Source organism: Salmo trutta, chromosome 27 (assembly GCF_901001165.1).
Source record: "Salmo trutta chromosome 27, fSalTru1.1, whole genome shotgun sequence".
Classification (NCBI taxonomy): Eukaryota; Metazoa; Chordata; class Actinopteri; order Salmoniformes; family Salmonidae; genus Salmo; species Salmo trutta.
Genome location: NC_042983.1, coordinates 22,302,821 through 22,826,972, shown reverse-complemented (window position 1 = coordinate 22,826,972; position 524,152 = coordinate 22,302,821). Strand labels below are relative to the sequence as shown.

The window sequence follows — 524,152 nt, the reverse complement described above, 5'->3', positions numbered from 1 at the left end:
CAAGTATATTCTCATATCGTTATGAAGTCCCTTAAAAAGTAATGTGACTCAGCTTAAATGTGATGTTTAAATGGAGGTGATGGATTCTTTGTGGCATCTACTTCTATATATAGCATCAATATAATTACATGCCAGGTTCTTGCTTGGAATGTGATGTACATTTCAGGCCCAGACATAATTCATTCTGCCAGTCCTGGCATTTATTATAGTCACAACAGAGCTCAGGTCAAGCATTCTGGGAGAATTATCTTTCCCCTCATACAGAGACAAATAAAATTGGATTAGTCACAGGCGCCAAAAACAACAGGTGTAGACTTTTCTGTGAAATGCTTGCTTATGAGTCCTTTCCAACAATGCAGAGTAAAAAATCATAATAAAAGAAAAATAGTAACACAAGAGAAATAAAATACACAAGAATGGAGCTATATACAGGAAGTACCAGTTCACTGTGCAGGGGTATGCGGTATTTGAAGTAGATATGTACTTGAAGTCAGGATAAAGTGGCTAGGCATCAGGATAGATAATAATAAGGGTATAAGACCTCCTCCCTATAGGCTGTCTCATCATTGTCAGTGATCAGGCCTACCACTGTTGTCGTCAGTAAACTTAACGATGATGTTGGAGTCGTGCTTGGCCACTCAGTCGTGGGTGAACAGGGAAGGGAGTACAGGAGGGGAATAAGCATGCACCCCTGAGGCGCTCCGGTGTTGAGGATCAGCGTGGCAGGTGTGTTGTTGCCTACCCTTACCACCTGGGGCGTACCCGTCAGAAAGTCCAGGACGCAGGTGTTCAGTCCCATGGTCCCCAGCTTGGGGATGAGCTTGGAAAGGACTATGGTGTTGAACGCTGCGCTGTTCGGAGGGAATGGTGGCCCTTTTATGGCCGATTTATTCACTCTCCGGTGTAGTCTCGTCAGGTATTCTGCACGTCGACTTCTATAGCGGCGTCTCCTCCTTCTTCGAGTGCCGGGACTTGGGCCTGACCTTAACTTTTTTACTACATAATGTTTCTGCCATCATTTCCTATGACCGAAAAGAGCTTCTGGACATCAGAACAGCTGTCACTAACCTCCATTTGGACGAGGACTTCTACTTCAATGAGTTGGAGGCAAAAGACATATTGATTATTGCAGACCAGGCCCAAGTCCCGGCACTCGAAGAAGGAGGACGCCGCTATAGAAGTCGACGTGCAGGATACCTAACGAGACTACACCGGAGAGTGAATAAATCGCCTCTACCCTCCGTTCTATTGGCGAACGTGCAATCACTGGAGAATAAACTGGATGAGCTCCGTTCGAGACTATCCCATCAATGTGATCTGGAAAACTGTATTATCCTATGTGTCTACGAGTCGTGGCTGAACAAGGACATGGTACATACAAATTTTGCTTTATGTTGGCAGGACAGAAGGGCTGCGTCGGGGAAGCTCAGAGGAGGGGGTGTGTGTCTCTTTGTTAACAACAACTGGTGCGCAATCTATAATATTAAGGAAGTCGCAAGGTTCTGCTCGCCTGAGTTAGAATACCTCATGATGTAGACCACACTATTTACCAAGAGAGTTTTCATCTGTATTTTTCGGAGCTGTCTATTTACCACCACAAACTGATGCTGGCACTAAGACCGCACTCAACAAGCTGTATAGGAACATAAGCAAACAAGAAAATACTCACCCAGAGGAAGAGCTCCTAGTGGCCGGTGACTTTAATACAGGAAAACTGAAATTTGTTTTACCTACAGTAATTTCAACTAACATATCACCTGTGCAACTAGAGGCAAAAAAACCTCTAGATCACCTTTACTCCACACACAGAGACACACACACACACAAAGCTCTCCCTCGCCCTTCCATTTGGCAAATTTGACCATAACTCTATCCTCCTGATTCTTGCTTACAATCAAAAACTCAAACAGGAAGTACCAGTGACACGCTCAATATGGAAGTGGTTTGATGAAGCGGATGCTAAGCTACAGGACTGTTCCGCTAGCACAGACTGGAATATATTCCAGGATTCATCCGATGTCAGCATCAGTCACCGGCTTCATTATTAAGTGAATCAACAACATTGTCCCCACAGGGACCATAAATACGTACTCCAACCAGAAGCCATGGATTACAGGCAAATAAATTAATAGAATTCCACCTTCCTCCTATATTGACCTTTTGGATGTTTGATGTCTCGTCTGAGGTTGTAGCAGGCTTTCTTGTGTGTGCGTGTGCATCCATGTCCTAGTCCCGTTCATTGTAAACAATGGCTCTAGCCTTTAGCCCAGCCAAGATATTGCCTATAATCCATGTTGTTGTTTTGTTTTGGGGGGGTTTGAATACGCTCGTAAGCAGGAGAATAAAGTCGTGGTCAGATTTGCCGAAGGGAGGACAAGGGAGGGCCTTGTATGGATTTCTGTGGGTAGAATAAAAGTGGGGTAGAGTTTCAGCGCCCCCAGATGCGAAGGAGATGTGTTGGTAAAAGTGAGGTATAACGGTTTAAAGTCTCCCTGTGTTAAAGCCTCTGCCCACCAGAAACACTGCCTCTGTGTGAGTTTTGGTTTTGGTGTGGTTTTGGCTTGTGTAGGGATGTAGACAGCTGTGATAATTACGGATGAAAACTTTCTTGGTAGACAAAAGGGTCTGCAGCTTACCAGGAGGTATTCTATATCAGGTGAGCAAAAGCTAGAGATTTCCTTCACACTGGAAGTAGCGCATAAGTTGTTTATGAAGAGGCACACACCTCCCCTTTGGACTTGCCCGAGGCCGCCTTTGTCCGATTGTGCTGCTGCATGGAGAAACCCCTGAGTTCTACATACACGGAGTCATCCAGCCACGTCTCTGCAAGTAATATAATACTGCCGCTTTTCAAGTCTTTCTGATAGGAGACTCTCGAACAAAGCTCATCTATCGTATTCTCCAGTGACTGGACATTTGCCAATAGAATGGAGGGGAGTGCCAGTCGATTTTCTCTTTGTCTCAGTTTCACCAGGTGACCGGCTCGTCTACCGCGTCTATGCCTGCTGCATTTTGGTAGCCCATGAAACAAAGGAATGGGACCCGGTATGAACAAGGGAACATCTGAGTTGCAGTTGAAGTTTGATGTCCAGAAGTGCTTGGAAATCATATAATAGTATGAAATTCCTGTACAAAAAAGTTAAGATGAACACAAAAAAATATCACTAAATTGTCGGGCTGCACTCGTAAGACGTTGCACTTCTCTGTCAGCGCCATCTTTACAGAAAGGGAATGAGAGAGTGCATTTTTGTGCACAAAGCAGATATAAAAGTACTTTAAGAAGTTAACATCATAAAGCCTACTACCTCTTGCTAAACTCAGCAAAAAAAGAAAAGCCCCTTTTTCAGGACCCTGTTTTTCAAAGATAACTCATAAAAATCCAAATAACTTCACAGATCTAATTGTAAAGGGTTTAAACACTGTTTCCCATTCTTGTTCAATGAACCATAAACAATTCAAACAATTCACTAACAGCTTACAGACGGTAGGCAATTCAGGTCACAGTTATGAAAACTTAGGACACTAAATGAGGCCTTTCTACTGATTCTGAAAGACACAAAAAGAAAGATGCCCAGGGTCCCTGATTATCTGCGTGAACGTGCCTTAGGCATGCTGCAAGGAGGCATGAGGACTGCAGATGTAGCCTGGCCAATAAATTACAATGTCCGTACTGTGAGACGCCTAAGACAGCGCTACAGTGAGACAGGATGGACAGCTGATCATCCTCGCAGTGGCAGACCACGTGTAACAGCACCTGCCCAGGATCGGTACATCCGAACATCACACCTGCGGGATAGGTACAGGATGGCAACAACAACTGCCTGAGTTACACCAGGAATGCACAATCCCTCCATCAGTGCTCAGACTGTCCGCAATAGGCTGAGAGAGGCTGGACTGAGGGCTTGTAGGCTTGTTGTAAGGCAGGTCCTCAGCAGACATCACCGGCAACAACGTCACCTATGGGCACAAACCCACCGTCGCTAGACAAGACAGGACTCGCAAAAAGTGCTCTTCACTGACGAGTCGCGGTTTTGTCACACCAGGGGTGATGGTCGGATTCGCGTTTATCGTCGAAGGAATGAGCGTTACACCGAGGCCAGTACTCTGGAGCGGGATCAATTTGGGGGTGGAGGGTTCGTCGTGGTCTGGGGCGGTGTGTGACAGCATCATCGGACTGAGCTTGTTGTCATTGCAGGCAATCTCAATGCTGTGCGTTACAGGGAAGACATCCTCCTCCTTCATGTGGTACCCTTCTTGCAGGCTCATCTTGACATGACCCTCCAGCATGACAATGCCACCAGCCATACTGCTCGTTCTGTGCGTGATTTCCTGCAAGACAGAAATGTCAGTGTTCTGCCATGGCCAGCGAAGAGCCCGGATCTCAATCCCATTGCGCACGTCTGGGTCCTGTTGGATCGGAGGGTGAGGGCTTAGAAAGCCATAAATGTTGCACGCTGCTGAAATTAACTCACAGTGCAATGAAGTGTATTTTTTTGATTGATAGAATAAATACAAACATTCACAGATATGACAAAATATCTATTTAACACTATGAATTAATTTCTCATGTATTTTGTACAGGGCTCAATACAACTGAAATCTCTTTATCAGTGTGGCTGTAGTGGTTGGTGTGACAGACATATTCACATTTGTTACAGGTCCAACTGAACCCCTGTAATGAAATTGGCAGCGTTGCTGGAGCTCTAATCAGTGAACCATCTGTTAGCTTGCATGTATCCCTCCAGAGCAAAACAGAGTGGAGCTTTTCTGGAGAGATTCCAATATCACAGTTGTGCTATTAATGTCCTACATGAATTGTTGAAATATCCAATCCCTCTTCCAAAAAAAAAAATTTGTTCGCAAACTATAATTCACCGTCTTTGATGTCATTGAAGGTGCTTTGAGTTCAAGAGAGGACCTACAGTACAACATACAGATATCTTATTGTTTTCAAATGGATTGGAGGTCTTGGCAGTAACACTTGGAAAGAGAATTCAATAGATAGAGGAAAGCCAATGCAAACAATAAAACAACATAAAGTCCTATCAAACAGACGAAACCAAAACATTCACTTCTCAGCAATGTAACATCATTAAGATATATTACAGTACATAGGATGAAATCAGGCCAAGAAGTATTGTTTTACTGTGAAGCTCTTTAAGCACAGCATCTCTTTTTCCAATTAAGATTGTGTTGAGCCCTGCAGTAATTTTTGTTTGTGGCTGATGGTGGTACAAGCTCATCTTATGGCCTAAGACACCACACCCAGGATAGAAGATGTTTGTCAGCTATTGAACCACATGGTCAATTATAGACCGCAAACACTGATCTCTGTGTGTATAAGTGGCATGTAAATTTACATTTGCCCTGCAGTGAAGATAAGAGTTTGATTAGCCTGTTAGCCATCTCTGCTAGCACAACAAGGACACAGGAGCACTTCCTCTCTCTCTCCCAAAGACAAAGCTGAGGCTGGCTCCTGCTCCACACTAAAAAGCTTTTGGTTTTATTAATTTATTGCCACCGGGGCCTGCCAGTGTAGCTGCTAAACTGCTTGCTGACTGTACACTGTACTGCGTAATTGTAGCGGGTTTGCTAACGCGTTAGTTCTATTAGCTTTGTTGACTATGATGTTAGATAATATGGGGACAACGATGTAGGCTGTGTGTAGTGGTTATGATATGAAGGTTTGGTTTGGAAAGTTTTTTTTGCTTGGTCACAGACAGCTGAAGTCCACAAGCGAAGGGAAAAGGTGAGAGATGAATGTAGATGCTTGAAGGAATTACAACAAGCAAAGTGATCATGCTGTGTGAATGTGGATGCTATGAAAGTGAACTGTGTTTGGGTGTGATCAGGGGTGTATTCCTTCCGCCGATTCTGTTGAAAAACGTTTCAAATGGAACGAAATGGGGATAAACATACCTGAATTTCGAAACTCTCGTTTGCAACTTATTTGCAACTGTCGGACTAATGATTACCTAGATCAGCTAGATGCAGGCAAGAGTGTGCAAGGCGGTATTGAATGTGTCACTGTCTGTCACCTTGATTACAAAAAATGATCTCGACCTGTGCACCTACGTTGTAAACTTTCATTCATAGGCTAGGTTGCAGCAACCGCATGATGAGAATAGGGAAAATGTTAGTATCATGTATTAGCCTAAACCTATCGATGTTATATTGAGCTGGGTGAACGGAATGTGAATGATAGTCATCTAATACGTATGCTGTAATAGAAATAAGGTCACGCTCATAAAAATACTTATCGTCCTCCGTCATCTTAAGGGGAACTCTTTTCAAATGAGTGGAGGTTTGTGTGTGTGAGTGACATCTGGAGCAGACAGGTCTTCTGGCTACAGAAACACAATGTCTGCATGACTTCCGTAATGGTCCAGATGATCTCTAAAAGTTCTCTGGCCTCAGAACAAATCAATTAATAGAAATAGCGTTGCAGTGCAATATCATAGTTGAACTAGTGCTGAATTAAAATGATATTTATTTTATGCTTCTATGTTTTGATTATGAATAAGTCACCCCAAACTAATATCTATGAAAGAGCAATATAATGACATGAGGAAAGAAGTCTTACTCTCACTTTCAGTCAAAATGAAATGTCTGGCATCAAAGGAAGCATGCACACATGGCACACACACGGCACACACATTACACACGCACAGCTTTGTTTTTGTAAAATTTCAGGACACACACACACACACATCCGTATTGGGGCGTCCCGGAAGGAGGAGGAATATATCCTATTCAGCAGCTTCTGTCTGTGTCTGCTGACATCAAGGTCACAACTAACACAGCCCTGCTAGAGAGGGAGGCAAAGTACTCCACCTTACAAGACTCAACCAAGCGCCTGTCGGCTTCCTGTAGAAATGTTGATGCAGGAATACAGGGTACTCTGAGAGTAGAGCCACTGAGCCAGAATACAGAGTACTGTAGCGGCAGCCTTGTAAGAATCCACTGCCTGAACATTCACTATTTTCTATCATGGTTTAATCTTTTCACCCCTATCTTTCCATCACAGACAAAACAATTATGTATTATCATATGACAATTATGATCACAATTATGATGCCGTAACCCTCATATAACTGAACTGGATACAGGAACAAAATACACTACTGCCTTATGGCTATCAGAAGATGTTATTTCAGTTTCCATAATCAAAAACAACTTATGATTGATTGTGTAAGAAAGCCTGTATGAGACAATCAAAGAACAGCCTGAATATCCTATTTACAGTAAGACAGTGTTTCCCAATCTCAGTCCTGGGGACCCCAAGGTCCATGTTTTGGTTTTTGTCCTGGCGCTACACAGCTGATTGAAATAATCAACTCATCATTAAGCTTTGATTATTTGAATCAGCTGGTTCGTGCTAGGGGAAAAAACTAAAACCTGCACACCTTGGGGTCCCCGGGACCGAGCTTGGGAAACCCTGCAGTAAGAGGAAACAGAGTCATGGAAAAAGCTGAGTGGTCATCCTATGAGTGTAACAAAGTAGGAATTTAGACCTTTGCTGCCAGAGCTCTAGTGAGTCACATTCAAGTGGAGAGATTCTCTTTGGATGTAGGAGAGGTGTGTGTGTGGGCAGGAGAAATATGATATAGAAGTAGTGTTTCAGCCATGGCGCATTTCTGTTGAATACCAAGAAATGTATCTGTCCTCCTTGGAAGATCCTCAAGGACTTTGAGGCTGAGAAGCAGTGAGTGGGAAAGACTGTGTGTGTGTGTGTGTGTGTGTGTGTGTGTGTGCGCGCGCTTGTGTGTGCGTGCTTGTGTGAGCTGTAATATCTGCTTTGAGCAGTGCACTCTCTCTCCACTTGTTTGGACACTTGTTTTCTTTTATTATGTTAATAATTTGTGCCCAGTATGCTGGCAATAATGTCCCCATTCTCAGGCATTTCCTCACAGGGGTCAGAGGTGCTGGGTCATTAACACACAGGACATGACCTTTTGCCTAGAAGCAGTTTCTTTCAGCATTAATCTGAGTCAGCCAGCATTCAGCTCTGATAATGGCATGCTAATTAATGATGCTCTTTTGAGAAGAGTCAGCCATACACCACCAGGCACAATGGTTGACTGGTTAACCACTCACTCACTCACCACACTCACACATTTTAGTAATTTATCAGTTGCTCTTATCCAGAGTGACTTACAGTTAGTGCATTCATCTTAAGATAGCTAGGTGGGACAACCACATATCTCAGTCAGAGTAAGTACATTTATCCGCAAGAAAGTAGCTATCAGCAAAGTCAAAGCTTGTAATGGGGGGGAGTCAAGTGTTAGTTCACGAATGGCAAACACACACACACACACACACACACACAACTCTGAGTAAAGAATAAGCATGTGTACAGATAATATCTCTGTGTCACAGGGGTCATAAAATGGAGACCAAGACGCAGCGTGGATAGTGCTCATTCTTAATCTTTTAATGAATACACTTAACCAACAAAACAAGAAAATGACCAACAACAGTCCCATCAGGTACTAAGACTAAACGGAAAACAACTACCCACAACCCCAAAGGAAAAACAGGCTGCCTAAGTATGGCTTCCAATCAGAGACAACGAAAGACACCTGCCTCTGATTGGAAACCATACCCGGCCGAACATGTAAACCAACACATAGAAAATTATGACTAGAACAAACCCACATAGAAACAGAAACCCCAAAATACCTACAAAACAAACCCCCCCTGCCACGCCCTGACCACTCTACTATGGCAAATGACCTCTTTCACTGGTCAGGACGTGACACTCTGTAACACCTGCATGATTACATTAATTCAATATATTTTAATATCCCTCCCAAAAATATCACACTTCACTTTTATGATCTGCATGATTTACTGACAGGCAGGATCAGTATCTAACATCGTTTTTTAAAAAGCTTTGTTTGGGTGTCCTAAGTAGAGCTTGAAACAATGTCATGTGTACTTTATGTCAGAGTACAGGAACAAAAGATGATTTATAAGCTCTCTGGAACATACCAATATACCTGTGTGTGAGTGTTTTAGCTGCACGTCAGTCATTCTCTCTCTCTTTCCCTCTCCCTCTCCCTCCATCCCCATATCTCTGTCTCGCTGTAATATACCTATTCATACATGTGTAGACTATACATGATATACCCAAAGGACTCCCACAGTCCCAGTTAATACATATGACATCAAATATCTCTGCTCTCATCTATAGTTAAATGTTGCCATAAAAATGGGAAGCATCATGCTGAGGCAGAACCGGGTAATGTATCATGTACATTGGGGGGTGTCATTATGGCGATGTGAGGGAACAGGCCCCACAGTAAAGGGCAGGGGTGTCATCCCTGGGATCATTGACTGTATTTATGGGTCTATATGCCCCGGGGGACTGGAAGGCAGAGCCCATTCCCCTTCTCTCCTTTTTCTTCCCCTGTCAGTGGCGTCTGGCTGTGGCATGTGTAACCATGATCACAGCCCTGCCTGTCTGGATGTGGCATTATTGAATAAATAAATAATCCACCCCCTACTCCTTCTTGTCCTCCTCCTCCCCTTCTCTTTCACCCTCCCTTTGACCCTCCATCAACAGTTTGGGGTGGCTCAGATATAACAGCCCGATTAAGATTGCACCGGAGAAGAAGGCAGACGTTTTATATGCCCCCAACCGATTGTGTTTTTTTGTTCATTTATTTGCGTTTTTTATAACTTATTTTTGTAACTTATTTTGTAGATAATGTTGCCGCTACCATCTCTTATGACCGAAAAGAACTTCTGGACATCAGGACTGCTATTACTCACCACAGACTAGCAAAATCCTTTTTTTCCTTTAACGAGTCTGACGAGGCTGACACGAACGATATACTGCTTTCTCGGGAACAGGCCCAGATCCCCGTGATTTGCGTGAAGAGGAGGCGGAGAAAAAGGGGCCGGAGGGCGGGCAGCCTTCTGAGAATTCGTAAGCGATCGAATAAACCCCCACTTCCTTCCACTCTGCTAGCAAACATGCAATCTTTGGACAATAAAATAGATGACCTAGGCGGAAGATTAAACTACCAACGGGACATTCAAAACTGTAATATCTTATGCTTCCTTGAGACGTCTCCGTGGCTGAACATACAGCTGGCTGGTTATACGCTGCACAGGCAGGATAGAACAGCGACATCTGGAAAGACAAGGGGCGGCGGACTATGTATTTTTGTAAATAACAGCTGGTGCACGATATCTAAGTCTTGAGCTATTGCTCGCCTGAGGTAGAGTATCTCATGATAAACTGTAGACCACACTATCTAATTAGAGAGTTTTCATCTGTATTTTTCGTATCTGTTTACATACCACCACAGTCAGAGGCTGGCACTAAGACAGCATTGAATGAGCTGTATTCCGCCATAAGCAAACAAGAAAACGTTCACACAGAGGTGGCGCTCCTAGTTGCCAGGGACTTTAATGCAGGGAAACTTAAATTAGTTTTACCACATTTCTATCAGCATGTTAAATGTGCAACCAGAGGGAAAAAAACTCTGGACCACCTTTACTCCACACACAGAGACGCATTCAAAGCTCTCCCTCGCCCTCCATTTGGCAAATCTGACCATAATTATATCCTCCTGATTCTTGCTTACAAGCAAAAATTAAAGCAGGAAGCACCAGTGACTAGATCAATAAAAAAGTGGTCAGAGGAAGCAGATAATAAGCTACAGGACTGTTTTGTTAGCACAGACTGGAATATGTTCCGCGATTCCTCCGATGGCATTGAGGATTACACCACATCAGTCATTGGCTTCATCAATAAGTGCATCGATGACGTCTTCCCCACAGTGACCGTACGTACATACCCCAACCAGAAGCTAAGGATTACAGGCAACATCTGCACTGAGCTAAAGGCTAGAGCTGCCACTTTCAAGGAGCGGGACTCTAACCCGGAAGCTTATAAGAAATCCTGCTATGCCCTCCGACGAACCATCAAACAGGCAAAGCGTCAATACAGGACTAAGATCGAATCGAACTACACCAGCTCAGACGCTCGTCGGATGTGGCAATGCTTGCAAACCATTACAGACTACAAAGGGAAGCACAGCCAAGAGCTCCCCAGTGACAAGAGCCTACAAGACGAGCTTAACTATTTCTATGCTCGCTTCGAGGCAAATAACACTGAAACATGCATGAGAGCACCAGCTGTTCTGGAAGACTGTGTGATCATGCTCTCCGCAGCCGATGTGAGTAAAACCTTTAAACAGGTCAACATTCACAAGGTTGCAGGGCCAGACGGATTACCAGGACGTGTACTGCGAGCATGCGCTGACGAACTGGCAAGTGTCTTCACTGACATACCAACATATTTAAAGCAGACCACCATAGTGCATGTGCCCAAAAACACTAAGTTAACCTGCCTAAACAACTACTGACCCGTAGCACTCACGTCTGTAGCCATGAAGTGATTTGAAAGGCTGGTCATGGCTCACATCAACACCATTATCCCAGAAACCCTTGACCCGCATCTAATTTGCACACCTCCCCAACAGATCCACAGATGATGCAATCTCTATTGCACTCCACACTGCCCTTTCCCACCTGGACAAAAGGAACACCTATGTGAGAATGATATTCATTGACTACAGCTCAGTGTTCAACACCATAGTGCCCTCAAAGCTCATCAATAAGCTAAGGACCCTGGGACTAAACACCTCCCTCTGCAACTGGATCCTGGACTTCCTGACATGGGCCGCCCCCAGGTGGTAAGGGTAGGTAACAACACATCCGCCACGCTGATCCTCAACACAGGGGCCCCTCAGGGGTGCGTGCTCAGTCCTCTCCTGTACTCCCTGTTCACTCATGACTGCACGGCCAGGCACGACTCCAACACCATCATTAAGTTTGCTGATGACACAACAGTGGTAGGCCTGATCACCGACAATGACTAGACAGCTTACAGGGAGGAGGTCAGAGACCTGGCCGTGTGGTGCCAGGACAACAACCTCTCCCTCAACGTGATCAAGACAAAGGAGATGATTGTGGACTGCAGGAAAAAGAGGACCGAGCACGCCCCCCATTCTCATCGACGGGGCTGCAGTGGAGCAGGTTGAGAGCTTAAAGTTCCTTGGTGTCCACATCACCAACAAGCTAACATGGTTCAAGCACACCAAGACAGTTGTGAAGGGGGCACGAAAAAACCTATTCCCCCTCAGGAGACTGAAAAGATTTGGCATGGGTCCTCAGATAGGGGCTCGTATTTAAGCATTTCACTGTAAAGTCTACACCTGTTGTATTCGGCGCATTTGACCAATACAATTTGATTTGATTTGATCACTAGAAATAGACTTTGATTTCAGACATTTGAAAAGATTCTGAGAACTTCGATATACAGCTAGACCCTCACACCGCATGACAGGGATGTGTGTGTGATTTATGTGTCTTGTCCTGTCTCAGTGGGAGCTCAGAAACGAAACCTCAACCCCTCTTCCCACATCTCTGACAAAGCTCCTTGCATTTCGTGTGTGTGTGCATTCACACGTGTTTGCGTGAGTACGTGTGTGCGTCCATGTGTGGTAGTTGGGGGAGGTTCCGTAGATATATGAAAGAGGTGGTGACTTGAGTCACTGAAACTATGTAGCTCAATAGCTCACATCAAGACTGTCCATCCAACCAGTCAACTTTCCCAGTTTTCAGAATGTATAGAATGTGAGTACATAACGGACATTAGTGGATGCAGCCATTAAAAATGCAGTATTTAAAAAAAAAATTCTGTCACATAATGTAACTCAACAGGCAGGTCCCCATTTACAGAGTTCAGTTGCTACACTGAAAGGTCCTAATGTATTCAGCACACATATAGTTCTCTCTTCCATTCATACTGGACCCCCACCAGTCATTTAGTGTCCAGAATGATTAGCTGATAAGTGTAAATATGCGCTGAGTGTACAAAACATTAGGAACTTTGCTCTTTCCATGACCTATACTGCTCTTTCCATGACCTATACTGACCAGGTGAATCCAGGTGAAAGCTATGAACCCTTATTGATGTCACCTGTTAAATCCGCTTTAATCAGTGTAGATGAAGGGGAGGAGACAGTCCATGAGACATGGATTGTGTATATGTGCCATTCAGACAATGAATGGGCAAGACAAAAGATTGAAGTAACTTTGAAAGGGGTATGGTAGTAGGTGCCAGGCGCATCGGTTTGAGTGTGTCAAGAATTGCACTGCTCCTGGGTTTTTCACACTCAACAGTTTCCCGTGTGTATCAAGAATGGTCCACCACCCAAAGGACATACAGCCAACTTGACACAGCTGTGGGAAACATTGGAGTCAAAATGGGCTAGCATCCCTGTGGAACGCTTTCAACACATTGTAGTCCATGCCTTGATGAACTGAGGCTGTTCTGAGGGCACTAGGGGTGCAACTCAATATTATGAAGTTGTTCCTAATGTTTTGTACACCCAGTTTATGTGTGGACCAATTACTCTCACATGCTGTTGTCTGCGTACAGTACAGTTGCAAAAATATGCTGACATGCATGCACGTATACAAAACACACACACACTCACACTCACTCTCAAACAGAGCGCTACTCGGTCACATGAATCTTTCACATTTATCCACCTGAGCAGCTCATGTTGCATATCAACACTTCCATTTGTGCAGTGTGAGGCTTAAGTAGGTTAGAGGCAGGCATGCACACTCCCCTCCGTCTCACAGCCCTCCAGGCAGTAAACAATTCTGTAAGTGAGGCTGGTGCTCATTATCAACATGCTCACAGGCTGGAAGTAGTCTCAACAGCACCTAGCTACACAGAAACACACCACTAGGGCTGTAATGGTGACTTTATTACTACCACACCTGCGGTCACGAGTCATGACGACAGTCAAATTCCGTGTGACCATGTAGTCACGGTAATTAGGCTTCTCCAAGCTCTGATGCTGCTGATGGTCATTAGTAGCCTACCAAACTTGCTAACTGCCTGGTACTCAGCACTCTATTGTCCCTCTAATCACTCTGACATCAATGCAAATGTGATCGAAAATCTAATGAAACAGTTCATGCGAGCCCATGAGCTCATGTTGCGCATTTCTATAGGCTATGCAATTGCGTGAAAAAAGGGGTTCCCATCAGCTTTCTATAAACTAGGCCTACTATATTTATTTCTCAACTTTCCTAATATTAAGCACATTGCTTCTCTTTACAACAGGAGTATAGCCTACCTGGCTGGCATGAAAATGCACCGCAGGAAAAGCGTCCTCCATTCGCTATTTACGTGCGTAGATGATGTTTTTTTCCCCTGCTCCTGTATCTAGACAGGTGCATGATAACGGTTAATTCTAAATCAAAACAAATTTCACACATATGTTATTTAGTATATGTAAAGACAAGATTAAATCAAGAATAGTCTGATGGGTGACATTAGCCTATCACTTGTGAATGATATATTATCACTTGTGAATGATGCCCAGCGTGTGCAGTAAGGCAAGAAACAGCCCATGCCTTTCCCCCCCAATTTTTTCAAACCATAGTCGCTCACCTCATATAGCCTAGCCCATAGGCCTACATGTTTTGATAAGGTTTGCATCACAACTAAGGTGGCCAAATGACTTCTGCTTTACAATGGGTATAGAGCCTAACTGGCATACATAAATAGCGGTGAGTTTCAAGTTTTCACCATACAAATGCACCTTTATAATAAAAGCCTTACATGTTTAGTCGCATTTGTGGTCACTTTTGAGAATGGTGTTTTCCTGCTCATGGAACATGCGTGCTTATAGCCTACTGCTGTGTGCGCACTGCTGGCTTATAATGTGAAGAAATAACCTAATAGTTTAGCAACAATTTAAGCTAAATGTTCTGATCTGTTGCATCAGCCTCATTGCTAAAACAACCTTTTTTTGATGCTAGTGGTTTATTAATTTGGGATCTACCACATCCCACAACTGTCCCAGACTATGTTTGGAATATTTATTTATCGCACAGAATAGGTCAACTTTTGTACTATGGGGGATATTAGATTGACATAGACTAGTGCTTTTGCTGTAGTCAGGCCTACGCATCTTGTTCTTAGACAGTTCTTCCAATATCTTCAATATGCTCCTTGGAATTGGCAATTGGGTCTCCGATGTGTCTGTCTTCACTTGTATAGTCTGTGATAAAGACCCAATCACATGACGGAGAGCCATGTGAATGAGAGGTGCTTCGGAGCATGCAGCCAGGAGAATGTAATTATAATTATTATATCCAGCACAAGGGCACAATGGCCACTGGTTGCAAAAATCATGGATTATTTTAGGGGGCATTACAGCCACTCAAAGGGGATGCTGCCGGGAAATTCAAGTCATTATCAAGTGCTTGTCAAATTGTGAATGAAAGACTGATGAAGTGTATCCAGCCTGAGCAAAAAACAAAGCAGAGCTCATGCCTTTCATGCAACATTTTTCAAATTAGAATTACAGTTGCAAAATGCAGCCATAGAATCAATAAAAAATCTAAACATATAGCCCAGAGTTTGTATCACAACTAAAGTTACATAACTCTAAATGAAGCATATAGGAGTACCTGTTCCTTTGTTAAAGCTCAACACAGAATAGCCGCATGTGTGCACTCTCTCAAAACATTTGGAGAAAATATCCTTCCTATTTTATTCAGCTTTGTTCAATTATATTCTTCATACTATTGTAACGAGTGTGCTGAGAGTCGGGAAGCAAGTTCAAGGAGTGAGTGTTTTAATAAATAAAATAAACACGAAACACAAACGCACCAACATGAAAACAGAGTCAATAACACCTGAGGAAAGAACCAAGGGGAGTGACACATACAGTGGGGAGAACAAGTATTTGATACACTGCCGATTTTGCAGGTTTTCCTACTTACAAACCATGTAGAGGTCTGTAATTTTTATCATAGTTACACTTCAACTGTGAGAGACGGAATCTAAAACAAAAATCCAGAAAATCACATTGTATGATTTTTAAGTAATTCATTTGCATTTTATTGCATGACATAAGTATTTGATACATCAGAAAAGCAGAACTTAATATTGGTACAGAAACCTTGGTTTGCAATTACAGAGATCATACGTTTCCTGTAGTTCTTGACCAGGTTTGCACACACTGCAGCAGGGATTTTGGCCCACTCCTCCATACAGACCTTCTCCAGATCCTTCAGGTTTCAGGGCTGTCGCTGGGCAATACAGACTTTCAGCTCCCTCCAAAGATTTTCTATTGGGTTCAGGTCTGGAGACTGGCTAGGCCACTCCAGGACCTTGAGATGCTTCTTACGGAGCCACTCCTTAGTTGCCCTGGCTGTGTGTTTCGGGTCGTTGTCATGCTGGAAGACCCAGCCACGACCCATCTTCAATGCTCTTACTGAGGGAAGGAGGTTGCTGGCCAAGATCTCGCGATACATGGCCCCATCCATCCTCCCCTCAATACGGTGCAGTCGTCCTGTCCCCTTTGCAGAAAAGCATCCCCAAAGAATGATGTTTCCACCTCCATGCTTCATGGTTGGGATGGGGTTCTTGGGGTTGTACTCATCCTTCTTCTTCCTCCGAACATGGCGAGTGGAGTTTAGAGCAAAAAGCTCTATTTTTTGTCTCATCAGACCACATGACCTTCTCCCATTCCTCCTCTGGATCATCCAGATGGTCATTGGCAAACTTCAGACGGGCCTGGACATGTGCTGGCTTGAGCAGGGGAACCTTGCGTGCGCTGCAGGATTTTAATCCATGACGGCGTAGTGTGTTACTAATGGTTTTCTTTGAGACTGTGGTCCCGGCTCTCTTCAGGTCATTGACCAGGTCCTGCCGTGTAGTTCTGGGCTGATCCCTCACCTTCCTCATGATCATTGATGCTCCACGAGGTGAGATCTTGCATGGAGCCCCAGACCGAGGTTGATTGACCGTCATCTTGAACTTCTTCCATTTTCTAATAATTGCGCCAACAGTTGTTGCCTTCTCACCAAGCAGCTTGCCTATTGTCATGTAGCCCATCCCAGCCTTGTGCAGGTCTACAATTTTATCCCTGATGTCCTTACACAGCTCTCTGGTCTTGGCCATTGTGGAGAGGTTGGAGTCTGTTTGATTGAGTGTGTGGACAGGTGTCTTTTATACAGGTAACAAGTTCAAACAGGTGCAGTTAATACAGGTAATGAGTGGAGAACAGGAGGGCTTCTTAAAGAAAAACTAACAGGTCTGTGAGAGCCGGAATTCTTACTGGTTGGTAGGTGATCAAATACTTATGTCATGCAATAAAATGCAAATGAATTAGTTAAAAATCATACAATGTGATTTTCTGGATTTTTCTTTTAGATTCCGTCTCTCACAGTTGAAGTGTACCTATGATAGAAATTACAGACCTCTACATGCTTTGTAAGTAGGAAAACCTGCAAAATCGGCAGTGTATCAAATACTTGTTCTCCCCACAGTATAGGGAAGATAGTCAAGGGGGTGATGGAGTCCAGGTGAGTGTCATGATGCGCAGGTGCGCGAGACGATGGTGACAGGTGTGCGGGATAATCAGCAGCCTGATGACCTAGAGGCCGGAGAGAGAGTATACGTGACAACTATCAAATAATATAAAATAATGCCACGTAATTCTAAGCAAATCTTATCTGCTTAATGAACTATGTGTGGAAGCCAGGAGATGCTAAATGTGTTTATGTTAACTAACGGTCAGTTACCGTGAGACCGGCAGTTATTTTCTTGAAAATCACCTGCTGATGAAATTTCATGACCGCCACAGCCCTACACGCCTGCAATCGTGTAGGGTGTGTAGGGCTAAACATTTATCAAATTAAATGAAATTGTATTAGTCACATTCGCCGAATACAACAGGTGTAGACCTTACAGTGAAATGCTTACTTACGAGCCCCCAACCAACAATGCAGTTTAAAAGAAATACGAGTAAGAATAAGAAATAAAAGTAACAAGTAATTAAAGAGCAGCCGTAAAATAACAATAGCGAGACTATACACAGGGGTGTACCGGTACAGAGTCAATGTGTGGGGGCACCGGTTAGTTGAGGTAATATGTATATGTAGGTAGAGTTATTAAAGTGACTATGCATAGATGATAACAACAGAGAGTAGCATTGGTGTAAAAGGGGGGGGGGGGCAATGAAAATAGTCTGGGTAGCCAATTGATTAGGAGTCTTATGGCTTGGGGGTAGAAGCTGTTTAGAAGCCTCTTGGACGTAGACTTGGCGCTCCGGTACCTCTTGCCATGCGGTAGCAGAGAGAACAGTCTATGACTAGGGTGGCTGGAGTCTTTGACAATTTTTAGGGCCTTCCTCTGACACAGCCTGGTGTAGAGGTCCTGGATGGCAGGAAGCTTGGCCCCAGTGATGTACTGGGCCGTACACACTACCCTCTGTAGTGCCTTGCGGTCGGAGGCCGAGTAGTTGCCATACCAGGCAGTGATGCAACCAGTCAGGATGCTCTCGATGGTGCAGCTGTAGAACCTTTTGAGGATCTGAGGACCCATGCCAAATCTTTTCAGTCTCCTGACGGGGAATAGGTTTTGTCGTGCCCTCTTCACGACTGTCTTGGTGTGCTTGGATCATGTTAGTTTGTTGGTGATGTAGACACCAAGGAACTTTAAGCTCTCAACCTGCTCCACTACAGCCCCGTCGATGAAAATGGGGGCGTGCTCGGTCCTCTTTTTCCTGTAGTCCACAATCATCCCCTTTGTCTTGATCACGTTGAGGGAGAGGTTGTTGTCCTGGCACCACACGGCCAGGTCTCTGACCTCTTAACTACAGGCTGTCTCGTCGTTGTCGGTGATCAGGCCTACCACTGTTGTGTCATCAGCAAACTTAATGATGGTGTTGGAGTCGTGCCTGGCCATGCAGTCATGAGTGAACAGGGAGTACAGGAAAGGACTGAGCACGCACCCCTGAGGGGCCCCTGTGTTGAGGATCAGCGTGGGGGATGTGTTGTTACCTACCCTAACCACCTGGGGGCGGCCCATCAGGATGTCCAGGATCCAGTTGCAGAGGGAGGTGTTTAGTCCCCAGGGTCCTTAGCTTATTGATGTGCTTTGAGGGCACTATGGTGTTGAACATTGAGCTGTAGTCAATGAATATCATTCTCACATAGGTGTTCCTTTTTTCCAGGTGGGAAAGGGCAGTGTGGAGTGCAATAGAGATTGCATCATCTGTGGATCATCTGTGGATCTGTTAGGGCGGTATGCAAATTGGAGTGGATCTAGGGTTTCTGGGATAATGGTGTTGATGTGAGCCATGACCAGCCTTTCATTTATGTAGCTAAGGCTATATTTTCATACACTAAAATACCTATACAAGCCAAAATAAATATAATCGCATTTAAGAGCTAAAAATTTATATTCAAGACTGTACTTATCCCTCTACAAGGTAATACCGAAATAGCTGTAGAAGAATAAAGAATAGGCGACACCACAACACTAGCATAGCCACACTATATGATCAGGCAAATCTAGCTGTACATTTGGTGATTTAAGTTTACAGCCATTATGAGAATCTGAAATAAGTTGTTATGAATGTTCATTACCTCCCCTGCGTGTGTGAGAGAATCTTACACTACAACGAGTCCCAGTTTCTATGGAGAACTCCTCACTGATGGTGTAAACACGGTGCTATATTCAGGTAGAATCCTTTTTTGTTCCATTGAGGGTTCTACATAGAACCCAAAAGACGTCTACCTGGAAGCAAAAAGGGTTCTCCTATAGATGGGTTAGCTGACAACATCACTAAATGATGCAGGTGATTAAGTGGGGCAGAAGTCTGTGTTGTTGTGATTCTGGATGGTCAGATAGCTAGCAACAACGACAAGAACCTGCCATGTGGGGAATCGTAGGTGGCTTGTTAGTTGTATCTTGTTCTTGATACCATGTCTTGTTTTGAGGTGTTTTGACGGATATCTATGCTAATATGGCTAAAATTTGCTCTCTAGCCAACCAACAACTGTAACTATGTATTTGAGAGACAACTAGTACTCATTGTGAAAATGTATGTTTTCAATAAACATTGGAGACGAAATATAGTTCCATGTTTTTAAACAATCTATGTCAACCCCGTCTGTTTTGCCCCATAGTTGCACGCACGTCGGTTTTGTTGCTAAACAACCAACCCGTTTATGGGGACAGCCAAAGAACCCTTTTGGAACCCTTTTTTCTAAGAGTGTGCTGTGTTTGCCTCTGAGCTTAAATGGGAGCAGCTTTAGCAGAATAACAACCACCCTCACAGTAAAGCCCCCCCCCTCCTCATCTTGACTGGATCGTCCTGGATATTGCCTTGGTCTTTCAGACCCAGATACACAGAGACAAGGGATTTACGTCCCTCTGTCTGCACATTGGACAGGATTGTTTGTGCCCCTCCTGATTCAATTGAAAATGTATTCTTTAACGGAGCATAGACTTCCATGGAGGAGGTAGAAGCATGTACCAGACTGCATGCTCAAAGTATTTTTAGAGACCCTCTGTTCTCCTGTGTCATCCCAGCCTGTGGTAGATACCAGAATACACTGCTGTCAGAAGGTCATTTCTGGATGTGGTTAGACCAGAATAACAACAGATGAATGATCAGATGAATGACCTCTGTTCGGCTCATCTGTTATTAGGTACTGCACATAGTAAGTCACACATGGGTGTTTGTGGCAAGGTTGCATATCTGTGTTTGTTTGTACGTCTGGGGGCCCCCACCCTACCCTATGACATTTCCTACCCTATAAGATTAACATGATGTGCCCGAGGAGAGTGTACTAAGTGCACTGTACTGAGAGCACATACAGTCCTGTCCTGTCCTGTCCTGTCTTGTACTGTACTGTACTGCAGCAGAGCTCCCTGGTTTGTCTGTGCAGAGCCCTGATCATGTGATCCACCTCCATTATCTCCCGGCGACCTGCCAATCCAACACACCTGTTTCCCATCATGGCCGTGACATTCCAGGCATCGCCCAGCATTCCACTAAAAGGTCTATCAGAGAGAGCGTGCCCAAATAGATTCAGTTGCCATAGAAATAAACAATAGAGAGACGAATTCTGCCTGGTTCGTCCAATGATTTATATATACACTAAATGACTGACAGGGGGTGCTGTTTTGAAACCACCACGCCTCCATTTTTGCACTCCCCAAAATGTAAAAAAATACATTGGAAGCTATAGTTTACGTTTATTCTATTACAGACACCTTACTGCATACTTTAAAATTATATTATGTGAGCTAATAATACAAAATGACATTTTCCTTAAAGTATCATTTTGAGACAGATCTAATGTTACTGTCCCCAATACAACACAAAGAAAATACATAAATACATGTAATTTTGTCCTTTAAACATTTATTTGAACTACTGTTGAATTCCATTCATTACTATGGAGGATTGCGCCTGGGGAGTCATTCGAAGCCTCTCATTGGCCAATATATAGCATCAACAATCCAGGGTTTATATACATCATTGGGCACATCTGTTTTCACCCAGAATACAGAACAGACACACATGACAAGGATGCAGTCAACATGTACACCACATATTGAAGCTTCATTCTGCACTGAACATGTGCTGACCATGCAGTGGCTAGGCATCAATCATTCACTGACCCATGCACAGACATGCTACTATATAACTGGCCCGTGGGCAGGCATGCTACTCTATAGCCCAGTGCATGGTAGAGAGAAATAATAGGATTGTCCAACATAACTCTATGTATCATATCACCCCCCATAACGAGCAATTTCACTTCAGTCTATGAGTGCGAATGTATTTACTATCCATCCACAAATATAGTCTATTACTCCACGATGGAGTCCATTACCATGCATGATATGCAAATGTTGACTCACCACCAATGCAAGTGTAGCTTTAAGGAGTATAATTACAGTAAGCTGATGATGAAACGCTAGGCCTCTCTCTGTCTGCATTTCCGCCACCCAGGATTGACCAAATAGAAAGGAAAAAAGAGAGGAGAAGACAGAAGAAGAGAAGACGGGGGGCGAGTCATCAGTGGGGGCGGATCAGGACAAGATCAATGGGAGTGCAGGAGGCAGCAGGAGGTTTGAGCCAAGCCAGTAAATAACATCCCATTGAGACAGCCACCCCTGGACACGGGCCCCCAGGCCCCCAGGCCTACAGACAGGGCCCATGATTACTGCCCTCAGAGGGGGGATGGAGGCCCTGTCTGCACAATAAACCTCTGAACCTGGGCCCTCACTCACCCCTTTCTCTCTTCCATTTGTTGAACATTCATCTTTCAGTATGCGTGTGAGTTTATTTATGGGGTGGGTGATAAGGGGATGGAGGGTGGGAGAGGATTGGGGAGGGAGGGGAGAGGCGCTGACCAGCACAATACCCATACCCCCTCACCACTATTCTACTATTCTATCCCCTGGCCTCATGGCCCACTGCTGCTGTTCCAGTGAATGAGTGTGGTGAGTTGTCTTTCCAAGGTTTGGCTGCCATGCAGGGAGAGTCTTTTCCATTCTGCTAGCATGACAACTGGCGCCTAGGAGCCAATTGTGCTTTATTTCACACACCCACACATCACTGCATGAAAAGCAGAGTTTCTAAGTGAAATTGGATCTGCTATATTCTCATGAAATTTGAGGTGCACGGTTCTTCGTGGGTGGGAATTTCCCAATGCGAGTGTGCGGATTCCTGTAGACTTTCCGGCCATCCCTAAACCCTTGTGTGTTCCCAAATAAATTCACAATTATGCATTAATACGTTTCTGGAAATTTCCGGACTGTGCACGTTGCATAAATTCTCAGCTGCCACTGACGTGTGCCTCTCTACCTCATGTTTTGGAAGAGAAGCCCAGTTATTTATCCTGTTTTCATGTTTGTAACATTTATAAGCATGGTTTCGCTTTCAAAATCTAGATATAACATGTTTATCTAAACTGTGATGAGTTTTATGGTCATTTTGATATAAAATGTAAGTGTTTTGACCAAGTGAAAAACAAGTGAGATTTTCTCATTCATGAGTGTAGCCAAGCTAAGTTAGCTAACTTTGTATGTAGGTTAATGAGAACAAGATGGCATTTCTATTTTATTTCTGTGATAAACGTTTGGACAAATTAACAACACTAATGACATGTATTTTAAAAGTTTACTTTTTATTAAATGTGTATCTAATGGTTGCATGCTAATTGCTAACTGCTGATGTTAGCTAGCTCAACACTAGGCGCTAGCTAGCCTACTATTTCTCCCTACTAGCTAGTTACTTATAGCTTATGTTGTTGATGGCTAGCTGTTCATGGGTTTTTGTTACATTTAATCCACAGGCCTCTTCTATCATTTTTTTTGTACTATTGTACAACTGTTGTTGCCCATACAATGTATTGGGGTATATTTAGTGGTTTTGCACATTACAATCTTTAGTGATAATCTAGCTAACACTAGCTAGGTAACTAGCAAGCTAACTAACCCGATTCAAACCCTGATGCATTATTCATTCACACCTAGTAAGACATACATTTTTACAAAGGCAATTAGGTAGACTTGCAATCTCTCTGACACACAGTGTCTGTGCGATGTCAAAGAGCACTGTCACGTCCTGACCAGTAAAGGGGCTGTTTGTTATTGTAGTTTGGTCAGGGCGTGGCAGGGGGTGTTTGTTTAGGGTGTTTCGGGGTTGTTTGGGTTATGTTCTATGTTAGTGTATTTCTATGTTATTTCTAGTTGGTCTATTTCTATGTGGTGTTTATTGGGTTGACCTTCAATTGGAGGCAGCTGCTTCTCGTTGCCTCTGATTGAAGGTCCTATTTATAGGGGTGTTTGTTCTATGGGGGTTTGTGGGTAATTATTTCCTGGTTTAGTGTTTGTTGCACCTGACGGGACTGTTTGGAGTCGTTTGTTTTGTATACGTGTTTATTTAGTTTTTCCTTCTTCAAATAAAAAAGAAGATGAGTATACATTTTCCCGCTGCGTTTTGGTCCACTCCTTACGACAATCGTGACAAGCACGAACACGTCACCGGATGTTAATGTTCATTCAAATACTGAAAAATAGTGGTACTATCAAAGGTATGCTTAATGCTCTTCATGCATTTGATAGCAAGGCTCTGCACCGGTGGCCTGGCCACCAAAACAACATAAAATTAACCTTGTGCTTATATCCATTGCAGGTTCTTGTGCCACCTATTACGAGAATGTGAGGAGGGAGTATCTCTCAGGTTTATCTGAGAACATAGGGGACACAATCTTAGAGATCCATGCAAAGAAGGGTCGCCAAAGGAGAAAGCGGGTAAGCCTTTTTGTAAAAGTAGTTTTTTTGTGTAACACTAGGTTTATTACTCCTGTATTACTTCTGGTCCCTGGAATACAAAGTGCATTCATGGCCCTCTTACAAGTCTGAAGTTATATATTTGTGTCTAGAAGAGTAGAATGAAAACAGACATTGAATTCCACCCACCTGGTCTAAAGTGGTTGCTGTAGCCTCTGTAGTTCCATTAATCACCAATTACTACACTTTGTTGGAACACTAATTGCCTCTGTATCAGAATTGCATTGACTGTTTTACTGAAAATAACATGCTTAGTCTAAATGCAGATGCTATTACCCGCTTTCTCCTGCTTTACTAGAATGAATTGTGATCCTTCAAGAAGTGTCTTTGTGTGTTTTACTCAAGGAACTAAGAGTTGTATTAGTATAGCGATGCCCTGTAAAAACCTTGATAGTGGTGCTTGAATTTTATTTCAGAAAAGGTGTAGGAACCTTGATGTGTGATATTAATAATAGCAATAATTAAAAGTAATTTTAGCTTTACAGCAGTGCTTTAGTCACTGCTGTATTAAAAACACAATCTAGCAAAGACTAGCATTAGCATTCAGTGGATCGAATAAGTGTGCGCAACCTTGAGCAGGTCCACGGCCATTTACTGACATTTATGGGAGAGACTTGGACGGACGTGGATGGAGATTTATTTATTTTTATTTATTTCACCTTTATTTAACCAGGTAGGCAAGTTGAGAACAAGTTCTCATTTACAATTGCGACCTGGCCAAGATAAAGCAAAGCAGTTCGACAACATACAACAACACAGAGTTACACATGGAGTAAACAACATACAGTCAATAATACAGTAGAAAAATAAAAAATAAAAAATAAAAAATAAGACTATATACAATGTGAGCAAATGAGGTGAGATAAGGGAGGTAAAAGCAAAAAAATTGCAACTGATGTCAAAGGTGTGCACTGGAATTTCAAGATGTGTCCTGGCAAGCGGGTGGACATGTGTGATCATTTCTGGGGATTTACTGAACCACTAGCTACAATTGAAGTCAGAAGTTTACATACACTTAGGTTGGAGTCATTAAAACTCATTTTTAAACCACTCCACAAATTTCTTGTTAACTAACTATAGTTTTGGCAAGTCGGTTAGGACATCTACTTTGTGCATGACACAAGTCATTTTTCCAACTATTGATTACAGACAGATTATTTCACTTATAATTCACTGTATCACAATTCCAGTGGGTCAGAAGTTTACATACACTAAGTTGACTGTGCCTTTAAACAGCTTGGAAAATTCCAGGAAATTATGTTATGGCTTCAGAAGCTTCTGATAGGCTAATTGACATAATTTGAGTGTACCTGTGGATGTATTTCAAGGCCTACCTTCAACCTCAGTGCCTCTTTGCTTGACATCATGGGAAAATCAAAAGAAATCAGCCAAGACCTCAGAAAAAAAAGTAGACCTCCACAAGTCTGGTTCATTACTGGGAGCCATTTCCAAACACCTGAAGGTACCACGTTCATCTGTACAAACAATAGTACGTAAGTATAAACACCATGGGACCACGCAGCCGTCATACCACTCAGGAAGGAGACGCGTTCTGTCTCCTAGAGATGAACGTACTTTGGTGTGAAAAGTGCAAATCAATCCCTGAACAACTGCAAAGGACCTTGTGAAGATGCTGGAGGAAACAGGTGCAAAAGTATCTATATCCACAGTAAAGCGAGTCCTATATCGACATAACCTGAAAGGCCGCTCAGCAAGGAAGAAGCCACTGCTCCAAAACCGCCATAAAACTACACATGGGGACAAATATGTTTTTTTTTTGAGAAATGTCCTCTGGTCTGATGAAACAAAAATAGAACTGTTTGGTCATAATGACCATCGTTATGTTTGGAGGAAAAAGGGGGAGGCTTGCAAGCCGAACAACACCATCCCAACCATGAAGCATGGGGGTGGCAGCATCATGTTGTGGGGGTGCTTTGCTGAAGGAGGGACTGGTGCACTTCACACAATAGATGGCATCATGAGGCAGGAAAATTATGTGCATATATTGAAGCAACATCTCAAGACATCAGTCAGGAAGTTAAAGCTTGGTCACAATGGGTCTTCCAAATGGAAAATGACCCTGCAAATTTCCAGAAAGGGTTCGTTTTCAGACTTGTGCACTGGAGTGTTCAACCCGTAAATGTACCATTTCATGTAGTGCCTCATTGTGTCAACCTGTCGATTTGCTTCCCTGCAACACAAACATCTCCAACTGTCCAAATCCTGACTCACTTGCTGCTCAGAAAAGAGGGGTCTTTTTCACTGTTCTGTGTCCCTAGTGTTTATCATCATACATTCTGACACAATTTGATACAATAAAATGTATTGTACAGGGAGTTCCAAATAGATACAAGCAACATCTAACGGTAGAGGTTTTTTATAATGGTAAAAATAGATTGTGACCCCTTGTGCTCCAGGCACTGCTCCCAACAAAACATCCCTAGATATAAATTGAGGCATTGATAGATTTCAGTTTATGTTCCTCTCTCAGTTATTGGATATATTCAATTAGAGTTGTTTATAGCATTTGGCATCCCCCATTGTATTTGGAAAGTGGAATTCAGGTCACGTGACTTGGCTGTCTTCCCTGGTCTCAGTAAATAAATCATATGAAGTCTAAAAATAGGACCAACTAAATCATAGATGGGTTTAGTGAGATGCTGCAGATTAGAGGAGGGGGGCAGGGAACTCTGGACTGATCTGACTGGGCCACACCAGCCACCATCAACAAAACATCAAATTATGGAATTTATCACGGACAAATGGTGTAGCATTTCTACAATAAAGTTCCAGACACTTGTAGAATCTATGAAAAGGTGCATTGAAGCTGTTCTGGCAGCTCGTGGTGGCCCAACGCCATATTAAGACACTTTATATCGATGTTTCCTTTATTTTCACAGTTACCTTTATATTTCAATGATACATTTTCAAAGTGGCGGATGACAACTTCTATCAGTATATTAGGGTGCTGGGGCTCCCTCAACCTATCTCCCATACAGAGCAATTACCATTGGCACATCTTTCCCCCTGCAAGTCCCTGGAATCAGGAAGCAGGGTCTGATTAATCACTTAGAGCAATAAGCCGCTGCACCCAGAGGATAGACAGACCACAGAGAACAGACAAGAAACACATATCATATGGGTTTTATTCTTTAGATGTCTAGCTATCATATGGGATGTTCCACTCCATGCTCAATGAAAGAAGGAATTGCAATGATGTAGTAGCAGTGTATGCTGTCTTATCATTATCAATGCACAGTAGGTTATTATCATTTGAAAATCCTGTTGCCCTCACTTTAGATATTCAGAAATGGCATATGTATATCGATATGACGTACACCACATATACAGTGAGGGGAAAAAAGTATTTGATCCCCTGCTGATTTTGTACGTTTGCACACTGACAAAGAAATGATCAGTCTATAATTTTAATGGTAGGTTTATTTGAACAGTGAGAGACAGAATAACAACAAAAAAATCCAGAAAAACGCATGTAAAACATTTTATAAAATGATTTCCATTTTAATGAGGGAAATAAGTATTTGACCCCTTTGCAAAACATGACTTAGTACTTGATGGCAAAACCCTTGTTGGCAATCACAGAGGTCAGACGTTTCTTGTAGTTGGCCACCAGATTTGCATACATCTCAGGAGGGATTTTGTCCCACTCCTCTTTGCAGATCTTCTCCAAGTCATTAAGGTTTCGAGGCTGACGTTTGGCATCTCGAACCTTCAGCTCCCTCCACAGATTTTCTATGGGATTAAGGTCTTGAGACTGGCTAGGCCACTCCAGGACCTTAATGTGCTTCTTCTTGAGCCACTCCTTTGTTCCCTTGGCCGTGTGTTTTGGGTCATTGTCATGCTGGAATACCCATTCACGACCCATTTTCAATGCCCTGGCTGAGGGAAGGAGGTTCTCACCCAAGATTTGACAGTACATGGCCCCGTCCATCGTCCCTTTGATGCGGTGAAGTTGTCCTGTCCCCTTAGCAGAAAAACACCCTCAAGCATAATGTTTCCACCTCCATGTTTGACGGTGGGGATGGTGTTCGTGGGGTCATAGGCAGCATTCCTCCTCCTCCAAACACGGCGAGTTGAGTTGATGCCAAAGAGCTCCATTTTGGTCTCATCTGACCACAACACTTTCACCCAGTTGTCCTCTGAATCATTCAGATGTTCAATGGCAGACTTCAGACGGACATGTATATGTGCTTTCTTGAGCAGGGGGATCTTGCAGGCGCTGCAGGATTTCAGTCCTTCACGGTGTAGTGTGTTACCAATTGTTTTCTTGGTGACTATGGTTCCAGCTGCCTTGAGATCATTGACAAGATCCTCCCGTGTAGTTCTGGGCTGATTCCTCACCGTTCTCATGATCATTGCAACTCCACGAGGTGAGATCTTGCATTGAGCCCCAGCCCGAGGGAGATTGACAGTTCTTTTGTGTTTCTTCCATTTGCAAATAATCACACCAACTGTTGTCAGCTTCTCACCAAGCTGCTTGGTGATGGTCTTGTAGCCCATTTCAGCCTTGTGTAGGTCTACAATCTTGTCCCTGACATCCTTGGAGAGCTCTTTGGTCTTGGCCATGGTGGAGAGTTTGGAATCTGATTGATTGCTTCTGTGGATAGGTGTCTTTTTTTTACAGGTAACAAGCTGCGGTTAGGAGCACTCCCTTTAAGAGTGTGCTCCTAATCTCAGTTCGTTACCTGTATAAAAGACACCTGGGAGCCAGAAATCTTTGCGATTGAGAGGGGGTCAAATACTTATTTCCCTCATTAAAATGCAAATCAATTTATAACATTTTTGACATGCGTTTTTCTGGATTTTTTTGTTGTTGTTATTCTGTCTCTCACTGTTCAAATAAACCTACCATTACAATTCTAGACTGATCATTTCTTTGTCAGTGGCAAACATACAAAATCAGCAGGGGATCAAATATTTTTTCCCTCACTGTAGAGGTATTGGTACACTGAATGACACGAGGCACTGTTTTGTCAAACCTATAATATGCGAAGACAGGTGTAGCAATTGGTTTCCATGACAACCCGTCTGTATGGCTGAAGGTCTTTGAACGTCACACCAACGTAGGCTTTATTCAGTAGAATCTGAATAAAGCAGGTTCATCATTAGTTGGTAGCCCCCTGGGGCTCTGTGATCAGAAATCGACCGACCAGGGCATCCCTTAGTGTGGCATGCTAGGTAAATAGATAGGCCATGTGTTTCTATTATCAGGATTAAGGTAGACGAGAATAAAAAATATTGTCCATTCTTGGATATACAGTGGGGCAAAAAAGTATTTAGTCAGCCACCAATTGTGCAAGTTCTCCCACTCATCATAGGTACACGTCAACTATGACAGACAAAATGAGAAAAAAGAATCCAGAAAATCACATTGTAGGATTTTTTATGAATTTATTTGCAAATTATGGTGGAAAATAAGTATTTGGTCACCTACAAACAAGCAAGATTTCTGGCTCTCACAGACCTGTAACTTCTTCGTTAAGAGGCTCCTCTGTCCTCCACTCGGTACCTGTATTAATGGCACCTGTTTGAAATCAACTGTGGGAGCAATTATTAGGAAATGGAAGACATACAAGACCACTGATAATCTCCCTCGATCTGGGGCTCCACGCAAGATCTCACCCCGTGGGGTCAAAAAGATCACAAGAACAGTGAGCAAAAATCCCAGAACCACACGGGGGGACCTAGAGAATGACCTGCAGAGAACTGGGACCAAAGTAACAAAGCCTACCATCAGCAAGGGCATTGAAGATGAAACGTGGCTGGGTCTTTCAGCATGACAATGATCCCAAACACACCGAAGGAGTGGCTTTGTAAGAAGCATTTCAAGGTCCTGGAGTGGCCTAGCCAGTATCCAGATCTCAACCACATAGAAAATCTTTGGAGGGAGTTGAAAGTCCGTGTTGCCCAGCGACAGCCCCAAAACATCACTGCTCTAGAGGAGATCTGCGTGGAGGAATGGGCCAAAATACCAGCAACAGTGTGTGAAAACCTTGTGAAGACTTACAGAAAACATTTGACCTGTGTCATTGCCAACAAAGGGTATATAACAAAGTATTGAGAAACTTTTATTATTGACCAAATACTTATTTTCCACCATAATTTGCAAATATACTGCTCAAAAAATGAAGGGAACACTTAAACAACACATCCTAGATCTGAATGAAAGAAATAATCTTATTAAATACTTTTTTCTTTACATAGTTGAATGTGCTGACAACAAAATCACACAAAAATAATCAATGGAAATCCAATTTATCAACCCATGGAGGTCTGGATTTGGAGTCACACTCAAAATTAAAGTGGAAAACCACACTACAGGCTGATCCAACTTTGATGTAATGTCCTTAAAACAAGTCAAAATGAGGCTCAGTAGTGTGTGTGGCCTCCACGTGCCTGTATGACCTCCCTACAACGCCTGGGCATGCTCCTGATGAGGTGGCGGATGGTCTCCTGAGGGATCTCCTCCCAGACCTGGACTAAAGCATCCGCCAACTCCTGGACAGTCTGTGGTGCAACGTGGCGTTGGTGGATGGAGCGAGAAATGATGTCCCAGATGTGCTCAATTGGATTCAGGTCTGGGGAACGGGCGGGCCAGTCCATAGCATCAATGCCTTCCTCTTGCAGGAACTGCTGACACACTCCAGCCACATGAGGTCTAGCATTGTCTTGCATTAGGAGGAACCCAGGGCCAACCGCACCAGCATATGGTCTCACAAGGGGTCTGAGGATCTCATCTCGGTACCTAATGGCAGTCAGGCTACCTCTGGCGAGCACATGGAGGGCTGTGCGGCCCCCCAAAGAAATGCCACCCCACACCATGACTGACCCACCACCAAACCGGTCATGCTGGAGGATGTTGCAGGCAGCAGAACGTTCTCCACGCGTCTCCAGACTCTGTCACGTCTGTCACTCCCTCACTAGCTTTAAGCACCAGCTGTCAGAGCAGCTCACAGATCTCTGCACCTGTACATAGCCCATCTTTAATTGAGCCCAAACTACTACCTTTTCCCCTACTGTATTTATTTATTTTATTTATTTTGCTCCTTTGCACCATATTATTTATATTTTAACTTTTAACTTTCTTCAAACTACAAATCTACCATTCCAGTGTTTTTTCTTGCCATACTTTATTTACTTTGCCACCATGGCATTTTTTTGCCTTTACCTCCATTATCTCACATCATTTGCTCACATTGTATATAGTCTTATTTTTTTCTACTGCATCATTGATTGTATGTTGTTTTACTCCATGTGTAACTCTGTGTTTTTGTATGTTGTCGAACTGCTTTGCTTTATCTTGGCCAGGTCGCAATTGTAAATGAGAACTTGTTCTCAACTTGCCTACCTGGTTAAATAAAGGTGAAATAAAATAAATAAATAAAAATAAAATGTGCTCAGTGTGAACCTGCTTTCATCTGTGAAGAGCACAGGGTGCCAGTGGCGAATTTGCCAATCTTGGTGTTCTCTGGCAAATGCCAAACGTCCTGCACGGTGTTGGGCTGTAAGTACAACCGCCACCTGTGGACGTCGGGTCCTCATACCACCCTCATGGAGTCTGTTTCTGACTGTTTGAGCAGACACATGCACATTTGTGGCCTGCTGGAGGTCATTTTGCAGGGCTCTGGCAGTGCTTCTCCTGCTCCTCCTTGCACAAAGGAGGAGGTAGCGGTCCTGCTGCTGGGTTGTTGCCCTCCTACGGCCTCCTCCACGTCTCCTGATGTACTGGCCTGTCTCCTGGTAGCGCCTCCATGCTCTGGACACTACGCTGACAGACACAGCAAGCCTTCTTGCCACAGCTCGCATTGATGTGCCATCCTGGATGAGCTGCACTACCTGAGCCACTTGACTTGTGTGGGTTGTAGACTCCGTCTCATGCTACCACTAGAGTGAAAGCACCGCCAGCATTCAAAAGTGACCAAAACATCAGCCAGGAAGCATAGGAACTGAGAAGTGGTCTGTGGTCCCCACCTGCAGAACCACTCCTTTATTGGGGGTGTCTTGCTAATTGCCTATAATGTCCACCTGTTGTCTACTCCATTTGCACAACAGCATGTGAAATTTATTGTCAATCAGTGTTGCTTCCTAAGTGGACAGTTTGATTTCACAGAAGTGTGATTGACTTGGAGTTACATTGTGTTGTTTAAGTGTTCCCTTTATTTTTTTGAGCTGTGTATATTCATAAAAAATTCTACAATGTGATTTTCTGGATTTTTTTTCCTAATTTTGTCTGTCATAGTTGAAGTGTACCTATGATGAAAATTACAGGCCTCTCTCATGTTTTTAAGTGGGAGAACTTGCACAATTGGTGGCTGACTAAATACTTTTTTGCCCCACTGTATACTGTATGTTCCTTTGCATCACCTTACAGTAATTACAAGAACACCACAGGGACAGCTGAACCTATTCAATCCCACAGGTTGGGCTTTTTCATACATGCAGGATTTTCTTCCCAATGTACCTCTAAATGTATTCTGCTTAACCAATCTCCGTCTCAGACAGACGACAACAGTCCCCAGCCGTGTTGCTATCCTGACTGAAGCAGTAGGGTATGTGTCAACACAAATGTTGATAGTATCTCTCTGACTGGAATAAGGTTCTCATTGGCAAGGCTTTTCTTCCTCAGGCTCAGGGCCTCTCTTTCACAGCTCTGTGAAAAAAGAGAGATATCCATACAACGGTAAAAGAGCACCCGGATCTTACTTTCTCTCACATTTGACACCGTTCAGAGGTAAATCAGGCACTCCTGAGATAAACACTTCATAGGATGCCCGCCCTGTGCCTGAGCAGAAAAATGAAACTGACTCTGAAAGCCCCACCAGCTCTTCCCAGTACTGCTTTATCTACTCTGTCGGAATGCGGGAGACACTGTCAAAGGAAATGAGGATATCAAAACACAATGCTACACTCCAAAGTGCTGCCATGGGGCTTTCCTGAGCTGAACTTACTAGCTGTAAATCCTCTCGTTTTCACTGGCTTCTAGATCAGAGCGCTTGCACCATTGCTCTTTTACAAGGGAATGAGAAATTGTTGTTTGAGAAATTTGACTTCATCTTGCCTCATTCTTAAAAAGCTAGGGATGAAAATGATCTATTACAATAATAGAAAGCTACAACAAACGAACGCACAATTCTGTATTTCATCACTTTCTACCTCTGTCACACACACACACACACACACATACACACATACACACACACACACACACACACACACACACACTCAGGGAACAAGAGCAAAAAAGTGCGGTGATTCATCTACTGTCCTTAACACCATGACAGCTCCTGTCCTCTGAGGTCTGCTCGAACTCCCCCTCGCCCAGGTTTAATGGGACCAGCCATTATGACCCTCAGAGGTTTCCTCTGAGCTGTGGTTTCTGGTTTTATGTCATGCCACAAAAATCCTTCATCCTTAGCTCTGCATTGACCCACAGTGAACTCCTCCAATCCCTCTCTAACACTCACACTCATAACTACAATGACCTATTACTCTGTTCGTGTCTGTGCTCAGCCTGATCTCATAGACTAGTACATGTAAATCCGGGACACTCAAATGGGTATAATATGTTATGTTTGGTATGGTTATATAAGACAAATGGTTATTTAAGGCAAAAACAAAAGTAGGGTGGAGGGGTGGGCATACAGTATAACACAAATGTCTAACGATCCAAAGGTTATGAGTTTGAATCTCATCACAGACAACTTTAGCATTTTAGATAATTAGCAAACTTTCAACGACTTACTACTTTTTAGCTACTTTGCAACTACTTAGCATGTTAGCTAACCCTTCCCCTTCCCCTAACTCTAACCTTAACCCTTTAACCTAACTCCTAAACTTAACTCTAACCTTAACCCTAACCCCTAACCCTAACCCCTAGCCTAACTAACTTTAACCAGGTAATTTGTTTTTGATGGAAGAGGGAGGTGCAGACATGGGAGAGATGGTAGAAAAGCAATGATAGACGCTGCCATCGGTTTTCTGAACAAAAAGTGCCTGATAAACCCAATGCTGACACCACAATGCCCCCTTACGGTGCATCAAATAATTGCATCGCTCTTACAGCTATTCTGTTCCTTTGAACAAAGAGTGTTATCCCTTTACTATTCATGTGTATTGCTCTGTGGGGGAGTAATCTGTTTATGACTGATAATAGGACGTAACACAGGAATGAGGAGAAAACAATCATTTGGATCCCACACAACACATTGTTGTTGTACCTAAATAAATCCACAAGAGGGCGACATATAAACATTTCTTAAAACCATTTAACCTCCACTGCGCTCCTCAAAAAACTATAGTGATGTCATAGACGCCTTCAGTCCATGACGTAGCCGACTAACTAAAAGTCTGCGTCTGCAAAAATGCTCTTTTATCGTAACTCGACTTGAAAGTAGCCAAGCCGAAACAGTCAATTACATGCTTTTTGAGATATACAATTAGCTATGGTGGAAGAAAAGGTAAGTGAAATATTGGGGGAGGTAGAACATGTTTTACAGTAAGTTTAAGGTTGTTATCACCAATTTAGCTCTGATAGGCCTTTGGCAATCCAAGCTTTTAGGTTCGTACTCAAGGCTACTTGGTTCGCTTCTTCCTACACATCTAAAATCATTGGATTGGTGGAGGCGTAGGCCTACTTTTAAGTAATGCACTATACGGAATAGATCAATCAACTGGCTCACTACATGGGGTACCGAAATAAATCCACAAGAGGGCGACACGAAATTAGACTAGGTTTATTTCTGTTTTGACCTGCTGAGTCGCAGTGCTTAGTGAAATGATTTCATTGTGGGCCTAGCGGTATCAAAAACGGTTGACGGGGAAATTGTGAAATCTGATCTGATTAATATATTTCCCCCCAATATTAATGAGAGAATGGGAATGTGCAATTAGCCCCTGATGTCATAAAGGTCCAACGTTCCATGACGTGGTATGTAGTTCTTAATTAGTTAGTAGCTGCAATATTGTCCTCAGTAAACTCAACATGAATGAAATCAACACAGGCAAGGACAAGCTTTTCGAGATAAAAAATACTGTATGCTATTATGGATGAAGAAAAGGTAGGTTAAATGACACAAAATATTTGGCACTGTAAATAAGGAAAATGTAATTTGAGATAACATAGGCTATTGCGAAACAAATGTATAATTCTCTCTATTAAGTCAATCAGCAGTTTAGCTCTATGGCTGTAGCTCTATGATGTCCTTTGCAAGAATCTAATCTGACATTGGCATGAAATTCCTATGTCCTTCAGGTAGTACAGAGAGATGATGATGATCCCCAGAGGGAGGGGAGCGAGGTTGTTGAGGAAGAACCAGTGGCCCAGCGCAAGAAGGAGCCCAAGAAGACAGGAAAGGTAAAATGGCAGGAGTGACAGGGCAACTACTAGACTAGTAACACTCAATTGTCACAATAGCTGCATTGACCTGATGTAACATGTCTATTATTTGTGATCTGGAATCTATTCTATTATATTCTATCCAAGGCGAAGAGGAAAGGTAGTGCCAAGAAGTCAGGGGAGCAGGGCACCGATACGGATGCAGGTCATAGATTTTCCCTCTGTAGTATGTTTGTTCTCAAAACCTGCATATCATAGATATAGGCCATGTTAGAAACTGGAGTCAGTAAGAAATGTTGCATGGATAGTTTTATTCAATAGTCCTATTGTAGCAATTTTATTGAAGTATTGTATTAAGAGAAAAGCGTCTGACTTATCCTGAATTTTCCTATACGGTAATAACATATTTAGGCTTGAGGAATAAACACCTGGACAGAGGATCTGTTATTGAGCTCTTGGAGAAGAATGCTCTTAAGGCTGCATTCGGCCCAGGCAACAAAGATGAGATGGAAGACTGCTACCCAATCCTCATCTCATTCATGCGCAATCTTACTGATGAGTATGTTAGGCCCATGTTTTGCTCTAGCCTCACATATTTTACATGTCTAAACTCTTATGCAGTAGGAAATAAAAAGTAACTAAAACTAAAACACATTTCTTTTTTCTTTTCTAGGCAGTGGCAAGTGATCTATAAAGGATTTAAAAAACCTGTAAGTTTCTCCATCAGCCTTTGATTTGGGAATGTTCTGTTGAATCAAGAGAGGAATTAACCATAGTTCTATTCTGCTATTACGTTCATTAATCTGTCATACTTCATCCAACTTTGAATTCAGTCACAGATCAGAAAAACGATGTTGATAAAATGCATTCTGTTCAATCTAGAATACTTTACATCAGAGTTTCATTGCCAAACCTGCTGTGTTCTGTTTTGTTTGTGCAATACAGATGACAAAGGAACAGCTTGCAAAATTGTGCAACACCATTGTCGACTTCATTGCACAGACCACCCTGCAGATCCTGCTGCCGGCCCTGGCCCGCATTCTAGGGGTGACAGGTTTTTATTACAACACTGACTCACTCAAGAGGGGCGGCAGTGCAAGATCCTTCACTGCCTTTGAGCAGAAAAGACTGGAGCTCATCCAGGAAGTTAAATATTTGGCGAAGGAGATGTGTAACTGTGGCAGCAGGGCTCTCCGACCAAGATCTAGCACACCCTCTTCCAAGAGGTACTGTATGTTCCCCATAATGTGTGTGTGTGTGTGTGTGCAGTTAATCCTAACCCTCAAACTGATGAACAATAATTTCTCCATTTAAATATTTCCCAGCTTTCTAGCAGGGGTGTTTTGCAATATCTAATGCACACATATAAATTACATTTAGAATACTCAATTATAATGCTTGTTAGATTTGTTAGCAGTAAGAGATCGATTTGCCAACTTCAGACAGCAGTTAACATGCTTTGCTTGTTCATTTTAAAGTTCCCAGACCTCACTGAAAGTCCACCTGGGAATGCCAGAGGACAGTATCATCAGCAGTGTCCAGGAGCAACTCTCTGACCATGAGATTTTGGCCTCTTGCCCACCTGAGCTGACCGTTGGTCTTATCAAGCAGGTGCTTGAACAGCTCAACTTGGCCCTCTCTTTGACCATCAGTAGAACCATTTCAGGGCGGTCTTCCCCCATTGTCTCTGGTACTCAGGCCGCTGAACAGATGATTAACATGGTCCAGAAGTTTTTCTATGATCACACTGCTCCAGAGGACCAATTAGATGTTGATTCCTACATTCCATCTGCAACAGAAGAGGTGATCACTGTTATTGCAGACATGGTGGATGAATTGAAAGGAGAAGATGCAGACTCGGTTAAGCTGCTTCAAGAAGTGGCTGTGAAAGTTAAAATGTTGGCATCTGGCAGTGACCTTGCAGTGGAGCAACTGGACGATGAAGACTTTTCTTTCCCAAAGGAGCTGGACTCGTGTATATCTTGCAAGGCATTGGTGAAAAACCTTGACATTCTGTCAAGTGACAAGTTCAAGACCAAAGCCTCAAAGTCTGTGAGCGAGATTCTAGTGAGATGGTTCCCCAGGGGAACCTCTGGTTTGGTTCAACATTCCCATTCATTTACTGCCACTCCCAGCTTGATGAATGTGTCTGACCCTGACACGATCCATCATTCCGTGGCCACTGGTCTCATACAGACCAATATGGATTTCGAGGCGCCAAATATAATTGATAGCTTTGTTGAAGATGTCAAAGGCATTGTGAAGCAAGCTGAATTAGATAAGCCACCAAGCACCCAGAGAGATCCGGAAGTGGGACACTGTATGTCAAAGCGAAAACCCTTTCACATGTCTCGTAGACTCTGCGACAGGCTCCAGGCAAAGATAAAAGAATTATTTCACAGAACGGGTGGAGCTGCATTCCAAAGGGAAGAAATTCTGGAGAAAGCTGACTCCCGTGCTGTGCTTCTGGAGCACACTGACTCCAGTGTTCTGCCTGGTTCAACCCTGAACTCTTCTTCAGCAAGTAGGAGTGAATCACCCATAGCAGAATGCAGTTCATCTGCTGTTCCTGGCTCTGTAGAAGAGAAACCATTTGAGACCAGAGCAGATTGTACTCATGGTCAGAACTCTCTTCTACTCAGTAAGAGTGAGGCCATACTGCAAGAGGTCAACTCAACTGGGCATGGTGCTCTCCGCAAATGCCAGAGTGCGAACTCCCAACCTTTACTGGTTCTCTGTGATCCAAACCTGGAGCCCTGCACCAAAGAGATCTTATCTCAGATTGTGACTGTGTATAGGTCCGAGATGGCAGATTTGGAATCAACGTCCAGTGTTGTAGAGAGTTCCTCTTACAACTCCTTTGAAGTCTGTGACTTTTTGGATGGTATCATGTCTTACCTAGAAGACATGCCTGTGTCCAGTTCCTCATCATTGGAGGGAGTAAGTGTTACTCCAGCCTCAGTCATTGAGCAGCTTTCAAGTGAAGTGTTTCAGAAGAAGGCAACCAACAAAGTCAGAAAAATACTGATCAAATCTGTCAATCTCTTCCTCAGCGAAGTCGATTCAAGTCAGACAGATTCTCAGATGTCGCCAGCCTTATCCACCATTTCCTCAAAGCATACAGATTCAGTTGCTTTTGAAATTGTTGGATCAATTGCAAATGATATGAAGAGCATTTTCCTGCTCACAGAGTCTCCTACTAATCTATGGCAGGCAGACTCTATGCTTCAACTGAGTGATGAGAAAACCTCAGAAGCCACTAAGGCTGCAGCTGTAAGCTCCCAGACTGGTGTGGAAGTATCTGAGAAGAAAATATGGATAACTGCAAAGACTATTTACCACAATGTGAAGGCAAAGATGAGGAATTACTTCTCATTGCAAAGACAAGCCAAAGCAACGAAGGCTCAAGCCAAAAAGACCCTCAGCCATATTCTGCTTTCCATTCAGAAAGAACTGTCAAAATCTGACCAAATGGTGGCTGCAGAACCGCTTTCACAAATAGATAAAGTGGTTGGAACTATGCTGGAGAACATTGAGAAGATAAGCAGCGAATGTGGCGAGGAATTGGTCGATCAAGAGTCACTGCGGTCTTCCTCCTCGTTGTCATTCTCAACTGCCAAATCACAGAAGACAGAGTGGGAATTTGCACTCCCTGGCACTCCCATTCCTTCTGAGTTACCCGAGAGTACTGCTCAGCCCATTGTAAGATGCTCAGTCATCGACATGAGCGAATCTACTAAGCCAAAAACATTGGTGTGTGATGCCAGAACAAGCATGTTTGCCATAGCAGATAGCATCATGAAGAAGGTATATCCAGAGGCTGAAGGGCAGGTTACATCTCACCCTGATCTAACAGATGCAATAGCTAGACTGGAGGAGCTCATATCTCAGGGTAGGATTGGTGCTCTCTCCCGTGATCTCAGTCACCAAGTCAACCACATAATTTCTGATAGCAACTTGACCCCTCTGGTACTGACAGTTGCGGCTGGAAAGAGTGCATCTGATACCGTCCTTTCGAAGCTGAAGAGGAATGACAAGGTGGGGAAGCCCACAACCTATGAGCTGGTTCAGCTGTTTGTAGAGGAGTCTGTTAAGTGCCTCCTGCTTCCTAGTTTTGTGCCCTATTTAACTTCAATGAGTGTGGCTCAGGGGGCCAAGGTGTTGGCTAGAGTGTCTGAAGATAGAATTTCATGCTCTTCTTCTTCATCAGTATTTAGTGACACAGTCAGTCTCTTTACCAAAGTTATGGTAAGCCAGGTCATGGACTCTGTGGTTTCTGATGCACAAAGTAGAGGATCCTCTCCAACTGAATCTCTCCAAACATCTGAAACCACTATATCTGATGTAGGCAATCTATTGAGTGGCAAGTCCTCCCCTCGGCTGTCTCTTTCTGGCCTCATTATGGCAACAAGCGAGACCTCCAATGCAGCACAAATCTTTAAGGCCAACATTGATGGAGAGGAAGTGGATACCACCAGTCATTCTGGTGTAGCTCAAAACATTGTCAGGGACGATATGTCAACCAGCCCAGACATGGTCAAAGATGTCCCACTTCCAACCCCATCCTCTGATAACTTGGGCAGTGATGATGACTTCACCGGCCTCGTCAGCATGTTAGTGGTGAGAATTCTAACAAAAATCCAAACCCCAACAGAAGATTACCCAGTTGACGTCACACGCAAGTCACAAGACCTGATCCCCAAAGTTATGGATGTCTTCTGTGCATGGTCAGGCTGCTCTGAGACACAAGCCTATCCAGAGAACCTGAGGATTCATAAAGTCTACAGGGCCGTCTACAAAAATCTGTTGGAGGAGTTTGGCTCAGAGAAAATCCTCCAACAGGCCGTGTCGACTCAGGACTCTTCATTTGATAGGATTCTTGTCAAGTCTTTGAGTGAAGAGCTTCTCCACAGATGTAATGAGACATTGAGGGCAGCCTCAAGAACATCAGTGAAAACCACCGGGCCTAAGGCTCTTCCGCTGGATGAGGATGTGAGGGCTAGCAGCGGGAAATTATCTTTCCTACAAAGGCTGGTCAGGCTGACAAGCAACTTAAAGGTACAGCAAACGTATTTAAATGAACAGTTGTGGGAGATAACGTGAGTAAACAATGCTTTTCAGTGTAAAAATTATGAAACCATCCATTCATTCCAAAACCAATCATAAATGTTGTTGTGCTGGTGTGGTAGGTGGGATTGTTATCCTCATGAGGTTGTTCAGCTGTGACTTTTTTTTATTTATTTTTTTTATATGTTTTTCTTTTTAAATACTTAGCTATTCAAGAAGGGGAACAAGAAGGATTCCCACCGCTCTGAATCAGAACAAGTACAGACCACTGCTGAAGATGGCATGCGTAAGTTCACACAACAGGACATTGTCTGTTTGAGATATTGGTGTACAAAGAAATGCCATTTCAAAATAACCTTACAAAGGTTATATACGCAATCAGTAGTCATCTCTTATGTAAAAGTAATTATATTCTCCGAACCTCAAGCTGCTGGTTCTCATTTATCGGTGTCAGTTATGTTGAGTTGTAATATACATTACATCATTTCTAAATTAAAATGCATGTTAACTCTCTCTCTCTTCTGTAGTGCCCAGCATAGTGCCACATGCTGCCATGTCTGCACTGCCAAAGGATCTCCCCGCCAGCTCCCAACAGGAGACGCCTCACAAACGTCCACTTCTCGTCAGGATGTTTTCTGCCATCTCTAAAGGCCTGTTCAAGCCCTTCAAACAGTCCTTAAAGACCAAGTAACTTAAGACAATTTATTAAACGTCATTCATTGCATTAAATTGGCCTTTGTCTTCTTATGTGCTCCCGTTAACAAACCAGATTACAATACTGGTCTTTTAAATGTTAGCAGTGATAGCAACATTAACTATAGTGGTGTGTATAGCCCTTCTACACAAAGTCTGACTCTTCTGACAGTGTGACATGCCCTCTGATCCAGTGATCTAGGATCTTCTGAGTGGCTTTAGGCCTGAATCTCTGCCCTCCTGCCCAAATAAATGTTTTCTCTTCTGACATATCTGCCAGTCAGCAGCCAGCAGGGGAAAACAGACAGCCCTGTTGAGCTTTCTTTTCTCCCTCATGACTAAAACACTGAGAATGGCTTTTATCTATTGCAGCATATTCCATCTTTTGATTTAACCTATTATACAATAGTCGTACCCATTATTTCCCAATGGTTATATCACAGGAAAGGTGTTATAAAAAGTAAACTTACAGTGCATCCGGAAAGTATTCAGACCCCTTGACTTTTTCCACATTGTTACGTTACAGCCTTATTCTAAAATTGACAATTTTTTCCCCTCAATCTACACAAAACACCCCATGACAAAGCGAAGTTTAGAACATTTTAGCAAATTTATTAAGAATAAAAAAGTATTCAGACCCTTTGCTATGAGACTCGAAATTGAGCTCAGGTGTATCCTGTTTCCATTGATCATCCTCGAGAAGTTTCTACAACTTGATTGGAGTCCACCTGTGGTAAATGCAATTGATTGGACATGATTCGGAAAGGCACACAGATCTGGGGAAGGGTATCAAAAAATGTCTGCAGCATTGAAGGTCCCCAAGAACACAGTGGCCTCCATTCTTAAGGAACAAATTTGGAACCACCAAGACTCTTCCTAGAGCTGGCTGCCCGGCCAAACTGAGCAATCGGGGGAGAAGGGCCTTGGCCAGGGAGGTGACCAATAACCCAATGGTTACTCTGACCGAGCCCCTGAGTTCCTCCGTGGAGATGGGAGAACCTTCCAGAAGGACAACCATCTCTGCAGCACTCGACCAATCAGGCCTTTATGGTAGTGGCCAGACGGAAGCAACTCAGTAAAAGGCACGTCAGCCCACTTGGAGTTTGCCAAAAGGCACCTAAAGACATAAGAAACAGACCACGAGAAACAATATTCTCTAATCTGATGATACCGAGATATAACTCTTCGGCCTGAATGCCAAGCCTCACGTCTGGAGGAAACCTGGCACCATCCCTACGGTGAAGCATGGTTGTGGCAGCATCATGCGGTGGGAATTATATTCAGCAGCGGTTACTGGGAGACTAGTCAGGATCCCGGGAAAGATGAACAGAGCAAAGTACAGAGATCCTTGATGAAAACCAGAGGCTCCAGAGGTTCACCTTCCAACAGGACAACGACCCTAAGCACACAGCCAAGACAATGCAGGAGTGGATTCAGGACAAGTCTCTGAATGTCCATGAATGGCCCAGCCAGAGCCCGGACTTGAACCCGATTGAACATCTCTGGAGAGACCTGAAAATAGCTGTGCAGCGACGCTCCCCATTCAATCTGACAGAACTTGAGAGGATCTGCAGAGTAGAATGGGAGAAATTCCCCAAATACATGTGTACCAAGCTTGTTGCGTTATACCCAAGAAGACTCGAGGCTGTAATCGCTGCCAAAGGTGCTTCAACAAAGTACTGAGTAAAGGGTCTGAATATTTGTAAATGTGATATCAGTATTTAATTTTTTTAAATCTAAAAACCTGTTTTTGCTTTCTTATTATGGCTTATTATCTGTAGATTGAGAGGGGGAAAAAACGATTTAATCAATTTTAGAATAAGGCTGTAACGTAACAATGTGGAAAAAGTCAAGGGGTCTGAATACTTTCCGAATGCACTGTATGTAATGAAAATATCAGCTGGTTGCCACTATAGATAGCTAGGTTATCCAGTGCAGTGGTAATACTGCCTGCCTTGGGAGATAATGTAGGATGCGTGCTTACCCGGGTGCCAGAGACACAATCACAAGCTTTCTTCAGACTACATAGCTCAAACTTACAACGTAAAGATATGATTATCATTACTTAGGTCAGACCAGATATTGTGTATAAAAACAAAACACTTTATTACAATTAGGCTGAAAAAATCCAATGAAAACACAACTACTTTACAAGTACAAATGTTTTCCTTTTTCATTGTTATTTACAGTTTTTTTTCTTCAACATCAATAAAAAAAATGGCATTTTTATGAGAAAACACAAGATACTAAAGTACATGTTTACAGTGTATTTGTTACATAAACATAATCGACTGAAGGAACATGCATTATTATCCATTAAATATCTGAAGGTTACAAAAAACAAAATGTTACATTCAGATTATTTCATGTGTTTTCAGTGGTCGTTATAACTGTGATACAATCACGATTGGGGCAGTTTTGGACCTGGCAAGCTCCCTCTTATGCAAACAGTTAAGGAGCTAACTTTTAGGGACACTTCTGTCAATGTTATGTGAATGTGTTTCTATAGGTACAAATGCATTCACTAATGACTCAGGGCTTTGATGTGTGTGAATAAGTTTCACAATGACAATTAGCATGAGGACTGATGTCCTCCCACCTTTATCCTTCTGGTAGGCAATGCACCTGTACTACTCAGATGTAGTCTCATTAATATGCATTACTTTATCAAGATACCTTTTTTTTTTTTTACGAGAAGGGTGTTTTCTATATCTACCAACTATGAAATTACAGACATCATAAACGGTAAGCATGAGAATAATATCATCAAGGCGGACAGGGACAATGTATGAATACACAAAACATTATTCAAATGGACATTCCCCAAATTAGCTATGCACCAGCCCATAGCCACAGAATATCTATGGAGTAACATTAATATATTCATCAATTTAAAAAAAGGCATGAATATTATTTTTCTGCTTTTCTGATCTTATATTAGATGTTGGTCCAGGGGGGAGGTTTCCTCCAGGGGAGACCTGAAACAGTGGCGAAGGAAACAGCTGACAGTTACAGAACTGTGTTGAAGATAGATGATGACATCACTCTTAAAAGGCATGTCATTCCTTTACATGGAGCACTTCCTTAAACCAGGTTAGATTCAACACAGCCACCTCAGACTGGACTCCACCACTCCTTCATAACACTGGATCTCTTCATAACACTGCTCCTCAGAGTCACTGAGTGCATTTACACTGATGAGATGTCCTGCTTAGCCTCACTGAGAGGGGAGCACTAACTAGTCCTGTGGGCACCTAGCTGCTGCCCCCGCTAGGCTTGGCCTGGGTCTTGCCCCTCATGGCCCCTCCGCGAGCCTGGCCCTTGGCTGGCTGCTGCTGTACTGGGGACTCTGCTGCAGTGGAAACTGGGGCCTGTTGGGCCGGGCTGTGAGGAGGGGGGGTCTGTATCTGAGGCGAGGCAGCTGCAATCACCACCTGCTGCTGGAGGAGCTTCTGCTGAACCACCTGGGCTGTGGCTGTGCCTGCTGGAATCATCTGGACCTGGGGCTGGGCTGAGGATGTAGTCTGGGTCAGGGCCACCGTCTGGGGCTGGATCTATTACGAGACAGGAAGAGGGTCACATTAAATCAGATAGAAGACAACATGTTATAAAGTGTTCAAGTTGATAACTCGTGGTTGGGACTCTTTTGGGACCGTCCCTGTCTGGGTGTCACTTCTAGCATTATTGTTAGAGTGTGTGTGTGTGTGTGTGTGTATGCATGCATGTTTTTATTTATTTTACCTTTATTTAACTAGGCAAGTCAGTTAAGAACAAATTCTTATTTACAACGACGGCCGAGGAACAGTGGGCAGAACGACAGATTTTTACCTTGTCAGCTCGGAGATTCAATCTAACAACCTTTCGGTTACTGGCCCAACACTCTAACCACTAGGCTACCTGCCACCCCACATGTATGCATGCATGTATACTCAGCAAAAAAAGAAACATCCTTTCACTGTCAACTGCATTTATTTTCAGCAAACTTAACATGTGTAAATATTTGTATGAACATAACAAGATTCAACAACTGACAAACTGAACAAGTTCCACAGACATGTGACTAACAGAAATGTAATAATGTGTCCCTGAACAAAGGGGGGGGGGGGGGGCGTGTCAAAATCAAAAGTAACAGTGGCCACCAGCTGCATTAAGTACTACAGTGCATCTCCTCCTCATGGACTGCACCAGACTTGTCAGTTCTTCCTGCGAGATGTTACCCCACTCTTCCACCGAGGCACCTGCAAGTTCCCAAGCCCTCATCCTCCGATCCAACAGGTCCCAGACGTGCTCAATGGGATTGAGATCATGGCCATGGCAGAACACTGACATTCCTGTCTTGTAGGAAATCACGCACAGAACGAGCAGTATGGCTGGTGGCATTATCATGCTGGAGGGTCATGTCAGGATGAGCCTGCAGGAAGGGTACCACATGAGGAGGAGGATGTCTTCCCTGCAACGCACAGCATTGAGATTGCCTGCAATGACAACAAGCTCAGTCTGGTGATGCTGTGACACACCGCCCCAGACCATGACTGACCCTCCACCTCCAAATAGATCCCGCTCCAGAGTACAGGCCTCGGTGTAACGCTCATTCCTTCAACGATAAACGCGAATGCAAACATCACCTCTGGTGAGACAAAACAGCGACTCGTCAGTGAAGAGCACTTTTTGCCATTCCTGTCTGGTCCAGCGATGGTGGGTTTGTGCCCATAGGCGACGTTGTTACAGGTGATGTCTGGTGAGGACCTGCCTTGCAACAGGCCTACAAGCCCTCAGTCCAGCCTTTCTCAGCCTATTGCGGACAGTCTGAGCACTGATGGAGGGATTGTGCGTTCCTGGCAGTTGTTGTTGCCATCCTGTACCTGTCCCGCAGGTGTGATGTTCGCATGTACCGATCCTGTGCAGGTGTTGTTACACGTGGTCTGCCACTGCGAGGACGATCAGCTGTCCGTCCTGTCTCCCTGTAGTGCTGTCTTAGGCATCTCACAGTAGGGACATTGTAATGTATTTCCCTGGCCACATCCGCAGTCCTCATGCCTCCTTGCAGCATTCCTAAGGCACTTTCACGCAGATGGGCATCTTTCTTTTGGTGATTTTCAGAGTCAGTAGAAAGACCTCTAGTGTCCTAAGTTTTCATAACTGTGACCTGAATTGCCTATGTCTGTAAGCTGTTAGTGTCTTAACGACCGTTCCACAGGTGCATGTTCATTAATTGTTTATGGTTCATTGAACAAGCATGGGAAACAGTGTTTAAACCCTTTACAATGAAGATCTGTGAAGTTATTTGGATTTTTACGAATTATCTTTAAAAGACAGGGTCCTGAAAAAGGTACGTTTCTTTTTTTGCTGAGTTTGTTTGTTTTTTACGCATGTATATATTATTTATTTTTTCCTTAAATTTTGTGGTATCCAAATTGGCAGTTAGTCTTGTCCCATCGCTGCAACTCCCGTATGGACTTGAGAGAGGCCAAGATCGAGAGCCATGTGTCCTCAAAAACACGACTTGCCAAGCCTCACTGCTTTTTGACACACTGCTCACTTAACCCGGAAGCCAGCCGCACCAATGTGTTGAAGGAAACACCGTACAAGGAGTCGCTAGAGTGCGATGGGACAAGGACATACCAGGCGGCCAAACCCTCCTCTAACCCGAACGCTGGGCCAATTGCGCCACCTCATGGGTCTCGGCACAGCCCGGAATCAAACCTGGATCTGTAGTGATGCCTCTAGCACTGCGATGCAGTGCCTTTGACCGCTGTGCCACTCAGGAGGCCCAGAGAGGGGATAAAGATAAAGATTTGGCAAAAAGGCAGTCTCTTCTGCTGATGTGCGTGTCTGGTAGAGGTCCTCTATCCTACTCTTTTCCTATCAGCAGGGTTAATGCCAGCCTGGCGGCCCAACAAAATCTATATCTTTACCCCTCTTTAACAATACCGCTACCACTTTACCAGACTACGCTGCCCTCTTGGTACCTCTATTCACTGTCATAACATTTCACAACAGTTTATGGGAAATTACCTAAATGTCACAACACACAAATGATTTGTGCAATTTAACCAAGCTGACTTGTATTCAAGTCATGAAGTGAATAGTCATGAAAGGTTAATAGACACAGGAAGCAGAACCTGTCATCTCTCATTCTATACGCCTCATAAAAATTCTGCATGATACTGCCCTTCTGTGTGGGTTAGTGCTCTTACCTGCTGTGGAGATGACACGATCTGCTGGATGTTGGCCACAGTGGATTGCCCCTGCACTATCTGGGGGAGCTTAGCCACCTAATATACAAGGGAAAGCAGTTAGCATTCCTCACACCTCTGGATATATAAGACCCAGTGGCTGAAGGCCAGTGGGTTGGAGTATCTGAGTAGGAAGATGCGAGTGTCTACCTGGATTTGCTGGGCCCCAGTGGGTTTCCCAGCCTGGGCGATGGAAGTAGTGAAGAACTGGGTCTTGATGCTAGGCTGTAGCTGGGTGGTGGCAGCATAGGTGACCTTCTGCTGCTGGGTAGCCGGTACTGTCATCTGCTGGGTGCCCAGCTGATGGAGAGGACACAGACCACAACAAGACTGAAGATTGATTCCTCTGACAAGAAATCATGGCGCACATTTGTTCCGTAATCAGATTTCCAACTATGGATAGACTGGGTTGTAGTTTGAAGAGCACCACTTTCGGTTGAGATTTGAACTGCACCTCTGACCAGCCCATACCCTTACAGTAACAACAAGAGAACACCAGCTCTTTACTTGTAAATATGTGTGTGGTTGCGTAGACTGTGGTGGTTCTGTTTTCCCCCAGAGCCCCACCTTCTGCTGCACAGAGGCTTGTCCTGGCTGTGGCTGCACTGCTTTCTGCAGGGCTGCCTGCTGCTTCTTCATCTGGAGCTGAACCTGCATCTGGGGGAACGGGGGCGTCAACACCGGCCCACCTACAAGAGACGAAGCAAGATCAGGGACAGGACAACCTCAGGACATTTAACCGAACAGAGGGAGTGTGAGGGTGTGTGTGTTATCATTGGTAAAGAATGCATGTTTGTGCTAAGAGGAGCAGATTATGAACGTTTCAGTCTAATTAGTTGCTGAGAATAGGAGGGTTTTCCCACCTGTTTTCTGGGCCTGTCCAATGGCTACACTGATGCCAGCCATAGTGACGGGCAGGGTGGTGACGCCAGCGGAGGAGACCACGGCGGGCACAGAGACCACGGGGGGCTTGGTGAGGGTCACCTGGGCCGTCTGCCCTGGCTGGGCCTGGATCTGACCCTGAGTGGGCAGCCGTGTCTGGACACAGGAAAAGACACACTGTCATAAACACTTTCAATGGATCGTTAATTACGCTCAAACCGGGTTACCTCTAGTAGATCATTATTCAAAATGGACACATCTCTGCAAAGGCCTTTACCAGTCTGAAGTAGTAAAGATCCGCACAACACAGTGGTGCATAATTCCCTAGGCCAGAAAAAAAACAAGAGAAGGTGATAAAGTTGGTCCTCACCAGTCTGGCCACCTGCAAGTTAGCTACGGTGGTGCCAGCCAGCACAGCTCCGGCTCTGGGACCGGCAGCTATAGCGGCCAGCTGGGGGTTGGCCTGGGCTGCCTGGGGGTTGGCTGGCTGCACCTGGACGGGCTGCTGGCCGGCTCCTGCCTGCTGCTGGGCCATCTGCAGCTTCTGCTTGTGTATCTTCAGAAGCTCCTACAGCCAAGGAGAGAGTTAAAGGGTCAGTTCGCTGAATGTCTGTACTGATTTATCGTTGGAGGGCTGGCTGAAATGCATGGTTTCTTTATTTTTACTTTACAAGACAAAACGGCTAAGTTAGTATTAGTCACAGTGTGAGTAGTGGGTGAGCATCAGAAGAAACTAATTCTAGGAGGCCATACAGTGAATGAAAGGCTTCTCTGTACAGTACCTGGGGTTTTCCCACAGCCTTAATGCCTTGTGGCGAGGCAGCCTGCTGTTGTTGCTGCTGGAGCTGCTGCTGGCGGAGCATGTGGAGGTGGGCCTGGGTGATGGGCTTGCCCTGGGGGAGCTGCATGCCTGTGGCTGGGGACAGAGAGCGAGAGAGGAGTCGTATCACAAAACCAGTGGACATGGCACTTCATTAACTAAGTAGTATGTTGTTATGTCTTCGTTGTATGCGTTCAGTGTAGAAACAACCGACATGTTATTTGATGGGTTACTGTAAAGCACTTAAATGATAAATGTTGCTGTCAAAAGCGCTATATAAATACATTAGATTGATTGGGTGTTCAGTGTGAACAATGTGTGCAGTACCTGGTGTGACCAGGGAGCGGGTCTGGGACTGCACTGGGGTCAGAGTGGTGGTCACCACCGCAGAGGCAGTCACCGGGGTAACGGCCCTGACACCCTGACCCGTAGCTATGGCAACCACCTCCCCAGGGGTGGCAGTGGCAGGTACGGCTCTCTGCTGGGAGTGGACCACCTGGGCACCTGCTGCACTGGCAGGCTGAAGGAGGGACAAGAGCACAGGGCCTCATGATACCTAAACCAGACCAACACCTCCTAGGACCATTCGCTCTGTCAGCAAGACTACTGAATACTGTACCCTCAAACAATGGTCTTTGTGTGTTATAATACAAAAACTGGGAAAAAGTTGACTGACGCAATGGCAGAGGTAATAAATAGAGTGACTTACAGACAGGGTTCCTGGTATGACTTGACCTGGTGATACCAGCCGTTTGTTGGCCTGGAACGGACTTGGAGGAACTCCAGCCACTGTGTTCACAATCAGGTTCCCCCCTACGGTGGCTGAAAGGATTTAAGAAATGACTATTACTTACTGACTTTATTGTCCCCATGGGGAAATTTTGTTGCAGTGTCATGTACACATTTAAACTGGCGTTTAAATACAAAATAAAATTGACAATACAACTTTCATAAAAGTTACATACCAATAAAAGCATTAAAAAAAAAAAAAGACTAGCCTGCTGGCCTTGCTGAGTCGATAGGAACATTAGCCCGAGCTATTTAGGAGGGATATCACACCTGGCACAAATGATTGTCTAGTTGTGTTTTTCCTGCTGAGGGGTGCCCTATACCTGCGCCCAGAGGAGAGTAGTTCAGAGTCCGGGTACAGGGGGTGGTTTAGGACTAAAATGAATTTGTGAGCCTTGCGGAGGGCCCTGATCTTAAAAGATCTCACCCAGGCCTGTCCGTTTGACTCCAAGTACCTTGCTTGCTGCGGTGATAATCCTTAGCATATTTATCTGGCTGACAGTGGCATTGCCAAACCAACAAACAATAGGATTACAGACTAAATATTTTGTAATGATCAATGTGCGTGCCATGAAAACCCACCAGCTTGAATGGTTGTTCCCACAGCAGCATTCTTTATGGCTCCAGGCTGAAAAACACAACAATCTTTAAAAATATATATTTCTAAATTATGCAATTTTACCCATTAGACAGCTATTTTTTTACAACAAAGAACAACTTGGTTTGACATTGAAAATTCCAACGTTTCCCCATTCTCACCAGGACAGCGGTGTTGGGTACAGCCATAGCTCCAGCCGCTGCAGGGGCCTGGAGGACCCCCGGGGCCTGGGCTTGGCCTGCAGCAGGAGCCCCCGCCTGGGGTTGGGCAGCACCGGCCACGGCCTGGGGGGCTCCAGCCTGCTGAGCTATCTGCTGAGCCCTCTGCTGCTCGGCTAGGGCCTGACAGGACACACACAGAGAGACAAGCATGATGAAGATCAGAGTGCATACCACCATGACAACAGACCTGACTGTCACACTGCAAACTTAGCCATTAATCAAAATCCAGAGAGAATATACAGTAAACAGTACACACCTTCTTCTCCTTGGCAATCCTCTCAGCACGTTGAGATGCCACCTGAATGGGAGGGAGGGGCTTGTCGTAGCTGATCCCACTTTCTGCCAGGACAGAAGCATGTTTGGGGTTCTTCTGGAATGGGTTCATCCCCAGACTGAAGAAGCAAACATTGAATTAATAGTTTAAAAACTGAGCATGTTTATCATAAGGCTGATGACACAACATGCATTATTTCAAGGTACAGAGGAAAGATCATGTTGAGTGCTTACAGGGGTTTGATGGGGGGACTCCTCTTGCTGGCGATGATCTTCATGAGCTCAAAGCGGCTGTTGTAGAGCTGGATGTGTGTAGCGTTGTCATCCTGGGTGTAGATCTGACAGGTGCGCAGCGGCCGGCTGTTCTTAGACTGGTGGAGGAAAAAGGAGGGAAGCTGGTCAATCAAGAGGGCTCTGAGCATCAAACATTACGACCGTTGTAAACTGCAAGAGTTTGGCAATGTACCTTGTATATGCTCTTGGTTTTCTTCTTAGGATTCGCCTCATACACCAACTACAATGAATAACAAAACCAGTATGGTTCAATTATCTGAATGATCAAACAACATGACATCTTGGTGCTACTCAGAGCTTTACTAACTCATGTCTGCTCACCTTGCCCTCCTCCCGGGGGATGATGACGTTCTCATAGCGGTTGCGACACTGCTTGGGCGAGCGGTAGATACGGCTGCAGGAGTTGACCACGTCGCTGACCAGGTCCCAGTTGGGGGTGTGGGCCGGAGACACGATGGTTAGATTCAGAGGGAGCTCCAGGAGCTGCTTCATAGCCTGCCACGCACAGAGAGAGAGGGGACACTTGCATCACTAACAGAATATAAATTACTGAACTATGTTGATTACAAATAGCTTAGCTTCTAAGTATTCTTCAGTTCACCTCATCTGAGAGTATCTAGCAAACATACAGTATGACAGACATTTCTTTAGACCAACCACAATATTGGGTAAAACAAGCCATCCCAGTAGTAGCCAGCCTAGTACCTGTAGCAGGGCCCAGTCTTCACTGATAAGCCACTCTGGGTTGTCCTGTCCGGCCTCCATGGCAGGTTTGACCAGCGAGGGCAGAGGCTTAGCGAAGGGTGCCTGCTGCTTCAGGGAGAAGTTCTTCTTTTGGTCTTTGCCCTCTCGGCGCACCTTGAGCATGCTGGCCTTCTCGAAGAGGGAGCGAGGAGGAATCACTGTCTCCCCATGACCCTTCTTCTTCTTCCTGCCCGCTGCTGGGCAGAAAACACAGGACAGAGGTCACAAGTGCATCACTACACACAATGTACCATACTTTAATGTTTGTTACAAGAATACAAAGCCTTACCTGAGGGGTCCATCTTGAGTCTCTTGTGCTCCTTGCGGATGTAGACAGGAGGCAGTTTGGACTCAGGCATGGGAGCAGAGTCGTACATCAGACAGATCACAGAGTCGATATAGATGTCGTTGTCATCCTGCGGTGGGGTAGGTGGAGTCCACAGCTGCAACCAGAGCCATAGGTTAACATAGAGCTGACAGGCTCATGGAAAATATGGGACTACATTATGATATATCTCAGGACAAGTAGATACGGTCATGTAGATATTATGTGACTGACTTACCGGCATGATTTCCGATTGGCCATCTTCTCCATCAAACACATACTCCTGTTGAAACAGAGACAAGACTTTAGCTCACATCACCACTGATTTACAACGGAAACCCTACTACAGGCTCTGATCTCTTATTAGAATACTGTGACCACCATGGGTGCATTCCTTATGGAAACAGTTTACTGTTTAAGAACCAAACAGAGCAAAACAAGTTCGTACTGGACAAATTCAGTTAGGTCACTTAGTTTTGTTTACTTCCGTTTAAGAAATATTTTGCAACAGAATCGGCATAATGAATACACCCCTGAGTGAGTGAAAGCCTACCATATTGTAAGCATCCTCTCTGGTGTAGGTGAACAGGTCCTCCTCTTCCTCAATGATCATCCTCTCCTCGTCTTGAGCCTTCAGTTTCTGGAGGTGCTGCATCTCCCAGCCTCTCTTCGCACACAACAGTCGCTCCTGAAAATTACATTAGGTATTATTAAAGTTATAAAACGTTTGTAATTGTGGTCTTGTGCTACTTTGAGAACGCAACGTATAACAAACAAGCTAGTAGTACCTCCGGATATCTGAGAGGAGAGTTTGAGTCTTACCTTGGCAACAAGTTCGTCTTCACTGACATGAAGATACTCCAGGAATTGCAGGGCATATTTTTCTATTGGTGTTAACTAATGGAGGAAATGATGAAGACAATCCAGTATTAGTTCCAACTGATGTGCTATCTCCCTGGTATGTAGTGTACAACATACTGTAAGAAGGCCCTTCATGACCGTTTATCACCTGGTCCATTACAGCATTAAGCTCCGCCAGCTGAGAGGGCTCCTCTTTGACCTGCACCTCCTTCTCCAGGTCCTCCTCCTCCTGCTGCTCTGGTGACGGGGCGCCCAGGCTGATGCTGTGGAGGGCCTGGATGTAGGGCCTAGCCACGCGTGGAGAGATGGCCTCAGAGGGAGACGGCTCCTGGTGCAGAACCACAAACTCCTCAACCTTCTCCCCTGAGCCGGCCTCCACCTCAAAGAGGTCCTGGATGGTCCGCTGGACACACAGACACAGCTTATTTAATAACCAAATATAGTACGGTTTTCAGTCAGAGGGCTGGGGTCTGGTTGGTTTGTGGGTAAAGATCTTACCTGTGTGAGGAATGCCAGGGTGTAGTCAGTCCCCTGGGCAGCCACCTCTCGGATCAGATCCTTTGTGCCGTTCTTTAGCAGCTTCTCTTCAATGGAGTTCCCGCTCTCCAGTCTGGGATATAAAAGACACCAAGTTAACAACCTCACACTGACTTACATTTCAGCAGCAACAACAGTATGCGTTTCTTCATATCCTAATATGGTATGTAGAGTTATGGCACAAGACGTATTTTTCCTGTGTTTTACCTGTAGATGTGGATGTCCTTGGATCGTCCGATCTTGTCGCACCACTCCTGGGTGCGGGCGTCCATGCTGGGGTTGAGGTCTGTGTCGTAGAATATGATGGTGTCTGCGTCGAACACAGTCCCCACAGCTGAGCAGCAGCGGTTGGTCAGGATGCTGCAGAACACCTGTCTGTTCCTGTTGAAGGTCTTCATATGTTCCTAATGGAAGGGAGGGGGATATCGTGAGAAACATATTAGAGAGACAGATTAGTCCCAAGGAGAGGGCTTTAGAGTTATCTTATCCCAATCAATTGTTCAACATTTTTTGAATGTATTTTTCCACATACAGTTCCTTCGGAAATTATTCAGACTCCATGACATTTTCTAATTTTGTTACAACCTTATTCTAAAATAGATTTTTAATTGCTTCAATCTGCACACAATATCCCGTAAGGACAAAACAAAAACAGGATTTTTATGACGCTACAAGTTTGGCACACCTATATTCCCATTCTCCTCTACAGATCCTCTCAAGCTCTGTTAGGTTGGATGGGAAGCGTTGCTGCACAGCTATTTTCAGGTCTCTCCAGAGATGTTCGATTGGTTTCAAGTCCAGGCTCTGGCTGGGCCATTCAAGGACATTCAGAGACTTGTCCGAAAGCAGTGTGCTTAGGGTCGTTGTCCTATTGGAAGGATCTCTGTACTTTGCGCCGTTCATCTTTGCCTTGATCCTGACTAGTCTCCCAGTCCCTGCCGCTGAAAAACATCCCCACAGCATGATGCTGCCACCATCATTCTTCACCGTAGGGATGATGCCAGGTTTCCTCCAGATGTGACACTTGGCATTTTGCCCAAAAGTTGGTTTCATCAGACCAGAGAATCTTGTTTCTCATGGTCAGAGTCCTTTAGGTGCCTTTTGGCAAACTCCAAGTGGGCTGCCAAGTGGGCTGTCATGTGCCTTTTACTGAGGATTTGCTTCCGTCTGGCCACTCTACAATAAAGGCCTGATTGGTGGAGTGCTGCAGAGATGGTTGTCCTTCTGGAAGGTTCTCCCATCTCCACAGAGGAACACTAGAGCTCGGTCAGAGTGACCATCGGGTTCTTGGTCACCTCCTTGACTAAGGCACTTCTTCCCCGGTTGCTCAGTTCAGCCGGCCAGCTCTAGGAAGAGTGTCGGTGGTTCCAGACTTCTTCCATTTAAGAATGATGGAGATCACTGTGTTCTTGGGGACCTTCAATGGTCCAGAAATGTTTTGGTACTCTTCCCCAGATCTGTGCCTCGACACAATCCTTCCTCGGAGAGCTACGGACAATTCCTTCGACCTCCCGGCTTGAGGGACCTTTTCTAGACAGGAGTGTGCCTTTCCAAATTCTGTCCAATCAATTGAATTTACCACAGATGGACTCCAATCAAGTTGTAGAAACATCTCAAGGATGATCAATGGAAATAGGATGCACCTGACCTTGAGTCTCCTATCAAAGGGTATGAATACTTATGTAAATAAGGTATTAGTATATTTTTTTATAAATTAGCCAACATTTCTATTATGAGGACCCATGTGTAGATTGATGATCATTATTTATTTAATCCATTTTAAAATAAGGCTGTAACGTAACAAAATGTGGAAAAAGTCAAGGGGTCTGAATACTTTCCGAAGGCACTGTAATCAAATCAACCATATTCACTGAGCTTGTCTGGTGGTTTAAGCATACTGTTTGATGAAATAGCCTAATTAAGACACACAAATGACTAGAGGCAGTTCAACTGCAATTGATTTGATTGTACCGGTCCAGGTCAGATTTGGTGGGCTGTATAAAAAAGATATGACAGCAAGCAACTGTGACTAGCACCCGTTGTCTCCCTCTCCTTCCTGCTGCAGAGACCTCCACAGTGTTTATCACGCTGTCTGTGTTGCTGAAGCTGCAACCTAATTACAGCCATTTCTGACTGAAAAGATGTTACCGAAATCCCTCATTTGATTAGGAAAAACATTCCCTATTCCCTCAACCATTGCTCTCTTTACGTGTCATATGTATGCATGTCACCAATAGGGCCTGACCTATACAATATCATAATCACGTCAATAAATTGGTTATAACAAACTCCAAATACACTAACAGCAAAACGGATGCAGAGGACGTGACAAACTCAAAACGGGGGAATGTTTACAGGTTGCTCAGGAGGTAAAGGGGAAGTCTGATGTCATTAATAAATGTCATTAGCTGTGGGAAATACTGGAGATCAAGATAAAGGTAAGAAGCAGGTGCTGCGTGCATATTATGTGTGTCAAACAGGTGCTGTGAGATTACAGTAAGACACGGCCTTTTGTAACAACGTAAACACAAATTATAAGCGTACCAGAGAATCTGTTGTAACGTTCTTTTGTTAAGCCTTTATTACAAAAAAGACTAAACCGTCACATTCACTCATGAATGCAATTTCCGAAATGGAACGGTTGATTTATTGTTTACGATAATTATTCAAAAGGTTATTTTAAAACTAAAATGCTTGATTGCATTTCAAATCATGAATGACTGGTATGCTGTGATGACATGAACGAATGATTGATACAGTAGCCTATAGAAGTATTGAAATATAGAAGTTATGGTATTAAGACTAAACAGGATGTGCTCTTAGGCCTACAGCTCAATAGTGGTTATACAAGGCTGCTATACTCAGCCCACTAAAGAAAATGACATTACTTATTATTATAATGATCATAATAATAGTAATTATAACAATAAGGAGCTCAAGAAAAATGTGGGTTATTATATTCTGACAATTTGGAACAGTGTAAACACTAAATTAATTATAAATAATACCAGAGGCTGTTCTAACAAGAAACAACATGTAAAGCCTTTAACACAGCATAGCAAAGATTAAAAACAGCCGAATTTATGAAATTGTTTATCCAACGTGGTTACGTGAATCTTGGTGCCCACGGAATAAGTAGGCTATTAAACAGTCAACAAGCAGGATCTGTTTTATTTCTGTGGATATACACTACATGAACAAAAGTATGTGGACACCTGCTCATTTAACATCTCATTCCAAAATCATGGCCATTAATAAGGAGTTGGTCCCCCCTTCACTGCTATAACAGTCCCGACTCTTCTGGGGAGGCTTTCCACTAGATGTTGGAGCATGCTTCCATTTAACCACAAGAGCATTAGTGAGGTCGGGCACTGATGTTTGGCGATTAGGCCTGGCTTTAGTCAGCATTCTAATTCATCCCAAAGGTGTTCGATGGGGTTGAGGTCATGGCTCTGTGCAGGCCAGTGAAGTTCTTTTACACCAATCTCAACAAACCATTTCTGTATGGACCTCGCTTTGTGCACAGGGGCATTGTCATGCTGAAACAGGAAAGGGCCTTCCCCAAACTGTTGCCACAAAGTTGGAAGCACAGAATTATCTACAATGTCATTGTATGATGTAGTGTTAAGATTTCCCTTCACTGGAACTAAAGGGCCTAGCCTGAAACATGAAAAACAGCCCCAGACCATTATTCCTCCTCTACCAAACTTTAGTTGGCACTATGCCATCGAGCACTATGCCTTTACCTTGAGCTGACAAGATAAAAATCTGTCGTTCTGCCCCTGAACAAGGCAGTTAACCCACTGTTCCTAGGCTGTCATTGAAAATAAGAATTTGTTCTTAACTGACTTGCCTAGTTAAATTAAGGTAAAATATATATATATATATATATATATTTTTAAAGGTAGCGTTCTCCTGGCATTCACCAAACCCAGATTCGTCCTTGGACTGGCAGATGGTGAATCATCACTCCAGAGAACGCATGTCCACTACTCCTGAGTCCAATGGCAGCGAGCTTTACACCACTCCAGCCGACACTTGGCATTGCGCATAGTGATCTTAGGCTTGTGTGTGGCTGCTCGGCCATGGAAACCCATTTCATGAAGCTCGCGACAGACAGTTATTGTGCTGACGTTGCTTCCAGAGGCAGTTTGGAACTCGGTAGTGAGTGCTGCAACCGAGAACAGACAATTTTTACGCGCTTCAGCACTGGGCGGTCCCGTTCTGTGAGCTTGTGTGGCCTACCACTTTGCGGCTGAGCCGTTGTTGCTCCTAGACTTTTCCACTTCACAATAAAAGCACTTACAGTTTACTAGGGCAGCTCTAGCAGGGCAGAAATTGACAAACTGACTTGTTGGAAAGGTGGCATGTAAAAATGTAAATCCTATGACGGTGCCACGTTTAAAGTCACAGAGCTCTTCAGTTAGGCCATTCTACTGCCAATGTTTGGCTTTGGCGATTGCATGGCTGTGTGCTTAATTTTATACACCTGTCAGCAACAGGTGTGGTTGAAATAGCCGAATCCACTCATTTGAAGGTGTGTCCACAAACTCTCGTGTATATATAGCGTATATGGATGATTTATAAAGCCAGGGCTCATTTAACAGTTAGGATGTTGATTATAACCCTAATTAAGTTGGGGTTTCCTCTCTCCTCTCTTTTCTTAGACAATAAGGCAAGGGCTGTTTTATCATCTCATTCTGCCTCCACCGCATTGTTCTCAACACCAATATCCTGGTTAACTTAGCTATTATGCACATAGCAACATGGTCTAGGTAAAGGCACCAATTCAACAGCGCACTGATGTGTTTCAGAACCGCAGACAGCGACCACTATCCAACACGGGAGAAAGCACAATTGTCCTTACATAACCAGATCCAATTTTAGTGGCACATGTCTTAAGAGTGACGGACTGTGCCATCCACACGGCCTCCACAATGGATTAGTCCACTCAGATAAGCGCGAATCAGACAGGTGTCGAGTAAACCATGATTTAATAAAAGAAAATAATATATATAGATTTCTTTAGTTGAGCAGTAGCATGCATATATATATATATATATATGGGTTGGGTTAAATGCCGAAGACACATTTCAGTTGAATGCAATCAGTTGTACGACTGACTAGATATCTCCCTTTTCCCTAAATGGGATCAGCCCTAAACCAAACACTTCCGGTATAGTTCACTCAGCTCACCAACAAGAGAGAGGGAATGAGAATTAAACAAAGAGGTCAGTTAGATAAGAGACAGACACGTCTGAATGGACAGACAGAAAATGAAATATCGAGTGTAGAAGAAGAGTAAAAAGTACAGCACCAAAAAAGCCTCAAAGCCCCATAGGTTCTCTAGAGCTGCCACTGTGTGCTTCTTTAAGGCCCTTGGAGGAACAACATCCAGTGAGGAGGGAAGCGAGCATAGGACTCTGTCCCCTTATAGTGCCAGAACACTGCACTGAATCAAGAGGTTCCGGTGTTAGATAGGGCGAAACAGAGGCAGGGCTGTCACTGAGTGAGCGAACCACAATTAACCCTAGTAATGCAACACTGACAGAAGTCAGTGTGTCAACTCACTATAAGACAGGTGCCATAACAGGTGCAGTTGATGACTATTTCCTTGGTACAACGGGGTTTTACCTGGCGTTCCTCTGTGATCAGGCTCTCATCAACACGGATGTATGTGAGCTGCCGGTGGTCCAGGAAGGCCTCCAGGATGTCCAGCATCTTCACCATCTGTGTGAAGATGAGGACGCGGCGATTCTCCGACCTCAGCTTCTGGAGCAGAATGGCCAGGGCCTCAAGTTTACCTTCGGAGCAAATTGTTTTTAATTTCTGTGTAGTTCGAAAGATGTGTGCAGCCCAAGCAGACAATGGACTACCTACGTTTAGCAAGGAGAGCATAAAGCCCTGGCACACAGCTAAATATATAATTGTCTGCTGAGCTCACCCGAGTCCATCTGCATGAGCTGCAGGTCAGGGAACTGGAGCAGGTGTCCAGAGGCCAGGCTGTGGATCTCTGTGCTGTGGGGGGCGGCGGCCTCCTGGAGCCTGCGACTGATGGACTTCTGCTCCAGGCTGTAGGGAGCTGGGGGATTGGCTGCATACAGGTAAGGGGGACGAGCTACTGCGGCAGGGACAACACATGATAACCTACAGAGAGAGGAGTGTTTTCAATGACTTGTATTTCTTAAAGGCTATATGAACTCAAGTGATTACGTCCGTCATGATATTAAAAAGTTTAATCCCACAGTGACGTGAGGTGATTGACCAGCATGGGTAGTTGGGTACCTGCTGACTAGGCTACTGCTGGCATCCTGGCGGTTTGTGGAGGAGAGCAGGGCAGACTGGAGGTGTGTTGTGGTAGACACAGGAGTCCTCTGGGCCCTGAGGCAGCTGTCCCTGCCCACCCATCTCCAGCCCCCGGGGCTCAGGGCAGAGTGAGGAGCCCCTGGGGTCACAGAGCAGACCTGGAGCAGGTCAGCCCCGTAGAGAACACTGCGGTCACAACGCCTCTCGTTGGCACTGAACAGGCGGCTCAGACGCTCCTTCAGATGACGACCCCTCTCCTCTGACGACACCTGTACACCACACAGAGAACAACGGCATCATATTCACATTTCATGCCTTCGGTGAGAATATATGGGTTAGGGGACTACAGAAATATAAGTATGTTTTGATTTCATGTTTTTCTGTGTTCTACCAGTGCCTGTTCTACCTACCTGAGGGGCAATAGGAGCAGCAGGAGCAGGCTGGGCGCTCAACCCCAAGGCATTTGATGTCATCCCTGAAGCTTAAAAGTAAAAGGGAGAAAGTCTTTAAGACCATTACAACACAATCACTTTGTTAGAAAGGTGACTAGAGTAATATTTGACTGCGTTCACAGTGTAAGCCATGACAGCAGAGACGGAGTGCATACTACCGTGCTCTGAGCACGCAAAATGCAGCACGGGAGGGTCAAAGTATAAGTCCAAATCAAAGTATGCGAAACAAAGCACGGAGAGCACTTCTTGAACGCGCTCTCCGTTTGTAGATATTTTGCAACATGCATCGATGCAAGCTTTAACGGAAAGTATGCAGAGATATGACGCGACCATATAAAAATGTACAATTTCACTCTGTGATAAGAGTCACTGACTCAAAGCCACAAGAGGGTAGAACATATTTAAAACGTAGCTTGTTAGGGGGAGGTAGTAGCAGAAACATTGGAATGGTTTAGTCTGCTTCCTCAATAGTTGGACTTCCATTATTTGAGCTGAAGCGAGAGAAAATACACTGTCTTCGGGATTAAATGTTGCCTATTCACATCTCATGTTGACTGAATACAATATTTTATGTTGATCTATCTTGCATAATATTAGTTTGAAGTCATTTTTGCCTGTTAAAATAACTGGTTAGCTACATTATTATGATTCACATATAGCTGGCTGATAGTTATGAAGTAAAACATTTGCTTTGTGTATATTTCCATTGTCCTGGCTGGGAGACAGTTCAGTGAATGGGTAAGTCCATAGTTAGTCAATAGGGCTAACTGGATAGCTAGCTAGCCACGAAGAATTGGTATCTACCCACAAAATGTTTTTACATTACCTTGCTTAACATTTGTTTTCAGTAATTTTTGGCCTGTTTAACTAGCTGGCTAGCTTATTACGATTGACATATCTAGCTGATCATTCTGAAGTAAAACGTTTGCTTGGCGTTTCTTGTTTCGTCTATTGCTGCCATGTCCTGGCTGAAAGAAGGTTCAGTGAACGGGGAGGTGACGAGTGAGGTAATGCAGCAGGGGGAGTGCGTGTGCTTCTCAAATGTAATGTTTTATGCGTTCTCCACACTCTCATCCTCACAAGAACGTACTTTAGAGAATGTCGTCGGAGAATGCACTCGGAGCATAAGAGCGTGGAGCACGGTAGCATGCAAATTGAAAAACACCCATAGTGATGTAATTTGTTGAGGCACTATCTGAGCTCTTCACAGTTGAAGGTGGCAGGCTTACCTTGTTGGGCGGGGCCGGCTGGGGGTGGGGTGCCAGATCTGGTGGAGGAGTTGGAGACAGGTGCAGCCTGAGGTACCGTCTGCATGACCATGGAGCCCTGGGGCCGGAGGATCTGCTGACCAGGGGCCGACACTATCTGCAGGATGTTGCCTGTACCATCACACAGCCAGGCACACAGACAACACAGAAACCATTAAACAGATATAACCATTTAGTTTTAAATCACTCTCGTACTGTGGTCCCCAAACTTTTGCGCTAACTACAGCTCAGATTTGTTTTCTTTTTTTCCCCTTTTTCCCCCATGACTTAAATGTAAGCCTATGCAAAATGAACCTATTAAAACAGTTCTGTAGCAACGACGTTTGTAGTAGACTATAGGCCCAATACAGTATCACTGCATATTGGCTATGCTTGAATTGCCCTGCCAATGTTGTTCTTCTCAGACCATTTTAAAATTATACTTCAAAACTTGAGGTATATGATCACACTGATAATGTTGTATTACTTGTGAGGCATAGCTGAGTGAGCATAAATGTAAATAATGTGCTTTCAAAAAAAATTATCTGATTGTGCGTGCAGGTGGTCAGTCTCAGCGGAGGAAGAGCATCAGAGGGTCCGCCTTTCACCGTCGTCCTATCCCTCAGCTCTCTTCCTCCGCTAAGAGTAAGACTGACCAAAAAAGGGAACACCGTCTTCGAGCAGATGTCCAAAATCGAGTCACACCACATAATCTCTGCCCCATGCACAAATTCCTGTTGTTACTCCTATGACCAGAAAAAGTGAAACATTAAAACCCACACAGCCGCTAATAAGAACAACGCAGGCCTATAGATACACTTTGCTCATCATTCATTGAAGCTGCAGTGCTGGTTGCAGCACGACTGGAGAAGTGCATTTCATGGCAAAAAGTGTTGACAGCCGAATAAAAACTAAAATGAACACAAACAGCAGCTCTTTCCTCTATTCCTTAACAGAGTCTTTCTAGTCATGGTTTTAAACGTTTTGAAATCACAGTATCAATTTACTTTTACATGGTGATCTGAGCAATTTGATTGGCTTTGGTAGGCCTATAGGTGCACTTGATTTGCTCTCCGGGCACGCCGAGGCGGCGAAGTTTGTACCTTCAGACACATGAAACGGTTCAAAATGCGAACACTTCACTTACCAAGCGCGCAGGGCAGCTGAAACAAGTGCACCCATTGTCAACAGTGCGAGACAGAAAAAAGTAGGAATACAACGCTGTTTTTTTTAAAAAGAAATGTTTGGTGATATAGACTATAAAATGCCTTGGAGATCGACCAGTCGATCGGCCCTTTGGTGACCACTGCTCTAGTAAGAATGTCTATACATGTAACATTGGTTATCCAACTCTGTATTTCTATGATGTGGACTACCAAATACATGGTCGAGTTAAAAGAAGGAGTATCATTTAAAATAGTGATTACAATATAGCGAAGGTCATTCTGACAAAAAGGGCAGGGAGAAAAAGAGGAGTTATAGGGAGAGTATGAAATGTTGGGTGTACATTACCGAGTGTACCTTGGAGCTGCAAGGGCTGCCCTGTGGTGAGCTGTCGGAGCTGGCTAGGGGACAGGGTGAACTTGTTACCCTGGAACTGCAGAGTGACGGGGGTCTCAGGCTGGGAGATTCGGTTCTGGCTGCCTGCTATGGACGCCAGCTGGGCTATCTTCAACACATCTCCACCTTCAGCAGCAGGAAAGACAAACACACACCTCTAATCAAATATCACCACAGACCAAAAGAGTACTGCTGTATGACTGCGTCACCAAAAATACTAAATAAAGACATATTTGAGTTAGTTGAAGGGTGAGAGAGACTAGACATGCAATACCAGGGTGGGTTAATGAGTGGGATGAGCGTAGGTAGCTGCCCTCCACAGCATGTGAACCATTGCAGTAGCTAATCTCTAGCCAACCCGGATACGGGAAGATAAACAAAAAACAGTCATTTTCAGGTGGGACAGAGAACCTACAACAAACATGTATTCAGTTAAAGCAGTGGCTTGCACTTAACTGCCTTTTCAACTACTACAACACACCTATTACAGGTATGCAAACAGATAACGCACCTTTATCCTCAAAATTATTGACAACAAATAGCATTCTATCTAGAATAGTTTTATGCGCTATAATGTGTGTGTTGTGTGTTGAGTTGCTATTGAAAAGGTTTTCCGTGTTTTCACACTGGGGGTAGAGTGGCCTGAGGTCAGCGGTATGTGGGACCATTTCAACATGCTTAGCAGTACACAAACCCTCAGGGTCAAAAGAAACCATAACACAAAAACATCTAACAAGAGGAAACAAAGCTTTGGGATCTCTTCCTGCAGCTGGGCTGGCAAGAAGCAAAAGATTAGTAAAACGGGAGAACCAATATTTAGGTGGAGGAAAATATAGTTTTAAATGGTTAAACCAGTGTTGTGGTCTGTCATGGCAGCAGACGTTGGGTTGTGGACATGCAGGTTTCAGACTGAGGAAGATTCAGGCTGTTTGGGGATGCTGCTGACGTGGCTCTAGTTCTCATTTAGAAAGTAGGACAATGGAAATGCCATAGCTGTAAACCTGAAGATATTTTTTTTACCTCAAAATATATCAAAAAAGGTAAAAAGGTTTTTGTTATATTAAACAACACTGTTAACATAATATTATTCTAATACTATAATTATATAGATTTTACAGATACAGTGCCTTGCGAAAGTATTCGGCCCCCTTGAACTTTGACCTTTTGCCACATTTCAGGCTTCAAACATAAAGATATAAAACTGTAATTTTTTGTGAAGAATCAACAAGTGGGACACAATCATGAAGTGGAACGAAATTTATTGGATATTTCAAACTTTTTTAACAAATAAAAAACTGAAAAATTGGGCGTGCAAAATTATTCAGCCCCCTTAAATTAATACTTTGTAGCGCCACCTTTTGCTGCGATTACAGCTGTAAGTCGCTTGGGGTATGTCTCTATCAGTTTTGCACATCGAGAGACTGAAATTTTTGCCCATTCCTCCTTGCAAAAGCTCGAGCTCAGTGAGGTTGGATGGAGAGCGTTTGTGAACAGCAGTTTTCAGTTCTTTCCACAGATTCTCGATTGGATTCAGGTCTGGACTTTGACTTGGCCATTCTAACACCTGGATATGTTTATTTGTGAACCATTCCATTGTAGATTTTGCTTTATGTTTTGGATCATTGTCTTGTTGGAAGACAAATCTCCGTCCCAGTCTCAGGTCTTTTGCAGACTCCATCAGGTTTTCTTCCAGAATGGTCCTGTATTTGGCTCCATCCATCTTCCCATCAATTTTAACCATCTTCCCTGCCCCTGCTGAAGAAAAGCAGGCCCAAACCATTATGCTGCCACCACCATGTTTGACAGTGGGGATGATGTATTCAGGGTGGTGAGCTGTGTTGCTTTTACGCCAAACATAACGTTTTGTATTGTTGCCAAAAAGTTCGGTTTTGGTTTCATCTGACCAGAGCACCTTCTTCCACATGTTTGGTGTGTCTCCCAGGTGGCTAGTGGCAAACTTTAAACAACACTTTTTATGGATATCTTTAAGAAATGGCTTTCTTCTTGCCACTCTTCCATAAAGGCCAGATTTGTGCAGTATACGACTGATTGTTGTCCTATGGACAGAGTCTCCCACCTCAGCTGTAGATCTCTGCAGCTCATCCAGAGTGATCATGGGCCTCTTGGATGCATCTCTGATCAGTCTTATCCTTGTATGAGCTGAAAATTTAGAGGGACGGCCGGGTCTTAGTAGATTTGCAGTGGTCTGATACTCCTTCCATTTCAATATTATCGCTTGCACAGTGCTCCTTGGGATGTTTAAAGCTTGGGAAATCTTTTTGTATCCAAATCCGGCTTTAAACTTCTCCACAACAGTATCTCGGACCTGCCTGGTGTGTTCCTTGTTCTTCATGATGCTCTCTGCGCTTTAAACGGACCTCTGAGACTATCACAGAGCAGGTGCATTTATACGGAGACTTGATTACACACAGGTGGATTCTATTTATCATCATTAGTCATTTAGGTCAACATTGGATCATTCAGAGATCCTCACTGAACTTTTGGAGAGAGTTTGCTGCACTGAAAGTAAAGGGGCTGAATAATTTTGCACGGCCAATTTTTCAGTTTTTTATTTGTTAAAAAAGTTTGAAATATCCAATAAATTTCGTTCCACTTCATAATTGTGTCCCACTTGTTGTTGATTCTTCACAAAAAATTACAGTTTTATATCTTTATGTTTGAAGCCTGAAATGTGGCAAAAGGTCGAAAAGTTCAAGGGGGCCGAATACTTTCGCAAGGCACTGTAGTTCACATTTTTTTCTAACTCTGTATTTAGACCAAACAAGTGTAGTTTCTTTAAAAGAGAAGACACTAACACCAAGCAGCAGTGTCCCAGAGACAGAGAGGCCTGTTGTCAGAGCAGCCCGTTCTGTTGTGCCAAAAGTGGAGGGAGACATTGAAGGGAGGTGAGCGAAGGGGAGGAGGCCACTTACTAGGCAACCGTGCCTGGGCCTGGGACGTTAGAACCAGTCTCTGGGGAACCAGGCTGGGCTGGATGGCATGGGTGGGGCCTAGGGCCAGCCTGGGGACCTGGGCAATACCAGGCAGAGTGGGCTGGGCTGCGCCACAAAGAGCCTGGCCCTGGGCCACAGGGGGGGCAGCCCCCACCACATGCTGGCCAGCGGCGGAGCTCCCAGAGGATGCTACAGCAGACCCAGTGGTGCCGGTGGTAGGAGAGGTAGTCTGAGCTTTCTGAATAGCCGTCCCGGCCACTGTGAAGTACAAGGGGGTTTGGGATGGGCTAACGTGTCAGTTAATTCAACAGCACAACTCGAGGGTGGTGGTCCAGCAGTCATTTTTGGTTTATACCCATCTTGGATTGATAGGTTTAGAGTCAAAAGAGGATGTCAATATAATCAAATCTTCACCTTGGACTTCTCCGTTTAGGATAAATTTGGAGTAGTGAAATGTTGCTTTGCATTTTGCTCTGAAATGATGCTGATGACTATCTTTTAGTTACACATGCATAAACCACACCATTTGAAAATGTAATGGCGGTAATGACATGCAGGCTATGCATAGTTAGTTTAATTAACTTCTCTGAAATGCAGTTTTTAGTGTCTTGACCAACTCAAATCACACTCACGCTTTGCAAAACATTACATGGTAACGTCATGAGATTATCTGTGTGATACACATTACACAAATACTGTAAACAATGAACTGTAATTATTGTTTGATTTCCTTCATTAAGTTATTCAACTTAAAAACACCATGGAACACGTGTAAACCCCAGTGCATACCAAAGTGTAGCATTGTCAAGGGGTCTATAGGGAGGTCTTACCCTGTGTGGTGGTAGTGGCGGTGGTGGCCCTGGCTGGCTGAGGGGCAGTAGAAGTAGTAGTGGCGGTGGTGGTGGGGGGGGTGGTAGTGGTGGCTGGAGGACGCTGCTGACCCACAGTATTGGTCATGGGCACCAGACGGCCTTCTGGCTTAGTGCCATACTGCACTGGCTGGAACAACCTGTCAATCAAATCATAGACTCAATAAAGATCAAAGGTCATGCAACACAGCCGAGCGCTACTGATGCAACATAATAGAATTAGTAAATGTGATTTATCTTCCATTTTTGTGAGTAACAGAATGAAATCATCCATGTCATGTGTTTTAAGGTTTCCATGGGATGTGAAGGGTAGAGCACAGACCTCATGGGTTTGATCTTGCAGGGCTTGGGTCTGGCCGGTGGGTCCGGGGCACTGTGGATCTCCTCAATCAGCTGACGGGTGACTTTGAGTTTGGGTAGTACCTCCTCCGCCTCGTAGCGCGTCAGTCTGTTCTCATTACTGATCAGGTCGAACAGGGACAGGTCCAGGCTCTAGAAAAAGACAAAGGGAATACAAGTGTGTTTTGATTAACCAATCAAATCAATTTTATTCCACGTCACTCAGGTGAGCATTACTAATGAAAGCGAATAAACTGGATTAAACCTCCAGGTGTTTTAGCTGTGTGTGGTACTGGTACCCTCCTAGTCCTACCGTGCGTTGGTCCTCCTGCAGGGCTCCCAGCACCAGGGAAGGGGTGTTGTACTGCAGAGAGGAACACACGTAGGAGCTGCTGGTCTCCCTGTTGTTTACTAGGTCTGGGTGGTTACAGATCCTCTGCAGCTGCATCAGCACCTGCAGCACACTTACAAAATGACCAGTCTTCAATGCCTCCTGGGCTCTAAGGGCAGACAGAAGACAGAGCACAAGACATTCATAAAGAGGGTAAGTGAATTTAACATTGAGCAACAATGCTCCGATAACAAAAATAATAGGGCTGGGAATTTCCAGGGTTCTCACGAAACAATAATCTGTCTGTAAACAATTGTTGGAAAAATGACTTTTGTCATGCACAAAATACATGTCCTAACCGACTTGCCAAAACTATAGTTTGTTAACAAGAACTTTGTGGAGTGGTTGAAAAACGAGTTTTAATGACTCCAACCTAAGTGTACGTAAACTTCCAACTATATATATATATATATATATATATATATATATATATATATAAAAAAATCTAATATAATATATCTTTTTTTCTTTCTTATTGATAGTTGGGGGCATCAAAAAACAATATATCTTACCCAAAAAAGATTGCCATATGCAACTATCGATCCCCCCATCTAACAAATAATCATGCCTTTCCAGGTATAGAACCTGTGCTCAAATATTCAGTCCGAGTATAGAACTAAATACTATACTAATTACCATACATTAGGCAGAGGTTATGAGGTGTCTGGAGGGCCGACTCACCCTGGCTGAGTGAGGATATCTTCATACATGCTCTTCTGTCTGCTAGAAAGGCGACACTTGAGGATGTGTTCATACTTCTTAGGAAGCTGCTTCTCCACGTCCCTCTTACAGCGCCTCAGGATGAAGGGTTGGATCATCTGCAGAGGAGAAAGGATGTTAGATTGAATGGTATCTAGGTGTGAACAGCTCTGGTAAATGGGAATCCTACTGATGACCAGTGGCACTAATAAATGCTTAAAATTGGAAAGCAGTGACTGTACAAGTATCATGATATGTATATATACACATACATACACACACACACACACACACACACGTATGACGTCAGAGCTCTGGCTCTGCGCTTCGCAGCACTCTATGGGTTTTGACTGATAGCCGTTCTGAATTGAAGCATCTCGGTCGCCTGGTCGATCGCCCGCCCGATCCCTCCCGCTAATTGGGCAACTTTTGCTGACTTTTTGTTTGTCTGGGTGAGGGAAATGCTGTAAATGAAGAGGACTATGTATTTTTAAAGATGAGACATTGAGGATTATAATAAATACCGCTTTGATGTCATACAAGCCAGCAAAACACCCGTAAGTCCAAATGTGCACCTCACATACCCATATCATAAAACTCATGTCAATGTTTATGATCACTATGTTTGGTTGTTCTGAACAGAATGAGACGGTTTGTCTATTGTGAAGAAAATTTGCTGCAGCACATTTGCACTGTGAAAGCCCAATACTGTTATATGGTATTTTAGAACAGTCTGAAATGATGCCCACCTGACCCAGATTGTGATTTATAATGGACCGTTTTTGGATTGCGTAAACAGTAAGTGTGATGGCGGGGACGCAGGTTCCAAAAAGTGTGCCTGCTCTAGTTCTTATAGTTGAAGACTCTTCCAGTCCTAAAAGTGCATTGAAACTGCTTAGGAACTGTATACACATTGGAACGGTGTGTGGCTACTTGGAGACGCCAGTTAGTCCTCTCACTCAAACCCTTGTCATTTGTTGGTCATATGTCGCACCTACCCCACATTTTCCAGGAATAGTCTTATGTTACTGAATGTATCCAGAGTATTTTCAGATTGTTAGCAACAAACACAGTGAAAAGTACAGTAAATGTAAAATGTACATTACACTGTTGATTTTAGTCTTGTGAACTCACCTTTGATCTAATAATTTCCCCATAATCACCAAACTGTTCCCTTTCAATTGCTACCATGCTTATGCAGATACTATTCACATTTCTTCTATAAGAAACATTTCAATTTAGCCCTATGCATATAGGACAATGCCCACGAGAGTAAAGGGTTAAGCAAATATATCTTCTTTAATGACCAGAAACACTCATTAGGAATGAAAGAACCTTCAGATACACAATCACTTCACATCACAACTGAAAGCGCCATCACATTGATGGATATCAATGACTACTGACTGACAAACTCTCAACACACAAGCATTAGGAAGAAGAAGGGTTTGGTTGTAACCCTACACTTACCCTGTGTAGGCGAATTACCAGTTTGTGGCAGTAGTCCTGGTTCTGGTCTGTGCCTGGCTTGACCGGGAAGTCTGTGTAGGGTCTGGTGATTCCTGGCAGGAGGAAGTGGATCATGGTCCACAGCTCCTTCAGTGTGTTCTGGAGTGGAGTGTTGATGAGGAGGATCCTCTGCTGACTGGAATACAAACCACACCAACACATCATTTCATTTTGCTTCTCTTACTCTAACAATTTAAAAGCCCACACCACATAAGAGTTTAGCCTTCTAAACTGTCTAAACAAACTTTCATTTCATGCTAAGCTGAGACCAAAAGGCCTTCAGCAGACCAGTCTGTGTGGGGGTGTAACCATGGTGCCACCCTAAAATAAGAGTTGTTACCTCTTGAGCGCAAAGATGGTTTCCCAGTGTTTCTCTGACATGTTCTTAATGAGCTGCACCTCATCCAGGACCAGGTGCTTCCACCTCCTCCTCAGGAAATGGCTCTGGTCCTTCAGCAGCAGCTTGTAGGACGTCACACACACATGGAAGCTGTTGGTCTCCGCCCACCACTGGAGACACATCAACAACAAGTTATGGACAGACAGAAACACAAACTGGTAAACAAGGGCATTTTAAATAACAGCAGAAGCCAAAAGTGGTTGAGAAGAACATTTCAATCTTTATGGCATTCTATTCAAGAGAAGTGTGCATAATATATTGTCACATTTGGTGCTGTTGTCCTGCTCAAAGTCTCTCTGCTTGAATGGACGCAATATCATGGGGCTGTCTGTTGAAAAAGGTCCTGTTGAAACAGATCATTACTAGTTACCATTCTCTTTGCTCTGCGTTCCTGTCTGTTGCCAAGGTAGAGGAGGATCTTAAGGCCGGGACACCAGCGTTTAAACTCCATCTCCCAGCTCAGGATCTTACACGTTCTCACCACAACCAGATGGGGGCCCCAGATGCCTGAAAATGTATTTGTATTTAAGTCTATATGAATGTTTACGTGCATAAAAATACCTACATATTTACATAAATAAACAAAAGATAAGCATTGAATGAAGTCTTCAGCAGTAGATTACCCTCTTGACAGGCCAGATGGGCCAGGTAGGCCACAGTCTGCACAGTCTTGCCCAGCCCTGTCTCGTCTGCTAAGATGCCATTGAGGTGTTTCTTGTGGAGACTGGCTAGCCAGTCCACTCCAATCTGCTGGTACTCACGCAGTGATCCGTGCAGCAGGAAAGGAGCCTGGCTGCGGCCCTAAGATGCATAGCAAAGTGTCATAATGATTCCCTGTTTGTACATGTTAACCCACTAACTGTCCTCTTAAATATATATTTCATATATTACATTGTTTCCCCCATTTATCTTTCCAAACTCCTATCATTGACAAACTGGTTAAATGACAGTGAACGACCGGTTCAGTGAGAGATGTGATGACTCACAGAAGTGGTGGTCCTGGCACTGCCCTTGGGTAGGATGAGTTCTGTGGCGGCTGCTACCTCTGCTATGTCCTTCTTGGGCTTCCCGTCAGCACCAGGGGGGCTGGTCTTCTCAGAACCTCGATACTGGTCCACACTGAGCAGGGAGTCTATCACTACAGCCTCGTGGGGGGTGTCCAGAGAGGACTCCATCTCTGAGGGAACAATGACTACATCAGCACCACTGAGGGAACACCACCAGTCTACAAATCCCTTTGCTTTGAAACTAATAATCTTGGCATAGCAATGAGCATGAGGCACATAGCTAGACTGGAACACAGAGATGAAGTATATATGTAGAGTTTAGGTGCACCTTCAGCCTCATCCCTGCCATCCTCATCACTCTGTGGGGAAGGCTGGGGCCAGTCAAAGTTGTCAGCGTAGGCACCAGCATACTGTTTCATCAAAGCATCCAGCGGCATCTCAGCTGAGAACGATACAAGACACAGAAGAAAGGCTCAATAGACAAAAGATTAAGGGGCGCTTTTAAACCCTACATGAGTAATGAAAAAAAACAAAGGTAATCGGGAGAAATCGGTCACTAGTTATAGTAAGAGAAAACAGTGCATCGTGCTGACCATCTTTAGCCAGGTCTCCCAACTCTGCCTTCTGATCAGCTGTCACCTCCATGGCTTCCTGCTCCTCTATGGTGCTCTCCTCATCCTGAACTGTGAGAGAGAACAAAGACAAGATACAACATTGTAAACAACTGCTCAATGCAACAGTACACCTAAAATGATAAACCAGTAAAAATCTCTGGAGACACAGTTTTGCACACATACCTTCTTCTGCCAATGAAGTGCTGGACTTTCGCTTCCTTGTTGACATATTGGGCTCCTGTGAATGAGATTCATTTTGAATACACGTCCCTGCAAAAACCTGACTATGTGTCTGGACATTCTGGACAACCAGAGTGAGTCTGTACAGCCACCGACCTCTTTTTCTGCTTTCACTGCGGTTGCCAGAGCAGGTTTAACATCTTGTCCTGTGATGCAAAGAATAACCAATATATTCAAAACGACATTATGAAATTGATTGTTTTACATCAATTTCAAAAAGCTCTTGAATAAAGTCTCACCTTTACTCGTTGCTCTCTGCAGGCTGAGTGTTTTCAGTCTTTTCTCATAAATCTGGAAACGCAGTTTAATTTCCACAACCTGAGAGAAACCAAATGGAACAGTTGAAGAAGGACAGAGTCGATGACACTACAGGTCTAAGGACAACAATGGAAAAGTTTCCACATTAAGAGAAATGTACCTGCTCAATGTTGGACCAGAAGAACTCCACCTCTCTGGCGATGGTGCTAGCAATGTGACGGAGACGCAGTTCTTTCTCTTTCTTGGATCCCTCTTCCATCTTCTTCTGCTCGTCATGGTAACGGGAACAGGTGCGAACCAGCTGGGGAATATGCAATTATGATCAAGTAGTACTGAAACAATGTACAAGTACATAAGAATCACAGACATTACTTCAGTAAAAGTACAATAAGAGAACTCAGCCAGCATACCTTCTTGGCAGCAGCCATCTTCCACCTCCTCTCTTGGGCAAAGTCAGCTGCCATCCACTGCATCTCCTCCAGTAGGTAGTCCCAGTGGGATTTGGGCCGAGAGGACTCCATGAGCTTGGGCAGCCTGCTGGCTGACCACTGGCCCTCTTTCCTCAGCTCAGAGATACGCTGGTGCACCTGGCTCTCCTGGGTGGGGGAGTCAGAGAGAGGTCACATTATGAGCAGCCGGAAAACAAAAGCACTTGCAGAATGATCGGTTCCTCAGAAGTAACACCTCACCAGTTTGGCCTGTTCAGCTTGTTTGTCATGTGAACTCCCTTCTGATGACTGCATACCCGAACCCTGACCAAAGCCTCCCATTTTGACTGTGGAGGTGCCGTTGGGCCCGGCTAGTTTGGACTGTGTGGCAGGGTTGATGTTGGACCCAGAGGGGCGGAGGGGGCCAATTGTGTGGGGGGAGGGGAGTGAGTTGGGGGCGTTGAGGGGGGCAGGAGACATTGAGGGGTTGGACAGAGAGTTGGTCATGATTCTTTGGCCAGGTTGGTTGGAGTCTGCTCCAGGACGAGTGAGGGCCACAGTCTGATCAAGGGAGGAGAGAGAGAGAAGACAAAACATTGATCTACAAACCTATGAAAACATCCAAAAACATGCGATGTTTGGAAGCTATCCTCTAGACTCACGGCCTGTGCTGGCTGCAGCATGAGCTGGGGCTGCTGAGGCTGCATTTGGAGGTGAAGACCAGACTGCATCTGCTGCTGGAGCTGGGCCTGGAGCTGTGTGTGGGGGTTGACTGGAGCCATGATAGGGCCAGCCCCCTGCACCTTCACCTGGAGCTGATTGGCGGCTTGGGCTGAGCTCTCTACAAGTAGGGGCTGCTGAGAGAGAGCCATGGGCAGGACTGCCATGGGGAGGGCGCCCTGGGGCAGGCGGCCTGGCAGCTGTGGGGGAGGAGTGTGCAGGCTGGCTGCATTCTGCACCGGAGGCCCTTTGGACGGGTCATACTGTGGCTGGTTCTGCTTCTGCCCGGGGATCTGGACTGTCTGCGGGTTGGGGGGCATCCCGCCTGGAGCACAGTAAACAAGTCATAGGGAACACAAAGGGATGGAGTGGAGAAAGGATAACAACATGTGGCTGTGAGTTAGTGTTGCTCTGTGGTTCCTCGATCCAAGTGTTGTCATGTCATACCAATCCTGCTCTCTCTGAAATGAAGGCCTGTTAAAAGATAAAAGACTATACACGGTGCAGATAGCGAGGGACTGAGCAGTAGTCAGGCCAGAGGGCCACATGTACCTCATACGTAAGCCATTATTTTTCAGTACTGACTGAACGTGATCATCAGATTCTAAAAGGAAAGTGTTTACAGCTCCATCTATTGTAACAGCTACCCAGAACGTATGAATTGGATGTACGTTATTTGTCAACAGTAGTGTAGTTCTTACTGTTGAGGAAGAGTGAAAACTAAAATTATACAGCACAATGATTACAGAAGAAACAAATCAATGTGATCATCTACATGTTCTTCAAATAAAATACTACGTTTGTTAATGCAAAAATAAAAACATTCTCTGTAAAATGTTAAGAGAATGTGATTAAAACAGCTAAACTAATCATGCATAAACACCTTCAGCAGAGGGACTGAGAAGAAAGGTTTCCAAATCAAACTAAATAGAAAATACAGAAGAAAAAAAAATAAACGCGCAATCACAAAAACACCTGATGTTGAGCATGCATGAAGCAATGTAGTTCTTTTGTGGAACATAGAACATAGCAAAGCAGAGAAGTGAGCAGGACACACATGGGATCTTGCAGACAGCAGGCCTGGGCTGAGCATAGCTGTGCACCCTGACTAAGCAGCACTTGTCTTACCCCTCCCTGACCATCACTCACATCACCTAGACCACATCAACACCTGGACCTGACAGACACACTCACACGCCAACCTGTGACATGTCATGACTGCACCAAACCTCATCTACCCGGCTCCCCTTCTTCCTGCTACGACTGAGGGAAAGAGGCCAAGTCAGAACGATATGCCATGGAAACAGATGGGGGAAACCAAAAGGATGAGCATGATGGAACAAGTAAACAACAGATGCTCTTGATGACTGACAACTGAACATACAATTGAGATGCATTGTGAATCCATGTTGACAACGCAAGGACAGACAACGGAGGGGGACAGGGGTGCGGGATACGGATGGATGAGAATGATGACGAGTATAAAAAAGGAGGAACAAAAAAGCAATCATTAAAATGAGCAAACATGCCCCACTGAAAAGAGATGAATTTTTTCCAGGGTTCCTCCTTTCTCACTTTCCGTGATCCGCTTGCGAAATAGCCAAAGCTCCAACGGCACAGGAAAGTCCGTCCAATCAGACGATCGAGAAGAACAAAACTTCAGAAAAGAAGAAACGGATGGAGACGGATGATCAATAAAACAAAAGTCAAATCATAAGACATGGCATCTTCCCCGTGAGAGGCTACTCCTTTTCTTCAGACTTGTTTTTTAAAAATCTTCTTCCCCATTTTAGCCCTTGGTCTAGAGAAAAAGAGCATGCTGGGAGAGCTAAGACTGAACTTCCTGAGGGTCTGCTGGGGTGTCTGTCCAGCGGATGGATGAAGATCGCTTTGTTGATACTGCTTGGAGGTTTTCGTTGGAGACGATGGGACGTTGTTGGAATTCAGTTTGTTTCTTTGGATTAAGGACACGTCCAGCAGCATTGAACAGAACACAGAACGGCCTGGTAGTAGCACTCCTACCTTGCGCTGTCGGCATAAGCTGCTGGAGTGGAACGCCAGGTGATCCTAAAGCACCAGGATGCTGGAAAATCATTCCATGGCGACCAACTTCAATCCGGGACCTCTTAGCCTGATCTGGGATTTAAAACACACAATACCCTCATAACGGAAAAAAGACACTCGGCAAACAGCAATGACCTTCTGTACACCATACAGACCACCTCTCCTTCCTTGGGTTAAGACTTCTACACACAGCGCTAGTAGAAGATGGCAAATATCTAAAAGCAGAAGCAATTTAAGGGAAAAAAAGAAAGAAATAACAAAAAGAAAGAAAAGGGAGAGTAAACAAACCAACAAAAGAGCCACGGGAGTGTGCCGTCCTTGCCTTACCTGCTTGTGCCATTGCCTGTTGCCTCTTAAAGGCATCCATGTCCCCTGAGTTTGTCATGCTGCCAGCTGCTCCCTGGTGCACCTGAGGAGACATTTCCAAGGGTTAGTAAAAGCTTGGCAATCTAAAATAAAACATTTAAGAGAGACAAAGATAATCAGTTCCATCCTCTCTACGTAGGGGTTGCAGTCATTTGGTGCCCCATCACCCTTCTCTACCTGGAACTGCTGCTGGGAAGAGAATGCTGCTGAAACATTGGGTGGAAGCTGTGTAGCTATGGCAACTGGTGTTCCAGCCTGTCCATCCTTTCCAGTTACAACCTTGACCTGGGAGTGGCACAGAGATTTGAACTAAATTCATATAGCCTATATACAGGATAAGAAGTAGAGACATTCTGAATGTATGACATGATAGATCATTCAATTCTGTAACAGTACCTCATCATTGATGACCTCAGACTGCTCCTCCTCTTCCTCTTCCTCCTCAAGGTCAAGGTCATTCTGTCTCAGGTAAGTGAAAAGCGGGACGCAGGGCTTCTTCTTGAAAGCCAAATAGTCCATCATGTTCCCCTGGAGGTGCTGCAGGAAGAACAGCTCAATCAGGTAGTCTTTGAAGACCTCCTTCAGACCCTCCATCTTCTTAGTGTGGTGCTCCAGACACTGCTTCCTCAGCTGGGCCACTTCTGGGTTTGAAGGTGCAATTTCCTCCAGCTTTTTGGGTATCTGTTTCTTGATGGACCCCAAGCACATGCCGGTAGGGGTGAGAGGGGTATTGGGGATGCCTTGGGGAGGGTTAATGAGGGAAGGGCTGGAGGGAGGAATGGTGGAGGGCATACTGAAAGACACTGTGGTAGCTGTCCCCACTCCAGTTACCATACCCTGTGAAGTCTTCTCAAATATCATGGGACGCGCCAGCTGCCCCTGGATGATACTGCTGATTTGAGGTGGCAAGTTGGAGGTGGTTATGTGGCCTGAGTTCCCCAGTGTGGGCAAAACAGTCCCACTGGCCACAGGACTCTGAGGTCCGAGGTGGTGGATGGTGCCTCCCGTCTGTGAGTGGGGCTGGGACAGACTGCGTTCACGCACAGAGCCTGGCACCCCTGGGGAGGCCAGCTGCACCTGCCCAGCTGTGGTTGGAGTTAGCTGCGTCAGCCCTGTCCCATCTTGGTAAACAAAGTGTCCACTTCCAGGCGGGCTGCCAAGACTGATTTGTCTCACAAGCATGCCAGCATCAACAAAGCGTGTTGGGCTCTGTCCACACAAACCCAGTCCTGTTACAGGTGCCCCTGGTCGCTGGAGGGGGACTGGGCTGTGCTGAGTGGGACTTTGTGGCTGCATGGATTGTGGCAGAGGTGAGGTGACCTGGATATAGGACGGGGCAGGCTCAAACCTCCACTGCGGGGCCGTGTGCTGGAAGCCGGGAGAGCCTGGGTTCTGGAGGGGGAGTGGGGTGAGGGTGATCTGTTGGTTGCCCGTCACCATTTGACTGACATTTTGTAAGGTGATGTTCATGTTCTGGCCTGTGACAGGGCTGCGGCTCATTATTATCTGGTAGTTGGGGGACTGGGGGCCTGAAGGGCTGGCTGCAGATGCAAACGTGGTCACAGTTGATTGTGGGTGGTTGGCTGTTGCCTGCTGTTGAGTAACTGCCATGGTCTGCTGCTTCTGGTGATCTTCTGCTTCAGATCCAGTGGTGGACTTGGATCTCTGAAGTTGCCGTTGCACATTCTGTGGTCCACTCCCATGGTGCATTGCGTAACACTGTTACTGTATGGGAAACAATACCTGTAAAGGATAGACATTCAAATCATGTAACCAATATTGGTGATATTTTATATTCCATCTTAGTCAATCAAACATTGACATATTCTTTGTAACAATGACAATCAGTCACAATTTCGCACATAACTTCATGATACTGAAACATTACAATTGTTTTATTTTGAAAAGCGCTTGGCAAAATGTCATGATGAGTTTCATCACACACACGCTAGCTAGCTAGACATTCACTGTTAGGCGAGAGACGCAGTTGAGCATCTTGAGTGACAGCTATAGAGCTAGTTAGCTAACCATTGTTGTTGGCAGAATTTGACAGGCAATATAGCAATGCTATTGAGCTAACGTTAACTAGGTAATATTAATAGCTAGCTACCTGTCTAGCTTATTTCGTGTTATGTCATTAACTAGCTAACACCACCGTCATAACCAGCCGCACTGATTAATAAACCATAACGTTACGGCTGTAACTACAGCTTTTCAAATTAGCTGTAGCCAGCTAGCTAAATTATACTAATTTTGAACGGCCTTGTCCTACTAGCTAGCTAGCTCAGATATGATATCGCTAGCTAACATTAGGGTTTAGTATGATATTAGCCAATGCAACTCAACGTTGTCCATGTATGGATGAAATATGTACGGTGCTTAGAATATATTTTTGGAGAAGTCAACTAAACGTCCATATACTTAACACGCGAAAGGCCGAAATGCCGCTCCTTCCCTCCGATAGTAGCGTGCTAGCTAATATGTTAGCCGCAGGGTAAATAGACATCACCGGATCTTGTTACTTACAGCAAATACAACTCCCGCGGTAGTCTCATCAATCAAAACGTATTCTTTAAAACAAAGACAATAACTATGTAGTGTAAATACTGCTATAGAGCAATACTACACTTAATGCATTGGACATATTTCATTCTGAAACATGGCGGTGGCCACCTTATTTTTTTCTATCTATTCCTTGAAAAACCGGAAGCAGTTCCGTTTCAAAGGAAGTGAACAACCCTGGACTCGTGCTGATTGACAGGAATGTAAACCAACCCCTCAACATACAATAGAGTAGAGGTGATTTCTAGTACCTCTATGGGCGCATTGCCCTTAACCACAAATAGCTTAGTCTAAGGAACTTTAAATAACCTAGCTATAGCCAATTGATTCTCTCATGCTACTTTATTATATTAATTGTTTATATTTTGTATTCCCTAAAACCAACTGCAAAACATGTCTTTGCACTATAAAGATGCTTCAAACTCAATACATATCGTCATGAACTAGGACCATTCAAAATATTGTAATAGCTTTAACTTCCATCTCCACCTACTAATGCCTCACATCAAAACATGCCTCCTCTGTACTGTAGTTCTGGATTTGGTCAAATGTTCTGCTGAGCAGCTGGCAAGTGTAGAGTACAACAGAAACATCCCACAAAATGTTATTGACATTTTATTTTAATCACTCATCTCATATGAAACTGATTTTGGTAGCTTGGTTTTGGTGAACAAGAACATACAGTCAAAACAATTACTCAATATATTTACAAAGACATTTAAAAGGTGCCTCATTTTTATTTCAGAAAGCTGATACCATTGTCTTTCAGAAATAGGTAAATTCAAATGTATAGCCACAGGCAGTAATATAAAACCAAACACAAAAAAAGCCCAGAATTACACAAAATCGTACTAATAATAATTACTCTATCCGGTGATGCCTGATAAATCCAGTAGATTAACAGTAGCATACTACCGGCCTGGCAGAACATACTGTAGCATGACACACAACCACAACACACACTGCTCTCAGAGTGGAGTCAGACAGAACCACCCACAATCCTCTTCTTCTCCCTAGTGGTACTAAGCATGTTGGGTGCTAGTCTGTGGGTTGAGAGAAGCTATATCAGTGGTCTTGTCACTGAGCATGTTTTGTTCAAAGTGCTTTTGTGTGTCATCAGCGAGGAGCGCCATCTTCACAGAGGACAGAGGGACACCAGAGGCCAACATAATGAGAGACATTAATACTTAATATCTTCAAAGAAATGTGTGTGCACGTGTGTGCGTGCGTGTGTATCTATAAGCTACTTAAATGCACTTATGTTGTCGATGTCAGCCTGCTCTGTGATGGTAAGGAACTCTCCATGAGCAGCAGGGCTTTGTGGTATCTCTTGATGGGCACCTGGCCACAGTGGAACATCTCATCTAGCGCTGCTGACAGCACCTGGACACCAGAAACACAAACACTCAGCTATTAACATTGATCTTACAATATTATAATCCCATCATAAATACTGCTGTTAAAGTAATATAGTAAAATTATATTTACAGTATCTACTATCCATCATATACCCTACACTATGTCCAATGATTCTACTATATAAAACTGAAGACCACTATAGAAAGACAGCACATAAAGGACAAGACAGGGACCTATCGTACTGTCCAGTGAGAGAGGAGGCATTACCATTGTCACAGTGTGACTGTAGATTAGTTTCACAACAGTGGTGTAAAGTAATTAAGTAAAAATTCTTTAAAGTACTACCTAAGTCATTTTTTTGATTATCTGTACTTTACTATTTATATTTTTGACAACTTTTACTTTACTACATTCTTAAAGAAAATATTGTACTTTTTACTTCATACATTTTCCCTGGCAACCAAAAGTCCTCGTTACATTTTGATAGTCAAATTCACGCACTTATCAAGAGAACGCGTGGTCATCCCTACTGCCTCTGGCTTGGTGGACTCACTAAGCACAAACGCATCTTTTGTAAATAATCGCTGAGTGTTGGAGTGTTCCCCAGGCTATCCGTAAATTAAAAAATAAAATTAAAAAAAGGTGCAATCTGTTTTGCTTAATATAAGGAATTGTGTTTTATACTTTTGATACTTAATTATATTTAAAACCAAATACTTTTAGACTTTTACTCAAGTAGTATTTTACTGGCTGACTTTCACTTGAGTAACTTTCTATTAAGGTATCTATATCTTACTCAAGTATGACAATTGGGTACTTTTTCCACCACTGTTTCTCTGCAGTGATGTTGTGGTCCATCAGCCTCTGCTTGTTGAGGAGGAAGCTCTGCAGGTGGGCGTTGAGGGACCAACAGAACGTCACACTGCTCTTATACATTTATTTCAGCTTCTACAACACTACATAAAGGAGAAATGACTTTAATTCAATACACTTTATAAAATGACCATTAACAGGACTATTTGTTTTTCACATATCAGTTAGTAGAGGAGCATGTGGTCCCATGTCTCACGCTGCTTGACTGTAGATGAGATGATGGACATTCTCTCTTTCTCCCCTCTTTCTCCCCTGACCCATCTGTCTATCTCCTCCTTTGAATTCCATGCTGTCACAATCACCAGCCCATTCAAGCTTAACATCCCTACCATTTATCGCCCTCCAGGTTCCCTTGGAGAGTTCATCAACGAGCTTGACGCCTTGATAAGTGCCTTTCCTGAGGATGGCTCACCCCTCACAGTTCTGGGTGACTTTAACCGCCCTACGTCTACCTTTGACTCATTTCTCTCTGCCTCCTTCTTTCCACTCCTCTCCTCTTTTGACCTCACCCTCTCACCGTCCCCCCCTACTCACAAGGCAGGCAATACGTTTGACCTCATCTTCACTAGATGCTGTTCTTCTACAAATCTCACTGCAACTCCCCTCCAAGTTGCCGATCACTACCTTGTATCCTTTTCCCTCTCACTCTCCTCCAACACTACTCACTCTGCCCCTACTCAGATGGTATTGCGCCGTTGCAACCCTCGCTCTCTCTCTCCTGCTACTCTCTCCTCTTCCATCCTATCATCTCTTCCCTCTGCTCAATCCTTCTCCAACCAATCTCCTGATTCTGCCTCCTCAACCCTCCTCTCCTCCCTTTCTGCATCCTTTGACTCTCTATGTCCCCTATCCTCCCGACCGGCTCGGGCCTCCCCTCCTGCTCCGTGGCTTGACGACTCATTGCGAGCTCACAGAACAGGGCTCCGGGCAGCCGAGCGGAAATGGAGGAAAACTAGCCCCCCTGCGGACCTGGCATCTTTTCACTCCCTCCTCTCTACATTTTCCTCCTCTGTTTCTGCTGCTAAAGCCACTTTCTACCACTCTAACTTCCAAGCATCTGCCTCTAACCCTAGGAAGCTCTTTGCCACCTTCTCCTCCCTCCTGAATCCTCCTTCCCCCACTCCTCCCTCTCTGCGGATGACTTCGTCAACCATTTTGAAAAGAAGTTCGACGACATCCGATCCTCGTTTATTAAGTCAAACGACACTGCTGGTCCTGCTCACATTGCCCTACCCTATGCTTTGACCTCTTTCTCCCCTCTCTCTCGAGATGAAATCTTGCGTCTTGTGACGGCCGGCTGCCCAACAACCTGCCCGCTTGACCCTATCCCCTCCTCTCTTCTCCAGACCATTTCCGGAGACCTTCTCCCTTACCTCACCTCGTTCATCAACTCATCCTTGACCGCTGGCTACGTCCCTTCCGTCTTCAAGAGAGCGAGAGTTGCACCCCTTCTCAAAAAACCTACACTCGATCCCTACGATGTCAACAACTACAGACCAGTATCCCTTCTTTCTTTTCTCTCCAAAACTCTTGAACGTGCCGTCCTTGGCCAGCTCTCCTGCTATCTCTCTCAGAATGACCTTCTTGATCCAAATCAGTCAGGCTTCAAGGCTGGTCATTCAACTGAGACTGCTCTTCTCTGTGTCACGGAGGTTCTCCGCACTGCTCTCATCCTTCTAGACCTATCTGCTGCCTTTGATACTGTGAACCATCAGATCCTCCTCTCCACCCTCTCCGAGTTGGGTATCTCCGGCGCGGCTCACTCTTGGATTGCGTCCTACCTGACAGGTCGCTCCTACCAGGTGGCGTGGCGAGAATCCGTCTCCGCACCACGTGCTCTCATCACTGGTGTCCCCCAGGGCTCAGTTCTAGGCCCTCTCCTATTCTCGCTATACACCAAGTCACTTGGCTCTGTCATATCCTCACATGGTCTCTCCTATCATTGCTACGCAGACGACACACAATTAATCTTCTCCTTTCCCCCTTCTGATAACCAGGTGGCGAATCGCATCTCTGCATGTCTGGCAGACATATCAGTGTGGATGACGGATCACCACCTCAAGCTGAACCTCGGCAAGACGGAGCTGCTCTTCCTCCCGGGGAAGGACTGACCTTTCCATGATCTCGCCATCACGGTGGACAACTCCATTGTGTCCTCCTACCAGAGTGCTAAGATCCTCGGCGTGACCCTGGACAACACCCTGTCGTTCTCCGCTAACATCAAGGCGGTGACCCGATCCTGTAGGTTCATGCTATACAACATTCGCTGAGTACGACCCTGCCTTACACAGGAAGCGGCGCAGGTCCTAATCCAGGCACTTGTCATCTCCCGTCTGGATTACTGCAACTCCCTGTTGGCGGGACTCCCTGCCTGTGCCATTAAACCCCTACAACTCATCCAGAACGCCGCAGCCCGTCTGGTGTTCAACCTTCCCAAGTTCTCTCACGTCACCCCGCTCCGCCGCACACTCCACTGACTTCCAGTTGAAGCTCGCATCTGCTACAAGACCATGGTGCTTGCCTACGGAGCTGTGAGGGGAACGGCACCTCCGTACCTTCAGGCTCTGATCAGGCCCTACACCCAAACAAGGGCACTGCGTTCATCCACCTCTGGCCTGCTGGCCCACCTACCTCTGCGGAAGCACAGTTCCCGCTCAGCCCAGTCAAAACTGTTCGCTGCTCTGGCACCCCAATGGTGGAACAAGCTCCCTCACGACGCCAGGACAGTGGAGTCAATCACCACCTTCCGTAGACACCTGAAACCCCACCTCTTTAAGGAATACCTGGGATAGGATATAGTAATCCTTCTAACCCCCCCCCCCAAAAAAGATATAGATGTACTATTGTAAAGTGGTTGTTCCACTGGATATCATAAGGTGAATGCACCGATTTGTAAGTCGCTCTGGATAAGAGCGTCTGCTAAATGACGTAAATGTAAATGTAATGAGGGAAAGAGTCTGCCTTCTCTGATGTGCTCCATAGTAGTGTGTAATGCAGACTAAATCAGTTCTGCAGCCTTCATGTACAGTACCAACTGCTCTGTATAGCCGTGATACACACATCGAAAATACCAATGTTAACAAAAAAATATCTAAGTTCTAAAAATACACCATTATGCTGTGATTTTTAAATATAGGTCCTAAGTGCTGTGTAAGTTAACAGGCCTAAGCAGCAACTTCAAGCTTAGGGAATCAATAACAGAGATGCATCCCCTCACCTCCACTCCTGGCTTTGAAGACTGATCTGATGAGCCACCAGGCTTTGCTGCAGGAAGGACACACCAGGAGTGTCTTCACTGGTCTCACTCTCAAGTCCAGTGTCTTTAGAACTGGCTATTGTAATTGTATTTATTTATCAAAAATTAATTTAACTAGGCAAGTCAGTTAAGAACAAATTCTTATTTACAATGACTGCCTAGGAACAGTGGGCAGAACGACAGATTTTTACCTCATCAGCTCGGGGATTCGATCTAGCAACCTTTCGGTTACTGGCCCAATGCTCTAACCACTAGGCTACATGCCGTGCCAAATGTGATGAATACGATGGGAGACAGAGAGCTGGTTTCAAGCGCAGGGCGCAGCAGGTGTTAAGTGGTAAAGAACCACAGGAGGAGGCAGGTAGCTGGGTCCAGGGGCAGGCAGAAGGTCATACACAGGGGGTCCAAATATGCAGCAGTACAGGCAGGGAAAAGGCTAGTAACGTAGTCCGGGAAATCAGGCAAGAGGTTGATGACAGGAAATCTGATAGGCAAAAGTACAGGCAGGGAACAGGCAAAAAGGCATTGTTAGTGAGGATGACCAAAACTATGATACACAGGAGGACTACTACAGGAACAGGAGGACTACTACAGGAACAGTGCCTGATGGGAGAGGATGGGAGAGGTTGGGAGGCCCAAGTCTTCCAAGTCTTCCTACTCCCTGGGGAACCCCTACTACTACTATCAACACAGCACAGGCTGGCCCTGAAACAGACGAACAACATCAATGTCCAGAATACATACACCCCCATAGTAGAAGTGACCCACTAAGGGAGAGAAAAAGAAAGAGACAGAGAGAGAGGGAGAGAAATGTAGATGGACAGAGAAAAGACACAGAGAAGTGATGGATAGAGATGTAACTGATTGAGCCATGCAGGCCAGCAGGGTGTATTTTCTGCTCCATGTGCTGGTAGTTGTGGATCTGTGTTGGGACAGGAATGGGCACAGACTGGCTGTAGTTACTCCCACTGAACTCAGCAAGCCTGCTGCACAGACAGAGAGGAAAGGGTACACCTCAGTGATTCTGTTAGGGTTTGAAGGTGAAGCAAGCACAGCAAATGTCTTTAAAAACACCAATTGTTGCTTCATAAATGGTTATTTATTTTAGATCAGGACTGATCCCTCTTCCTTTTCCCATGATGTTTGTAAAATGACAATCATGAAAGGATGTTGTAATTTGATACCCCTCAGTAACACAGAGTGGGTGTTCTATACTAAAGGCTGGTCAGATTAAAGGAGGGTGAGCTGGACAAATGCTGTGAAAATTCTAATAGCCCAGGTTTACTCCCCCTCAGACAGCCCTGCTCTTACCTAAAAGGATTAAGGGGGCAGAGGGGTGGAGAGGAGGGTAGTGTCCTGCCTGGACTCCCAAGACCCCCAGCAGCCAGCGGAGAGCTCCTGTATCATCAAGACAATGGAATCTTACCCGCCGTCCGTCTATCTGCTATCATAAGGGCTTCTCATAACCATCTCCATTGTACAGGTTTCTACAGTAGGACTGTACATTTCCTTGTATTAAATACAACAGAATCATACAGTTCAGCCACGAGAGCATTAGTGAAGTTGGGCACTGATGTTGGGCGATTAGGTCTGGCTCGCAGTCAGCATTCCAATTCATCCCAAAGGTGTTCGATGGGGTTGAGGTCAGGGCCCTGTGCAGGCCAGTTAAGTTCTTCCACACCGATCTCGACAGACCATTTCTGCATGGACCTCGCTTTGTGCACGGGGGCATTGTCATGCTGAAACAGGAAAGGGCCTTCCCCAAACTGTTACCACAACGCTGGAAGCACAGAACTGTCTACAATGTCAGTGTAGCTGTAGCGTTAAGATTTCCCTTCACTGGAACTAAGGAGCCTAGCTCGAACAATGAAAAACGGCATCCACCAAACCCAGATTTGTCCGTTGGTCTGCCAGTTGGTGAAGCGTGATTCATCACTCCAGAGAACGCGCTTCCACTGCTCCAGAGTCCAATAGCGGCAAGCTTTATATCACTCCAGCCGACGCTTGGTATTGTGCATGGTGATCCTAGGCTTGTGTGCGGCTTCTCAGCCATAGAAGCTCCCGACGAACAGTTCTTGTGCTGATGTTGCTTCCAAAGGCAGTTTAGAACTCAGTAGTTAGTGTTGCAACCAACGACAGACGATTTTTACGCACTACACGCTTCAGCACTCGGCGATCCCCTTCTTTTAGCCTTGTGTGGCCTATCACTTCACGGCGGAGCAGTTGTTGCTCCTAGACATTTCCACTTCACAATAACAGCACTTACAGCTTACAGTTTACCGGGGTGTCCTGTGTGAATCTAAATATGCTCTCTCTAATTCTCTCTTTCTCTCTTTCTTTCTCTCTCTCGGAGGACCTGAGCCCTAGGACCATGCCTCAGGACTACCTGGCATGATGACTCCTTGCTGTCCCCAGTCCACCTGGCCGTGCTGCTGCTCCAGTTTCAACTGTTCTGCCTGCGGCTATGGAACCCTGACCTGTTCACCAGATGTGCTACCTGTCCCAGACCTGCTGTTTTCAACTCTCTAGAGACATCAGGAGCGGTAGAGATACTCTCAAAGATCGGCTATGAAAAAGCCAACTGACACTTACTCTTGAGTTGCTGACTTGTTGCACCCTCGACAACTACTATGATTATTATTATCTGACCATGCTGGTCATTTATGAACATCTTGGCCATGTTCTGTTATAATCTCCACCTGGCACAGCCAGAAGAGGACTGGCCACCCCTCATAGCCTGGTTCCTCTCTAGGTTTCTTCCTAGGTTTTGGCCTTTCTAGGGAGTTTTTCATAGCCACCGTGCTTCTACACCTGCATTGCTTGCTGTTTGGGGTTTTAGGCTGGGTTTCTGTACAGCACTTTGAGATATCAGCTGATGTAAGAAGGGCTATATCAATAAATTCGATTTGATTTAGCTCTAGCAGGGTAGAAATTTGACGAACTGACTTGCTGGAAAGGTGGCATCCTATGACGGTGCCACATTGAAAGTCACTGAGCACTTCTACTCCCAATGTTTGTTTATGGCGATTGCATGGCTGTGTGCTAGATTTTATACACCTGTTAGCAACGGGTATGGCTGAAATAGTCAAATCCACTAATTTGAAGGTGTGTCCACATATTTTTGGCCATGTAGTGTATCAAAACAATCATTCTCCTGTACTCAACTCACCCACTATACCCCAGGCTGCCCTGGACAGGTGACCCGTCTGCCATCTCACTTGTGATCTCAACTGGAGGGAGTAACACAGGAGTCAGGGACATATGTCTATTACTATCATAACTATTACTATCAAACCCATATTAAGAACACAGTAAGCCATCTAATGAGAGATAGGGTGAGATAGGGTGTTAACTGGGGAATTGGTAAGGCATAATGACACAGTTGTCCGTTTCGGAGGAGGTGTTCCTGCAGTTGTGGAGGGCTGTGTCCCGGGAAGGGGAGGGCTGAGCCTTGGCCTGGAGTCTCTGCAGCTCTGCATCAGAATGCTGAAGGGGAAAATAGTGGAAAATATCTAATATTAGACTCTAGGTGACCGGTATTGGTGACGGATCATTTCCCCTTCGTATTGTAAAGCTAAACTAAATCCTATTTGTAATCATTATCATTCCCCAGAGAGGAGGGTGGACTCACTTGAGGGGAGCAGGCCAGGTGGAAGGTGGAGGAGCTGCTAGAGGAGCTGGCAGACCCTGAGCTGGGGTAGGAGGGCATGGGCACCGGAGAGGCTGGAATGATGAAGGACACGGTCAGTGTGGTGCTAATCCCAACTACATACTGGGGGTCATGACATGGATTTGGTACTCTGTTTAAGTACTAGATAACTTGAGCTGCACATTATAACTCATTCATAATTCACACCTGCTTAAAACGCAGCTCTAATCCAACGCTTCATTTGCCTGTATGACCTATAGGTATACTCACATTTCTTTGTGGATGAAGTTGAAAAAACTAATCTGTCTGGGTAGATGATCACAAATAAATAGAAATAAGACTTTGACAATGAATGCACTGATTTCATTTCCATTCCAGTGAAAAATAGGTCATGTCAGACTTCAGATAGCAGTGTAAATGTAACTGAGTAAGAGAGTAAGTAAGGCTAAGCAAAGTCCATGCGTTCCTTCTGGTTCCTTTGTAGCAGGCCCAGGAGCAGGTGTCTGAGGGGGACTGACGTCTCCCGTGGGATGCTGGAAAGACACAGGGTTACGTATTTCTCTTTGGAAAAACTAAACCAGCTCTGTGTTCAACAAGAACACAGAATGTCACTCATTGGGTTGTTTTGTGTTTGTGTGTATTGACTGTGTAGACGATGATGTTTGTGAGTGAGTTTATATTTACTAAGCAATATCTTGGGTTGTTACGACACCCTGAACTGTAATGTGGTTGTGTTTTACTAGCATCAAGAGCATTAAGATACTGTAAGTTATGATACTGTATGAGTGTGGCCCTGTGCGTCTGTATATATTAGAGCCACTCAGGGCATTGTGACACCCTGAGCCGTGTGTGTGTGTGTGGGTAAATAGTGAAAAGCAAATAACAAACCTTGTAACCGACGCAAACATGCACATCCTTATCACAGACTATCAGAGGGAGCGGTCTAATAGCCTCATCGCAGACCATGGCAGAAATCAGCTAAAGAGGGGTCGGAACTCGAAACCCGGTGTAAATCAGTGAAGCCTCGCAACACGTCAAAACAATCGAATTCCTTGGGTGGAGCTCCTAAGGTGCTCACCAGATTAGTGCCGTAGTGCTAGAGGACTAAAAATGTCAACAAAGCAAGCACTGGTGACAAAACATTTTAGAACTTTTGTAGCACGCTGATTTTCACAGCATTTCTTTGTTATTTTGAGATTATTCAAAGCTGCAGCAATAGGGGAGGAATGGTCTACAATGCTGGCCATATCAATATTTTTAATTTTGACATTTCTGAAGTGATATTTGGCTATAAAGGCTAGCATGAGGGACAAGAAGTAGCAAGGCACAATGTTTGTTTTCAGAAAAGTCAGCTAACCTTGTAAGCTACCAAGGACTAACTAACTAGCTACATGCCATCAAGTTACATTTCTCTCACGATCATAAAGCCAATAACATTTTAATAAAAACAGCATATTATTGACCTAAAAGGTTAGCTGTGTTAGCCCAGTCCCTATCACAGCGACTGGGATACATAGACCAACCATGTACTGTCTATCTATGGGAACAACTGCAAATCATTTTGCAAGCAACATTGCCAAAATGAATAACATAAAATAAAAATAACCTCATAAAATGTTATCTGTAATAATCATCTCCTGTAGCCTAATTGTCATCTCTTTATTTTCATACTGTACCTAAATTACAAGGGTTGGATTTGCACTAAACAATGTTTTATGTCAGCACTTAAAAGGCATGACAGATGCCCATAAGTCCAGTAATGCCATCATACTGTAGGCCTATGGCTGCATTGGTTAATACAATAAAATAAAACTGATTGGAGATCTTACAACTACTGTAGAAGAAAATAAAATGTTAGAGAATACAATACAGAGACCCAGACAACAAGCTCAGTCCGGTGATGCTGTGACACACCGCCCCAGACCATGACGGACCCTCCACCTCCAAATCGATCCCGCTCCAGAGTACAGGCCTCGGTGTAACGCTCATTCCTTCGACGATAAACGCAAATCCGACCATCACCCCTGGTGAGACAAAACCGCGACTCGTCAGAGTAGAGCACTTTTTGCCATTCCTGTCTGGTGCAGCGACGGTGGGTTTGTGCCCATAGGCGACGTTGTTGCCGGTGAGGACCTGCCTTACAACAGGCCTACAAGTCCTCAGTCCAGCCTCTATCAGCCTATTGCGGACAGTCTGAGCACTGATGGAGGGATTGTGCGTTCCTGGTGTAACTCGGGCAGTTGTTGTTGCTGCCATCCTGTACCTGTCCCACAGGTGTGATGTTCGGATGTACCGATCCTGTGCAGGTGTTACACGTGGTCTGCCACTGCGAGGGCGATCAGCTGTCCGTCCTGTCTCCCTGTAGCGCTGTCTTAGGCGTCTTACAGTACGGACATTGCATGCCTAAGGCACGTTCACGCAGATGAGCAGGATCCTGGGCATCTTTCTTTTGGTGTTTTTCAGAGTCAGTAGAAAGGCCTCTTTAGTGTCCTAAGTTTTCATAACTGTGACCTTAATTGCCTACCGTCTGTAAGCTGTTAGTGTCTTAACGACCGTTCCACAGGTGCATGTTCATTAATTGTTTATGGTTCATTGAACAAGCATGGGAAACGGTGTTTAAACCCTTTACAATGAAGATCTGTGAATATTATTTGGATATGTATGAATTATCTTTGAAAGACAGTTTCTTTTTTTGCTGAGTTTATGATTAATAAACCTTGACACTAGTTCATTAAACACTTAACTTTAAAGAATCAACAATGAATCACCTCAAATTGTACAAATAAGCTGTCTTGTGTGTAAAGATTAGACATCTTAGTCAAAAACAGTGTTTCCTAACCCTGGTCCTCCTGTACCCCAACAGTACACATTTTCATTGTAGCTCTGGACAAACACACCTGACTCAGGTTTACAATAAAAATGTGTACTGTTGGGTGTACTGGAGGACCAGGGCTGGGAAACACTAGTCTAAACAACAATAATTCATTGAGTAATAACAAGTAGGATATTATTACTAAAGCATAATTTCAGGTGAACAAAAGAAAACTCCATACCAGCGGTGGCCAACCTTGCTCCACTGATCCCTGATCTACTGGGTGAGCATATTTATATTCCAGCCCAGCGATACTACACTTGATTCTGAACTCATTAGATTTTCTTCATTCTATAGCTAGAGGACTGCTGATATCTCTTGGAGTGATAAGTATATATTTTTGGTATTTTCGTTGTGGTCTAGTACTGACATCTACTTTAACTGCGGACTGCTCATAGTTTGACATATCAACCAGGATCCAGGGGCATGGCAATTTGTGACTTGTTTTGGTATTCAGTGGCTGTATTGGAGGGGGAGTGGTTTCACCACTCAACAATTTGTACAGGAAGGTGTGCTCTCCATCTCTGCTAGGAAATTAGCAATTAGTGTTAGTTCTTCAGTCTCCCCTGGTTTCTCAGCGGCCGCTGTAAGCGGCGGTTTTGTCGCAAAAACCAAGACAGTCTCTGAAACCAAGATGGTTCTGCCGATTTGTTCGAGGAAGGAAAGAAAGGAAGGCTCCACACCACTCTCTCACTTTGAGTATATTGCATATTTTATACATTTGTATTTACTTACTTGAATAGGTATTTCCAACTGCCTCAGTTTTTTGGGTCCTTACAAAAAAACGAAATGATGGGCAATCTTCACAATATTTTTGTTGGCAGCCAGCAGCCATGTGGACAAATGGAGACAAGGAAAAAAAGTATGTTTGTTACCAGAGCGGTTTAGAAAGTGTTGTGACGTTTGACTTTGCCAGCGTAATACACTTTCAATTTCAATAAATATAAATTGCAGACTGTCGCCCACACTTGATGACTTGAAAACTAGCACTTGAAGCTAGCATATGCAACAACTACCCGGACGGAAAACAGTGACGCACATAACACACAGCACCCCTTCTACTCTTGAAATGTCACATCCAATCAAAATCTTGCCACTGGGAGCCAGCAGACCATTCAAACTGTTTTTGCAATACAAAATTCTCCAGACCTCCAAGGGAGGCATGACAATGATGTGATTTTGGAGGTATGGCAACGCACTTGACAGGAAGGGTAGAATGGAGAGTGGGGGGAGTAATGAGGAGTCCAGAAAGTTCTCAGCTTGGTAATGGCAGTCAAACAGACACCTGTTAGCTGTGCGTGTGTTCCTGCAGACCTGGCACCAAGATAAAGTGACTAAGGGGGCATTTGAAACTGGCAAGGGGGCAACATTTTTTTGGGTTCTTTGCATTGGAATTATATTGAATTTTGCTTATATAAGGCTAAACCACAAGAAACCTAACGTTTAAATGCCGAGACCCCGGGATCATTGAGTGCTTTAAGTGACAAGACCATTTTGGTAATGAATAGATAGGCTAATTCACCTATCACAAATAGCCTATGTGAATGCAGCCGTACACATAGCTGTCTTACCAAAATCATGCAAACTAAATGCTAAAAGTAGTAGCCTAGTTAGAATAAAAACACAACTGCGAATGCAAACGAATGAATGCCAACAGAACAAAACAGCGGTACCAAGTAGTAGTCCTACTAAACAAAATATCAGATCGATAAAGGCATGACACAATCTATATTTAGGCTAGTTACAGTAACAGTAAACAAACGCAGTAAACAAAAGGCGAATGTAGAGCCAATTAACCAAAACACTCTACAGCCTACTACAGTGAGATGCAGCCATGCACTGCTGTCTTGCCAAATAAATAAGCCTATAGGCCAGCTTCAAACATGGAAAATCAGGCCGCTCATGAGTTCAAGCAACACATTGTAATATGGCACAATACACTTCTGTGGATCAAATTAGACCAGCGTAATCAATTAAGCAATGCCAGCCTACCATAAACACGTTTCAAATACGTACAGTTCAATTTACAACCACGAAAACCAATAAGCTACCAAGAACCATAATAGAATGTATCTATTTCTATGATGAAACATACCGATATGTAGCTATACCCAGGGGCTTCATTTGAGTTTTTGCATTGGGATTATATTGAATTCTGCTTATATGACGCTATACCACAATAAACATAAGTTCCATAGCATGACTAGGCCCAGCCTCTTCTGCTTGCGTCTCATGGCTCCCTGCACTTTGACCTCAATTTCCCCCACTGGCGCTTGTACTCTCGCCTTGTCTACGGTCTTTATGTGGGCACGCAAAGCTCTTATGCCCCAAATGTCCACACTTAAAGCACCGTAGACTATCTGTGCTGGCAAACCCTGCGTAGAGCCCCTCCCCTTGCCTCACTTTAAAATGCACATTGTGGTGGAAATTCTACCTTTAACTAATAACGAGGAGAGTCAAAGTCAATAATCAATCAAGGTATTACTTTTATTAAAAACGTATTATAATAGGGAGGCTGGTCGCACAACCCACGCAGGTGAAATGGAGTGAGAGCCTCCTGTACAAAGAGTACCCAAAGCCTTATATAGTCATGCTACCCCATGCAAGCATCTGCAAAACACGTGACCTTACGTGTGTGTGTGTGTGTGTGCGTGCGTGCGTGTGTGAGGGGAGACAACTGGGTGAAAAGGTTACCTCAGTCTGTCGCAACTGAGTGAGCACAATAGGGGCCAGAATGACAGGAAGTCACTCTAGACATACTTCCTCTAACAGTAGCCCAACGGTTCCCCCAAGTTGGGCAAGCGCCTTTGACTGTCGGACCCAGATGATGTATGGTCGTACTGGTCACACACACACACACACACACACACACACACACACACACACACACACACACACACACACACACACACACACACACACACACACACACACACACACACACACACACACAAAACATGAATCTTTCACCCAAAACAGGCTCCAAACAGAACAATAGCTTTATCATTGGTGTGCAGGATATAACCTTTACTCTGTCTCCAGTTAACTTAAGAGGAACCAGTCCGTTTCTGTCAAGTCTTGGCTGAGTGCCCAGACATCATGGGGTCATTCTACACACACAGAACACTTAGAACAGGCCTCTATTAATGCGCACACACACTTTTCTATCTTATATGAGTTAGTTTCTTTAACAAACTCAAGCCCAATGCCTAGGCTTAAAGACGGATATTTTAGTACAAAAGCATTAGTAAGGTTTAACAGAAAATGCCCTCACAACATTTAACTATTGTTCATTGTTATTCAGAAACATGAACACTTGCCTCCGGAACTAAACAACATGCTTAACGGCATCTGCCTGAAAACCACTGGCAAATTCACCAAACCGACTCAGTTCTTTCTGGATTTGATCATCCATAATAAACGGAGGCAAATTTGCAACTACCACTCTAGTCGAAAGACTCGAAAGGTGAGAAATCGGCACCAACACATTCCTTACAAATATTCCGCTAGCAATCAGCCTACCCACCAAATTCACTCTTTTCATGAACACAACCACAGCTTTATTCATTCTAGATGCTTCATCAGGATTCTGGCAAGTGAAGCTAGATGATGCAAGCACAGATAGGACACATGGAAGTTCATTTCCTTAGGCATTGAAGGCCCAGTGCAGTCAAAATTATTCACTGGCCTACACACAATACTCCATAATGTCAAAGTGGAATTATGCTTTTCGTATTTTTTTTTTTACAAATGACTTACATTAAAATCTGAAATGTCTTGAGTCAAGTATTCAACCCCTTTCTTATGGCTATTTTAATTCAGTTCAGGAGTAAAAATTGTGCACACATAAGTTGCACGGACTAACACTGTGTGCAATAATAGTGTTGAACATGATTTTTGAATGACTACTACTATTTCTTTACCCCACACATACAATTATCTGTAAGGTCCCTCAGTCGAACAGTGAATTTCATACATCGATTCAACCATAAAGACCAGGGAGGTTTTCCAATGCCTCGCAAAGAAGGGCACCTATTAGTAGATGGGTAAAAATAAAAAAAATCAGACGTTGTATATCCCTTTGAGCATGGTGAAGTTATTAATTACACTTTGGATGGTGTATCAATACACCCAGTCACTACAAAGATACAGGAGTCATTCCTAACTCAGAGGAAGAAAAACCTCTCAGGGATTTCACCATCAGGCCAATGGTAACTTAAAAAAAGAGTTAGAGTTTAATGGCTGTGACAGGAAAAAACTGAGGATGGATCAGCAACACTGTAGTTACTCCACAATACTAGCATAATTGACGGAGTGAAAAGAAGGAAGCCTGTACATAATACAAATACTCCAAAACATGCATCCTGTTTGCAAAAAATGAGGCAACATTTTTTACTTTTTGTCTTGAATACAAGTGTTATGTTCAGGGCAAATGCAACACATTGCTGAGTATGGGTATGCTTGTAATCATTAAGGACTGGGGAGTTTTTTAGGATAAAAAATTGGAATGGAATGGCACAGGCAAAATCCTGGAGGAAAAGCTGGTTCTGATGTTTTCCACACTGACACTGGGAGATGAATTCACCTTTCAGCAGGACAATAACCTAAAACTCAAGGCCAAATATACACTTTTCCTGAGTGGCTGAGGTACAGTTTGACTTAAATATACTTAAACTATAACAAGACCTTAATGGTTGTCTAGCAATGATCAACAACCAATTTGACAGAGCTTGAACATTTTTGAAAATAATTATGGGTAGATGTTGCACAATCCAAGTGTGGAAAGCTCTTACAGACTTACCCGGAAAGACTCACAGCTCTAATTGCTGCAAAAGGTGCTTCGACAAAGTACTGACTCAGGGGTGTGAATACACATGTAAATGAGATGTTTTTCATTTTTAATACATTTACAAAAATGTCTAAACATGTTTTCATGAAAAGAATATGGGATATTGTGTGTAGATGGGTGAGGGGGGTGAAAATAAATGTAACCCATTTTGAATTCAGGCTGCAACACAACAAAATGTGAAATAAGTCAAGGGGTTGAAATGTATTACATTTTGAGTTTGCATCCCAATATTACACTTCATATGCAGTTGAAGTCAGAAGTTTACATACACTTAGGTTGGAGTCTTTAAACTCATTTTTAAACCACTCCACAAATGTATTGTTAACAAACTATAGTTCTGGCTAGTCGGTTAGGACATCTGCTTTGGCAATGACACAAGTAATTTTTCCAACAATTGCTTACAGACAGATTATTTCACTTATAATTCACTGTATCACAATTCCAGTGGGTCAAAAGTTTACATACACTTAGTTGACAGTGCTTTTAAACAGCTTGGAAAATTCCAGAAAATGATGTCATGGCTTTAGAAGCTTCTGATAGGCTAATTGACATCATTTGAGTCAATTGGAGGTGTACCTGTGGATGTATTTCAAAGCCTACCTTCAAACTCAGTGCCTCTTTGCTTGACATCATGGGAAAATCAAAAGAAATCAGCCAAGACCTCAGAAAAACAATTGTAGACCTCCACAAGTCTAGTTCATCCTTGGGAGCAATTTCCAAATGCCTAAAGGTACCACATTCATCTGTACAAACAATAGTACGCAATAATTAACATCATGGGACCACGCAGCCGTCATACCGCTCAGGAAGGAGACGCGTTCTGTCTCCCAGAGATTAACGTAGTTTGGTGCGAAAAGTGCAACTCAATCCCAGAACAACAACAAAGGACCTTGTGAAGAGGCTGGAGGAATCAGGTACAAAGTATCTATATCCACAGTAAAATGAGTCCTATATCGACATAACCTGAAAGGCCGCTCAGCAAGGAAGAAGCCACTGCTCCAGACTACGGTTTGCAACTGCACATGGGGACCGTTTGAATGGTGTCTGTGAGTATAACAGAACTCATATGGCAGTCAAAACCCTGAGAGAAATCCTAACAGGAAGTGGAAATCTGATGTGTGGAACCACTTTCAAGCCTTTGCCTATGAAACACACTGTAAATTAGGATTCCTTTACAAAGTGGTTTGAGTCTTCTCCTGTAAAAACTGGCCGAACGAGAGGCCTGGAAAATTTGTCATAGGGGGAAGTCCATTTCTACTATGATGCGCATGCCCGTGGGTACTCTCTCGTTCCGAAACGTTTTGTAAGACAATCGTCCGCCTTGAATATTATTGAAGTTCTGATTGAAAAAGGCCCTAAAGATTTATGCTATAGAACGTTTGACATGTTTGAACGAACGTAAATAATATTTTTTTGCACTTTCGTGACGACAAGTCCCGCGCGCTTCGTACATTTTGAGTAGCCTTCGGAACGCGCTAACAAGAAGGAGCTATATGGACATAAATTATGAACTTTTTCGAACAAAACTACATTTGTTGTGGACCTGGGATTCCTGGAAGTGCCTTCTGATGAAGATAATCAAAGGTTAGTGAATATTTACAATAGTATATTTGATTTTAGATGGTTCCAAGATGGCGCTAACCTGTATCGCCTAGCCTATTTTTCTGAGCATAGTACCTCGTTTATTGCAATGTGTGATTTCCCAGTAAAGTTATTTTGAAATCTGGCAATGCGGTTGCATTCACGAGATGTTAATCTATAATTCTTTGAATGACAATATTATATTTTACCAATGTTTTCGAATAGTAATTTTGTAAATTGTAGCGCAGATTCACCGGCAGTTCTGGAGGCTAAATATTTTCTGAACATCACCGCCATTGTAAAATGCTGTTTTTGGATATAAATATGAACTTGATAGAACAAAAAATGCATGTTTTGTCTAACATAATGTCCTAGGAGTGTCATCTGATGAAGATTGTCAAAGGTTAGTGCATAATTTTAGCTGGTTTTCTGCTTTTGATGATGCCTGTCTTTGCATTGAAAATAGCTGTGTGTAATGTTTTGTTAATGTACTGTCCTAACATAATCTAACTTTATGCTTTTGCCGTAAAGCCTCTTTGAAATCGGACAACGTGGTTGGATTAAGGAGATGTTTATCTTTCAAATGGTGTAAAATAGTTGATTGTTTGAGAAATTGAAATTATTAGATTTTTGCTATCTTGTCAAGCAATCCCATTACCGGGATGAGAACGGGAAGGGGTCCCATAGAGGTTAAACCAGCTCTGTCAGGAGGAATGGTCCAAAATTCACCCAACTTATTGTGGGAAGCTTGTGGAAGGCTACCCGAAACGTTTGACCCAAGTTTAACAATTTAAAGGCAATGCTACCAAATACTAATTGAGTGTATGTAAACTTCTGACCCACTGGGAATGTGATGAAAGAAATAAAAGCTAAAATAAATCATTCGCTCTACTATTATTCTTACATTTTACATTCTAAAAATATAGTGGTGATCTGAACTGACCGAAGACAGGGAATTTTTACTAGGATTAAATGTCAGGAATTGTGAAAAACTGAGTTTAAATGTATTTGGCTAAGGTGTATGTAAACTTCCGACTTCAACTGTACTGTCACGTCCTGACCAGTAAAGAGGTTATTTGTTGTTGTCGTTTGGTCAGGACGTGGCAGGGGGTGTTTGTTTAATGTGTTTCGGGGTTTGTTGGGCAATGTTCTATGTTAGTCTATTTCTATGTCTGTGTCTAATTTATCTATTTCTATGCTTAGTTTATTGGTTTGACCTTCAATTAGAGGCAGCTGTTTCTCGTTGCCTCTAATTGAAGGTCCTTTTTAGTAGGGGTGTTTTTTCATGGGTTTTGTGGGTAGTTGTTCCATGTGTAGCTGTATGTCTCACAGGACTGTTTTCTCGTCGTTGTTTTGTTTAAGTGTTTGTTTTGGTTTTTCATCTTAATAAAGAAGATGAGTATTCACATTCCCGCTGCGCCTTGGTCCCATCTTTACGACGACCGTGACATGTACATCACAGAAGACTGAAATATGTGACCCGTTTGAAGAAGCTACAGTATGCGTATGTCGCTTTTCACTACTTCACCTGGGAGGCATTTTATTTTTTATTTGTTTTGGGGCAGAAATACCTTCAGGAACATGTGAACTTTTATGTGCCATAATAACAAACGTGTATGCAATCATTTAAATTATAAATACAATTGTTAAGTTACAAGCCTAGTTGGTTTAGCCACGGAAAAGACAGGAATCTTCCCACTAGCCATAATTAGCTGAGATAATGGATGGGCTGGACATGCTGAGAGATGAGTTTGGATTGGTCTGCCATGTAGCACGATTCTGTCTTTAACATGAGCTGCTCAGTATGCGTCGATAATCCTGACTTAACGTTAGCATGGAGAACTGCAAAACTGTTGCAACTGCTCTTAACAACATTGCAGCCCAGAATTTAGCAGGCGCTATCGTCAAAGATCAGTATGAAAAAGTTGTGATGGACTATTTTCTGCACAAGGTCAGTGTGAACTGGATACACTTGACACAACAACGGGCCAAACAAGATGTAGCTAGCAACAAAAACCAAATGGAAAAGGCACGCTGCCGTGAAGCTCATTAGGTAGAGCATGGAGCAAGCACCAGGGTTGTGGGTTCGATTCTAATTTGGGGACCAGTACGAGAAAGTATTAAAATGTATGCACTCACTACTGTAAGTCGCTCTGGATAAGAGCGTCTGCTAAATGACAGAGTCTAGCTACATTTTCAGATAATATTAATTTATAATTTGTCAGTCATTTTCATTGCAGTTAAAGTGTACGGTTAGCTAGCAAACGTTAGCTTGCTGGCTCACTAGCTAATGTTAAGTGTATGGTCTGTGTATTAATATTATTAGCGTCTCAGAAACACATTTGCATTGCTAATTATAGGCTAATGTTAGCTAAAGCTAGCCAACGTTGAACCTAGTTGGTTAGCTTTAGCTACCTGCAGATTCATACTCCAGCACTTCATGCATGGTAGCTAACTATGACAATCCATTTGTACTGTAGCTATGGGTTGGGATTATGGTTAATTATTTATCTAGCTAGCTAGCTAGCTAGCTAGCTAGCTAGCTAGATGTCTAAACAAGACTCCAATTCGCAAGAGAATGTTTACATGACCCATCAAGTTAGCCAGGTGTATCTGGGGGTGATTACAGCCATCTATTGTATTTCATGAACATGTGCACATGTCTAAACAATAGTGACCCATCCACTTAGCTAGATGTGGTTGGGGCGTGGTTATAGCATTTCCTTCACATGAACCATGAATTTAGACAAGTGTCTGGGTAAGCATCATTTAATAATTATAAAATATTTATACAATATTTTTATCTGGACACTTTCAAAGCCAGATTAGCATATAGGCCAAGGACTAGATAAAGTGTAGAGTTTTTCCTTATTGTAGGCTACCACTTAAACCACTTTTAGTGTTGAAATCTTTGGTTGTTTACTACACTACCTTATTCACTCTGTTTAGCATATGGGTGGTGGGGCTAGGCTTAAGAGGATGTGAAGGATGCTGAATAGGTGTAGACAAAGAAGAGCTCTCCAGTAGGTGTACCAAAAATATTCAAGGGCCCTTTTTCTCAAAAGCGGGGTTGATCAACTTAAGGCAGAATTACTTTCCCATTGTTCCTCAACTACAGTGTATGATATACCATTTTGTAGCTCTGAGTCTACACTTTTTTCCAATGTTAAAACACTATGAAAAATGTTGCTACATATAACCGAATCGAGGCAGTCGGTCACATATAACAAAACCTTTTAACATAGAAACACAGAATTTTTGATGGGTTTTTAAAAATAATATTAATTATTAACCATATAACATTCCACCCATGAGGCCACTAGAGGTGATTTGTTTATTTGACTACAGGAAAGGGCTCAATCATGCAAACACATTTCAAATTATTTTGACATGGCATCAGTGAGATTCAAACATATAATCTTTTGTTCTTTATCTATGGAATACTGCGCTTCAAGAATACAAGCACTCATTTAGATCAGGTGTGGCCAATAAGTGGGCGGGCCAACACACCTAACAAGCATAGAGAGTTTTGTTAATGCTGAGAAAGGAATGTATATGTTTTTAAATAACATTCTTAGAACCTTCTCTGAACGTTACTAAAGTTTGTTTGTGGTTTTTTACGGAAAGTTTTCTTAACGTTCTCGTAACAATTTGAGAACATTAATTTAAATAGAACAGTGAGGAAACCTTTAGGAAACGTTATGCTGAGGTACTGAAATTCCCACAAAAGAATGTTGTTTCTTAATGTTCTCTGAACAATTGGAGAACATTCCCAATGTCAAACCAGTTCAAGAACATTACTAGAACATTAACAAAATTGAAATGAAATGTAACCATGTTTGAACTTTTATGAAACGTTCTGTTCAAGTAATGAAATACCAAGAAAATGTTTTTTGTAAAGTTCCTTAAATGTGCTAATGTTCCAAAACCAAACAACTATCCTGCACCATTCCCAGAAGGTTGTGGGAAGGTAGTATGCAAAGTACCCATGGGAAAACCACGCGCTCACCAAGCTCTATAAAACACATGGTTCTCAAAATGTTATATGCCAGCTGGGTAACTTCTTACTGGAATTTCTACTTACAGTAGATAGTACAGGTGTAACAGTACTTATTTATTTTTATTTTTTTTACATACATTAGCTACTGAGGACTGTTGACAGAGGAATTACATTCAATCCATTTTTTGTTTGTATTTTTATTCCACGACAGAAACCTTGAGACATGAAGTACAATAGAACAAAACAAATGCCGTCCATATGATAGGATGGTCTGTTCTGAAATACTGAAGGACTAGGAAGTGCTTTTAAATTATTTCATAAAGTAAATCCTATTGTAGGAGACTAAGTGTTGGTACAGTGTCAGAACAATCAAGACTTTAAACAAGACATCTCCAATCTCAGTGAAACTCAACAAAAATACACTTTGCTGGACTCGTGTTTGTGAAATACATGTGTATGCTATTACTATGTATCCTAAAAGACAAATCATGATAAAAAAAACAAATTATTGTAATTTAAAAAGATAAATGGAAAATGAATACAAATTCACAGAACTATGTCTAATGCAATAATTCTCTATTTTATAAAAAAGCATGAAATAATGCAGCTTACATGAGGTACATTCAGAAATAGCACTGTCAACTCATCTCAATTCATCATTGTCAGAAGAAACAACAAAGAACTTCAAGAGAGGCAGAGTATCAAACATTGTGAGCATTGAGTGACTTGTGTGCTCTGACGCTTTGCAAATTTTTAAAACTGTAAATGACAAAATCCATAAATAAATACATTAAACTGTGGGGGTCTTAATTTGATTACACTTTTTACATGAAAGTATTCATCCATGTATGTATGTATGTATGTGCTAAGGCACGTTTGTTTGGTGCCAGATTCAATGTTTTGCACTTTCTGGACATTAAATATTTCAGAAAAGAAGAACATTGTTATTTATTCTTTCATTGGTTGGTTCAACACATAATGCTTCATGTACCATCCAGCCAGGACCCTGTAATAGAATAACCATCCTGCACAAACCCATTACCAGGCTGTTATAGCCTCCATTGTGACTTTGTCAAAACCATAATTCATTCTGAAAGTAACAATAAAACTCAAAGCTAAAGTATGTTTACATATCACAAAATATACCAATGCAAAACATTGGATAGCCTCTGGTCAAATTGATAATTATTCATGACAAATACTTGGGAAGAAACATTTCAAGACATTATACACTGTTGGACACAAACAATCTGAAACAGTTAATGGCATGTTTTAAATTCTCAAGGCCAAGGGCTCTTACAATCTCACAAAGTCCCCTCAGAATTCCCATCCCTACACTCTTAGAAAAAAAGGTGCGATCTACAACCTAAAAGGGTTCTTCAGCTTTCCCCATAGGTGAACCCTTTGTAGAACCCTTTTTGTTACCAGGTAGAACCCTTTTGGGTTCCATGTAGAACCCTTTCCACAGAGTGTTCTACGTGGGAACCAAACAGGGTGCTCCTGTGGGGACAGCAGAAGAACCCTTTTTTCTAAGAGTGCATATGCGTCAGGCCAGCTGTCTTTTTTATTAGAGAAGTTGAAAGGCACAGTCCCTTGAGTCTGTTTTGTCTTCAGGGTGTGCTGATGCCCCTTTGGGGTTACAGCTTTACCTCAAATCATTGCATAGTGGAGGAGTAAGGGAGTGGGAGGCTGTGGGCTATGGAAGCTGTAAGAATGGTTAGTCATTGTGTATAGAGCTCTACATGAAGACACATGACATCCTGACTATGTAGCTACACCACAACACACCCCCTTATCTAAGGCTTTTCCTTTTGAGTCCATGAGAGTGGATCATACATCACATATAACAGTGGGCAACAACACAATACTTAAGCAAGTGTTTGTCAATGAATCTAGTGAACTAGTGAACCCAAGGTTGGCATGGCATCTTACTTCCGCCATTGTCGGAAGCAAAGTCCTGTAGTTTTACACAGCGGACAGGTCAATCCGATTGGCTGAGTAGGTGCTTTTGTCCCATGTGTTCATCTTTGTGGGGCTCACGCCTCCTCTGTTTCCATTAATCTATGAGACAAAAAGGAGAGTAAATGATTGATCTCACATTTAAAGTTCTAAGTTGAATTCACGTCTTTCTTCTTACCCAATTAGACCCCTCTACCTTGGCACTCACAACATCAGAGTTGAAGGGTTTCACATTGATATTGCGAATGGAGCTGCTGGTAAGCGACCACACCTTGGTTTTGTGCTTGAAGGCAGCTCTGACCTAGAGCAAAACCATGAGAACGCCCAATAACAGGTGCAATATTTCATAAACCTCCCCAGACATTAGAAACAAAACAGAAACTATACTGAACAAAAATCTAAATGCAACATGCAACAATTTCAATGATTTTACTGAGTTAAAACTCATAAGGAATTCAGTTAATTGAAATAAATTCATTAGGCCCTAATCTATGGATTTCACATGACTGGGCAGGGGCGCAGCCATGGGTGGGCCTGGGAGGGCATAGACCCATCCACTTGGGAGCCAGGCCCAGCCAATCAGAATGAGTTTTTCCTCACAAAAGGGCTTTATTACAGACAGAAATACTCCTCAGTTCCATCAGCTGTCTGGGTGGGTGGTGTCAGATGATCCCGCAGGTGAAGAAGCCGGATGTGGAGGTCCTGTGCTGGCGTGGATACGTGGTTGTGAGGCCGATTGGATGTACTGCCAAATTCTCTAAAACAACGTTGTAGGTGGCTTATGGTAGAGAAATTAACATTAAATTATTCTCTGGCAAGAGCTCTGCTGGACATTCCTGCAGTTAGCATGCCAATTGCACACTCCCTCAAAAGTTGAGACATCTGTGGCATTATCTTGTGTGACAAAACTGCACATCTTAGTGGCCTTTTATTGTCCCCAGCACAAGGTGCACCTGTGTAATGATCATGCTGTTTAATCAACTTCTTGATATGGCACACCTGTTAGGTGGATGGATTATCTTGGCAAAGTAGAAATGTTCATTAACAGGGATGAAAACACATTTGTGCACAACATTTTAGAGAAATACGCTTTTTCTGCGTATGGAACATTTCTGGGATATTTTATTTCAGCCCATGAAACATGGGACCAACACTTTATATGTTGCGTTTATATTTTTGTTCAGTATATATCAACACTATAACAACATGAAGGGTGTGTCTTACCTCAGAGTTGAGAAGACAATGGAACAGGAAAATAAAGAATCCCTTTGGAAAGATCCACATGATTGCAGTCAATTACCATAAATAAAGGCTAATAAAGACCAATTTGATGTACCGTATTAAATTGAATAATAGTACATTTACAGTAGGCTACTGACCTGTAATGAGTTGAACACAGCAAACATGTACTGGAACATCAGTGAGTGATCGTTGATGGCCAGTACCCCAAAGATCCAGGAGATGCCCAGAATAGGAAGGAGTACAGCCACTGCCTTTGCAGTCAGCCTATACACACAGAGAGGCACAAACACACTAAGTGTCAACTATCTACAAACGATGTAATAAGTACTGTATTGATATCATTCTGACTGAGTGAGTCAGGATAGCATTATCACCATGAAGGTTTTAGGACAGAGATGATGACTCACTTGACTGCGTTGGCATCTCCATGAACCTTGTAATTCTCTGAACTAATACGAGAGATGATCCTCGTCACAGATATAAGAATCACAATATTCACCTGAGTCAGAGAGAAAACAACACACATCAGTTAATATCAAAATATCAAAAAAATCACTTTTATGAATAAAAAGCACTTAATTAGTTGTTCAATAACAACAGAAGTCAACTATAGTGGTGATTGCTTCAGTTCTCTTACCACAATGACAAACAGTGCTGGTGCCACAAAGGCCCAAATAGCCCCGATCTTCAAAGACAGCCAACAGCTGAGGGAGAGAGGAGAGATAAAACAAGCTTGGTTGACATCCCTCACATTATACTTCCCATTTCTGTTTCCCCTGTTGGTGTAAACTACTTATACAGAAATGGCTGTTTCATGGCACCAGTATCGACATTTTAACCCTATTCAATGGCACAAAGTGCTGCCAAGTGGTTTTGAATGTCCAGGTTAGAGTGTGTTGACAGTGTCTTACTTCCCAACCTCTCCGTAGCTGTCCAAGGCTGATGTCATAGAAACCACACAGATCACTAGTGGAGACCCTGGGTGAAGAGGGGAAATGTTAATCACCAGATATAGAGATATTACACACATCATGACATCTGTAACATTACATTGTCCAGTATGTGCATCCTTATATTGACTTCAGTCTAATGCTGTCCAAATCAAGTTTGGCAAAGAGTATTAGATGAAAGTTAGACAGACCGAGAGTAGAGGACACAGGACATATTTTTTTTATGAGGGTTTTCTGTGGTATTTTGTCATTGCTCATTTCCACCAACATAGTTATATTATTGGTAAAGCTTCTTTGTTTAATGTTGTAAAGACTTACTGAGTCCACAGAGATTTCCAGACTTCCCCGGCACAGAACAATTAAACTGTTACGCCAAAAGAGGAAATTAAGAATAAAGGATCAGAAGCCTTTTTTCACTGCTAATAACAGGAGCTGTAAACGACAAAACTCAGATGTCCTAACAGCTATATTTCCAGCTGCTGGACACGTCTATGCTACTTAATTTGTAGCTGGCCACAAATCGCAGCATTACTTCGGCCAACAACATAGGAAATGATAAAAATGGGATCTTATTTCCAATAATCACTCCAGCATGTGGAGGCTGTTCCCAGACAGCTAAACACACACACACACACGGAACACACACACACACACACACACACACGGAACACACACATTATCCTGTCTGTCTGTCCACAGAGACCAGGGCAGTCTCAAGGCCAAACCAGAGGTCTGCTAAAACCAGACCCAAAAGGTCATCCCAAAAGGTCATCCTTTTAATTGTGCCAGTAGGGTTGCAAAATTCCATTTACTTTCCCAAAACTCCCTGGTATTCCAGAAATCCCAGTTGGAAGATTCCTTGAGTTAGGAGGGGATGAGCAGGTAACCCTGGAATACTCCAACCGGGATTTCTGGAGAACTTGAGAATTTTGGGAAAGTAACTGGAATGTTGCAACCCTACAAAGCAGATTGTTGCATATAGCTACAGGTGTAAGTGGAAACATAGATTGAGCCAGTTTGATCCGAATGGGAATCACATCATTGTCAGTAAGACATTTGTGCCTAAAAAGGTCAATTAATACAGTTACAAGACGTACCCCAGCCAATCCCGTAGTAGTAGAAATGCTTGCTGCCCTCGGAGCCGAAAACCTTGATGACCATGCTGTAGAGGTGCAGGCCCTCCACCAGCATCCAGGCAAACACACTCAGGAAGAAGAAGTGGAGCAGCACAGCCATCGCCTTACAGGGCAGCTGGGAGAGGAAAGGGGTTAGGGTGACTAATGATCATAGTTGTCATCGTCATCATGCACGGTCTCATCATCATCATGCTTTGTTTCCTCTTCATCATCATACAGTAGGTACAACATCCCTTCCTGGTTCTAGCCAGTGAGATACTCTGGCTGTGGTTATGAGGTGCTTACCGTGCCCGGGTCAAAGCGGAAGCTGATGAGCAGCAGGATCTGGGCAACCAGAATGGCAAAGGACAGGTTGGCATGGATGTGGTAGCGTTGGTTACAGATAGTGCTCACTGTCCTGCAAGGCCACACAAATGATAAGATGTAATATTACAAGAAATGTATCAAATACGTTTGACATAACATTTAATCATAATGGTGTGAATACCACTTATAAAGAGCATGTGTGGCACACAACACATGTGAGGTGCTTTGATTGAGTCAGTGAACAATAAAGATGGAGGGATACTCACGACAGGATTGCAAACGTCATCAGAGTGATGGTCAGACAAAAGATGGAGATGGCACAGCCAATGTAACTGATGGTTGATAGCGCCACCTGGTGGGTCTTGGAAAGCTGGGTAAAGGTGAGAATCGCATCACAATTCATTAAAACATACAAATGCATTTAAAACAAAGGACATCAAGGACAACTGAAATCATAACAGCAATGCCAACTATATATGTTTGTGTGCATGTCTGGCACTATTACATGTATGTGCGTGTTCTTGTATGTGTTAATTTGAATGAGAGTGTGTGTATATGCATGTGTACAAACACCTGCACGGCATCAACCTCAGGCAAACCGGCATTAGTTGTAAAAACACTGCCACTTAGCGTCATTCAAATGTACTTTTATTATGTTTTATTTTTACTTTTTTTCTCTCCTTTATCTTTTGACTATCATTCTCTCTCTCACACAGCAACTCCACTCCCACTTGTCTCCAATTCCACATACCAACCCTCAGCTTCCCTCAGCCCATCCCATCTATCTCTGCTGGCCACCCACTTCGTGTTTCTACGCAACACATATCTTTCAACTATGCTATGATGTTTAACGTACAACTTCAATCTATCTAATCGAATAGAATCTACAGATTGCATGTTGAAGATAAATACTTTTACTAAGAGTATTAGTATATTAGTAATTGACTGACCCGGTCTCGCCAGATCACCTAACAGTACTATTTCTAGGGTGAATTTTAGATCAATGCTATGCATTTTCAGCCATTCCTGAACCTGAGACCAGAAACAGGCTACCTAAGGGCAATACCAAAATAAATGGTCTATTGATTCTGTATCCTCACAACAAAATCTGCAGAGCTTCGATGATTTTATGCCCCAAATATTCAACATTTTGTTGGTGGCAAGAATTCTATATAATAATTTTAGCTGAAAAGCACAAAGTCCTGAATCTTGCATTGTTTTATATATCAACTCATACACCCTGTACCATGGAATCGATACATCAAAAATCTCTTCCCAACTATTTTGCAATCTGTATGTCACAGTTGTCAACATCCCGGTCCTCAAATGAAACTGGTAAACTTTCCTATTTATACTATTTTTATTCCTCCGCCAGTTTTGATCCTTTATATTGGGCAGACAGACCTGTTCCCTACCTCCTCCCACTGCCACCCACTTCCTCAATTTTTGGGGCAATGCTGTAATTAATTGGTTGTACTCTTGGATTGAGCAGACCTTCCCGTACAATTCTGATAACTCCATGAAGGACATAACTCCACCATTACAATTTATAATATAATTTAAGAACAAAATACCCTTACAAACATCTTTCCCATAAATACAGGTATTTTATCAACCAGCACATTTCAGTTCAGCCATAATATTTGTTTTAATATTTGTTCTATCTTTTCAGGGGAATGAAATTGAAATTGTAGCCAGCTCTGCAATGCTTGTTTGAAAAAGACAGATACATTGAAAAAAGTATTATTTTCAAATAACCAAAAATGAGACATGGCAATCTGCACAAAGGCAAAAAGGCCATTTTTAAACAATGGATGAGCTTTTCTTATTAATCTACTTGAGAACCATTTAGGGTTCAAATAAAAGTTTTGAATGAGTGAAGCTTTTAGAGAGAGGTTTAGTGCTTTTATATTTAATAATCTCAACCCACCCAATTCATATTTATTATATAGATAGCCTTGTTTTATTTTGTCTAGTTTAGCGTCCCAGATAAAGCAAAATGTTTTTTGCTCATATGATTTGAAAACGAATCATCAGGAGTAGGCAGCGCCATAAGTAAGTGAGTAAACTGAGATATGACTAAGGAGTTAATCAGGGAAATCTTTCCATAAATAGACAGGTATTTACCTCTCCATGGTTGCAAGATCTTGTCTATTTTTACAAGTTTTCTATTGAAATTCATTGTGGAGAGCTTATTTATATATTTTATGATATAAATACAGAGTATGTCTACTTCACCATCAGCCCATTTTATAGGTAAGCTGCAGGTTAATGTAAAAGTTGTATTTTTTAAGGATCCAATACGTAATATTGTAGACTTGTCATAATTAGGTTTCAGTCCAGAGAGTACAGAAAAGTTATCCAGATCTTTAATGAGACATTGCAGCTTGCGTACTTAACATAAAACTTGAGTCATCGGCATACATGGACACCTTTGTTTTTAAGCCTTGGATTTCTAATCCTCTAATGTTGTTATTGGATCTGATTTTAATAGCTAGCATTTCGATGGCCATAACGAATAGATATGGTGACAGAGAACACCCTTGTTTAACTCCTCTTGACAATTCAAAACTCTCTTAGAAGTAGCCGTTATTTACTATTTTACACCTGGGGTTGCTATACATTATTTTTACCGATTTTATAAGAGAATTACCGAAATTGAAAAAATCCAGGCATTTATCAATAAAATCCAGTCTGACTTTATCAAATGCCTTTTCAAAATCCGCTATAAATACCATTCCTGGCTTCTTATATGTTTCATGATGTTCTATTATTTCTAGTAGTTGTCATATATTATCTCCGATGTATCGTCCATGTAAAAAACCTGTCTGACCAGGATGAACAATACCTGGTAAAACCCTTTTAATTCTGAGTGCTATGCATTTTGCTAGTATTTTTGCATCACAACATTGAAGTGTAAGGGGCCTCCAGTTTTTTCGATAGACCGGGTCTTTATATTTGCCATCTGGGTCTTGTTTTAATAATAGAGAAATCAGACCTTCCTGCTGAGTACCTGACAGACTACCATTTCTATAGGAGTAAGTAAAACAATCTAACAATGGAGCTTTTAGTATATCAAAAAATACTTGATATACCTCTAACGGAATGCCATCAAGCCCTGGGGTTTTTCCAGACTGAAAGGATTTAATAGCCTCAAAAAGTTCTTCCTCTGTAATTTGGCCTTCACACTGATCTTTCTGTACATTTGTTAATTTTCCATTTTTTATATTATTTGGAAAGAATTCCTTACTGAAATATTCATTCAGTGGGAGAGGATGAGACGGAAAAGAGAACATCTGCCTAAAATAATTAGCTTCCTCTTTTAAAATATCATTTGGAGAATCATAAATGACTCCGTCTTCAGTAATGAGTTTCTGCAAATTATTTTGACATTTTTGTTACGTTGTCACGCCCTGACCTTAGAGAGAATGTTTTATTCTCTATTTTGTTAGGTCAGGGTGTGACTTGGGTGGGCATATCTATGTTTCTATTTCTTTGTTGGCCTACTATGGTTCCCAATCAGAGGCAGCTGTTTATCGTTGTCTCTGATTGGGGATCATACTTAGGCAGCCCTTTTTCCCACCTGTGATTGTGGGATAAGAGTTATGAGTTATGTGAAGGCCAATTAGATGATGATCCGATTGCATTCTGTCTCCTATTAAAACTTTTTTAACCTTTGATGAAAGAGACAAGAAAGTAGTCAAGACGACTAGCTTGATTAAGTCTCCTCCATGTATATCTTACTAGGTTGGGGTTTTTTAGTCTCCAAATATCCACTATTTCTAATGTGTCCATAATATTTGTGATTTCCTTAAGGGCACGGTGATGATAGTTTGTAGAGTGATTACCTTTACGGTCCATTGAGGTACCTAACACTGTGTTATAGTCTCCTACCATATTGATTAGATCATTTGTTGCCTGTAAGTTCAATAAACTGGTATAAGTGTTTTCGAAGTGTGGATCATCCTGATTTGGACCATATAGATTAATGAGCCAAATCTCTTTTTCGTCCACTTTTATATTCAAAAGGATCCACCTTCCTTGCGAATCATTCCTGATTATTTGCACATTCTAATCAACATTTTTGTTAATTAATATCATCACACCCTTTGAGTTCCTTTGTCCATGACAGAAAATTATTTCACCACCCCATTCCTTTTTCCGCACAACTTCATCTAAGGATGTAGAGTGAGTTTCCTGTAAACAGTACATGTTATATTCCTTTTCTTTTAGCCAAGTAAAGACTGATCTTTTTTTATAATCTGCCAAACCATTATAATTATAACTAGCTATACTTATTTCACCCCTTAGCATAACTAGATACTATTCTCAGGCTAAATTGACCATAATTAGTGCTTGTAAAGTTACTGCCATCAGAGGTATTATGAAGGTCAAAACTAGAGCTTTCAAATGTCTGATATTTAGAATTCAAGAAATAGGATCAGGCAATATTTTTTCCCCCCCTTGCCTGTGAGCTAATGCCACAGATGTTAGAACATTGAGACAAATGATGTGTGTAACAAATCTGAGTAGGTTGATGTGTATGATATTGGATATGATATAATGAGAGCGTGTATGATGTCTGTATAAGAGTAAGACTATAATGTGTGATGTCCAAATAAATAATAACTCTGGCAATTTGCATGTTTGAGTGCCTATGTGTGTAACATGTAGTGCGTATAGCCTTAATATTCATAATTGTAATTGCATTATAATTACCTTTAACTTAATTGAAAAACACATCCCAGCATTTCCATAGCAATTGACGTTTCACATGATCATCAAAGAGACCTTGCATTACTCTAGAAACGGCTTCACTACAGTACAAATGTATTCCGTACAATATTTTATTATTCCCCAATGCCCCTATTCTGATATCTTCCCCTTGCTTGTTGTAAACTAAAGTATTGTTTTTATAGGGAATCAGTGAGTGGAGCTTCACTATGAACCATCACTGCCCTCTGTGAGATGTTTAAAGTAAGTGACATTGTTAAACTTCTGAATTTCAGACACTCAGAAGATTTTGCCCATACTCCTGACCATGCCACTATATAGGAGGTCATTGTGTTGCTTTAATTGCATGGTTAGCCTCCATGGCAGGAAGTGACTCCAATATGTGTGACCCCCTCAGTGCTTTGAGTCCTGTCCAACATGCCTGGCCAGTGCCAGCGCCAGTGCCAATGCCAGTGCCAGCAGAGTGGTGTGGTACAGTATGATGTGCTGGGCTTTAACAGGGAGCAGTGACCATCATTACTAGACCTCTGTGCCAGACTGGACTGGCTAACACTCTGTCACCATTGTAAAGCTGCTGTGGCATGAGACAACTCCCAGCAATGTAAAGAAAGAGCATGCCCCTGACCTTGTTTCTGAATGAGGTCCATTCTCAAACTATGCTGCTGCACATATTTTCTGTCCTTGTATGTCAAGGATGATTCCCCATTTCTCTTTCTGTGTGTCTGTCTGTGTGTGTATGTATATGTGTCCGTCTGTCTGTCTGTCTTTTTCATGTACAGTGCCATGAAAAAGGATTTGCCCCCTTTCAGATTTGTTCTATTTTTGCATATTTTCAATACTGAATGTTATCAGATCTTCAACCAAAACCTAATATTAGATAAAGAGAACTTGAGTTCACAAATAACCAAAAAATGGATACTTATATAAGGCAATAAATAGGCCATACTGGCAAAATAATTACAATTTATCAATTAAACACCAGAGTGATAGATGTGCAGAAGATGAATGTGCAAGTAGAGATACTGGGGTGCAAAAGAGCAAAAAATAAATAACAACATGGGGATGAGGTAGTTGGGTGGGCTATTTACAGATAGGCTGTGTACAGGTGCAATGATCGGTAAGCTGCTCTGACAGCTGATGCTTAAAGTTAGTGAGGGACATATAAGACTCCAGCTTCAGTGATTTTTGCAATTTGTTCCAGTCATTGACAGCAGAGAACTCGAAGGAAAGGTGGCCAAAGGAAGAGTTGGCTTTGGGGATGACCAGTGAAATATACCTGCTGGAGTGCGTGCTATGGGTGGGTGCTGCTATGGTGACCAGTGAGCTGAGATAAGGCGAGGCTTTACCTAGCAAAGACTTATAGATGACCTGGAGCCAGTGAGTTTGGCGACAAATATGAAGCGGGCCAGCCAATGAGAGCATACAGGTCGCAGTGGTGGCTAGTATATGTGGCTTCAGTGTCAAAACAGATGGCATTGTGATAGACTACATCTAATTTGCTGAGTAGTGTTGGAGGCTATTTTGTAAATGACGTCGCCGAAGTCAAGGATCGGCAGGATGGTCAGTTTTACGAGGGTATGTTTGGCAGCATGAGTGAAGGATGCTTTGTTGTGAAATAGGAAGCCAATTCTAGATTTAATTTTGGATTGGAGATGCTTAATGTGAGTCTGAAAGGATAGTTTACAGTCTAACCAGACACCTAGGTATTTGCAGTTGTCCACATATTCTAAGTCAGAACCGTCCAGAGTAGTGATGCTGGATGGGCTGGCGGGCGGGTGCGGGCAACGATCGGTTGAAGAGCATGCATTTAGTTTTACTTGCATTTAAGAGCAGTTGGCTGCCACGGAAGGAGTGTTGTATGGCATTGAAGCTCGTCTGGAGGTGTGTTAACACAGTGTCCAAAGAACGGCCAGAAGCATACAGAGTGGTGTCGTCTGCGTAGAGGTGGATCAGAGAATCACCAGCAGCAAGAGCGACATCATTGATGTATACAGAGAAAAGAGTCGGCCCGAGAATTGAACCTTGTGGCACCCCCATAGAGACTGCCAGAGGTCCGGACAACAGGCCCTCCAATTTGACACACTGAACTCCATCTGAGAAGTAGTTGGTGAACCAGGCGAGGAAGTCATTTGAGAAACCAAGGTTGTTGAGTCTGCCGATAAGAATACGGTGACTGTCAGAGTCGAAAGCCTTGGCCAGGTCGATGAAGATGGCTGCACCGTACTGTCTTTTATCAATGGCGGTTATGATATCGTTTAGGACCTTGAGCGTGGCTGAGGTGCACCCATGACCAGCTCGGAAACCAGATTGCATAGCGGAGATGGTACTGTGGGATTCGAAATGGTCGGTGATCTGTTTGTTAACTTGGCTTTTGATGACTTCAGAAAGGCAGGGTAGGATAGATATAGGTCTGTAACAGTTTGGGTCTAGAGTGTCTCCCCCTTTGAAGAGGGGGATGACCGCGGCAGCTTTCCAATCTTTAGGGATCTCAGACGATACGAAACAGAGGTTGAACAGGCTAGTAATAGGGGTTGCAACAATTGTGGAGGATAATTTAAGAAAGAGAGGGTCCAGATTGTCTAGCCCCGCTGATTTGTAGGGGTCCAGATTTTGCAGCTCTTTCAGAACATCAGCTATCTGGATTTGGGTGAAGGAAAAATGGGGGAGGATTGGGCAAGTTTCTGTGGGTGGTGCAGAGCTGTTGACCGGGGTAGGGGTAGCCAGGTGGAAAGCATGGCCAGCCGTAGAAAAATGCTTATTGAAATTCTCGATTATCATAGATTTATCGGTGGTTTCCTAGCCTCAGTGCAGTGGGCAGCCATTCTCCATTCCTAGCCTCAGTGCAGTGGGCAGCCATTCTCCATGGACTTTACAGTGTCCCAGAACTTTTTGGAATTTGTGCTACAGGATGTAAATTTCTGTTTGAAAAAGCTAGCCTTTGCTTTCCTAACTGCCTGTGTATAGTGGTTCCTAACTTCCTGAAAAGTTGCATATTGCGGGGGCTATTCGATGCTAATGCAGTACGGCACAGGATGTTTTTGTGCTGGTCAAGGGCAGTCAAGTCTGGAGTGAACCAAGGGCTATATCTGTTCTTAGTTCTACATGTTTGAATGAGGCATGCTTATTTTAGATGGTGAGGAAAGCACTTTTAAAGAATAACCAGGCATCCTCTACTGACAGAATGAGGTCAATATTCTTCCAGGATACCCAGGCCATGTCGATTAGAAAGTCCTGCTCGCTGAAGTGTTTTAGGGAGCGTTTAACAGTGATGAGGGGTGGTCGTTTGACCGGGGACCCATTACGGATGCAGGCAATGAGGCAGTGGTTGCTGAAAGCCTGGTTGAAAACAGCAGAGGTGTATTTAGAGGGCAGGTTGGTCAGGATGATATCTATGAGGGTGCCCGTGTTTACAGATTTAGAGTTGTACCTGGTAGGTTCCATGATAATTTGTGTGAGATTGAGGCCATCTAGCTTAGATTGTAGGAAGATAAAGATAAATGGGGGCAATTAATTCACATATGGTGTCCAGGGCACAGCTGGGGGCTGAGGGGGGTCTATAACAAGCTGCAACAGTGAGAGACTTATTTCTGGAAAGGTGGATTTTTAAAAGTAGAAGCTCAAACTGTTTGGGCACAGACCTGGATAGCATGACAGAACTCTGCAGGCTATCTCTGCAGTAGATTGCAACTCCACCCCCTTTGGCAGTTCTATCTTGGCGGAAAATGTTGTAGTTGGGAATGGAAATTTCAGAATATTTGGTGGCCTTCCTAAGCCAGGATTCAGACACTTCTTGGACATCAGGGTTGGCGGAGTGTGCTAAAGCAGTGAATAAAATAAACTTAGGGAGGAGGCTTCGGATGTTAACATGCATGAAACCAAGGCTTTTACGGTTACAGAAGTCAACAAATGAAAGCGCCTGGGGAACGGGAGTGGTGCTGGGGGCTGCAGGGCCTGGGTTAACCTCTACATCACCAGAGGAACAGAGGAGGAGTAGGATAAGGGGGACTATAAGAAGGATAAGTAGGGACTATAAGAACTGGTCGTCTAGTGCATTGGGGACAGAGAATAAAAGTAGCAGATTTCTGGGCGTGGTAGAATAGATTCAATGGTAATGTGCAGACAAGGGTATGGTAGGATGTGAGTACAGTGGAGAAAAACCTAGGTGTTGAGTGACGATGAGAGGTTTCGTCTCTGGAGGCACCAGTTAAGCCAGGTGAGGTCTCCGCATGTGTGTGGGGTGGGACAAAAGAGCTATTTAAGGCATTTTGAGCAGGATTGGGGGCTCTGCAGTGAAATAAAACAATAAGAACTGGCCAAGACAGCAGTAGACAAGGCATACTGACATTACAGAGAGGCATAAAGCAATCACAGGTGTTGATCAGGAGAGCTAAGACAACAATGGGTAAATGGCGATGAATGGACAGAGTGTTAAAGTAATTGCCCCCTTACACTCAATAACTGGTTGTGCCACCTTTAGCTGCAATGACTGTAACCAAATGCTTCCTGTAATTGTTGATCAGTCTCTCACATCGCTATAGAGGAATTTTAGCCAAGTATTGCATGCAGAACTGCTTTAAATAGGGACATTTGTGGTTTTTCAAGCATGAACTGTTGGTTTCAAGTCCTGCCACAACATCTCAATTGGGGTTAGATCCAAAACTTCATGTGTTGCTTTTTAACCATTTTCATGTAGACTTGCCTATTTTGGATCATTGTCTTGCTGCATGACTAAACTGTGATCAGCTTCAGCTCACAGACAGATGGCCTGACATTCTCCTTCAGAATTCTCTGATATAGAGCAGAATTCATAGTTCCTTCTATTAACACCTACTTTAGAAAGGCAAACGCATGCCATTCCTACATGCTATCAGCCCTCGTGTTTTTGACAATCGTCACTTTCAGCGGGAGCTTGCCATCGGCATCTCACAGCCCTCGATGAGCCAATGTTTTGGATGAAATCATAGGCAAAATGTACAGTATCATGCAATTTCCATACACCATCACACAATAGGTTTAAGTCAAGAGCGTTTTTTTTGCTATCAATGAATTCCCAAATACGAACGGGACAAGAGACGGCACCCATAACGCCATAAAAGCACCATCCCAAAACAAGTTCAATTATGTGAACAAAAAATACTTCCACTCTTAATGTGAAGGTGATAGGTTATGTTATGGGTAAAATAATCTGCTGAATGTGGTGGCAAACTGGCTCGGTGGAATGCACGAGTCGTTCATTCTGCAGAACAGCAATGTCGGCCTATACACCTACAAGAGGGAGCTGTTTAGGATGGGTGGCTTATTGGTGAGTTTTAGCTAATCATTTGAAGAAAATTTGCCATTTCTAAAACAACTTGAATTGTCCTTATGGTCCTCTCTTTGTTGCTATGTTTTTATTCTTACAGGTCAAACCACAACGGAGTAATCCAAATAAAACATTTTGATTGTACTCAATCTGGCACTGCTTCTATTTCAGTGTTGGAAAAAATCTACTATTTCTGTGGTTGCGTGGTGGTATTTCATGGTACTGCGTTGTATATTCCCCACCAGCTTTAAAGTGATGGGTTTGACCATATGTGGTCAATTATGTGCGTTTCGAAATGCAACTAGGTCGTGCACAAGCACTGAGAACAATCGGTAATGGTATCAACTACCAGTGTGTATATGATTGATGCTAGTAGGGGATTGTTTGATAAAGCACACTTTTTTTGTGTGTATGAACATTCTAAATCCCGTTCGTAATTATAGATATTGATAAATGAGGCCCCAGGAATATTCACCCTGTGAGTGTGGTGACCGACCATCCATCTTGAATGGATTGCCAAAATAGAAAAGGAAAACCGTCCTTTCTGCTCAGTAATCTAGGCCTATTGCAGCAGTCGTCTCCTTGATGCTATACTTTCCTCCAGTCACTACCTAATTAGTGGGCAGCAGCTTTATCCCTCAGCTGGATGGGAACATCCCACTCATCAATATTCTGGAACGCTGTGACTGCTCCACTGTCCTAATGACAAGGCGCACGGTAAAGTTAATGGAGAATCAAATCTCAATGTCTGTAAATAACATCTGCTAAATAAAACAACAACAAGCCTTACGCCACACACATACATACAGTGCTGTGAAAAAGTATTTTCCCCCTACTAATGTGTTCAAGACCGAATCTCTACTTTTGCATATTTTTTATACAGATTGTTATCAAATCTTCAACCAAAACCTAATATTAGGTAAAGGGAACCTGAGTGAACAAATAACAACAATTACGTATTTGTTGAATTTTTTTCATTAACAAAGTCATGCAACACACAATGCCCCTGTGTGAAAAAGTAATTCCCCCTTACACTCAATTTACTGGTTGTGCCACCTTTAGCTGCAATGACTGCAACCAAATGCTTCCTGCAGTTGTTGATCAGTCTCTCACATCGCTGTGGAGGAATGTTGTCCCACTCTTCCATGCCGAACTGCTGTAACTCAGCAACATTTGTGGGTTTTCAAGCATTAACTGCTCATTTCAAGTCCTGTCACAACATCTCAATTGGGATTAGGTATGGACTTTGACTAGGCTACTCCAAAACTTCAAATGTGTTGCTTTTTAGCCATTTTCATGTAGACTTGATTGTGTGTTTTGGATTATTGTCTTGCTGCATGACCCAGCTGTGCTTCAGCTCACAGTCAGATAGCCTGCCCTTCTCCTGTATAATTATCTGATACAGAGCAGAATTCATGGTTCCTTATATTAAGGAAAGTCGTCCATGTTCTGAGGCAGCAAAGCATCCTCAAACCATCACACTACTAATGTTACCATCAAGCTTGACCGTAGGTATGAGGTTCTTACTGTGGAATGCAGGGTTTGGTCTTCGCCAGGCATAATGGGACCCATGTCGTCCAAAAACTCACACTTTTGAATCATCTGTCCATAGAACATTCTTGCTAGATTTCCTAGAGTTTCCACATGCTTCAAGAGGGCCACCATTGTTCCTGTTCCCAAGAAAGCTAAGGTAACTGAGCTAAATGACCACGGCCCTGTAGCACTCACTTCCGTCATCATGAACTGCTTTGAGAGACTAGTCAAGGACCATATCACCTCCACCCTACCTGACACCCTAGACCCACTCCAATTTGCTTACCGCCCCAATAGGTCCACAGACGACGCAATCGCCATCACACTGCACACTGCCCTAACCCATCTGGACAAGAGGAATACCTATGTAAGAATGCTGTTCATCGATTACAGCTCAGCATTTAACACCATAGTACCCTCCAAACTCGTCATTAAGCTTGAGACCCTGGGTCTCGACCCCGCCTTGTGCAACTGGGTCCTGGACTTCCTGACGGGCCGCACCCCGCTATCATCCAGAAGGGAAGGTCAGTACAGGTGCATCAAAGCGGGGACCGAGAGACTGAAAAACAGCTTCTATCTCAAGGCCATCAGACTGTTAAACAGCCATCACTAACATTGAGTGGCTGCTGACAACATACTGACTCAACTCTAGCCACTTTAATAATGGAAAAATTTGATGTAATCAATTTATCACTAGCCACTTTAAACAATGCCACTTTATATAATGTTTACATACCCTACATTAATCATCTCATATGTATATACTGTACGCTATTGTCACGTCCTGACCCTAGTAAGATGTCATTTTCTATAGTAGAGTAGGGCAGGGCGTGACGGGGGGTGTTTTGGGTTGTTCTATGTTTTCTATTTCTATGTTTAGGTTCTAGTTTGTCTATTTCTATGTTGGGATTGATCTCTAATTGGAGGCAGCTGATCCTCATTGCCTCTGATTAGAGATCATATTTAAGTAGGGGCTTTTCGCTTCCTGTTTGTGGGTTATTATATTTTGAGTAGTGTGTTTTCCTCTCTGCGTCACGGTTTGTTGTTTTTGTGTTTTCAAGTTATTTATGTATTGCATTCAGTTTCACGTCTAATAAATATGTGGAACTACGAACACGCTGCATTTTGGTCCGCTCCTTCGAACATCCGTGACAGAATAACCCACCATAAAAGGACCAAGCAGCGTGGAATGGAGCAGCAGGAGAAATGGATTTGCGAGGACATACTGGAGGGAAAAGGATGTGGGAGGAAACCCAGGCCGGAATGGATCGCCTCCCATGGGAACAGGTGGAAGCAGCGAGGGAAGTACAGCGACGAGATCAACAGGCAAGGAAACGAAGGAAGCACGAGAGGCATTCCCAAAAACTATTTGGGGTGGGGGGGCACATGGGAAGTTTGGCAGAGTCAGGGTGGAGACCTGAGCCAACTCCCCGTGCTTACCGTGGGGAGCGGGTGACGAGGAAAGCACCGAGCTATGCGGTGATGCGCACTGTATCGCCAGTTCGCATTCACAGGCCGGTGCGATCTATGCCTGCAACCTGCATTAGTCGAGCTAGGTTGAGCATCCAGCCAGAACGGGTTATGCCAGCTCTACGCTCGAGATCTCCAGTGCGCCTCCACGGCCCAGTATATCCTGTGCCTGCCCCACGTACCTGGCCTCCAGTGCGCCTGCCCAGTCCGGGGTGTCCTGTTCCTGCTTCCCGCACTCGCCCTGAGGTGCGTGTTACTAGTCTGGCGCCTCCTATGCCAGTCCCATGCATCAGGCCTCCAGTCCGCCTGCCCAGTCCGAGGTGTCCTGTTCCTGCTCCCCGCACTCGCCCTGAGGTGCGTGTTACTAGTCTGGCGCCTCCTATGCCAGCCCCATGCATCAGGCCTCCAGTGCGCCTGCCCAGTCCGGGGTGTCCTGTTCCTGCTCCCCGCACTCGCCCTGAGGTGCGTGTTACTAGTCTGGCGCCTCCTATGCCAGCCCCATGCATCAGGCCTCCAGTGCGCCTGCCCAGTCCGGGGTGTCCTGTTCCTGCTCCTCGCACTCTTCCTCCAGTGCGCATCCATAACCCAGTACATCCAGTGCCTGCTGTGAGCACTCGGCCCTTAGTGCGTCTCCCCAGTCCAGTGAGACCGATTCCTGCTCCTCGCACTCTCCCTCCAGTGCACCTCCATAGCCCAGTACGTCCTGTGCATGCTCCCCACACTCGCCCTGAGGTGCGTGTTACCAGTCTGGCACCACCTATGCCAGTCCCACGCATCGGACCTCCAGTGCGCATCCTTAGTCCAGAGCCTCCAGCGACGCTCCTCAGCCCGGAGCCTCCAGCGGTGGTCTGCAGCCCAGTGGCTTCAGCGGCGGCCTTTAGCCCAGAGTCTTCAGCGGCGGTTGGCGGTCCGAAACCTCCGGCGACGATCCATGGTCTGGTTCCTCCCGACATACAGAAGCGGGGGGATCAGCTGGCATTAGTCACCCACCCTACCCTCCCTTTGTGTTTTGTGGTTGTTTTTTTGTTTTTTTTGTGTGCATTCGGAGTCTGCACCTTTGGGGTGGGGGGAGTACTGTCACATCGTGACCCTAGTAAGATGTCATTTTCTATAGTAGGGCAGGGCGTGACAGGGGGTGTTTTGGGTTGTTTTATGTTTTCTATTTCTATATTTAAATTCTAGTTTGTCTATTTCAATGTTGGGATTGTTTGGGGTTGATCTCTAATTGGAGGCAGCTGATCCTCATTGCCTCTGATTAGAGATCATATTTAAGTAGGGGCTTTTCTCTTCCTGTTTGTGGGTTATTATATTTTGAGTAGTGTGTTTTCATCTCTGCGTCACGGTTTGTTATTTATGTATTGCATTCAGTTTCGCGTCTAATAAATATGTGGAACTACGACCACGCTGCATTTTGGTCCGCTCCTTCGAACAGCCGTGACAGCTATACCATCTACTGCATCTTGCCATTTGATGTAACTAAATGTATCACTAGCCACGTCAAGCAATGCCACTTTATATAATGTTTACATACCCTACATTACTCATCTCATATGTATATACTGTACTCTATACCATCTATTGCATCTTGCCTATGCCGTTCGGCCATCACTCATTCATATATTTTTATGTACATATTCATTCCATTACACTTATGTGTATAAGGAAGTTGTTGTGGAATTGTTTTATTACTTGTTAGATATTACTGCATGGTCGGAACTAGAAGCACAAGCATTTACATCTGCTAACCATGTGTATGTGACAAATAAGATTTGATTATGCTTAGCGAAAACCAAACACTGCATTCCACAGTAAGAACCTCAAATCAACGGTCAAGCATGGTGGTGGTAGTGTGATGGTTTGAGGATGCTTTGCTGCCTCAGGACCTGGACAACTTGCCTTAAAATCCTTGCAAAAATCCAATAAGATTGTTTTTGGGAAACGATATCTGACGAGCCAATCTGTACTTTCTTTAAAAAAAGTCCCCACCTATAGCTAAAAACCTCTTTGCGAAATGCAGCATGTGCCAAATCTTCCAACAGAGCAAGATCAGCCATCTCTCATTAAATGTGCCTTTATCTCTCCCCATTATCTCAATCCTTTCCAGTATTTCAACAATGCTTTCACTTACACATGTGCCTCTAATTTAACAAATTACTGTACTTTATATGGGATATTATTGTAACAAATGCACTGATGTGGTCAAATTACTATATATGATATAGCCTGTCAAGATATGTTGCATGAATTCACAATGGAAATACAATGACATTGAAAAAATTATGTAATTATTACTCTCACAATGTCACACATTTTCAACATATTTTCCCCATTCAAAGCTTGACAAGCAGTTCCCTTATTCCACCACGTGGCACTGTGTATGCATGGTCATGGCTGTGCATACATTTCTGCAAGCTCTCAAACAAACGCTCATATTGATAAATCTCACACCTTGTGTGGAAATGATCCCACGCATGGTTTACGCACAGATTTGTGCCTACGCATGATTGATAAATGAGGCTCCTGGCCTTTTGATAACAGAGGGTTAAAGACCTTGCTTCACTTGCCTGGAACATGTTAGATTTTTTTCATTTAGCAGAAAACAATGCACTAATGGTGATAAACTGTGATGTGATCTGGAAGGAGCTTCTTTAAAAGTTTGGGGTACAGGTTTACAACAAAAAGGAGACTGTGGCCTTCATGGTATAATATTGACATATAATTTGTTCAGTAGTTTGTATATCTATTACAAAGAGGGTATAGAACGAGAATCCCTGAGCCAGACAGACTGTGGGAATAGATGGTTTTTGAAGCATGGACCGTTGCCTTATGTCAAGGCCCAAAGGACCACACCTCATTATGGTAGTCTGCACCAATGTCCTATTAAAGCACAAGTGAAACCAACATTATTACTCTGGACCTGTAAATGACCTACAGGAGAGGAATGCTGAAAACTCTAACAGAACCAGGACCTCTGGAAGGGGAGGGGGAAGATACTGTATGGTGAACCACAGACCCCTGTCCAAATACACATAAATCCCATACTGTGGTGAACTGATGGATAAACAAGAACAAAGAGGGACACACACACAGCGAGTGTCTGCATGGGACATGTTGTGGAGGAGAGGAGATGGGATCTTACCTCCATGGGCACCACCTGCATGAGGATGGCGAAGTTGGTGAGATGATTACACAGACACACCGAGTAGGACATGTTCCCTTCGGACCGCACACAGCCCTCATTGGACCAAACACCTTCCTTTGAACTGAGAGAAGATAGACAGACAGACAGACAGACAGACAGACAGACAGACAGACAGACAGACAGACAGACAGACAGACAGACAGACAGACAGACAGACAGACAGACAGACAGACAGACAGACAGACAGACAGTCAGACAGTCAGGTAGAGGAAGGAGACACAGGAGACAGCCAGTCAGGTAGAGGACCGAGACACAGGAGACAGCCAGTCAGGTAAAGGACGGTGACACATGAGACAGCCAGTCAGGTAGAGGACGGAGACACAGGAGACAGCCAGTCAGGTAGAGGAAGGAGACACAGGAGACAGCCAGTCAGGTAGAGGACGGAGACACAGGAGACAGCCAGTCAGGTAGAGGACAGAGACACAGGAGACAGCCAGTCAGGTAGAGGACGGAGACACAGGAGACAGCCAGTCAGGTAGAGGACGGAGACACAGGAGACAGCCAGTCAGTTAGAGGATGGAGACACAGGAGACAGCCAGTCAGGTAGAGGACAGAGACACAGGAGACAGCCAGTCAGGTAGAGGACGGAGACACAGGAGACAGCCAGTCAGGTAGAGGACAGAGACACAGGAGACAGCCAGTCAGGTAGAGGACGGAGACACAGGAGACAGCCAGTCAGGTAGAGGACAGAGACACAGGAGAGTCAGGTAGAGGACGGAGACACAAGAGACAGCCAGTCAGGTAGAGGACAGAGACACAGGAGACAGCCAGTCAGGTAGAGGACGGAGACACAGGAGACAGCCAGTCAGGTAGAGGACAGAGACACAGGAGACAGCCAGTCAGGTAGAGGAAGGAGACACAGGAGACAGCCAGTCAGGTAGAGGACCGAGACACAGGAGACAGCCAGTCAGGTAAAGGACGGTGACACAGGAGACAGCCAGTCAGGTAGAGGACGGAGACACAGGAGACAGCCAGTCAGGTAGAGGACGGAGACACAGGAGACAGCCAGTCAGGTAGAGGACGGAGACACAGGAGACAGCCAGTCAGTTAGAGGACAGAGACACAGGAGACAGCCAGTCAGGTAGAGGACAGAGACACAGGAGACAGCCAGTCAGGTAGGGGACGGAGACACAGGAGACAGCCAGTCAGGTAGAGGACAGAGACACAGGAGACAGCCAGTCAGGTAGAGGACGGAGACACAGGAGACAGCCAGTCAGGTAGAGGACGGAGACACAGGAGACAGCCAGTCAGGTAGAGGAAGGAGACACAGGAGACAGCCAGTCAGGTAGAGGACGGAGACACAGGAGACAGCCAGTCAGGTAGAGGACGGAGACACAAGAGACAGCCAGTCAGGTAAAGGACGGCAACACACACAGTGACATATAGACGTCACCATAACAGTAAAGATAAATGTACAATCAACACTCCCTAAGCCTGATTATGTTCTAAGTATAAAGGTTATGTGAGAGGCCCATTAACACATATGTTTTGCTGAATTTCATTTTTAAGAGGGCTGTTAAGTATTTCAATGTTTTTCATGAAGCACAAGGGGAAGGGGAGAGTAAGCATTATGAGTCTAAATAAAACACTAACAATTCACAATGATTTATAGTTTTTAAATCAAATGTCAGTGTTTTTACAGAAGGTTGCTGCACCCCCTTTCAAGATATACTGTGCCAAATCTATTGATTCTGTGCATCATGGATGTAATGTATATGATTATGATTCATACTCAAGACTAGACTATATGTTTTCCTATTTATAGGACACATTATAGTAAAGCTCCTTATACATTTAGCCTATAGCAACACAATCTTCTCTTTGGGATTCCTAATTCCCCAATATCCACATACCGTACTGTTACGTCGCAATTTCATTAACATAGCTCTAGCCATATCTTAGTGTGAATATGTAAACCAACCTGTAGTCGAGGAAGGCACAGTAGAGGAACACTTTGTTGCTCTGGTTTAAGGCTTGACCCTGCTGATACCTGTTCTGAAAAAAGAAAGCAAGGTCATCATTTCACGGTTACCGCTCTAGGCTACTTCCCAAACCTCTATTGTGAGGTACACTTAGAAAAAAGGGTTCTATAAGGGTTATGTGGCTGTCCCCATAGGATTACCCTTTTGGTTCCAGGTAGAACCCTTTTTCCCACTAACCACAAATGTTGATTCAACATAATTTCATTGGAATGACATGGAAACCAAGTTCTGCCCAGAAGGTTGGTTCCAGGTAGAATTATTTTATGTTCCATATAAAACCCTCTGTGGAAAGGGTTCTACATGAAACCAAAAGTGGTTCTTTGTGGACTTTTTGGTTCTAGATAGAACCTTTTTTTTCCCCTAAGAGCGTAGGCATGTGACATTTTGATATCCCTGTGGCAATTTTCTCATCACAATATACTGCCAAAGAAGACCTCATCTTATATTTCTAAACAGAAATTAACTTGAAGAAACACAATTCAAGATCTTCCTTGAATAAGTGGTTGTTTTATCAATGGGACAACCGGGTAAAATAAAGGTTAAATAGAAAATAATTGACTTGATTGTATTAGTGTGATGGCCACACTAGTGTTTGTTTACCCCCATAACCCAGAGCAACCTGTTAGGAAAATGCATGTTACTGTAATCATCATGACAGTGGTATGGAACCCTTTGGAAATGAGCAGCTCTCTCCAGCTGGCTTTCCGTGACTCCAGTTGGCTTCCCCTTCATCCATAAGCTTAACAAGACCATTAGAGCTGGCTCAATGCGCTCCAAAAATAGCAATCTCTTTTGAATTTGGAAGAATGAACCACCTATTTGCTTTTTGTTTTGTGAAATCAAATAACAATGCTCTCTCCACTCGTGCTGAGAAACCAATAAACATCTAAAGAAGACATCAGGTTAACTAGCTTGAGCTTAACAACGGCTCAGCCACACAGCAAAGGGGATTATTGTATTGTCTGAGACTCCTTACTGTCTTAAAGCATTTTATTTTATTATAACTCACTTTTTCCATGTAATTCCTTAAATCAAATTTGGAGTCCCCAGAGACAGTGAGCTAATGGTTGAAGGAGGAGGAATGTGGTAATTAGGGCCTGGCCATGGTTTCAGCTTCAACTTAACACTCTGTCCAATCTTTCCTCAACACAAAGCAAAACTTTCATAGGCTGGCGTGGTGTAACATCTACAGCAGACCCACCTCTCCTTATTCCCTGGGCCTTAATGGAGAAATTATATCAGAGTATGTTGAGATGGACCTTCTGGAAAAAGTGAGTGAGAGGGAGAGTGAAGCTGACAGGGAGGCTCAATGTCTTGTGCATGTGTCTGTTTCCTGGCCCTACCATAGGCTGTCTGCTTAATATTATGTTAGATATGGCCCAAATTCAGTGTGTTGCTCACCTAAACATTGCGCTAGGGATATGTACAGATAGCACAGTGTGTTCCATAGAGCAGCACACATGCACCCCATCAGCATGGGCAACGTCTGTCTTTGACAAGGTGCTAAAGACCCTCTGGGTGAGTTTACAGGGCATATGGGGTTTAATAACTCACTGGTTCTTGTCAGGAGTAAATAGAAGCAGATGGGAGAGTGAGGTACAACTAGGATCCATTCACAGCCCAGGAAGAGAAAGAACAATTACACACTGCCATCAGGCATCCCTTTACTCTGGAACATTTGTTCTCTACTATCGCTGAAACTTTGATGATGCTATTATGTTACAGAGGGGACGGGGGACTCATTTTCCACATTGAGTGAATACAGAGAGGGAAAATGTTACACACTCCGACCAGACACATCTTGAAGAGCACACTGACAAAATGGACAGTCGCAGATGTGAGAAGTGGTATTATTCAGCCACAATGTCTCCGTGGTGACACAGTGATTGTTGTGACATATCCAGTGGGGCGTTTCTGAGCCCATATCGTTTCTGAGCCCATGGGGAAAGAACGAGTGATGTGAAGCTGAGAGTCTCTCCCCTGTATTTAGAATGCAGAGAGAGAGAGAGATGTGATCTGGTGTGTGTGCCTGCCACTGCTCCCTCCCCGTCTCTCCCTGGTGCCCTGCTCCCTCCCCGTCTCTCCCTGGTGCCCTGCTCCCTCCCCGTCTCTCCCTGGTGCCCTGCTCCCTCCCCGTCTCTCCCTGGTGCCCTGCTCCCTCCCCGTCTCTCCCTGGTGCCCTGCTCCCTCCCCGTCTCTCTCTGGTGCCCTGCTCCCTCCCCGTCTCTCCCTGGTGCCCTGCTCCCTCCCCGTCTCTCCCTGGTGCCCTGCTCCCTCCCCGTCTCTCCCTGGTGCCCTGCTCCCTCCCCGTCTCTCCCTGGTGCCCTGCTCCCTCCTCGTCTCTCCCTGGTGCCCTGCTCCCTCCTCGTCTCTCCCTGGTGCCCTGTGGCCTCACTGTCTGCCAGGGAAGAGAGCTCCGCTCCAGCACTTTATTAACAACAGAGGGCCAGCAAAATGAGCCTTGGAAATCACTTCAAACCTCATATGAGGAAGAGACAGAGAGCAGACAACAGAGAGAAAGACAGAGACAGAGAGACAGTCAGAGGGAAAAAACAGTGGATTGAGGGAAAGAGGAAGAGAATGAGAGACTGACTGCCAGAGGGAGGCAGAGAATGAGTGACAAAGTGACCATTGAATCAGTCGTGAAGTAAGCAGTCAGTGCCTTCACTGTGTCTGTCAACCCACTACATCTCAATCAATGAGAGACCAGTGCCTATCATGACATGACTACATGCCTATCATGTGGCAGCGTGTTGCATAACAACATTTGGGGGAGATTCGGAGGGAGTGTTGTGCCGCGGGGATGAGTGGCATAAGCTTATCATTAACAGCTAGCCCACCCGCACAAAACATATATTTTTGATTTCCCGACATACTGTAGCATTCTGACTGAGGACATGGAAAGACAGGGTATAATGTAGGATTACTCTGAGGTGTGTGGTGTGGGACAGATGCAGTCTTCACCACTGAAAATTAGTCTAACAGCACGACTGTCTGCATCAGTGACACCATTCCACTGAAAAACATGAATTCATTTCCTTTGTTGCCTTATTGTTTGATTAATCAGGAGACAGAACTCTGTGTCTGGTTCCACTAAATAACATGTAGAAAATGCAAACATATGCATATCTCCACAGAAACATTTAGTAGCTGAAATTAGCCATAAAAGGAAACACTTTATCTCTGGGACAGGCACACAGAGGTGTAGTGAAACACTATCCAGTCCAGCAGGCCAAATGGACCACAGCATAGCAGGTTAGTATCACAGTGACACATCACTGATCTGAGATCTGATATGAGATCCTTTCAGACTGGGACCCACTTTAAAATGATTGGTCTAAGCTAACCCCAGCACAGTTTGGGGTTAATGAACAGGTAATGTTGCTATGAAGGTCCATGGTGACAGACACACCAACTAATTTAGAGCATGTGGAGAATCTATCTGAGCAGCACTGGACAACACAACTGGCACAGAGCAGAGTGAGGTCATGATGTCAGGGGAAATGTAAGGCTTGCAGCTGTGGTCTGGGCTGAGCCTCTAAGGTAGACACACAAAACAACTATGTAAGTGTTGATAAGTGTGAAGGGTGTGAAGAAAAGTGAAGTTGCCATTTTATTTTGATAGGGCGGGATGCCGAGATCTGGAAGTCTAACAAGATCACTCAAGTTATATTGAAATATCCTTGGTTGAAAAATAGTATGGCACGTTGTTGAATTTCTAGCAAGTGTCTCAAGATACTAGGAATTGTATTCTAACAAGTTTTACTTTTAGAAATGACAAGTTGTGTGAATATGGGGTAATGTTACTTAACAGTATGTGCCAAACCATCACTTTCTCTTTTGCACCAGGAAATTGAAAGGAAGTCCCATCTGAGTAACTCTGGGAAAGGGGAACAGAGCAAGGGAGAAAGAAAGTGAGGCGGGGGGAGAGAGAGACCCTTAATGCAAAGCTCCTGGCAAAAGAAGGATAGCAATGGCCAGACCTCCATCTGCGATTGATCAGCAAGCTGGCCCAAATGTGTAAGTCGGTGAGATAGATAGATAGATAGATAGATAGATAGATAGATAGATAGATAGATAGATAGATAGATAGATAGATAGATACTCACCCACAGGGTTTGGATTGGGTGTGTACTGAGTTATAAAAATACTCTGGCAATAAAGACTGCTTATTATAGTGGCAGAGACAACTGATACCAGCTTTGGCTTACTTGTTTAAAAAATATTGGGTATCAGGGTTCCTAAAGGTTTTGGTGGGTATATTTTCCCAGTTCTTGATTAATTAATCCACAGTTATTCAGCATTCCAGCCTTACTTGGAAGCTCCTGAAAGTCTACTAGACTTGCAATCACTAGCCTGCTCTCCCCTCCAAAGAAACACTCCCTCATTCTCTCATCCCCTTTTGTTTTAAAACGTCATACAGTAGATGGATAAAAATGTGATCAATTATAAGGCAAAAGCAAGATATATAAAACGAAGTCAATATGAAACAGAACATTCATTCTAGCCCTTTCATTCCAGTACCTGCTAAAAGGGCCTGCTGTAGTACACTATGAATGTGTGGGTCAATTCTGGGAGAGACAACGGCCACCACCGCTCCTACACTACTCCCTCTCCATTCCTCCGCTGCCCACAGTCCCTCTCATGTAGCCGCTGCCGCCTCTCCAACACACAGCTTTATTAGCCCGTGAACTCAAGTCCAGCTTGTCAAAACCTTTTTTCTATCCTTTAAATTTTGACACTGAACAACACCGGCATTCCTCGTGAAATCACTCTTTCCATTTCTTCACCTCATACCGTCAGTGTGATGCTTGAGTGAAGAGGAGAATGGGGAGAGGGATGGGGAGGGGGGGGGCAGGTTTTTTATGTATGTATTAATGTTTAACTACAGACCCCAGTGCCCCCTCTCCTCTGGTCCTCCCACGCCAGACCCACGTCGGACAGGACTAATAAATCACAGCTGGAGCCAGGGCCCAATCAGCACTAGTGCAGAATGGCGTGAGAAAGCTCACAGGCCTCCGAGAGACCCGATAACACTTTCACTCCGTATCGGAGCCGCTCCCCAGAACCCTATTGACTGGCGTGGCGTCACCTTGGACCACACTAATACGGCACGGCCAGTTAGCTCTGGAAGGAAATGACCTCAGTAGATGTTTGGTGAGGGTCTGAGCGTACAGGTGCAAGGCCAGATTCACTGGCCATTCAGACCTGTTTGGCCTCCCCTGTGACCGATGCTAATAGCCATAAGACAAAGTCCTTATGGATCATTACAACTGGTGACAGCGTCAATGAATTACCTATAGTTTTAGGCATTCACAGCAATAGAGTTCATGACATTGTTTTTATTTTTCTGCTCATAAAACAGGCGTCTTCCATGTGAGGTAAATGGTCAACGGTGTCTACTGTTGTGTTCGAGACCTGACAGTAAGTGACTGCTGTTCTACTACAGTGTTACTAATACACAAGACCTGTTGTTACCATGGCACCATGACCAGGACGGTGAAATGTGGGGGAGCTGACAGTACTATAGTGCTGCTGACACAATTCCCCTTCTGAGACTTTAATCAGACTAGATGTCTCTCTCTCTCCTCTCGCTGGCTAAAACCTTTGGGAAAGCAGAAGGGTCAATCACAAATCATTTAGCTACCCCTGAGCAGTGGAAGCACGCCACGGGAGGCCATTTTTGGAGTGGAATTAGACAGACAGTAAAGAGCGGAGTGAACAATGACGGGAAAGGTCTTCCACATACTGTTTGAGCAGTTTCCCTCTCTCCTAGTTTGGAAGGTGAAGTATCCACCAGCTCCCAAAGACATAAAAATTCCAAAAATAGTCAGTCACTTTTGGGCTGAATCTATCCTCAGGCTCACAACAGACCAGTAATAGCATATTTACCTCTTTTCTGGTTATGGTTACAGACAAAAAGTGATGTGTGAGGTATGCAACTTCTAAATATACAGTGCATTCGGAAAGTATTCAGATCCCTTGACTTTTTCCACATTTTGTTACGTTACAGCCTTATTCTAAAATGGATTAAATGTTTTTTTCCCCCTCACCAATCTACACACAATACCACATAATGACAAAGCAAAAAAAAGAAATATTACATTTACTTAAGTATTCAGACCCTTTGCTCAGTACTTTGTTGAAGCACCTTTGGCAGTAATTACAGCCTCGAGTCTTCTTCGGTATGATGCTACAAGCTTGGCACACCTACATTTGGGGATTTTCTCCCATTCCTCTCTGCAGATCCTCTCAAGCTCTGTCAGGTTGGATGGGGAGTGCTGAGTACCAGGCAGCTGCACAGCTATTTTCAGGTCTCTCCTAGGGCTATTGCAGTGACCGTATTACCGCCACACCAGCGGTCACGAGTCATGAAGTCAATCAAATTCAATGTGACCGTTTAGTCACGGTAATTAGGCTTCTCCAAGCTCTGATGCTGCTGATGGTCATTAGTAGTCTACCAAACTTGCTAACTGCCTGGTACTCCGCACTCTATTGTCCCTCTAATCACTCTGGCATCAATGCAAATGTGATCGAAAGTCGAATCAAACACTTCAAGAGAGCCCATGAGCTCATGTTGTGCAACATTTATATAGGCTATGCAATTGTGCTAGAAAACTGAGTGATGGCCTCTATTAAAAAAAGGAGGATCGCATCAGCTTTCTATAGGCTAAGCCTACAATATTTATTTCTCAACTTTCCTAATATTAAGCAACTATTAAGCACAATGCTTATCTTTACAACAGGAGTATAGCCTACCTGGCTGGCATGAAAATGAACCACGGGAAAAGCGTCCTCCATTCACTATTTAAGGGAAGAGACGACATGTTTTTTCCCCTGCTCCTGTTTCGAGACAGGTGCATGATAATGGTCCATTCTAAATCAAAGCGAATTTCACATATATATTATTTAGCATATGTAAAGACAAGATAAAATCAAGAATAGTCTGATGGGTGACAATATTAGCCTATCACTTGTGAATGATGCCCGGCATAAGGCAAGAAACAATGCTTGTTTTTTGCAACATTTTCTAATCATAGTCACACACCTCATGCAGCCTAGCCCATAGGCCTATATGTTTTGATAAGGTTTGTATTACAACTAAAGTGGCCAAATATCTTCTTTAAATTAAGCACATTGACTTCTTTGGGATCTGGGGGCAGTATTGAGTAGCTTCGATGAATAAGGTGCCCAGAGTACACTGCCTGCTACTCAGGCCCAGAAGCTAGGATATGCATGTTATTAGTAGATTTGGATAGAAAACACTCTGAAGTTTCTAAAACTGTTTGAATGATGTCTGTGAGTATAAACGGAACTCATATGGCAGGCAAAAACCTGAGAAAAATCCAACCAGGAAGTGGGAAATCTGAGGTTTGTAGTTTTTCAAGTGATTGCCTATCCAATATACAGTGTCCGTGGGGTCATATTGCACTTCCTAAGGCTTCCACTAGATGTCAACAGTCTTTAGAACGTTGTTTCATGCTTCTACTGTGAATGGGGAGAGAATAAGAGCTGTTTCAACCAGGTGTCTGGAAAAATGCCATGAGCTCAGTCACACACGTGGCCATGAGAGCGAGCTGAGTTCCTTTTCATTTCTAAAGACAAAGGAATTGTCCGGTTGGAATATTATTGAAGATTTATGATAAAAACATCCTAAAGATTGATTCTATACATCGTTGGACATGTTTCTACAAACTGTAATGCAACTTTTTTGACTTTTTGCCTAGACTTAGTGCATGCGCCTTCTGCATTTGGCATAGTGAACTAAACGCGCGAACAAAAAAAAAACGAACATTTATTGTGGAACTGGGATTCCTGGGAGTGCATTCCGATGAAGATCATCAAAAGGTAAGTGAATATTTATAATGCTATTTATGACTTTTGTTGACTCCACAACATGGCGGGTATCTGTATGGCTTGTTTTGGTGCCTGAGCGCTGTACTCAGATTATCGCATGGTGTGCTTTTGCCGTAAAGCTTTTTTGAAATCTGACACAGCAGTTGCATTAAGGAGAAGTGTATCTTTAATTCTATGTAAAACACTTGTATCTTATATCAACGTTTATGATGAGTATTTCTGTAAATTGATGTGGCTCCCTGCAAAATCACTGGATGTTTTAGAGGTAAAACATTACTGAACATAACGCGCCAATGTAAACTGAGATTTTTGGATATAAATATGAACTTTATCGAACAAAACATACATGTATTGTGTAACATGAAGTTCTATGAGTGCCATCTGATGAAGATCATCAAAGGTTAGTGATTAATTTTATCTCTATTTCTGCTTTTTGTGACTCCTCTCTTTGGCTGGAAAATGGCTGTATGTTTTTTGTGACTAGGCGCTGACCTAACATAATCATATGCTATGCTTTCGCCGTAAAGCCTCAGACACTGTGGCTGGATTAACAAGAAGTTAAGCTTTAAAATGGTGTATAATACTTGTATGCTTGAGGAATTTTAATTATGAGATTCTGTTGTTTTGAATTTGGCGCCCTGCAATTTCACTGGCTGTTGTCGAGGTATTAATCTGCTTTACAATATCTTCAATAGGCGCCTCGGAATTGGATAAGGATGCATGCAGATGCGTCGATGTGTCTGTCTTCACTTGTAGCCTGTGAGAAAGACACTCTAGGAGAAGGGCCGCAAAAGGCATGGATTTTTTTTAGGGTGCATTACGGCCACACAAAGGCGATGCCACCGGGTAATTCAAGCCATTATCAAGTGCCTCTTGTGAATGAGAGACTGATGAAGTGTTTACAGCCTGCGCAAAAAACAAAGCAGCGCTCATGCCTTTTAAGCAAATTTTCAAATCATCATTAGAGTCACATCATGCTGTCACACCTGGATCTGTTTCACCTGTCTTTGTGCTTGTCTCCACCCCCCCCCCCCCCCAGGTGTCGCCCATCTCATTATCCCCTGTGCATTTATACCTGTGTTCTCTGTCTGTTGCCAGTTCGTCTTGTCAGGTCTTACCAGCGTGCTTTCCCGTCGTCCTCTTTCGCAAGTTCTGTCTCCTAGTTTTTCCCAGTTCTGACCATTCTGCCTGCCCTGACCCAAAGCCTGCCTGACGTCCTGCACCTGCCTGACTCTGACCTGATTACAAACCTCTGCCTGCCCTGACCCCAAGCCTGCCTGCCTGACTCTGACCTGATCACGAACCTCTGCCTGTCCTCGACCTGCCCATTGCCTGACCCGTGTTTATATTAAATTATCTGAGAACTGTACAATCACAACTCAGGATCTGACCCAGATGCAGACACAGGAGACGGATAGTACAGTTCTCAGATAATTTAATATAAACACGGGGCAGGTCGAGGACCTGACAAGACAAACTGGCAACAGACAAACAGAGAACACAGGGGATAATGGGGCAGATGGGAGACACCTGGAGGGGGGGTGGAGACAAGCACAAAGACAGGTGAAACAGATCAGGGTGTGACACATGCAGCCTTAGAATGTATTAAAAATCACAACATATAGCCCAACGTATGTGTCACGACTTCCGCCGAAGTCGGTCCCTCTCCTTGCTCGGGCGGCGTTCGGCGGTCGACGTCACCGGCCTTCTAGCCATCGCCGATCCACTTTTCATTTTCCATTTGTTTTGTCTTTGTCTTACACACCTGGTTTCAATCCCCCAATTACCTGTTCATTATTTAACCCTCTGTTCCCCCATGTTTGTTTGTGAGTGATTGTTTCTATGTAGGAAGGTCCGTTATGGGCTCTGTTTTTGTATTGCATTTATTATATGTTAGAGTAAAATACGGATATTTACTCATATCTGCTGTCCTGTGCCTGACTCCTATACACCAGCTACACACAGACTTCCTTACAGTATGTAGAACAACTAAAGTTACATTAATAACTCTAAATTAAACATATAGGAGTACCTATTTCTTTGTTAACCGCCCAACACAGAATAGCCGCATGTTTGCACTCCCTCAAATCGTTTGGAGAAAATATATTTTCTATCTAATTCAGCTTTGTTCAATTGTAATCTTCATACTATAAAATAATGCCTCCTGCAGCACAGCACCAATGCAACATGATGCTGCCACCCCCGTGCTTCGCGGTTGGGATGGTGTTCTTCGGCTTGCAAGCCTCCCCCTTTCTCCTCCAAACATAACGATGGTCATTATGGCCAAACAGTTCTATTTTTGTTTCATCAGACCAGAGGACCTTTCTCTAAAAAGTACAATCTTTGTCCCCATGTGCAGTTGCAAACCGTAGTCTGGCTTTTTTTAATGGTGGTTTTGGAGCAGTGGCTTCTTCCTTGCTGAGCGGCCTTTCAGGTAATGTCGATATAGCACATGTTTTACTGTGGATATAGATACTTTTGTACCTGTTTCCTCCAGCATCTTCACAAGGTCCTTTGCTGTTGTTCTGGGATTGATTTGCACTTTTCGCACCAAAGTACGTTTATCTCTAGGAGACAGAACGCGTCTCCTTCCTGAGTGGTATGACGGCTGCGTGGTCCCATGTGTTTATACTTGCGTACTATTGTTTGTACAGATGAACGTGGTACCTTCAGGCGTTTGGAAAGTCCTCCCAAGGATGAACCAGACATGTGGAGGTCTACAATTATTTTTTCTGAGGTCTTGGCTGATTTCTTTAGATTTTCCCATGATGTCAAGCAAAGAGGCATTGAGTTTGAAGGTAGGCCTTGAAATACATCCACAGGTACACCTCCAATTGACTCAAATGATGCCAATTACCCTATCAGAAGCTTATGAAGCCATGACATCATTTTCTGGAATTTTCCAAGCTGTTTAAAGGCACAGTTAATTTAGTGTATGTAAACTCCTGAAATACTGGAATTGTGATACAGTGGATTATAAGTGAAATAATCTGTCTTAAATAAGCATGCCCCATTCAAAAAATGTTGAACCAGGAACAGATATAGCCCTTGGTTCACTCCAGACCTGACTGCCCTTGACCAGCACAAAAACGTCCTGTGGCGTACTGCATTAGAATCGAATAGCCCCCGCGATATGCAACTTTTCAGGGAAGTTAGGAACCAATATACATAGGCAGTTAGGAAAGCAAAGGCTAGCTTTTTCAAACAGAAATTTGCATCCTGCAGCACAAACTCCAAAAAGTCCTGGGACACTGTAAAGTCCATGGAGAATAAGAGCACCTCCTCCCAGCTGCTCACTGCACTGAGGCTAGGAAACATTGTCACCACCAATAAATCCACGATAATTGAGAATTTCAATAAGCATTTTTCTACGGCTGGCCAGGCTTTCCACCTGGCCACCCCTACCCCGGTCATCAGCCCTGCACCCCCCCCCCCACAGCAACTTGCCCAAGCTTCCCCCATTTCTTCTTCACCCAAATCCAGATAGCTGATGTTCTGCAAGAGCTGCAAAATCTGGTCCCCTACAAATCAGCTGGACCAGACAATCTGAATCCTCTCTTTCTAAAATTATCAGCCGAAATTGTTGCAACCCCTATTACTAGCCTGTTCAACCTCTCTTTCGTATCGTCTGAGATCCCCAAAGATTGGAAAGCTGCCGCGGTCAAACCCCTCTTCAAAGGGGAGACACTCTAGACCCAAACTGCTACAGACCTATATCTTTCCTACCCTGCCTTTCTAAGGTCTTCGAAATCCAAGTTAACAAACAGATCACCAACCATTTCAAACACTACCGTACCTTCTCCGCTATGCAATCTGGTTTCTGAGCTGGTCATTGGTGCACCTAAGCCACGCTCAAGGTCCTAAACGATATCATAACATCCATCGATAAGAGACAATACTGTGCAGCTGTATTCATAGACCTGGGCAAGGCTTTCGACTCTGTCAATCACCACATTCTTATCGGCAGACTCAACAGCCTTGGTTTCTCAAATGACTGCCTCGCCTGGTTCACCAACTACTTCTCAGACAGAGGTTAGTGTGTCAAATCGGTGGGCCTGTGGTCCGGACCTCTGGCGATAAATCGGTGGGCCTATGGGGATGCCACAGGGTTCAATTCTCGTGCCAACTCTTTTCTCTGTATACATCAATGATGTCGCTCTTGCTGCTGGCGATTCTCTGATCCACCTCTACTCAGACGATACCATTCTGTATACTTCTGGCCCTTCTTTGGACACTGTGTTACAGTGGGGGAAAAAAGTATTTGATCCCCTGCTGATTTTGTACGTTTGCCCACTTAAAGAAATTATCAGTCTATAATTTTAATAGTAGGTTTATTTGAACAGTGAGAGACAGAATAACAACAACAAAAATCTTGAAAAACGCATGTAAAAAATGTTATAAAATGATTTGCATTTTAATGAGGGAAATAAGTATTTGACCCCTCTGCAAAACATGACTTAGTACTTAGTGGCAAAACCTTTGTTGGCAATCACAGAGGTCAGACGTTTCTTGTAGTTGGCCACCAGGTTTGCACACATCTCAGGAGGGATTTTGTCCCACTCCTCTTTGCAGATCTTCTCCAAGTCATTAAGGTTTCGAGGCTGACGTTTGGCAACTCGAACCTTCAGCTCCCTCCGCAGATTTTCTATAGGATTAAGGTCTGGAGACTGGCTAGGCCACTCCAGGACCTTAATGTGCTTCTTCTTGAGCCACTCCTTTGTTGCCTTGGCCATGTGTTTTGGGTCACTGTCATACTAGAATACCCATCCACTACCCATTTTCAATGCCCTGGCTGAGGGAAGGAGGTTCTCACCCAAGATTTGACGGTACATGGCCCCGTCCATTGTCCCTTTGATGCGGTGAAGTTGTCCTGTCCCCTTAGCAGAAAAACCCCCCCAAAGCATAATGTTTCCACCTCCATGTTTGACAGTGGAGATGGTGTTCTTGGGGTCATAGGCAGCATGCCTCCACCTCCAAACACGACGAGTTGAGTTGATGTCAAATAGCTCCATTTTGGTCTCATCTGACCACAACACTTTCACCAGTTGTCCTCTGAGTCATTCAGATGTTCATTGGCAAACTTCAGACGGGCATGTAAATGTATTCTTGAGCAGGGGGACCTTGCGGGCGCTGCATGATTTCAGTCCTTCACGGCGTAGTGTGTTACCAATTGTTTTCTTGGTGACTATGGTCCCAGCTGCCTTGAGATCATTGACAAGATCCTCCTGTGTAGTTCTGGGCTGATTCCTCACCATTCTCATGATCATTGCAACTCCACGAGGTGAAATCTTGCATGGAGCCCCAGGCCGAGGGATATTGACAGTTCTTTTGTGTTTCTTCCATTTGCGAATAATCGCACCAAATGTTGTCACCTTCTCACCAAGCTGTTTGGCGATGGTCTTGTAGCCCATTCCAACCTTGTGTAGGTCTACAATCTTGTCCCTGACATCCTTGGAGAGCTCTTTGGTCTTGGCCATTGTGGAGAGTTTGGAATCTGATTGATTGCTTCTGTGGACAGGTGTCTTTTATACAGGTAACAAGCTGCAGTTAGGAGCACTCCCTTTAAGAGTGTGCTCCTAATCTCAGCTCGTTACCTGTATAAAAGACATCTGGGAGCCAGAAATCTTTCTGATTGAGAGGGGGTCAAATACTTATTTCCCTCATTAAAATGCAAATCAATTTATAACATTTTTGACATGCGTTTTTCTGGATATTTTTGTTGTTATTCTGTCTCTCACTGTTCAAATAAACCTACCATTAAAATTATAGACTGATCCTTTCTTCATCAGTGGGCAAACGTACAAAATCAGCAGGGGATCAAATACTTTTTTCCCCCACTGTAACTAACCTCCAGACGAGTTCAATACCATACAACTCTCCTTCTGTGGCCTCCAACTGCTCTTAAATGCAAGTAAAACTAAATGCATGCTCTTCAACCGATCGCTACTAGCACCTGCCCGCCCGTCCAGCATCACTACTTTGGACGGTTCTGACTTAGAATATGTGGACATCTACAAATACCTAGGTGTCTGGTTAGACTGTAAACTCTCCTTCCAGACTCACATTGAGCATCTCCAATCCAAAATTAAATCTAGAATCGGCTTCCTATTTCCCAACAAAGCATCCTTCACTCATGCTGCCAAACATACCCTCGTAAAACTGACTATCCTACCGATCCTTGACTTCGGCGATGTAATTTACAAAATAGCCTCCAAAACACTACTCAGCAAATTGGATGCAGTCTATCACAGTGCCATCCATTTTGACACCAAAGCCCCATATACTACCCACCACTGCGACCTGTATGCTCTCGTTGGCTGGCCCTCGCTTCATATTCGTCGCCAAACCCACTGGCTCAAGGTCATATATAAGTCTTTGCTAGGTAAAGCCCTGCCTTATCTCAGCTCGCTGGCCACCATAGCAGCACCCACCCGTAGCACATGCTCCGGCAGGTATATTTCACTGGTCATCCCCAAAGCCAATTCCTCCTTTGGCCGTCTTTCCTTCCAGTTCTCTGCTGCCAATTACTGGAACGAATTGCAAAAATCACTGAAGCTGGAAACTCATATCTCCCTCACTAACTTTAAGCACCAGTTGTCAGAGCAGCTCACAGATCACTGCATCTGTAAATAGCCCATCCAACTACCTCATCCCCATACTGTTATTTTTTGCTCCTTTGCACCTCAGTATCTCTACTTACACATTCATCTTGTGCACATCTATCACTCCAGTCTCTATCACTCCAGTGTTTAATTGCTAAATTGTAATTATTTCACCACTATGGCCTGTTTATTGCCTTACCTCCCTTATCTAACCTCATTTGCACACACTGTATATATACTTTTTTTATATTGTGTTATTGACTGTATGTTTTGTTTATTCCATGTGTAACTCTGTGTTGTTGTTTGTGTCACACTGCTTTGCTTTATATTGGCCAGGTCGCAGTTGTAAAGGAGAACTTTCTCAACTAGCCTACCTGATTAAATAAAGGTGAAATAAAATAAAAAATAAAAGTCTGTAAACAATTGTTGGAAAAATTACTTGTGTCATGCACAAAGTACATGTCCTAACCGACTTGCCAAAACTAAAGTTTGTTAAAACCTGTTGGGGATAGGGGGCAGTATTTGCACGGCCGGATAAAAAACGTACCGATTTAATCTGGTTACTACTCCTGCCCAGTAACTAGAATATGCATATAATTGTTTGATTTGGATAGAAAACACCCTGAAGTTTCTAAAACTGTTTGAATGGTGTCTGTGAGTATAACAGAACTCATTTGGCAGTCAAAACCCTGAGACAAATCCTGACAGGAAACTGAAATCTGATGTGTGGATTTCACTTCAAACATTTGCCATTGAAACACACAGGGGCTTATGAATAATTTAGCACTTCCTAAGGCTTCCACTAGATGTCCCCAGTCTTTACAAAGTAGTTTGAGTCTCCTACTATCAAAACTGACTGAAAGAGAGGCTGTGGAAAGTGGTCACAGGTGGAGGGCCATTTACCATTATGACGTGGCCGCCCATGGCTACCCTCCCCTTTCGAAACGTTTTGAAAGACAATGCAAACGTCCCCATGGAATATTACTTAACCTCTGGTTGAAAAAGGCCCTAAAGATTTATGTTATACAACGTTTGACATGTTTGAACGAACTTAAATATTTTTTTTTTGTACATTCGTGACGACAAGTCCTACTCAGCACGGTACATTTTCAGTAGCCTTCGGAGCGCGCTAACAATTGGGACATAAATTATTAACTTTTTCGAACAAAACTACATTTGTTATGGACCTGGGATTCCTGGAAGTGCTTTCTGATAAAGATAATCAAAGGTAAGGTTTTATTTACAATAGTATTTTTGATGGTTGATCATTCCAAGATGGCTCCAACATGTATAGCCTAGCCTATTTTGCTGGGTATACCACGTCGTTTATTGCAAAGTGTGATTTCCCAGTAAAGTTATTTTTAAATCTGGCAAAGCAGTGGCATTCAAGACATGTTAATCTATAAGTCTTTGAATGACAATATTACATTTTAACAATGTTTTCGAAAAGTAATTTTGTAAATTGTAGCGCTGATTCATCGGAAGCATTTGAGGGAAAAGATTTTCTGAATGTCACGCGCCGATGTAAAATGCTGTTTTTATATATAAATATGAACTTTATCGAACAAAAAATGCATGTATTGTGTAACATGATGTCCTAAGATTGTCATCTGATGAAGATTGTCAAAGGTTAGTGCTGCATTTAGCTGTGTTTTGGGTATTTTTGATGCATGCTAGTTGCTTTGAAAATGGCTGTGTGATTATTTCTGGCTGGGTTCTCTCCTAACATAATCTAATGTTTTGCTTTTGCTGTAAAGCCTTTTTGAAATCGGACAACGTGGTTCGATTCAGGAGAGGTGTATCTATAAAACGGTGTAAAATAGTCATATGTTTGAGAAATTGAAGTTATAGCATTTATGAGGTTTTGCATTTCGCGCGACGCGATTCCACTGGCTGTTGATTAGGGTGGGACGCAAGCGTCCCACTGGCCCAGACAGGTTAACAAGAAATTTGTGGAGTGGTTGAAAAACGAGTTTCAATGACTCCAACCTAGGTGTATGGAAACTTCCGACATCAACTGTATGTAAATAAGGTATTTGCAAAAATGTCTAAAAACCTGTTTTCACTTTGTCATTAATGGGCATTGTGTGTAGATTGATAATGGCATTTCTTTGATTTAAGACATTTTAGAATAAGGCTGTAACATAACAAAATGTGGAAAAAGTCAAGGGGTCTGAATACTTTCCGTATGCACTGTAAGTCTCAGAATCTGTATATTGTCTTATGTTAGATGTTGACACCAAGTTAAAAACCCAAATCACATACTGTATGGTAATTCGTCATAAAACTGATGAAAGCAGCAGTGGTGCATATTTGTTGTCACTGGAATTGAGGTCCAAACTATTCCCGACACAAGATCAATGTTAATTGGAGGGGGATTTCTGTGAAAACCATTGATTTATCACTACTTTATTTTGGCACCATAACAATGAGCACTAAGGCAGTCTCAGTGACTGTAAATAGAAACACCTTGAATCAAGATGAAAGAGCACTGGAACACATCTCCAGCACTTCATAAGAGAAAGACATTCTCCCCTCTCCCGTAGTGTCTGCTAAAACAAACACAGTAATCATGTCACAGGAACGTGGCCAGATCACTGCAGCATAAACATTTATTTCCAGGGGGAAAATGGAGGCAAACAACACCCATTGCCATGGTTTCACAAAGCCGCTTGGTTTTCATTTGTGCTCTTAAGAAAGACTGAAGAGAAAAAAACACCTTTGATGGCGATTCACTAGCAAGTGAATATTTTCTACTGAGCAGCTCACATGGCAGGAGAAGCACATTCTCTCCACGTCTAATGGACGGCTGCTTATGTTAGCTGTTGATGGAAAACTATCACATCTCATTTTTGGTAAAAAATGTTGGATGATATCTTGTGAGATCATTTGGTCCTTATGCAACAATTGAATGTTTATGGAAAAAGTTTTTGGGAATAAGATGGATGGGATGACTCGATCATTCTTACTCTTTCTGTGTGTTGAAGAAGAGTGTTCTATGGATGGACTTTAGAGCTCTCCATTGCATTTCTGCATTTAGAGGGCTAACAATTGCCATACACGTCTTCTAAGTTAACTTTCATTATGGGTTTCAAATGCATTTCCCATGGAAAGCTGGCAACACTTTCTCCACTAAATCCCTGCCACAAAGCAGAAAGGCAAAAAATATGTTATTCATGAACTCAAATTATCGTTCCTTTAAAAGTACCCAAAGTCTACAGTTCAAATGTCTAGAATCACTTTTGTTTCAATAAAGAGTTTGGGACAAATGAAAACCCAAATATATTTCCTTTTACAATCCTCTTTCCACAAGAAACACAGTTCCCTTCACATACTGTGAGAGAAAACAGCTGAGAATAATCTAAAAATCACACCCTTATTCCTTCTGATAAGGTAAGAATACTGCCCCCAACAACTGTGCTGCTTATTTCAGGAAAACTATTGCTAAGCAGTTTTTCAGCACAATTTCAAGTCCTTCACTAAGACAGAGATGAAAGGTTTCTTATTGCCAGTAAAATGGTAATCCATTGACATAGCTTGGTATTTCAATACACTGGAGTAATCCTAGGTGATGTATATGTGTTGGTGATGTACTCTTACCAGGATATGTGTGAGGACGATCTTGATGAGCGGAGACCCAGACAGGTTGACGGACAGGGCAGGCGATGGCTCCACCTTCAGTGAGATGAGGAAACTGGCCACCTGGATCTTATGGTCTTTGAAATCAGCCGCCTCGTTGATCCTGAGTGAGTGAGTGAGTGAGAGTGGGAGTGGGAGTGGGAGTGGGAGTGGGAGTGGGAGTGGGAGTGGGAGTGAGAGAGTGAGAGTGAGAGTGAGAGAGAGTGAGAGAGTGAGAGAGTGAGAGAGTGAGAGAGAGAGAGAGAGAGAGAGAGATGATACAGAATGTCACTCGAACACCAATAAGATCTCTGCTGGGGTGTTCTATCGACACAGTAGTGTCAGAGAGGGCTCAGAACAGTAGCATGGGAGTGGGACTCTGATACATCTGTCAACGTCATCAATCACAGTGAAAACACAGCATCTCGTCAGGAGCTTTTCTAGTAAGTGACGGTAGGTTGTAGAGGCAACACCCCCATATCATTGTGCAGACGGACATTCTCACCCACTGGGGAGTGAAACACAACCATTATGAACTAACCTCACCATCAATTGTAAAAGAAACGTGTTTATCATTATCATCCGCTTTACGGAGAAACTCGTTTAGAATAAAGTATATTGTTATATGTTGTTGCCGAAGCAGATTAATCCCAATTGCCTTATAACTTATACATATTATATTTAGAGCTGGATTTCTGAAGAGGCAGTCAAAGTTACGTGCCGTATTGAGGGCCACTGTCACGTCCTGACCCTAGTAAGATGTCATTTTCTATAGTAGAGTAGGGCAGGGCGTGACAGGGGGTGTTTTGGGCTGATCTATGTTTTCTATTTCTATGTTTAAGTTCTAGTTTTCTATTTCTATGTTGGGATTGTTTGGGGTTGATCTCTAATTGGAGGCAGCTGATCCTCATTGCCTCTGATTAGAGATCATATTTAAGTAGGGGTTTTCGCATTGTTGTATGTGGGTTATTGTCTTTTTAGTAGTGTGTTGTCCTCTCTGCGTCACGGTTTGTTTTGTCACTTTTAATAAATATGTGGAACTACGAAAACGCTGTATCTTGGTCCACTCCTTCAAACAGCCGTGACAGCCACAATATAGTCAGTCCAACTTATTGAGCATAAAAGACACAATTATGCCATTGATGAAGTCTGCCAGTTACTACATGTTTTAAAGCAAACAAGTTTGTTTAGGCGTATACCACTTAATTACTTTAATCAAATTCCAAGTCATGCAAAGAATAAATGTCACAGCATTATCGAAATACGCATCCCCTATTGATGGGGAAAGAAGTATGGGGTCGAGTTCCTGTATGAAGTTAATGGCAGGGTGTATCAATCAGTGGAGGTTAAGTGGTGAGATGAGAGACAGCCTGGTGGGAGACTGATAAGGACTGGCCCCAGGCATGATCCGTTGTTGACGACAGGAAACAGGGGCGCCACTCCACCAGGGGAGACACACAGGAAGTGATCCTGGCTGACGCTCAGAGCTCTTAGTGCCGTAACATCCCATAGATTATCTGAGATCACTTCTTCTCAATGGCGGTAATTCATAATTGCGCGGCGTGCAAAGTAAACAATTTTGTTTATTCCGTACTTTTCGGACTAGTCTAATTCCAAACAGATGATTCAACAACCTCAAGCCTTTTCAACTAAATGCTTATAAATGAGAATATGACATGACTTTTTGAAGGCCCTGAACTAAGTTTGCTGTCTACTGTACTGTGTTTCGTCAGGATAACTTTATATGATACTAGTAAATGGTTAATAATTCATACATAGAGCATTCCTGTTTGGTATGATCATGGCTCTTTATGTGTCCTCCCATCCCCCTTACCTGGTCCTGAGGGGGCTGATCCCTGTGTAGTAGCTGTGCATGTTGTGGTAGAACACACCCACAATGGTGGTTTGGGCTAAGAGGGAAAGAGGGAGAGAGGGAGGGGAGCGAGAGGGGGAGGGGATAGAGGGAGGGGGGAGGGAAGGAGAGGAGAGAGGGGTCAAAGGTGAAACACAGACCCACAGCAGGGATGAGAATGTGATGAGGCGCTGCTAAAATGCTCACAGGGAGTGGAACTTAATTAACACGGCCTCACTGCCTCAGGTTGGCATTCCCTGACTAATGGGAGAACTGTATGCTCACACACGGGTGAGACGGAGGGTTACCACGGACCACATGTGTGCTGGGAAATGATGCAAGTCACAGTGCCATGACTGAAACAGTACAGCAGGATGCCTGTGGCCTGTTCCTATGCACTACCCCTACCACCCAGTCCCACCTACTGTACAACATGGTAAACAATGACAACTAGAGAGGGATCTGAAGTACTTGAGGGTGAAAGAACCTCCTTTTCATTAAATCAAATCCCCCTCACTGAGTAAGAAAAAAAAAGTATTGAAAATACATAGGCCCATACTTGCATTCTAAATAGTAGGCATGTGAAAATATAAAGTTTAATAGTATGTCAAATTTAGAAAATTGCGTATGCTTTAAATGCCAGGATGTTATACTCATTTCAGCTTTTCATGTAGTAGAATTCACTGCACACTTTTGAAGAAGAGAATCGTCTATCCAGACGTGTGTTTGACAACAGCTGATAATCAGCTGATAATCAGCTGATAATGAGATAAGGGGAGGTGTTGTACCCAAATGAACGAATGGCGGGAATCAACGCAACTGCGCATAAGATGAGGCATTCTCAGGATGGGGGAGCCTAGTATGTTGATATTTTGTACTAAACAGTACGTTCTAAATAGTATGTAGTTCGATTAGAACACATATCATTTAGTAAGTAGTAAGCAAGATAGATTTCAGACACTGCCATTGTATATGAAGGTAACCATTAAGTCAAGGTTTTTAATGTAATGCTCTTTGTATGTAATGAGTGTAATGCCCCTTACCAGACCCTTTGAGAGATCAGCTGGTGGCCAGTTTGCCTTTAGGCATAATACATCTGCAACTTTTTATTCATACTTGTAAGTATCTCAGTCCAAGTATCTCAGTGCACTTAATTGGCTTATAAAAGCTCCACTTGCTGCCTTTAATATAGTATACCATGTGTCAGGATGCACAATGTTACATTAACTCAATCTAGGAGCTTAGGTTGTCAGCAGTAACATTTATATTCCATTTCTGATAATGGTACTTCAATAGATTATTTAAATGATTGTTCTAAATGTTAGTGTAGCAACACAGTGCGTTTGGGGGCCAACACCGTGCGTTTGGGGGCCAGGTGGAGCCAAGTGGATCTGACCCGAACACAAGTCAAACAAACACAGTTTTAATACTGCCATAATTACTGCCTAACCAGCACTCACAGCACGCACTGAGCAGATAAGAGTGAGCTAAGCAACTAAATTAGTTCACTGTGAGTTGAGGGGTTTCTTTTTAATTGACAGTAAAGTGAATGACAAGTCTCCTTCTCTCTGACTCTCTCTGGTGTGTCTAAAGTAGTCACTGATACATCTATTCATAAAAGTAATACAGCACTGTAGCTGTACTCCTGTACTTTAAAGCATCACGAGCAGTCCCACGGTGGCTCTCTCACACACTATCTTCTTCTGTGTTAAAGATCTTTAATCCTATCATCATAAAAAACTACTGCCCAATAACAAGGGCTTCCCAGTTGGGCAACTTTCTCTTGGCAGAAACAGTGTGCAGATCTAATGAGAAGTATTTATTCAAATTCAATCCAAGGAAGCTGTGTGCTGAGGAGGAGTAAGAGCCGGACATAAAAGAAAGATGAGCCTATGCTATATTCTAGCAGTGTAATATGCAAGACAAAATAGGAATTACTTTGAGAGAGTAAGTATGTAAATGTATTGTATGTTCGTAGAAAAAGAGTGAAATGGGATGTAAAGGAACTCACACTGCATGGTGAACGCCTCGCCAGGCACTGAGATGTAGTTCTTTCCTTGCGTGGGGAAGCGGTAGAGTGGAAGATTGTAGTTCTGTGGGATCTTCATTAGAGAGTAATCTGTTCGGGTCAGAGGTTAGAAACAGAGAGGGACAACTGCGAGTGGTTAACGAACTCCAACACCAGGCCTGGAGGGTTCTGGGAGCCAAAGGCACAGTGTTATCTGCTGGTGATGATGATTTATGTGCAGATCAAAGATTTGACTTAGCCCCTGGGAGAGAGACGAGTCAAGCTTGTCTACAGGCAAACAAAAATATTGTGCACAAATGGGGTCTGTGGAAGGATCATGGTTATCTAAGCTTTTGGGGAACCCAGGAAATGCAAACTTGTAGTGTATTCAAGGGTTTGAAAATGCTTCTAAATTTCCACTTTAAAATGTCAAACTTGATTTGCCCTAAAGAAAAATGTAACAACCCATACACAAATGTGTAATTAATTATACTCCACAAAATAAATTAAGATTAAGATCCTACATCTGTAGGGTCTCTAACACTCTTTTTACAGTTAGACACTGCAGTGTGTCAGTACAGTACAGTCAGGACTGGAGAGAGTTGAGTCACCATGGTACTGACCTGCTACAAAGGACTTTCCTCCCAATGAGATGAGAGAGTCAGGGCTGGGTCTGGACTCCAGGCTGGACACCATCTGGACCAACACTTTGTCCACTGTCTCAATCAGCCCACTGACCACAGGGGTGGACTCCTGCTCCGAACGGTCCAGTAACAACATTCACACTCACAGAGATACACTGACAACTTTTGGTTTTTGAGAGTTGGTAAATTATCATTGACATAGACCATAAAACCAAGTAGTTACTGTACATGCTTTAAGAGTGTTATCAGCTGGGAGTGGGACTATATATACACAGAGGTGGGACAAAGTCACTATTATTCAAGTCACAAGCAAGTCTCACGTCACAAGGTCCGAGTCTCAAGTCGAGTCCCAAATAGAATGGGTTGAGTCTCGAGTCAAGTACAAGTTGTGCATTCTAAGAGCAAGACAAGTCAAGCCGAGTCACAAGTTTTCAAATCAATTCTCAAGTCAAGTAAAAAAACATTTTACATACATTTTTACATTTTAGTCATTTAGCAGATGCTCTTATCCAGAGCGACTTACAGTAGTGAATGCATACATTTCATTAAAAAAATTCTCCATACTGTAAGTAAAAAAACGATTTATACATGCAAACTGAGACATTGGGACTATAATGTTCCATCTGACATTTTTGACATAATAGATCTTTAGACGGTTATTCATATGTCTGTGTGTAATGAACATGAGGGGAAACAGAGAGCTGGTTTCAAGCGCAGGGCGCAGCAGGTGTTTATTGTAAAGGACCACAGGAGGAGGCAGGTAGCTGGATCCAGGGGCAGGCAGAAGGTCATACACAGGAGGTCCAAAAGGCAACAGTACAGGCAGGGAAAAGGCTAGTAACGTCATCCGGGAGATCAGGCAAGAGGTTGATGACAGGAAATCCGATAGGCTAAGGTACAGGCAGGGAATAGGCAAAAGGCGTCGTTAGTGAGGCAGGCAAAAACTATCATATAGGCGTAAATGACGGGAAAAACAGAGCTCCGAAGAGAAGTGTGTCAAAAACAAACAATACCTCACAAAGATGGGGTGCAAAGAACTGAACAAAATAGTGTGTGATAATGACATACAAGCGTGTGAACAGGTGATCAGAATTCGGTTGATTGGGATCTGGATAGTGAGCTGCATTCAGGGGATCTATGTGTCTGAGAGTGTGAGTTGTAAGCAGACGTTACACTATGAAGTTAGATTTTTAAAATAGTTAATTTTAAGTGAAAAACTTGAATGTTCTATCTGCATAAACCCATTTGAACTTGGTGCTATAAGGTTCTATCTGCAATCCAATCACAAGCCTGAACAATACAGTCAATAACAACTAGGGATATCATCAGACCCGGCTCGAGGATGACATGCCTGAGGGAGCATTTTAAATTTTACACGTCAATAACCATTGTTTTATATAATAACAGAAGAAAGATATGTGCCCCACTATGAAATACTGGACAACTGTACCCGAAATGCAGCGTAGCTGCCATAGACCTACACATAATTTGCGCACAGAACAGCTCGACACGATGAGCACCACTAGGCTATCAAAGATTCTTATAGGCTTCATTCATAGCTTAAACCTCAATCAGTACAACTATAGGCTACATTTCTGTTGAATTTGTGACACTATGCAATGAGCGGAACCTACAGTAAGCAATCTTTTCTGTGGGCGTGTTTCAGAAAAGCTAACTAAATCAAACAAAGTGCAGATTTTATATTCATAGCTGATGTGACATTTTCTACATGACAACACCCAATTTGAATCTGCCACGAATAAGAGTAAATGGCCATTCAGAGGGCAACACACACACACTATAGGAAGAGAGCAGAGCGATAAAGTAGGCTGTGTCGTTTTCACTTTTACAGTAGCCTATCACACAATGACTGTAATGCAAATGAATGATAAGAGTGAACATTTACCTACTTCTTTTAGTAGGCTACACACAGTATTGGTCCTATACTACTGCGACATACAAAATGTACAAAAATGTAGGCCTATCTGAAATGCAGCCATATACACAACAACTGTTTGCCTACAGTGATGTTGAAGAGAAGCCCCATGAAGACTTATCGCCCAAGATGAGCTCATTAAAAAAGCACACACTTTAACCATCGATTCAGGACCATGGACAAAAGGCTACCGCCAGTCAGTGAGATGAAATTATGCAATGCCAATTTCAGCATCCCCGAAGTGGACAACAAGGACAATAGCAAAAAGCTTTGGAGCGCCTTAAATTACATTTCGGGCAAAAAGGCAAACTCAGCTCCATCAGTCATTGAGCCAGATGGCTCATTCATCTCAAAACCCACTGACATTGCCAATTACTTTAATTATTTTTTTCATTGGCAAGATTAGCAAACGCTGACACTACACATCCAAGTATAATTATGAAAGACAAGCATTGTAATTTTGAATTCCATAAAGTGAGTGTGGAGAGGTGAAAAAATGGTTGTCTATCAACAATGACAAGCCACCGGGGTCTGACAACTTGGATGGAAAATTACTGAGGATAATAGCGGATGATATTGCCACTCCTATTTGACATATGTTCAATCTAAGCCTACTAGAAAGTGTGTGCACTCAGGCTTGGAGGGAAGCAAAATAAATTCCACTACCCTGTAGTAAAGACCCCTTTACTGTTTCAAATATCCGACCAATCACCCTGTTACCAACCCTTAGTAAACGTTTGGAAAAAATGGTATTTTACTGTAAACAAATTGACAACAGACTTTCAGCACACTTATAGGGAAGGAAATTCAACAAGCACTGCACTTAAACAAATGACTGATGATTGGATGAGAGACAATTATGATAAAAAAGATTGTGGGAGCTGTTTTGTTAGACTTCAGTGCGTCTTTTGACATTATCGTTCATAGTTCTGATAGAAAAACATATGCGTTATGGCTTTACACCCCCTGCTATATTGTGGATAAAGAGTTACCAGTCTAATAGAACACAGATGGTGTTCTTTAATGGAAGCCTCGCCAAAATAATCCAGGTTGAATCAGGAATTCCCCAGGGCAGCTGTCTAGGCCCCTTACATTTTTCAATATTTACTAATGACATGCCACTGGCTTTGAGTAAAGCCAGAGTGTCTATGTTAGCGGATGACTCAACACTATACATGTCAGCTACTACAGAGAGTGAAATCACTGTAACACTTAAAGAGCTGCAGTTAGTTTCAGAATGGGTGGCAAGGAATAAGCAAGTCCTAAATATTTCAAAAACTAAAAGCATTGTACTTGGGACAAATCATTCACTAAACCCTAAACCTCAACTAAAACTTGTAATAAATAATGTGAAATTGAGCAAGTTGAGGTGACTAAACTGCTTGGAGTAACCCTGGATTGTAAACTGTCATGGCAAAACACATTGATACAACAGTAGTTAAGATGGGGAGAAGTCTGTCCATAATGAAGCGCTGCTCTGCCTTTTTAACAACACTATCAACAAGGCAGGTCCTACAGGCCCTAGTTTTGTCGCACCTTGACTGTTGTTCAGTCGTGTGGTCAGGTGCCACAAAGAGGGACCTCGGAAAATTACAATTAGCTCAGAACAGGGCAGACCTTAAATGTACACAGAGAGCTAACATTAATAATATGCATGTAAATCTCTCATGGTTCTGTCACACCCTGACCTGAGAGAGACGGTTTATTTCTCTATGTTGTTAGGTCAGGGTGTGGGGTGGGCATTCTATGGTTTATATTTCTATGTTTTGGCCAGGTATGGTTTCCAATCAGAGGCAGCTGCCTATCGTTGTCTCTGATTGGGAACCATACTTAGGCAGCCCTTTCCTTCCTTGAGTTGTGGGACCTTATTTTTGTACTGCTGTGTAAAGCCTGCAAGACATGACGGTTGTGTTCCATTGTTTATTATTTTGTTTAAGTGTTCAGAGTTCAAATAAATATCAAGATGAACACATACCACGCTGCACCTTGGTCTACTCCTTTTGATTGTTACAGAAGATCCCACCACCAAAGGACCAAGCAGCGTGGGCAGGATGACTGGACCTGGGAGGAAATCCTGGAGGGGGCAGGAACCTGGACAAGGCCTGGGGAGTATCGCTGTCCGCAAGAGGAGATAGAGGGAGTGAAAGCGGAATGGCGATACTGGGAGGAACAGGCAAGGCAACAACGGAAGCCCGAGAGGCAGTGCCCCAAAACATTTTTGGGGGGGTACACGGGGAGATTGGCGAAGTCGGGGTTGAGACCTGAGCCAACTCCCCGTGCTTACCGTGGGGAGCGAGTGACAATGCGGTGATGCGCATTGTGTCTCCATGGCCCGGAGCCTGTAGGGATGATCCATGGCACGAAGCCTCCAGTGATAATCCATGGCCTGGAGCCTGTAGGGATAATCCATGGCAAGAAACCCGTAGGGGTGATCCATGGCCCAGAGCCTGTAGAGATGATCCATGGCATGAAGCCTCCAGTGATAATCCATGGCCCGGAGCCTCCAGTGATAATCCATGGCACAAAGCCTCCAGTGATGATCCATGGCGCGGAACCTGTAGTGATGATCCATGGCACGGAGCCTGCAGCGACGGTCCCCAGTCCGGAACCTACAGTGACGCTCTCCAGTCCGGAGCCTCCAGCGATGTTCCTCAGTCCGGAGCCTCCAGCGACGCTCCCCAGTCCGGAGCCTCCAGCGACGCTCCCCAGTCCGGAGCCTGGGCCTGCAGCCCAGGGTCTTCAGCGGCGGCCTGCAGCCCAGGGTCTTCAGCGGCGGCCTGCAGCCCAGGGTCTTCAGCGGCGGCCTGCAGCCCAGGGTCTTCAACGGCGGCCTGCAGCCCAGAGTCTTCAACGGCGGCCTGCAGCCCAGAGTCTTCAACGGCGGCCTGCAGCCCAGAGTCTTCGGCAGTTCAGTGCCTCCGGCGATGATCCACGGTCTGGTTCCTCCGGCGACACAGAAGCGGGGGGATCAGCGGGCGGGGTGGGGGCTACACCCCAAACCAGAGCCGCCGCCAAGTATAGATGCCCACCCGGACCCTCCCCTATAGGTTCAGGTTTGCGGCCGGGAGTGTGCACCTTTGGGGGGGTACTGTCACGCCCTGACCTGAGAGAGACGGTTTATTTCTCTATGTTGTTAGGTCAGGGTGTGGGGTGGGCATTCTATGGTTTATATTTCTATGTTTTGGCCAGGTATGGTTTCCAATCAGAGGCAGCTGCCTATCGTTGTCTCTGATTGGGAACCATACTTAGGCAGCCCTTTCCTTCCTTGAGTTGTGGGACCTTATTTTTGTACTGCTGTGTAAAGCCTGCAAGACATGACGGTCGTGTTCCATTGTTTATTATTTTGTTTAAGTGTTCAGAGTTCAAATAAATATCAAGATGAACACATACCACGCTGCACCTTGGTCTACTCCTTTTGTCGATCGTTACAGGTTCAAAGTGGAGGAGAAATTGACTTCATCACTACTTGTTTTTGTAAGAAGTGTTGACAAGCTGAATGTACCGAGCTGTCTGTTTAAACTACTAGCACACAGTTCGGACACCCATGCATACCCCACAAGACACCAAAAGTCTCTTCACAATCCCCAAGTCAAGAACAGACTATGGGAGTTGCAGGGTACTACATAGAGCCATGGCTACCTGGAACTCTATTCCCCATCAGGTAACTGATGCAAGCAGAAGAATCAGATTTTTTTTAAATAGAAAAATACATCTTATGAAACAGCGGGGACTGTGAAGAGACACACACAGGCATAGACAGACATACACATGATAAGATACGCACTCTACATACATGTACACATGGATTTTGTATTGCATATATGTGGTAGTAGAGTAGTGGCCTGAGAGAACACAATGTGTTGTGAAAAGTGTTATTTTTTTATTGTATACAACTGCCTTAATGTTGCTGGACCCCAGGATCCTTAATAAATACAAATAGGAGCACCATGCCAGGGCTCACCTCAGAGCACAACCAATAGGCTACATTGGTCATTGTCCCTATACCCATAAAATAATGCAGAGCTGAATATATCTATAAATAGCAATTAGACGCGCAAAAGCAAGCACACATTAAGAATCAATTTGAAATTTAACATGCATCGAAGAAAAAAGCAAAGGCCAAAAAAACTACACATTACAATATAAAAAACTGCCAAACAACCAGGCATGAGGGAAAAACAATTAATTTCATATTCTGGCATGGCGTCCAGGGCCATAAAGGCTGTATCTTACCATTTAGAAGAGCTGCAGCTTCCTCAATGATGTGTTGCACCTTATGAGAAGTTTGATTCCCTTCTCCTTCCTGGAGAAATATACTTGTCAGGTCCCTCTCAAATGCCAGCTGGACAAGCTGGGCTTTTCGTTGATGTAACATACTGCGTCTGTGTTAACTGAATATGTTCTTCAGGGTGGAGAAAGTGCCAAACGTAGATGCCACCAAATGTTAATCCATGATTCAGTGCCAACAGCAGTCAGCACTGCTGACAAAGACCCGCCATATCTTTGAAGAACACTGAGTGGGGTCCATTTGTTGTTGTTGGCTGCAGTTGCGATTTCACTTTGCAAGAATTTCTGACTCACAATAAACTCTGTTTTGGTTAGATCCAACAATGGCTTGGTATTGCTCACATCCCAAACGTTTGGGCTCTCGAGATCAATGGCACACAGAGCTTCCACCCGTTGACTATTTAATTGTGATGACATTTCTCCCAGCACGGCATCCAATGAGCTGAAAAACAGTATTTTACACTCCCTCATTATGCTGGTCCACAGTGCTTTACAACTACTGTACATATTGTACTCTTGCAGAGTTTTACTCATGAGTCTCAGTCGTTTGCTTGGAGCTGGTGTGCTCGTGCCCTCCAGGCATGTCTCCCAAAGCTTTTCAAATTCCCATCGCAGGTTTTCAATGCATCCATACGTACAGTGTGGACAAGTTTGGCACTGGTGTGTAGATCAGTAGCTTCAAACTGCAGTAACTTGTTAGGAGGGTCGAGGAACCCCAGGATTTTGTGAGTCATGTTAGGAATAAACTTAAGCTTGGCTCTGTCACTGCTTTCAATAAGCCTGTGGCCTCAAGTCTCACATCTGTGCCATATGTGCAAGTAGATTCGATTTTATCGAGCACAATTTCAAAATGACTGACACTGTGGCGAGATGGCCAGTCCAAGTAATTTCAGTTTTTCCCCAGTGTACTATGCAGTACTATGGGCTCACGAGTGGCACAGCGGTCTAAGGCACTGCATCTCAGTGGTACAGGTATCACTACAGACCCTGGTTCGAACCTGGGCTATTTCACAACTGGCCGTGATTGGGAGTCCCATATGGCAGCGCACAATTGGCCCAGTGTCGTCCGGGTTAGGGTTTGGCCCGGGTAGGCCGTCATTGTAAATAAGAATTTGTTCTAAACTGACTTGCCTAGTTAAATAAAACAATTAAATAAAAAGCTACTGTGTGTTTCCTAAAGAAGGTACACACATTGAAAAAGTCCTCTATCAAATCTTCAGATGACATAAGGTGCACCACAACCAAACGTAGACCTTGAACCAGGCGCTACGAAAGGCCCGCTTTCTCCCACTGAAAATGTGCATCGGGTAAGTGTCAAGACAAACCTGTGCTGGCTCCTCATCACTAAGGTTGTCAGGTGCTAGTGGCTGGGGTAACGGAGGTGCAGGTGTTTGTTGTGATGTTACGCTGGTGCTAGGCCATGGCTCTTCTCCATCTAGTTGGTCAGCAGGCAGCGTGGGGGATGGGTGGGTACTGCATTTGCTTCTAGGCTCCTCAACCTCGGTGGTCGGGCTAGCAGGCTGCTCGGTGAGCTCAGCATCGGTCTCGACATGGGGGTCCTCATTTTTTGTTGCTCTTGGCAGTGCCCAGCCATTTTCAGATATCCATTCTTAGCGTACTAGCTATAATTATTCAGTGTGCCACTACCAAAACATAATGAAGCTAGCTGTAGTTGTCTGCAATAGTGAACAACCTTTTTCCCTCTGTGAGAAAAGAAACTGTCAATTTGACCCTGCCCTGGGATCCATGAGCTTCCTAAACAAGGTAATTAAGGCGGTACCTTATGACATTGTATGGCTATATAGGTGCCCAATCAGAATGCCTTTTTGGATTTTAACTACAAAATATTACATTATTAAATCCCCCATTCCTCCCCCCTCCTCAGATCATGAGCACACATCGGCATATAGCACCCCTACTTCCCGTGGCTATGGAGGCTAACGGTGCTGCAGCAACCCCTGATAAAATACAAATGGTAGGCTATATGTAGCCTATTAAAATAATATTTTTCCCATTCAGTTTCACACTCGCGACCCCCCCAAAACCTTCTCACTAGGCTTGCTCACCTGACCTGCAATGATTGACCGCTTGCTGATCCAATCAGAGAGCCGAGTGTGTGTTTCACTAGCCAATCTATTTTCTTGCAAGTGCCATACCGTCTCTGGCTGCGTGGAGAATAGCCTAAGCCAAGGAGACTCTATGCCACCAAATTAGTGACAAAATGTTGCAGATAATATCATGTCATCAGTCTCAAGTCAAAGTTGAGCCTCAAGTCTTGAGGCTGCAAGTCAAAGTCAAGTCTCAAGTTATTTTATTTTCTATCAAGTCGAGTCTCAATTCATCAATTTTGTGACTCGGAGTCAGACTCGAGTCCAAGTCATGTGACTTGAGTCCACACCTCCAGCTTGGTCTCATAGTTAATGTATCTGACACTCAAATTAGTATGCTATGCTGTGTTTGGTATGGTTACATAAAACAGAAAGTTACTTAAGACAAAGAACAAAAGGAGGGTGACTGGTCAGGGTGGATGGGTAGCATATAACACAAACGTCTAGCAACCCAATGGTTGCGTGTTCAAATCTCATCACGGACAACGTTCTCATTTTAGCTAATTAGAAACTTTGCTACTAAACTCAGCAAAAAACAAAACGTCCTCTCACTGTCAACTGCATTTATTTTCAGCAAACTTAGCATGTGTAAATATTTGTATGAACATAACAAGATTCAACAACTGAGACATAAACTGAAGAAGTTCCACAGATATGTGACTAACAGAAATTGAATAATGTGTCCCTGAACAAAGGGGGAGGGTCAAAATCAAAAGTAACAGTCAGTATCTGGTGTGGCCACCAGCTGCATTAAGTACTGCAGTGCATCTCCTCCTCATGGACTGTACCAGATTTGCCTGTTCTTGCTGTGAGATGTTACCCCACTCTAACACCAAGGCACCTGTAAGTTCCCGGACATTTCTGTGGGGAATGGCCCTAGCCCTCACCCTCCGATCCAACAGGTCCCAGACATGCTCAATGGGATTGAGATCCGGGCTCTTCGCTGGCCATGGCAAAACACTGACATTCCTGTCTTGCAGGAAATCATGCACAGAACGAGCAGTATGGCTGGTGGCACTGTCATGCTAGAGGGTCATGTCAGGATGAGCCTGCAGGAAGGGTACCACATGAGGGAGGAGGATGTCTTCCCGGTAACGCACAGTGTTGAGATTGCCTGCAATGACAACAAGCTGTACCGATCCTGTGCAGGTGTTGTTACACGTGGTCTGCCACTGCGAGGACAATCAGCTGTCCGCCCTGTCTCCCTGTAGCGTTGTCTTAGGCATCTCACAGTACGGACATTGCAATTTATTACCCTGGCCACATGTGCAGTCCTCATGCCTTCTTGCAGCATTGCTAAGGCATGTTCACGCAGATGAGCAGGGACCCTGGGCATCTTTCTTTTGGTGTTTTTCCAGAGTCATTAGAAAGGCCTCTTTATTGTCCTAAATTTTCATAACTGTGATCTGAATAGCCTACCGTCTGTAAGATGTTAGTGTCTTAACGACCGTTCCACAGGTGCATGTTCATTAATTGTTTATGGTTCACTGAACAAGCATGGGAAACAGTGTTTAAACCCTTTACAATGAAGATCTGTGAAGTTATTTGGATTTTTACGAATTATCTTTGAAAGACAGGGTCCTGAAAAAGGGACGTTTCTTTTTTTGCTGAGTTTACTTACTATTTTTTTAGCTATTTTGCAACTACTTAGCATGTTAGCTAATCCTTCCCCTAACCCTAACTTTAACCTAACTCCTAACCGTAGTCTAGCCTAGCTAACTCTAGCCACCTAGCTATTGTTAGTATGAGCCACCTAACCACCTTGCTAAAATAAAAAAAATTCATAACATATTGTACATTTACTATGTTACATCTACCCCTGGGTCCAGGTTGCAGCTAGTACACCTCTGATATACACTGTATTAACTGGCGTCTGACTTAATTTTTATGATGCTCTACCACATCCAAGTCTATTGTTTTTATGCACTAAGACCATCTGGTTCAGCTTGCTTATATGAAAACAAGCGTGTTTGTTCAGTATCTACATAACATTGAAATCACAAACTCGCTCATTCCTGTGTTCGCACATGTTAGTGTTGAAAGATTTAGAGCCAGAATGAATGTGATCATATTCACAGTTTAGTATCATATAGCTGGTTTACTGTAAACCCATATTTGCCTTTATCCTGTCAAATATTGACTTTCACACAGTGATTTCACAGAGATATCATGAGCTCATTTACCTCATCCTCTCGAGCCACTTCAGAAGACAGCACTTCCCCCACACTCTTCAGAAAGGCCTGGGTGGGACACAACATCATGGGTCTGTGACCTGATACAAACTGTTACAACATACTTTGATGTGTGTGTGTGTGTATATGACTGTACATACTTCTATCCTTGTTAAAGTACCTGTGTGAGGTTATTGGCAGTGTCTTGGGGGATGGTCTTGTTGGGCAGGCTGAATGGCAGAAACTCCAGGAAGCCTTGCATGGGCAGAGGGTCCTGGGAGCTGTGGATCTCCTCACTCAGCTTGGTGGTGATAGAATAGGACACATCTGTGACTCGCTGGGGGGGGGGGGGGGGGGGGAAGCACCATGCATTAAAACAGATTTTATTCTCTAAAGATACTCTCCCAAGACCAGAATGGGACCAATATACACAGGACACGTTACTTAACCATTACCCTATCCAGTTAGAACTCTTTCTGGCTAATGTCTGCTGTAAAAGTGTGCTGCTTATTTTCCAGCTTCATGCCCTACAGGGACCCATTTTGTGCTGTTTTGAACAGCTGTCTCTGCTTTCGCCACTCTACGCCCACAACTGCCGTTTAATAAACAGAAGAGGTTCATTCACGTGCTCTCAATATCCCTTTTTCCATGCAATTCCTGTCTTAAAGGAAAACAATAGTTCCATAAGGAATGAATTGTTTGTTTGTGTTGGTGGCAGTTCAATCACCAGGCTTCAACCTCATTTCCTGTGAGGCTGCCGTGTGTCTGTTCTAGTTGTAAACCCTGAAAACCATTTCAAATATCCAAGACATGCACATTCCTATGGTGAGAGGTCAAGATGGGCACAAAATGTATTATCTGTATAAATCTCCAAAGTTGAGAACTCACCGGTGTTTGTGTCGTAGAGGAGACTTCTTTAGGAACACTTGCTGTGGTAGGATAAGTCCAAGCATCACCTAGTTGGAGAAATATATGAGACCCATTCGACCCTTCCACCTGTCATCTATAGGAACACTATCTACATGCCAAATGGATTGCTTAGAGAAGAGCTGGATTTGTTCAGGTCCCAAAGATTGATGATTCCTTGCTACGTGTCTGATGATGGTTGAACCTCCCCCAGCCAGGGAATGATGAAAAGAAGTGCTGTGTGATTGTACCTGCTCTTTATATAATCAACCACCTAATACATCATATAGGTACTGTACAAGCCAAAGAGATGTTGGAAGGAAGTTATGAAATCACGCTGTCTGTAAATATCACTAGGTGCACACAGCAACACTAAATTACCATATATGGTTTTACATTAGGACCATCCCTTCCAACAGTCAGCTCTTCTTTAGTCCCATTCATTCTCTACAGGTGTAAAATTATAAAATGCCTTCTATTACCATGACAACTTTGTTGTTTATGTCTGTTATGTCTGGGGGGAAAACAGCACTGAGACCACCTGAATCTTTCAACATAACCACCTGAATCCTTCACAATGGGTCTAGTTATTAGACAAAGCCTCAGGGAATTGGTGCCCACACCCACATTATTAGTATTTTCCATAAGCATGACTAGTGATTCATAAATTTTTACCAGCAGACACAGTTCACCATGATCTGAATAACACTTCTAGGACTATACAGAGGTCATTGTCCATTCCTTTTGAGTTTTTAGAACCACCCAAGATGAATCAAAGAAGCAATGAAAAAGGTCATGTATTATTTTTATTTTTTTACATCAGTTTAGTCCCCTAATTTAAAACCAACGTGTTTGGCCTATACTGGACACTTAGTAACAGTACAGGGCCCTTATCAGATGAAATGCTTATATATGGTAAAAATATGTGAGACCCATATAAGGTGGAAGATTGTGAAACAATTTTATGGTAGACGTATGTGAGATGATTTTAAGATGGGTAGGATTTGTACAGTTTAATATCTTGTCGTGTCTTCCATGCGTCAGTACTATGGATGGAATGTCTATGGAAATGACCAAGATGGAAATTGCTTTTGAACCCCTTTCTCCTCACATCCGTCCAGGGGAAATTGTGAACATAGCGAACATTTCACATCACGGAAAAAAAGAGTGGAACAAATTCAGACTGACACTGACATGTGATCTTACCTATGGCAGCCTTGTAGTACATAAGGATCTCCTCTGGTGACAGAGCCCTCTCCCAGATGATAAACTCATCAAAGGCTCCTGTCAAATGGTGTCCATAGGACTGGTCATTTCCTGTCCCAATGACCAGGTCAGGGTAAGGGTCTCCATAGTTCATGGACACATTGCCAGTGGGGTCACTGGTGTTGAATGTCCCATTGATGTAGATGTTGAGACCATCCTTCAGGGTCCAGGTGAACAGAATGTGGGTCCAGAAGGGCCCTGAAAGGGAAGAGAGAAGCGGAAGAAATCATAATCATGACCACCCTGCATCTCAGGAAAGTAAAGGGCTTCTTTATTGGGCTTAGACAATTTATGTTTTGCATGAAATGTAGCAAAGTTCACCTAATATTTGTTCTACTCTTGTATGTGGGTATTATATCCTACAGTAAGTCAGACAACTGTGCTTTTCCACTAATATCCGCCCAAAATGTCCCCATGTTCCACTACACTACAAAAAGGTGCTATCTAGATCCTAAAGGGTTCTTCGGCTGTCCCCATAGGAAAACCCCTTGAAGGCCCCTTTTGAGTTCCAGGTAGAACCCTTTTGAGTACCATGTAGAACCATTTACACAGAGGGTTCTACATGGATCCCAAAAGAGTGCTACCTGTAGCCAAAAATTGTTATTCTATGGGGACAGATGAAGAACCTATTTGGAACCCTTTTTTCTAAGAGTGCAGCCATTCAGTCAGCACCTCCATTCTATCCCTCCAAATGGTTTCAATAGACTCCTCCAAAGAGGAAATAACATATTGTAACGGCGTTCGTTGGAAGGAGTGGACCAAAGCGCAGCGTGGTAAGTGCTCATGATTTATTAAACAAAGAAACACTCGAACAAAAATAACAAAACGAAAAGCCAACAGTTCCGTCAGGTACAAAAACAAAACAACTACCCACAAACACAGGTGGGAAAAAGGCTGCCTGAGTATGATTCCCAATCAGAGACAATGATAGACAGCTGCCTTTGATTGGAAACCATACTCGGCCAAAACAAAGAAATAGAATGCATAGAATGCCCATCCCACACCTAACCGCGTGACAGTACCCCCCCCCCCCCCCCCCCCAAGGTGCGGACTCCCGGCCGCAAACCTGAACCTATAAGGGAGGGTCCGGGTGGGCATCCAATCTTGGTGGCGGCTCCGGTTCAGGGCGTAGCCCCTGCTCCGCCAGCTGATCCCTGCTCTTTTGTATCACCGGACGGTGGATCGTCGTGGGAGGAACCGGACCGTGGATCATCGCCGGAGGTTCCGGACTGCCGACCGCCGCTGGAGGCTCTGGACTGGGGGATGTCGCTGGAGGCTCCGGACTGGGGGACGTCGCTGGAGGCTCCGGACTGGGGACGTCGCTGGAGGCTCTGGACTGGGGGACATCGCTGGAGGCCCCCGACTGGGGGACGTCTCAGGAGGCTCCGGACTGGGGGCCGTCTCAGGAGTTTCCGGACTGGGGGCCATCTCAGGAGGTTCCGGACTGGGAACTCTCGCCGGAAGCTCTGGACTGGGAACTGTCGCCGGAAGCTCTGGACTGGGAAGGCGCACTGGAGGCTCGATGCGTGGGGCTGGCAAAGGTGACGCCAGACTGGTAACACGCACCTCAGGGCGAGTATGGAGAGCAGGAACAGGACACACCGGACTGGGCAGGCGCACTGAAGGCCTAGTGTGTGGAGCTGGGACAGGTGGCACCAGACTGGTGACACACATTTCAGGGCGAATGCGAGGAGCAGGCACAGGATGTACCAGGCTGTTGAGATGTACTGGAGACCTGGTGCGTATAGCCGGTATCAATTGTTCTGGAACTTCAACACACTTCTCAGGACGAGTACGGGGAGCTGACTCAGGTGGCACCAAACTGACAACATGTTCCTTTGGGAAAAATTTGTGCATCCTCCACCAACTCAACAACTCTTCCATTTCTCTCTTCTCCAAATTCTCCCTCTTCTCCCGGATTGGCTCTGGTTCACTCCTCGGCTCCGCCGACTGCTCCATGTGCCCCCCCCCCCCAATTTTTTTTATTGGGGTTTCTGTGGCCGTCCATCCTGACTTTGTAGCTGTCCCTCCTTCGCTGCTTCCGCCTGCTTCCCGGCAGGCTCTTTTCTCCTGCCACTATTTCATCCCAAGCCCCGGATATACTCCTCCTAATCTCCTCATAAGACCAGGATGCCATTACCTCCTGGGTACACTGCTTGGTCCTGTGTTGGTGGGTAGTTCTGTAACAGCGTTCGTCGGAAGGAGTGGACCAAAGCGCAGCGTGGTAAGAGCTCATGATTTATTAAACAAAGAAACACTCGAACAAAAATAACAAAACGAAAAGCCAACAGTTCCGTCAGGTACAAATACAAAACAGAAAACAACTACCCACAAACACAGGTGAGAAAAAGGCTGCCTAAGTATGATTCCCAATCAGAGACAACGATAGACAGCTGCCTCTGATTGGAAACCATACTCGGCCAAAACAAAGAAATAGAATGCCCACCCCACACCCTGACCTAACCAAATAGAGAAAAAACACCGCTCTCTAAGGTCAGGGCGTGACACATATCCAGTTCTTCTAAAGGTAAGCGGACAATAAAGAGAATCCCAAAATATATTCACTGTGAACATTTCCACCAGTGGAGGCTGGCTCAGAGTGCCAACACCCAGCTATCCCATTGGGATTGGTTTAAACACAAACCCTATGTCCCACCAAGAAGTTCCCCATTCACTTGTTCAATCTCTCTTTCCTTTTGGTCTCTCCCTATATTTTAGATAGAGATGTTTCTGTTGAACACAGGTTAGGCTCGAACACATTGTGACAAGGTCTACCCAACCAATCATGTCTCCTGGTACTGGAAGAGGTCTCATAACAGCTGGTTTAGTCATAGATCTAAGGCTTTACCTCTGTTATGAATCAAAGGCTAAACAACTGCACGGTAAAATGGTGACATATCGTCATGGCACATTATAAGAGCCAGATGATGTTTGATCTTCTGTAACTAATAATCAAATAAATCAAAAGTACACATGAAGTCCTGTAATATAAACAAGATGACGGAAGACATTTGAGAACTTGTTCATTTTTCTCCTCTAATAAAGAATGGCTGGGAAAATGTTCCTTTCTTATTCAAAGAACCTGCAGTGCAGAGAGCAACATGATGTGTTTCTCCCCAGAAATAGCAGACCAGGTTTGAGATTGTAGGGGATGGAGAAATAGTTTTGCTATAGTAGAATATTTATGTTATTTAAATTACTTCATTTAGAGTCCACCTGGGCCTTCAAGTTTGAAATATATGACATTTTTAAAGCATATGACTTTCATACATACTATGAAAGGTTACGCACGTATGCACTATTTAGCATATGGTTCAGCATTTACTATAGTCACGCAACAATATGGAAACAGGCTTGCCAGTAAAATGTGACACATTTATAGTTTGAGATAAAGAATATATTTAATCCATCATTGAATCCATAAAATAATTCTGGGACCAACAGTATAGTCTGCTGATGATTGTAGCTCCATCTGCTTACAATCAACCATATTCAAGGCAAAAAAATTAACTATTATTGAAAACCACAATACATATACCTCATGTATTAATATAAGAATATTTTTTAACCCACCATCATCCAAAGACCGCTTTATAACATTATTTTAAATAATTATTTTGAATCCTTTTTTAAATACCTAGTATATTGATGTTAGCCCTCCACCTCTTGAAGTTTCCTCGTGTGTAGAACTCCACGTATCCAATGTAGGCATTGGCATAGACAGAGAAGCCATTGGAGATTACTTTCCCTCCAGAGACTATTGCAAAACGGGACTCTGTCTCCTGGTTCTTCCAAAAGAAGGAAAATGTAATCCCTGAAAAACATGAACATATATTTATCAGATTCAAAAATAGGGAAAATTGTTTCAGAACACAAATCATGCTAATTGTAATACATTTAAATCGACATTCAACGCCATAAACAATATTTTGTAGTGTTACCCCATTAGATAATCACTTCAATTCACTTCAATTATTATACATTGTCAGTACTGTGTAGCTGTAGAATGTTGGTGAGAGGAGATCGAGACAGGCAGAACTCACCCTCAGGGCCACACAGAGTGGGGTCGCTAATGCAGGTGTTCTGGTAGTTCCCAAAGTGGAGAAATGTGCCTCCATTATCTCCATTCAGATAGATCCCCTTGTTGACCATCCCTTCAACTATGTCTACAGGAGGATGAAAGGCCAACAACATTATTTTGCCTGATGAGAAAAGGAGGCAGTTTTTCCTCTGAACTAGGCTTTTCACAGGCAAACTAATAGGCAAGCAGTTGTCATAGATTTATGAACAAATTCTCTGTACTGCACCAAATATGGAATGTTCCCCACTGCATAATGACCTACCATGATAGTCAGCTATGACCAAAGTGTTTCCCTTTGTTGTTCTCTCCCTTTAAATCATGTAAGCAGACAAAACTAAATAGGCCCACCACGTTGAGGTTAAAAAGCAAAGCTCCACTTTACAGCACTCTAGATACAGATCTCTATACCTCTAGTCTCCAAGCTTGTGTAATCCCGATTTACACACTGCAGTCTCGGCTCTTTTTCCAGTGAAGAAAACAACTGTCTCTCCCTGACTACACACACCGTCTCACACACACAGACAAATTCAACATCCTCAGGTACCAGTGTGTGTGACACACTCATGTCAGCTACTGGCTGAGCTGGTACCCCATGCAAAAGACCATGGAGACTGAATAGCCTTAACATGACAGATAGCACTACAGTAACACCAACAGAGCAGGGTGACTGACTATACACACAAATGAATTTCGGTGAGCAGTGATGTTCCTCACCTACTGTTGCAGAAACATTAGTGTAGGCAGAGTCATTGGTATACACAGAGGAAGAGTTATGGGAGGAAGGGAGCACAGTGTGCTTGTGGATTTGAAGAGCTAGGTGAAACATAGAAAACAAACAGACAAAGGAGAAACAGGTGATTTACATATATACACACAAATAACACAAAACAGCCAGACAACACAACAGAACAGTGAGAGACGAACACAGACACTAGGCATCGTGAGGGATGTGGTGCGTGAGCAGGGTTGAGATGAAGTGTGATGCTGGGCTCAGTACACAGTGCTCAAGCAGGAACAGATCAATCATTACCCCTTAGGATCAAAGTACATTTTGTAAGGAAATATTTGAAATGCCATTCTCAAGTCTAGATCTCATCCCTCACAATTGATATAATCGTTTGTGAGCCCAAAGATATTCCATTCCGAATCACTTTGATGTTTCAAAGTAGCTTAAGCTTATTCAAATGATCAAGATATACAACTGTGGAAGCACTTTGGAAAGTTCTTGCTGCTTCCATAGTTGAAATAATACAGTATGGTATTTGGAAATCAGTTTTGCAAACAATAGTCTTAGTATTAATCTGGAAAGTCTGCATAAAATGTACCAGGGGATGAAGGATAACTTCTTCTCCCATTTTGTTTTTTAAAACACAGTGCTTTGATGTACATTACCAAGTAGCCTTTAGACATTTCATTTTGACTCTCTACTTTGAAAGTTATTATAGCAAATTTGAGTGTAATCAAATTTGAACAATGCACACAGCTGCACCTTAAAAAGCAGGGTCTTGGTGATTGTAAGACAGACAAAAGGTGAATTGAGCTATAGACCATGCGGACAGAGAATGGAAAAGACTGGGTATTCTATTCCTAAGAATATAGGTCAATGCACATACTTATATTACTTCCATTAACATGACCTGGTCTGTTTCCAATCTGGTCCCACAATCCATGGATCCCGTCCACCTTATCCAGCGGCCAATAGTGTGAGGCTGTGGCTAACACCTGGAGGCCTGGACAGAAAGTTATGTGTAAACAAAGCTCCAGATGGGACCTTTCTCTAATCACACTCAATCATGCTATTTCAATGGGTTATTTTCCTGGCATTCCTCCGTGTGTATTTTAGGATTACAATTATTGACAATTCTAAACAATACAGCTAATTTGTTGATGTTTGGGTATCTCATTCAATAAACACAGTTTGCATTGCTTAATAAACCACTATTACTGAGTATTACACTTATGGTCAGTCACAAACTATAATTCATCATCCCATTATACAGTACCAGTCAAAAGTTTGGACACACCTACTTCAGGAGTTTTTCTTTATTTTTACTATTTTCTACATTGTAGAATAATAGTGAAGACATCAAAACTATGAAATAACACATATGGAATCGTGTAATAACCAAAAGAGTGTTAATTAAACAAATCAAAATATATTTTATATTTGAGATTCTTCAAAGTAGCCACCCTTTGCCTTAATGCCAGCTTTGTACACTCTTGACATTCTCTCAACCAGCTTCATGAGGTAGTCACCTGGAATTAATTTCAACTAACAGGTGTTCCTTGTTGAAAGTTAATTTGTGGAATTTCTTTCTTTCAAATTGCGTTTGAGCCAATCAGTTGTGTTGTGACAAGGAAAGGGGAAAGGGGGATACCTAGTCAGTTGTACAACTAAATGCCTTCAACTGAAATGTGTCTTCGCATTTAAGGTAGGGGTGGTATACAGAAGATAGCCCTATTTGGCAAAAGACCAAGTCCATATTATCGCAAGATCAGCTCAAATAAGGAAAGAGAAATGACAGTCTATCATTATTTTAAGACATGAATCTCAGTCAATATGGAACATTTCAAGAACTTTCAAAGTTTCCTCAAGTGCAGTCGCAAAAACCATCAAGCACTATGATAAAATTGGCTCTCATGAGGACCACCACATGAAAGGAAAACCCAGAGATACCTCTGCTGCAGAGGATAAGTTCATTAGAGTTAACTGCACCTCACAGAGTTCAAGTAACAGACACATCTCAACATCAACTGTTCAGAGGAGACTGCATGAAGCCAGTCCTTCACGGTTGAATTGCTGCAAAGAAATCACTACTAAAGGACACCAATAATAAGAAGAGACTTGCTTGGGCTAAGAAACAGGAGAAAAGGACATTAGACTGGTGGAAATCTGTCCTTTGGTCTGATGAGTCTAAATTTGAGATATTTGGTTCCAATCGCCGTGTCTTTGTAAGACGCAAAGGAGGTAAACGGATCATCTCCACGTGTGGTTCCCACGATGAAGCATGGAGGAGGAGGTGTGGGGGTGCATTGTGATTTATTTAGAATTCAAGGCACACTAAACCTGCATGGCTACCACAGCATTCTGCAGCGAGACACCATCCCATCTAGTTTGCGATTAGTGGGACTATGATTTGTTTTTCAACATGACAATGACCCAACACACCTTCAGGCTGTGTAAGGGCTATTTGACCAAGAAGGAGAGTGATGGAGTGCTGCATCAGAAGACCTGGCCTCCACAATCACCCAACCTCAACCCAATTGAGATTGTTTGGGATGAGTTGGACCGCAGAGTGAAGGAAAAGCAGCCAACAAGTGCTCAGAATATGTGGGAACTCCTTCAAGACTTTTGGAAAAGCATCCCAGGTGAAGTTGGTTGAGAGAATGCCAAGAGTGTGCAAAGCTGTCATCAAGGCAAAGGGTGGCTACTTTGAAGAATCTAAAATCTAAAATATATTTTGATTTGTTTAAATCTTTTTGGTTTACTACATGATTCCAAAACTGTGTTATTTCATAGTTTTGATGTCTTCACTATTATTCTACAATGTAGAAAATAGTCAAAATAAAGAAAAACCCTGGTATGAGTAGGTGTGTCCAAACTTTTGACTGATACTGTATATATATTTTTCTCCATTATTTACCAATAATATTCATTATAAACTGTAGGCTAATTTCAGACACACCATAGAAAATCTCAAGAATTCAAGGAAAAGGAATCCATATTCAAAATGAAGTATAATTAGATTTACCTGGATGCTTGGATGGCTTTGGCTTTATTACTTCGCCATTAACCTGTAAAGAAATCAAATAATCTCAACATTGCAACGTTGCAGTAGCCTACACATTATGGTGAAAGTCATAAAAAATAACTGCTGAAATTACCTGAATCAAAGTGACAAAAGCAGTTACAAAAAGAATTTCGAATAATAGTTCCATGACTTGGCACTTGATTAAAACAACAAATAGATTACTTCAAAAATACTGGTTAATTTAGTTTAAATCCCCAATGCACGTTCAATCTCGAAAGCGTAAATCATTATTCCAAGACGCCGAAAAAAAGTATTATTCTCTGCGTATTAGTCCATGTCTCCAATAAAAACGATTGTCATCCAAAACTTAATTCCCTGACATTTTGTAAAACTGCATTAAAATTTAGCAGTGCAATTGGCACATCATAATATACTGCCAATGTGCGTATCCATTCAGAACTTTCCCCAAAATTGGTAATCCTCGTCTCTCAATACAGAATAAGAAATATTGGACGATTCCAGCGACGGATTTTGCTCTTTCTTGCTTGATGTGGTCTGCTCTGTCTGTCCTAGGATTGCACTGAGTGGAGGAATTCTCCGGGCTGTTCGATTGGACGTGGTAATACAAAACGTGATGTCATTTTTGGAGCATCGGAACTCAAGGTGGGGCCTGCGTAAATAACATATATCTAGTGCGTATTTGGTGATTATGAACCCCCCCCCCTTTTTGACCTCAGAACAGGCTCAATTCGTCGGGCATGGACTCTAAAAGGTGTCGAAAGCGTTCCACAGGGACGCTGGCCCATGTTGACTCCAATGCTTCCCACGGTTGTGTCAAATTGGCTGGATGTCCTTTGGGTGGCGGACCATTCTTGATACACACGGGAAACTGTTGAGAGTGAAAAACCCAGCAGCGTTGCAGTTCTTGACACAAACCGGTGCGCCTGGCACTTACTACCATACCCCGTTCAAAGGCACTTACATCTTCACTCTCTGAATGGCACACATACACAATCCATGTCGCAATTATGTCAAGGCTTAAAAATCCTTCTTTAACATGTCTCCCCGTCATCTACAATGATCGAAGTGGATTTAGCAAGTGACATCAATAAGGGATCAAAGCATTCACCTGGTCATGTAAAGAGCTGGTGTTCGTAATGTTTCGTGCATTCAGTGTATATTGCAATAAAACATTACTTTTTTAACAAAAATATATTAAATCTTCAAAATGACAGAGTTGGTGTGTCCTTTAGTTTTGACGTGTCAGAACGTCACCGAGCATTGATGCTGATGGAGGCCGGTGGATGCTGATTTCTGACTGTTCTGCCAAAAGAGATATTTGCATTTTAGCCTTTTTATTTGGTGATACGAGAATTTTGTTCTCAATGTTCTTAAACTGAACTTCAGTTAAACAACTCAGTCTGAAACAGTTTGTAAGATTCTCATTGAATGAAACAGAGTCCCAGTTTACAATAGTCAAAATGTTTATTCACGAGGGCTCTAAATATCATACAATGCACATAGCCTTTTATACCTCACACGTTTGGTTATGACATACACTTTATAAATGCCCCTCCTCTCATCTAACTCTGTCACAATGTCCAACTTCGATAGCTCCTTCTGTCTAACCGGGTTCCTCTATCTACATGTCTGCAACTGACAGGTCGAGCTCAAAACAGGAAACCTCTGTGGTTTCCCAGTGCCCGACTTACTTCACTTCTCGGAGCACAGTCTAGTCTAAGGTCAGAGTAATAGACCAAATTGTTTCCTGCAAATCTTCACAGACATGTTCCATGCTAGAATTGTCAGTATTTCTCTAACCTATTTTGAAACACACACACATACATGTTAAATGTCTCCTTCTATTATTTGGCATTAACTCAATACATTAATACTATGTGCAAGTCTTCTCCAAATGGTCATTGCTTATCATATTCTGCAACATTTTACTGCAACGTTTTACTCCATGTGTAACTCTGTGTTGTTGTATGTGTCGAACTGCTTTGCTTTATCTTGGCCAGGTCGCAGTTGTAAATGAGAACTTGTTCTCAACTTGCCTACCTGGTTAAATAAAGGTGAAATAAATAAATAAAATAAATTAAAAACATGTTTCCTAATCTACTGCAAGTCTAACGGTTTCTCCCCTCCCTGGGTTGGGAGACCTCCTTCCTGTTATCAGTTTCACAGTTGTCACAATACATTGAGTGCTTGTTTTAACTTTTAGCCCTTAATTTATATAATTTCTATGTCATTTGGACAGTCAACTTTATGAAGGGGATATAAAAGTCACATATTAAGGTGCACTGATGTAAGCGGATATGAAGCCCGATTGAATTCGTTAGATATGCCTAAATTTGATTTAGTTAATTGAAAGTCGATACAGGCTACTCAGGAAAATGCGCCTACCTACTCACAGGCCGATATACCTGAACTAAAACACATGGCTGCAGGCTGCTTCCTACATCTCATTCTCAACGTGACTTCCACTCCTGTTTCATTTTTATTGATTTATTTTATTTCACCTTTATTTAACCAGGTAGGCAAGTTGAGAACAAGTTCTCATTTGCAACTGCGACCTGGCCAAGATAAAGCAAAGCAGTTCGACACATACAACAACACAGAGTTACACATGGAATAAACAAAACATATAGTCAATAATACAGTAGAACGAAATAAAACCAAAAGTCTATATACAGTGAGTGCAAATGAGGTAAGTTAAGGCAATAAATAGGCCATGGTGGCGAAGTAATTACAATATAGCAATTAAACACTGGAATGGTAGATGTGCAGAAGATGAATGTGCAAGTAGAGATACTGGGGTGCAAAGGAGCAAGATAAATAAATAAATACAGTATGGGGATGAGGTAGGTAGATAGATGGGCTGTATACAGATGGGCTATGTACAGGTGCAGTGATCTGTGAGCTGCTCTGACAGCTGGTGCTTAAAGCTAGTGAGGGAGATTTGAGTCTCCAGCTTCAGAGATTTTTGCAGTTCGTTCCAGTCATGTTCTTCATCTGTAGGCCGGCTACTGTAAACCAATGGGCTGGCCACATACATTGGATTACTAGTACTAAAACCTAGAAACCTAGCCTGAAAATAAACTGTTCTGTGGAAACTGGAAGCCTAGAGATTTTGGAATGACCTGCTTCCACGTGAATCATGGGGGGGAAAGGACACGAGAGAGGAGATTATGCAGCCGCTCTCAAGCGCACGGAAGGCTGTATGGTCAACAGCGCCGTTGTGTGGCTAATATCCTGAACAACAACTGCGGTCACAGGAGTAGTGCGAGGTGCGAGGCTACGAGCTTCCTCCCGCGGAGGAGAGCGGAGAGGCGTATCCCATTTCCCAACAAGCTCGTAGGTATGACGTAACGTTAGAAGGTGATATGAAGTATGTTGTCTACCACAACCAGATAGCAGATTAACGATGCATTTTGGTTGATACCTCAATTTAAGGAGTTGGACAACGCTTTCCTAGCTAATATTAATGATTGAAAGAGAAAACATCTCACACCTATTGCATGACTATAGAAATTGATGTTGATTGTCAACAAACTCAGTATAACAGTTACCTAGTTAACGTAGCTACTAGCTAGAAAAAGTTAGCTAGATACTTGTAGAGCTAATTTAGCTACTCGAGCTAGTTACAATGGAGTTGAGAAGTGGTTGTTTAATTTATTATTAGCCAGTCATAAACGCATCAAACGTGATGAAGGACCGTTTGGGTGAATTAACCGAAGTAAGTAGTCTACTATGTTACTGATCTCACCAGTCATAAATCCATGGCTGCAGGCTGAATAGATGATTCTATTGTTTAGTAGTTATTTCCTAGGACCTAAGGAATGCAGCTCTGGTCTATAGCATTTTGTTGTCATGATAATAATATGGTAAATGTAGGCCTGTTATTCACGCAGTAGTTGAGCCTCAGATTTTACTCTCTAATAAATGACTGTCTGTTTGTCTTGACAGAGCAGGACACAAGCAGAGGAGGATGTCAGAGTCACAGTTGACAGTGATGGATTTATGGAAGGGTTTTTCAGAAGGGTAAGAACAGTGGTTCAGCCAGTACCGTTTGTTTTCAGATAAGCTAGATGGTTACTGTATACTGTAAGTGTCTGTGTATTGAAATAATATTGAAACTACTGTATGTGCGTGACTCAGGTGGAAGAGGTTAGGGGGCTCATTGATAAGATATCTTCTGAAGTGGAGGAGGTGAGGAAGAAACACAGCATGATCCTGTCTGCACCCAGTACAGATGAGAGTAAGTTGATGCCCATCAATCAGAACCCTCTGTCATAAAGATAGTGTAATAACATTAGCCATACTGGTGACTATACCTCCACTACAAAAATATACAATTTCAAGTCTTGAATTCAAAACTTTTGCATGACTAAATATAGGCTTGGTATTTGTGTTGTCACTTCTGAAGTTGTAATAACAACAATATAACAAACGCTCTAACTTCCTCTAACATCATTGTCCAGCGTAACAAACAACACACGACACAATACAAATAGATGGCTGGGTATCCGGAAACCTGTGTAGGAAACCATGTCATGGCCCTGTGGGTGTGCTCTGACTAAACCTTCTAGAATGGTCATTTTACTGGGGGATAGGTTGTCTACTGCTGGGAGGTTATGCATTGGTAGGTAGCCTGTATGTATGTGGCGTATAGTGACCGCCTTAACTTCAGCGCCTATGCCGAATAACCTGTTTTATACAAAATAGAATTTGGAAGCGTGAAATGAGAGTGTGTGTGTGTGTGCGAGTGCATGAGGGTATGCTTCTCACACTGACGCTGTGTTGCTGTGCAGCTGTGCTTGTTCAGAGTTGATCCACTGTGGAGACTGAATAGGCACAAGGAGCTAATCAAGACCTGCATGGACAAAGGCCCTCAGTTGACTCTATAATGCCACAGAGCAGCATCAACTATTACCAGCAGAGTAACACAGTATCAACCATCTACTATATAATAATACTAACTGGGAATGGCCCAAGAGTTTGGTGCAAATATTTGTTGGCCCACAAATCCAGTGATAAGGTGTCTAATGGTTACTACGGACAAAGGTAGGTGTAGGGTTTCTTACCTGAATAAATATGAAGAATAGTTTATTGTTATAGAAGAGTTGCCAAGTGATATGATTAATGCTAATATTTGTCCAGGTCAATGTTGGGGAAATTTGCAATAATACATTTATTTTCTGTCACTGTTATTTCCTGAAGAGATGAAAGCTGAACTGGACCGGTTGACCAATGAGATCAAAAGCGATGCCAACTCTGTGAGAGTTAAGCTTAAATGTAAGTTTACCACCACGACGCACATTACATTAAAAATAATATTTGTCGTTGTCATTTTGTCATTGATATGACTGGATCAAATGCCTCATCCCAAATACTGCTAGATGTAGAGTGGTAGATGTGGGGGATTTGTCTGAGGTGATGTTATAGCTACTGTAATCACTGTTCTTTCTGTTCTCTGTAGCTATGGAGCAGAGCCTGCCCAAGGATGATGTTTCTAACAGGGCCTCGGTTGATTTCCGCATTCAGAAAACCCAGGTCAGGAAACAGCCTTCCTGGGACTCATTCCTCACATGTTTGCGACTGCTGACATGTTCTTACAGGTGGTGGTTAAGAACAGAGCTTGACAAGAGATACTCGGAGTCTAACTTAGAAGCCTGTATACAAAGTTGACCATGTTTTGTTGTGATGTTTGCTGCTATGTTTTGATGCAGCTGTTTGACATCTTAACCTTTCAAAAGTTTACTGAGTCTTTATTCACTTGACTTTTTCCAGTGGTTGGAACTCTCATTCCTCTCTCCTCAGCTTATGTTTTCTCTAACCCCACAGCACACGGTGCTCTCCAGGAAGTTTGCGGAAGTCATGAGTCAGTACAACAAGACTCAAGTGTCGTTTAGGGAGAGAAGCAAAGGAAGGATCCAGAGACAGCTGGAGATAAGTGAGTGACAAACTGGGCCAGCAGCAGAGCAGACAGGAACATGGAAAGGAGTCCGACCACACCTAGGAGCTTTTCTCTCCCACCATGATAACACATAGGCTACACTGTTCACAATTACCAAAAAAATGTATCCTCATTATTGCCTATTTTCATTGTGGATAAGTCAGGTTGTTTTCCGGCTTTCCGGCTTCTTGACCTGTTATTATCTATTGTCATGGTATGGACAATGTGGCCATTAGACCTATTAGACTACGGCTACGGAAAATACGGGACGACAGTCAAGTGTTTGGCTTAAGATACCAAAGAGACATGCTATAACAAAACCATATGGCAGACACCCATATATTGTTCATATAGAATATTTGTTTAGAATGAGAATAATAGATGATGACAGAAATAGCCGTAGCCCCTCCAGTCCCGTAGGATAGTCTTAATGAGGCTCTCTACTACAGCACACTCCAGAAGGAAGAGAAGAGTCTTACACAGGACACATCTCTGTGCCTACCTGTGTTAGTGTTGCCAAGGAAACAGAGGGCTCAGAAGCCTGCGACACTCCTTTACAACTGTCTTTAGAAGAGCTGGTCACATGACCAGTTGCAGGCTCATGGCTGTGCTGTGTAGTAATTTTTATTTTACCTTTATTTAACTAGGCAAGTCAGTTAAGAACAAATTCTTATTTTCAATGACGGCCTAGGAACAGTAGGTTAACTGCCTTGTTCAGGGGCAGAACGACAGATCTTTACCTTGTCAGCTCGGGGATTTGATCTTGCAACCTTTCGGTTACTAGTTCAACGCTCTAACCACTAGGCTACCTGCCGATGATAATAATGGGTTATCATAGGTTATATACATTCACTGGGGTGGAAGGGCTTATGTACATGATCCCAGGTTTGTAAGTTACAGTGGGGTTGATCATGTTAGGCAGTGAGGGTTGAGTCTCTCTAAGGAATAGCCTAGATCATAACACTGTGGCTGTGTCTACAGAGACTATTCTCCCCACGGAGTGGAGGAGAGAGAGCACATGTATTTGTTTTGCACCTGTTTGGTAAAAGTATTTTCTTTCCTGATTCTAGCTGGGAGAGTGACTAGCAATGAGGAACTGGAGGACATGCTGGAGAGTGGCAACCCATCCATTTTCACATCTGATGTAAGTTATCATAATAATAGTGAAGCTGGTTGACAGAATGCCAGGAGTGTGCAAAGCTGTCATTTTTATTTGATTTTATTTCACCTTTATTTAACCAGGTAGGCCAGTTGAGAACAAGTTCTCATTTACAACTGCGACCTGGCCAAGATAAAGCAAAGCAGTGCGACAAAAACAACACCACAGAGTTACACATAAACAAACGTACAGTCAATAACACAATAGAAAAAATGTATACAAAATATATGTACAGTGTGTGCAAATGTAAAAGAGTAGGGAGGTAAGGCAATGAATAGGTCATGGAGGCGAAATAATTACAATTTAGCATTAACACTGGAGTGATAGATGTGCAGATGAAGATGTGCAAGTAGTGATACTGGGGTGCAAAAGAGCAGGAGGGTAAGTAATAATATGGGGATGAGGTAGTTGGGTGTGCTATTTACAGATTGGCTGTGTACAGGTACAGTGATCGGTAAGCTGCTCTGATAGCTGATGCTTAACGTTAGAGAGGGAGATATAAGACTCCAGCTTCAGAGATTTTTGCAATTCCTTCCAGTCAATGGCAGCAGAGAACTGGAAGGAAAGGCAGCCAAAGAAAGTGTTGGCTTTGGGGATGACCAGTGATGGAGCGTGTGCTACGGGTGGGTGTTGCTATGGTGACCAGTGAGCTGAGATAAGGTGGGGCTTTACCTAGCAAAGACTTATAAATGACCTGGAGCCAGTGGGTTTGGCTACGAATATGAAGCGAGGGCCAGCCAACCAGAGCATACAGGTCGCAGTGGTGGGTAGTATATGGGGCTTTGGTGACAAAACAGATGGCACTGTGATAGACTACATCCAGTTTGCTGAGTAGTGTTGGGGGCTATTTTGTAAATGACATCGCCGAAGTCAAGGATCGGTAGGATAGACCGTTTTACGAGGGTATGTTTGGCAGCATGAATGAAGGAGGCTTTTTTGCGAAATAGGAAGCCGATTCTAGATTTAATTTTGGATTGGAGATGCTTAATGTGAGTCTGGAAGGAGAGTTTACAGTCTGCAAATCAAGGCAAAGTGTGGCTACTTTGAAGAATCTCAAATATAAAATATATTTTGATTTGTTTAACACTTTTTTGGTTACTACATGATTCCATATGTTATTACATAATTTGTATTATTATTCTACAATGTAGAAAATAGTAAAAATAAAGAAAAACCCTTGAATGAGTAGGTGTGTCCAAACTTTTGACTGGTACTGTATGTATTTGAATTAAATAGACTGTCTTACTGGCTGTCTTCCTGTCGTCCACTTCCTCTCTCAGATCATCTCTGACTCTCAGATCACGCGGCAGGCCTTGAATGAGATTGTGTCACGGCACCAGGATATCATCCGCCTGGAGTCCAGCATCAAGGAGCTCCATGCCATGTTTATGGACATGGCCATGCTGGTGGAGAATCAGGTACTGTAGTGCAGTACTGTAATGCTGTCTTGAATATTATTAGTTCTGTTTTTAGTCAAACTATATGGAACTCATGTGGTGCTGTTTGAAAGGGGGATATGGTCAACAACATAGAGAACAACGTCTCCAATGCAGCTGAATACATAGGCCGTGCCAAAGAGGAGACCAAAAAAGCTGTGAGATACCAGAAAAAATCCCGGAGGGTAAGTCTCCTCTTCCCCAAACGAAAGGTCACATGGTGCATCTGCTAATAATACTGGATAATACTGCTCAAGTTCGACTCTTTTAACTACTGCAACAGCTCTGAATGTTTTGGTCGTAAGAATAATATTATTTCAGTATCATATACTGATACCATTCTAAATGCCAGACAGAATGTTTAAATGCCATATCTAATGTCTAAATTGAATGTCAAAATGCCTCACTATCGCTAATGGGCAGTCATTTACATTGTCCGTTAGCTGACTAATGTTTTCACTAAAATCACTGTAGTGTGTTTTGGGTCACGCATTATTAACCTAACCACTTTGTTTCTGTTCTTGGCAGAAACTCATCCTCCTTGCCTTTGCTCTATTGATCCTGCTTGCTGTCATTGCACTAATTGTTGGCCTGTCTGTTGGACTAACCAAATCCCCTGTATGAGCCCTGTACTGCTATCTGTCTGGGGTAACTACTACTGTACATTTTATCATGATCAACATAACATTCAACACCAATTCCTTCCATTCACATCTGTAGAAGTTTTTGACTTCTAACCCTTTTTAAACATTGTGTATTTGAGCTACAGACTTCTGCGTTGTACCATTGCATGTGTCTATTTCTTCTCCATCTGTTTGTACCATTAGTCTTCGTGATTAGCGGGGGCTGAGCTAGAGCGGTGTTTGTGAGACATGGGCGGGTCACGAAGAGGCCCGGGGCTGGGTGTTTTTACAAAAGCGTCTGTAGACTCTGAATTGTTTGAGTTACAAACTATGAAAAGCTGCTCTATGATGCTCACTAGCTACACAAGAGTTGTTAGAAGGTAAGGGGTTCTTCTGCATAGATGATCACAGGGAATCCAAGGACATAGTGTCTATAATACTATAAGCTCACATAGTTGCTGTCACAATCTCCAAACTCCACACAGTTGTCACTGACTAGTTGGATATTCATTTACCACTGAAAAAGCAATTTCTGTACATACAGCATTCATATACATTCATTTTTATCGGGGGTTTTGCTTTGGCAGACTTTTTTTTATTGACATTTGTCAATAAAACCCATGAATTTAACTGTTTATGTCAAATTATTTGTTTTTTTACTTGTAGCTCTGGTTGTCCTGAAAAGTGGTAAATGGTAAAACACTTAATTGTGAGGCTAAATATTCGGGCTGGACATGCAGATAAATAAAAGTCAGATAAATGAAAAGCTGATTTTTCCTGGGCTCTTGGGACTAATAGGGTTAACACATTGAGGTACTGTTGATATGTACTAAATGAACAGTGAACCAAATGTATCTTCCTCTCTCACAGAAATTGTTCTGGCTTGCCATTTGTGTGGCACTGGCTCTCCTCATAGTCATCATAATAGCAACAATATTTGACTGACCATTGAGAGGCCCCACTGTTCAGAACAGCAGATGAGTCTACAGCAGTTTCTCACAACTTTGGAGCCAAGTTCCAGTCATCATACCCTGCTCAATGTTCAACTAGTCCTCCAATACCAAGACGGGCATTTCACTTCTCAGAGGACAATAGATTCTGCTGTATCCACCATGTTATTACAATATTACACCTCTTGACTCTGTATAATGGCTGAGTCAGTGGCCTTGGCTTACACAATTTCACAGAAGCCCTAGGGCTCCTAGGAAAACACTCCCTCTTGCTGCAATAATACAGGGTAGCCTTTTTTACTGTCCGTGCAAGTAACTAGAATGAAGTCTCTACAGGACTGCCATAGGCTACATGTCAACAATGACTACCATTTCAAACTACATAGACACACACAGACTCACCTCTACTGCTGCCATAAAGGCTAATAACACGTTACATGGTAAGTAGAGAGATGTCACTTTCAAACTTTACTGAGCAGAATGATTTTTATCTACACCATAATTTAGACGCTTTAAAGCAATTCATTTCTAGCTCTGTGTTAAAATATCAACTTCAGTTTTAGTAATTTTGTACAATTTAGTGTAACAATCAGAACAAGATGATTTCATACAGCTTAGGTGTAATGTTTTTTTCCTTGTGATGATCATGACTAAATGTGCCTTAAGAGAACCGAACACTATAATACTTAAGTGTACTAATTAATACACTCCCAATGAAAACTTTGATTGGAAACCATTTCACTGTCGGGATGCAATGTTTGTGTCTTGTTTTGACTACACCTATTACTTTGGTCTGCACTTAGATTTTTAATTTATTTATATGATTTATTTAAGTGTCATACACCTACTGGTGCCCAGCCCACATGGGCTTACAATACACTACAGAACCAAATAACATTTGACAAATTATACATATCATACGCATACAATAATGATGGCCAGTATAGCTACCGTCTAGCCACTCTACACAAAAAGTTGATATCTCCTTTTCCTGGCATCGTGAACAAACGGCAATCTCAAACACCATGTCTGAAACAGAATTCAAGCCTCTGCTCATCCCGTAACCAGAAAACTTCAGAGTTATCACCAAAATGTTACAAAAAAAGAATACGTCTCAGATCGTATACAGGTCAATAAAACACTAAATGGATTTTGTCTCGAGATCACACAGTATGAAATCATCTTAGCAAATGCTCTCCTCTTCAGGCACTCTGTTAAATCTACCTGACTATCTCCAGAGGGAGGGTTTTGAGTTGTGCACAAACTGACCTTTGGCTTTTTGTTAGGTTTAGGCGGACAAATGATTCAGGGGTGTCGTTCTCTTTGATGAGAGTGTATGTTTAGGTTTAAACCAATCATCAACTGCCCATTTTTCCTTGTGGATCAGCAAAAGCCTGTCCTTGATTTGGTTAACACCACATGGTAATTTGTTCCTGATTTGTTCCTTTGTATGAACAGATTGTTTGTAATACACACTCCTGAGATCTTTGTCTCCTGAGTGTGGCGCTTTTGATACATAGGTCATTTTGTTGTAAGATCATCTCTGCACAACATTGAGTCAGATCTTTCTGCAGTTGATACAGCTGGAATATTGTGTAGATAAACAATAAATATGTAAGTGAATTATCATCCAGATTCTTAGTGTTTCATTTCAGTTTTGGGTGCTCTGTTTGAGTACACGGTTAGGCAGTGCAATCAGATACACCCCCCCTTAGATTTCTTCACATTGTATTGTGTTATAAAGTGGGGTTAAAATGGATTTAATTGTATTTTTTTTGTCAACGATCTACACAAAGCACTCTGTAATGTCAAAGTGGAAGAAAAAATCAAACCTTTTTTTAAAGATGAATGAAAAATGAAACAATATAACTTGATTAGGTAAGTATTCACCCCCTGAGTCAATACATGTTAGAAAGGGAAAGGGGATACCTAGCCAGCTGCACAACTGAATGCATTCAACCGAAATGTGTCTTCCGCATTTAACCCAACCCCTCTGAATCAGAGAGGTGCAGGGGGAGCTGCCTTAATGGACGTCCACGTCATCGGCACCCGGGAGTAGTTGGGGGTTATCTGACTTGCTCAAGGGCAGAACTGCAGATTTTTCTACTTTGCCGGCTTGGGGATTAGAACCAGCAACCTTTTGGTTACGGGCCCAAAGCTTTTAACCGTGTGTGTTTGAGATAGAGAGGGAGATTGCTGCATTGGACCTTTAAATCTTTCTTGCCAAGGATTCAAGAGGGCGAGCATGAAAAACTCAACATTAAAAATGTCATGGCAAGAGCCAAAGGGGAAAGTTATATAATGCAAAAATCCATTGTTCCAGGAGGAGCAGATCAGAAACAGAAAGAAACCAAATGGAATTGAAAATGATACAGAGGCAATGGGCATTTCCCTGTAAGTCACTGCAAGTCCTTATTATGAGATAGTGAGTAATAATAATGAGATAGCAAGTCATAATTGTGAGATAATAAGTAGCTAGCTGCCCGCGAAGTTACCCATTAGTTTTAGGTCATTTTTTAAAACTATCTGGTTAGTTATATTATTATGATTCACATGTACAGTGCCTTCGGAAGGTATTCAGACCCCTTGACTTTTTCCACATTTTGTTACGTTACAGACTTATTCTAAAATGGATAGAAAAAGAAAAAATCCTCAGCAATCCCCACACAATATCCCATAATGACAAAGTGAAAACAGTTTTTTGGAAATTTTTTAAATGTATTACAAAAACAGAAATACCTTATTTACATAAGTATTCAGCCCCTTTGCTATGAGTCCACCTGTGGTAAATTCAATTGATTGGACATGATTTGGAAAGGCACACACCTGTCTATATAAGGTCCCACAGTTGACAGTGCATGTCAGAGCAAAAACCAAGCCATGAGGTCGAAGGAATTGTCCGTAGAGCTTCGATACAGGATTCTGTCGAGGCACAGATCTGGGGAAAAGATTTCTGCAGCATTGAAGGTCCCCAAGAACACAGTGGCCTCCATCATTCTTAAATGGAAGATATTTGGAAACACCAAGACTCTTCCTAGAGCAAAGTACAGAGAGATCCTTGATGAAAACCTGCTCCAGAATATACCTTCCAACAGGACAACGACCCTAAGTACACAGCCAAGACAATGCAGGAGTGGCTTCGGGACAAGTCTCTGAACGTCCCTGAGTGGCCCAATCAGATTGGACTTGAACCCGATTGAACATCTCTGGACAGACCTGAAAATAGCTGTGCAGCAACGCTCCCCATCCAACCGAGCTTGAGAGGATCTGCAGAGAAGAATGGGAGAAACAAATGGAGGGGGGAGGGTCAAGGTGTCTGAATACATTCCAAATGCACTCTCTCCATATATACATTTATATACATTATGTATATATATTTTATATTCCGGTCTCTGACATTGCCCGTTCTGATATTTCAGATTTTTAAAATAAAAATTATTCTGGATTATGTGTGTATTTATTGCTAGGTATTGCTGCACTGTTGGAGCTAGAAACACAAGCATTTCGCTGCACCAGTGATAACATTTGCAAATCTATGTACGCGACCAATAAAGATGGATTTGAAGTAATCTTCGTTCACACGTTCTGATCTATCTGCCTACCTGTGTGGCTGCGCCTGACTGTTGATTATAGTTCGATGTTCGTGACCTTGATTTTAAACTCATTTCTATTTTTCTCACTTTTTTGAGAATCATATTTACATAGTACATTTTTATGTCCGTTTTTATATGTGTTGTTAGCTTTAGGATACTTGTTCCCGCGGTAAGATTTGAACTATGCCTATACAGGCTACCAAGCCTACCTGAGCGGCACCTGCCTCCTGCCACCCTCCCGTAAAAAGCCCCTTCTGGCTGGGGGGCGCTTTCTCTGCACTGGTCATGACTATAAAGAGGAAAGAACTGTCAGTCCAAGTGATATGGTGCCGGTGGGTCCCGAACTGAGAGAATGGCGAGCGATAGGCTTACGGTAGGCTACCTATTCTAGAACGGCCTGGTTTGGGAGGCTATTCAGTGCTCTAACTGCAAGCTATGTTTGTCTTCGTGCCATGACCATGAATGTTCTGCTGAACCGCAGCCTAGTCGTAGCACCAGGCTTCAGAATACACATTTTACAAGTCTGTCCAGTGGTGGGCCTATTCATTGTGTCAGTAGTTACAATTCAATCTTTAGAAATGCTTTGGCTGGAATTGAATTGAATAAAAAAAGTCCTCATCGTTCTGGTAATATCCTAATAGTAATAACTACGGTAAATCAAAATGAAATCAAAGCTGTTGAGTCCTCATACCTGCTGACATCTAGTGTCCATAATTGAGCACTGGACCACTTGACACATTACCTTATTATACCAGATGTATAATGTATTGTTTTTTCATATTTCCCCCATGCAAATCAAATATTTAATTATTCTTTAGCTTCAAATCCTTTTCAATTATTCTAAAGTCATTGGCATACAATGAGAGTCCTATAATTGATTTGTGTGATATCATTGTAATGATGGTACCATATTAGTGTTAGATACAGTAGCTGTTGACTATTATGTTTAGCATGGGTTGTGTTTTATGCACTGGTATCAGTTTTAAGTATATTTCAATTCTCACTTACTAAAACATTCATGATTTTTTTCAAGCTAAAACAAGCCTACCAGTATGTTTGGTTTGCCAATTAATAGCCTCAACCATCCAGAAATCCATATTTAAAGCTGTTGAAATGGTCTCTCACATGTGTATTTCTGTTATATTTTTAAAGGTTTATGTCCGTGAGGCAGCAGTGTTGTGTCTGCAGTGTTTTCTATGCACTAACAAATAATCCAACATCCACCATTATGTAACTCCCCGGAAAACAGTTATGAATAATCTCAGCATGCTATAGTGACATCATCAGTGGCTTCTGACCATGGCCAGAGCCCAGAGCTTTTGGGAAAACATGCGGACGGCACTGCCATGGTAGGTCATTGCGAAGATCACTGGGGATTCATAATTCATATGCAATGTTACATTGATTATATGGACTTACTGCAGTCTGAGAGGACACACAATTGGGTCTTGTAAGAGCAGGTTTGAGTGTCCCTGTGGTTGTATTTGATTGGAGTGTGTGTGTGTGTGTGTGTGTGTGTGTGTGTGTGTGTGTCTGTGTGTCTGTGTCTGTGTGTGTGTGTGTGTTACACAGGAGACAATGGGTGGTCAGAAAGAGCAGAAGGCTTGTTGTGAAGTGGAGAAACTACTGAGAGTGTCCCAGTCCCAGAGGGAAGTGCTGTGGAGCCAGAGACAGTGGTCAGACACAGCTAAGAACAACTCCACCCACATGAGGGACAAGGACAAGGTGAGTGGATCCTTCTCTAGGTTGTAAGGTTTGCCCATATCTTTATGTGGGGATATTACACAGACGCTATGGTTATTGATGCAGTCTGGTTGCTTAGAAAATGGAGCATGCTGCAAAAAGCATTGGTTTTATCAAGTGGGAAGTTGTAGTATGTCTTTAAAGGATTAGTAGTTGATGATGCTACGATTAGGATTTGACCTCACCCTGCACCATTCAGTCCCAAAGCTCTCCCAAAGCGCTCACCATTCACTCCCAAAGCTCTCACCATTCACTCCCAAAGCTCTCCCAAAGCGCTCACCATTCACTCCCAAAGCTCTCACCATTCACTCCCAAAGCTCTCCCAAAGCGCTCACCATTCACTCCCAAAGCTCTCACCATTCACTCCCAAAGCTCTCCCAAAGCGCTCACCATTCACTCCCAAAGCGCTTACCATTCACTCCCAAAGCGCTCACCATTCACTCCCAAAGCGCTCACCATTCACTCCCAAAGCGCTCACCATTCACTCCCAAAGCGCTCACCATTCACTCCCAAAGCTCTCACCATTCACTCCCAAAGCTTAACAGTGCAGGGTCATTACTATCCATATCACCATGTGAAACGTTCACTTTATGAATCAACCAAGATGGGTTTAATTGTATTCATTTACAGCAGCAATACTCCGTTCTATACTGTATAATACATTATATTTAAATTATAGTTAAACAAATTAAAATAACTAGCTTGATATGATGTACTTTGAAAGTGTAGTACTATAATTATAGAAGTATCTATTTGTATATGCATTTTCTTAAAAAAACATTATAGCTTCCAATACAGAGCCCACAGGGTGAAACATATTTAGCAGTCTTCCTTAACAGATCAACAGAAAGGGCCTTGTCCAAGGTCCCACTTTGGAGCACTCAGAGACATTCTCAGAGAAATGAGCTTTGTTTCTCCTCTTTGACCCTTTATTCTGACGTTGGGGTCTAAAGTGGGTTTTTAGCCCACAGGTCGCTCCCAGGGCTGACATGAACTTTAAAATCAAGCAGCAGTTTGACCCACATGGCTTTGATCTGCAGCATCAAGGCAGACATCCTCACTACCTCTCCAATCTAAGCCACACAGGGGCCTTCTATTCTATAAGAGTCCTCTCTCTCATAACTGCCTATTATCTCATATTTGTGCTCATGTGTTATGGTATGGTGGCGTCGGGATTCAATCAGAGCTGTTTTTTTAATCAGGAGATATTACACAGTCATTGCTTGTGTATGTGTCTGTAATTTATCAAACAGGAAGGATTTTTTATTTTTTTTTGCCAAGCATTAAATTAATTTGCCAAGATAGAGACGAATTTTGGATTGGAGGTGGCCTAGCTTGTAATGTGTATAGTAATGATCAGGTGTGTGTCTGCCTGCAGCTAGCCAGTGCTGAGCTCCTCCTTGTAATGTGTATAGTAATGATCAGGTGTGTGTCTGCCTGCAGCTAGCCAGTGCTGAGCTCCTCCTTGTAATGTGTATAGTAATGATCAGGTGTGTGTCTGCCTGCAGCTAGCCAGTGCTGAGCTCCTCCTTGCGTGTCTGCACTGAGAGTAGAGGACATGAGCAGGGAGCATTTGACATCAATCGTGTGTGATCTAGTGCCAAAGTGTTAAGCAGCAGTTGTGCAATGGAGGCTCTCAATTGGGATTGCAAAGAGGGTCCTGCTGGAGGGGGAGGGGGGGGAGGGCACAAAACAGAGAGAGAAAAAAAGAGCTGCTGTGGTTGCTAGGCAGCCAAGCAGAGGAGAGCATATCTGTTTTGGTCTCTGTTTATTCTCTCCCTCCCTCGCCAGAGTGCACTACCACAGCCATCCAGAGAGAGCAGCCTCTGCGTGTGTTTCCCCCCCCTCTTTCCTCGATCTCCCAATAGGGAAAAACCCAGGACGACACAAATAATCCCCTTTAATACCCATCTGCTTTTGATTTCCCGATCTAGGATTGGATGAGCAATGTTCTTGCCAGTGTTTGGCGTAGCTGATTGGTCGTGCCCACTGTGCAATGATAGAGGGTTTGTTGGGCTGGGCCTAGGGGGATCCTCTTTAGCATAATGACCCATGAGGAGGCTGAGCCACCCGATTAGACCAAGAAACACTGCTACAGAGCAGGGAGGAAGGAGAAGGGGAGGCCACAGCCAAACTTAACCTAATTTGACCTTGTCAGCTTTAATCATGGCTTCTCATCAGCTGTGGGGAGGTGGGGTGGCGGTGTGGGGGGAGAAGGTACTAGAAGGGCATATGGACATATCCATTCTCTGTAATTGGAGAGAGTGAAGACGAAGAGAGAAAAATAGCAACAGTGATTTAAGGCAGAGACTGAAAGAGAAATCCTGGAGAGAGCGCTGCTTCAGTGCTGCCGTGTACTGCACTCACGGCCTCTGCACCCCTGTGTGTCTGTGTGAGTAAGCGTGTGAGAGAGAGAGAGCAAAAAAGAGGGGGGAGAGGGGGGCGTGTAGATGTGTGTGTGTGCTTGCTACACAGCCATGGTAGTGTGAGCTGAATGATGCTCTCTGGCTGTCTCTCTCTGCCTGGCTGTGCCGCTTTCTGCCGCCGCGCGCTGATGAACCATTTTAAGCTGCAGTGGACACACACAGCCCCGAACAACCGCTTCCCTGCAACGGCCATCGTCCTGGTTCTACTGCCAGCTGATGGTCTGAAACAGTAGGACACTGCTGCCTCTGCACCGCTCCTACAACAAGGGAATACAGAGACAGGACTGCTGCTTGTGAGGTACTGTCAAACCCCCTCTGTTTTTCTCTACAGGCTGCACTGTACTGGCTTTTTTCTACTGCCGCTGCTGCTGCTGCAGAAGCACTGGGCTGCTGGGGGAACGATGATCATAACATGCCTCTGTGTCACGGCTCAGCTGCTCTGCAGTTCTCTACATGGATCTCTCTCTGCTGTACGTGGAGCAGAGAAGGAGAAAGATGCAGAATATTCCAGCAGGACCAGACAGAATGCCAGCAGCCAGAGGACCTACTGTAGAATAGCTTTAGCATTAATGAGAGGATCTGGAAGTATGTTGTATAGGAATCCTGTGCTCTGGAGTTGAAATTATTGGAGGACATTAGTATTTGTGTAGTGTGGTAGTGAAGACTTTAGGGACTGTAGTGTGTTTGGGGAAATGTCAATAAGAAGCCAAACTATGGTATTTGTGCTAGTAAAGTTTCATGCTAATAATGTATGCTAGGGAAGACACATTGTGTTGGTGTGCTGGGGAAGTTGATCATTATCGTTAGGGGAATTAATATGGGATATGGTAATTAGGAGAAAGCCTATTGGTCAGTTTTAATGGATGATTTGGGAACTGAGTGTTTTATTAGTGGTCAACGTGTTAGTGTACGTCACTTGAGAAATTAGACGATTCTTGGTATTACAGTTTGTGTTAAGGGGGTTGAATAATTTAGGGAGGTCAGTGTTTCATTTGCGATGACTTGCTGAATTAGGGCACAACAGAGTGTGGTTGGTAAGTTGGTGGTTAGAGGACATAGTTTAACTGGGATGTCCCAGGGGCTGGCATTGGTGTGTCTTCTCAGGGATTCATTCAGCATTGAGCAACACTAAGTAATAGCAGAGATGAGATGAAGGAAAGAAGAATTATATTTTAGTGTGTGTGTGTGAGACAGAGAATGTGTGTGTGTGCGTATGCTTGTGTGTGTGTGAATGAGTTCTCTCTGCCTCCCAAGGTCGCTGCTCAGAAGTCCCATAATTAGGGCTGTCACCCTCCACCAATCACCTGGTGCGTGAGAGATTAGCCCTCCACCCCCTATCCCCATTCACAGCTCCACCTGCCCACCTAGACAAGGAAACATTCCCCATTCACAGCTCCACCTGCCCACCTAGACAAGGAAACATTCCCCATTCACAGCTCCACCTGCCCACCTAGACAAGGAAACATTCCCCATTCATAGCTCCACCTGCCCACCTTGACAAGGAAACATTCCCCATTCACAGCTCCACCTGCCCACCTTGACAAGGAAACATTCCCCATTCACAGCTCCACCTGCCCACATTGACAAGGAAACATTCCCCATTCACAGCTCCACCTGCCCACTTTGACAAGGAAACATTCCCCATTCACTGCTCCACCTGCCCACCTAGACAAGGAAACATTCCCCATTCATAGCTCCACCTGCCCACCTAGACAAGGAAACATTCCCCATTCACAGCTCCACCTGCCCACCTAGACAAGGAAACATTCCCCATTCACAGCTCCACCTGCCCACATTGACAAGGAAACATTCACCATTCACAGCTCCACCTGCCCACCTAGACAAGGAAACATTCCCCATTCACAGCTCCACCTGCCCACCTAGACAAGGAAACATTCCCCATTCACAGCTCCACCTGCCCACCTAGACAAGGAAACATTCCCCATTCACAGCTCCACCTGCCCACCTAGACAAGGAAACATTCCCCATTCACAGCTCCACCTGCCCACATTGACAAGGAAACATTCACCATTCACAGCTCCACCTGCCCACATTGACAAGGAAACATTCACCATTCACAGCTCCACCTGCCCACTTTGACAAGGAAACATTCCCCATTCACAGCTCCACCTGCCCACATTGACAAGGAAACATTCCCCATTCACAGCTCCACCTGCCCACATTGACAAGGAAACATGGTCATTTATCATTCCAGTTACTATCCCTGAACAGACATCAAGCTGCTTTCCCCTTCACTATGCACTGTAGTACACTGGTAGCCATTTAACAGAAAGGACTTGTAATCACCAAGCTTGAAAATCAAATGACTGAAATAGAAGTTTCTTGTTCAGTGTAAGAAATTATCATTTTTATGCCATTTCATGCCAACAAAATTACATGACTCAATGGCAATTTTAGGGGAAGGGTTTGTCTAGCTACAATCCTATTAAAATGCTCCATGTGCCCCTCTTTCAGTGATGAAACGACTGTATCGCGAGAGGCACTGTGGTGCTTCCAAGCTGAGTGAAATAAAATGGTTGACTGTGTCAGTCCTACAGTATATCATGGAGCCTAATGCAGCCAGTGAAGCCAGCAGCAGTACAGCAGCAGTACAGCAGCAGTACAGCAGCAGTACAGCAGCAGTACAGCAGCAGTACAGCAGCAGTACAGCAGCAGTACAGCACTCTACGTGTCGAGGTTTTGTCCTGCTTGCATCTTAACGATAGAAGCGTTATGTAAGCTAAGCGTGCGAGGGTCAGTGCTCCTCCTGTGCTAGCCAGGATGCTGTGGTGGTGTGGTGGACCGTACAGTGGGAGCAGCTGGAACAGTGCTGAATGACGCTGAGACTGATGCAGAGACATAGGTCAAGGCTGGCCCCTCAGTGGAGGCGGGAGGATGGGTTATGTGAGAGGAGAGGAGCGTGGCCCTGTGCACTCACTGCTTTCTCTGATGACTGAGCATAGGCTGTAGTAACAGCTGGAGCCCTGTATTACTGCTGCTGTTATGGGCTGGCCTGGCGGCAGCACGTGACCGGCCCTGGCTGCCATGGTGGGAGGTATTAGTGATATGAACAGAAGGGTCCGTGTCCAGGATTATGCAACAGCATCTTCTCTGCCTGGGAAAGCAGCTCTGTAAAGATGACAGCAGTAGACAGCCCAGTCAGTGAAAGTGCACCATCATCACCCTCGTCATTGTTGCTGTGAACCTGTCCGGTGCATGATAAGGTGATTTTTGTCCTCTTTTTTTTCCAGCTGCTGAAAAGCGGCAGGGCTTTTCCTACGTATGCGAGCAGATTTAATTGTACCGGAGATTTGCAAACCCGGTTCATCCATGATTTGTAATTCCTATCTCTACACACTTGATCCTAAGCTACTGGATACACAAGTGTGTGTATGTGGGTCTGTTTTTGTGTGTGTACATTTAAGCAGCACATCAGTGTACACACACACACAACCATATGTGCACATGTTTGCGTTATGCTCCCCTGAGCACTCAACATGTAAATGAGATGTAAATGCAATGTAAATGAGATGTAAGTAGATATGGGCAATTCCACGGAATCAGAATGACGTCGAGACGTTGATTCTTCACTTTAAAAGTACGCCAAACAAAAACCATTGATTGCGAAGTTAAACAAACCATACAACTCTATGCACAGGTACTACTTTTAACAATTTCCACTGAAAATGTTACAAAAGCACATTTAGTCGAAGAACAGTGCAGATGTAAAGTTTGGTAACAGAATGACGGTAAAATCTCCCCGTGACCACGTTTTCCAAAAAGTCTCTGAAATATCTACTCAGAATGAAGATTGAAAGATGTCTGCTATGATACCTTGACTTTGGAAAAATGTATTTTAGAACTACAGTAAGTGAAGTGGATTAACACCCAGTAACAGAATTATATCACGGTCCCTGATCTGTATTATACAGAAATGCATAATTATGAATTTCATTCTGTTAATGGTGATGTATCTTAAATAGGTACACAAAGGTATAAAAATGTTATATCCTCTTTTGCATATTTGGGTATTATTCTACACACTGGCTATTATTCTAATGAGGTCTGCCACCAAACAAGACCACATTTTGTTGGTCTGGACCAGACCAAATCTGAACAAATGATAGACGTCTATGTTTCACAACTTTGGACATAAAAGTACAGTACAGCACAGTAGAGTACAGTACTACATTAAAGTTCAATATAGTATAGTAAAGTACAATAGAGTAGAGTTAAATACAGTACAATACAGTCAATTATACTGTACTGTGTGCGCTACTGTACTGTTCTGTACTAAACTCTACTCTAATGGACTGTACTGAACTATACTCTACTTTTCTTTATTGTACTGTACTGTACTGTGCTGTCCAAACTTGTGAAACAGACATCTATGACTGGTTCAGATTTGGACTGACCAAATTTAAACTACTTTTCAAAGTCCATGGATGTCCGGTGTCGGATGGTGCTCAGTGGGTGAGAGGGCTGGTTACAGTAAATGGAAACAGAGGGGGCTCATGGGTAGGTGTCACGGGAGAAGTTACATTAACTGGAGAGACAGGGAGACAGACAGAGAGAGACAGAGAGAGAGAGAGACAGAGAGAGAGAGAGAGAGAGAGAGAGAGAGAGAGAGAGAGATCCAGCTGGTCCTGGGGCTGAGTTCACAAACTTGTTCTACTAACACACTGAAGCCTCAGGACCAGCACATCCAATCAATCACAATAAACCAAATTACAACACATTCAAAACAAAACTACATTGCTTATTGGGAAACACAAGCACAAAGCAAAATGCAGTGCTATCTGGCCCTAAATCGACAGTACACCGTGGCTAACTATTTGACCATGGTTATTGATCAAAACCTTGACAAAGTACAGGCTCAGTGAGCACAGCCTTGCCATTGAGAAGGGTAGACACGGGAAAACCTGGCTCCCTGTAGAGGAAAGGCTGTGCAACCACTGCACAACAGCAGAACCTGAGACAGAGCTGGATTTCCTGACAAAATGTGAAAAATATAAAACAATTAGAGAGTGTCATTTCCCCAAATTTGAAACCCTTATTCAAGGTTTCAAAGACCTCTCTGATGAGAGTAGGCTACCCGTCCTGTTAGGGGAGGACGCAGAGAGCTGTGGGTTGGCAGCGCACTACATTGCTGCCATAAGTTGAGGGACAGTGTCTGACAGACCAATCAACCTGCACATGTCCTCTACTGTATGCTTATTGTTATTGTTCAATGTATGGTTATTTTGACCATTGGTTATTGTTGTTACTGTTGTCCCATTGACAATTTTGATTCTTATTATTTTCATATTGTAAATATCCAAAGTAAGCTTTGGCAATATGTACATTGTTACATGAATTGAGAGAGAGAGAGAGAGAGAGAGAGAGAGAGAGAGAGAGAGACAGGGAGAGAGAGAGAGAGGGAGAGACAGACAGAGAGAGGGAGGGAGAGGCAGAGAGACAGAGGGAGAGAGAGAGAGAGAGAGAGGGAGGGAGAAACAGAGGGAAGGAGAGACAGAGGGAGGGAGAGACAGTGAGGGAGGGAGAGAGAGAGAGGGGGAGGGAGAAACAGAGGGAAGGAGAGAGAGAGAGGGAGAGACAGTGAGGAGGGAGAGACAGAGACGGTGAGGGAGAGGGAGAGAAAGAGAGAGAGAGAGATTGTCCAGACTGTCACATAAATCAAATAAAACATCATATAAATGTTGATATTAGTTGTCAGGGGTTGTTACTTTAAAATGATTATGTTTTTATGTATTTCTAATACGCTTTAAAACTTTTTCTGCTAACATCCTTTTCCCAATACGCCTTTGCGTATTCCCCATTTTTGGGATGGAGAATGGTTGAAAAATGTATATATGCCTTAATCTCTGAAAAATATAGACTCTTAGCTTTCATTTGACACCAAATTTGATGTGCGTCTATGAACTTCACATGTTAGTGCTCATGGGGCTTTTTACATGGAAATGTTCCAGCTGTCGTTATGTTACGCAGCAATTTAGCTGTGAGTAGGTCGTGGTATCCGCTAGCTGGCCGGTGTATGTGTGCTGCAGGCCAGAGCAGAGGGGAGCCGCTAGTAAATCACCTCAGGGATCGGGCCTGAACCAATTCATAATTGATTCATTTGGAGTCGATCTGGGGGTATCCACTCAGGGCTAGACTGATTGTGCTGTTGGGACAGAACATCTGATGGATGCTCTCTAAACATTGTTACCCAGAAATCAGGGGTCCTATTCAATCAAAGCTGGTGTCCTGAATAAGTCAAATATGATAATTCTTGTGTTGCTAGAATGTTTTACATGCATATAAAAAAAGGTAAACAGAACAGTGTGATAGAAATAGACAGTCAAATGCATATCACTCATCCTACAAAGGTTTTTGGTTGAATTGTTTGGACTTGTGTGTGGTGTGGTGTGGTGAGACTGCACGCATAGGCTTCTTCTGATGCTACTGCTCTATCAGTGTCACTGTCGTAGTCAGGCCATTGATTGTCTTAATGAGAATGTAGTGCTGGCTGGGGAGAAGACTGACTGAGGAGGAGAGGAGAGGGGATGGGAGGAGAGGAGTCTGCCTAGGGAGGAGAGGAAAGGAAAGGTGACTCTCCCTCGGGAGGAGGGTAGAGAAGAGGAGAGGAGACTGCCTAGGGAGGAGGAAGAGGGGGCTCCTGAGGCAAGGCTGTATGTGTGATAGCTGCAAGGGACCAGTGGGGTGAACACGGGTTCACTCTGAGAGGGAAAGTACAGGCAGCACCCACATTCATAAGTGCAAAAGTAAGATCAAAGGATGAAAAAGAGAAAATCATATTTAAACCTAAGATAGGGTGGCACATGACTACATCTGACTCGAACTAGCAATTTGGTAATAGCAACAGCTTTGTAAAAAGGTTGGGATTCAGTTCCATAGAGCTTTTCTCAGTCAGCAGATTGTCACTGGGTTGGAGAAGTCCGGGTCTTCTGTCTGCTGCTCTATGTACATTGTCATTGAACACTGTTCACTAAGTATTTGTACATACTGTTTTATCCACTTCATATGTACAGTGCATTCAGAAAGAAAACACCCGTTGACTTTTTCTACATTTTGTTGTTACAGCCTGAATTTAAAATGGATTACATTTAGGTGTTGTGTTACTGATCTACACACAATACTCTATAATGTCAAAGTGGAATTATGTTTTTAGAAATTTGTACAAATTAATAAAAAATTAAAAGCTGAAATGTCTTGGGTCAATAAATATTCAACCTCTTTGTTATTGCAAGCCTAAATAATTCAGGAGTAAAAATGTGCTTAACAAGTCACATAATAGGTTGGATGGACTCACTCTGTGTGCAATACGTGTTTAACATGATGTTTTAATGACTACCTCACTTCTGTACCCCACACATACAATTATCTGGAAGGTCCCTCATTCAAGCAGTGAATTTCAAACATAGATTCAACCACAAAGACCAGGGAGGTTTTCCAATGCCTTGCAAAGGGGCAACAGGTAGCCTCGAGGTGCCATGAATACAAAGTGTTATGTTTGGGGCTTTCCATCAGACACTGGGTGACAAATTCACCTTTTAGCAGGACAATAGCCTAAAACACAAGGCCAAATATACACTGGAGTTGCTTACCAAGACGACATTTCTGAGTGGCCAAGTTACATATTTGACTTGATCAACAACCAACTTTGGTTTTAGAAGTGTGAGAGACATTTAAAATGTTTTTTTTTTAAATCCAGTTCGATAAACACTCCAAACAGTCTGCCTGACCGCTCAGAAGCATCCATATGGTCCTAAAACACACTGTTGCCTCGTTTTGTATCACATTCCAGTGATAAAACTGGGGGGGACAAAAATTCAAATTCAGAATGTCCCCAGTGAAGGTTGTGCCCCTGTATGTATGTATGTATGTATGTATGTATGTATGTATGTATGTATGTATGTATGTATGTATGTATGTATGTATGTATGTATGTATGTATGTATGTATGTATGTATGTATGTATGTATATATACAGTTGAAGTCGGAAGTTTACATACAACTTAGCCAAATACATTTAAACTCAGTTTTTCACAATTCCTGACATTTAATCCTAGTAAAAATTCCCTGTCTTAGGTCAGTTAGGATCACCACTTTATTTTAAGATTGTGAAATGTCAGAATAATAGTAGAGAGAATTATTTATTTCAGCTTTTATTTCTTTCATCACATTCCCAGTGGGTCAGAAGTTTACATGCACTCAATTAGTAGCATTGCCTTTATATTGTTTAACTTGGGTCAAACGTTTCGAGTAGCCTTCCACAAGCTTCCCACAATAAATTGGGTGAATTTCGGCCCATTCCTTCTGACAGAGCTGGTGTAACTGAGTCAGGTTTGTAGGCCTCCTTGCTCGCACACACTTTTTCAGTTCTGCCCACAAAAGTTCTATAGGATTGAGGTCAGGGCTTTGTGATGGCCACTCCAATACCTTTACTTTGTTGTCCTTAAGCCATTTTGCCACAACTTTGGAAGTATGCTTGGGGTCATTGTTCATTTGGAAGACCCATTTGCGACCAAGCTTTAACTTCCTGACTGATGTCTTGAGATGTTTCACTGATACAGTGAATTATGAGTAAAGTAATCTGTCTGTAAACAATTGTTGGAAAAATTACTTGTGTCATACACAAAGTAGATGTCCTAACCGACTTGCCAAAACTATAGTTTGTTAACAAGAAATTTGTGGAGTGGTTGAAAAATGTGTTTTAATGACTCCAACCTAAGTGTATGTAAACTTCTGACTTCAACTGTATATACAGTACCAGTCAAAAGTTTGGACACATCTACTCATTCAGTGGTTTTTCTTTATTTTTTTTTACTATTTTCTACATTGTAGAATAATAGTGAAGACACCAAAACTATGAAATAACACATGGAATCATGAACTCTGTGAAGCATTTATTTGGGCTGAAATCTGAGGTCAGTTAACTCTAATGAACTTATCCTCTGCATCAGAGGTAACTCTGGGTCTTCCTTTCATTCCTTGCGCTTGATGGATTTTGCGACTGCACTTGAAGAAACTTTAAAAGTTCTTGAAATTTCCAGATTGACTGACCTTCATGTCATAAAGTAATGATGGACTGTTGTTTCTCTTTGCTTATTTCAGATGATCTTGCCTTAATATGGAATTGGTCTTTTACCAAGTAGGGCTATCTTCTGTGTACCACCCCTACCTTGTCACAACACAACTGATTGGCTCAATTAAGAAGGAAAGAAATTCCACAAATTAACTTTTAACAAGGCACACCTGTTGATTTAAATAAATTCCAGGTGACTGCCTCATGAAACTGGTTGAGAGAATGCCAAGAGTGTGCAAAGCTGTCATCAAGGCAAAGGGTGGCTACTTTGAAGAATCTAAAATCTAAAATATATTTTAACTTGTTTAACACTTTTTTGGTTACATGATTCTATATGTGTTATTTCATAGTTTTGATGTATTGACTATTATTCTACAATGTAGAAAATAGTAAAAATAAAGAAAATCCCTTGAATGAGTAGGTGTGTCCAAATTTTTAACTGGTACTGTATATATTCCGGACTCTGATATTGCTCGTTCTGTTAATTATTTGAAATATTTTGTGTGTATTGTTAGTTATTACTGCACTGTTGGAGCTAGAAACATAAGCAATGCTTTTCGCTGCACCTGTGATAACATCTGCAAAATATGTGTATGTGACCAATAACATTTTATTTGATCTGATTCTTGATTTGGTCCAAAGGTATTGCATGTCTATTCTGAGGCTCCAGTCACAACAGAGAGATGAGAGAGATGGCTTTAGTTTGAACAGTCTGTTAGTGTCCCCTAGAGGTGGAACGTCACGCCAGGCCAGTGGAGGTGCATGATTATGGTGGTCTCTGGGGTCTGGCCAGAGTCTAGCTGAGGCAGCGGCGATTAGAGACAGGATTTGCATTGTAATGAAAAAGCTTATCTCTGCAGGTTCAATCTCTATGTCTGCCTGTCCCCGGCCGGCTCAGTTTTGTTTATTTTCTGCCTGATCTGACCACTCTCTGCTAGAGTGTGCTGTGTTACTCCAACTATGAATGAAGCACATATGCATCCCTCTCATTGTCAAGTTAGCTTGGCCTGTTTTGGTAGGCCTTTGTGATATGTGTAATGTAGCCTATAACAATGTCCTTGTTAGATGTTTCTCTCATATACTTACATTTGCACCAGGTGGAATTTCCATACATATCAACCACACAGGTATTTTTAGTTGTTGTTCAAATTTGGGTCTGGAGTCAGAAAGACTCTTAGGGATTCTTGTTGTGAGGTATTAGACAGATATAGTTTTAATATTGGCTAGTGTAATTGATTGATACACTACTCCTTGCTTCCAATGGCAACCCAGAAGGACATGATACACTAGACTAGAGTAGGACGTGTGTGACGTGAGAGACACAGGATCCAGTGTATGTTATTGTTCCTCTGTCTGTCCATGGGGATGAGCTGCAGCTCATCTGTGCACCCTGTCCACTTTGCCCTGTCTGTGTAAGGTTAATGGGACTAACTGGCCTTTGATTACAGCGTGGTATTGGCAGGGAGAGGAGCAGACACACACTGCCAGTTTGCTGTTCGTGACACGCGGTCGCTTCCACAGCACTTTTAATTCTGACTATGATAATTGCCTGCTAATGTGATGTTGTGTTAAATGCTTTGTGTTTGTGTGGAGGGATTCATTGATTTGCAGGCACTGATCAAGTGGAATTTCAAACATAATTAAACATAAAAAACATAAAAAAGCTTTTTCCCCCCACTGTGCTACTGCGCGATCATTCTCATTTCTCAGCGGTTCATCCTAACACTTTGGTTGGTAGGCTGTCTTCAAGGCTGCAGTGTCTGTAAGGTGAAGTCTATGGGTTAGGTATAAGCCTCCTCTCCACTCTACAGTCTCCACTGTCCATGGACAAGTCACAATGAGCAGGGGCACTGGGTAATAGCATAAAGAAGCTTCAATAAGATGGATTGAATTAGCTTCGCCCTGGCTAAAATTAATTAAAGAGGCAGACATGACATCGACTCCTAAATTGAGTCATTAAATCTTCTGGACTCGAGCTAAATATGACGTGTTCTTATTTCAACAAGTAAATATTTACTAACCATGGGCCACAGTCCAGGATGAGCTCTGTACAAATGGTCCTCCACTGGAGCCTGCCTGAGCCAGAGATTCATATAAATATAGGTCTTGATATAGCGTGTCGATGACTTTATTCATTCTAATGAAGGTATATAGGGAGACCTACCCTTCAGTCCTGGCAATCACAGTTGATAGAATCATTTGTCCTTATGGCCCAGAAATATTATAGTCTCACATCCCTTGCCTACATGCCTGAGCGGTCCTGTACTGCTACTTACAGTGAGTCAGTGCTATTCTACCTTGCAACAAAATTGCACTCATGAATCATTCATGAACATATAATGTTCTAAACCACATTTCATGTTTACAGTGAATGTGGCCACTGACAAGCATACGTATCTGATGATGAAGAACCAACTTTGACTTTCAGTCATGAAGTCAGTGTTGCTCAAATTTATGGAGCATTTATAGAGCAGAAAGATTTATTCCCGAAGCTATTGCAGAGGTAAAACCAGAAAATGAGCAGCCGTGGGCTAAAACTGTACATGACTGATACACACTGTAAAGACGTGAGACTGAGGGTGGGGGTGGGGGTGGGGGGGGGGGGTGATGTTGAGCACCAGTCCCTATGGTGGTTGAGTAAGGCCTGTGTGGCCTATCGGACAGGGGGCATGGGGCAGGGTAAGAAAAGCCTGGGTGAAGATGTCTGTTTGTGTTGCAGAGGTAGGCAAGCTGCCTCCTGTCAGGAGAAATAAACACTAATTGCCCGTTGGCTTTGGGTTGGAGATGTGCAGCTGGGGACGAGCAGCTAAAAATATCTCTGCCTGTTCCCATGAGCAGAAGGCAGGCAGACAGACAAGCAGGCAGACATACAGACACAGCACCATGGAATTAGTATGAACTGCCAGAGGATGGCACCGGCATGGACATCTTCCGGCCATTTTTACAAACGTCAGGGCGGGGATGGAGCAACACCAACACTGGGGAAGGTGAACTGCCAGTAGCACCTTAGGGTGAGCTGCTCCACATGGACTAATCTCCCGTGGGCAGATTCTGCATGTAGCTGACCAAATTACGAAAGATTTTACTCCTGTGTTACAGAGATTACATATGGACTGCAGGATTGGGCTCAATTCCATTTTAATTCCACTCAATTCAGAAAGTAAACCCAATTCTAATTCAAAATGTTCTACACACAGACACACATACATACACACACACACATCATAACTGCTGCTACCAGACTCTTATTATTATTGCAAAATATTACACAATTTAACCACTTGCCCCCAATCCCCCCTTCCCCAAAACACGTGTAAATATTGGACCATAAATTGTGCCTTCCTGTATTATATTTACTGTATGCAAAAATGTTTATTCTATTCTACTGAGCCATTTACTTTAAGTTCGTATTCTTATCTTATCTTATTCCTTATTGTTGTTGCATTGTCGAGAAAGAACCTGCAAGTAAGCATTTCGTTGTACGGTATATACCATGTGTATCCTGTACATACGACGAATAAAACTTGACCCTTGAAACCTACAGAAGCATCGTGTCCTCTGCTCTGAACACTGGGAGCGAATGTCACATATAAACACCAAAGCTGCTGGTGTCATGTCACGGTTGTGTTGTGTTTCTGTCCCCAGCTAGCTAAAGCCAGGCTGTGTTCCCATAATGTTGGCAAGTCATCTTCTCCCATGCAGAGATGGCCTTTCCCCGCTGCCCTGCTCTGGCCAGTGATGTATAAACCCTGGATGACTGACAGGGGGGCTGTATTGAAGCCACCGGGCAGCCATTTTGGTACTCCTCCTTCATTATAAAAATATTTTGGAAGCTATATAAATGAATTTAATTTCATTGCTTTTGACAAGATTATTCTATTACAGACACCTTAATGCATACTTGTAAATTATATTATGTGAACTATATTATGTGATTCCTTAAAGTACTTTTTTTTAGAGAGTACTAATGTTACTGTCCCCACTTCAGGTAAAAAACATGAGCAGGCGCACAACCAGAATAATAGTTTGTGTGGAGGTGCTGACTAACGGTGAATAAACTAAAACTATCAAAATAAAGAAAGTCGCACACTCCATGTATAATCTCCCAGCAATTTAATGGGTATTTACCAACGTTTCGGCATCACTGTGCCTTCCTCAGGGTAATGTCATGAATACTTGAACCAGGTTATGTAAACACACAGTGCAATTTGTGTAACCAATGACAGTAGTGAGGGGTGTGTCATAATGATTAAGTTAATTAAAATGAGTGAAGTTGTTAAAAAATAGTATATGGCATATTAAATACATTATGCTATTGTTATCATATAGAAACATAATGGAATATTGTACATCATATTAGCATCAACATACATTATTGTTTCATTCAATTTCACATAATAATTTCGTATATCCTTTTTGTTACATGTATTCTTTTGGTTCAACCTTAATATATAATGAACATCATCAACAGGGGGAACATATTAGGTGTACGCTAATAAGCTGTAAAAATATATTTTTTTATAAGACTTGTTCATAGAGGAAAATGTGTTCATAAGAAGGGCCTGAGATCAAAGTCAATATTCAGACCACTAGGGGTCAATGTTTTTAGACAGGATATCCAGTAAGCCTCCCTTTGTAGTTGTAGGATCTCGATGTTACCTCCTATCCTTGGAGAGCAACACGCTCAATGCCTGTGTATTTGAGGGAGGAGATTGGATGGTTAGCTTCAACAAAGTGAGCTGCTACTGGATAGTCAGTGTTCTTACACCTGATTGAGCTGCGGTGTTCAGCTATGCGTTGTTTTAATTGTCTTTTCGTTTGTCCTACATAGGCTTTTCCACATGAACAGGTGATGATATAGATTACTCCCTTGTCTTGCATGAGATGATACCCCTAACAGGGATCTTTCGACCTGTATGTGGGTGTCTGAAGAAAGATGTTTTTATAGTGCTATTGCACTGTGCCATAAGCCACATTTGTAGTTCCCATTTGGGATAGGTGTCAAGAGTGTCTGAATGGGCTCAGGGGGCATGTCAAATCTCACCAAACTATCTCTAATATTGCGACGATGCTTATAGACCACCAGTGGGGGTTCCTTGAAGAGATGTGCGATTTTTTTTGCCTGATTGCAGAATATGCCAGTGCTTTTTCAGGATTGCTTTCATTTTCTCCAAACCCTTGGTGTACTTGGTGCAAAAGACGGTTGCGTTGTTTTTATTCTTTGGTTGAGTTTTTAGTAATTCCCCTCTTGGTTTTTGAGATATTTTCATCATTGCAGCATCAAGAGTTTTGTCCTTGTAGCCTCTCATTTTGAATTTATCTGTCATTTTTTTTAGCATTGCTGTCAAAATCTGACTGGTGACCACAGATTTGTTTAACCCAGCATAACTGGCTATGTGTAGACCATTCTGGAGGGGAAGGGGATGCATACTATCCGCACATAGAAAGGTATTGCGATCTGTGGGCTTTGTGTATAAGTCTCTTTGATGATCCATAAGTCCAGGTAGTTTATTTTTCTTCAACAGTCTGCATGGTGAATTTGAGGTATTCAGAGCTCTCGTTTAGTAGAGTTTGGAATGAATTTAGTTCCTGCTGACTTCCTTCCCAGAGCACAAAGACATCATCTATGTATCTCTTCCATAGGAGGATTTTAGAAAGTAAGGGGTGTGTCTCTGTTTTAAAAAGGAATGCTTCTTCAAATTGTCCCACATACAGGTTTGCACAGTTGGTGGAAAAAGGGGAGCCCATGGCTACACCCCGAATTTGAAGGAAAAAGTCTGACTCAAAGACAAAGTAGTTATGGGATAATGCCAGTTCAGTAAGTTGTAAGATGCAATCATTGGATGGAGCAAGGGTAGAGTCTCTCTGCTGAAGGAAGTATTGTAGCGCTGTCCCCACTTCAACAAAAAAATACTACAATACATGTCATTTTGTCCTTAAAATCTAAATTGAAATTCTTTAGAATTCCATTCATTCCTATGGTACTCCCTGCTCATTCTGGGGAGTACCAATATGGCCGACCAGTGGCTTCAAAGCCTCTAATTGACCAATACATAGCATCAGCAATCCAGGATTTATGTATACATCATTGGCCCTGGCTGAGTCGAGTTACAGCTCTTCCTCTAGTCTATGACACAGTAGCAGCATCTGGTTCCACCTGACTGAAGTCATGAATAATTAAAGTGGGCATTATTATTTCGAGCTAGCGCAACTGGCTTGGCAATAACAAACAGTTTAGCTACAGCATCGCCTGCTAAGTGGTCCAACATGGAGAGAGGATGTTATTTTACCACGTTGGCAACTTATACTTGTGTGGGTTTGTAAGTATTAGGTTGAGTGAGTGTTGCGGTGTTACCTAGATACTGTATGTGGACGTTTCCTTTGCCCTGTGTTGGAATGGAGGGAACTGTATGTAAACATTACTTGGACCATCTGTGTGTATTTGTAGTTCGCTTTCCTAATTTCATATCTCTGCCCCTAAACTCTGTATTGTACAGTATGTTGCAGTTCATGTTTTACGGACAATATCTGCATGACGTAGAAAGCATGTTACAGTCATGACCTAGTACTATTCATGATAAACAAATAGGATTTGTACTTAGCCTACAGTAGGCCTTCATTGACAACTTGTTTCACTTTTGTTTTGATTTCTCCTTTAATGAAACTTTGCTTTTGCTTGTGTGTCTGTGTGCTCATGTGTGTGCTCGTGTGTGTTTGTACTTTATGCTCTCTCCCCACGTGTGTGTATTTGCATGTCTAATCAGATCTCTGTAGAGCTGTATGTTTACTCAAGGTAGCCACAGCAGATGTACAGGTGGTCCAGTCTATACGCCATCCTTTTTATGCTGTAACTGGAGCCTTACTGGAGCGTCAGGCTCATCATTAGCCTAGCATCAGCAGCAGGACAGGTGTTTTTTCAACCCTGACCAGCTGCTATATAGTCCTGACCTGGGTTACTCTATAGCCCACTGGGCTGACAAGGGGAAACTAACTTCGAGACTAGTCTAGCTATATGTCAGCGACGCTCAACTTTAACATTAGTAAGGATTTGTCAAGGTTATACAGTATATGCCTATTAATAGACAGGTCATAGCCGTTTCTGGCCATTGAAAAGAGTTACATGATGACTGTGATATGACTAGCTGGAATAGTTCAGATGACCATGACAACGTTTTCAACTTATTTATTGTTTCCCTCCACAGCTCAGAAATGAAGTTGTGCCCCTCCACTTCCCAGATGTACCACCCCAGTGTCAGTGTGTGGACAGACTACATCTTCTAGAGGACAACAACCGAGCCCTGAATCTCAAGCCTGGGACCTTCAGCCAACACAGGCTACAGCACAAACTCCTGGTGAGTCACTGACCAGACTGAGGCTGCAGTGGTGGAGCATCATTTTGAGTGGCAAGAGGCTGATGTCTTGGCAAGGCAAGGAAGTCGCCCACAGCAGTCAGACACGGCTTTTTTCCCCTTCGTTTCTCTGCTCTGGACTGTGAACCCTGAATTATTTTTCCTACTGCTAATTCTGCTAAAGATTTAAATAAGTTGACTTTCTGCTTGTCTGTCTGTTTGGAGAAGAAGGCTGAGGAATGAATTGGGGTCAGTCAGAGATACAGCTTGAATGGTCATTCCTGAAGTCACTGCTGCTGATGGACAAAGCTCTAAGATGTTGTGCCTTTGTCTAAAATAAAATAATCTCTGCAAAAACTATTTTCAAGCAAGTCAAGGGTATAGATGTACTGTATATCCATCTCCTTATTTAACCAACAGTTTCCCGCCCTGCCAGGTGGAAGCTGCAGTAGCCAACTACACTAGCCATGGGGCATACCATGCTACTGGCCTGGTATGCAGCTGAGCCATGGGGAGTAAACCGGTTGTTAGGGGAGGGGGGCAGGCATGTTAGGTCTCCTACAGGTCTCAAGCAGATCCTAGGCTGTGTCTTCACAGTGGAGACTGCTTGTAATTCCCCAGGCTTCCCCTGACGTCCTCCTGGGATCCAATATGAATGAGCTTCATCGATTAGCTCTCAGGGCGTTGCTGGTGTTGAGTGGATCGGGATGAGCCAATTGTATGTGCACATGTGTGTGTAGGGAGTTTGGAATGAGCTGTGCTGTGTGTGTAGGGGGCTATCTCTACTAGAATCTGAGCGGAAGACAGGATGGAAAGTAACCTCACACTGAATCCAACAAGCTGCGTGGCCTGCTTTGGGAGTAATCCGGTAGATGTTAATAACTGTTGCTGTACTGTTTCTTTGAAATATTGAACGGCAGCTGGATTGAACGACAGCTGGATTGAACACCAATGCAGTTGTCGTTCAATATTTCAAAGAAACAGTACAGCAACAGTTATTAACATCAACAAAATTACTTCCAAAGCAGGATGTTTGGATGTTTGTACTATCTAGGGTTGCAAAGGGGTTTGGTATATTACTGGCAACTTTCTAAGTTTACCAGAAAACTACCATAAGTTTGGTAACTTTCAAGGAATATATGTTATGTATCACAAGAAATCTATTGGCCCTTTTGGGTAATTCAGATTATCACAGGTGTCACGAGTGCTGTCTTCGAATTCCCTGTCATAAATTAGCCAAGGTGCAGCATGCCGGTAGTTCCACATATTTTAATTGTGAACTTGAACAAAACAATAAACAGGTGAAACTGAAACAAACGTGACGTTCTGGGGCTGCTCACACACAGCTGCACAAAAACAAGATCCCACAAAAACACAGGGGAAAAACAGGCTGCCTAAGTATGGCTTCCAATCAGAGACAAAGATAGACAGCTGCCTCTGATTGGAAACCATACCCGGCCAAAACATAGAAAACAAAACATAGAATGCCCACCCACCTATCACACCCTGACCTAACTAAACAAAGAAAACACAGCTCTCCTAGGTCAGAGCGTGACAACAGGTGTCTGTAATCATCTCTGGTCCTCTGTGTGGCCTTATCACATGTACAATATATAAAATAAAATAGAATGACAAAGCTGTAAAACATCCTAAATATAAACCATCAACTTAGTGAAGACCTTTCAGCATAAAATATCCTTTAGAATTTTTTTTACTCGTCAAAATGTCTTTGTTTTAAATGTTTTGGTGCCAAACTGGTGGCAGTTGTGAAACAGGTCAATAGTTGGAAGAGTTGCAGAGTTAATTCAAAATAATGCCATTGTTGATTTGATTATTTTTTTCATTAATTAGGCAATTTTGTCTTGAACCATATGGTCTATGCACAAGAAAATGATGGACAATATGGACACAGATATAAAAAATGAATACTATATAAATAATTTTTTTAAAGTATAAATTACCAAAGTTACCATAGATTGCAATGGTATTCCAGTTACATAAAAGTACATAATATTCCGGTAACTTTGGTAAATTACTGGTAGCTTTGCAACCTTAGTACTATCAGTCGTATTTCTCTGGTTGTAATATTCCACCACTTGGATGCCCTGAATGGAAATAGATAAAAGGTCTGAACAGCTTTCAAGGTTATTCACAATCATGGATGGTGAATGTAATAGTGTTTGTATCACACATTGAATGATATCCTCATGGCTTGCAGTCGGAAAGCTACGGGCTAAGGGTGTGAGGTTGAGGTTTCTGTAAGTGTTTGTTTGCAAAGACAGGAAGGCGTGAATTGTATGTATTATTGAATTGTAACTCTCAGCTAGCTCGTCACTGGGTTATATGTGATACTTAGCCTTTCAAATGAAGTCTGCCAGGCCTTTCCACCATTCTGCTGTCAGCTATCTAGTCCCACTGCTGAATCACTTAGGCCTAACCTGAATTAGTTTGAACTCATTCTTGGCCCAAGAATAATGTAATGTTCACTTAAACTTATTTTCATCCTAGAGGCTCCCCAGCTAACACATTTGGTTCCTCAGAAGTTGTGGAAACTTAAGTTTTTGGTTTCCCATTGGTTCCATTGGAACGGAATGTATATGTTTTTAAATAACATTTTTAGAACATACTTTGAACGTTACTATGGTTTTCTTGAGGTTTTGATGTAAATGTTTCTTCATGTTCTGAGAACATGACTTTAAATAGGAAAACCATGAGGAAACCTGCAGAAACCGTTATGATGAAGTACTGAAATTCCCACAGAAGTACGTTGTTTCTTAATGTTCTCGGAACAATTTGAGAACATTACTTTAAGTAGAACCATGAGGAAACCTGTAGGAAACCTTATGCTGAACCACTGAAATTCCCACTTAAGAAATATATGGTTCTCAGAACATTATGTGCTAGCTGGGTGTCCTGCGCCATTCTCAGAATGTTGTGAGAAGGTTGTATGCAAAATAACCATAGGACAACCACGCTCTAAGAAACATATGATTCTCAGAATGCTAGCTGGGTCTAACAATGTAGATTTTTGGCCAATATTATAAAAGATGTAATGCTAAACACAACCTTTACCCACAATATATAGGCTACTGCTAGATTGAGGAAGAATGACCAGCAGGCTATTATCCCGCCAGCTGTTGTCTTATGTCCTGTCATGGAGATGTGGTCACACAAACCCCTGCCCCCTGTACCTGGCAGTTGCTTGGAAACGTGAGCTTCTAAAGTCAACTTACGTCCTATCATGCCATTAAGTTGTTGTTTTGCATTGCTCAGTCAACAGAGAAATGGGATGGGAGGAACGGGAAGGTGATGGGGAGGGATGTTAGTCCCCTGAAGTGGAAAAAACGCAGATTATGGGTTCTGAAATGATTGTCTTGGCATAAGTAATTACTGATATATGATGCTCCCGTGGAAGACTGAGTGAATTGGTAATGAAAAACTGACAGAGCCTGAGGTACCTCCGTAGCAAGCCCCATTAGCCCCCAACTCTGTTATCTCCTGATGGAGATAGCCTACAATCAGCAAAGGCGCAGACGTCATGTAAGCAAGGTACCACTATCACTCTTCTTCTACATGGCTGTCTTACCACAAAACATTCCTGTCTTGCTAAATGAAAGCTTGATAAGGAAGGAGTACGTTTTCTCTTGGACCACTGGTGTTTCTGAACTCTGCATGCTATCAGTGATCTCCTCCTTTTTATAGTAAAGACAGTCGTTGTGAGTCCCCTTCCCACTGTTGCCCTAGTCTGCTGTGGCTGTATGATACGACTGCTAGGCTCTGTATCTATGTCCCTGTGGTTACTTCCTCCTCTCGGATTGGTCGGTCATCTATTCCACAGCATTCTGACCCATAGCCCAAGACTGTCTCTTTCTCAGTCTCACGCTGATAGCACCACTACTGCTCACAGTCACGTTCATCATCAACCTCTGAATAACTCCCCATGATAAAACAAGGAATGCAACAAAAATGTATGACTCCTGTCTAAAGGGAATCCTGTTGTATACAGTAGAGTTGCAAATCTGTATTTAGAATAAGGGAACAGAGGATGGTGAAAGTGCTGGCACCACTGCTCTGCTCAGGCAGTGACACAGCCTGAAGGTGTGTGTGTGTGTGTGTGTGTGTGTGTGTGTGTGTTTCTGCTCTTCCTGTGCCATGCTGCTCTGCATTTATTCCCTCTGATCTTGTTTTATTGCTGCATCAGAACTCACACAAACACACACAGGAGGAAACCTGCAGAAAACAGGCATATTCCGATGGGGGTGAGGCGATGATGATTCTGCACAATCCTCACAAAAACAGACACCTACCTGTGTGTGTGTGTGTGTGTGTGTGTGTGTGTGTGTGTGTGTGTGTGTGTGTGTGTGTGTGTGTGTGTGAGAGAGAGAGAGAGTTTTTTGTTTTACTATCCTTGTGGGGACCAGAAGCCCTCACAAGGATAATAAAACAAGGACATTTCGGACAAGTGGGGCCATTTCACCGGTCCCCACAAGGAAAAAGGCTATTTTATGCTTGGGGGTTAGGTTTACCGTTGGGGTTTCAATTAGGGTTAGGAGTTAGAATTAGGGTTAGGAGTTAGAATTAGGGTTAGGAGTTAGAATTAGGGTTCGGAGTTAGAATTAGGGTTAGGAGTTAGAATTAGGGTTAAGGTTAGGGTTAGAATTAGGGTTAGGAGTTAGAATTAGGAGTTAGAATTAGGGTTAAGGTTAGGAGTTAGAATTAGGGCTAGGAGTTAGAATTAGGGTTAGGAGTTAGAATTAGGGCTAGGAGTTAGAATTAGGGTTAAGGCTTGGGGTTAAGGTTAGGGTTAGATTAAGAGTTAGGGGTAGCTTTACGATTAGGGGTTAGGGAAAATAGGATTTTGAATGGGAATCAATTATTTGATCACCACAAGGATAGTAAAACAAACGTGTATGTGTAAGATGCAGCAGGGCAGGCTGCTGTACTGGTGGGCTGCCTCCCCATGCCCATGTTTACATGAGTAGTAATTCAATTAGAGCGGTGTGGCTCCCACACTACAAGCCTCCACCACTGCCATAATTCAATTATCCTTCTTATTAACACTCTGGAGCAGCCGGCCCGGTACCCAGGACCATGGTGCTCTGAGTCTGAAGATGAACATACCATTCACTCCTTAGTACTCCTCACCGCTCTGACACCACAACCCTCTGACTCTACAATCTTTACATTCCAGAGTCTTCTCAATCTAGAATGTTCAGAATCCGGACTGCTTTGTATTCAGAAAGCACTGGATCTTAATGCTTTTTACGCTCTTATGTGCAGTATAGCTATTGTAGTATGACTTTGGTTGGAACAAGGCACATTCTTGCATTTATTTTTCAGGTTAAGTGCAGTGCAGGAGTTAACATGTCTGCCATACTTGTACTATACATGGAGATGCATGGAGAGGTTGGTGTTGACCCAGATAAAGAGTGCGCGCACGCACACACACACACACACACACACACACACACACACACACACACACACACACACACACACACACACACACACACACACACACACACACACACACACACACACAGTACATAGCCAGTCACACAGGACATTGCCAGTGGGAGAGCCTTTACCAAATTACAGTGAGGATGATGAGATAACACTTATCAGAGAGAGAGTCCTCTCCCATCTCCCCCAGGGTCAGTTACTTCCAGCCTGCTGACACTACAACACTTAGCCTGTCATGACCATACACCTTAATCATTAGCCTTCTGATCCAACACAGACCAGAATCTATGGTACAGCCAGTGGATGTGTGTAAGGTTCATGTAGATATCTGTGGGTTTTATATCCGTAGTGAGGTGTATGTGTTGTAGAGAGATCAGACAGTCACCACTGTACACATATAACAGGGTGGTACAGTTAAAGGTCTGCAAAGTTTCTCAATCACTGTATTTGAGGTTATTAAAATTCCAATCTGCTGGAGGCTCCCTTTCTCGCCGTTCAGAATGAATGTGCCCTTTTAATAATGTAACTGGTTTTAACAAGATCGTAAAACGTTCATCTAACTTTCATAAGCCTGTTAGCCCAGTGACAAATTCATGCCATGGTATCTGGGGCTCCTACAGTACCACACTTCCACAGAGAACAGAAACGATGAACAGTGTGAAGCCCCTATGGAGGTTGGAAAGTTGCACTGTAAGTTTAGCCTGCAGTGAGAGAGGCAGGGAGAGAGGGAGATAGATAGTCAAAGAGAAGGGCAAAGAGACCAAGGGGAGAAAGAAGGCATAGAGTGAGTGAGGGAGAGTGAGGGAGAGTGGCAGAGAGAAGGGCAGAGAGAGAGGCAGAGAAAGAGGCAGAGAGAGAGGACAGAGAGAGAGAGAGAAGGACAGAGAGAGAGAAGGACAGAGAGAGAGAGAGAGAGAGGCAGAGAGAGAGGCAGAGAGTAGGACAGAGAGAGAGCGAGAGAGAGGACAGAGAGAGAGGAGGGCAGAGAGAAAGAGCGAAAGGCAGAGAGAGAGAAGGACATAGAGAGAGGAGGGCAGAGAGAAAGAGAGAGAGGCAGAGAGAGAGAAGGACAGAGAGAAAACAGAGAGAGAGAGAGAGGCAGAGAGAGAGGCAGAGAGTAGGACAGAGAGTAGGACAGAGAGAGAGCGAGAGAGAGAAGGACAGAGAGAGAGAGGAGGGCAGAGAGAAAGAGCGAGAGACAGAGAGAGAGGACAGAGAGAGAAGGACAGAGAGAGACAGAGAGAGAGGAGGGCAGAGAGAAAGAGAGAGAGGCAGAGAGAGAGGCAGAGAGAAGTCTAGTGGTAATTGATAGCATTCCACTGAACAGTCCCCCTCTCCTCTGCCTCATCTATAATACACGTGTTGCACAGGGATCAACTCTGAAAAGTCTTAGCATGGCAAGAGGGCCTGTCATGTTAGGTAAACAATGTATTTGTGGCTTGTTTTTACTCATGTTTGGAATGGTGGTAGAGCATCAGTATCAGTGTGGGTTGAATGGAGCTGGTGCTGGTGCTGGTGCTGGGCCACTAAGGGAGCAGGTTAAATGAAAAGCTCCTGGGGGATTTAGCCTAGTGCATGCCTCATCCTCCCAGCCTCTGTCCCAGCCTCGGTCCCAGCCTCGGTCCCAGACTCGGTCCCAGGCTCGGTCCCAGCCTCTGTCCCAATCTCGGTCCCAGCTTCTGTCCCAGCCTCTGTCCCATCCTCGGTCCCAGCCTCGGTCCCAGCCTCGGTCCCAGGCTCGGTCCCAGCCTCTGTCCCATCCTCGGTCCCAGCCTCGGTCCCAGCCTCGGTCCCATAAAACATTATCTTCACACAAGATCAGAAGATCAAGAAAACTGATTTGACGTGTATCAGATTGCATAGTAAATCTCAAATGTTCAGAACAGGAGTTAAGAAAAGCATAAAACGACTGGAGCAGTTCTGCATCACCCCTCCATAGAACAAAAATATCGTCAATATACCGTTTCCAAATAATGATGTTAGGCAAGAAAACATTTTTGAGAGGGTTAAAAATGGATTGTTTCTCCATGTAACCCACATACAAATTAGCATAGTTAGGAGCCATGGGAGATCCCATAGCAGTACCCTTCGTCTGAATAAAGAAATCATTTAGAAACATGAAGTAGTTGTGTGTGAGTACTATTTCAGCCAACGTTACAATGCAGGCACTGGAAGGTAGTTCATTAGGGTCACGTTGCAAAAGAAAATGTTCCATGGCTTCAATACCGCCCTCATGCGGAATATTTGTGTATAACGACTCAACATCAAAAGTAACTAACAAGGTGTTCTCAGGCAGAGGATCAAGAGATTCAATGATAGAGATCATACTGCTGGTGTCCTTTACAAAGGAGGGGAGCTGTTCTGCGAGTGGTCTAATAAAAAAGTCTACAAAAGTAGATAGAGGGGCCGTTATTGCATCAATGCCCGCTACAATAGGGCGCCCTGGAGGGTTTGTAACGTTCTTGTGTAATTTCGGCAAAGTATAGAAAGTGGCAATTTTAGGGTGTTGGATGGCCAGAAAGTCATGTTCTTTTTTGGTTATCTGACCAGAATTTAAATAACCATCTAGGACAGAAAAGATAGTATTCTGAAATTGGGAAGTAGGGTCACTTCTGAGTTTCTTGTAAAAGGTGTTGTCAAGTAGCTGTCTATGACACTCATTTACATAAGTTGTCCTATCCATGAGTACCACCGACCCACCCATCCTCGGTCCCAGCCTCGGTCCCAGCCTCGGTCCCAGCCTCGGTCCCAGACTCGGTCCCAGCCTCGGTCCCAGCCTCTGTTCCATCCTCGGTCCCAGCCTCGGTCCCAGCCTCGGTTTTAGCCTCGGTCCCAGCCTCTGTCCCAGCCCCGGTCCCAGTCTCGGTCCCAGCCTCGGTCCCAGACTCGGTCCCAGCCTCTGTTCCAGCCTCGGTCCCAGCCTCGGTCCCATCCTCGGTCCCAGCCTCGGTCCCAGCCTCTGTTCCAGCCTCGGTCCCAGACTCTGTTCCAGACTCGGTCCCAGCCTCTGTCCCAGGCTCTGTCCCAGACTCGGTCCCAGCCTCGGTCCCAGTCTCTGTCCCAGCCTCTGCAGGAGTAATGTGACCTTCATAATGAGATTAAAATATGTAGCAGGCGTGCATTGATTTTTGGACCAGTCACTAAGATCTATGGACTCAGCCAGTACATAAATATTGATACTTGCTCTCTCAAAGAAGATCCGACACTGTGTAACTGATTGTGTATGTGTGTGTGCAGTTATTTTATTTATCATTCCCCCCCCCCCCCCTTTTTCACCCCAATTTCATGGTATCCAATTGGTATCCAATCTTGTCTCATCGCTGTAACTCCTGTACGGACCCGGAGAGGCAAAGGTCGAGAGCCATGCGTACTCCGAAACACAACCCAACCCAGCCGCACTGCTTCTTGACACAATGCCCACTTAACCCGGAAGTCATCCGCACCAATGTGTTGGAGGAAACACCGTACACCTGGTGACCGTGTCAGCATGCACTGCGCCCGGCCCGCCACAGGAGTCGCTAGTACGCGATGGGACAAGCACATCCCTGCCGGCCAAACCCTCCCCTAACCCGGACGACACTGGGCCAATTGTGTGCCGCCCCATGGGTCTCCCGGTTGTGGCCGGCTGTGACAGAGCCTGGACTTGAACCCAGAACCTCTAGCACAGCTAGCACTGCGATGCAGTGTCTTAGACCACTGCGCCCCTCGGGAGTTTCTTAAGACACAAAATAGTGTAACCACAGTAGGCACCTTAACAACTACTGGTACTAAATGAGAAGCCTGTTGGTTACCTAAATGTGCTTCAATAGCAGTAGCAGCAAAATAGGTCATTCACATTAAGTGGCGGCTAGTTACAGTGGGTTTTATTGTGGTTCCCAAGCTGGATTGATGGCGAGTGATGACTTTGATATGTTTTCCTTAGTTCTCCTTTGTCATGTCAAGTCACACACACACATACACCCCTCCCCTACTCCAGACACCCTACACAATTCTCTATCGCCAGCAGACAGAGCACGACGTCACAGCTAGATTGCATTTCCAAATCTGTAACATCTAATTTAACGCCATCAGAAGGTGGGATGGGTTCAATCGAGCGTTCCTTAATTAGATTGCTGTCTGGGTGGAGGGAAAGGAGGAAGATGGCCGCTAGCGTTTCTCAAAGGCAGAGAGAGGAGCAGACTATTAGAAGAGTCACTCCAGGTATCAGAGGTGTTGTTGTGCTGACTGAGACTCTGCTCACAGACTGTGTGACTCACCAAGCCATTCACTCAACGCCTTTTAGATGAGCCGTTCACCTGACTGTTACCAATCTCACTGCTCTAGTTGTTTATAGCCCTGTTGTTTCAGAGGTGGGAGCTGGCCCATTTGTTTTCCTTCCCAAGCTCTTGAAGTTGTGACGGTGAGGCTGCTCCCTCTGTAGTCTTTAGACGCCAGTGGGTTCTGGACGTTTTCTTTTGTGGCATTTTGGTATTTGGAAACGGCTGAGGAAGAGAGTGAGGACCGAGTGGTGACTCAGAGTGGTGACGTGTCTTTTAGTTCCAGGAATTCACCAGAAACAAAACATTTTTTTGTTGTTTGGGGGGGGGAGATTTGCTTTGATTACACAAACAAAAAACAAAAAAAACATTTCCAATTCACACATGTGCATAATACACTCTTGGACATGTATAAAATAGGACAAATGTATGCACTCATCATTGAAGGCATGCTCATATTAGATGAGGAGGAAAGTAACTTTATAGATCTGAATACATCCCCTTGAAAAGAGTGCACTTCACCACTCAGACTTAGCTGTGTCAAATACAGTCTTCATCTGGTAATGCATGTCCACCGTTGGGGCGCTGGCGTATTATGGGATGTCTGGACAGCAGGCATCATGCAGTAATTTAATCAATGGGTTTAGATGGCAGCATGGCAGACTTCATCTGAACTTCAGGATTAAGTTACAGTCCTCCGTGGGGGTTTCAAGCTGACGTGAACAGGGGGGTGCAGCAGCAGCTATAACTCATCTCATCTCTATGCTCTGGCCACTGAGAGACTGCCCTTAGGAGACAGCTCTGTTGTACTGTAGCTAGCTGGCATGCCGTGTCTGTCTGAGTAGGACATGAGGGAACTCGTCTTCCAGTCCTGCACTGTCTATGTTAGGGTGAGGGGAAGGGGACAGGGTTAGTTTGGAAGAAAACATAGGTAGGTTGTTCAGTGTGTGAATGTTTTTATTTATTTTATTTCACCTTTATTTAACCAGGTAGGCTAGTTGAGAACAAGTTCTAATTTACTACTGCGACCTGGCCAAGATAAAGCAAAGCAGTGCAACACTAACAACAACACAGAGTTACACATGGAATAAACAAAACATACAGTAGAAAAAAAGTATATATACAGTGTGTGCAAATGAGGTAAGATAATGGAGGTAAGGCAATAAATAGGCCATAGTGGCGAAATAATTACAATTTAGCAATTAAACACTGCAGTGATAGACTGGAGTGATAGATGTGCAGAAGATGAATGTGCAAGTAGAGATACTGGGGTGCAAAGGAGCAAGATAAATAAATAAATACAGTATGGGGATGAGGTAGGTAGATAGATGGGCTGTTTACAGATGGGCTATGTACAGGTGCAGTGATCTGTGAGCTGCTCTGACAGCTGGTGCTTAAAGTTAGTAAGGGAGATATGTTTCTCCAGCTTCAGTGATTTTTGCAGTTCGTTACAGTCATTGGCAGCAGAGAACTGGAAGGAAAGGCGGCCAAAGGAGGAATTGGCTTTGGGGGTGACCAGTGAGATATACCTGCTGGAGCGCGTGCTACGAGTGGGTGGGTGCTGCTATAGTGACCAGTGAGCTGAGATAAGGTGGGGCTTTACCTAGCAAAGACTTATAGATGACCTGGGGCCAGTGGGTTTGGCGACGAATATAAAGCGAGGGCCAGCCAACGAGAGCATACAGGTCGCAGTGGTGGGTAGTATATGGGGCTTTGGTGACAAAACAGATGGCACTGTGATAGACTACATCCAGTTTGCCGAGTAGTGTTGGGGGCTATTTTGTAAATGACATCGCCGAAGTCAAGGATCGGTAGGATAGTCAGTTTTACGAGGGTATGTTTGGCAGCATGAGTGAAGGATGCTTTGTTGCGAAATAGGAAGCCGATTTTAGATTTAATTTTGTATTGGAGATGCTTAATGTGAGTCTGGAAGGAGAGTTTACAGTCTAACCAGACACCTAGATATTTGTAGATGTCCACATATTCTAAGTCAGAACCATCCAGAGTAGTGATGCCGGATGGGCGGGTAGGTGCTGGTAGCGATCGGTTGAAGAGCATGCATTTAGTTTTACTTGCATTTAAGAGCAGTTGGAGACCACGGAAGGAGAGTTGTATGGTATTGAACTCGTCTGGAAGTTAGTTAACACAGTGTCCAAAGAAGGACCAGAAGTATACAGAATGGTATCGTCTGCGTAGAGGTGGATCAGAGAATCACCAGCAGCAAGAGCGACATCATTGATGTATACAGAGAAAAGAGTTGGCCCGGGAATTGAACCCTGTGGCACCCCCATAGAGACTGCCAGAGGTCCGGACAACAGGCCCTCCGATTTGACACACTGAACTCTGTCTGAGAAGTAGTTGGTGAAACAGGCGAGGCAGTCATTTGAGAAACCAATGCTGTTGAGTCTGCTGATAAGAATGTGGTGATTGACAGAGTCGAAAGCATTGGCCAGGTCTATGAATACAGCTGCACAGTATTGTCTCTTATCGATGGCGGTTATGATATCATTTAGGACCTTGAGCGTGGCTGAGGTGCACCCATGACCAGCTCGGAAACCAGATTGCATAGCGGAGAAGGTACGGCGGGATTCAAAATGGTCGGTGATCTGTTTGTTAACTTGGCTTTCGATGACCTTAGAAAGGCAGGGTAGGATAGATATAGGTCTGTAGCAGTCTAGAGTGTCTCCCCCTTTGAAGAGGGGGATGACCACGGTAGCTTTCCAATCTTTGGGGATCTCAGACAATACGAAAGAGAGGTTGAACAGGCTAGTAAATTGCAACAATTTCGGCTGATAATTTTAGAAAGAGAGGGCCCAGATGGTCTAGTCCTGCTGATTTGTAGCAATGTACTGGATAAGGAGATGTAGGAGGGATATGGATATGATGTAAATGGAGGAGAGTTAGAAGGAGAATGGGGGTGTCTAGCAGTCATGAACTTAAAGGTAATTTGAAACTTTACAATCCCTTTCAGAGGAGTCATTCCATTTTGATTACAAAATGGTTGCCAATCCAGTCTGCACAATATTGCAAGTAACGCATTGTGATTGTTTGTATACCCGTTTTTTAAATTCATTGTGCTCACAGGGAAATCATCTATCACTTACAAAGGGCTAGGTAGTATTACAGTACTTGTACCCTAAACAGTGTGTACCCAGTGAACCTGTGCTGTGGTGATGACTGCCTGAGATCGCAACCTCTTACCAGGGCTGTCTTCATTACAGTCATCTGAGCACAGGCATCAGTGGAAAGTCACATCGCGGTCTCATTCAGCTCAGCCCTGTGTCTAATGATACTCTGATCACCCAATCCATGCAGTTCTGCTGCCGGCCCTGAGCTGTTCCATAACTCTGAGCTTGCACATATTCTCATCTGGCAGGGCTCCGTTATTACTGTACCTGGCAACAGTCGTTTGATAAGGAAGGGTTCGCTCCTTTTTTTGTCTTTAAGATTGGGATTTTGGGTGTTTCCTTGCTGCATTGCTGCTCTGAGCTCCCTCTTGGAAGAATACATCTCCCTCTCTCTCTCGCTCTTTCTCTTTCTTTCTTTTTCTCTCTTTCTCCCTCTACTCCCTCTGCACTGCTGATGACTCACACTCTACACACCCCTGCAGAAATCTCTCTTCCAGCGCGCCAGAGAAAGAGGGGAGAAAGAGAAACGTGTTTTCTGCCGCTCTTCTAACACATTTTTGTTGTACCTTTTACCCCTTTTTCTCCCCAATTTTGTGGTATCCAATTGGTACAGTCTTGTCCCATCGCTGCAACTTCTGTAATGACTCGGGAGAGGCAAAGGTCGAGAGCCATGCGTCCTCCGAAACACAACCCTGCCAAGCCACACTGCTCGCTTAACCCGGAAGCTAGCCACACCAATGTGTCGGAGGAAACACCGTACAACTGGCGACCGAAGTCAGCATGCATGTGTCCGACCCGCCACAAGGAGTCGCTAGAATGTGATGGGACAAGGACATCCTGATCGGCCAAACCCACCCCTAACCCGGACGACGCTGGGTGAATTGTGCGGCGCCTCATGGGTCTCCTTGTCACGGGCCGGCTGCGACACTGCCTGGGATCGAACCCGGGTCTGTAGTGACGCCTTAGACCGCTGCGCCACTCGGAGGCCACATAGGATCTCATACATGCTCTGGTCTACCTGCTCTCTCTGTGTCTGTCTAACAGAATAGCAAAACACACACACACACACACACACACACACACACACACACACACACACACACACGGGAGCAGATGCTCTTATCTGCAGTGGAGCACCTTACAAGGGCATTAACATTTATCAGGTACATTTGGTGCTTATGAGGAGGAAGAGTTAAATACAGAACAGCAATTAACGCATGAGGCTAATTCTCTGCCTTAGAAAATGATGTGTCATTTGAAAGAATTAATCAGCATCACATACATTTAGAGAGTGGGATATGAAGATGCCAGCCGTACGGTGGAGTGTCCTCTGGATTGCAATTACACTGATCCCATTCCACAACCACATTGTATTTATTTAACCTTTATTTAACCAGGTAGGCCAGTTGACAACAACTTCTCATTTACAACTGCGACCTGGCCAAGATAAAGCAAAGCAGTGCGACACATACAACAACACAGAGTTACACATAAACAAACATACAGTCAATAAAACAATAGAAAATAAAAAATAGAAGAATCTATGTACAGTGTGTGCAAATGTAGAGAGGTAAGGCAATAAATAGGCTATAGAGGCGAAAATAATTACAATTTAGCATTAATACTGGAGTGATAGATGTGCAGATGATGATGTGCAAGTAGAGATACTGGGGTGCAAAAGAGCAAGAGGGTAAGTAATAATATGGGGACGAGGTAGTTGGGTGTGCTATTTACAGATTGGCTGTGTACAGGTACAGTGATCGGTAAGCTGCTCTGACAGCTAATGGTTAAAGTTAGAGAGGGAGATATAAGACTCCAGCTTCAGAGATTTTTGCAATTCGTTCCAGTCAATGGCAGCAGAGAACTGGAAGGAAAGGCGGCCAAAGGAAGTGTTGGCTTTGTGGATGACCAGTGCAATATATAAAGACGATAGGGTCCCCTCCCCACCCTCCATTGGACTGGCTAGCTAACCTAACACAGTGACATTCACAGTGACTGCTAGCTGCCGCAGCCAGCCACACAGTCCTGACGTGTCCTAGTGCCCTAGAGTAGTGCTGCTGTGTGGAATGTCAGTGCTCCACTGCCCAAGAGTAGTGCTGCTGTGTGGATTGTCAGTGCTCCACTGCCCAAGAGTAGTGCTGCTGTGTGGATTGTCAGTGCTCCACTGCCCTAGAGTAGTGCTGCTGTGTGGATTGTCAGTGCTCCACTGCCCCAGAGTAGTGCTGCTGTGTGGATTGTCAGTGCTCTACTGCCCTAGAGTAGTGCTGCTGTGTGGATTGTCAGTGCTCCACTGCCCAAGAGTAGTGCTGCTGTGTGGATTGTCAGTGCTCCACTGCCCTAGAGTAGTGCTGCTGTGTGGATTGTCAGTGCTCCACTGCCCAAGAGTAGTGCTGCTGTGTGGATTGTCAGTGCTCTACTGCCCTAGAGTAGTGCTACTGTGTGGATTGTCAGTGCTCCACTGCCCAAGAGTAGTGCTGCTGTGTGGATTGTCAGTGCTCCACTGCCCAAGAGTAGTGCTGCTGTGTGGATTGTCAGTGTTCCACTTCCCTAGAGTAGTGCTGCTGTGTGGATTGTCAGTGCTCCACTGCCCAAGAGTAGTGCTGCTGTGTGGATTGTCAGCCCTCCTGCCACTGCACTGCCTCTCTCTCTAGAAAGAGAAAAAGAGCAAAGTGTCTGAGAGCGATTTAATGGTCATGTATGTGCAGTAGAAAACACACCACCATGTCTGGCCAGGCAGCCATTCCCCTACCCTACCACACAACGTAGTCAGACCCAACAGGCTCCACATTACATTGCATAACATATAATATACAGTATCTGCCTTAACTCATCCCGATTCCGAACCGCTTCACTTCATTTCTTTCCCCCATATGTGGACACCTGCTTGTTGAACATCTCATTCCAAAATCACGGGCATTAATATGGAGTTGGTCCTCCCTTTGCTGCTATAACAGCCTCCACTCTTCTGGGAAGGCTTTCCACTAGATGTTGGAACGTTGCTGTGAGGCCTTGCTTCCATTCAGCCACAAGAGCATTAGTGAGGTCGGGCACTGATGTTGGGCGATTAGGCCTGGCTCGCAGTCGGCGTTCCAATTAATCCCAAAGGTGTTTGATGGGGTTGAGATCAGAGCTCTGTGCAGGCCAGTCAAGTTCTTCCACACTGATCTCGATAAACCATTTGTTAATGGACCTCGCTTTGTGCACTGGGGCATTGTCATGCTGAAACAGGAAAGGGCCTTCCCCAAACTGTTGCCATGAAGTTGGAAGCACAGAATCGTCTAGAATTTCATTGTATGCTGTAGCATTAAGATTTCCCTTCACTGGAACTAAGGAGCCCGAACCATGAAAACAGTCCCAGACCATTATTCCTTCTCCACCAAAGTTTACAGTTGGCACTATGCATTCAGGCAGGTAGTGTTCTCCTGGCATCCGCCAAACCCAGATTCAATGGCAGTGAGCTTTACACCACTCCAGCTGACGCTTGGCATTGCGCATGGTGATCTTAGGCTTGTGTGCGGCTGCTCGGTCATGAAAACCCTTTTCATGAAGCTCCCAACTAACAGTTTTTGTGCTGACTGCTTCCAGAGGCAGCCTGGAACTCGGTAGTGAGTGTTGCAACTGAGGACAGACAATTTTTACACGCTACGCGCTTCAGCACTCAGCGGTCCCGTTCTGTGAGTTTGTGTGTCCTACCACTCCGCGTCTGAGCTGTTGTTGCTCCTAGACGTTTAGACTTCACAATAACAGCACTTACAGTTGACCATGGCAGCTTTAGCAGGGCAGAAATTTGATGCTGACTTGTTGGAAAGGTGGCATCCTATGATGGTACTACGTTAAAAGTCACTGAGCTCTTCAGTAAGGCCATTCCACTGCTAATGTTTGTCTATGGAGATTGCATGGCGGTGTGCTCTATTTTATACACCTGTCAGCAACGGCTGTGGCTGAAATAGCCGAATCCACTAATTTCAAGAGGTGTCCACATACTTTTGTATATATAGTGTATATATCTCCAGCTCTCTCTTAAACATTCTCTTTGTCTCTCTCTTCCTCTTCCCTCCACCTTCCAATCCCCATCTCCTCTCTCTCCCTCTCCTCTTCCCATTCCAATCCCCATCTCCTCTCTCTCCTCTCCCCTGCTCCTCTTCCCATTCCAATCCCCATTTCCTCTCTCTCCCTGCTCCTCTTCCCATTCCAATCCCAATTTCCTCTCTCTCCTCTTCCCTGCTCCTTTTCCCATTCCAATCCCATCTCCTCTCTCTCCCTCTCCTCTCCCCTGCTCCTCTTCCCTCCCCCAACCACTGCTCAGTTATGTAGATTTAGCAGGAGATAGAGGGAGAGCATGGTACACTGATTTATGTGTTGCTTTGAGGACTCACAGCATCTGAGGGTGCATGGTGTTAGGTACTGTTAATATGCAGCTAGTCTTTTAGATTGTATTGTGGTGATAAATCACATAGTGTTCATTTTTTTCAATGCCATATTGTGTTGATTGGGAAAACACACTTGACTGCCATACAAATGACATGGGACTGGTGATTCAACCAGAGGGCTGAAGGAATGATCCTGCATTTACCACATTATGTTGATTCTTTTAGCTGTGGGTTCCTGTGGGATCTGTTCTGTGGCTGCAGCAGTACTCTGACTACATCCAGTGCAGACCTGGGTCATTGGGGCCAGCAGATGATGATGACAGTCAAGTTTTTTTGCACTCGTCTTTTCTTACTAGCACTGACTTTTCTGATAGCTACTTTCCTGAGGAAACATGTATTCACTATGACAGTGATATGTGGTTCTCACCTAGCTACCTTAAGATGAATGCACTAACTAACTGTCAGTCACTCAGGATAAGAGCGTCTGCTAAATGACTAAAATGTAAAAAAACTAAAAATATTATCATGATGGAAGGGGATTCCTGCTTACAAGCAAAAACTAAAGCAGGAAGTACCCGTGACTCACTCAATACGGAAGTGGTCAGATGACGCGGATGCACTACAGGACTGTTTTGCTATCACAGACTGGAATATGTTCCGGGATTCATCCAATGGCATTGAGGAATACACCACCTCAGTCATCGGCTTCATCAATAAGTGCATCGATGACGTCGTCCCCACAGTGACTGTACGTACATATTTCAACCAGAAGCCATGGATTACAGGAAACATCTGCATTGAGCTAAAGGCTAGAGCTGCCGCTTTGAAGGAGCGGGAGGCTAATCTGGACACTTATAAGAAATCACGCTATGCCCTCAGACGAACCATCAAACAAGCAAAGCGTCAATACAGGATTAAGATTGAATCCTACTACACCGGCTCTGACGCTCGTCGGATATGGCAGGGCTTGAAAACTATTACGGACTACAAAGAGAAACCCAGACACGAGCAGCCCAGTGACGCGAGCCTACCAGACGAGCTAAATGCCTTTAATGCTCGCTTTGAGGCAAGCAACACTGAAGCATGCACGAAAGCACCCGCTGTTCTGGATGATAACGCTCTCGGTATGTGTCTGATAATGCTCTCGGTAGCTGATGTGAAAAAAACCTATAAACAGGTCAACATTCACAAAGCCGCTGGGCCAGACGGATTACCATGACGTGTACTCATGCGCGGACCAACTGTCAAGTGTCTTCACTGACATTTTCAACCTCTCCCTGACCGAGTTTGTAATACCTACATTTTTCAAGCTAGACCACCATAGTCCCTGTGCCCAAGGAAGCGAAGGTAACCTGCCTAAATGATTACCGCCCCGTGGCACTGACATTGGTAGCCATGAAGTGCTTTGAAAGGCTGGTCATGGCTAACATCAACAGCATCCTCCCGGACATCCTAGACCCACTCCAATTCGCATACCACCCCAACAGATCCCCAGATGACGCAATCTCAATCGCACTCCACACCGCCCTTTCTCACCTGGACAAAAGGAACACCTATAGTGGGGGGAAAAAGTATTTGATCCCCTGCTGATTTTGTATGTTTGCCCACTGATAAAGAAATGATCAGTCTATAATTTTAATAGTAGGTTTATTTGAACAGTGAGAGACAGAATAACAACAAAAATATCCAGAAAAACGCATGTCCAAAAGAAATTTATAAATTGATTTGCATTTTAATGAGGGAAAAAAGTATTAGACAACAACGTCTCCCTCTGTGTGAGCAAGACAAAGGAGCTTATCGTGGACTACAGGAAAAGGCGGACCGAACAGGCCCCCATTAACATCGACGGGGCTGTAGTGGAGCGTGTTGAGAGTTTCAAGTTACTTGATGTCCACATCACCAACGAACTATCATGGTCCAAACATACCAAGACAGTCGTGAAGAGGGCACGACAAAACCTTTTCCCCCCAGGAGACTGAAAAGATTTGGCATGGGTCCCCAGATCCTAAAAAAAGTTTCTACAGCTGTACCATTGAGAGCATCCTGACCGGTTGCATCCCCGCCTGGTATGGCAACTGCTTGGCATCTGACCGTAAGGTGCTACAGAGGGTATAGCGAACTGCCCAGTACATCACTGGGCCAAGCTTCCTGCCATCCAGGACCTATATAATAGTCGGTGTCAGAGGAAAGCCCATAAAATTGTCAGAGACTACCAGTCACCCAAGTTATAGACTGTTTTCTCTGATACCGCACGGCAAGCAGTACCGGAGCGCCAAGTCTAGGACCAAAAGGCTCCTCAACAGCTTCTACCCCCAAGCCATTAGACTGCTAAACAATTCATAAAAATCGCCACCGGACAATTTACATTGACCCCATCCTCTTGTACGCTGCAGCTACTGGCTGTTTGTTTGTTACCTATGCATAGTCACTTCGCCCCCACCTACATGTACAGATTACCTCAACTAGCCTGTACCCCTGCACACTGACTCGGTACCGGTCCCCCCTGTATATAACCTCATTGTTGTTATTCTTATTGTGTTACTTTTTATTATTACTTTTTATTTTAGCCTACTTGGTAAATATTTTCTTCTTGAACTGCACTGTTGGTTAAGGGCTTGTAAGTAAGTATTGCACTGTAAAGTCTACACTTGTTTTATTCGGCGCATGTGGCAAATAAAGTTTGATTTGAGGAATGCATTTCTCTGTTCTCTAAATGATGTAATTCCTCCTCCCAGTGAGGACTGGGCAGGTCCAGTGTCCAGCAGCATTATGGACCTCCAGTCAGATCTCTGCATCTCGGCCATAATGGTATCTCCTCAGCTAATCCCATCATCTGCCATGGCATAGCCAGCAATTATTTGGTTAAAACTAAATACATGTATCATACAAATTATAATGTGCTGTCTATTGGGTATCATAATGACATCAAATTAGATTATCAGGTTTAGAGGAAATGGTATGGATATCAAAAATGGTTTGGATATCAAAAATGGTTTGGATATCAAAAATGGTTTGGATATCAAAAATGGTTTGGATATCAAAAATGGTTTGGATATCAAAAATGGTTTGGATATCAATGCAATTTATGCATCCAATTGAGTCGTTTTTACTAGCCTAACACTATTTTGGTGGCTGTTCACAATCAGTTCAGGCCTTTAGTGGGAGGTTTGAGGACCCTGACTGTGAGAGAGAGGATGGTACAGTGAACAGGGAGGCCTGGTTTGGGACTTCTCTCAGTTCATTCTACTCACAATGACAGTCCATTATTGTGCAGAAGATTCCTCTTTTGACATCTCACACTACCTCAGAGCTCAGCACGCGATCATTTAGCATTTTTAGAGGGAAAGGACTTAATATCTCTTCCACTATTACTTCGAGAGGTAGGACGATTCCAAGTGAAGGGCTTCAGAGTGCAGGCAGTGGGAGACATACACACTCCCATGCACATTCAGCTTCTCTGGTACAGTGTCTGTTCTTGGGAAAGTCAGACAGATCAAAGGATGGGGGTTGTGTTCCGCTCACACAGTCACATCACATTGTGGACGAATTTTGAGGACACTCCTCTCTGTGAGGCTAAATGAGATCCTGTGGCTCTGGACTCTGACTTCACCCACAGAGACTCTACCTTCACAATCTAAGAATTGGTACTAACAGATTTTGTGCTATTTCTTGTGAGAGAGCATTGCTTATGATGATGTTGGGAGCTGTATATTGGCCAGTGTGGGTCTGGCTCCCCACCCACTGAAAACACACAGACACACAAACACACACTAGCTGACGTGTAATCCGCTAATATCCTCTGCATGATACAATGAGGCACACTCCCCTGCTATCAACCAGGTCTCCAAGCATATGCTGTCTCTTCTTGTTACCGTCAACATTAAAACAGAGACCAATGCACAAAGTGTGCGAAAAGCAGAGTGGGAAATGTATCTCAGATCTGTTGTTATTGTTTTTTCTCCCCTCATTCCTGAAAAGAAAAAAACAAGGACATAATGGCAATATTGTTAGTTTTGCTGCCTGTTTGGATCCAATCAAGTTAAGAGGGCCGACGAGGCAGAGCTCAAAGCCTTATCTAGTAAAGGTTAACACTGTCGCTCACCTGCTGCCCACAGTTATCTGCACCCTGCTCTCTTCTCCTCTCCTTCTCCCTCTCTCTCCCCCTCTCTCTCCCCCTCCCACCCCCCCCCTCTCCCCCCGCCCCCTCTCTCTCTATTTCCCATTCTGTTTCTCACTTCTCATTTTCTCTCTCAGCCCTCTCTTCTAAATCTACTTCTGTTTTTGAAACTGGATGTGACATGTGAATAGGGTTGTGAATGGAGTCAGTCGCTGAGTGAATGGCAGGCGAGGCTCTGGTCATGTTTTTCTATTGTTTATCCCCTCCCCAGTGTGCAGAAATCAAAGTTCTGTCAGCCCCTCTCTGACCTTTGGATAAGGACCAGCGAGCAAAATGACAATTGAGTCCTCAGCAGCAGCCATCCAGCCATCCACTAAGGCCTGTAGTTTATATGCTAATGCCGGAATGTGACACGCCTGTGTGACTGACTCTGCTTTTGCTCTACTATTGGTCTAGCATACAAAGCATTGCCTCTTTATGTAAATCTCAAATCATGATCTTATCTGTGCCGGACAGAAAAAAAATGTCTCATGACAATCATAGTCTCTTTTAAATGTCGTGAGATCATGAAGGCTTGTTCCAATACCTGCTAAATTGAGTTGCCAGTCGAGGTCTTTTGATTGCAAATGTTGGTTCCCTGTGGCTTACAGAGAAAACACACAGGCCGAGAGAAAAACAGATTCCGATTTGCAATCCTCAACCACCCTGGAGTCACAGGGCTCTGTGTTGTAGAAAACAAAGTCATTTGTTTTCAATTGAGCCTCAGCAGGGACGCCTCAGCGGGGACGCCTCCCTAGTTGTTCCAGTGTGTGTGTGTGTTGCTCCTTAAATTTTGGTATGTTTCGCTCCATTAACTTAATGTTTTTGATGATGAATAATGCCATATGTACATACAGTATGATGCATATTGTGATTGTTATAGTTGTTCTATTGCATACAGGCCCCTCTCAGACTGACTGACTCTCTCAGATGAAGTATTTGAAAATGTAATTAAGTTTATATCTGCTGCCTGAGTAGCCAACTCTTGGGTTTGTCTGTCTATGTGGTTTGGCTCAGAGGAAGCAGTGTAATGTCTGTCCAGTAAAGGAGTGTCCTGTGATAAATTGGCAATGAGGGAGTGGAGAGAGAGAGGGAGGGTTAGGGAGCATCTCAGTCTGGCCAGACCCAGATGGGCGGGCGGGCAGAGGGGGGAGGGGGGTGGCGTCTGTTTCTCCTGCTTCTGTGCCAGCCTGTGCCAGGCTCCAGAGGGGTGAAAGCATGGCTCTTTATCTCCTCCTGGGCACCACCTGGTTCCCATTACAGGTCACTACTACAGGGACTGTTCTCCTCCCAGACCACTCACCCAGCGCCCATTAACAGCCTGCTTCTAGCTGTGACACAGTAAATCAAGGATAGTTGAAATCAGTTAAACTGACTCTGGTACTGGTAGTTATCTTAAACCTCAAGAGAGTGATATGTTCCCTGGAGTTAGGGCTGATAACTGGAGTTCATTACTTTTAACTCCATTAACCTGAGACAGGGAGTTCAATCTATGGAGTTATCCACAGATGCGGGAGGGACCCATTGTCATATTTCCCAGCATGCTCTGCTGCAGGTTGATTTTCAAAATTGTTTTTCAATATCAATATACAGTTGAAGTCGGAAGTTTACATACACCTTAGCCAACTACATTTAAACTCAGTTTTTCACAATTCCTGACAATTATAGTAAAAATCCCCTGTCTTAGGTCAGTTAGGATCACCAGTTTATTTTAAGAATGTGAAATGTCAGAATAATAGTAGAGAGAAGGATTTATTTCAGCTTTTATTTCTTTCATCACATTCCCAGTGGGTCAGAAGTTTACATACACTCAATTAGTATTTGGTAGCATTGCCTTTAAATTTTAACTTGGGTCAAACGTTTCGGATAGCCTTCCACAAGCTTCCCACAATAAGTTGGGTGAATTTTGGACCATCCCTCCTGACAGAGCTGGTTTAACTGAGTCAGGTTTGTAGGCCTCCTTGCTCACACAAGCTTTTTCAGTTCTGCCCACAAATTTTCTATAGGATTGAGGTCAGGGCTTTGTGATGGCCACTCCAATATCTTGACTTTGTTGTCCTTAAGCCATTTTGCCACAACTTTGGAAGTATGCTTGGGGTCATTATCCATTTGGAAGACCCATTTGCGACCAAGCTTTAACTTCCTGACTGATGTCTTGAGATGTTGCTTCAATATATCCACATCATTTTCCTGCCTCATGATGCCATCTATTTTGTGAAGTGCACCAGTCCCTCCTGCAGCAAAGCACCCCCACAACATGATGCTGCCACCCCCGTGCTTCACGGTTGGGATGGTGTTCTTCGGCTTGCAAGCCTCCGCCTTTTTCCTCCAAACATAACGATCATCATTATGGCCAAACAGTTCTATTTTTGTTTCACCAGACCAGTGGACATTTCTCCAAAAAGTACGATCTTTGTCCCCATGTGTCACGGTTGTCGTATGAACGAGACCAAGGCGCAGCGTGCGTATCATTCCACATCTTAATTTATGTGAAACTATGCAATACATACAATAAACTATAAAAATGAAAAAAATGTGACGAAGAGGTACAACATGCGCTAACTCAAAATAATCTCCCACAAACACAAGTGGGAAAAACAACTACTTAAATATGATCCCCAATTAGAGACAACGATGACCAGCTGCCTCTTATTGGGAATCATACAAAAGCCCAACACTAGAACCAAACATAGAAATAAATACACTAGACAAAACCCCCCAGTCACGCCCTGACCTACTCTACCATAGAGAAATACGAGCTCTCTATGGTCAGGGCGTGACAGTACCCCCCCCCCCCCCCCCCAGAGGTGTGGACTCTGGCCGCAAAACCTGAAACCAAAAGGGAGGGTTGGGGGGGGGGTGTCTAGTGTTGGTGGCGGCTTTGGTGCAGGACGAAGAACCTTCTCATCCCGCAGATTCCCGCGCATCGGAGGTGGTTCTGGTGCGGGACGAAGAACCCTCTCATCCTGCGAACCCGCCAGCATAGGAGGCGGCATTGATGCAGGACGAAGAACCCTCTCATCCTGCGAACCCGCCAGCATCGGTGGAGGTTCTGGGCTGCCAACCGTCTCAGGAGGCTCCGGGCTGTGGGCCGTCTCAGGAGGCTCCGGGCTGTGGACTGTCTCAGAAGGTTCCGGACTGTGGACCGTCTCAGGAGGTTCTGGACTGTGGACTGTCTCAGGAGGTTCTGGGCTGCTAACCGTCTCAGGAGGCTCCGGGCTGTGGGCCGTCTCAGGAGGCTCCGGGCTGTGGACCGTCTCAGAAGGTTCCGGACTGTGGACCGTCTCAGGAGGTTCCGGACTGTGGACCGTCTCAGGAGGTTCCGGACTGTGGACCGTCTCAGGAGGTTCCGGACTGTGGACCGTCTCAGGAGGTTTCGGACTGTGGACCGTCTTAGGAGGTTCCGGACTGTGGACCGTCTCAGGAGGTTTCGGACTGTGGACCGTCTCAGGAGGTTCCGGACTGGGGACCTTCGCCGGAGGTTCCGGACTGGGGACCGTCGCCGGAGGTTCCGGACTGGGGACCGTCGCCGGAAGCTCCGGACTGGGGACCGTCGCCGGAAGCTCCGGACTGGGGACCGTCGCCGGAAGCTCCGGTCTGGGGACCGTCGCCGGACTGGGCAGGCGAACTGGAGGCCTAGTGCGTGGAGCCGGGACAGGTGGCACCGGACTAGCGACACGCACCTCAGGGAGAGTGCGAGGAGGAGGCACAGGACATACCTGACTGGGAACACGCACTTCAGGGAGAGTGCGGGAAGCAGGCACAGGACGTACTGGACTGAGGACACGCACTTCAGGGAGAGTGAGAGGAGCAGGCACAGGACGTACTGGACTGAGGACACGCACTTCAGGGAGAGTGCGAGGAGCAGGCACAGGACGTACTGGACTGTGGAGGCGCACTGGAGGTCTGGAGCGTATAGCTGGCACAACCCGTCCTGGCTGAATGCTCATTTTAGCCTGGTAAGTGCGGGGCGCTGGCACAGGACGCACTGGACTGTGAAGGCGCACTGGTAACACAGTCCGTAGAGCCGGTGCAGGAAATCCTGGACCGAGGAGACGCACCGAAGACCAGGAGCGCTGAGCCGGCACAACCCGTCCTGGCTGAATGCTCACTTTAGCCCGGCAAATGCGGGGTGCAGGCACAGTGCGCACCGTGCTATGAATGCGCACTGGAGATACAGTGCGCATCACCGCATAACAAGGTGCCTGACTGGTCATGCGCTCCCCACGGTAAGCACGGGGAGTTGGCTCAGGTCTCAACCCTGACTCCGCCTATCTCCCCGTGTGCCCCCCCCCCACCCAAAAATATTTTGGAGCTGCCTCTCGGGCTTCCGTCGTTGCTGTGACTCCCGATCTCGTCGCCGTTCCTCTCTCGCTGCTTCCACCTGCTTCCCCAGCAGGCTTTCATATCTCTCCAATACTTCCTCCCAAGTCCAAGCTATTCTCTCCTCAACCTCCTCCAAAGACCAGGATGCCATCTCCTCCCGGGCACGCTGCTTGGTCCTTTGGTGGTGGGAGATTCTGTCATGTTCGTCATATGAACGAGACCAAGGCGCAGCGTGCGTATCGTTCCACATCTTTATTTATATGTGAAACTATGCAATACATACAATAAAATATAAAAAACAACAAACCGTGATGAAGAGGTACAACATGCACTAACTCAAAATGATCTCCCACAAACACAAGTGGGAAAAACAACTACTTAAATATGATCCCCAATTAGAGACAACGATATGAGCAGCTGCCTCTAATTGGGAATCATAGGAAAACCCCAACATAGAAAAAAATTAAAATAGAACCAAACAGAAATAAATACAAGAGACAAAACCCCCCAGTCACGCCCTGACCTACTCTACCATAGAATAATACGAGCTCTCTATGGTCAGGATGTGACACCATGTGCAGTTGCAAACTGTAGTCTGGCTTTTTTATGGCGGTTTTGGAGCAGTGGCTTCTTACTTGCGGAGCGGCCTTTCAGGTTATGTCGATATAGGACTCGTTTTACTGTGGATATAGATAATTTTGTACCTGTTTCCTCCAGCATCTTCACAAGGTCCTTTGCTGTTGTTCGGGGATTGATTTGCACTTTTTGCACCAAAGTACGTTCATCTCTAGGAGACAGAATGTGTCTCCTTCCTGAGCGGTATGACGGCTGCGTGGTCCCATGGTGTTTATACTTGCGTACTATTGTTTGTACAGATGAACGTGGTACCTTCAGGCATTTGGAAATTGCTCCCAAGGATGAACCAGACTTGTGGAGGTCTGCAATTTTTTTCTGAGGTCTTGGCTGATTTCCCCATGATGTCAAGAAAAGAGGCACTGAGTTTGAAGGTCGGCCTTGAAATAATTGACTCAAATGATGTCAATTAGCCTATCAGAAGCTTCTAAAGCCATGACATAATTTTCTGGAATTTTCCAAGCTGTTTAAAGGCACAGTCAACTTAGTGTATGTAAACTTCTGACCCACTGGAATTGTGATACAGTGAATTATAAGTTAAATAATCTGTCTTTAAACAATTGTTGGAAAAATTACTTGCGTCATGCACAAAGTAGATGTCTTAACAAACTATAGTTTGTTAACAAGAAATTTGTGGAGTAGTTGAAAAAACAGTTTTAATGACTCCAACCTAAGTGTATGTAAACTTCCGACTTTAACTGTAAATGTACATGCGACAATATCTGTCGCATGTACATTTATCATTTTTTATCTTATGCTACACAAAGATAAGCAACATACATTTTTCTAAACTAATCCAATCTGTAAGTGGTTGGATTTATAGCAACCGTTTGATATCCAACAAATATTGGATATCAAATGGCAAACCACCATAATATGAAACATTAAGAAATAATCAAGTAAGGCTTTACACCCTTATAACTCAAAGGAAGTAAACTGAAAGACACATGTACTCTGCTGTAGTGGATTGTTAATTCAAAACAACACAGAAAAGTGTATAATGGCAATTGGAGATCAATTTAAGCAACTCTCTGAGTTGGATATTTACTCCCATTTAGTGTAATTTTACCTCCAAAAATATCAATACCATGAGTAGTTTTAACACAAAATGGGGTTTGGACCATATAAACCCCAAAATTGTGTTACATTTAACAACATAGGACCGAAATGAACTCTTGCACTTTTACTGTGCACCATCGTCTCTGATACTATACTTATTATAGGTAGGGTCCAGTGTTTTACCAGGTCACACTCTCTCTCTCTTACTCTCCACACCCCCTATCTCTCTCTCTCTTTATCTCTCTCTCTCTCTTTATCTCTCTCTTTATCTCTCGCTCTCTCTCTTTATCTATCTCTCTGGTGTGTCATTGTTGATGGGTCCACTAATTGAGGACAGTATGTGGGGCCAGGCAGGCTGCAGATTGGGTTGAGGGTTGAGACAGGGATGAGAATGGGCTTCCCTCTGCCTATTCACTCAAGTCTTTAGTGGAAATTGACAAGTCACAAACTATGATTCAGTATGCCCAAAGCTGCAAGTTGATAAGCTGCTAAAAATATACCATTTGACTTGCAGCTTTGGCACTGTAGTTTTTGTATTAATTCATGACATTACCCATGTGAAAACGCCGAAAGCTGGCACTGCACGTCTGTACAGGTGATGGGTTTTAAAGACGGAATGCTTAATGTACTGTACTGTAGGCCTATGTTTGTTCAGCATTTTCCAGAGAGTGTCTTTCAAATAAGCCATAAAGAAATAGTGAATTGGGTATAATTGGGTATATTCAAATAAGATATTCTTCCGCACATCTCTGTCTGCTCCCTGTAGAGTTGAACAGCAGACAGTCTGTAGATCTAACTGACACAGGATCAAAGGGAGACACTGCCTGCCTCCTCCACCTCTGCCATGCAGTCAGAGTACCTCCGCTCTGCTTGGAAGAGTCCCTGGACCTTCTCACTCTCTGTCTGTCTCTGTCTCACTGTCTGTCTGGGAAGAGACCGCAGTCAATTAGCCTTTTGCTAGCAGTTAAGTGTTTTATCCTGAGGAGCGGACCTTCATTTGACGCAGAGGAAGGGGATGCAGCAGCAGTCGTGCTAGTTAGAGCAGACTCCACATCAAAAGCTATAGCTGCCACTCTCCTGGTGGGAATTTCAATACTACAGAATATTCTATCACGGGTCAAATCACATAGTGAGGTGGTTGAAAAGTGTAATAGTTCAATTTTCATTAATTGTGAATTAGTGTTAGCTAGCTCAATAAAGTTGAGGTTAGTTAAGACTCTGTCTCATCTTCCTAGTTTCATGGGTCAATGATTTTACATTACCAGAGACATTGTGATAACACTGGATCTGAACAAATAGGACAGCATGTAATATTTTGTGTCATAATCAGCTTATCTGGGCAGGGCCCAAGTGTCTAGCCAGACAAACAGGCCTGGATGTGAATGAATGTGTTCATGGCAAGGCTTGTAATGTTTCCTCTCTCTGAGTCTCTCCAAGGGCCTGTGATGAGAGAGAGGGACTCAGATGTAGAGACAGACCACACACATTGCCTGTCTGCAGAACAGAATGAGGGAGGCTGCCAATAATGGAGAACATGGACACTGTTATGTGAGTGATAGTGTGCCATTCTGTCTTATTAAATGTATTTAGAATGTGAGGGTGTGTTATCTGGATGTAGTGGCAGCCTGGGAATGATTCAGTGACGTCACTGTCTAGGTCACTTGCGTTCCTCTGTGTTGAGATGCAGCCTTAGGCTCCTTCTGTCCCCTCACTCACACATCATCCACACGTGCATTATACACCTCGGTCATCATGAAGTGCTTTGAGAGGCTGGTCATGGCACACAGCAAGGCCAGCATGACAGGTACACTGGACCCACTCCAATTTGCCTACCGCTCCAACAGATCCACTGAAGATGCCATTTCAATTGCTATTCAAACAGCTATAACACATCTGGGCAAGAGGAACACCTATGTGAAAATGCTGTTCATTGACTACAGTTCAGCATTCAACACTATTGTTCCCTGCAAGCTCAACACCAAGCTCAGAGCCCTGGGTCTGGACACCACCCTCTGAAACTGGATCCTGGACTTCCTGACAGTCAGACCACAGGCAACAAAACCTCCTCCACACTAACTCTTAACACAGGGGCCCCCCAGGGGTGTGTCCTCCTCTGCTGTGCTCCCTGTTCACCCACGACTGCGTGGGTTTGCACGACACCAACTCTATCATCAAGTTTGCTGATGACCCCATGGCCTGATAAACAACAACGACAAGTCAGCCAATAGGGAGGAGGTAAGTGAACTGGCACTGTGGTGTCATGACAACAACCTCTCCCTCAACGTCAGTGAAAAAAAGGAGTTGATTGTCGATTTCAGGAAGCAGAGGAGAGAATATGACCCTATCCACATCAATAGGACTGTAGTAGAGAGAGTCAGCAGTTTTACAAGTCCTCGGCGTCCACATCACAGAGTACTTGACATGGACCAATACCACCACCACTCTTGTCAAGAGGGCGCAACAGTGTCTCTACTTCCTAAGGCGGCTCCGAATACTACCGCTGAGCCATCGAGAGGGTCCTCACCCTGTGGCATCATAGCCTGGTACAGTAATTACTCCGTCCATGACCAAAAGGCCCTCCAGCGGATTGTGAAGACAGTGCTTTAGAAAGGCCCGCACCATCATCGAGGACCCCACACACCCCAGCCATGAGCTGTTCTCTCCCTTACCACCGGGCAGACAGTATCAGAGCAGTGAGTCTGATACCAACAGGCTCAGAAACAGTTTCTATCTACAAGCCATCAGACTGCTGAACACTTGGACTGACCACCTGCTCTGATTATCCGCACCTTAGCATACATCACAACTGCTGCTACCAACTTCTCAATTTATGCACTTGCCCCCCCCTTCACCCCTTCCCCCAATACACGTGTAAATGTTGGACTATAAATTGTTCCTTCCTGTATTATACTGATGCTAAGAATGTATTATATTATACTGCCACTTACTTTATGTATTCTTATTTCTCCTCTCCTCTCCTCTCCTCTCCTCTCCTCTCCTCTCCTCTCCTCTCCTCTCCTCTCCTCTCCTCTCCTGGGGCTGGGCTGATGTGATGAACACTGTGCCCTTCCTACTCAGAGAGAGAACAGTGAGTCAATACCTACCAACCTCCCCTCAGCAGCTAACTCATCTACCTGGCTGGCTGGCTACTGCCCACTCTAATGCACTGCCCCGCTGGCACAATAACTGAGTCAGCCTCAGCTGGGGAGCTGTGAAGACTGGAGAATGGAGATAGATCAGTGCTGTGGATTGGTTATGTGATTACCGGAGATGTTTACTGTGCACAGAGAAATGATGAGCTGTTGTTGAACGTGTGTGTTACCTTGTGAACAGACTGTGCGTCTGCAGAGGTTTGAATTGCCATGGTGTGATGGTGAGAAAGCCTCTGAGTGTCTGAGTAGGTAGTAGTGTTGGGAGGGAATGGGAACAAGGCTATAATGAAGCTAGTCATCGGATGCTCTCTGTGTGAGCCTTAATCGACAAAACATGTTCCCATGCAAAAACACTCAAACATTCTCAGTTGACCATGCTACCAACCTGAACCTAATCACATCTTACTCTCTTAAAGAGCTGTTTTGTCTTGTAGCAGCATATCCTAGTCATTTGACCTGAGGTGGGATGAACAGCTAGCTGTACATGTTGTAGTTGTACATTCTCCCTCTTCCTGTCTGCTCTTCAGTAGTCTCTGGTGGCTTTGTGACTCATTGTTTGCTTTCCATTAATATAAGGTCAAAGTCTCATCTGAATGCTTAGTGGTCATGTCCTGGGATTATCTGAATTTGAGCGTTCTCCCCAGAGGCAGCCACAGGTAAATGGCGTTCAGTCCTCTGTCACCATAATTGGCCTCCTATTCCTCCCAGCCAGCCGGCCAGCCCTGCTATAGCTTTGGCAGTGGTGGAAAAAGTACCCAACTGTCATACTTGAGTAAAACTAAAGATACCTTAATAGAAAATGCCTTAAGTAAAAGTCACCCAGTAATATACTACTAGAGTAAAAGTCTAAAAGTTTTTGGTTTTAAATATACTTAAGTATCAAAAGTAAAAGTATAAATCAATTCAATTTCCTCATATTAAGCAAACCAGATGGCATAATTTTCTATTTTAATTTTTCCGGATAGTCAGGGGCACACTCCAACAATCAGACATAATTTACAAACGAAGCATGTGTGTTTAGTGAGTCTGCCTGATCAGAGGCAGTAGGGATGACCATGGATGTTCTATTGAGAAGTGTGTGAATTGGACCATTTTCCTGTCCTGCTAAGCATTCAAAATGTAACGAGTACTTTTGGGTGTCAGGAAAATTGTATGGAGTAAAAAGTACATGATTTTCTTCAGGAAAATAGTGAAGTAAAAGTTATATAAATAGTAAAGTACACATACCCCAAAATACTACTTAAGTAGTAATATAAAGTATTATTAAGTGTTTTACACCATTGAGCTTTGGCTATTGGTCTTATACTCCCCCCTAGCAATTTATATTGTATTCTTTCCTTTCTGTTCTCCTCCAATGCCCTACTCATCTCGCCTTCTCTCCTCTTTTCCAATACTGTGTCTGTTTATATCTGTCTCTAGATCATTTTTTCACCTTTCTCCCCACCCAGTTGCTCGTCATTGCTCCTCCCTTCACTTACAGTATGTTATTTTCCTCTCTCCCCCTCTCTCTCCTCCCTCTCTCTCTTCCCTTGCTGTGGTGTCTGAGAACCCATCTGCAGGCAGGTAGTGTTCACTCAGTGGCTTGGAGAGGAGAGGTCAGGCCCTGGTAACAGTGGCAGCAGTGGCTTCATTTGGATTCTGACTGCAGTATCTTTGGGCTGTTGGTTACTAGTGTTGCTGTAAAACTGCTGCTACTGCTGCTTCTACTGGTGCTTCTGCTACTGCTACTGCTGCTAATGCTGCTGCTGTTTCTGCTAATGGTACTCTACTGCTGCTGCTGCTACTACTACTGCTGCTTCTACTGGTGCTTCTGCTACTGCTACTGCTGCTGCTGCTAATGCTGCTGCTGCTTCTGCTAATGGTACTCTACTATTGCTGCGGTTACTACTGCTGCTGCTGCTCCTACTACTGCTGCGGTTACTACTGCTGCTGCTGCTCCTACTACTGCTGCTCCTACTACTGCTGCTGCTGCTCCTACTACTGCTGCTCCTACTACTGCTGCTGCTGCTCCTACTACTGCTGCTGTTTCTGCTAATGCTGATGCTGCTATTACTACTACTACTACTACCACTACTGCTTCTGCTACTACTACTGTTACTACTACTGCTTCTGCTACTACTACCACTACTGCTTCTGCTACTACTACTGTTACTACTGCTGCTGCTGCTACTACTACTACTACTGTTACTACTACTGCTGCTGCTACTACTACCACTACTGCTACTACTACTGTTACTACTACTGCTTCTGCTACTACTACCACTACTGCTACTACTACTGTTACTACTACTGCTTCTGCTACTACTACTGTTACTACTACTGCTTCTGCTACTACTACCACTACTGCTTCTGCTACTACTACTATTACTACTACTGCTGCTGCTACTACTACTACCTCTACAACTGCTGCTACTAATACTGCTACTGCTGCTGCTGCTGCTGCTGCTGCTGCTACTACTACTATTACTACTACTACTACTGCTGCTGCTACTACTACTGCTGCTGCTGCTACTACTACTACTACTACTACTGCTGCTGCTGCTACTACTACTACTACTGCTGCTACTGCTACTACTACTGCTACTACTGCTACTACTACTACTGCTACTACTACTGCTGCTGCTACTACTACTATTACTACTACTGCTGCTGCTACTACTACTACTACTACTGCTGCAACTACTACTACTGCTGCTGCTGCTACTACTACTACTACTGCTGCTACTGCTACTACTACTGCTACTACTACTGCTACTACTACTGCTACTACTACTGCTGCTACTACTACTGCTGCTGCTACTACTACTACTACTGCTGCTACTACTACTGCTACTACTACTACTACTACTGCTACTACTACTACTACTACTGCTGCTGCTGCTACTACTGCTACTACTACTGCTGCTACTACTGCTGCTGCTGCTACTACTTCTACTGCTGCTACATGACGCTTAATACTGTACGTCCTCGGTAATGGCTAAAGCTATACTGATACCCAGGCTAAAATGCTGCAGAGTTGAGGGGCTTATACTGTAAATCCTGCCTCCTTCCATGTGTCTATTTCTCCCATCTCTCTTTCTCTCCCTTTTATGCTTTACCCTGTTTGCTATTTCTCTCACTCTCTCGTCCTCTCTTACACACACACTGACACTCTTTCTGTCCCTCTTTCACTATCTCTGTCCATCTCTCTCACTATCTCTGTCCATCTCTCTCTCTGTCCATCTCTCTCTCAAATTCAAGCTACTTTAATGGTAAGAAAAACATTGCGTCAATATTGCCAAAGCAACAATGTATACAATATATATTGTAATAAAAATAATGAAGAATAATAATATAAATGGTAGTAAATAATAATTTAAATAGAAATAATAGAAATAACAACAATAAAATGGTAACAATAGTCAATAGTAGAAATATAATAAATAATATGGACAATAAACGGCTAAACATGGAAAATAGGCATGCTACTATTGTTATTATGATTCAGTGTCCCTCAGGCTATGGCAGACAAATACACACAGTACTTGGTTGCAAGAGGAACCGTTGTTCCTTCGTCCATGAGTATTCTTTTGTTTTTCCTCTGGGTTTAATAAGATATCATAGTAATTTCTGCGAATAATTAATCTCTCGGTGAGGAATATTTCTTACAGTAAAGCTGAAAGTGCATCTCTGTCTCTACATGTCTTTTTGTCTGCCAGTTTCTTTTGTCAATTGGTGGTCACTCAGCCTGTACTTGGTAAGCATCTGTCTCTGCTTCGCAATGGCGAATTTATCATGTAAATATTGTAAATATTAAAAAATGCATGACAGCAAAGCCACTACACAACTCAATACTAAACAATACATTAATTGCACTATAACGGTGACAAATGGTGCCCACAAACTGTTTGGGCCTACTTAAAGCTGTCCCAACAGCAGAGTCCAAACAGCAGTCCCAACACCTTACCACTGCTACACCTGGCTATCAGGGGAGCCTAGTCTGGAAGCGAAACAGTTCATTCAGCCTCATTTACTGCCTTTTAAAAAAACATAGCTGATATGGTGGACTTGCTTAAACAAAGGTGTTTTTTAATGACAATTGAGATGTACAAACTATACCATAAGGGGACGACAAGCGGATAAGAGGCAATACGTAATTTCGATTAAGACATTAATGAGCGAGCCAGGACGGACGCAGCCAATATAACTATTTGTTCAGCACTTTTGAAATGTACAGGGACAGAATTCAGAACATGGGCCGTTATTACAGTGTTCTGACTTGTATAACAAATCAGAACTGTAGGATAAATAAAGGGGCATATAAGCAGACAATGAAAGCTCTTACAATATTCGATGATTTCTCAAAAATAGCTTATAGGCTACATGTGCACCACTGAGTCAGAACCGTAACTTTATGCAAAATTAAGAAGTGAAAATAGACAAAATTATAAGGGTGAGGCACATGGGCTACTAACATTTTACTACACAACATACACTTAGTATTACTTTCTTAGCTACAGTATACATATCTCCCTGGCATATTACATCATTTATGCAGCAGCATATAAGACATTTTTAGACTCACCCACTTGAACAGGAAGGTGGCACGGCGGTCCTTCATGGGAAAATTTTGTCAACAAAGAGAGAGGCCGGATTTACAATTCCGAATTGGATGAAAATCAATCAAAAAATTAATATGTATTTTCCCAGTGTGAGCTCATTATTTCCAGACTTCACAGTTGCAATGCTTGCAGTTAGCCACTGTCACCTATTCCTTCCAACCACTCATTGTTGAATTTGCAATTTCAAACTTGTTGTGCAATGTTTATGTCCAATGGCCGATGACCACCGATACGTTTTACCTATAATTTCTCTTCATTTTTTTCTCTTCATATGACAAAGATTAAAAAGGATTTGCCAGTAGATTGTCGACTTGATTCATGATGATGACTGCTAGCTAAGATTTTGAAAGTAAGATGTTGACATCAATCAAATCTAATGTGCATTTAAATTGATTTGACGTCATTTTATCCGTGGCCAGTGACCTTGAGCCTTCTTGGAAGGGCACTACTAATGTAACTCTATGTTAGGGCCCAAAGGGCTTGAATTTTCGATGTCTACCCTTACTAAGGACAGAACACTGTGCCAATCGCGGCGCAACGCTCCTATTTTCTGCTGGCTTGCCCCACCACCACAGGAAGCACTGAGCTAGGCTGAAACGCCTGCATTTTGGAGCTGCCTTACTCAAGAAAACAAAAAAGAGACCATAGCTGTGTTCAAGTACCCATACTAACATACTGTATACTACATACTTAATGAGTATATACTACATACTATTAGTTCATTTTAGTATACTGTAAACAAACAGATATCCTTTCAGCATAGTACGCCTGTCTATAAGAAGTTGATGCTGATGCTAAGCAACCTCTTGCTAGTAGAGGTCGACCGATTATGATTTTTCGACGCCGATATCGATACCGATTATTGGAGGGCCAAAAAAAGCTGATACCGATTAACCGGGCGTTTTTTTCCCATTTATTTATTTATTTATTTTTTATTTGTAATAATGACAATTACAACAATACTGAATGAACACTTTAACTTAATATAATACATAAATACTATCAATTTAGCCTGAAATAAATAATGAAACCTGTTCAATTTGGTTTAAATAATGCAAAAACAAAGTGTTGGAGAAGAAAGTAAAAGTGCAATATGTGCCATGTAAGAAAGCTAACGTTTAAGTTCCTTGCTCAGAACATAGGAACATATGAAAGCTGGTGGTTCCTTTTAACATGAGTCTTCAATATTCCCAGGTAAGAAGTTTTAGGTTGTAGTTATTATAGGAATTATAGGACTATTTCTCTCTATACGATTTGTATTTCATATACCTTTGACTATTGGATGTTCTTATAGGCACTTTAGTATTGTGTCACGTCCTGGCCAGTATATAAGGTTAATTGTTTTGTAGTTTGGTCAGGGCGTGACAGAGGGTATTTGTTTTATGTGGTTCAGGGTGGTGTGTTTGATTAAGGGTGTTTGATTTAGTATTTCCGGGGTTTTGGTTTATAGTCTATGTATTTCTATGTCTAGTCTGGTGAGTGTGTTTCTATGTTGGTTAATTGGGATTGGGACTCTCAGTTGAAGGCAGGTGTTGTCTATCTGCCTTTGATTGAGAGTCTCATATATAAGGGTGTGTTTGTGTTTGTGATTGGTGGGTGATTGTTCTGTGTTCAGCCCTAGGCTTTGCCAGACTGTTTTGTTGTTCGTTCGTTTTCGTATTTTGTTATTTTTGTATGTTCATTTTTGTAGTGAATAAAAATCAAGATGAGCATTCACGAACCTGCTGCGTATTGGTCCACATTTTCCGATGACGATTTCGTTATATCGTCAGAGGACGAAGACAACCGTGACAGAATCACCCACCAAAGGACCAAGCAGCAGAGGAAGGAGCGGAGGAATTACGAGTTGGACTGGCGGGAGAAGTGGACTTGGGAGGAAGTTCTGGACGGGGCCGGACCTTGGCATCAGGCTGGGGAGTATCGCCGCCCGCAGTGGGAAATAGAAGCAGCCAAGGCAGAGAGGCGGTGGTACGAGGCCAGAGACGCGCTGAGGGAGAAGCACGAGAGGCACCCCCAAGAAATTTTTTGGGGGGGGCACACGGGTAGTTTGGCTAGGCGAGGGAAGAGCCGGAAGCCAGCTACCCGTGGTTATATGGAGGAGCGTATGAGGTGGGGAGCGCCATGTTTCGCTGAGAAGCGCAATATCTCACCCATACGCACGCACAGTCCGGTGCGAGTTATTCCAGCCCCTCGCAGGTGCCGTGCTAGAGCGGGCATCCAGCCTGGTAGGAGGATGCCTGCGCAGCGCATCTGGTCGCCGGTACGCCTCCGAGGACCAGGCTACCCAACTCCCGCTCTACGCACGGCTACCATCAAGCCCCTGCACAGCCCAGTCTGCCCTGTACGAGCACTCCGCTCGTGCAGGGCTACTAGTTCCATCGAGCCAAGGCGGGTTGTGCAGGAGGTAAGATCTAGACCAGCTGTGCGCCTCCATAGCCCTGGGTTTCCAGCTCCTGTCTCTCGTGCGGACCCGGAAGTGCGTACACCCAGTCCGACTCGTCCTGTTCCCGCTCCCCGCACTAAACGGCAAGTGCGTAAACCCAGCCTCGTCAGTCAACAGTCGTCGGAGCTGCCCGTCAGTCAACAGTCGTCGGAGCTGCCCGTCAGTCAACAGTCGTCGGAGCTGCCCGTCAGTCAACAGTCGCCGGAGTGGTCAGACTGCGCTGAACTGCCGGAGTGGTCAGACTGCGCTGAACTGCCGGAGTGGCCAGACTGCGCTGAACTGCCGGAGTGGCCAGACTGCGCTGAACTGCCGGAGTGGCCAGACTGCGCTGAACTGCCGGAGTGGCCAGACTGCGCTGAACTGCCGGAGTGGCCAGACTGCGCTGAACTGCCGGAGTGGCCAGACTGCCCTGACCTGCCGGAGTGGCCAGACTGCCCTGACCTGCCGGAGTGGCCAGACTGCCCTGACCTGCCGGAGTGGCCAGACTGCCCTGACCTGCCGGAGTGGCCAGACTGCCCAGACTGCCCCGAGCTGACAGACTGCCCAGACTGCCCCGAGCTGACAGACTGCCCAGACTGCCCCGAGCTGACAGACTGCCCAGACTGCCCCGAGCTGACAGACTGCCCAGACTGCCCCGAGCTGACAGACTGCCCAGACTGCCCCGAGCTGACAGACTGCCCAGACTGCCCCGAGCTGACAGACTGCCCAGACTGCCCCGAGCTGACAGACTGCCCAGACTGCCCCGAGCCACCAGACTGCCCCGAACTGCCAGACTGCCCAGACTGCCTGGAACGGCCAGAACCTGAGCCGCCTCCAATATAGGTGGGTTGGGGAGGGGGGGTGTAGCACAGTGCCGTCGTTGACGGCAGCCACCCTCCCTTCCCTCCCTTTAGTAAGGGGGAATTTTTCTTTTGGGTATTGTTTGGGGGTATTTTTTTTTTTTTAAGGTGCTTCTGGGGTAGCACCTTTAAGGGGGGGGGGTACTGTCACGTCCTGGCCAGTATATAAGGTTAATTGTTTTGTAGTTTGGTCAGGGCGTGACAGAGGGTATTTGTTTTATGTGGTTCAGGGTGGTGTGTTTGATTAAGGGTGTTTGATTTAGTATTTCCGGGGTTTTGGTTTATAGTCTGTTTATGTATTTCTATGTCTAGTCTGGTGAGTGTGTTTCTATGTTGGTTAATTGGGATTGGGACTCTCAGTTGAAGGCAGGTGTTGTCTATCTGCCTTTGATTGAGAGTCTCATATATAAGGGTGTGTTTGTGTTTGTGATATGTGGGTGATTGTTCTGTGTTCAGCCCTACGCTTTGCCAGACTGTTTAGTTGTTCGTTCGTTTTCGTGTTTTCGTGTTTTGTTGTTTTGGAGTGCTCTTTTGATAATTGAAATAAAAGTCAAAATGAGCATACACGTACCTGCTGCATTTTGGTCCACATTTTCCGATGACGATTTCGTTATATCGTCAGAGGAGGAAGACAACCGTGACATATTGCCAGTGTAACAGTATAGCTTCCGTCACTCTCCTCGCCCTTACCTGGGCTCAAACCAGGAACACATCGACAACAGCCACCCTCGAAGCAGCGTTACCCATGCAGAGCAAGGGGAACAACTACTCCAAGTCTCAGAGCGAGTGACGTTTGAAACGCTATTAGCGCGCACCCGGCTAACTAGCTAGCCATTTCACATCGGTTACACCAGCCTAATCTTGGGAGTTGATAGGCTTGAAGTCATAAACAGCACAATGCTTGAAGAGTTGGGAAGGGCTGCTGGCAAAACGCACGAAAGTGCTGTTTGAATGAATGCTTACGAGCCTGCTGGTGCCTACCACCGCTCAGTCAGACTGCTCTATCAAATATCAAATCATAGACTTAATTATAATATAATAAACACACAGAAATACGAGCCTTAGGTCATTAATATGGTCGAATCCGGAAACTATCATCTCGAAAACAAAACGTTTATTTTTTCAGTGAAATACGGAACCGTTCCGTATTTTATCTAACGGGTGGCATCCCTAAGTCTAAATATTCCTGTTACATTGCACAACCTTCAATGTTATGTCATAATTACGTAAAATTCTGTCAAATTAGTCCGCAACGAGCCAGGTGGCCCAAACTGTTGCATATACCCTTACTCTGCGTGCAATGAACGCAAGAGAACTGACACAATTTTACCTGGTTAATATTGCCTGCTAACCTGGATTTCTTTTAGCTAAATATGCAGGTTTAAAAATATATACTTCTGTGTATTGATTTTAAGAAAGGCATTGATGTTTATGGTTAGGTACAGTCGTGCAACGATTGTGCTTTTTACGCAAATGTGCTTTTGTTAAATCATCCCCCGTTTGGCGAAGTTGACTGTCTTTGTTAGGAAGAAATAGTATTCACACAGTTCGCAACGAGCCAGGCGGCCCAAAACTGCTGCATATACCCTGACTCTGTTGCAGAGGTGACACATTTTCCCTAGTTAAAAGAAATTCATGTTAGCAGGCAATATTAACTAAATATGCAGGTTTAAAAATATATACTTGTGTATTGATTTTAAGAAAGACATTAATGTTTATGGTTAGGTACACGTTGGAGCAACGACAGTCCTTTTTTGCGAATGCGCACCGCATCGATTATATGCAACGCAGGACAGGCTAGATAAACTAGTAATATCATCAACCATGTGTAGTTAACTAGTGATTATGATTGATTGATTGTTTTTATAAGATAAGTTTAATGCTAGCTAGCAACTTACCTTGGCTTCTTACTGCATTCGCGTAACAGGCAGGCTCCTCGTGGAGTGCAATGTAAAGCAGGTGGTTAGAGCGTTGGACTAGTTAACCGTAAGGTTGCAAGATTGAATCCCCAAGCTGACAAGGTAAAAATCTGTCGTTCTGCCCCTGAACGAGGCAGTTAACCCACCGTTCTTAGGCCGTCATTGAAAATAAGAATGTGTTCTTAAAACTGACTTGCCTAGTTAAAAAATATTATTATTATTATTTTTTTTTTTTTAAATCGGCAAATCGGTGGCCAAAAATACCGATTACCGATTGTTATGAAAACTTTAAATCGGCCCTAATTAATCGGCCATTCCGATTAATCGGTCAACCTCTACTTGCTAGCATAACAAATTTCTTGCTAGACACTTCGAGTGTGTTCGTAAATTCAACATGGAGTGCCAGAGTGCACTTTTGTAAATTCAGAGCGTTGCCAGATTGTCCATTTTGTAAATTCAGAGCGTTTCCATCTCGGAGCATTCAGTGGGCACACTGGACGCTCTGGCCGAGGAGTAGGGGTTGATGCGAGCGTTCTGCCCACAAGCTAACTGGCTAGCTACTTCCAGACACAAATAAGAGAACACCTCACACTGACCATTTTACCGGCCCTAGCAGAGCTGGTTAGACTGTTTTCATGTTATCTAGAGCGTTGGTGACTGTAACTGTGCTGCTGGCAACAATTTAATGACGCTTTTTTGCCGACGTTTACTGGCACGTTGGGTAATTAGATAGCATATAGTTAATATATTGGCAAGTTCGATGTATTAGTAGCCAAACGTTAGGTAACTAGCTAAAATACCGGTACCTACTGCTGTAATGATATGCAATGAGGTTTGTAAGGATAGCGTAGCCAACAAATTGTCAGCCAACATAACGTGTAGCGTAACTTATTAGAAAAGTCATTACTTTATTACATTGCTCAACATTTTCTTAACATTTGTCATAATTAGTTAAAGCGATGAATTTGTATCCGCTTTCGTCGGACTTCGGCTGCATATTTTCCGCTATTTTCTTCAAATCGGAGCGGCAGGTAGCCTAGTGGTTCGAGCGTTAGCCCAGTAATCGAAAGGTTGTCAGATCGAATCCCCGAGCTGACAAGGTAAAAATCTGTCCTTCTGCCCCTGAACAAGGCAGTTAACCCACTGTTCCTAGGCCATATTTGTAAATAAGAATTTGTTCTTAACTGACTTGCCTAGTTAAAAAATAATCTGAAAATGTTGTGAAACCACACCCATTATGGAAGAATTGCAATATGGGCCCTAAAAGCACGGAAATTGTGTCCACTGCTTGTATACTTTGTATTTTGGCGAATGTAGTACATCCATCAAATTTTGGCATACTAACTCTATCCATACTACGACCAATAAGCATACTACATACTCAATTTACATCACAAATAGTATGGTTATTGCGGTAAGTATGAGTATTCGAACACAGCTCATGGTTTGTATGCGGCTTTATTAACTCAAATATATTTTTTACATTTGTTGGCAAACTGGTATGTGACTCGTATTAATGCCAAAATAACATGCAAAACAAGCAAGCACAAACATTTTTTATATCTATTTTTCTTTTGTTCCTGAAAATGTGGCGCTCAAAACAGTTGCAGCTCTTCCCTGAATGACTGGTCGCCACTGCTGCTTCGTATCTCTGACAGAGTAGAGGTAATCAGCCAATTCATATTCCCTGTATAGGGCCAGATAGCAATTTAGTCGGCTTTGAGATTTTGTTTGTTTGAATTCTTTCTTTTGAAGCAGTGCTGGTGTCAGCTTGGTTGGTTAGGTCCAACACCAGCTGACTGAGAGGGCTCGTTTCTGGGCTCAGCTCTTGGGTTTGAAGTTCTTTAAATTGGAGACTTGAATTTGGACTTGAATTTAGGTGTGGCCAAAATTGTTACGATATATTTTGTATTTTCATTACCAGTGCAAAGCAGCCTTATTCTGCCCTACATGCATTAGGTGGTGCATTTCTTTGGATTTGTAGAATTTTCCAACATAATTCTGCATGTAGGTCTTCAATTGGATGTTTGTCCCACATTTTAAAGTCCCACATTTTAAAGTCCACTTCCGCAAAGAGCTATTGGTAGGATTACGTTGTCAAATATTTTGGTCCAAATTCTAATTGGGATGTTGATTTTTCAATAATACCGTATATATTTTTTTCTCTCTCTCTCTCTCGATGCTCCAGGCTGTGTGAGTATCACAGTGTGTACGTGTGTGTGTCTCTGTGCAGCTGAGGTTCCTACAGGACTCACAGGGGAGCAGATAGAAGCGGGGGGGGGGGGGGGGGGGGGGGGGGCTGAGGGACATACACAACACACACCAGTCAGACGAGTAGAGTATTAACAGAGCAGGCATCTGCGCCCACGCAGACTTAAGCTGTGCAGTTATGTAACTTACTCTGCCATTTCAAATGATTTCTGATCATTACTGCTCTCTGGGCTGTGCTGGATTACTGTGTGTTTGGGCTGGGGGTATGAAACGTGTAGTCAATGCTACTGTGTGGATCCTGAGTGGAGCTGCCTGGGCTGTGGTGTTAGGTAACAGAGGGGGATCCTCTTTGAAGTGGTTTAGAGCCCAGTGCAGCGCAGTCACATGCTAACGCTAAGCAGTGCCATGCTACTGCCTCCCATCAGAGCCAACTCTGTCTTCCATCTTCGCTGTGGAGGTAGCACATACAGGGCTTCCCGAACCCTCCTCTACCAGCTGCAGAGTGAAGGCAGGGATACAAAGAACAACAAGGAGAGTGTGTCTCCTAGGCACTTCTGTTGTGTGTACAGTTTATCTTCGGCTGCAGCATTGGCATTTTGAGAGGTAACAAATTAGCTGTAAAGCTGTGCTCTCCTGTCATAGATGAAGTACTGTGTGATTCTGTGTGTTACTCCTTCAGTAAAGGTCAAATGTTCTTGCACTGTGTGTGACTACCTGCCTCAGTACATTTGAATGACTACCGCTGAATGGTTCCAGTATTTTGACAGCATATTTGTTTATGGGATTAAAATTCAATGGCATAATTAGAGACAAGGTTAACCATGCCCATATCACATTGAGCACAGGAGGCAAAATGAATAATGTTTAATGGATCAGACTGATATTATCCAAGCATCTTTCATCCCTAAATGTGCCACAGTACTCCTCGAGACAAGGCTGAGAAAACAGATAACGCTCTCTCTCTTGCGCTCTCTCTCTTGCGCTTTCTCTCTCGCTCTCGCTCTCTTCTCCCTCTCAGGATTAGGAGCCATTATTATGCATGATGCATAGAGAGATTGTGAGGGTGAGATAGAAAGGAAACGTACCCCTGCACTCTCACACAGAAAATAAACATAGGCTTTTCTCATTTACATGGCAAGATAGCAGCAGATAAAAGGGCTGAGAATGGAAGGGAAGAGATTCACTAAATCAGTGTCTGAACTGTGCCGTTGATTATGCTAAGAGGACTGGTAGAGGACAAGGGGACAGAGGTGAGAGGCCCCAGCCACCCAGGAGGGACATCCTCTGTAAGATGCTTTGAGGCCACTGCAGCCCAACCAGAGGAGAGCCTGAGGAAACCGCCACAGGATAGATGGCAAATCTCTACACTGAGCGTACAAAACATTATGAACACCTGCTCTTTCCATGACATAGACTGACCAGGTGAATCAAGTGTCAAGTTTGTCAAATTTCAAGTTTTAATCTCACATGCACAAGTACAATGAAATCCCTTTCTTGCAAACTCAAAACCCAACAATGCAATAATCAGGTGAAAGCTTAGATCCCGAATGATCCCTCAGGTGAAAGCTATGATCCCTTATGATCCCTTATTGATGTAACTTGTTAAATCCACTTCAATCAGTGTAGATGAAGTGGAAGAGACAGGCTAAGGAAGGATTTTAAGCCTTGATACAATTGAGACACGTATTGTGTATGTATGCCATTGAGAGGGTGAATGGGCAACTCAATATTAGGAAGGTGTTCTTAATGTTTTGTTAATTCAGTGACTATCTGTCAACATGAATGCTCTCCATGGTGCTGAACTACAGATCATTATGAACAGGTCACTGTTGTTATGAATGCTCTGCTCTGATACAACCCTACTTGCCACAATGCTCTTCATACTGTGTAGGAATGTCCTATACAATATGATTCAAGTTATGACCCCTGCTTAAACCAGTTTACTAGTGCTGTTGTTATTTTTCTTGCCTGTACTATATTGTGTTTCTATAGAGATCCCAGTGCCTCTCTCTCCTCCCCCTTGTCTCTCAGTGCTGGAGTGCTCCCATATCTTGCACAGTTAAGACATATGGTGCCTGATTGCAACAGGATACTCACACACCGGGAACCCATCCATGTCTATCTTTTCCCTGGCTCACATAGTAACCTACACACACAAACACACGGTCACACACTAACACACAGTCACACACTAACACACAGTCACACACTAACATACAGTTACACCGTAACACAGTCACACACTAACAAACGGTCACACAGTCACACACTAACACACAGTCACACACTAACACACAGTCACACACTAACACACAGTCACACGGTCACACGGTCACACACTAACACACAGTCACACACTAACACACAGTCACACGGTCACACACAGTTACACACTAACACACAGTCACACACTAACACACAGTCACACGGTCACACACAGTCACACACTAACACACAGTCACACACTAACACACAGTCACACACTAACATACAGTTACACACTAACACACAGTCACACACTAACAAACGGTCACACAGTCACACACTAACACACAGTCACACACTAACACACAGTCACACACTAACACACAGTCACACGGTCACACGGTCACACACTAACACACAGTCACACACTAACACACAGTCACACGGTCACACACAGTCACACACTAACACACAGTCACACACTAACACACGGTCACACACTAACACACAGTCACACACTAACACACAGTCACACAGTCACACACTAACACACAGTCACACACTAACACACAGTCACACGGTCACACACAGTCACACACTAACACACAGTCACACACTAACACACAGTCACACACTAACACACAGTCACACACTAACACACAGTCATACGGTCACACACAGTCACACACTAACACACAGTCACACACTAACACACAGTCACACACTAACACACAGTCACACACTAACACACAGTCACACATTAACACACAGTCACACACTAACACACAGTCACACACTAACACACGGTCACACACTAACACACGGTCACACAGTCACACACTAACACACAGTCACACACTAACACACAGTCACACATTAACACACAGTCACACACTAACACACAGTCACACACTAACACACGGTCACACACTAACACACGGTCACACAGTCACACACTAACACACAGTCACACACTAACACACGGTCACACTAACACACAGTCACACACTAACACACAGTCACACACTAACACACAGTCACACATTAACACACAGTCACACACTAACACACAGTCACACACTAACACACAGTCACACACTAACACAGAGTCACACACTAACACACAGTCACACACTAACACACAGTCACACACTAACACACAGTTACACACTAACACACGGTCACACAGTCACACACTAACACACAGTCACACACTAACACACGGTCACACTAACACACAGTCACACACTAACACACGGCCACACACTAACACACAGTCACACACTAACACACAGTCACACACTAACACACAGTCACACACTAACACACAGTCACACACTAACACACAGTCACACACTAACACACAGTCACACACTAACACACGGTCACACACTAACACACAGTCAGACACTAACACACAGTCAGACACTAACACACAGTCACACATTAACACACAGTCACACACTAACACACAGTCACACACTAACACACAGTCACACACTAACACACAGTCACACACTAACGCACAGTCACACACTAACACATGGTCACACGGTCACACACTAACACACAGTCACACACTAACACACAGTCACACACTAACACACAGTCACACACTAACACACAGTTACACACTAACACACAGTCACACACTAACACACAGTCACACACTAACACACAGTCACACACTAACACACAGTCACACACTAACACACAGTCACACACTAACACACGGTCACACACTAACACACAGTCACACACTAACACACAGTCACACACTAACACACGGTCACACGGTCACACACAGTCAAACACTAACACACAGTCACACACTAACACACGGTCACACGGTCACACACAGTCAAACACTAACACACAGTCACACACTAACACACAGTCACACACTAACACACAGTCACACGGTCACACACTAACACACAGTCACACTAACACACAGTCACACACTAACACACAGTCACACACTAACACACGGTCACACACTAACACACAGTCACACACTAACACACGGTCACACACTAACACACAGTTACACACTAACACACAGTCACACACTAACACACAGTCACACACTAACACACAGTCACACACTAACACACAGTTACACACTAACACACAGTCACACACTAACACACAGTCACACACTAACACACAGTTACACACTAACACACAGTCACACACTAACACACGGTCACACACTAACACACGGTCACACACTAACACACGGTCACACACTAACACACAGTCACACACTAACACACGGTCACACACTAACACACAGTCACACACTAACACACAGTCACACACTAACACACAGTCACACACTAACACACAGTCACACACTAACACACAGTTACACACTAACACACAGTCACACACTAACACACGGTCACACACTAACACACGGTCACACACTAACACACAGTCACACACTAACACACAGTCACACACTAACACACGGTCACACACTAACACACAGTCACACACTAACACACATTCACACACTAACACACGGTCACACACTAACACACAGTCACACACTAACACACATTCACACACTAACACACATTCACACACTAACACACAGTCACACACTAACACACAGTCACACACTAACACACAGTCACACACTGACACACGGTCACACACTAACACACGGTCACACACTAACACACGGTCACACACTAACACACAGTCACACACTAACACACAGTCACACACTAACACACAGTCACACACTAACACACAGTCACACACGGTCACACAGTCACACACGGTCACACAGTCACACACTAACACACAGTCACACACGGTCACACGGTCACACGCTAACACACGGTCACACACTAACACACAGTCACACACAGTCACACACTAACACACAGTCACACACTAACACACGGTCACACACTTACACACAGTCACACGGTCACACACGGTCACACACTAACACAGTCACACACTAACACACAGTCACACACTAACACACAGTCACACTAACACACAGTAACACACTAACACACAGTCACACATCAACACACAGTCACACACTAACACACGGTCACACAGTCACACACTAACACACAGTCACACACTAACACACAGTCACACTAACACACAGTCACACACTAACACACAGTCACACACTAACACACAGTCACACACTAACACACAGTTACACACTAACACACAGTCACACACTAACAAACGGTCACACACTAACACACAGTCACACACTAACACACAGTCACACACTAACACACAGTCACACTAACACACAGTCACACACTAACACACAGTCACACACTAACACACAGTCACACACTAACACACAGTCACACACTCACACACAGTCACACACTAACACACAGTCACACACTAACACACAGTCACACACTAACACACAGTCACACACTAACACACAGTCACACTAACACACAGTCACACGCTAACACACAGTCACACGCTAACACACAGTCACACACTAACACACAGTCACACGGTCACACACTAACACACGGTCACACACTAACACACGGTCACACACTAACACACGGTCACACACTCACACACAGTCACACACTAACACACAGTCACACACTAACACACAGTCACACAGTCACACACTAACACACAGTCACACACTAACACACAGTCACACACTAACACACAGTCACACACTAACACACGGTCACACACTAACACACAGTCACACACTAACACACAGTCACACACTAACACACAGTCACACACTAACACACGGTCACACACGGTCACACGGTCACACACTAACACACAGTCACACACTAACACACAGTCACACACTAACACACAGTCACACACTAACACACAGTCACACACTAACACACAGTCACACACTAACACACAGTCACACACTAACACACAGTCACACACTAACACACAGTCACACGGTCACACGGTCACACACTAACACACAGTCACACGGTCACACGGTCACACACTGACACACAGTCACACACTAACACACAGTCACACACTAACACACAGTCACAGTCTGGAAAACACATAGTACATGTGGGCGGACACAGAGGAAATATTTCACTATACTGTTTATCCTCTGTTGTGTATGTATTTATATTAATGTCATCGTGGCCTCAACAATAGATCCAGCTTAAACGGGTTCGTCTCCCTCATCTGTCTTCATTTAATGTGCAGTAAACGCCTATACACTTTATCTTGGAGCTCATTACTCAACGGCAGCCATTTGAGTCTTTTATTGGAGGGATGTTTAATTGAACATTGGCCTGGTGTGTTCCAAACAAATGGGTCTGAGCTGCGGGAATGTGTGTGTGTGTGTGCGCGTGTGTGTGTGTGTGTGTGTGTGTGTGTGTGAGAAATATTCCTAGCGCTTAGCCCGATGTCAAGCCGTCTGGTTATAAACACTACACACATTATAGTGGCAGTCCAGGGACACAGAGAGACAGCTGATTGCGGTGGGCGTGTGTGATTCACTCATAGTTAATAATGTAGATGGAAATGACAGAAATGAAAGAATGCAACCCTCTCTACTCATAACCACATACAGTATGCACACATACACATACGCACACACAGACACACATGTACGTACACACACACACACACACTCATGCATGCATGCACACATGCATAATTAAACTTGGTAGACTGGTTGTGACGGATAGGGGTGGTTAAGGATGCAGTCATAGCAACTGTCAGTTGCCTGGGGTAAGCAACACAAGGTTAAAGAGCATGTATGGGTCAAAGCAGTGGCACTATAAAAAATGTTTTGGTCTAGACTAAAATATCATTAAGTCTTAGTCACATTTTTGTCATTTTAACAATGATTTAGTCAAATTATTGTCAAAATGACAAAAAGGGTGGGCCACTTTAGTCAACTAAATGCCCTTTAATTTTAGTCACATCACATTTGTATTGCCTCATTAAGCTATAGTGCCTTCAGAAAGTATTCATACCCTTTGCCTTATTCCACATTTTGTTGTGTTACAGCATGAATTCAAAATGAATTACCCCATAATGACAAAGTGAAAGCATGTTTTTACACATTTTTGCAAATGTATTAGAAATGAACAATAGAAATATCTAATTTACATAAGTATTCACACCCCTGAGTCAATAGTTTGTAGAAGCACCTTTGGTGGTGATTACAGCTTTGAGTCGGCTTTTCTAAGATTCTTCCTTGCTGATTTTCTCAAGCTCTGTTAAGTTAAATGGGGAGCGGTGGTGAACAGCAATCTTCAAGTCTTTCCACAGATTTTCAATGGGATTCAAGTCTGGGCCACTCAAGGACTTTCACATTCTTGTTCTGAAGCAATTCCAGCGTTGCTTTGGCTGTATGCTACTGGTAATGTTACCAGGGCCACGTTCAGTTGCAAAACATTCTTGAATGTTGCAGATAGAAAATTCCATGAATAGTGACAATGTTATTCCATATTATAAACTTGGTGGTTCGAGCCCTGGATGTTGATTGGATGACAGCCGTGGTATATCAGACCATATATATCACGGGTATGACAAAACGTTTATTTTTACTGCATTAATTACGTTGGTAACCAGTTTATAATAGCAATAAGGCAGCTCGTGGGTTTGTGGTATATGGCCAATATACCAAGGCTAAAGGGCGGTGTCCAGGCACTCCGCGATGCGTTGTGCATAAGAACAGCCCTTAGCCATGGTATGTTGGCCATATACCACACCCCCTCGTGCCTTATTGCTTAATTGAACATGTCAGAGGCATTTTTGTTCTATATAGCATATTTCTATCTGAAAGTTCAAAAACGTTGCGTGCTGCCGAACGTGCCGCTGGTTGTTAGCTAGTATCCTAGTTTTAGAACGGCCCGCGATATGCTTGATGAATGTAAAATGCCTCCCGGCAATGCACGATAGAAATAAATGATGGGTCATATCTTTTGAACGGCAATCTCTCAAGCCATTTTCTCAGAGGAAAAGATGGAGACTAGGCTACGTTAGCTACAGAACCTGGCTATGAATTGCAGTGGGTAAAGTGGGAGGGTTGAGTGAGACTACAAATTCAAAGACGGGCTACTTTTCTACACTCATGGGAAAGAAAAACATAGCTAGACTGTTGCTTTACTATTAAACTCAATGCAGCTATTGTTTTTAATTTCATAGACCAGCTTGTGTTTCTTAACCAGGCAAAGGGTAGCTAACTAGAAGGCTGGGGGGGGGACTGGTTAGCTACGGAGAAGCATGAGAGTTGCCCGCATGATGTTTAGAGGCGGAGCAGGACACCTGTCTGCCCACACTCGTCACTTGCTCCCACGCAGCTGATGAGTGCCGGGTGTGGTGCGACCTTCCTACTGCCACACAGAACGGCGCTGCTAATATTAATGGGTTTATCGCTGAAAAACTCTCAATCTCTCCAAAAACTATTTTCCAGTCCACTTAGTAGTCAGATTGTCTCGTCTCATTTAAGTCAAATGAAATGAAAAATTATTTTGTTTATTTCAATTTTTTTCTGGGTATATTTAGTCAATTATAGTCTCATCAATTGCCACTGAAAAATAGGTGTTTGAGACAAGTATTTTAGTCACTACTTTTTGGTACCCTTCCTCTTTGCCTCAGACATGTTGCTAGAGAAGCCCTGTGCCAACTCAAAAGCACAACCAACATAGAATCCTATTCCATAAAAATCCCTTTTTTTTAAGATAACCATTCATACAAACCAGGTAGATTAAACAAGTAACTTTCTATTACAAAGTGACAGTATATGCATTTTTCTGAAATATAGGGAAAATCTCAGGTTGAAATGAATGATGTGCAAATGAATGTGTTTTTATATGCTTTATGTGCTGTGGTCTTCTGGGTGCTTTACTAATGTTTATTGTAGTCCTGTCTAGGGATCTAGCTCCATTCCACCAGGGAGTGTACAGTAGTGGAACACATTGACACAGTTAAAATCCATTTTAGTTCTACACACTAATCTTAGAATATCCAGCTGCACTTCCTCTGCACCCTTTCAATCCCAGCATGCCTACAGTAGCAAGCACATTCCTCATTAACACTTCACAGCAATCAGTTAGCTGGAGCTCAATCTCCTGAAGACCAGAAGGAAACAGTATTGATATAGGCCATTAGCTGTTCACAGTTAGGACATGAGTTTTGATGTCTTCAAGCCTATCAAATGTGTCGATACATTGAAATGGTAGCTCTGGATTGGATTAACGTTGCAGCTAGAAATAACAACACTAGGGGTTTCAATGTGTCCTTATTTGTTTGATGGGGACTTATTGGGAGGTGACACCTGGACCTAGTAAAAGGTCAATGCTGATATACATTTTTTATATTGTACCAGGCAGTCCAGCTGAGAATGAATCCATTGCTTCTGCCTGGCACCTACTACCATACCCTAGTAGGTGCCAGGCAGAAGCAATGGATTAATTCTCACTTCAATATTTTGACTTGCCCATTCACCCTCTGAATGGCACACGTACGTACAGTGCATTCGTAAAGTATTCAGACCCCTTGACTTTTATCACATTTTGTTACGTTACAGCCTTATTCTAATATGGAAACATTTCCCCCCCATCAGTCTACACACAATACCCCATAATGACAAAGCAAAAATAGGTTTTTATACATTTTTGCAAATTTATAAAAGATTCATAACTGAAATATCACATTTACATAAGTATTCAGACCCTTTACTCAGTACTTTGTTGAAGCACCTTTTGCAGCGATTACAGCCTTGAGTCTTGTGGGTATGACGCTACAAGCTTGGCAACCTGTATTTGGGGAGTTTCTCCCATTTTTCTCTGCAGATCCTCTCAAGCTCTGTCAGGTTGGATGGGGAGCACCACTGCACAGCTATTTTCACATCTCTCCAGAGATGTTAGATTGGGTTCAAGTCCGGCCTCTGGCTTGGCAACTCAATGACATTCAGAGACTTGTCCCAAAGCCACTCCTGCATTGTCTTGGCTGTGTACTTAGTGTCATTGTCCTGTTGGAAGGTGAACCTTCGCCCCAGTCTGAGGTCCTGAGCGCTCTGAAGCAGGTTTTCATCAAGGATCTCTCTGTACTTTGCTCTGTTCATCCCTCGATCCTGACCAGTCTCCCAGTCCCTGCTGCTGAAAAACATTCCCCCAGTATGATGCCACCACCACCATGCATCACCGTAAAGATGGTGCCAGGCTTCTGTCTGGCCACTCTACCATAAAGGCCTGATTTGTGGAGTGCTGCAGAGATGGTTGTCCTTCTGGAAGGTTCTCCCATCTCCACAGAGGACTCTGGAGCTCTGTCAGAGTGACCATCAGGTTCTTGGTCACCTCCCTGACCAAGGCCCTTCTCCCCCGATTGCTCAGTTTGGCCGGCCAGCTCTAGAAAGAGTCTTGGTGGTTCCAAACTTCTTCCATTTAAGAATGATTGAGGCCACTGTGTTCTTGGGGACCTTCAATGCTGCAGAATGTTTTGTTACCCTTCCCCAGATTTGTGCCTCGACACAATCCTGCCTCGGAGCTCTACGGACAATTCCTTCAACCTCATGGCTTGGTTTTTGCTCTGACATACACTGTCAACTGTGGGACCTTAAATAGACAGGAATATGCCTTTCCAAATCATGTCCAATCAATTGAATTTACCACAGGTGGACTCCAATTAAGTTGTAGAAACATCTCAAAGATGATAAATGGAAACAGGATGCACCTGAGCTCAATTTCGAGTGTCATAACAAAGGGTCTGAATACTTATGTAAATAAGGTATTTATCTTGTATTTTCTAAAAACCTATTTTCGCTTTGTCATTATGGGGTATTGTTTGTAGATTGATGAGGGATTAAAAAAAAAATCCATTTTAGAATAACGCTGTAATGTAACAAAATGTGGAAAAAGTCAATGGGTCTGAATACTTTCAGAATGCACTGTATGCAACATTGCAGCATATTTTCCCACTGTGAATCATGGGACCACTTATGAGAGGCTGGCTTTCACACCACCTGTTTTCTGTACCTACGTATTGTCGTTCTCTGTAACTACGTATTGTCGTTCTCTGTAACTACGTATTGTCGTTCTCTGTAACTACGTATTGTCGTTCTCTGTAACTACGTATTGTCGTTCTCTGTAACTACGTATTGTCGTTCTCTGTAACTACGTATTGTCGTTCTCTGTAACTACGTATTGTCGTTCTCTGTAACTACGTATTGTCGTTCTCTGTAACTACGTATTGTCGTTCTCTGTAACTACGTATTGTCGTTCTCTGTAACTACGTATTGTCGTTCTCTGTAACTACGTATTGTCGTTCTCTGTAACTACGTATTGTCGTTCTCTGTAACTACGTATTGTCGTTCTCTGTAACTACGTATTGTCGTTCTCTGTAACTACGTATTGTCGTTCTCTGTAACTACGTATTGTCGTTCTCTGTACCTACGTCATTGTCGTTCTCTGTAACTACGTATTGTCGTTCTCTGTAACTACGTATTGTCGTTCTCTGTAACTACGTATTGTCGTTCTCTGTAACTACGTATTGTCGTTCTCTGTAACTACGTATTGTCGTTCTCTGTAACTACGTATTGTCGTTCTCTGTAACTACGTATTGTCGTTCTCTGTAACTACGTATTGTCGTTCTCTGTAACTACGTATTGTCGTTCTCTGTACCTACGTATTGTCGTTCTCTGTAACTACGTATTGTCGTTCTCTGTAACTACGTATTGTCGTTCTCTGTAACTACGTATTGTCGTTCTCTGTAACTACGTATTGTCGTTCTCTGTAACTACGTATTGTCGTTCTCTGTAACTACGTATTGTCGTTCTCTGTACCTACGTATTGTCGTTCTCTGTAACTACGTATTGTCGTTCTCTGTAACTACGTATTGTCGTTCTCTGTAACTACGTATTGTCGTTCTCTGTACCTACGTATTGTCGTTCTCTGTACCTACGTATTGTCGTTCTCTGTAACTACGTATTGTCGTTCTCTGTAACTACGTATTGTCGTTCTCTGTAACTACGTATTGTCGTTCTCTGTAACTACGTATTGTCGTTCTCTGTAACTACGTATTGTCGTTCTCTGTAACTACGTATTGTCGTTCTCTGTAACTACGTATTGTCGTTCTCTGTAACTACGTATTGTCGTTCTCTGTAACTACGTATTGTCGTTCTCTGTAACTACGTATTGTCGTTCTCTGTAACTACGTATTGTCGTTCTCTGTACCTACGTATTGTCGTTCTCTGTAACTACGTATTGTCGTTCTCTGTAACTACGTATTGTCGTTCTCTGTACCTACGTATTGTCGTTCTCTGTACCTACGTATTGTCGTTCTCTGTACTACGTATTGTCGTTCTCTGTAACTACGTATTGTCGTTCTCTGTAACTACGTATTGTCGTTCTCTGTAACTACGTATTGTCGTTCTCTGTAACTACGTATTGTCGTTCTCTGTAACTACGTATTGTCGTTCTCTGTAACTACGTATTGTCGTTCTCTGTAACTACGTATTGTCGTTCTCTGTAACTACGTATTGTCGTTCTCTGTAACTACGTATTGTCGTTCTCTGTAACTACGTATTGTCGTTCTCTGTAACTACGTATTGTCGTTCTCTGTACCTACGTATTGTCGTTCTCTGTAACTACGTATTGTCGTTCTCTGTAACTACGTATTGTCGTTCTCTGTAACTACGTATTGTCGTTCTCTGTAACTACGTATTGTCGTTCTCTGTAACTACGTATTGTCGTTCTCTGTAACTACGTATTGTCGTTCTCTGTAACTACGTATTGTCGTTCTCTGTAACTACGTATTGTCGTTCTCTGTAACTACGTATTGTCGTTCTCTGTACCTACGTATTGTCGTTCTCTGTAACTACGTATTGTCGTTCTCTGTAACTACGTATTGTCGTTCTCTGTAACTACGTATTGTCGTTCTCTGTAACTACGTATTGTCGTTCTCTGTAACTACGTATTGTCGTTCTCTGTAACTACGTATTGTCGTTCTCTGTACCTACGTATTGTCGTTCTCTGTAACTACGTATTGTCGTTCTCTGTAACTACGTATTGTCGTTCTCTGTAACTACGTATTGTCGTTCTCTGTACCTACGTATTGTCGTTCTCTGTAACTACGTATTGTCGTTCTCTGTACCTACGTATTGTCGTTCTCTGTAACTACGTATTGTCGTTCTCTGTACCTACGTATTGTCGTTCTCTGTAACTACGTATTGTCGTTCAATTGACAACTCAATTATACAGTTGATCGATAGATGGGTGGTGTGAAAAGCAGCTTTGAAAGACCCCAGGGGCTTGACTGGGAAACACACCTCATGTGGGGAAGGAGTATCAGCAGCTATCAGGTGGACGCTGCCTGTCCTGGTGGCAGAGGGGCTGCTGGGAATGGAGGCTTTGTCTGAGCTTGTATCTCACTGTGTTTCAAAGGAGGGACTCTGCAGAGAGCATGGTATTATAACCCAGACCTCTCTGAAGGGCCAAGCTATTTGATGTCTTTCCTTGCTTATGTTGGACATTCGGTGTAAAGGTTGAGTCTCACAGACTTGAGAGGCAGGTGGTTGACACCTTTATGATGGCATGTGGATGAAGAAGAAAGGAGTTGAATGGACTCTCCCTCCCTCCCTCCCTCCCTCCATCTCTCTTGCCCCCTTTCACATGCACACACACACATATGCTTACACACTCTGAGACAGCACTGAATAAATGAAAGGCTCTGTCCTCCACTGACTAGTCTCACTGTCTTACTCACTGTTTTCTCTCAGGACACTGTTGTCATACCGTGGCATGACTAAATTAAAGTCATTGTCCCTGTCAAAACAGAGAAGCCACACACAGCTAGTATTTTATTCTTCTCAGGAGACTGAGATCAGCAGGAAAAGGGAGGAGTGTGAAGCTCTGAGGGGGTGAAGAAACAGAATCAAACATGTCAGGCTTTAGTAAGTGCTCTAAAAATACCTCTGGATCTCACTCGCTGAAATGCCAAGAGTCTCAGTCCAATTGATTTGTACCTGAGAGAGGGAGCGCGAGACAGCTTTGCCCCATATCATCACGTACACACAGAGCTCCCCAGAGAAGATGAGCTGTGCTGTACTGTGGTGTGTGTCACACTGCTGGCATTCTAGCGGTGATTATAGAAATGAAAAAATAGGCTCACATTAATGGGATTTGCATGTGTAGCATAAACAAATTAACACAGTGCTGCATTCTGATAATGCGAGGATGTACACTATGCATTCGTGTTTATTCTGCTCTTTGCACAGATGACAATTTCCACACTGTTTATATATTGTACTAGCTATAATACATTATAGAGATATACTGTACACTTAGCTAGTAAGATGGGCCCTGGATATGTTGGCCCTGATGTGTACAGTTCATGCTGTGTAGATGTCATGGTTGTTCACAGGAGGTCGTCAGTGGTGTGTTACACAAACAAGCCCTCTGCTCCCATGTGCTGCTCTCTGCCTCTCTCCCCTGCCTCTCTCCTCTGCCTCTCTCTCTGCCTCTCTTCTCTGCCTCTCTGCCTCTCTCCTCTTCCTCCCTCTATGCCTCTCTCTCTGCCTCTCTCCTCTGCCTCTCTCTCTGCCTCTCTCTCTGCCTCTCTCCCCTGCCTCTCTCCTCTGCCTCTCTCTCTGCCTCTCTTCTCTGCCTCTCTTCTCTGCCTCTCTTCTCTGCCTCTCTGCCTCTCTCCTCTTCCTCCCTCTATGCCTCTCTCTCTGCCTCTCTCCTCTGCCTCTCTCTCTGCCTCTCTCCTCTGCCTCTCTCTCTGCCTCTCTTCTCTGCCTCTCTCTCTGCCTCTCTTCTCTGCCTCTATTCCTCTCTCCTCTTCCTCCCTCTATGCCTCTCTCTCTGCCTCTCTCCTCTGCCTCTCTCTCTGCCTCTTTCTCTGCCTCTCTCCCCTGCCTCTCTCCTCTGCCTCTCTCTCTGCCTCTCTTCTCTGCCTCTCTCTCTGCCTCTCTTCTCTGCCTCTCTGCCTCTCTCCTCTTCCTCCCTCTATGCCTCTCTCTCTGCCTCTCTCCTCTGCCTCTCTCTCTGCCTTTCTCCTCTGCCTCTCTCTCTGCCTCTCTTCTCTGCCTCTCTCCTCTTCCTCCCTATATGCCTCTCTCTCTGCCTCTCTCCTCTTCCTCTCTCTCTGCCTTTCTCCTCTTCCTCCCTATATGCCTCTCTCTCTGCCTCTCTCCTCTTCCTCTCTCTCTGCCTTTCTCCTCTGCTGCCTCTGCACCCCCAGGAACGTTTCTCAGAAAGTAGCAGAAATGTCAGTGTGCCTTCTGGGCTGGCCTTGACTCTATGCAAAGGGTCAGGGAGGGAAGAAAGGACAAGGCAGAAAGCAGCCAGTGCTGAGAGAGTAATCCACTCTGACTACTCTGGAAGGCATTTAAAGAGGAGCCTTTCTCCCTAACCTTGACATTTTCAAACATATACAGTATTTCATCAGGATGGATAGTGGGGGCTTTTGCTGGGGCTATTTAAAATGCTTTCTCTCTCTCTTTTCTCTCTCGCTCTCACTCACTCACTCTCTTTCTCTCTCTCTCTTTCTCTCTTTCGCTCTTTCTCTTTCTCTCTTTTTCTCTCTCGCTCTCTCATATCATTCATAGAACAGTTCCTTCTGCATATTTCACATGTAATAACATAGTAGGTTTTTGTGCTTTAGAATAAGCTGTGAAATCTAGATATAGCGCATTAACATTTTCTAGAGATGTATCTATGTCTCATTGTGTTGTATTGTTTTAAATTGCGTGAGTCTAACACACATATCTCAGATATGAAGGAAGCCATGAGGAGCCGTCAGTATGTCCCCAACCCATCCTGCTCTTCACTGCAGGAGAACAGTGCGTCACAGCACAGCTATTGGTATGTGTGTGGTGGTGGGGTTTCCCCATCAGAACTACAGGGGGGCCTAGATGGATCTACAGTAGGTAATCACTCCAACTGAGCTGAGCGCCCCTTCAGCCCCAATATCCAACACAGTGGAATTGAAATGAGAAATCTGCCAGTTTTAAAGGGCCTATTATGAGGAGGGAAGCTTGAGTGTTGAATATTCTCTTTCAATAGAGAACATACTGTATATAGAAAGACTTATTTCAGCTGTTGTCAGGTGCAACTGAGTGCATGTCTGACTACAGCTCATGTCTCATCATATCAGTTTAAGCATAATTTCTTAACCCAGAACCAACTGTTGTGTACGCTAGCTAGCTACTCGATTTGATGACATTTGTTTACATTTCTGTTAAGTCTGTCACAAGAGACTAGTTTAAGCATGACATTTGTACTGTCATTGTATTTGTTATTCATATTATTCTATAGTAATTGTATATGCATAGTTTTGTCATTGTCGGATATATTATTCATGCCAACCTGTTTAGAAAGTAAGCCCAGAATAATGTAGATGGACTGATTTAAGCAACACTTTGTGTGCATTATTTTCCTGTGGATGTCTGCAGAGTGCTGTAGGGTAAGGTTCCATCAGTAAGCTAAATGGTGCTGCCTGTTTGCAGCTGGACCATTAGAATTCACTGCTCGCTGCCCCAAGGCCCTCCTCTTTAGTGGGCCTGACTTTGTGTGTGGTGCTCTGCCCCAAATAAACACTCCATTAAGGCTGTGTGCTCTGCGTGCTCCTACTTACAGTATGTTCCCTCCTCACAGCACAGCAGCACTCCACTCCACCACGCTGCTCCCCTTTCCTGTCCTGTCTGCCCCCAATGTCAACCTCCTCAGTCCCTGGGAATTACCCAGAGGAGAAACTGTCCCCAAATGACGTACATAAATGGCAGGCAGACTAGCCTTTACAGAGACTTCAGAGCTGCTCTTATATCCTCATAGACTAAATTTACAGAGTAACAGAAACCCAGCTGGGCAGACACAGAGACACGACCAGAGGCAAGCAGTCCATGTGAGAGTAGAGGAGATGGGGGGGGCAGGCATTAGTGTCAGTCTGTTTGGTCTATGCTGGCCAACCTCTCTGTGTTCCTCTCCAGATGAATGTAGATGCAGAGCCAGGGTCATTTCAGTGCACTCGTCAGACCATGCCAGCCTCACTTCTCTTTATCTGAGAAATTGTTTTTTTGTATTGCAGAGTATCAGTTTGATAAGATACTGTATCTCTCTGGTGTTTTTTTACTGGGATGTTAGCATATCCCAGTATGAAATTAAAGACTGCCTAAACTATATTTTGCTATTAACATAGCACACATTTGAGTAAAAACCAAACACTCGATGTTGGAGTGTGTAGTAGAATGTGTAGTATAGTGAGTGACAGTGTTTAGTGGCAGGGCGATCTGACACCTCATCCTACCCAGTAGTACCCAGGGACAGAGTATTTTACTGCCACCCTGTTCACTGATGTGGAATAAAGCATGTCACAGCCCATAAGGACAGTCACCTTGGTGATGGTCATTAGCCATACTAACACCATCCCAATATTAATCTCTGCACACACAGTACGGAAGGCTGTTAAAACAACATGATCTATGAGGCAGCTTGTCTTATCAAGTCAAAACACTAGACTTAATTTAGTTCAACTGAAATAAACAATAATATAGCCATTTGCTCAGTAAACTAAGGGAATGTGTGAGGTATCAGGCTGACAGTGTGGTGAAGAAGGCGCAACAGCACCTCTTCAACCTCAGGAGGCTAAAGAAATTTGGCTTAACACCTAAAACCCTCACAAACTTTTACAGATGCACAATTGAGAACATCCTGTTGTGCTGTATCACCGCCTGGTATGGCAACTACACCACCCACAACCGCAAAGCTCTCCAGAGGGTGGTGTGGTCTGCCCAACGCATTACCGGTGGCAAACTTCCCGCCTTCCTGGACACCTACAGCGCACGATGCCATAGGAAGGCCAAAAAGATCATCAAGGACATCAACCACCCGAGCCACGGCCTGTTCACCCCGCTATCATACAGAAGGCGAGGTCAGTACAGGTGCATCAAAGCTGGGACCGAGAGAATTAAAAACATCTTCTATCTCAAGGCCATCAGACTGCTAAACAGCCATCACTAGCACATCAGAGGCTGCTGCCTATAGACATAGATTAGGGATCACTGGCCACTTTTAGAAATTGATCATTAGCCACTTTAATAATGTTTCCGTATCTGGCATTATTCATCTCATATGTATAAACTGCACTCCACAGTATTCTACGATATCTTAGTCACTTTTAAATTGTGTTTACATATTGCATCACCCATTTCATATGTACAGTATATACTGTAATGTATTCTATACTACGTCTCTGTCCTGAAGAAAGCACCAGTTAGCCTGGAGCTAGCCTAGTGCTAGGCCCATCTCCCGGCTAGCTGAAGAGGTCCATCAGCCACTCCATCGGCTACAATACCTATTTTGCCAATTGGCCTGGAACCCTTTTACTGCCGACTCGGAGCCCCGCCGATCCATCACGACTGGTCTACTGACGTAATCCGCCCGAGGGGGTTTCAACAGGCTCCTCCGTCGCGACGTCCCCTGAAGGTCCATCTGCTAGACGCGGCACACTAGCTGTCTAGAGCATATCGGACTGTTAGCTGAAAAGGTCCATCTGCCAATTTCTTGGGCTTCAATACCTATTTTGCCAATTGGCCTGGACCCTTTTACTGCCTACATGGAGCCCTGCCGATCCTTCATGACTGGTCTGCCAACGTAACCGTCCGAGGGGACTACAACAGACTCTTCCGTCGCGACGTCCCCCTAAGGCCCTTCTGCAAGCCCCGGCCCGCTAGCTGTCTGAAACGCCGTGTCTCCAGCCCGCCTAGCTACTCACTGGACCCTATGATCACTCGGCTACGCATGCCTCTCCCTAATGTCAATATGCCTTGTCCATTGCGGTTTTGGTTAGTGATTATTGTCTTATTTCACTGTAGAGCCTCCAGCCCTGCTCAATATGCCTTAGCTAGCCAGTTTGTTCCACCTCCCACACATGCAGTGACCTCACCTAGTTTAAATGGTGTCTCTAGAGACAAAACCTCTCATCGTCACTCAATGCCTAGGTTTATCTCCACTGTATTCACATCCTACCATACCCTTGTCTGTACATTAAGCATTGAATCTATTCTTCCGCACCCAGAAATCTGCTCCTTTTACTCTCTGTTCCGAACGCTCTAGACGACCAGTTCGTATAGCCTTTAGCCATACCCTACCATACTCCTCTTCTGTTCCTCTGGTGATGTAGAAGTTAATCCAGGCCCTGCAGCACCTAGCTCCACTCCCATTTCCGAGGCACTCTCATTTGTTGACTTCTGTAACCGTTAAAGCCTTGGTTTCATGCATGTTAACATCAGAAGCCTCCTCCCTAAGTTTGTTTTATTCACTGCTTTAGGACACTCTGCCAAACCGGATGTCCTAGCCGTGTCTTCCTCCTGGCTTAGGATGGCCACAAAAAATCCTGAAATGTCCATCCCTAACTATAACATTTTCCGACAAGATAGAACTGCCAAAGGGGGCGGAGTTGCAATCTACTGCAGAGTTAGCCTGCAGAGTTCTGTCATTACTATCCAGGTTTGTGCCCAAACAATTCGAACTTCTACTTTTAAAAATCCACCTTTCCAGAAACAAGTCTCTCACCATTGCCACTTGCTATAGACCACCTTCAGCCCCCAGCTGTGCTCTGGACACCATATGTGAATTAATTGCCCCCCATCTATCTTCAGAGCTTGTACTGTTAGGTGACCTAAACTGGGACATACTTAGCACCCTGACCATCCTACAATCTGAGCTAGATGCCCTCAATCTCACACAAATTATAAATGAACCTACCAGGTACAACCCCAAATTCGTAAACATGGGCACCCTCATAGATATCATCCTGACTAACCTGCCCTCCAAATACACCTCTGCTGTCTTCAACCAGGATCTCAGCGATCACTGCCTCATTGCCTGCGTCCGTAATGGGTCTGCGGTCAAACGACCACCCCTTATCACTGTCAAACGCTCCCTAAAACACTTCAGTGAACAGGCCTTTCTAATTGACCTGGCATGGGTATTCTGGAATGACACTGACCTCATTCCGTCAGTAGAGGATGCCTGGTTATTCTTTAAACGTGCTTTCCTCACCATCTTAAATAAGCATGCCCCATTTAAAAAAAATTGAACCAGGAACAGATATAGCCCTTGGTTCACTCCAGACCTGACTGCCCATGACCAGCACAAAAACATCCCGTGGCGTACTGCATTAGCATCGAATAGCCCCCGCGATATGCAACTTTTCAGGGGAACCAATATACATAGGTAGTTAGGAAAACAAAGGCTAGCTTTTTCAAACATAATTTTGCATCCTGTAGCACAAACTCCAAAAAGTTCTGGGACACTGTAAAGTCCATGGAGAATAAGAGCACCTCCTCCCAGCTGCCCACTGCACTGAGGCTAGGAAACACTGTCACCACCGATAAATCCACGATAATTGAGAATTTCAATAAGCATTTTTCTACGGCTGGCCATGCTTTCCACCTGGCTACCCCTACCCCGGTAAACAGCCCTGCACTCCCCACAGCAACTTGCCCAAGCCTTCCCCATTTCTCCTTCACCCAAAACCAGATAGCAGATGTTCTGAAAGAGCTGCAAAATCTGGACCCCTACGAATCAGCTGGGCTAGACAATTTGGACCCTCTCTTTCTAAAATTATCTGCCGCAATTGTTGCAACCCCTATTAGTAGCCTGTTCAACCTCTCTTTCGTATCGTCTGAGATCCCCAAAGATTGGAAAGCTGCCGCGGTCATCCCCCTCTTCAAAGGGGGAGACACTCTAGACCCAAACTGTTACAGACCTATATCTATCCTACCCTGCCTTTCTAAGGTCTTCGACAGCCAAGTTAACAAACAGATCACCGACCATTTCAAATCCCGCCGTACCTTCTCCGCTATACAATCTGGTTTCCGAGCTAGTCATGGGTGCACCTCAGCCACGCTCAAGGTCCTAAACGATATCATAACCTCCATCGATAAAAGACAATACTGTGCAGCCGTATTCATCGACCTGGCCAAGACTTTCGACTCTGTCAATCACCACTATCTTATCGGCAGATTCAACAGCATTGGTTTCTCAAATGATTGCCTTGCCTGGTTCACCAACTACTTCTCAGACAGAGTTCAGTGTGTCAAATCGGAGGGCCTGTTGTCCGGACCTCTGGCAGTCTCTATGGGGGTGCCACAGGGTTCAATTTTCAGGCCGACTCTTTTCTCTGTATACATCAATGATGTCGCTCTTGCTGCTGGTGATTCTCTGATCCACCTCTACGCAGACGACACCATTCTGCATACACCATTCACTGACACCATTCTGGCCCTTCTTTGGACCACTGTGTTAACTAACCTCCAGACGAGCTTCAATGCCATACAACTCTCCTTCCATGGCCTCCAACTGCTCTTAAATGCAAGTAAAACAAAATACATTCTCTTCAAACGATCGCTGCTTGCACCTGCCCGCCCGTCCAGCATCATTACTCTGGACGGTTCTGACTTAGAATATGTGGACAACTGCAAATACCTAGGTATCTGTTTAGACTGTAAACGTTCCTTCCAGACTCACATTAAGCATCTCCAATCCAAAATTAAATCTAGAATCGGCTTCCTATTTCGCAACAAAGCATCCTTCACTCATGCTGCCAAACATACCCTCGTAAAACTGACTATCCTACCGATCCTTGACTTTGGCGATGTCATTTACAAAATAGTCTCCAACACTCTACTGATAATTGCAGTCTACTGTGATAGACTGCAATTTGGATGCAGTCTATCACAGTGCCATCTGTTTTGTCACCAAAGCCCCATATACTACCCACCACTGCGACCTGTATGCTCTCATTGGCTGGCCCTATGTCTAGAGGCTGCTGCCTATAGACATAGATTAGGAATCACTGGCCACTTTAAGGAAATGAAACACTAGCCACTTTAATAATGTCTCTGTATCTTGCATTACTCATCTCAGATGTGTAAACTGTACTCTATACTATTCTACGGTGTCTTAGTCACTTTAATTGTGTGTAAATATTGCATCTCATATGGATATACTGTACTCTATACTATGCCACTGTAACTTAGTCCAATGCCGCTCTGACATATATGTATATATATATATATATATGTTCTTAATCCATTCCTTACTTAGATTTACGTGTATTTTGGGTATATTTTGTGAGACTGTTGGATACTTCTTTTTAGATATTACTGCACTGTTGGAGCTAGAAGCACAAGCATTTCGCTACACCCGCAATAACATCTGCTAAACATGTGTATGTGACCAATAACATTTGATTTGATTTAATAATGCCACTTCATTAATATCACTTAATGTTTACATATCTTGCATTACTCATCTCATATGTATATACTGTATTTTATACCATCTATTGCATCTTGCCTAAGCCTCAGTCATTGTTCATCCATATATTTATATGTATATATTATTTTCCATTACTTTACTTAGATGTCTGTGTATTAGGTATTTGTTGTGGAATTGTTAGATTATTGCTGCACTGTCGGAACTAGAAGCACAAGCATTTCGCTACACTCGCAATAACATCTGCTAACCATGTGTATGTGACTAATACAATTTGATAATTTTACTTAATCCAGCTATTGGCCTCATAGTAATCTTCTTGGTAAGGGTTTGTAATGTCACCATGGTTTGGCATACAGCATACAGATGGGAAACAGAGGAACTTGTTAGCGGCATGGTTGTTGATATGGTTTCTCCTAGGGGTGTGTGTTTATTTCTCTCTCACTGATATGTTGATGTGTGTATTTCTCTCTCACAGATGAACTGATATGTTGATGTGTGTATTTCTCTCTCACAGATGAACTGATATGTTGATGTGTGTATTTCTCTCTCACAGATGAGCTGATATGTTGATGTGTGTATTTCTCTCTCACAGATGAGCTGATATGTTGATGTGTGTATTTCTCTCTCACAGATGAACTGATATGTTGATGTGTGTATTTCTCTGTCACAGATGAGCTGATATGTTGATGTGTGTATTTCTCTCTCACAGATGAACTGATATGTTGATGTGTGTATTTCTCTGTCACAGATGAGCTGATCTGTTGATGTGTGTATTTCTCTCTCACAGATGAACTGATATGTTGATGTGCGTATTTCTCTGTCACAGATGAGCTGATATGTTGATGTGTGTATTTCTCTCTCACAGATGAGCTGATATGTTGATGTGTGTATTTCTCTCTCACAGATGAGCTGATATGTTGATGTGTGTATTTCTCTCTCACAGATGAACTGATATGTTGATGTGTGTATTTCTCTGTCACAGATGAGCTGATATGTTGATGTGTGTATTTCTCTCTCACAGATGAACTGATATGTTGATGTGTGTGTTTCTCTCTCACAGATGAGCTGATATGTTGATGTGTGTATTTCTCTCTCACAGATGAACTGATATGTTGATGTGTGTATTTCTCTCTCACAGATGAACTGATATGTGATGTGTGTATTTCTCTCTCACAGATGAACTGATATGTTGATGTGTGTATTTCTCTCTCACAGATGAACTGATATGTTGATGTGTGTATTTCTCTCTCACAGATGAGCTGATATGTTGATGTGTGTGTTTCTCTCTCACAGATGAACTGATATGTTGATGTGTGTATTTCTCTCTCACAGATGAACTGATATGTTGATGTGTGTATTTCTCTCTCACAGATGAACTGATATGTTGATGTGTGAAATGCAGCATGTTTCTGTGGTCATGAAGGCTATATTACATCTGAACACCACTTTTCAGGAATGGTTTACAAAAACAAAGAACAATGTTTGTGCAGTAAGCTATAAGCCCAATACATTATCACCGCATATTGGCTTTGCTTGAATTGCCCTGTCAATGCATTGTTGTTTGGGCCATTTAAAAAAAATGTATTTCACTATTTGAGGTAGGCTATATGATCACACTGGTAATACATCCGTTGTTGTTTTACTTGTGAGGCACAGCTGAGTGAGTATACATTTAAATAATTTGCTTTTTATTTTTATTTTACTGGGCTGATGTTGCCTGCATCTGATGGTCAGTCTCAGCAGAGGGAGAGAGCAGCAGACAGAGGGTCCGCCTCTCAACATCCCTCCGCTCTCCCTTTCCTCCACTGACACTGACCAAGAAGGGACACCGTCTTCCAGCTTATGGCAAAACTCACGTTGCACTGCATTATTTCTGCCTCATAAACACATTAATTTTGTTACTCCTATGAACAGAGAAAGTGAAATATTCCTTGATGTTAAAAAGACCCAAGCCACTAATAATAACAACCCAAGCCAATAGATATACTTTCCTGTTCATTCATAACAGCCAGTTTACTGTATGCTTGATCCGACAATGTGGTCGGAGGCGCCGTATGGATGGTGTGACGCAATAGCCTCCGGAGGCACGCAGAGTCCAATTTGAGCTCTGTACCGCATCGCTGTCCGGCTCTCAAATGTTGTAACAATGCAGAGTGCTCCATATACAGTGGCAAGAAAAAGTATGTGAACCCTTTGGAATTACCTGGATTTCTGCATAAATGTGACATAAAATTTGATCTGATCTTTATCTAAGTCACAACAATAGACAAACACAGTGTGCTTAAACTAATAACACACAAATTATTTAATTTTTCTTGTCTATATTGAATGCATCATTTAAACATTCACAGTGTAGGTTGGAAAAAGTATGTGAACCCCTAGGCTAATTACTTCTTCAAAGCTAATTCAAGTCAGGAGTCAACTAACCTGGAGTTGACTCAATGAGACGAGATTGGAGTTTTTGGTTAGAGCTGCCCTGCCCCATGAAAAACACTCACAAAATTTGAGTTTGCCATTCACAAGAAGCATTGCCTGATCTGAACCATGCCTCAAACAAAAGAGATCTCAGAAGACCTAAGATTAATTGTTGCCTTGCATAAAGCTAGAAAAAGGGTTACAAAAATATCTCTAAAAGTCAGTCCACGGTGAGACAAATTGTCTATAAATTGTGAAATTTCAGCACTGTTGCTACTCTCCCTAGGAGTGGCCATCCTGCAAAGATGACTGCAAGAGCACAGTGCAGAATGCTCAATGAGGTTAAGAAGAATCCTAGAGTGTCAGCTAAAGACTTACAGAAATCTCTGGAAGAAACTAACATCTCTGTTGACGAGTCTACAATACGTAAAACACTAAACAAGAATGGTGTTCATTGGAGGACACCACGGAAGAACCCACTGCACATCTGAAGTTTGCAAAAGAGCACCTGGATGTTCCACAGCGCTACTGGAAAAATATTCTGTGGACAGATGAAACTAAAGTTGTGTTGTTTGGAAGGAACACACAACACTATGGGTGGAGAAAAAAAGGCACAGCACACCAACATCAAAACCTCATCCCAACTGTAAAGTATGGTGGAGGGAGCATCATGGTTTGGGGCTGCCTCGGGGCCTGGATAGCTTGCTATCATCGACGGAAAAATGAATTCCCAAGTTTATCAAGACATTTTGCAGGAGAATGTAAGGCTATCTGTTAGCCAATTGAAGCTCAACAGAAGTTAGGTTATGCAACAGGACAACAACCCAAAGGACAGAAGCAAATCATCAGAATGGCTTGAAGAGAAGAAAATACGCCTTCTGGAGTGGCCCAGTCAGTCCTGACCTCAACCCGATTGAGATGCTGTGGCAGGACCTCAAGAGAGTGGTTCACACCAGACATCCCAAGAATATTGTGTAACTGAAACAGTTTTGTAAAGAGGAATGGTCCAAAATTCCTCCTGACCGTTGTGCAGGTCTGATCCGCAACTACAGAAAACGTTTGGTTGAGGTTATTGCTGCCAAAGGAGGGTCAACCTGTTATTAAATCCAAGGGTTCACATACTTTTTCCAACCAGCACTGTGAATATTTACATTGTGGGTTCATTAAAGACATGGAACATTATAATTGTTTGTGTGTTATTAGTTTAAGCAGACTGTGTTTGTCTATTGTTGTCACTTAGATAAAGATCAGATGACGTTTTATGACCAATTTATGCAGAAATTCAGGTAATTCGGAAGGGTTCACATACGTTTTCTTCCCACTGTAGCTCCGCATGATTGGTTGACGGTAGTTGAGGCCGGAAAGTCCTGTATAAACTCACTTCCTTGACAACAGCTCTGCGCTGCTCCGTGAAGCGCTAGAAGTATGAATGCCCTGACTTCTGCAGAGGCCGTATCACCATATATGCTGCACGGATAAAGGCAGACGTCAGAGTGACCAGGCAGCGCCTTTAACTGCTGTAGTGCTAGTTGCAGCGCCGAGGGAAAATAGGAAGAACGGGCATTTTATGGCTTATAAAAGTGTTGAATACAAAGTGTTGACAGTGCTGAGTAAGTAGTTAAACATGAAGTCACTCAGAAAAACAGCAGCTCTTATCTTTCTTTTATGCCTGCTACATTACTGCCGACACGGTAATCTGAGACATCCGATTGGCCAGCGGTAGGCCTATAGTGCACTTGATATGCTCTCTGGGCTTGCCGGGAAGGTAGAGTTTACCTTCAGACACATGAAATAGTTAGAAATGGCAACACTTCGCCAGCATAATTGGGTGCACCTAAGGTTTTATTGATGGGTTTTTTACTGAAATGTTTTGTCGATCGACGAGGAATGCCTTGGAGATCGACCAGTTGATCGCGATTGACTGGTTGGTGACCACAGCTCTAGAAAGTTGAGTGATGTTCAATCTCGTGCTTATTTCTGTGGGCTGATATGTCTTCTGTGCGGCTGTTTGGGGAGCTGCACGGTAATCTCGCACTACTGCGCCCACTAGCGGTTCTGGGGGGGGGGGGGGGGGGGCAGTGCCCCTGTGACAACAATTTTGAACCCCCTTGTGGCCCCTCTAAATGTGGAGTGTAAAATAATTTTTAGATAACAAATTTTTGCTATCGTTCTTTTTCTATATCCGTTATTAGACAGTGGCAACGATGATGATTATGAACATGGTCTTTTGCCTGCTAATGCCTGCAATGCAGTGAAGAAAACGATATGACAACAATAAGTCTAATGTAACTGGCCCCTCTAATAGTACAACTGGCCCCAGCTTGGCCCCCCCAGTTGAAATGGTCTACAACCGCCACTAACTGCGCCTCCAGTTTAGAGGGAAAGTTGGTCTCAGCTAATTCCGTTACCATGGAATTGCCCATGAACAGTCATCTGAATGAGAACACAGGAGGAGGACAGTTCCCCTCTTAGAAAGGTCAGTGGTGCCTGCTTGGCTGCTTGGTGGAGAGACAGAGAGAGAGAGAATCCATTCCTCAGCCCTGGTCTAATTAGCCACCCAAAACAGTGTCCACCCAGCCCAGATCCAGCCTCAGCCCAGACCCAGCCACTGTCTCTGTCTGGTTACACACATGGTCGGCTGGATGGCTGGCTCCTCTCTGATAGTCTTTTAACAGTAGGGCAGATTCAGTTATTCCGCACATGTGCCTAATTACCCTCTGAGCCTTAGTCTAAATACATTATTCACAAGGCTTCCTTGAATCCACCCTGAAGAATTAATATAATACATTTTTATGACCTCCCCATTGGCAAAGCTTCAAATACACTATTTATTTTGTGGCACAGATATACCCGGCGTCATTGTCTTCATTTTATATAGTTATTAGTAAAGCCAAAGTTTATGGAAGATTGATAACTGGTCGGCCTCTCCATTGCAAATTACATCCAAACATTGTGACAAGACTGGGAATTCCAGCTATTGTCTGGTTTGCCTGTTCACTACGGTATTTTTTAAACTATCTACAAGCATTGCAAATCATTCAGTGAAATGAATAATCAGAGTATTGGGTGTAGCTAGAACATCTCACTCTGCCAATCTCTCTGGTGTTGCTAGCCTCAGCTTGGCAGAGATGGAGCTAGTGCATGTTGTGCATACAGAGCATACAGTGTCTCTTATTGTTATGATGACTCCTCACTCAGTATTAATGATGCAGCAGCATCTCTGTTTTGTTTTCAGTTGGTCTCTGTTGGTCTCACTTCATATACATGTACACTTGAACCTGTGTCCTTCAGAAAGCCAACCTACACCAGCTCTGAGTTGAAGGGGTCGATATACGTGTATTGAAATGCCAATGCAAACGTGCTTATACTGGAAAGATTGGAATTGACTTGAATGAATTGATGCAGTTTGAAACGCCAATGTTTTTTGATGAGAGGGAATTGAAATGAATGGAAGTACAACCAGACTTCTGCAGAACAAAGTGGTGTCACACGTCTCTTTAAAGTGTTCCCCCTCTGCACTGAGATGGCAATTTCTGCTGTCTTATGTGTTATGTTCTAGGGCAGGGGTTTTCAACTCTTACCTTACGAGGTCTGAAGCCTGCTGGTTTTCTGTTCTACTTGATAATTATTTGCACTCACCTGGTGTCCCAGGCCTAAATCAGTCCCTGATTAGAGGGGTAGAATGAAAAAACATTGTGGAACTGGCTTCGAGGTCCAGAGTTGAGTTTGAGAGCTCTAGGGTGTGATACCTGTTAGTGTGTGTGTGTGTGTGTGTGTGTGTGTGTGTGTGTGTGTGTGTGTGTGTGTGTGTGTGTGTGTGTGTGTGTGTGTGTGTGTGTGTGTGTGTGCACGCATTTGTGCCTCTGTGCTGGTATGTGAGTGTCTTTACAGTTCACATTTGTCCTCTATACCAACATGTCTGACCTTCATAAGTAAAACACCAGAAGATTCCAGGGCAACACAGTGCACTGTCAATAGCCATTAAAAGACACACTGTACTTAAGGTAAATCTATCGTGCATGAGCAGCGAAGGCTTCTTAGATCCTTGCAGAAGAACACTGCCTTTGCTTTGCCTGCCGCTGTAGTTAAAGTGAACTGCACATCACAAAAGAGAGAAGTTCTCCAGTTGACACTCCAAATTGCATCTGCGGCACCCTCATGGCTGTTGATTGAATCTAATTACGTTTTCCTCCTCTGCAATGAATGGATGTTTTTTAATCTCCCCCTGACACACTTAGTGGGAAGAAGGGTGGGGGAGAATGCCATGGGTGTCTAGAGTGGGTATAAAAATGCAAATCTTATTTGCATTCGGTGTCAGTGGAAGCATTACTTGGTTAAATATGCCATTTTTTCTAGCTGTTTCTCTTCCCACCAACTACATTTAACGCATTGCAGTAAGATCTGGCGTTTGTGTTTTTATGTAAACTGCCATGAAAATGTTGGTTTTTCATGAAGGTATGTTGTTCCTTTAGTCATCCCACTGGGCACAAACGTCAGTTCAATGTCTATTCCACGTTGGTTCTACGTCATTTCATTTAAGTAATGTGGAAGCAACGTTGATTCAACCAGTGCGTGCCCAGTGGGATGCTTCCTAGGACAGATGAGCAAACCACCAGTGGATGAATAATGCAGCACCTATGGCTGCAACACGTCTGCTCTGTTGAGTACAGCAGCAGCTTACTCTACTGGCATAATCAGGAGCTCCTCTCCTCTGAGATCTAAAACTGTTCTCTATCTGTTCTCTGTCTTCCCTCTCTCTCCAGGAGAATGAGCTTCAAGATGTTCTCAAGGAGAAAAAGCACTTGAGTCACCACTTGTACAACAATAGCAAGAAGGCAGTCCAAAATGAGCAGGTAGGTACTGTAGGAGAGACAGCCACACCAAAGATGGTTGCCATGGCGCTGTAATGGCAGCGTAGTCTGAGAGCTCCTGTAAACATTGTACATATTTAGCGGATTTAAGTGTTTTTAAATTAGTTGTTTAATTATTTGTTTGATAACTCATTGAATTTTGATCTAATATATTTAGTTGCCTTGACCAAAAGAGTGGCAGAATTTATGGCAGATGGATTTGTTTGGTTTGCTAAACCAGCTCTATAGCTAACTGTCCACTGCATTCAAGAGATGCACGGCACCGGCTTCTATTTTCAACCAAAGTGAGAGAACTGCAGTGTGGAGATGGCAGAGAGCGCTCCCTCATAGTATGAGGGTGACTTTATATACTGGACTGATGTTTGGTGAGCTTTTAGTGCCTGTATCAGCATCAGAAGAAGAAGCATCACCCAAGTTGGTGCTACACATTGCTAGTGGAGGAGTCGTACAGTTGCTACAGAGCGCTGAGGACTGCAAACAACATCAGGACCAGCTAGCTTAACTCAAGCACCACCATCATCATCAAACATGTCCTTCCTTTGTACCATCCAACTGGGCTGCCAGCAGAATCACCTTAACCATGAGCAGGCACCATCTGAACCTGTCAATACTAGAGACATCACCAAGGGCAGGCACCATCTGAACCTGTCAAGACTAGAGACATCACCAAGAGCAGGCACCATCTGAACCTGTCAAGACTAGAGACATCACCAAGAGCAGGCACCATCTGAACCTGTCAAGACTAGAGACATCACCAAGAGCAGGCATCATCTGAACCTGTCAAGAGTAGAGACATCACCAAGAGCAGGCACCATCTGAACCTGTCAAGAGTAGAGACATCACCAAGAGCAGGCACCATCTGAACCTGTCAAGACTAGAGACATCACCAAGAGCAGGCACCATCTGAACCTGTCAAGACTAGAGACATCACCAAGAGCAGGCACCATCTGAACCTGTCAAGACTAGAGACATCACCAAGAGCAGGCACCATCTGAACCTGTCAAGACTAGAGACATCACCAAGAGCAGGCACCATCTGAACCTGTCAAGACTAGAGACATCACCAAGAGCAGGCACCATCTGAACCTGTCAAGACTAGAGACATCACCAAGAGCAGGCACCATCTGAACCTGTCAAGACTAGAGACATCACCAAGAGCAGGCACCATCTGAACCTGTCAAGACTAGAGACATCACCAAGAGCAGGCACCATCTGAACCTGTCAAGACTAGAGACATCACCAAGAGCAGGCACCATCTGAACCTGTCAAGACTAGAGACATCACCAAGAGCAGGCACCATCTGAACCTGTCAAGACTAGACTTCATCCCCACTTTTTTCACCTTTTTTCTTTTTGTCTGTATACTGCAATTCTGCTTTTAGCTGTGAATGTGTACAAGACAGTCTAACTAATAATAAAAATACAATAACTAACCCAATATAAACCACAGCCTGTCGTTTCCAATGGAGCAAATTAATCATAGTGGGCAGAACAAGGAAGGATTTGGGCAGAGCACAGCATGAGCTAGTGATATCATATTTACGTGTTCTGCATATATTTGTATATTTCCATTAGGGAACACTTACTTTGTGATTTGCGCGTGTGCAATAACTCAATTCGCCCTTGCACTCCTTCCAAACACCATTTTTTAAAACTTAAACAACACTTTTTTTTTTACTTTGGTGAAGGGTAAAGTCTACAAAACTTAGTCCACTCTGTTCGTAACATTCTAGTTTTGGGAACAGAAAACTATATTGAGATCAAATGTTTAATCTTCTCTCACTGCCGGCCACTCGTCTTCCTCTCATCACCATATTTGGTGGTGAGGGGAAATGCCAACCGGATGCTTTAGATTTAAACATCCAGTGAAATATCTGGCTCTTTGTTCTATTTATTTCACCTTTATTTAACCAGGTAGGCTAGTTGAGAACAAGTTCTCATTTGCCACTATGTCCTGGCCAAGATAAAACATAGCAGTTAGACACATACAACACAGAGTTACATATGGAATGAACAAAACATACAGTCAATAATACAGAAGAAAAAAAAGAAAACAAAAAGTCTATATACAGTGAGTGCAAATTAGGTAAAATAAGGGAATTAAGGCAATAAATAGGCCATGGTGGCAAAGTAATTACAGTATGGCAATTAAACACTGGAATGGTAGATGTGCAAAAGATGGAATGTGCAAGTAGAGATACTGGGGTGCAAAAGGAGCCGAATAAATAAATAAATAAATACAGTATGGGGATGAGGTAGATAGATGGGCTGTATACAGATGGGCTATGTACAGGTGCAGTGATCTGTGAGCTGCTCTGACAGCTGGTGAGGGAGATGGGAAAATCCAGCTTCAGAGATTTTTGCAGTTCATTCCAGTCATTGGCAGCAGAGAACTGGAAGGAAAGGCGACCAAAGGAGGAATTGGCTTTGGAGGTGACCAGTGAGATATACCTGCTGGAGCGCTTGCTACGAGTGGGTGCTGCTATGGTGACCAGCGAGCTGAGATAAGGCGGGGCTTTACCTAGCAGAGACTTGCAGATAACCTGTAGCCAGTGGGTTTGGCGACGAGTATGAAGTGAGGGCCAGCCAACAAGAGCATATAGGTCGCAGTGGTGGGTAGTGTATGGGGCTTTGGTGACAAAACGGATGGCACTGTGATAGACTGCATCCTGTTTGTTGAGTAGAGTGTTGGAGGCTATTTTATAGATGACATCGCTGAAGTCGAGGATCGGTAGGATGGTCAGTTTTACGAGGGTATGTTTGGCAGAATGAGTGAAGGATGCTTTGTTGCGAAATAGGAAGCCGATTCTAGATTTAATTTTGGATTGGAGATGCTTAATATGAGTCTGGAAGGAGAGTTTACAGTCTAGCCAGACACCCAGGTATTTTTAGTTATCCATGTATTCTAAGTCAGAGCCGTCCAGAGAAGTGATGCTGGATGGGCGGGCAGGTGCGGGCAATGATCGGTTGAAGAGCATGCATTTAGTTTTATTTGCATTTAAGAGCAGATGGAGGCCACGGAAGGAGAGTTGTATGGCATTGAAGCTCGTCTAGAGGTTAGTTAACACAGTGTCCAAAGAAGGGCCAGAAGTATACAGAATGGTGTCATCTGCGTAGAGGTGGATCAGAGAATCACCAGCAGCAAGAGCGACATCATTGATGTATACAGAGAAGAGAGTCGGCCCAAGAATTGAACCCTGTGGCACCCCCATAGAGACTGCCAGAGGTCCGGACAACAGGCCCTCCGATTTGACACACTGAACTCTATCAAAGTAGTAGTTGGTGAACCAGGCAAGGCAATCATTTGAGAAACCAAGGCTGTTGAGTCTGCCAATAAGAATGTGGTGATTGACAGAGTCGGAAGCCTTGGCCAGGTCAATGAATACAGCTGTACAGTAATGCCTCTTATCGATGGCGGTTATGATATCGTTTAGGACCTTGAGCGTGGCTGAGGTGCACCCATGACCAGCTCTGAAACCAGATTGCATAGCGGAGAAGGTACGGTTTGATTCAAAATGGTCAGTAATCTGTTTGTTAACTTGGCTTTCGAAGACCTTAGAGATGCAGTGTAGGATAGATATAGGTCTGTAGCAGTTTGGGTCTAGAGTGTCTCCCCCTTTGAAGAGGGGGATGACCGCAGCAGCTTTCCAATCTTTGGGAATTTCAGACGATAGGAAAGAAAGGTTGAACAGGCTAGTAATAGGGGTTGCAACAATTTCGGCAGATAATTTTAGAAAGAGAGGGTCCAGATCGTCTAGCCCGGCTGATTTGTAGGTGTCCAGATTTTGCAGCTCTTTCAGAACATCAGCTATCTGGATATGGGTGAAGGAGAAATGGTGGGGGCTTGGGCGGGTTGCTGTGGAGGGTGCCGGGCAGTTGACCGGGGTACGGGTAGCCAGGTGGAAAGCATGGCCAGCCGTAGAGAAATGCTCATTGAAATTCTCAATTATAGTGGATTTATCGGTTGTAACAGTGTTTCCTAGCCTCAGAGCAGTGGGTAGCTGGGAGGAGGTGCTCTTATTCTCCATGGACTTTACAGTGTCCCAGAACTTTTTTGAGTTTGTACTGCAGGATGCTAATTTCTGTTTAAAAAAGCTAGCCTTAGCTTTCCTGACTGCCTGTGTATATTGGTTCCTAACTTCCCTGAAAAGTTGCATATCACGGGGGCTATTCGATGCTAATGCAGAACGCCACAGGATGTTTTTGTGCTGGTCAAGGGCAGACAGGTCTGGAGTGAACCAAGGGCTATATCTATTCCTGGTTCTACATTTTTTGAATGGGGCGTGCTTATTTAAGATGGTGAGGAAGGCATTTTTAAAGAACAACCAGGCATCCTCTACTGTCGGGATGAGGTCAATGTCATTCCAGGATACCCCGGCCAGGTCGATTAGAAAGGCCTGCTCGCAGAAGTGTTTTAGGGAGCGTTTGACAGTGATGAGGGGTGGTTGTTTGATCGCAGACCCATTACGGATGCAGGCAATGAGGCAGTGATCGCTGAGATCTTGGTTGAAAACAGCAGAGGTGTATTTGGAGGGCAGGTTAGTTAGGATGAAATCTATGAGGGTGCCCGTGTTTACGGATTTGGGGTTACATCTGGTAGGTTCATTGATAAGTTGTGTGAGGTTGAGGGCCTCAAGCTTAGATTGTAGGATGGCTGGGGTGTTAAGCATGTCCTAGTTTAGGTCACCTAGCAGCACGAGCTCAGAAGATATATAGGGGGCAATCAGATTACATATGGTGTCGAGGGCACAGATGGGGGCGGAGGGTGGTCTATAGCAAGCGGCAACAGTGAGAGACTTATTTCTGGAAAGGTTAATTTTTAGAAGTAGGAGCTCGAATTGTTTGGGTACAGACCTGGATAGTAAGACAGAACTCTGCAGGTTATCTTTGCAGTAGATTGCAACACCGCCCCCTTTGGCAGTTCTATCTTGTCAGAAAATGTTATAGTTAGGAATGGAAATTTCAAGGTTTTTGGTGGTCCTCCTAAGCCAGGATTCAGACACGGCTAGGACATCCGGATTGGTGGAGTGTGCTAGGGCAGTGAATAAAACAAACTTAGGGAGGAGGCTTCTGAGGTTAACATGCATGAAACCAAGACTTTTACGGTTGCAGAAGTCAACAAATGAGAGAGCCTGGGGATGGGAGTGGGGCTAGACACTTCAGGGCCTGGATTAACCTCTACATCACCAGAGGAACAGAGGAGGAGTAGGATAAGGGTATGGCTAAAGGCTAACAGAACTGGACATCTAGCACGTTCAGAACAGAGAGTAAAAGGAGCCGATTTCTGGGCACGGTAGAATATATTCAAAGCATAATGTACAGACAAAGGTATAGTAGGATGTGAATACAGTGGGGGTAAACCTGTTGTCGTGTCTTTGGCTATGCCGGATTAAGTGATATGACATGCTAACTTATAAAATGATTTCTCTGTAATTAATATTACCTGATTAAGCTAATCATGTAAATGTAATTAACTAGAAAGTCGGGGCACCACGGAAGAACGTTTATAGAGCTGTTATCTTCCGAATAAACTCTTAAAATACTTAGTAATATTTTACATCGATAGCAGTCAATATTAACCCTTATCTTATTTTCAGTCTCATAATGAAAGTTGTAAATTCTTGGTTATCTTCACGAACCCTGGCTAACAAGTTGAATCAGCAATACAAAATTGGGTTTAATTATTTATTTACTAAATACCTAACTAATCACACAGAATTACAAATACACAGAATACCAATGATGTCATACAGAAAACGTCCCGGTGTACGGAACCTGGTTACACAAAGGAAAGGGGGTTGGGCTTGAATGAAAGAGCGGGAAGATTTAGGAACAGAGAAACAGCAGCTATGCTATCGTAAATACATTATCTTATGCATTCTAAATTACCGCCCATTTGGAAAAGGAAAATGCACTTTCCTTATGAAAACCCAATTCTCTAATTTGGAAGCTAAAATTACATTTAATCTCCTAACAAACAATTTCAATGTCAAACATTTCAATTGCATAACAATTCCATGTGACTCTGATAACTAGAGGGTGTATACTTTCTCAGGTACAGTTTATGTCATCCTATCATCAATCATAATGTCCCAGATAACAATGAACTGACCTCCATACTCATTACGTTATCAAGCATATTTCCAACTGGTTTTATTACCAAAATATGGTTCCTTTCCCCATTTGTTTGATGTTCCCAGACTCTCTATATTTAACAGGACAGCAGTCCTTCAGTAGGGTCAGTAAGAGAGGGGAAGGGAGAAAGGTATTTATGGGGGGGGTCATAAACCTTACCCACAGGCCAACGTCATGACACTGTGCATATAGTGATAATGAAAGAGATATTGTCTCTAGAAATAGCATTTAAACCAGGTGAAGTCACTGCGTGTGTGGGAGGTGGAACTAAATTGTTAGCCGACGCGTTTTGAGCAGTGCTAGAGGCTCTACGGTGAAATAAAACAATAGTTCCAAACCAAAACAGCAATGGACAAGGCATGGTGACGTTAGGGAGAGGCATGCGTAGCCGGGTGATCATAAGAGTCCAGTGCGTGGCTTCAGGCAGAAACAGAAAGGCCTTAGAGGGGCGACGCGACGGAGGAAATTCTGTTGTGGCCTCCTTGTGCAGTTACATCAGCGGACAGATCAGCAGGGCTCCGTTTGGCTACAATGTGCTGCTATGATTTATGTCTACACAATGAAACCTCCGCACACACCGTCTCAGGGGTTCACTCCATTCCACTCTCTGGGACTGGGACTAAATGTGACTGGGACTAAATCAGGGTTCCCCTACTGGCGGCCCCGCGGGTGGTTTTATTTGGCCCCCAAGTTTTCTGTAGCCCCCCCCATTTTTCCCCCTACTTATTTATTTATTTGTCTTTTCTTTCATTAATTAATGGACATAAAATACTGTAAAAAAAACCACCAGGAAATCAGCTCCAAGATTTAAGAAATCTATTCCCAAGTAGAGAGACATGACGTGATCATATAAACAGTTGAAGTCAGAGGTTTACATACACTTAGGTTGGAGTCATTAAAACTAGTTTTTCAACCACTCCACAAATTTCTTGTTAATAAACTATAGTTTTGGCAAGTCGGTTAGGACATCTACTTTGTGCATGACACAAGTCATTTTTCCAACAATTGTATACAGACAGATTATTTCACTTATAATTCACTGTATCACAATTCCAGTGGGTGAGAAGTTTACATACACTACAGATTGGAAAATTACAGAAAATCATGGCTTTAGATTCTTCTGATAGGCTAATTGACATCATTTGAGTCAATTGGAGGTGTACCTGTGGATGTATTTCAAGGCCTACCTTCAAACTCAGTGCCTCTTTGCTTTACATCATGGGAAAATCAAAATAAATCAGCCATGACCTCAGAAAAGAAATTGTAGATCTCCACAAGTCTGGTTCATCCTTGGGAGCAATTTCCAAATGCCTGAAGGTACCACGTTCATCTGTACAAACAATAGTACGCAAGTATAAACACCATGGGACCACGCAGCCGTCATACCGCTCAGGAAGGAGACGCATTCTGTCTTCTAGAGATGAACGTATTTTGGTGCGAAAAGTGCAAATCAATCCCAGAACAACAGCAAAGGGCCTTGTGAAGATGCTGGAGGAAACCGGTACAAAAGTATCTATATCCACAGTAAAACCAGTCCTATATCGACATAACCTGAAAGGCCGCTCAGCAAGGAAGAAGCCACTGCTCCAAAACTGCCATAAAAAAATTGTCCCGCGCCTGAATCTAGTTGATGATCCCTGGATTAAATGATCAGGGGTTTTCATAATAAAAGGCGGTGTGCTTGGGCTCTGTCTTTACACTTCCTGTCTTATCAGAGGGCTGTTTGCATCACAGTGGCATACTGCCAGAGCTGCCCTGGCCTCTCTCTCTCCTGTTATATAAATGAATGTGTTTATTTTCCTTAAGCGTAGTGCTGATGTTGAAGCTGCTAGTGTCTCCAGTCTCATCTGTAACATGGCTAGAACCCTGAGCCTCTGATCGTATTAGAGCACTTCCTGTGAGCTCCTCACACCTCAGACCTTCCTTCCTGCCCAGCTGATAACACCAAGACAGGGGTCCTCTGTATCAATCATCGTAAGTCCTCTGTATCGACACTAAGGCAATTTCCTGCAGGAGTTGATTGTCAGGTAGCTGTTGCGTGTGGAGGGAGTTGAGGAGGGGATACTGGTTATTAATGTCTTATCAGGACACTAGGCTCTCAGACAAGACAGCCATCCGTCAGAGTTATCACTGAGGCGGATATGAGGGAAGCACTCTGCAGGGTGCATGGGCGGATATTAGACCTTCCATCACCTCGCCTGCACCTTTGTGTTCCTTATCATCGTCTCTTAGAGTGACGAGAAGACTAGTGAGAAGGGGCGGAGGTAATATAATGGCACCTCCCATCTGCACTCCCACCATACTGTTCAGTCCTATCCGGCCAACTTAGCTGAGACACAACAGACAGACCCCCCCCCCCCACACACACCACTGTGTAGAGATGGACCACTGACTCTGAAGTAGTTCTGTGTGTTGTTGGTGTAACAGCCTCCTTCCTCCCTGTGTGAGTCATAGTATAAATGGTGTGATTACATGGCAGCCTTCCTATTTCTAATTGTATTTTACAGTAGCAGTAGCTATAGTAGTACATTACAAAATACAACTTCATTCGCTTAACTCTGTTCAGGTTTCCTTTTTGAACAAGAACGAAGAATTACAAATGTATACGGTAGTTGATCCCAGACCCAGTTTCATGCTACAATACACATCTATGACAGTGAAAACATGTTCTGTTAGTCCACCATATTACACTGTAGCTGTCATTATCCAGTCAGCCAGCCAGCCAGTCAGCCAGCCAGCCAGTCAGCCAGCCAGCCAGTCAGCCAGCCAGCCAGCCAGCCAGCCAGCCAGCTAGCCAGCCAGCCAGTCAGCCAGCCAGTCAGCCAGCCAGCCAGCCAGCCAGTCAGCCATTCAGCCAGCCAGTCAGCCAGCCAGCCAGCCAGAAAAGTGTAATTGCGGGCTATTCTTTGAGTGCTGAAATCCGTCATTTTTGATAAACACCTGTGTTGTGCTCTGTGTGTGCAGGTGAAGTCAGAGTATGAGCAGCTCAAAGAGACCCTCGGTGCTGTGACTCAGGAGAGAGATTCAGCCCTGCGGGAGAAGACCCAGCTCCAAGGCAAACTGGAGAACCTAGAGCAGGTGCTAAAGGTGAGAGTCTGGAGACACACTGTAGAGAACCTTATTTTATATCTACTGTATCTCTACTGTATGTCTACTGTATCTCTACTGTATGTCTACTGCATCTCTACTGCATCTCTACTGTATCTCTACTGTATGTCTACTGCATCTCTACTGTATCTCTACTGTATGTCTACTGCATCTCTACTGTATCTCTACTGTATGTCTACTGTATCTCTACTGTATGTCTACTGCATCTCTACTGCATCTCTACTGTATGTCTACTGCATCTCTACTGTATGTCTACTGTATGTCTACTGTATGTCTACTGTATGTCTGTGATTAATAAGAATCATATCCCTAGCTCAGGTTGTTTTACAGAGCCTGACCCTATGCCAGCCTCTACCCTTCCCTCACCCCCTATCTATCTCTCTCTCCCTCTCCTCTCTCTCTCTCTTATTCTCTAATATCCCTGACCTGTCTGTTGCCTTCCAGTGCCGATGTGGGAGGAAGCTTGACCAGAAGCTGTGAAAGACTAGGAAGCTTGGAGCAGTCTGTCCTCCCCACGCTTACCCCTCCATCCCCTACCCCTCCATCCCCTACCCCATCCTACCACCTACCCCTCCATCCCCTACCCCTCCAACCCCTACCCCATCCTACCACCTACCCCTCCATCCCCTACCCCTCCACCCCCTCTCTCCCCCACTATATTGATCAGGTATCACTGCTATGTCCATTTGCATGGGGAGCAGCCCACTCTAGCCCCATTTTGAATGCTTTTCTTCACCCCACTGGCCATGCTAGCTCTCCCTATTTGTCTGGGCTGCTTTCCTATGACACGAAAGGCCACCTGGCTAGGACCAGTCTAGTAGGAATGGGCACCTGGCAAAGACCAGTCCAGTAGGAATGGGCACCTGGCTAAGACCAGTCCAGTATGAATGGGCACCTGGCAAAGACCAGTCCAGTACGAATGGGCACCTGGCTACAACCAGTCCAGGAGGAACGGGCACCTGGCTAGGACCAGTCCAGGAGGAATGGGCACCTGGCTAAGACCAGTCCAGGAGGAGTGGGCACCTGGCTAAGACCAGTCCAGTACGAATGGGCACCTGGCTAAGACCAGTCCAGTACGAATGGGCACCTGGCTAAGACCAGTCCAGGAGGAGTGGGCACTTGGCTAAGACCAGTCCAGTATGAATGGGCACCTGGCTTCGACCAGTCCAGGAGGAATGGGTACTTGGCTAAGACCAGTCCAGTATGAATGGGCACCTGGCTAAGACCAGTCCAGTATGAATGGGCACCTGGCTAAGACCAGTCCAGTATGAACGGGCACCTGGCTTGGACCAGTCCAGGATGATTGGGCACCTGGCTAAGACCAGTCCAGGAGGAATGGGCACCTGGCTACGACCAGTCCAGTATGAATGGGCACCTGGCTAAGACCAGTCCAGTATGAATGGGCACCTGGCTTGGACCAGTCCAGGAGGAATGGGCACCTGGCTAAGACCAGTCCAGGAGGAATGGGCACCTGGCTAAGACCAATCCAGTATGAATGGGCACCTGGCCAAGACCAATTCAGTATGAATGGGCACCTGGCTTGGACCAGTCCAGTATGAATGGGCACCTGGCTTGGACCAGTCCAGTATGAATGGGCACCTGGCTTGGACCAGTCCAGTATGAATGGGCACCTGGCTAGGACCAATCCAGTATGAATGGGCACCTGGCTAAGACCAATCCAGTATGAATGGGCACCAGGCTAAGACCAATCCAGTATGAATGGGCACCTGGCTAAGACCAGTCCAGTATGAATGGGCACCTGGCTTGGACCAATCCAGCGCGCTGTGGAATGTGGTTGTGCATGATGAGGCGCGTCTATGAGTTCAGTGAATATGTGGAAGGGGTGGGAGAGGGGAGAGCTGGGGTTGGGTATCACTGTTCATGATGACAATATCACACACAGGCTTGATGACATGAAATAACCCAGGGGATAGATGTATATTGGACGGCATGAAAATGTAATGAAAATGTTTTCTGATTCTTACCATTTAAACGAAAGCAATAAGATGACTAGATGACACTTTGATATAATGGTTGAGCAAGGCCTTGCATTTAGCCTTTGTTTTGTATGACTTATTTTGTTGTTAATGATGACCACGTACAAGTGAGCACACCTTGGAGTTTGCGCACCCTTTTCATGTAACTAAAAACCCTGTATTGATCATGCAAACACATCATTGCTTAGGACAGCTCTTCTGTAGTGAGACATCACACACATCATTGCTTAGGACAGCTCTTCTGTAGTGAGACATCACACACATCATTGCTTAGGACAGCTCTTCTGTAGTGAGACATCACACACATCATTGCTTAGGACAGCTCTTCTGTAGTGAGACATCACACACATCATTGCTTAGGACAGCTCTTCTGTAGTGAGACATCACATACAGGTATTGTTACCCAAAGGGTGCAGCAAACTGAGAACAGTTGATTGATGATTGGTTGATCATGCACAGCAAAGCTTCTCCAGTTCTCATCCAAACATGTTCAAACATTCCTTCTAGTATGGATTTTGAAGTTAAGATCCAGGCTTTGGGGGATCTCTCTAATTTAGATCATTTGATACAAACTGTAAATTGACATTGGTCATTGACATTGGTCATTGACATTGGTCACATTGGTGTTTTGACATAACCTCTGTCAAAAGTGTGTAAGACTTGGAGGTCCAATAAGTGTTATCAAGCTCAGTATTTGTAACATATAAGCCAGCAGTTTGTTGAGGACAGATGACTGGAGACTTGTGGTAGCCTGATGTCAGGAGTTTTTAGTTCTACTAACAGCAGCCCTCTCTATGCCCCAAACCACCCTCCTTCTGTCTCCCACCTCCCCCCGCCCTCTGAGGACAGCATATGCGTGAGGCTGCAGAGCGGAGGCAGCAGCTAGAGTTGGAGCATGAACAAGCCTTGGCTGTACTCAATGCAAAGCAGCAGGAGATTGACCTTCTGCAGCAGGTAAGGTCACCATGCCAGCGCTAGCTGCACAGGGAGGGCCATCACTCTTGTTAGCTCAGACCAGTGCTGGGTCAGAGGTCAAAGAGCTTTGTGTTGAGCACTGCTACAGCTTCGCCGTATCCTCTTAAATCCTTCAGCTGTCTGTCTGTCTGTCTGCCAGCCCCCAGGCTGTGGGGGGAGAGAGAGAGAGAGAGTGCTGGAACCAAGTAACTCAGTAACAAGCTCTTACCCTGCTACAGGGGGCAGATTAGCACAATAAAACTTTAAAGTTGGATCAGACTTGACGTTTTTTGTTGGCTTGCTAAAAGGCTGGTCCGGATGAGTTGACATAGTCCCTGCCGCCTCTGAGGAGAGGAGCTGATGTCAAGCAACACCTCATCTGGAATCATCAGCCTCTCTTGCTCTCTCTCTCTCACACTCTCTCTCTCCGTTTAACTCTCTCTCACTCACTGCCTGTGCTACTTATTTTAGAGTTGGCCATAAATACGCTCTGTTTTCTCTCATTAGCAAAAGGAGCTCATTACAGTGTTATCTTTCTATAGAGACACTGGCTGCTTTCTGCATTCTCTACAATGAATTGCCTCCGAAGTGGATTCATGAAATTGGAAAGTCTGCAGATGTTCTCCTATTCATGTGGAACGTTAGTTTTCTCAACAGATGTTCCCAGTCATATGAAGTAAACTAGCATGCATTATTTTATGTTTATTATACACTACAGTGGGTTTATATCAAACAAAGATGAATCTTCTAGAAGAGCCCCTCAATCTAGTTTCAAGAGAGAAGTATATTGAAGATACATTATTAATTGTTTGAATGTTTACACACTATTGTTTTCAAAGATGGCCTTCATAACAGCTCAAACATAGCATTTTGTTGAGTGTTTTTTGCGTGCTGTCCAGCCTGTTCCCAATGGTCCAGTTGTCCAATTGTTGAGGTAATGGGTTGTATGTGTTTTGAATGTAACACAGATGTTATGTTTTACAGGCTCAGGTTGAGGCTAAGAAGGAGCATGAGGGAGCCGTCCATCTGTTAGAGGTGAGTGTCTGAGCACTGGGGGAGGGGGGGGGGACAGGAGGTTGGCTGGCCATGTTGTGTGTGCGTGTGCGTGTGTGTCTGCTTTTGGTGTGTGTGTGTGTGTACGGCTCAGCCTGCCAGTCGGACATGTGTGAGCCCAGGGTCATTTTCTACTGGCTCTGTCTGTGAGACCCTGTGCACTCTGTTGAAGGTTGTGAATGTGGCATGCATAAAGACTAAGGCCAAATGAAATAATAGATTCTTGCCCATGATGACTTTATTTTGATGATTTTTAAAGTCTAAACTGTAACTAGCAGGGCAGAAATAAGAATGGAAGAGTGCTTTTGATATGACACATTAGCTATTGTGTTTTTGTAAATGTGTATTCAGTATATACAAACAGTATTATATCGACATACATCGTTATTGATCATTATATTATTTAAAATGTGTGGTTGTTTATTATTAACAAATAATTTTGCATGAGTGCCACAGAAAATCTTCTGTTTTGATTTCAAGGTGTGTATGACTGTTCATATGTTCATGTGTATGACTGTTCATATGTTCATGTGTATGACTGTTCATATGTTCATGTGTATGACTGTTCATATGTTCATGTGTATGACTGTTCATATGTTCATGTGTATGACTGTTCATATGTTCATGTGTATGACTGTTCATATGTTCATGTGTATGACTGTTCATATGTTCATGTGTATGACTGTTCATATTGTGCTTAATTTCTTTCCTACATCTTTTTTTCACTGTGTTATTGGTGTGTGTTTTATGCATATACAGAACCACTTGGACAGCATGCAGGTATTTCAGAATAGTTTTTATTTACTTGATATTTCTATCTCTGCCTGTACAATACAATATACATCAGGGATATATCCCTCTAGTTTTTGGCTCTTTCAAAGTAAATCAAGATGTAATGACATTTCAGAATTGGAAGGGCACTGTTTTGGGGATTCAATTGATAGTCACATTTTAAGCATACACCACACCAAAGTGGCAGTCCATCAAGAGGTCATTTTCATAATCTGATTTTGACGGGAGATATTGCGTTAGATTTACGGTGCATTCGGAAAGTATTCAGACCCCTTGACTTTTTCCACATTTTTGTTACATTACAGCCTTATTCTGAAATGGATTAAATAAAAAACGTCCTCACGAATTTACACAATTTTAGCAAATTTGTAAAAAATAAAAAACATAAATAGCTTATTTACATAAGTATTCAGTCCCTTTGCTATGAGACTCCAAATTGAACTCAGGTGCATCCTGTTTCCATTGATCATCCTTGAGATGTTTCTACAACTTGATTGGAGTCCACCTGTGGTAAATTCAATTGACTGGGCATGATTTGGAAAGTCACACACCTGTCTGTATAAGGTTCCACAGTTGACAGTGCATGTCAGAGCAAAAACCAAGCCATGAGGTTGAAGGAATTGTCCGTAGAGCTCTGAGACAGGATTGTGTCGAGGCACAGATCTGGGGAAGGGTACCTAAAAATGTCAGCAGCATTGAAGGTCCCCAAGAACACACACTCCATCATTCTTAAATGGAAGAAGTTTGGAACCACCAAGACTCTTCCTAGAGCTGGCCGCCCGGGCAGACTGAGCAATCGGGGGAGAAGGGTCTTGGTCAGGAGGTGACCAAGAACCCGATGGTCACTCTGACAGAGCTCCAGAGTTCCAATGTGGAGATGGGAGAACCTTCCGGAAGGACAACAATCTCTGCAGCACTCCACCAATCAGGCCTTTATGATAGAGTGGCCAGACGCTAGCCACTGCTCAGTAAAAGGCACATGACAGCCCGCTTGGAGTTTGCCAAAAGGCACCTAAAGGACTCTCAGACCATGAGAAACAAGATTCTCTGGTCTGATGAAACCCAGATTGAACTATTTAGCCTGAATACCAAGCGTCACGTCTGGAGGAAACCTGGCACCATCCCTACGGTGGCAGCATCATGCTATGGGGATGTTTTTCAGCGGCAGGGACTGGGAGTCTAGTCAGGATCGAGGGGAAGATGGACGGAGCAAAGTACAGAGAGATCCTTGAAGAAAACCTGCTCCAGAGCGCTCAGGACCTCAGACTGGGGAAAAGGTTCACCTTCCAACAGGACAACGACCCTAAGCACACAGCCAAGACAATGCAGGAGTGGCTTCGGGACAAGTCTCTGAATGTCCTTGAGTGGCCCGAACATCTCTGAAGAGACCTGAAAATAGCTGTGCAGTAATGCTCCCCATCCAACCTGACAGAGCTTGAGAGGATCTGCAGAGAAGAATGGGAGAAACTCCCCAAATACAGGTGTGCCAAGCTTGTAGAGTCGTACCCAAGAAGAGGTGTGAATACTTATGTAAATGTAATATTTCATTTGCATTTTTTTTAATAAACTTGCAAACATTTCTAAAAACCTGTTTTTGCTTCGTCGTTATGTGGTATTGTGTGTAGATTGATTGATTGAAAACTATTTCATCAATTTTAGAATAAGGTTGTGACGTAACAACATTTGGAAATTGTCAAGTGGTCTGATTACTTTCCAAATGCCCTGTATTTTCATTTTGAAACATAAGATTCAAGAGTTGAACAATGTCATATACTGAGGTGAAACAATGGCCTCTCATTAATTAATTGCTAACGTTTTGTTGTTGTAGCTAGCTGCTGTTCATCATTTTATTTTTATTTAACGTTTATTTAACCCGGCAAGTCAATTAAGAACAAATTATTATTTACAAAAAGATGCATAGTTGTATTGTTGTATCTGTGCAGACAGAAACATGTTTCAGTTGTTGAATGTGTGCTTTCCAAAAGCAAGGCTGTCCTGTCCATACAATGATGGTTCACACTCGCATCCTCCATTCAGCTTGTCATCAATGCATGTGCAGGCATCCACACTCCACTAGGCTCAGAGCCCGCTCTGCTTACCGGACAGTCACTGGGGAAGGGGTTGTCACAGGACAGGACACAACAAGACAGAAGGCCTGACTGGGACATAGGAGAGGCCATCAGAAAATCGCTCTCATCATCTCTAATTTGAGTTATGCCTCCATTTTAGTTATGGCATCATTCTAATGTCTGAGGAACTGTGTTTAGATGCTGGCATAATGGAAACAATTGATGCTATGAGGACATTGTAACCGTTCATTCTGGTTGGAGTTGCATGCAGGGCAGCATGTTTCACAAGGCTACTACAGGACTGGTCATACACCCAGGGGAGGGCTTTAAGATGGTGAAAGGCTAACCACCCTCTGTGTTAATGCATCAACCCATTGAATCATATGCAGTGATTGCAAGTGCTACTCCTACTCTAACAGCATGTTCACGTGCTGACAAACAATAACTTGTCTGCATGAAAGTCATTCAGCTGAATAAAACGCCACAGACATTAGGCATCACTGTGCTTTGGGGAAAGTGTGCAGCAAAAAACATGGTAGCTTCAGCAATGCTCTCAGGGTGGTCTGATGAAGGGGCTGATTTGGGTTTATGTGAAGAGGGGTTGTCTGTCTCCATTTGATGCTTACCATTCAACACTTACTCCTGCCCAAGGAAAGATCTTGAGCTGGGCACCCCTGGGGTTTCTGCTAGGCCTGCCTATTCTCCCACTGTACCGTAGTCTCCTATCAACGGGCCAGTGTGGAGAACAGACAGTATTTCACTGTAGAAAGCAAAGGATTTGATTGCATGGTTCTATGATGTTTTAATTGCTGTTGCCCCTCTTTTGTCGGCTTCGTAACTCATGATGATGACTCTTGCCTTTATTTTACTATCTCTGTGCAATGAAGTTGAGGAGCATTCCCCGCGCTTTGAACACAGTGCAGTTTTTGGTATGCATACTTCCTCTTAACAAGAGGCTGCTCTATAGAATAATGTGCATTAACTGTAGTCCTGCATGTGATCTGCGTACTGTGACTAGTTTAGGTGTTTATGACTGGACTGTATTTGATAGGAAATTTAAGGTGTCAACTCCCTTTTCTCTGTAATTTAAAGTCCAATATCTCATCCTAACTAATTTTGTGTGTGTATTTATACAAGTATACAGTTTTGGGTTTCAGATTTTCTCTTTCTTTCACTTTATTTCCTTCTGTTACTTTCTTCTCTTTTGTCTCTCTACTTCTTTCTCCCTTTCTCCCTCTCTCTGTCTTTCTCTCTCACTCGCTATCTGTCGCCAGGCCAAAGTCCGAGAGCTGGAGGAAAAATGTCGGACACAGAGTGAGCAGTTCAACCTCCTGTCCAAAGAGCTGGAGAAGTTCCGGCTACAGACTGGCAGTGGTACCGATCCCTTAACTGTGTGTGAATCCCCTGGATCGCCAAACAAATCCCTCTCCCAGCTCTTCAACGGGCTGGCCGCCCCCACAGGGAAAGGTTAGAGGAATCGCAGAAGAGCTTTGTTTTAGCTTGTCTGTGTATATTATGTACGCCATAGACCACAGCTCAGACAAGAATATTCATAATAATGTTATTTCAGTCACCTGTGAGCTGTATGTGGACGTTTGAACTGTTAAATCAGACAGTGGAAGCGGTGGAAAGCTTTAGTCGAGCAAAATTATGCCAAAATACATTTGAAATGAACAATTCAGTATTATGAGGATGGAAAGACAAACGTGCAGCTGCTCCTGAAATTGGAGATCTGGAAAGCAGCGCTTGTGACGTACGTGGCTCAACATAGAGCAAGTAGCCTAATGAAATAATCAATCAGGGTACTGTATGACATAGCCTTTACCACTGCTTGGCACATTCTTGTTGTTGACTTAAATAAATAAATAAATACATGCCAATAATACTGACGTTAACATTGGGCCTGTGCCTGGAATCTAACTCTCCTTCTGATTACATAAGGATATGTATGTTTTTTAACACTAATGCAATTAGGATTCTTATTTTCCTAATTGTTAATGGGTTGTATCCATCTGTTGTTTGTGCTGTTGGTTCTTACAATGTTATGTATTACTTTTAATGGTATCTAATCAAATGAGGTATGGAGGATGATGAAGATGATGATGATGAATGGTGATAATAACGATGAATGACGATCACATGATGAAATGGATAAATAATAGTATGTGATATATTGCACTTAATTTTGGACATTAGTGTTACGCACAGATAGAAATATGATTTCAGCAGGCGCAGTCATATTTCAGATCTTAGCTCTTCCTTTGTTTTTCCCGCAGGCAATGAGAGTCCGCTGAGCAGATCTGTGATTTCTGAGTTTATCCGACCGCTCCAGATCTGTGGGGACAAGCCGGAGCTCGTGTCTGTAAAGCCAACATTCCTCACCCGTAGCAGCAGCCGGGCTGGCAGCTCTCAACGAGCCCTCCTTACTGAGGTGAGTCCTACTAGGTTTCTCCCTCCCTCCCTCCCTCCCTCCCCTCCCTCCCTCCCTCCCTCCCTCCCTCCCTCCCTCCCTCCCTCCCTCCCTCCCTCCCTCCACTCTAGCCCTGATTGTATAAGCCTAATGAAGATGGACCTAAATAGCTTGATTGCCCTTTCAAAAAACTCCTCAGAAAATGGTAAAGCATTAATTACACTGTTACATAATTACAGCATTTATTACATGATTGCAAAATTGCTTCCTGTTTTGTAAGTCTAAGCTGAAGTCCCACTCAGGTGGAGATGTAGGACTGAGGAAACACAGTGAGGCAGAAAGGATGGGGTGTGAAAAGGCCTATCTGTTTCCTTTTACTCTCCTCTGCTGGGAGGTTTGGCAGGTTTACCATCCCACTGATTTCCACCATAGAAATGTCCACCATGAAAACAAAAATAAATGAAATTTGGTTGTTACATCTCTCAAGGTTTGTTCTCTCTCATCAGATGGACAAAGAACTAAGCTCAATGACTAGGACCAAGAAGAGGTTCACAGGCAAGGTCCGTCTGTGCATCGCCCGGTACAGGTGAGAGGAGTGAGCAGCTTTGCGATGCCTTACACTACAGTGTTATATTAAAAATGCATCCCTGCACAGCACTTTTCAGAAGTGTTTTCCACCCACATTGTCCCACTGAGGTTTGAACTCACCTCTTAATAATGATGCAGTGCTATGCTCTCACCAAATAAAATGAACTGTCAGCTGAAATAATTGGAATCCCCTAGAACAAAGGCAAATACATGAATGGAACCCAGTGCTGTCCACCCGCACTGTTTTTTTTCTATCTCATTTAGCCTGTTGGAAAATTTAGCCTGTTGGAAAATGTTATATTTTATATTAGTTTTTTATTGCAGCACTCAGCAATTCCCCTATCACAGAGTTACATAAGGGTACTGCTACTGCAGTGTTTGTGGCAAAAATGTAACCTTGCTTGGATTTGTTTGGAATTGCTCGGATACTATTTAGCTAGGCTACTGTGCTTTCCCATTACAATGTCATCAAGTTTTGACAGAAGCTAATTGTCCATACACAGTTCCTAATATTGTGTTTGATAATTGTCTCATTTTGATCCTGGGTTTTGAACCTTTTTGAACCTGAATTCATCATCTAGCCTGAGATAATTGGGCACATTTCCACTTCTGTTGGGTTCAGAGGAGCAACGCAGCGAGTTCATCAGCTTGATTCTATTGTACTCTACACTTTCTTTCCCCCAGTTATAACCCCTGTAATGGGCCCAATGAGCATCCTGAGGCAGAGCTCCCCCTGGTGGCAGGGAAGTACCTCTACGTGTACGGGACCATGGATGATGACGGCTTCTATGAAGGTCTGATATCTCACTGTATTTTACCCTCTCTCTCTTAAAAACCAATTCACATGAGTTAAAAATAATTATTATTTCAGAGCAGAATGATTGTTGCTGCTAAGAGACAGCATGGATTATGGGATGTATTTACTGTATGGGCATTAGATGAGACGAGGATTAGGCAGTTGTGGATCAATCAGTGCTAATGTGGCTTTTACGATTGTCCTCTCTAGTCTTCACTGTACTGTACTTGGAGAGTTGTTGTTTATACTACTTACTGCTCGTCACTGTGAGTGTTGTTAATACGACTTACTGCTCGTCACTGTGAGTGATGTTGTTAATACTACTTACTGCTCTTCACTGTGAGTGTTGTTAATACTACTTACTGCTCGTCACTGTGAGAGTTGTTAATCCTACTTACTGCTCTTCACTGTGCGTGTTGTTGTTAATTCTACTTACAGCTCGTCACTGTGAAAGTTGTTATTACTAGTTATTGCTCTTCACTGTGTGTTGTTAATACTACTTACTGCCCTTCACTGTGAGTGTTGTTGTTAATACTGCTTACTGCTCTTCACTGTGAGTGTTGTTGTTAATACTGCTTACTGTTCTTCCCTGTGAGTGTTGTTGTTAATACTACTCACTGTTCTTCACTGTGAGAGTTGTTGTTTATACTACTTACTGCTCTTCACTGTGAGAGTTGTTGTTATTACTACTTACTGCTCGTCACTGTGAGTTGTTAATACTGCTTACTGCTCTTCACTGTGAGTTGTTAATACTGCTTACTGCTCATCACTGTGAGAGTTATTGTTTATACTATTTACTGCTCTTCACTGTGAGTGTTGTTGTTAATACCTCTTACTGCTCATCACTGTGAGAGTTATTGTTTATACTATTTACTGCTCTTCACTGTGAGTGTTGTTGTTAATACCACTTACTGCTCATCACTGTGACAGTTGTTAATACTACTTACTGCTCTTCACTGTGAGTGTTGTGGTTAATACAACTTACTGCTCATCACTGTGAGAGTTGTTTATACAACTTACTGATCGTCACTGTGAGAGTTGTTTATACTACTTAATGCTCGTCACTGTGAGTTGTTGTTATTACTACTTACTGCTCTTCACTGTGAGAGTTGTTGTTAATACTACTTACTGCTCTTCACTGTGAGTATTGTTGTTGTTAATACTGCTTACTGCTCGTCATTGTGAAAGTTGTTGTTAATACTACTTACTGCTCTTCACTGTGAGTGTTGTTGTTAATACTACTTACTGCTCTTCACTGTGAGTGTTGTTATTAATACTACTTACTGCTCTTCACTGTCAGTGTTGTTGTTAATACTACTAACAGCCTGTCACTGTGAGAAGTGTTAATACTGTTTACTGATCTTCATTGTGAGTGTTGTTGTTTATACTACTACTTACTGCTCGTCACTGTCACGTCCTGGCCAGTATAAGGGTTAATTAGTATTGTAGTTTGGTCAGGACGTGACAGAGGGTATTTGTTTTATGTGGTTCAGGGTGGTGTGTTTGGTTAAAGGGTGTTTGATTTAGTATTTCCGGGGTTTTGGTTTATAGTCTATGTTTATGTATTTCTATGTCTAGTCTGGTGAGTGTGTTTCTATGTTGTGTTGATTGGGGGACTCTCAGTTGAAGGCAGGTGTTGTCTATCTGCCTTTGATTGAGAGTCCCATATATTAGGGTGTGTTTGTGGTTGTTATTTGTGGGTGATTGTTTTGTGTTGAGCTTTGCTTGGCCAGACTGTTTTTTGTTGATCGTTCGTTTCTTTGTTATTGTTGTATGTTCATTTTTGGAAGTAATTAAAAATCAAGATGAGCATACACGTACCTGCTGCGTTTTGGTCCTCCTTCACCGACGACAACCGTGACAGTCACTGTGAAAGTTGTTGTTAATACTACTTACTGCTCTTCACTGTGAGAGTTGTTGTTAATACTACTTACTGCTCGTCACTGTGAGAGTTGTTGTTAATACTACTTACTGCTCGTCACTGTGAGAGTTGTTGTTATTACTACTTACTGCTCGTCACTGTGAGTTGTTAATACTGCTTACTGCTCTTCACTGAGTGTTGTTGTTAAATCCACTTACTGCTCATCACTGTGAGAGTTATTGTTTATACTACTTACTGCTCTTCACTGTGAGTGTTGTTGTTAATACCACTTACTGCTCATCACTGTGACAGTTGTTAAAACTACTTACTGCTCTTCACTGTGAGTGTTGTTGTTAATACCACTTACTGCTCATCACTGAGAGTTGTTGTTTATACTACTACTTACTGCTCGTCACTGTGAGAGTTGTTGTTTATACTACTTACTGCTCTTCACTGTGAGAGTTGTTGTTAATACTACTTACTGCTCGTCACTGTGAGAGTTGTTGTTTATACTACTTACTGCTCTTCACTGTGAGAGTTGTTGTTAATACTACTTACTGCTCGTCACTGTGAGAGTTGTTGTTAATACTACTTACTGCTCGTCACTGTGAGAGTTGTTGTTTATACTACTTACTGCTCTTCACTGTGAGAGTTGTTGTTAATACTACTTACTGCTCTTCACTGTGAGAGTTGTTTATACTACTTACTGATCGTCACTGTGAGAGTTGTTTATACTACTTATTGCTCGTCACTGTGAGAGTTGTTGTTAATACTACTTACTGCTCTTCACTGTGAGTATTGTTGTTGTTAATACTGCTTACTGCTCGTTGTTGTTAATACTAGTTATTGCTCTTCACTTTGAGTGTTGTTGTTGTTAATACTACTTACTGCTCTTCACTGTGAGTGTTGTTGTTAATACTACTTACTGCTCTTCACTGTGAGTGTTGTTGTTAATACTACTTACTGCTCTTCACTGTGAGTGTTGTTGTTAATACTACTTACTGCTCTTCACTGTCAGTGTTGTTGTTAATACTACTAACAGCCTGTCACTGTGAGAAGTGTGAATACTGTTTACTGATCTTCACTGTGAGTGTTGTTTATACTACTACTTATTGCTCGTCACTGTGAGAGTTGTTGTTAATACTACTTACTGCTCGTCACTGAGAGTTGTTGTTAATACTACTTACTGCTCGTCACTGTGAGAGTTGTTGTTAATACTACTTACTGCTTTTCACTGTGAGAGTTGTTGTTATTACTACTTACGGCTCTTCACTGTGAAAGTTGTTGTTAATACTACTTACAGCTCGTCACTGTGAAAGTTGTTGTTAATACTAGTTATTGCTCTTCACTGTGTTGTTGTTAATACTACTTACAGCTCGTCACTGTGAAAGTTGTTGTTAATACTAGTTATTGCTCTTCACTGTGTGTTGTTGTTAATACTACTTACTGCTCGTCACTGTGTTGTTGTTAATACTGCTTACTGCTCGTCACTGTGAGAGTTATTGTTTATACTACTTACTGCTCGTCACTGAGTGTTGTTGTTTATACTACTACTTACTGCTCGTCACTGTGAGTGTTGTTGTTTATACTATTACTTACTGCTCGTCACTGAGTGTTGTTGTTTATACTACTTACTGCTCGTCACTGTGAGAGTTGTTGTTAATACTACTTACTGCTCGTCACTGTGAGAGTTGTTGTTTATACTACTTACTGCTCGTCACTGTGAGTGTTGTTGTTAATACTGCTTAATGCTCTTCACTGTGAAAGTTGTTGTTAATACTAGTTATTGCTCTTCACTTTGAGTGTTGTTGTTGTTAATACTACTTACTGCTCGTCACTGTGAGTGTTGTTGTTAATACTACTTACTGCTCTTCACTGTGAGAGGTGTTAATACTGCTTACTGATCTTCACTGTGAGTGTTGTTATTACTATTTACTGCTCTTCACTGTGAGTGTTGTTGTTAATACTACTTACTGCTCTTCACTGTGAGTGTTGTTGTCAATACGGCTTACTGCTCTTCACTGTGAGTGTTGTTGTTAATACTACTTACTGCGTTTCACTGTGAGTGTTGTTGTTAATACTGCTTACTGCTCTTCACTGTGAGTGTTGTTGTTAATACTACTTACTGCTTTTCACTGTGAGTGTTGTTGTTAATACTACTTACTGCTCTTCACTGTGAGTGTTGTTGTTAATACTACTTACTGCTCTTCACTGTGAATGTTGTTGTTAATACTGCTTACTGCTCTTCACTGTGAGTGTTGTTGTTACTTACTGCTTTTCACTGTGAGTGTTGTTGTTAATACTATTTACTGCTTTTCACTATGAATGTTGTTGTTAATAGTAATACTTACTGCTTTCTCTCTGTTCCTCAGGAGAGCTGCTGGATGGACAGCAGGGACTTGTCCCTTCCAACTTTGTGGACTTTGTTAAGGATGAGAAGATGCCCTCTGCTCAGCACAGGGACGGGGCCAAAGAGTCAGGCTACCTCAGTAGTAACCACAGCAGCCTGGGCTCCACAGGGCTGGGCAGCATGGGCCTGAGCAGCATCAGCAGCCTGCTGTCTGACAGTAAACTGGACCTGGGCCCTAGCCTAGATAGAAACCTGGAGAGAAACCTTGAGAGAAACCTGGGGAGCAACCTCAGTTCCACTCTGGGTTCCACTCACGGTTCCACTCTGGGCAGCCACATGGGTTCCACTCTGGGTTCCACTCACGGTTCCAGTCACGGTTCCACTGGACTGGGTTCCAGTCTGAGCAGCACTCTGACCAGTCTGGGCAGCAGTAGTCTGGGCATGGACTTCCTGGGCTCCATGGGTTCCTGCAGCAACGGGACAGGGACCCTGGATGTCAGCATTGACGAGATTGGTGAAAATATTGTGCCTTACCCTCGCCGTATCAATCTGATCAAACAGCTGGCCAAGAGTGTGATCGTGTGCTGGGACCCTCCGGTGGTGCCGCCCGGCTGGGGCTCCATCAGTGGCTACAATGTCCTGGTGGACAAGGAGGTGAGGATGAGCGTGCCCTTTGGGGGCAAGACAAAGTCGCTTATCGAGAAACTTAACCTGGCCACCAATACCTATCGCATCTCGGTGCAGAGCATCACAGAGCGGGGCCCGTCTGACGAGCTGCGCTGCACTCTACTGGTGGGGAAGGATGTGGTGGTGGCACCTTACTATCTGAGGGTAGACAACATCACACAGGTCTCTGCTGAGCTCTCCTGGCAGCCTAGCAACAGCAACTACAGCCACACCATCTTCCTGAACGATGTTGAGTATGACATGGTGAAGGCAGGGGCCTACAAGTACCAGTTCTTCCAACTGAAGCCCATGACCGTTTACAAGGTGAAGGCCGTGGCGCGGACACACCAGATACCTTGGCAGATGCCCCTGGAGCACAGGGACAAGAGGGAGATCTCTGTGGAGTTCTGCACCCAGCCTGCAGGTCAGCCCACCAACTATCTCTCCCTTTCCGACATCATTAAAACCAGTGGAGGCTGCTGGGGAGGACAGCTCAAAATAATGGCTGGAATGGAGTGAATGGAATGTTATCAAACCCATGTAAACCATGTGTTCGATGCGTTTGATTTCATTCCATTTATGCCGTTCCAGCCATTACTATGAGCCATCCTCCTCTTGGCGGCCTCCACTGGTTAAAACACACACTTAGTCATCAGGTGGCATTTTGCATAATTGTAAATGCTTTCAGGTCTCCCAAAGAGGTGTACTCAGCATAACTGGCCTAGTTGTTTGTCTCTTCAGGGTGCATTGAGCATGCAGTGCAGTTGTAGTTAGTTCCTGCTGCTTCTGCTGCCTCTTGTTTATCCAGTCTGCACAGCCGTACACTGTGTTCTCCTGCTTTCAAAACCATTTCTGGCTAAAAAGCTTTTGGCAGTTTGGCATAAACACAGCAATCTATTTACTTTAGCTCTGACAAGCTTTGAGCCCATTATATTTACAACCTTGTACCTGACAGACATCTAAAGGCTCGTTTTCATATTTCTCAGTCACTTTTTTTGATTGCCTTCAAGGATTTGTGTGTGCTGGCTTTGATAAGAGAGGCACACGCTAAAGATGGAGGGAAAAAAGAAGTGTGATGAATAGACATCCAGGGAGCGTTTGCTGCAGAAGACTGCATATTATCAGAGGATGAGAGTGAAAACCGAATCGGTAGGGGAGAAAGAGAGAAACTCTAGATGCCTAATGTGTGTAAAAAGTGTATGTTCTGTAGCTCTGTGTGACTGGTCTCCCCTGAGACCCCATACAGCTCTACACGCCACGAGAAAGAGAGAGAGAGAGAAGGGAGAGAAGAGAAAGAGACCGCACAGTCATTACTGTACATACAGCTGACTCTGTCTGCCAGCACCCTTAAACTTTTCAACCACTTATAAAGAACACTACCAATGATTTCCCTCTGTTGTCTGGACATTAGTAATAAGTCCTAATAAAAAGAGAAAATCAATTTGGGTCTAATAATGACTTAAGAACAAGCTTGCGAACTCCAACTGTACATTTACGCAACCTTGAAATGAATTGAGCTGACCTGAATGTACTGACTAGCCCTGCTGTGTGTGAGTGACTGCTTGAGTCTAATGGAAGGGCAGAGGTCAGGAAGAGGTGAGAGGGAGGAGACAGAACAGGACAGGAAGGACAGCTGTACTGGGAGCTTTATGTGTTTAGGCAGCAGCAACAGGGAGGGGACTTATTACTGGGAACACACTGGGAATTTATCTTATCAAGCACCACCATCGCATTGTGAGGTTAAGACAGCATTTGAGATGCTTTCAATTACTGGAAATTGATCTTGTTCCTGTGGATGAAGTCACCAATTACATGACCCACTTCGTGCCCTCTGCCGCGCCATGAGCTATTCCAGTCCAGTTGACTTGTTGAGTCATGTTGAGAACAAAGATGGTTAGAAATAACTGGATGTATCATGCAACCTAAACATCATACAAGGGTTACTCCTACTGGCTTTTCTCTGCATGAATGTACATAGATGGAAGGGTTTCACTAAGATGATTTAAATGCACATTTGAGCCCTCACTGACACTCATGCTTTATAATATTCATAGTTGAATGACTAAAACAGCTGAGTGCTCAGAATGTCTACTGCTGAATCCTCCTCTTCAGAAAGGAGTAGCTATATCTCTGCTGACACTCATCTAGTGGTGAAATGTGATTTAAGATGTATTGATGCACATCCTCAGACTGCTCCGCTCTGGGTGCCTTCTGCTATGATTTTCACTGCCCTGCTTTGAGCTTCACTGCTCTGCTTTGAACTTCACTGCTCTGCTCTGATTTTCACTGCTCTGCTCTGATCTTTACTGCTCTGCTTTGAACTTCACTGCTCTGCTTTGAACTTCACTGCTCTGCTTTGAACTTCACTGCTCTGCTTTGAACTTCACTGCTCTGCTTTGAACGTCACTGCTCTGCTCTTCACTGCTCTGCTCTGCTCTGCTCTTCACTGCTCTGCTCTGCCCTTCACTGCTCTGCTCTGCTCTGCTCTTCACTGCTCTACTCTGATTTTCACTGCTCTGCTCTGATTTTCACTGCTCTGCTCTTCACTGCTCTGATTTTCACTGCTCTACTCTGCTCTTCACTGCTCTGCTCTGCTCTTCACTGCTCTGCTCTGATCTTCACTGCTCTGCTCTGATCTTCACTGCTCTGCTCTGATTTGTCCTGCTCTTCACTGCTCAGCTCTGCTCTTCACTGCTCTGCTCTGCTCTTCACTGCTCTGCTCTGATTTTCCCTGCTCTGCTCTGATTTTCACTGCTCTGCTCTGATTTTCTCTGCTCTTCACTGCTCTGATTTTCTCTGCTCTTCACTGCTCTGCTCTGATTTTCACTGCTCTGCTCTGATTTTCACTGCTCTGCTCTGATTTTCACTGCTCTGCTCTGCTCTTCACTGCCCTACTCTGCTCTTTACTGCTCTGCTCAGAGATAATGCTGAATGGGCAGCTGACTGCATCTGCTGCCTCTGTATGACTGTGTGTGTGTGTGTGTGTGTGTGTGTGTTTATATGTCTGACTGTGTGTGTGTGTGTCTCTCTCTCTGCGGGGCACTGGCAGCTCAGCACAGATGGGTCCTGTTGATTTAGCACGCAGCAGAGGTAGAGGGACTGTAAAAACCAACCTGACTGTCTCTGGCTGTTCTGAGGAATATTTGGACAGAAATCCTGACAGCATGATAATGTTACACCCATAGACATACATATGTAGACATGCTGTAGTGGACACAAACATACACACCATGGGCTATGGTACATACGGTACCCACACCTGAAGCAATACATACATACATACATACATACATACATACATACATACATACATACATACATACATACATACATACATACATACATACATACATACATACATACATACATACATACATACATACATACATACATACTGTACAAGCCCATCCTCCCCAATTAAGGTGCCACCAACCATTCCAAGATGGCATAGCAGTCAGACGTCCTTTGTCCTCCTCTTGTCGTGTCTCGTGTATATATATATTTATATGTTTTCTTCGCATATCTTTTTATATATTTTTTTCAAAAAACTCAACCTCAAAACACTCTCCTGCAACCCGCCTCACCAATAAAAAAGAAAAAATTATTTACCTCAAATCTGAAATTCACAACAGAAGCTAGCCAGAGGTTAGCCAGAGGTTGGCCAGTTCACTGGCTAACGTTGGAGTTCAGCTAGCCACGGTTGGCGGTCATCAGCTATCCCTTAGCTCGAAAAGCTATCGCCAGTTTTGTACAGCGCGACTCAGACCAGAGCATACCGGACCTATTTTCTCTCCATATCCCCGGATTTCTACCAAAGCTCTGGACATTTACACCTGGATCTTGCAGCTAGCTAGCTGCTACCCGAGTGACTATTGGCTAACTTCTGTCCCGGAGCTAACATCAATTATTCCGGAGCTAGCCAGCTGAAGAGTTCCATCAGCCACTCCTGGGCTACAATCATCTATCCGGACCCATTTTACTGCTGATGCGGAGCCCCATCGGGCCTTCACGACTGGACTACTGACGTTATCTGCCCGAGGGAGTTATCCAACTGGACCCTCCATCGCGACGTAAACCTGAACGCCCATCTGCGGCCCGCTAATCGTTAGCTGTCTTATCGGCTGCTATCTGAATAGGTCTATCGGACAATTTTCTTGGGCCACTATAACTATAACTATTTTACCGATTGGACTGGTCCCCTCTACCACACGGAACCCCACTAATCTACAGACGGAAACGCACGAGGTGGCTAAAAACAGACCTCCCTCCATCTTCTGCCAGCTTGCTACCTATGGCCCGGCTAGCTGTCTGAATCTCACTGGACCCTTATGATAACTCGGCTAAGCACGCCTCTCCTTAATGTCAATATGCCTTGTCCATTGCTGTTCTGGTTAGTGTTTATTGGCTTATTTCACTGTAGAGCCTCTAGCCCTGCTCATTATACCTTATCCAACCTTTCAGTTCCACCACCCACACATGCTATGACATCTTCTGGTTTCAATGATGTTTCTAGAGACAATATCTCTCTCATCATCACTCAATGCCTAGGTTTACCTCCACTGTATTCACATCCTACCATACCGTTGCCTGTACATTATACCTTGAAGCTATTTTATCGCCCCCAGAAACCTGCTCTTTTTACTCTCTATTCCGGACGTCATAGACGACCAATTCTCATAGCTTTTAGCCGTACCCTTATCCTACTCCTCCTCTGTTCCTCTGGTGATGTAGAGGTGAATCCAGGCCCTGCAGTGCCGAGCTCCACTCCTATTCCCCAGGCACTCTCTTTTGATGACTTCTGTAACCGTAATAGCCTTGGTTTCATGCATGTTAACATTAGAAGCCTCCTCCCTAAGTTTGTTTTATTCACTGCTTTAGCACACTCTCCCAACCCGGATGTGCTAGCCATGTCTGAATCCTGGCTTAGGAAGTCTACCAAAACTCAGAAATCTTCATCCCTAACTACAACATTTTTAGACAAGATAGAACGGCCAAAGGCCGTGTTGGAATCTACTGCAAAGAGAGCCTGCAGAGTTCTATCCTACTATCCAGGTCTGCACCCAAACAATTTGAACTTCGACTTTTAAAAATCCATCTCTCTAAAAACAAGTCTCTCACCGTTGCCGCCTGCTATAGACCACCCTCTGCCCCCAGCTGTGCTCTGGACACCATATGTGAACTGATTGCCCCCCATCTATCTTCAGAGCTCGTGCTGCTGTAACCGATGTGAAATGGCTAGTTAGTTAGCGGTGGTGCGCGCTAATAGCATTTCAATCAGTGACGTCACTCGCTCTGAGACTTGAAGTAGGGTTTCCCTTGCGTTGCAAGGGCCGTGGCTCTTGTGGCGCGATGGGTAACGTTGCTTCGGTGGGTGTCAGTTGTTGATGTGTGCAAGGGTCCCTGGTTTGAGCCCGGGTTGGGGCGAAGAGAGGGACGGAACCTACACTGTTACATTGATGCTGTTGACCCGGATCATTGGTTGCTGCGGAAAAGGAGGAGGTCAAAGGGGGGGTGAGTGTAACCGATGTGAAATGGCTAGTTAGTTAGCGGTGGTGCGCGCTAATAGCGTTTCAATCAGTGACGTCACTCGCTCTGAGACTTGAAGTAGGGTTTCCCCTTGCGTTGCAAGGGCCGTGGCTCTTGTGGCGCGATGGGTAACGATGCTTCGGTGGGTGTCAGTTGTTGATGTGTGCAAGGGTCCCTGGTTTGAGCCCGGGTTGGGGTGAAGAGAGGGATGGAACCTACACTGTTACACTGCTAGGTGACCTAAACTGGGACATGCTTAACACCCCAGCCATCCTACAATCTAAGCTTGAGGCCCTCAATCTGACACAAATTATCAATGAACCTACAAGGTACCACCCCAAAGCCGTAAACACGGGCACCTTCATAGATATCATCCTAACCAACTTGCCCTCTAAATACACCTCTGCTTGCTTTCAACCAAGATCTCTGCGATCACTGCCTCATTGCCTGCATCCGTAATGGGTCAGCGGTCAAACGACCTCCACTCATCACTGTCAAACGCTCCCTGAAACATTTCAGCGAGCAAGCCTTTCTAATCGACCTGGCCCGGGTATCCTGGAAGGATATTGACCTCATCCCGTCAGTAGAGGCTTTTTTTCAAATGCCTTCCTCACCATCTTAAATAAGCATGCCCCATTCAAGAAATGTTGAACCAGGAACAGATATAGCCCTTGGTTCTCTCCAGATCTGACTGCCCTTAAACAACACAAAAACATCCTGTGGCGTTCTGCATTAGCATCAAACAGCCCCCGTGATATGCAACTTTTCAGGGAAGTTAGAAACCAATATACACAGGCAGTTAGAAAAGCCAAGGCTAGCTTTTTCAAGCAGAAATTTGCTTCCTGCCTCACAGACTCAAAAAAGTTCTGGGACACTGTAAAGTCCATGGAGAATAAGAACACCTCCTCCCAGCTGCCCACTGCACTGAGGATAGGAAACTCTGTCACCTCCGATAAATCCACTATAATTGAGAATTTCAATAAGCATTTTTCTATGGCTGGCCATGCTTTCCACCTGGCTACCCCTACCGCGGTCAACAGTACTGCACCCCCCACAGCTACTCGCCCAAGCCTTCCCCATTTCTCCTTCTCCCAAATCCAGTCAGCTGATGTTCTGAAAGAGCTGCAAAATCTGGACCCCTACAAATCAGCCGGGCTAGACAATCTGGACCCTTTCTTTCAAAAATGTTCTGCCGAAATTGTTGCAACCCCTATTACTAGCCTGTTCAGCCTCTCTTTCGTGTCGTCTGAGATTCCCAAAGATTGAAAAGCAGCTGCTGTCATCCCCCTCTTCAAAGGAGGGGACACTCTGACCCAAACTGCTACATACCAATATCTATCCTTCCCTGCCATTCTTCTAAGGTCTTCGAAAGCCAAGTCAACAAACAGATTACTGACCATTTCGAAGCCCACCGCACCTTCTCCACTATGCAATCTGGTTTCAGAGCTGGTCATGGGTGCACCTCAGCCACGCTCAAGGTCCTAAACGATATCGTAACTGCCATCGATAAGAAACAATACTGTGCTGCCGTATTCATTGACCTGGCCAAGGCTTTCGACTCTGTCAATCACCACATCGTCATCGGCAGACTCAATAGCCTTGGTTTCTCAAATGATTGCCTTGCCTGGTTCACCAACTACTTCTCTGATAGAGTTCAATGTGTCAAATCGGATGGCCTGTTGTCCGGGCCTCTGGTAGTCTCTATGGAGGTGCCACAGGGTTCAATTCTTGGGCCAACTCTTTTCTCTGTATACATCAATTATGTCGCTCTTGCTGCTGGTGAGTCTCTGATCCACCTCTACGCAGACGACACCATTCTGTATACTTCTGGCCTTTCTTTGGACACTGTGTTAACAACCCTCCAGACGAGCTTCAATGCCATACAACTCTCCTTCCATGGCCTCCAACTGCTCTTAAATACAAGTAAAACTAAATGCATGCTCTTCAACCGATCGCTGCCTGCACCTGGCCACCCGTACAGCATCACTACTCTGGACGGTTCTGACTTAGAATATGTGGACAACTGCAAATACCTAGGTGTCTGGTTAGACTGTAAGCTCTCCTTCCAGACTCACATTAAACATCTCCAATCCAAAGTTAAATCTAGAATTGGCTTCCTATTTCGCAACAAAGCATCCTTCACTCATGCTGCCAAACATACCCTCGTAAAACTGACCATCCTTGACTTCGGCGATGTCATTTACAAAATAGCCTCCAATACCCTACTCAATAAACTGGATGCAGTCTATCACAGTGCATCACCAAAGCCGCAAATACTACCCACCACTGCGACCTGTACGCTCTCGTTGGCTGGCCCTCGCTTCATACTCGTCGCTCTTTCAGAAAATCTGCTATCTGGATTTGGGTGAAGGAGAAGCTGGGGAGGCTTGGGCAAGTAGCTGAAGGCCAGTAACTGCAGGGGATGCAGAGCAGTTGGCTGGGGTTGGGGTAGCCATTGAAATTCTAGATTTTTGTGGATTTATCGGTGGTGACAGTGTTTCCTAGCCTCAGTGCAGTGGGCAGCTGGGAGGAGGTGCTCCTATTCTCCATGGACTTTACAGTGTCCCAAAACCTTTTGGAGTTACAGGATGCAAATTTCTGTTTGAAAAAGATAGCCTTTTGCTTTCCTAACTGACTGCGTGTTTTGGTTCCTGACTTCCCTAAAAAGTTACATATCGCTGCTATTCGATGCTAGTGCAGTCCGCCACAGGATGTTTTCGTGTTGGTCAAGGGCAGTCAGGTCTGGAGTGAACGAAGGGCTATATCTGTTCTTAGTTCTACATTTTTTGAAAGGGGCATGCTTATTTAAGATGGTGAGGAAATGACTTTTAAAGAACGACCAGGCATCCTCTACTGACGGGATGAGGTCAATATCCTTCCAGGATACCCAGGCCAGGTTGATTGGAAAGGCCTGCTCGCAGAAGTGTTTTAGGGAGATCCCAATCGAACAAGGGAGAAACCATGTACATACATACATACATACATACATACATACATACATACATACATACATACATACATACATACATACATACATACATACATACATACATACATACTGTACAAGCCCATCCTCCCCAATTAAGGTGCCACCAACCTCCTGTGACACACACACACACACACACACACACACACACACACACACACACACACACACACACACACACACACACACACATCCTTCGATTATGTGTAGTACTTGTCCATCATGAGGTTGCTACAACCTAGCCTATGAATTAAAGGTTACAGCGTAGTTGCACAGGTCGAGAGAAATTTGAGTAATCAAGGTAACAGACATTGACACATTCAATACCGCCTTGCACACGCTTGCCTGCGTCTAGCTGATCTAGGGTGTAATTGTTAGTCCAACAGTTGCAAATGAGATTTTCTATTGGACAAATTCAGGTATGTTTATCCCCGTTTCGTTCCATTTACTTCCATTTAAGAAACATTTTTCAACAGAATCGGCAGAATGTATCCTAATCCCACACGAACACGGTTAACTTTCATTGCATCCACATACAAACAGCATGATCCCTTTGATCGTTGTATTATTCCTTGCATCTACGCACTCTCCTCCTCTCACCTTTTCCCTTCGCTTCTGGACTATAGTGTACAACACATCAGCTGTCTGTGGCCAGGCGAAAAAACCTTTCCAAGCAAAAACCTTCATATCATACCTGCTAACCGCTAGTCAACATAGCTACTAGAACTAACGTATTAGTAAACCCGCTACAATCATGTTGTACAGGGTACAGTTAGCAAGCAGTTTAGCAGTTACACCGGCGGGCCCCGGTGGCAATAAATAAATTAAACCGAAAGCTTACCTTGACTTAGAAGGGTTTGTGTTGGATAGCCATAGCCAGGTAGTTAACACAGCATCCCTCTCTGTTTGAGCCAGGTGTTTGACTAGGCTGAACTAGCGAGCAGCATTCGCTAGCTAAGTAAGTGAAAGTGAAAAGAAAATACAACGAAATATAGCTCTCTCTCCTTCTCTCTCTTGCTTCTCCTTAATTTTTGAAGAAATTAATTTGTTCAAAACTATTCAACTATGGTCTTTCTCTATCTGAGTCAGCTACTCACCACATTGTATGCTCTGCGGTGCTAGCTTATGCTTTCAGTACTAGATTCATTCTCTGATCCTTTGATTGAGTGGACAACATGTCAGTTCATGCTACAAGAGCTTTGATAGGTTGGAGGACGTCCTCCGGATGTGGTCATAATTACTGTGTAAGTCTCTAGAAGGGGGTGAGAACCACAAGCCTCGTAGGGTTTGTATTGAAGTCAATGTACCCAGAGGAGGACGGAAACTAGCTGTCCTCCGGCTACACCATGGGGAGCATTGCTGCATCTCTATTTTCAGGTCTCTCCAAAGATGTTAAATTGGGTTCGGGCTCTGACTGGGCCACTCAAGGACATTCAGAGACTTGTCCCGAAGCCCCTCCTGCGTTGTCTTGGCTGTGTGCTTTGGGTCATTGTCCTGTTTGGAAGGTGAACCTTCGCTGCAGTCTGAAGTCCTGAGCGCTCTGGAGCAGGTTTTCATCAAGGATTTCTATGTACTTTCCTCTTCATCTTTCCCTCGATCCTGACTAGTCTCCCAGTCCCTGCTGCTGAAAAACATCCCCACAGCATGATGCTGCCACCACCATGCTTCACTGTAAGGATGGTGCCTGGTTTCCTCCATACTTGGCATTCAGGCCAAAGAGTTCAATCTTGGTTTAATCAGACCAGAAGTCTCAGAGTCCTTTAGGTGCCTTTTGGCAAACTCCAAGTGATGATGGAGGCAACTGTGTTCTTGGGGACCTTCAATGCTGCAGACATTTTTTGATACCCTTCACCAGATCTGTGCCTCGACACAATCCCGTTTCGGAGCTCTACGGACAATTCATTCGACCTCGGTTTTTGCTCTGACATGCACTGTCAACTGTGGGACCATTATATAGACAGGTGTGTGCCTTTCCAAATCATGTCCAATCAATTGAATTTACCACAGGTGGACTCCAATCAAGTCGTAGAAACATCTCAAGGATGATCAATGGAAATAGGATGCACCTGAGCTCAATTTTGAATCTCATAGCAAAGGGTCTGAATAGTTATGTAATTTTTGCAAACATTTCTAAAAACCTGTTTTCTCTTTATCTTTATGTTATGGGGTATTGTGTGTTGATTGATGAGGGGAAAAAAGAATGTAATACATTTTAGAATAAGGCTTTAACGTAACAAAATGTGGAAAAAGTCAAGGGGTCTGAATACTTTCCGAATGCACTGTATTTAGTATAGTTTTATCTAAAAGGGATAACTTTTGAATGTTTCACTATTTTTATTTTTATAAAATTCACTGAGGAGGATGGTCCTCCCCGTCCTCCACTGAGGAGCCTCCACTGACATACATATAGTACAAATCATACTGTTTTCTTATTGCCTCATTACACACATTTTTGATTGCATAAAACTATCTAATGCAACATGAACTGAGTGCCTCTCTGGTATTGTATGGAATCAGGTCAAGACATTATTTTCCTTTGAAGGAACATACAAACTGTTCAGCTGATAGTGTATTGTTTTCTAAAAGTTGTAGTGTATTGTGTTTATATCCTTACACTCCTGTGTGTCTGCTGTCCTCCGTAGGTCCTCCCTTTCCTCCCCAGGAGGTGCAGGTCCAGTTGGGCCAGAACCCCGGGGTTCTGCAGGTGCGATGGAAACCCCCCATCCTCACCCCCACTGGAACCTCCAACGGAGCCAACGTGATTGGCTATGCCGTGTGCACAAAGGGACAAAAGGTGCATTAGAACGATGTATTATGCAGAACCTGATGTTTAATGCTGTGACAGTGAGTGCGTGGTGTAACAGCTAACCCTCAATGCTGTGATTTGTGTGTAACACTCTACCACCGTCTGCTGGAGAGTGGTGATGTGACGTTCAGTCCATGGTTTCTGTAGGCCTTATGTAATGCAGTGGTTTGAAAACAGAGGTTTACCAGGCCCCATTTTGCCTGAAATTCAGAAATAATATATTGGGTTTGTTACTTAAGACATGTGAATTGAAGTGTCTTGTTCCTGTCCCTATGTGTGTCCAGATAGCGGAGGTGATGTACCCAACAGCTGACTATGTAACAGTGGAGCTGAATAGGATCCAGTGTCTGGAGGCCAGGGAGGTCATTGTCAGGACGTTATCAGCACAAGGAGAGTCTCAGGACTCCCCCGTGGCCACCATACCGCACAATATCCTGAGGTCTCCCCATCACTCACCCCACCACCGCTCCCCTGCACACCCCCATCCTATGCCTCAACCCCAGCACCATCTGCCACACACACAAACACACCCGCCATACCCCCAGACCTACCCCCCATCCCACCCTCAACCTCAGGTCCACCCTTTGCCTCGATCCCAGGCCCACACCCTGCCTCATGGTCAGCCTCTGCACCACCCACCCCCTCACCCCCAGCCCCAACACCAGCCCTACCCCAGGTCTAAGCCCAATTTAGTAAGTGCCAGAGAGTCAGAAACCAAAGAGTATGAGGCGGGCTCGCGGCCTGGCCCGCCCTGGGAGCGCTCCCCTTCGCCCCTCCCTCCTACCATGCGTGGACACACTTTGGAGCCGCCCCACTTCCAGGGGCGTCGTTCACCCTCTCCTCAGAGGATCCTGCCCCAGCCTCAGGGAGCCCCCATCCCCAACACCATCGCCAAGGCCATGGCCAGGGAAGCTGCACAGAGAGTGTTCGCTGAGAACAACCGGGTAAGCAGCCACTTCAGATTTGCTTATGACATGATGACACACGGTACAGCGCAAACAGAGTTTGATTTGTGAACCAAGTGCCTCAGACTCTCAGGGTACTATTGAGTCAATACTATAGAGAACTAATATCATGTATCATTGTGATAGTGTGATGCATCTGCAGCTATATACATGTACAAGGTTTGCTTGTCTGTGTTTTCCTGTGTCAGATGGAGAAGAGGAACATCTTCAGTGAGCGGAGCGTGAACTCTGATGAGGAGGAGGATGGTTATGTCTCTCCCCACACCAGGAGGAGAGGGGCCTCTGTGGATGAATTCCTCAGAGGCTCTGAACTGGGGAGACATGTACGGGTAATACAAAACAACACCACGTCACAGCTTAAATACAGAATAATACAGTTTGATTCTGTTCCAATCATCGCTCTGGGAAAATGAAGAAAAATATATGATTGTAACCTGTAACTCCATGTTAAATGAAATCAAATCACATTTTATTTGTCACATGTGCCGAATACAACCTTACCGTGAAATGCTTACTTACAAGCCCTTAACCAATAATGCAGTTTTAAGAAAATATTTACTAAATAAACTAAATTAAAACATTTAAAAATTACAATAACGAGGCAATATACAGGGGGTACCGGTACCGAGTCAATGTGCAGGGTAACAGGTTAGTCGAGGTAATTGAGGTAATATGTGCATGTAGGTAGTGGTAAAGTGACTATGCATAGATATTAAACAGCGAGTAGCAGCAGCGTAAAAAAGGGGGGGTCAATGCAAATTGTCCGGGTAGCAATTTGCTTAGCTTTTCAGCAGCCTTATGGCTTGGGGGTAGAAGCTGATGAGAAGCCTTTTGGACCTAGACTTGGCGCTCCGTTACCACTTGCCATGCGGTATCAGAGAGAACAATCTATGACTAGGGTTGTTGGAGTCTAGCAATTTGAAGGGCCTTTCTCTGACTCCGACTAGTATAGAGGTCCTTGATGGCAGGAAGGTTGGCCACAGTGATGTACTGGGCCGTACGCACTACCCTCTGTTGCGCCCTGCGGTCAGAGGCCGAGCAGTTGCCATACCAGACAGTGATGCAACCAGTCAGAATGCTCTCAATGGTGCAGCTGTAGAACTTTTGGAGTATCTGAAGACCCATGCCAAATCTTTTCAGTCTCCTGAGGGGGAATAGGTGTTGTCATATCCTCTTCAAGACTGTCTTGGTGTGTTTGGACCATGATAGTTTGTTGGTGATGTGGACACCAAGGAACTTTAAGCTCTCGACCTGCTCCACTACAGCCGCGTATATGAGAATGGGGGCGTGATCGGCCCTTCTTTTCCTGAAGTCCACGATCATCTCCTTTGTCTTGATCACGTTGAGGGAGAGGTTGTTGTCCTGGCACCACACTGCCAGGTCTCTGACCTCCTCCCTATAGACTGTCTCATTGTCGTCGCTGATCAGGCCTACCACCGTTGTGTCGTCGGCAAACTTAATGATGGTGTTGGAATCGTGCTTGGCCACGCAGTTGTGGGTGGACAGGGATTACAGGAGGGGACTAAGTACACACCCCTGAGGGGCCCCCGTGTTGAGGATCAGCGTGGCAGATGTGTTGTTGCCTACCCTTACCACCTGGGGGTGGCCCGTCAGGAAGTCCAGGATCCAGTTGCAGAAAGGGGAGATCAGCTTTGAGGGAATTATGTTGAACGCTAAGCTGTAGTCAATGAACAGCATTCTTGCGTAGGTGTTCCTTTTGTCCAGGTGGGAAAGGGCAGTGTGGAGTGCAATAGAGAGAGCATCATCTGTGGATCTGTTGGGGTGGTGTGCGAATTGGAGTGGGTCTAGGGTTTCTGGGATAATGGTGTTGATGTGAGCCATGACCAGCCTTTCAAAGCGTTTCATGGTTACAGAGGTGAGTGCTACGGTTCGGTGTCATTTAGGCAGGTCACCTTGGTGTTCTTGGGACAGGCACTATGGTGGTCTGCTTGAAACATGTTGGTATTACAGGTTCGGTCAGGGAGAGGTTGAAAATGTCAGTGAAGAGACTTGCCAGTTGGTCAGCGCATGCTCTGAGTACACGTCCTGGTAATCCATCTGGCCCTGCGGCCTTGTGAATATTGACCTGTTTGAAACTTCCCCCCTGTCTCCTAGTTCAGCCAGTCAGACACAGGCTTGTTGTTCCTGTGGTTCCATGTTAAAGCCGGTACTCCCCCCTGTCTCCTAGTTCAGCCAGTCAGACACAGGCTTGTTGTTCCTATGGTTCCATGTTAAAGCTGGTCCTCCCCCCTGTCTCCTAGTTCAGCCAGTCAGACACAGGCTTGTTGTTCCTGTGGTTCCATGTTAAAGCCGGTCCTCCCCCCTGTCTCCCAGCACCACTACAGCCACAGTGAGGAGTACCAGACGGAGAGCAGCCGCGGCTCAGACCTGTCTGACATCATGGAGGAGGACGAGGAGGACCTGTACTCTGAGATGCAGCTAGAGGAGGGCCGTCGGCGCAGCATCAACTCTCACAACACTCTCAAGGTACAGCACACATATACCTCATCTAGTGGGGGTCCAGGGGAGGTTAGGGAGGCGGGTAGGGAGGGAGGCTGGGGAGGTAGGGAGGGGGGTTGGGGAGGCGGGTAGGGAGGGGGTTGGGGAGGTAGGGAGGGGGGTTGGGGAGGCGGGTAGGGAGGGGGTTGGGGAGGTAGGGAGGGGGGTTGGGGAGGCGGGTAGGGAGGTTGGGGAGGGAGGGCCATCCTATCTACTGTGGCCCCGGCTGCCTTCTCTCACTGTCTGGCTCTACATGCAGGCCCACTGTGGCTTTGCCTGATGAGTGCTCCATCCTGTTCTGAGCTGAACAACACACTGCATATCAGCTTCATCATCCACGTCTTAACTAACCCATCTGAATGGCTGTACTATACACACCCAGCATGGACTGTATAAGGAGAGGTGAACAATCATGTTTAAAATGAGATTGGTATTGATAGAAACATGGAATGTTGTTTTGTCTCAATATGCATTTTAATATACAGTTTAAGAATGTCTATATTTTGTAAAAACTGGATAATTAGTAGACTTACTGTTCATGAATACTCTGTTAAAAATGTGTTGTAAAGGAATATGTCAATGACCAAACATTGATCTTTTAAAATGTACTGTACCATCAGCTAGAAAGGTCATGGCATATCGAATGCATATGGGAATCTCATTTAAGTGAGTTTAGGCTACTTAAATGGAATAATTCACTTTGGGTTGTGTCCGTCTCATGTTGTACCTTTTGTGTTTGAGTTATTTTCTGGATGTTGATGATGGTTACCTTTTGAGGATGTGTGGACCTGTCTCCATTGAGTATGTTCAACGGGCACATGTGGATGTGTGGACCTGTCTCCATTGAGTATGTTCAACGGGCACATGAGGATGTGTGGTCAATAATCATTACGTAACAAGTTCTCCTGAGTGACATTATTATTAGCAGTGAAACATAGGTTATATTTACTGTGTTGATTATAAACAAGAAGTTAAATTGTCATCTGTATTCATTGGGAGTGTTGATATGAAAGGTCCCCAGGTAATTTCCAAAGAAACATGTTTACAGTCATGCAATGCTGTGAGAATACTTGTGAAACTTTTAACTTATCAAGTTGATAAGAGTAAGCAAGATGTGATTCCTCACACTACACGGTACTCAACAGAACTGTCTTTTTAGGTGTATTGATCTGCTGCATTTGCCTATGTTTTCCATAGTACCTCATCATGTCACCAATAAGTATGTCTCATTCATGTTCTGTATGTATTTGTCTTTTTACTATGCTCTGGAAATGGAGTGTCCTATGCAGTAGTGCATGCAATCGGGGTCAAATATCAGAAGCAACACAGCTGAGATTCAGTCTATAGTCATTATTGATGGAAACTCTAAATCTGTCATAAGAACAGCCCTCGGGTCATGTCTGAAAATGTTAGAACAGACTGAGACACTTTTTAAATGTCTTATTTTGCTTATGCAAGTGCTTTGCTTAGTTTTCTGCCGCATTCCTCTTGGTTAATGTATATACTGTAGGTCTTATTCACTTGCCCAGGCTATGCTTGGTACAATGTGTTTTAAGTCTTTTCTTTATGAGTTAATTCACTTATATGTTTTGTGAGTTTGTCACCTGTTTCATTTATCTGTGAGTACTTCTCCCTTGGCAGATTTGTTGCACCCTTTTCTAATCTGTCCTGGCTATCTAAATCCTGTCCCAGACCCATCCTCAGTGTGACTGTCTATTACTCCCTTTGCTTTCGTCCCACAGATTCCCGTTCAGAGCATGCTATTTCCCCCAGCTCATGGAATGACACTGCATGCCTTACATCTGGCCATTCTGCCACAAATAACTAATTCTGTTCTTATTTTGTCTTTTTTCCCAATTAATTTTTTATTCACACACTGTGTTGTTTCCTGCCTGTTCTAACACCTTCAAAAACTAAATTTTAAACAAAACTCTTAATTGAAATGCCAAACCAATCCACCCTGCACTCCGCACCGTGGCTGTCCCGTCCTGGTCGTACAGGCGTATTACAGGCGTCAGGACCTGGGGGAGGAGAGGGACTGCTGGGACCTACAGAGGGAGGTGGTGAGACAGAAGTCCCTGCGTAGTAAACGCCTCCACAGCATCCCTGAGGTGGCCGAGGACGAGCCTGACGGAGTGGATGGGATGGGTCATCATCATCAGCGCCTGCGCTTTGACGACGAAAGCAGGCCTGGTACCCCCTGCATGCACCACAGGAGCCCCCGTATCTACCAGCAGGACCCCCACCAGCACAACCACCTCTCTCCCAGCAAGAACCACCGTCGCCTGCTGCAGCGCCAGCATTCCTCTCCCCGCTATGGCTGTAATTTCGAGGAGCGCAGCCTGAACCGGCCCAGCCGCCAGACCACCAAGAGCCCTGACAGCGGCCTGGACTGTGGCAGTGAGGAGGAGGGCTCTTTGGGGTACCGGGGTTACCCCCACGGCAGCCCCATGCGGGGTCCTGTCCACTACATCCACTGTGAGGGGCCGGTAGAGCGACAGGCCCTGGCTGCAGGCAGGAAGAGGCAGCTGACACGGCAGTGCAGCATGGATGAGGACCACTGTGACAGCCCTAAGACGGGCCACTTGTCTGACCTGAGGAACAGGGAGGTGCACTACGGGCCAGGCCGGGAGTGGGAGAGGGAACCAGGGCACAGCCCCAGACGCTACCCCAGGGACGGAGCCCTGAGCGAGGGCAGGCTCCATCAGCTGGACAGGCCTTATCAAAGGGACCTTAGGGCCAGCTATGTGAACAGGCTCAACAGGGTCTCGGACCAGCCGCCGGTGTGTGTGACTCAGACTCTTACCTGCTGTACATTCCATCAGCAAGCAGTAAAACCATACCTTTTTTCTTGGTGTTTTTTCTCTCTATGGGTCTCCCACCTTTACATTGATTCATTTTTGTTTTGTGCAAAATTCTGGCAAGTTATTAGTACATGTTCATGGTGATTCTTATTTGTAGTTTTTCATGTGTGTAGTTTGCTCGTTCTTAGAACGTCCAGTGAGTTTTTAAGTGAAGCTTTTTTGATTATCTAAAGGCCATTTCAGAAAGTTTTTGTTTCTGATGTGTCTGAGGAGAAAGATTCCTTTTTTAAACAAAATGGCAGCGCGACCATTATAGTTTGCATGGGGATGCGCTATCCCTATTCTGCTCCGCCTTCCCCCCCTCTCTACCAGCCAGTGGGTTTGATATGCAGCTATGACAGACGTCTTGCCCATCCTATCCCACCTCTGACTTTACCCTGATTGCACTGCCTTCCACAGGGGGACCTCTATTCCAGCATGTCCTGCTTCTCATTGTGCGTAAAGGCTGTAGTCCTTGACAGATAAAGCCTTTTCTAGTAGGACCACATTGAGGATAGTCTCTCATAGTCGTATAGCTGATTTAGCCTTCAGTCCATCTACATTATGTTAGTGCTCTGCAGACAATATGTTCTCCCCTCTTCATGCTCTTCCATAATCTTTTCAACAGAATCTCCTCTCCTCCTCCTATACTACACACAGCAGTGGTCATCTTATTGCTCGATCCCCCTACCCCCATCTCTGTCCCATATATCCTGTATGACTAACTGGATGAGAAGCCTTTGGGCCTCAGTCTCTCTTTCTCTGGTTTGGGCCCCAGGCTGAAGCCATTATGGTTGTGCTCAGCTAACTATGCCTTTTTCCATTCTATTCTCTTTCCTCTACTCGCTCACTCACTCTTCTCATCAAGGAGCTGACATGAGCAGAACAAAAAACAAATGGTCTTTAGCTAAACATCTGATCCTGTTGTGGTGTCTGGAGTTGATTTACTTTGGTTCTGTTGATGTTTTTTTGGTTTGTTTGGTCTCTTTATTTTATGGGTTTATTTATTACTCTTATTTTGCCTCCTTAAGGACAAATGGAAGTGATATCATTTGCTCTTATGGTTTTGCGATCCTTTTGAATGGCTGGTTTGTTATGTGAGAGAGGCAGTGTAAAAGGCAGCTTGTTTTAACTTACGCTGTGTTTTTCTCGCCCTCTAAAGATTATAGGGAACTCCCCTTCCCATGGATGCTCCCATGGCGACCGGCTGGACCATTCAGGGAGGAGGCCTGTCCATGGCGGCAACCCCCCACAGCGACGACCCATGATGGTTCCTTCCATTGGTTAGTGTGGTCACCACATGATGGGATGCCCCTTCCTCCCCTGAGCTGAACATCTCTCCCATAGACACATGACCTTAAACAACCATGTAGTTCTCTGTAGTGGTGGTGTGCTCCTACACCTGTAGTTCTGACCAACCTCCTACCTCTTTACGGTGTCTCTGACTTGGCTTTTTAAATGTGCATAAGCAGTTAAGGGGGAGGGACTGCTACTGTTTACTATAGACGTTATATACTGTGTGCATAAAGGGCTCACCTGCTCTTACCCTTCCCTTTGTCTCACACAGTGCAAAGCATTGCTGTTTTACATTGAAGAACTCCAGAGTACAACCTGTTGCCTTATCCCACCCCCTGTTCCCCATGACCCCTGATCCCCCCAGCCCCTCCAGCAGCATGTCCAGCCAGGCATTGGCCGGTCCGTGAAGTAGAGCAGTGTGGGGGGGGGTCCCTGACAGTAACGCTCTGATCTGATTGGTGTCTTCTGTAGAGATCACCATGATGGAGAGTAACAGTGAGGGGAGTGAGGGAAACCTCTCACCTGGCAAGGAGGATGTTTACTATCATGGCAGTGTAGCTCGGCGGAGGATATGGCATGACGATGGTATGTGGCCCAGCTTCTCTCTAGAACAACATGAATAAACCATGAAAAGTACATAGAAGACAGTGTTAAGAACCTTACTTGATATTAGAAAGGAATAGTAGTCTCAAGCTTAAGTGTGAATTATACACTCGGCTGCCGGGAAAGACAAGATGGCCACTTTTTCTGTAGCTGAAGAATGAGTGTCCCCTCCCCTCCCTGTATAGCTCTCTGCAGCCTTAATCCCAGGCCTCCCTTGGAGACCCCTCTTCCTTCCCTCTCACCCATCCCTTCTTTTCACCCTTCCTCTTCTCCTTCCAGGGCATATAGTCCCCCTGTTGACTCTGTTGATTTTGCATGACTGATTGTTTTCAGTACAGTGAGAAGGGAAACCATTGGATGAGTAAGTGCACTCATGTCTTGTTGGTATCACTCCATTGCATCTTGATGAAACTGCTGTCATCTAAACCGAACATTAGTATTGCATCATTAAAACATAATTTAACAGACATTTTCCCTGAATTGTGATATTGAAACATGTGGTTTGTTGGACATGGAGTTCCAGGAAATCCACTAGTGAATGAATAGAAGGTGGATTCCTTTCCCCTCACTGTCCCTGATGCCCCCGATGAGTCAGGTTTCTGCTATGGCATTTGATGTTATAATTTCTTGCAGGAATATTCATTTGCCCTTTTACCTTAATGCTGTATTTCTAATGTGAGCATGGTTTTACCCCTCTTGTATTGATATTGAAGCATACTTCCTCATTTTGAAGAGTGGAACGCATGAATGCCTGTTTACGCTCCGTGAGACAGTGAAGTAAAACAGCAATGAACAGTCTGAGTCTGTTTCCCTCCTTTCTTTGTTATGTGCATGTAGTTCCACCTGCATCCCATCATCTGGCTTGACATGTGCTGCTGTCTGTCCTACTTGACCTCTGTCTAACTGTATCTATGAATGTTATAAAGGTACTTTGTTTGTTGTTTTGGTGTCTGTCCTACCAGCATTCAGAGATGTGTGAAAAAACATCCAATCTGAGCTATCTGTCAATTATAAATAGCTTAGACTTTTTTTTCTAAAAACAGTGTGCTGCTTACATGTTGTAATAAATTGGGAATCATAAATGTTGCTACAGTATGTAATTACAGTAGGGTCTTATCAACGTTTTTAGAGGTGTGCCCTTTGAGAGGATGATGGACACAATAGTGCAGACTGACCATTCTATCTTAAAACCTCTTTAAATCCCTCTTGAAATCTTGGGCTCTTTTTCACACACGTGTGTTTCATGGCCCTCTCCCCTGTCTGTCAGCTCTGACAAAGTGACATCTTCTCGTTCCGCTGCCCTCTACTCCACTCTGCACCCCAGCCTATCCTGTGCTGGGGGCTGGCAGTAGCAAGGCTGGCAGTTGCAGCAGTGCCTTCTGTGTTTCAGATGAGTATGGTGGGCAAGGCCGCGGGCAAGGCCGCGGGCATGGCCGAGGGCGGCGGTCGCCAGTGTACTACGAGGAGTCGGAGCCAGAGGACCTGGCGCGTATATTTGTGGCCCTGTTTGACTACGACCCCCTGTCCATGTCCCCCAACCCTGATGCTGCTGACGAGGAGCTGCCCTTCAAAGAGGGCCAGATCATCAAGGTGGGAGCCTGATCCACACAGTGCTGTAGTCCAGTCTGCTTTCCTCATCCTAACAACAGAAGGGCCTCGTGTTGACTTACATTCGTGGGTTAGATGTAGTTGAGCATGTAAAGCTGCTATTAAACAACTGTAGTGGTGGTGGCTGTCTCTCTTTCTCCCTCTTGCTAACATTGTTCTCTGTGCTGATCAGGTGTTTGGGGATAAGGACACGGATGGCTTCTACAGGGCAGAGATCCGTGACCGTCCGGGTCTGATCCCCTGTAACATGGTGTCAGAGATCCAGACTGAGGATGATGGGATGATGGACCAGCTACTCAAACAGGGCTTCCTCCCACTCAACACTCCTGTAGAGAAATTAGGTAGGGCAGCACCTGGACTCCCACTTGCTCTCTGTCTTTTCTCCGCTACTCTTTCTTACTCTAATTTGGGCCTGATTTTCTCTTCCCTTCCTCTTTTCCTGTCTCGCTTGCTTTCTTTACACACTGATGTCTAATGCTGATGGTACTCTCATTTCTCTGTCTCTACAATCGTTTCCCTCGTTCTTTTCTTTTCTCTCTGCTTTCCTGTGAAGTGAACTGCAACCGCTTCAAAGATGGCCGCTCAATAAACCGCAGGTCCCGAAAATCCAAGCGAGGTCTGTGTTCTCTTTAGATGCGCTCTTTCTGCACTATTTTCTTTCATCTTCACGCTTTGCTTCTTCCACCATTTCTTCACTTTTCTTATGGGTTTTAGTTGGGAATTATGGGTACCTTCTGTCAGAATTGTCACTAACATGCTCATCTTCAGTAAATCAATGGGGGTGTTCATTATGGCTTTCACCTTCATGTACCATGTTCATTCAGCCTTTGCCTGGTATAGACGGTCATTCATGAGAGATCATAAGGCATTGCATACTGTCATTTTAGTGTGTGATTTTACAACTGAGATTAGTAAGGTGATTATCTCTAGTTTAGTGTGTTACTTGTCATTCTTATTGATTGATGACTGTCTGTGTGTCTCTGTCCAGAGAGGAACAGGCGGAGTGGGCGTCAGCACCCCTCGTCCACACGTAGAATGGTGGCACTGTATGACTACGACCCCAGGGAGAGTTCCCCCAACGTGGATGTGGAGGTACTGCTAGAGTCAGGTGTAGAGGTAGTTCTACCCTGTTACTACTAACGATGTACCTGCTTGCCTTGCCAAAATTGCAGCAATACACCAGCCAGTCTTACTCCCCATCTTTACCATTACCTGGTCCCCATTAGTAGCTTAACCTTTTCCTGTTGTTCTTATGGCCCTTCCCCCCTGGTTTCACTCACTCTCACCTTTCTATTGGCACGGCCCCAGACACAGTATGGGAGAGACAGGCTGAATGAGGTGAGTGAGAGGAGCGTCCGCTCTCTGTGTGTTTTTCTCCCTGACTGTTGTTGGAGTGTTCAGAGGTGGACACATGGTGGAGGGGGCTACAGTATACCCCTCTCATGAACACAGCCCCTCACCCATTGCCTGCACTGGCATCCTTCCTCAGTTTGGTCTGTGTGTTGAGCCATCTCCTACCTTTGGTTTGTGTGTTTTGGAGAGGCCTGGAAAAGTGTATAGTAGATAGTAGTATGGTATGCCTATTGTCTGTGCTGCAATCAATGATGTATACAAACCTTGGATTGCTGATGCTATGTGTTGGCCATTGAGAGGCTTTGAAGCCACCGGTCAGCCATATTGGCACTACCCAGAAGGAGCACTCCTCCATAGGAATTAATGGAATTCTACAGTATCTCAATGAAATGTTTCAAGGACAAAATGACATGTATTTAAGTATTTTTTTGTTGTAGTAGGGACAATAACATTAGTACAAAAAAAGGAAAATGTTTTTATAGATTTTTTCATGTTTTATATGTATGTTTAGTTCACATAATATAATTTAAAAGTATGTATTAAGGTGTCTGTCATATAATAAATGTGTCAATAAATGCATTTCTATTGCCTCCAAAATCTTTTTTGACAATGGAGGATGAGTACCAAGGTGGCTGTACGGTGGCTTCATTACAGCGCCCCCTGTCAGTCATCCAGGGTTTATACACATCACTGGTTGCAATCCTGTCTTCAAATATCCAACACTTGATGCATTTGATAGTTGCAGCAGTCTGCCAAGACTGTACTGACACTTCTAGATTTACAATGCATCTCAGTGATTGGAATAGGAAGTACAGTATTTCACACAAATTAAACCCTCACAGTATCCCACGTGGTTGGGTTATAGAGAGAATCTTCAACAGATGCAAGCTGCTTTGATGTAGAGAAAGCAGGTCAAACTGAACTCAAACCTGTTTTGACAGGCTGAACTGACATTCTGTGCTGGTGACGTCATAACAGTATTTGGTGAAATTGATGAAGATGGGTTTCATTATGTAAGTATGTGAGATGTGACTTACACTTGATATAAAGTAATTCATATTTCTTCAACCAGCTTAGTGCAAATAAACACAGTGAAAATTACAGTGATAGTAATAGTAGCCGTATGATAAACAATTTAAAATGATAATTTTATATCCCTTTAGTCTAGTTTCCTATATTGTTGAGTGCAAAGTACATTCTATGCCAGTCACCCTGTGTGTTTGTGATCCCTCAGGGCGAGCTCAATGGACACAAAGGTCTTGTTCCCTCCAACTTTCTAGAAGAAGTGCCTGATGATGTTGAGGTTTTTCTCACTGACACTCAGTCTCGAGATTCTCGATACCCGCAGGACGCTGCAGCGCGGATAAAGACCAAAAGGGTACATGCTCTCTCGCAGTACTAGCCCTCTGTCATCCATTTACTCTTTTCCGTTCCCTTTACCTCCTTACTCCTTTAGTTTTCCGTCTGTGCTTGTGTTTCATTCCTGAACATATGATGGGAATTCAGACTTTGGAGCATTATGCTGTAACGTTGTTGATGTCTCAGAAATATAAAGAAAACTATTAATACTTGACATAGGAACTTTTATTTTCAATGTTGACTGCCGTGGGGGTGGGGGGGGACATGCATTGTAAAATATGTGGACATATTCATAAAGCGTTCTCAAAGAGAATAGACCGAAATAATAAAAGAAAAGCAGAATTATTGTCATGTAATGTCTTGAAAAATAGCAGTCAACAACATGCAATGTTTTTTTTGCACATGCATATTTAGTATTGTAATAAATGCTTTATGAATATTACCTGTGTTTCTAATAGAGGAAATAGTTTTGATGTACTGGAGGATGAAATATCTAGACTGTAGCACTGCATGTTCTCTCTTTAAGATGCATGATTTCCCTTTGAACCTTTTTATAGTGAACAATAAGTCTAGTACAGTAGAACTTTTGTATTTGCTCCTGAAAGCCTTGTTTTTGTATATTGCTTACTTGTATAATAGCATCAAGAAGCTTATGTTGCTCTTTGAGAGTATAATTTCAAATGTCATTATAATTATAACTAGCTGTAAAATAATGTTACAATAATTCTGTATTTAACAAATAATTGCAAGTTAATGTTTGAATATGAGCAGATTCATCTCAAGTTTCTTGGTTGGTTTTATAATTTGTCATTCTCATAGTGCAGACTATTGAAACGCCATCACTGCATTTTTTATTTGATTTCTTTCCTCACCGCTTGGCAAAACAGAAGAAGAGTGTTCATTTCACACCTTAAAGGCTGTTTCCATCACGTAAGTGAGCAACTGAGGATACCAAGGTTACGCAGCCCTCGTCTAATGCAGATGACATGGGTTCCCCTTAGTTTCCGGTACGCAACACACACTCCGTTTATATGACTATAATTTTGCCAGCTTAAATTTCAGTTAATTCCTTTTCAATGGATGTACATATTTATATAATACTGTGGTACACACCAGGATGATCCCAGTGTACATGCTTTTATTTGATGTGAGTTTATTGTAAAAGCATTCAGGTTGTTGTGTTAACTTAAGGACGACCACCCTAGCCAAAGCATTAGACAAGAAGCATGGTATCTTCAGTTGTTTCTCTGGGTGTTGTACATTACAATGTCCTTCTCTCAAGATAAGTCTCCTGCTGTAACTCATGGTAAGCTAAAAGGCCATTGTTGCACGCCTAGGTTGCCTCCCTGTAGTACTAGTGGTAACATTCAATCAGACTCTATAGCTAACATTCTGATAGAACCTCCCCTCTCCTTGAAGTAGTGCACCCTGCCACACTTAATCTAATCAAACTCCGCTAGAAACAAGTCAGTGGTAATGAATTGTCTGCCAGACAGGCAACTCCTTGTTGAGGTTTCCAATCAATCAGATAAAAATTTAATTGGCATTACTTTACCCATAGATACCCAAGATAGTGGTCCGCTCCACATGCCTTTGTTAAGTTGTTAGTGGGGTGCACTTTTTCTCTCACATGGAATTATGCAAAATGGCAAAAATTGCTACTAACATTTTTTCCTCATAGAAAGTGTCATCAATTCGAATTCAAAAAGTTATTTTAATTAACATGAGAAATTGAAAATCACTTTTTTATTTAGTTTGTATAAATATTTAAGCTGCTTGTGATCAGATTTGTAAATACAACTTTTTTTAAAGCAGGTTAAATTGGTTCCAACAACCTTGATGAAGTTACCTTGATGAAAAGTGATTAATTGCTTCAAAAACTGGTAAATTGAAACACTTATCCCCTCTCGACGTATGATAAATTATGTACGTTCAATGTGCATAATAATATGACCCTCTTATTTATCTGGACGTGTCTATATATAGTTATATACTATATCTACTGTAGAGACTAGTGCTAGAGACTATAGTATATCTACTGTAGAGACTAGTGCCAGAGACTATACTATATCTACTGTAGAGACTAGTGCCAGAGACTATACTATATCTACTGTAGAGACTAGTGCCAGAGACTATACTATATCTACTGTAGAGACTAGTGCTAGAGACTATAGTATATCTACTGTAGAGACTAGTGCCAGAGACTATACTATATCTACTGTAGAGACTAGTGCCAGAGACTATACTATATCTACTGTAGAGACTAGTGCCAGAGACTATACTATATCTACTGTATAGACCTAGTGCCAGAGACTATACTATATCTACCGTAGAGACTAGTGCTAGAGACTATAGTATATCTACTGTAGAGACTAGTGCCAGAGACTATACTATATCTACCGTAGAGATTAGTGCCAGAGACTATACTATATCTACTGTAGAGATTAGTGCCAGAGACTATACTATATCTACTGTAGAGACTAGTGCCAGACTATAGTATATCTACCGTAGAGACTAGTGCCAGAGACTATACTATATCTACCGTTGAGACTAGTGCCAGAGACTATACTATACCTACTGTAGAGACTAGTGCCAGAGACTATAGTATATATCTACTGTAGACTAGTGCTAGAGACTATACTATATCTATTGAAGAGACTAGTGCTAGAGACTAGTCTCATGTTAATGGGATCTTAAGGATACATCTTTCCTAAGTGCAATTGAAAAGAAGCCTTTTAGCTCATGATTACAATGAAGGAATATTTAGATATTGTTTACTGTAACCCAGTTGTATATGAATGCCCTTTATATTTAAAAAGAAAATCTGCTGTCATATGTTGTCCCATAATGTTAATACAATATTGTATCTCTTGTTTGTGTGTGTGTGAAAGACAAGGCCTATGCCATTGATAGCCATTCTGGAGAATCTCAGCATAGAAATGTGTGATTGGTAAAGAGTATGTGGACATTCTTTGACATTGAAGTCTATCATTTAAACCAGCTTGATGAAAGACTACCTAAATGGCAGTGGGGGAGGGGGGTATACAGCACCTCAGTATACTAAAGATACAATATCCTAACATTTACAAGTTGAACTGGGCTACGCTATGAGGGAGATAGACTGATGAAGCCAAAGGTATGGTGGCCCTGCTGAGACAGAAAGGACTAAGTGGAAGGGAGTAGTGACTGGGGTGCAAGAGGGTTGGCTTTTTAACCCCGCTGAACTGTCCCTTACGGGTCTCCCATTAGGTTCCATTGGAAAAATCGGGTCCGCCCAGAAGAGCCGCCTCCCCCACAGTGCGCCAACACATCCCTGGCTCTGGCCCTGCTACCGTGGGGCCTGGCAGTCCCATCAGGGGCCCCTGCGACTTGTCCTCCAAAAAGAAAAAGGGACTGCTCTCCAAAGGGAAGAAGCTATTGAAAAGACTTGGCGCTGTATAATAACCCCTTCAAATACTTGAAGTATATTACCAACCACATTCATCTTCAACACTTCCATTACTGTAAATTCAGTCCTGTGAGAAGAAAAAAAGTGGTCAAAATGTACAAATCTGTTGTATTCTAGAAACCATATTTTCTTTTTTAAATTCCAGTATGTATTTTGAATATGGTTCAGGGACCTCATAGTTTGACATTTAGTGTCATAAGCAAACCTCCGGTCATTTATGTTTTGCTATCTGAAGCAGAAGACTGCAACACGATGGATGATTTGAAATATTCTCTATTTTGAAGGCCAATAGGTACGTAGGTGTGTTTGATGCTGTCGACCACAATGTTCCTCAGAGTAAGAGGAGTTTATACCAGAGTCTCTTTAGGTCTGAGATCAAAGCATAGGGCTCAGAATGGCCAGTCAACATCATACTTGATAATACTGCTGGTGGCTCACCTTAACCAAACCTTCACATTGTAGTACCCATATTGATGCAAGGAAAAGAGCAGTTTTAGGGTCAGGCAGCTGAGGTCATTTGAACTGTATAGGAGGTTTGCATGTCTTACCTAAACCACATCCAGAATAATAATTCCCACCCAACCTTTGAAAGCACATGCTAACTGATGGCCTTTTCTATCAGAACTCAAGGCTCAATTTGCATGCTTTGTCAGTGCATTTTTATGATACCGTGTATGAGCAATATTTGCTGAATGAATAGTAAAAAAAATATTAACTTAAAACAGAATATTCAATACAAACCTAATTGTCACATTCGTACTCAGTTCAATTCGAGCCCAGGTACACATTTGACTAGTCACCACCTTAGCACCTGAAGTCACGATATGTGCTGTGGTAAAATATGCAAAATCTCCAGAAAGACTTGAGTCAGATTGGTATGGAGATAAGAATTGATACTTGCTTATCAAATTAACAGCAAGTGTCAGTTCTCCAGGCACACTGAAATAACTCTGGACAAGGACATTAGATAGGACAGGGTTTCAAGATTCAGTATATTTTTGTTGTTCAATTGTCATGAAATGCCTAGTTGAAACCAACCTCCATGTATTTGCCTTATAAATGCACAATGGTTTGTATTTTGTCCAGTGAGTGGAGCGTTATGTCCTGTATGCATTCAAGTCATTGCATTACTTCTAAAAATGAAATGTATTTGTAAATTACGTTGATCAAGACTAGTGATGTGCAGTTTATTACTTGCTGGAATGTTTTTTGGAGGACCTGCGCATTAAAATGACATTCAAACGAAATTCAATACAAAAAAGGGGGAATGTAAATGTGTATTTACGTTTTAATGTTTCACACTATTTTGGCACAGAAAGACAAAAAAATAAGGCACTTTATTTTGTTCTTCATGTTATACATGCAATGTATTTACAGCATTCACAATCCCATTTTGACACGTTTGTGTACAAGACAATGGACGTGAAAGAAATGCAATTGAAGGCCAGTTTAATTAACTGTTTCCAGGATAAGTTGAAATCAGCAGTTGGTATTATTTTTGTTTCAAACTAAGTTTTGTAGAGTACACTCCAAACTTGCAATTCTTGTAAGCAGGAAAATGTTTGACTTATGACAGAGATTAGGTTTGATTGAATAACCATCAGATAAAAGCCCTATATCAAGTGTTGTTACATAGAAATTGTGATTTCAACAAGACAAGTCTACCTCCATAATGACCCCTATAAGTTCAACTAATTTGACTACAAAATCACAGAAGTCAACTCTCCATTTCATATATTTGCAAAGGGTAGAAGTACTGTATTTGTGTCAGCACCCAACTAGCACAGAGTAGTGAATGTATGATTAATTGAAAGCCAATGCATTTTATTTATCAAAACTATCCATTAGGAGTATGCAGATGTCCAGCGTTCTCTGGTCCAGTTTGTATGTGAAATGAAACCTTCCATCTGTTAACCCTTACACTATTTTGTTAATCATTTCATCCTTCCATTCACTTTATATCACAGCTTTTTCTGGACTACACTACTTACATGAGATTTGAACTGAGACTGCCAAAAAAGAATGTACGAAAAGCATTCTGTACAACTTTCTGTACAATTGTCGGTCATTGCTTCTATATATATTGTTTTGACTGTTGCTCTTTTTGTACTTTGTCCATTTGTAAATTGTTTTTAAATGTTTATACTTGATTTTCAGACTGCCTTTTTTGTACATTAAAATTTATAATCAAACAGTGCAAAGCTTTCCCCATGGTGTCTTCAAAACCATAATGTTTTAAAAGTCTGCAATTGTGTGCTAGCTTTATGACAAAAAATATCAGCCTATATTGGTGGTTACAAAATATTGTGTGGGTGTGCATGTGCAAAAAAATTTATCAAATAAATTTCATATTTTGTAATGCTGTTTGCGCTGTGTTTTATTCACCAAATGCCATGGTGCAACAGCAAAGTCAAAGGATTAAGGACTCAATCCAATTCGTTCAGCGCTGTAGAGCAATTTGAAATGTAAAGGTAATTTCCGATTGAGCGGACAGTCTTTTACCGTGAATGCGGTCTCAGCGAACATTGTCTTTAAATTTCTATTGCGCTGTATGTAGTGGAGGTCTACAGCACTACAGATTAAATCAAGCCATAAACATTAATATCAAAGTCCTGAGTATTGACAGAATCAAATTTCTCCAAAAAGGGCATAGGCCTGAAAAAGGAAAGTGAAGTGTAATTATCACAACTTCAAATACTAACTGCTAGACCGGGGTATTCAACTCTTGCCCTACGAGTTTCTGAGCCTGCTGGTTTTCTGTTATACCTGATAATTAATTGCACCCACCTGGTGTAACAGGTCTAAATCAGTCCCTGATCAGAGAGGAACAATGAAAAAACACAGTGGAACTGGTTTTGAGGTCTAGAGTTGAGTTTGAGCATGCTAGACAGTAATGCAATAACAGTACTACAAAGTTAACTTTTACTGAAGGGTAATCAAATTAAACAAAACTTGATCCACAATTATTTTAATGATTTAACTACATTTGTTTTTTAAACATGTCATAAGTTCAACTTTGCGCCAAAGTTGAAACAATAATTTTTCAACCCAGACAATAACCTTAATGTTCACTGTGATATTGAACAAAGAGGTACAGTGCATTCAGAAAGTAATCAAACCACATTTTTTCACATTTTGTTATGTTACAGCCTTATTCTAAAAATTGATTAAATATGCATTTCCTCAATCTACACACAATACCCCATGATGACAAAGCAAAAACAGGTTTAGACATTTTTGCAAATGTATTAAAAATAAAAAAACAGATACTTTACATACATTTTCAGACCCTTTACTATGAGACTCGAAATTGAGCTCAGGTGCATTATGTTTCTACAACTTGATTGGAGTCCACCTGTGGTAAATTCAATTGATTGGACATGATTCGGAAAGGCACACACCTGTCTATATAAAAAGGTCCCACAGTTGACAATGTGGGACCTTATAGTTTGGAACCACCAAGACACTTCCTAGAGCTGGCCGGCCAAACTGAGCAATCAGGGGAGAAGGGCCTTGGTCACGGAGGTGACCACGAACCCGATGGAGCTCTGTCAGAGTGACCAGAGTTCCTCTGTGGAGATGGGAGAACCTTCCAGAAGGACAACCATCTCTGCAGCACTCCACCAATTAGGACTTTATGGTATGCCAGATGGAAGCCACTCCTCAGTAAAAGAAGACAGACGCTTGGAGTTTGCCAAAAGACACCTAAAGGACTCTGGGACCATGAGAAATAACATTCTCTAGTCTGATGATACCAAGATTTAACTCTTTGGCCTGAATGCCAAGCTTCACGTCTGGAGGAAACCTGGCACCATCCCTTCGGTGAAGCATGGTGGTGGCAGCATCATGCTGTGGGGATGTTTTTCTGAGGCAGGGACCGGGAGACTAGTCAGGATCGAGGCAAAAGATTAACAGAGATCCTCAATAAAAACTTGCTCCAGAGCGCTCAGGACCTCAGACTGGGGCGAAGGTTCATCTCCCAACAGGACAATGACCCTAAGCACACAACCAAGACAACGCAGGTGTGGCTTCGGGACAAGTCTCTGATTGTCTTTGAGTGGCCCAGCCAGAGCCCGGACTTGAACATCTCTGGAGACCTGAAAATAGCTGTGCAGTGACGCTCCCCATCCAACCTGACAGAGATTGAGAGGGTCTGCAGAGAAGAATGGGAGAAACTCCCCAAATACAGGTGTGCCAAGCTTGTAATGTCATATCCAAGAAGTCTTGAGGTTGTACTGGCTGCCAAAGGTGCTTCCACAAAGTACTGAGTAAAGAGTCTGAATACTTACATATTTTTGCTTTGTCATTATTGGGTATTGTGTGTAAATTGATGAGGAAAAACAGCAATTGAATACATTTTTAGAATATGGCTGTAACGTAACAAAATGAGGAGAAAGTCAAGGGGTCTGAATACTTTCCAAATGCACTGTACAGCCAAAATAAAAGCTGAGGTAGCAAACTTCTCAAAACAGTCTCATACCATGTCACACAAATAAAACACTTGCAATGACCATCTACAAATATTTTTTCAAATAAAACAGTAGCATAAAACAGAAGAGAATCAAATTGCTGAAGTATAAAAAAATAAAAATGGTTTCCCTCTCCTGTAAATTGGGGAATATCCTAACCACTTTACCCCAAAGTAAATTCAGTCAATTTCCTGAACAAAAATCAAACAGTTTCAAGGAAACCAAGCTCTCCAATGTACTCTTTAGGTAGCTTGTGCTCTCTTACAGGTAGTAGAGGAAGTCATCCAGGTTCATGTTGGGCTCTCTGTGGATGCTCTGGCCCACAAGGAAGGCCAATTTGTGGGCGTATTGACAGGGTGCAGGCACTCTGATGATTCCCTGGAGATAAGCACACAGAAAACCAATGACATGCATACCCACAATATACTACTTACTAATCATGTCTGAAATAAACAATAATCAATAATATAGCAATCAATATGATAGAGCAGTAGTCTTCAGCTAGGAATGTTTGCAATACAACCAGCCACGATAATCCAGCCTACCTGCCAGTTGTAGTACATGTGGCAGAGTTTGTAGGTCAGTCGCTGCATGTGGTCAGGCTTCAGTCCGCTGCTGTCATACACCACATTGTAGTGGGTTGGGGAGACACTGCCCATGCGGACGGCCTGGCTGACAATGAAGAAGTCGTACCTGAAAAGGAAAGACAGACAATAAGGATACGTAGTCACACATGATTACATTTCCATGATTGACATTTACTGATTTATCAGTGATCGTACCATTCTGGGCGGGTGACCTCAGTATCGATGCATGTTCCAGGGGGAGGGTTGGTCAGCTTGCCATCGATGCGGGCAAAGAACCTGGAACTGATGCGCTTCTTCACAACCACCAAGGTGAGTTTGGGTCTAGGAGGGGGCAACACAGGAAAGAACAATATCAGTAATAAAATTACTGGTGATTGAAATGGAGTCAATACAGTGGTGAGTTTCTAGAATAGATTGTCTCTTACGCGTAGTCGTGTCCCATGGTCTTGATGGACTCCATGATCTGTGGCACCTCGTAGTTGACCACGCTCTGCAGCATCCCGTCTCCCACTCCGTCTCTGTACACAATGATACGTGACGGCAGGCAGTTGTTGTGCTTCAGCCACGCCTTCAGGGCACCTGGAAAAGAGCCTGCTGTCAGGATACTGGGGATCATGGTCACAAACTTCAATAGGGATAAAACCCTTTCAGCCCTAGACTTTGAAAAAGCTGTCACAAATGTGACTCACTAAATTGGCTCAAATGGATCATAGAATAACACTTGGAAGTGAGCTTTTAATAATTCCTTTTATGTAACAAGTGTTTGATTTGACTGAACATGCCTTGCAGCGCCACCTTGAGTCCGTCCATGATCTCCTGTCCACGGTTCTGCAGCACACACTTTGAGAACCACCTGGGAAATCAGAGGTATGTCCCATTAGTTTAATTGTTAACTCATTCATCATAATATCAGCTTCTGCCATCACACTCTTAGCTTGGCAACAAACCCTGATGGGAAAGTGTCCATGCATGCCTCCTGGCCATAAGGACACATACCTGGACATGCCCTGGTTAAGACTGGCCACCAGAGCTCCAATTGATCTCTTGCCAGCAGCCGTGTCGTGGTAGCAGTCAATGCCCACAATCATCAGCTGCTTCAGCTGTAAAACAGGGAGGTAAGGTGGTTATGTCTTTCAAGTGAAACGGCTTAGCATAGGCACATTCTTCCATTGAAATACATTGCATTGGATGCATTTGATTTGTGCGTGTGTCTTACTGGGATCTCCACGCTCCACAGCTCTCCTCCCATCTTGCAGTTAATCTGCAGGGCGATCTTGGTGGCCACAGTCATGAGGGCCTGTTGTTTGGCGAGGGTGCGGGCCACCACACACTGGCTGGGTGTGGGGCAGTCCACACACAGATACTTCTTCACACTGTCGTACTTGTCCTTTCTGTTGCTGGGCAGGACCACCACCACCTTAGGAAGGAACCCAACACAACTGACATAGATTCCTGACATATAGCTGCAACATGTTTGTAATAACACCATGACAGTCATGTTTAGCCAGACTTTAGCTGAGTGACAACTGACCATCTGGGTTTCTTTCTTAACATTCTGCTGCAGGGCCCTGAGCAGAGACTCCTGGCGGTCCTCGTACTCCACCCTGGAAGATTGCAATGTTATGTCAACTCTGGGACATCAAGTCATTTCTCTGGTGAGAAAGGCTTCACTTGGTATTCCATACAACTGGGTAGTGCAGTTCTCTGTATCTTACTCTCTGTGTGTGTGCACTCACATGATGGCCCTCTGCATGCGGATGCCCAGGGGTGTGGAGACCTTGTTGAGGGTCTGCAGGAGGGCCTGGGCCACATCATTGTTCCTGCGGGTGAAGAACATTAACCAGTTCTCCAGCGGTCGGCAACTGATCAGTGGGATGCCTCTCATTTCCTTGGACCAGTCTGCTTGCCAGGGGTTGTACTCATACTAGGAGAAAATACAAGAAATAGCAGTTACATTACATCTGCTGAAAATACCATACTTCAACCATTGAATGTTAACCTGTTAAATCAGGAAAGTGCAGGAAGACCTCCCACCCCCATATTCTAATATAAACAACACTAAAACTTTGATTTTGTGTTGGTTTATATACCGTTCTGGATCCCTGCACAATCCTTTCCGCAGGGAGGACTCTGCCTGTGAGGCTCAGGAGTTTGTTGTCAAAGTTGAGTCCCCAGGTATTCAGCTCTGTCTGGGCCTCCGTGTTTCTGCAAAATAAAGAGATGATCAGTATTGTAATCAATCAAAACTGGGGAATAGAAACCACAGACATTAAACTTACTGGTGGATGTTCCCAACGAAGCGGTTGAGCCGCCCCTCCCTCTGCTCTGGGGTCAGTCTGGTGTGGGTGGACAGGTCCTTCATGATGTTGAAGTCAGCACGCATCTTGTCAGTCAGGCCTTTTGAAGAAAAGACACACAGAAGCCAAAAGTTGTGGTTTGATCACATAATACTTGGCACGACAGTACATTTAACACTTAAAAAACATTTGCAGTGTTTTGTTATAGTCAGTGGTACCTGTGAGGTAGCAGAACTCTGGGACAAGCATGGCCGGCCCTTGGGGCGGTCCTCCAGAAGGACCAATCTTCTTCATATGGCTGATCAGAAGCACCTGGTTGCCGTCGGTGATGTCCAGACCATATTGCTGAACAGACATTAAACCACCATTAGTTCAGTCAAGGTTCCATTAACAGCTCAAATGCGTGTGTTTGGGACAAAACCTACTGCCTTGTAGTAGTCTTTGAAAGAAATCTCAGATTCTCCCCTCTTGAATGTGTTGTTGGGAGTATGGTCCCACGCAATGTCATCAATCCTGTAGGTTTTGTTGTTGTACCTAAGGGAAATTATGCATTTACATTAGGATGAAGACTAATTTTCCATTGTTAATTCATGTCATTGTTACCCATGGCAGAATCTTAACATGTTATCAATAGTGCTTATGTGAAATACATGGAAGCAAAGACCATAGCCCTTTACACTCGTACTCAGGGTTGAAAAATGGCAGAGTTGGCCACTAACATGCTATACATGACGTCAGAGCTCCGTCTCTCCACTTTATGGCGCTGTATGGGTTTTGACTGACAAAGATTCTGAACTTGAGCACCTCACACAACAAGAAATTGCCCCCATCACTCCCGGTAACTGACCAACATTTTTTGTTGTTTGAGTGAGGGAAATTCTGTAAATTGATGACTATGTATTTTGAAAGATGAGACGTTGAGGATTATAATAAACACAACTTTGATGTCATACAAGCCAGCCAAACAACTGTGAGTTCAATTGTGCATATACAGTGTTAACATTTAACATCACTGTGTTTGATGTACAGTTACAAGATGACATGGCTTCATACACTAGGTTGTTTTGAACAGAATGTGCTCGTTTGTTTATTGTGAAGAAAACTCCCCGAAGCACACGCACCTGAATGCACTCATGACCAGGGGTTGATTCAGAGAACTGACCAGAAAACCGTAAAATAAATACATTTTTCAAGGAACAGAAACGGAACCTGTAACCATACTATAATCCATACTGTTCCGGAACAGAAACATTATTTTAAAAGCATGGGAAGCAGTTAACGTTCTTTTACGTTCCAGACTTTTTTCTAGTCCCATAACAAAATGCCTATTCAAAGCCCTCACAATGTCCCTTAGAAACTTATTCCAGTGTCTGCCTTCAAGCTGAAAATCTTTGCCTGTGCGTGTTTAAGCTACCTGCCCCTCCCACCTCCAAAGCATAGGCTACTGTATTGAGGTAACAAGATTGATTCAGAAGATAGGGAGAGAGATTTGTAATTAGCTAGAGAAGAATGGATTAATTTCCAATGCTAGTTCAGGATACTATAGGCCTAGTTATGACGTTTCACGTGGGATTTTCAAAGACGTGTTTTTAATTCTGGTGCCGCTCAGTGCACACACAAGCTTATTAGCTAGCAAGGTCAAGCGTGTTAGCGCGCTATTTTATTTATTTATTTATTTCACCTTTATTTAACCAGGTAGGCAAGTTGAGAACAAGTTCTCATTTACAATTGCGACCTGGCCAAGATAAAGCAAAGCAGTTCGACAACATACAACAACACAGAGTTACACATGGAGTAAACAACATACAGTCAATAATACAGTAGAAAAAAAATAAGACTATATACAATGTGAGCAAATGATGTGAGATAAGGGAGGTAAAGGCAAAAAAATGCCATGGTGGCAAAGTAAATAAAGTATAGCAAGAAAAACACTGGAAATTGTAGATTTGTAGTTTGAAGAAAGTTCAAAGTTCAAATATAAATAATATGGTGCAAAGGAGCAAAATAAATAAAATAAATAAATATAGTAGGGGAAGAGGTAGTAGTTTGGGCTAAATTATAGATGGGCTATGTACAGGTGCAGTGATCTGTGAGCTGCTCTGACAGCTGGTGCTTAAAGCTAGTGAGGGAGATAAGTGTTTCCAGTTTCAGAGATTTTTGTAGTTCGTTCCAGTCGTTGGCAGCAGAGAACTGGAAGGAGAGACGACCAAAGGAGGAGTTGGCTTTAGGGGTGACCAGAGAGATATACCTGCTGGAGCGCGTGCTACAGGTGGGTGCTGCTATGGTGACCAGTGAGCGGAGATAAGGGGGGACTTTACCTAGCAGGGTCTTGTAGATGACCTGGAGCCAATGTGTTTGGCGACGATTATGAAGTGAAGGCCAGCCAACGAGAGCATACAGGTCGCAGTGGTGGGTTGTATATGGGGCTTTGGTGACAAAACGGATGGCACTGTGATAGACTGCATCCAGCTTGTTGAGTAGGGTATTGGAGGCTATTTTGTAAATGACATCGCCAAAGTCGAGGATTGGTAGGATGGTCAGTTTTACGAGGGTATGTTTGGCAGCATGAGTGAAGGATGCTTTGTTGCGAAATAGGAAGCCAATTCTAGATTTCACTTTGGATTGGAGATGATTGATGTGAGTCTGGAAGGAGAGTTTACAGTCTAACCAGACACCTAGGTATTTGTAGTTGTCCACAAATTCTAAGTTAGAACCGTCCAGAGAAGTTATGCTGGATGGGCGGGCAGGTGCAGGCAGCGATCTGTTGAAGAGCATGCATTTAGTTTTACTTGTGTTTAGGAGCAGTTGGAGACCACGGAAGAAGAGTTGAATGGCATTGAAGCTCGTCTGGAGGGTTGTTAACACAGTGTCCAAAGAAGGGCCAGAAGTATACAGAATGGTGTCGTCTGCGTAGAGGTGGATCAGAGATTCACCAGCAGCAAGAGCGACATCATTTATGTATACAGAGAAAAGAGTTGGCCCAAGAATTGAACCCTGTGGTACCCCCATAGAGACTGCCAGAGGTCCAGACAGTAGGCCCTCCGATTTGACACACTGAACTCTGTCAGAGAAGTAGTTGGTGAACCAGGCGACGCAATCGTTTGAGAAACCAAGGCTACTAAGTCTGCCGATGAGGATGTGGTGATTAACAGAGTCAAAAGCTTTGGCCAGGTCAATGAATACGGCAGCACAGTATTGTTTCTTATCGATGGCGGTTACGATGTCGTTTAGGACCTTGAGCGTGGCTGAGGTGCACCCATGACCAGCTCTGAAACCAGATTGCATAGCGGAGAGGGTGCGGTGGGATTCGAAATAGTCGGTAATCTGTTTGTTGACTTGGCTTTCGAAGACCTTAGAAAGGCAGGGTAGGATGGATATAGGTCTGTAGCAATTTGGGTCAAGAGTGTCACCTCCTTTGAAGAGGGGGATGACAGCAGCTGCTTTCCAATCTATGGGAATCTCAGACGACACGAAAGAGAGGTTTAACAGGCTAGTAATAGGGGCTAGCTCTAAGGACACTCAAAGTTCCCCCACAGGAGCCACTCACAGGTATAATTCTGTGGACCTAATATCATGTCATAACAAGATGCCTAGCAAGTCAAGCCTCCTCCCCAACCCTCTCTCGCTCTCTACCTACCTGCAAGATTTGGCATCTTGCACTAGGCTACACTTGTCTGTTCATCACACATGTAAACAGCTAGCTTGCCTTCTCCATCTGCACTGATTGAAGTAATTTAATGAGCTGTAAATGTAAAAAAGAAAATTAAAAAAAGGAACGCTATAAACTCAGGGCCCTGTGCAACTGGGTCCTGGACTTCATGACGGGCAGCCCCCAGGTGGTGAAAGTAGGCAACAACATCTCCACTACTCTGCTCTTTAACCTGTTAGGGTATGGGGGCAGTATTTTCACGGCTGGATAAAAAAATGTACCCGATTTAATCTGGTTACTAATCCTACCCAGTAACTACAATATGCATATACTTATTATATATGGATAGAAAACACCCTAAAGTTTCAAAAACTGTTTGAATGGTGTCTGTGAGTATAACAGAACTCATTTGGCAGGCAAAACCCTGAGACAGATTCTGACAGGAAGTGGATACCTGATGTGTTGAATTGGCTTTAAGCCTATACCATTGAAAAACAAAGGGGCTGAGGAATATTTTGGCACTTCCTATTGCTTCCACAAGATGTCCCCAGCCTTTACAAAGTGTTTTGAGTCTTCTACAGTGAGATCTGACTGAAGAAGAGCCATGGAACGTGATGGCCCATTAGACACCTGGCGGGCGAGTTGATGGTGGGTACTCTCATTCCGAAACGTTTTAAAAGAGAACCCAATGGTCCGCCTTGAATTTTATTCATGTTCTGGTTAAAAAAGGCCCTAATGATTTATGCGATACAACGTTTGACATGTTTGAACGAACGTAAATATATTTTTTCCGTTGTTGAAGTGAAGTGAAGTCCGGCTGGCTTAGATCATGTGCTACAACACGGAGGTTTTTGGACATAAATGATGAGCTTTTTTGAACAAAACTACATTCGTTATGGACCTGGGATTCTTTGGAAGTGACATCTGATGAAGAGAATCAAAGGTAATGGATTATTTACATAGTATTTTCTCCAACATGGCGGTTAGTCTGTATCGCAATGCGTATTTTTCTGGCGCAGTGCTCAGATTATTGCAAAGTGTGATTTCCCAGTAAGGTTCATTTTAAATCTGGCAAGTCCATTGCGTTCAAGAGATGTAAATCTATAATTCTTTGAATGACAATATAATATTTTACCAATGTTTTCTAATATTAATTAATTATTTTGTTGTCATGACTTGACTGCCGGTATTGGAGGGAAACGATTTCCTGAACATCAACGCCATAGTAAAACGCTGTTTTTAGATATAAATATGAACTTGATAGAACTAAAAATGCATGCATTGTCTAACATAATGTCCTAGGAGTGTCATCTGATGGAGATTGTAAAAGGTTAGTGCATAATTTTAGCTGATTTTATGGTTTTGGTGACGCCTGTCTTTGAATCGACAATACACTACACACAGCTATTGTCAATGTACTCTCCTAACATAACCTAACTTTATGCTTTCCCCGTAAAACCTTTTTGAAATCGGAAAACGTGGTTAGATTAAGGAGATGTTTATCTTTCAAAGGCTGTAAGTTAGTTGTATGTTTGAGAAATTTGAATTTTGACATTTATTTGGTTTCAAATTTGCCGCTCTTGAAATGCACCTGCTGTTGATAGGGTGCGCCACGGGTGGCACGCTAACGTCCCACATAGCCCCAAGAAGTTAACACAAAGGCCCCACAAGGGTACATGCTCAGCCCTGTACTCCCTGTTCACCCATGACTGCGTGGCCACGCAAGCCTCCAACTCAATCATGAAGTTTGCAGACGACAACAGTGTTAGGTAGGCCTGATTACCAACAACGACGAGAAAGCCTACAGGGAGGTGAAGGCCCTGGTGGAGTGGTGGCAGGAAAATAACCTCTCCCTCAACAAAACGAAGGAGCTGATTGTGGGAGCACGTCCTCACCCCCGTCCATTCTTCGGCTTACACATCACTGACAATCTGAAGAAATTCGGCTTGGCCCTTCTTAGGGCTAGGGGGCAGTATTGAGAATTTTGAAAAAAATATGTGCCCATTTTTAACTGCCTTTTACACCAACTCAGAAGCTAGAATATGCATATTATTGTTCAGGTTTGGATAGAAAACACTCTGAATTTTCTAAAACTGTTTGAATGGTGTCTGTAAGTACAACAGAACTTATATGGCAGTCAAAACCCTGAGACAAATTCTGACAGGAAGTGGATGCCTGATGTGTTGAATTACCTTTAAGCCTATGCCATTGAAACACACAGGGGCTTATTAATCTTTGAGCACTTCCTATGGCTTCCACTAGATGTCACCAGTCTTTACAAAGTGTTTTGAGTCTTCTACTGTGAGATCTGACCGAACAAGAGCCATGGAACGGTGATGGCCGATTAGACTCTGGCGCGCGAGTTCATGTTGGGTACTCTCGTTCCAATATGTTTTAAAAGAGACTGCAATCGTCCGCCTTGAATATTATTCATGTTCTGGTTAAAAAAGGCACTAATGATTTATGCTATACAACGTTTGACATGTTTGAACGAACGTAAATATTTTTTCCCCCCTCGTTCATGAAGTGAAGTCCGGCGGGCATAGATCATGTGCTAACAACACGGAGCTTTGTGGACATAAATTATGAGCTTTTTCGAACAAAACTACATTCGTTATGGACCTGGGATTCCTGGAAGTGACATCTGATGAAGACAATCAAAGGTAATGGATTATTTACATAGTATTTTCGATTTTAGATCTCTCCAACATGGCGGTTAGTCTGTATCGCAAAGCGTATTTTTCTGGGCGCAGTGCTCAGATTATTGCAAAGTGTGATTTCCCAGTAAGGTTATTTTTAAATATGGCAAGCCGGTTGCGTTCAAGAGATGTAAATCTATAATTCTTTGAATGACAATATAATATTTTACCAATGTTTTCGAATAGTAATTATTTAATTTGTTGTGCTGATTTGACTGGCGGTTATTGGAGGGAAACGATTTCTTGAACATCAATGCCATAGTAAAACGCTGTTTTTGGATATAAATATGAACTTGATAGAACTAAAAATGCATGTATTGTCTAACATAATGTCCTAGGAGTGTCATCTGATGGAGATTGTCAAAGGTTAGTGCATAATTTTAGCTGGTTTTCTGCTTTTGGTGACGCCTGTCTTTGAATTGACAAAACATTACACACAGCTATTGTCAATGTACTCTCCTAACATAATCTAACTTTATGCTTTCGCCGTAAAGCCTTTTTGAAATCGGACAACGTGGTTAGATTAACCTGTTTGGGATAGGGGGCAGTATTGAGAATTTTGGAAAAAATATGTGCCCATTTTTAACTGCCTCCTACACCAACTCAGAAGCTAGAATATGCATATTATTGCTCAGGTTTGGATAGAAAACACTCTGAATTTTCCAAAACTGTTTGAATGGTGTCTGTGAGTATAACAGGCAAAAGCCTGACAAGGTTTCATGCAGGAAGTACCCTGTCTGACAAGGAGTCGTGCGTCTTGCATCTGTTTATTGAAAAGTAAGGATCTTAGCTGTAACGTGACAATTCCCAGGGCTCCGATAGGCTCTCAGAACCCGGGAAATACCTGAAGGTTGACGAGGCAGCCTCAGGCTGAAACACATTATCGCCTTTGGTAAGTGGCGGATCAGAGGACCTTTGAATGAGGCGCGTGCACGATTCGCTCCTGAGGAGATATTTAATTCGGCTGTTAAGGCTCAATGCATATTCCCGGTCGGAATATTATCGCTTTTCTACGAGATAAATGGCATAAAACTTGGTTTTAAACAGCGGTTGACATGCTTCGAAGTACGGTAATGGAATATTTAGAAATTTTTTGTCACGCCAATGCGCCATGCGCGAGACCGTGATGTAGCATTCTGATAGTGTCTAGAACTCACGAACAAAACGTCGCTGTTTGGATATAACGATGGATTATTTGGGACCAAACCAACATTTGTTATTGAAGTAGAAGTCCTGGCAGTGTATTCTGACGAAGAACAAGCAAGGTAAGAACATTTTTCTTATAGGAAATGTGATTTTGGTGGAGGCTGACCTGGGTGGGTGTCTAAATAGCTAGCCCTGTGATGCCGGGCTATGTACTTAGATTATTGCAAAATGTGCTTCATCCGAAAAGCTATTTTAAAATCGGACATATCGAGTGCATAGAGGAGTAATGTATCTATAATTCTTAAAATAATTGTTATGCTTTTTGTGAACGTTTATCGTGAGTAATTTAGCAAACTGTTAGTAAATTCCCAGGAAGTTTGCGGGGGTTATGCTTTTTCTGAACGTCACATGCTAATGTAAAAAGCTGTTTTTTTATATAAATATGAACTTGATTGAACAGACATGCATGTATTGTATAACACAATGTCCTAGGTGTGTCATCTGATGAAGATCATAAAAGGTTAGTGCTGCATTTAGCTGTGGTTTGGGTTTATGTGACATGATATGCTAGCTTGAAAAATGGGTGTCTGATTATTTCTGGCTGGGCACTCTGCTGACATAATCTAATGTTTTGCTTTCGTTGTAAAGCCTTTTTGAAATCGGACAGTGGGGTTAGATTAACGAGATTCTTGTCTTTAAATAGCTGTAAAATAGTCATATGTTTGAGAAATTGAAGTAATAGTATTTCTAACGATTCAAAAATCGCGCCACTGGATTTCAGTGGCTGTTACGTAGGTGGGACGAGTTCGTCCCACATGCGCCAGAGAGGTTAAGGAGATGTTTATCTTTCAAAGGGTGTAAGATAGTTGTATGTTTGAGAAATTTGAATTATGACATTTAATTGTTTTCAAATTTGGCGCTCTTGATATTTCACCTGTTGTTGATAGGGTGTACCAGGGGTGGCACGCTTGCGTCCCACATAGCCCCTAGAGGTTAACATACACACACCACTTGGGTTAAGTGCGCGTTGCAAAATAAATGTACACATACATGTTATTCAATCATCGCACCGCCAACGAACATCTGCGTAGCCAGGCGTTAAAATATAACTTGGTTCTATTTGTGAAGCTTAACGCGCTGGAAGTCCCAGCTCTCCCATCTCCTCATTGGTTTTTAGGAGCATATACCCACGTGGATGATTGAACGATTAACTGAGGTCCACACTCCAGTCCAGATGGCGGTGGTAATGCACCTTAAAGTTGGTTGCCAACCGCCATAAAGTTCAAAGACTGAAGGAGAGATTACCGGAAACTAACTTGCTTGACCCTTTTATCTGTGGATTAATTGTCAGATTAGAGGACCTTGTGCATTTCAGGTAAAATTACAACCCAGCTAGCAACAGCAAGCTAGCGAACTAAAGTGCCTTGATTGTTTCATGCTTTTCGACCTGTCCCCAAATTAACATGGTTGGTTCATAGTTCGTTTTGATATTTCAACCTGCGTGTCCTGATCGCGTCTAGTGTGGATGGACAAAATCAACATCACCGTGGCAACACTGCCCGCCCTCCAGGACATCTACAGCAACCGGTGTCACAGGAAGGCAAAAAATATCATCAAGGACATTAACCACCCAAGCCCTGTTCACCCCGTTATCACCCAGAAGGTGAGGTCAGTACAGGTGCATCAAAGCTGGGACCGAGAGAATGGCCTTCTATCTGAAGGCCATCAAACTTAGTCACCACTAGCCAGCCTCAGCCCAGTACCCTGCATTCGGGAAGCTCTTTATCCACATTTTATGTTACAGCCTTATTCTAAAATGTATTAAATAATTGTTTTCCCTCAATCTACACGCAATACCCCATAATGACAAAGCAAAAACAGGTTTAGACATTTTTACAAATTCATTAAAAATAAGTATTTAAAGTTGAAGTCAGAAGTTTACAAACACTCATTTTTCAACCACTCCACAAATTTCTTGTTAACAAATTATAGTTTTGGCAAGTCAGTTAGGACATATACTTTGTGCATGACACAAGTCATTTTTCCAACAATTGTTTACAGACAGATTACTTATAATTCACTGTATCACAATTCCAGTAGGTCAAAAGTTGACTGTGCCTTTAAACAGCTTGGAAAATTCCAGAAAATTATGTCATGGCTTTAGAAGCTTCTGATAGGCTAATTGACATCATTTGAGTCAATTGGAGGTGTACCTGTGGATGTATTTCAAGGCCTTCAAACTCAGTGCCTCTTTGCTTGACATCATGGGAAAATCAAAAGAAATCAGCCAAGACTTCAGAAAAAAATTGCAGACCTCCACAAGTCTGGTTCATCCTTGGGAGCCATTTCTTAACGCCTGAAGGTACCTCGTTCATCTGTACAAACAATAGTATGCAATTATAAACACCATGGGACCACGCAGCCGTCATACCGCTCAGGAAGGAGACGCGTTCGGTCTCCTAGAGATTAACGTACTTTGGTGCGAAAAGTGCAAATCAACCCCTGAACAACAGCAAATGACCTTGTGAAGATGCTGGAAGAAACAGGTTCAAAAGTATCAATAGCCACAGTAAAACAAGTCCTATATCGACATAACCTGAAAAGCCGCCCAGCAAGAAGAAGCCACTGCTCCAAAACCACCATAAAAAAGCCAGACTACGGTTTGCAACTGCATATGGGGACAAAGAATGTACTTTTTGGAGAAATGTCCTCTGGTCTGATGAAACAAAAATAGGACGGTTTGGCCATAATGACCATCGTCATGTTTGGAGGAAAAAAGGGGGAGGCTTGCAAGCCGAAGAACACCATCCTGCTTTGTTGCAGGAGTGACTGATGCACTTCACACCATGAAGAAGGAAAATGATGTGGATATATTGAAGCAACATCTCAAGACATCAGTCAGGAGGTTAAAGCTTGGTCGCAAATGGGTCTTCCAAATGGACAATGACCCCAAGCATACTTCCAAAGTTGTTGCAAAATGGCTTAAGGACAACAAAGTCAAGGTATTGGAGTGGCCCTCACAAAGCCCTGACCTCAATCCCATAGAACATTTGTGGGCAGAACTGAAAAAGCGTGTGCGAGCAAGCAGGCCTACAAACCTGACTCAGTTACACCAGCTCTGTCAGGAGGAATGGGCCAAAAGTCACCCAACTTACTGTGGGAAGCTTGTGGAAGGCTACCTGAAACACTTGACCCAAGTTTAACAATTTAAAGGCAATGCTAACAAATACTAATTGAGTGTATGTAAACTTCTGACCCACTGGGAATGTGATGAAATAAATAAAAGCTGAAATAAATTATTCTCTCTCTTATTATTCTGACTTTTCACATTCTTAAAATAAAAGTGGTGATCCTAACTGACCTAAGACAGGGAATCTTTACTAGGATTAATTGTCAGGAATTGTGAAAAACTGAGTTTAAATATATTTGGCTAAGGTGTATGTAAACTTCCGACTTCAACTGTACATAAGTATTTAGACCCTTTGCTATGAGACTCAAAACTGAGCTCAGGTGCATCGTGTTTCCATTGATCATCCTTGATATGTTTCTACAACTTCATTTGAGTCCTTCTGTGGTAAATTAAATTGATTGGACATGATTTGGAAAGGCACACACCTCTCTATATAAGGTCCCACAGTTGACAGTGCATGTCGGAGTAAAAACCAATTAATGAGGTCTAAGGAATTGTCCATAGAGCTCTGAGACAAGATTGTGTCGAGGCACAGATCTGAAGAAGGGTACAAAAAATGTCAGCAACATTGAAGGTCCCCAAGAACACAAGGGCCTCCATCATTCAGGGGCAGCAGGTAGCCTAGTGGTTAGAGCGTTGCGCCATTAACCGAAAGGTTAATAGATCAAATCCCTGAGCTGACAGGTAAAAATCTGTCATTCTGCCCCTGAACAAGGCAGTTAACCCACTGTTCCTAGGTTGTCATTGTAAATAAGAATGTGTTAACTGACTTGCCTAGTTAAATAAAAGGTTAAATAAAAAGAAAATGCTTAAATGGAAGAAGTTTAGAACCACCAAGACTCTTCCTAGAGCTGGCTGCCCAGGCAAACTGAGCAATCATGGATGAAGGGCCTTGGTCAGGGAGGTGACCAAGAACCCAATGGTCATTCTGACAGCGCTCCAGATTTCCTCTGTGGAGATGGGAGAACCTTCCAGTAGGACAACCATCTCTGCAGCACTCCATCAATCAGGCATTTATGGTAGAGTGGCCAGACGGAATCCACTCCTCAGTACAAGGCACATACATGACAGCCGCTTGGAGTTTGCCAAAAGGCACCTAAACGGGATTCAGACCATGAGAAACAATTTTCTGGTCTGATGAAATCAAGATTGAACTCTTTGGCGTCACGTATGGAGGAAACCAGGCACCGCTCATCACCTAGCCAATACCATCCCTACGGTGAAACATGGTGGTGGCAGCATCATGCTGTGGGGATGTTTTTCCAGCAGCAGGGACCGGGAGGCTAGTCAAGATCGAGGGAAAGATGAATGGTGAAAAGTACAGAGAAACCCTTGATGAAAACCTGCTCCAGGGCATTTAGGACCTCAGACTGGGGCAAAGGTTCACCTTCCAACAGGACAACAACACTAAGCACACAGCCAAAACAATGCAGGAGTGGCTTCGGAACAAGTCTCTGAATGTCATTGAGTGGCCAAGCCAGAGGCCGGACTTGAACCTGATCTAATCTCTGGAGAGACCTGAAAATAGCTGTGCAGTGACGCTCCCCATTCAACCTGACAGCACGTGAGAGGATCTGCAGAGAAGAATGGGAGAAATTCCCCAAATACAGGTGTGCCGAGCTTGTAGCGTCATACCCAGGAAGACTCAAGGCTGTAATCGCTGCCAAAGGTGCTTCAACAAAGTACTGAGTAAAGGGTCTGAACACTTATGTAAATGTGAGTTTAAAAATTCTTAATACATTTGCGCACAAAAAAAAAAACTTTTGGTTTGTCATTTTGGGGTATTGTGTGTAGATTTAATATTTTTTTTCTAATCAATCAATTTTAGAATAAGGCTGTAACCTATCAGAATTTGGAAAAAGTCAAGAATGCACTGTACATACATACATACATACATACATACATACATACATACATACACACTCAAAACGCCGACATTGCTCGTCCTAATATGTCTAAATGCCATTCTTTTAGATGTGTGTATTGTTAAGATATTTCTGCACTGTTGGAGCTAGGAACAAAAGCATTCCGCGACATCCGCAATAACAGCCGCTAAATATGTGTATGCAATTTTTTGGGTTCAAACCAGTTCAGAACTTTATTTTGCTGGTGGAAACTAAACTAAAAAAAGTGGTTCAAATGATTGGAAAATTTCAGTTCCAACCCCAGTTCATAACTCCTTTCTATGCGCACCAAAATTACAATCAGGTTCCTTGAATTGCCTTGCGAAAACATAACACTAAGATCCTATTTTATAGCTTTGTTATTAATGTTGTCAATAGAACAAGCTTTCAAATCATGCCCACCTGACCTAGATTGCGATTTATAATGGACTGTTTTTGGATTGCGTAAACAACAGTAACTGTGTTATGGTGGGGATGCAGAGTTGTGTTCTAAAGTAAACTACAAATGTGAATGCTTCAGTTCGTCAACGGCACAGCTAGGAGAGCTCAAAAATGTACATTATTGTTGAATGTAGGCAACAACATCTCCACTACCCTGCTCTTTAACACAAAGGCCCCACAAGGGTGCATGTGCAGCACCCTCCTGTATTCCCTTTTCACCCATGACTTTAAAGTCCTAAAAGTGCATTGAAACTGCTTAGGAACTGTATACACATTGGAACGGTGTGTGGCTACTTGGAGACGCCAGTTAGTCCTCTCACTCAAACCCTTGTAATTTGTTGGTCATATGTCGCACTTACCCCACATTTTCCAGGAATAGTCTTATGTTACTGAATGTATCCAGAGTATTTTCAGATTGCTATCAACAAATGCGAAAAGTACAGAAAATGTAAAATCAACAGTGTAATGTTTGGATTTAGTCTTGTGTCAGGTGAACTGTTGTGTACTCACCTTCGGTCTAATAATTTCCCCATTATCTATAAAATGTTCCCTTTCAATTGCTACCATGGCTATGCATATGTTATCCATATTTATTCTGTAAGAAAAGTGTCAATTTAGCCCTATCCATATAGGCCAATTCCCAGAAGTGTAAAGGGATAACACTTTTCAAGCAGTTGTTCCCTACGCCAAGATTCACAGATTTAGGATTTCATCCGATTAGACTTCTGTAGTTCAGTATTGAAGGCACTATAGTAATGGGTCTTACTTGGTGAGGACGATGAGTCCCACCAGCTCCTTGGTGCAGGCCTCTGGGAAGCGCTGATCTCCATTCTGCTGCCTGAGGCCCATCATGAAGCTGAGCACCGTCTCACTGCGCAGCACCTTGTGGCTCACGTCCGTGCACAGCATGATGCTGGACTCATACTGGAGGATGGTGGAAGTAAAGCCGGGCCAGATGGTCAGCCTGAAGAACACACACAGCACACAGTGAAAAACGACAAAAGACATCACACTGCTTAATTCTGGTTCTCTAGTCTCCATAGATTCCACTGTTGAGGCTAGTGAAATACAGACCTGTGCTGTGGGATATTGAGTGGGTCTGTTGGGTTGTAGTAATGGCGTCCAATCTGCTGCATGTTCAGCATCCTCAGCACTCTGAAAACAAGAACAGACAACTGTTAGGCAATGATGGAGTAGAGCCACGGCTAGGGTTTTAGTATTAACATGTCACTGTCCCCTATTTTACAGATATGGAATATTATTTTTAGAGTTTTGAAACTCAAAGCTGTGAACACGACAATGACCCTTCAGTGGGTGTTCTGACCTTCTGAAGATGATGTTGTAGAACTGCAGGCACACTGGAGAAGTGGGGGGCAGCTCATTGGTCAGAGTGACAGTGATCTGGACTTTCTCACCCATTCTGGTCTCACTGTACAGCACAGTCTCCTATAAACAAAAAAAGTATATCTAAAGACCCAGCAGATTTAGAATAATGTATTCATTTAAGTCTAAAAAGCACCTAGGTGCAATATGCAACTTTTTGGGCGACCCCAACCAAATTCACATAGAAAGTTTGAGTCTTCGTTTCAGTTTTGTACAATACAATATTTTGGTATTTTAAAATATTTCACAGTGGTTTAGACAGTACAATGATTATTGTTTTGTCAAACTGAAATTAAGCAAACTATTAGAATTTTAGCAATCAGGAAATGGCAGAGCGATTTCTGCATATTACACCTTTAACTGTAAATCCCATGTTACACAGGAAGTTAGTACTAAATTACATCACTACATAAAGTCACCAGAGGAATAGTGCCCTCCAATGTACTGTATGTACCGTGTTGTGCAGTTTGTGAGGCAGGAAGAGGAGGGCTCCATCAAAGGTGCGAGCTTTGCCTAGTGTCTCCTCATGCTGATAAATGAGGGCAGAACGTAGGCGCCGTGACTCCATGACGGGCTTGAAGTCCACATGGTACTGGTACAGCACCCACTGAGGGCGGGACAGGATCTTGAAGAAGTTGGCTTTCAGCTCAATGGGAGAGCCAGAGAAACCTGAGGAAATATCAAAAGGTTACCATTAAACCTGAATGCAGCCAGGGCAATTTTAATTTTGAAATCTTTACTAAATGATTTAGCTCAGTAACACTTAGTTTAAAAAAATAAAATAAGGATGTATCATGGTAATTCCTGTCAAACCATGTAGTCATAAGCCATTTACACACCAGACTTGGACTCTCTCACATGCTCCATGGCCTGCCTGGTGTTGATTCCTGCATCATGAAAGTCACGACGCCGTCCACCTCTCTCTCCGATCTTCACCTGCTGAAACCCTGCAGATATCTGAATAACGGCTGTGAAAAAACAAAACACAAATTATTTAAGTCAGCCTTTTATCTTTCATTGTAAATGTATGCACAGCATTTTTTCATTCCCATTCAATTCAGCTATCCATAATCAAAGTTGTTTTGGGAGTTAATGTCATATTAGATGATCCAGAGGAAAAGCGCACTGCACCTTCGGAGGACACAGCCCCTGGGGCAGTTCTCTGTCTCCCTCGACCCACAAGCTCACACTCAGATCGGGGAGCTTCTCCTGCTGTCTCCTGAAAGGGTGTCTGCAGGTAAGATCAGACTCATATCAGATAAGATAACTGTAATTTCTTACATTTGATTAACAAACGCCTTAAGATTCAAGTACTTTAATTATTTCGTCAAAACGAAAGTGTTAAAATTGACTACTCCAGGCCATAGTTAACAGATAGCATATTAACTAGTTGCTCATGTAGACTAACCACGCCAGGTGCCGCGGTCTCTTGACCGCGCGCTCGGCCCCTTGATCGTGCTCTTGCACGGCCAGTCATTTTCAGCTTCTAAAACTTGGAGAAGACAGTGTTATTGCAAAGAATTTACTAAAATATTTTGATAACTATGTTCCTTGTAAGATAGCTAATTGGTAGCTGGTTTAGGTCGCTAATAGTGTCAACCAAGTTTGAGCACATACATTAAAGTCACTTGCAACACATTTACTTGCCAAAGCCGAGCTAGGCCAACAAAAACAGGACCTGTAGCCAACTATTAGAATTATTTCAACCAGAAATAGTGAAAAGAGAAATTGGTTGACAAAGTTAAAAGCACGCGCTGGGAAGTGGCTGACTAGCTACTTCCACAATGAAGTAAAACAATGCATGGCAGGCACATGGCCCCTTAAAGCTAGTTTAGCTAGCTAGCATTGGAGTGACAGTTAACTATCTTTGCACATTAACTTGACGGGGGGAAAAAAACACGTTTCATGACAACTTATTTTCAACAAGCTAACACGATAAGTTTTCGTGATGTCTATAAAAAAAACAGCAAGAATGTTGTTTAGCTAGCCAGCTAACATTAGTTGACAACATTTAACGTACAAAATTCAATTCATGTAAATTAAGATTCCATTCTTCACATGAAGTTAATGTATACACTTAATGTCTATCAGAATCTTTGGTGATTTATGTAAATATGTTATCAATATTTCTACCTACTTACAAACTCAACCTAGTCAAAGAACGAATCAACAGCAGCGATTAAATTTTTGTCTTGCTTGAACGCAGTATGTGTAGGTCTTCTCACTTCAAAGTATTACTACGCTCGTCAAATATGCGAATGAAATGAACAGCAGTTCAACGCGAAACATCTTATTTTAAAACATATTTCAGTAATTGGATAAAATTTGTTTGTTTTCAAGTAAAAATGAATCCAAAAATTCTAACTATACATATGTGCAAAACGGAGGAAAGAAAGATATCTATTTTTGGAATGGAAAGATAATAAGCGGAGTGATCTTCATGACCTTGAAAGTTTTCAGTATACCTCTTGCACCTGCCAGCTGCAATCTTACAAATATCCACCAGATGGAGATAAAGTACAGGCCTGACAGCTACACAAACCGACATAAACCCATGTCTATACATCGGCCTAGTAGAAAACCTGATTATAATCTAGACATAATTGTATAATTTCTAGAAAATAAACTCTTAACTTGTTGACATCATAAAACACATTTTTTTCATCATAATACACAGGGTGGTGTCATTCAAAAGCCCAAGGAACACACATCTTAAATTATATATTGTGTTTGGATGTGCTGTGGTATTCAAAATTAAGTATCCAACATAGTCCAATAATCTGGAATTATAATTTATTCCATAGCAAATACCTAATTTATTTATCAGAATCTAGCCTTAAACTCAGAGATTTGTTTTGATACTGTCAGAGATTATACTTGGTAGAAGTCCCCCTACTGTGCCACTTTGGTCTGTTTCATCACCATGATTTGTTTTGATGTTGACTAGATCAATGGGAAATGCCTGTTTCGGGGGGAGCACATTGCTCAACATGGATTCTGGATGGACATGTATCTAATTTCCTCTGGATGTTCAAAGGAAAAGTGATCTAGGGGTTGTGCGATTTTTCTGATAAATTGCTGCTGATGTTAGTGTTGTGCTTGCATCATCTCAGTTTTTGATGAGCTGTTTTTGTAAGCAAAGAATAATGAGGAAGCATGGATAGTGAAACTTTTAACAGAGCCTGAAGTTTTTTTCCTTGCAGCCCAGCCTCTCCAATCATCTAGCTGTGGTACCTAAACTTTGCCACTGTCATCCCTCCTAATTCTGTATGCCCATTGTTCTTTTCATAGGAGCAATCTCTCTTGCTTCTATCAAACATTACTGTGCATAATTTGTTTAATGACTTCCTTCTTACATTGGTTTTTACATGCACTAGTGAGCAAACAGACCATCATGTACTAAGTACTCACCCATAGTTACTGGAGGCCAGAACTTTCCTAAAGACTGGGATGGACCATTGCTTTTTACTGGAGGCCAGAACTTTCCTAAAGACTGGGATGGACCATTGCTTTTTACTGGAGGCCAGAACTTTCCTAAAGACTGGGATGGACCATTGCTTTTTACTGGAGGCCAGAACTTTCCTAAAGACTGGGATGGACCATTGCTTTTTACTGGAGGCCAGAACTTTCCTAAAGACTGGGATGGACCATTGCTTTTTACTGGAGGCCAGAACTTTCCTAAAGACTGGGATGGACCATTGCTTTTTACTGGAGGCCAGAACTTTCCTAAAGACTGGGATGGACCATTGCTTTTTACTGGAGGCCAGAACTTTCCTAAAGACTGGGATGGACCATTGCTTTTTACTGGAGGCCAGAACTTTCCTAAAGACTGGGATGGACCATTGCTTTTTACTGGAGGCCAGAACTTTCCTAAAGACTGGGATGGACCATTGCTTTTTACTGGAGGCCAGAACTTTCCTAAAGACTGGGATGGACCATTGCTTTTTACTGGAGGCCAGAACTTTCCTAAAGACTGGGATGGACCATTGCTTTTTACTGGAGGCCAGAACTTTCCTAAAGACTGGGATGGACCATTGCTTTTTACTGGAGGCCAGAACTTTCCTAAAGACTGGGATGGACCATTGCTTTTCTTCTTTCAGAGCTCCTCTTGACATTAAGAAAATATGTTAATGATTCTGTGACAGTCACTTTTATTTCTCTTTCACGTTCTTTCAAGGGGGCTAAAATAAAAGTCAACATTTCTTCTCCCACCCTTCCTCCCCTTTCCCGTCTCACCCTTTATCCATTAGAAAATAAGTTGCCATTTTGAGGAAGACGTACGCAAGTCTTTCATGTCTGAGATCTAAGAGTGATTACTGATTCAGACCTGAGGGACCAGTCTGAGAGGAATCGCTCCAGTCACTGTTTACCTGCCTGACAAAAGGGAGAGAGATGATTTTATTTGTTTTAATTAACTTTTATTTAACTAGGCAAGTCAGTTAAAATCTAATTCTTATTTACAATGACGGCCTACCCCGGCCAAACCCTCCCCTAACTTAGATGACACTGGGCCAATTGTGCGCCGCCCTATGGTACTCCCGATCACGGCCGGTTGTGATACAGCCCGGGATCGAACCAGGGTCTGTTGTGACGCCTCTAGCACCAGATGAGAGAGAAAGGAGAGAGAGGATAGACAGAAAAGGGAGAGGGGGCGTCAATGTCATCAACATTAATTTTATGCTTTATCCTACCTAAGTATTATAACTTATTTTCGTCAATCCCTTATTATAAATAAATAAAAAAGCCACTGGACAACATAATGGACAACAAACAAGGGAAAAACAATACACAAACATAACTCTGTATAGTGTTTGTCTTTAAAAAGACAATGTGTAATGTGTAAAAAGTTGGTGATGGGCCAGTTAAATGCAAATGAGAGGTAAATGCTCCATATAAAGTGCTAATTGAACATCTGGAAACGTAAAGTGGGCCCCTCTGGGAAGATGTCATAAAACCCCCTTCTCCTTAGAGCAACAAGACCCTTTTCTTTTAGAGGACAGTTCGGCAGTTTTTTTGTCTTTGGAACTTCTTCACATGGAGTAACCAAAGTAAATTATTACAAGATCATAATCACACCCATCTTACATCTGAAGGGAGTAATGCCCTTCTTCTCAATGAGCATTAGGCTATACAAGCAAATACAGATTTCCCTCAAATTCTATTTGGTATTTGGGGTAGCTAGATTGGCCAACCATGAGACAGAAAAAACGACTTCAAATTGAAGATGGAATGTATTTTTATCAGTAGCTCCAAATGATGAACAGTGGTGTGGCTTCTGAAAATATTTCTATCTATCATATCACCTTTCACTCCAATGATAAAACATCAGACACATTATTTTAAGGGCTTCTTCAGGAAAAAAACGTTTCCTTCAAACACCACCCCTTCCCTTAAACAACAACAACAAAGGCCAAAGCCAAAAAAAGAAACACAAATGAAAGGTAAAAGATGAAAAGCAAGGCTGCGAGCGAGCTGCAAGATGAGCAGTGCGAGGCTGAGAAAGGTACACCCTGCCAGGGACGATGATAAATGCGCTTCAGGCTTCAAACTGGTCCAGCAGTGTGGATCCCACACTTACACTAATCAACCACTGAGAGACTATCCAGGACCAACGCAAATGAGTAGGCGCCTTCCTCCAAGAGAAACACGGAATGTACAGTACTTTAGGACTGCATACCAAATTGGTTTTGTTGTTTGAAAATTAATGATCATAGTGATCATTATCATCATTGCGATAGTTATTTTGGGTATTTCTGACTCAAAACGTACAATAGCTGTGTATGTCTGTCCAAACATCATGGCTAGCACTATTTCTCCCTAACTTACTGTCCCATTTGGACAAAAATATGCTAACAAAGCAGGATCAAAGCCTTAGTAGGAATAGCAGTGGACCTATTGAGCTCCTACACTTGTAGAACAAGAGGGGATTCTGAATAATAAGGATACAGTGGCATGATATCAGTAAGCGGGCTAGGAAATTAGATTACTCTATTGCCTGCTGTGGAACTTAATCTGCTCAGCATCAATGCGATCCCCCGGTAAAATGGTATACACACACACACACACACACACACATACCACACCACTGTGTGTTTCTCACATCGTGGAGATGCAGGATGAGCAAAATACAATATTGTTTACCTGACTTGACCTCACTTCCCTTGCCCACACACCCATGTCCTCTAAACCCATGGATGAATCAAATAGCACCATATAGTATGTATACCGCACCACAAAAGGTACAATAACCAGCTTAACGTATGTCTTGAATCCTCCATCCTTCTTTATCTCTGTTCTTCTCAAAGCCACAGTCAAGCTGAGTCATCATGTAGAAGACTGCTGAAAGATGGTTTCTTCCCCCAAAAGAGTTAAATCCATGGAAAGGGTTCTTGCTCTCTGATAGATTGAAATGTTTCTGCCTTTAATCTTTAATTTTACTAAACTGTACCATTATCTCCATTAAATGCAGCCTTGACCAAAAAGTAGGAACATTCTTTGAACTCCAGTAAGTGGAAACAAATGGAGAGTAAGATAGAGATCCTCTAGAGTATGATAACTGTGATGGACATTCTTTCTACATTTCCCCCTCAACACATTTAGTTTGAAGTTGTCCCATTCAGCAACCGTGCCACACATCGCAACCGATGGAACAGTAAATCAAAATATCAAAGGCAAATATATCAACTGTAAAACAAAGAGAACAAGCATGAGGGCGTCAAAGAGAAATGGGAAGGAACAGACTCTTTTCCCTAGCAGTCAGAGATTAGTAAAAGCAGCACCACTATTACTACTTGCTGTAATCTTATCATATCCATCATCTTGTGATGATAAACATCTCTGAGTTGTTCTCACCAATATATACTCAAAGGGATCACAGATTAATTCTAATACAGTTTCTGACGCATGCGATCATTATGACTGAGGGCCATGGAGATGCCCAGAGTTACATTTAATCATTAAATACAGTATGACACACTTACAAAGAGTCAAATTCTATTCACTTTTTTCTAGATGAAGAGGGGCTTTGAAGTGATTGAATGATGTGGAAATAGGGGCAATTTTTCTGTTTTGACATGGTGCTGCTGTTAATCATACTTAACATGGCATAAGAGCCACAAGGGCAAGACTCATGTCTAATAACAGGGCAGTTTATGAGGGGCTGATATTGAGCCGTGTTTACCATGCAAGTTGGAAGGCTAGGGTGACACTCAACTGTCATGACAAAATTCAGCTATCAGCACACACTCAGGATGACATGCTGATTGGCTATGCACTGAGTAGAAAGGTTGGTTGGAGCCCACATCCATCCTCATATTATCCCTAACTTCGAAATGGTTCAGGAATGAGGAAATAGAAGAAAATAGACCATGACTGTTTAATTGGCTGGGAGATTGTGTGTCTCTGTCTTTTGTTGTTAAGCGGTTGCAGCGAGCACACACGCTATAGCTCCAGCCTTGAAGGTTTGTGCACTAGCTTGGTGTGAGAGCCAGGTCAGGGAGAAGGAGTCTGCTACTTGACTTCAATGGATATTCCCCTTCCAGAACATCATTGTGTGTTAAGCATGTAGGTAAAATACTTGAATTGCACAAATTATAGGGATTACAACTATTGGAGACACATTGGTCTTGGAAATGGGCTAACCTGGACAAGTAATTCATAAACGGTGTATAGGTGTAATTCTTAAAAGGGAAGGGCAGCATTTTATACTGTCTACAGACATTTGTAGGAAAGTATAGTACTGAAATTGGGTGTATACATTATATATGGCAAGACACTAAACAAAACCTCCGCCATGGCCTTGATAATTCCTTCTCTTCTGTTTGTTGAAATAATGACCCTTACCCATACTTCCCCTAACCCAGATTAGTACCGAGGAAACTCTCCCCTTCAAATTCAAATTTCTTCTTATTTGGCAAATGTTGTTTCCTCTGGGTTTGATAACAAAGATCTCATTCAGCCAAGAGGCTTGACTCTTTTCAGGACTGAACAACATGTTTTGAAGGTTATTTGTTGATGGAGAAAGAGTGCGATCCTCAGTTCAGTGAATGGATTATCATTAGATAATTATCATTGGATACTTGTCATCTGTCTGCGTAGATGTGAAATGTAAACATCACACACTTCTTTAATTTAGTTTGTCCCACCTGTCATGCTACTAGTCAGACACTAAAGACAAGGAAGTATCTGACTCATTTCATAGATACCAAACAACTGATAGTAACAGGAGCTATATGCTGTAGTGAATCTTGTGTTTTTGGCTTAACTCCACATGTGTAAACATTAGCCAGCTTGGCCGTAGGAGGAGGGGGCTCATGCTGACCAGCCCATGCTGAACAGAGCAGTGTCCTACAGAGGTTGTGCCCCTTGGAGCGAGCCTCAGAGAGGATGACATGTGATCTTTCAAAAGTCAACAAAGTGCTGGGCCACAGCTGGGCTTCAGGGGAACAGAGAGCAGACGCTTAGCAACACCCTCCTGCTGGGCTCTGGAAGAGGAGAGGGTTGGTGGATTCACATGGCCTCCCTGCCTGCCTGCCTGCCTGCCTTTGCATGTACAGTATATTCCTCTCTTACAGTGGTGTCTCAACTCACTAGATTCTCACTAGGTTCTTTGTTCATAAAGAACCTTATCACTAGGTTCTTATTTATCAGTTGGATTTTGGAGTTATTTTTAGTGATATTGTTTTTTTGTTAATTGCATGTTACATGCTGACATTACTAGGAAGCAATCATCTTTTTGTCATTTCAAATACCCAGCACTAATGACTTGAGAATTTCCTCCTACACCCAAACAGACACAATTTATCTCATCTCCCCTCCTCGGGAGTCGGCCAAAAGCCGTCACACAATGGGAGTGCCACTGATTTCATTTCCACAAAAGATTAAGTTGTTATCTGCACTGCTGAAACTGTCTAGGGGTTTGAAGTTGAGATTTCAGTCGTTATGCCTCTCTTTGTCCAAAGCATGGGCTTGAACAAAGGTGCACTGAAGCATCGTGCTGCAAGAATCTAATAAGCAGGAGCGGTGAAGAAAATCCCAGGGAAGTGAGCATCAAAGGCGGGAAGCCACAGCATGACTGGCATGGGTCTGAACTCCCAACCTAAGACACACAGCATGCTCTTCAGCAATCCCCCCTTTAGACAATGGCTGGGCAGTAATTAAAAGCATAATTCTTACTGCCTCAGTATCTCATTAGCCACAGGACCCTGGGCTTTCATCCCTGTTTGTCCCAAAACATCACAACTACTCCACATTGACAAAGGGGAGTTGTACAGTACAAACTACCAAAACACATTATTGGTTGTAACATCTCTAAGTTAATTAAAGTATCATCAATATCAGAACTAGTAGTTGCTCCTTCCCACTCCTGTTGTGAACAAACAAACAAATGATCAAGCAATTCCTGTTAGACCAACCTTATTTCAAACAAATGGTCTTACTTCAATACCCATCATCCCTGTTCTGACAGTTTGGGCTGTATAATATCACGTTGTGATATAGTGTTGATTTTGATGGGAAAACGTAGGGAGCTCAGTCGCCTTCATAAGCATTTCTGTTGCATGCAAATATTTTCACTCCACAAAACTCCACAAGATTTTTTTTATCAGAGAGTATGTTAAAATGATCTTATTTTATACCATCTGAGAAGATATAGACGATTAGTTACATAATATGTGGTTCAGTGAATGTTTGCTACACGAGCCTTTAGAAAAGGATGACGAACTGATACATTTTAATCTCATAGGTCCACGGTATCAAAGGAAATATTTGAAACAGGTAAGTATCAATAGCAGTCGTTAGATTTAGTACTTTGGCTGCAGATAAAAATAAACTAATCTTGCCATGTTTAATTCAGTCAGAGGCATGACTAACCCATGTAGCTCACTGGACCTGTGAAGTATATTAGAAGCCACTTTCCTGACTTCTGTATCCCACTGTTGAGATGCAGGTCACCATATGAGAGGTATGTGTGTTGGGATAGGTTTTAGTTGTTATTTTACCCCTTAGTAAATCAGTTCCACTCCAATTGAGCAGAGTGAAGAGCCGTACTGAAACTTTAATCCACTGCATGTTATTAACCTACTTGACACCACTGCCAAGCTGTTTTAATTCTTTCAAAAGACAAGAAAAGGAGGAGAGTAAGCCAAAAGACATCACTGTGGTTGCTTCTCTACATCGATCCAGGTCAAAGCAAGCTTCAGAAGAAAACTACATACAGAATCAAGGCACTACCACAGTTTCACAGCCGCTATGCTGCTTGCCTGCCTGCCCACCTGCCTGCATTTACCTACATCTGCATCATGTCACAGCAACAAAAAGAACACTTGAAGAGTTTCATATCTGCCCTACTCAGGTGTGATGAGATGAGGTCCTCGCCATTCTTAACCTACAGTATCACTTAAAGCTGTTATCTTCTGTCAATTAGACATACAGTACAAGTCAAAAGTTTGGACACACCTACTCATTCAAGGGTTTTTCTTTATTTGAACTATTTTCCACATTGTAGAATAATAGTGAAGACATCAAACCTATGAAATAACACATATGGAATCATGTAGTAACAAAAAAAGTGTTTAACAAATCAAAATACATGTTTTAGAGTGTGCAAAGCTGTCATCAAGGCAAAGGGTGGCTACTTTGAAGAATCTCAAGTATAAAATATATTTAGATTCGTTTCACACTTTTTTGGTTACTACATGATTCCATATGTGTTCATTCATAGCTTTGATGTCTTCACTATTATCTACAATGTAGAAAATAGTTCAAATAAAGAAAAACCCTTGAACGAGTAGGTGTGTCCAAACTTTTGACGGGTACAGTATTTTCTTTTTCTGATAAACTAACCAGTAGCACACGGTGGTTGAAACATAGTGCTGTACCACACAACTGAAATGTCTCCATCACAACCCATATAGGGCAAAATCCATATGTTCCTACAATGTCCTGTTACATACCCCTCCCAAACATCACGACCCCTCCTCCCCTTTCATGTGAGGAATGCCTGTGTGTCTGTGCAGGGCCAGGGAGGACAGAAGAGTGCAGTTCAGCCTGTCTCTGGCCACAGGGATCCTATAAGCTTGCTGAAAATTATGGCTTACTGTATTAGAACTCATCCCCGGCCAGTACTCCCAGTCTATAACCACTTAACCATCAGAGCAGCAGTGAATTGCTTATGTCTGTGTTTGTTTGGAAAGGCCTGCTGCCTTGATGCCACTCCTAAAAAACACCATAGCCCCCATTTCCTCTTTGATGCCAGTATAAGTCAGACGAAATTAAAACTGAACCACAATCTGGTTCTCAGCCAAATTCAGTTTACTGACTTGCTCTCTCCCTCTCTGTTTCTTTGAGAAGCCTTTGATGTTAGCGGGGGGCTTTTGCACTCGCAGTGATGGTAACCAGTGATACTTTAAGCGATTCTTTTTTATCTGGCTAGCTTAATGAAAGATTAATGGGTTTGATATTTTCTCTTGTTTATGTTTTATTTAAAAAGTCAGCCATGGTCCTTGGAACCTGTTAAAAGCTCCTCGGCAGCTTCTGCAATGATTTTATGGCTCAGTGGAGCCTATGTAGTTCTCATTGAAATCGGACAAAATGCAACCGTAAGAACTGATTGTCTTAGTCACACACACACACATCTTTACAGTGAGGGATGTTGACCTTGAGAGCACTGCCACTTTATTTCAGTGTTAATAGGACATTTAAATGGAAACTGCTATGGCAGCTACGGTTATGTTCATTCATTCCATATGTCCTATTTGAACTGTCATTAGCTTCCCTCTGTTTGCTCAATTTTTATGCATTAGCCCAAGGAATAAAGAAAAACTCTGCCCCCGTGGAGTTGGTGTGTATAGCATGCATATTGTGTAGTATATTGTACATTTTAGTAAACATTCTTATCCAGAGCAACTTAGTGCATACATTTTCATACTTGTCCCCCTTGGGAATCAAACCCATCACCCTGGTGTTGCAAGTGCCTTGCTCTACCAACAGAGCCACACAGGAACAAGTATAGTATGATTTGGATCTCTTTTAGACTAATCGTCCAAGAGTATAGTGTGTATACTGTACGGGAATTGAACCTACAACCCTGGTGTTGCAAGCACCATGCTCTATCAACTGAGCCGCACAGGACCAGATATAGTGTGTATAGTTTGACTTGACTAGGATGTCTTTTAGTCCTCATTTGGACCAATCTTCCAAGAGTGTAGTGTGTATATTTTACATCATTTAGCAGACACTATTACCAGAACGACTTAAGGTAGTGAGGGCATACATTTTCATACTGGTCCCCCATGGGAATTGATCCTGCAACTGGCGTTGCAAGCACCATGCTCTACCAACTGAGCCACATGGGACATTTCGTGTGTATAGTGTACAGTGTATATAGTGTACAGTGTATATAGTGTATACACTATACACTCTACACTGTACAGTGTGTAGAATGTATAGTGTGTATAGTGTATAGTGTGTGTAGTGTATAGTGTGTGTAGTGTATAGTGTTTATATAGTATAGTGGGTATAGGTAATAGTGTGAATACTGTCTAATGTGTATAGTGTGCATAGTGTCTATAGTGTGTGTGATTATAGTATATAATGTGTATAGTGTATATAGTGTTTTACCCCAAATTTGTCCTTGGCTGGGGCTGCTCCACTCTATATTCTATTTCATGGGTTCTTCTGTCAGGTTGGCCATACCAAGTGTTTTAGAGCTTTTCCTCCATAGGGCCGTGAGCCAACAGAGAAGAATGGTGTTAGTTCACATCAGCAATTGCCACCATTGTTTCATGTTGGCTGGCGCTATAACTCCTTTAAAGTGTTCAGAATGTTGGAGTGCAGGATGCACATGTGGTATGCACTGGCTGTGAGGGAGAGAGAGCTGAACTTGTTGGACCGGTGCGGGCCAGGCACCTGTACAGCTCCCATGGTCAGGGGAGGTTGTGAAGTGAAGAGAGTACTGGCTTGGTGTTAGTGCAGGAGGGCACAGTGTCTCTTTCTCTGATGGTGACTGACTCCTGTCAGTGGGGGCCTTCTGGGCCCCCTGGGCCACGATGCCTCGCTCCCTCTCTGATCGTATAATTACAGTGCAGCAGCCGCAGCAGTCAGGTACAGCTACAGATTCAGCCAGGTTGAGGCACAGACATGCCCCATAACCTGAGAGAGGAGCTGCTCCCACCTGCTCCTCCTCAGCTTAAATAGCACTGCTCCAATTTTCCCTTCAGCCTAATCTCCCTGACATTTGCTCTCGGAACATTCAATGGTCTGTTTGGCACAGGACATAATCAGCACAGATATAATATCCCCTCCTCAATTAATATGAGGAATTTGATTGGCTGGTATACTGTATGTGTGCACTTCATGGCACCCTATCACTTGTCTTCTCATGCAACCCCTGTTGTTGGAGACTACCACCTAGATATCTCACCCACACACATCCTGTCCCTCTCTCCTGAAATATATATGACGTGTTAGTTGGTGTTTCAGAGAAATGTTTTTGTGTTACTGGGATCTTTTGGTAGAGAGGGTAATCTAGGAACTCTACGGCCTGTGTGTCTGTGTATATACGTGGATGTCTGTGACTCAGTAAGAATTGTCAGAGGACAGAAACCTCCTTGGTGAGGCAGCAGGAAAGAATGACAGCGGGAAAAGGAAGAAAAAGAGGAAGAAAGGGAGAATGTGCCCACATGACTGTGACAAAGTGCTGCAGGCTTGCTTTGCTCACCATGGCAACCTTGTGGAGACCCCTCTGCTTTTGGCAGAGGCACAATAAGGAGAGGCAAGGCTGTCTTAACCTTAGTGACATCCCTGTTGTCACCGGGTCAAATCCTTGAATATCAATGAACTGACTCAGTGCCCCTTGTGGAAGTCCTCAAAAGTGTCCGGCTCTCACGGGAGCCCTTCTCTGTCCTCCCTGACCTTTGCTGACCTGCTCCAGCCACTTAGTTAACTCAACTCCAAGACCTATATTCTTAAGTAAAACAACACTTAATGAGAGCTCATCCATCTCTGCTTCCATCATTTCAATCCCCACCTTCAGGAGAACAACTGAGAGTTTGATTTAGTTTCTCTGCACACTATTCTATCCTTTGAAGAACTAAATCAGAGGCTGTTTGTCATGTTGTTTTGTGTCTAGCCTTGTTTGAAAATGTTGCCCGTACCCTGATATAGCGATCAAATGCTGAGAGCTATGTTCAGCGCATCACTTCAATGGTGGCCATTGTCGCTTGTATTTGCGAACCCACAAACACCATATGCAAATGGTATATACTGTAAACAAGTATACATTGAGATTAAAGTTGAGTGTGCTGCATGTTTTCATGGAGCGTTTACAGTACATTGGGGTTCTAGAATGCAGTGGGTACGCCTGTGGGCCTCTCTTACTTATGACAGCTGTCGTCCAGACAGACTTTAAGTGGGCCTGGATTTTCCACTCGGGGCAGATAAGTGGGTCCTGACCTCCTCTCTCTGCAGATTACCCACTTGTCATCACTCTCATTTCCACTATCATGACCATGCAATCTGGGCCAACCTCAGTGTTTGGGAAACTGAGATCCCCTTCCCAGTCTTTAGCTTGATTATTCAAAGGAACACATGTATCTGGTATCAGATACAGTAAGAAACAAAACAATAAAGCCATTTATCAACTCCTTGGTCGTTGTTCTGTGTTTGGCCTAAATTTCTTCCAGTCCTGTCACTGCCTAGAGTAAACTACGGAACCTCTGAGGGGAAACACATGTTATGTGTTGTACATGCCAGTTTGAATTAACTACTTTCCCCAGAAAAAAAGGAACACCCCAGGGATACAGGCAGGTTCTGATTGCACCACTTAATACAATCCCTGTGGACAGAAACACATATGTTGCATGTACCAGACCTGGAAGGTGAAAATGAGAACAGACCAATTACAGTAGACTATACATTTGTTGTTATGGAGTAAAAATATAAATACTTCACATGGCGGTAAACAGGATTTGGCACACTTATGGTTATATACAATGACAAGAACACGTTTATTCCTATATGTGTTATATGCTGTACATAATGTTGTTTTGGAACTGGTACAGTTTTTCAAAATGTTGTAGAATGTCTGTATATGTTCTGGTAGTGAGGCCGAGATGTTTTCCCCAAGTTTATGTGACAGTTGATTGTGTAGTTTCCTTTCATATGCTCCCCCTCTGAGCCATCTTTCTTTGTTAAGTTTGTTGAGAGTGTCTTTGAACCACAGGCATTCTCTCTCAGCGGTGTTCCTGAGCCCTGCCAGTTCCACCATCATCCCTCTCGCTCTTTTCTCTCCCTATATCTTTCTCACACACAAACACTCCCAAATGTACACACACACACAAACACTCCCAAATGTATACACACCCAAACACTCCCAAATGTACACACACACACAAACACAAACATAGTGACAGTCTCCTGGTGTGCTTGCTCTCTCTAGCCCTGCATCTTTTGCCATCAAACCTCTCCCTGCCTTGCCAACATCACACACACACACACACACACACACACACACACACACACACACACACACACACACACACACACACACACACACACATTCCTTGATTGTTTGCATGGGGAAGGATTTGTTCAGTAATCACAATAGGCATCATACAGTGACTACATTCCAATGCACCAATGCACTAAAGACAAAATGCAGATTCAAGATAGCACCCCCATTACATTCAATATGACTGTATGTGTCTATGTGCATATGTGTGTATTTGTGTACAGTTAAAGTCGGAAGTTTACATACACCTTAGGCAAACACATTTAAAATCAGTTTTTCACATTTTCTGAAAACGAATCCTAGCAAAAATTCCCTGTCGTAGGTCAGTTAGGATCACCACTTTATTTAAAAAATGTGAAATGTCAGAATAATCGTAGAGAGATAAATTTATTTCAGCTTTTATTTCTTTCATCACATTCCCAGTGGGTCAGAAGTTTACATACACTCAATTAGTATTTGGTAGCATTCCCTTTCAATTGTTTAACTTGGGTCAAACGTTTCGGGTAGCCTTCCACAAGCTTCCCACAATAAGTTGGGTGAATTCTGGCCCATTCCTCCTGACAGAGCTGGTGTAACTGAGTCAGGTTTGTAGGCCTCCTTGCTCAAACACGTTTTTTCAGTTCTGCCCACAAATTGTCTATAGGATTGAGTTCAGGGATTTGTGATGTCCACCCCAATACCTTGACTTTGTTGTCCTTAAGCCATTTTGCCACAACTTTTGAAGTATTGAAGTATTGTCCATTTGGAAGACCCATTTGCGACCAAGCTTTAACTTCCTGACTGATGTCTTGCTTCAATATATCCACATAATTTTCCTGCCTCATGATCCCATCTATTTTGTGATGTGCTCCAGTCCCTCCTGCAGCAAAGCACCCCCCCAACATGATGCTGCCACCCCCGTGCTTCACGTTTGGGATGGTGTTCTTCAGCTTGCAAGCCTACCTCTTTTTCCTCCAAACATAACGATGGTCATTATGGCCAAACAGTTCTATTTTTGTTTCATCAGACCAGAGGACATTTCTCCAAAAAGTACGATCTTTGTCCCCATGTGCAGTTGCAAACCGTAGTGTGGCTTTTTTTATGGTGGTTTTGGAGCAGTGGCTTCTTCCTTGCTGAGCGGCCTTTTAGGTTATGTCGATATAGTACTCGTTTTACTGTGGATATAGATACTTTTGTACCTGTTTCCTCCAGCATCTGCACAAGGCCCTTTGCTGTTGTTCTGGAATTGATTTGCACTTTTCGCACCAAAGTACATGCATCTCTAGGATGGTGACTGACTCCTGTCAGTGGGGGCCAGAACGCATCCCTTTCCTGAGCGTTATGACAGCTGCGAGGTCCTATGGTCTTTATACTTGCGTACTATTGTGTGTACAGATGAACGTGGTACCTTCAGTCATTTGGAAATTGTTCTCAAGGATGAACCAGACTTGTGGAGGTCTACAATGTTTTTTCTGAGGTCTTGGCTGATTTCTTTTGATTTTTCCATGATGTCATGCAAAGAGGCACTGAGTTTGAAGGTAGGCCTTGAAATACATCCACAGGTACACCTCCAATTGACTCAAATGATGTCAATTAGCCTATCAGAAGCTTCTAAAGCCATGACATAATTTTCTGGAATTTTCCAAGCTGTTTAAAGGCACAGTCAACTTCTGACCCACTGGAATTGTGATACAGTGAATTATAAGTGAAATAATCTATCTGTAAACAATTGTTGGAAAAATTACTTGTGTCATGCACAAAGTAGATGTCCTAACCGACTTGCTAAAACTATAGTTTGTTAACAAGAAATTTGTGGAGGGGTTGAGAAACGAATTTAAATGACTCCAATCTAAGTGTATGTAAACTTCTGACTTCAACTGTATGTGTGTGTGTGAGAGGGAATGCGTTCAGAGAGAGGGAACCCATCCCCTTCAACGGGCAACAAGGGGATTCTGGGTACTGGAAGTCTGATGGGTTTTATTATCTGAGCACTTTGCTGTGAAGATTAGGAAGGTGGCAGATTAGAGTGTCACAATCTAGCGCTGCTAAATCACCATGGCGCAAACGCTGCTTCCAGCTGACACCAGACTATTCACCCCTCCTCCCCCTTCCCCCATGCACAATCTCCACTCACCCGCCTTTGTCAATTCAGCTCCGTTTCAGCTTATGGGTGCCACAAGTATTAGTTATACTTCTCCCCTTATTTTTTGACGCTACATTTCAGTTTAATGTTTAATATCCCTGTGCCTTTGTCATCATATAAAACATGTGTGGTGCTATGCTGAGGCCTTGCCAAGGCCTGTTAGCCCAATAATGTGGATTGATCTTCCTGTTCAGGCTGGTGGATGTTGATATGCTTCAGTAACTGTGTATTACAGTATATGACAGTTAAGTCCCTGTTCTGATGTCTGTTGTGATAGGAATCCAAATATGATGGAATGTGAAAATTATGCAGAGGTTGCAGAATAACGTTATGAAAACAAGAGGGAAAATACATGAAGGCATGAAAAAGGTCAGTATGTGTGTGTTAGAGTCGAGTGATCATATTATGTTGTACTTGCTCACAAATGTGATGTCACTTTTTCTGCTGTTGTTTGCTCTTGCTCAGGTGCATGCCCCTTCCGTTAATAACAAACCAAACAAAGAAACAGAAAACAAATCAATCTGTAACAAGGGTTCTCTTTCCCCGAATGATGTTATTTTCATCCCTTGTAGAAGGTCACTGCTAACAAACCTCTGAAGGACTGTCTGTTTGCACTTTGCAGGGACTGCTTTCAACAGCAACCTGGTCTCAAAGAATTTCATATTATTCTGTATGTAAATCTGAGATGCTCCATTTAGTATGATATAGTACGTATTCTTTTGTGGATCTCCAGTACCCATTTCGTATAATATGTTACGAATTACAGTTCATGTTATATGTCATGAATTTGCAAAACGTACAATATGTTATGCATTTAGCTAGGCTAGGTTTAGGAGTTAAGGTTGGGGTTAAGTTTAGGAGTAAGGTTAAATGTCATATTTACATTTACTATGTTACGTCTAGTCTATGAGACCAGGTTGTCAGCAGAGGTCCATCTCAGTTAACACTAATCAAATCAAATCAAAGTTTATTTGTCACGTGCGCCGAATACGAATACAACAGGTGTAGACCTTACAGTGAAATGCTTACTTACAGGCTCTAACCAACAGTGCAATTTCTAAGTTAAACATTTTAATAAAAGGTATTAGGTGAACAAGAGGTAAGGTAAGAAATAAAAAGTAAAAAAACCAGTGAAAAATAACAGTAGCGAGGCTATATACAGTAGCGAGGCTATAACAGTAGTGAGGATATATACAGGCACCAGTTAGTCGGGCTGATTGAGGTAGTATGTGCATGTAGATATGGTAAAAGTGACTATGCATACATGAGAAACAGAGAGTAGCAGTAGCGTAAAAGAGGGGTTGGCGGGTGGTGAGTGGCGGGACACAATGCAGATAGCCCGGTTAGCCAATGTGCGGGGGCACCGGTTGGTCGGGCTAATTGAGGTGGTATGTACATGAATGTATAGATGAAGTGACTATGCATATATGATAAACAGAGTAGCAGCAGCGTAAAAGAGGGGTTGGGGGGGGGCACACAATGCAAATAGTCCGGGTAGCCATTTGATTACCTGTTCAGGAGTCTTATGGCTTGGGGTAAAAACTGTTGAGAAGCCTTTTTGTCCTAGACTTGACACTCCGGTACTGCTTGCCATGCGGTAGTACAGAGAACAGTCTATGACTGGGGTCACTGGGGTCTTTGACAATTTTTAGGGCCTTCCTCTGACACCACCTGGTGTAGAGATCCTGGATGGCAGGCAGCTTGGCCCCAGTGATTAACTGGGCCGTACGCACTACCCTCTGTAGTGTCTTGCGGTCGGAGGCCGAGCAGTTGCCATACCAGGCAGTGATGCAACCAGTCAGGATGCTCTCGATGTTGCAGCTGTAGAATCTTTTGAGCATCTGAGGACCCATTCCAAATCTTTTTAGCTTCCTGAGGGGGAATAGGATTTGTCGTGCCCTCTTCACGACTGTCTTGGTGTGCTTGGACCATTCTAGTTTGTTGGTAATGTCGAGACCAATGAATTGGAAGCTCTCAACCTGCTCCACTAAAGCCCCGTCGATGAGGATGGGGGCGTGCTCGGTCCTCCTTTTCCTGTAGTCCACAATCATCTCCTTATTCTTGGTTACGTTGAGGGATAGATTGTTATTCTGACACCACCCGGCTAGGTCTCTGACCTCCTCCCTATAGGCTGTCTCGTCGTTGTTGGTAATCAGGCCTACCACTGTTGTGTCGTCTGCAAACTTAATGATGGTGTTGGAGTCGTGCCTGGCCACACAGTCGTTGGTGAACAGGGAGTACAGGAGGGGACTGAGCACGCACCCCTGAGGGGCTCCAGTGTTGAGGATGTGTGGCAGATGTGTTGCTACCTACCCTCACCACCTGGGGGCGCCCCGTCAGGAAGTCCAGGATCCAGTTGCAGAGGTAGGTGTTTAGTCCCAGGATCCTTAGCTTAGTGATGAGCTTTGAGGGTACTATGGTGTTGAATGCTGAGCTGTAGTCAATGAACAGCATTCTCACGTAGGTGTTCCTTTTGTCCAGGTGGTAAAGGGCAGTGTGGAGTGCAATAGAGATTGCATCATCTGTGGATCTGTTTGGGTGGTATGCAAATTGGAGTGGGTCTAGGGTTTCTGGGATAATGGTGTCTACCTGATCTCTACTTCATTCACTCCGAAACATGCAAATAAACATATTCAGACCGCTTTCTAACCAAAGCTACTATCAAACACTTGTTTGATCAGGAGAGGGCTTGAAAAGCACATCATTATGCATTTTAAAAAGGTGACTTCACCCACCTTACAGGGAAGGCTCACTTTGTTGCCATATTCTTATGTAATTACCCTCACCTTCAATAGTCAGGGGAACATTGCATTTGGGCTGTAGGAGAGGCAAACAGAGGTATGTGTGTGTGTGTTTCCTATGGATGTGAAAAATGATAATAGGACATTGTGCAAAAATATCCTTATCCTACTTCTAGCCATGTCTGGACCTTTATTAAGACAAAACCATTTTTACAAGATCCCTTTTATTCTGTACACTGTTCCTTTTCTTTCCCTCCAAAGCCAATGGAAGGTCAGCTCTACAAGTGGCAAATTATGTATATTTGTTGACGTTGTTAAGTAAGTGGAAGAAGTGCCAGGGTTCACTCCTCAAAGATAAAACAAATCTTTACATTTGTTTTAGTGCATCAGGAGCTTACATGTTGGGAGAGCTCATGTTGGGAGAGCTCCCCCCTAGCTAGAGACAAATTCCTTTGTGTGTGTGTGTAATGGGTCTAAGACAGAAAGAGAGAAGAGCCGAGTACTGCACTCCCAACAGACAGGCCTGGACTGGTAAACAGGTGCTGCTTGGGCAACTGATGATGAGGACATGGGGCGTCCTCAGAAAGCCTGATAAAAGCTGTCTCAGCCGCCAGTCATCCAGACAGCCTGATTTATGTCACCATGCCAGAGCACTTTATGACTGCTGGCAGCAGCAGCAGCCAATGCACAGGTAGAGAGGCAGAATTCTGGTTCCACCACACCTTCATATACAATGGGAGGAAAGCTACACAATAAGCGTAGGGGCAAGGGAATAGGAATTTGGTATTCGTTTTTATAGGTGTATGAGTTTTTAAAAATGTTTGCCTAAAATGTCATACCCAAATCTAACTGCCTGTAGCTCAGGCTCTGAAGCAAGGATGTGCATATTCTTGTTACCATTTGAAAGGAAACACTTTGCCGTTTGTGGAAATGTGAAAGGAATGTAGGAGAATATAACACAATAGATCTGGTAAAAGATAATACAAAGAAAAAAACAACTTTGCTTTTGTATTTTTTGTACCATCATCTTTGAAATGCAAGAGAAAGGCCATAATGTATTATTCCGGCCATAATGTATTATTCCAGCCCAGCTGCATTTTATATTTTGGGCACTAGATGGCAGCAGTGTACGTGCAAAGTTTTAGACTGATCTAATGAACCATTGCATTTCTGTTCAAAATGTTGTATCAAGACTGCCGAAATGTGCCTAATTTGTTTATTAATATCTTATCATTTACAAAACTGTGCACTCTCCTCAAACAATAGCATGACATTATTTCACTGTAATAGCTACTATGCTTCCTGGCTGATGTTTTGGTCACTTTTGAATGCTGGCGGTGCTTTCACTCTAGTGGTAGCATGAGACGGAGTCTACAACCCACACAAGTGGATCAGGTAGTGCAGCTCATCCAGGATGGCACATCAATGCGAGCTGTGGCAAGAATGCTTGCTGTGTCTGTCAGCGTAGTGTCCAGAGCATGGAGGTGCTACCAGGAGACAGGCCAGTACATCAGGAGAAATGGAGGAGGCCGTAGGAGGGCAACAACCCAGCAGCAGGACCGCTACCTCCGCCTTTGTGCAAGGAAGAGCATGAGAAGCACTGCCAGAGCCCTGCAAAATGACCCCCAGCAGGCCACAAATGTGCATGTGTCTGCTCAAACGGTCAGAAACAGACTCCATGAGGGTGGTATGAGGGCCCGACGTCCACAGGTGGGGGTTGTGCTTACAGCCCAACACCGTGCAGGACGTTTGGCATTTGCCAGAGAACACCAAGATTGGCAAATTCGCCACTGGCGCCCTGTGCTCTTCACAGATGAAAGCAGGTTCACACTGAGCACGTGACAGACGTGACAGAGTCTGGAGACGCCGTGGAGAACATTTTGCTGCCTGCAACATCCTCCAGCATGACCGGTTTGGCGGTGGGTCAGTCATGGTGTGGGGTGGCATTTCTTTGGGGGGCCGCACAGCCCTCCATGTGCTCGCCAGAGGTAGCCTGACTGCCATTCGGTACCGAGATGAGATCCTCAGACCCCTTGTGAGACCATATGCTGGTGCGGTTGGCCCTGGGTTCCTCCTAATGCAAGACAATGCTAGACCTCATGTGGCTGGAGTGTGTCAGCAGTTCCTGCAAGAGGAAGGCATTGATGCTATGGACTGGCCCGCCCGTTCCCCAGACCTGAATCCAATTGAGCACATCTGGGACATCATGTCTCGCTCCATCCACCAACGCCACGTTGCACCACAGACTGTCCAGGAGTTGGCGGATGCTTTAGTCCAGGTCTGGGAGGAGATCCCTCAGGAGACCATCCGCCACCTCATCAGGAGCATGCCCAGGCGTTGTAGGGAGGTCATACAGACACGTGGAGGCCACACACACTACTGAGCCTCATTTTGACTTGTTTTAAGGACATTACATCAAAGTTGGATCAGCCTGTAGGGTGGTTTTCCACTTTAATTTTGAGTGTGACTCCAAATCCAGACCTCCATGGGTTGATAAATTGGATTTCCATTGATTCTTTTTGTGTGATTTTGTTGTCAGCACATTCAACTATGTAAAGAAAAAAGTATTTAATAAGATTATTTATTTCATTCAGATCTAGGATGTGTTGTTTAAGTGTTCCCTTTATTTTTTTGAGCAGTATATATATATATATACATATATAGTCAATATATATATAGTCAATTATGACTTACGCTCAGGAATACGCTCAGGTCTGCCTCCAGAACACGACTCATGACAATAAATGTCAATCTGTGATTAAAACAGCAATTGTGAAGATCTCCACATACCTGCGATGACCTATGCAGGCTATCTTGAACATGCATGCTTTATGATTACATAAGGATACATTTATAGTTACTGTAACCTCAAAATGTGACCATGGATTTGTTACTCACTTAAAGGTTGAATGTTGCATTGGTTTGTAAGATAGCCTTAACTTTAGGTTATTTACTGAATTACAAATGTAGTATTGAATTGTGTTTGGTTGACAACGCAACCAAATATAAACAAATATAGGATCTGGATCTACTGCTAGGATAGCTCCATCTGAGCCACTGGTTTAATCCCATTCTTTAACTTTTATTTTTGGCTGAGTTGGATATGTGTAGCCAACATATCATTTGTTAGCCTATTAACTTGCGGACAAGTTATTTATTGTATTTCAAAAGTGATATTGAATTGTGATAGGTTTTCAACTCAACCAAAAATCAACATTTGAAGGAGATTTACCTCAGCTTGTATAGTTCCATCTGTGCCACTGACTTAGTCTGGCTTTAACTCGATTTTGTCAACAAATGTATAATTGATATGTTGAATTCATATCTCCATCTCAACTAAAAATCTAAGCTAAAGAACAGGACTAAATCAAATAAAATCAAACTTTACATGGATTTGATTTGATTTAGTCCTATTCTTTAACTTTGATCTTTGTTGAGATGGAGACATGAATCAAACATATACATTATCAATTTGTAGATATATTGGAATTAAAGCCAGACTAAGTCAGTGGCACAGATGGAACTATCCAAGCAGAAGATGTTCTTCAAATGTTGATATTTGCAATCGAACACAATTCAACATCACTAAATATCATACATTTGAAATTAAACCCTAGGCCTATTGTATTGTCTATTTTTGTTGAATTGAAACTATTGCTGTTGATGACTGACTAAAGTACAGTCATATTTTATTTGCTTTGTTAAACCTACCCTTTGGAATGACTGCAATAGCAACAGTATTTAGTTACAGTTGAAGTCGGAAGTTTACATACACTTAGGTTAGAGTCTTTTAAACTCGTTTTTCAACCACTCCACAAATTTCTTGTTAACAAACTATAGTTTTGGCAAGTCGGTTAGGACATCTACTTTGTGCATGACACAAGTGATTTTTCCCACAATTGTTTACAGACAGATTATTTCACTTATAATTCACTGTATCACAATTCCAGTGGGTCAGAAGTTTACATACACCAAGTTGACTGTGCCTTTAAACAGCTTGGAATATTCCAGAAAATTATGTCATGGCTTTAGAAGCTTCTGATAGGCTAATTGACATCAGTTGAGTCAATTGGGGGTGTACCTGTGGATGTATTTCAAGGACTACCTTCAAACTCAGTGCCTCTTTCCTTGACATCATGGGAAAATCAAAAGAAATCAGCCAAGACCTCAGAAAAAAATGATAGACCTCCACAAGTCTGGTTCATCCTTGGGATGAATTTCCAAACACCTGAAGGTACCACGTTCATCTGTACAAACAATAGTACACAAGTATAAACACCATGGGACCACACAGCCCTCACACCACTCAGGGAGGAGATTATTATATATTTTTTTTTACCTTTATTTAACTAGGCAAGTCAGTTAAGAACAAATTCTTATTTGCAATGACAGCCTAGGAACAGAGGGTTAACTGCCTTGTTCAGGGGCAGAACAATAGATTTGTACCTTGGGGATTTGATCTTGCAACCTTTCGGTTACAAGTCCAACGCTTTAACCACTAGGCTACGCTGCCACATACTTTGGTGTGAAAAGTGCAAATCAATTCCAGAACAACAGCAAAGGACCTTGTGAAGATGCTGGAGGAAGCAGGTACAAAAGTATCTATATCCAGTAAAACGAGTCCTATATCGTCATAACCTGAAAAGCCGCTCGGCACAGAAGAAGCCACTGCTCCAAAACCACCATAAAAAAGCCACACTACGGTTTGCAACTGCACATGGGGACAAAGATCGTACTTTTTGGAGAAATGTCCTCTCGTCTGATGAAACAAAAATAGAACTGTTTGGCCATAATGACCATCGTTATGTTTGGAGGAAAAAGGGGGAGGCTTGCAAGCCGAAGAACACCATCCCAACCGTGAAGCACGGGGGTGGCAGCATCATGTTGTGGGGGTGCTTTGCTGCAGGAGGGACTGGTGCACTTCACAAAATAGATGGCATCATGAATAGAAAATTACGTGGATATATTGAAGCAACATCTGAAGACATCAGTCAGGAAGTTAAAGCTTGATCGCAAATGGGTCTTCCAAATGGACAATGACCCCAAGCATACTTCCAAAGTTGTGGCAAAATTTGCTGAAGGGCAACAAAGTCAAGGTTTTAGAGTGGCCATCACAGCCCTGAACTCAATCCAATAGAACATTTGTGGGCAGAACTGAAAAAGTGTGTTTGAGCAAGGAGGCCTACAAACCTGACTCAGTTACACCAGCTCTGTCAGGAGGAATGGGCCAAAATTCACCCAACTTATTGTGGGAAGCTTGTGGAAGGCTACCCGAAACGTTTGACCCAAGTTAAACAATTGAAAGGCAACGCTACCAAATACTAATTGAGTGTATGTAAACTTCTGACCCACTGGAAATGTGATGAAAGCTGAAATAAATTATTCTCTCTACAATTATTCTGACATTTCACATTTTTAAAATAAAGTGGTGATTCTAACTGACCTAAGATGGGGAATTTTTACTTGGATTAAATGTCAGGAATTGTGAAAAACTGAGTTTACATGTATTTGGCTAAGGTGTTTGTAAACTTCCGACTTCAATTGTAAGTGGCGATCTCTCAACAATCATTCTCATGATAGCACATTGTTAATAGTCAGTGACAAATATCATAGCTAAGCAGTGCTTGGCTTGATTAAAACCCTGGATGGGAGACCAAAGGGTAGATAAAGCAATTTTCCAGAGGTTCTCTTTGAAGAGTATTTTTAAAGGAAAACTACCCATTGTTGACATAGTCCCAAAATGTTTTGAATGTCAGCAAAATGCAGAAATACAGCCAGTATGATGCATTTAGGATCATATGATGTTGCGTTTTGCATCATAAGATACTTGATGCGATTGTGATGTGTTGTCTCACCTAGCTATCTTAAGATGAATGTACTAATTGTAAGTCGCTAAATGACTAAAATGTACATGTAAAATTAATAATGTCTGATGATGTTTTAAAGGTACAAATGATGTCATAATCCTGTGGTTTAAAATTCAACCTCAAATCAACATTGATTACTTTTTTCAAATCCAATGTATTTTCCACGTAGGTTTAAAGTCACAATACGTTGACACAACATTGCTTCAAACAGTTTGTGCCCAGTGGGTAAGCTGATCACAAGCAGAAGCTCCAGTCTCTTTCACATTTACATTTTAGTCATTTAGCAGACACTCTTATCCAGAGCGACTTACAGTAGTGAATGCATACATTTCATACATTTTTTTTCCTGTGCTGGCCCCCCGTGGGAATCAAACCCACAACCCTGGTATTGCAAACACCATGCTCTACCAACTGAGCTACATGGAAGACTTTTGTCAAACACTTTACACTTCCCCCAAAAGACTGCTGCTGTAGAGAACTACAGTATGTGAGTGTCGTATTAACAGGAGAGTTGTTGAGAGGAAAAGTTGCGAGGAAGCGAAGGGTGAGAGAATGAGAGAGTGAGTGTGATAGGGGCTGTGGGGGGTGAGTGAGGCCTTTCAGATTGGGGCCATGGTCATTCTTTGAGATATGGTGATCTGAAGACCCTTAGCCCCAGTCACATGCCGGCTGCCAGATTCCCCACTGGGACAAACAAAACATGTTGTCTACCACACCATCACTAGGGACAACAACTGGGCTATGAGAGGGGCCATGTGACACACACACTCTCATGAGCCACTTGGTTGATTCAATCATAGCTCCAGACCTATAAAGCCTTTGCACTGTTAGGGGAAACAATGCCAGCAATGAGGAATAGCAGGTCTAATCATCTGTGATACAGTGTCTTGAAAACAAGAACTCTACCTCAGAGAAATTCAGAAGCATGTGTAGTTTATTCCAAAACATTTTGGGCTGACACTACTGTGCCCTTGCTCACATACTATTTTCTTTTCAAAGGGAAACACCGAAGTAACTTAGAAGCATACGCTCCAGAGGAAGAGGTTGGTAACTGTCATATTTACAGCTTTCCCAGACACCTTGGGGGCTGTTATCCAGGTGGCCTCTGTTGAAGCCCTCGAAAACACTCACCTTTTTCACAACACGGAGTATCAATAGACACTGCTGAATTTGATTCAGCCAGTGAGTCATGTGCTTTTCACTGTTAAAACGGGTTGGGCTGATGCTGGAACTTGAATGCCCTCAGGGGAGAGCACATATTTACACTCAACCTGCAACATTATTATACCTGGGTCTGGGAGATCTTCTCATGCATATTAAAAGCCACAAAACCTTAAAGTTAAAATGAAGGCGCACAATGATCCTTGTTTTTTGGTGTTTTCTGAAATTGTTTCTTATGGTATGACCTAATGAAATTGGACAATTCAGTGTTGGTAGTTGAGTATTCAAGTCTAATAGGCTAAAAAGTACCCTCACATTAGAATGACATTTTACACACTTCGTCTTGTGCTGTAACCTCTCTAAATCCTAAAGACAAAACCCAGAGGGTAGCTGAGCTCATATTAGTGTGGTTTCCGCTCCAAAATGGACTTGCAGTTTGAAGGGGATGTGGCCTGAATTTTATTTAACCTTTATTTAACCAGGCAAGTCATTTAAGAACAAATTCCTATTTACAATGACGGCCTGCTTACATAATTGTTTACAGTGTGAGAGCATTTAACCCCCACCCAAATTAGTACGCTAACAGATATATTAGTTTGTCAATAGGCTACCATGCTATTGAAAATTAGTCTCAGTCAAAACGATAGCCTGAAATCCAGGCCAGATGTGTCTTTAGAAATATCACTATGCCTGGGTGATAAGAGGAGGGTAGATGACAGATATTGTGTATTTTGTTTGCAGTTATCCTCTTCTCAAAGCCAGACCCTTCAAACTGCCTAATCCTGTCCTGAATGACTGTAGGATTATTGCATAATCCCCATCCCTAAAACACACACGCATGAAAACACACGTGACTGAATCAGTGGCCTGACAAAATAGCACAAAAACAAAATCATTATCTGAACTTAACTGCATAGATGTTCATCTATAGGCCTAAAGAAGTCAGAGCTGTAATTCGAGAAAAAACATTAAAAGCAGTGGACTGATTATCTCAGAAACATAATCAAAGCCTGACTTAAGTTAGTTCTTTGAGTGAGAGGTTATTTGTGAGATGATCATATCAGACCCTTATTTGCATATTACATTTGTTTTGTTTTTGGTTCAGTTTTTTCGTTTATTTCTAACATGAAATCAGGCACTTTTTATCTAGTCTTCGATTTTAGCACCTTTTTTCTTGCAATGAAATAAATCGAAGGCTCTAGATAAAAATTGTCTGATTTCATATGTTACAAATAAACGGAAAAACTGTGAACCAAAAACAAAACAAACTTAAAAGCCTTTGTTTCCTTATAGCTGATGTATGAAACATGGAAGTGAACAGAAACATTTTAATAGGAGTGGAATATGAAAGCCTTGCTTTCAAAAATGCTTGACTCTACAATAATATAAAAGTGCTTTGTTCATAATCTCTTTGATGTCATCAAACTTTTTTCTATTAGTCATCTCTAATAAATGCGCTATGGAGGGAGCGGGCTCTGGATTACCCATGATGCTTTCCTTTTCAACAATTAAAACAGACGTGTACAGATGCCATTGTTTCTTCATCCTGTATGTACTTCATTGAGAGCGCACTCCATTCTATCAGGTATCAACAGAAGTCTGAGTATTCATAAGGCTAACATCAAACACCAATTTGTCTATGTAATTAAAAGCATAAACCTCTCAAAAGAGAGCTACTGTAAGTCAAGTGTGTGCACGGCTACACGCGCTCTCTCTCTCTCACACACACACACACGCTCAGACTACAGTGGATGATTGAAATATTCCATACCTTCACATCAATGGTTAGTGATGACTATCTTCAAATGTCCAATGTAATAATGTAATTGAGAAATGTGCTTTTTGTAAAACCCATTGTGAACTCATTCACATGACATATTAAACCCACACAGTTATAATATACAGTTCCAGTTTAGGACATTTAAAACTGGAATGTTTTATTATTTTTTTTATAAAATATGAACTTCCAGAAATATATACAAATGGTCCCTTGTGCTATAAAACAGCAAAGATACAACAACAGGAAAACTGTCTGTACAAATAGTAACTTTTGTGATGTCCAGTGCTTGTTGATTTATTTGTGGCATGATTTTGTGTCACACTAGGCAATCCATGCAATCCTGAGCCCTTTTCAACAGCTGCTTTCTCACTTCAGTCCAAACATGTGACACTGCCTTGATTTCCATTAAAAAGCCACACAACGCAACACTAAAGGGCCTCGATCTCCCAGACCATTCACTCCCTTTGTCAGAGTCTTTTCATTGTCTTTAATCTGTTTCTACAGTACTGTCTTTTTTGCCACTAAGGAAAACATCTATTGCACATCCAAATGGTTTATTCCAATTTCTTTGTCTTGGAAACAAAACGTTTTTTTCCTCTATCATGTTCTTAAATGGATAAGTGGTTCCAGGAGTAGCAGATACTTTAAACAAAGGCTGTCCTTGTCGCTTGAGATGGATCAAGATAACAAAAAAAATACTTAAAATAAATATGAACATTGTTGTCTCTTGTTGGCACTCTGATTAAAAAGTATGTTTTAGGTAAGGGCTTTAGAAGGATTTTGGTTTCGCAGACTGTCTGTGAGAGCGCCAGCTCATACGCATGTAGGAGGGGGCCTGGTAGGCTCATACTTTGTGTTGTGCGCCTTGAGTGCTGGGTGAGGCTTGATGTAAGGCCCACTGCTTGTGAACACACTGGCAGCCTTCCTCCTAGTCCTCTTCTTCAGCTTCCTGCTAAACACATTCTGCCACGACTGCAGTGTTTTTGAGGTCCAGATCCACATGCCACTCGTGATGCCCACCACTAGCAGCATGAAGATCTTAACCATGAAGATCTCCACGGCCGGGATGGAGCTCTTCATACCACACTCTTCAGACTCTGCATTGTTCCTGCTGCTATCAACACACTTCTGCTCCACGGCCAGGCTCCTCCAGTAGTCCATGTTGAGCCTCTCGTAGAAGTAGCAGGCGATAACGCAGGTGGCAGGTACAGTGTAGAGGACCGAGAACACTCCGATCCGTACCATCAGCTTCTCCAGTTTATCCGTGTTCTCCCCCTCCGTCTTCATGATCTTGCGGATGTGGAACAGGGCCACGAAGCCCGACAGCAGGAAGGAGGTGCCGATGATGAGGTAGCAGGAGAGTGGGATGAGCACGAAGCCTGTGAGAGCTTTCACGTCCATGCTGCCCACGTAGCACACCCCCGTCAGCTCGTCCCCCGCCACCTTCCTCATCACCAGGATCATGATGGTCTTGATGGCCGGGATGGCCCAGGCCGCCAGGTGGAAGTAGCTGCTGTTGGCCTCGATGGCCTCGTGGCCCCACTTCTTCCCTGCAGCCAGGAACCAGGTGAGTGTGAGGATGACCCACCAGAGGGAGCTGGCCATGCCGAAGTAGTAGAGAATGAGGAAGACGATGGTGCAGCCCGTGCTTTCCAGTCCCTCCTGGATGATGTACTGGACCCCACTATCCCGGTCACAGGCGATACTGTCTGCCCCCACAAACAGACGGATCAGGTAGCCTACAGAGTAGACACAGTAGGACATGGAGAGGAAGATGATAGGCCTCTCGGGGTATTTAAATCGCTGGGGGTCGATGAGGAAGGTGAGGACAGTGAATGAGCTGGAGATGAAGCAGAGGATGGACCAGATAGCCATCCACACCAGAGAGAACTGCTTATCTCCCTGACTCCAGTACACATCCACTTTGGGGTAGCACTTGGGGGCGCAGGACTCACTCTTCTGCACATAGTGGAACTTGCCTGGGTTACTACAGGTCTCCTTGCTCTCCGTCTCCTTCATTGGCCGCTGAAGCCTGAAGTCAGGACGCTGGGTGTGGGAGCTTTTGGGGGGCTCGTCTGAGCCGTTGTTGGGGGCCTCCATGCAGAGATTGTTGGGGTCATTTTTAGTAGGTAGTCTGGAGCAGTCCAGGGAGTCAGGCCAGCGGAAATTGAACTGCTCCATGATAGGGGAGCACTTTTGCCTGGCCTGCTCACACATCACTCTGCAGGCAGGGATTGGGGTGGATACCTGCTCCGTGCACATAGGTGCATACAGCGAACAGAGAAAAAACTTGAGGTGAGTGTGGCATCCAAACCCTATGAGAGGGGCAAACTCATGTAGCTTGATGGCTGCTTCATTCTGGTCCTCATGGCCCATCAGATTGGGCATCCTTGTCATGTTGTAGCCAATGTCCTTACATAGAGGGATGACAATCTGTTGACATCTCCCTTCACCCGGCCGGTCTGGGTCTATGGAGCTAATGGCTGAGCAGTCACCACTCAGACAGACCAGTAGCACATTGATAAGGCTCAGTTTAGCAGTGGAATGCATAGTCTCTCCTCTTTGAACCTTTCAGTGGCAAAAAAATGTCATATAAAATGTCACTTACGATAAAACAGAAGTTGCGTCAATACAGGAAAGGCCTACTAAAAATCTTTGTGTAGCTTATTTTTTTTATGAAGGTGCAAAACTGTGGATGAAAACTCACAATTGTCTATGAAAAGACCATTGTTTCCCCTTTTTACGTGTAGTCTAATTCCTTCGATTACAATTTAACTCCAGAGACAATTCCAAAAAAGTGTAAATCGTTTTCTTTTAAAATAATGGTCGCTTACCATAATGTCCATGCCTGGAAGTGTATCAATTTGTTCCAGAAAAACCCAACATGTTAAGAGATTAAATGCATTTGCGGTTAGTCCGTGGCACAATTTATTTTTCTGTCTGCCTTGGTTCTTTTTCTGATTGGATAAAAGTGTTCCGATCCAAACAAACGTTCCAGCGCTTCTAAAAGTGCGTTAAGGGACAGTACTCCTGTTTCAACAACGTCAGGACGGAATCCTCCTGTCTCTGTCCTGCACATAGACATTAAAATCAGGTCCTGCAGCACGAATGGAACCAGTCTGTCATTTACCAACTCAACTAAATTGCTCTTCCTCTTGCACGGCGTTTGAGTAGGCTAAGTACGTACGATAAATCTACGCAAACGGTGTAGTAACCTTATTAACTAAAACAGAGTTGAGGTCTATTCCTAACTAACCACTCCAGAGACAGAGCTATTCAGCTTGGACTGGTTGGTGGCACTTCTCGTTTGAGCTTGTCGTTGCCACTGTCCTGGGCTAACCTGCCAAAAGATCCGCCTTCAAAGACAGCTACTTTGCATAAGAAAGATGAAACTGACACGGTGATTTTTTTTCAAATGGTGCGGAACAGCCTGTAGAGTAGACCAACCATCACAGCATTTTAGAGCTTGTTCGCAGCAAACTACTCATTGGCCATTTGCCCCATTTCCGACTAAAACTTTAGATAGAAAAGTGTCAGAATTTAGCACGTTCCAGCGCAGGTATATGCAGACACCAAACATACCCAAAGAGAAACCAATTGGCTTTCTGTATCTTTCCAATCGAGATAGACGTGTTCTTTTCTTTGCTACAACTGACAATTTTCACGGTCCGTGCATTGTGGGAAAATAGAATGAGGCTGAGAAGAGTTTTTCTCTCTCAATTCCCCTTAACTCTTTTGTGAGTCGGGTAGTGCGTTAACATGTTGACAAAAAGCAACAAGTTAAAAACCACTAAATCAACCACTAGCCTATACAATGTGAATAATGTTTTCCTTCTATTTCCAACATAATTATAGGCTATGACCTGATGTAGGCAATGGAGATCCCCATTTCATCACCGAATAGCCCATTCGTTATTGTTTCAGGAATAGATTATAGTGTTTTGTGTGGAATTTGAACTACAGTCAATTCCATATTCAGTATACAAGGGACTTATGCTCAGGAGGTACTTATAATGAACTCCATGTTTAGCATTAAGTAGGCTTTCAGTGACTCAGACATCTATTTATAATTTCTCCATATACCCACCTTCAGGCATACATGTAAATATTCACATTAGTCCTCAGGGATCTTTGCTGCCTTTAATGTCTGCACATGTATGTCCATTTAAAAGAGACAGACACACAAAGTGCAGTAATATTTCCACTTGACCAATCTAGTCAAAAAGCTGCTCACAACCTTCCATTGAACAGACCTGTTCTCTCCAAACCAAGTAGGAACCTTTTCACAATTTACTATTCAATCATTCACAACACTTAATTTCCAGCCCTCATACATTTTACCAGACACACAATCCACCATAAAACATTTTATAAGATACTTTCAAACCCATTAGCACACAGTTGGACCTATAGTTATTTTTCTTTACACAAATGCTAGAATGTTTCAAGGTTTTCTCCTGTGTTTATAATCAACATTTCATTTGAACCTTTATTTAACTAGACAAGTCAGTTAAGAACAAATTCTTATTTTCAATGACAGCCCAGGAACAGTGGGTTAACTGCCTTGTTCAGGTGAAGAACAACAGATTTTTACCTTGTCAGCTCAGGGATTTGATCTAACAACCTTTCGGTTACTAGTCCAACACTAACCACTAAGCTACCTGCTGCCCCATATACAGGCCTAGAGCTTTTACATCATGATTGATTTTAAATCAGTCTTCTTTCTGTAAGAAAATCCTATCATAACAAAACTGATTGTTTTCACATTTATTTCACAAAATGATACTGTTTATTCTTTCAATAAAAGAGGATGTCTGAAAATCGGTTATAACCATTCTATAATGACCTATGAGAACATCTTAGTTCTCAATTGTAAATGGGTGGATTATGACGAAAGGAAAGCGCCTGAAGGAGAAACACTGATACAAAGCCATTTCAGTCTTGTTGGAGTTGATTCATCATCTGCATCTGATCTTGGCACTGAGGAGAGGCCTGGGTTACCACTAGGAGCTGTCAGTGCATACCACAGTTCAGGCCTAACCCCAGCAGTCATCTTCTGGTAGTGTCATAGTGCCAATGATTAGCGTAGGGTGGCTGTTATTTGTCTCTTTGTCTGTTTTAGTTTCAGACAGGCAGTGATGGGAAGAGTCTGTCTGGTAAGGCTTTAATGATGTCTCCCGTTAAAGTTATCTCAGAAGAGATTTTGTTGGGTTCAGTTCAGTTTCGATGTCTCTTTTTTTAATTAACTGATTATGAAGTCAATGTAGGCTACTCATCTCTGTCTGTGGTAATAAAGGGGGGGGGCTATTATGATCCTGGATGGAACAGTATTAGCTTAGCATTATCTCAGCACCTGTTCTCACACCCACTACAATCACTACATGCAATCCCCTATGGCATGTAACTGTACATGATAGAGAAACCATGTCCGTTGGATATGCCCTTGAAGACATTTTAGATTTCCTTAATGTTTCTCGCTGATTATGACTATTCTACTATGACAGTGCTGCTAGTTTGGGAGAGTGGTTCCTACTGCGGTGATATGGACCTCAAAGTGAACCACATGTAGTCTAGCATGGATCCATGGTTGAGGCGAGGGCCTCTGCAGCAGGGTGGCATGACAGGGAGAGAAGGATATGGAGGGCCCCTCCAGAGTGTTTGTGACACCAGATCCCTCATAGCTCAACTCACATTACCTTGTGAAAGTCTTTAGTTGGGAGATTTATACCCTCGTCTGCCCATGGTTTCCACCTAGGGTGAAATCCAGATCACAAGTAAACAGTGCTTTTAAAAAAATGTGTTCGGGCAAGAGGAGAAACATGGCACCAGCGTGACTAAATGGTTTAGCACTGCATATCTCACTGGTGGCATTTCAGCTGTTGGTGCGCAATGTCTGGACGGAGCAGGAACATAAATACAGGTTTTGAATACACTTCATTATGGACACATAATACCCTCTTTCTTATGTGCCACCTACAGGTTAGCTGGTTCTACTCGTCTAACTATGGTTACTTCATTTGCCTGTGTCTGATCTGGACACGTCCTCCTCTTCTCAACACATGTGAATCTATAATACTTTTATTTAATACAGTGAGGGAAAAAAGTATTTGATCCCCTGCTGATTTTGTACGTTTGCCCACTGACAAAGAAATTATCAGTCTATAATTTTAATGGTAGGTTTATTTGGACAGTGAGAGACAGAATAACAACAAAAAAATCCAGAAAAACGCATGTCAAAAATGTTATAAATTGATTTGCATTTTAATGAGGGAAATACGTATTTGACCCCCTCTCAATCAGAAAGATTTCTGGCTCCCAGGTGTCTTTTATACAGGTAACAAGCTGAGATTAGAAGCACTCTCAGCTTGTTACCTGTTTAAAAGACACCAGTCCACAGAAGCAATCAATCAATCAGATTCCAAACTCTCCACCATGGCCAAGACCAAAGAGCTCTCCAAGGATGTCAGGGACAAGATTGTAGACCTACACAAGGCTGGAATGGGCTACAAGACCATCGCTAAGCAGCTTGGTGAGAAGGGGACAACAGTTGGTGCGATTATTCGCAAATGTAAGAAACACAAAAGAACTGTCAATCTCCCTCGGCCTGGGGCTCCATGCAAGATCTCACTTCGTGGAGTTGCAATGATCATGAGAATGGTGAGGAATCAGCCCAGAACTACACGGGAGGATCTTGTCAATGATCTCAAGGCAGCTGGGACCATAGTCACCAAGAAAACAATTGGTAACACACTACGCTGTGAAGGACTGAAATCCTGCAGCGCCCGCAAGGTCCCCCTGCTCAAGAAAGCACGTATACATGCCCGTCTGAAGTTTGCCAATGAACATCTGAATGACTCAGAGGACAACTGGGAAAAGTGTTGTGGTTAGATGAGACCAAAATGGAGCTATTTGACATCAACTCAACTCGTCGTGTTTGGAGGTGGAGGAATGCTGCCTATGACCCCAAGAACACCATCTCCACCGTCAAACATGGAGGTGGAAACATTATGCTTTGGGGGTGTTTTTCTGCTAAGGGGACAGGACAACTTCACCGCATCAAAAGGACGATGGACGGGGCCATGTACTGTCAAATCTTGAGTGAGAACCTCCTTCCCTCAGCCAGGGCATTGAAAATGGGTCGTGGATGGGTATTCCAGCATGACAATGACCCAAAACACACGGCCAAGGCAACAAAGGAGTGGCTCAAGAAGAAGCACATTAAGGTCCTGGAGTGGCCTAGCCAGTCTCCAGACCTTAATCCCATAGAAAATCTGTGGAGGGAGCTGAAGGTTCGAGTTGCCAAATGTCAGCCTTGAAACCTTAATGGCTTGGAGAAGATCTGCAAAGAGGAGTGGGACAAAATCCCTCCTGAGATGTGTGCAAACCTGGTGGCCAACTACAAGAAACGTCTGACCTCTGTGATTGCCAACAAGGGTTTTGCCATCAAGTACTAAGTCATGTTTTGCAGAGGGGTCAAATACTTATTTCCCTCATTAAAATGCAAATCAATTTATAACATTTTTGACATGCGTTTTTCTGGATTATTTTGTTGTTATTCTGTCTCTCACTGTTCAAATAAACCTACCATTAAAATTATAGACTGATAATTTCTTTGTCAGTGGGCAAACGTACAAAATCAGCAGGGGATCAAATACTTTTTTCCCTCACTGTACCTCCTCAGTCACAATAACTCCTACAAGGACAACAGCTGATATGCCTGATAAATCGCTCCCATTCAGAAGGACTTTTACTGTGTAACCAATACTTAATAGTCTAAAAAGATGACAACTTTAATGTGGAGAGATAGCATTGCATTCACAGGGACAAAGCAATTGTGATCTCCGTTTACTGAACATCTGAGTTTAGGACATATTTTTAAAGCAGACATCCACTCTTATTATCCATCTGGGCTTGTTTAATGAAACATACAAGATAACATTGTCACATAGCCTAATAAGAATACACAGTCTACTGGTTTGTTGTAATTCAGGCATCTTTATTCTTGCTCTCTTCTTTCTTCTCATGATTGTTTTGCTGGTCATGATGATATGCCTTTGAAAATGTGAAGCAAAGGGGAGGAATCAGTGTTCAATCTATATCATCTTTATCTAGCTACTACTGTGTGATTTCTGTCTTTTTCCTGTCTACCTCCCTCCCCCTTCTCTTTTTCATAGATTCTCCCCCACCCCAGTATGCACGCACGCACGCACGCATGCACAATCAACTTTATCTCAATCTTTCCAACCACAACAACTCTATAAAACAAGCAGTGCATTGCAGTTCCATCTCTGAGAAATCAGCAACTGTGAGATAATTCTGTAACTAATAAAGTGAAAGGGGCCCTTTGATGGCTGGAGCTGAAAAGATATTTTATTTTTTTGTGTGTGGGATTTAAGATGTGTGATTCTATGGAGCGAGCTGGCTCCCCTGCTGCTAGGCTCTGGCTAGAAGCTGGCCCCCCTCTGGCTAATGTTATGGAGAATTGGAGGAATTTTCTGGCTGTCTTTTCCCTCAGCTCCCTTTTTCCTTTTGTTCCCTTTTGAAGAATGACTTTAGACATTTTATTTACATATTTAACTGTGGATGAAAGAAGCACAGGGTGAAAAAAGAAAGCTCCTTGGGTCCTTGTTGGAATATTGATAAGTTTAAATGAATGGAAAACGTATTAGCTATTTTATAAAATGATTTAAGTAAATGTTTTTTGTTAATGAAGTCTCAAATAGGAAGATGAGCATAGAGTATGGCAGAATGATAGTGATACTTTTGAATTGGACACCAACATTCTTCTGATATTCAATTTCATACAACTGTCTGGTATGATGGCATAAATCCAACCAAACCATATAAAGCAAAATATCTGCCTTTTAATTACTTGTGGTTAAGTTGTAGCCCAGCCTGTTACAACATAAGAGAGGTATGCCATGGGAGCGAGAGGGGGACGTTTTAGACATGTTTTGTATTGTTGGCAGAGCTGAAAGGGCATGTTGATTAAACGAACGGGTGGGGTCGGGGTATAATCTTCTTAACCAAGGGCCTCTTCTCCTCATTCATGGCCCACAATAAGAAGAAACAACCCTCTCTGTTGGAGGTGACACTGTTTATCCAGATTCCTTGCACATTGTTCAGGGCTCCTGTTCTCCCTCACAATCACATGTATTTATTTACCATTCGATTTTAGTTCATTCTGCTCCAATTATATACAGTGGGGTCTGAAATTATTGACACCCTGATAAATGAGCCAAGATTTCTGTATACATTTTTTTTTTAAATACTGAGCTATATTGTATGCACATTTTTGGGGGAAATTGTATTTATATATACTAATACAATTGCTCAGATAAAGAGATTTTGTTTAATAAGTAATATTTATTTTTCTCAAAAAGTTAGGGGATTGACACCCCTGTTTTTAATACCTTTCAATACCTACCATGGCGAGGATAATGGCATTTTTCTAAAATGTTTTATGAGTTGGCGAACACATTGTGAGGGATTTGAGACCATTCCTCCATACAGAATCTTTTCAGATCCTTGATATCCTTTGTCTGCACTTATGGACTGCCCTCTTCAATTCAAACCACTGGCTTTCAATGCGTTTCAAGTGTCGAGACTAAGATGGTCATTGTAAAATTTGGATTTTGTGGCCAATTAACCATTTATTTGGGGATATTTTATGTGTGCTTGGGGTTGTAGTCTTGCTTGAAGATTCACATGCGGCCAATTTTCACCCTCCTGGCAGAGGTAACCAGGTTCATCAAAGATTCACCACCATATTTTACAGCAGGTATGGGGCTCTTTTCTGCTCATGCGTTCTCATTTTGACGCCAAACCTACCACTGATGTGCGTGGCCAAAGCACTGTTTCCAATCCAAGTGCCAATGCTGTTTAGCAAACTCCAGGCGTTTACATTTGTTGGATGAAATGAAACCCTGGTGGCCATGCACACCAGGGTTTTGGGTCAAAATGAGAATTGAGTAGCAGAAAAGCACCCCATATTGTACCTACTGTAAAATAGGGTGGTGGATCTTTGATGTTATGGTGCTATTTTGCTTCCCCTTGCCCTGGAGTCGTTGTTAAGGTCAACGGCATAATGAACTTTACCCAGTACTAGGATATTTTAGCCAAAAACCTGGTTGCCAGGAGCCTAAAACTTAGCCCCACGTGGATCTTCCAGCAAGACAACAACCACAAGCACACATCAAAATCCACAAAGAAATGGTTTATTGGCCACAAAAACAACATTTTACAATGGCCATCTCAGTCTTCAGACCTGAAACCCATTGAAAACCTGTGGTTTGAATTGAAGACTGCAGTCCATGAGCACAGACGAAGGATATCAAGAATCTGGCAGGATTCTGTATGGAATAATGGTCTAAGATCCCTCCCAATGTGTTCTCCAACTCATAAAACATTTTAGAAAAAGGCTCAATGCCGTTATCCTCGCATAGTGAGGCATTGAAAAGTATTGAAAACAGGGGTGTCAATAATTTTGACTCTTACCTTTTTGAGAATTATTTTTTACTATTAAAAAAAATATTTTGAAAAAAATCTCTCTGAACAATTGTATTAGTATAAAATAAAATAATTTCCCAATTTTTTTTAGCATACAATAAAGCTCGGTATTTGATTGACGTATTTTATACAGTAACTTTTTCTCATCTTTATCAACAGTGTCAATAATTTCAGACCCCACTGTATGTTGTTAGATAGCACAGGGGATATTTTACCAATAAGGCTCAGGTGTTTGTAATATAAATGGCCGTTATTACTTTGTGTCAGTCATAATTCCGGAAAGGTGGTCAAATATTGCTTCTGTCCAACCCAGAGTGTGTGAATGACAACAGAAAATGTAGAGGAATATACTTTAGATGGTAGAACAATAAGTGAGAAACCGTAGCCCAGTTTACTAAGAATATTCCATAAATGTCTGCAAGAATATACCTTTTTCTTTCCCATTTGAAGTGCAAGCACTTTAATAAGAGCATCAGTTTTAGTAAAGGGTCAGACGTTTTGAGGAAATGCCTATGAATCCGGCAATTAATTATTTAAAAGCCCTGCAAAACATCAAAGCCCCCAGGATTCTTTGCACATATGGTTTTAATAGTTCAATAAAAATTACTTATTAATGAGGGCAAATTTTTCCACTCTTCCTCTTCGCTCAGCTCCATGAAAGGCTGCTCTAATCTCAGTCACAAGCAGCCGTCGTTATATAATCTAGTCTACTGGTGCAGTGGTGTCGTGGATGCAGCGAGTCGAACAGCCCATAGTGGAAAACCAACCCAATGGTGGTATGTGTCCACTGTGTTGGTGGATGATTAAAGAGGTGGTGGAAAAAGTACTCAGTTGTCATACTTAAGTAAAAGTAAAGATACCTTAATAGAAAATGACTCAAGTAAAAGTGAAAGTGACCCAGTAAAATACTCTTGAGTAAAAGTCTAAAAGTATTTGGTTTTAAATATACACTGCTCAAAAAAATAAAGGGAACACTAAAAGAACACATCCTAGATCTGAATGAATGAAATAATCTTATTAAATACTTTTTTCTTTACATAGTTGAATGTGCTGACAACAAAATCACACAAAAAGAATCAATGGAAATCCAATTTATCAACCAATGGAGGTCTGGATTTGGAGTCACACTCAAAATTAAAGTGGAAAACCACACTACAGGCGGATCCAACTTTGATGTAATGTCCTTAAAACAAGTCAAAATGAGGCTCAGTAGTGTGTGTGGCCTCCACGTGCCTGTATGACCTCCCTACAACGCCTGGGCATGCTCCTGATGAGGTGGCGGATGGTCTCCTAAGGGATCTCCTCCCAGACCTGGATTAAAGCATCCGCCAACTCCTGGACAGTCTGTGGTGCAACGTGGCGTTGGTGGATGGAGCGAGACATGATGTCCCAGATGTGCTCAATTGGATTCAGGTCTGGGGAACGGGCGGGCCAGTCCATAGCATCAATGCCTTCCTCTTGCAGGAACTGCTGACACACTCCAGCCACATGAGGTCTAGCATTGTCTTGCATTAGGAGGAACCCAGGGCCAACCGCACCAGCATATGGTCTCACAAGGGGTCTGAGGATCTCATCTCGGTACCTAATGGCAGTCAGGCTACCTCTGGCGAGCACATGGAGGGCTGTGCGGCCCCCCAAAGAAATGCCACCCCACACCATGACTGACCCACCGCCAAACCGGTCATGCTGGAGGATGTTGCAGGCAGCAGAACGTTCTTCACGGCGTCTCCAGACTTTGTCACGTCTGTCACATGTGCTCAGTGTGAACCTGCTTTCATCTGTGAAGAGCACAGGGCGCCAGTGGCGAATTTGCCAATCTTGGTGTTCTCTGGCAAATGCCAAACGTCCTGCACGGTGTTGGGCTGTAAGCACAACCCCCACCTGTGGACGTCGGGCCCTCATACCACCCTCATGGAGTCTGTTTCTGACCGTTTGAGCAGACACATGCACATTTGTGGCCTGCTGGAGGTCATTTTGCAGGGCTCTGGCAGTGTTCCTCCTGCTCCTCCTTGCACAAAGGCGGAGGTAGCGGTCCTGCTGCTGGGTTGTTGCCCTCCTATGGCCACCTCCACGTCTCCTGATGTACTGGCCTGTCTCCTGGTAGCGCCTCCATGCTCTGGACACTACGCTGACAGACACAGCAAACCTTCTTGCCACAGCTCGCATTGATGTGCCATCCTGGATGAGCTGCACTACCTGAGCCACTTGTGTGGGTTGTAGACTCCGTCTCATGCTACCACTAGTGTGAAAGCACCGCCAGCATTCAAAAGTGACCAAAACATCAGCCAGGAAGCATAGGAACTGAGAAGTGGTCTATGGTCACCACCTGCAGAACCACTCCTTTATTGGGGGTGTCTTGCTAATTGTCTATAATTTCCACCTGTTGTCTATTCCATTTGCACAACAGCATGTGAAATTTATTGTCAATCAGTGTTGCTTCCTAAGTGGACAGTTTGATTTCACAGAAGTGTGATTGACTTGGAGTTACATTGTGTTGTTTAAGTGTTCCCTTTATTTTTTTGAGCAGTATACTTAAGTATCAAAAGTAAAAGCATAAATCATTTCAAATTCCTTATATTAAGCAAACAAGATGGCACAATTTTCTTGTTTTTGAAATTTACGGATAGCCAGGGCCACACAACAAAACTCAGACATAATTTACAAACAAAGCATTTGTGTTCAGTGAGTCCACCAGATCAGAGGCGGTAGTGATGACCAGGTGTGTTCTTCATAAGTGTGTGAATTTTACAATTTTCCTGTCCTGCTATAAGCATTAAAATGTAAAAGTACTTTTGGGTGTCAGGGAAAATGTATGGAGTAAAAAGTACATTATTCTCTTTAGGAATGTAGTGAAGTAAAAGGTAAAGTTGTCAAAACTATAAATAGAAAAGTAAAGTACAGATACCCCAAAAAAAACAACTTAAGTGGTACTTTAAAGTATTTTGACTTAAGTACTTTACACCACTAGATTAAAGGCACCTCACTGCTAGTGTTTATACTGTGGAGTAGTAGGGAGATGATGATGACGAATGCATCCATACAACCGGGGAAACTCTCATTCGCCCGGTGACAGTCCTGCAATAAACACAGTGTTGTAATTCATTATGTTTGTTTTGCATCAGATCCAATAATGTCTGAGGCTCCTTTGAAAAGGGCAATATTAGTTTAGTAGTTTGTTCTTACTTCATCCTCCTTTCAAGTGGTCGTCGTTTAACAGCCATAAGAGGAGGAGGAGGAGAAGAAGGCGTCCCCTCTGAGTCTGCTCACCAGCTCCAGACTGAGCACTGAACCAAAACAGTTACAGTTAACTGCTTGCAAAACACGTTTTTGCTGGGAAAGTAATTTTAGATGCGATGGGAATCTGTGGTGCAAGACTTGGTTTGCTATTTAACAAAGTTTCTCTGAACACAGAGCGTTTAACGAACATTCCAGTTTAGAAGGAGCAACGAACGAGGAGGATTTTTAAAAAAAAGTGTAAACAACTAAAGGCTCTCATTGGAGAGGAGAATATATGGAAATATTAGCCAGAGTCTTCATGGGGGCACTTGAGTGTGAATTGCTAATCAGGAAGGCCTTCTCTTTTCTAATCCCTCTTTGAGTGGCCATCCTAGAATCAGTGCGTCTGGGGAGACTCCCCACTGCTTCTGGCTCTGGAGGTTCCATTCAGAGCCACAGTCTTCCTGCACCATTCCCACAGTCCCCTCACACTGTGCAACACAGCCGAGCATAGGCGTGTGCCCACTCTCTCTCTCTCACACACACACACACACACACACACACACACACACACACACACACACACACATCCTGCTCCATCCAAATTAGATTAGACCCTTCCCTTTCTCCCTAGCAAGGCACTGGTCTTTTCTCTGCCTAGACCTTTTTGTTTCTGCTCCAAAAAAGAGAAACAAATTCTCAAACAACTAGTGTAGAAATGGGTGAACGAAGGGCAGCCATCTTTAACCGACCTTAGGTGATTTCATAAAATCACTCCCCAATCATTCCACTGCTCTAATGATGTGGGAGTGTGGTGGAGGGAGGCCTGGTTGGAAGAGCAAAGCACAAGGCCAGCTTCCTGTTCCTTCACAGGAGCAGGAAGCCCCCTTCTTTCAGCAACATTGAGGATCTCTTTATACCAGCCCCATACTCACATTGTCTTACATTAGCTCTGCTTGCTCGTAAATCCTTCCATAAATAGACTTCAGCTCATTCTTTCAAATCTGTCCACAATAGATAATCTACGGTTAACTGAGCTGTTTGTGATTGATGGACCTCTATAATTAAATTAAATCAAAGTTTATTGCTTGTGTACACAGATTTGCAGATATTATCAAAGGTGCACTGAAGTGCTTATACACCCCTGGCCTGTGATGTGTTTGTTTTCTAGTTCATCAGTTTGGGACTGATGAACTAGAACTTTTGGGTTTTAGAGATTATTTTATAGGAAAAGCCTCATGAAGGCTTCCTCCCAGTACAGTGTGCAGCCATCCCAAAAGCAGCAAATGGAGAGCAATGCTAAATTAAAGCTGACTCATTCAAAACAGATAAAAATGTGTGAGCCTGTATCAATATGTTCGCTATTGATTTCCTCCTTTGCCTGGACTCCCTCGGACAGGGCTGGCTGTGTGCAGGGCTAGGAGGCTCCTGTGCTGCCTGGTGCAGAGAGAGAGGAAATGAGTATCGATAAAGACAAAGAGCCATAATGACGAGGACTAGATATATCATGCTCAGAGTGATTGAGATACCTGTGCTTTATTCTAAAAATGTATTAAATCTCCTTTCCCCCTCAATCTACACACAATACCCCATAATGACAAAGCAAAAACTGGTTTTTAGAATTTTTACAAATGTATTAACAATTAAAAACAGAAATATCAAATTTACATAAGTATTCAGACCCTTGACTAAGTACTTAGTAAAGGGTCTGAATATTCAATAAAGTACTTAGTAAAGAACCTGAATACTCTACAAAGTACTTTGTTGAAGCACCTTTGGCAGAGATTACAGCCTCGAGTCTTCTTGGATATGATGTTACAAGCTTGGCAGACCTGTATTTGGGGAGTTTCTCCCATTCTTCTCTGCAGAACCTCTCAAGCTCTGTTAGGTTGGATGCGGAGCATCGCTGCACAGCTATTTTCAGGTCTCTCCAAAGATGTTTGATTGGGCTCAAGTCCGGGCTCTGGCTAGGCCCCTCAAGGACATTCAGAGACTTGTCCTGAAGCCACTCCTGCGTAGTCTTGGCTGTGTGCTTAGGGTCGTTGTCCTGTTGGAAGGTGAACCTTTGCCCCAGTCTGAGATCCTGAGCGCTCTGGAGCAGGTTTTCATCAAGGATCTCTCTGTACTTTGCTCTGTTAATCTTTCCCTCGATCCTGACTAGTCTCCCAGTCGCTGTCGCTGAAAAACATCCCCACAGCATGATGCTGCCACCACCATGCTTCACTGTAGGGATAGTGCCCGGTTTCCTCCATACGTGACGCTTGGCATTCAGGCCATACAGTTCAATCGGGGTTTCATTAGACCAGAGAATCTTGTTTCTCATGGTCTGAGAATCCTTCAGGTGTCTTTTGGCAAACTCCAAGCGACTGTCATGTGCCTTTTATTGAGGAGTGGATTCCGTCTGGCCACTCTATCATAAAGGCCTGATTAGTGGAGTGCTGCAGAGATGGTTGTCCTTCTGGAGGGTTCTCCCATCTCCATAGAGGAATTCTAGAGCTCTGTCAGGCTGACCATAGGGTTCACCTCCCTGACCAAGGCCCTTCTCCCCCGATCGCTCAGTTTGGCCGGGCGGACAGTTCTTGGAAGAGTCTTGGTGGTTCCAAACTTCTTCCATTTCCGAATAATGGAGGCCACTGTGTTCTTGGGGACCTTCCATGCTGCAGAAATGTTTGGTACCCTTCCCCAGATCTGTACCTCGACACAATCCTGTCTTTGAGCTCTATGAACAATTCCTTCAACGTCATGGCTTGAATTTTGCTCTGACACCATTCTTTACACCAAATGTACTGTACATTGCCATTTTCAGAATACTGCTTCTTACTTAATATGATTAAATTTGCTGCAGTGAAGAAGAAAAAACATTTTGACATCAATGAATACCTGGATCTTTGGCACAGCGGTATCACTGACCATAGGGACTTACAGTACAGTGCATTTGGAAAGTATTCAGACCCCCTTGCTTTTTCCACATTTTGTTACGTTACAGCTTTTTCTAAAATTGATTTTTTTTTAAAAATCCTCATTAATCTACGCACAATAACCCATAATGTCAATGCAAAAATCAGGTTTTTAGAAATGTTTGCAAATGTATAAAAAAGAATAGAAATACCTTATTTACATATGTATTCAGACCCTTTTCTATAAGACCTGAAATTGAGCTCAGGTACATCCTGTTTCTATTGATTCCTTGGCATGTTCTACAACATGATTGATTGGAGTAGACCTGTGGTAAATTCAATTGATTGGACATGATTTGGAAAGGCACACACCTGTCTGTCTATATAAGGTCCCACAGTTGACAGTGCATATTTTCTGATTCACTGTATATTTCGTGTTGATGATTCACTGTTTTCTGTTGAGATTTGAATACTTCACCATGAGGCCAATGGTGACATTAAAACAGTTACAGAGTTTAATGGCTATGATAGGAGATAACTGAGGGTGGATCAACATTGCAGTTACTCCATAATACTAACCTAATTGACAGAGTGACAAGAAGGAAGCCTGTACAGAATAAACATATTCCAAAACATGCATCCTGTTTGCAACGAGGCACTAAAGTAATACTGTAAAAAAAAGGTTTTGTCCTGAATACAAAGTGTTATGTTTAGGGCCAATCCAATCAAACACATTACTGAGTACCACTCTCCATATTTTCTTGCATAGTGGTGGCTGCATCATGTTATGGGTATGCTTTTAATTGTTAAGGACTGGAGAGTTTGTCAGGATAAACAATAAACGGAATGGAGCTAAGCACAGGCAAAAGCCTTGAGGAAAACCTGGTACAGTCTGCGTTCCACCAGACACTGGGAGATGAATTCACCTTTAAGCAGGACAGTAACCCAAAACAGAAGGCCAAATCTACACTGCTTACCAAGAAAACAGTGAATGTTCCTGAGTAGCCGAGTTACAGTTTTGACTTAAATCTACTTGAAAATCTATTTTCAAGACCTGAAAATGGTTGTCTAGAAATAATATTGAAGAATTTTGAAAGAATAATGGGCAAATGTTGCACAATCCAGGTGTGGAAAGCTTTTAGAGACTTACCCAGAAAAACTCACGACTGTAATAACTGCCAAAGGTGAAGGTGCGACTACTTATGCAAATGAGATATTTCTTCATTTTCAATACATTTGCAAACACTTCTAAAAACATGTTTTCACTTTGTCATTATGGGGGATTGTGTGCTGATATTTATTTTATATTTAATCAATTTTGAATTCAGGCTGTAATACAACAAAATGTGGAATAAGTCAAGGGGTATGAATACTTTCTGAAGGCACTATATGAGCTGGCAAGCAAAAGCATTGGGATAATGTTGTTTTTTGCTGTTATTATTTGTGATTTTGTTAAGTAAAGAAATAAGGGAACAAAGTTGTTTTCTCATGTTTTCTTTCCACCCGAGGCACGGTGCTCTATTTTAAGGAACCACATGTAGAGCCTCTCTTTCTGAAGTTTGTTTAGCTTTGTGAGTACATTGAAGTGCACTTTTCTTAGACATTTTACTTGGCAGTAGTTATTTGCTTAAACTGTGCCTTGGTACAAAAACCCCAGCTTGAATAAACCCTCCCAACGGTGTGCTGTAGCAGATATCTCTTTTTAATTAAATAAAATGAAGTTAACTTGATGATCCAATAATAACACAACACCAAGCAAAAACGCCTTGTTATGTGTGAGAATCGACTCAGGATAATTCAGGGTAATTTTGTGCGTTGCTTCACATTGCAGCTTGTCGGTGAGGTTTAAAGGAAGGGATGAGTGGCGGCGCAGGTGAACAAATCTGGGCTTTGTTTGAAGTCTGGGGGGGGGGGGGGGGGGGGGGGGGGGGGGGTGACAAGCCTTGCAGTAAAACCTGAACAGATATGAACACAAGCCAGAATAATCAGCTTCTGGACTCTAATCATCATCAGCATAGAACATCTCAAACTCTCTGTTTCTGTCAGAATCCTCCTTCCTCGAGCTGTGCCTTTCCACAGGCTCACAGCCCACTGTGTTTCAAACATCAAGACACTGATTAGATGTCTTGATGTTTGAAAAGTAAAAAAAAAAAAAACACTTTACAGAGCTGAAATGACCATTCTTATTGGTGGAAATGTGGGAAGCATATCAACAGCAGGCAAACCATAGCCAGTAGCAAATCCAGCAAGCACAGTGTGAAGGAATACACAACAATACAGACCCACACACACATACCCTCTCACCCTTTCTCATTTAAGATATAGCACCTGGGAAAGCTGAAAGGAATATAAAACCACTGGGCACACACTGGTTGAATCAACGTTGTTTCCACGGCATTTCAGTGAAATAACATTGAACCAACTTGGAATAAACATTGAATTGCCCAGTGAGAATCAAGCAGAGGAAAATTCCTTTCAATTTGTTTCACATATTGTTTCATAGCTGTGAGCAGTCTTACCTCGTCTATGAAGCTTTCTCCTTACACAGAAGGGTTACTGTATCTTTAGGCATTCCTCAAGCTCAAATATCAAAACAGAGTTAAATAACTAACCTGTTGCTTTCCTTCCCAGAACATACTTAGTGCGTGATAGAGCTTGTGGTCCATTATTGAGGGGAGAAAATACCCTGCAACAATACTACCTCAAGACACAAAGGCATTTAAACAATTTCTGAAAGCGGAGCTGTGCTACAACCTGAAAACTATGAACTGTCATTGTTCTGAAGTGTCATATCGGTCCCGAGAAGCTCAGTAGGTAGAGAATGGTGCTTGCTACGCCAGGGTTGTGGGTTTGATTCCCTTGGGGGACCAGTATTAAAATATATGCACTCACTACTGTAAGTTGCTCTGGATAAGAGTGTCTGTGAAATGTAAATATTTGAAACAAAACAAGTGTTAATAATATACTTGAAGAAACAAGTTAGATATAAGTTATAAAAAAACATTTAACAGAAATACCTGGTCTTGTGACGATTGTCGAAAGGAGTAGCGGAACAAAGTGCAGAATGTGGGTCGTTCCACATTTTATTTATACTATGAAACTGTGCAATACATAAATAAACTGAATGACAAAAAACAACAAACCGTGACGCTGAGGTGAAACATACACTACTCAAAATTAATCTCTCACAAACCCAGGTGGGACAAACACCAACTTAAATATGACCCCCAATTAGAGACAACGATGACCAGCTGCCTCTAATTGGAGATCTCAAACAAAGCCCAACATAGAAATACAAAAACTAGAACAACCCAACATAGAAATACAAAACTAGAACATAACAACATAGAAAAACTAACCTAGAAACCCCCTGTCACGCCCTGACCTATTCTACCATAGAAAATAACAACTTACTATGGTCAGGACGTGACAGTACCCCCCCCCCCCCCCCCCCCCCCCAAAAGGTGCAGACTCCGAATGTGACTAAACAACAAAATAAAAATAAAAAAGGGAGGGTTACAAGTGTCTATGGCGGCTCTGGTGCAGTACACAGAACCTTATTATCCAGCGGATCCTCCAGCAGAGGAGGCGGCTCCAGTTCGGGGCGTAACCCCCGCTCTGCCCGCTGATCCCTCTGCTTCTGTACCACTGGACCGTGGATCGTCGGAGGAACCGGACTGTAGATTATCGCCGGAGGCTCTGTACTGCAGACCGCCGCTGGAGGTTCTGGGCTGCAGGCCGCCACTGGAGGTTCTGGACTGCGGACCGTCGCCGGAGGCTCTGGGCTGCAGGCCACCGCTGGAGGTTCTGGGCTGCAGGCCGCCTCTGGAGGTTCTGGACTGCGGACCGTCGCCGGAGGTTCTGGACTGCGGACCGTCGCCGGAGGTTCTGGACAGCGGACCGTCGCCGGAGGTTCTGGACTGCGGACCGTCGCCGGAGGTTCTGGACTGCGGACCGTCGCCGGAGATGCTGGACTGCGGACCGTCGCCGGAGGTTGTGGACCATCGCCGGAGGTTGCGGACCGTCGCCGGAGGTTGCGGACCGGGGGACGTCGCCGGAAGCTCCAGACTGGGAACTGTCGCCGGAAGCTCTGGACTGGGAATGCGCACTGGAGGCCTGATGCGTGGGGCTGGCACAGGTGGCGCCAGACTAGTAACACGCACCTCAGGGCGAGTGCGGGGAGCAGGAACAGGACACCACGGACTGGGCAGGCGCACTGGAGGCCTGATGCGTGGGGCTAGCACAGGTGGCGCCAGACTGGTAACACGCACCTCAGGGCAAGTGCGAGGAGCAGGCACAGGGTGTACCAGGCTGGATAGACTCACTGGAGGCTGGGTACGTGGGGCAGGCACAGGATATACTGGGCCATGGAGGTGCACTGGAGGTCTCGAGCGTATAGCTGGCACAACCCGTCCTGGCTGGATGCTTACTTTCACCCGGCAAACATGGGGAGCTGGCACAGGACGAACTGGGCTGTGAATACGCACTGGCGACAGTGCGCAGCGCCGGCGCTGGATATCATGGACCGAGAAGGCGAACTGGAGACCAGGAGCTCTGAGCTGGCACCACCCTTCCTGGCTGAATGCTCAACCTAGCTCGGCAAATGCGGGGCGCGGGCACAGATCACACAGGACTGTGAATGCGCACTGGCGCCACAGTGCGCATCACCGCATAACACGGTGCTTGCTTCTTCACTCGCTCCCCACGGTAAGCATGGGGAGTTGGCTCAGATCTCCAACCTGACTCTGCCAATCTCCCCGTGTGCCCCCCCCCCCCAAATTTGTTTTGGGGCTGCCTCTCGCACTTGCCTCGTGGATGGTATAGTGCCTCGTAGTATCGCCGCTCCGCTCTTGCTGCCTCGATTTCCTCTTTAGGTCGGCGATACTCCCCAGCCTGCCTCCAGGGTCCTTTCCCGTCCAATATCTCCATTTGTCCTGCTGATCACACTGCTTGGTCCTTTGGTGGTGGGAGATTCTGTCACGATTGTCAAAAGGAGAAGCGGACCAAAGTGCAGCGTGTGTGTCGTTCCACATTTTATTTATACTGTGAAACTATGCAATACATAAATAAACTGAATGACAAAAAACAACAAACCGTGACGCAGAGGTGAAACATACACTACTCAAAATTAATCTCCCACAAACCCAGGTGGGACAAACACCAACTTAAATATGACCTCCAATTAGAGACAACGATGACCAGCTGCCTCTAATTCGAGATCATCTCAAACAAAGCCCAACATAGAAATACAAAAACTAGAACATAACAACATAGAAAAACTAACCTAGAAAACCCCCCTGTCCCGCCCTGACCTATTCTACCATAGAAAATAACAACTTACGGTCATGACGTGTCAGGTCTCCACATTTTTTTCCCTTTAACAAAGTGACAGCTATTGGCAATCCAGTAGTGGAATGTTCCCTTGGGCTTCACTTCAGTACACTGTCAAATTAGTGCTTTTATTACTTCCCCCTCCCCGTTCTGATAATATGTTACAAGAGGTCTTAGGTCAAAATAGCTGATGATTGTGTATGTTGAATTTGTTGTTCGGTTTCTTAACCAGGGCAGAGGAAAAGCAGAGACATTTGACATGGTTTTGAAAACAGTCCTATTGAAAGCTATTTGAAACATACATTTCATACATCCTGTTTGATATGCATATTTTTATCCCTGAAGTAAGGGCATCTTTGGGGAATGGCTGTTTTTCCCCCTCTGATTAAACAGCATAGGAAACAATATGCACTCCTCTTTATGTTCCCGCTCTTTCATTTCACCTCTTTCCTTTATGTTTGCTGCAGACATTATTACTGCTGCCTCTTCTCACAAGTTAGAGGATGTTGATATAGTGCACACACACTATATACACACAAATCTTTTGTTGAGGGATATGGAAGCAATTTTAAAGGTGGTAGATCTTGTATTAGGTCACTGACTGAGGCAAAGAAAATAAAATGGGTGCATTGAATACCTAAATATAATGTGTGTGAAACTCTGTGTCCGTGTCTTACTGTCTATGTCTGTGTACAGTACCAGTCAAAAGTTTGGAAACACCTACCTATTCCATGGTTTTTCTTTATTTTTACTATTTTCTACATTGTAGAATAATAGTGAAGGCATCACAACTATGAAATAACATACATGGAATCATGTAGTAACCAAAAAAGTGTTACATAAATCAAAATATATCTTAAACATGAGATTCTTCATAGTAGCCAGCCTTTGCCTTGATGACAGCTTTGCATTTTCTTGGCATTCTCTCAACCAGCTTCATGAGGTAGTCACGTGTAATGTATTTCAATTAACAGGTGTACCTTGTTAAAGGTTCATTTGTGGAATTTCTTTCCTTCTTAATGCGATTGAGCCAATCAGTTGTGTTGTGACAAAGTAGGTGTGGTATACAGAAGATAGCTCTATTTGGTAAAATACCAAGTCCATATTATGTCAAGAACAGCTCAAATAAGCAAAGAGAAACGACAGTCAATCATTACTTTAAGACATGAAGGTCAGTCAATGCGGAACATTTCAAGAACTTTGAAAGTTTCTTCAAGTACAGTCGCAAAAACCATCAAGCTCTATGATGAAACTGGCTCTTATGAGGACCACCACAGGAAAGGAAGAGTTACCTCTGCTGCAGAGGATAAGTTCATTAGAGTTACCAGCCATCCGATCTGGTTAGCTCTTAGTGGGACTATCATTTGTTTTTCAACAGGACAATGACCCAATACACCTCCAGGCTGTGTAAGGGCTATTTGACTAAGAAGGAGAGTGATGGAGTGCTGCAACAGATGATCTGGGCTCCACAATCACCTGACCTCAACCCAATTGACATAGTTTTGGATGTGTTGGACCGCAGAGTGAAGGAAAAGCAGCCAACAAGTTCTCTGCCTATGTGGGAACTCCTTCAAGACTGGTGAAGCTGGTTGAGAGAATGTGAAGAGTGTGCAAAGCTGTCAGCAAGGCCAAGGGTGGCTACTTTGAAAAATCTAAAATATATTTTCATTTGTTTAACACTTTTTGAGTTACTACATGAGTCCATGTATGTTATTTCATAGTTTTGATGTGTTCACTATCATTCTACAATGTAGAAAATAGTAAAAAAAAAAAAAAAAAAATTGAATGAGTAGGTGGGTCCAAACCTTGGACTGGTACTGTATGTCTGTGTATGTTAAATCTAATGGCAAGTCTGAGCTTTGAAAATGTATCTTAAGTTTCTCACATAACCTAACTTACCTGTGTGCTACTAGCTCATAGTAAATGTGAGATACAGTTCATGATAAAGAAATAAAGTGATCTTAGCTGATTATGGGCATTGTACAATATCTTGAGACATTCCACCAGAAATGATTTATTATTTATTAGCAAATATATATATTTAGACAGTGGATATTGATAAATGTGAGATGTGTCCTTGAAGCCACTTAAGGCGCCAGCATGCTTCAGTTCGGTTCGCTGAACCAAAATAGTGGATAGATGGCAGCATTCACCCAAAACTGAAAGCGCGAACCACCGCATTTAACCATGGCAAGGTGACTGGGAATATGTCATTTTTCCCTCCATAAGGCAATCAAACAGGCAAAACGTCAGTATAGAGACAATGTGTAGTCACAATTCAATGGCTCAGACACGAGACGTATGTGGCAGGGTCTACAGACAATCATGGACTACAAAGGGAAAACCAGCCACGTCGCGGACACCGGCGTCTTGCTCCCGGACAAACGAAAAACCTTCTTCACCCGCTTTGAGGATAACACAGTGCCACAAACACGGCCCGCTCCCGAGGACTGTGGGCTCTCATTCTCCATGGCCGACGTGAGTAAGACATTTAAGAGTGTTAATCCATGCAAGGCTGCCGGCCCAGACATTAACCCTAGCTGCGTCTTCAGAGCATGCGCTGAGCAGCTGGCTGGAGTGTTTGCGGACATATTCAATCACTCCCTATCCCAGTCTGCTGTCCCCACTTGCTTGAAGATGCCCACCATTGTTCCTGCACACAAGAAAGCAAAAGTAACTGAACTAAATGACTATCGCCCCATAACACTCCCTTTGTCATGAAGAAGTACTTTGAGAGGCTAGTTAAAGATCATATCACCTCCACCTTACCTGACACCCTAGACCCACTTTAATTTGCTTACCGCCCCAATAGATCCATAGATGATGCAATCGCCATTGCACTGCACACTGCCCTATCCCATCTGGACAAGAGGAATACCTATGTAAGAATGCTGTTCTTTGACTACAGCTCAGCCTTAGTACCCTCCAAACTCTTCATTAAGCTCGTGGACCTGGGTCTGAACCCTGCCCTGTGCAACTGGGTCCGGGACTTCCTGACGGGCCACCCCCCAGGTGGTGAAGGTAGGAAACAACACCTCCACTACACTGATCCTCAACACAAGGGCCCCACAAAGGTGCGTACTCAGCCCTCTCCTGTACTCACCCATGACTGCGTGGCCACACACACCTCAAACTCAATCATCAAGTTTGCAGACGACACAACAGTAGTTGGCCTGATTACCAACAATGACGAGACAGCCTACAGGGAGGAGGCGAGGGCCCTGGTGGAGTTGTGCCAGGAAATAACCTCTCCCTCAAAATCAACAAAACGAAGGAGCTGATCGTGGACTTCAGGAGACAACAGAGAGAGCACGCCCCTATTCACATCGACGGGACTGCAGTGGAGAAGGTGTAGAGCTTCAAGTTCCTTGGTGTACACGTCACTGACAATCTTAAACCACAGACAGTGTGGTGAAGAAGATGCAATAGCGCCTCTTCAACCTCAGGAGGCTGAATAAATTTGAGGCCAAAAAGAGCCACTGCCTGTTCACCCCGCTATCATCCAGAAGGCGAGGTCAGTACAGGTGCATCAAAGCTGGGACCGAGAGACTGAAAAACAGATTCTTTCTCAAGGCCATCAGGCTGTTAAATAGCCATCACTAGCCGGCTACAACCCGGTTGCTCAATGCTGCACATTAGAGGCTGCTGCTCTATGTACATAGACATGGAATCACTGGTCACTTTAAATGGAACACTAGTCACTTCAATAATGTTTACATACTGTTTTACTCATTTCATATGTATATACTGTATTTTAGTCAATCCCACTCAGACATTGCTCGTCCTAATATTTATATATTTCTTAATTCCATTCTTTGACTTTTAGACTTGTGTGTATTGCTGTGAATTGTTAGATCCTACTGCACTGTTGGAGCTAGGAACACAAGCATTTTGCTACACCCGCAATAGCATCTGCTTACTATGTGTATGTGACCAGGTTTGCCTGCTATTTCTTCTTTATCTTGTTTTTATGGCAAACTACAATTGCATTCAGGTGTGAATGTGCCTCACAAGAAGGACTGCAGACTTTCACATGATTGCATTCAATTATTTTTCTGTTTCATCTCTGCTACAGATGTTCAATACATCTATGTTTTCTATTTCCGGGGATGGAGAGAGACCAAAAGGAGTAAACACAACTTCTGTTGTCTCCTTTGAACAGTGTCAAGTGCTGTTGATGGTCCAGGTATGAATGGATTGAGCAGACTGTTAGCCTTCTAAACAAGGGGACACCGGGTGGCCCACTGCAGTTCAAACAGGCTGGCAGAAGTGAGGAGTGAACGATAACACTAGCCTTGTTTCCTCTGCGAGATGACACGGCTTTGTTGGCGGCTCCCCTCCAAACTGACGAGTGACACCGTGGTCCCCTATCCTCCACGACAAAGGACAGGGCATGTTTTCACCACGAACCCTCTCCCCCTGTGTCTGTCTTTTCTGTCTTTTCTTTTCTCTCTCTCTCTCTCTCTCTCTCTCTCTCTCTCTCTCTCTCTCTCACAATTTCAATTTGAAGGGCTTTTTGACATGGGAAACATATGTTTTACATTGCATAAGCAAGTGAAATAGATAAACAATAAAAGATTGTACGCTAAACATTACACTCACAAAGGTTCCAAAAGAATAAAGACATTTCAAATGTCATATTATGTGCAAATAGTTAAAGTACAAAAGGGAAAATAAATAAACATAAATATGATTTGTATTTATAATGGTGTTTAATCTTCACTTGTTGCTCTTTTCTTTTGGCAACAGGTCACAAATTATGCTGCTGTGATGGCACACTGTGGTATTTAACCAAATAGATATGGGAGTTTATCAAAATGTGGTTTGTTTTCTCGAATTCTTTGTGGGTCTGTGTAATCTGAGGGAAATATGTGTTTCTAATATGGTCAAACATTTTGCAGGAGGTTAAGAAGTGCAGCTCAGTTTTCACTTCATTTTGTGGGCAGTATGCACATTGCCTGTCTTCTCTTGAAACCCAGGTCTGCCTAAGGCGGCCTTTCTCAATAGCAAGGCTATGCTCACTGAGTCTGTAGATAGTCAAAGGTTTCCTTAAGTTTGGGTCAGTCACAGCGGTCAGGTATTCTGCCACTGTGTATTCTCTGTTTAGGGCCAAATAGAATTATAGTTTGCTCAGTTTTTTTGTTAATTCTTTCCAATGACTCAAGTAATTATCTTTTTGTTTTCTCATGATTTGGTTGGGTCTAATTGTGTTGCTGTCCTGGGGCTCTGTGAGGTCTGTTTGTGAACAGAGCCCCAGGACCAGCTTAACGGCTCTTTTCTGAATTTTGATCTAGATGGAATTTGTATTTGTGGTCCTGGCAACTGGACCTTTTTTGGAATATCATTATTTTTGCCTTACTGAGATTTACTGTCAGGGCCCAGGTCTGACAGAATCTGTGCAGAAGATCTCTGATGTAGGTGATGTAGGTGCTCCTTGGTTGGGGAAAGAAGCACCAGATCATCAGCAAACAGTAGACATTTGACTTCAGATTCTAGTAGGGTGAGGCCGGGTAGTGCAGCCAATTTGTTGATAAATATGTTGAAGAGGGTGGGGCTTTAGCTGCATCCCTGTCTCACCCCACTGGACTGTGGAAAGAAACGTGTGTTTTTTGCAAATTTTAACCGCACACTTGTTGTTCGTGTACATAGATTTTATAATGTTGTATGTTTTTCCCCCAACACCACTTTCCATCAATTTGTATAGCAGACCCTCATGCCAAAATGAGTCAAAGTTTTTTTGAAATCAACAAAGCATCAACAAAGCATGAGAATACTTTGTTTTGGTTTGTTTGTTTTGTCAATTAGGGTGTGCAGGCTGAATACGTGGTCTGTTGTACGGTAATATGGTAAAAAGCCAATTTGACATTTGTTCAGTACATTGTTTTCACCGAGGAAATGTACGAGTCTGCTGTTAATGAAGATCATTTCCCCAAGGTTACTGTTGACGCGACCCTATGGTAGTTATTGGGGTCAATTTTGTCTCCACTTTTGTGGATAGGGGAAATCAGTCCTTGGTTCCAAATATTGTGGAAGATGCGAGAGCTAAGGATGATGTTAAAGAGTTTATGTATAGCCAATTGAAATTTGTGGTCTGTATATTTTATGTCATCTAGGATACCATCAACACCACAGGCTTTTTGGGGTTGGAAGGTTTGTATTTTGTCTTGTAATTCATTCAAAGTAATCAGAGAATCCAGTGTGTTCTGGTAGTCTTTAATATTTGATTCTAAGATTTGTATTTGATCATGTATAGGTTTCTTCTGTTTCTTCTTTGATATAGGGACAAAATGATTGGAGAAGTGGTTAATCCATAAATCTCCGTTTTGGATAGATAACTCTTCATGTTGTTGTTTGTTTAGTGTTTTCCAATTTTCCCAGAAGTGGTAAGAGTCTATGGATTCTTCAATTACATTGAGCGTATTTCTGATGTGCTGTTCCTTCTTTTTACATAGTGTATTTCTTTATTGTGTTAGTGATTCACCATAGTGAAGGTGTAGGCTGAGGTTTTCTGCATCTCTATGTTTTTGGTTGGATAGGTTTCTCAATTTCTTTCTTAGGTTTTTGCATTCTTCATCAAACCATTTGTCATTGTTATTGATTTTCTTAGGTTTCCTGCTTGAAATGTTTACATTTCATAGGGAAGCTGAGAGGTCAAATATACTGTTTAGGTTTTCTACTGCCAAGTTTACACCTTCACTAAAAAAGTGAAACATTTTGTCCAGGAACTTTTCTAAAAGGGGTTTAATTTCTTGTTGCATAATTGTTTTTTGGTAGGTTTCCAACACTACTTTCCTTCCATCTATAGCATTTCTTAATATTATTCAGATCCTTTGGCTTTGAATATTCAAGTAGACCGTGGTTTTGCTGTGATCTGATAGGGATGTCAGTGGGCTGACTGTGAATGCTCTAAGAGACTCGGTTGAGGTCAGTGCTAAAGTAGTCTACAGTACTACTGCCAAGAGATGAGCTATAGGTGTACCTACCGTAGGAGTCCCCTCAAAGCCTACCGTTGACGATGTAAACTCAGCAAAAAAGGAAACCTCCTCTGACTGTCAACTGCGTTTATTTTCAGCAAACATAACATGTGTAAATATTTGTATGAACATAACAAGATTCAACAACTGAGACATAAGCTGAACAAGTTCCACAGACATATGACTAACAGAAATGGAATAATGTGTCCTTGAACAAAGGGGGGGGGTCAAAATCAAAAGTAACAGTCAGTATCTGGTGTGGCCACCAGCTGCAGTAAGTACTGCAGTGCATCTCCTCCTCATGGACTGCACCAGATTTGCCAGTTTTTGCGTGTGAGATGTTACTCCACTCTTCCACCAAGGCACCTGCAAGTTCCCGGACATTTCTGGGGGGAATGGCCCTAGCCCTCACCCTCCGATCCAACAGGTCCCAGACGTGCTCAATGGGATTGAAATCCTGGCTCTTCGCTAGCCATGGCAGAACACTGACATTCCTGTCTTGCAGGAAATCACGCACAGAACGAGCAGTATGGCTGGTGGCATTGTCATGCTGGAGGGTCATGTCAGGATGAGCCTGCAAGAAGGGTACCACATGAGGGAGGAGGATGTCTTCCCTGTAATGCACAGCGTTGAGATTGCCTGCAATGACAACAAGCTCAGTCCGGTGATGCTGTGACACACCGCCCCAGACCATGACTGACCCTCCACCTCCAAATAGATCCCGCTCCAGAGTACAGGCCTCGGTGTAACGCTCATTCCTTCGACGATAAACGCGAGTACAACCATCACCCCTGGTGAAACAAAACCATCAGTGAAGAGTACTTTTTGCCAGTCCTGTCTGGTCCAGCGAAGGTGGGTTTGTGCCCATAGGCGACGCTGTTGCCGGTGATGTCTGGTGAGGACCTGCCTTACAACAGACCTACAAGCCCTCAGTCCAGCCTCTCTCAGCCTATTGCAGACAGTCTGAGCACTGATTGTGCGTTCCTGGTGTAACTCGGGCAGCTGTTGTTGCCATCCTGTACCTGTCCATTTACATTTTAGTCATTTAGCAGACGCTCTTATCCAGAGCGACTTACAGTAGTGAATACATACATTTCATACATTTTTTTCTCCATACTGGCCCCCCGTGGGAATCGAACCCACAACCCTGGAATCGAACCCACAATGCCATGCTCTACCAACTGAGCCACACGGGACCTGTCCCGCAGGTGTGATGTTCGGAGGTGTGATGTTCGGATGTACTGAATCTGTGCAGGTGTTGTTACAAGTGGTCTGCCACTGCGAGGACGATCAGCTGTCCGTCCTGTCTCCCTGTAGCGCTGTCTTAGGCGTCTCACAGTACGGACATTGCAATTTATTTCCCTGGCCACATTTAAGGCACATTCACGCAGATGAGCAGGGACCCTGTGCAACTTTCTTTTGGTCTTTTTCAGAGTCAGTAGAAAGCCCTCTTTAGTGTCCTAAGTTTTCATAACTGTGACCTTAAATGCCTACCGTCTGTAAGCTGTTAGTGTCTTAACGACTGTTCAACAGGTGCATGTTCATTAATTGTTTATGGTTTATTGAACAAGCATGGGAAATAGTGTTTAAACCCTTTACAATGAAGATCTATGAAGTTATTTAGATTTTTACGAATTATCTTTGAAAGACAGGGTCCTGAAAAAGGTATGTTTCTTTCTTTGCTGAGTTTATATACCCAGTGTGCATCAGAGCTGCAGGAGTTGTGACTCATTTTTGTTGGTTATGTTGTAGTAGTTGTGCCTAGGGGGCATGTGGTGGAGAGAATGCTGTCACCTCCAGGTAGGTGTTTGTATCCCTGTGTGCTGAGGGTGTCATGTTCTTGTCCTGTTCTGGCATTTATGTCGCCACAGTCTAGTACATGTCCCTCGGCCTTGAAATGATTGATTTCCCCTTCCTGGATGGGGAAGCTGTTTTCATTAAAGTATGGGGATTCTAGTGGGGGATATAGGTGGCACACAGCAGGACATTTCCTTTTCAATTTCTAGCCAAATGTAAAACGTTCCTGTTTTGATTAATTTAATAGTGTGAGTTTGCATTTGTATTTTGTATTGATTATGGATCCCCTTTTTGGCAGCAGCTACTCTTCCTGGGGTCCAGCACAATTAAGGCAGTTTATACAATTTTAAAAACATGACAATACTTTCACATATTTCACAACACACTGTGTGCCCTCAGGCCCCTACTCCACCACTACCACATATCTACAGTACTAAATCCATGTGTATGTATAGTGCGTATGTTATCGTGTGTGTGTGTGTGTGTTTGTGTGTGTATGCGTGTGTCTGTGCCAATGTTTGTGTTGCTTCACAGTCCCCGCTGTTCCATAAGGTGTTTTTTTTGTTTTTGAAATCTAATTTTACTGCTTGGTCAGTTACTTGATATGGAATAGAATTCCATGGAGTCATGGCTCTATGTAGTACTGTGTGCCTCCCATAGTCTGTTCTGGACTTGGGAACTGTGACGAGACCACTTGTGGCATGGTCTTGTTGGGTATGCATGGGTGTCCAAGCTGTGTGCCAGTAGTTTAGACAGACAGCTCGGTGCATTCAACATGTCAATACCTCTCATAAATAAAGTAGTGATGAAGTCAATCTCTCCTCCACTTTCAGCCAGGAGAGATTGACATGCATATTATTAATATTAGCTTTCCGTGTACATCCAAGGGCCAGCCGTGCTGCCCTGTTCTGAGCCCTGTTGGACCTGCCTTGTTGATAATGTTGTTAAGAAGGCAGAGCATCGCTTTATTATAGACAGACTTCTCCCCATCTTAGCTACTACTGCATCAATATGTTTTGACCATGACAGTTTACAATCTAGGGTTACTCCAAGCAGTTTAGTCATCTCGACTTACTCAATTTCCATATGATTTATTACAAGATTTAGTTGAGGTTCAGGGTTTAGTGAGTGTTTTGTTCCAAATACAATGCTTCTATTTTTATAAATATTTAGGGCCAACTTATTCCTTGCCACCCACTCTGAAACTAACTGCAGCTCTTTGTTGAGTGTTGCAGTCATTTCAGTCGCTGTAGTATGCTGACGTGTATAGTGTTGAGTCATCCGCATACATAGAGACTCTGTCTTTACTCAAAGTCAGTGTCATGCCGTTAGTAAAAATTTTAAAAAGCAAGGGGCCTAAACAGCTACCCTGGGGAATTCCTGATTCTAACTGGATTATGTTTGAGAGGCTTCCATTAAAGAACACCCTCTGTGTTCTGCTAGACAAGTAACTCTTTATTCACATTATAGCAGGGGATGTAAAGCCATAACACATACATTTTTCCGGCAGCAGACTATGATCGATAATGTCAAAAGCTGCACTGAACTCTAACAAGACAGCCCCCACAATAATTTTATCATCAACTTCTCTCAGCCAATCATCAGTCGTTTGTGCAAGTGCTGTGCTTGATGAGTGTTGTCAGTTTGTATACTGTAAAATACCATTGCTTCTGGTCAAACACAATTTTTTCCAGAAGTTTACTAAGGGTTGGTAACAGGCTGATGGGGGGCTATTTGAGCCATTAAAGGGGGCTTTAATATTCTTGAGTAGCGGAATGACTTTAGCTTCCCTCCAGGCCTGAGGGCACACACTTTCTAGTAGGCTTGAATTGAAGATGTGGCAAATAGGGGTGGCAGTATTGTCTGCTATTATCCTCAGTAATTTTCCATCCAGATTGTCAGACCCCGGTGGCTTGTCATTGTTGATAGACGACAATGATTTTCTCACCTCTTCCTAACTCACTTTACGGAATTCAAAAGTACAATTATTGTCTTTCATAATTTGGTCCAATATACTTGGATGTGTAGTGTCAGCGTTTGTTGCTGGCATGTCATCCCTAAGTTTGCTTATCTTGCCAATGAAAAAGTCATAAAAGTAGTTTGCAATATCAGTGGGCTTTGTGATGAATGAGCCATCTGATTCAATGAATGAAGGAGCCGAGTTGGCTTTTTTTCACCAAAATTTCATTTAAGGTGCCCCAAAGCTTTACTATCATTCTTTATGTCATTTATCTTTCTTTCATAGTGTAGTTTATTTTTATTTAGTTTAGTCACATGATTTCTAAATTTGAGGTACGTTGCCAATCAGTTGGGCTGCCAGACTTAATTGCCATACCTTTTGCCTCATCCCTCTCAAACATACAATTTTTCAATTCCTCATCAATCCACGGTGATTTAACAGTTTTTACAGTCATTTTCTTAATGGGTGAGTGTAACAGGAATAAATAGTTTCATAAATGCTTCAAGTGCAGCGTCTGGTTGCTCCTCATTACACATCACAGACCAGAAAATATTCTTTACATCATCAACATATGAATCACTACAAAACTTCTTGTATGACCTCTTATACACTTTATTAAGCCCAGCCTTTGAAACTTTGGTTTTCCCTGATATGGCTTTTATGTTGTGATCACTACATCCTATGGATTTGGATACTGCTTTAAAGTAAATATCTGCAGTGTTAGTAAAGATGTGATCAATACATGTTGATGATTTAATTCCTGTGCTGTTTGTAACTACCCTGGTAGGTTGACTGACAACCTGATCCAGGTTGCAGGCACTGGTTACAGTTTGAAGTTTTTTCCTGACTGGGCACCTTGATGATAACCAGTCAATATTTAAATCACCCAGAAAATACACTTCTCTGTTGATATCACATAAATTATCAAGTATTATCAAACTGAAATGGTCCACCCACACAGACAGTGTGGTGAAGAAGGTGCAACAGCACCTCTTCAAGCTCAGGAGGCTGAAGAAATTTGGCTTGGCACCTAAAATCCTGACAAACTTTTACAGATGCACAAACGAGAGCATCCTGTATCATCGCCTGGTACGGCAACTGCACCACATGCAAGGTTTGCTACTTGCTTGCTAAGAGTAGCTACTTTGCTCCTGTTGTCCTCCGCAAGCAAGCAGTTGCTACATTAAAAGTCTGTGCGGTCCACATTATCCCAGAACAAAGCAAAGTAAACACAGCTCCTGTTACGTTACAGTCTTATTCTAAAATGGATTAAATAAAGAAAATTCCTCAGCAATCCCCACACAATACCCCATAATGACAAAGCAAACAGGTTCTTAGAAATTCTTGCAAATTTATTAAACCTAAAACGGAAATACCTTATTTACCTAAGTATTCAGACCCTTTGCAATGAGACTCTAAATTGAGCTCAAGTGCATCCTGTTTCCATTGATCATCCTTGATATGTTTCTTCAACTTGATTTGAGTCCACCTGTGGTAAATTCAATTGATTGGACATGATTTGGAAAGGTACACACCTGTCTATATAAGGTCCCACAGTTGACAGTGTATGACAGAGCAAAAACCAAGCCATGAGGTCGAAGGAATTGTCCCTAGAGCTCAGAGACAGGATTGTGTCAAGGCACAGATCTGGGGAGAAGGGCCTTGGTCAGGGAGGTGACCAAGAACCCAATGGTCATTCTGACAGAGCTCCAGAGTTCCTCTGTGGAGATCGGAAAACCTTCCAGAAGGACAACCATCCATCTCTGCAGCACTCCACCAATCAGGCCTTTATGGTAGAGGGGCCAGACGGAAGGCACTCCTCAGTAAAAGGCACATGGCAGCCCACTTGGAGTTTGCCAAAAGGCACCTAAAGACTCTCAGACCAGCAAACATTTCTAAAAACCTGTTTTTGCATTGTCAATATGGGGTATTGTGTGTAGATTGATGAGGGGGAAAAAACGATTTAATACATTTTATAATAAGGCTGAAACCTAACAAAATGTGAAAAAAGTAAAGGGGTCTTTATAGATACTTTGTATAGGTGGACCTGGTCATAAAGGCTGTCCAGGGTGGAGTGGTGGGTCAGGTAAACATTTGGTTTTGGGCACAGTCATTGGAAATACTTGCATTTGCCTGCTATAAGGGCTTGGAAGTAAGCATTTCACTGTAAGGTCTACACCTGTTGTATCGGCACATGTGAGAAATAACATTTGATTTGATTTGTATGGTAGCAGGTTGAAAGTATTTTTGTGGTGGCAGGGTGGAGGCAACCACTTGTGCGTTGGGGAAAGTGGAAGAAGCTTTTTCAATCACTCCCTTTAGTGCTGTGGTCACCATTTCCTACTGTGCTCTCAGGTCATTTGTGCCTGTGTGTATTATTATCTGTCAGGGTGACCTTAGTTGGTCCTCAGACAAAAGGTCTAGGACGCACTGGGTGTTTGGGCACAACAGTTTAGACAATGTGCATTTGGGAAAAAGTTTATTTTCTTGTATATATTTCAAGTTTGAGTCCATAAGGAGTACAGTCTGTGGCTTGTGTATGTCCTCACTGGGTGTTGTGGGGTTGTCAGGAGGGCTATCAGAGGGGCTGACAGGGGTGTGCACAGAGGGGGTGGGATCCCCCTTCTCTCTCTCTCTCTCTCTCTCTCTCTCTCTCTCTCTCTCACACACTCACACTCACACACCTTCTTCCCCTCTCCCCATCTCTCACCTTCTCTGACAGGGCAGAAGGTTTCTCAGGGTCAGGAGGTTTCCATTAACACATTTTAGTGAGGGCCTTTCATCCAGCACTGCAAGCCACTACAATATACTGAGGGAGGCTGGTAAACTGCCACTGTGGCAACGTCAAAGAAAACTTACCCAATAACACCAAGGGGAAGTCCCCAGGGAACAAAGACACCAGCTGTAATTGTTATGCTTGCTGTTTACTGGTGTTTGTTTACACAATGATGACATTTGGTTAGGCATGTGATATGTGGCTTGGGATGCATGCTTCACTCTGTAGTCAAGGTGTGTAGGATCGCCTTACATTGGGCTCTCTATAATGTAATAAATAGGTTGTTTACTTAATGAGAAACAGTGTGCATTTAATTTCATACTTATACTTAGTCTATCCAGCACACAGGAGGTTGTCATGATGGTAAATTAATGTTTTTACCGTACTCTGTTATGGTATTCAATAAGCCTGTGCTCTGTTAAATTGTATTCCTTGCAACCAGTAATTTGAGCACTGCCAGACAATTCATCTGTCTTCATTGGCACCCATTTAGTCAAACCCTTAAAATTATTAATTTAATTATCCACGAATATCCAGGAACATACTTCAATTGATGGGGCCAACAATTATTACCGTCCTATCTATTTGAACAGATTATATTTATTTTGTTCCTTGGTCTATCCCATGGGAGGAAGCAGAGTCCCTGTTGCAGACGCTGTTCGTCAGAAGTAAGAACGGTTCTGGAGAGAGCCAACATACAACAGAAGAGACTCAAACAAACAGAAATAGAACAATAGCTCTACCAAGCCTGCTCTTATTTCATAAGGGATAATTCTCCGTTTGTGGAACTTTTCAATTCAAATGAAAGACTTGGCATACTCCTATAGGGCCACACACATCACACGTTTTGTTGTGATATTCTGGGCTTTTTTTCTTTGAACTGTATTGGGGAAATTCTCATATGTAAGGACAAAGTATCAGATATTTCTATTTTTTGGATGACATTGTGTGATGTAGTGATATATCAGTTATCTCAAGATGATGTTACAATCTGAAATACATGAGTTTGTCAGCTGAAGATTTCTATTCAGTTCAAATAGGGAGTGAAAGTAAACATGCTGTTAGGACTCTCATTCAAAAGTAATTATCATACTAACACTCCACAAGCCTTTTATTTCATTACAAGCAAATACTTGAATCTTCTAGATTACTCCTTTGAGCTTCTGCAATGTTAGTTGCCTTCAATATAAAGCCTTACTGTCAAACATAGAGATATTGGTTATTGCAATCTTCTCTAGAGATGGAAGGCATCTCTCAACTGGTCAAACTACAACTGGAGGGAACTCTTATCTACTGTCTATTGGGGTAATTGTTTGTTGTCATTATTGTGCTCTATTCATTCTCACCGTTTGATCTTCAATGTGTTTTACGGCCCCAGATGTTTGCAGAGTGATGTTATCCCTCAGTAGAGCCATCTCTCTGTGATGTTTCCTGTGGTGTATGGCTCCTCACAGTAAACATGGCCCCTGTTCTGTTCTGTTCCCACACCACCCAGCCAGCAGCTATGAGCCCAGACATGACAGAGAAATGTGGCCTCTACCTGTGTCAACACGTTTTACAGTCACATCACTTTTGTTCTCTTTTTTGGGGTCGTAAACATCCAATTGTTTACTCTGATTTCAGGACCCTGAAGTAAAAGTTGTTTCTTACACAGACATACGAAGACCTAGTAGCTTATTCTACTAGGTCCACAGAGCTACCACCTCAGCTCCTGTATAGCTCCAGCCTGAGGGTCTCCAGTGGCCACCCCGTCTGTCCATGTCCTCCTCTGGCTCTGTAAAGGTTAGTCCATGTGAATGAATCAGCTCTGTGTGTACAGAGCAGAGGGAACAGCATAGCTTCTTACCACCAATCAAGAGTGATAAAAAGAGGAGAGTAATCCAAAGGCAGCAGGGGGATGAGGGCTCCTCTGTAATTACAGCATGGTCTTAAAAACCAAATACCAAGCCCTAGCAACCCCAGTTAGGGGACAGACGGAGAGAAAAGAGGAGAAGAAGTGGAGAGGAGGGGGAGAGAAAAGAGGAGAGTAGGGAGAGAGAAAATAAGAGAAGTGGAGAGGAGGGGGAGAGAAAAGAGGAGAAGAAGTGGAGAGGAGGGGGAGAGAAAAAGTCCAGGGTAGTTAAAAAGATCCACAGAGAGTGACCCTGCAGTGACCTAGGCTCTCCAACAATCGTCTCCTGCTAGCTGGAGCCAGGGTTAGGGGGTGAGTTAGAGGGGCTGGGCAGCATCCCCTCCGATTTATGACTGACTACAAGACCTCTGAAAGAAACCCAATCACCCAGGATTCCTGCGCAGCATGGATCTCACTGGAGAGAATAGATATCCGGAGAGAGTGTGGGACTGAGGCTTTCTATGGCAATACTAACAGCTCAGACACAGGGTCTCTAGGACAGAGGGCCACTTTACTGAGGGGAGGGGTGGTGGGCACTGACTGACTCCATTATCTCCAGCTCTCTGTGTTGTAGCGTGATATCGTTACACTACGCCAGGCCTGAGCCACAGACCCTTTTACCAAGTCCCAAACCTCTCTACTGCACTCTTTATGTCCAACATATTTAAAAACCTAGCTTTACATGTACTGAGCTAATTACTCTCTATCTAATTAGTAGAAATTAAATGCTTATAAAATGCCAACCTGCTATTAATATAGAGTGGGAATGAGAGAGGGAGGGTGAGCGGGGGGCATGAAAAGAAAGGGAGAAGGCAGCTGTCTATTTAAAGCGCGGTAAGCCGTGCTCGGAGCTACCCCGCTGAGTCATTAGCATATCTGAATTATCCTGCTCATGCGCCGCCACCACCACGCTGCAAGGTGGCACATCTGAAGAAGCCCTTTGAATATGCTCACAAGCTGAGGAAGCTCTTATTTTTCAACCCGTTTGAAAATCTGGAGACAACTTGATGTTAGAGAAGCCAACGAAAAGGAGAGAAAAGGAGAGACAGAGAGAGTCAGAGAGAAAGAAAAAAGTTTCAATTTTTTTGAGGAGGGCAGAATTTTACAAGCTATTTGAAGCCGGATGTTTAATAATTCACTTGATTCTACAAGCTAGCAGCAAGGCAGTATGGGAACACAGGCATGCATGGTGTGATCTATTGCCTGCCCTACACTCAAAGCTCCCACAAACCACTATTGTTTAAAACTTTAGAGTATATGTCCTTATAAACGTTTCTGTCAATCAAAAAAGATTGGAATAGATCAATCAGAAACGTTATACATGCCTTTCAGACCATTAATCAATCTACATCTCAAGTATTGGACAATCCACTCCATTTAGGGTGGGCACACTACTACATGATCATCAGTGCATGATGGTGAAATTCACTTTAGTTCACTTTAACATGGTACAGTGGATGATGAAAATTGATAAATGCTATTATGTGTAATTTGCTCAAACAAATAATTTCAACAAATTAGAGCTGCAACTCTATTCCTCACATCATACTGTAACTCTTTAATTATTTTTCACAATCTAGACTCCTCAGTCATAAGAGTATTCACAAGGATGTTTTCAATCTGACATAAACTCTCTTTCACATTTGCGGGTCCCTAAGCCACAACAAAGTACCACATTTTCCCTTCTTAAAGTGCAGCATTTTTTAAAATATATTTTAACATTTTTTCATATATGTAACACAGTTTTATTTCTACCAATTTTATTTCACAATATATTTCTAGATCCGGTTCTTATGTGTCAGGACTTTTTTCTCTCCAGATTAGCCTTGAAGTTGGTCTCCCCTCAGCCACAAAGTGCGCTTCTATTGACTGGTTGCAGGGAGAGTATTGATGGTTCCAGAATTTGGGCACGGGAACACGAAAAGGCTGACCCCCGCTGGGTTTAGCACGACAGCTGAGTCAGCAGGGAGGCTTGCATTTATTAGCCTGGGAGAGGAGCTCCTGCAGAATTAAAGCACACTCACCCATCTACTGATCTCTGTCACAAAAACAATACCCGCCTCCCTCTCTGGCAGCTAGCTAGGCACCGCACGGCTCTGAGGTAATGCAACGGCCGCTGAAAATAGGATGCCTAGTACCCTCGGGCTCCAAGTAAACACTGAAAAATGTGGAATAGGATGACAATAACGTAGACATATTGAATTATCAATCCACCAGTCCAATTGTGTTTCGCAGTGAATGGTGAATAAACGGTGTATGGATGTGAATAGAGGCCCTTTGCTTTGTGTGCTTACTGAGAGAAGAGAACGGTTTTGGGGTTTTTGCTGTGTTGTGACATGTAGTTTGAATGCTTCCGTGAAGACTCTAGTTCCAAGGTTCCGTCTATGTGAGTGTTGAGGCATGCCTGTGGATGATATAATGGACATAACTGGCTGTTTGTCGACCTTTCTCTAGGGCTTAGAGAGAGTGGTTATACAGTATAAAGGGTGGAGGAGGCGGTAGCGTGTCAGCCTGTCCACACACCCTCTGTGTACTCTTATCTCCATCCCCAGTGAAGGGTAGTCATACATGGGGTTCAGGGGAGGGAGACATAGGGCAGTGTGTTCCAAGGCCTCTGGCATCACACTGTCTACGAATCCTCTGATAGGAGCCCTCATCACCTCCTAAAATACCCAACAGGCTACTCCCATGTTCCCCTGTCTGAGAGAAGTCTATGGGTGTGACTACCTCTACACAACCTACCCAGCCACTGCTATCTTACACAGGGGAGCTGGTACTGCATAAGTCAGTGATGCAGAGAGTGGGTGTTGTCCAAGGGGCAGGGGGTTGATACAGGACGACTGTTCCACTGTCCAGGCTGCTCCAGGCCCAGAGCTGAGCTGAGGTTGAGTGCCAAGTGAAGAGACAGAGAGCCTCTCGCTCCACACACAGTTGAAAGAAGCACTGCATCTCATTATGCCACCTAGAGCTCCTTTTGTCGGGAGGGTTTTGATCTGCAGAGGGCCTGGCTCAGGGCGACAGACAGCGTGGCCCGATATGGGGGCTGCCACGTTTCAAGTGACTGTTGTGATGAAGCCTTTCATATTTACAAAAAAATAAAACTCAGGGGATGGCCTTGATTGGCAAGCTTTTTTGATCGCTTAGTAAATGGTGTGAACTAATAACCATTTGCAGCCGCCCCGTTTGTCAACCCAATTGCAGCCCCAGGAGAGTAAAAAAAAGAAAAAAAAAGAAAAACACTGCTTTGCATGGACTTTTTAGACCTCAAACATGGAACTTTCTTTAATCTATTCTCTCTTAAAAAGCCATTCAGACATCTTACATAAATTATGCTCTTAGCATTAAAATCAAAGGGCAACACCGTCACTCCTAGAGCTGTGTGTGAATAAATTTTTGATGGCCAGATACAGACCAGCTTACTTTATGGGTAGCATATGCCACAAATCTTACTCTTCTGATTGTTATTCCAAAAATGACTTTGAAATCCAACCAGATCGGATCCCTCAAAAGCCAGAAAGGCTTCTAAACCACCATAGGCAAGATCACTTTATTCTCCTCATCTGAAGAGAATAGAGTTAAATATGTATCAATTTATTTTAGATGACGAAAGGGAGTATAATAAAACCAGCGTAAGAGATATAAATGCCATGTTAGAGAGCTTCACTTTAACAGAGATAATTTAAAGGTCACCAGTGTGCTGATCTCTAGCAATGAGAGTCAGGTTGAATGTTACGTTTCAGTATGTGTCTAGTATATTTATTCTCAGCAGGAAAAACTCCCGAAGGAGAAAAGTTTAAAACTGTGTCTACCTCTTGAGAGACTTGCCTGACAAAGGTACAAACATTTGAGTGCTAGGAGGGTCATGGTTAAGCCAAGGGCCTTTCCTGTATAACATTCACAAGGCTTATTTCATGAACAAAGAGAGCATGTACTGTTGTGTGTGTGTTAGAGAGAGAGAGGGAGCGAAAGGGAAAGTGTGTGTGCAAGAGAGAAAGAGAGAGAAAAATAGAGATCAAGAGAGTGAGACTATCTTATCTTTGTTCAAATAGTGCATGAGAGGAAATAAATGGGAAGAAAAGGGTGTGGAAACAAAACCAGGTCCAGGATAATTATAAGGTCAAGTGTGTGCTTAATGCCTGAATTGAGCCAGCCCAAGATAAGGCCCCACCTGCTGACAAGGTGTGTGCAGAGGGGAACGGGAGGTCAGGTACCGCTCTGGGGATGGATTCCCTCTTTACACATACTTTGTCTGGAATGCGCTGTTCTGTGAGGGGATAGACTGAGACCAGGGTTGGGTAGGTTACTTTCTAAATGTAATCCGTTACAGTTACTAGTTACCTATCCAAAATTATGATCAATAACGTAACTTTTAGATTACCCAAACTTGGTAACGTAATCTGATTACACTTTTAGATTACTTTCCCTTTAAGAGGCATTAGAAGAAGATACAAATGTATGTTACCAATTGAACGACATTTATTACAGGATAAATCAATGTTAAAGTTTACATAGCTGGCCATATGTAGATGTACAATTTGAACCCATCGCTTTCTACTACATGTAATAATCCAATTAAATTGTATCTTCACATTAATATATATCATTTATTAGTCCAAAAATAGATGTAGCAACTACAGATTGCCCCTTTGAGTCTATCAAAGGTGTGCGAGTCTGATCATGTCTCCATTAGGCCTATGGATTTTTTTTTATCAGCATGAATTAGATTGAACAATAAAAGCCCCACATTTATTCCATAGGCTGGAATCCACACTACGCAGCTGTTGCAAGAGCGCATTTTTCACTGGCTGTTCACTGGTTTCAAAAACATGTAGACAGCTTAAACTTCTTGAATTCAACCATTATTGGATTCAAATACACATTTGGATTTTTGAACAGCAGTCCAGAACAACCACAATCCGTAAGGCGCAAATAGCTAAATTAGAGAGCAGTAGTGTGATTCACATTAATGCGCTATGTAGGACTGTGGGCTTTCCTTCTCTGTGGCCGAGGTGAGTGAGACATTTAAGCGTGTTAACTCTCGCAAAGCTCCCGGCCCAGAAGGCATCCCAAGCAGCACAGACCAGCTGCCTGGTATGTTTACGGATATATTCAATCTCTCCCTACCCCAGTCTGCTTGTCCCACATGTTTCAAGATGGTCACCATTGTTCCTGTACCCAAGAAAGCAAAGGTAACTGAACTAAATGACTATCACCCCATAGCCCTCACTTCTGTCATCATTAAGTGCTTTGAGAGACTAGTCAAGGATCATATCACCTCTACCTTACCTGTCACCCTAGACCCACTTCAATTTGCTTACCGCCCCAATTGATCCACAGGTGATTCAATCGCCATCACACTGCCCTTTCCCATCTGAACAAGGGGAATACCTATGTAAGAATACTGTTCATTGACTATAACTTAGCATTCAACACAATAGTACCCTCCAAGCTAAACATTAAGCTCGAGACCCTGGGGCTGAACCCCGCCCTGTGCAACTGCTTCCTGGACTTCCTGACGGGCAGCCCCCCCAGGTGGTGAAGGTAGGAAACAACACCGCAACTTCACTGACCCTCAACACTGGGGCCCCACAAGGGTGCATGCTCAGCCCCCTCCTGTACTCCCTGTTCACCATGACTGCGTGGCCACGCACGCCTCCAATTCAATCATCAAGTATGCAGATGACACAACAGTTATAGTCTTGATTACCTATAAAGACAAGACAGCCTACAGGGAGGAGGTGAGGGCTCTGGCAGTGCAGTGCCAGAAAAATAACCTCTCACTCAACATCAACAAAACTAAAGAGATTATCGTGGATTTCAGGAAACAGCTGAGGAAGCACCCCCCCATCCACATCAATGGGATCACAGTGGAGAGGATGGACAGCTTCAAGATCCTGACAAACTGAAATGGTCCACCCACACAGACAGTGTGGTGAAGAAGGTGCAACAGCACCTCTTTAAGCTCAGGAGACTGAAGACATTTGGCTGGGCACCTAAAACCCTGACAAACTTTTACAGATGCAAAATCGAGAGCATCCTGTCGGGCTGTATCATCGCCTGGTACGGAAACTGCACCACCCGCACCCGCAGGGCTCTCCAGAGGGTGGTACAGTCTTCCCAACGCATCACCGGGACACCTACAGCACCCGATGTCACAGGACAGCCAAAAAGATCATCAAGGACAACAACCACCCAGGCCACTGCCTGTTCACCCCGCTATCATCCAGAAGTCGAGCTCATTATAGGTGCATCAAAGCTGGGACCGAGAGACTGAAAAACTGCTTCTATCTCAAGGCCATCAGACTGTTAAATAGCCATCACTAGCACATTAGAGGCTGCTGTTATATACCTAGACTTGAAATCACTGGCCACTTTAATAAATGGAACACTAGTCACTTTAATAATGTTTACATATTTTGCATTACTCATCTCATATGTATATACTGTTCTATTCCATTTTACTGTATCTTAGTCTATGCCGCTCTGACATTGCTCGTCCATATATTTATATATTCTTAATTCCATTTCTTTACTTAGATTTGTGTGTATTGGGTATATTTTGTGAAATTGTTAGATATTACTGCTCTGTCGGAGCTAGAAACACAAGCATTCTGCTACACTCGCAATGCATCTGCTAAACACGTGTGTGTGACCAAAAACATTTGATTTAGATAAACAATAAGTGATATCCATATTGCCGTAGACTACACCACTGCTGTCGTCCTTACCTCCAAGCGTTTATTCAAATTGGATAATCTTTGGATGCTGACAGCAGTCGCACCATTGGAAGACATAGCTTGGACTGTAGCCCACAAAAGCCTATTCCTGCTCTTTTTCCGCGGTCCATCAAACACATTTGGTGTGTCATCATAGTGGTCTCTGACTTCTCGTCAGACTCACCCAGGTGGAATAAACTTGAACTTGCGCCTTTTTTCAATGCTGATTTGAATGTCATTGAGATAACAGAAAAGTGTCAAAATTCTGAATTTAAAAGTAATCCTTGGAGTAATCATCTAGTTTTTCAAAAGTATCTAATCTGATTACAATATTTTAGCTGGTTACGTAAAGTATTACAGGTACAGTTTTTTGTAATCCCTTACTTACCAACCCTGACTGAGACCTTGCTGTCTGTAGAGAGGTTGGCTCTCTCACGCCCCCTGCAGGGAGAACTATGGAACATTATTTTCTTTTTATCAAAGTGCATGAGAACAAAGCCGAAAGAAAGCAGCCAGGAAAAGTAAATAGGAGGGGTCCCATTCCATCTGATACACCTGAGAAATTTCACAGCTTAAATAACAACTATAGACTAAATGTGTATAGGTTAAAGAATGAACATGAAATTAATGTGAAAGTTGGTAAATTTGATGCCGACACTGACATGATGAGGCAATGACTGAGATACCTTACTTCCTCTCATTAGAACATCCATAAATCACATGTCAGTCTCTGGTAGACCAGTGTTATGTTATGGTTGTGGGAAGTTTGAGAAAACATCCAGCTAGTGACAGTGACTGAGTTATGTTCATGGCACATTGCCAAACTACATTTATCAACCGGTTCCTGCAGCAAGTCTTACAATGACTTCTTAATTAAAATACATTCTTGAATATCTATTTTATGTTTCAGATCCTCCTATAGACGATGTTGGCAAAAAGAAGAATATCCTTTATAATAACCTCTTAAGCATAAGGTGAGTGCTTATGAGGACATGACCGTCTGATAGAGGTCCAATGTAATGAATCATGACATGCTTGAAAAAGTCCAGGCTAAAAATAAGATGATACATATTTGGAGGACTAGAGGAGGATGAGGGAGATGTAGATGTGAGATGATAGACTTGTTTGAATCCAGATCGGACTGATCCTGATCCTAATCTTGATCCTGATGTGGAGCCTGGATTAAAGGCTGATCGGCTGAGGTGAGCGGGGTGGTGAAAGGGAAGCCTTGCATCGGGAGGCCTTGTGGGGGGGCTGCTGGGATATGGGCCGAACTTTTTGGGGGATTTCTCAACAGGCAACCATTTGACCACATCAAACCCAGGAGTTCTGAGAGGCTAAAGCGAAGCGAGGACCAGCTTGGCTTGATCTGATAAAGCTGGGCTAGGCGCAGTGTGAGCATGTGGAGGAGGAGCACTGAGTATTGAAGCAGACAGCACGCCTGTTTTATTGTTTTGATTAATAATGGAGAGAGTCAACAGTGTAACCCTTCCACCACAAAGGCTTAAGGGCCTTTACTATACCCAATGTGACTATGAAATATGTTCATTATGGATATCTGTGAATGTAAAAAGAAAATCCTGTCTCCATTGTGATCCTAATCAAAAAAGGAAATGTTTCATTTATTTTTTATCATTAAGCCAGAATACATTTCTGCCTTGATATAAAACTTTTACTTGATGCTAACAACCAACATCTGTCTCAAACATATGTTCAGGTAAGTGTGATAGGATGCAGGCCCTCTGAGTTTTTTACCACTGTTCATTGGATCTTAGTGCTATCTGGTGGTATTAAGAATGTATTACACATCCTATAAAGGGCTCTATATGAAATACTCAATTATAAAGTAAAACCACTCACTACTGAATATTATTTGATAATGCATTCCAAATATATGTATTTTAAATGTAATTGTGGTTAATTTAAATACCACCTGAAAGGGCATTTTTACCTACAAAAAATGTATAATATTGGGTTATTAGGGCTGGAGGCTAAGATGACTGCAAGCTCTATGCGCATACTCGGGTACACGTGTGAGTGCATTTAGGTAATGATTTAGTCCTGGATGTGGCGCTAGGTATATGTATATAAATACACTACTGGTCAAAAGTTTTAGAACAAATCAAATCAACATGCTTACAAACAAGCACTTTACCAACAATGCTGTTTTAAGAAAAATACCTAAAAAATAAGAAATTGAGTGGAACAAATAATTAAAGAGCAGCAGTAAAATAACAAGAGCGAGGCTATATACAGGGGGTACCGGTACAGAGTCAATGTGCAGGGGCACCGGTTAGTCGAGGTAATTGAGGTAATATGTACATGTAGGTAGAGTTATTAAAGTGACTATGCGTAGATAATAAACATAGAGTAGCAGAAGCGTAAAAGGGGGGGGGGGTAAAGCAAATAGTCTGGGTAGTCATTTGATTAGATGTTCGGGAGTCTTATGGCTTGGGGGTAGAAGCTGTTTAGAAGCCTCTTGGACCTAGACTTGGCGCTCCTGTACAGCTTGCCGTGCGGTAGCAGAGAGAACATATTCTATGACTAGGGTGGCTGGAGTCTTTGACAATTTTTAGGGCCTTCCTCTGACACCGCCTGGTGTAGCGGTCCTGGATGGCATGAAGTTTGGCCCCAGTGATATACCGGGCCGTACGCACTACCCTCTGTAGTGCCTTGCAATCAGAGGCCGAGCAGTTGCCATACCAGACAGTGATGCAACCAGTCAGGATGCTCTCGATGGTGCAGCTGTAGAACATTTTGAGGATCAGAGAACCCATGCCAAATATTTTCAGTCTCCTGACGGGGAATAGGTTTTGCCGTGCCCTCTTCAGGACTATCTTGGTGTGCTTGGACCATGTTAGTTTCTAGGTGATGTGGACACCAAGGAACTTGAAGCTCTCAACCTGCTACACCACAGCCCCGTCAATGAGAATGGGGGCGTGCTTTTCCTGAAGTCCACAATAATCTCCTTTGTCTTGATCACGTTTAGAGAGAGGTTTTTGTCCGGCACCACCCGGCTAGGTCTCTGACTTCCTCCCTATAGGCTGTCTCGTTGTTGTCGGTGTCATCGGCAAACTTAATGATGGTGTTGGAGTTGTGCCTGGCCATGCAGTCATGAGTGAACATGGAGTACAGGAGGGGACTGAGCACGCACCTTTGAGGGGCCCCTGTGTTGAGGATCAGCGTGGCAGTTGTGTTGTTACCTACCCATAACACCTGGGGGCGGCCCGTCAGAAAGTCCAGGATCCAGTTGCAGAGGGAGGTGTTTAGTCCCAGGGTCCTTAGCTTAGTGATGAGCTTTGAGGGCACTACGGTGTTGAAAGCTGAGCTGTAGTCAATGAATAGCATTCTCACATAGGTGTTCCTTTTGTCCAGGTGTGAAAGGGCAGTGTGGAGTGAAATAGAGATTGCATCATCTGTGGATCTTTTGGGGCGGTATGCAAATTGGAGTGGGTCTAGGGTTTCTGGGATAATGGTGTTGATGTGATCCATGACCAGACGTGAGTGCTACGGATCGGTAGTCATTTAGACAGGTTACCTTAGTGTTCTTGGGCACAGGGACTATGGTGGTCTGCTTGAAACATGTTGGTATTACAGACTCAGACAGGGAGAGGTTGAAAATGTCAGTGAAGACACTTGCCATTTGGATAGCGCATGCTCAGAGTACACGTCCTGATAATCTGTCTGGCCCTGCGGCCTTGTGAATGTTGACCTGTTTAAAAGGTCTTACTCACATCGGCTACGGAGTACGTGATCACACAGTCATCCGGAACAGCTGATGCTCTCATGCATGTTTCAGTGTTACTTGCCTCGAAGCGAGCATAGAAGAAATCTAGCTCGTCTGGTGGGCTCGTGTCACTGGGCAGCTCGTGGCTGTGCTTCCCTTTGTAGTCTGTAATAGTTTGCAAGCCCTGCCACATCTGACGAGCTTCGGAGCCGGTGTAGTACGATTCGATCTTAGTCCTGTATTGAAGCTTTGCCTGTTTGATGGTTCGTCGGAGTGCACAGTGAGGTTTCTTGTAAGCTTACGGGTCAGAGTCCAACTCCTTGAAAGCGGCAGCTCTACCCTTTAGCTCAGTGCGGATGCTGCCTGTAATCCATGGCTTCTGGTTGGGGTATGTACGTACAGTCACTGTGGGGACGTCGTCATTGATGCACTTATTGATGAACTCCTTAATGCCATTGGAAGAAACATATTCCAGTCTGTGCTAGCAAAACAGTCCAGTAGCTTAGCATCTGCTTCATCTGACCACTTTTTTTATTGACAGAGTCACTGGTGCTTCCTGCATAAGTTTTTGCTTGTAAGCAGGAATCAGGAGGATATAATTATGGTCAGATTTGCCAAATGGAGGGCGATGGAGAGCTTTGTATGCATCTCTGTGTGTGGAGTGAAGGTGGTCTAGAGTTTTTTCCCCTCTTGTTGCACATTTAACATGTTGGTAGAAATAAGTAAAACGGATTTAAGTTTACCTGCATTAAAGTCCCCGGCCAGTAGGAGCGCCACCTCTGGATGAGTATTTTCCTGTTTACTTATATGTAATTGTCCTGTGTGTAGCTGGTGTAGAGAGTCAAGCGCAGGACAGCAGATATGAGTAATCAATGTATTTTACTCAAAATACAATAAATACAAAGAAATACAGTGAGCCCACAATAACGGACCGATATACAATGAACAATTACTCACAAACAAACATGGGGGAACAGAGGGTTAAATAAAGAACAAGTAATTGGGGAATTGAAACCAGGTGTGTAAGACAAAGACAAAACAAATGGAAAATGAAAAGTGGATTGGCGATTGCTAGAAGGCCGGTGACGTCGACCGCCGAACGCCGCCCGAACAAGGAGAGGGACCGACTTCGGCGGTAGTCGTGACAGTACCCCCCCCTGACGCGCGGCTCCAGCAGCATGCTGACACCAACCTCGGGGGACGACGCGGAAGACGAGGTGCAGGGCGATCCGGACGGAGACGGTGGAAGTCCCGCAGCAACGAAGGGTCCAAGACGTCCTCCACCGGCACCCAGCATCTCTCCTCCGGACCGTACCCCTCCCACTCCACAAGGTACTGAACGCCCCTCGCCCGATGCCTCGAGTCCAGGATGGCACGAACAGCATACGCCGGGGGCCCCTCGATATCCAGAGGGGGCGGAGGAACCTCACCCACCTCAGACTTCTGGAGTGGACCAGCCACCACCGGCCTGAGGAGAGACACATGGAACGAGGGATTAATACGGTAATCTGGGGGAAGTTATAACCTGTAGCTCACCTCGTTCAGTCTCCTCAGGACTTTGAATGGCCCCACAAACCGCGGACCCAGCTTCCGGCAAGGCAGGCGGAGGGGCAGGTTTCGGGTCGAGAGCCAGACCCGGTCCCCTGGTGCGAACACCGGGGCCTCACTGCGGTGGCGGTTGGCGCTCGCCTTCTGCCGCCTCACGGCCTGTTGCAGGTGCACATGGGCGGTGTCCCAGGTCTCCTCTGAGTGCTAAAACCATTCATCCACCGCAGGAGCTTCGATCTCGCTCTGATGCCAAGGTGCCAGAACCGGCTGATACCCCAGTATGCACTGGAAGTGAGAGAGGTTAGTGGAGGAGTGGTGGAGTAAGCTTTGGCCCATCTCTGCCCAGGGGATGAACGCCGCCCACTCCCCCGGCCGGTCCTGGCAATATGACAGCAGAAACCTACCCACATCCTGGTTTACTCTCTCCCCATGCCCGTTACTCTCGGGGTGAAAAACTGAGGTGAGGCTGACCGAGACCCCCAGACGCTCCATGAATGCTCTCCAGACCCTGGACATAAACTGGGGACCCCAATCAGAGACTATGTCCTCAGGCACAGGGGTAGTGCCGGAAGACGTGAGTGAACAGGGCCTCCGCAGTCTGTAGGGCTGTAGGGAGACCAGACAAAGGGAGGAGACGGCAGGACTGAGAAAACCAATCCACAATGACCAGGATCATGGTGTTGCCCTGTGAGGGAGGAAGATCCGTCAGGAAGTCCACCGACAGGTGCGACCATGGCCGTTGTGGAACGGGTTGGGGCTGTAACTTCCCTCTGGGCAGGTGCCTGGGAGCCTTGCACTGGGCGCACACCGAGCAGGAGGAAGCATACCCCCTCACGTCCTTGGCCAAGGTGGACCACCAGTACTTCCCACTGAGGATATAGTGTCTGATCGAGGTCCCCAGTTCACTTCGAGGGTCTGGAGAGCGTTCATGGAACGTCTGGGGGTCTCGATCAGCCTTACCTCGGGTTTTCACCCCGAGAGTAACAGGCAGGCGGAGAGAGTTAACCAGGATGTGGGTAGGTTTCTGAGGTCTTATTGCCAGGACCGGCCGAGCAAGTGGGCGGCGTGCGTTTGTGCCCTGGGCCCAGAACTCGCTCCGCCACTCCTCCACTAACCTCTCCCCCTTTCAGTGCGTACTGGGTATCACCTGGTTCTGGCTCCTTGGCATCAGAGTCAGACCGAGGCTCCTGCTGTGGACGACTGGTTCCGGCACGCGGAGGAGACATGGGACGCCGCTCATGTTCACCTTCAGCGCACCGTAATGCGCCAGAAAGCCAGCACAGACCGTCACCACAGTGAGGCCCCAGTGTTCGAAACCGGGGGACCGGGTCTGGCTCTCGACCCAAAACCTGCCCCTTTGCCTGCGCTGCCGGAAGCTGGGTCCGCGGTTTGTGAGGCCATTTAAAGTCCTGAGGAGACTGAACGAGGTGAGTTACAGGTTACAGCTTCCCCTCGATTATCGTATTAACCCCTCGTTCCATATGTCTGAGGTGCGGGAGGTTCCTCCGCCCCCTCTGGACATCGAGGGGGCCCCTGCGTACTCCGTTCGATATACTGGATTCGAGGCGTCGGGCGAGGGGCCTTCAGTACCTCGTGGACTGGGAGGGGTACGGTCTGGAGGAGAGATGCTGGGTTCCGGTGGAGGACGTGTTGGACCCTTCAATGCTGTGGGAGTTCCACCGTCACCGTCCGGATCGCCCTGCACCTCGCCCTCCGGGTCATCCTCGAGGGCGGTGTCGGCGCGCTGCTGGAGCCACACGTCAAGGGGGGGTACTGTTACGACTTCCACCGAAGTCGATTCCTCTCCTTGTTTGGGCAGCGTTCGGCGGTTGGCGTCACTGGTCTTCTAGCCATCGTCGATCCACTTTTCATTTTCCATTTGTTTTGTCTTGTTTTTTGTCCTTCTTTTCCCCCCATGTCTTTGTGTGGAGTTGTTTGTTTGTAAGTGCTTATGCACATGTTTACTGGTGCGCGTCGGGTTTTGTACCCTTGTCGGTTATTTCGTTATGCCGTTGGTCTTGAAATTAAACTGCTCCGGCTATTACCTAGTTCTGCTGTCCTGCGTCTGACTTCACTGGCACCAGTTACGCACCCCTTACACTGTCGTTTCTCTTTGCTTATTTGAGCTGTTCTTGCCATAATATAGACTTGGTCTTTACCAAATAGGGCTGGGAAAAATATTTTTGAACGGTCGTCCAACTCGGAATTCCTTGTCGGAAACTCGGGTATCTTTCTAGAGCTCCAACTTTCTGATCAGATCACTCATATCATGATTTTACCTTGTTTTTTTCAGACTTCCCAGTTGTCTTCAAAGCACCATTTGAATGGCTCACTTGGCTCACACCTGGGAGGCAGCCTGGTTCCAAAACGAATGCAATCTGTTTTCACCTAGTGAAAACTCCTCTCAACGGGGTAAGCCGGACTAAAAAATTGAACTTACTCACTGACAGACATGGAGCTCCAAGAGGCTGGAATTACAAACTAAGGACACATGGCTATATGGAAATAAACTAAATGTAAGCGAAGCGTCCACTTGGAGCATTGCAAAAGGGTGAATTACTGCATTTTAAATGTGCCAATCATTTGACCAAACAAAATGACAATAATAGGTAGCTTAATATGCGTCTGAGGCACTAATGAGGTTAAAGGGAAGGTCACATCGCCTTTGATTATATCACAGGAGTTTGTCCTATAGGCTTAACGTTTTGCCCCACACTGTGTTCTATGATGACAATAGATAGGCTCCTGCATGGCCTGGCCTGTTCTCATCATTTGTTGTTCTTCTGTTCACAGGTTCTTAAAATCTGTGCCCATGACTCTTAACCCCAGAGAGCCTGAGTGATGGTGTGAGGGATGACAGGAGGAGGAGAGAGGGGGCCTCTACATTTCTGGCCTGCTCATCTCCTGTCCTGCCTGGCTGGTTCACCTGGGAGGCTGCCTGGCTGATGGATAGATAACAGTGTGTGGCTCAGCTCATGGTGCATCTCTGTTCCCTCGACATCCATCGCTCTTATGTACAGTGATGAGTGAGCCACTGCATCTCCCTCGTCCACTCATCTCTGTCTGTGTATATACATCCCTGTAAGCTACAGGACAGGGCCCATGGAAGACAGAATAATTGGTGGTAAGCCTTAGAACAGTGGTTCCCATAGGCTTACTAGTAAAACGCACAAGGAAGTACTTCAGGGGTAGTCCGGGCAGAGCAAAATTGGTGGTACAGTAACCGAAAAGGGTTGGGCACTACTGGTCTAGAACAAGGTCTTACATACAGTATACCTACCTGACTTCACCGCTTTTAAATCATCAATAATCCCAAATCATGAGCGTGTTCCCAAGTGGCGCAGCAGTCTAAGGTGTTGCATCTCAGTGCTAGAGGTGTCACTACAGACCCTGGTTCAATTCCAGGCTGTATCAAGACTGGCTGTGATTGTCCCATAGGGCGGTGCACAATTGGCTCAGTATTGTTGGGGTTTGGCTGGGGTAGGTCGTCATTGTAAATAAGAATTTGTTCTAAAATGACTTGTCTAGTTAAATAAAAATGTATTTAAAAAATGCAATGATCTGTGTGTGAAATCTGTACTGCACATCTGCAGGAGAGTTGTTCCACAAAATGAGTACCTTTTGCATCCCTTTGATATTTTAAGTAGGAAATTGTGCACCAATATTGCATTTTAAAAGCCTGTTATATTAAATGAAGTGTCCTGTAAGAAATGTGTCATGAAACCTGCCCTGTACATGTCACTCTAGGTACAATCCCATAGGAATTAATGCATTATTTCCAGCATGGAGAGAGGTATCCCATTTCAACAAAATGCCTTTATGATTATACCATAAAAGAAGATGTCTAGCTATAGTGACATTGCAGATTTAGCCTATTACACTTTAGGGCAGCAGTTTTCCAAAATGTCTGCCAACCAGCTCCATGGGGCGAAATAGGACAGGTTTCACATGCAGTATTTATGTTCCGTTTATGTTTTGTTCAGTATAGAACAGACATTTTGTTATATTACAAATCCTACTTCAGTTGTGTGACTTTTGTTCTGTTTTAGCTTATTTCTTCCCATATCAAAATCAGCCCTGGCCTTATTATAGCTTTCCTCTTGTATTTCTGGAGATAAACTGTAGCACTGACAATAATCTATTTTCCAATTAGTAATCCCTGCACCAGAAAAGCTGAATGTTTGCTTGGTGGACACCACATCAGCTACTGTAAGCTGGAGCCAGCCACATGGAATCGTAAAAAACAACACTGTTACCAGATCTCCTTCAATAGTCCAGGGACAAAATCACTACCACATCCTCAACTAAAATGACTCTCTCTGATCTACAACCTGCCTCTGAGTACTGTTTGACTGTCTGCACTGTTCTGGTAAATAGGGAGAAAAGTCACCCTGTGTCAACAACCTTCAACACAAGTAAGGAAGAACCCTACTATGACTGGTGTCAAGTATTCATTGAAAGTGTAGTGTAGGGCTCCTTGTTTCTTAAATAATGAAATTGATTCATTCATGATTCATTCATTGTTAGTTTATATTCTACAGACCATAAATGTTAGTCGTTGTGAAGAAGAGGTGTGAAAATGAAAATGCATCTTATTGTATTGTTTGCTAGTATGCTGGCACAAGCAGCAAAAATTGGGGTGATGTTTCAGTTGAATAGTTTTCCCTCCACAAAATGAAAGAGCGAATGGGACACCACTAACCATTGGTGGTCTGTATTTATGGATGCCAAGGGATCAGTTATCTTTCGTCTCTCTGTGTTTCATAATTTTCTTTCAATTCGCAAGAGGCTGAATGTATCTCACAGGAGAAAGCATCCAAACGATCGAAACAGCGTCCCTTTGTCTCTCTAAGCGAAGGCCACCTATCTGATGCTGTCTGGTCCAAACAAGTATGACATTGTTGCCACCCGTAATATTGAAGGCAATGGAAACCAGCGAGCATCTGGCCTCCCATGACAAAAAAAAGTATAAAAATGTGTCAATCAGCGTTGAGCTAAACTGAGCGAGCTCAACTGTGAATGGTCCTGGCACACCAAAAAAAAGTGTCAATGGAAGCCAGCTTGGATTTGGCGTCACTCCTATCAAATCCCATTGAGAGCATACGTCATTGACAGAAAAACTTGAATTGTTGCATCTCGTTGTGCTGTTGTCCTAACTAGCCAGCTAGCTAAAATTGGCCCTTTCCTAAAATAGCCATGGATGGAGATAGGGATTTGGACTTGTGGTTTTACTTAATTCTCCGTACTTGCCAATGATTATAACGACGATTCTGATACAACCATTAATTCATACATTGTTGTGCCCCTGGCCTGAGGGGATGGAAGGTCAATATGTAGCTAGATGTAGAAGGCTAATGTTAACTAGCTAACGTTGCCCATGAACGTAAATTAGGCTAGTGAGCAAGCATTTTAGCCAGGTGGCCTAGGACAAAATAAAAGCGTGTATCACTATGACAGAGTGATAGACCATTTTGTCAACATTAAAGAGAGGAGGATGGCATTGCCGTTATTCTACAAGAAGTGAGTCAACATGTTTTTCTACTTGCACAAACTCACACACGCACACAGAAGTCAGAGCCATGGACAGCCACATCATATTTAGTTTACGTTGATTGGACTAAATTGTTTTTGATATCTTTTAGTTCACTGTATTAGACTAAGCAAAGGTGATTTGATGATGTTGAAGTTGAAATGGTGCTGGAATAGTGGAGGCAGCGCCTGTTTTCTTTGCGTCTGGTGGTAACTATATGGTTCTAAATCAATAGTTGTTTAGTGGTCCAAAAATGTTGGAAACATTAACTTGCTTGACCATGCTGTAGGTCATGTCTGTTACTGTACATGCAATATGCTTTGTGGACTAAAACGGACAGGTTGCTATCTGGTTTTGTGATAAAACAAAGGTGTGGTTGAATTTATTCTGCCACTGAGTCTTCTTATTGTCTTGGCCTTTAGGCCTATATATCACGGTCACAAGGCATATGAATTAACAGGTTATAGAGCAAACCAGCTTGGCTTCCCCAGTGATTTTACCCACGCACCACTACTGATAACATTAACTACAATAGAACTCTGAGGACACTTGAGTTCTTACATGGTCAATGCCAACCAATTTATCCATTCACTTTGTGGATGGAAAACTATTTTACTAAAAAGTGCTGTTTGTCAAATGTGCTAACAGGAATAGCATCAAGGTTAGACTTATGTCAAAGGTAACAACAGTGTCCTTGTAATCCAACAAAAATGAAGGAGGTCCGTGTCATGCTGGTTGGGAAGGTTTGAGTTGGGAAGAGTGCAGCAGGATAGAAGCTGGGTATAGAAGCTTTTGAGATAAATGATTTCCCTGAGTTTCAGACATCAGACTGTAGAAATGCCAAAGGGGTCGTTGATGGGAAACTCCAGGTATGTTTGACAACAAACATACCAAAAAGGCACAGGCAGAGATCAAGCAGTGCTTTTCCTTATCTGCTCCTGATTGTCATTCCGTGGGATACACACACATGAGGAGAAGGAAACAGTAAAGATCCTTCAGACAATTTTCAGTGAACAGGCAACAAAGTATACAATGGTGCTCTTTACCTTTGGACATCTACTGGGGGGGGGGGGGGGGTCAATTGAAGACTATATGACCAGGGACTCATATCATAACCGAATTGTTCAGAAATGTAGGGGGGGTATCATATCTTCAACAACCAGAATCGCTCCCATGTCACTCAGCAAGATGATCATGAAGAATGAAGGAAGCTACTACACCATTAAGATGATTTGCAGAGGCTAAGAGAAGAGTAATGAAAACAGAGCAGTGCTGTAAACAATGAATATTACTCTACTACCCTCCGTTCTTGCAGTGGATGTCTCTCAATCCACTGTATCCGCTGATGTAGGCCATTGGCCTTTGTGATGGATGGCGGGCTGCTAGAGCAGTGTTTGTGAGACAAGGGATGATCCCGAAAACAGTTATTCTCACAAAAACGTAAGAACAGTTTGAGCTACAAACTATTATGACCCATTCTAAAAAGCTGAGACTCTCATGAATACACATGTGCTCTTTTATATGTATATGTGTGTTATTCAATGCGTTTCTATGGGCTAATAACGTTCAATTCAATATTTCATAAAATAATTTTTGCATATATTTTTTTAATACCTATGCAAAATCAAATACTGTAGCTAGATGGACAACTGTATTACTATCTTTAAACAATTCCATATGTTAGGTTAGTAGATATCATAAATAAACGGCTTTGGCCTTGATTATTCAGGACCTTCAAAAAGAGATATAAAACAAAATATACTGCTCAAAAAAATAAAGGGAACACTTAAAGAACACATCCTAGATCTGAATGAAAGAAAGAATCTTATTAAATACTTTTTTCTTTACATAGTTGAATGTGCTGACAACAAAATCACACAAAAATAATCAATGGAAATCCAATTTATCAACCCATGGAGGTCTGGATTTGGAGTCACACTCAAAATTGAAGTGGAAAACCACACTACAGGCTGATCCAACTTTGATGTAATGTCCTTAAAACAAGTCAAAATGTGGCTCAGTAGTGTGTGTGGCCTCCACGTGCCTGTATGACCTCCCTACAACGCCTGGGCATGCTCCTGATGAGGTGGCGGATGGTCTCCTGAGGGATCTCCTCCCAGACGTGGACTAAAGCAGCCGCCAACTCCTGGACAGTCTGTGGTGCAAAGTGGCGTTGGTGGATGGAGCGAGACATGATGTCCCAGATGTGCTCAATTGGATTCAGGTCTGGGGAACGGGCGGGCCAGTCCATAGCATCAATGCCTTCCTCTTGCAGGAACTGCTGACACACTCCAGCCACATGAGGTCTAGCATTGTCTTGCATTAAGAGGAACCCAGGGCCAACCGCACCAGCATATGGTCTCACAAGGGTTCTGAGGATCTCATCTCGGTACCTAATGGCAGTCAGGCTACCTCTGGCGAGCACATGGAGGGCTGTGCGGCCCCCCAAAGAAATGCCACCCCACACCATGACTGACCCACCGCCAAACCGGTCATGCTGGAGGATGTTGCAGGCAGCAGAACGTTCTCCACGGCGTCTCCAGACTCTGTCACGTCTGTCACGTGCTCAGTGTGAACCTGCTTTCATCTGTGAAGAGCACAGGGTGCCAGTGGCAAATTTGCCAATCTTGGAGTTTTCTGGCAAATGCCAAACGTCCTGCACGGTGTTGGGCTGTAAGCACAACCCCCACCTGTGGACGTCGGGCCCTCATACCACCCTCATGGAGTCTGTTTCTGACCGTTTGAGCAGACACATGCACATTTGTGGCCTGCTGGAGGTCATTTTGCAGGGCTCTGGCAGTGCTCCTCCTGCTCCTCCTTGCACAAAGGTGGAGGTAGCGGTCCTGCTGCTGGGTTGTTGCCTTCCTACGGCCTCCTCCACGTCTCCTGATGTACTGGCCTGTCTCCTGGTAGCGCCTCCATGCTCTGGACACTACGCTGACAGACACAGCAAACCTTCTTGCCACAGCTTGCATTGATGTGCCATCCTGGATGAGCTGTACTACCTGAGCCACTTGTGTGGGTTGTAGACTCTGTCTCATACTACCACTAGAGTGAAAGCACCGCCAGCATTCAAAAGTGACGAAAACATCAGCCAGGAAGCATAGGAACTGAGAAGTGGTCTGTGGTCCCCACCTGCAGAACCACTCCTTTATTGGGGGTGTCTTGCTAATTGCCTATAATTTCCACCTGTTGTCTATTCCATTTGCACAACAGCATGTGAAATTTATTGTCAATCAGTGTTGCTTCCTAAGTGGACAGTTTGATTTCACAGAAGTGTGATTGACTTGGAGTTACATTGTGTTGTTTAAGTGTTCCCTTTATTTTTTTGAGCAGTGTAAAAACAAACAAATTGCCTTTTGTGAACTAACACTCTGAAACTATATATAAGCCAAAAGGCTTCTTATCAGCTTCTACCCACAAGCCATAAGACTCCTGAACAGCTAATCAAAGGGCTACCCAGACCCCTCTTTTACGCTGCTGCTACTCACTAGTTGTTTTTAATCTACTCATTAACCCTAACCCTAACAAATAGAATAAGCTCATCATACCAAAAAGACTGTCCACCAATGTGAAATTTCTTCTATAAATCAACTGAACATTGGTGAAAAGTTTGCTTATCTGGTAACATGTCTAATAAAGTATCATCTTACCATCTTTTATATTGTCACGGTATGTAGCTTGTCTTCTTTCCTCAGCAGTGATGCTGGAATTCATCTCTAATTTGAAGTTGCAGAATTCCACTATCATGTGATTACAGGTGAGTAATCACCCATCATTTCAAATGACCAACCAGTTCTCCAACCCACTTGTGTTCGACCCTCTTTACATATAATTTACTTAGACCCACCACTGTCACCTGAGTCCATATGACCTACCTACTATACAGTGGCACTTTTCCCCTACACAAAGCTGCAGTAGCTTGGTTTCTATATGTGGGGAGTAAAGCTTGGAGCGTTGGTCATTTCTGTACATTAGCCTATAGGTTTCGTCCCGGCCATACATTGAACTCGTAGACTTTAAACAAGGGGGCACTGGCCATGCCAACTGGAAATAGCTCTTGTATACGGAATACCACACAGAAGAATTGGTCAGAGGGTACTTGCAGTGTTAAGAGTACAGAACTCTTTTAAACTACAGTATAGGACTCGACTGAACTACATTATAGGACTTGTTTGAACTACAGCATAGGACTACATTATAGGACTCGTTTGATCTACAGCATAGGACTACATTATAGGACTCGTCTGAATGTCCACACTTAAACCAACATGAAAAAGCCCAGGTAAAAAATTTGAGGAAAACCTGCCTCAGTCTTCTGAATACCAAGTCTCTCGTGGACTGATGAAATGGCAAGAATCTGACAAGGCTCACGTGGAATTATATGAATCCGAGCAGCAGCAGTAATTCCTGGTTTTGGGTTTTCATCATTAGTTATTTGGGCGAATCAGGATTGGGCGAAGGCAGTGCTTAAACTGGTGCAGTGATTTTCATGCCCGTGTGCAGATGATAAAAATGTGGAGCAGGGTGTATAGATCAGTAAAAAAATTAAACAATCCCTTTTTAGATGTAATTGTAAGGTAGCAAAATGTGACATCCATGCAAGAGGTGTGTAGACTTTCACTAGGCACTTTATGACACAATATATGTACTGTTCTATCATGTGTTTGTAAAGTATAGTTTATCATCTTATCAGTGGTGGAGATAACATTAGGATTTTTGTATTTTAATTTCATATCACAGCACCAAAAATTATAATCACTTTGCGCATGCAACACTTCAAGACAAATGCAGAATAGTCTCTGGTTAACACTGCCTGGAGTTTGCTAAATGGTACAGGAATTTGGATTGGAACCAGTGCTTTGGTCACATGGCATGAAAATAGAGCTCTTTGGCCACACACACCAGTGGTGGGTCTGGTGTCAAAAAACAAAAAACAGTAGCATAGGCAGAAAAATACCTTATACCTACTGTAAAATATAGTGGAGGATCTTTGATGTTATGGGGTTATTTTGCTTCCACTGGTCCTGGGGCCCTTGTTAAAATCAACGGCATCATTAACTTTACCAAGTTTTATTATTATTTATTTATTTATTTAACTAGGCAAGTCAGTTAAGAACACATTCTTATTTACAATGACGGTCTACCCTGACCAAACCTTCCCCTAACCCGGACGATGCTGGGCCAATTGTGCGCCGCCCTATGGGACTCCCAATCACGGCTGGTTGTGATACAGCCTTGAATTGAACCAGGGTCTGTAGTGACACCTCTAGCACTGAGATGCAGTTCCTTAGACTGCTGCGCCACTCGGGAGCCCCAAAAGTACCAGGACAATTCAGCCTAACATCTGGTTGCTTCTGCCAGGATCTTCCAGCAAGACAATGTAGAAGGCTTAAGAACACATCAAAATACAGAAATAAATGGTTAATTGACCACAAAAATCAACATTTAGCAATGGCCATCTCAGTCTCCTGACTTAAACCCCATTGAAAACCGGTAGTTTGAATTATTTAAATGTAATGGCAAAATGTAGATTTCCGCCTAAATAGACATACCCAAAAGTAACTGCTATTCATGTGTAATTACATGATTCTGACATGCAAAATCTTGGTATATTTGGTAAGACGACATCTGGGAGATTATGAGAAAATGATCAGAAGATAGGAGTTACATTGTTCAGAATACACAAGATCAAGCACACACAAAATAACAGTTATTTATTATTTTGAAAGTCATCTTTCATTGACAAGCTATAAGTGATTTATTGATGACTAGAGCTGGAAACACATCAGATGGCTTCCACAACATGTGAACAATATCATAACAAAATGGGATTGATAGACCTAACAACTAGAAATGGGCAGATGTTTTAGTAAGTTGTGTCAGGTGTGGTCACGGGACGTTTTCAAGTGTCCCTAAACCTCTCCAAAGTGGCATGTCTGTAAATTAAATAATTCCAGTGCTATTACATATTTGCAATCCCTAAATGCTATTTGTTCAGTATAAAAACGCAATTTATACCATATCAACCTCACTTAAACATTGTGGTAGTGTTATGGGGTATGCAGGGTACATTGAAGTGTCCTTTCAACCTCTCCAAAGTGTCAGAATGTGGTAATTGCACTGTTTTTGCACACTAGATGTGCCTAAAAGTTATTGTTCACTATAAAAACAACATTTCTACAACACCAACCTCTCTCAAACATTATGGTGGTGTCAGGGGACATACAGGGGTTATCCAAGTGTTTTTTCAACCTCTCCAAAGTGCCTGAACGTTTAGACTAAGCATATTCAATGTATTGTTCCCACATACAAATTAACTGTTTACAAAAACAATATAAAAGCAACAGATATACATACAAAAAATATACAAATGTCTTATCAAACACAAAGGTGGTCACACATGTGTCCTTCACTAAAAAGGTGCAAAAATAGAAATAAACTGAACTATTTACAAATGGCATTCGTGTTCGTTTTACATCCCAGGTGTAGATGATTAGATTTCACTTTCACTTTCACCATAGCGTTCACCATAGGGGGGGGGGGGGTCTTGTTATGGTTGTGAGGTTGCTTTGGGCCCCCAATTCAGCCATTTCCAACACCAGCTGCTCTCGGAAGGCCAACTTGGCTTTGGCCATCTGCTTGTGGAGAATGAAAGCATTTACTGTTAGCAATGTCCACAAAGTGTTAAAAAAAAGTCTTATACCACTTCCAGGTCTCGTGGAGGACCTGGTAGTAGCCTATCAGAGCATCAGATAGGCTACTACCAGGCCCTTCCCAATGGGTGTGATCACCTTGCCATAATAGATGAAAAAGTTCCACGTGTAGGCAGAGGCTGAAATGTGTAGCACAAAGAGCTTGTAGCCCCATTTGGTCGGCTTATGTTTCACATATTGCTTCAAGCCAATTCGAGCCTTTGAGGTAACCATGCACTCATCTAAAGATAGATTGTGAGCAGGCTGGAATTACATTTTGCCTACCTCCACCATGTCATGATTAAGGGGCTTGACTTGCAAGATAATCATACCCTGTAGCCCCCTTCTTCTGGTCATTCTCCTGATACTTCTGATACGTCTCTCATGTGAAGAGTATGCTTGATGGCGAAGAATCAGTTTTCACTCATGATGGAAGTCGGGAACTCAAACCGATAGAGTGGGGACTTGCTCCAGTTGTCAACTAGTCTTGATACCTTTACCAGTCCCATGTAAATCACCAGATTTTTGCAATGTTACGTAGATGGGGAAAAAGCTGTCCTTGAAACAGTCTTGATATGTTTGTCAAAAGAGAGATCAGGGTCCAGAGTAACGTGAACATGTGCTCTTTATGAACGAATGTAATTTTCTGACCAAGTTACATTTCTCAAAAGTCACTGAATTGGTCGAACGAGCCAGGACTCAATTCAACAGGCAGGCCAATGTATTTATTAACCACTAGATGGCAGTATTTACTGAACAATTGCAGGTCCACTCATTCATTCAATTCAATTTAATTTCTGTGCCTGTACAAGTTGAGGACCATCCTTATTTGTGTGAACACATCTGTATAATTTAGTGCTTTGGTGCTCACATCATTGCCAATGTATGTACATTGCATGATTGTCATATTTATTGACCCATAACTCCTCCTGCCCTGCAAACTCATCTGTCCTGAGAAAAAAATCTAATAACATGGATGACTAACTGCCTGGCTGGCATGTCATGCTGTGATGAGCATGCATGTGGGAAAAAAATTGATAGATTATGGTCATGCTCTGAAATCCACCAGGCTTAAGCCACTCTGGAAATAAATAAAGAAAACACAATTTTTGTGTTGAATTTCCCCGGCTGGTAATCCCTTGGACCTGGTAGCTGCTTGCCAGGTAATTCTTTCTGGTAGGCAGCTTCCTGTCTCTCTGCTGTGGGCAAACTGGGTTTAAGATTAGAGTCCTTCCAGTTCTACAGAGTACAGTAGCTTCTCCCAATGAGAGGATGAGTCCAAGAGAGAGGCCTGGAATGAACAAGTTTTTGGTGTACAAGTACTACGGTAACTGAGTCCAGTTTATTTCAAATGAAAAACTGCAATGTCTCCATCCAGTTTGTGTTGCTGACAATGAGTGGAGCCGCTGTAGATGGCAAACACATATCTACTTAGCAGGAACATATGAGAGTTAGAGTATGCTCTTGCATGTGTAACTGTAGTCTTTTTTCTTACTTTGTCCAAAGAGTGATCATCTGTTGCAGTATTGACGTTATGGATGTGTATCCATGGGGATGGCAAGGCCTCATGACTCTCTCCATCATGGCCGACTCCGTCCATCATGGCCGACTCTGTCCCCTGGAGGGTTTGGGTAAAGCTTATCTGTCTTGTCGCTTCGCAGCCCGCAGCAGTCAAATCTAATGCTGCAAACTTAGGATGCAAACACATCACTAATAAAGCTACCGCCAGACAGACCTGCACAGGAACCATTATGGTCAGCAATGGCATACTGTCAATCATGAGAAATTACCATATACAAGTGTTCTATACATAGCCTAGGCACCTTTGCCTTGATGGAAAACACTCTTGACAAACTACCTCAAAAATATATACTGTATTTCACATAACTGCATTAGGAGTTGCACTTTGTCACATCACACCTTACAATGGGTGAATGATTTAACCCTTATACTATGTTTAGCATTGCCAGAGGTGATTTATTCAATTCTTCAAATGTATCATGACCTTGTCAATCAAGTTGTTCTTAATAAATCTATATCATTGTTTAACGTGTCTGTATCAACATCGATTTAAAAAGAAACGTAGGTCATTTGGACCCCAGCCAAACACACCTGATTATGCCAAAAGTAATTTAACAGATAGGACCTTTATTTGAATCTACATTTTTCCGGAGACATAATAACAAGTTACCAATACCAGAGGGTGTGTAATAGTACTATTCTTGTGTTGTGCACAATCATCAACAAGGACTCCAGCATGTAGCGCCAGTCACAGATTTATTATCTGATGGCAAACAGCAATTTATTCAATGCAGCCACCACAGATCCTTATCCTACTCTGCATGCACTGGTGTGGTGCTTGTTGACTGGGGTAACCATAGTTAACCAAAATAATTTGTTTACAAGAGGAATACATGAAAACTACAATACGCTAATAATTTCACAAATATACCTGATGGGAAACAGCACGTTATTCAATGCAGCCACCACAGATCCTCATCCTACTCTGCACGCACACAATACATGGAAACCCCCGCAAGACACAGTAAATAACCAGCTTTCACTAGCTGAAATTATACTCAACAAAATGCACCACAAATATTCCCAAAGGAAACACCATATCATGTACAATATTCCAGCAATGTTTACAAACAAATTGATATAACTTGTACATGCCGATCTGCTCTTAGGAGTATAAAAATCATTCTTGATGTAAAATGCTTTGCAACAGTTAACTTACCGCTGGTTTGGCCCTTGTTGACTGGGATGATTCTAACTCAGGCACTGCCCCTCTGTACTGATGTGGCAGTGAGTCAGAAGCAGGTGAAACGTTTTCATAAAACAACAAAACCAAGAACACGACACTAACAAAAGGCACTATGCCAATACACAAGAACAATGCCTGGTGAGTGAACATGGGAGAGTGATATATAAAGGGGAGGAAATGATGAAGATAATGGAGTCCAGGTGTGAATCAATGATTCACAGGTGCTCGTAATGAGTGCTAGATGTGCGTAATGATGAATCCCAGGACCGGTGGTTAGTACTCTGGCGACGTCGTACTCCAGAAGGGAGGAGCAGACGTGACAGTAACCCCCCTCTGACGTGCGGATCTAGCCGCAGGATGACGCTGACCAGGGAGACGACCCCGAGGAGCGGGTCGGTCTGGGCAGCAAAGGTGGAAATCCTGGATGATGTTGGGTCCAGAATGTCCTCCACCGGAACTCAATACTGCTCCTCAGGACCGTACCCCTCCCAGTCCACCAGATACTAGAGCCGACCCCCACAACGTCGGGAGTCCAGTAGGGATCTGATAGCATAAACCGGGCTTCCCTCGATGTCCGGGGGGTGGAGGTGTCGTGGGGAACAGTAACAGCTAGGGGACCAGGAACCACCGGCCTGAGAAGGGAGACATGAAAAGAGGGTGAGATACAGGTTACAATTACCCAGTCACTACCGTATGTCACCTCATTGACCTTCCGAAGAACCTTGAACGGTCCCACAAACCGGCGGCTCAGTTTCTTGCAGGGCAGGCAGAGTGGGAGGTTCCTGGTAGAGAGCCAGACACGATCCCCAGGATGGAACACAGGGGTCTCACTGCGGTCCTGACTGTGACTTCTCAGGAACCTCCCCAGCTCCTGATTCATCCTCTCCACCTGCCCATTAGACTGAGGCTGATACCCAGATGTGAGGCTAACCATGACCCTGAGCTTCTCCAAGAAGGCCCTCTATACTAGGGATGTGAATTGGGGGCCACAGTTCGAGACGATGTCCTCCGGAAGGCCACAATGCCAGAAGAGGGCCTCAGCAACCTGGAGAGCAGTGGGAAGACCAGGAAGAGAGATCAATCAACATGACTTGGAGGATCTATCCACTACCACCAGAATGGAGTGGAAACCATCAGAAGGGGAAGATCAGTAACAAAGTCAATGGATAGATGGGACCAAGGTCGCTGAGGCACGGGAAGCGGCAGGAGTTACCCTGCTGGAGCATTCTGGGGCGACTTGGTTTGAGCACACACGGAAAAGGAGTTGACATACCGCGTAACATCCTGCACCAAGGTGGGCCACCAGTATTTCTCAGTGATGGAATGGATGGTGCGAGAAATACCCGGATGTCCAGCGACGACAGCTGTGTGTGCCCAGGTCAGCAGCCGATCCCTTATCCCTGTGGGAACGTAGATGCGTGCGGGAGGACAATTCCGGGGTGCAGGCTCCAGCTCTAGAGCCAGGCGGATGTCCGCATGACTTCTGCTGGACCCATGACTCGGGAGGATGGGATTATGGGTGCTCTCTGGACTGGAGCCTCTCCTGAATCGTAGATCGGGGACAGGGCATTGGCCTTGATGTTCTTAGAACCTGGGCGATAGGTCAGCGTGAAGTCAAACCTGGTGAAGAAGAGGGCCCACCTGGCTTGGCACAGATTCAGTCTCCTCGCTGTCCATATATACTCAAGGTTCCGATGGTCGGTGAGGATGACGAATGGTTCCTTGGCACCCTCCAGCCAGTGTCTCTACTCCTCTAATGCAAACTTCACTGTCAAGAGTTCCTGATCGCCGACGTCGTAATTCCTCTCTGCGGGAGACAGTTTCTGGGAGAAGAAAGCACAAGGATACAATTTTAGTGGGTCCCCCTGTCTTTGTGACAAAACTGCCCCCACACTCATCTCCAATGCATCTACCTCAACCACAAAAGGTAGCGTGGGATCTGGGTGTGTTAGCAAGAGGGTGGAGGTGAAACGCCCCTTGAGGAGATGAAAGGCCTTGTTAGCTGCTGGAGACCAAACCAACCTACGAGGCCCACCCTTGAGGAGGGAGGTAAGAGGGGCAGCGACGGAGCTGAAGTTCCTGATGAAGCGGCGGTAAAAGTTGGCAAACCCCAAAAACCGCTGTAACCCCTTGATGGTGGTTGGAACTGGCCATGACCTTACCACATCTACCTTCTTGTCCTTCATCCTCACTCCCTGCGTGCTGATTTGGTAGCCCAAGAAGGAGACAGCCCTCTGGTGGAATTGGCACTTTTCCGCCTTGACAAACAGGTGGTTAGCCAAGAGGCGTTCCAGGACTGCTCGAACGTGAGTGATGTGATCTTCCAGGTTGGTCGAGAAGATCAGGATGTCATCGATGTACACACCTGACGATGTACACACCTGACGTCCGAGCATGTCTCTGAACATCTCGTTGACGAATGCCTCGAACACTGACTAAGCCAAAAGGCATAACCAAGTACTCATATTGACCAGACATCGTGCAGAACACCGTCTTCCACTCATCCCCTTCCCGGATGCAAATGAGATTGTAGGCACTCCGCAGGTCCAGTTTGGTGAAGAACCCGGCCCGGCAGGGGGTGCTCGAGGGCTGACGGCACCAGCGGGAGAGCGTACTGATACTTCGTGGTGATGTCACTGAGTCCATGGTAATCGATACAAGGCCATAATCCTCCCTCCTTCACCATGAAGAATAAACCAGCTGACGCAGGGAACGTGGACCTGTGGATGAAACCCTGTTGGAGCACCTCTTGAATGTAGTCCTCCATGGCCTGGGTCTCAGCCACCGACAAAGGGTAGATGCGTCTGCGTGGAGGTGTAGCACCGGAAAAACACACAGTCCCAGGGGCGATGAGGAGGGAGACAGTTAGAGTGGATCTTGGAGAATACCTTTAGATCCGGATATTCCTCCGGGATGTTGGGCTGGAGGGCAACCACAGGACTCTCAACCGACGTGGAACCACAGGGGACAGGAAAGCAGGTCTTCCGGCATTCAGGTGACCAGTCGGTGATTCTCATCCTCAACCATGAGATGGTAGGGTTATGGCGCTGAAGCCAAGGTAGGCCGAGGAGGATCTTGTGAACTGGTGCACTGTTGATGAAGGGGATGTTTTCCTGGCGATTGGGCTCCACGGTGAGGGTGAGTGGTTGGGTGATGTGTGTGATGGTTCTGGATCCTAGAGGCCAACAGTCAGGACCTTGAACAGGAAAAGGAGAGGAGAGCGGGTAGGTAGTAATTTTGAGAGAGGAGGCAAGTGTCTGATCATAAAGTTCCCCGCGGCACCGGAATCCACTAAAGCTGTAGACACAGGGCATGAGGGACAGTCAGCCAGAGTGAAAAAGTCTAACAGGGAGAGCAGTAGATGGAATACTCACTCTGGATCCTGGGGATGTAACATCACGTGACCGTCCCTCTGCTCTAGTGGATCCCAGATTCGGAAGTAACGGACACTGCTGGTGCCTGTGCCCTCCCTGGCCACAGTACAGACAGAGCCCCAGCTGTATCCGTACACTCACCGAAGGAGGGAGAGAAGCAATGGAGATGCCGACACTCCCGGAGGAGGTTATCCAGATGGATGGCCATTGCAACGAGTGCATCCAGGGTGAGGTTGTCATCTTGGCAGGCCAGTTCCGTCTGGACCTCCTCGCGCAGACCTCTTCTAAATAACGTGCTGAGCGCCGGCTCATTCCATCCACTGGCAGCTGCTACTGTCCGGAAGGTAAGCCCATACTCAGCAGCCGTCTGATTCCCCAGCTGGAGCTGAAGCAGACGCTTACCTCCCTCTCTGCCCTCTGCGGGATTATCAAAAATACATTTAATCAGAGCCATGAACCTCTCATAAGACTCAAGCGCCTCCTCGCCTCTCTCCCAGACAGCCGTAGCCCATTCCAATGCCCGCCCAGTGAGCACAGAAATAACCGTGGCAACCTTAGAATTCTCGGTGGAGGAAGCCACGGCATTTGGATGGTGTCCCGTCATATTTCTCCGGGAGGGATAGACGGGCATCGCTGACCTGAGCGGGTTGCTGAATGGGCTAGTGTGCTGACTCGTTGGGTAGACTGGCTTTACAATATCCTCTGATGTTGAGACGTTGTAGACTTGCAAGAACATCTTCCATGGCCGTCCCCAGTTGAGCCAGCTGATCATGGTGTTGACGAAGAAGGTCACCTTGTTCATTGATCATCTGGGAGATCCCGGTTGTCCTGCTGCTTCCATATTTGGAGTTGGTATTCTGTAATGATGGGGCGGTGAGTCGGAAGCAGGTGCAACGTTTTAATAAAACAACAAAACCAAGAACACAACACTAACATAAGGCAGTACGCCGATACACAAGAACAATACCAACTGGTGAGTGAACATGGGAGAGTGATATATAAAGGGGTGGAAATGATGAAGGTAATGGAGTCCATTTGTGAATCTTAATGATTTCCACATAAAGCAGCCAGCGCTTCAGCCTGGTGAGGGCGTGGGTGAGTGTCTTTGAGCGTTGAGGGGTGATGCGAACTCACTACTGGACTTCCTTACGATTTCACGTTCTTTCATCTAATTCAATGCTTTCTTGAGTTTTTCATACTGATTAGGTTAAAGGCGTCGGTATGTCATCCGAAAAGGTTTCTTGTCACTGAGTTGGATGTGATGAAAACAGCCAGTAGCTTTTCCACAATCTAATTTATGCCTGGAAAAGATGGACTGAGCTATGAGCTGGATAAGCATCTCCTTACCAGCAGAAGACACTTGACAGGAGTCAATGTCAATATCAGTCAAACCTAAGTCACGTAAAACACCAGGACTGCTTGAATTGTCAGGTCCGTCAGTATTGTCAAGTCAGCTAGAACCGTCATCAGTCATAGTCAGGTCATCTTGGCGGTCAGTGAGAATGTCAGGTCTTTTCTGTATGTGTTGCTGCAAAGCTGCTGGGGAAATCATGAGTCACATGCGAACAGTCAAAGTCAAAGTCCTCTAAAGCCATAAAGGGAAAGACATCGACTAGTGTGGCGTTTTTTCTCAATGACATGATCATCCGAGAAGGGTTAATCACTTTAACAGGAAGCCACCCATCCCCCCGCAACAGAGCTACAGTCCTGCCTACCAGGACTGACCTTTGTGTTGACCTTGAACTGCTGGGCTCGCTAATGACAGCAATGCCATCTGGTTCTGTGTTTCCTAGTCTGCCCCAGACTAAGTGCTCCTGCATAGGCTCAAGAGTCACAGCCCCCTTTAGTCTAACAGTTCCAACTTTGTCAGGTACTTCACCGTCTTTCCATCTCCCCATGTTAGCCATCATGCTGATTAGCTTACCCTCCTCACCACTGTCACTCTCAGCAGTGGACACCTTTTTCCAGAAGTCACCAGGTGTCTTCAGCTGGTAAAGGAAGTGCTTTAGGATATTACTGCCTAAGATGAGGTCTTTAATCTAGCCTTCAACCACCAAGGAATGCATGGCGACACTACAGCCGTACACCTCTATCTCCAGCTCACAAACTCCCAAAGGACTCGTCTTCGACCCACCACAACCAACCAAAACTGCCTCTGTAGGACTCAATTAAGAGCTTCAACACTATTGCATGCAACAGCTCAGGTAAGACACTAGAGCTCAGGGTACAGGCCATCAACCCACTGTCAAGCATAGCTCTCACTTCCACTTTGCCTCCTATCAACACTTTAACATAAAATAAATCATCATAACAAGAGAGTCTGTGTGTTCCCATAAAACCTCACTTTGTTCCTATTCCCTTTTTGGAACTGACGGTTAGACAGTTGTGGCCTCTGCTCCAGCACACGCTCCAGCATTGCAAGGATACGGGCCATCGGCTCAGCAGAGCCCTGAGTAGCCTGGGCTGGGGAAGGCACCGGGTTAGGTGGTACAGTGTGGGGTCTAACAGCAGGCATGGTGGGAGGCGTGACAGCAACAACCTCTTGCTTCAATGTTTTGATGACTGGGGCCACCTTAGATGAGTGTGAGTACCTCTGCTCCATCCTGTATTCGTCCAGCGTCTCGTCAACATCTGCAGTGGTCCACCGCTGTAATGGCTTGCAACTTAAAGATATGTGACAGTTTGGCATCAGGGCAATATCTGAGGAACATGACTGAGCTCACGAGATGGGTCTTAAACACTCTTATTCTGTCTCTTCAAACAGTCCTCAGCAACCTCCATTGCCCTGTTAAGTCTGAGCCAACAGTCGAATGGCTGTTCATCAGTCAGAGGTAACGTGGCATAAAAGTCAGCGAGGGGCATGCTTGAGAAAGCAGTGTCACAAAATGTTTTCAGTATGTCAAAGACAGGACTTGGGCAAGTGCCATGCTCTACCAACTGAGCCACATTATAAAATCACATCACAAACCACTTGATGTCTCAATGTACTCAATTACTGTATTGTGCATCGTTTTTCTTCATGGTGATGGAAAGTCTACAGGTACAAACCTAGATGACCAGCCTATGTACAATACAGTAACATACATTTATGATAACTGGTGTGTAAAGATGGTAAATTAATACTGCACAAAAAGTGGATGTTTTCCATGTTATTTGATCAAGAAAAATATAAAATTTTATGTGGATGTTTTGTGTCTTTGCCCATAACTTTGCACCTTTGATGAAAACATTTCAGGACAGGGTTTTGTTCTTTCTGATTCCATTAGAATGACAATCGCAGAGAAAGGGACAGGGCAACAAATCTTACAATTCCAACTATTGAATCCTGCATAATACTGTTCTTAATTATACAACTACATTTTGGGCCTGTCACGTCCTGACCATAGAAAGCTTTTATTTTCTATGGTAGAGTAGGTCAGGGAGTGACTGAGGGGTTGTTCTAGTTTATATTTTCTATGTGGGGTTCTAGGTTTATTTTATATGTTGGTGATTTGTATGATTCCCAATTAGAGGCAGCTGGTTATCGTTGTCTCTAATTGGGGATCGTACTGAAGTAGCATTTTCTCCACCTGTGGGTTATGGGATATTGTTTGTTTTGAGTTAGTGCACGTAGCATCTCTGTAGTCATGGTTCATTGTTAGTTTATTGTTTATTTGTTTTTGCTTAGTTTCACTTTTTAATAAATAATGTGGAACTCAACATTCGCTGCGCCTTGGTCTGACATTTATTCCAACGAACGTGACAGGGCCAAAGCGGAGATGCTGAAAAAATGTTTTTTGCCAGTGGTACAGATGTCTATATCAGTTCACTAATACTAGTAAAGGCCCAGTGCACTACTTTTGTTTTATGAATATAATTTTTTTTATTCAGATTTTTCAGGGGGTGTTGCAGCACCCTCAGCACCCCTACTTCCCGTGGCTATGGATATAGCCTGCAATGTACTTTCCTAAGATTTTACTTTTCTATACCACATATTGTATAGCTGTGTACAAAACCAAAATGACCTTATTTTTGTGCATATAAAAATCTGTCAATGGTATATATAATTGATAGAACTGCAATACTCAGATATGCTCTGAATCTACACAGAGCGGAATTGGTTTGTATTCCCCCAAAAAAGTTATTCTAGGTCAAATCGAAAAGGATTTATTTGAATCAATGTTTCTCTGGAGACATAATATTAAGTTATAAATATCCTCAGAGGGTGGGGAGGGACCTGTGTCAGTGATCTCGACCAGATCGAGATCACCTGCAGAGATGTAGTACCTTGTGTACTTGCATATGATTATTACTGGTTATTGTTGGTATGACCTTGTACAGAATCAAAATTACCGTACAGTACATACACTACCGGTCAAATATTTTAGAACGATTACTCGTTCAAGGGTTTTTCCTTTTTCATTTGACTTTTTTCTACATTGTAGAATAATAGTGAGGACATCAAATCTATGAAATAACACATATGGAATCATGTAGTAACCAAAAACGTGTTAAACAAATCAAAATATATTTTATATTTGAGATTCTTCAAATAGCCACCCTTCGCCTTGATTAAATATTTCTACTGTAAATGTTATTGACAGTGCATTTGGAAAGTATTCAGACCCTTTGACTTTTTCCTCATTTAGTTACATTTTAGTCATTTAGCAGACACTCTTATCCAGAGCAACTTACAGTAGTGAATTCATACATTTTTTTTGTACTGGTCCCCCATGGGAATCAAACCCACAACCCTGGCTTTTCAAACACCATGCTCTACCAACTGAGCCACACAGGACTAAGTTACGCTAAAGCCTTATTCTAAAATTGATTAAATTATTTTTTCCTCATCAATCTACACACAATACCCCATAATGACAAAGCGAAAGCAGCTTTTTAGAATTTTTGCTATTTTATTACAAATAAAAACAGAAATATCTTATTTACATAAGTAGTCAGACCCTTTGCTATGAGACTCAAAATTGAGCTCAGGTGCATCCTGTTTCCATTGATCATCCTTGAGATGTTTTTATAACTTGATTGGAGTCTACATGTGGTAAATGAAATTGATTGGACACGATTTGGAAAGGCACACACCTGTCTATATAAGGTCCCACAGTTGACAGTGCATGTCAGAGCAAAAACCAAGCCATGAGTTCGAAAGAATTGTCCATAGAGCACTGAGACAAGATTGTGTCGAGGCACAGATCTGAGGAAGGGTACCGAAAAATGTCTGAAGGTCCCCAAGAACAAGGTGGCCTTCATCATTCTTAAATGGAAGATGTTTGGAACCACCAAGACTCTTCCTACAGCTGGCTGCCCAGACAAACTGAGCAATCGGGGGAGAAGGGCCTTGGTGGAGGAGGGCCTCAGGGAGGTGACCAAGAACCCGATGGTCACTCTGACAGAGCTCCAGAGTACCTCTGTTGAGATGGAGGAACCTTCTAGAAGGACAACCATCCCTGCAGCACTCCACCAATCAGGCATTTATGGTAGAGTGGCCAGACGGAAGCCTCTCCTCAGTAAATGACAGCCCACTTGGCATTTATCAAAAGGAACCTAAAGACTCTCAGACCATGAGAAACAAGATTCTCTGGTGTAATGAAACCAAGATTGAACTCTTTGGCTTGAACGCCAAACGTCACATCTGGAGGAAACCTGGCACCATCCCTACGGTGAAGCATGGTGGTGGCAGCATCATGCTGTGGGGATGTTTTTCAGCGGCAGGGACTGGGAGACTAGTCAGGATCGAGGGAAAGATGAACAGAGCAAGGTACAGAGAGATCCTTAATGAAAACCTTCTCCAGAGCGCTCAAGACAGACTGGGGAGAAGACTCCCCTTCCACCCTAAGCACACAACCAAGACAATGCAGGAGTGGCTTCAGGACAAGTCTCTGAATGTCCTTGAGTGGCTCAGCCAGAGCCAGGACTTGAACCCGATCGAACATCTCTGGAGAGACATGAAAATAGCTGTGCAGCGACGCTCCCCATCCAACCTGACAGAGCTTGAGAGGATCTGCAGAAAAGAATGGGAGAAACTCCCCAAATACAGGTGTGCCAAACTTGTAGATTCGTACCCAAGAAGACTCGAGCCTGTAATCGCTGCCAAAGGTGCTTCAACAAAGTACTGAGTAAAGGGTCTGAACACTTATGCAAAGGTGATATTTCAGATTTTAATAAAAAATTGCTGAAATCATGAAAACCTGTTTTGCTTTGTCATTTTGGCATATTGTGTGTAGATTGATGAGGAAAAAAAACAATTTAATACATTTTAGAATAATGCTGTAACATAACAAAATGTGGAAAAAGTAAAGCGGTGTTAATACTTTCCAAATGCACTGTTTGCATTGAACCCATCTTCTTGGATAGATGCAATAAGTGTTGAGTGTGAGACAGAAAGAGGCTTTCTCTGGCAGACTATCAGCTGTGTGTAGCCTTGTCCTCTTTGCCTCGGTGTGGATGATTTCTCTGTAGTCCAGGATTACCCCAGGGATTAGCAGCCCTGCCGGGCGGCACACTGGCAGCTTCCATCGATGGGACAGATGACAGTTTCCATCATCATGTAGTCCCAACTCCAAACCTCCGGTACACTGCGGCTTAAAATGAATCAACATCAGATTACATGGGCAGGACGGCAGGGGGAGAAGGAGTCTCCCATCACAAACACAGTACAGAGTTAGAAGTTGAACAAGCTCTCTCCTCAGCTCTCAGGGTGTGTACAACTAGACTAGAGGATGGGGACTGTCTTCTTATGGCCCAGTTTGGGTTAGTTCACAATCACAAAGCTATACGAAACCCCTAATGCAAGAGTAAAGGGTGCGTAAAAGAAAACACCATGCTCGAATAAATATATAAGACTCATAATCATCTTCATATTCTGTATTGATGGATCCACTCAGTGTTTTTGATATATGAGTTTGCCCAAAACAATACTGCCAAGGTAGACACCCCCCTCTGTAGTCAGTGACAAGGATAGTTAATGTGTCTAGTCTCTGACATTGACACGTAAATGAGTTTCAACACTTGAACAAGGAGCATGGGAAGGCACTCCCCAACATCAGCTACCTCCATCTGTCAAATAGAATAATGATATACTGTACATTGAAAACACATTGTTTCCCTTGGCATCCACATCTATCAGCAGCTTATGGACACTATTCTATTCCCACTCTGGCAGAGCTCTGCTGCTATAACTGTGACATCCATCAATGACAATAGAACCCAAATAAGTTGTATTTCCTGAGGCACTGCTGTTCTGTTTCTCCAGTGTTGCTTTTTTCTTATGCAAGGATGTGAGGTTGACCATGCGGTAGGATTTTAACAAGAAGTAGGCTTACGAAGTAGATGTGTTTTTTTCTTGCCCAGAGTGAGGCTTTCATTTGAAAGGTGACGATAATAAGACCACGAAACTGTACAGGTATTTTCAAAGCAATAAACAGGACACAAAAACTTAAGGGCAAACTGAACTTAATCAAATAAATTGAGCTCTATCAAAAGAAAACTGAGGCTACAATAATGCCTGAACACCCGGCAGCATGCCAACCTTACCCTGACTCTCTCTGTCACAAATAAAGATATGACAGGGTTTAAATAGGAATACCCACAATGCATTGGCTAATGAGAAACAGCCATATCATACAATGATCAATTACCATTCATAATGGATGAAATTCAATCTAGAATTATTCAGCTCATAAACATGAGTACAATTACCAGCACACATCTCAATTAAGTTGTGAACCCATCAGTGGCAATTTTAGCATGTAAATCTTGGTGGGGCAAACAAAAACCAAAATTGGGGGATGCATGCCAGCAAAGCTACAACACAACACTAAAAAATACATTAATTGTACTATAACGGTGACAAATGGTGCCCACGAACTGTTTGGGCCTACATAAAGCTGTCCCAACAGCAGAGTCCCAACAGCAGTCCCAACATCTTACTACTGCTACACCTGGCTATCAGCGGAGCCTTGTCTGGCGGCGAAACAGTTCATTCAGCCTCATTTACTTCCTTTTACAAAAAACATATGGCTGACTTGCTTAAACAAATGTGGTTTCTACTGACAATTGAGATTTACAAACTATGACATAAGGGGACTACGAGCGGATAAGAGGCAATCCGTAATTTCGATTAAGACATTAATGACAGAGCTGTCACATGGAATGATGCTGGAGAGACGAAGCAGGTATGGGGAGTCAAACATTTAATATAGAACGGCCATGGAATGAGACAGGAACAGCGTCAGCAAACAGGTAACACAAACAAAAGACAGCAGCGGGGAACAGAGCAAGGGAACTGACAAATATAGAGGAGGAAATAGGAGCAAACGTGACACTACCCCCTCTTGATCATGACTGCTTGTCTAGCTTGCTAGCTAAGATTTTGAAAGTATGATGTTGACATGATCAGTCCAATCAAAGCTGCGGTAGATATAACGTGATTTGATGTCCTTATATCTGTGGCCAATGACCTTGAGCCTTCTTGGATGGTCACTTCTAATGTAAATCTATGGCAGCACACAAGGGGGCTTGAACTTTCTAGCTCTCCCTGTAGATTTTGCAGTGAAGTAGTGAACCCATGAGTGACAGAACACTGAGCCAATCACAGCGCAAATAGAGAAGATTACCTACCCCTACACTCTGTATTTTCCGCTGGCTGCCCTTCCACTACAGAAAGCACTGAGCTAGGCTGAAATACCTGCATTTTGGAGCTGCCTTATTCAAGAAAGCAAAGAAGAGACCATGTTTTTATGCGGCTTTATTAACTCAATATAATTGTTTTTACATTGTTTGCAAACTGATATGTGACACGTATTAATTCATAAAATAACATGCAAAACTGGCAAACAAAAACACATTATTTTAAATGTTTTGCTAAACACGTGGGGCTCAAAACAGGTGGGTCTCTGTCTCTGTTTCTTTAGCTTAACCTTCACAATTTAATAGATAAACATGATCACATTTTCTGATCATCAAATTAACCAAAATAAGGAGTTATTTTAATGGGAGACACACAACAGTAGGTTCCGGCGCCAAACCAATTGCTGACGTGCCTAACTCAAACTTTTAACATTTTTATTTTCTCTTTTACATTTGATTCCATAAAACAAATAAATGTTATTCTCATCCTAAACCATGAACCGTTTGTCATGTATGGTCATTTATAATAGGCTTTAGATTAAGTGATGGAGGACATAGGACAATCGTCACAAAGGGTCATCTCATTTTCAATGAGGATTTGTTTCATAGAAAACGTGCGATGTGCTAGGAACACAAGCATTCTGCTACACCCGCAATAACATCTGCTAAATATGTGTGTGTGACCAATACAATTTGATTAGATTTTTGTCTGTGTGTGTGTATTTCTTAGTGGTTGTCTGTTTTCAGAAGCTGAGAGTTTCTGAGAGTTGTGCGTAATTAGCTTGTACTCCATGGTGCAGCTTGAGTAGGTAAATAGAGGATCTAAATGACCCTACGGCACCACAGCACTACAGCAGCAGAGCCCAGGTACTGTACCATCATACCACCACCACACAGTTTATCACAGAGCTGCAGCGAGGGGAGAGGTGTAGCTCAATGTAGCTTGTGGCATCTTCCCCCTGACTCTCTATCCGTGAAGTCTGGTACACAGCTAATTAAGCGTGGCCATAGAGAGTCTGTTAGCTATTGCCATAGTGGAGCACCTCAACCCCCACCCAATTCCTGAATAAATATGAAGTGTGTGTGTGTGTGTGTGTGTGTGTTCCCTGGCATCTGCTTTGGATGCTTGACTTGAACAAGCCCCTCACTGCTCACAGGGTGCTCCAATACAGGGGAGTACAGCTGCAAGTGACAGCAGTTACAGCAGTGTTGAAAACTTCAGTACCTCATGCTGCAAGAGCTTGCCAGCGTAGGGAAGAAAAAACACAACATGCGAGGTACGGAGTGCTTTTGAAGCTTTGTTCGCTTTGTTGCATATCCTAATCCAATATCTGCACACCCCGAGCACAATATTTGTTGGGTTAACCCACAGTCTAAAACTGTTGCCAAAGCATTAGGAGAATATCAACATTACTGTGGTTGACACAAATATTTAACTTCATGCAGTATGGCATAGACCTGTCTTACCCTTGACAACTTTGTCAAAATCTAAAGTTCTCTGTATTCTAATGACATGACAACCCTTTAGACAATGAGCTTCAAACACTGATAATTGCTGATGTAACTGACTGCAAGGAATATAGGCATGTAAAATATTCCAAATCCACCAACATACAGTGGACTACTCTTATAATTCCTCATCTATAGCCAACAGGGGGCACTAGAATTCCACCACTATAGCATTAACAGTAGGCGTTCACAACAACATGGTTTAGCCTCATTTACCTCATGCGTTTACAGATGAACCAATCAGAGATGTCCACCATGTCCATCACATTCGTATTGCCCCACTTATAAAAGTTGATGAAAGTTCTGGCAATATGTAATGTTATATCCCACCCAGATTCAAAACTGGACAGGAAGGAAAATCTCCCCCTAAAATAATTGCACAAATAATATGAGAAAAGTTACATTTTTAAAGAGCACCCTCTCCTCTAAAACCTACAATGGGATATTGTCAATGCCCCAAATAAGTAATTTATGTTCTGGTCTAACAGGCTATAGTCGACTAGTCAGTGTAATTAGCAGCATGTACAGTAGTCAGGCTATTTGTGTACATCATCCGCAGTCCATCTATCTCCTTCTCATCATGGATGTGGAATCCCAAATTATCATGGTTTTGTTTTTAATTTACAGATGCTGTTAAATCCTGTCGCCACCGCATAGGACGTGCTCTGACCGGATGACATGATGCCTTTAGTGCCCCAAGGATTGTGCACAAGGCAGTCGATGATCTGTGAATCTCACTGTACAATGCAGCGGCGTCCCGACGATGGTCAAAGTTGGGTAGACGTCTGAGTCTGGGAGCGGATGCAAGGACTTCAAACTGAATCAGATGGAGTTTCTCTATCAAATAATCGCATTCAATACGGCGGCATAAGGGATAAAGTTAAAAAGGTAAACAGAAGAAACTAGGTTGATCGCAATCTGATCAAGGACTTGGACAGGACGTCTCCAAACTCGTTACGCAGAACTTTTCCAACATTGAGACCGTATCTGATAGCTCAATGCATAGTTTATGTGACACACGGAGTGCACACGACAAGGCTGTATTCTTCTTACAGGTGTGATTTTGTAGGCTACACTAGGCAAGTTCTCTTCCTGGGTAGAAATGAATGAAGTATACCCCTATTCACTTTGTTGAAACTCCGAGCCTGGGAATTTACATGTAATAAAGTGACAGTTGGATGCCAAAATGAGTGTTTACTCTCGTATCTGGAGGATTTTACAGATATTCCTAGCGACGATTGTCACAATTGTCACGCAAGGTATGTACCATACAAAAAGGGTTACACTCAGCCTGAGTGACTATCTGCATATTCTATTCTATTTGTATGTTTTTGTTTGGTACATATTTAATTGCAGACTCTTTATGATGTTGAAATAGTCTAAATGAGTATTTAGATTTATTTGTATTCCATTAGATAATGTGTAAGAAACGAGTTTATTATATGATCAAGGAGCTGATATGAGATAGACTGTATACCCTTGTGGCTGAAAATGTATTTAACTTTTATAGTTTCCTCTGAAATGTTATGCCATACTTTTATGACTACAATACCACACTGCCATCAGTCAATTGGCTTTGCAACATAGTCACAGACTGCAATTTCACCATGATAACTGGTCATTGTGGTCAACTGCCCTTATATCACACAAAAAGTCCCATTTGTCCAGTGAATAAGACAATGGCTTGAAATGAGTGTGCCTAGTCCAGTTTAGGTGCCACTCAGTTTTGTGAGAATACTGGTATACAGGTACCGTAGACCAAGGAGGTCCACCTTAGTCTAATTACTCCAAAATGCATGTTAAGACTAATCGATCTTATTAAGGCTTGATTTTTATTTAGAGTTTATGTTATTGAGGGTTAGAGCTGATGTAGGGGCAGCAGCGTAGCCTAGTGGTTAGAGTGTTGAACTAGTAACCGAAAGGTTGCAAGATCGAATCCCTGAGCTGACAAATCTGTCGTTCTGCTCCTGAACAAGGCAGTTAACCCCTGGCTGTCATTGAAAATAAGAATTTGTTCTTAACTGACTTGCCTAGTTAAATGAAATATAACTTGCATTTAGATTAGTAAACCTTATAAGAATGAGAATGTTTTTGATAATGTACTGTGTACCAGTACTTTATGGGCCATTTGGCACTGTCATTAAGTTCCACTTATGAAATGGACACACATTTTAAAATGTAAAAAATAAATAAAAAATCCTTAGTTTAGTCTCAGTGTGCAGCAGAGCTGAAAAGGAGTTTTAGTGCATATTAGCAGAAGTCCAGAACACATTATTGTACTCATTCACATCACCTCAGTAATGAAATGGACAGGACCCTGTGGACTTTGATTAAAAACCAAGCAAATATTCCACATCACAAAGGCATTTGCTGAATAGCTTTTAACTGCCTCAAAGACAGCTATTTCCAGACGATGTGGCCTTCCTGAATTATAATAAACAGACTAGATAAAGAGGACAAAAAGGGAGAAATCCTGATAAAACCAGCTTTAAGAGTTTCATTGGATACAGCAATCCCTACCAATCCCCATACAGGCCTAAGCATCTCCCTCCTCTCCCTTTCTGTACACATATGATCAGTGCTCTATCACGTTTCTATCTTTATGTAGCGGTTGCAGGGACATAGGGTCTTTTCAACCAGTAAACCATCGTTATTAGGAGAGCTTTCTCCCTAAAATACTTAGGTCATGTCTGACTTTTCCTCTGGGGAGAGGACACAGCCAATATGGAAGTAAACAACGTCTTGACCTAAAATTACAGACTCTATTCAACACTTCAAGTAGAATAAGTGAGACATCTGTGTCATGTCTCTGTCATGCCATTTGAAGTCGGATCACACACAGGCTGTTCTTCACAATTATAAACATTCATTATAGCACATTAGAATGCATAGCGTTAAACTGTTACTGTTCTCTCAAAACACCATGCAGCATAGGCCAGGTTTGTTTGGTTTGTGGTCATCTTAAATCCGTGGGTTCCATCAAGACAAACTCAAGTTGAATAGCTTGTCAGAGCGTGATAGATAATTCTGTATTAAAAGAGACATTGACATGTATACTTGTTGGTCTCAATATAATGCTGCTGAAAATAGCATAGAATGACAGTCTGGGTAATCTTTTGTTTCCTAGTAACAACAAATAGCCTACTGTAATTGCACAGTAGCCTACAGTAAGTACAGAGCTTATACTCTTAAGTGAGCAATCCTGTGCTGTCCAGACATTGGTCAGCTGGCAGCTTTACCACAACTGAGAACAATGCCAAGCAGACCTACATACACGTATAACCATGCCATTAATTAGCTTTTGCCTCAGTCTCCTCACTTTTCTAGCGACCTTAATTGTTTGACTGTGTCCAGTGATCCTAATGATAATGTAACCCTGTTGTTACCCCCAACTTTAGAGCATAGGGCCTAATGTAGTCCTGTCCTTCTCCCTGTTCCTTGTGTTCTAATGCCTTGATTATTTTCTGTATCTAACAGGCCCACAAGTAGTGACTTATTCTGAGAAAAGGGACTTGAAGATTATGTTTAAAGGTCGCCTCAGTCTTGTTTAATCAGATCTGAAAATCTCTTTCCCTCTACCTCCTTGTTTCATATCTAATATACTATATTTAAATTGCTTAATGCAATTGCAGTTTCATATTCTCAAGAAATATAGACTATCCTATTGTACAAATGTAACCTATACACAGATGTTTTCATTTGGAATCAACTGTAGAATTTGTAACATAGATTTGATGAACAGCATATTATGTTGCATATGGATTCGGTTGTGCATTGGATGTCTCATAGTAGCGTGGGGAATGTAAAATGGGTCAACTTTGAGCAAGTTATATCTCCTAAATGTTTTGGCATTCAGGTCCAAAAAATAACTTTCTGATCACTTCTACCATGGACAAACATGTATGGAAGGTTTCATTCAAATAAAAAAGGGGTGGAGTCAAAAAGTGATTGAAATGATTTAGAATGATCCAAGAGGGAAAACAATGTCAATGGAGACAAGTGAATTTCTGCAGACCAGAATAGATGTTGTTCTTCTGGACAGGAAAATAGAAAAGTCAAAGATGTCAGTCTCCAAGTTGGGTGATTGGAGCAGCTATGTGCTGAAACAGCTGGTGGAGGAATTTGGCTCCTTCTTTATCAGCTGGATGCAAAGCGTTTATCATGGCGAAAGAGGAAATACAGTACATACGCACAACATATACTGTAGCTTCCCTACACAGTGGAGAATCAGTGATTATTGTCTCAGCAAATGCTACTGTTAACATACAGTATATACTCACTAGTGCATTATTTGCATTGAGCACAATTTTACCACCCCCTTAGATTTCAGAGCTAACTAAAGTGTTCTTAAATAAATTGGGGAGCACAGATGACCAGTCAAACCCCGCTTGAGAAATATATAATAGCATGTGATATGTGTTGCCACAGTTGCAGCACATCTCCCTCCTGCAGAGATGCCAAAGCAGAAACGGCCCAGTGAGTGTTTATTCACAGTGGTGGGAAATGCTGCCAGCTCTGGTATTAAACAGCACATCTGTCAATGGCCACTGTTGGAGCTAAGGTGGAGACAGCCCCTGCCCCAGCCCAGGAAGATGATTGAGATACTGTACATGTCTGTGTGAGAAAAATAAAAACATCCATTTGTGTTTCTCATTGGGGGTCACTCCATAGACATGGCTCCATTGTGACGCATAAACTGTTTCCCTGACTACTGCACAGGTGTCTGCTTGGCGATAAAAGCAGGTCGAAGGAGGGATGATGTAGAGACCTGTCACACGCCACAGACCGTGAGGGACAAGACTTAGTTAGATTTACAAAAAGCTCCAAGCCCTCCTCCTCCTCAGGAAAAATAGCCATCAACAGTCCAGTGACAGACATGCCATTCTCTCTGGCATATTTTGTAATAATTTGACAAATGGAACAGAAAGGTGTGTCACTAGACATGCAGATAACATTACAGGAAATGAATATTATGGATATTTTGTGGGGGAAATCTCTCTAAACTCTGTGTTAAGGACACATTTATGACAGTTATAAGATCAACAGTAGTTGTAAAGAGGGACATTATTGATTATAGCTACAAATAGTTGACTCATCACTGGCGCATAAGATGCATGCATTGTGTATTAGTTCATAGTTCATGATGAATAAAATTACGTTACATTACATTGCTCAGAGGCTCTGTCCTCTGGGCAGAATAGAATGTGGCAATTTGTCATGAACAAGCAACTGATTTTATTTTGTGTCATACTGCACAATCAAGCTATAGGTCTACACTTAAGAGGAGAATAGACTGTTTCATACTTTTTTTAACAGACAGTTTATTAGCAAAGCCAGAGTGCTGTTGAGTGCCACTGAGTATGAGATCATCTCAGTTAATGAGCACATACCAGGCTGCTTCTCTCTCTCTCTCCCACCAAGTAGGCCAATTACCCTCCCATTGACAATGCAGCCTCAGGTCAGCAGCCATAATGTGTAATCTATCAAAATGGGGGCAAATGAGAGTGGATGCTGGCCTGTGAACCTGCGCCTCAGTTCACTTCCAGAGAGACAGTTGTGTCATACCCCTCATGCTTTTATGCCGGGTCAGAGGGCTCTAATGCTGTTGTCCCCCTCGACACCCTCACCCTACTCCAAACACACACACCATGAACATGCTGCCCTGTGTAGGACCAGATCAGCCTCCACCTAGGCAGGTCAAGTTGTTTTAAGGCATACAAGTCAATATAGTTGGAATTACGTCATTTACAGGGAGTAATTCCATTTAATTAATCTCTGATACAGTAAAATCTGCCAATAAATAATTTGTGTTTTCATGCATGTCATCAGATCGTGCAGATATTATTGCTTGCTACTTTGCCAAAAGTTTTGATCTGAAAGAAGAGGGAGGATGAAAGTCAAGTCACTTCTTCAAAGCACAACAGAAAACACACCTCTTTTAACAGAGAAATCATAATGAGTAATAGAACACACCTGAGTGTCATAATTGTCTCTAGGATGGTCTCTGCCTCCCTCTGGTGACAGGTGGAACCATGACACCAAGTGTTCATGACAGGTAGTCCGTCCCGCACTTTGGTCATTTTCACTAGAAATCAGTCTCAGTTGGGAATGGGATTGACTTGATTTGGATGATGGATGATATCAAGGCAATGTAGTCTGTGCTGCTGCGGTTCCCCCAGTGCTCCTTTGCCACTGCATCACGCACAGTAACACTCTTAATGATGAACATGAATTTCCTGCTATGATTTCTAATATAAAGGCCCTCTTGTATACTATGGGAATTTGAAGATTAAGTAAATGGTCACTTTAATGATGATGTCCCATCTAGTTGATCAGCTTGCCTCAAGTCTAGTTCCTGGAAATCTCTGGATGGTTTCTTTTTGGCAATTCCCGTTAAACTAATATTTTATTGGGATATCTTTGTACTCAGGTAATTATTATGATTTTGTACTTAATGATTGAGGCCAGCTATTATTCCTGGCCACTTGATATAACCATGAAACAATGGATCCTGTTATAAAACTGGATATTATAGGTGAATGCACCAATTTGTAAGTCGCTCTGGATAAGAGCGTCTGCTAAATGACTTAAATGTAAATGTAAAACTCCTGACCCTGATTGTGGTATGTAGCCCAGAGTTTAGAGAAACTGACCAGTAGCCGGAAGGTTTGTTAATGCCGGGTCGTAGACTATTAGCAGAGGTTAAGGGTCTCTAGTGTCTCACTAGTCCATCCAAAATGATGAACATGAATTTCCTCTACATATCATCAAAACAACACTGTCTGTTAACCAAAGGGTAATGTTTTGTCTCTTGCTTTCCCACAGAGTTGGACAGCCGGGAGATGTCAGACAACACTAAGAGCTCTCTGCCATTCCCTGTGTTCCTTCCAGTGAACTACCAGGTGAAAGACGCAGATTACTTATTTTTGAAGGAGGCCGGTCAGGACATCATGAGGAACTCGAGCATGCAGACACAGACACAGCCATTTGTCATCCTGAGAGCCAGCCGGCCTCCTGCTGTCAATGCCAGCTATGGGCCCCTGTCCACAGAGCAGCATGTCCCTCTAGACCTGGTCCAGTCTGTGCAGCTGTTCCGGGCCCCGGGGGTATTCACCTACAACTGGAAGGTCCAGTCCTTTGTGCTGACCCCCCGGGTCTACTCCTCCATGCCCAAGGTGCGGGTGTTGTTCTATGTGGCTGGGAGGGACTGGGACAGGGGAGCAGATGGGCTAAAGGATGAGTTGCCCTGTGTTACGGTGTTTGCCTTCTGGCAGACTCAGGAGGTGAGGGGCTCTTGTGCCCTTGGAGGTCTCAGGGGCACATGCATGGCTGTGCTGGAGCCTGTAGCCGGCTGGTTCAGTCCCGCAGCAGAGAGCTCTAGCCCGGGGAGGTTCGACCCAACAGAGGTAAACACAGTAGAGCTGTACTACCAGGCCCGGCCCAGTGCATATGGGAAGTGCAGGGAGGGCGATTGGGATCGCTGGGGCAGCTCAGAGCAGCAGCAGGCTGAGTACATCCCTGTGACTCCCATGCAGAGGATCAGCAGTGTGCGCCTCCTTCAGGTGCCCAAGGGAGCTCCATCTCTGTCTCAACTCAAGCTGGGAAAGGCTGTTGTCATCCAGACTTCCTCCAAACCCCTGAAGAAGACAGATATCGCCACTTTCTACATCCTCACGGCCAGCTCCTCCTCCCTGGAGAACTTCACTATGCGGTGAGTTTCAGATGTCATGTTTGATGTTTTCACTCATACTAACCTTAACTTTTTATTATGTCAAGTCAATTATTATAAAACAATTAGTTATCTTGAATATTCAGAATTCCAAATGCAAATGCAACTATTTACCCATTAAATAAAGGAAAAACTATAGTGAAGTGCTTATTAGACCAATAATTGTCCTGCAGCACACTGTGGTTATAATTGGTTAATAACAGTTAACCCTATTTGCTGAAGTACTGCCAATGTATTGCACAGTAGCCTTACTTATCTAGTCAATTTAGCCACACGTGCCCAAACCCTGTCCGTTAGAAATATCCAATGAGATTTGAAGTGGATTAAAGTATTTCTCTGAAAATATGATAGATTTTAGCTTTCTTACAGGGAATTGAGGCAGATTATTGAAGTTAAGTTGAAAAATAGTGGAGAGTAATGATATTCAGAGCTACAGTGGCAAGAAAATGTATGTAAACCCTTTGGAATTACCTGGATTTCTGCATAAATTGGTCATCAAATTGGATCTGATCTTCATCTAAGTCACAACAATAGACAAACACAGTGTGCTTAAACTAATAACACACAAATTGTATTTTTCTTGTCTGTATTGAATACATAATTTAAACATTCACAGTGTAGGTTGGTAAAGTATGTGAACCCCTAGGCTAAGGACTTCTCAAAAAGCTAATTGGAGTCAGGAGTCAGCTAACCTGGAGTCCAATCAATGAGGCGAGATTGGAGATGTTGGTTAGAGCTGCCTTGCCCTATAAAAAACACATTTACAAAATTTGAGTTTGCTATTCACAAGAACCATTGCCTGATGTGAACCATCTCTAAAAGCCTTGATGTTCATCAGTCCACGGTAAGACAAATTGTGTATAAATGGAGAAAGTTCAGCACTGTTGCTACTCTCCCTGGGAGTGGCTGTTCAGCTAAAGACTTACAGAAATCTCTGGAACATGCTAACATCTCATGAAAACGTATAATTGTTTTTGTGTTGTTAGTTTAAGCAGACTGTGTTTGTCTATTGTTGTGACCTAGATGAAGATCAGATCAAGTTTTATGACCAATTTATGCAGAAATCCATGTATTTCCAAAGGGTTCACATACTTTTTCTTGCCACTGTATTTCAACTTCCCGTGCAGTCATCAAGCGTCTCTGTGTCACCGTGATGGAGATTAAGTGTGCTCAGATGTAGCTTTCTAGTGGCTCATTATCTGACTGATGTAAAAGGAGTGCGTACAGTGTGCTGTGCGTCTTATTATAATGACTGCATATGAGTATAGTGGGGATTACAGGCAAAGCCCAATTTCATCATTTCAAGGCAGTGCTCGTTCATTATGTTAAATGTCCTAGTTGTACTCGAGGACAGAGCACCTGCACACTACAGAGCTTCAACATCATAGTATGACAGCCACGCATGTAGGGTTTATAACCTAACTGCTGAGAATTTTTGTCTGACTAATATTTTTCTCTTCTCATACAGGTGTAATAAAGGCCTAGTGCACTAATTTGGTGGGAAAGAATATTTGATTTAGATTTCTCAGGGGGTGCTTCAGCACCCTCAGCACCCCTACTTCCCGTGGCTATGTTCACACAGCTGCCTGACCCTATTGATTCTTTACACTAGGCATTGAAACTTATGGTTTCAAGGACTCTCAGGGCCGAGGTAATAAGGATGGTGTGGCCTCTCTCTAGTTCCCTGGTTTATCATATTTAGATTGAGGTGTTTCTGACAGCATTTTCATAGACTTGTCTATAGTGTGTGCAGTATAAATTATCTCCACGCAGCCCTCAATATCTCCACATCATCCTTATTCACAGCCAAACCCCTGCCTAGACCTGTGTATTTTCACTGATGAACACATACAGTTGAAGTTGGAAGTTTACATACACCTTAGCCAAATACATTTTAACTCAATATTTCACAATTCCTGACATTTAATCCTAGTAAAAATTCCCTGTCTTAGGTCAGTTAGGATCACCACTTTATTTTAACAATGTGAAATGTCAGAATAATAGTAGAGAGAATAATTTATTTCAGCTTTTATTTCTTTCATCACATTCCCAGTGGGTCAGAAGTTTACCTACACTCAATTAGTATTTAGTATCATTGCCTTTAAATTGTTTAACTTGGGTCAAATGTTTCAGGTAGCCTTCCACAAGCTTCCCACAATAAGCTGGGTGAATTTTGGCCCATTCCTCCTGACAGAGCTGGTGTAACTGAGTCAGGTTTGTAGGCTTCCTTGCTCGCACACGCTTTTTCAGTTCTGCCCACAAATGTTCTATAGGCTTGAGGTCGGGGCTTTGTGATGGCCACTCCAATACCTTGACTTTGTTGTCCTTAAGCCATTTTGCAAGTATGCTTGGTGTCATTGTCCATTTGGAAGACCCATTTGCGACCAAGCTTCCTGACTGATGTCTTCAGATGTTGCTTCAAAATATCTACATAATTTTCCTACCTCATGATTCCATCTACTTTGTGAAGTGCACCAGTCCCTCCTGCAGCAAAGCACCCCCACAACATGATGCTGCAACCCCCGTGCTTCATGGTTGGGATGGTGTTCTTCGGCTTGCAAGCCTCCCCCTTTTTTCCCCCAAACATAACGATTGTCATTATGGCCAAACAGTTCTATTTTTGTTTCATCAGACCAGAGGACATTTCTCCAAAAAGTATGATTTTTGTCCCCATGTGCAGTTGCAAACCGTAGTCTGGCTTTTTTATGGCGGTTTTGGAGAAGTGGCTTCTTCCTTGTTGAGCGGCCTTTCAGGTTATGTCGATATAGGACTCGTTTTACTGTGGATATAGATACTTTTGTACCCGTTTCCTCCAGCATCTTCACAAGGTCCTTTGCTGGTGTTCTGGGATTGATTTGCACTTTTCGCGCCAAAGTACGTTCATCTCTAGGAGACAGAACGCGTCTCCTTCCTGAGCGGTATGACGGCTGCATGGTCCCATGGTGTTTATACTTGCGTACTATTGTTTGTACAGATGAGCGTGGTACCTTCCGGCATTTGGAAATTGCTCTCAAGGATGAACCACACTTGTGGAGGTCTACAATTTTTTTTCTAAGGTCTTGGTTGATTTCTTTTGGTTTTCCCATGATTTCAAGCAAAGAGGCACTGAGTTTGAAGGTAGGTCTTGAAATACATCCACAGGTACACCTCCAATTGACTCAAATTATGTCAGTTAGCCTATCAGAAGCTTCTAAAGCCATGACATCATTTTCTGGAATTTTCCAAGCTGTTTAAAGGCACAGTCAACTTAGTGTATATAAACTTCTGACCCACTGGAATTGTGATGCAGTGAATTATAAGTGAAATAATCTGTCTGTAAACAATTGTTGGAAAAATTACTTGTGTCATGCACAAAGAAGATGTCCTAACCGACTTGCCAAAACTATAGTTTGTTAACAAGAATTTGTGGAGTGAATGAAAAACAAGTTTTAATGACTCCAATCTAAGTGTATGTAAACGTCCGACTTCAACTGTAGCTATCTTCATCAAGGGTTCCTGTCAACACAGACAGCTGGAGATTTACGTTGTCTTGGTTAGAGATAGTACTTTTTCTGCTGCTACTATATTTCCTCCACACTACTGTATGTGGTAAATTATGGCCATGTCATGGGTTCCAAAACTCTATTTTCTCAATATGTCACAATTATTTATTTGTGTTGCATGTATTCTGGAGTTTATTTGATGGTATCAGGAGTAGTGATGCACCGATATGACATTTTTGGTCGATACCAATATCCGATATTTTTCTTGCCACAAAAAAACGATACCGATAACCAATATTACATTTTTGCGTCCTTTTAAGCATTCGAGTACAGTTAAATAGTTAATACACACATGGACGTAGCGGTCTAAGGCACTGCATCTCAGTGCAAGAGGCATCACTACAGTCCCTGGTTTGAATCCAGGCTGTATCACATCCGGCCGTGATTGGGAGTCCCATAGTGTGGCGCACAATTGGCCCAGCGTCGTCCGGGTTTGACCGGGGTAGGCCATCATTGTAAATAAGAATTTGTTCTTAACTGACTTGCCTAGTTAAATAAAGGTTACACACACACACCAGACTGACCAAAAAGTTATTTTGTAGGCATTTACGTATGTCCCCACTACCAGTAAAACATAATCAAAACCTATTTCTTTCACTTACTTGCTGTGCTGTTTTGTTGTTCATTTGTTCAGTCGTTTCATTCTCAACCAGGATTTCTCATACTATGGAACACCGTTTGGGTCTTTGCGTGTCAAATAACATTATTTGACGTGTCAAATAAGCTTGTTGACCAATCAGGACCTGAATATGACTGCCCGTCACATAATAATTTAACGCGTTTATACATTTTTTACGTAGGTTTTACACATTGATTACACCAGCACTCGTATTTCATATGTCACAACGATTCATCGATACGTATGCTATAATGCTGGTAAAGTTGTCTCGCGCACCTACAGTGCTGGCCATTAAAAAGCTAGCTAGCTCATGGATGCAAACAATGTTCTTCCCCAAAAACATAGCAAAACGACATAATCTGTTTCAGTAGCTATAGTTAGCTAGCTAACTATATAGCTAGGTGTCATCATCTAAAATAACCCTAATTTACAAGACAGTTCTTATTTGATTAATGGTGGTCGGACCCATCTATGTGAAACTAGCCACAATAAGGATTAGCCACAATAGTGGACTTTGCGTTTAGCCTTCAAAATAAAAGTATGCATGTGCAAATTCAGACCACACAACATTCTATAATAGAACTGTGTTATTTGACGTGTCCAATTAAAAGCTTATTTAACGTGTCAAATAGCATTATTTGACTCTTTTATCTTTTTTGACACGCAAAGACCCAAACAGCGTTCCATAGTATGTTGTAAAGCTAATAGCAGTGACGCTATTACTGTGTAACTCCGGTAGGGCAACATGTGTACCAGTGCTCGACCAGTCGGCGAAAGAGAACTGTTGATTGTCAAGCACAGTGAATTCCATTATCTTGGCGTTAATGGATTTCACCTTTGAGTTGTCTCGCTGAAATTCTTACTCTTTCAAATGACTGCTTGACTTGTTGACTGCTCAATCCACACAGCAGACATTGTGGGCTAGGTTAGGAATGCTGTGTTGCACGTGTAGCGCAAAATTTTATGTGGCGTCATTACGCCATGTACCTACGTTATATAGGTATGCACGTCAGCTTTGACATCGGTTTTGTGCATCGGCGTTAAACTAGACATCGGGCCGATACTAATGTTGGCAGTTTTAGCTAATATCGTCCGATTCCGATATATTCACAAATAAATCATGCATCCCTAACCAGGAGTAAATGTTTGCCAAAGTCCTCCCTTTGCTGCTATAAGAGCCTCCACTCTTCTGGGAAGGCTTTCCACTAGCTGTTGGAACATTGCTGTGGAGACTTGCCCCCATTCAGCCACAAAAGCAGTAGTGAGGTTGGGCACTGATGTTGGGAGATTAGGCCTGGCTCCTAGTCGGTGTTCCAATTCATCCCAAAGGTGTTCAATGGGGTTGAGGTCAGAGCTCTGTGTAGGTTCTTCCACACCGATTTCGAAAAACCATTTCTGTATGGACCTCACTTTGTGCACGGGGGCATTGTCATGCTGAAACAGGAAAGGGCCTTCTCAAACTGTTGCTACAAAGTTGGAAGCACAGAATTGTCTAGAATGTCATTGTATGCTGTAGCATTAAGATTTCCCTTTACTTGAACGAAGCGGTCTAGCCCGAACCATGAAAAATATCCCCAGGCCATTATTCCTCCTCCACCAAACTGTACTATTGCCACTATGCATTGGGGCAGGTAGTGTTCTCCTGGCTTCTGCCAATCCCAGATTCATCTGTCGGACTGCCAGATGGTGAAACGTGATTCATCACTCCAGAGAACGCGTTTCTACGGCTCCAGATTCCAATGGTGGCGAGCTTTACATCAATCCAGTCAAGGCTTGGCATTGGGCATTGTGATCTTAGGCTTGTGTGTGGCTGTCCAATACTTTTGTCCATGTAGCGTATCTCTTCCATCTCCCCCACAGAGATCTCATTCCCCCAGAAGTTGAGAGGTAAACTCTGCAGCAGTCGGACTCTGTTTTCACCCTACAGGTTCCCCAGCCTCCCTCACATTCACAGGGGCCTTATATGTTCTGTAGTTGGTCTTCATTAGGCTGAAAAGGGATGGCCCAAAAATAATTATTCAGCTGACCCTTCATTTAACCAGATGATAATGGTGCCTGGAGGAGTCCAATATTAAGTCAGTCAGTGCTGAGCGTTGCATGGATGCACCTCACTTCCTATTGGAGAATCTCAAATTAAGGCCAAAGTACAGATGGAAGGTGTAGCTGTGGGAGTTGGTCTCTCCCTCAGCTTCAATAGGTCCCTGTGCACGTACAATGCTGCTATTCCCAGAGCACACTGACAGGAACATGCACTGTTCTGATTTAATGCTTTAGGTGAGATTTATTAGAGTCAACAGTTGGTAGAGCATAGCGCTTGCAACACCAGGGTTATGGTTTCCCATGGGGACCAGTAAGAAGAAGTATGAAAATGTATACAATAATGTAAATCACTCTTTGCCAAAGCAACAATAGTGTGTTAAGAGGGGGAGAAGAAAAGAGAGGAAAAAAGGAGAAGGAAAAGGAGAAATGTAGCATTCTTCTTCATAATATAAGTGTTTATTATCTATGATGATAAGCTGAAAAACAATGGAAATGTGTTTTTTACCTGTGTTTCAGGAAGGGGAAGAGTGGACCTCAAGGTCCCCAGTTCAAATCCCGCCTCAGCCAGAAAAAAACATTTCTAAACAAACCCTGTAGTCTCCAAAAGTGTTTTTTTTTTCACATAGATGAATTTGAGATCACCTGAGTTAATGGAACGATTATGGTAGCATAAACATACCATATAGAAGTGTTGTTCTAATGAGGTTGGTTTATTACTGTACTATACTCCTGTTACCTTGTTTATGCAATTACTATCTTAAATGATCAGTTATCTGTTATGGTTTCTTGTGGACTGCATATTACCTGATATAATTATGAATACATCACATCCCACTGGGCACAGATGTCAATTAAACGTCTATTCTACATTGGTTCAACGTAATTTAATTGAAATGACGTGGAAACAACGTTGATTCAACCAGTGTGTGCCCAGTGGGATGTATGAAAATTTACTCTGAGAGACATATATTTTAGTCAGTAAAAGTAAAGAATGTTTGACCTACAATCAAAAATCATTCAAAAAATGTGTTGAAATATTGAAACATGTTTATTAATGACAAATGTGAAACGTTGAACACAAACACACTCATAGCCCCTAGGGGCCCAAGGTAATGAGTGGGTATGGCAGCTGCCTGATTCTGAGTGAATAACACAACAGGATCCAAACATATGACAACATCCATACAAACAGAGGAAAAAACTCCATCTGAACGTTCTAGGGCTCGATTTAATCAGATTAACATTGGTCGACACCCGCATAGCGTTCTTTTGGTGGAACTGTGTTAGAGCTGTCTACAAGCAGCTCCTTGTGTTACCTTATCGCCTACACTGCCTTCGGATGCAACGAAACCACCCAACTTTATATCTGACAAATCCCATGCAACCACATTAGAAGTTCCACCAGCCTCGTTGCAAGTTCAAACACTTGAATGCATGAGGTTCAATTGTAGACTATAGGCAATGGTGGAAAAAATACCTAAATGTCATACTTGTATAAAGTAACGATACCTTAATTGAAAATGACTCAATTAAAAGTGAAAGTCACACAGTAAAATACTACTAGAGTAAAATTCTAAATGTATTTGGTTTTAAATATACTTTAGTATCAAAAGTAAAAGTATAAATAATTTCAAATTCTTTATATTAAGCGAACCAGACTGCACCATTTGTTTGTTTTCAAAATGTACTGATAGCCATGGGCACACTCCAACACTCAGACATCATTTACAAATGAAGCATTTGTGTTTAGTGAGTCCGCCAGATCAGAGGCAGTAGGGATGACCAGGGATGATCTCTTGAATACGTGTGTGAATTGGACCGTTTTCCTGTCCTGCTAAGCATTTAAAATGTAACACTTTTGGGTGTAAGGGAAAATGTATAGAGTAAAAAGTACACAATTTTCTTTAGGAATGTAGTGAAGTAAAAGTAAAAGTTGTCAAAAATATAAATAGTAAATAAATAGATACCCCCCAAAAAATGACTTAAGTAGTACTTTAAAGTATTTTTACTTAAGTAGTTTACACCACTGGCTATAGGCCCTACTCCCGATTAGACTGATAGGCTTTAAATCCCCCCATTCAAATGATCATGAAAATTATTAAGTAAACTATACTTTCTATCGCCATTTTTTACTTTTAACTTCTAACGCAGTAGGGATAATAACCCACTGGGCACAGACTTAAATTCCACATTGGTTCAACATAATTTCATTGAATTGACGTGGAAACAAAGTTGATTCAACCAGTGTGTGCCCAGTGGGAAGGAACACACAAGACACACAAGAGCAACTACGGGTTAACGCGCGATCTGATTGAATCGAGCCCCTAATTTTAGAAAGAAGATAAAAAGCGCTGGAGTAAAGCAGAGTCTATATGGAAACTAGTGACACGTTGCCACTTATCAAACCAAGTTTTTTGCATGGGTGGATTTGTCTGGCAGCAGACTGGGCTGTGGGTGAAGCAGGCCAGGTACTGGTGGCAGCAGACTTAGCACTGGAGGAAGCAGGTTGGGTCCATTGCATAGTCCTCAAAATGAGTCTCTTCCAAGTCAGGGACCATGTCCTGCAGGCCTTCCCAGTCCACACACCAATCAGCTCTCCTGACAATAAAAAAGGCAACAGAAACAAGAAAAACAAGAAAAATAGATGAATATGATTACGCACAATATCTTCATCAAATCGAAACACTGACCCATAGTTTTGTTTCTGCCGTGTTTTAATGGATGTAATGATATTAGTTAAGAAATGACAGTGTGTTATGTACTGAGGTTCCTCTTAGAGGCTATAGCAGAGGAGAGCTGGTGCCCTGAGGTCTTCACAGTGGTGTGTGACGCTATAGGCTGTGTCTTTCTTCCAAAGAATGAGAAGCTATACATGATTGGGTTTTGAAACATGGACATGGAGATGGTGATTGGACATGGTTGATAGCCTAACGTGAGTAAAATAGAGCCATAAGAGAGCCTGCTAAATGACAGAAATGTAATGTAAATGTCTTAGTGATGTAAATGTTTTTCGATAAAAATGTGTTTCTCTACTACTTCTAGTTATTTATTTATCTTATGTTTTTCTAATGTCTAACTAATTTGTGTGGCAACTCATTTGAATGAGATTAATTTAAATCAAGTTGACAGCTGCCTCTCTCTTACTGTTCTACTCTCATGTGTTGGAATCTATGTATACTTAAGCAGTGGGGCTGAAAATAAGCCTTTTCCCTGGGTTCTCTCTCTCTCTCTCACCCACCCCAGTGCCCATGTATCTTAATCCCTTTTGCTTTACTTTGAATTCAAATTGCCTCTTGCTCACAGTCTCTGCCTCATGGGGTCAATGGTCACATAATAACAACAAGGAGAGTAAAGGAACAGGAGCAATGGTAGGAGCTCCTCTCCTCTCCCTCATGTCATTTCTCCTCTCCTCTCCCTCATATCATTTCTCCTCTCATCTCCCTCATGTCATTTCTCCTCTCATCTCCCTCATGTCATTTCTCCTCTCCCTCATGTCATTTCTCCTCTCATCTCCCTCATGTCATTTCTCCTCTCATCTCCCTCATGTCATTTCTCCTCTCCCTCATGTCATTTCTCCTCTCCTCTTCCTCATGTCATTTCTCCTCTCATGTCCCTCATGTCATTTCTCCTCTCATCTCCCTCATGTCATTTCTCCTCTCCTCTTCCTCATGTCATTTCTCCTCTCATCTTCCTCATGTCATTTCTCCTCTCATCTTCCTCATGTCATTTCTCCTCTCATCTTCCTCATGTCATTTCTCCTCTCCTCTACCTCATGTCATTTCTCCTCTCCTCTCCCTCATGTCATTTCTCCTCTCCTCTCCCTCATGTCATTTCTCCTCTCCCTCATGTCATTTCTCCTCTCCCTCAAGTCATTTCTCCTCTCCTCTCCCTCAAGTAATTTCTCCTCTCCTCTTCCTCAAGTAATTTCTCCTCTCCCTCAAGTCATTTCTCCTCTCCTCTCCCTCAAGTCATTTCTCTTCTCCCTCATGTCATTTCTCCTCTCCTCTCCCTCAAGTCATTTCTCCTCTCCCTCAAGTCATTTCTCCTCTCTTCTTCCTCAAGTCATTTCTCCTCTTCCTCAAGTCATTTCTCCTCTCCTCTCCCTCAAGTAATTTCTCCTCTCCCTCAAGTAATTTCTCCTCTCCTCTCCCTCAAGTCATTTCTCCTCTCCCTCAAGTCATTTCTCCTCCCCCTCAAGTCATTTCTCCTCTCCTCTTCCTCAAGTCATTTCTCCTCTCCTCTCCCTCATGTCATTTCTCCTCTCCTCTTCCTTAAGTCATTTCTCCTCTCCCTCAAGTCATTTCTCCTCTCCTCTTCCTCAAGTCATTTCTCCTCTCCCTCAAGTCATTTCTCCTCTCCTCTCCTCAAGTCATTTCTCCTCTTCCTCAAGTCATTTCTCCTCTCCTCTCCCTCAAGTCATTTCTCCTCTCACTCAAGTCATTTCTCCTTTCCTCTCCCTCAAGTCATTTCTCCTCTCCCTCAAGTCATTTCTCCTCTCCCTCAAGTCATTTCTCCTCTCCTCTCCCTCAAGTCATTTCTCCTCTCCTCTTCCTTAAGTCATTTCTCCTCTTCCTCAAGTCATTTCTCCTCTCCTCTTCCTCAAGTCATTTCTCCTCTCCCTCAAGTCATTTCACCTCTCCTCTTCCTCAAGTCATTTCTCCTCTCCTCTTCCTCAAGTCATTTCTCGTATCCCTCAAGTAATTTCTCCTCTTCCTCAAGTAATTTCTCCTCTCCTCTTCCTCAAGTCATTTCTCCTCTCCTCTTCCTCAAGTCATTTCTCCTCTCCCTCAAGTAATTTCTCCTCTCCTCTTCCTCAAGTCATTTCTCCTCTCCTCTTCCTCAAGTCATTTCTCCTCTCCTCTTCCTCAAGTCATTTCTCTTCTCCCTCAAGTCATTTCTCCTCTCCTCTCCCTCAAGTCATTTCTCCTCTCCTCTTCCTCAAGTCATTTCTCCTCTCCTCTTCCTCAAGTCATTTCTCCTCTTCCTCAAGTCATTTCTCCTCTCCTCTTCCTCAAGTCATTTCTCTTCTCCCTCAAGTCATTTCTCCTCTCCTCTCCCTCAAGTCATTTCTCCTCTCCTCTTCCTCAAGTCATTTCTCCTCTCCTCTTCCTCAAGTCATTTCTCTTCTCCCTCAAGTCATTTCTCCTCTCCTCTCCCTCAAGTAATTTCTCCTCTCCTCTTCCTCAAGTCATTTCTCCTCTCCTCTTCCTCAAGTCATTTCTCCTCTTCCTCAAGTCATTTCTCCTCTCCTCTTCCTCAAGTCATTTCTCTTCTCCCTCAAGTAATTTCTCTTCTCCCTCAAGTCATTTCTCCTCTCCCCTGTAAGTTGAATCACCTTGCCTCTCATAAACAGAGCAGTACATCTATGTGTCTGTGTCTGTCTCTGTACTGTTCACCACCCTGCCAACACAGCCTGTGTTCTAGCCCTCCTTTTCATCATCACACAGCCAGTGTCTCTTCTAGTCTGGGCCTCAGCAGCTGTCTGGCTGTTTTGTCACTGTTCAAGTGTCCCATTAAGTCAGGCTTAATGCTCAGTCGTCAACATGATGATCCCAGTGTTGGTGACAGCTAGTGACAAGAGGACCAGGGATCTAATCAGTGTGATAACATGGTCAAACCATACCTGATAGTTTCATTAGATTTCCATGAGATGTTATTTTTGCAGGTGTCAACTCTCTATTACAGCTTTATTACCGGTCATATTGACAATGTAATGCCATGCCATCACCTCCCTATGCTGCATAGTCAAATTATATATATATTTTTTAATTAGGCAAGTCAGTTAAGAACAAATTCTTATTTATAATGACGGTCTACCCTGACCAAACCTTCCCCTAACCCGGATGATGCTGGGCCAAATTGTGCGCAGCCCTATGGGACTCCCGATCACGGCCGGTTGTGATACAGCCCGGGACCAGGGTCTGTAGTGACGTCTCTAGCACTGCGATGTAGTGCCTTAGACCGCTGTGCCGCTCGGGAGCCCCAATTACATGAGGGGGAATCAGATTGCTATAGGAAATGTATTTAGTCTGTGCACCATGAGCTAGCTAGTGTACAGATTGAGTTGGCAAAACCCCAGATCACAGCCTCTTTTTTTAGGCAATGATTAAATTATTAAAATGTGATGATATCTGATCAAACACCATTTAATACATTTTTCTTTGATAACATGTATTCTATTCAAAGATAGCCTCATGGATAAAAACCAATAAGCTTTGCTATCCGGTGGATCCAGTCAGTGGGCTACCGATCATTCATCTGTGTGACAAATAGGACTTTTTCATCCCATTTGCTGTGTTTTTATTCCTGGCCATCTGGCGTTAACATTGCCCTAAAAGTCTCTCTAACTCCCTAAACTGCCCCATAAGTATGACAAGCACGTCATTGATGACTGGCGAAGCATCAGAGTGGCTGAACGATGGTTATTTGCTTGCATAATTAAAGATTGCATCTGTTTGAGATTGCATTTGCGTTCAGTATTGGCCCCATGTCTCTGCAGTGATTCATATGTACAGAGCCAGGGATGTGAAGGCAGAGTGAATCAGGGGAGGATTGCAACCCCTGGGCAGCAGTAGAACAGGTGGGCCTGCCTGCAGAATGGGTCTTACTGGGAATACTGCTCTCGGCTTTCCTCAAGACCAGGTCAATTGATGATAGGGAGCATCATGCCCATACTGACTGATGCTGTATTAGGAGATGTTTTTTTATATTCATACAATCATCCATAGAATCATATACTTACATTTAACGATTGTGTTATTGGTATTTTAACAACAATATTGGTACTATTGGTCCAAGAGTGGCATTGCATTACTCACAAACAGCAACTAAAATGTTGAATTATATGGCAAACTATTCTACATTTAAGATTGTTTGCTTGATTTTCAGGGTCTTAGCCATTATTCACTCTCTCTGTTATGCCTGAAGCAAATAAGGCTTAGAGAGAAGAGCAAACAAGCACAAGGGAGGGGGTTGCTGACTGGAGCGGACCAGGGGCCGAGGGCTGCCATGAGTGTGTGTGTGACAGAGGTGAGGGAGGCCATGGCTTCCTGTGGCAGTGTGGTTACGGGGAGGTCGGGTGGTGGGGAACCAGTATGCAAAATACACAGCGTTAGTCCGCCACCCAAACCTCACTTGGAGAGAAGTGAGATGGATGGTAGGTGCAGCACCTGAGAGCTGATTTTCTCACACACTGTCAGTTCCAGTCTATGGGCCAATCTATCTTCCCTGCCCTGGTGCCTCGGTGCCTCGTCCTCCTCCTGCCCCCCCAGTCAGCGCTGGCTAACCACAGCCACTGACTGCTATGGTTCCTGCAAAAACCCTCCACCCTTAGAGCCCAGAGGGCCTGGAGGAGAAAAGGCTTCAGATAGGTCATCTTGTAACAATCCGTTTTTATTAAGTAAATCCCACACCAGTTTTTTTTTTACAAACTCCAGTCCTCAAGTACCCCCAACAGCACATATTTTTGTTGTAGCCCCGGACAAGTACATCTGATTCACCTTGTCAACTAATCATCAATCGTCAAATTTACTTTAGACAGATGGCAATGCTGTCAATAGCTAGCAAAGTTCGTCAAAAATAGCTGGCAATGCTAACGTTAGCTAGCTAAAATCCGGTGGTCAATCTTAGCTAGCTAGCAAAAGTTTTACTGCATCTAAAGTCAATCTGGTGACATCACAATGACGACAAAAGGTTTTCCTACTAATTATTTGCCTCCTTTAGGAATGTAATTGTATTTCCAAGCCACCGTAATGCACTTTAGATTCAATCTTCATCAGCACCAATTGACACTGCATTGAGCAGAATGCTCAGTCGTGCTTCAGTCCTATTAACTAATGTGACAAAACGTACAACCCATGAATAGCATGAGTGGGTGGATTTAGAATGCCATTACTAGATTAACTGTTCTCAGAGGTTTTCTAACTTCTTATTACAAGAAGTGTGTCATCAGTACATATTTTTTTTGTAATACATGCCATTTCAGTGATGGCAAATAATAGCATTGCTGGTATTACCACTATGACTCCAGCAAATCCTTATGAGACAGACTGATGTTGTGACCTGTTCCTATAGTTAGTGCTAAACTAACAGAAGTTCATGTGGAGGCAGGTTGTTATGTTTTTTTTTATCTCCAGTTATAAATTATTTTTAATAGCATTTTTATCTTCATGTACAGTTAGTTAGTACTATACCTTTATCCCAGAGGTTGTAGAGGCCTCAAGGTTACCTGTCTTCCTGGCTCCAGGAGTGTTGTTGTGGTCAGGAAAGATGTATGGTGACAGGCATGTCCCCTTTAACCCAGTCACCCCCACCCACAGTCCCTGTCCCCCTGTTAATCAGAGGCTGCTGCTCTGCTCCTCTTCTCTCCTTTCCCCTCAGAGCCTGTCAGTCCCCTGTGCCTTTGTTCCTGCTTCCCCCTGAGAACCTGCTGGTTCCTGCTAACAATTGAGTGAGGGCCCCTCTCTGACAGTACACAGAGAGGCAGGTCACCTACACACAGACAGACAGACAGACAGACAGACAGACAGACAGACAGACAGACAGACAGACAGACAGACACACACACACACACACACACACACACACACACACACACACACACACACACACACACACACACACACACACAAACACACATTGAGAACTGTGTTGGTTACTCTACCTTCACCTTCACTGTCTTGCCCAAATTGACATTTTTGCAACTCTTTTTACATTATCCAGCCCCTTTGGGGATGTGTAATTCTCGTCTAATCATTAAACCTTCCTTTGCCAGTCTAGTAAGTACTGTTAGCACTTTGTCAGATAGAGATTGTAGCAGTAACATGGAAGGATCAGTGAAAATTTGCTGGAATGTCTGAGTCCCTGTCTCACAAGTATGTCCCCTCACGTAGAGAGAGAGAGAGAGAGAGAGAGAGAGAGAGAGAGAGAGAGAGAGAGAGAGAGAGCCGAAGGCATTGGGTCATTTCTGTGCGCCATGTGCCAGCATCACAGGACAATTTCAGCAACCTCCATGCCAAGATTAGTTCTCCCTTGAGCTTTCAACCGGTGCATCAGATTTCATCTAGGAAGAGCTGTATGTGCAGATGCTCTTACACTACACAAATATGCATAGACACACAAACACACACCACACATGCACACTTATACACGCACAACACTCACAAACACACAAAGGCAAATTACAATAACTCAAATTTGTTTTTTAAATGGGATGAGTACATTAGTCTTTGTCCATGGCAGTAGCGTGAGTACAGCATCTGTCTATGACCTTGAATGAACACTCCCCCCTCAACCAGGAGAGGAAGTAGGGAAGATCAGATGGATGCTTATATTGTAGATTATCCCCCCCCCCAGAGACCCATAATGCGCTCAGCATTTGTTTTACTGCCATAATGCATATCTGAAAGAGTCTGGGATTAACCCCTGAGCAGCGTTAAGCTACACATAACGTTACACATAACAATACAGAGTCAAAGATAACAACAAATGTTCCCACAACTTTCGAGAACGTTCGCTTAAGTGTCGCATTAGGTCATTTGCTAAAATGTTCATATGAATGTTCCCGTGATGTGCAAGGAATGTTTCCCAGAGACCATTCCCTTAATATCAAATGGAATTTATCCAGAACGCGGTAGCATTGTTCTCAGAACTTAAGATATTAATGTTCTAGACACATTTCATGGGAATGTTGCAAGAAAATTTGTGTCCAGTTTTCTGTGGGTTAGGAGAATATTCCATCAACATCACACCAAATATACATAGAACATGGTTGCCATGTTCTTAGTACATAAGATATGAATGTTCTAGACACGTTAAATGAGAACGTTGCAAGAACATTCATGTGTCCAGTTTTCTGTGGGTTAGGATAATATTCCATCAACATCCCACCAAACATACAAAGAACATGGTGGCCAAGTTTTCAGTCTAATAAAAAGCATGAGCTGGCGCACACCCAGAAAATGTTTGTGTAGAGGTGCTAACTACGGCGAGTGAACTGTAGGCTATAAAAATAAAGAGTTTCACACTCTATATACAAGCTCCCAGTAATGTATTGGGTAATCCACCAATGTTTCTGCGTCACTGAGCCTTTTTCAGGGAATATTCCATCAACATCCCACTAAACATACACGGGACATGGTTGCCATGTTTTCAGAACATAAGATTTGAATGTTCTAGATTCAATTCATGGGAACCTGGCAAAAACATTGTGTCCAGTCCAGTAAATCTCAGCTCTGTTAAAACTACACTCAAGAAAGGCTTGTATTAATCATAGTGATTTAGGAGTATCATTAAAACAGGTTAATATTCTCCACCAACATTTAACAGCTATAAAGAAAGCCCTTAAATTGTTGAAATTAGTCAATCAAATCAATAATGAGAGAATAGTCAATTGATCTGATACCTTACACGGATAGGGATCGGGAATCTGTGAACCAAGAGGTTATGAGTTCAAATCCCAGTTATGTCACGGGTGTCGTAGGGATTGGACCAAAACGCAGCGGGAACGTGTAAACTCATCTTCTTATTTTATTAAAGAAGGAAAACAAAAGAAACACGTATACAAAACAACAAACGACACTAAACAGTCCTGTCAGGTGCACAAACACAAAACAGGAAACAACTACCCACAAAACCCATAGAAAAACACCCCTACTAAATAGGACCTTCAATTAGAGGCAACGAGGAACAGCTGCCTCCAATTGAAGGTCAAAACAATAAACTAGACATAGAAATAGAAAAACTACAAAATAGAACATAGAAATACAAAACATAGAACACAACCCAAAAACCCCGACAACACAAAACAAACACACCCCTGCCACGTCCACAATAACAAATAAACACCTTATACTGGTCAGGACGTGACAGTACCCCCCCCCCCGGTCTGCACCTTAAACAAAAACACAAAAATAAACCCAAAACAAAAATAATCCCAAACTAAAGGGAGGGAAGGGAGGGTGGCCACCCTCACCGACGGTTCTTGTGCTACACCCCCCCTTCCCAACCTCCTACTACGGAGGTGGCTCAGGCTCCGGCCTTACTCCCCAACCTAACCTGTCCACCCCCGCTAACTCCTTATTATATTTTACCCCTCCCGAAGTCTCTGGACTAAGGCGCATCGCTGAAGTCCTCAAGCTGAGGCACGTCGCTGGGGAACTCGGGCTGATGCGCGTCGCTGGAGACCTCGGGCTGATGCGTGTCGCTGGAGACCTCGGACTGGAGGGCGACTCTGGGAGCTCCGGATTGGAGAGTGACTCTGGGAGCTCCGGACTGGAGGGCGACTCTGGGAGCTCCGGACTGGAGGGCGACTCTGGGAGCTCCGGACTGGAGGGCGACTCTGGGAGCTCCGGACTGAGGGCCGTCTCTGCTGGCTCCGGACTGAGGGCCGTCTCTGCTGGCTCCGGACTGTGGGCCGTCTCTGCTGGCTCCGGACTGTGGGCCGTCTCTGCTGGCTCCGGACTGTGGGCCGTCTCTGCTGGCTCCGGACTGTGGGCCGTCTCTGCAGGCTCCGAACTGTGGGCCATCTCTAGACGGGGCACTGTCGCCGGAAGCTCTGGACGGGGCACTGTCGCCGGAGGCTCTGGATGGGGAACTGTCACCGGAAGCTCTGGACGGGGAACTGTCACCGGACGCTCTGGATGGGGAACTGTCACCGGACGCTCTGGATGGGGAACTGTCACCGGAAGCTCTGGACGGGGAACTGTCGTCGGAAGCTCTAGACGGGGAACTGTCGTCGGAAGCTCTGGACGGGGACTGCGCACTGAAGGCCTGATGCGTGGGGCTGGCTTTGGAGGCGCCAGACTAGGGACATGCACCACAGGGCTAGTGCGAGGAGCAGGAGCAGGACGAACTGGACTGGGCTGACGCACTGGAGGCCTGGTGCGTGGGGCTGGTACTGGAGGTACCAGACTGGAGACACGCACCCCAAGGCTAGTGCGAGGAGCGGGAACAGGACGTACTGGACTGGGCTGACACACTGGAGGTCTGGTGCGTGGTGCTGGCTTTGGAGGCGCCAGACTGGAAACACGCACCTCAAGGCTAGTGCAAGGAGCGGGAACAGGACGTACTGGACCATGAGTAGGCACCGGCGGTCTGGAGCGCACCGCCTGCACAACCCGTCCTGGCTGGATGGTAACAGTAGACCTGCACGTGCGGAGTGCTGGCACAGGGCGAACTGGGCTGTGCAGAGGCCTGATGGCTGCCGTGCGTAGAGCAGGCGTAGGGAAGCCTGGGCCTAGGAGGCACACTGGTGGCCAGATGTGCTGTGCAGGCATACTCCTACCCGACTGGATGCCCACTCTAGCACGGCACTTGCGAGGAGCTGGGATCGCTCGCACCAGACCATTGTAACCATGTTCTAGGTAAATTCTGCTTTACATTAAGGGAATGTTCTCCTAACTTTAACACCAAAACATGTATGGCCGTTTTAAACAGATAACTTAGCATAGTAGCCAACGTAACCAATCACAGCCCTCTGTTTACCAGCAGAGGGTGACCATTTTGAATCCATTTTCAAGTTCACTCTTTTGGTAATGCTTACAAATTGGACCATAACTCTAAAAGTAGCAGAGATCCCACTCTGTTAGGTATGCGTAAATGGCTGTAAGGGAGTCAGGCGCAGGAGAGCAGATATTGGGTAGCAAACGGAGCCTTTTATTTAGGCGAACCAAAAACACACAGCACAACAAGCACGAAATACAATACGGGTTGACATAACCCAGCACAACCAGTCTAACGTGCGCATACATGAAACAATAAACAATCCCACACAAAGACATGGGGGGAACAGAGGGTTAAATACACAACAAGGGATTGAGGGGATTAAAACCAGGTGTAAGGAAAACAAGACAAAACAAATGGAAAATGAAAAGTGGATCAATGATGGCTAGAAGACCGGCGACGCCGACCGCCGAGCACCGCCCGAACAAGGAGAGGACCCGACTTCGGCGGAAGTCGTGACAGTACCCCCCCCCTTGATGAGCGGCTCCAGCAGCGCACCGCGCCAGCCTCAGGGACGACCCGGAGGGCGAGGTGCAGGGCGATCCGGACGGAGACGGTGGAACTCCCGCAGCATTGAAGGGTCCAACACGTCCTCCAACGGAACCCAGCACCTCTCCTCTGGACCGTACCCCTCCCACTCCACAAGGTACTGAAGGCCCTCGCCCGACGCCTCAAATCCAGTATAGAGCGAACGGAGTACGCCGGGGCCCCCTCGATGTCAGAATGTCATCAATATACACCACTACACCCTGCCCGGGCAGGTCCCTGCAAATCTCGTCTACAAAGGCTTGGAAGACTGATGGAGCATTCATCAACCCGTACGGCATGACGAGGTACTCATCATGCCCTGAGGTGGTACTGAACGCCGTCTTCCACTCGTATCCCTCCCGGATACGCACCAGGTTGTAAGCGCTCCTGAGATCTAATTTGGTGAAGAAGCATGCCCCGTGCATTGACTCAATCTCTGTGGCAATGAGCGGAAGTGGGTAACTGTACCTCAACGTGATCTGGTTCAGACCTCGATAGTCAATACAAGGGCGCAGACCTCCCCCCTTCTTCTTCACAAAAAATAAACTCGGGTGAAGTGGAGGACCGAATGTACCCCTGACGCAGGGATTCGGAGACATATGTTTCCATAGCCACTGTCTCCGCTTGTGACAGGGGATACACGTGACTCCTGGGAAGTGCAGCATCTACCAGGAGATTTATTGCACAATCCCACCGTCGATGGGGTGGTAATTGATTCGCCTTCTTTTTGGAGAAGGCGAGACCCAAATCGGCATATTCGAGGGGAATGTGCACAGTGGAGACCTGGTCTGGACTTTCCACCGTAGTAGCACCAATGGAAACCCCTAAACACCTCCCTGAGCACTCTCGTGACCATCCCATGAGAGCCCTCTGTTGCCATGAAATAGTGGGGTCATGACGAGCTAACCAGGGAAGGCCTAGTACCACGGGAAATGCAGGAGAGTCAATGAGGAAGAGACTGATTCGTTCCTTGTCACCCCCCTGCGTCACCATGCCCAGGGGATGGTAGCTTCCCTAATTAACCCAGACTATCCAGAGCGTGAACCGAGAAAGGCCTAACCACTGGAACAATAGGGATCCCTAACCTATGGGCGAATGCTCTGTCGATAAAATTCCCAGCCGCGCCTGAATCGACGAGCGCCTTATGCTGTGAATGCGGGGAAAACTCAGGGAAATAAACATGCAAAAACAGGTGTACAACAGAGGGCTCTGGATGAGAGTGGTGCATGTTCATCTGGGGCGACGCCAGAGTACTCTGCCTGCTGCCTCGACCCCTAGAGGAACCAACCCGGCACCGACCAGCAGTGTGACCTCTGCGGCCACAGATGGTACAGGTGAAAGCCCCTCCTCCGGCCTCCCTGAGCGCAGCACCTCCCAGCTCCATAGGGACCGGAGCGGTGGTGCTGGGAGAGGGAATCGACAGAGCCCTCTCTGGACGTCCGCGGGTGACCAGCAGGTTATCCAACCGAATGGACATGTCCACCTGCTGGTCGAAGGTGAGGGTGGTATCCCTGCAGGCCAACTCCCAACAGACATCCTCGCGCAGGCTGCAACGGCAGTGGTCGATAAGGGCCCTGTCGTTCCATCCCTCTCCGGCGGCCAGGGTTCGAAATTCCAGGGCGAACTCCTGGGCGCTCCTCGTCCCCTGCCTCAGGTGGAAAAGACGTTCACCCGCCGCTCTACCCTCGGGCGGGTGGTCGAAGGCTAAAATTAATGGAATTTAGGCCATGAAACTGTGTGTATGCTAAGTTAGAAAGGTTGACCTAATCAGATAAGAGGAGCAGGGTCAATGCAGATAGCCCGGTTAGCCAATGTGCTTCATCACTGGTTGATCGGCCCAATTGAAGTAGTATGTACATGAATGTATAGTTAAAGTGACTATGCATATATGGTAAACAGAGAGTAGCAGCAGCGTAAAAAGAGGAGTTGGGGGGGGGCACACAATGCAAATAGTCCGGGTAGCCATTTGATTACCTGTTCAGGAGTCTTATGGCTTGGGGGTAAAACTGTTGAGAAGCCTTTTTGTCCTAGATTTGGCACTCCGATACCGCTTGCTTGCCATGCGGTAGTAGAGAGAACAGTATGACTGGGGTGGCTGTGGTCCATTTTTAGGGCCTTCCTCTGGCACCGCCTGGTGTAGAGGTCCTGGATGGCAGGCAGCTTAACCCCAGTGATTTACTGGGCCGTACGCATTACCCTCTGTAGTGCCTTGCAGTCAGAGGCCGAGCAGTTGCCATACCAGGCAGTGATACAACCAGTCAGGATGCTCTCCATGTTGCAGCTGTAGAACCGTTTGAGGATCACAGGACCCATGCCAAATCTTTTCCTGAGGGAGAATAGGCTTTGTTGTGCCCTCTTCTCTGTCTTGGTGTGTTTGGACCATTCTAGTTTGTTGTTGATGTGGACACCAAAGAACTTGAAGCTCTCAACCTGCTCCACTACAGCCCCATCGATGAGAATGGGGACATGCTCGGTCCTCGTTTTCCTGTAGTCCACAATCATTTCCTTAGTCTTGGTTACGTTGAGGGATAGGTTGTTATTCTAGCACCACCCGGCCAGGTCTCTGACCTCCTCCCTATAGGCTGTATCGTCGTTGTCGGTGATCAGGCCTACCACTGTTGTGTTGTCTGCAAACTTAATGATGGTGTTGGAGTCGTGCCTGGCCATGTAGTTGTGGGTGAACAGGGAGTACAGGAGGGGACTGAGCACGCACCCCTGGGGAGCTCTAGTGTTGAAGATCAGCGTGGCAGATGTGTTGCTACCTGACTGTATCCTTGGTATTAAACACTTGAAACTTCTCTTGAGCTTTTGGTCTCAATTCCTTATTGCAAAAAGGTTGCAATAGCATTTTTCTTTTTAACATAGTCTTAAAGGAGGCCTGAGTAAGGCCAAAATGTCACAAATGTTTCAACTTCAATTAATTATTTCTCAATTATGCTTTAAGATACAAATGTCAAATATATGTCAACAATGCTTCCACCGAAGGTTCCTTCTATTGATTATATTTTTTGAAAATCCCCAAAATCTTTTTTGTTCTAGTTTTGTGAGTAATCACCCTACTATAGTGATAATATTCAGCACAATAATAATATTTTTTGAAGAAACAACTTGGTGGTGCTCAATTGTTATAAAAACATGCTTTGAATTGCTCTAAAGAAAGACAAATGAGTGCAGTGTTGTAATCCTGTACAGTGTCAGAGGATGGACAGTGGGATGCCTCTCCTGCACAACACTATGGATGCTTTCATGTATATATCTAACCTGACTCTTACGCTACACTAACTCCCTTGTAGGACTTTTTACACTAGTCATTAATTGCAGGGTAAAGTTTGAATTAGCATTCAGCTCTCTAGTGTGGCTGTCTACTGGAACAGTGTAAGTGTTCAGCTGCATTAGATAATGCTTATCATTTACAAATGAGAGGCCAGCAGGCCAACAAGCCATTAGTACACCATGAATAATTTGTGTACGAGACAGGAACAAAGAGGCCCATAGAATATGAGGAATACTAAACATTCAAAATGCATTTTTCCTCAGTCTATTGAAACCTATCCCCAGGGATTTGCCCAATCCTCTTAAATTGCAGGGCTTTGCTATGAGCAAAGTGGACTCTGATTGACTGAAGGTCTTAGGAATGAATCATTTCAAGGCCCCAAGCTATGGGAACCAACATCATGTTAGCCATGTCCATTGGACCTACTGCTAGGTGTAGGATTTAGAGTTTACTTTCTACCTTGGTTTGTTTAACATGTGTCTTATTCCTGTCTCTCTTTTTATTGTCTCCATTGTTAGAGCGATTGTAAAAAAAGGAGTGTCGTTTCGCACAGCAACACCCAGTAACTCGTTGTTGTGGGACATCACGCTGGACTCTGGAGCGGATGGCACCATCGCTGTTGTTTGTCAGAGGAAATCTGCCATACCTGGAAAAAGGCAAGTCTGCTGAAAATACATAACAATCCCCCAATATACTATCAGTGAACGCCATTAAACCCACTATGTGTTCAACCATTGGCTGGACCCTTCAAGTTTGGCTGCTCATAGACAGCTTTACACATACTCTTGAATAAACATTACTGTACTGCATAAGGTGCTAATGTCATGGGTTTGTTAGTTAATTAATTTGAATAGTAGTGTACATGATACAGAGGGTTAGTTACTTCCATTTTGCCTGAGTAAGTTGAAAATAGTTTGCAAAATAGTATGTGATACAATGAATAGGCTAACGACTCAGAATAAATAACACTCACACACGATGGCATTTTGACTGGGGCTTAGGCTATCTGACCTGAGAAGAAATCTTATGCTATACAAGCACAGGTCTACTGCTGAGAAAAGCTTAAGTAAATCTGCTTCTTAAAGAGGCCACTGTCTTCACAAGTCATTAAGTAGTGCTACGTCTGTAAGAAAATCTCTGGAAGTCTCTAATTGCTTATCGACACTGACTGTACAAAACATTAAGGACACCTGCTCTTTCCATGACATAGACTGACCAGGTGAATCCAGGTGATAACTAGGATCCCTTATTGATGTCACTTGTTAAATCCACTTCAATCAGCGTAGATGAAGGGGAAGAGACAGGTTAAAGAAGGATTTTTAAGCCTTGAGACAGTTGAGACATGGATTGTGTATGTGTGCCATTCAGAGGGTGAATGGGCAAGACAAAATATTTACAGTGCCTTTGAACGGGGTAGGGTAGTAGGTGCCAGGCATTCTTGACGTTCTTGACACCGGTTTGTGTCAAGAACTCCAACACTGCTGGGTTTTTCACTCTTAACAAAAGGTGGTGGGGGGGTTCTTAATGTGGTGGTGGGGGGGGTTCTTAATGTTAGGAAGGTGTTTTTAATGTTTTGTGTATAGTTCACATGAAGGGGCTCCCGAGTGGTGCAGTGGTCTAAGACACTGCATCTCAGTGCAAGAGGTGTCACTGTAGTACCTGGTTTGAATCCATGCTGCATCACATCTGGCTGTGATTGGGAGTCCCATAAGGCGGCGCAATTGGCCCAGCGTCGGGGTAGGCCGTCATTGTAAATAAGAATTTGTTCTTAACTGACTTGCCTAGTTAAATAAAGGATAAAAAAAAGTATTTCTGTGTTCCCTTTTCAGTATATTAAAGTGTTTCTGTCTCCTTTACAGTATGTTGTTAAAACTTTGGGCAAATACTAAGCAATTATTATTATTAACAATTAATTAAACATTAGTGTGCCCAGTCAATGTGAATATGTGGCTTTGTTAATACCTCTTCCGTTCCTAGAAGCCTGTGGGATCTGTTTCTGGTACCATTGCTGCTGTCACAAAGACATCTGGAGTCATGGTGCTCTTTCTGAAGTGTAACCTTGACCTTGCTTGAGGACAATATGCCAGATGTAGGAACCTGTCCATGAAGGAACAGGACCTTCCATTGACATTCCATGTAATTGACCAACTCTGTGACTTGGCTGACCTTTATGATCTGGTGTGGCTCCAGGTATTTATAGCCTATGAGATGTTCCTGTGAATTTAAAGGTGGTACATCTTTCTAGTTTGTCATTTTAATTGGAGCATTATGGCGTCCATGATTGCAGTGAGCGTGGCAAGCAGGATACACTTCACACTGTTAAGTACGGAGTGATAGAAACACTGACCTGGTAAAAGGAAGTTATTATTGGGTTGACCTCATTTTCTTGTTTTCCCCGTGTGATGGGGATTAGTCCATTCTTTATCGAACAAGTTTTTGTGAACATATTTGTGGATGAAGAATCGTTTGTTAGGGATAATCCATCTTAAAATGTAATTTAACTTACTAGACCCCCTGCAGGGGCTGTCTAATGTCACACCACTTTGGTTTTTTATGGACTTTGTCTCTCAGCTTCCTAGCACACTGTGAGTGCTATCTGGATATTAAGGAATTGATATCCTCTGTTATCCTCTGTTTGACAATACATTGCAACAGATCATCAGACATAAGATGGCCACTTAGTGAGAGTGTTGTCCCTTTAATAATCTGGGGTTTGGAGTAATTCACTGCTTCACCCACAAGAATGACAGAAGGCTATAATGGTGTCCCCCATTTTACTGTAATGCCAGATTAAAACAGCAAAATCCGTTTTAATGTATACTTTAGGGGATAGAGACCCTCTTGCACATCTTGTTTTGATACTTGACTAAAACACTGTTACGGTTGGTTTGTGTTTCAGTGTGTTTTTGTGCAATATTCTAAGATTATTCAATTACAGTAAATCTCTCTTGTTACGTCTTTACATATGGTGTGCAGAATTAAAAAAGCTCTTAGAGAATAAATTATAGAGAACTCATCAGAAGTAGTTTTGTGCTTGCATTTGGCTTTGAAGGGACACACGCAGTACATTTGAAAATATTTGACAGTTGGTTGTGTGTAAGTGGTTGATGTGGCAAAGGGAGGGTGTGTGCCAGATACAGGACTATCTTACTTGAGAGTGAGTGGATGTGGTCCTATTCAGTAGAGTATTTCACAGGGAGTTGCAATGACAAAGGGATAGGATGGATACTCTTTATTGTCAATGTTCCAGCTGCGCAAATTGTGCAATATTCCAGCTGCGTAATATTACAAGTCAAGGGAGATCTCATGAGTTCAGGGCACCTCACTTGACTCCGAGTTCAAAGTCCATAGTTAAAAGCTGTCTAAACCCATCACTGCACTTACCCATTCTTGTAAATCCCCATGTTTATGATGATGATCTAAAGTACTGTCAGTTAAAACAGGCCGAACACTTTCAGTAATGCTTTAAAGATGTTTCGCTTTAGAGACTTTGAACCGGTTCATCAGATTAGAGGGGATCCTATCCAAGTCCTATTCAAGGCATTATCATATACATTGAGAGGATCAGGCTATCAGAGAACTTTACTGCTACAAGCTATCTATCCTATTTAGCCCATGCGTGCATTCTCCTTCAGCCTGACGCCTGCAGTGGCATGAGTGTATGTTCAGGGGTAATAGGTTTCAGTGGAGCCGGGAGATTGTCCATCTCATTAATCTGTTGTCTCACAATCAAATCCCTGATGCTCATTTGACATGCTCAGCTAGTCATACCTTACATGTGCACAAACAATGTGATTACTTTACAGTAAGAGGAAATTAATGTGGGAACGAATATTAAATGACACCCTCTATGTGGATAATCTTGTTTTATGCTACTGGCGGTGAGAAGATAAAGTTGTTTTGTTGTTATTTTGATGAAGGACAAAAGACCAAGGAAATAAGTCATGATTGGATATTAAAACAGACTGAAAAAAACAATAAATAAAAAACAGAATCATAAATTAGTTGTTTTCTTATTAGGCATGTGTAGGAAGTCACTTTGACAATGCTGGTGTTGTTTATTATACTAAACATACGTACATGTAAGACATAAGCTTTTACAATGCAGTGAAGTCAGAGTCAAGGTTAGGGTTAATAAGCTGGATTCCTCCTGTTTTTCCTCCTCGGTTTAAACAACGCTTCAGAATCAGAATCACCTTTATTCACCAAGTACATTTACATAAACTTTAAATTTTACTTGGTGATATGGTGCTGCTAGTGATTGACAACATTTAGAGATAAAATACAGACAGGGAAGTTTAAACAAAGTGTACATACATTATATACAACTAGGGCGAGTGAGCATAGAGCTATAAGAGGATGAGCAGTGGATATACAAATATATAGTGGATATACAGTGGTTGTGCAATTTTACAATATCAGTATGAATACAGTACCAGTCAAAAGTCCGGACACACCTACTCATTGAACGGTTTTTCTTTATTTTTACTATTTTCTACATTGTAGAATAATAGTGAATACATCAAATATTGAAATAACACATATGTAATCATGTAGTAACCAAAGAAGTGTTAAACAAATCAAAATATATTTTATATTCTTCAAAGTAGCCACCTTTTGCCTTGATGACAGCTTTGCATACTCTTGGCATTCTCTCAACCAGCTTTTCCAAGAGTCTTGAAGGAGTTCCCACATAACCTGATCATTTGTTGGCTGCTTTTCCTTCACTCTGTGGTGAAACTCATCCTAAAACATCTCAATTAGGTTGAGGGTGGGTGATTGTGGAGGCCAGGTCATCTGATGCAGCACCATTAGCCAAAGTACAATCATTGGATAATGAAATAGACTAACTACGATCACGTATATCCTACCAACAGGACATAAAAAACTGTAATATCTTATGGTTCAGCGAGTCGTGGCAAAACGACGACAATGAATAACATAAAGCTGGCAGGTTTTACGCTGTATCGGCAGCATAGAACAGCCGCCTCTGCTAAGACAAGGGGTGGCGGTCTATGTATATTTGTAAACAACAGCTGGTGCACGAAATCTAATGAAGTCTCAAGGTTTTGCTCGCCTGAGATAGAGTATCTCATAATAAGCTGTAGAACACACTATTTACCAAGAGAGTTTTTATTTATATTCTTCGTAGCTGTCTATTTACCACCACAAACCGATGCTGGCACTGAGACCGCAATCAATGAACTGTATACAGCCATAAGCAAACAGGAAAACACTCATCCAGAGGCGGTGCTCCTAGTGGCCTGAGACTTTAATGTAGGGAACCTTAATTTCTACCATCATGTTAAATGTGCAACCAGAGTGAAAAAAACTCTAGACCACCTTTTCTACACACACAAAGATGCGTACAAAGATCTCCCTCGCCCTCCATTTAGAAAATCTGACCATAATGCTATCCTCCTGATTCCTGCTTACAAGCAAAAACTAAAGCAGGAAGCACCAGTGACTCGGTCAATAAAAAAAGATGAAGCAGATGCTAAGCTACAAAACTGTTTTCCAGCACAGACTGGAATATGTTCCGGGATTCTTCCGATGGCATTGAGGAGTGCACCACATCAGTCACTGGCTTCATCAATAAGTGCATCAATGACGTTGTCCCCACAGTGACTGTATGTACATACCCCAACCAGAAGCCATGGATTACAGGCAACATCCGCACTGAGCTAAAGTGTAGAGCTGCCGCTTTCAAGGAGTGGGACTCTAACCCGGAAGCTTATAACAAATCCCGCTATGCCCTCAGACGAACCATCAAACAGGCAAAGCATCAATGCAGGACTAAGATTGAATCGTACTACACCGGCTCTGACGCTCGTCGGATGTGGCAGGGCTTGCAAACTATTACAGACTACAAAGGGAAGCACAGCCACAAGCTGCCCAGTGACAAGAGTCTACCAGATGAGCTAAATTAATTCTATGCTCGCTTCGAGGCAAGCAACACTGAAACATGAATGAGAGCATCAGCTGTTCCGAACAACTGTGTGATCATGCTCTCCGTAGCCGAAGTGAATAAGACCTTTAAACAGGTCAACATTGACAAGGCCGCAGGGCCAGATGGATTACCAGGACGTGTACTCTGAGCATGCGCTGACCAACTGGCAAGTGTCTTCACTGACATTTTCAACCTGTCCTTGACTGAGTCTGTATGTTTCAAGCAGACCACCATAGTCCATGTGCCCAAGAACACTAAGGTAATCTGCCTAAATGACTAACGATTCGTAGCACTCACGTCTGTAGCCTTGAAGTGCTTTGAAAGGCTGGTCATGGCTCACATCAACACCATTATCCCAGAAACCCTAGATCCACTCCAATTTGCGTATCGCCCCCAACAGATCCACAGATGATGCAATCTCTATTTCACTCCACACTGCCCTTTCCCACCTGGACAAAAGGAACACCTATGTGAGAATGCTATTCATTGACTACAGCTCAGTGTTCAACACCATAGTGCCCTCAAAGTTCATCACTAAGATAAGAACTTGGAACTGAACACCTCCCTCTGCAACTGGATCCTGGACTTCCTGATGGGTAGGCAACAACACATCCGCCATGCTGATCATCAACACGGGGGCCCCTGAAGGGTGTGTGCTCAGTCCCCTCCTGTTAACTCATGACTGCATGGCCAGGCATGACTCCAACACCATCATTAAGTTTGCAGATGATACAACAGGCCTGATCACCAACAACGATGAGACAGCCTATAGGGAGGAGGTCAGAGACATAGCCGTGTGGTGCCAGGATAACAACCTCTCCATCAATGTGACAGGACAAAGGAGATGATTGTGGACTACAGGAAAAGGAGGACCGAGCACGCCCCCATTCTCATCGACAGGGCTGTAGTGGAGCAGGATGAGAGCTTCAAGTTCCTTGGTGTCCACATCACCAACAAACTATCATGGTCCAAACACACCAAGACAGTTGTGAAGAGGGCACGACAAAGCCTATTTATAATGGCACAAGGCGAGACCCAGATGCAGACACAGGAGGCAGATGTTTTGACTCTAAGATGTTTATTAACAGTCTAAAAGGGGTAGGCAAGAGTATGGTTGTGGACAGGCAAAAGGTCGAAACCAGTTCAGAGATTCAGAGGTACGGAATGGCAGGCAGGCTCGAGGTCAGGGCAGGCAGAATGGTCCGGCAGGTGGGAATGGAGTCCAGAAAACAGGCAAAGGTCAAAACCGGGAGGACTAGTAGAAGAGAATAGAAAAGTAGGAGCACGGGAAAAAACACGCTGGTTGACTTGAACACAAGACAAACTGGCACAGAGAGACAGGAAACACAGGGATAAATACACCAGGGAAAATAAACGACACCTGAAGGGGGTGGAGACAATCACAAGGACAGGTGAAACAGATCAGGGTGTGACACTATTCCCCCTCAGGAGACCGAAAAGATTTGGCATGGGTCCTCAGATTTCTACAGCTACATCAAGTTCTACAGCTGCACCATCGAGAGCATCCTGACTGGTTGCATCACAGCCTGGTATTGCAACTGCTCGGACTCCGACCGCAAGGCACTACAGAGGGTAAGCTTCCTGCCATCCAGGACCTCCTATACCAGACGGTGTCAGAGGAAGGCCCTAAAAATTGTCAAAGACTCCAGCCACCCTAGTCATAGAATGTTCACTCTGCTACCGCACGGCAAGCGGTACCGGAGCACCAAGTCTAGGTCCAAAAGGCTTCTTAACAACTTCTACCCCCAAGCCATAAGACTCCTGAACAGCTAATCAAATGGCTACCCAGACTATTTGCATTGCCGCCCCCCCCTATTTTACGCTACTGCTACTCTCTGTTTATTATCTATGCATATTCACTTTAACTCTACCTACATGTACATAGTACCTCAATTACCTCAACTAACCAGTGCCCATGCACATTGACTCCGGAACCCTCTGTATATAGCCTTGCTACTGTTATTTTACTGCTGCTCTTTAATTATTTGTTACTTTTATTTTGTACTTATCAATTTTTTACTTAACACTTTTTTTAAAACTGCATTGTTGTATAAGGGCTTGAAATTAACAATTTCACTGTAAGGTCTACACCTGTTCTATTCGGCGCATGTGACAAATACAATTTGATTAGATTTGATCACTCTCCTTCTTGGTCAAATAGCCCTTACACAGCCTAGAGGTGTGTTTTGGGTCATTGTCCTGTTGAAAAACAAATGATAGTCCCACAAAGTGCAATCCAGATAGAATAGCGTATTGCTGCAGAATGCTGTGGTAGCCATGCTGGTTAAATGTGCCTTGAATTCTAAATAAATCACCTACAGTGTCAACAGTAAAGCACCCCCACATCATCACACCTCCGCCTCCATGCTTCATGCGGAGATCATCCGTTCACCTACTTTGCATCTCACAAAGACACGTCAGTTGGAGCCAAAAATCTCAAATTTGGACTCATCAGACCAAAGGAAAGATTTCCACTGGTCTAAGGTCCATTGCTCGTGTTTCTTGGCCCAAGCAAGTCTCTTCCTCTTATTAGTACTCTGGTGGTGGTTTCTTTGCAGCAATTTGATCATGAAGGCCTGATTCATGCAGTCTCCTTGATGTTGACATGTGTCTGTTACTTGAACTCTGTGAAGCTGTCATAATCGTCGTAAGGATAGGACCAAGGCGCAGGGGGTAAAGTGCTCATCTTCTTAATTTATTAGAAATAACACTTAAACAAAAGAAACAAATGACGAAACAGTCCCATAAGGTGCACAGACTATACAGGAAATAACCACCCACAAAACACAAGTGAAACAAACAAACAAACAAACAAACTAACAAACTAAATATGGCCTCCAATTAGAGTCAACGACAACCAGCTGTCTCTAATTGGAGGTCCTACCAAAAACCCAACATAGAAATAGAAAACTAGATTTAAACATAGAAATAGAACCTAAACCAAAAACACCAAAACACACAAAACAAACACCCCCTGCCACGCCCTGACCAAAAAACAATGACAAATAACCCCTTTTACTGGTCAGGAAGTGACAGAAGCATATATTTTGGCTGCAATCTGAGGTGAAGTTAACTCTAATGAACTTATCCTCTGCAGCAGAGGTAACTCTAGGTCTTCCTTTCCTGTGGCGGTCTTCATGAGAACCAGTTTCATCATTGCGCTTAATGGTTTTTGGGACTGCACTTGAAGAAACTTTCAATGTTCTTGAAATGTTCCGCATTGACTGACCTTCATGTCTTAAAGTAATGTAATTTCTCTTTGCTTATTTGAGCTGTTCTTGCCATAATATGGACTTGGTATTTTACCAAATAGGGCTATCTTCTGTAAAACACCTTTATCTTGTCACAACACAACTGATTGGCTCAAACACATTAAGAGGGAAAGAAATTCCACAAATTAACGTTTAACAAGGCGCACCTGTTAATTGAAATGTATTCCAGGTGACAACTTGATCTTTCCTGCATGCTTCCTTGCCCTGGAGTCATGCAGGACCTCGATGGAGGGCAGGTGGCAGCCGATGACCCTCTGCAACCTGGACGATGCTTTGCTGTCTGTCCTTGGAGCATACACAATTGATAACAGCCTATAGTGTGTCCCGTTGCATATCTGACTGAGGAACCCAGATCCTCCCACCCTCCTCTTTTTGTTCTTTATTGCTTTGCTTTTTTCTGTTTACTCTGGGGTTGATGTGTCAGGATCACTGCTGTGCCACCTTGATTACTTTGGGCTTGGCTGTCCAACCTTGCTTGCTTTTCCTTTCTTTTTAAATGCTCACTACCCGTCCCTCTGTAATGTTTATCTCACCGTACCACAATCACATACTGTATGTATTCAATGTAGTATCAAAGATAATAGCTTGAGCTGAGTGTGTTCCTCTGGCAGTGAGAGTCCTCGTTTGATCCCGACTCTTCTATCTTCTCTCAGGCTGGACAGCAGTCTACTGGAGGTCCTACAGATGGACTTTGAGGTAGAGGAGCTGAGCAGCCAATCAGACAGCCAGGTGATTACATGGCACCTGGAGTTGCCACCAAACACCAGGGATGGGGGACAGAAAGAAGGTTCCATGAGGATCTATACAACCCAGAGAGACTTTGTGGGCCTAGCCCCACTTGTCATGGTGAGCACTGACTAACAATTAATCTCTAGCATCCATATTCATAAAGTACCTTCACCTGTGACATTTGCTATTGTAAATGTTGTGTTTGATCTCGGATGTGGCCTCCAGCGTGTGGGTACTGTGACCTAATGCACTCTAGTGTGGGTACTGTGACCTAATGCACTCTGTATTCTTGACATTCATACACATATTTAGCAGATATTATTGCGTGTGTAGCGAAATGCTAATTGATGCCTGTGACATGATTTACCAGGAGGTTGTCAATCTTTGACAGCTGCTTCTCTATTGTTTATTTTTCTATGTTTGTGTGTTATATCTTTTAATATAGGACCCCTACAATTAATCCATCATATAATCTCTGTCACTAAATAGTGGATGTTATAAATTGTGGGAGCAATTTGCATTACAATATCCAATCTGCCATTAGCCCTTTGTGCTACTAAAATCAAGGGGCCCCTGACTTTTAAGCCATTATTGTTTGTTTTCATGGGAGATTTACAATATCTGCCTAGTAATATTTTCAACATCATATCTTTCAAAATGTTCCATCTTTTATGATAATTTGTTTGTCCATTTACTTACAAGAAATGATTTAATAGATATTTGTAAATTCATGTTTGAGAACAGTAAAAACCTTGACTGTCGTTCAATCACTCTGTCTGTATCATACAATAGACAGTATTTTGAATATGATCAGTTGAAACGCGCTGAAATATAAAGGCATTGGAAACTTGATTTTGGTTTGAAATTTGACACAGCCTGGTCTCATAGACTATATGTAACATAGTACATGTAAATCCGGGACACTCAAATGAGTATAATATGTATGATTTGGTATGGTTACATAAGACAGAGGCTAGGGCTACTTAACCTCTCTGGGCTAGGTGGGACGTTAGCGTCCCACTCTATTCAACAGCCAGTGGAATCGTGTGGCGCGAAATACAAATACCTCAAAAATGCAATAAATTAAATATTTCAAACATACGACTATTTTACACCATTTGAAAGATAAGACTCTCGTTAATCTAACCACACTGTCCGATTTCAAAAAGGCTTTACAGTGAAAGCAAAACATTAGATTATGTTAGGAGAGTTCATAGACACAAATAACTACACAGCCATTTTTCAAGCAAGCATATATGTCACAAATACCCAAAACAAAGCTAAATGCAGCACTAACCTTTGATGATCTTCATCAGATGACACTCCTAGGACATTATGTTATACAATACATGCATGTTTTGTTCAATCAAGTTCATTTTTATATCAAAAAACAGCTTTTTACATTAGCATGTGATGTTCAGAACTAGCATTCCCACCCAAAACTTCCGGTGAATTTACTAAATTACTCATGATAAACGTTGACAAAATACATAACATTTATTTTAAGAATTATAAATACAGAACTCCTTTATGCAATCGCTATGTCAGATTTTAAAATAGCTTTTCAGCAAATGCACATTTTGCAATATTCTGAGTACATAGCTCAGCCATCACGACTAGCTAATTTGACACCCGCCAACGTTGGGGCAACCTAAACTCAGAATTACTATTAGAAAAATTGGATTACCTTTGCTGTTCTTCGTCAGAATGCACTCCCATTTCAAAATGTTCCATTACCGTACTTAGCAGCATGTCAAACACTGTTTAAAATCAATTTTTCTGATATTTTTCTCGTAAAATAGCGTTAATATTCCAACCGGACAATGCTGTATTCATTCAAAAAGGAAGAGAAAAAAATGGTGAGGTCTCGTGACCGCGCATTTGAAATCTCTTAGCCACCAGGCAGTCCACTGACAAACTGTGCTCCTGTTTTCTGCCCGGAGACAGGAGACGCGTCAATCCGCTTTCTGAACGCTTTAGAGAGCCAATGGAAGCCTTAGAAAGTGCTACATAACCCCACGGGCACTTAAGTTTTGATAGAGAAGGAAAGGGAGAACTACAAAATCGCAGACAGGCCACTTCCTGCTTGTAATTTTCTCAGGTTTTTGCCTGCCATATGAGTTCTGTTATACTCACAGACACCATTCGTTTCTGGGAAAGAGTAGTAACCAGTTTAAATCGGGTACATTTTTTATCCGGCCGTGAAAATACTGCCCCCTAGCCCAGACAAGTTAAGGAGGGTGTTTGGTGGATGTGCCACCCAAACGTCTAAGAACCCAACTGTTGTGGGTTCGAATCTCATCACGGACAACTTTAGAATTTTTGCTAATTAGTAATTTTTCAACTACGTTTTAGCTACTTTGCAACTACTTAGCATGTTATCTAAGCCTTTCCCTAACCTTAACCCTTTTAGCTAACTCTCCCTTAACCCTTTAAGCTAACTCCTAACCCTAAGCCCTATCCCTAACCCCTAGCCTAGCTAATGTTAGCCAGCTAGCTAACGTTGGCGCTAGCCAACTCGCTAAAATTAGCCACAACAAATTGGAATTCATAACATATCATTTTTGTATCATCATTTGTAACATATTGTACATTTAGAAAATGTGTAACAAATTTTACTTTCATAACATATCATACAAAATGTAATTTGTAACGTATCATACAAAATGGATGATGGACATCCACAAATTAACACATATCATACAAATGGAGAGTCTCGGATTTACCTACAAAATAATACGAAATGCTCTGAGACTAGGTTGTTTGATATGGTCCATCTCAATCATGGATTAGATGGTGACCTCAGTCTGCGAGCCAAACATGAGGAGATTTGATGTTTGGCCAGAGGGGCATTAGGTCTAGACTGATCTAGCACTCATTACTATGCTGCTGAATGTTGTTCAATACTGGTTGGAGCTACATTTATATTGCCAATAAAATAAGGATTTATACTGATTGCTTGTATTTCCTGGCACAGATGTGGTTTCTGGAATTTTGATATCACAGTTTAATTCCAAAATCTATATTTCTCCCAGTGATGGGAACTCACAACTTCAGGTCATGTTTCCACACGCAATCCTCCCCTGCTTCCGTTTCCTACATACAACAAGCCTACAGTGCCTTCAGAAAGTATTGAAACCCCTTGTCATTTTCCACATTTTGTTGTGTTACAGCCTGAATTAAAAATGCATTAAATTGAGAAATTGTGTCACTGGCTCACACAAATTACCCCATAATGTCAAAGTGGAATTAGGTTTTTAGAAATGAATAAAAAGTGAAAAGCTGAAATGTCTTGAGTCAATAAGTATTCAACCCCTTTGTTATGGCAAGCCTAAATAAGTTCAGGAGTAAAAATGTGCGAAAACGTGTTTTCAATTGAGTCCATTTATTTTGAATTCAGGCTGTATCACAACAAAATGTGGAATAAGTCAAGGGGTATGAATACTTTCTGAAGGCACTGTATATCTTAACCAACAGTAGTTAGGAGGTTACAGTAGGCTAATATCTCATTAAACCTACACTGAGCGTACAAAACATGCTCTTTCCATGACAAAGACTGACCAGGTATATCCAGTTGACAGCTATGATCCCTTATTGATGTTAAATTGACTTCAATCAGTGTAGATGAAGGGGAGGAGACAGGTTAAAGAAGAAGTTTTAAGCCTTGAGACAATTGAGACATGGATTGTATATGTGTGCCAATGAGAGGGTGAATGGGCAAAACAAAAGATTTAAGTGCCTTTGGGTATGCTAGTAGGTGCCAGTTTGAGTGTTAAGAACTGCAATGCTGCTGGGGTTTTCACGCTCAACAGTTTCCGGTGTGCATCAAGAATGGTCCACACCCAAAGGACATCCAGCCAACTTGACACAACTGTGGGAGGCATTGGAGTCAGCATGCCTGTGGAACGCCTTCGATGCCTTGCAAAATCCATTACCCCAACGAATTGAGTCTGTTCTGAGTGCAAAATAGGGTGCAACTCACTATTAGAAAGGTGTTGTTAATGTTTTGTACACTTAGTGTATAGCCAGACTGATGATGTGTTCCCTTTAGGACTCAGCGATCCTGAACACGGCTGTGCTAACTGGGAAGAAGGTGGTGATGCCTGTCAGGACCGTGGCTGTGGAGGAGGACGGGTCAGTCACTGATGTCTCAGACTTCACCGACTGCAGCTCCACTGATGAGGACATCCTGAAGGTACAGTACAGCAGGCTGCCTGCCACTTGATGCCACAGTGGTACCTAGCATTTACAGTTGTGTAGAAGATATATGTGTTTTAAAACCTCATCTTAGTGGTGGAAGTACTTGGCACTTTAACACACACAAATAAGAAAGTGAGAGTGTGTTTCTTCAAGGTGTAGACATGAAGATGTCAGACTGAGAGTTGCTAAACACAGAGCATTGCAACACAGAGGTTTTGGGGCTACTCTAACATTCACCTTCATTTCTTTCACTGAAATCAACTTTACCGTTCATACACTCTTAGAAAAAAGGGTTCCAAAAGGGATCTTTGGCTGTCCTCATAGAACATTTTTGGTTCCAGGAAGAACACGTTTGGGTTCCATGTAGAACCCTCTGCGGAAAGGGTTCTACATGGAACACAAAAGGGTTCTACCCGGAACCAAAACGGGTTCTTCAAAGGGTTCTCCTATGGGGACCTTTTTTGAACAGGTGTCAGTGCCATGACAGGTACTTTGCATATCTGTGGTGTGAACAAACATGTCCAATAACCAAGGAGGTGATTTGAGGTCATATGAAGACCAGACTGCTTTGACTGTGGTTAGGAGGGAGTATAGTGCTGGATGTATGTTTGTCCTGTGCTGGATGTATGTTTGTCCTGTCTGGCTGCAATGAGACAGGAGGGCCATTTAGTGTTGGTGTAAGAGGGGAGGAGAGACTGCTAAAGGCAAAGAAGTTGTACCACTCACCTCTCCACATTCTCTCTACCACATCAGAAAACGAAGAGTGAGTGACACTCCAGTGATGTCCTCCATCAAGCCAATCAGCTGCTAAAATGGACACATAACAGGAAATGACAGGGAAACAAAGGAAAAACTAAACTCATATTCATTTTTGTTATTGTTGCACAATGTCACTTTGTTATTACGGCCATTCGGCCAGTATAAGTATAATTATACAATATAACAAATGCTTATCCAAGACACATTTGTTTGTTGTTATTCTGTATTTTAGTAGATGACCACTGGAAATATGTAGTGTCTGTTGTGTAATGTAATGTAATGTTTTAGATATGAGATCAGTGGGATTATGATAGTGGCAACAGAATGTAAATCACTGTTCATGCATTTAAAATGTTTATGACCCTTTATAGTTTCCCCAAGCTGTGTGTGTTTGTTTGCTGATCAGATATCAGTAAGTTTGAGTCGCAAAATTCGCCCTAAGCTTCTTCGTTTAGCGGCTCTACTCAGATATCTTTCCTCTTATAATGCATGTGAAAAAAGTATGAGATCTGCAGATGATAAATGGCAAGGTTTATTCCATAAAAACAATTCTGGGCTGAAATGCCAAAACAAGGTCAAATCTGTGATGATAAAGAGGCTTTTAAGAAGTATGGAAACATTTGCCTTGTCAGTTATGTGTGAAGAGAGTAATGGGTACTTTTGTGAAAAACAATGAGATTAAGATTAATCTGGCACATCAAATATCAAATGACAAATGGTTATTAATAAAAGTCTATTCTCTGTACATTTTTAGGATCTTGTGTCATGAATACAGTATACTCACTGCAACCTTTGATGGTTATTTGGAAGATTACTAATCCATGCAGTTGGTATCCACCCTGTCAGCACAGTTACTGATAAATGTTTGTGAGTCGAGAGAAAGATGAAATTCATCTTGTTGACCTGTTGCCACTTGTCTTTCATCACTTCACACACTGTCATTTGTCTTTCTTCACTTCACTCAGTATCAAGGCAGAGTGAGAACATCTTTCTTTCAGGTCAACAAGATGAATTTCATTTGCATCTTTCACTCGACTCACAAACATTTATCAGTAACATCAAATGAAACATAACTTTCAGACACAGTACAACACTGTTTGTATTCTGTGCTATATTCTGTGCTCCATGTTGAGATTGTGTCTTTGGAGCCTTGCAGGAGACTTGGCTCTGCACTGCAAAACTCAACATCGATATAAAATGATCCTCTGTAGCTCATTTGGTAGAGCATGGCGCTTGCAACGTCAGGATTTCGTTTTTTTAATTAACCTTTATTTATGTAGGCAAGTCAGTTAAGAACACATTTTTATTTACAATGACAGCTTACCCCGGCCAAACCCAGACCAAGTGTGCACCGTCCTATGGTATTCCCAATCACGGCTGGATGTGATGCAGCCTGGATTCAAACCAGGGACTGCAGTGACACCTCTTAGCGCTGAGATGCAGTGCCTTACACCGCTGCGACACTCGGGAGGATAGAAAGTTTGATTCCCGGGACCACTGTACTTAAATTGTATGTACGCATGACTGTGAATAAAAGCGGATAAAAGTGTCTGCTAAATGGCATATATTATTATAAACACTATATACACAAAAATATTAGTGAATTTGGCTATTTCAGCCACACCCATTGCTGACAGTTGTATAAAATCAAGCACACAGCCATGCAATCTCCATAGACAAACATCGTCAGTAGAATGGCCGGTACTGAGGAGCTCAGTGATTTTCAACGTGGCACCGCCATAGGATGCCACCTTTCCAACAAGTCAGTTGGTCAAATTTCTGCCCTGCTAGAGCTGCCCTGGTCAATTGTAATTGTTATTGTGAAGTGGAAACGTCCAGGAGCAACAACAGCTCAGTTGTGAAGTGGTAGGCCACACAAGCTCACAGAATGGGACGACTGAGTGCTGAGGTGCGTAGCGCCCCAAAATTGCCTGTCCTCTGTTGCAACACTCACTACCGAGTTCCAAACTGCCTCTGGAAGCAACATCAGCACAAGGACTATGCGTCGGGAGTTTCATGAAATGGGTCTCCATAGCCGAGCAGCCAAGCAACCGCACACAAGCCTAAGATCACCATGCACAATGCCAAGCGTCAGCTGGAGTGGTGTAAAGCTCACCGCCATTGAACTCTGGAGGAGTGGAAACGCGTTCTCTGGAGTGATGAATTACGCTTCAGCATCTGGCAGTCTGATGGACGAATCTAGGTTTGGCAGATGCCAGGAGAATGCTACCTGCCCGAATGCATAGTGCCAACTGTAAAGTTTGGTGGAGGAGGAATAATGGTCTGGGGTTGTTTTTCATGGTTCGGGCTAGGCCCTTTAGTTACAGTGAAGAGAAATCTTAACGCTACATCATACAATGACATTCTAGATGATTCTGTGCTTCCAACTTTGTGGCAACAGTTTGGGGAAGGCCCTTTCCTGTTTCAGCATAACAATGCCCCCGTGCACAACGCGAGGTCTGTATAGAAATGGTTTGTCGAGATCAGTGTGGAAGAACTTGACTGGCCTGCACAGAGCCCTGACCTCAACCCCACCGAAAACCTTTGGGGTGAATTGGAATGCCAACTGTAAGCCAGGCCTAATCTCCCAACATCAGTGCCCAACCTCACTAATGCTCTTGTGGCTGAATGCTGCAGGGACTTGCTTTCAATCTTCCAACATCTAGTGGAAAGCCTTCCCAGAAGAGTCGAGGCTGTTATGGCTGCAAAGGGAGTATCAACTCCATATTAATGTCCATGATTTTGGAATGAGATGTTCGATGAGCAGGTGTCCACATACTTATGGTAATGTAGTGTATATTAAATATTTTGGGGAAATGATTTGATTATGTTGCCATGTTAATATGGAAGGGTTTGTGACTCAATGAGCGTTAACTAATATGGCGTATTTTGGAGATGAGAGGACGAGGACTCTTACCTGGGAGCCTCAGGCTGAACAGATGCTCTCAGATTAAGGATGATTGTCTGACCTCGTCTACCGCCTGGATGAAAACTCTTGATGATCTCATTGAAAAAAGATCAGTGCATAATAGCACGGACAGTTGTTCATAACTTTGCATAACTGCATTGTGGGCCCTAATGTTACATAAGTGCTTGATTAGATGAGGTAGGAGCAGCCCCTTTTTACTCCCTTTCCAACTCAATTCTCCATGTTGAATCAGGGTAGAGTCATTTAACCAGAACACCATTTTAGTTAATGAGTGCAAGCTAATTATTGTCACAGGATGTCACAGGACCCCCCACAACCAACAGGACATTACTCTGACAGTCCATCTTCTAATTGCTAAATTCATGAATAGGTAGATAAGCAATCTCTGCCATTTGCATTCCTCCTTGAGCCGTCTGTCAAAGTCACTGACATTTTTTTCTGCTACCCTGAGCACTTACGGGAGCCAATGACAACTGTATTTCAATGCTCCGTAAATTATCCAATTAATTAAAGCAAGGGATGTTGATAGAACCAAGCCGACTCTGCACTATGTCTTCGAGGGTTTCTAAAAGCACATGAGATTTCTCAATGGGCTGACAGAAACTACTCGCCAGGGTTACATTACATTACAATGTAATGAATGGGTTTTCAGTGTGTTTTGATGTCCAATATAGCACAGTGTGTTATTGGATTAACATACATTTACAATGTTATATCTTATTATGGCCTGTGCTTTGTGTTTAGTGTGAATGTTTATTACAGCTGTTTGACTATTATTTTACTATATTATTACCATAGTGGAGCAAGTTACAGCAGAATGATTTGTTGAGTTCATTAAAGCTTAGGCAACTATTTGTCTACTTTAAGGACAACTTAGAGCCTGGTTTCATTATCTCTCCTTTTCATTAGTGTAGATAAGCATCTCATATAAAATCTCTGTGTCATGTAATGATCAGGGCAGTCACATTTTCACACCATTTGATTTACAAATGAATGCTATATTATTTCAAAACTGTACATACAGTAGTTTTATTTAGAAGACCATATGCTAATACAGTATAGCCAGTGGTGGAAAAAGTACTACATTGTCATACTTGAGTAAAAGTAAAGATAGAAAATAGAAAAAGACTCAAGTAAAAGTCACCCAGTAAAATACTACTTGAGTAAAAGTTTTTGGTTATCAAAAGTAAATGGAATTGCTAAAATGTACTTAAGTATCAAAAGTATAAATCATTTCAAATCCCTTATATTAAGAAAACCAGACGGCACAATTTAATTTTATTTTATTGATGGATAGTCAGGGGCACACTCCAACACTCAGACATAATTTACAAATGAAGCATTTGTGTTTAATGAGTCTGCCAGATCAGATGCAGTAGGGATGACCAGGGATGTTCTTTTGGTAAGTGTGTGAATTGGACAATTTTCCTGTCAAAATGTAATGAATACTTTTAGGTGTCAGGGAAAATGTACGGAGTAAAAAGTACATTATTTTCTTTTGGAATGTAGTGAAGTAAAAGTAAAAGTTGCCAAAAATATGAATAGTAAAGTAAAGTACAGTTACCCCCCAAACTACTTCAGTAGTACTTCAAAGTATTTTTACTTAAGTACTTTACACCACTGAGTATTTACCCATGAATATCATATGACAAGAAATGTATGTTTTTGGTTAGGCCTGTTTTTCTGATTTGTTCTTTTTTTCTGCTCCTCCTGTATACAGGTGTCAGACAGGTGTGACTATGTGTTTGTGAATGGGAAGGAGATGAAGGGCAAGGTGAGGATGATGGTGAACTTCACCTACAGCTACCTGACTGCTCAGCTGGAGATGAACGTGTGGATCCCACGGCTGCCCCTCCAGATCGAGGTGTCTGACACAGAGCTCAGCCAGATCAAGGGATGGAGAGTGCCCATCATCACCACCAAGAGGTACAGTAGGACCTACACAACAGCCACCCCATTCCTGTCACACAGTAAAACCTCCACCCATTGTACAAACTAGTGTACGTACATACTGTAGGTACAGTGGATAAAGGGACCAGTATAGAGGTCTAGTTGCCTGAAAGGCAGCCTTAGCTCTAAAATGAGTCTACATTTTTATAAAAAATAATAGCTCAGGTTTGTGTTTTAATACCATTACATAATGTATTACAATACCTCAATGTGATCCGATTTGAATTAGATTTTTGTTGGAGAATGACAATGACAAACAGTGATGAGATTAACAGGGAAGAGTCTGTGTGCGTGCATGCCCGTGTGTGTTGAGACAGGTGTGCCCTGTGCTGTAACGTAATACAGTGTTTCTCTTCATTCCCTAGGCTTAGCTGGAACAGCGAGGAGAAGGAGGAGGATAAGAAGGGCAAAGGCTGCATGTTACAGTTCCAGCATGCCCTGGTGCGTGTGATCACACACTTCATAGCCGAGCAGTCGGACCCCCGGGAGCCACAGGCCTACTTCCTGGGCTCAGACTGGCAGGTGGACGTTACCAGGCTGGTGCGTTACTTCCTCAAGGTGGAGGACCCTCGCATCGCCAGACTGCAGGCAGGCAGGGTGCTGTCAGGACGTGACGTGGGGAGCACCTCCATCCAGGTATGGTAACCATCAGGTCTGATTGGAAGCATGGCTGATTGCCTGTTTAACTGAATGTTTAACTGGGCCTTCATCCAGAGATGTGACATTGTATATTGACATGATATGATATCTAATGCTGTCTGTGTTTTGTGCCTGAGCAGGTGTTCTCCCCCATGTCTGACTCCATCCTGGCAGAGAAGACTGTGACGGTGGTAGATGACAAAGTGACCATCACAGAGCTGGGGGTGCAGCTGGTCACTGGCCTGGCTCTGTCCCTGCAGCTCAGCCCAGGAAGCAACAGGGCCATCCTCGCCACGGCAACCACACAGGAAGTACTGCAGAGCCCCAAACAGGTGCCGTTTACGATCTTCTTGAATGTCAATTAGATCAGACACCGGTGCACTGTAGAGTTTAATAATATTCAATTCAAGTTAAAAAAAATCTTGCTATTTGTTCTCATCAGGAGGCTGTGGTTAGTTCCTGGGTCCAATTCAGCGATGACTCCATGACCCCCTTGGACATCTATGACCCTGCCTACTACCGTGTGACGGTGACCTCTCTGGATGAGGGCGTGGTGTCGGTGCAGGGCTCCCCGCCTGCAGTGGTGGCAGAGGGTGAGGGACACGGAGTACTGGTCAGGGTGGAGATGGCCATCTGTGAGGCCTGCCAGAAGTCCAAACGGAAGAGCACCCTTGCCGTGGGCAGTGGCAGCCTCAAGGTCAAGTTCCAGGTCAACAGCCGGCGCTTTGACAGCAGCAACAGCAGCAGCAGTAGTGGAGGTAGAGGTGGGGTTGGCAGTGGCAGAAGTAGAGACAGCAGCAGTGACTATGGGAACGATGGGGAGGAGGTGGACAGTGAGAGGAAGCAGCAGAAGCCCCAGCAGACCCTGCCCAGTAGCTCTGCCTCAGAGCGGGAGGAGAGTGCCATGCGCAAGGTCACCACCACCGCCAAATCCACCGAGCATGACTCCGCTCCAGGCGTGTCCAGTGATGGAAATAGCCAAGGCGGTGTAGGCGGAGTCATTGAAACAGGAAGTTTCTTAAATGCTGGAACCCTCAACAGCCCTGCCAGTCCTATCAATGACAGTGATTATAGCAGCCCTAGTGACTATAGGACAGCTGAGGGGACAGACAGTGGGCTAGTTAAAGATATAGGTAGTGTTGCAGTCAGTAGCACTGTGAAGGCACCTGGTAACCTGGTCAACTACAATAACTTCCCCTCTCAGGAGGAGGTGCCTGACCAGGAGCCAATGGGGGTGGACATGGGCAGCGAGGACATGCTGTCCAACCGGCCTCTCTCAGACCTGGAGATTGGCATGTACGCCCTGCTGGGGGTCTTCTGTCTGGCCATCCTGGTCTTCCTGGTGAACTGCATATCCTATGTGGTAAAGTTCAGGCACAAACAGCCCCCCTCTCATGGCCAGGAGCCCACGGGGCACAGGCACGACTGGGTGTGGCTGGGCACGGACGCTGAGCTGGTGATGAATGTGCCTGGCAGTCCTCCCCAGCAAGACAACCCAAGCGCCACCACAGTCATAGACATTGGGTCTGATAAGATTGCCTCTCTGCCCAGGCGACCCAGCTGCCTAGTCTCCTCCAGCCCCTCCTCTCCTCTGGGCTGTGGGGGCTCCCTCAGGGCCAAGCCCATGAACCACAACGAGTCCATCCATTCGCCCACCAGCAAGAGGAAGAGGGTCCAGTTCACCACCTTTGCCTCTCTGGACCGTCAGCACTCCCCACACCCCCCCAGAGAGAACGGCCATGGGATCCACTGGGTGGGGAAGGAGGAGAACTGTGTTGAACCCCAAGTGCCCATCACAGAGCCCGTGGACCATTTATAATATGTATCGGGACCGTTTCACTCCAACTGTGGGTGTGTATGTGGCTTCGATCACCTCAATGCCTTTATTGATGGATAAAAGCAGACAACATAAGGAGCATCACTACTACTGGTTATACTATTCATTATATGTGATTACGAAAAGATCCTTCTTCGTTTCAATATCTGTAAAGGCGTCTTACTGTACATGTAAATATCTCAAATGGTTTGCGAGATACATTTTTATATTAGATATTGGACAAAATGCTGTGAATAAGTGTGAGGATGCTTGTCATAAACCGACTGATGGCACTTTGTGTGGTGGAGAGAGGTTTAACCGTTTGACTAGTTGAAATAATTATTTTTACAAAGCTTATAGACACAAAAGCCTCTTTTATACCTGGCGCTAACATGTGTCTTTTTTCCTGATTTGTCCACATTCTGATTGTATGTCTACACATGGTATTGAAAGGTGTGTCATATCTGTTCGCATCGTGACGAGATTTCCTGGTCCCTCTCTGAATGCAAATAGTTTGACAGCTGTCCTTTCGAAATGATATTTATTTATTTTAAGACCCATATTGATGCCATAAGTCAATAATTTTAGAAAGCGGGATCCGTCCACACTTCTAAGGTAACAGTGGGTCACTGACTACCTCCAGAGGTGGTTAGGAAGATCAGATTACTATGCATATTGTAATTGTCTACACCTGTCTGTGGGCACAATCAGAATGTGGACTAGATCAGGACAAAGAATGCATGTTAGAACCAAGTATAAACGGGGCTAAAGAGAGTCTTTGTTGCATGTGAACATTTTTATTCTCTTACCTTTTACACTCACATGGTGGTATCCCCCTCACACATAAATGGACACGCTTTACAAACAATTTATCCAGAGTGATTATATGAGCCACTCCTAAAGGTACTAAACATAGGCAAGTGGTATTTTTCTATATTCACTGTTTATGTCTTCATATTGTGTACATTCATGTTTAATTTGTTTTTTGATTGTGTCTGATATGATTTTTCATTAAAGCTATATCTCAATGATGTGTGTATTCCATAGAGTTCCACTATTATATATTTAGTTCTATGGTATTGATCATGTGATCTATCCGATGATTGTAGACTAGATACTGCACTCGACTAATCTGTTAGTCCTAGAACTCTTGATTTATTTTGCAGTCTGGGGCTAATTCCGATTTAGGAATTTACGCCTTTCCTACGCACGCCTTCCCTACACACTTCTCAGTATTTGGTATTCACACTCTGCAGGTATGGCTACCTACTGCTGAAAACCCTCCCGCTTGCTGGCCAACAGATTTTCTGGCTAATAGATTTTCTGGCTCAATTTTCATTTAATAGGGTTTTCAGTACATTTATCTTAAGCCATCCCTTTAATTTTAAAACGGTGTATCATTAATAAGGATTTTGTCGACAGCCTCAATAGAATACATATAGAGAATGTGTTAAGAATATATGATCAATGAAAGAATGCTATCTATGCATCTTCATCTCCGATTTAGCACCAACTGGTAGATTTAAAAAACCTCTGATGTTGTAAACTCAGCAAAAAAAGAAACGTCCTCTCACTGTCAACTGCGTTTATTTTCAGCAAACTTAACATGTGTAAATATTTGTATGAACATAAGATTCAACAAGTGAGACATAAACTGAACAAGTTCCACAGACGTGACTAACAGAAATGGAGTAATGTGTCCCTGAACAAAGGGGGGGTCAAAATAAAAAGTAACAGTCAGTATCTGGTGTGGCTATCAGCTGCATTAAGTACTGCAGTGCATCTCCTCCTCATGGACTGCACCAGATTTGCCAGTTCTTGCTATGAGATGTTACCCCACTCTTCCACCAAGGCACCTGAGAGTTCCCGGACATTTCTGGGGGGAATGGCTCTAGCCCTCACCCTCCGACAGGTCCCAGACGTGCTCAATGGGATTGAGATCCAGGCTCTTCGCTGGCCATGACAGAACACTGACATTCCTGTCTTGCAGGAAATCACGCACAGAACGAGCTGTGTGGCTGGTGGCATTGTCATGATGGAGGGTCATGTCAGGATGAGCCTGCAGGAAGGGTACCACATGAGGGAGGAGGATGTCTTCCCTGTAACGCACAGCATTGAGATTGCCTGCAATGACAACAAGCTCAGTCCGGTGATGCTGTGACACACCGCCCCAGACCATGACGGACCCTCCACTTCCAATTTGATCCTGCTCCAGAGTACAGGCCTCGGTGTAACGCTCATTCCTTCGACGATAAACGAGAATCCGACCATCACCCCTGGTGGAACAAAACCGCGACTCGTCAGTGAAGAGCACTTTTTGCCAGTCCTGTCTGGTCCAGCGATGGTGGGTTTGTGCCAACAGGCGACGTTGTTGCCGGTGATGTCTGGTGAGGACCTGCCTTACAACAGACCTACAAGCCCTCAGTCCAGCCTCTCTCAGCCTATTGCGGACAGTCTGAGCACTGATGGAGGGATTGTGTGCTCCTGGTGTGTGTGCTCCAACAATAACTCGGCGGCCACCATGTATACCTGCCACCCAGGTGTGATGTTCGGATGTACCGATCCTGTGCAGGTATTGTTACCCATGGTCTGCCTCCCTGTAGCACTGTTTTAGGCGTCTCACAGTACGGACATTGCAATTTATTGCCCTGGCCACATCTGCAGTCCTCATGCCTCGTTGAAACATGCCTAAGGCACGTTCACACAGATGAGCAGGGACCCTAGGCATCTTTCTTTTGGTGTTTTTCAGAGTCAGTAGAAAGGCCTCTTTAGTGTCCTAAGTTTTCAGAACTGTGACCTTAATTGCCTACTGTCTGTAAGCTGTTAGTGTCTTAATGACCGTTCCACAGGTGCATGTTCATTAATTGTTTATGGTTCATTGAACAAGCATGGAAAACAGTGTTTAAACCCTTTACAAAGAAGATCTGTGAAGTTATTTGGATTTTTCTGAATTATCTTTGAAAGACAGGGTCCTGAAAAAGGTCCGTTTCTTTTTTGCTGAGTAAAAATGGTGTACAGAATAATACTGTACAGAATAATGTACAGAATAATACAAAATGCTCTGAGACCAGGTTGTTGGCTCAGATCGCCTTAAATGACCTCAGTATAAAACAATAACTGGTTCTATGTACACAGCTGGATTTTTTAAACGTCCGTTATACCCTAAACAGCAAGTGAGCAGAGGGTGCAATTTGTCCGTTGTGCATCTCACTCACACAAAGTTCAGTGGGATCAATAACAGGGAACTTGTGGACATTTATAATGGACACCTGTCAGCTCTAGTCTGGTGAGGAGTGGTTGGGGGGAGACATAAGTCATGGAGGGTGTAATCTGTGACCAGGGACCTGTTTGAAGTGTAAAGCTGTCAGCCACAAACAGATTGGCCCTCCTGATTTGTCGACCAATGCACCAGACCCCAGGCCCCACAAATCACGCCCAGGCGCCCAGGGACAGGGGGACAAGGGGGCTGGGGTCACAGCCTGGTGTCACCTGAGTAGGCCTGGGCCTGGGGCTAAGGTAAGACGCTGGACATATGGTGTCTGTCGGCTCCTGAAGAACTATGGGGAAGGTTGTGTATGTGACTCTGTCTGACACTTTGAAATAAGTTATGTAACATTATAACATTACACATATGTTGTTTGTGTCTGTGTAGACTGGGTTTGTTTCTATGTGTATGTCTGGAGTACCACTCAAAAATACTGACTCGTTGCTGTACAGTTGTTTGCAGACGCTGACGAGGGCGAGTCTAATGTTTCTAATATTTGTCCCACATTAAATTTCCAGATTTTTTCCCCGCATTCCCAGCATAAGGCGCTCGTAGATTCAGGTGCAGCTGGGAATTTTATTGACCGTTCATTTGCTCATAGTTTAGCGATCCCCCTTGTTCCTGTGGATATGCCCTTCCCTGTGCACGCCCTAGATAGTCGACCACTAGGGTCAGGGCTAAATAGGGTGGCCACCGCTCCACTAGACATGGTTACGCAGGAGGGTCAGAAGGAGAGAATTCGTTTTTTCCTTATTGATTCTCCTGCATTTCCCGTGGTGCTGGGCATACCCTGGTTGGCCTGTCATTACCCCTCTATTTTGTGGCAACAGAGGGCTTTAAAGGGGTGGTCACGGGAGTGCTTGGGGAGGTGTTTAGGGGTTGCCGTCGGTGCTACTATGGTGGAAAGTCCAGACCAGGTCTCCACCGTGCACATCCCATCTGAATATGCCGATTTGGCTCTCGCCTTCTGTAAGAAGAAGGCGACTCAATTACCACCTCATCAACGGGGGGATTGTGCGATAAATCTCCTGGTAGACGCAGCACTTCCCAGGAGTCACGTGTATCCCCTGTCACAGGAGGAAACGGCGGCTATGGCAACATACGTCTCCGAATCCCTGGGGCAGGGGTACATTCGGCCCTCCACTTCACCTGCCTCTTCGAGTTTCTTTTTTGTGAAGAAGAAGGATGGAGGTCTGCACCCGTGCATTGCCTATCGAGGTATCAACCAAATCACTGTGAGGTACAGCTACCCGCTGCCTCTCATAGCCAGTGCGATAGAGTCAATGTACGGGGCGCGCTTCTTCACAAAATTGCATCTCAGGAGAGCTTACAACCTGGTGCGGGGATGAGTGGAAGACAGCATTTAGTACCACCTCAGGGCACTATGAATACCTCGTCATGCCGTATGGGTTGATGAATGCTCCATCAGTCTTCCAGGCATTTGTAGACAAGATTTTCCGGGACCTGCATGGGCAGGGTGTAGTGGTGTATATCGACGACATTCTGATATACTCGCGCTGAGCATGTGTCCCTGGTGCGCAAGGTGCTTGGTCGACTGTTGGAGCATGACCTGTACATCAAGGCTGAGAAATGTCTGTTCTTCCAACAGTCCGTCTCCTTCCTAGGGTACCGCATTTCCACATCAGGGATGGAGATGGAGAGTGACCGCATTTAAGCCGTGCATAATTTGCCGACTCCCACCACGGTAAAGGAAGTGCAGCGGTTTCTAGGGTTTGCCAACTACTATTGGAGGTTTAAACGGGGTTTTGGTCAGGTAGCGGCTCCCATTACCTCAATGCTGAAGGGTGGACTGGTGCGACTGCAGTGGTCGGCTGAGGCGGACAGGGCTTTTAGTCACCTGAAGGCTCTGTTTACCTCGGCTCCCGTGCTGGCTCTTCCGGATCCCTCTTTGGCGTTCATAGTGGAGGTGGACGCGTCCGAGGCTGGGATAGGAGCCGTGCTCTCTCAGCGCTCAGGTACTCCACCAAATAAACTATGATGTGGGGGACCGGGAGCTGTTAGCCGTTGTCAAGGCTCTGAAGGCGTGGAGACATTGGCTTGAGGGGGCTAAACACCCTTTTCTCATCTGGACTGACCACCGCAATCTGGAGTACATCCGGGCGGCGAGGAGACTGAACCCTCGCCAGGCAAGGTGGGCCATGTTCTTTACCCGTTTTGTTTTCACCCTATCCTACAGACCAGGTTCCCAAAACGCTAAGGCAGACGCACTGTCCCGGATGTATGACACAGAGGAGCGGTCCATGGATCACACTCCCATACTTCCGGCATCTTGCCTGGTGGCACCGGTGGTGTGGGAGCTGGACACGGACAACGAGCGGGCGTTACGTACAGAGCCCTCTCCTCCCCAGTGTCCAGCTGGGCGTCTGTACATTCCGTCTGCTGTCCGCAACCGTTTGATCTATTGGGTCCACACGTCACCCTCCTCTGGTCATCCTGACATCGGTCGGACGGTGCGTTGTCTTAGTGAGAAGTACTGGTGGTCCACCTTGGCCAAGGACGTGAAGGTTTATGTTTCCTCCTGCTTGGTGTGCGCCCGGTGCAAGGCCTCTAGGCACTTGCCCAGAGGGAAGTTACAGCCCTTACCCGTTCCACAATGGCCGTGGTTTCACCTATCGGTGGATTTCCTCACGGATCTTCCTCCCTTACAGGGGAACACCACGATCCTGGTCGTTGTGGATCGGTTCTCTAAGCTCTGCCGTCTCCGTCCTTTGCCCAGTCTCTCGGGCTTTCACCCTGAGAGTAACGGGCAGGTGGAGAGAATAAACCAGGATGTGGGTAGGTTTCTGCGGTCTTATTGCCAGGACCGGCCGGGGGAGTTGGCGGCGTTCATCCCCTGGGCAGAGATGGCCCAGAACTTGCTCCGCCGCTCCTCCACTAACCTCTCTCCTTTCCAGTGCGTACTGGGGTATCAGCCAGTTCTGGCACCTTGGCATCAGAGCCAGATCGAGGCTTCTGCGGTGGACGAATGGTTTAAGCGCTCGGAGGAGACCTGGGACGCCGCTCATGTGCACCTGCAACGGGCCGTGAGACGTCAGAGGGCGAGCGCTGATCCCCACCGCAGTGAGGCCCCGGTGTTCGCACCGGGGGATCTGGTCTGGCTCTCGACCCGAAACCTGCCCCTCCGCCTGCCCTGCCGGAAGCTGGGCCCGTGGTTTGTGGGGCCATTCAAAGTCCTGAGGAGACTGAAAGAGGTTTGCTACAGGTTACAGCTTCCCCCAGATTACCATATTAACCCCTCGTTCCATGTGTCTCTCCTCAGGCCGGTGGTGGCTGGTCCACTCCAGGAGTCTGAGGTGCGGGAGTTTCCTCCGCCCCCTCTGGACATCGAGGGGGCTCCGGCATATGCTGTTCAAGCCATACTTGACTCGAGGCGTCGGGCGAGGGACCTTCAGTACCTCGTGGAGTGGGAGGGGTACGGTCCGGAGGAGAGATGCCAAAGTCGGTCCCTCTCCTTGTTTGTTGCTGCGGGATTTCCACTGCCTCCATCCGGTACTGTCACGACTTCCGCCAAAGTCGGTCCCTCTCCTTGTTCGGGCGTCGTTCGGCGGTCGACGTCACCGGCCTTCTAGCCATCACCGATCCACTTTTCATTTTCCATTTGTTTTGTCTTTGTTTTACACACCTGATTTCAATTCCCCAATTACATGTTCATTATTTAACCCTCTGTTTCCCCATGGTTTTTGTGCGTGTTTATTTTATGTATTTCGATCCTTTTCTGTGGGCTTGTTATTTACTACATGGAATGTATATTATTGAGTAAAGTTACTTTTATTACTCATCTCTGCTGTCCTGCGCATGACTCCTCTGCACCAGCTACAACCAGATCGTTACAGATGCCTACAGCAGGTTGCTATAAACCAGGGCTTCTGACCTTTCACCTCAGCTTGCTAAGCATTGGGACTGCTGTGTCAGCCGACATCACACTCTTGTGTCACGAGCCCACATCATCACCCCACCCCCTATGTAAGGGCACAGCTCCTACTGTGGTGATTGGCAGAGCTGCTAACCTGTTACAACCCCATTTGATTTACAGAGATGGTGAGCACTGTCCTGTTTTTGGGGGGGATAATATTGCATGCTCCTGCTCTTGATACTAGGTCACTTGAAGTGACCCACTTGTGGGTGAGTGGCTGTATCTTGTGCAAAAAGTTATAAATGAATGAGTGAATCCTAATGGGAACAAGAGAGCAGAACATTATTTTACTTTATTATAAATCAAACTTTGCTCTCCCTTACCATAACTAGGCCTGTAGGAGCTTACTCTCCTAACAACTTCCTGGAGACGTTGTGCTGACCTAATTAGCTGCTCAAACATGAAGTCACCGACCAGTTACACAAACTTCTATCCTTTTCCCACAGCTGTCTTGCCTTGACTTCACCATTGAATTGACTAGAACCCCATCTGAATTTAACAAGTGATTGGGTTGATAAGGTTCCCCTATTGTTTCATTTCTGCTTCCCTCAGCACGTTTCTGTTAACGAGCAACACACCTGTTTTCAGTCTGAGTTCTCCTCTAGATTTTCACAAACATTTATTGTTGTATGAAGGAAGATGGTAAAATCCTTCACCTTGCACTGCTACACACCACATCACAGACAGTCAAAATCGTTGACTTTATTTCTCAGATGGGGAAATGGTTCATTGAACAAGCAGTGTTTAAGCAGTGATATTTGGATTTTTACAAATTATCTTTGAAAGACAGGGTCCTGAAAAGGGACATTTTTTGTTCTTGTTGCTGAGATCAGATTATTTAGGCAAATTGTAGGGTTAGTAAAGTATAAATCATACAAAAAAATGGTTTGGAGAGACTTTACGCACTAAATATATTGATTAATCAAAAATACAGTGGTTTGATTCATCCTGAAAGATGTCAATTTCAAGTTCAATTCATGAAATATTGGAAGGTGGGAAAAAAGTGTTGAATAGTCCTATAAATCTACCCTAATTCTCACTAATCATGAAACTGTAAGATGTTGTGAACCATGCACCAGCCTTCAGGTTTAACCTGCTAGGTGTGGTCTGAATTCCATAATGATTCAAATAGGCTATATGTCCCAAATTATTGCACAACATTAGCTTAATATGATCCACTAATGCTAGCACGGATGTGACAGAAGAAAGAAAGGTAAACGGAATGGAATGACGCAAAATTTAAGCTACAAATTGAAAACTAAAGTTACAGTTATAAATGTATGTGTATTACTGAGGGTGCCTCTCAATAGTGGCTAATATTTAACATTATACACCTTGTAAAATTAAACTGAGAAAAGCCGCGGCATAGGCCATAATTAAAACATTCTAAAGCACATACATCAAGGTTTAGTCCTACAGAAGACTATAGCTTGGGTGTCCACATTTCATCCATGCAAATTATGAGGGCACACAATAAAATTCTGAAGAAAGGTGCAGCCATTTATAGCCTACTTCACAGTGGAAAAGGGGCTGCAATACATGTCATGTTGGTATGATTTTCAGTTTGCTTCCATATGGCTGGTTTCACATTTGTCTCCAGGGACCATAAGGAAAAATCATCTAAAACAAATGCTGTGTATTTACAATCCCCTTCTCCAAATGGATTACTCATTTACCTAGCTCTTATCAATAGTCCTTATCCATTTATACATTACAGTGCATGGAGAATGCTGTTATTTCTATCAGAAAAAATAAAGTAAATGCTTTTTCCACTTGGAACCGGTAGGTTCGCTTGACCTTATTCATAGTTTCCTCGCTCATTTTTAGGGAATTAAGTCAAAGTCAGAATATGGTGTATCTGTAGACACCTCCACCTGACCTTCATTTATTTGATTTCCACCTCAAACGAATAGTGGGTGAATAGCATGCTATTCTCATGCTTAAGTTCTTGGTCAGAATAGCATAGAGAAAAGCACATAAAAAGGGAATTGTGTATAAAAAGGGAATTAAATTCCATTGACGCCCACATAACTCGGTCCGGAATCTGGGACCTAACGAATAGCACACAATTCTCATGCTTAAGTTCAAGGTCAGAATATGCATAGAGAGAAAAGTGCATAAAAGGGAATTATGTTCTAAATCGGGTCGGGATCGGGCCTCTGTGAATGACCATTTCTAGACCGAATTTATTCCTGACTAATTCTATTATTTTTAAGCTTCACATTTTAGAGACAGTTTCACCCCATGCACCATGTCACAGTATGAATTAGGCTACTGTAACAGGCGTCGTTGTGAAGAGACCAAGGTGCAGCGTGGAATTTGTTCATCTTTGTAATTTAATGGAAAAATGAACACTTTACAAATAAACAAAACGACTGCCAACAGTTCTGTCAGGATAACTAGAACTAAACAGAAATTAACTACCCACAAAAACCCTGTGGGAAAAGGCTGCCAAAGTATGGCTCCCAATCAGAGACAACGATAGACAGCTGTCCCTGATTGAGAACCATACTCGGCCAAAACAAAGAAATGCCAAAACATAGAAAAAAGGACATAGAATGCCCACCCTAGTCACACCCTGGCCTAACCAAAATAGAGAATAAAAACCTCTCTATGGCCAGGGCGTGACAGCTACTGTAAATATTGATGCGTTTTTAAAAAATCAAATCTATAGGGAGTTTATATTCACTGCACATAAATATAAACGTAACATGTAAAGTGTTGGTACCATGTTTCATGAGCTGAAATTAAAGATTTTGTGCACAAATGTATTTACATCCATGTTAGTGAGCGTTTATTCTTTGCCAAGATAATCCATCCACCTGATAGGTGTGGCATATCAAGAAGCTGATTGAACAGCATAATCATTACACAGGTGCACCTTGTGCTGGGACAATAAAAGGACACTCTAAAATGTGTAGCTTTGTCACACAAAACAATGCCACAATGCCATTACGCCTACTCCCGCTCCCCCTCTCAAGCACTCGACGTCGCCGGTCTACTAACCACCAGTCCTGACAACCATCATTATGCACACCTGCTCCCCATCATTATGCACACCTGCTCCCCATCATTACGCACACCTGCTCCCCATCATTACGCACACCTACTCCCCATCATTACGCCCACCTGCTCCCCATCATTATGCACACCTAAGTCACATTCCCAAGTTGAGGGAGTGTGCAATTGGCATGCTGACTGCAGGAATGTCCATCTGAGCGTTTGCCAGAGAATTTAATGTTCATTTCTCGACCATAAGCTGCCGTCAACGTTGTTTTAGAGAATTTGGCAGTATGTCCAACCGGCCTCATGTGAATGGTGTTGTGTGAGTGAACGGTTTACTGATGTCAACGTTGTGAACAGAGTGCCCGATGGTGGCGGTGGGTTTATGGTATGGGCAGGCATAAGCTAAGGACAACAAACACAATTGCATTTTATCAATGGCAATTTGAATGCAGCGATACCGTGACGAGATCCTGAGACCCATTGTGAGACCCATTTTGTTTTTGTGTCTGTGACCAAAAGATGCATTTCTGTATTCCCAGTCATGTGAAATCCAGAGATTAGAGATTAGTGCCAAATGTATTTATTTCAATTGACTGATTTCCTTATGAACTGTAACTCTTTGTAAAATCTTTGAAATTGTTGCATGTTCATTTTTATGTTTTTGTTCAGTATAGTTGTTGAAATTGTTAGACAGAGACAGTCTATGGCAGGCCAAAGCCCTGTCTGGGATGTTCTGCAAAGGACATTTGTCACGACACCTACGGATAGTGACCTGAACGCACAAACAAAACGGAGGTATTTGGATATAACTATGAATGATTTGGAACCAAAACAACATTTGTTGCTGAAGTAGAAGTCCTGGGAGTGCATTCTGACAAAGAACAGCAAAGGTAATCCAATTTTTCTAATAGTAATTCTGAGTTTAGGCTGCCCGACGTTGGCGGGTCTGAATAGCTAGCCTTGATGGCCGAGCTATGTACTCAGAATATTGCAAAATGTGCTTTCGCCAAAAAGCTATTTTAAAATCTGACACCGCGATTGCATAAAGGAGTTCTGTATCTATAATTCTTAAAATGATTGTTATGTATTTGATCAACGTTTATCATGAGTAATGTAGTAATTGAGTAGCCTTCCCTGTAGCTCAGTTGGTAGAGCATGGTGTTTGCAACGCCAGGGTTGTGGGTTCGATTCCCACGGGGGCAAGCAAAGAAGAAAAAAATGAAATGTATGCATTCACTACTGTAAGTCGCTCTGGATAAGAGCGTCTGCTAAATGACGAAATTGTAAAATGTAGTAAATTCACTGGAAGTTTTGGGTGGGAATGCTAGTTCTGAACATCACATGCTAATGTAAAAAGCTGGTTTTTGATATAAATATGAACTTGATTGAACAAAACATGCATGTATTGTATAACATAATGTCCTAGGAGTGTCATCTGATGAAGATCATCAAAGGTTAGTGCTGCATTTAGCTGTGGTTTGGGTTTTTGTGACATATAGGCATGCTTTGAAAATGGCTGTGTGATTATTTTTGTCTGTATACTCTCCTGACATAATCTAATGTTTTGTTTTCTCTGTAAAGCCTTTTTGAAATCGGACAATGTGGTTAGATTAACGAGAGTCTTATCTTTAAAATGGTGTAAAACAGTTGATTGTTTGAGAAAATTGAATTGTGGTATTTTAGTTGGTTTTGTATTTCGCGCCGTGCGATGCCATTGGCTGTTGGCTAGGGGTTCTGCTGGCGGAACGGGGTTCCGCTAGCGGAACGTCTGTCCTCAACAGGTTAAAGAATGCTCCCGCCGTCTTCCAATCCTTTGTGGACGAGATTCTCCGGGACCTGCTCGGTCAGGGTGTGGTGGTGTACATCGATGATATTCTGATCTACTCCGCTACATGCGCCGAGCATGTCTCTGGTGTGTAAAGTGCTTGGGCGACTGGTGGAGCATGACCTATACATCAAGGCTGAGAAATGTGAGTTCTTCAAGCCAGCCGTCTCTTTCCTGGGATATCGCATTTCCACATCCGGGGTGGTGATGGAATGTGACCCACCACGGTGAAGGAGGTGCAGCGGTTCTTGGGGTTTGCCAATTACTATCGGAGGTTTATCCGGGGCTTTGGGCAGGTGGCGGCTCCCCCTCACTGATGAAGGGGGGACCGGTGCGGCTGCGGTGGTCGGCGGAGGCAGACAGGGCCTTTAGCCGTCTGAAGGCTCTGTTCACCGATGCTCCGGTGCTGGCGCATCCGGATCCCTCTTTGCCATTCATAGTAGAGGTGGACGCGTCCGAGGCTGGGGTAGGAGCTGTGCTATCACAACACTCAGGCACGCCACCGAAGCTTCGCCCCCACCGAAGGTTCGGTGGGCGCACACGCTACCCTCCTCAGGTCACCCGGGGATTGAGCGTACGGTGCGTGGTCTTAGTGGGAAATACTGGTGGCCGACCTTGGGGAAGGACGTGAGGCGCTATGTCTCCTCTTGTTTGGTGTGCGCCCAGAGTAAGGCTCCTAGGCACTTGCCTAGAGGGAAATTACAGCCCCTCCCGGTTCCACAGCGACCATGGTCCCACCTGGCGGTGGATTTCCTCACCGATCTCCTGCCGTCCCAGGGTAACACCGCGATCCTGGTCGTTGTGGACCGTTTCTCTAAGTCCTGCCATCTTCTCCCGTTACCCGGTCTTCCTACAGCCCTGCAGACAGCAGAAGCTCTATTCACCCACATCTTCCGGCACTATGGGGTGCCTGAGGACATCGTTTCGGATCGAGGTCCCCAGTTCACATCCCGGGTGTGGCGTGCATTTATGGAGCGACTGGGGGTCTCAGTCAGTTTGACCTCAGGGTTCCACCCCGAAAGTAATGGGCAGGTAGAGAGGATAAACCAGGATGTGGGCAGGTTTCTGCGGTCCTACTGCCGGGACCGGCCAGGGGAGTGGGCGAGGTTCGTGTCGTGGGCCGAGTTAGCTCAGAACTCTCTTCGCCACTCCTCGACCAACCTGTCACCTTTCCAATGTGTGTTGGGTTATCAGCCGGTCCTGGCGCCCTGGCATCAGAGCCAGACGGAGGCCCCTGCGGTGGAGGACTGGGTCCTGCGCTCGAGGGAGACCTGGAACGCCGTCCAGGAGTCACTGTAACGGGCCAGGGGACAACAAAAAAAGAGCGCGGACCGTCGCCGCAGTGAGGCCCCAGTGTTTGCCCCAGGGGAGAGAGTCTGGCTCTCAACCCGGAACCTGCCCCTCTGCCTGCCCTGCCAGAAACTGGGTCCGCGGTTTGTAGGGCCATTTAAAGTCCTGAGGAGAATAAACGAGGTGTGTTACAGGTTACAACTTCCTTCTTATTATCGTATTAACCCCTCGTTTCATGTGTCTTTCCTCAGGCCGGTGGTAGCTGGTCCGCTGCAGGACGATGAGGTGCTGGAGGTCCCTCCGCCCCCCCTGGACATCGAGGGACCCCCGGCGTATACAGTCCGGTCCATCTTGGACTGCAGGCGCCGGGTGAGGGGTCTGCAGTACCTCGTGGACTGGGAGGGGTACGGCCCGGAGGAGAGGTGCTGGGTACCGGTGGGGGACATATTGGACCCAACGCTAATCCGGGAGTTCCACAGCCTCCATCTAGATCACCCTGCGCCTCGCCCTCCGGGGCGTCCTCGAGGCCGGCGTTGGCACGCTGCGTGAGCCGCACGTCGGGGGGGGGGGAACTGTCACGACACCTACGGAAGGACAACATTTGATTGATCCTTTAAATGCACACAATACTTCCTCTGTATGTTCATTGGGGACACAAGCTTTTGAGGGTAAAATGAATGTTGCCACCTCTGTGTTGTCCTCTGTGAATGTATACATTTTACAAACATAAGAATGAGAGAACTTTCCTTTCTCTGACTTGCAGGAAGATAATAATTTCAGACAACAAATTAGATCAACCTTTAGTGCCCAGTTACCCTTTGGAACTAGATTGAGTTTCCATAGTAGGGACTTTGAATGTGAGTAATCTGGCACGACACAAACCTCTGCACTTAGAAAAATGTATGCTACTGTAGGTGGACACTGAGGTACTGTAGTGTCGGAGTTATACATTGTAGGACCATTGGTTACCTAAATCTTGAGCACTTTCATAGAGACGTTGACTGATTATGACCTCAATTTGTTCGATGATTCATTTTTAAGGATAGACACCTAAACAAAAGCAATGCATCATTTAACCATATTTTATTGAACATGATACATCAGTAAGAAGCAGAATATACATATTTTTCATAGATTAACTTTCATTACAACATGTCAATAAATAAGTTAAAAATTGTTTTTCTGTAGTCTACTTGGAATATATCAAGCAAGATGATAGAGTAGCAGCACAGAACATATTTCTTTCACCCAGTAATTCAATAAGACTACTGTTGTGCTTTGAATAAAAGTTAGCATCCACCTCCAGTACCTAAAGTACATTTGACTAATCAAGTTTGATTGTGCAGTGTAGATTGGTCCACATACAACTAGAGCTAGAAAATACCTGTAAAAGTGATGTGGACACCTGCTCGTCGAACATCTCATTCCAAAATCATGGTCATTAATATGGAGTTGGTACCCCCTTTCCTGCTATGACCTCCACTCATCTGGGAAGGCTTTCCACTAGATGTTGGAACATTGCTGCAGGGACTTGCTTCCATTCAGCCGCAAGAGCATTAGTGTAGTCGAGCAATGATGTTGGGCGATTAGGCTCGCACTCTGCGTTCCAATTCATCCCAAAGTTGTTCGATGGGGTTTGAGGTCAGGGCTCTGTGCAGGCCAGTCAAGTTCTTCCACACCGATCTCGACAAACCATTTTTGTATGGACCTTGCTTTGTGCACGGGGCCATTGTCATGCTGAAACAGGAAAAGGCCTTCCCCAAACTGTTACCACAAAGTTGGAAGCCCAGAATCGTCTAGAATGCCATAGTATGCTGTAGTGTTAATATTTCTCTTCACTGGAACTAACGGGCCTAGCCTGAACCACGGAAAACTGCCCTAGACCCTTATTCCTAATCAACCAAACTTTATAGTTGGCACTATGCATTCGGGCAGGTAGCGTTCTCCTGGCATCCGCCAAACCCAGATTTATCGTTCAGACTGCCAGATGGTGAAGTGTGATTCATCACTCCAGAGAATGCGTTTCCAATGCTCCAGAGTCCAATGGTGGCAAGGTTTACACCGCCCCGTTGGACGTATGGCATTGCACATGGTGATCTTAGGCTTCTGTGCGGCTGCTCGGACATGGAAACCCATTTCATGAAGCTCCTGACAAACAGTTCTTGTGCTGACGTTGCTTCCAGAGACAGTTTGGAATTCAGTAGTGAGTGTTGCGCCCTACGTGCTTCAGCACTTGGCGGTCCCGTTCTGTGAGCTTGTGTCGCCTACTACTTTGCGGCTGAGCTGTTGTAGCTCCTAGACCTTTCAACTTCACAGCACTGACCAGGGCAGCTCTAGCAGGGCAAAAATTTCACGAACTGACTTGTTGGAAAGGTGGCATTCTATGAAAGTGCCACATTGAAAGTCACTGAGCTCTTCAGTACGGGCCATTTTACTGCCAATGTTTTGTCTATGGAGATTCCATGGCTGTGTGTTCAATTGTATACACCTGTCAGCAATGGGTGTGGCTGAATTAACCAAATGTACTAATTTGAAGGGGTGTCCTCCTACTTTTGGCCATGTTGTGTACCTGATCATTAAAGCAATGCCTCTCTTTTGGCCTTTCTGATTTAAGTGTAA

The 524,152-nt window shown here is 43.6% G+C and overlaps 8 protein-coding genes and 1 non-coding gene across 21 annotated transcripts; 5 read left to right on the top strand and 4 right to left on the bottom strand.

Annotated features, from left to right (window-relative positions):
* The first annotated feature begins 34,580 nt into the window (after positions 1-34,580).
* On the top strand, positions 34,581-41,366 carry LOC115164610 (uncharacterized). 2 transcript variants are annotated; one of them, XM_029717276.1, is made up of 9 exons: positions 34,581-34,692; positions 35,487-35,588; positions 35,718-35,775; positions 35,982-36,129; positions 36,244-36,280; positions 36,516-36,796; positions 37,049-37,181; positions 40,845-40,923; positions 41,165-41,366. In XM_029717276.1, the coding sequence occupies exons 1-9, from the start codon at positions 34,678-34,680 to the stop codon at positions 41,326-41,328; spliced, it is 1,017 nt and encodes a 338-aa protein (XP_029573136.1). In that variant the 5' UTR covers positions 34,581-34,677; the 3' UTR covers positions 41,329-41,366. The 2 variants fall into 2 exon arrangements, with proteins under 2 accessions (XP_029573136.1, XP_029573135.1); XM_029717275.1 differs by lacking the exons at positions 34,581-34,692; positions 35,487-35,588; positions 35,718-35,775; ... (2 more) ...; positions 36,516-36,796; positions 37,049-37,181 and adding an exon at positions 38,344-40,628.
* Positions 41,367-43,412: 2,046 nt separating this feature from the next.
* On the bottom strand, positions 43,413-79,025 carry ep400 (E1A binding protein p400). Of its 4 annotated transcripts, XM_029717271.1 has the most exons (53): positions 78,860-79,025; positions 76,730-78,076; positions 76,511-76,618; positions 76,295-76,376; positions 75,926-76,039; positions 73,846-74,228; positions 73,445-73,744; positions 73,166-73,351; positions 72,916-73,056; positions 72,737-72,815; positions 72,594-72,643; positions 72,441-72,495; positions 72,237-72,326; positions 71,972-72,085; positions 71,623-71,813; positions 71,260-71,437; positions 71,007-71,143; positions 70,577-70,746; positions 70,198-70,372; positions 68,710-68,846; positions 67,951-68,137; positions 67,621-67,790; positions 67,260-67,438; positions 66,409-66,687; positions 63,428-63,601; positions 61,898-62,047; positions 60,627-60,697; positions 60,196-60,485; positions 59,855-60,057; positions 59,545-59,714; positions 54,118-54,314; positions 53,872-53,983; positions 53,522-53,776; positions 53,335-53,409; positions 53,066-53,200; positions 52,751-52,795; positions 52,477-52,630; positions 52,149-52,384; positions 51,765-51,938; positions 51,616-51,663; positions 51,384-51,520; positions 51,133-51,268; positions 50,817-50,996; positions 50,640-50,685; positions 49,978-50,090; positions 49,596-49,788; positions 49,231-49,364; positions 48,819-49,016; positions 48,430-48,604; positions 48,134-48,255; positions 47,717-47,866; positions 47,528-47,605; positions 43,413-44,884 (listed from the first exon to the last, which is right to left on the bottom strand). In XM_029717271.1, exons 2-53 carry the CDS (start codon positions 78,041-78,043, stop codon positions 44,585-44,587), a joined length of 9,270 nt encoding a protein of 3,089 aa, XP_029573131.1. In that variant the 5' UTR covers positions 78,044-78,076; positions 78,860-79,025; the 3' UTR covers positions 43,413-44,584. The 4 variants fall into 4 exon arrangements, with proteins under 4 accessions (XP_029573131.1, XP_029573133.1, XP_029573134.1 ...); XM_029717273.1 differs by lacking the exon at positions 66,409-66,687 and having other exon boundaries at positions 48,074-48,255; XM_029717274.1 differs by lacking the exon at positions 66,409-66,687 and having other exon boundaries at positions 48,074-48,255; positions 63,437-63,601.
* Positions 79,026-101,511: 22,486 nt separating this feature from the next.
* On the bottom strand, positions 101,512-168,909 carry LOC115164607 (adhesion G-protein coupled receptor D1). 6 transcript variants are annotated; one of them, XM_029717265.1, is made up of 26 exons: positions 168,372-168,909; positions 168,239-168,281; positions 166,100-166,216; positions 165,201-165,299; positions 164,449-164,571; positions 164,043-164,219; positions 160,346-160,603; positions 159,122-159,189; positions 158,415-158,570; positions 158,246-158,302; positions 147,711-147,840; positions 147,091-147,198; positions 145,062-145,137; positions 143,210-143,351; positions 125,090-125,163; positions 123,106-123,229; positions 107,194-107,297; positions 106,907-107,018; positions 106,583-106,736; positions 105,447-105,513; positions 105,173-105,239; positions 104,943-105,034; positions 104,673-104,799; positions 104,518-104,559; positions 103,472-103,594; positions 101,512-103,395 (listed from the first exon to the last, which is right to left on the bottom strand). In XM_029717265.1, the coding sequence occupies exons 1-26, from the start codon at positions 168,423-168,425 to the stop codon at positions 103,300-103,302; spliced, it is 2,790 nt and encodes a 929-aa protein (XP_029573125.1). In that variant the 5' UTR covers positions 168,426-168,909; the 3' UTR covers positions 101,512-103,299. The 6 variants fall into 6 exon arrangements, with proteins under 6 accessions (XP_029573125.1, XP_029573126.1, XP_029573127.1 ...); XM_029717266.1 differs by having other exon boundaries at positions 103,490-103,594; XM_029717267.1 differs by having other exon boundaries at positions 103,502-103,594.
* Positions 168,910-171,591: 2,682 nt separating this feature from the next.
* Positions 171,592-179,994, top strand: stx2b (syntaxin 2b). Of its 3 annotated transcripts, XM_029717263.1 has the most exons (11): positions 171,592-171,977; positions 172,208-172,282; positions 172,400-172,499; positions 173,462-173,536; positions 173,721-173,794; positions 174,086-174,194; positions 175,268-175,341; positions 176,637-176,774; positions 176,867-176,977; positions 177,321-177,440; positions 178,286-178,369. In XM_029717263.1, the coding sequence occupies exons 1-10, from the start codon at positions 171,948-171,950 to the stop codon at positions 177,414-177,416; spliced, it is 882 nt and encodes a 293-aa protein (XP_029573123.1). In that variant the 5' UTR covers positions 171,592-171,947; the 3' UTR covers positions 177,417-177,440; positions 178,286-178,369. The 3 variants fall into 3 exon arrangements, with proteins under 3 accessions (XP_029573123.1, XP_029573124.1, XP_029573122.1); XM_029717264.1 differs by lacking the exon at positions 177,321-177,440 and having other exon boundaries at positions 178,286-179,994; XM_029717262.1 differs by lacking the exon at positions 178,286-178,369 and having other exon boundaries at positions 177,321-178,045.
* A 2,147-nt stretch (positions 179,995-182,141) lies between these two features.
* LOC115164605 (RIMS-binding protein 2-like) lies at positions 182,142-329,291 on the top strand. The gene is made up of 29 exons (XM_029717261.1): positions 182,142-182,331; positions 183,531-183,683; positions 202,418-202,567; positions 274,756-274,845; positions 283,961-284,083; positions 286,951-287,055; positions 288,040-288,090; positions 288,868-288,888; positions 291,857-291,898; positions 292,244-292,436; positions 293,246-293,400; positions 293,886-293,965; positions 294,652-294,761; positions 298,997-300,064; positions 310,795-310,946; positions 311,243-311,902; positions 312,112-312,252; positions 314,258-314,410; positions 316,423-317,205; positions 318,428-318,548; positions 319,033-319,146; positions 320,555-320,754; positions 320,945-321,113; positions 321,326-321,388; positions 321,761-321,864; positions 322,081-322,110; positions 323,067-323,138; positions 323,360-323,503; positions 326,734-329,291. Exons 1-29 carry the CDS (start codon positions 182,311-182,313, stop codon positions 326,923-326,925), a joined length of 5,460 nt encoding a protein of 1,819 aa, XP_029573121.1. The 5' UTR covers positions 182,142-182,310; the 3' UTR covers positions 326,926-329,291.
* Positions 329,292-331,266: 1,975 nt separating this feature from the next.
* Positions 331,267-350,985, bottom strand: piwil1 (piwi-like RNA-mediated gene silencing 1). Of its 2 annotated transcripts, none has more exons than XM_029717260.1 (21): positions 350,835-350,985; positions 350,106-350,189; positions 349,829-349,928; positions 349,537-349,665; positions 349,152-349,366; positions 348,639-348,760; positions 348,389-348,469; positions 348,081-348,278; positions 334,711-334,819; positions 334,504-334,630; positions 334,268-334,385; positions 334,079-334,193; positions 333,725-333,912; positions 333,520-333,592; positions 333,205-333,405; positions 332,985-333,088; positions 332,771-332,841; positions 332,414-332,567; positions 332,184-332,309; positions 331,947-332,094; positions 331,267-331,779 (listed from the first exon to the last, which is right to left on the bottom strand). In XM_029717260.1, the coding sequence occupies exons 2-21, from the start codon at positions 350,172-350,174 to the stop codon at positions 331,663-331,665; spliced, it is 2,565 nt and encodes an 854-aa protein (XP_029573120.1). In that variant the 5' UTR covers positions 350,175-350,189; positions 350,835-350,985; the 3' UTR covers positions 331,267-331,662. The 2 variants fall into 2 exon arrangements, with proteins under 2 accessions (XP_029573120.1, XP_029573119.1); XM_029717259.1 differs by having other exon boundaries at positions 350,839-350,985.
* A 27,006-nt stretch (positions 350,986-377,991) lies between these two features.
* On the bottom strand, positions 377,992-381,472 carry LOC115164603 (frizzled-10). The gene is made up of 2 exons (XM_029717258.1): positions 380,711-381,472; positions 377,992-380,444 (listed from the first exon to the last, which is right to left on the bottom strand). Exons 1-2 carry the CDS (start codon positions 380,720-380,722, stop codon positions 378,690-378,692), a joined length of 1,767 nt encoding a protein of 588 aa, XP_029573118.1. The 5' UTR covers positions 380,723-381,472; the 3' UTR covers positions 377,992-378,689.
* Positions 381,473-455,814: 74,342 nt separating this feature from the next.
* On the top strand, positions 455,815-509,244 carry LOC115164602 (transmembrane protein 132D-like). The gene is made up of 9 exons (XM_029717257.1): positions 455,815-456,974; positions 462,541-463,426; positions 486,467-486,604; positions 495,845-496,037; positions 499,972-500,115; positions 505,529-505,734; positions 506,124-506,394; positions 506,538-506,729; positions 506,840-509,244. The coding sequence occupies exons 1-9, from the start codon at positions 456,902-456,904 to the stop codon at positions 508,214-508,216; spliced, it is 3,480 nt and encodes a 1,159-aa protein (XP_029573117.1). The 5' UTR covers positions 455,815-456,901; the 3' UTR covers positions 508,217-509,244.
* A 10,304-nt stretch (positions 509,245-519,548) lies between these two features.
* Positions 519,549-519,621, top strand: trnaa-ugc (transfer RNA alanine (anticodon UGC)). Its single transcript has one exon. It is a non-coding gene; the product is annotated as a tRNA-Ala (tRNA).
* The last annotated feature ends 4,531 nt before the right edge of the window (positions 519,622-524,152 follow it).

Bases quoted from the DNA above. Each gene is read 5' to 3' on its own strand.
- LOC115164605 (XM_029717261.1), top strand. From the start codon at position 182,311: ATGGCGAGCGATAGGCTTACG. The intron at 320,755-320,944 runs GTGGGAGCCTGA...TGTGCTGATCAG, and splicing joins AAGAGGGCCAGATCATCAAG to GTGTTTGGGGATAAGGACAC. The intron at 321,389-321,760 runs GTCTGTGTTCTC...GTCTCTGTCCAG, and splicing joins GTCCCGAAAATCCAAGCGAG to AGAGGAACAGGCGGAGTGGG.
- piwil1 (XM_029717260.1), bottom strand. From the start codon at position 350,174: ATGACTGGCCGTGCAAGAGCACGATCAAGGGGCCGAGCGCGCGGTCAA. The intron at 349,929-350,105 runs GTTAGTCTACAT...TCTTACCTGCAG, and splicing joins AGACCGCGGCACCTGGCGTG to ACACCCTTTCAGGAGACAGC. The intron at 332,842-332,984 runs GTATGTGTCCTT...CTGATTTCCCAG, and splicing joins CTTAACCAGGGCATGTCCAG to GTGGTTCTCAAAGTGTGTGC.
- stx2b (XM_029717263.1), top strand. From the start codon at position 171,948: ATGAAGGACCGTTTGGGTGAATTAACCGAA. The intron at 173,537-173,720 runs GTAAGTTTACCA...TGTTCTCTGTAG, and splicing joins TGTGAGAGTTAAGCTTAAAT to CTATGGAGCAGAGCCTGCCC. The intron at 174,195-175,267 runs GTGAGTGACAAA...TCCTGATTCTAG, and splicing joins CCAGAGACAGCTGGAGATAA to CTGGGAGAGTGACTAGCAAT.
- LOC115164610 (XM_029717275.1), top strand. From the start codon at position 38,376: ATGGCAGATTTGGAATCAACGTCCAGTGTTGTAGAGAGTTCCTCTTAC. The intron at 40,629-40,844 runs GTACAGCAAACG...TTAAATACTTAG, and splicing joins GGCTGACAAGCAACTTAAAG to CTATTCAAGAAGGGGAACAA. The intron at 40,924-41,164 runs GTAAGTTCACAC...TCTCTTCTGTAG, and splicing joins CACTGCTGAAGATGGCATGC to TGCCCAGCATAGTGCCACAT.
- LOC115164607 (XM_029717265.1), bottom strand. From the start codon at position 168,425: ATGGAACTATTATTCGAAATTCTTTTTGTAACTGCTTTTGTCACTTTG. The intron at 164,220-164,448 runs GTGAGTTCTGCC...CATGTTTTTCAG, and splicing joins CACTCTGTGTGGCCCTGAGG to GGATTACATTTTCCTTCTTT. The intron at 105,514-106,582 runs GTACGTCTTGTA...CTCTTCACCCAG, and splicing joins CTACTACGGGATTGGCTGGG to GGTCTCCACTAGTGATCTGT.
- ep400 (XM_029717271.1), bottom strand. From the start codon at position 78,043: ATGCACCATGGGAGTGGACCACAGAATGTGCAACGGCAACTTCAGAGA. The intron at 53,201-53,334 runs GTAAGACTCAAA...TGTAATTTTCAG, and splicing joins AAGACGAACTTGTTGCCAAG to GAGCGACTGTTGTGTGCGAA. The intron at 52,385-52,476 runs GTAAGGCTTTGT...TTTTCTGCCCAG, and splicing joins ACTCAAGATGGACCCCTCAG to CAGCGGGCAGGAAGAAGAAG.
- LOC115164602 (XM_029717257.1), top strand. From the start codon at position 456,902: ATGAGTGTTTACTCTCGTATCTGGAGGATTTTACAGATATTCCTAGCG. The intron at 505,735-506,123 runs GTACAGTAGGAC...TTCATTCCCTAG, and splicing joins CCCATCATCACCACCAAGAG to GCTTAGCTGGAACAGCGAGG. The intron at 506,730-506,839 runs GTGCCGTTTACG...TGTTCTCATCAG, and splicing joins TACTGCAGAGCCCCAAACAG to GAGGCTGTGGTTAGTTCCTG.